This window comes from Melospiza melodia, chromosome 3, assembly GCF_035770615.1.
Source record: "Melospiza melodia melodia isolate bMelMel2 chromosome 3, bMelMel2.pri, whole genome shotgun sequence".
Taxonomy (NCBI): domain Eukaryota; kingdom Metazoa; phylum Chordata; class Aves; order Passeriformes; family Passerellidae; genus Melospiza; species Melospiza melodia.
The window spans coordinates 46,969,606-47,515,756 of NC_086196.1; the positions used below are offsets into that span (position 1 = coordinate 46,969,606).

General features: G+C 42.6%; 9 protein-coding genes, 1 long non-coding RNA gene and 1 other non-coding gene across 20 annotated transcripts; 9 read left to right on the top strand and 2 right to left on the bottom strand.

Annotated features, from left to right (window-relative positions):
* Nucleotides 1-9,089: 9,089 nt before the first annotated feature.
* On the top strand, nucleotides 9,090-86,672 carry LYST (lysosomal trafficking regulator). The gene is made up of 53 exons (XM_063151604.1): nucleotides 9,090-9,190; nucleotides 22,459-22,543; nucleotides 23,751-23,949; nucleotides 24,884-24,974; nucleotides 26,986-29,062; nucleotides 30,664-31,696; nucleotides 32,608-32,769; nucleotides 33,379-33,535; nucleotides 35,884-36,110; nucleotides 36,849-36,915; nucleotides 37,703-37,812; nucleotides 38,852-39,275; nucleotides 40,316-40,460; nucleotides 41,227-41,400; nucleotides 42,840-43,000; nucleotides 44,385-44,575; nucleotides 46,133-46,378; nucleotides 47,960-48,133; nucleotides 48,388-48,537; nucleotides 49,151-49,288; nucleotides 51,002-51,200; nucleotides 52,377-52,508; nucleotides 54,595-55,234; nucleotides 55,677-55,854; nucleotides 56,708-56,877; nucleotides 58,240-58,470; nucleotides 59,368-59,534; nucleotides 60,006-60,158; nucleotides 61,357-61,548; nucleotides 62,044-62,222; nucleotides 63,201-63,407; nucleotides 64,672-64,848; nucleotides 65,314-65,390; nucleotides 66,297-66,485; nucleotides 67,215-67,360; nucleotides 67,449-67,545; nucleotides 68,216-68,277; nucleotides 68,626-68,681; nucleotides 69,638-69,790; nucleotides 70,122-70,366; nucleotides 71,098-71,164; nucleotides 72,036-72,192; nucleotides 72,587-72,727; nucleotides 73,129-73,346; nucleotides 74,699-74,929; nucleotides 75,628-75,817; nucleotides 76,683-76,819; nucleotides 77,553-77,651; nucleotides 81,069-81,208; nucleotides 81,504-81,601; nucleotides 82,630-82,786; nucleotides 82,997-83,068; nucleotides 84,564-86,672. Exons 3-53 carry the CDS (start codon nucleotides 23,758-23,760, stop codon nucleotides 84,700-84,702), a joined length of 11,415 nt encoding a protein of 3,804 aa, XP_063007674.1. The 5' UTR covers nucleotides 9,090-9,190; nucleotides 22,459-22,543; nucleotides 23,751-23,757; the 3' UTR covers nucleotides 84,703-86,672.
* Nucleotides 86,673-90,190: 3,518 nt separating this feature from the next.
* GNG4 (G protein subunit gamma 4) lies at nucleotides 90,191-103,926 on the top strand. 3 transcript variants are annotated; one of them, XM_063151606.1, is made up of 4 exons: nucleotides 90,191-90,412; nucleotides 96,434-96,659; nucleotides 96,803-96,908; nucleotides 103,153-103,926. In XM_063151606.1, exons 3-4 carry the CDS (start codon nucleotides 96,813-96,815, stop codon nucleotides 103,279-103,281), a joined length of 225 nt encoding a protein of 74 aa, XP_063007676.1. In that variant the 5' UTR covers nucleotides 90,191-90,412; nucleotides 96,434-96,659; nucleotides 96,803-96,812; the 3' UTR covers nucleotides 103,282-103,926. The 3 variants fall into 3 exon arrangements, with proteins under 3 accessions (XP_063007676.1, XP_063007675.1, XP_063007677.1); XM_063151605.1 differs by lacking the exon at nucleotides 96,434-96,659 and having other exon boundaries at nucleotides 90,193-90,412; XM_063151607.1 differs by lacking the exons at nucleotides 90,191-90,412; nucleotides 96,434-96,659 and adding an exon at nucleotides 90,496-90,666.
* Nucleotides 103,927-114,645: 10,719 nt separating this feature from the next.
* On the top strand, nucleotides 114,646-142,824 carry B3GALNT2 (beta-1,3-N-acetylgalactosaminyltransferase 2). Its single transcript, XM_063151609.1, has 12 exons — nucleotides 114,646-114,790; nucleotides 126,745-126,892; nucleotides 128,165-128,265; nucleotides 129,347-129,540; nucleotides 130,521-130,616; nucleotides 135,105-135,215; nucleotides 135,993-136,071; nucleotides 137,268-137,451; nucleotides 139,001-139,126; nucleotides 141,161-141,320; nucleotides 141,730-141,786; nucleotides 142,150-142,824. The coding sequence occupies exons 1-12, from the start codon at nucleotides 114,697-114,699 to the stop codon at nucleotides 142,282-142,284; spliced, it is 1,485 nt and encodes a 494-aa protein (XP_063007679.1). The 5' UTR covers nucleotides 114,646-114,696; the 3' UTR covers nucleotides 142,285-142,824.
* A 433-nt stretch (nucleotides 142,825-143,257) lies between these two features.
* On the bottom strand, nucleotides 143,258-167,675 carry TBCE (tubulin folding cofactor E). The gene is made up of 16 exons (XM_063151608.1): nucleotides 167,405-167,675; nucleotides 164,550-164,634; nucleotides 157,508-157,696; nucleotides 156,398-156,486; nucleotides 155,616-155,715; nucleotides 153,753-153,855; nucleotides 149,635-149,711; nucleotides 149,289-149,384; nucleotides 148,605-148,669; nucleotides 148,456-148,520; nucleotides 147,863-148,015; nucleotides 146,965-147,118; nucleotides 146,362-146,430; nucleotides 145,288-145,347; nucleotides 143,860-143,951; nucleotides 143,258-143,613 (listed from the first exon to the last, which is right to left on the bottom strand). The coding sequence occupies exons 1-16, from the start codon at nucleotides 167,502-167,504 to the stop codon at nucleotides 143,521-143,523; spliced, it is 1,590 nt and encodes a 529-aa protein (XP_063007678.1). The 5' UTR covers nucleotides 167,505-167,675; the 3' UTR covers nucleotides 143,258-143,520.
* A 3,143-nt stretch (nucleotides 167,676-170,818) lies between these two features.
* On the bottom strand, nucleotides 170,819-193,014 carry GGPS1 (geranylgeranyl diphosphate synthase 1). 2 transcript variants are annotated; one of them, XM_063151611.1, is made up of 4 exons: nucleotides 192,443-192,657; nucleotides 188,501-188,593; nucleotides 179,622-179,692; nucleotides 170,819-175,975 (listed from the first exon to the last, which is right to left on the bottom strand). In XM_063151611.1, exons 1-4 carry the CDS (start codon nucleotides 192,456-192,458, stop codon nucleotides 175,214-175,216), a joined length of 942 nt encoding a protein of 313 aa, XP_063007681.1. In that variant the 5' UTR covers nucleotides 192,459-192,657; the 3' UTR covers nucleotides 170,819-175,213. The 2 variants fall into 2 exon arrangements, with proteins under 2 accessions (XP_063007681.1, XP_063007682.1); XM_063151612.1 differs by lacking the exons at nucleotides 179,622-179,692; nucleotides 192,443-192,657 and adding an exon at nucleotides 192,998-193,014.
* Nucleotides 193,015-193,616: 602 nt separating this feature from the next.
* Nucleotides 193,617-281,641, top strand: ARID4B (AT-rich interaction domain 4B). Of its 4 annotated transcripts, none has more exons than XM_063151613.1 (24): nucleotides 193,617-193,760; nucleotides 194,894-194,955; nucleotides 223,837-223,947; nucleotides 228,455-228,520; nucleotides 229,118-229,208; nucleotides 233,210-233,289; nucleotides 235,575-235,666; nucleotides 238,111-238,249; nucleotides 241,943-242,022; nucleotides 243,632-243,705; nucleotides 244,531-244,676; nucleotides 249,005-249,077; nucleotides 250,124-250,218; nucleotides 251,323-251,420; nucleotides 251,628-251,895; nucleotides 252,885-253,057; nucleotides 262,789-263,034; nucleotides 269,304-269,388; nucleotides 270,130-270,322; nucleotides 271,704-272,912; nucleotides 274,739-274,849; nucleotides 277,519-277,734; nucleotides 279,136-279,282; nucleotides 279,870-281,641. In XM_063151613.1, exons 2-24 carry the CDS (start codon nucleotides 194,950-194,952, stop codon nucleotides 279,998-280,000), a joined length of 3,930 nt encoding a protein of 1,309 aa, XP_063007683.1. In that variant the 5' UTR covers nucleotides 193,617-193,760; nucleotides 194,894-194,949; the 3' UTR covers nucleotides 280,001-281,641. The 4 variants fall into 4 exon arrangements, with proteins under 4 accessions (XP_063007683.1, XP_063007685.1, XP_063007686.1 ...); XM_063151615.1 differs by having other exon boundaries at nucleotides 238,141-238,249; XM_063151614.1 differs by lacking the exon at nucleotides 193,617-193,760 and adding an exon at nucleotides 194,695-194,747.
* Nucleotides 281,642-283,889: 2,248 nt separating this feature from the next.
* Nucleotides 283,890-290,971, top strand: RBM34 (RNA binding motif protein 34). The gene is made up of 10 exons (XM_063151617.1): nucleotides 283,890-284,066; nucleotides 284,207-284,349; nucleotides 285,438-285,657; nucleotides 286,229-286,288; nucleotides 286,844-286,887; nucleotides 287,453-287,536; nucleotides 287,754-287,817; nucleotides 287,925-287,967; nucleotides 289,167-289,285; nucleotides 290,588-290,971. Exons 1-10 carry the CDS (start codon nucleotides 283,890-283,892, stop codon nucleotides 290,897-290,899), a joined length of 1,266 nt encoding a protein of 421 aa, XP_063007687.1. The 3' UTR covers nucleotides 290,900-290,971.
* An 855-nt stretch (nucleotides 290,972-291,826) lies between these two features.
* TOMM20 (translocase of outer mitochondrial membrane 20) lies at nucleotides 291,827-299,871 on the top strand. Its single transcript, XM_063151618.1, has 5 exons — nucleotides 291,827-291,984; nucleotides 297,091-297,137; nucleotides 297,849-297,930; nucleotides 298,216-298,358; nucleotides 299,463-299,871. The coding sequence occupies exons 1-5, from the start codon at nucleotides 291,861-291,863 to the stop codon at nucleotides 299,505-299,507; spliced, it is 441 nt and encodes a 146-aa protein (XP_063007688.1). The 5' UTR covers nucleotides 291,827-291,860; the 3' UTR covers nucleotides 299,508-299,871.
* On the top strand, nucleotides 292,806-292,940 carry LOC134416903 (small nucleolar RNA SNORA14). Its single transcript, XR_010027453.1, has one exon. It is a non-coding gene; the product is annotated as a small nucleolar RNA SNORA14 (small nucleolar RNA).
* A 27,516-nt stretch (nucleotides 299,872-327,387) lies between the features above and the next one.
* On the top strand, nucleotides 327,388-475,982 carry LOC134416738 (uncharacterized). 4 transcript variants are annotated; one of them, XR_010027355.1, is made up of 5 exons: nucleotides 327,388-327,513; nucleotides 327,614-327,681; nucleotides 329,112-329,232; nucleotides 344,283-344,480; nucleotides 345,399-345,689. It is a non-coding gene; the product is annotated as an uncharacterized LOC134416738 (long non-coding RNA). The 4 variants fall into 4 exon arrangements; XR_010027357.1 differs by lacking the exons at nucleotides 344,283-344,480; nucleotides 345,399-345,689 and adding an exon at nucleotides 474,484-475,982; XR_010027358.1 differs by lacking the exons at nucleotides 344,283-344,480; nucleotides 345,399-345,689 and adding an exon at nucleotides 342,548-342,696.
* Nucleotides 475,983-478,690: 2,708 nt separating this feature from the next.
* IRF2BP2 (interferon regulatory factor 2 binding protein 2) lies at nucleotides 478,691-483,527 on the top strand. The gene is made up of 2 exons (XM_063151619.1): nucleotides 478,691-479,861; nucleotides 480,110-483,527. The coding sequence occupies exons 1-2, from the start codon at nucleotides 478,829-478,831 to the stop codon at nucleotides 480,829-480,831; spliced, it is 1,755 nt and encodes a 584-aa protein (XP_063007689.1). The 5' UTR covers nucleotides 478,691-478,828; the 3' UTR covers nucleotides 480,832-483,527.
* The last annotated feature ends 62,624 nt before the right edge of the window (nucleotides 483,528-546,151 follow it).

Sequence of the window (546,151 nt, forward strand, 5' to 3'; positions counted from 1 at the left end):
TCTTCTTGTCAGATTCCCCCACTGTGCCAGAGCTGAAGCTGCGTCATGGTTTTAAGTCCAGCTGGAGATGAAACACCACACAGCCTCTCTCTTAACACCCAAAGGAATGGGGAGGATGCAAGTAAAACTTTTCTCTTGAGATAGGAACATTTTAATAATTGAAAAGAAATATAATAATGATAATGATAATAATACTACTACTACTACTAATAATAATAATGGAAAAAAACCCAAAGAAATGCACAATGTAATTTCTCACCATCTGCTGACCAATGCCAGACACCCCTTCCCAAACCCAGGTCAGCTGTCCTTCCAGGTAACTCCCCCAGTTTATATACTGCACATGACATTCTATGGTGTGGATCACCTGTCCCAGCTGTGCTCCCTCCCAGTTCCTTTTGCTTGCCTCCTCACTGGCAGAGCAAGACAGAACGGAATAAAAAAGTCCTTGACTCAGGATATACCACTCAGAAAAAACCAAAACATCAGTGTGTTATCAACACCATTCTCATTACAAATCCAAAACACAGCACCGTAATAGAGGCTCAGTGCTTTTCTACTGAGAAGAAATTAACTCTACCTTAACCAAAACCAAGACAGTATTCACCCCTTTTCCCATACCATTATATCATGCAAAGTTTCACACTGCTCAATATCCTATCTCTTTCCCTATTCATCTGTTTTGATAGGTATACACACAAACATCATTCTCTTAGTCTATGAAATGCCTCTGACAAATGTTCATAAAATGTACACACACACACAAAAAAGTTTATGGAATTCTTCTACTCCTTAACTTTGGCCTTCGTCTTTGATAACAGTTCTTCAAGCAGGAAACATGTGTGAGGTGTTGGATTGTTGCATGGTACACATTTGAGTCAGTTCTCATTCCAGCACTGCTGCACTTGCTCTGTTTTATCAAAGTCCATTCTTCATTGGTGTGAACGTGACAATCAGAGGGAAGTCAGGCTCAGATCCCTAGAATGCTTGTGGCTGAGATTGATGCCATGAGATGCTCAGTGAGGTAATGCACACACAGCCACCATATATATAATATTACCATTGGGTAGTTACAACACTGTGTAATTGTTTATTTTCACCCAAAGTCAAATCCATTTGTGGCACACTACACTTCTTCATCCTGCCACATCACCGACCAAGTGCATCCAGGATTTTTGGCAAAAGTGTCCCATGATCCCTTTGCCTGAGGTAGGACTACTCCAGGTTTTTCCCAGCATGTCTTTAACATGTACTACAATAATTTTATCCACTTCTACAGCATGTAAAATGTTTTGATTGGGCAGGGCCATCCCAATTGGCCCTCTGGTGCTGACTAATAAGGTGGCTTTTGCTGAGTGTGTACCCCAAAGTTTGAATGTCCCATTGCTGTCAGTGTAGTCTTTAACAGACCATTACAGATCTTTCCAGAGACTGGTGCATGACAGGGGATGTGATACAACCACTTAATGTCATGTTCTTTGGCCCAAGTGTCTCTAAGGTTGTCTAGGAAATGAGTTCCATTGTCTGATTCAGCCCTCTCTGGAGTACCATGTTGCCATAAGACTTGCTTTCCAAGGCCTAGGATAGCATTCCAGTGGTGGCATGGGACACAGGGTGTGTTTGCAGCTCTGCTGTGGTTGCTGCCACCATCATAAGCACATGGCACTTGCCATCATGGGATTGGGCAAGTGTGATACAGACAATCTGCCAGGCCTCCCCATACTTACATTTCAGCCATCATCCACTACACCTAAGAGACTTTACCCACTTGGGCTGCCTGACTGCAGCACGTTTGACATTCATGGATAATGTGAAGCTGGCATGTGTACCAATAGGGAACCAAACATCTCCAAATACCTGGAGCTGCTGAGCTGGGGGGAACAGTCTGTCCCCCTTAAAGCAGCTCTAGGGAAATGTCCTGTTTGCAGTGCTGACATGAGCACCCACAAACACTGTGACTGCTGGAGAACAGGCACTGAACCAGCCCCTCACCTCCCCTGACACCACACCTGCACCTCCTCCATGGGGAACAGGCAGCCATGAGCCATCCCAGCACCAGAGGAGTACTTGAAAGCACTCTTGTGATTGCTCTGTGTCTGCTTTACCAGCACCCTGAAGGCTGCTTAGCATTCTGTGCATGGAGGTGAGTTATGTCTCCTGAAGATGGAGATACCCGATGCTCAGGAAAAAAGTGTTTGCAAATATTGAACATTTATCTTTGCTGAATTACCTTTTCTTTTCCAACAAAGGAAAGTCGCTAAGAAATTATTTGCTGAACTGGAAACAGAACTATTAGATTGACAATCAGAAATCACAGAGAGAGATGCAGTATCAGCCTTATACAGAAATATTTTAAACAGCTTTCTTTGTTTGTTTTTATGTAGCATTAATACGTCAGTAAGTCAGAGTCAGTTTGCCAAAAAATTGTAATATTTGCCTCATAATTTATTCATAGTCTTGTGATTAATAGGTTTATGTGGTTGACCTGCATTATGTAGTTTTCTTTTAAAAAATCAACAAAAACTAATCAATATAGAGTGACTATTTTTGTGAAAGACAAAGTTGCTGCTGAGTCTTTCTAATGCCACACTGACTACACTGAAACTCATTATATTTAAAGAGGCTAAGCCTTAAAAAAAAGTTGCAGAAATATTTAACAAATTGGTAGAAAAATATTATATATAATGTAATTAGCAGGTATATAAATACAAGTGATATTTTATGAAGAAAAATTGATATAACTTTTATAGGAAAAAAATCTCACAGCTCGATGGAGTTTTTTGGGCAGAGAAAGGAGATGGAAGTCCCCAGTGAAGTCTCAGAAATCTGCCCCTGTAATTGTTTTGTTGATATAGAAGTTATCTGGAAAAAAAAGCATAGTCTGAGGTAAGAGATGGCAAATTCCTCTAGGCAGCAAAAATGAAAGTCAGCCAGGAAAAAAGGGATTTCATGCTATGAGTTATTGGGTTAAAATGGTAGAAAAAAAAAATCAATGTTAAGAAAAGAATCCTAACATTGTGTCTGGAGAGAGAAGTGCTGAAGAGAGAAGTCTGTTGCTCGGGCAGAAGAGATCCCTGAGTTATGACAAACAGTTTTATAAAGGGCAAGAAAGCTGAACAAATGGTAGACAGTGAAAGATTAAATAGCCAGGGACTCTTCAGTGTGGAAAAAAAAGCAGCAGACGAGAGATTTAGGAGTCTCAAAAATATGAGCAACGTAGAGAGAAGAACCACAGAGCCATTATTCCCTCCTTCACAAAGCAGAAGAACTAGACAAAACTAAGAGAAATGGGTGGATAAAAAGTCCCAAACAAATGAAAGAGGTGCTTTTTCACCAGACATGTAATTCAGCTTTAGGATACTGCAGGACTTGGCGGGCGCCAGAGGCTTTTGGGGCGTCACACAGCTACTGGGCAAACCAATGGAACAAAAATGAATCCAGGTCTATAAACCATGAAGACACCCCATCTGTCCCAGGACGCTCTTGAACTGCAGACTGCTGCAGGCTGGAACAGGTACTAAGTGTCACTGCATACATGTCCTGTTCATGCAGCCTTCTGCAGGCAGCTGAACAGGTCTGCTGTGACCCAGACTGGCTCTTTTGAAGGTGAGACTGGAATCCATCAGGAAACTGAAACAGTGAAAAAGACACTGGAGGTATTTGCATTGAAACAAAACCAGAAACTGTCCCCGTGTGTCAAACCAAACAGCAATGAAGAAAGTTTAGCTCCCACTAGAATAGTGAGCAGTATCAGATTGTTCCAACTGTGTCCAGGCAAAATAAATAGGGTTTTCTTTTTGGCAAGTAGGAAAAGGAGAGATACACTGGAAGTGTGAGAAACAGGGTGAAAGAATTCAACGTGAAAGCTTGTCTAAGTTTTATCCAAACAAATGTATACTCCTATCGTCCCTACCATAGAGTTGATGGGGTTTGGAACAGCAGTTCCCAGAACTACCATTCTGATGATTTGCTCCTTTAAAAACCAGATTTTTATCTTAACAAATTCTTGGGGATAACCTCTATTAGGATATGAATGGGTAAGCAAATTATGACAGAAATACACATCTGGAAACAAGATCACCTTCAGGGGCCTCTGCATGCTTTTGTGAATTTCCTATTTTTGTATTGTTTGCTCTTTATAAAATATCTACCCATTCTAAACTCCAAAGTACAATTTTAATTTTTCAAGAAGAGCAGTGCAAAAACTCAGAAATTGTGCATAACAGGTGAAAATTAAAATCTGCTAGAACTTTTCCACTACTAAAAAGAGGTTTTTAAAAAATAATACTACTTTCTATGAATTACACAATTTCATTGATTGGGAAAATATAATGTAAAGCAGGTGTGTTATTGAGAACTGCAGATATGCTTTTTTCAGTGGATTAGGAAGACAGCATCTTCCCATGGGTTGTAGATCCAGCTAAAGACAATGGTAAGCCTAACAAGGACACGTGAAAACTGCAGTCTGACATGTTTTTAATGAGATTTCATCTCAGTTTCACCTCTTGAACTGACTCGCTTCAAGAACACATCCTTTGCCTGACTGTTTACTGCAGAACAGATGTGAGTTTTTAGACACATGACAATGTGTAACTGTAAGAGACTATGATCTGGTGTAATTCATGCATTTACAAGCCATGAGTAGGTGCAAATTGAGACTCAAGGTCCTGTCTATGATTTTAAACCATTTGCATTTCTTATTAGGCTTCTTTCCTTTGTAGTGGGAATTATTCTAGCTTCAATCATTTCTGCATAAATCAAGTTTTCTTACATCATCCAAACTCACTTCACTAAAGGCAATCTAATTCTAGTTCAACATACATTGTAGCCAGTGATTTACCTCAGCTGTTTTTGAGTAAACTTTAAACTGGATTAATTCCTTCTAAATGGAAAAGCCAAGGCTGGTCAAAGTAGACTTACTGATTAAAAACTGATAATGCAAGTAATTTTTAATTCTTTCATCTAGTTTAGATATTGAACAAGCTTAGGGATCATACAATATATTTCCACCAGGCTATCTGGCTACCTCCTGTTCTGTTTAGGAAATAGGCCCTAGAACCATGAGTAAAAACATCCTGGTGTCAGAGTGTGCTGACCAGGAATAACTGCAATAAAAAATCAAATGACTGGAAATCAAGTCCTGCTTGTAGTAGGCAAACCTAAACAAGGATTACAAACAACTAGGGAAGACTTCCCACAACTCCTGTGCTTTAAGCCACTTTTGGAAGCATTTAATTTCACCTTTGCTTTCTACCTACTAGATAATGTTTTTCTTTTGTCTCTGGTCTTTCTATACCACTGTAGCCAAACATGAAGAATGCAAACATGAAGAGTGTTCAGCCTGTATTTCTTTGTCCTTGAATTCATTCAACAGCTTACTCCTCCAACACTGATCTGGAAGTGAGTAGATATTCACAGACTGTTTCTCCCCATGGTATAGATAGACCCACACAAAGACTAGTATGTTTTTTAATGTTTTTTAAAAACCATTTCTTGATTCCCCAAGTGCAAAACTGGTTTTGTACTTTGTTCACTCTTGTGATTTTTTAAAAGTAGTATAGGAATAAAAGAGTAATGTGCTTCCTTGGGAAAACAGACTCTTATTCATTCCCTGCTGCAAGGCTGCTCATCTCAGCTGACAAAAGATGCCCTTTCCACAGAGCACTCCAATGTAAGATCCTGGACTTAACACAGATCACACATTATATTAATTACTCCATAGTTTTAAATATTATTTTTATTATATCATTAAAACACTGGTAAATTTTCCAAGACAGATAAATACTCATTGGAAAGGACAGAAAATGAGACTGTAAAAGTGGCTAACAAAATCTAGACCTTACATTACATTATTTTCGCAAGGCTTTCAGCTTTATGATGAGAGTAGATGGACCTTTATTGAAAAATGTCTAGTGGGTACTTAAGAAATTCCAGGAATGAACAGTGGCTCACTGAACACTAAAATTTTGGAACCATTGACATCAATCCACTCTCTGTGAACATTAGTGCAACACAATGAAGAATTAGAGTAGCAGTGTGATCTGTGCAGGTCTCAATGCTGTGGACTTATTCTACTGCTCAGGAGAACAGTAGGGAAATACCACCTCTGTTCTTGCTCCTTGCTTGTTTTCCATCTTACTATTGTCTCCATTTATGCAGAAGAGAAAGAATTATAGTATAAACCCATGAAGAATGAAGGTGAAGTGCGATTCAGATACTGTTTGTAGGATAGAGAGAGTCATCAGTGAAACCAGTGACTCTAAGAAGAACCAGGCTTGACTTGAAGTTATTCTAGTATGAACTGGTGTCATTCTACTCACTTTCATGGAGGTGCTACAAGTTTATATTGATGTAAATGAATTCAGAATGCTTGGTACTTAACTGAAAAACTCTGATTTGAAATTGAAGAGCAAGCATAGTGTTGTACCTGTGTAGAATCTTTAATTATTGTAATTATAAAAAAATCTGCATGGCTGAAAGGTTGTACTTTGAAGCATTCAAGTGAGAAAAAACATTATCATTCTGATAAAACCTGTAATTGCCCCTACTTACCTTTCTCAACAATATTTTTAGTCCAAACAGTTTATAATCTTTTTTTAACACACATGATAACTGTTCAGTGCAGTTCTGCTCAGGCTATGGCGTACCTCCCTTCTAAAGATTTTAGTACATACCTTGTGAAGATTTACTCAGATGTTTGTATGTGATGGCCAATTCTCTCCTGAAAACTCTTATTTTCAGTAAAATTTATGCTATGTTCATATTCTTTGCACTATAAAATCTAATATTCCAGGGGTGAGTTGATGTGCTGCTGGCCATTGACTTCATTTTCCTTGCTGCTGTGAGAGTTTTGCTGTACAATCACATAAGGCAGGGTACAGCCTGCTTAGCTTCACTGGTCTCCTTGAGAAACTGTAGATAATGTGCAGATATCAAGCACTGCATTTGTCCTGTCCTAGATCTGCTTCTGTGGAAAACTGGGCAGCAGCAGAGGAAACAGCAAAGAGCCTTGGAGGTTCTGGCAGGCAGGAGTTTTGTGGGAGGTCAATAGAAACCTCTGTCTTTAGGATGCTGCCAGCAGCAGAAGGGACACACACATGCATTCATCATCTGGCAACTGTAAGATCTGAGGGAAAGATAAAGCAGTGGTATCTCTACTTGTCAGTAAACAGGAAGTCCTGGTTCTGAGGTAGAAGAGACTTCTCTTTCTTCTCAGCTGCAGGAAGTAGAGAGGATATTTGTGTGAGCATTATTAGGGCAAGGACTTCCTGAGCCTGGGTTTGGGAATCTTGGCTCACTTTCCTCTCCAGTAGCTGCAGTGCCAGATGGGATGGGTTGGATTGAATCCTACTAAATTCTCCAGCAGTTTAAAATAAACTGGCTTAAAAGTAGGATTTAGTCTGCCTGAAATTAGCAACTCCAGGACATCGATTGAACCACTTTTCCTTTAAGTTCTCTGTGGCCACTGAAGAGGCTTGGGTGCCTTTGAAAGCCACTTGTCTCTCTGAGCTTCTCAAGGGTGGGTGAGTACCTAAACAGGGACATGGGGTGTCACTGGGGCTCCCACACCTGCAGCTGTGTCACTCTGCTGTGTAACCTTGCTTAGCAGCAAAGCAGTGCCAGGCTCCTCTCCCTTCCTGCTGTCCTATTGGAATACCAGGGGTGCTTGCCTAGGACTTTTCTTGAGGGATTTAAGCAATTTTTGAGTGCAGAAGTGTTGCCTAGGTGCTTAATTCCCAGAGAAAGGCACAGTTTTGGGGTCTGCACAGCTGGTCCTTGCAGGGAAGTTGCTGTCTTGGCTTGGAATAGAGATCTGTTTAGCCCAGTACCCACCTGACAGAGATTGCTTGCTCCCTGTCAATGAGGTGAGCACAAACATGGACAACAGCCAAAAGCAGGTGCCAAGGGAAAAAAAAGATAAAAGGTGGCCATAAGTAGATGCCATGGGAAAAAGTATGAGAAGCAGGGTGTACAGGCAGATTGAAGTTTATATTTGCAAGACTTAACTGCTGTTTCCTCGTGTGTATCTAAACTTACTTTGGCACGTGGGTCCTGGGATCCTGCTGTTTGAAGCATTCCCAAGATCTGTCTCTGTCCATCCGTGTAATCCTTGCAGGCAGCTTGGCTTAAGTTTTACAAGGCCAATATGACACCAAGGTAGCCAGCAGGCCCTGGGATGATAAGCAAAATGCAATTACACAGTCCTCACCAGAAAAGGCACCAAAGGTCAGGGAGTAGGAGGCCCATGCACCAGGGAGAGGCATAAGGATGGTGAGAAGGACACACTTGCTCACCCTCTATGTACAATTTTTTGTGATTTCAAGAACCAAGATTTCAATTCATGCCTACACAAACTTAGGCATGCATGAATATATGAAGCATATTCTTATTAACATCGCCTGTACCATATTGCTCTCACTTTCATAAAATTACTGAAGTGCCGTGGCCGTGCAAGGTGAATTCCTGAAGCAGGCGAGAATAGTGACATTCAGTCAAGACTCACTATTTATTTATTTGCCTACGCGAACCTGTTCTGTCAGATCGAACAGCATTCAGGACAACCTTTTCTTCTGGGCATTCCAGCCAAGTGCCAAAGCCCAGCTCCGCAGCCGTGAACCGGCTCCAAGGATTTGCTCTGAGCAAACACCGGAGCAGAGCGCAAGCCCTCCGGAGCCCTCGGTGAGCCAGCACAGCGCTGCAGTGACAGCGGCGGGCAGCAGCGCCGGACGCCAGCGGGCGGATGGCCTCGGATACGTGACACGCATGTTAAGGACGATTTTAATGTTGACGTTAAAGCCGGGCAGGGTGGCGGCGGCGGCGGCGGTGGAGTGAACCGGGTTAGGGGGGGACCTCCTGCCCGTTTGGCTCCCCAGCAGGAGCTGCAGGCCGGCCGGCTGCCCGTGTGGCACTGCGGGCGCTGTCACGGCCCGGCCGCAGGAGCAGGCGGAGCCGGCACTGCCGGGCTCGCCGCGGCACTTCCAGGGGCGCCCTTGTCCCGGCGGCCCGGCCGGCCCGGCGGAGGCGGCGGCGGGCGCGGGGCGGGGCGGGCGCTGTGTTGCCGGGGAGACGGGGGCGGGCGGCGCGGCGGGGCCGGGCAGGAACCTCCCGCCATGGGCTGCCGGGACGCTGTCAGCGGGATAAGAGCGGAGCGGGCGGCCGGGCGCGTCGGCTCTGGCGGGGAGAGGAGCGGGTAAGGGCGGGACGGGCACCGCCGCCGCGGGGGGCTCGCCTGGCGGCACGGGGCCGTGGCGGGGCGCTCAGCACAGGCCCTGCCCGCGGGTTTCGGCGGGCCGAGGCCGGCAGCCGCGGCGCCGGGGCGGGCTGTCAGTGGCGCTGCCGCCGCCGTCGCCGGGAGATGCCGCTGGCGGCTCGGGCAGCCCGGCGCGGCGGCAGCAGTAGGCGGAAGGAGCCGCCGGAGGAGGCGCGGGCGGGGCCCGGCCCGCCCCGGGGCTCCCGGGCAGCGGCGGCGGGAGGGGCTCCATGGGCTCGGGGCCCGAGTGCTCCCGGGGCGGGCGGCGGGCGCTCGGCGGCCCTGAGCGGCCCCTGCTGACGTGAGGCCTCGGCCTTTGCCGAAAGGCGACGTTTAGTAGCCCGTGTGCGTGTCCAGACGGGGCGTGCGGGTTCTCCTCCGCCCCCTCCCGGGTTACCGGGATGCTGTGCGGTGACCGGGCACTGGAACAGATTGCCCAGAGAGGTTGTGCACCTCCCTGAAGGTGTTCAAGAACCGTCTGGACTCGGTCCTGTGCCACGTGCTCTAGGATGACCCTGCCCGAGCAGGGAGCTCGGGATGCCCCGCTGCGGTCCCTCCCAGCCCGGCCCGGTCCGTGTGCGCTGCCTGCCGCGGGCAGCGCTGTGCCAGCCGCGGACACAAAGCCTGCGCTGGCAGCGAGGCGTTTGTGGCAGATAAGAATTGAAGAAAAGCAAGTGAGGGCTGTGCACGGAAACGCGATAGCGCTGGCGGACGTGGAACACACGGGAGTCGTAGCGTTTCAGCACCTGAGCTGCCCATTTTCAAAAACATGCATCAAAATGGGTGGACAGAGGCGCGATGCAGACTCTTCTACATGTTATCTGACTGTGGGGAAAATATTCAAAGATGCTTCTCCGAGAGAAAAGCAAAAATCTAAGAATTAGATATTGCTTGATATCCCCAGAGGAACTAAAGAGCTACGTTTTACTGACATCTGCAGTGAAGGGAGGAGGGAAAAGCAAGTGCATCACTGGAAGTGAAAATAAAACTTACTGTATAAGAGAAAGCAGAGCAATTGAAGAAATTCAGACAGAAGATCAGATGACTGAATGTCATGTCCTAGGAATTTGAAAAGCGTCTAATGTGGTTATAAGTGGGACTGGCTAAAGAAGAAAATCTGGATGGCAGACTTTTTTCTTCTTTTTTTTCCCCTTCTTGCTTGTAGTGCCATGTGAATCAGTAAGACTTCATTATAAGAGTCTAACTTGGAGCTAATGACACAAGTTTGTGTACTGTTGCTGATGAGGTGGTGGGATAATTATCTGTTTTAGTCATATGTATCATAATCTTGTGCCCAGTAGCAGAAAAGAGGTGTTTGGAACATTTAACCTATCCTGAAGGAAGGATCAGATTTTGCTTGCTTGGACAAGAGACCATGCCTGCATAGAGCTTTTATCATAATGGAGCTACAGTGTGATAAAGACTTGGGAAAATATTCCTGCGTCTCCTTTTTGCCTGTATTGTAGGCTTCCAGACCAGCAGTGCAAAGGAGAAAGCATCCTCTCAGGTGCTTTAGGAAATTTGTGCTTTACTGGCTCTGAAAGTTTCTGGTGGATGTTTTGAGTAGAGTGAATGAAAAAGAATATTGTTTCATGTATTATCATAGGTAAGGAAAAAAAAACCCCATCTTTTTCCTAGGGGGTTTTAATTTAATTTTTCTTAGTTGTTGTCCTTTGGACAGGGACTCTTGCAAGCTAAAAGCATATAGTTTTCAATGCTTTACTTCTAAAATGAAAGGCAGTTGCCAAAGGAAATCAGTTGTCACTTGATTTATAAGATTGTATACAGATTTCTTAAGAGGAGCTTTTTTGATGTCACTCACTTCCTGCCTTCCCTTTCTCCTTGCCCTGTGAATTTTTTAACCATACTCAAAGACAGCTTTTTGTCAAAAATGTTTGATTGTAAGAAGTTCTTCTGTAAGGTTAATAATCATTTAATTAAGATTCTCCTTTGATGCTTCTTTTGCTTCCTCCTTTCTCATAGTCCCTGCTAGGTTTTTCATGTGTCACCACATCAGTTGTTAATGCAGTTTAAGATAGTAGGGAAAGAGTCTGTGAGTACTTTGAACAATAGTATGGGATGTGTTGGAAAGTTAGACACTGGATATGTAAACACTGGAAAAGTGAAACTCCATTCATAACACTTACTGAAAGTAAGTCGCTGTTTTCATATCATTTTCTTTGCAGTCAAGCTCAAAGAGCATAAGCAAATACTGTGATTCTGTCCACAAGCACCCCAGGAAGCTCAGCTCTGTATTTCTCCTGTCAGTGATGTCTGAAATAGACCATGGTGCTTCCTTAATAGCATGAAATTGTGCACCCTTTCAGCTGGTCATTTAATATGTCCTTCGTATTTGCAGAATTTTGCCATTGCCATCGTGGTCTGTTTTCAAATAAGATAATATTGCCCATGGAGGAAGTCTGAAGCAAAACTATTTTGATACTTGTCTTTTAAGGGCAGAAAAGAGCAGAGGGAATGTAGGGTGAAATTATTATTTTGTAAGAGGATTCTGCTGCACCTAGAAGTGCTGTCCAGAACACACCTGCTTGTGTTCTGTGGGTGAATTTCATTTCTTTTCAGTGTAGCTGTCATTGACAGGACCACACTAATACTTGTTTTATTCCTTTGTGAGGAGTTGTCAGGCTCTGTTGGCCTCCTTAGCTAAGAACTGCAGTAGCTATTGCATGAGATGTCATTACTCCATCTCTTTTGCTATGTTTATTGGAAAATTTGATTATATTTTTAGAAAAGGATTGTAATGTGCAGTGGAGGGAGGCCTTTATGCATATATGCCTGGTTACTTTGGGTTTTGTTTTCTTTTCCAGTTCAGAGAGGGTTGTGAGATTATCAGGTACTTTGCAAATTATTGCTTGCTGAAGGTTCATGGGCCTTTAGATAGTATTAGCTGGTGTCATTGCAGCTGTTGGTTCCTGTGGCAGCTCTGATCTGAGGATGGTACACCTGGGACAAGATCAGGTAGAAGAGACTTGAGGTTCCTTCTGTTGTGTGATTTGGACTGGTTTGTCTGAGCTTGCTAAGCTGATTGAGCAGCTTGTTACTGCTGAAGGAGGCAATCTCCCTCCTGCAGCCTTCCCTTCACTGACAGTGGCAACTGCCTGATCCCTCAGTATGGCAATTCCACAGCCACAAATCCAGCTGCAAAAGCTAGTGTTCTGCAGAGCTGTCGGGGTGGGCCACATCAAGGGGAAACTGGATGAGTGCAGTGCTGGAGATAAAAGGAAGAGAGGAGTTGCTGGGAAGAACACAAGCACCTTTTTGCCAGTCATATGTCATCAGGTGGGCTGAGCTGTCTTGTATAACTCTACCCTAGCTGCATTTTGGGAGATGGGGGCTTTTGCTGAGGTTCAACAGTGTTTTGATTCAGCTGTCATGGTCTGGTGAGAAGAACTAATAAAGCGGCGTGGTATGCCAGATCAGGTTTTCTTTTCCTCTGTTTACATGCAGATCTTGCATTTGATAATTTCTCTCAGGGACTTGGAAACTAGTGCAAGGTGAAGCCTTGCTTCCAGATGGAGCATTCTGTACAGAAGTGATTCTGGAATGTGTGATGGGAAAGGAAAAGGCTATGTGTAGTCTTGAATTTTTCCTTGCTGTAAGCCGTTAGCTCTTTGATGCGTGTTTGTAGCCTGGGGTCTGATTAAAATCTCGTTTTCTAGGAAGTCAGTTTTTTTGTACCAATTATTTAAGTAGAAGTGTGAATCTTCTCAGTGTGGTTTTTTGGTAACTATGTTGTGTGAAGATACAGATTAAATATGATGCTGAGTAAGAGAGCAAGATGGAAAAAATGCTGTGAAATTACTTAGGTTATATATGTTGAAGAAGGGATAGGTGTGTAAACCTGTCATCCATGTGATGGTGAAGTCCTGGAATAGTGCTCTATCTTGGTGCATGTACCTGCTGGAACTTCTATTGTATCTTTCTTTTGGATATTTCTCTAAAGTTCCCCTAGCTTTTTTTTTTTTTTTTTTAGTCACTGCTGCACATTTAATCTTCCTTCATATTCTGTACCTCAAGGATTTTGTGATTTTGGGGTGTTAGAAAGGAGCCAGGGCATCTATTCTTCTGCTTCTCTGTCTTCTTAGTCAACTCCTCACCCATAAATAAGTCCCTACTGCCTGCTCTTGCTGTGGGGTGAGGTTTTGCAGTGACCATGCTGTGAGAAACACTGGAAGGGTTTTCTTCTGCACTTCTCAGCTTGTGTAGCTTCCTGCAGGCACCTGAGGCTTGCCCTGTGACACTTGTGTTTGTATGGGGCTGTTGAGCCATGTGGTGCAGAGGCACTGTGGAAATTACTCTCACTTACATTATGGAAGGGCTTTTCTGCGTTTCCTGGATAATTTAAAAGGTGGGAAGTGGAAGGCAGGTCATGAATAGTGGTTTATGAAAAATGGTGGAAGACTCGTGCCTGTTAGACTGTGTCTGTCAGATGCCTGCTCAACCACTCTGACAATCTCAGCTAATTCTCATGTTTATGAATCCTTTGCTCTCTTTTCCTGCACCTGAAAGTTGAGCTCCTTGGCTTCAGTTAGAAGTTACCACCATGCTCCATGGAGAAGTACAGGAGCATGAAGTACTAACCTCGAGGTGGGAGGAGGGAGTTTCTGATTTTTTCAGCTTTTGACAGTGGAGAAAAACCTTTCTGTTCTCCCAAGAGAAAACTGAGAAAATGAAATACTAGGAGGAATTACTGTCAAGTAGTGCCAAATGCGAGGGTTTGTTGGAAATATTAAAACTGATGTTAACTCTGCAGTTTTATTTCAGCAAACACTTGACATCATCTATTCCTCTGTAGTATTGTGGAAGCATTTACCAAAGATTGATGTTCTTTGGGGGAATAAATGACAAAAAGTATGTAACTAGATGTGTTAACTTCAGTAAGCTACTGATTTGATAGACCTTAGTGTATGAACTGAAAGATGGGGAATGAGTAATGGAAACAGCAATCTGAAGAGATGAATAGCTCTCAATGCCTTAATTCTGGAAAAATGTGAATTAGTAAGGAAAATATTTAAGATTTAGAGCAAGAAATGTTCTGGATAGTTTATAATTCTGCTGCAGCACCTGATAAAAATCCAGCACTATAGTAATTGTTACAAGATTTTGAAAGTTGACCTCTGTCCAGTTTTGATTCACCAGTTTAAACATACTCTGAAATAGTCTTAAAATTAACCAAAGAAGTGCTAGTCTTTCTGTTGGAAGGCAAGAGAGTTTAACAGTCCTAGTTTCCAAGAACTGAGATCAAATGTTCTTATGGTTTGCTGTAGAGAAAACAAAGTGAAATCCCTCCAGTGTAAACTGTGCTACATGATTATTACCACTTTTCTTTGTATTACTTGCATCTCCAATGATACGGCGAGATTTGAGCCATGTGTAGTTTCATTTTTTATTTGCATGTTTCAATTAAAGAAAGATCAAAGGGAAGCAGAAGTTTTCTGAATTCATGTGTCTGAATATCTAGAGGAAATGCTGGGGGGAATGTGTGGGTGTATTTTCCACTCCAGAAGGTACTCCTAATTACTCCAGAACTATTTTTAGAAGCCTAAATTACATCAGTTACAAAGCCAATTTGATTATTGGAGTCCCGCTAAGTCCTTAGCATTTGCAACAAAAATTATCATATGATGTTTGCTTACTGAAAATACTACTTGGCTACATATGCACCTTCATCTGGCATACTTTGTGCATCTCAGTAGTGTAAAATCTTTCTTTGGTGTATTCATGAGTGACACACATTTATAATTGGGGACTTCCTAGTTTGGCACTATTTTTTTCTTTGCATTGTGGATGGATTAAAGGTTTACTCTGGTGATTCAGCATTTTGTTAAATGTTTGCCTATCTAGTAATAGGTATACTGGGAAACATCGTGTTTTCGGTCATTATTATATGTAGTAAAGTATAATTATTAATTATAATTTTTCTGTTAGAGTCTTTACTCCTTGACTAATTTGGAGTACTGTTTAAGCTTCAAAAATCAATTAAAAGTCCTAGTTGTTTCTTATTTGCATTCCATTGGAGAAAAGATATGTAAAGTGAGATGATGTGAGTCATTTTGCCTGTAGTTATATGGAATGTTGACTGCGTCGTCTGAGTCCAGTTCAGTGCAAGAGGGGCAGCTGAAACAAATTCCCCTTTGCTGTAAAGCCTGGAAGAAATACAGGGTCTGCTTCCCTAACATCCCAAAGCTGTTTTCACTTTGTAAAGAAGCTGGCATACTGAGCTTAACAGGAATAGCAGTATGTGTTGCTCTCAGATATTTGGGTAACTTTTTAAATTGCCACTTTTAGAAGCTTTACCTGCTGTTTTGTCTGCATGTGACAGCTAATAGAAAATACCAACTTCACTGCTCAGTTTTAAAGCTTCAGAAGTGGAATTAGTCTTCAGCCCTTTAATGGCTTAAAAAAAACCCCTCTGATAATTGATCTTCCCCTCTTATTTAATTGCTCTTCGTGGGTACTTTAGTCGCAATGTCAAAACTTATCTTAAGCACTTTGTAGTTTTAATCCTCTCACTACTAAGCTTTCATTTAGGATAGGCTTTACTCATTCATATTGCTTCAACAAGAGTGCCTCAAGCACTTAAGAGTGCTCAGATCTTTACTTCTTTTTCTCCATGTATTGGTACAATCAAAGTGTATAAGATTATTAGTTACAAAAAGTTTTGTATGATCTTCGGGATCACAACTTGAGCACACATTTGCTGTTTGAAATGCAGAGTGATCTGTGTGCTTGTAGTGCTGTCCCAGCTACAGTCACAGAGTCCATACTATCTACTGTGGATTAATGTATGAGCATATCACCGAGTTTGCTTGGTCATGCCGGGCTGGTCTTTGTGGGCTCAGCACTGGAGACAGTGGCACTGAGCTGTGACTTACCTGCCATGGTAACGACTGCTGCTTTCCTTTCAATTTGCAGAGTCTATGGAAGTTAGTCTTGATCTTTAGATTTAGTTGTTACTGTGCAGCCATGACTCTTGAGGCTTGCTCGTAGTCCGGTCTGTGATTACAGCACCAAACCTAAAGTATAGAAGAGGGTATTTAGAAGTATTACATGTATATATTTTAATTTAGGGAAAACCTTGTTAGGACTCTGACTAGTGTTCAGAAGAAGGCTCTCTTAGGAGCATTGCCTTGCCACTGACAAATGTTTTACAGATGATCTTCATCCTTCATTTTTCGTTTGTAGGAACGTACTGATCTTTCATAGATTCTACCTTGTGGTGGAATATTTGTCAGTTCCTTCCTTTGGTATCGTACGTTTGCAGAGGTGTTGGCCTCTGACACTTTAGATAAGATCTGAAAGAAATCCTAGTCTTCAACCCTGCAAACATTTTGTGGTATTGGTAAAAGCACTGTATTCTTTAGTGCTTTTTAGCTGATCTCCATGATAGCAGGTGTATTTGTTTTTGACTGAGTCAGTGCTGCAATGATTATCTTTGAAGGCCTCCAGCTTTGCCCATGCCTCTTCTAAGGAATGCTTATTCTCCATGCCTGTATGCAGTGGCCTGAAATATGAAAATTATAAATGAACTGGAATGGATTTAATTTGGCTAACAGCTATGTTGTAGTTAATGACTTTGGATAGTATAAGACCACAATCTTAGCATAAGCTTGAGTATAGCATATGTACAGGGCTAATGTGTAACTTGAGTGTAGGTGGTTGTTTGAGAGCCTGTCTTTCATTAGTGTTGCACTTTTTATCTTGTTAGATGAGTCATTTCTCATTTTTTTGCTTCATTTCAGGCTTGACAAGAATGTATTCACAGGTGTTTCATATTGTTTGATGACTAAATAAAATTCCACATGAAGCTGAGAAACTGTCTCAAAGCACTTGTCTAATAATGCAGCTAGCCTGTGGGATTGTTTGCCATTAGCTCTGTCTCAATGGTATTTCCCCCAGATTCAAAAGGATGAAATTATTGATAATCTGTTAATTTGTAAAGGAATATTGTTCTTCATAACTCAGGGCAGAACATGAGGACCTGCTGAATTTTAGCAATAAAAAATGTCCCAATAAAAATTTCCAAAGTGTCATCCAAAGATGACACTTTGGAAACTGTTGAACACTGAAGGGGGAGGAGGTGTGTGTATGTGCGTATGTTTTCTTGTATGTAAACAAGAATAATGTGTACATGTTAATCTGAGATACCTCTGAGTTATGTTTCTATCATTTAGAGCTGGTTTCACCAATAGTTATGCTAGACAATTGAAACAGTCATGCTGGGGAGAGCAGACATAAACACAAGTCACAATATATCACAGGAAGCTGATTAAATGCTAGCAAATACCTTATAGGTTACATTTTGAAAGAATACATTGACCAAATTTTGGAAGTGTAGTTTGAAACAGTCTTTGTGCCCAAAGACATTACCCATGAGTTTGATTTCAAACTATCAAAAAACCTGAGGCCTGAAAATCAATGGGAAATTAGAACTTGTGAGTAAGCAAGGGTTTGGCTTTTTCTTTCTTATGTCACTGTGTGGTACACCACAGGTCTGGGTCTTGCTCAGAGGGATGACAGCTCTGAAACTGTTTCTGAGGTGACCTGCCTGCACCTGCTGTAAGGCCTCTGTGTATCTCAAAGTGTCTGTACCCTTGGATATGTTTGCTGACTTGATTTTATAAATATATATATATATGTATGTATGTATATGATAGGTATTTTGGAAAGCAGCTGTTTCTTTTATTTGAACAAACCTGGCTTATTATTTGTCTAATCTCATTTGGTTTTGTCCCTTGTCATTCCTATTCTATGGGGAGTGGCTGGTTTAGCCATCGTGTCAGTGTTCCCTAACCACACACAATATAGAAATGCATTATTTTTTTTTTATGGACTATTTTTTCAGTAAGCACAGATAATTCCTTTAAAGCTTTTTTTTTTTTTTTTTTTTTTTTCAGTGTAAGATACAATGCTTGCACATCCACAAGAGGTAGAAATTTCCTAATTCTCAGGTTGTATAAACGCTGAGCTTCATGGATTAAATTTTTAATACCATGGCGGTAGAACACAGGTAAACAACATACTTATAGAAGGCTTATAATACTTGGAGAAGCAGGACTCTCAAGCTTCAGGTATTGCAAGACAAACATCCTTCTCAAATGAGATGGGAATTAGTACATAAAGTGGCAATGTGAAGATTACACAGACATAAACAGACTTGTGTATTCTGAAACATCATTACTCTGATGGTCTCACCATACTTTTGAGGGTTCATTAAAATAATACTTGTTTACTGTCTTGTGTACTTGACATACTTCCCTGGCTTGTAGAAAGGACAGTGCATGTGTTATTTATCCAAACATGCCAAACATTTTTGGTTTTCACCTTTTTCTTTGTTTTTGGGGGAGAGACTCTGAATAACTTGTTCAGAAATAATATTGATCTAGTTAATTGTGCATAAGGCTAAAAGCTAGTTACTGAACTCCTTGATGAAATCAAGAACTTCGTCAGAAATAGCACTGTGCCAAAAAGACTGACAGCTACCTGCAGCCTTATAATAAATTCTGTATGTTAAGAAGTTGTTTTTTCATGTGCAATGTCGTGATTGGAGCAGCACTGCCTTAGTATGTAATAGGTTTTCTGCTTCTGTAACTGCAAATAGTTAATAAATAATAGCAAAGTACAGAGTAGAAAGTGGTTGAAAATATTAAGAGGAGGTCTTCTGTGGAGCTGGAGTGTTGCCTGGTATGTCTGTTTTGAGAATGAATCAAACTTAAAAGATCCTGGCTTTGCTCTTGTTTGCTTATATTTTTGACCGAGTTGTTGGGTGGTTAGCAAACGTTGGCTGTGTTTTGTAAGCTGTTCTTTTGGCTGATTGCCTGCATCAGGAATGCCAAGCATCAAAGTGTCTCAGCCTTTCTGAGGTGCTCTGCTTAAACTGCAGGTTCCTGTTTTCTTTCTCTGTGTTGCTCCTGCTGTGTAACCTATTTTGGCAATATCAGCTGGGTATTTCTTTCCAGCTTGTGTAAAGTTGTGAATCATTCCAAAAGAACAGAAAAGGAAGAATGCTGATTTCGGTGACACATTACTTTGAGCCTTCACTTCATTTTCTCACCATGTACAGATTTCAAGGAAGCACTATACTTCCTATTTCATTCCAGGGCACACTGGATATATATTACTCTGTTGCATGCTCTCATGCACTTTCTTTTCCTCCCCAGTTTGCACAGAGGATTTCATTCTTAGTCTGTTAGTTATTTTCTTTAACCAGATAATCAAAATTGCTGTCTGCTACTAACAAGCTAAACTTATTTTCTGCAATAACCCTGACAATCTTTGCTACAGTAGCAGAAGCCTCTTGTGGAGTGGCTTAGTGTTAATAACATGCTGTTGCTCTTCAATATGTATGTGTCCTCTGCTAACAGAAGCTTGAGCTTAAGTTGAAAGTTTAACTCCAGACTAAATCTTTATTTAATAATGATAGATATATAAATGTTAAAATCCTCGAAAAGGTAACAATTATACTCTCCAGAGCATAAACATTAGGTACAAGCAATGAGGCTGGAATAAGCATTTGCTACTTGAAATGAATACTGTATAAACTAAATGTTGTGTTTCTTGGCCAGAGGTTACTTATATGTGTATGTGTATATGAAATATTAATATGTATATATATGTGTGTGTATATTTATATATGTATGTGTATTTTTATATGTGTGTGTTTATATATATATGTATGTATGTACTTTATTCTAGAGAATGGGTGAAAAGGCTACAAGGTTTGAACAGGAGACCAGAAAAAACTTGATTGCCCAATGTCTGATAGAAACCAAGGGCTTTTTCAAAGCATTGGTTTTAATAGCTGCTGAAAAAGCAACTTCATTGCAGTCTGTACTTAAAAGGACTTGTAGCCGTGCCATGCCCGGTCAATGTTTCTCTGTTACCTGAAACAGAAAACTAGGGAAGGTAAATTAACAACTTCTTGTAGCGGTATGTTATATTGTTCTCTCTCACTTGTGCTGTAGGTGTTGGGCAACAGTTTCTGAAAGTAATAAACTAGCATTATGGGCTTTTGAATTAGTGCTGTATTTTATTATGATGCTGCTGTTTGCTGGATGTTCCAGGCCTTTCTGGGCAATGTATTGTTGAAAACATAACCAAGGAAAAGGCCCAGTTCACTTTAGTATAGAGAGTATTAGTTCTGACTCTGTGCTTTTGTTGCATTTTCTTCTTTCCACAAAATTCTACTGTTGTTAGAGATAACATCTAATAAGTAGCACAATGCAAGTTTAGTATGTTAATGATTCAGTATTCAAGATTGCTAAATTTGTCTTAGAGTTCCATCCTTGTAAGGACAATTTTGATGTTTTCTTTCAAAGTCCACTGAAGTACAAGACAGTCCTACACTTTAAGATGCTCAGTTGATTAGCAACTTCATAGAAATGGAAAGAAGTTTAGAAAAGAAAATTTTCAGGTACAAGAAATTGATTTCTACCACAACAGTAAACAGGTGATTACTCCTTGAGAGGTGGGGCAGAAAGGGGCCAGAAGGCAGACATGATACAAGTTGAATTATGAGCATGATGCAAAAATGGGCATGAAAAGGGCAGGAGAATATAAGATTATTTGCAGTTAAGTGGGTTTTTCCTATTATAAATAAATACTATGTAGTAGACGTGTTTTTTATGAAATATGACAGTCATATTCTTCTAGCAAAAGGAAATGCTCTTTTTTTTTTTTCCTAAGAGCTGGCTATGTGAAGCCCTGACACTGTTACACTGTTAACATCTCACTGGGACTGTGTACAATGTTCTAGTGGATTTCTTCCTGCTCTCATACAGCTTAGTTAGGTTTTATCATTAACTGCTTCCAAAGATATGTTTGTGCTGTCAGTGTGTTTCAAAGCTTCATTGCAGAAAAATAAATAGGTACAACTCAGAACTAGCTAGCACTTGTTGAAACAAATCCTAAAAGAAGTGCCCTATTATCTGGCATGGTATCTCTTTGCAATTTTTTTTCTGCACTGTAGAATCAGAGCATCTTAATTCCTTGCCCATCCTATATTAAATTATTGTGGTAAGAATATATGCCTAATGTCTTTTTGTGTTAATGGCAACAAAATCTTACTTGATCTGGCTACTGATATTGGAAATCCACCCTTTTGATAGAATATGGCAATGTATGTTGAATCCATGTAAGCAAGGAAGCAGTGCAGGAAACCTGGAGACTGAAGCTTCAGCTGGAAGGACACAAAAACATGATGGACAGCTTATCTCTACATTTGTTACTCTGGTGCAACTGCAGAACCACTAGCTGCTTAAACTATTCTATTTCAATAAGTTGTGACAATTAGCTGAATGGGTAAGTTAGTTTTTTGTGAGTCTGTGGGTGAAACGTTTCCTAGTGGTCAAAGAGAGGCCAATTATTAGGTGCTTGCCTGGGTAACCTGTAGTGTTTGTCTCTTTCCTTAAGGAAGTCTGTCATGTAATGTTCATTCTCATCATAACTTTAAGCTGAAGTTTTTATTTACTTGCCACCTGAGAATACTAAACCAATTAATTTAGTGTTTTTCTTCCCTTTTTTTCCTGTCCCCCTCTGTTGTGTTTTGGTTTTTTTCCTCACAATTAGGGTGTAATAAATGTAACTGTGATGTAATAAATGTCTTTTGAGGGCTCACCTAGAGACCTTTAGTAGTTTAATGTTTCTGAGGCTTTTTTTGGTTACTACCCTTTGCATTCCCAGTGATAAATTTCCAACTGATGAGTTTCCCATTGACAAATTTTCAATATTTATTAACTACGTCTTCCCCAGTGCTGAGTGTAATAGAGAATTGGTATTCTGTCAGGACAGACTGGGACAGATTTAAGATGCATTTACATCAGCACCTGACTGCATAATTCAGTTCTCCTTCTGTCCCTCACTTGTACGTGGAGCTGCAAGTTCTTCAGATATTATATATGCAGGTAGTGATCACTAAAACCTCATACTGTTTCTAGAAAGAATTATTTAAACTTGTGTACCTAGCTCATTTACAAACTGATGGATTTTATTATGTTAGCTCATCTCATGTATGCCAATTATTTTCTCTGTGCACAACTGAAATCCTATTATGATCTTAAACTAAAAGTGAAAACCAGGCTTTAAAGCACAAAAGAACCCTCAAGGACTCTTTCTAAATTTCAAATAGCTGTCATAAAAGAACTTTTAAAAAATCATATTAACCATGATATTTTTCTTTTTTTTATAAACAGGTGATCCAAGAGTGATATTTCCAGGATATATTTGCTTGTTCTTCCAGATAGGAGATAAATGTGTTAAGCTGGCAAAGTGATTCTGGTAAGAATTTTTCACTACTTCTACAGTGAACATCCTTATATGTATAAGTGTTTGCACTTTTGCTACTAGAAGGAGCTTTCTGTACCATTAGTGCAAACAAACTTGCTTTTAGTTCCAAGGTCTTATTTTTAACCTAATATTCACATATTAATCCATCTGCTATGTTTAAATGTTATATTGAAAATTATTTGGCGCTTTTTTTTTGGTTGCATGTTCTGTGCTTGGATATGATGAAAGTATTTGATTTTTGAAGCTTTTACTGCAGCTGTTTATACGGAAATAAAAGGAGTTAAATGTACTGTAGCACTCATTAAGTGAGGTTTGTGTGGATTAAATGATCTTGTTTGCATAGCTGCCATCACTGATTATTGTTTTTGTTTTCCTTTCTTCTGTGATCCTCTTGAGAGTTTTCTACAGCTGAGTCTTGCATTTCGTGTCTTGTTTGAGTTAAATGTTTCTCCACGTACTACTGCTGAGCATCCAAAGCAAAATTAATCAGTCTGGGAAGCAGAGCCAATGTTTTTGGTATTTTTTCCAGAACAATGACAGCAGAATTGTCTCTTGAATTAAGCACACACTGGTACTGACTGCTACCTGCTCAGTTGTGCCAGAAGGAATACACTGTCTGGTTTAGTTGTAAATTTAAAGCATTGTACTTTTGCAACTCCCAAAATTATCTGTACTTAGTAGTTTTTTTATTTTCCCCTTGAAACAATCTGTATACTGTTGGAATACATAACATGCTATTGTTCAAATAAACTATTAAAGAATAATATTTCTGTATAATGTTGTGTAAGTGCTATGTGTTTTACCCTTATGCTTCAAGTCAAAGACCTTTTAGTTGCAGACAAACTTTGAAGCTTGCATAGGGATTACAAGGAAAAGCTGTAACAATGTCATTAACTTTCATTTATGCAGTGTGAGGAAATGCTGTGTTGCAGGCTTTTACTTGTTAGATCTATGAAATCAGTGTTTGGGGTGCTGGGCTGTTAGCTAAAGTTTCACTGAAATTCTGTATGTTTGTTCTTTTCTTTTCTTTCTACCCTACATGGGTATATTGATTGCTCAGTTCAGCAGACACTGTCTTTTGGAGGGGGTGAGATACAGGGAAGAATCTTTCCTGTATCTTTCCCTTTTTCCCCCCAGTCTTTTGTCTGTAAGGAATGTATTTTCTGATGGAGTTAATTTCTGTCCTTTCCTCTTACAGCTCAGACATGAGCAGTGCCAGTAACTCACTGGCACGGGAATTCTTGACTGATGTCAACAGACTGTGCAATGCCGTGGTACAAAGAACAGAAGCCAAGGAGGATGAAGAAGAAGAAACTCATATGGCAGCACTGGGACAATACTTAGTTCAAGGCCGTGGGTTTATTTTGCTTACCACTCTGAACTCAATAATTGATCAGGTAGTTGCTTCTCTTAAGTGGTTATAGTTTTTGTATTGAGCTTTGGCTGTGTGGATTTGTCTGTTCTTGGTACTGGTTTTCTTTCCTTTTTGTGGAGAGTGTGTGAGTTAATTGGGAAGAGTAGAAATTCAAAAAGGTATGTTGTAGTTGCATTCTGTCCTTCAGCAGGAGCAGAAAATGGGAAACTAGATAACCATAGACCTGTTTGCCAGTTCATATTTGACTAAGGCATGTGTGAAGCTCAAGTGTAGGTTGAGTGGAAGGAGACTTGAGCTGCATGTCCCAGAATCATGTGAAGTGTCAAAATGCTTGAGTCGGGTTTTTGTGTTTGAAAGTTATTGATCTTTAGGAGTGAAACCATTCTGATAGTGCTGCAAAGCATTCCATAAAACAATTGTGTTTGAATTCTGTGCTTTCTACAGTTCTTCCCTGCTCTGAAGTTCTTGGTATGTAAATGTTAGAAGCCTAGTAGGAGTGGAGGTTTTTTGGTGGTTATTCTGTGGTTTTGATTTTTTTGCTGTTACATTTTTAGAACAAAGTTTCGAACTTGTCTGGGGCTTCCTGTTGACTTTTTTAAATCACTATTTTGTGCTTTTGACTTTTCTGATTTTCTTTTTTGAGTAATTCTTTTTACAAGGGGAATTAGGTGAGCATTTGTATAGAAACAGTTTAGAGGTATAATAAATATCTTGGATCTTTATTATCTATCATTCTATAATTATTACTTATCATTCTTTCTGACTGGCTTTAGTCAATGATATTGTTTTTTCAGTGCTTAAAATAGCAAAAAGACATAGGGAACTGAATGCTGAATGGCTTGGTAAAATAAAGAAGGTTAATCTATGTTTTAAAAGTACAGTTGGTTTGTTGTTTTGGTTTTTGTTTGTTTGTTTGTTTGTTTTTTAATTTTTCTTTTATTTTTTTCCTGATATAGGAGCTGACATGTCGAGAAGAACTTCTGACCCTCCTCCTGTCCCTTCTGCCCTTGGTGTGGAAAATCCCTGTCCAGGAAGAAAAAGCAATAGGTATGTTTTATCGCTTAGAGTATTCAACACTTAAAGGAAGTGATTTGTAGTTTTACTACAGAGCAATGTAGTAAAACTGCTACTCTGAAGTTTTACTACAGAGCTGAGGACCCTGTGCTAAAGAGTAGTTTATTGTAGTACATATCCTCTGACATGAAACAAAGATGAGGAATCTGCAGAGAATTTAAATTTTAAAAATGCCAAGAAATTGTGCAGAGAACGTAAAGACTTTTGGTCAGTGTGAAAGGCAATGCTTTTGTCGCTGTGTAAAAGCTGAACAAGGAAATGGCAGTGATCTGAGTCAGATTTTTTTGTTTTGTTTTGGGCTCTTATATTTGTCAGATGTATTCTTTTCCCTCCCAGAGGGTAAAACAAAGAGAATGAAGTAAATGAAGTTGCCTGACTGTTTGAGAGAGTTTCTAAGGACTCATACCCAAAACTCTTCCCGGGCTTTTTTTTTTTTGCTATTTGCAACTCCTCCAAATTGAAGGCTTTTGTTAATGTTTGTAGACTTGGAGTCTTTAAAGGGTCAGTTTCATAGAGGTTTTATGTAATAAGCTTTCCTGCTTGCTGAGATGCATCGTTCTTTTGAGCTCCTGTAATCGTGATGGAATTAAAGAAATGTTTTGGTTATTCTGTGACAGCTTAGTGGCTTTTCCAGGGTTTGTTTAAAAAGCTGTTGTGTAAATAGGTTTTAAGATGTTGTGGTTTATACACTACATAATGCACAGCTTTTACTTCTACAAATTACCCTCTCTTAGTACTGAAAGAGTAAGCATGATGTATCCAGTTGTGCACTAAGTCAGGGTTTTTCTTCAACTGAAGTAAGTTGCCCTGTATTAGGCAGCTTTTTTCTTTCAGTGCAGGTAATATCCTTTCTTTGATAAAGTACTCCTCATAATTTCCTGCCTTCAAAGCAGATTGTTAGTTTCTTAAATATCACAACAATGACTTTTTGAACAGCATGGCACAGTCGTTCTTGTACATGGAAGCACCTTTTCTTTCAGCTTAAATAAAGTTTATAGTTATTATGTGGGCTTCTGGGGCTTTGTGCTGGTGGGGGCTGTTGTTAACTATGACATTTTTCTAAATAATGAATTTATGGGGCAGAGGATACTTGCAGTTGTTTTATGGTAGGTATTTTACTGCCCAAAGCATCCAGTTGCAGTTCTGTCACTTCTTAAAAATAACAATGGACTTAATCCAAGAACATTCACAGTTGTTTCTCTGCTTGCTTTTTCGAGAGTTTAATTGGAGTTTACTGGTAGAAATGAAGCAGTAGTACTTCTGTTTTATTCTTCAAAATGTGCTTGCCCTTTGACTCAAGTACTGCATACTTAAAAGTTGGCGTTTTTGTTTTGGCTTTTGTACGAATGTTCAGGACCCTAAACATTATTCCTTTCTGTCTCTTTTTGTCCCTGACTATTTTAAAATCCCATACTTTTATTTCTGCTGCTTGTATTTGGAATAATTAATGCTGAAGTAAAAAGACTGAGGTCTGTATACTTGAATATTTGCACTGACAATAAGTAGAAAAATATATTTTTTCTACTATTACTAGTACACTGGTAATGTCACCATGCATGCTAAGAGGGCTGTGAGCTACCACACCCAGCTGAGTTGCAAAAAGTGACAACGGAGCATCAAGTTAAAAAGTCCTTTTCCTCCCTTTAGTTTGCTTACCAGATAGTCCTTTCACCTACTTTGGCGACATGTTTTTTAGAGAATAGTTGTGTCAACAAAAAGATTTAGGAAACTTTTTAACACACTTTTGTTTAACCCTAAATAGAAAATGAAATAATTTTTCTAGGCTTTAAAAATAACCAGCTCTAAACATGAGTTGTTGCTGCCTGTTTTATACTGAAAATGTCTGATACAGGTGCATGCAAAACCATGACCTATTAAGATACAAATTTGCTGTGTATTTTAAATCTGGAAGTATTTAACTACAAAATAAGGGAAAATGCTTTACATATTCTAATGTTCCTTTGTTATCTTTCTGTTTCAATAGATTTTAATATACCTTTTAGAGTAGACGTATGCCTGACCAAAGAGAATAATACAAGTTCTGTGAAATCTACTCAGGAAAAACTAAACTTAGATGGAAGCACTCATTCATCTCTTCAGACCTCCGCAAAACTCAATCTTAGATCTCGTAGAAGCGGCCGTCTCCGCAAAACCACGCACCGCTACTCCGTGCGTGATGCGAGGAGGTCCCAGCTGTCCACCTCGGATTCCGAAGGCAATTCTGATGAAAAGACTGCTGTAATGACAAAACACAGGCGCTCCCAGTTACTGCAGCCCTTTTTAACCTCTTCTGTTAGGGACAGCTACCCTGGGGGTAGAAGTGATTGCCAGCCTCTCAAAGTGGTACCAGGTTCTAATACCGACGCCCCTAATCTAGAAGGTTCCAGCAAAGTTATTCCAGCGCATGAAATTTTGAATGAGCCAACTGCAGGAATGTCTGAGAGCAACATGAATAACTCTCCTTTTGACTTATGCCATGTCTTACTGTCTCTCCTAGAGAAAGTGTGCAAATTTGATATTGCTTTGAATCACAGCTCTGCTCTTTCAGCGAGCGTTGTGCCCACATTGACAGAGTTCTTATCAGGATTTGGGGACTCCTGTAATGTTAGTAGTAACACAGAAAATGAAGTAGTTTCTGCAGGGTGGACGGAAGAACCTGTGGCTCTGATCCAGAGAATGCTCTTTCGAACAGTTCTCCGTCTTATGTCTTTAGACATCAGCAATACAGAAACAATGCCTGACAATTTACGAAGAAATATAACAGACTTACTTAAAGCAGCATTAAAAATCAGAGTTTCCTTGGAAAAGCAACCTGGCCCTTTTGCTTCAGGATACAAGAAAACACTACAGCAGCTGGTTCAGGAGGACTATATATTTTCTAGATATCGTCACAGAGCCTTGCTTTTACCTGAGGCTATAGAAGGGGTCTTGCAGATTTTGATCTGCTGCCTACAAAGTGCAGCCTCCAATGCGTTCTACTTTAGCCAAGCTATAGATCTGGTTCATGAGTTCATACAGCAGCAGGGGTTTAAGCTGTTTGAAGTAACGGTGCTTCAAATGGAATGGCTGTGTATGAAGAATGAGGGAGTACCTGGGGAAGCCTCAGAGCATCTGAAAGCCCTGATCAACAGCATCATGAAAATAATCAGCACTGTCAAAAAAGTGAAATCAGAGCAGCTCCATCAATCAATGTGTACAAGAAAGCGGCACAGACGATGTGAGTATTCTCACTTCATGAATCACCACAGAGATCTCTCTGGACTCTCTGTATCTGCTTTTAAAAACCAAGCTTCCAAAAATCCTTTTGAAACTGCTGATGGAGAAGTTGATTATCCTGAGAGATGCTGTTGCATTGCTGTTTGTGCACACCAGTGTTTGCACTTGTTGCAGAAAGTTTCTTTGAGCAGTACCTGTTCTGAGATTCTCTCAGGTGTACATAATGTAGGAATATGTTGTTGTATGGACCCAAAGTCTGTGATTGTCCCGTTGCTCCATGCTTCCAAGTTGCCAATATTAAAAAATTTTCAACAGCACATACTGAACATCCTTAACAAATTTATATTGGATCAACTGGGTGGAGCAGAAGTCTCTCCAAAAATTATACAGGCATCATGCAATATATGTACTGTTGACTGTGATCAGCTTGCTCAGCTGGAAGATGCCTTGCAGGGCAACTCCAGTGATGCCAGTCCCACATCTAGTTCCTCTTGCAGAGTTCAGGGAATTCTGCCTAGCACTGGATCTGAAGATATGTTGTTGAGATGGCATGCACTGGAGTCTTATCAGGACATCATTTTTGAAGAAGACAAACTACGTGGCGCACAGATTGCAAGCCATATTTGCCACTTAATTCAAAAGGGAAATGTAGTGGTCCAGTGGAAACTGTATAACTGTATCTACAATCCTGTGCTGCAGAGAGGAGTGGAGCTAGCTTGCCATGCTCAGCAGCAGCTTGGACTGAGTACAGCTGATAAACTCATGTGCAGTTACCATAGCCAGGATTTGCCTTCTGAAGTGCTTCAGGTTTATTTGCAGATGCTCCCTCTGTTGCTAAAATCCAGGTTGGTTGATCTTCTGTTTATTATTGGGAAACATGCTAATTAGATACAGAGCTTTGTGTATTTATTACTGATTGGAATGCAAGTTTTGTTTGTACTGTTGGTGGTGTTTGCCTGTTGCAGGTGGCAACGAGACAAATGCTTGAGTAACAGGATACAAGCCTAGATTCATAAACTGTAGGAAGTGAGGGCTCTCTACTCACCAGTTATGGTCTTTACAAGCCAAACTCTGTAGCAGCAAATAAAATCTTTGTCTCCAGTGTGACATGCTCTCTGCCTCCTCATTCTTTGTTCTAAAATTAGTCAGGAATGTTTAACAGATCGATATGTCATTTTTCTGTGGTAATTAGAATACATAGTTTTCTGATCAGTTTCCTTTTTCCTTCTAGAATGGTCACTATAGAAACCACCTTTCAAAACTAAGGCTTGATGTTTACTTTTCCTGTAATAACTGTTTTTTAACTTAGAATATCCTGTTCATTTAAGCACAGTTTAAGAACAGGAACCAAAACAACCCCAAAACACAAAAAAGGCACAAACATTCTCCCAAGGCATAAAATAGATACTTTTTATTTATTGTTAAATTGATTAAATAATTGTTTAATAAATGTATGGAACTTTTTTCAGAATATGAATGTGTGGTTTTGTCCAGGAAAGATTGATTTTATTTCTCTTGGAGTCCTGAAGTCAATGTAGTGGGTTTATCCAAGACAAAAAGTAGACTAGTACTCCAGTTTATGTAAAGGTATTATCTAATACTGTTTTAACTTCTAACCTAACCTGGATCAGAAGCTATTAATTTTTAAAAGTGTACTTAGTGGCAAAGAGGCAAGAGAAATAAAGCTTAGATGAAGTTTAAAATGTCCTTTTTTCACCGGCTTAAAGGTGGGAATAAATAAGTAAATGATCCATTTCATTCTAGAGTAACTTGATCAGAGTAAATCTGGTCCTGTGGGAAGGGGATGGGAGGTAAGTAAGGTGGATGTCTACAAGCAAATATAGCATACTAAAAACCTCACAGTTCCTTCCTAAGTTTTGTATGAACTTAATATAATACTTGGAGAGTAGAAGAAGGAAAAAATAGACTTGGAAGCAAATATATGCAAAGTTTTTTGATATTGGACGTGCTGACATAACAATTGCACAAAAACTTATGCTTGAAAGGTATTCCAGAATTTATTTGAAATTCATCATCCATGCAACTAGTAGACAGCTAGGAATGTGTCATCAAGTTCATTTAAGAAGGAATCACTGCTTTCTGGTGAAATCACCAAACAGAGAAATAGCTTCAATTGCTAATAAAAAATTTGGGCAAGGAAATACCACTAAAGAGTGAATGTCATAAATAGAGTTAATTAACCACCTTTACTGTTTTGAGCATCATATATTTTTGTGGTCTGCATTTTAGAGGGAGATATTTCCTACGTTATATCTCACAAAAAAGTTCAGTTTTCCACTACAAGCTGGACGATGCTGAGTTAGGATCCTAGAGTGCTGCAGACAAGTTCCTTTTCTCTTTAATTTACAGTCATTTATAGCAATTGCTGACTTACATGAGGTTTTGGGTGCTTTGTAAAGTAACTTTCTTATGCTTTCTTTTGCAGAATAATTAGAGACTTGTTTCTGAGTTGTAATGGAGTGAATCAAATGATTGAGTTAAATTACTTAGATACGTTAAGAAGACATTCTTTGAAGGTGTTAGAGACCTTGATACTCTGCCTTGATGATCAGCAGGAAGACCAAGCCACACCAGAACTGGAAGGCCTGAACAGTGAACAAAAGGAATCTATGTCCGACTTGCCCACTTCTCTTGGTAGCCAGCATGCTGTTTCAGAAGTTCCTCAAAGCCTGAGCAAGTTTTATGCTGGCTTGAAGGAGGCTTACCCAAAAAAGAAAAAGTTTGTCAGCCAAGACATTCATGTCAACACAATTAACCTGTTCCTCTGTGTTGCTTTTTTATGTATAAGTAAAGAAGCAGATGGTGATCTGGATTCAGCTAATGAGTGTGAAGATACATCAGGATATGATAGTACAGCCAGTGAGCCATTAGGCCACAAATTACCATATCTGTCCCTGGAAAGCCTTACTTTGCCCTCTCTGGAACATATTCATAGGGCTGCAGATATTTGGTCCATGTGTCGTTGCATCTATCTGTATAGTTCAGTTTTCCAGAGACAGTTCCACAGACTTGGAGGCTTTGAAGCGTGCCAGAGATTACTAATCCTGATAATTCAGAAACTTGCAAAAAATAAGGAAAAAGAGCAAGAAAAGAGGGAGAGAGTATTGAGTGAAAGCAGCAGAAGTTCCCATGGGAGTCCTCGAACTGAGCTCCTCAGCAAGGATGACTCTGTTCAGCTGGCTAAAAGCAGAGAGGTGACACAATTGGAGCTTGATAGTTCTGGCAGTCCTGCTGGTGCTGAGCAGCTGGTGCCTGACTCCGGCTCCTGTGACAGCCCTGGGAGTGCGGAACACGCTTTGGGTACTTCAGTTGCCAATCTTGAAGGGATAAGGACTTCTGCAAGAGAAGAGACTGAGTGGGCACTCCAAGGTATCAGACTTCTAGAAGCTCTGCTGACCATCTGCCTACACAGTGCAAGCACCATGCAGCAGAAGACAGAGGTGGAGATGTTTCACCAGGTACTGTGCAACTTTACCTTCCTTTGCTCCTATTTGTTTCATATTATTGTAACAGTAGTTTAGTGAAAAGTTCTTCTAGGGAGGTAAAAACTTTATGCAGTTTTTATGGTACCATTTTTTGTATAGTACTGAAAGAGTACAGCTAAATAATGAGCTTAGTGGTCTGCTTGAGTAGTACTCTTTTCAGAAAGAGTATTCAATGGAGGATGTGTGTGAAAGGGATGCTGCAGGAAAGCTGTGTAGGCAAGATGGGACCACTGTACCTAGTGATTCATGTTGTTTTTTGAGGATGGCTCTGAGCAGAGCATGGTGCTTGAGAAAAAACTACTGAAGGGCACAGATACTGAAAGGACACCTGAAAAAATTATTTCTTAAGCCTTAGAGGTGGAATAATTCAGTATTCCACAAGAAGTTGTTAATTTACAAAAGACACCTTCACTTTTCTTTAATGTTTAATTACTGTCTTGAATTTTACTTGACAATTTATTGCAAAGCAGGAGGTATTAAGTGCAGGAAAGACCTGGAAACTGGAGTTCTGTCTTGAACATTCACTGTTTTTATGATCTTGGATATGTCACACTCTGTCAACTGTTAGTAATGTGATGTGGTTTGAATGCACAGCATACCTGAAGCTGTTTCAAAAATGTTTATTTTTGAAACAGCACTTTCACCTGCAAATTTTAGATAGCAGCATTTTGCCAGATTTTTTTGGTGTGCAGGTTCCAATTTAATCTGTCATGACATATAGGATGAATCTTTATTTCAAGAGACTGGATGAAATCTGGTGGTTTTAGATGAGAAGTCAGATTAGTGTAGGTCAAAGGAGAAACTCCTGAATGAAAGAGCTAGAGTATTTCTTTTAGCTTGAAATAGTAACACAAATCAAAATGTTTTTCTCCCCCAAAACACAGAATACTTGTGTGGATGATATCTTACTTGAAATAAGAGAGCAGCTTGCTCAGTCAAAAGTGATAGAAACGGACTTGGCAAAGCCTCTCTTTGATTCACTGCTTCGTGTTGCACTGGGCACTTTTTCTGCTGATCTGGATCATTCTGAAGAAAAAATTGAAAAGGTATGAAACACCAGCTAAACAGTCTCATTCTGAATAATACAAGATTTTCTCGGATTTGTTCTCTGGGTCTTTTTAAACCTGATAGGAAATGTTTAGATGTGTTTGATTATTGTGACAGTTGAAGATGAAATCTCTGCTTCTTGTACCAAAGTGGAATGCTTTTTATTGATATGGTCCCCACAATTACTGCTCAGAAATGAGTCATGCTTTTTCATCTCACAATAGTGTGATGAACTCTTAAAGGAAGGGCTTCAAATGGGAATGTTGAGTGACCTTAGTGGCTGTAGACATCTTCACCTCTTCACCTTTGAGTGAATGTCAAGGTGCATGCTGATGGTGATAGTGATTTAGAAACAGTTTTAATTCTGCTTCCTAAAATTTTGATCAGGTAGTTAGTAAGAAAAATCCCTCTTTGCAGATTCAGTTTTTTTACAGGATAATGAAGTATTTTTAACATATCTCAGGTTTCTTGGAAGTGTATGATTAATTTGTTTCTTTCCCCAGTGGGCTTAGAGAAAATAGGCATTTGGACAGTTCTGAATTATTTGCTTTTCTGATCCAAAGATATTTTTTCTGACCAATGACAGTCTGTTTGCCTGTATTGTACAGACCCATTACATTGAGAAGGAGCCTGTGTCACAACCTGGAGAAATTTCTGAAGAAACTGAAGAATCACAATGCTGTAGTCTTAAGCTTTTTGCTGAAGAGGAAGGATATGAAGCAGATAGTGAAAGTAATCCTGATGATAGTGAAACGAAGAATGAAGGTAAATGGGAACTTTCTGAATATACAAAGCTGTCTTTTTGATATAGCAAAGCTTGTTTGTCTTTTGAGATGTACCAAAACAGTGCAAGCACTTTTAATAGATAGAAATAATTAACTTTTTCTTCCAGTAGGATGGAGTTACAAATGGAGAGACAAGTATTCTTACTGAGTGTTACAGAAATTGTTCTGTCTTGGTTGTTTTGGTGTATGTGACTCTTGCTCTAAAGTCATGTTGCTCAAGCGTATTATTGTGATCTAGAAACTCCAGAGATATGCACCAGTAGTTTTTTTGAAAATCAGTGCTCAAATTTTTTTCTTTAGGATTGTAACTGTCTGGTGAAAATTAAATAGTCTAATTGTGTTATAGAATACTAGATTGAAAGGGACCCCAGGGATCATCTGGTCCGGCCTTTTTTCACAAAAGCACAATCTAGACAAGGTAGCCTGGCACCTTGTCCATCTGAATCTAAAGTACCCAATGTGCCACTTTTCTGGGGAGATATTTTCCAATGTCTGATTTGTCATTAGGGAAAACTTTCTCATTGTGTCTATGTGGAATTTCCTCAGAAGTAACATGTACCTGTTACCCTTTGCTTTGTCCACGTGACTTCTTGTAAAAACGGAGTCTACCTTCTTTGTAGACAGCTTTTAAATGGTGATAAGAAATCCTCTAAGCTGCCTTTTCTCGAGGCTGAGCAAGCCCAGTTCTCTCAACCTTCCTTCCTGTCTTTTTTGTGTAGTGGGGACATAACCAAACACAGCAATCCAGATGTGGCCTGACAAGCACTGAATAGAGTAGGATAAAGGTTTTTTATCCCTGTTGATGATGTCCTTGTTGATGCAGCCCAGCATCCCACTGGCATTCCTTGCGCCATGTTCACTCAAGCTGAGCTGGCTGCCCACTGGACCCCAGCTCTCCAGCCAGGCAGATCCCAGTCTGTGCTGCACTCCTGGGTTCTATTTTCCCTTGTGAACATTACATTTGTCCTTGCTGAACTTCATAAAGCTCCTGTTAGCCCACTCTTACAGCCTGTCCAGGCCTTCCTGCAGGATGGCTCTCCCTTCCCAAGTGCCCACTTCCCCACTCAGCTTGGTATCATTGGCAAACTCCATCAGGATGGATTGATCCCATCACCCAGACCACTCATGAAGATATTGAACACCACTGGGCCCAATATCAATCCCTGGGGACCCCACTTGTGACAGTGGGGGTTTAAAAAGGATTTACCACCCCCTCTGGGTGCAGCCAGGCAGTCAGTGCCCACCCACTGCACAGACCCCTGTCTCTGCCCTATTGCATCGGTTTATCTGGGAGGAGCCTGTGGGAAACTTTGGAAAGCCTTGGAGAAATCCAGGTAGACATCCTCTGCTCATTCCATATCAACCCTGCAGGTTTGTGGCTTGTGGAAGGCAATCAGGTTTGTCAAGCACTATTTGGCTTTTCCCAATCACATGCTTCATTTGACTTGATAGCTTCCTTGTTATACAACACATCTCATTATTCCAAACAATTGATGGGCACATATCTTGCTGTATTCTGTTTGTGTTATTAACTTTAAACATGAATTTGCTTTAATTTTTTTTTCCTTTGTGCTGAGCACAGCTGGGTGCTTATGTTCTGGTATGAGATGCAGCATGAGCAGCTACAGCCTTTAATAGAACTGCATCAAACTGCTGCTGTTTACCTGCGTGACTAGGCTTTATCAATAGATTTATAATATTTTAAAAGCATTTCTGAATTAAAAAGTTAATCTGAAAAACTTCCATGATACACTTGATGTAACATGTGTCTGTACCAAATAATTTTAAATAATTTATTTTAAAGTCTCTCCGAAATGTAACGGGGAGGCTTATATGTTTGGGGTTTTTTCTTGATTATCATGCAGCTATTCTGTCATGTGCATTTTCAGAATTAAATAAAAAATTGCTTCATACAGCCTTTTAGTATGAAATTATATAAATTTGTCTCCTTTCTTGGTAAGTTCAAAGTTTGTGTAGAAGCTTGGGGCTCTATTGCAATGATTTTAGTGTTGTGTTTCATTAACTGCATATTTTGCCATTTCTGTATGTGTTCAATTCCCAGGAAATGAAGCCAGATAGTTTAAGACTATGTAATGGGAGAAACTGCATCCTTGCCCTTCTGTGTTGGCAGGAAAATAGAAAAATCTGAAGTGGAATATAAAACTATGCTAATCTCTGAAAATTGCATATAACCTAGTGATTATTTTTGTTTTGTACCTGTGAGAAGGTTGGAGATATGTCCTTGGAAGTTCTGCTTAAGTTCTGCTTAATATGCCAACTGTATTCAGCTGAGTAAGTTTCAGTAAGAGACATGTGGTTTCTTTTTAGGAGCAGACACAAAGGCAGAACCAGGATGTACTGGTGCTTCAGGTTACTTTAATGGCCTGGCTGAAAACATCAATCAAGGAGAATTAATCTATCCTGAAATTTGCATGTTAGAATTAAACTTGCTCTCAGCTGGTAACGCAAGTTTGGATGTTCTTGCTCATGTTTTCCAAAGCTGCCTGAATATCATCAGTCAGAAGGAGAGGAATGCCACTGTCCTTATAGAACAGGTAAAAATGTGATTAACAGAGGTGGCAGTTTAGCGGTTGTGTATTTTTAATTTTATCATACGTAATAGAGTGATCTTGAATATTCTCACTTTTCATGGGATTTTATAAGATGTGAAACAGTGTAAATGACTGATATTGTAAACTGCATTGCATTTAAGTTACCAGGAGCTAAGTAATTTATTAAAAGGTATCTGTCCTACAAAGCTTTGGAGTTTTTCAGGTGTCTTTCTTTTATCAAGACTGTTCAATCCCTACAGATAGATTTTATGATTGTCAGGGCCTTAAGGAAAAAAGGGCAGATATCTGCTTGTATGTATGTATATGTAAGCATTCTCAACTTTTTATTGAATCTGTACTTTTAGAAGCCATGAATCATGCACCTGAAAAATATTCCATGCTTTTTTCCTTCATAACTTTGTATTAGAAGTTAGTTGTGCAAATGGTCATGCCCTCATGATCCTTTGGAGTTTCTTTCAGTTGCCTTTTTTAACAATTAAAATGGGTATCCTTCCTGTAAAAGTTAATGATTTGACATTCAAAGTCTCTCTTCTGCAACTGAACTGTACAGAACACAAAAGTTTGTTCATTGGCAAATATAAACACAGTCCATTATTTCAAATAATCTTAATTATCATTAAAATCAATAGCAGGCAGGAATTGATTACAAGAATTTATTTCTTAGTTCTTTGAGCTGGGGGATATTCTTCAGATATTCATTTTACCTATTTTTTTGTACAGGGAGCTGTTAAACACCTTTTGGGAGGATTTCTGAATATATTGACACAAACAGAATCTAGTTTTCATGGTGAGTTAAAGGTCCAAGTAACTTAAATATTGGTTTTTAAAATCTAATGTATACACAGTCAAACAGTGCAAATGCAAAATTGACAAAGGAAATTCATGGGCGTGTGAATTTATGCAGCTGCTTTTTTAACTTGCAAGAAAGTGTAGTGTAAATATAGGGTTATTTCTGAGTTAGTGGAAATAAAGAAATACTGGCGGATGTGAAAATGACAATTGAAACCATAAACACTAGTGTGACAGTGTTAAACACTGCTGGGAAAAAACAGCAGGTGATGAATTCTCATTCCATCACAATGTAAGCCTGTATTTCCAATTTCTTTGTAACCCAGATCTTGATAATGCCTTGACTTTTATTTCTAACTGGAAAGCTGCTAGCTAATCCAAGAATGTGGAAGCAGATGAAATGTTTGCCCTAAGGTAGATTCATGTATTGAGGGTGCTTCACAACAGGTGATGTAAGCCCATCCCAGAACTTGGATCCATGGTGGCTTTGTGGGCAGAACCTTTGCCTGGCAGACACTTCTCAGACTTTCACTCTGTTTTGCAAACCTGGGACAAAATTTAGCATAGCACTGATTGATTCAATAAAATTCTGAATTATAGTGTCAGGAAGCACTGTTGGACCTCTTTAGAATTCATCTTGTAATTTTTATTGGTTCCTCAATCTGAAATGGTTTTGAAAAACACTTTCAATTGGAAATTAATCTTTCCTCATAATAGTATAGAATATGAGTCTTTAAAACTTAAAAAAATCCATTTCAAGAATATTATTGTCTCATTATTTTTAGCATGTCAGATGGTGCTGGTAGATCTGCTGGTTTCCTTGATGAGTTCACAGACTTGTTCAGAAGAGCTGACTCTTCTCCTGAGGATATTTTTGGAGAAGACACCTTGTACGGTATGTAGGGAGTAACACATAGCAAAATTCAGAGGTCTAATGAGAAAAATGAAGCAAAAAGAAAATCCTTTTTTGCCCAGTAATTTGGGGAAATAAGGAGATGCACAGCAATGTTTGAACTGATTGGAGCCAATAAAATTTGGTTGTAGAAATAGTTCCTCCCCAAAACTGGAAAAGGAAAGAGGAAGTGAGAAGAGAAGGGTTTTGAACGGTGTGGTGGTCCTGGGAACTCTCTTCAGCACAAGAAACCAAGGATCTTCTCAAGGAGACTGACATTGCGGTTATGGATGACAGAACAATAATACTGTAAAATTAGAAGCAATTTATTTAAAGTTATGAGGCATCTCACTATTTGGAGAATGCTTTAGCAGCAGGAATTACTTTCAATTGTGTCCTAAGTTGGTTGGTTTGATGCTGGAATCTACTGCTTGTGTGGGATATACTGCTGAAATAACTCTGTTGGTTTCTGTGAGAGTCTGTAGAAAAATACAAGTGGAAGAAAGGAAAAAAAATTACTGGGCTGTGTAAAATAATACCAAACCAAACAATAGAGTCACAAGTCAAATTTTCAATGGTAGCCTGTAATTATCAGCCAAATAACAAGAGAAACTTTTTGGCTTAAAGGCTTAGCTAGTTTTGTTACTGGTTATGCAGTAGCAAAGTCATGGCCTGTGTGTGCTTTCTTAACCAGCCTTAAAACACAGGGTAAAAGGTGATATCTTTTTATGCACATAACAGGAGTGATATAAGATTGTGCAATGACCACCTGCTGTATTTTAGCTGACTCCTAAGCAGGGTAACTTGAAGTCTGATCTGCCCAGACTAAATCCCCAAGGCTTTGTTGGCCCACAGTCTGTTGAAGTTGCTACCTGATGCTTTGCCAATGTGTTTAGGTTTGGATGTACAAACTCACTTCTCTTGGTAAAACATGAGTCCAAGTTTAAATGAGGAGTAGGCTTCTATTTACTTACATGGTACTTGACTACATGATGTAAACAGTTTATTTTTTCTTCTCATTTATTTGTTTTATTTCTTTTAGGAGGTACTACTCAAGGGTGTATTGAAGATTGTAGACACTAATATTTATATGAATCCATTACAATACCTTGCCTTTCCTTTGCTGAATGGCACAAATTTGAGCAGCAATTCCTCACAAAAATGCACTGGCACTTCCAACAATAAAAGTGCTGGACTACTGAAAAGATCAAAATTGTCACAGAGTAAAAAAGAGGCAGATGGTGAAAACTTGAGTCACCAGCTACTTTCTTCTTGGCATGTAGCCCCAATTCACTTGCCTTTAGTTGGGCAAAATTGTTGGCCACACATGTCTGATGGCTTCAGTGTCTCCCTGTGGTTTCGTCTGGAGTATGCTCATGAAGCAGAAAATACAACAGAAAAGGGGAGAAAAGTCAAGAGGAGAAGCAGACTCATAGCTGTTAGAGAGAACAGTTTTGACAGCACAGGTGAGGATATAGTATTTTGTTTTTATTTAGGTAGCACTGAAGGATTCTAGTTACAAGTATTCCAATCTATGTACTGCACACAAAAGTTTGAAATTTTATGATTGCTATTGAACAGCAGTGGTAGTATTTCTGATTTTTTTTATTACTACTGTACCATATACTTAGAGATGCAACATTTCCACCCCTAGTTCTTGGATTAGATTAATGCCTGCTTCCTTAGAAATGTATTATTCTCATTGAATTTGTAACTTCAGTAACATTTATGCTACTTCATGTTATGATGAAAATAATAAATGCTGCAACTGTAGTTATAGAAAACAGCTGCTCGAGTTTATTTGATTTCATGTATTGATGATCAAGCCTCAGGCTGACTCAGTATAACTCCTCTTAACTTTCCTTGTGTGCACCATGTAAATACCAACAGTATTTTCTGTTTGTGCTTTTGTAGGGACTCAACTGCTCTCAAACTGTTCTAAGCAGAATCTTTTGGATTATAATTTGTAAAGGGAAAATTCCTTATTTAAAATGCGTTCCATTCACAACACTTGGAATAATTTACTCTTTTTTCCTTCTTTTTTGTATTTAAATAGAATGAGGGAAAACCCAACCCTGTAACCTTGAAAATCACTAGGGTTGCTTTTGTTAGGTCTGTGCTTGTGCTTGATAAAGTAAGAATACTGATCATGCTTGAAGGGTAGGATGATTTGTGAAGAAAAATCTGAAGATTTCTTGGTGCACACTGATAGTTCAACATAGGAATGTAATCTGATATGTCAAAAGCATCATTGTTAGAGTGTATTCAGCTCAGTGGATTTATATGTTACAAACAGAAACATATAAAGTGCTGAGTTAGTGTTAAGTTCCTCTATTTTTGTTTGAGACCTAGGTGTCTAAAGAGAATCAAGCTTATTAGTCAACCCACTTGAGAAAACCAAACCACCTCAACCAAACAAAAGCCAGTTTCTTTTCACACGTGATACATGCTGTGAAAGGCATTGTTGTTGTATTATGTTGTAATTGCAACATGTTTATTTTTCTAGAAGAAACAAAGTCTGTAGGAATGGAATATGTAACCCTGGGAGACAAACTTGTTGAAGATGGCTGTATTCACATCATTTCACTGGGTTCCAAAGCTCTGATGATACAAGTTTGGGCAGACTTGAACACTGGAGCATTCATTTTTCGGTATGGTGTATTAGTCCAGAAGCAATCCTGTGGACATATTGTGTTGTAACCTGTAGTAGCAACTTACAGAGAGTACTGATGGAGAGTAGAGAACTTATTTCTATAGTAGAGACATCTTGCACACATCAAGTAGGTGTGTTGGATACAGATCTATAGGTTTATCAACTTCAACTGTTAAGCTCTGGTCTTGCATGTTTCATGTAGTCATTTATAATTAACTGCCCACAAAGTAGCAATTCGAGTTCTAGTGAAATAACACAATAAATGTGAGATGATGGAAAAGATTTTTGCGGCTGTAGGTTTTCACACCTCAGCTGTGAAAATTGCTGCTGTGTAATACTTACTTGGGACAGTCTTTGTTTTAATCTTCTGAGCACATTTCAGCACTAATTTAGTTCTCGTAAATAATCCTTAAGTATCCTTGAAATGTGTCTAAAACTGCAATTTTAGAACACTTTATTTCCATGTTCAAAGCACCTGCATTTTTTCAGTAAATTGAATTCAACTTTTCTCTAAAATAAAGATTTTTTATCTTAAATGTAAGCAGATTTATGCAGACAAGTTAAATAATAAAAGTGAAAGAGTTGTGATGATTTCTCTACCTTATGTTGAGTACTCTAAAAATAGAACTGTGATCAAAAAAATTACCTGTCAAAGTTAAGGAACACAGTCTCAAATTAACGGATGTCAAAATGTGCAGATTTGGGCTTAAAATGAAAATATGAAAACACACACCTTCATTTTTTCTTTTTTGTTGTTTACATAGTATGTGCATGGATCCAAATGACGAGATGAAAGCTGGTCTGCTGGCACAGGCTGAATCTCCAGGGAATGTTTTCCTTGTGGGCAGGTGGCAGCATTTGGCATTAAAATACCTGCAGAAGCCAGAAGGCAAGAAAAATTTCCATGGAAAGCTGTTGCTCTGGGTTTCTGGTCAGAGGTAAAGAACACATTAGTTGTACCTAGATATTTATCTTCTTTTAAAGACATTTTCTGTTAAGAAAACATTGCAATATTTTGGTGCAAGCTGCAGTTAAGGTCGAGTGTTCTTCTAGGAGGACAGGAGAGGGAGTATGTTACATTGTTAGGAGTCTTTTGGAATATTTGAGATATCCAGAATATTAATGGATTACTTTGAGAATTCTCAGTTTATACCATGGACCAGTTCAGACATCAGTGTTTTTCTTCATCACAAATAAGTGAAAGAGGCAAGTACTACAAGATTGTGAGTAAGATCCAAAATAAGCTGTGGCATGAAGTTAGCAGTAGGCATAATGTTTCTGGTTGAATCCAAATTAAGGTGGTGTAAGTCAGGTAATACTGTTGGAAGTAGGAATTAAGAGGAGTAGGAGAAACGGCAGTCACTTTTTTTCCACTGAGAAAAATGAATAGGGAACAAGATAAAAAAATATTTCAGACAAGAACTGATGGTGAGAAGCACTACTTCCACTGCCAAGTTGAGGTCCATGCTCCTAAATTAGGTACCTGATACTAGTGTGAGTGAGTACCTGATACTACTTGAGTGAGCCTGTGCCTGCATGAATTATTCACTGGTTAGAGAAATTGGAATTTATTAAATATCATGGTCTTTAGCCTTTCTTCTTAAAGTCCAATTTGTGAAGGCTATGTTAAGTCTGTGCATGCTGGTATTCAATCAAGTCCAAATATGGAGATATAGGGGAAAGCTAAAAATACTGCAGTGTTCTCCCCATGTGTAGCTGTTGAGGCCTCTCTATATACAGATTTAGTTGCTAGTTTGCTAGTAGTTAGGCTCTTTCAGGAAGCTTTGAATGACCTTTACAGTCCAATCAGTCTAAGTAAAGGCACTTAAAGTTAATTGGATGCTTTCTGAAAGCATCAGGCTTATTGCCTGTGGCTGTGCAGCTCACCAGTTCTGTCAATGTTTCTTGGTCCAAGCAAATCCTCAACTTGGTGTTTTCCAGCCTTTGGGTACCACAGTTTTTATGATGTGCATTAGCCTGCTCAAAGGACTTTGAGTTGTTAGGAATAGTAGAAATGATTGAAAAGTTGTGGTATTTTAGAAGTGTGTAGAGTGTTACATACCATTTCCTCTTTGAGGTCAGAGGAAAGAAGGAAGGTATTTCAGAGCTAGGAAAACTTGATTTCATGGCAGCCTTAGCTGGGACTCTATTCATCTGTTCTCTGCAATATTGGAATGCATATATCTTATGTTACTGAGTTTTAAGGTGCTTGGAAGTTGAAGAGGACTTCGGTAATTTATTGTTGATGACAGCATGGCTTCTCACCTACTGAATTCAGCTGAATTTTAAATGAATTTTAAACCTCAGCTGAATATCTTAGATAGCAATTTTGATCAGTTCTTAATATTTCAACTTGTTTGTTTTTATGTATTTTTAGGCAATGTGAGATTAATTTAGATTTTGCACTGCCAAGGAAAACAAGCTTATCATCTGACAGCAACAAAACATTTTGCATGATTGGCCATTGCACATCATCCCAAGAGGATCTGCTCCGATTGTCGGGTAGATGGGATCTTGGAAATCTGCTTCTATTTAATGGTACTTTTGTATGCTTTTTCCTTGAATAAGTGTTCATTTCCTCTTTCCCCTCCAAAACCAATTGCTTACTTTAATGTCTTTTTTAACATGCCAACTTTTTACAGTAAAAACAACAATACGCCCTTTGGCAGCATAATATATCAGGGAGAATGTAGGCAAATGTTCAGTATTGGAGACACCCTAATGTGTCCTTCTGCCATATTCTCTTGCTTTCTGTTTAGTGGCATAATTGGCAAATTTCTTATAATTTTTTAAAATAATACCTTGGGGTAGGGGATAGAAAGATAGTGATATTTGCTGTATTTTTTTTTTCTTCAAGCACTCAGTCTCTTACCTGGAAAATGGATTTCACTTACCTCCTGCTAACTTGCTAGCTTAAAATTGCATTAAGCATATTAAAAAGCTAACAAAATCTGAACCACTGAATGCTCTGAGTTAAGCAAGCTTATTTCTGGAATTTGTAGTGATACTTTAGGGATTTCTTAGATGTATAATTCTCCTCCGTCCTTGGGAGGTCTTATCTAGTACTTCTGGATGTTTGCTTAATGCTGAAGGCTGGAACCCTGCTGCTTTGTCACTTGGCATTTCAGATGATGTGGCCCAGTCAGGACTGCTCCACAAGTGAGATCAGTTTGCCCAGCATGTGTGATGCATGCAGGTCCTGTGTGTGCAGATGTGCATTTGTGGGCCATAGGTGAGAAACTTGTCATAAATGTAACCTGTAGAATCTACATGGTCTGGTTCCCACCTGCCTGCCACCTGTGTAACTGCTGTATCCAGAGAGCCCTGGATTTGCTGCTGTACAGTTATCATGCACCCACACATCAGACCTGAGTCCTTCCGGATGCTTCTTTGGAGTTTGTGTTCTCAGGTCACAGATGACCCAATATATGCTGCCCAGAAAGGGGAGGAAGGTTTATTTGGTCTCCTACTTCATATGGGTTTTTTTCCCCTTCTGTCAGTTGTAGTGAGCTGCTGTTGCATCCTGCTCAGTCACTGCCCAAGTCTCCAAGACAATGCAGCATTTTGTTGCTATCTGTAAACTTGCTATGCTTTGAAAGCTTTGAGGAGGCTTGGATAGATGACTTTTTAATTCTAAAAAGTGAAATTATTCAGAGATGTTGATCTTCAGTTCATGCATGTAGTTTTCCTGACTTGGTTTCAGTTGCCTTTGCCACTGAATTAATCTGGCCTGTGATATGTCAGAAATCACTGATCTACTGTAGCTAATAGCAGTCATTAAGCTGCACTAATTGTTTCATCATCAGAACCTAAAAAATCCAGTTGGTGACGTTCCTTGTAAAGTCTCTAATCCTATTAGCCAATGTATGAATTTTGCTTTATTGTATAGTAAAGAATTAACTGAGTATTTTCTGGATTTTAGGTGCAAATATTGGACCAGAGGAAGCATTTTACTTATACATGTGTGGCCCAGACTTCACATCTGTAATGCCTTGTAAATATGGCAAAACATTAACTGACTGCTCAAAGTACATAAGTAAAGAGATTCTACAATGTGAACAAATTAAGGAGCTCTTCATGACAAAAAAGGAAGTGGATGTTGGGCCTCTAATTGTAAGTTTCTACTTAAAAATGCTCCTTAATCTTTTAGAACTGGTTAAGAAAGTGAGAATGTTTTTCCTACTGTTTCCCAAAGTGCTTAATTTGATCAAAACAGAGATGATCAAATCCTCTTCTCATTAAGATCATTGTGGGGCTCTTCCTACTTATTTTAATGGGAGCTGACCTCCACACAGGTGACCATTTCATCTTGCTTTAGGTTGGGTTCTGCAAATTTCTAGATGTTCCAGCATCTATAAATAATTTAAATCACACCCATTAAATCATGAATTCATGTACATTAAATCATAGTGGATAAACAGGTACCTCCAAAAGCTTTACGATGGATACATAGCTCTTCCCTCCATTAGTGTAAAAATAGCCAAGGAATGCTAAATTAACCTTTTAAGATTAAAACTGAGAGGAGAAATGAAGATTTATCTGGCTTTAAGGAAGCAAAAGAATTAATCCAAATTCCTTGAAGGTTTTGGAGGAATTAAGTTTGCATCACGTTTGGCTGAAAAGTCATTTTCCAGCTGAGAGATACTGCTTTTCTCATCTTTCCTGCCTGAAACAGCCCTGCCAGATGCAGGTGTAAATATACTTATTGCTGGCAGAACAATAAAATAAAACTTGCTTATCAGTGAAGCCTGCTATATTCTGGGAATTCATACCCTAGTAATTCTTGCTGTATGAATTGTTCCCACTAGAGGGATTTTTCTGATTTCATTTTGTAGCTGTAGGCAAAGGCTCATTCTGCCTGGATGTGATCCCTGTAGACAATGGTACTAAACTTTGAGTAGGTTAAGAAGAAATGAATTGGATAAGAGCTTAAAAAATCAGTCATGCAACTTATAAGCTTATTTTGCCTTAAGGAGATAGGCAGAGGGAAGAACCATGTGCTCAAGTGATAAATGGATCTTGGCACTTTTGCATAGAGTGCAAGCTCCTTAAATGAAATTATTTCTCTATTTTAAATAACCTTCCAAAAAGATCATTTTACATTTCTGTGAAAAAAAGTTAGCTACTTTCCGTAGGAGCTTTGGGTTTGGTTTAGGTCTCTTCATTAATGAAACTTGTGTTGAGTTTCTCTTATGACAAAACTGATTAAAGAATAGAATTAAAACAAAAAGCTGGAAAATATTTTAAAAAACACCAATATTATTTTGAACTTGCCATTTTAGAAAAGGAAAGTCTCTACTCTATATACCTCTATATGCTCATTTTATTTTAAATTTGTGAGTAACTTTGGTTTTTATGCAAAACAGTTATGTAATTCTTAAGGTGATGAGAGGGGGATCCTTGGTGAAATTTCTTAGTGTTTTCTTCATTTTCTGTGCTTTAGCTATTGCATGAGTTTGCTAAAATTTGGGAATCCTGCTGCTTTTTAGTGTACATGCATCCACATGCAACTTCAGTGCATGTTAATGGTAAAGTAGAAATGAACAGCCAAAGTTGTTACTACTTGCTGCTAAGTGACTTTTGTGTTTGGCTTTTTGTGTCCTTGGTGGTGGGTGAGGGGGAGATTTGTGTTAAATTTCTAGAAAAAAAATTAAATTCCTTTCTTTTCAGGAGAGTCTTGCTGTTGTTTATACCACGAGCTGCCCTGGTCAGTACACCATATATGAGCCTGTCATTAGACTGAAAGGTCAAGTGAAAACTGTACCTTCTCAGAGACCTTTCAGTCTGAAAGAAGTTCAGAGCAATGCATTGGACTCTCATCACCTAAAAGCACTTCAGCCAGTTGAATATAAAACTCTTCAGAGCATACTACATGAAATTGGAGGCACTGGTGCATTTGTTTTCCTCTTTGCTAGGGTAAGGGGACTGGAGGAGTAGGGTGTTGTGTATGTGTTCTCCCATATAAAATTTTCCTTGTATCTTGAGTAGAAAATCACATTATTCTAGCTGCCTTGCTCTATTCTGCATGTGATGCTTTTCTGTTGAAGAAAAATTGTGGAAAATACCTGCAGCATAAGACTGCATCATGCAGGTTGTCTTAAACTGGAAATATAATTATAACTCTGTTGTATTATGGCTTTTATAATATTGCCAGTATGTAAGATGGAGTTACATTCTGATTTTGAAATGGCCTTTTAAATATCAAAAGAGATTATCTTTAGGAATGCTTTAGAACTGATTATATTTTTTTCTCTCATTTTGAGAAATTTATTGCATATCTCTAACCACAGGATATTCACAATGCAAGCATGAATAAATATGAAACTACATGGTGTGCAGAGCTTTATTTTTTTTTTTTAGTGAATAGTGAGAGCTTTTTGGGGATAACTGTTCACCTGTCTTCAAAGGCTTATCCTAAGAAAAATGGCTATTTGAAAAATAGTAAGGCCTTAACTTAGTTACTGCTCAACTGTGACCTGTACATGGAGAGGGCAATATTTGTGCTAGCAGTCTCTGAAGTACTGCAGTTAATTGAAAATACTACTGTAGGGCTAAGACTTGGCTAATTTATATACCTCTCGTATTGCTCTGAGAGATATGGTGAGAGTAGTAACAAATGCACATTAGATAATGGTTATAAGGACACTGGCTGTTGTAATTTCAGCACTGATAGTGAGCTCTGAGGTGAAAATCCTAATGCATGTTATTTGATTGTGTAAATTTATGCTGAGTATCTGCTATAGATCCTGCTGGAGACTGTTTGCATCAGTAAGGGAAGCAAACAATAGATCAGCTGTGAGACAATACAGGTCCTATAATCCAGGTGTATAAATGTCTAAGTGCAGCAGAATTAACAGGTACATGTCAAGAGAACCTACAGGACCTGAAATCCCATTAATGTGAGATTTCATTCTTGTATTTTTTTTTGGTAAAAATACTAGTTGCTCTTGGACCTCAAGAATTGTAGAAAGCAAAGAGGGGGAAAGGATTCATGGTATTCATCTATAAATTTGCTGGTCTCTTTATGGATAAAATAAAACTTCAATGTTAGACATTTACAGCTAGACTTAGTACAGAACTTCAGGAACCTTTTTTCATAGCTTAAACACTTAAAAAAAACCCCATTTTTTCAGGGCAAACAGTTGATTATTATTAGTGGCTCATGTATTTCACAACCTTGTTACTTTGTAGTATGGCAAGTACCTTCTACTTAAAATTTATTTAGAACAGATTTTTTTCTTTGAAAGGGATTCTTGTAATGGGACTTGTATTTACTTGGCAGATCATAATTTAGCACAGTAGAAATTATCACTTCAAGTACAATATCTCAATGTACACACAGAAAAAATGAAGGTTATGTACATAATCTCAAATGCTTCAGAAGAGAGTTAATCCCTAAGTAGTTGCTTATGGATTAAGTTACTTAGGAGTGCAACAAAGCTTTTTTTATAGATGTTTCCGACTTAAACTGTCTTATTAAATTTGCCTTTTCCTCAGGTAGTAGAGATTAGCAGCTGTGAAGACACTCAAGCTTTAGCACTACAACTTATACTGTCTTTAACAAAATACAATCAACAGAGAATACAGGAGATGGACAACTGTAATGGTTATTCTATGATTCGTCGGGTGTTGATCAAACCAAAATGCATAGTTGGATTTTGCATGCTGAAGGTAAAGTCTTCTTCTAAACCTGATATTTTGTTCAATATTAGGACAAATCTAGAAACCTCTGAGGTTTTAATTATACATTTGATGCTGCTTTTACAAAGGCAGAACTATGATTTGAAGCAAGATTAGTGTTGACCAGGTAGATGTTTTCCCTATCAAGAGTATGCTGTCACTTTAAATATTTTAATTTTTATAAATGGGATTGAACAATTGTAATGCTTTGTTTTGATACTCAAAAAAATTCCCCCCTCTTTAAGACTCTCCTTGAAGGATGCTGCAGTGATGAGATTCTCTATGTAAATGAAAATGGGCAATTCCAGCTTGACTCAGATTCTACTGCAGTTATTCAAGATGTCCAGTTGCTAGAAAAGCTGCTGCTTGACTGGAAGATATGGTCTAAAGCAAAGGTAAGTACTTTAATTTTGGAAATACTTCAGATTTAAAAGTCAGTATTTTAAAAAGAATAAAGTATTGTCATGTCTGAAATTAATCTCTCCAGTTACATGTTAGTAAATGAAGAGTAGTTGTAGTTAGTTAATTACTATGATTTTCTAAAATTAATGTTCCTTGTTTTCTTTGAATAGCTGTTAGTAATATCAGTCTCCTATGATTATTGATGGAGGTAGCCTTAGTGTGTTAAATTCTGTGAATGTGCTGTATGCATATGATTTATTTGAATTGATAAATTTTTTGTGGAAAAACTAAGGAGGACCTGTTTTCTCTTGGAGTTAAACTGTTGGAAATAACTGTTTTGGGTTAATATAGCTAAGAAAGTACAAAACTAATTTTAGACAAATAATTTTTTTGTAGCTTCATCATTAAAACATGCTGAATTTTGTACAAGCATGACTTTACTGATTAGTTTCGAACTTGTTCTGACCTGACCATTTGCACTCATTTAGTCATCATCTTAGGTGTAAGACTAACTTGACTTTGTGTTTGTTTTTGGTTTTTTTCTCCCTCAGTATATAGACTCACAAATATATTTTTGAAGCTGTGTTCCTGTTTTTTGTTTTTCAGCAAGGTGTTTGGGAAACCCTATTAGCAGCTCTAGAAATCCTTATCAGAGCTAACCATCACCAGCAGATGTTTAACATTAAACAGCTATTGAAAGCTCAAGTGGTCCATCACTTCCTGTTAACTTGTCAGGTCCTGCAGGTACTTCCACTCTGAAATCTTACTTTGTGCTTGGCAAATAGTCATTTTTATTTGGGGAGGGTGGGGTAGAGGGATTAAATTCTGTAGCAAAAGTTGAGTAGACTGTCCTCTGTGCTTCCAGACTACTTCCATCTTGTACACGTATTGTTGCTGTAAACTGGTTCAGTTCCCCACTGGGTGCTCCATTTGCTGCTGGGCAGGAGGAACAAGAGCTTGAACCATGTGGTGTGATTTGGGTATCTAGACTCTAGGTTGCTTGCACAGGCATACACCAGGAGCTGAAATGAACTGTCCCTTTTATACAGAAGTACCTGAGATGTCTCTTGCTGGTTCTTGTCTATGTTACTGAAAGCCAGATACTGTGCAGGTAGTGAAGCTGTCTGTGCTGTATCTCAGCACACCTAATGGGGCAGCCTGACTGCTGTGCTCAGTCTGAGCACTCATCTCAAAATTTTGGTACAGTAGTAGCTTCCTCCCTGGCATGGAAATAGCTATGCCAGAAAGGACTTTAGAGAAATGCTTCAGTCCTTTGATAGACACTTGTTAAGAACGTGACTTTGAAATGGTTTCCTGCTTATAGTACATGTATCCGTTTGTGAAAATAAGTATTGTAATCACCTTTTCCTGTACTCTTATTTTCTACCTTACATTCTTTTTTACTCTGAGTTTCTCACTTCAGCACATAACATTTTTTATTGGGTTTTTTCTTCTTTTAATGATTTTTTTACAGAAATATTTTCTTCATTTTAGTATCTGTAAATTTTTAGTTTCTTCATTTTTATGTGGTGTTCCCTACTTTTGGAACTTGCTAGTTAACTTCTCAAATTGTATATTAGTGCAAATGCCTAGATACAGAATGTTTAGTAATATTTCTCCTGTAATTTTGCATATTAGGGAAAAAGTTTTTTCTTGATTAAAAAACCACTCACATTGGTCAATGATTTGGCAATTTTGTGGGGACTGATGGAATGAAGGTGAAACTATATAAGCCATTTTCTTTGGAAAAACTTACTTAAATTAGCTTCATTTAATCTTTTCTCATAGCAGTCTCAGTTAAGGTGCTTGTGTATCAAAAAAGGAGGTAAATTTAGTGAAGTTGGAAAGAAAGAAGATAATCACCATGCTCACCTTTTGGCAGAGTTTCCCACAAGTTTCTTGAAGTTTTGTTCTAAAATCCATGTTCTTTTAATAATTTTTTTCAGGTAGCTGTTGTTGAACTATATAAAATGCTTGATTAAGCTGAAATTATAAATATAATAATAAATTAATCTCAAATGTGTATGTTCATAAAAATGGCTACTGAAGTGGAAATACAGATGACTCAGTGTGGTCCTGCTCAGAAATGTATTAATAAATTTGAATTACTGCTATTGGCAACTATTAATTTCTCTGCAAATATGTAATCCAATGAGAATAAACAATACTTTCAATGGTGATTCATGTTCTAAAGTTCCAGCATTTCATGGCAGGGCAGTATAGTATGCTCATTTTCCTAAAAATCAACTTGCATAACATATGTAATATTTGGTTCATGATGCACTGAGATAACATCCAGGATGTACAGTAGCTTCTCTCATAATTAAAAAATACAACTTTATTAGCTGAGCTTCTTTTCTTGTCTGTTCTAATACAGCATGACAATTTAAAAAAAAAAGACAGTTTGTCAAATTAAAATTGCAAGTAGCTTACAGTTGTACTACTCTTTCTTTCTAGGAGCATAAAGAGGGACACCTTGCATCCCTGCCTCGAGAGGTTTGCAGGTCATTTGTGAAAATAATTGAAGAAGTACTTGGTTCTCCCCCAGACCTGGAATTGCTGACACTGGTCTTCAATTTCCTCTTAGCAGTTCACCCTCCCACTAATACATATGTTTGTCACAATCCTACCAACTTCTACTTTTCCCTGCACATAGGTAAATATGCTACAGTTAGATAAACAATAAGATAAAAATCTGGGAATAAACTAATATTTTAAAAAAACTTCCCTGTATTTTAATGACTATGTATTAAAAATTATTGAACTGTTGGAACTTAATACTGTAACTACTTTTACTTTTCTGAAACAGGTTACAGTTAGACTTTACTTGGAGAGCTTTCTTCTGTCTGTAGCCATAGATAATTTCTCTGGTGGTTATGCCTTAACTTTCATAAAGTTTGATGCTGCTAAATGATATGCTTAAGTTTAGCTGCCTGTGTGGACATTTGTCTGGGGGCAAATTTAGAAAAAAACATCCAGCTTACTTGTAAATGGAACTTCTTCCAAAATCTGTGTTTGTCCTTTCTCCACTTGTACTTTCTTGCTTCCTGTAACTACATTCCAAGAAAAATAAAGGACACATGGAGCATTTTTTGCAGCTGATGATTTGCGCTGCAAGGCATCATTGCCAAGCCCCATCAGTTCATTGCAGACAAACTCCTGTCAGTGCCTGTGGGGCTTGAGGGGAGCGGACCTGGAACAACAGCTGCTCTAATATATCTATACTGGATGGTCATGTTGGCCAAATGATGGATGTGAGCTTTAAAAAATATTTCTTTGTCTTCTTAAAAATGTGAAACAATGTATAGTTCGTGCTTTAATATTAGCATTGTACAACCTAAGCTATAACTTAGGTAAACATGGAAAGCATCATCCAAGTCTGAAATATTTTCTCCTTTTGCAAATACCTGTGTACCTCAAGGTTTAGTGATCAGTTTCAAAGGCAGCACACTTGTATCTGTCCTCTAATACTAACTATTGTAAAATTCTGAGTAAGGGGAGAATGCCTGTTTTGATACCTGAAGTCTTTTTAGGCTGTTTGAGAACAGCCACCTGTTTTTGACATGACAAAAAGTCAGTTGTCATTACTTGTATAACTGTCTTTAAATGTAGTTGTTATAGTATATTGTAGTATTTTTATTGTTCTAAAGTAAATTTTGAAGTAATACCACTAAACAAAAAGGGTTTTTCCTCAGTTTTTTAGACTTGAGAACTTCTCATTAGCCTCCAGTGATCAGCTCCAAATGTAACCACCACTCACTGCTGTGAGTGTAATTTATCAGCAATGCAAACATTAAAAGCTTTTATGTAACTTTTCCCCTTTTCTTTCTAGATGGCAAAATTTTCCAGGAGAAAGTTGAATCACTTAGGTACCTGAGAAATTCCAGCAGTGGTGGGAAGTCGGTAGACAATTCTGCATTTGTGATTACATCTCCAACTGGATTTACAGCTTTACCACTGGAAGGTAAAACAGTTCTGGAAAAACAAGAATGTTAAGACACAATCCTTTGGTAAATGACTAGAGTGCCCAAAAGTGTTACTTTCCCACAGATATTTCTTAAAAAGCTCCTCCTGTCCCTTGGAGCTTGATGCCTGAACAGCAGAGTAAGAAGGATGGAACAGAACATGCTACCTAAATTGCTCTTCATTCTTAAGTTGAAACAAATTGCCAGGCTGATGGCTCAGGCAGTGAAATGCATCAGATAAGCAGAAGCATTTCACTTGTTAAACAGACCTAGAGATGTATGAGAGTGCCCTGACCAGGCAACAGCTGAAGTAGTCAGCCTTAAGCAGCTATCTTATCTGGGCAGAGAGCACTAAGCTAATACTTTTTTTTCTTTGTGCATAATCCCTAACATCCACCCATATATTTCAGATCATGTGTGACTGGCTGTATTCTGGGTATCACAATGTAATACCTTTTACAATTGATATCTTTTTGCTGTTTTGTGTAGGAAAAGGAAATTGAGTCTTTAAGCACTAGTTCAGTTGAAACAACTTTATTCAAATTTTTTAGCTTTTCGGTAAAGTGGTATGAAGAACATATCACAGCACTAAACTGTGTATGGAATCAGTCCTTTTCCCCATGTGGAAAACATATGAAAACCCATTCTTCTAAATAAGTACTTTTAGTATTTTTTTTATGTCAGTATTACCAAATTATTGGTTTTGAACAGAGACTGTTCATGTGTACCAGAGAAATACTCAACATAATTTTTTGTGAAAATGTTTGCGTGATTGTGATTCTTAATTTGAATTTCCAAATTTATATAAATAAATGTTTAATTTATATACTCTTATATTTAATCAGGGGTTATAATAGTGATAGGACAAGGAGTAATGGGTACAAATTAAGAGGAGAAGTTTAGGTTAGGTGGTAGGAAGAAATTTTTCACTGTGAAGGTGGCAAGACACTGGAACAAGTTGCCTGGGGAGACTGTGGATGCCCCAACCTTGGCAGTGCTCAAGGCCAGGTTGGATGAAGCTCTGAGCAACCTGGTCTAGTCGCAGGAGGTGCTGGGACTAGAAGATTTTAAAAATGCATTCCAACACCTTAACACTGTATGATTCTATAAAATAGCAGAATTGTATGTGTGTTAGGTAACTGCTACCTGCATGTGGATTTGCAGTTTTTTGTTGTACTACCCGCTGATGTGTGTGAAAGCTTGACTGTAAGATTGCTACAGTTGTGTAGATCTCCCTTGTTGCTGAAGACCAGCTTGGTCTGGCTCTGTGGGTACATGTATGTGTGTATGTATATTCATGTATTTCTTTCATATATTTCATAGATTTATCATAAAAAATACATTCCTAATGCATTGTGATTGCCTTAATAGTAACTGATGCAGTTTTCAAAATATTTGTGAATGAAAAAATCTCATTTTCCTAGTCTAACAGGTAACTGCTTTTACCAGTCTTGTATACAGACATCTTTCTCTCTCAAAACTATATTTTGTTAAAGACTTGTAATATGCTCTGAAAGTTTGACTGTTTTATGTCAAAATGTGCAGTTAAAAGCAAGCACTGTTAATTAAAACATGTAGTTATTTGTTCTAAATTTGAAGTATGTGTAAAACCTTGGTGCAAAAGAGTTGCTGAGTAGAAATATGATGTCCACTGAAACACTGCAGATTTGACCTCTTACACAAAGCTCCAGATAGAACAAGCTGCTTTATTTGACCATTCTTTGAGCAAGAATTCTGGTGTAGACATCTCCAGATGTGCCCTCCACCCTCTGTGATTCTGTAATAGTTCCTGCTGAGGGTTAGGTGAAAGGATTGTAACTTAAATCTAAAACCTCCTGTATATTGGCAAAAATTACTTTGCATTTTATTTCTTTCACATTTGTGACTTGCTAAATATATGGCTGCATAATAGTTTAATATCTCTACTTTGATTACCCAAATCTGAGTTATGTTAGGCATTGAATCAGTTTTGCACATAAAATTAACTTGGGTCACAACAATTTTAAATAGGTGAAGAGTGTATCATTATTAGAAAAGCTGGGTTTTAGTGTGAAAGGAATGCTTAAGATGTCCTTATTTCTCTAGGGAGCACTTCCAAGGCTAGTGTACAGCAGAAGATAAGCTCTCAGGCACCTAGAAGGCTTTCTAAAAGCTTACCAGCATCACCTACTTCCTCACCCCAAGTTCATCGAAAAAGACTGAAGGAAAGAATGGGAGGCAGTGTTGATGACCTGCAGATCCTTGGTGAGCGTGACTACGTTGATCTTCAGGGTAGAATTGGTTTTGTAGAAAGTTCTGAAACCATGAAGAGAGTACAGGAAGAACTCTTCCTTAGCAGCTGTGAGTCTGCAAAAACAGTTTGTGACTCAGAGCTAACATCTGCCGAAACATTTGAAGATATTGCAAAAGAAGCCGAGTTATCTGAAAGTGCATTGGAGAGTAAAGAAGCTGATACAGACCTGAAATGTAGTGAAGCTGCTGCTGGTGGTGCAGCTGAGGCATCACTGCGGCGTCCAGACCATCTGAAAGGCCTGCCTTCATTTCAGAAGGGACAGGCTCACTTTGCAGGGCTGGGGTTGGCATTCTCTGTTCTTGGAGCCTCATCAGCCATTGCTCGCTGGCCAAGCTTTGCTGACAAGAGTGTTGTTCCTGAAGACTGGGACAGTCTCGCTTTTTCTTCACCTAATGAGAATACCCCAAAGCCATCTGAAAGCCCTGATGACAGGTAAGCACAGAAAATAATAAGTTAACATGAGCTTTAATTTCACAGTTCTTGCTCGATTAGTATTCCATAAAAATTCAAAGTCTGAAAACTAATGGAATGTTTTCAGTGACTGTCATACACAAATTTATTAAGCTTTTAGTGTATAGAATGTTCTGTTGTTTCAGTTTTTTTTGTATTTACATAACAAATTTTTAAAATCAGGATTTTTGCTATGTACAGTAAAAGTGGGAACTGCTCACAAAAGAAAGTAGTTCTGGTCAGATTATCCTTTTTACTATCTGCCATCTAAAAATAAGTGTTAATGAAGATTGGTGGCTAGGAGTATTGGAGAAATGATGTCTTCCAAATTTCTAATCTGAACCCTCTTTCTGTCCCTCAAGAATTTTAATTTTGCATTTTTTAACCTTTCCTGCTGTGGTGAAACATATTCCTCTGTTTTCAGCTGTGCAGAAGACTATCTTGTGCTTATCTGTTGTGGGTTATACGATCTCTTGCGTGGAGTTCTCCTAATCCTACCTGATATCATGCTAGAAGATGTGATGGACAAACTTATCCAACCTGATTATCTTATAGTTCTGGTGAACCACCCATCTCCTCTCATACAACAAGGAGTCATTAAAGTAAGCCTATATCAAATGTTTTCTCCTAAAAAGATGTCAACCAGTATGGTTAACATGTTGGAAATGTGGTGGGTTTTTAATATTTTTGTTGACCTTTCTTCAGTTTTCTACTTTTGAGTTTTAAGATAAGTTTTCACCCTACGGATTAAAAAAAAATAAAAACAAAACCAAGCAAATTACAAAGCAACAAAAACACAGACTCTTTGAATAGATAAATATAGTCCCTAATGTAAGCCAAAGGCCTTAAGAGCTTATTGATAGCATTACCATTGTAAATGGAAGCAACAATGCAGAAAGTCAGTGACACAAAACATGATGCAATGTGTAAAAGTGCTTGCACCTTGGTTTGACTTGTACAAGAGTTGACTTTGAGTTATTCTGAGGAGTCATCCACACATTTGTGGACTGAAGAGGGACTTGAGGCTTCAAAATGTTTTCACAGATTTTTGTAGTATTAAGGACAGTGTTTCTGTATGATTATATTATGTAGATAAAAAACTTTGAGTAGATTTCTATTTTAATTTGAGAAAGAAAAAGACAGTATGGCTTTATTGAGAATGAATGTCATGCATGCATTTGCACGCACACTGAACTGTAAGATTGAACAAATATAAAAAGTTTGAGTATTTATGTATGCATTTGCTAACTGTTGTTTGATTTCATCTGCCCCAAACTTAATGAAAAATGTGAGTGTGTTCAGATTAAAAATATATCATCAAATATATAATTGATGGTATAATTGATGTTTGCAATCTTGAATTTAAAAAATTTAAATGACAGACAATAATTTCACTTTCAGGGCAGTTATATTAAATGTTTCATTCTTACACTATAATTATGCATTTATTTTTAGTTGTTGGATGCATATTTCAACAGAGCAAGGAGGGAGCAGAAGGAAAAGTTCTTAAAGAACCGTGGCTTTTCTTTGCTAGCCAACCAGCTGTATCTTCATCAGGGGACTCAGGAAGTTGTAGAGTGCTTTTTGGAAATGCTTTTTGGCCGCTCTGTTGGCTTGGATGAAGAGTAAGTAATGCTGTGCTTTTAAGTGCTGTAACAATATGTGAGTTCCAAACAGTGCACTTTGCTGGTCAGCAACCATAAAAAAAACTATTCAAGACTATTTTGGTAGGTTTTGCTTGTTTAACATTGAAATGTATTAAAATCCTTAGGGCTATTGTGTGGCCCTTAAGCTGTTTGTAAGCAACTTCATCTGAGGGAGGCTCTCAGCAGGGATCTTGTAAACACTCAGACTCTCTGAGTGCCTCAGAGACCTTGAACTCAAATGTTGTGTAATCAGTTTAACTCTCTCTGTCACTAGACTTCTCTTGGATTTTGGTAGGTAATTCAGGAAAAATCTTGATGCCACAGCTACTTCCTTATCTTGGCTCCAAATTTAAATGACTGTCTCTTTTAGGGAAAAATCCCAAAGATATACCATTTTCATGAACTGAACAGCCATCTTATATTGATAGAAAAGGAGATTACCTTTAAGCAGACAGCTAAGTAAATTATATTTTTTAGAATTAACCTGACTACTTAATGCTTGTACAGAAATCACCTGAGTAAATATATTCATTGGAAAAATCTTGCAAAAAGTTCCTTATGAATTACTGCCTCTGCAGGATTTGTAGCCAAATTACTTTTGCCTCTTGACCTGATCTTCACCACTCAAAAGCTATTTTTGTTTAACTGCAATATCTAGTCATGGCTGCGTAATTTGTCCCAAGGCAGAGAACTGTTACTTCTTCAGGATTTATTATGGGGCTGGAAAGATAATTCCAATGTCTAATGTCTCAGGTTTTTAGGATTGTATATAATAGTCATATTATAGGGCTGATAACCTCATGAGAGTAATGTAGTTTCTTAGTGCATAAATAAAAGAAGGTCTGAAGCACTGCTTTGAATTCTGCAATCACTATAAGCCAGGTGCCAAACTTAATTAAACCAATGGATAATGGGATATCAAACCTGCTGCCAGTCAATTTGTTATTGTTACAGTGATGACAAGCTGTGTCTGTTCTCTTCATAGTGTCTGCAGTAGTTATAATAGCGACATTGGAAGGGTCATGCACCATTTTTCTACACTGATTAAAAACTCCTCCATTTTCATGAAGTCTGTATTGTAGGCAGTTGGTAGTTAGCTAAGACATCAGATTTACTTTTTAGGCACGTCATTTCTTTGTGGCTGAAATGAAAAGTTTATTTTTCTCTTATTGGATTTTTTAGTAGATAGCTATTGTTGCTACAATGAAACATAGGAAATTACCATGGACATCTTTGCCAAAATACAAGCATGTGATACATAAATGGTATTCCAGTTGTCTGTACTGTTTTTGTTATCAGAGTGTTCTTTAGGATGCCATTTACTCATATTTCTGCTAACAGATTTGATCTGGAAGATGTCAAGAACGTTGGACTCTTTCGAAAATGGTGTGTCATTCCTGTTCTGGGTCTAATAGAGAATTCCCTCTATGATAACGTTCTGCTGCATAACTGCTTCTGTCTCCTCCTGCAAATCATAAATTCCTGCTCAAAAGTTGCAGACCTGCTCCTTGATAATGGTTTGCTTTATGTGTTGTGTAATACACTGGCTGCTCTCAACGGACTGGAAACAAAGTGAGTATTGTGTCTGTTGCTATCAAATGTTCTAGGCACAGCCTTAAGGCTAGCAAGAAATTACTGTATTCATTTTTTCTACTTTTTGAAATTGTTAGAGAGCATGTACAAAATACTGGGTTTGAGGTTTTCAACTTTATACCTGTAAGTTAATGTTTAGTCAGTTCAAATAGTGGAATATAAAATGTTCTTTCCATACCTTAAACATTTTAAAATGACATTTTAAAATGTGAGATTGTCACACTGTCTGCACTTTCAATGCTTTTCTTAATAAACCTGAATAGTAAGATAAAGGCCCAGGAAATGGTACATTCTACTGTCTCTATGGCCAATATCAAAACTGAAGAAAAGTCTCTCCTGTACTGCCTATGATTTAATATTTGAGATTTTTCAATGACTTTATTAGAGATAAAGATTATGTACTTTAAAAAATATTATACAGGGAACAAAGGAGAAGACAGGGTTTTGTTATTTTATTTCATTAGTTGGTATCCTGAAGAAATGGAAAGGTTTCCTTTTTACCTCAATATAGTTTTTGTTCAGCATGATTACAAAATGAGATTGTCCTGATACTTTTTTGAGAAATATAGGCTTTCAGACTTGTTCTTTAACTTAAAAATCTGATAGTAATACATCATTGCTTTTCCAATAATACTGTGCTGCACTCAGCATTAGAATGTCTCAAAAATTTGCAGGCATCCAATCTGCCAAAGTGAACACTAAAGAAATGTCTTGAGTTATAGTGTTCTAGTCTTCAACGGTGACACTTTTATATGAAGTACAACAAAATATTAAGTACAGTTGGCAGAAGTAGCAAGGGGAATAATAATGGGTCTTGTTAAGAGTTACAATCTACTAGAATTGTCATGTTTCTGGTAACTACAACTTTGTTTGCAGCATTCCCTTGAATGACTACAAGTTACTTGCATGCGATATACAACAGCTGCTGGTAGCAGTTGCAATTCATGCCTGCAGCTCCTCAGGTTCTCAATATTTTCGTGTTATTGAAGACCTCATTGTGCTGCTGGGTCATCTCCAAAATAGTAAAAATGCAAGGATGCAAAGTAAGTTGTCTGCTAATTTTTGGGGTCATGGGACTGGAAAAGTAAATCCCTTCCCCAGTTTTCTGTTTAATATTCCTGCTGAGGGAGAAGGGGGAGTTTTCTGGTGATGAATCTTTCTCTTCTAAGTGGTTCTCAAATTAGTTGTTTCCCTTAGGAGCCTGCCTTGTGGTCAAGAATTGTGTACTGCTAATCTGAAAAAATAGTGACTGCAAAAGTTCCTTAGGATATTTAAATGAAAACATGCTGTACAGTTTCATTTAGCTTGTTTTAGAGTGATCAAATTCAATGGCTTTTCTATGACAACTAATTTCAGTAGTGTCTGTATCTGTGGCATAGCAAAGTGACTTTGTGTGACTCCTGTGGAATCTAGAGTTTTGTAGCTCTTGACACATGTTGTGGTTTGACTTATTACAAATATCTGGTAAAAATTCCTGAAGATGTCATGTACACTTTGTATGCCTCTCTCTCTAGATATGGCAGTTGTTCTGCAGCTAAGAGTTCTTCAAGCAGCCATTGAGTTGATAAGGACCACAGCAAGCCAGGATGCTCAGGAGCAGGCCAGTTCAGCGCCGGCGCCCTCGGCACCACATCGCACAATGTTTCAAAAGCGCAAAGGCATCGCGGGTGAGTAGCGAGGTGTGGCATTCTTGTGCTTGCTCCTTCCTGTATGTATTGCTTGGTGATTCCATGGTATTACCACCTTTGGGGATTCTCTTAAATTCACAAGTTGCTTAGTAAAGATGTTTTTAAAGTAATTTGTAATGCTTGTAATAGCCAACCTTGCAGTAAGTTAATGCCAAAATCAAGGCAGTGCTTGTAACTAACACAGCCATAATGTGGAGGTTGCTTTGTTGCACAACTTTTCATTAGAGACCATCCTGAAATAAATACATGCCACTCCAAATGTATACTTAGAAGTGCCGCTGTGGTGGTGTTTTTAAAACCTGTGTTGAGTTCTAGCTTTAGCAGTAGTACTTTCCCTGTATTTGATAGCTAGTCAGTCCTTCTGTAAAGGTTTTGGAGTTGGATGTAAGTTGATTTTGTATGTCTCTTACAAATAAAGCTGCATTAAAGACTTCACAAAAGATACAGTTTAATAATCTGGGAAACACATACTATTTCCTGTTTACTATGGGAATGTTTCTCTTCATGGTCAGCTTTTGATGCCCTCTCTCCATCAACCTAATGAAACATTTTATATATATTTTCATTACAGTGAAAATGTTTTTATAATAGTGAACTTGGTAAAGCACTAAAGGTAAATAAAAATAGTTGTTTCCAAAAGAAGGAAGTAAGGTCAAGGCCTCCCAGTTCATTTCAAGAAAATTCTGAAGAATATTCTTGTGAGTTAGATACCGTGTTTCTATTAGTGCCCATAGGTATGGTACAAAATGTGTTTGCTGATATGTCTGGCTCGTCATTTCTGCTGATGAACCCACTCTGCAATATGCAAGATTTTGTTCTATCACTAATTTTTAATCCTTTATTCTATTTATACAATAAAAACAGGAATAAAAGTAGTGGGTTTGAATGTTTAGTTCCATGTTTAAAAGTATGGAAGTCATACAATAAATCTGATCCTGAAATTAACTCATTTCATGGTATTACTTATTATTTGAAATTTATATATTTATTCTAAAAAAGCCTTAACAATTAAAAATAAGAGACAAACACCCAATGAGACTTATGTTCCCTTTGATACTGATACATTTCAAATGTTTGTTTCATTAAATTATGTGAAATCTTTTGATTAAAGTAGTGACTGAGTGATGGACTTTTCATGCATTTTAGTAGAATTCTATTCATGCTTCTCTCATTAAAGGTTCCAGGAAGTTTTCACTTGCTCAGTCTGATGCTCTGCTGGTGAAAATGCGCTCGCTAGCAAGTGAGGAATTCAACATGATGATGCAGCGGAGAATGAGCCAAGAAAATCCTGTCCAAGCCACTGAGTCTGAGTTTGCACAAAGGTTACAGAGGCTGACTGTTTTGGCTGTTAACAGGCTCATTTATTTAGGTAGGATTTCTTTTTGTCTGTTTCTGTTTTGATGAAAAATTATTCTTGCTTTTGGAATGCTGAAGGGTTAGAGAGGAAAGTTGTTCTATTGACAGGAATTTAGTGGATTTATCCATAAAGCATTGTTCTCTGATTTGTCTCTCAGTATTATGTAACTGGCAATCTGGATAATGTTTTTATCTGAATGAACTGAACAAGCTGTTTTATTTCTACATTAGTCCATTCATGTGTTAGCTGCCTGAATTATTACATGAAGATTTAACTGCCAAAGGGAGCATCTGCTCTCTTAAAATGCAATTTTTCCATGAAATGGTTACATTGGTTAGCAAGACTTGATGACTTTGAGAGCTAGTGCAAATTCTGCAAAAGCAAGAGAGAGTGAAAGTATGGTAAATATATCAGTAAAGGCAGTATTTGATATAATGCCAACTAAAGGCTTGTAGGATTGTCTTGCTTGAGATGGTCCTGATCAATATGTACCTCTTGAATTTTAAGCCTCTACCGAAGAGTGCCTTGATGTACTGGGTATAACAGAAAATACAAGTCAAAGCAGAGCTTCGGCATCCCAGCTGGAAGTTCCCGAAGAGGAAAGCCAGCAAGAGCTAACTAGCAGAATAAATCCTTTTCTTAAAGAAATGGTCAAAATGTTGGTGGAAGGAATCAAAGTATCCATTGTAAGTAATTAGATGCTGTCCACGTTAAGCATATTTTATTCATAATGTTCCTTTATTAGGAACTTTCGTTCATAGTGTATTCTGTTCATAAATGCTTTTCTTACTGCCTTTGTCCATCCAGCTGTGGCATTAAATACTGTGACTTCCCATTTACTTGCAGTTATAAAATAAAAAATGGATCTATTGTGATTTTTACCTTTACATTTGGCAAAATTATTCTTGAACAAGAACACAGAACTTAAATAGACTTTCTTGTACTATGAAAATTTGCTTGGTCTCTTAAACTTCAACATTTAGGTTTGCTGAAGCCTATAAAACCAGATCTTCTGTGCATCCACAGGTGGTGGAGATTTTTTTGAGCAATATGTTTATAGTATATTTTAGAATTGGGAAGGAGAGCTTTCTCTTTTTTCAGTTCTTAATAAAGTGGTGAAAATCTTCTAACATACAGGTGTTAGCTTGTCAGCATTTCCAAGGCAATCAGTTTTTGCTTGGGTAATACAAAGTGTGTTATTACTCTTCCTTAGGTCATCTTGGTGAAAGCAGTTCTACCTAATTTTCTTTCTAGCTCAGAAAAATTACATTTGATAGGTGTATTATCTTTCCATTGTGCCATATTTGTTGTTCTTTTCAAAGATGGCAAGCTTTCTCTTGTGAAAACACACCTTCTTCTAATACTTGTTTTCTAATCTTTTGAGGTAATCCATTCAGAAAACTGGTGATTAATGTAAAACGGCTGTTGATTAAAATGAGTAATAAAGAAACCCTCTGGTTTTTAAATTCTCTACATCACAATTTTCACTTTCTGGATTGTTTTACTAGAATGCTTTTTAACCCATAATAATAATCACTATAGTAAACCAAAACACTTCTTTTGGTAGATAAAATTTTGTCTTGCATTTTGATCATAATAATCTGAAAAAATTGGTAGAAGAAAGTCCTAATCCTGTAATATTAAAAAGTTGTCTCCATTATTAGGGCACCAGCAGAATGAGCACTCCAAAACAGCAGTGGAACAGAATCCTCTTGTTATGTAAGGACACATTCCGTACGCAGCTTGGGAGGCTTCTTGTGCATAGCTTGTCTCCTGTGAGTCCTCTGCAGGAGAGGAAGCAGGCTTTGGAGATGGCACACGAAGTAAACCAGCAAGAGATTTTGCGTGACTGTCTCAGCCCAACTTTGCAAGTAAGCTCAAGAGTTTGTGAGAGAAGTTTCTAAAACCTATATTCAATTTTTGTTTAGATTTTATTATTATTTAGAACTGTATGTGGCAAGTTGTTCACTGCTACTTGTGCAATGTTTAGTGACTGGCAATTGTCATACAAAACACCTGGTGCACCTCTGCAATTGCTGTACCATCCTGAGGATAAATAAAATTAAGTCTGGGTTTGTTGGTGCTGTTCTGCATCAAACATATCCCCTGTGCTGTGCAGAGACAAAAGGTGATAGTAGTTTTAACATGAAGGATTTTACTGAGGAAGTTAGGACTTAATGTGCCCTAAAAAAGCAAATTAAGGAAGGAATTATCCTTGCTTTGAAACTCTTAACTGCAGACTTCCTGAAGCTTGTAAGAATTGATTTCAACTAGATTTTAAGAAGCAGTCAATCCTCAACCAAAGCAGTACTCTCTCTTTTCTTACTTGGCCTTTATTAGATCTTCTAGTGGGATTATGTATTCCATGTTCTTAAGTTAAAAAGCTGAATAGGCTCTCCCTGCTTTTCTGAGTTTGTCAGAGGAAAGCTTCTAATGGTGCTATATTAGTGCAAGCTTGAAAGCAGTCATTTATTTGAGTCACAAGGAGAAATCAGGAAGGAATGTTGCAGTTGGAGATCTTCAGGAACTGCAAGAATGAAATAAAAGGCATGCCTCAGTTTGAGTCACTGTATACTAAGGAGGGGAAGTATTTATTGGATTAGTTTATGGCACTCACATATTTCTGATCACGTATACATTATTCAAATGAATAAGTTTTATCAGGTAGAAAAGAGCTGATGCACTAGCAGTGGCTTCTGTGGGGAGCATCATGTTGAGTGCATTTATGACTTATGTCTGCTTAACTTCATTATCTGTCATCTCTAATTTGATTAATCAAATGAGGTGTACTGTTCTTGGCATGCAAAATTAGAAGTCTCTGGCACGTATTTCCTGAAGTATAAGGCTGCAGGAGCTGAGCACTGGGGAAAGAAACAGTTTTCTTGCAAGCCATTTGAAAAGTCACAAGATGCTGGGGCAAATTTTCCCATGTGAGGATAAAATTCAGCATGTTTTTCTAGTTTTATAAAAGTTTAACCATTAAAGTTGTCTTTTTCTTTAAATTTGTGAATAATTAGAAGAAATCTGCACAGTCTGACTAGAAAAGGGAATAAAAGTGGAGGGGAAAATATTGCTCAGTGTTGTGGAAATGAGCATGACAATACAATTTCCTCTTTCCTTCTTTTCATCTTCTAGCATGGGCCTAAATTAGTGCTCTATTTGTATGAATTAATGCACAATCACAGAGATGGAATGACCAAAGAACAACAAAGAGCAGCAGGAGACTTAATGAATACACTGAAAAGTTGTGGCTATAAATGCATTCCCCTGAGCCCACGACCAAAACCAGAGTTAATAAAAGCTTTGAAAGAGGTTTGTGAATAAAAACTTTGCTTTAAAAACTGGGTATATTTGAGATAGTTGTCTTATATAGGATCAGAGTTTAACTGCAGATTGTGGTGTTCTGTGGTGGATGGCTTATGCTTTTGGAATTCTATTTGGGTTCTCAATATTTCTGTCACATACTCTCAACTCTTCACAGCAAGCTCACAAGCTTCTTGGTTAAACATATTTAATCCAGAGGAAAATTATAATAAGCTACTAGTATCTCTTATTTTCAAGAAAATAATTTTTGATTTCTTGTGAAGAGAAGAGTTATATATAAATATAATAAAATGGCAGTAACTGAAATGAAGCCTTGCTGGCTTTAAATGCTGTGAAGGTATCAGTTGAACAGTTTTGTCACTCTTCCTTTTTAAAACTGGCATACCCTTTAGCCTCCCTTTCCTTATTTTGTCCATCTGAGAAAAGAAAATAATGTGTTAAACTTCCATTCAGGATCAGAAGAAATATGAGATGGAAGAAGGTGTAAACAAAGCTGCTTGGGAGAAAACCATGGCTAATAATCGGCAGAAGTGAGTACCTTAGAGGGGCTGCAAGAACTTTAAGAAATGTTCCCTGTTCAGCACTTCCCATTGCAAAGTTGCCTGTGTGATTATAGATGAGGTTTATTTCAAATTGACAGCATCATTAGCTTTCAGGCTTTTAAGTATGCTATTATATTAAAGGCATATGCATTTTGGTAGGTTGTATAATAAATGGCATTGTGTGAACCTCAATACTGATTTAGTTTTTTGCACATTTGCCATTTCACCCTTAATTTTATGACTATTGCATCTGTCCAATCAGCTTTCCTGTTGCTATGGTCTGTGCAATTAAATGTCTCTGCGACTAACCATGATTTCCACAAATTAAATACTGTATTCAGTATACAATTTGAATATTTTTGTGAGCTATGTAGACTACTGCTCCTTGACATAATTGTAAGTTTTAGTACATGGTGTTAAATTGAGTTTTCCATTTATTTAAATTTCAGGCTATGCCATGAAATCAGATTTGAGACATACACACAATGTGCTTGAAAGTAGGCAAGTGCAGTAGCTGTAAAGGTCAGCTTAGTCAAGTTCATGCAGACAAGTATTAAGACTTTGTTATGTTGAATGATTTAGGAGATTTAATCAGTGGTAAACTAATGTCCTTACCCCAGGTTTTTATTGTAATGACTATACATTAATTAGTCAAGCATGTTAACACATAGCCATTGACCTTCTGACTGGCTTGTCTTTGGCCAAAAGATTTTTTGATGGCTAAGAAGCAGAAGGTATTCATGAATCTCATTATGTAGGCTAAGTTATTCTGCATCTGCTGTAACAAGAACTCTACATATCTACTGCCAAACTGATTGTATTTTATGAGGGATTTTGGTCTTTCCCTTTTCAGTGTGTTTATTTCGCGTTTTAAAACACAACTCTTCTCCTCAGTCTCTTTCAGCGTCTAGATACAAAGTCTAAAGACATTTCTAAAATAGCTGGAGACATCACACAAGCTGTGTCACTGTCACAAGGAATGGAAAGGAAGAAAGTAATCCAGCACATCAGGGGGATGTATAAGGCAGAGCTGAGTGCCAGCAGACATTGGCAGGAACTTGTTCAGCAGCTTACGCATGATCGGTGAGTTTTCTCATCTTGGGGAAAAAGTGAGAGAGACTTGATGCCTGACATGTGCTTCTCATTCTAACCAGAGGCATATGAAATGGAGATTATACTAAAATTAGAATTACTTTTGCTAACCATCTGATAGTTAGACTTGTGAAAGATTTGACTATTTTTTTATCCTATCTTTTAGGGTCAGTAGCCAAGTAGTATTTCTATCCCATTTAGACAGTTTTTTTCAGTATATATATTTTGCTGTGCCTAATACAATGAAGTGTGTCCTAAAATTTTCATATCTTGCACAACATAGATGGAGTAAAACCACATTTTTGGTGTAATGTTACTCACATTAGCATCTAGATACTGTTTACTAAATAGTGTAGAACAAAGGATGTTAGTGTTGATAAGAAACCAAACTAGGGTATCTTCACCACTGCAGAACTAGTATTATCTCATGTTTGCAGCAGCAGAGTTTTCAAATTAGTATTGGATGCATTGTATTGCTGTTTTTGTTAGAGAGAGTAATTTCAAGAACAGTCTTACAGTAGCAGCTTGTGAAAAGTCATTCAGTGAAATAGCTCATGATAATAAACTAGAGAATTCAGTCTTTTAATACTTTTTCAGAAATAATCCCCTAGTGTACTTCTCTGCAATTTCTGTCTTCCTACTTGTTAAAGAGCAGAATTTACAAGCACATATACTGCCTCTGCTGCCAAACTCCTAATTTTTTTTTTTTTTTTTGGTCAGAGCACTCTGGTATGACCCAGTCTATTACCCAACTTCTTGGCAACTGGATCCAACAGAGGGCCCCAACAGAGAGAGGCGCCGCTTGCAGAGGTGCTACCTAACTATTCCAAACAAATACCTTCTCCCAGACAGGCAAAAACAGGAAGGTAATTAAAAAATTGTCAGTGTTTAATGTAGCCTAATGTCTGATTTGTAATGACTTTTACTGCCCTATTATTTGTGATTTCTTTATAGGTGTGATAAAAACTCCATTGTCTTACTTATTTGAAGACAAAACACATTCTTCTCACTCCTCTACTGTAAAGGACAAAGCTGCAAGTGAACATATAAGGTTTGTTTTGGATAACACATGCTTCTCTTTCCTGTCTTTTCCCAGTCAAATGAAACAGCTATCTAAAAAACATTTTTTTGTCTTAAAAACGTTTTTTATAAAAATCAAGTGGGAAATGAGACCAGTGTCAAAAATACTAGGCATTTTGCTTTACTCAAAAGCAAAAGACTACAGCTATCAAATACCATCTGGTGTGCTGTGGATAGGACCTGTGGGATAACCTGATGAGATCTCTTATTTTTGCTTAGTAGCACTGTCTGTCCTAGATATCTAAGATCTGGTAGGTCTTTCCATCAGAGTTCAAAAGCAAATTGTCTTTCCATCCTCTCTGCTATTATCACTGCATTACTCAGCTCTGCAGTTATATCAATTTGCCACCTGTTACAGGCACTAATACCGCATAAAATAACTGCAGAGAACATGCAAAGAAATAAGTAGAAATACACTCATAAGCAAGTCTAGAAAGTTGAGGTTCTATTTCTTTCCCTCTTTGGGATATGAACCATTAGTCATGTTCTTGGACAGGTTTTCTTCAGCTACAGCTTGGAGAAACCTTGAACCTTGGAGGCTGTTTAGTTTATGTTGGTTTTAGGTCTGCTAAAAGGTACATAAATCCATAAGGATAGGCATTTCCATAATCCATAAGCATTTCCACTTGGAAATATTTCAGAGTTAATCGAAGATGTGTAAGTGTAGCACCTTCTAGAGAGACTGCTGGTGAACTGTTGCTAGGTAAGTAGACTTTTCATTTTTATAAATACATTTTTGGTGTATTTACTGTATAAATGCAGTAAAGAGTCTGCTGTATATATAAACCTAGCTAATTTTAATAAGTAATTGATATGTTTCCAGACTTTGTAGATTACATACTTTATAGTTCAATTTTGCTTTCTCTGATGTTTTCATGAGTGCTTTTGGAACTGCAAATAAGTTTTAAGATCTGCAGACCACTTGCTGAAAGATGTGGAATCATAAATTGTATTTCTGTCAAGTACTATCTTGCCCCAGGTGCTATTCTTAGCAATCTTAACTCATTACTACTGTCATCATTTACCTTTTCATAACTATTTCTTGCTGCAGGAAAATGTGGCATGTATTTTGTTGAAGACAATGCTTCAGACACAATTGAAAATTCGGTAAGTGTTAGAATACATTGTCCAGCTTTAATTTTTCCAAATTATGGCCATGAGTAGCTTTCTTTTTCAGCAATTTCAGTGGCAGTAGTACTAGAGTTAGAGATCTCTGGACAAAGCTAGCCAAACTGATTAGTTTGGTTTGTGTTGCTTCTGTTGACCCTGGCTATGGAAGTGGTGGTGATAGAAGAAAACAGGAAAGATGTGGGCCTGAGGCTGGGAGGGAATGAGGAACAGGTGATGTGAGAGACTTCTGCACCTTGCAGTGCATTGCTTTGATCTTTGTTCATCAGCAAAGTGTACAGAGTTTGCTTTGATCTGTGCCTGAGGACTTGCCTTAGTGGAATCTGGAACACTGAAGTGCAGAAAGTCGCAGGTCTATGAATTGTGCTGTGCTCCACAGCATCTCATTCTTGAATTTTACATTATATATGATGTTCTAGCTCCTCCCTTTTCCTATACAAGAGGATTGTTTCATGAAGAAGTGGGAACTGAGCTAATCCTTCTGATACACGAAGACTAATGTGTAAATTGTTTATATACCCAACAAACATGTAAAAGTAATTAAGATATGACTAAAGCTTTAAACTGCTTTTATGGAGCTCTTCCTTGCATCTACTGAACAGACTGTTCCTGTGGTTTAGGATGCTACCAGCTGCTTTGTCCTTGCTTGCTCTGATTGGCTTTCCAATATCATTGAAAATGCAGCAGTGCTTGCTAGTTCTGGGTAGGGAACTGGAGCAGCTCAGGAGCATGTGTTCTGTTCTGCCTACTTTGTTGAGGAGAGTAGATGATGGGGAAAGCAGCTAAAGAAAATCACAACAACTTATTAAAGCATTGCACTAAAATTAAAGTTTGCCTTATGATATGCTGTATTGTTATAAGCTGGCTGCATTGAAGGGTTTCTTGTTTGGAAAATCCACTATTTAAAATTAACTTCTAAATTGCAAATTCTGCAGAGTTTTCATGGAGAAACTGAACCCGCATCATTTTCTTGGACCTATGAGGAAATCAAGGAAGTTCATAAGCGCTGGTGGCAGTTAAGAGACAATGCTGTGGAAATCTTTTTAACAAATGGCAGAACTTTACTCCTGGCTTTCGATAATACAAAGGTACTGTGGCACTAATGCGGAGTAATACACCAAAGCATTTTACTGTGTCTTTATAACATTTGTATTCATGCATTAGGTTTTTAAGGAGACCTGTTGCATGGACTAATTAAATTCTGCTTAATACCTTTGAAAGAACTTGGCTTAGCTAGGCTTCTGGATAGGCATGTTGTAAGACACATCTCTGATATATTAAGACATTAAAGAATCTTGGTGATACTAGGCATTATTTGATTACAGCAGATATCTGAAAATATACAAAATGAGAGAAACTTATTCTTGGTAGTTTTAAACTTCTAAATTGTATGATTAAATCTATGGTGTTTTCTTCTAGGTCCGTGATGATGTGTACCACAACATCTTGACTAACAATTTGCCTAACCTTTTGGAATATGGAAACATTACTGCTTTGACCCACCTGTGGTGCACAGGACAGATTACTAACTTTGAATATCTGACTCATTTAAACAAACATGCAGGTCGTTCCTTCAATGATCTCATGCAATATCCAGTATTTCCTTTTATACTTTCTGACTACACCAATGAAACGCTGGACCTAAATGATCCCTCGGTATATAGGTAATATGAAATGCTTGGAACTCTTCTTTTCAAATACTTGAACTGATGATCCTTATATAGCTTTTTTTAACTTCATTGTATTAAACTGCACACACACCCACAAATGGAACTGTTTAGGGACAAGCCTCATTTCTAATAACTTGGGTTTTTACAGTAAGTGGCTGGTTTGCCTGGGACATTTAAATAAAACAGGTGTGTAGATTCAAATGCAGTGTATTGGACTTACACTGTCTTAATAGGCTATGTATAATTCACAGAATTAAGTGAATTATACAGAAGCTGTCTGTTTAAATTCCTATGATGAGAGACTTCCAGACCAATTAGCAAAAATTAAATAGAAAAGGAAATAATATTCTAAATTACTTGGCCAGTCACAAAATCACAATCGTCATTTGAATGGACTTGAGTGAATTGTCCCACCCTAATAAATTTCTGTTATGCTAATTTAACATTTGTGTGCACTAAGTCTTTGCCTTTATAGGATGCCTCTGATTTGACTGATGTGCTTGGCATTTTCTTGCCTGTTACTGTGCTGTGGATCTGAATCTGCCTTTAGCACTAACCAAAAGTTGTTTTTTTATTTTCTGAACTTTCTTGAAAAGTGTTATGTTTTTCTTGGCCTTTTCATTATATTAAAGGTGTTATTCTTAATGAAGTGAATCAATATTGTAATATTGTATTGTAATATATTGTAATAAAGTTACAACATATCACTACTGCTTTTGTTGCAGGAACCTGGTCAAACCAATAGCTGTGCAGTCTAAAGAAAAAGAGGATCGTTATGTGGATACTTATAAGGTAATTTAGATAACTTTCTCTTCTTGCCTTTTTCCCATGTATAAATGACAACATGGCTTTAGTTTTTATAACATATATCTGTTGGGGAAGAAGAAACCACAAATACAGTATTTCATGGCCACAGAGCTCTTACTTCCAGTGTATTTTCCAGGAAACATCTCCTAGGAATTGTTTTATGACATGCTTGAAACTTGTGTTTTTTCCTGAAGCATGAAATCCATTTAGCCCATCCATGTGATACTGCTGAGGAGTTTAAATGGATACCACCTTATGTGGGAACTTGTATACATTTAAAGATCCCTAAAGATCAGGAAGATAATTTACTGCTGTTTAGTTGACATTACTGTGCTGGAATTTGTAGCTGTTTGTTCTGTTTGATAACAGAAGGGCTATTTTCACTCAAGCACTTTATTTTAACATGCTCTTCTATGAAAATAGTAGGTGTTTTTAATTTTTTTTCTCCTTAAAATGTTTTAAAGGCTGTAGGAAATAGCAACATACTGGGGAATTAAAGCATCTGCATCTGGACTTTCAAACTTGTCTGTGTCACCATGGTCTACTATATTATTTGCAAATACTGTGTTAGAAAACAAGACAGGGGAGTGGGGAAAAGGAAAAGTAATAAATAATGGCAAGTAGGTAATTTAAATTGGCTGAAGACTTCAATACCTAACTGGATTGTAAAAGTGATTGTGTGTCTTAGGACTCTTAAGTGTGTTTGATTCCAGATCGCTTTTGAATGTATGTTTCTGAAAAGTTGGAGTGTTTATTCCTAAACAATTTAGGCAAGCATTTATTTTTGTTGTTGGAATGCATCTAAGGAGAAGGTTTGTGATTTTTTTTTTTTTTTAATTCTCTCCTGTGTTTCTAGTATTTAGAAGAAGAGTACCGTAAAGGAGCACGAGAGGATGATCCAATGCCCCCTGTACAACCATATCACTATGGATCTCATTATTCTAACAGTGGAACTGTACTTCATTTCCTGGTTAGGCTGCCACCTTTCACTAAAATGTTTTTGGCTTATCAAGGTAAGGTTGCATTTGCTTTTACTTGCCTTTTACATCTGGGCCTTGTTCCAATAACTTGGGAATGCTATATGTTACCCTATTTAGCATAGGTTTTCCAATTCCAGATAGCTCAGCCTGGTAAAATTTAATGTGGTATGCTTTAACAGTAGATCTATTATTGAAATTATCAAGCTACACCATAAATCTGGTCATCTGATGTTTATTCCTTAGTTTCTGTAGCATAAAAAGCTGACCTCTATTTGACTTGCAGTCGATGTGTAACACATAGCAATTGAGATCAGAGAATTCTAAATGTTCTCAGCTGACTAGAGAGCAGTTAACAACATGAAGTTGCAGATGTGCAACTGTTGGTGTCCATCATCAATGTAACAATTGAGTTTGGATTTCGTTACAGATCAAAGTTTTGACATCCCAGACAGAACTTTTCACTCTACCAATACAACCTGGCGCCTCTCTTCGTATGAATCAATGACTGACGTAAAGGAGCTTATACCAGAGTTTTTCTACCTTCCCGACTTTCTAGTTAACAGAGAAGGTATACTAAAAGGACAACAGAACTATACCCAAAAGAGTTGTATGATTGAGCTAATGGGTTGAAACTGAGAACATTTATATGCCTTGCCTGAATATGCTAAGTAGTAGATGTACGGGAGAAACCTGGCACAAATTTGTGGGGTATGCTAAAAAAGCTGTTATGTAGGAGTTAAGCTGAGTTTTTCCCTAATTTTGTCAGCAGGGCAAATGAGTTTGCTGTTTTCTCATTTTTCCATTCAAATGCATATTTACAGCTGAATATGTTTTGGAGAGACTTGTTAATGATGCTGCTTTGTTGATTGTTAATCGCCATGCTTAATCATTGAGGTCTGTAGAACCCTACAGACCTTTTTGAAGTTACTGTGAACTAAAATGTTGGAATATTCACTCCCCTGTTTCTAGGCTTTGATTTTGGAGTGCGTCAAAATGGTGACAGAGTTAACCATGTCAATCTTCCACCCTGGGCCCGGAACGATCCTCGTCTGTTCATCTTGATTCATCGTCAGGCCTTGGAGTCTGATCATGTGTCCCAGACAATCTGTCACTGGATTGACTTGGTGTTTGGTTATAAGCAAAAAGGCAAGGCCTCTGTTCAGGCTATTAATGTCTTTCATCCTGCAGTAAGTATTTGTTAAGCAGCATGTTTGTTCATTGTCCTTAGTAACTTAATGGGGCAAAGTTTGGTTTGACTTGCTTGGACAACATCAAGCATGAAACAAGATCCCTTGCTCATGGGATGTTGAAGAATAAGAAAAGGCTTTAACAATTTCATTGTTGAACTGTAAGATCCCAGTGGGTGTTGTGATACTTAGTGAATTTTTGTTCCTCTTTCTTGCCTTGAGCTAGGTGTGGGGCATGATCAGATCTGGGGCTTAGACCTTGTGGATAGTTGTGTGCAGTGGCTTGCAGTACTGATTGTTATAACTGTATGTATCTTCTTCTGCCTAATTCAAAAGCTTTTAATTTAGGCAGGTGCTGCTGCAGCTTTTGATAGGATTGAAATAGTTGTGTGTGTCCTGAGCTCATGGTGTTTGCCTTCATACATGTCCTGTGTTCTGTCCCTCTAATGAGCACTTTTCTCTATAGTAAATTTAATTTCAAATAAGTCTTCATTTAATGTTAGGACTTGCAGAGTTTTACTGCATAATTGCAACGTGGATATCTTGAATTGCATTCTTTAGCTTCAATCCTTACTCTATCACAAGGTTTGCTCAGCAGGTAGTTCTGGTTGTAAATGCATTCAAATGTTTCCTGGTTTTAGTGTTTGTTCTGTGACTGGAAAAGCTAATAAAATGGTAGTGTGTGGCAATGATGGCTTTGTCAAGTAGCCATCCAAATACTTCCCTTTCTTTTACTCTTTTTGAGCTTCAGTATTGACTTAGTACCATGAGCTTGAAATATTAAGTTTGTACATTCATTATTTTTAAAGTGAAAAGTCAAGGCCTTTGGTGTGGTTGAGAAAAAGTGTGTGATCCACAGTTGGAGAGGCTGGAAAAAGACAAACAGAAGAAAATAATTTGCACTCTCTTGAAGTATGAGGTTTCTTTCTCCTTCTCTACCCCAAAAGAGAGCTTTAATATGCTCATTAAAAAATGGTAAAGAAAATAAACTTCTCCAGCTCTTTCTAATTCTTTTGTTTATCATCAGCAACCCTTCCAGTTTTGCACAGATTGGTAAAGGTCTCAAAAAAAAACCTTCAACAGAAATTAGTCGTGGGACATATGTAGGAGCAGCTCACATGAGTATCCTTTAAGTGGTAGTTTATTCCAATAAAGAGGAGGTGACAAGGTTATGCTCTCAGTGGCTCTTAAGTCGGCACAGTCATTGTGAGATCTCTTCTCATCCACACCTTAAGCAAACAGCTGAAGAGTCTGCCTCTGAATTTGTGTGAATGTGTTGAAAAATCTTTCCCAAAGACAAACCCAATGAGCTTATTCTTGCTCCTCTCCTTTTTTTTTTTTTTTGCCTATAGACCTATTTTGGGATGGATGTTTCTGCTGTTGAAGATCCTGTTCAGAGAAGAGCCCTTGAAACAATGATAAAAACATATGGACAAACGCCCCGCCAGCTGTTTCACACAGCACATGTTAGTAGACCTGGATCCAGGCTTATCATGGAAGGAGAACTTCCTGCTGCCATGGGATTGCTAGTGCAGTTTGCTTTCAGAGAAACCAGAGAACACACTAAAGAAATCATTTACCCAGTATGTAATTTTCAATTGCAAGATGGTTTAATTAATATCCATGTGCTGTAATTGTTGTAGCCTGTACCCTTGGTTTAGAATTTTCTTCCTAAAAGTGCTACTTTTTACATTATACTGTAAAGAAAATACATAAAAATTAGGAAGTGATAGTGAAAATTACTTTCATGCTTTGGTGATATTTTGTGTAAACTGAGATCTGAGTTTGTCTTGGTTTTGGGAAATAGGTGTAGGAAAGCATTTCAGTTAACCAGTTTTATAGTTTCCATGATGAATTGTGGAATCTGTGTATAGATCTATAGCAGCAAACACATACTGTGCTTTCTTCCATTCCATCCTCAGCTTTTTTACTGCCTGTAGGACAATTAAACTTTCTTCACTTCAAGCACCCTTTTTTCCCTGAAGTCCAGTCATAAACTGCATCCTTGGATTTAGAGATCTGTATTTTTCACTAAACTACCTGAACTAGAAGCTTGCAGCCTATGCCTTTAAAGAAGCAGTAGAACTACCTTAAAGTCAACAGTTTAACTGATGGTACTAAAGTGCTTTGAACTTGTCTCTCTAGTGGTTTTGGAGTAAAGACTTCAGCTGTCCTGACCATGTGATTGCTTACAGGAAACTGACATGAATCATTCTACATTACTAATGAAATTGTTTTTCAGAAAGTTCTGTAATTTGAACCTTGTCTGTGCTTGTTTTAGAGTCCATTACCATGGATAAAGGGCTTGAAATGGGGAGAATATGTTGGTTCCCCAAGTGCTCCAGACCCTGTTGTCTGCTTTAGCCAACCACATGGAGAAAGGTTTGGCTCTCTTCAAGCTTTACCAACTAAGGCTATCTGTGGCTTGTCCAGTAAATTCTGCCTTTTGATGATATATAGCAAGGAGCAAGGTATGAATTTGCGCTTTATTCTCTATATGCACAATATATGTGAAATGAATTTTAAAAAAATTAAATCTAATCCTACTATTGTTCTCTAGCAAATTTCCCAAGTTCAGTTGCTTTTGCCAAAGATTAATTTATAATTCCATTAACAGCTTCCACATGTGTGGTATCTTTACTGGAGGGTGGATTTTCCTTATAATTTTCAAAACTAAAATAGAGTCATTGTGTAATTCCTATTTTTCATTGAAGTGGCTGAAGCATGGGAATTTAACTTTAGAACTTGCCAACAGATTGGGTCCAAGAACTGAAAAAGAGATGAAAAAATGCATGTGGCAACAGAAACGAAAACTTAAGAAATGGATTTTAGAGGCAGACAGTGAGAAAAGTTAACAGTAAAAAAGCAGAGGTGAAGAATCTTCTGCTTTCAGTTAAACTTCTTGGAGGGATTCTTATTGAGAATGTACAAACAAGTTCTCACAATCTTTTGTTTTCTTGGTGGCCTATACGTGCAGGCTTTATAAAAATAAATCACATTTAGTCAACAAAAATAAGTAATATTCTCCTTGAAGTAACAAGCACTTGTTTCTCTAGGTGGTATTATCTGCCCTTTTTCTCTGTTCTCAAAAGATGCATCTCTTCTTCAAAAAAGTTTTGTCCAGATTGCAAATTGTCTTTGGAGAAGATGGAATGTTCATTTGGTCTCTGAAAACTGTTTGTTTATAATATGTTGCAGACAATACCTTCTTTTGAAACTTTGGGGAGGTTATATTTTAATTTGTGATAAAACGTGAACCTGAGCCTTTTGTTGTTGACTGTGTAAGTGGTTGAGTCTTGCTGTGCACATGACACAATGCTGTGTGCCTTCCCTCAGGCGTGAGGAGCATGCACAGCACTGACATTCAGTGGTCAGCCATCCTGAGCTGGGGCTATGCCGATAACATCTTACGGCTGAAGAGCAAGCAAAGTGAGCCTCCAGTCAATTTTATACAGAGCTCTCAGCTCCATCAGGTAAAACAAAATCAGTCTCTTCCTCCTCAATTTAATATTGGTAGTGTAAGTGGTGGCTTGACTTGGCAGTGGAGTACTCTTGCTTTAGCCTTTTTTGGAGATGAGCATCCAGTCACAACTCCTTTTAATCTTTTTTACTTGCTTTGGAATGTGTTCCATTGTTTTATCTTGTTCCTTGTTGTTTTCCTGTAGTAGCTAAAGATTCCTTTTGAATCAATTTGATTTTTGTATCTTTTCCTTCTTATAGAATATTGCTGTGAATGTAATCAAGTTTTAAGTTTTGTCCCAAGAAAAATCAATACAGAAAAAAAGTATAGGTGCTTCATGTTGGAAGAACAACTCCACTCTAGTTTAGGATCCATTTGAAAAAGAATGTCTAAAATATTTTTAGGGAAAGCTACATAATTTCTGTCACAATCCAGTGACTGGTAAGATCTTGCAAAAAGATTTTGGTGGATGATCTTGAAGTGTGCACTAGTCTGCACTGCTCTTTAGCTATGAATTCCTGGCTACATAAAACTTCCTCTTACTCTGTTTCTGACATAGTAACAAATACAACCTAGAATAGCTATATTTTAGCTCTTGGATTTCTTTAGCTTAGGTGTTTTACATGTCTTTTCATAGGATAACTAATAAAGAATTGGTTTGACCAAATGCTGTGGCCTAATGAGAACAGCAGTTAGAATAGTTGTTCTGTTCTAATTTTTTCCTGGTGTTGTTTTGTCTTTTCAAGGTAACAAGTTGTGCTTGGGTGCCAGACAGTTGTCAGCTGTTCACAGGTAGTAAGTCTGGTGTCATCACAGCATATATGAACAGATTCACCAGCAATACAGTAAGTTACAATGGAAATAATTCATAAATAAAGGATTTCGTATACTCAGTATTACAGTCTTTTTTTTTAACAGGAAAAATGAGAAAAAGCTGTATTCTGGATAATGACTAAAAAATTACATGCATTTTTAGTATTTATTTTGAAGGCTCCTCTGACATCTCAGCATGTTTGTTTGCCTGTTTTTCTTAAGCTGCTGTTTACATACAGATAGGCTTTAGTCAGTCCTCACCACCTGAGTGCATAACATGTACAGCTCTGACTGTGTTCAGGACAGGGCTGGAACTGAAGCTCTCTGGCACAGTGAAGCTGCCTGCATTAAGGAGTAACTTCTGTGTGGGAGACAGAGCCCTTCAGTGCTTTAACTGAACCTGTGGAATGCAATTCCCCAAAGTAAACAATAATTCAAGTGCAGAAGGCACTTAAACTACAGAGTTTAAGTGATGAATTCTCAGACAGTGTATATATATTAACCATCAAGCCTCTTTACTTTGTCATATTCTCCAAGGGGCAAAGTTGTGAGTAGGGAAGGCAGAAAGTAGCTTGCATTACTTAATCTATTAGTGGAAAATACTGAGAGTAGTAGAAAGTCCCTTGATACTGTTTGCTGATAAAAATAGTATAAATCAAACTCAAAATTAAGAATCTAATTCTGACTGAGTTTTCAAGCTTCCATCTGAATCTTCCATTCTTTCTTTAGCAGTAACTTCTGTTCTCCATAGTTTTAACAAAGAGTAGACAATTTTCCTAACAGCTCATTTTAGGTGTGTCTACAGTATTACCCATAGCAACAACTGAACTGAAGTGATTTCCTAGTTGTAGCTTGACACAGGTATTGGCAAACATATTTGGTGTTGTACTCCTTGATGCTCTTGAATCCCTACATTAGCATGAGCTGGAGAGAACCTTGGTATGGTCTGCTATGCCTACCCAGTTTTCTGTTTTCAGTAGTGGCAAATAGCAGATGCTTAGACTAGGAAGAACATAAACAGAGTGATTTTTAGCATTTTATTCCCTTTGGCTTTCTTCCAGTTTCTGGTGGTCTGCCACTCATACATCCTAAGCTCAGCAGCACTTTGAGTTCAGGAAATGAAGCAGAGCTTCAAGCCTGCAAGCTTTACTTAGTTGGATCATAAGTCAGGCACCTTTACTGCTTCCCAGAATAGTGAACTTGTAAATAACCTGCACTGAGACTTGGATTCCAGTTATTTTTTAACTAGAAATTGAATATACTTGCCTTCTGCAAAGCTGAAAAGAAACTTTAGTTAGTGGGGTTATGGTTCTTGAGTTCCTTCCGTTTCCTAGAAAAAAGTGATTTTTGTTCATCTGCACAGATGATGTTCTTTGAGACCATCTTTGCTGAATTTCTCAGCACTGACAGTTTTACATGCCCCAGGCAGAGGGACATTGTGTCAATTTTGTAGCTCCTGTCGTTGAGCCAGTTACCCAAGTCAGGGCTGCAGGGAATGCAAATGTGCTTCCTGACATCTGCTCTGCATCCATCTTGTAAGCTGATCAGCAATAAAGTGAACTGTTTGTTATAATGCAGTACTTGAAATGTGAATATTTTGCCCTGTTTCACATTTGTATGAATGCAATGCATGGGCATGAAGTACATAGTGTTGTTAATTGTCAAAGGCATGCTGTCAGAATTCAAAAATGGCTCCATGTTGTGCTCCAGGTGCTCTGTTTTTCCTTGCCTTACAATGGTGAAAACCCCATGAAGTACTGCTTTGACTCTGATCTGTGCTGACAATCAGTCACACCTGCATGAGCCTGAGCCACAGGTGTCTGGTTGTACACATTATTTCAGCCTTCACTTGCTGATTGTTAGAGGTGTCTTGCAAACAGAGAGTGCACTTGGAGGACCTGTTTGGGTAAAAGTGGGAAGAATTTCAATTCCCCTCTCAAGTCCTGTAGGCAGAAGAGCTGCTGTTTAAAGACAGATATGTAAATGCATGTTTTCCCATATCTAGATACCATTTTAAGGCTTGTCACCTAAAAGCGGGGGGAAAGTAAGAAGGGGAAAACATTTCAAATGTGAGAAGTACCTATTTCATGACTTATTAGAACTTAATATAGCTTAATACATTTGGTTTGAGAATTCCAGTTTGTCTTGTTGCAGTATTATTACTATAAAAATCAATTTTTTTCATTGCTATTAGTGTGGTAGGGAGAAGCTGCAAAAGGTGGGTGCTGCTTTTGGTTCAAGTGTTGAAATGCAGATTAAGAGGAAACACTTTAAAAGAAGTGGGAGAACCACAGTAAAAAGGTTATCAAAATCAGTTCTTCATAAAAACACAAGTCTTGTTTGTTGCTGTCATAGAAAATTTTGGTATAATTTTCTTTTCTCTTAACTGAGAAAGGATTAAAGAAGGATTTTTATGTGTGAGGTGACACTGAGAATGATACCTGGGTACTTTCATAAATATCTTTTATATGGATAAGATGCTCAGTAGCAAGAGCAAACTAGCAGGTCCTTCTGCTGTCAGACTGTGCATTGCCTTTTGCAGTACTACATAGATTAAATTGTCTCTTTTAGTGAAAAATGTACATTTTCTACAACCTATGACTTAAGCATGTGTGTACTAGTCTGTTTGAACTTTCAAGGGTTTTTTTTGTAGACTTGCTATAGGTAGGCATCCTGTACCCTCATACAAAAATGCAGGTGATATGCTCTGGCATGGGTGAGGAAACCAGCAGAAAATTGTTCTCTTCCTTCACCAAGATTATTCTAATCCCTGTACAGCAAGTTGTCTTAAATAAAGCATTAGCATTCTGATTAAGATCCTTCAACTTTGCCAGTTTTCAGGAAGTCTGAGTCATTTCAAATTATATAACTTGAATAAAAATTGTTGTTTGGTGTTAAATTTTGCTGCTTTAATTTTTACCTAGCCATTTCTGTATTTAAACTTGACTTCCTGCATGTTTTTCCAACTTTATCATTGAAGAACTTGGCACCAACTTGAGAAATTCCTAGTAACTTGCTGTATGGAGAGTGACAACTTCCAAGCTGGGCTTTCCTTTTATGTTTCCAAGTGTCTTCACTAGATGCTAAAACATTGAGAACTGTCATTTCAGTGTTGTATGGAAAGAGCAGTCTTGCAGAAAACAAATCAGCTGACTTCAAGGTGTGTAATTGAGACAGAGCTACAGTAGTTTTTCATTCTGGTTCATGGGATCACATCAATATATTTGCTGAAGCTAAAGCACTGGAAGCAAAAACTTGAACATCAATGATAGCTATGTTTTATCACATTATAAAGTGTTAAACATAATAAAGCATGAACATAGATGCTAAAATTAAAAGCAATGGGAACTGTTCTTTGAAATCTAAGACTTTAACTAGGCTTATCTTTTTTAGAAAAAGAGATAGCAATTTTCTTTTTCCTGAGAGTTTCTTATCTTGCTGTTTTTCAGCCTTCAGAGATAGAAATGGAATCACAAGTCCATCTGTATGGACACACAGCAGAAATAACAAGCTTATTTGTGTGCAAACCATACAGTATAATGATCAGTGTCAGCAAAGATGGAACCTGCATTATATGGGATTTGAACAGGTATAAGTATATATATAACTTTTTCCCATAGCTTTCTTATAAATACAGGTTTTCCCACTCTTGGGTAGCTTTGCCCCTTTGAAGTTAGTTGAATTTGTTCTGTGACTTATTGGGAAGTCAAACCCTTACAGTTTTTTCTCTTAAAAGGTGCTAAAATTTTATTGTGAATATGAAAAATACCATAATTGAGCAAAATCTTGATTGAAATTAATGTAACTAGTTTTAAGATTTTCCTCGAATAACCTTTTTTGCATTTGAGTCTGAAATTTAGGCTTCTTCCCTTTGTTTTCTTCAGGCTGTGCTATGTCCAGAGTCTGGCTGGACACAAGAGTCCTGTGACTGCAGTTTCAGCAAGTGAAACCACTGGTGACATTGCAACAGTTTGTGATTCAGGTATGTTTGTCAGTCAAGAAAGCTGTTTTGACTTGCAGATGAAATAAATCATGAGAGTTGTAATTGAATTAGTTACTGAGTGTGTATTAATCATCTGAGGATGCATTCAGTCATACAGGAGCAACATTTTGCCTTTTTTTACATGGTAACATACAAATTTCTCCAGGAGTGATTAGGCAGGTGCTTGAATGTAGAGGTATGAAGGCCAACAGCTTGGTCTCTTTATAAAAAGATGTGAAATTGCAAAGGTGCCTGGGAGAGTCCTATTTTGTGATGTTGGCTGCTTTCATTTTGAGAGAGATTTTTTTTGTCAAAAGTACTATTCTTTGGGGAAGTACCATGTACTACAGAGTACAGGCAAGGGGTATTAAAGGACAAGGGGATGTTATTGTGGCAGTTTCAATAAACTAATATTTAGATTTTTTTACTTACTTGGAGACTTTCAAGTCCATTTCTATAGCTCACAAAACCTTTTTTTATGCAAATCATTTTATTTGTTAATTAGTATAAGGGACATAATATTTCCTTTTAAGACAATTCCTTTCAAGACAAAAACAGTAATTGGGTTGTTAGTTTGTTGATATAATCAAATAATGCCAGATAACCAGGTAAGAGAACTGTGCTTGCTATTTAAGTATTTTGCTTAAAATGCAAGTTAAGGTATGAGAATTAACTGCTTAGACAGCTAGTATGAATTCCATCTTAGTGCCTTCCCTGTTAGTGGTCATTAAAAGTAAATTCACGTAGTGCTTTGTAAGTAAAATATTCTATAAATAGGATGTGATGGCTTCTAAATCACTGCAGTTCCATAAATAGGATGTGATGGCTTCTAAATCACTGCAGTGGCTTGGTGGTTTGTGTGCTTCCTGTCTCAGAGAGAGAGAAGTAATTGCAGACGTTACTCAGTCATTTAAAACTTATGACCTCTCAAGAAGTTGAATTCTTTACCATGGAATATTTAAATATTATCGACTTAACTGTGATCTAGATTTATTTTCTTAATACTCCCATGCTATGTTCTGTTACAGTTGGAGGAGGCAGTGATTTGAGACTCTGGACAGTTAATGGTGATCTTGTTGGACACGTGCACTGCAGGGAAAGTATTTGCTCTGTTGCTTTCTCTAACCAGCCTGAAGGTGTGTCTGTCAATGTGATTGCAGGGGGCCTTGAAAATGGAGTTGTAAGGTAAGCATTTGAAATGTTTATTTATTAAAATGCTCTATCACTTAGGCTTACAGTTTGAGAGCATGTAGCCAAACATCATGCTGGTATTTGGCTTTAAAAAAGGTGGACAAGCTGTTACTCAGCTCCCAGTCTTAGTAGTTGCTAAATAGATTGTTTATCACTGAAGTATTTGTAAAAGCAAGTGTGAAGAAAAATGGCTCTTTCTTTCAGACTGTGGAGTACGTGGGATTTGAAGCCGGTACGCGAAATAACATTTTCGAAGTCAGCCAAACCTATTGTAAGGTAAAAGGATCCTAAGTGTACAATGAATGCATTTTTATCTTTTGGAAAAAAACCCCTAAACCAAGAAACAAAGCCACAACAAAATAGTCTTGAGTACTGAACATGAAAATAGGAGGCAAATGCCTGTGCCTAAAAAGAGCGATGCAAACCTACTAATTATTCATGAAAGCAAAGTGAGCACAAGTGTGCTGTATTGGTAATGACAGTAATAACTACATTCTGCTGCTGGCAGATGGGAATTAGCAGGATTCCCTTGAAAACTGAACAATAACTCCTCCTCTTATTTTAAAATTCAATATTTTTCCTCAGAATCTGAGTTAAAACGAGATAATCTTAACTATGCCAGATTTAAATATACAGTGTTTCTTCCTCAAAATTAAATGAAAATACTGCCTTTTCCATTTTTTCTGATGGTGGAGGGAAATGTTGGAGAAAGAGGCAAACTCAGAGTAGCCTGCAAGCTGCCATTTTGCAGTGCTTGTGTAGTTAGTTTTCTCAGAGTCCCCTTGATTTAGATGAGCAGAGTTCTCGTGCCAAAGTGTTTTCAGAAGGTGGTCAAAGGATTGACTCTTTGATATCCCCAGTGGTACAGTAGTCTGCAAAAGGTCTTAGAGTTATGCCAAAATTTTATCTTAATGTTAGCATAGTAACAAATGACTCTGAAAAATTGTGTTTTGACTCTTGTTAAAATATCCTTTAAAATCCAAACTACCATTTTTTTTTAGAAATTAAGATGATTGTCTGGTAGCAGTTATTGTCTTTGTTACCTCCTTTAAGCAGCATATTTCACAAAGCTTGTAGATAACGATTTAGTAGCTATTGAATAATTTAAAGTTTTCCTGCTTAAATGTGGCAGTAAATGGATGCTGACCTTCATGCTCTCTAACATTACTCATGGCATGACTGAAAGTCTTTACTAGCCCTGTTACTGCTCAAAAAATGCCCATCTGAACAAAAGTCCTGTTCTGTGCCATGAAATCTGATGGATTTAGTTTCTGCTTTTGTCAGCAGTGCAAGTTCAGAGGGCACTGAGCTCTGTTGCAGGGAAGGGAAGGGAAAGGAAAGGAAAGGAAAGGAAAGGAAAGGAAAGGAAAGGAAAGGAAAGGAAAGGAAAGGAAAGGAAAGGAAAGGAAAGGAAAGGAAAGGAAAGGAAAGGAAAGGAAAGGAAAGGAAAGGAAAGGAAAACCTTTCCTTTCAGAAAGAGAAGGGAAGAGGGTAGGATTTTGCTACTAGTCCTGCCCTTTGCTGTGACACTGCAAAGAAATGAGTATTAAACTGCAGGGGATGTTGAAATGCTGGCCAAAGCTGCAGTTCAGCCCGTTTGGGTACAGGTGGACAAGCAGATATATGCAAACATATGGCTGTGTTAGCGTAGGCACTGGGCCTCCCCTGACAGCTCATCTCTGTTGGCTGAACTCTCGTGGGCTTTTAATGCCTTCCAGCATTATAAATAGCCCCATTTGGTATAAAGATAGGCTCTCTCCTTGTTTTGCAGCCTTACGTTTTCCTGCGACGGCCATCACTTGTTCACGGCTAACAGCGATGGGAGCGTCATCGCCTGGTGCCGCAAGGACCAGCAGCGCCTGAAGCTGCCCATGTTCTACTCCTTCCTCAGCAGCTACGCGGCGGGGTGACGGCAGGGCCTGCTGCTGGCTCGTGTCTCTGATGCACTTTAACCAAATAGGCTACAGGAGCTCTTCTTTAACTGGGACTTTGAAGTACTTTGAATGTCTCTAGAATGACTGAATAGGTGGGGTTTTTAAAAAGAGCAGCCTAAGGTGGTTGTAAGGTTGCATATGTGCATGCACAAACTTGAAGCATATCCAGGTCAGCGGGAAGCTCTGGTCATATTATCCAATGCCAGCAAAGTGACTAAGAAATGCTCAATGCTGCAATATAAAACACCAATGGTATTTTTTTAAATCACTTCTTGGACAGAAGTATTTAAAAAAATTAATGATGCTTATTCCCCCTCTTAGTATGTAAAATATCAGCAGCATCAAGTTCTGTAAATATCTGTTCAAATGTCAGCATATGTATATCTGATTAGTTGAGTGTAATATGGTTAGCTCTGGGATAAGCAGTCCGAAACTTAAAAATCAACGACCACTTAAAATTGCTTTTTTTGAGAAGCAAAGAACTTAGTAGGTGCTTTTTGCACCACCTTATGGTATTGTAATGCTAAAAATAGAATTTCTGCTATCTTTATATTTGTAATTTTTGCCATCTTCTCTGTTACTGTAATAGTCTTTGCAACAGACAACAATAAAATATTTGTCTTAGTGATGGGTAGATACCTCATGGCATCATGAAACAGTGGTTAGATCACAATGCAGTGTGAACTCCCTAACTTTGTGCTAGTTGGCTATCGCAGTTCTGTGGCAGAACATCTATCATGTACACACACAGCTTATCTTCCAGAGCTCTAAAAAGGGGTGTTAAAGAAGGAACAGATGTGCTCCTGTTCCGGAGTCATTGAGGTTCAATACGCTGTAAAATGTTTGAATCTAACTGCTTGAATAATCAATGTTCATAAGCATCAGATTATTTGGAAAGGTTCACACAGACACACTGTGCAAATTTGTTGTGTATTCCTGGGTGCTATTTTATGAGGGGGAAAAATAAGCCTCTGTTGTGAACGGCTTAAAAAATTTGAAATCTTAGGCCACATGACAAATTAGTATTTCAGTTGATGGATTTGAAGACCTCTAAACTTGGCATCATGACTGAGTGCCTACTAGTTATGCGAATGGTAAAGCAAAAATGCTACGCAAGTCTGATGTAGTTACATTTTCCTTTTAAATTGCTTTGCTTTTTTATCACTGACATGTTCTGCTATTGCCATTCAAACGGCTGTGTCTTCTCATGTTAAAGGCCCATCTGCTTTCAGAACACTTCACATGGAGTTGTCAGGTCGTGACAAAGGTGACACACACACACACACACACACACAATCTTTACATTTCTTTTGAAAATTCCAAATAGTCTTCAGAAACTCTTGAGACTTCCCAGTTTAAGAACTTTTCAAACTAGAAAAACTTAAGAAAAAATGTTCTCATAGTTCATGACACAATTGGTTCAATTAAGCAAGTGGCTGCATATTGTATGGATTGAGTTTTAAAATGCATATTATTGTAGCAGCATTGTACGGGATGGCTTTAGTCCTATTTTTCTCTGTCTAAATGTTAATGTAAGGTCCAAGTACTGACTGAAAAGCTTCCTGGCTCATGTTGATGTGATGTGCTTTGTTTAAGAGAAAAAAGACAAACATTGTGGTTTTGGGGTGCTTTTGTGCTCCCTGTTTTGGGGTGTTGCTCACAAAGGCTTATTTTTTTATAAAGTAGAATTCCACTTGTTACAAACCAATATGCAAAACTGCTGGCCTTGTAAAGAGTGCAATATTATATATTTTTATGTAAAAGTAAAAATGATTTTTGAAGCAAGGAATATTTATTCAGCTTAATATTCTGGAACTATTAAAATAACATTGCAATAGTGTCTGTGCATGATGTACTTAAATTTCCTGTAAATGTCACATTCCACACTGTATTTGTATATACACTGTCACATTGTTGGGTAATAAACAGATCTTTGTATCAAACCATTTTGAGATAATTAGAAACATGTTTTTGGCTTAGTTGCAACTTTCTTCTTTTAGGGAATCTTTCATGCCTTGCTCCAGATCAGTTTCTGCTGATTCCCTTGTCTTTCATATTTTAAAAATCATCAAGTGGGAAAGTTCCATTTATGGACTACATCCTGTGTCTGTCAAACTGAAGGTGGTGAGTGTAAGATGGGAAGTGGGAAACTCTATCTATATCACTTTGCACATGTGTGTATGTGTCCTTCCTTCCCATAGGATGCATGACTAGAATTTGGATGAAATGATGGCTCTCAAAGCAGAGACATTCCCCTTCCTTCCATCTGTCTTCTCACTGAAAACCTGTCTGAGCAGCAAAGGCAGAAAAGCAAATTCTCTCTGGATTCTCAGGAAGATGGGTGGAAATTGGAAGACTGGGATCTTGGGGAGGCATCTGAAAGGATGTGAGGCTCTTTCTGCTGCCAGCCAGAGCTGGGGAGATGTTCATGGGGCAAGGCCTATCTACCTGATTGCGGGATTCTGTGGTAAATCCCAACCTTTCTGCTCTGGTAGTGGAGAGACATGGTGAGAAAGGGAAGGGAAGGCAATAGCTGGATGTTCACTTGGGGTGGGAGAGGGAGTCTCCAACCCATTACTGAAAGGGAACTCTGATCTTGCTTAGACAAACCCATAGCACTGAACAGAAGGAAAAAAATAACAGTCTCCATCAGTTTCTGGAACTCTAGTTATGGGAAGCCTGTGAACTTACCTAATTATATTTAGTGATGTTTACCTTCTTCCTGTTGCATCTCCTTCTGCCAAGCAACATTATTGACTCCATCTCAGAGGAGGCTGCCCTTGCTCCAAAGCACATTTAGAAATAGGACTCTTCCTTGTTCTCTTCCATATAGAACTGAATTAAGCAAAAATATAATAGTAAAAAATAACAATGGAGTGGTGGGGAAAATATCATCTGGCTTGCTACTAATAAATTTTTAGTTTACCTTTTAATTTCTTCATGCCTCCTTTTACTTAAAGTTGTATTGGGTTTTTTCCTTGCATATGAAAATGGAAGTCACACTTCTGTATGCTGCTACTCTTATCAAAAAACAACCAAACAATTACTATTTAAAAGCTCTGCTTGGCTTGAAAAATATCCACTGGAATATTTAAACCTCTGTACATTAAGACACTTTTTTTTATTTTGCTGCTGTATTAAGTTACAAACTACTGACTGCTGTTTGGAGATTTGTTTGCCATTACTGCTCTGGAATGGGGTCAGAAAGGCACTGATTTTCTATTGGAGTTTCTGTAATAGGCTCTGTTTTGTTTCATAATTTTGAAAAAAGATTAAAAATGAAAGGTGGCTGCTCTGATTAGGCCCCTAAACTGTTCTGGACTACACAACAGAATGTAATTGAGTAAAACAGGAGCTTGCTTATTGTTTCCAGCTTTAACCTAGCATTGCCAGGGGAAAAAAAGATTAAAATCCTTATTCTCTAATGGAATTGACTGAAGCCCATGTAAGACTCATTAGGGCCAAGTTCATGTAAATTTAAGGAATAGAAATTTGTGTTGGCTGTATGGGTATTGTTTTCAGAACCTGTAGGAGAGACTCCTGATTGTGGTGGAAGGTTAAGAGTTTGCAGATTTAAAAGAAGGCAATTTAAAAAAATATCTGTGTAATATATTATGAAAATATGTTTTTAAAACAGCCATTTCCCACCTTTATATTTTAGCTTAAGTCATAAAATTGTTAGAATCCAGTGGTAAAAATATTCTGATGACAATGGCCTCATGATTAGAGCTATCTAATGTGCTCTTTGTCTAACAGCATGAGCATGTAAATCCTTTGTGTGTGGAACGGGGCCTTTTGTAGATTCATGATGTGGTTGAACATGAATGAAAGAGCAGCAGCACAGGCCAATGAAATCTCCATCAGTTTCTGGAACTCTGCTTATGGGAAGCTTGTGAACTTACTAATTATATTTAGTGATGTTTACCTTCTTCCTGTTGCATCTCCTTCTGCCAAGTGCCATTATTGACTCCATCTCAGAGGAGGCTGCCCTTGCTCCAAAGCACATTTAGAAATAGGTCTCTTCCATACAGAAAACAAATGTTACTTGGGAGTTCTGCTCCATTATGATGGAATGAGAAAATGTGCTGAGGACAGGTAGGAGAAAACATACACCCCTCAAGAGGGAACAGCTGTTTTACTGGGGAAAAAGTTGATGAGACTGGTGATCCTACCAACGGGTTATCACACCGGACAAAATTTTCAGTTAAAGATGTTAACTGGCACTTTTAAATGCTGCTGAACCATACAGCCTTTATAGGGAGATGCATATAAAAATTGATCTATGAAGCTGAATTGTGTGGTTCTGACATACTAGCCCTAACAAAGTGTAAGCAGCCCCTTTCCCACAGCAGTTCCATTCCTCATGGCCGGCTCTTACATCATCCTTCTGGTTTTTGGTGTGGGGGCAGGACAGGCACTGTGGGCTCTCACCCCAAACCCCAGTGCTGTTTGGGCTTTGCTGTTTGAGGTACTGGGCTACAGGCTGCGAAGAGAGTGGCTGGGAAGTGGCCCACTGGAAAAGGATGTGGAGGTGCTGGTCAGCACCCAGCTGAACATGAGCCAGCTGTAGAAGGCCGATGGCATCCTGGCCTGGATCAGCAACAGTGGGGCCAGCGGGACCCGGGCAGTGACTGTGCTGTGCACGGCACTGGTGAGGCTGCACCCTGAGTATTCTGCGCTCAGTTTTGGGCCCCTCCGTTCAGGAAGGATGCTGAGCTGCTGGAGCATGTCCAGAGAAGGGAAATTAACGTGGTGAAAGGAACTCCGGTCCTGTGAAGAGTGGCTGCAGGGGCTGGGGATGTTCAGCCCGGAGAACAGGAAACTCGGGAGACCTTAGTGTTCGGTACACCGGGAAGGAGGCCTTAGCCAGGCGGGGGCCGGTCTCTTCTTCCAGGTCACTACTCACAGGGTGAGAGGGAATGGCCTCAAGCCGTACCAGGGGAGGTTCAGTCTCGACATTAGGAGGAATTTCTTCACATAAATGGTGATTAAACTTTGGAATGGACTGCTCAGGGATGTGCTGGAGTCACTGTTCCTGGATGTGTTTAAGGGAAGACTGGATATGGCACTGAGAGTGGTGTTCGATCAAAGGTTGGACTCGATGATTTCAGAGGTCTTTTCCAACCTAACTGATTTCGTTTCTGTGGTCCGTGATTCCGTTTGAGAATACCTGGATGACCGCTCGATCCCTATCGCCGGCAGGGGCCGGGCCCGGAGGCGGCTGCAGCGGGAACCGGGAGGGGGCGAGGCAGGCGGAGCGTGAGGGCGGCGGCACCGGGGCCGCGGCCGCCCCGCCCCGCTCCGCTCCGCCATGTGCCCGGCCGGGCTGCCCGCGGCCTCCGCGCCCTCACGGCGAGGGAGGGAGGGAGGGAGGGAGGGAGGGACGGCGGGAGGGAAGGAAGGAGGGAGTGCCCGGGGGCCCGGGCGGGAGAAGGTGCCGGGAGGGGCGGCCAGCGCGGGGCGGGCCGGGCTTTCCGCGCGGGGCTTCCTAGTCGGCGCTGGTGTCCTGGGAATCCCTCGGCCGCTCCGCCCGGCATCCCGGTGCTCCCGTGGGCTGCTGCGGGTAGGCAAGGACCGGCGGCGAGCCGGAGTTTCCCGGTTATCCGCAGGAGTCGGCGCCGGGCTTTGGGCTCCGTTGTCGGCGGCACCGGCGGGAGCATCCTCGGGAGAGCCCGCCCCGAGCCAGGTATCCCGCGGGAAGGGAGGGAATCCCTGCCGGCTGCTCCTTCCTCCTCCTCTCTGCCTGGGCGAAGGCTGAAGGAAGCGGCCGCTTTCCCTGCTGGCTGGCTGCCCTGCCGAGGAACAGCTCCCGCTGCCCGGCTGCTGCTGGCGGTGAGCACTGATGTGCGCTGCTGTGGCTGCTGCACAGCAGAGCCATTAGGGCAGTGCAGCCAGACAGAAAACTCGGAATCACAACTTAAAAACGCTTCTGCCCTGCAGGTAACGCAGTGCCGAGCCTCCCCGAGAAGCTCTCCCTGCGCATTGTAGGATATGATTCTTATCAAATGCCTTTTAAGCGGGGTTTAAAAGGAATAATCAAAATTTCCTGTGTATTTCTTTGAAAGCTCACAGCTGTCTTTCAAAATTAGCTGAAGAGGTAAAACAGTAGCCAGGAAAAATCTTTCTGCCTCAGACTTACGAAATTTCTGATGGTTTGCTGGGCTATATGTTCACATAACCTGTATGCTGATGATAAATAATATTGCACAAAAAGATTGTCCTTTGGAAATATCACATTAATTCAGCCATTGTTTCCTTTGATTTTTTTTTTTAATGTTGAGAAGCAAGATTATAATTTTGAGTAAAAATTTGGGTATGATGGCAAGAATTTTTGTAACTTGACAATTGGACTGATACAGTACTGGATATGTTAGACAAGAACTAAGCTGCTGGAGTTTTGCTGATTTGCAGTTACAGGAGGAAAAGTTATTTTCAAAGTCAGCACGTTTATGGTATGAAAATTGCATTCTTTCCTTATTGTGAACAATAGTTCTTGCTTTTAATCTAATAATTTCTGCTTGTCCTACTAAGCTTCTCCTTAGGAGATGGAGTGAAAAGCTGCAGTAATTTTCTTGTATTTCTTTGTGCAGCCATGAGATAGAAAAGGAAAAGGATTCCTTACCCTGCCTCTCTTTACAGAGCTACATCAGTTGCTGTAAATCTTAGAGAAAGAACTGAGGTAGCAGGGGAAGTTTCTTTCCATTTCTTTTTCTTTTTTTTTTTTCTTTTAATTTCTTTAGTATACCAGTTTGGCATCGAACAGCTGTGAGGCTGTAAATGTTGCTGTTTATGTTCCTGCAAGTGGATAATTAAATGTGGCGATCTTTCCCCAATTTAGGATATGATTTGCAGGTCGTTACCCAGAGATAATTTCCGCTAATGTCACTGGGACTTAGTTGAATGATTGATTAGGTTAACTTTCCTATTGGGCTGTGTGGTCCACAAAGTGCAGCGCTTGTGTGGGAGGTGTTCTTCGGAGTTGTCAACCCCATGTTTTCTAATCTAGCAATTTCAGGTCCATGAGTTTAGGTTAAGGCAGCAATTTGGTTTAGGACTTTTCAGATTGAGTTCCAGAGGTCACTTTTATGGTATGGCATTGTAAGATTGTACTTGGAGCTAGAGGAGGGGGAAATGCAGCTTTTCATCCCTGTTTCTTGTAGAAATCCATCCTTGAGCTTGAAAAGTCAATTTTGCTCCTATGTTACTCAAGTTTTTAGACTTTTTCTGCATTTTACTAAGTATTTGTAATGTTTAGTAAGCAAAGGTTGCACTCCTTACCCCAATGCAGCATCAAGCTATACCTGCAAATCTTTATGCAGCTTTGTGCATTATAATAAGATAAATTTGCCTTTGAAGTGCTGTTAGGTACAATCATTCATTGTAAAACAAAAAAGGAAAAGCTGCTCTTCACAAGCATTTTTAGGAGCCTGGGAAATGAGGAACTTGGGCACACATGAGTTACGTGCACCCAGAAAAGGATGAGGTAAGGTAAACAAAACGAAACAAAACGCCAGAAAATGCAGCTGGCTGGGAGGCTGTCGCTGTGCAGCTCTCAGGAGTGATGCTTTAGGAAGGGGCCGTCTGCTGTGGGGTGCAGTCAGCAGGAACTGTTTGGCCAAAAAAGGCTGTGTGGCTGCTGTCACTGCTCTCTGTTAGCCCGGCCAGTGTTCCCCTAAAAGAAAGGAATCAGTAGAGAGCAGGTCAATGAACTCGTGTGCTGCACAAAAACACTCTGGCTAAATGAGCTCCTGCACAATCCAGGCACGCTGGCTGCAGCAGTGACATGCAGGCTGCACGGAGGCTGCTCCTCAGCACAGTTACTGTAACTACAGTGACTATCGGGGCCTGTGTGTGTGCCTGCATTGATCCAACCTAAAAACAGCCAGGAATGAGCAGCAGCAAACCCAGCGCAGAATTTCTGGTTCCAGGGGTTTTAGGTGATTCAAATGATGGGGAGAAGCTGCTCCTTTTAAACATCAAAAGCAGTGTGGTCAGCAGGTGAAGGGAGGTGATTCTGCCCCTCTGCTCACACCGCACCCAGCTCTGGGGTCCCCAGCACGGCAGGGACATTGACCTGCTGGAGCCAGTCCAGGAGAGGGACACCATGATATCTGGGGCTGGAGCACCTCTCATATGAGGAATATCTGAAAGAGTTGGAATTGTTCATCCTAGGGAAGCAAAGGCTCCGGGGAAACCTTACTGCAGCCTTTCAGTAATAAAAAGAGGCTTAAAAGAAAAACTGGGACAGAATTTTTAGCAGGGCCAGTTGTGGAAGGACAACGGGTAATGGTTTTAAGCTAAAGAGGGCTAATTAAGACCAGATGGAAGGGAAAAAACTTTACTGTGAGTGTGGTGAAACACTGTGACAGCTTACCCAGAGAAGTGGTGGATGGCCCATCCCTGGAAACTCCAGGTCAGCTTGGATAGGGCCCTGAGCAACTTGTTACAGTAGAAAATGCTCATTGCAGGATCATAGCATTGCTTTGAACCAGGTGATGTTTAAAGGTGCCTTCCAACATAAGCCATTCCCTGATCCTGTAGACTGCTCACCCAGGTACAGTATAAAGATAAATGTTCCTTCCTGTGGGACTGAAGGCCTAGAGAATGCTTGGACAGTTTAAGAGGAGTCATCTGAAGAGAGAGGATCAGATCCATTTGTCAGGCTGCAGCCTCAGATGAAACACATCCTGCGAGAGGGTGTTTGAAGGAGAAGCTTCCTCATTCCAGGACATGGGTGTGTAGCAGATTCTCTTGTAATTAAAATTTCTGTTCTCTCCAGAGCTGTATTTCTAAGTAACAATTTTATTTCATTGAAGTCTATTAAGCTTAAGGTTATTATCATAGGTCCTAAGGAGAACAGAATCAAGTGTCATACAAAGTTTTGTCTGCAACAAGGATCATTATCACAGCCTGGTTTGAAAGTGGGCACAATTCTCATTGCATCACACCATATGAAATAGAGCCTTAAATGATGCACAGATATGTACAGTGTTTGCAGAGAGTAAGAGAAATTAGAGGTATATGTAGCTTGGTATGTGAGGAGAAGTCAGTCTCACAACATTATGGAACCATATCTGTCTGTAGAAAATTAAATACTTAAATGGATGCTAAACACTTCCAGAAATATAGTAGTTAAATATTTAAATGCATGTAAAGGCCAAGGTTGGAACAGGATTTGGAACAGAACAAATGTTTGTGCTTCAGAGTATAAACAAACCTCTTGCTGGGGATAAGTGGAAATTTTCTCCCGTGTCTGAAATGCCTAGTGCCAGACTTTTCTCTTTGGTTTTAAAGTTTTGTTTTGTTTTTTGTTTTGTTTTGTTTTGTTTTGTTTTTTTGGGGTTTTTTTTTTTTGTTTTTTTTTGTTTTTTTTTTTTTTTTTACGAAGTCTCATATTCTAGTTGTTTTTTGATACTGTGAAATGCTTTACTAGACAAGATATATGTTTTCTTTTTTTAAATTTTCCTATTTGGTGTTCCAGAATATAGGTAAGGATATATTATCTTTGTGGCATTGCTTTAGAAACATGGTTTGAATTTTTAGAAGCATTTTTATGCCTAATAGCCTTTTCACAATTCTACTATGGACTTAATCCTTATTCTGTAAATGCTTAAACACTGGCTGGAAGTACTATGAACACTGTTCTTGCCAACATTTTTGTAGCTAGTGACAATTCAAATTGTCTTACTCTAATGTTTTTTAGAGTAGCTTTTACAGTATGAGTGAGTGAATTGCCAGAAAAGTGTGGGAGATCTGGAATTCTCTGGACTGTTCAGAGAGTTGCAGTTGCTTAATTCAGTTTAATTTAAATGTTTGTGGCAAATGTAGAAAGGCCTCTGACTTGATTTAGCTTTGACATTTTGACTTTGGGACCACTAGTAAGGTAGATGTGGAGATGATAGAATTTAAATTATTCACTCTTGTGGGGGTATAATTTTGTAAACAAAGCTAAATGTGTTTATTCTAATTTTTATGGAGAGCTTGATACTTAAAAGTGAGGGGCTTGAGTCAATCAAAAAGTCCAGAGATGAGCTGTAATTCAGAGCCTTCTCCTTTTGTGAATGTCTTGTACCCTTTCTGCTGTTTGACTTTCCACTGCAAGTCAAAACACATCTCAGAATGGATTGGAGGCTGTGGCTTGGTTGTGGATTTTCATACAGTACATGGCATTTTATGCAAAGCCAGTTCCTCCACATGTATTCAGTCCTGTGCCTTGTAAGGAGTATGAGTTTAAAAATTGTAAACAAAGATGAAGACAAAGAACCTGCTGTGTTCTGACATGATTTTATTTCATCAGAGCACACAAGGGGGAAACTTGTTCCATTGAAATGGCACATGCATATGCAGAAAACCTGTTCTTTGCCTTGGTATATGCTAAAGCTCTTGTTTATTTTGTTTTGTTTTGATATATTTTGAAGTAGCATTTCCCTGCCTTGACTTATACTAGACCTGAAAGAAAAAGATTCTATTGTTTCTTCAAATTAGTGTTGAGCATGGCTCACCATGGCATTTGTATTACACCATCTATTTTACAGCACGGGTTACTGATTTTTAGAAACAATTTGTTTCATACCAGGCTGTGAGAAGAAACAGCTGTCTTTGCCTTGTCTCTGAGCATTTGTGTTGTGTAAAATCAAAGCAGTTAAGAAATTATTCCTCCATTCTTTCTGTACTATGGGTTGTGTACTTCCCTTGACTCTAACAGGGGCATTGACTGTACATACAGATTTTTTTGTAAGAGCATTTCCAGTGCCCTACTTTATTTCCTGTTTGTATCTCACACCCCAGTGGCTGGATCAGGTAAGCTATCAAGGTTCAAGAAGGGAAGTTTGTTTGGTTCTAGGTATCCAGAAATAGGCTGGAAGTATTCATTTTGAAGGGCCTGAGCCTAAAAGTGCTTTGGCAGCAGTGCAAAATGCCTCCTTGTGTGTGTGTGTTTCTCCTGTGTCCCATCTGCCTCTCACACTCTGTGTCCTTTGCATTTTGCTGAACTTGGTGTTGGTTGCTGAGGCTTGGTGCCAGACTAATGTGGCTGCAGGTAGCCCTTGTGCTAAGGACTACAGGGGAGTGTTGCCTGATGGAAACCTCAGCATCCATCTTACTAGCTAGTACAGCTAGTCTGGGACCTGTCTAGGTCACCTGTATCCCAGCATCTTTCCATGAGGCCTTAGTCCAGCCTCCAGTGACTTCAAACAGTGACTGTTCCGTGTGCTGGGCCAGCACTGCAAAGAGCTGTCAGCACAAGGGGGTCTGACCTGCAGACACCTCTGGCACAGATATTGTAAGTCAGGGTCTGAATGTGGATGTCTTGACTCATTTGGTAACAGTGCTGAGGACTGCTGGATATTGAGCTGATTTAATCCCTCAGGAAGGAGCAATGCCACAGAACCAAAGGCTGCCATACCTTACCTGGATGTCCCCTCCCAAGAGCTGCAGATCTCTTAAAAAGTAAAGCATCCTGTACTGTACAGCATACTGTACTGGGTGTAGTCATCTTTAGACTTTGCTGGGGTGTCTAAGCAAAAGATAATGCAGATACCTCTGCATTATTTCTTCTTAATCTGTTCCTTCGTTTCTAAACTTCTTTTATCGATAGTCAGAATTCTGACTGATTCTCTATCTTAGAATTTCTCTCTGATGCTTGGTGAGAGTGGTGTGGCATTAATTTCCACTGCACACATTTCTGAGCTTGTTTTGATGTTCCTAGGTGTAACCGGGGCGTGGAGCCAAACTGTGCAATGCCTGCAAAGTCTGTTTGTGAACAGCTGTTCTGCGTTGGCAACGTGAACCAGGGCAACCATTTTCACGCTGAAGTCATGGTCGTGTGCTCTGCATTTGTGTGTCATTTGCAGGATACAGGCAGAGTGCTGATGATCAAGGATGCAAATATGTAATGCAATAAAGTGCCATGGAGCAAGAGAAGAGAAATAAAGGTGTCTGCTTTGTATTTGTGACCAACAGCCTGGCAGTGTTGATGTGGTGGGCAAGGGCTGGTTAGAGTTCAGACAACTGCCCTCTCTGTGGTTGCTGCATTTGCTACCTGTTCTTTAAATGGTCTCAACTTCATCTCTTCCAGGAAAAACAAAATGAAGGAACTAGTGTCAAACAGTACAACCAGTATTTCTCAAGCCAGGAAAGCTGTGGAGCAACTAAAAATGGAAGCATACATGGATAGAATAAAGGTAAACTTAGACTTATTGTTGATGTTTTGAATTAATTGACTGGTCTGTGCTACAGCATGCCCTTAATAATGCAGAAATCAAGAATCTGTGTTGAATATTCAGTACTGCAAGTGAGTTACATACCAACTCTAGTGGGTTCTGGTGTAGAGATTTCCAAAGCCTGGCTTCATGTCTGCTTCTGTGTGTCTGTCATGTTTGTCAAAAGTGGTATTTTGTGAAATAATTAAAATAGCTGGTGGGTGCACAGGTGCTCTTCTTTGTCACCTGTAGTCGAATTAAAGTGCAGCTCTGGTTTCTTGGTTTTTCTCCTTTAAGATTTGGAGTAAGTCTTTAAGATACTGCAAAATTTTTGGATAATGATGAGACAAGCTGAATTGCTTTGCTTTGTTTTGTTTTAGTGCAGATGCCATTGCACAAAAAAGTGTATGATTGCAGCGTGCAGTTATGATTCTTCACACTTGATAACATGTTGTATGTGAAGATTTGGTTCCATCATGCCTCTTGTGAATTAAATATTATCATTAAAGGCACTATTAAACAGAGGTTTTCAGTTTTTTAACCAAAAAATCCCATGGATTATTCGTGCATGTCATTCTGCTTTCCACTAGGCTAAAATTTTGTGAAATATCAAGCACCTAGAAGCTAAAAATGCCATAGAAGTTTTTAAGAAAGCAATGCTCATTTGTTTTGCTCTCTTCCTCTGAAAATAGGGAATAATTATTTTGATAAAAAATCCAGTCTCTACAAGGAAGATTTTAGTCTTTCCATCTTTAAAAAGTAATGCATTTAAATTACCCAGTTCTCTACAAACAACTGTAACTTGAGTTGTTACAAACTGTAACTGACATTATTAAGTCAGTAGGACAATTTAAAAATGTTGTACATTGAAATTTTCATGTAGTCTTAACTCAGGCTGTTTGTCCATCCATCCTGTGTGCTGTGGGGACAGTAGTATATAGTTATGATTTTTAAAATAGTCTCAGATCACAGACTCACCAGCTGAAGTAATATTTATAATTCAGAAATGAGTGGTCAATCTTGCTCATATGATAAAAGACATTTCAGTCACTGTGTTTTGTGGCAGTTTTTAATGATGTCTTGGAAGACCACTGAATTTGCAAAAGTAGTTTCTCTATTTCATAGAGTGTCACAAATTCATCACAAAACCTGTTCACAGGGGCAGGTGTTTGCTTCCTGCAGTAAAAGAAGGTTTGCCTTGGTTAGTCCCAGCTCAGGTCATGTTGTAGCTGCAGGAACAGAACTGACAAGGGTGGGTGTGGGTGGCAAAGGAAAGGGTTGGAAAGATCAAAATCAAAGTTGTTTGGCATTTGAAATTGTCCCAGTTTACTGGCATTTGAAATTGCTGATTCTTAGTAGATTGCCTTAAATTTGCTTCTATATATGCAGTGGTAACTGTCACGTCCCACATCATTAGGTCAGCTTTGCAAATAGCTCCATTAGTTAGGTGTATAACATTCTTAATTACATGTGCAAGAAAGACATAGCTGCAAGAAAGACACAGGTTATTTTTACAGTCAGTTTAATTAAAGTGAACACAGTTATTACAAATGTGGCAGACCTAAAAAACAGGTAGCTTAAAAGTGCAATTATTTCACTTTTTGAAACAGCCTGGGACCAAAAACACACCAAAGAAAATTTGGCATGTTTCAGAATTATGAGGGCTCCTACACTAACATAAAACAAATATAACTTTTCAAATTGCCCTAACTTCTAGAATTTCTCTGAACAAGCATGTGAGGGATTTTGAGAAGCTGTTGATGGGCTTTTTATTCCTTCAAAATCTGCTTGGCTTTTTAATCTTCAATCAGTTAAGTGTGTGTTTCAGCACAGTCAAATTTTATCAAGGGACTTTCCAGTGGTTTCAACAGGAGATTTTAAGTTCTCAGATCATTACTGTAAAGGTAGATAAATGAACTTACTTCCTTTTTTCTTAGTGTTTTGCATCTGATTAAACTAGTTAGACATTTAACAAAATACCAGGGCTTTCCAAATAATTTAATTAAACCCGTTTTTGCAAACTGCCATGGCCAAGTTGTTATTGCCACAATAGGCAAGACCACATTGCTAACATGGAAGAGGTGTCTGTGTTACTGACTGGGAAAATCAGAAGCTCCAGTTTATTTTTCTACTAGAGAGGCACTTTGTTTCCAATGCACAGTAGCTGCTGTAACCAGCAAGAGTTGGGTCTACACAATTGAAATGCTGTAGTTAAAAGTATGTTGATAGATGCTGACTCCCCACTGTGTTCTGGATTTTTCAACTAATTTAAGAAGTCCTATTAAGTCCTCTAGCCCGTCAGAGCAGCAAAGAAGGGCTGTGTTCTGAGGTTCCTTCCACAAAGACAACTCGCTGCTGAGGTGTGAAAGAAGCAGGACACTCGAAAGAGGAGGATGGAGTTATTGATGTACTGGTCAGTAGCTGGAAGGAGGATTACTGTTGGGTTTTTTGTGAACCACAGGAATGCCAGAAGGATCATAACTGAACCTGTCTTACCTGGCAAAGGAACAGCTAGAGTTATAAAGGAGAAGCAGGAAGCTGGAAACGCAGATTCCAAGCTAGGAAACACCAAAGTAAATCAGGTGAACAGTGGCCCCGTGTCTAATAGAATAATGTGTCTTCTAACGATGCTAGCAGTAAAATTGAGAAAGCAAAGTTACTATTGGTGCTTATCAGAGTTGTCCTCAGAGTAAAGCACTACTTAATCTTCTCCTTGCAAGCAGAAAAGCAAGAGTGCTCTGACATTTAGGACCCTTGGCATATCAGTCATCATTCCATTTTCTTTTTCCTAAGGAAGATAGGAAGTATTCCTAACTGGTCCTGAATAGTGTTGGGAGATGAACAGTGAGAATGCCAATAAATGTGTGTGAGTGTCTTTGTTTTAGATGTAAAGGATAAGCAAAGTGGGTGTTGTAGCAAGGATGGTAATTAGTCACAATCCATGACAAGGCAGAAGACGTTGTAATTGCAGCATTTTGCCCTGTCACTGAAGCTTATAATTATTAGTGCAGCCAACAGGATGTACTAACTCTGGCAGTTTTTATCACCTCTGCTATTCTGAAATATAATGGTAAAATTTCACAGTCCTCCTGAGACTTAATTCTTTAAAGCATCAGGGTTGAGTGATTTGTTGGATTTTTTTTCCCTATTGTTAATTTGAAAACCAGATGTGGTTTTTTGTGAGAGTAAAAGTAATTCTACAAAATGTGAGATCGGTGTGATACATATATATTCAATCTTTTAATCCATACACCTTAAAGCATTTTTTAAAATGAGATGTTAACTTTCTGATAGAATTCATCAATCAAACTGGAGTCTGATTTTTTCTCTTTAGCCACTTCTGCAATATGTATAAATTACTCTGAATTTGCAGACCAAGCCGTATTGCGTAGGAAAGCTGACATGATAAATGTGTTCGCTTCATTTGAATATTCAAATCCCATGCATTTATTTTAATTCTTAGGAAAAGCTATTTTGAAGCTGTCCAGCAACATTGAGCTACAAATAACCCCGAAGGCGAGTAACAGCTAGGATAGATTGGGCTGCATTTCCATCCTTCCGTGGCACAGTGGGACGATCACACATCAGCGTGCGCAGCACAGCCCCGGCTGTGGGGCACCTCTGGGCCAAAGCACCATCCCTGCTGGAGCCTTGTGCCATGCTCAGGGCACAGGCCTTCCTGCTCTTCCCAACAATGACTCTGAGAAGGAAACTTGCTGGAGGCAATATTGTATTTTGCTCTTTTTTGGGCCACAGGTCTGGCTCTGCCAACGCCGCTCACAGCCGCAGGAACTCCTGTTCTCATTGCTCCTGGACTGTGATCAGCTCATTTAACTCCCTGTTGTGAATGGTCATTATTCCACCGTGCAGGCCTAAGTTACTTTGCTTTTAGTGAAGAAATGGCTATAATTTACTTTTTTTTATGGCTGCTGTAATCCCAGTGGGAGGATTTTTCCTCTCAAAACCTTTTATTTGTTTAAACGATGAAAATATATGGTCTAGTGCAGGTTTAGTTTGTGACAAAGATCATGTTCCTCAGTTTCAGGTTAGTTTTTAAATAAAATTTACTATGGTTTGCTTAAAAGCAAACTAAAATGTGACTTAAACAGTATGACATTGAAGGAAGGGTTTCTCTTCACAGAAAGGGGTGATGGGGCATTGGAGTGGGGTGCCCAGGGAGGTGGTGGAGTTGCTGTCCCTGGAGTTAAAAAGAGACTGGATATGACACCAAGTGCCATGGTCTAGTTGACAAGGTGGCCTTAGGTCAAAGGCTGGACTTGATAATTTCAAAGGTATTTTCCAACCCAGATGATTCTGTGAATGTGTTACTCTGCATCACAACATTCTTACCAGCATTACAGGACAAGTTAGATACATAAATGTATGCTGAGCTTTTACTAGTGAAACATCCTTTTTTTTGGTTATATCATATCAAAGCACAGTAATATGTACAGAAACAGGAAATTATATAATTGGGTTTCTCCCTCCCAAGAATGTGGTCTGAAATTGTACTTCTCTTCCACTGAATGAAAAGCAATATACTTGGGCTGATGTTGCTTATCCATGCATGAAACTAACAAGATCATTACAGGAAAATCATTGCAATCCTTTGTACTTTGAGGTCTGTAACTTTCAACATATTGAAACATTTTTGTTTTACCTGCTTATTTCATGAGAAGCAGTGCTCCTTGTGAATCTCTCTCTGATTTTTTCATTTTTCTGTTTCACCTGTGCCCAGCAGCCTTCTGTTCATATGTAGTGTCTCTGCCACCCTTTTGTCTTACAGGCCAATTCAAAGACAAACTAATTTTAAATAACATTCTTACTTCCTCCATCAGGGGAATAGTCTATACTGGGGTGCCAACCACAGGTTCTCCATAGGTTTAAGCATCCTACAAAGACATACAGAAATTAAAGAAATAAAGTCTGTAACCATCTTCAGAAGTTCATTCAAATTTCATGCAAATTCTGATTCAATACCCATTGACTTCATAGATCTAATCTGAAGCCTACAATAGCTGGGTTCATGTCAAAGCAAGCAGGGCGTGGGGAAGCTTAAAGCAAACACTGGGGACACGCCTGCTAGAAAAATACCAGAAATGGGATTTGTTTCTTCACTTCAGTGTAGTTGTGCAAACATGCTGACCCTGGTGTTTGATGGGGGACAAGCTGTCACGGTGCTCAGAGAAAAGACTTCTTTGTAAAGACTCCAGAATTCATTTTCTCAACTATCAGAATATTGAAAACCCAATAATTCACCAAAGCAAAGAGATAAAGATAGCTGAGAATATCTTACTGACTGATCAGAACAAAAAAAATTGTATATACCTTCTAAATTCTTGAAAAAATAAATGAGTCGCCTACTGCCACCAATATTCTTATGGCACAAAGCTGCAAAAATTACAAGGTTTAATATTTCATTTTTCATTTACTGCAAAATAGCTTGCATTGCAAATATTTAACACGCTGCTACATTTTTGTATGTGTTTGTATTTTTATAGACTTTTCAGTAAGTATAAACCCATGTTCTGAATTTGGAGACTTGAGAATTATTTATTTTAGAAGTATAAAAATATTAAGTTAAAAAATATTAATATACTGCTAAAATTTAAATGAATGCTGTGAATAAAGGACTACTTACAGTAATTTACTAAGCAGAAGACATTAGTCTTGCTTCATTGAAAAGAGCAGTATTTAACTTAAATGAGAGCTATGACACATGATGTTCAAGTTTTGTTCCTGATTTATTATTTCTTTTTAATCCCATGGTCATGTGCTTAAAGAACTTTTTATTTTGCAACCAGAGGAGCAGAGGGTAGAGTGTGTGTGGAAAACCTTTAAACCAATGCATGAGAGTAAAAGCTGAAGCAGGTTTCTCTACAGAAACAGACATTTCAAGGAGAATCCTTATTGCTTATGGGGGGTTATCATATAAATGTTTTAATGACTGTGTGCTCCTGACCTCCTCCTGATGCAGAGGGGCAGCTCGACATGGATGATATCAATCAATACCACCTATGTCACTATGTCAGATATAAAATGTGTGTAAGGATTACTAGGCCTGGGAAGAGCAAATTGAGAGATGTGTCTAATATTTAAAGGATAAAGCAATCTACTCCCTGTTTTATGATAGCTTCCATTATCATTTGTTCTATGAAAAATATTTCTGCAATTCAGATTGGTTCAGAATTAAGTGTTACAGTAGTTCTCTCTTCTCTTCTATTAGGTATCCAAGGCTGCAGCAGATTTATTGGCATATTGTGATGCACACATTGGAGAAGATCCCCTTATTATTCCTGTACCTGCATCTGAAAATCCCTTTAGGGAGAAGAAACTCTTTTGTACTATCCTTTGAGTCAGTTTTCAATTAAAAATGTCATCTGCTAAAACTTGGTATCAGTGTTGCATGCTTTTAGCATTTTTTTCCTCAGATGTCAACACTTACCCCATAACTACAATATTTTTGGAAGATAGTGCAATTTTGGCTAAAAACCCTCCTAAAATTAAAAAAAAAATTAAAAAAGAAAAATTCAAGGTAATGCTTATCTTTCAGAGCAATGTACAAGTTTAATTTCAGTACTTCATAAATATTCTTTTGGTCTTAGTGAAAATACCAAGTACAGTATCAAATTGTAGATATCTTTGCCAGTAATAGATTTTTCTGGGATCTAAGTGAGTCATATCAATTCTTGAAGCTATTTTTAACATTGTTATTTTCTTTGGAAGGTGAATTCAATTCAATTGCCTTTACAAATTTCTATCTAAAGAGTGTAGTGTGACCTTTTCCTCAAGTAGCACTATTTAGGAAAAGTCCCAGTGATTTACAATGTTTACAGTGATTGGTCTTATACAGTAAGTGGTGTCTATAAATATGTTTTCTGAAGACTGTTTATTCTTGACTACAAAAACAATCCTGATAAAGTGCCATTGTAGCTACGAGCAGAATGAAGATGTATAGTTACGCATCAGGATTGCATCAATAAAAATGTAGAAAAATGTGGTTGCTTGTATCTTATTTTGAATGGTAATGATTTAAATTATTTACAAAGTAAACTGAATTGTGAAGTAAGTGTTCCTGAGAGTTTTAGTGGGATGTGTAAAACTGCCCTGAACAGCACAGGGAGAGGGAATTACATTTTCTGGGCAGCCCTCTGCATGCTTTTGCCTGTGAGAGTAGGACTTTATGGGGATGTAGAGTAATGGTAAATAAATGTTTTTCTAGGATATGCAGTGAGACCACTGTGCTGTTGACAGCCACTATGTTTGTACATTTTGTGGCCACAGATTAGTTAAGTTGTCAGCAAGTAATTTGTGGAGGTTCTGAGATTTTTTTTTCAATTTTAAAGTGCAGTGAGAGGAAAAGAATGAGATGTGAAATAAGACTGCCTTCTTCATGAAGTAAAATTAGGCTCCTACAAGGCACCTGATGGAAGCAACTGTTACTTTAGAGACTTTTTTTTTTGTTCTTCTTCTCCTTATTAAAAAATGAAAGCTCTTTTTCAATCTGATGCGTTAGGACAGTTGTCTCAGTGCAGTACCTGATATGTTCAGGGTGTCAGCCAGCCCCATAAGGCAGGAGACAATTTTGCTGGAGAACTGCGCCAGTCTGAGCTGAGACTCTGAACAGACACCCATAAAAGATCAAGCTTCCTCCCTTCCTCTGCACAAACTTGTATTCCATCAACATCTTAAATGCCTGCAAGGCAACAAACTAGCTGAGGAATTGAGGGCCTTGGGGTATTCTTAAATGCTGAATTTAGATGCTGAAAAGGGCTGCTTGGTGAACAAAGCCACATGCATTTCCCCCAAAGTGCATGTACCTTCTCCAGCTTATTTTTAGCAATTTCCATCAATGTCTGTTGCACTGTTTTGTGCAGTGGAAATACAAGATGCCTGTATTTTACAGGTTTTGTTTTCTTTGCTGTTTGGCTTGGATAATGGGCCTCACCCAGCTGTGTTCACTGCTAGTCTGGGCACACAGGACAGGGGACTTTGGATGGTGCTTCTGCTGCTCATGTCTCACATGCAATGTTGTAAAAAACCCTACATACCCATATTCCTTTTAACCAGTAGGCTTTTGGGATGTCTTTCATTCAAATATTTGGTTTTTGAACTAGGCAGCTGGAGACATCAGTATCTTAGCAGCCTTGACGTCCCTATGCTGCAAATCATTCAAGTATCTTGAACAGGTCTTATTTTTGATAGGCTTATCCTTGGTTCCTATTTCAAAGTTTTCAGCTTAAGAATCCCATTCCTAATTTTTAACGAAACTATTTCTTAATGTATAGTGTGTTTTTATTTTGAGGGTAGAGAAATAGGGTTTAGCTAACTGAGTAGCTATTTCATTGACAGCAAAATTAAACAAAAGGCTTTCTGAAAATACTTATTTTAAAAGAGCAACAAAATGCTTAATAAGGTTCTTTAGGGAATCCTTCCTACAGCGCACATGATTTGGTAACTGCTCTGATCACCATGGCAACATTTTCATTTGTCCTTCCGCATGTATGGTTTTAACTGGAGCAGCATGGGAGGAGAATATAGGGCATCCAGCTTTATTCTCAAAGGCTTTGTAACAACTTGCATTTGTGGCTCATCATTAACATTCCCATCTAAAATAACAAAATTGCTACGGCTTATTACAGTGTTGCAAACAGCTTGCTTTCTGTTTCCAATTAGGGTTAGTGTCTGATATCCTGAAACTGAAACTTTTCAGTGCTTTTGAGGGTCTCTGGTTCTAAGAGATTCCTTTACAAAACTCCAGAATTATTATTCACAAAGGGAGAATGGAATTCTTTTGATCTTCGGGTTTTTTCTCCAAAATCTTTCTTCAAGGAGTTGTGAATGTGTTGGAGTTATGTTTTAAATAGATAGTTCCCATGTTTGTGGTTTCTTTCATCAATTCATAAATTTCATTATGTTAAAAAAAATAAAATGCATCTACTCAGGTGATTTCATACTTCTAATTTATAAAAAAAGAAGTACATGGAATACCATAAAGTGCATATTTACATTAGCAGATGTCTATAGTGTGTTTGAAGAGGTTAAACTGTAGAAGCATTATTCCTTACTGGAACACAGAACATCTTTCTCTGATATCTTTGGGCCTTATTTACCAGTTCTTCAAATGAAGATATACTATTGGCAAATTAGTAATTTGAAGGGGAAGAGGGTGAGGTGAACTTGGAAGATCAGCACTTCAAATAAAATTGTAACACCTTTGGATTGCATACAAATATATTACTTTCCTTAAGAACACCATCAAAAAATTGACTGTCTGGAAGAGAATGGCATCGTCTGGTTCTTTTTTTTTTATGCCAGCTTGATCCACAAATCAACATTTAAAGAATATATTTTCCTCCAAACCCAGGAAACCATAAGACGTCTTTGTCATTGTTATATTTTGTGCTGCTTTGACCTTTGAGGTGGTTTGGATAACCTGCTATTGATACTTGAGTTTCATGCTTAAACATCTTGCCTCAGCTCTACACAAAAATATCCAAATGATTTTGTACATTTTTCTAAATAATGAATACATATTATATCACGAACTATAGAATGATAGAAAAAAAAACTATTCAAAACACGGATTTAGCTAATAGAATGGTTTCTTGTAGGCTGAAGCAATGAGTTTATATTTTCATCAAATGGTCTGATTTGATTGCTACCAGTTTTAATGAAAACAAAACCAGACCTGCTGCCATCCTAATGCTGTACTGCTCTCTCTGTGTTTCATCTCATATGCCATTAGGCTTGTATATTTGTAGTTCAGGCCCAGAAAGTAATGGGTGCTCTCTCTTAACTGTGTGAGCTGGGGCTGTCATCTCACAGAGTGAGAACTCCAGAACAGAACTGGATTCAAGGGGGTTTTTGACATGTTATAAGTAATCATATCTCAACTCTTGCTGCTCTGATGAAATGAGAGTTCCCAATGGATTGGTGGTAAATTGTAATGTCTCAGTAGCATGTGTGGGGCTGGCTGTTTTGCCTCCATGAGATTAGCCTCCTTGGCTTACTTTGAATTTAAGATGCCACCATTTCAACCTTAAAAACTATTTTCCTCCTCTCTATTATATACTAAATTCCCCTTCTTTGCTTCCCATATCATGTATTAAATTAGTAGCAGGGTGCTTGGCTGGTGCTGATAGGCAAATTTTTTAAGCTAACCCCTATGAAATTATGGCCAAAGGAGGAGAAATATATGGAGGGAAGTTTAAACTAAGCTATTCTACATCACACCAAAGGTTAAAATAAATACAACTTTTGCTATCAGTGGCACTTAGGTAAACAATTATTCATAAGGATGTTGTAATCAGGCATTTTTGCAGTGACTTACAGCAGGATCAGCTCCAACAGAAGGAAAGAACACTTTGGGAACAACAGTCTGTAAAGCTGCATATCAAAGCCTAAATTTCAATAAGGCAGTCATTTACCCAGCTGGATTTCTGATATCAAAGGAGTAATGAAGTATGTGCTTTGAGAGGACCTGATTATACAGTTTTTCCTATCTCTTCATTATATAGGGATAAAAATCTGTATACATAATTTTCCTAGAAAATGCCATAATTATGGCTATCCTTTGGGTCTGCACCAGAATATGGATTTGTTTCTTCAAGGAGACTAAAGAAAACTTGGGGGAGGAGTGGTTCCTAGGAAATGCAGGCTTCTTTTACTGAAAACTAATACTTAAAGTCATTAGACTGACTTAAATAGTAATGTGTGAAAAATAGTGGGCAAATTTACCAGAATAAGTGTTACATAAAATTTTACAGGCACCTGCACACTTAATCTCTAGGTAAAAAGGTACATTTGCATCTAATTGAATCCATCTTTATAGCAGTATTAAATTCAGTACAGCCATAAATACCAGAACTGGTATGGGAACAAATTTTCTGTCTGTTAGAGGAAGATGTGCATCTGAGTTTGTCAAGTACATTTACACCACTCACGCTTGTGAACAAACAAATGAGCAGCTCTACCCTAAAATTGGGTCTTTTCTTTCCCAAATCCCTTTTACAAGTAGGAACTGCACAGGCTTGTCTATTACTGCCACCTACTGATAGTGATAAGCAGCCGACTGAGATGAAAAAGTTCCAATACCAACTAGTAATGGCCAAAAGGAGGATTCTGAATTAATACACAAACTGTCTGAAACAGAGAGCCAGCACTCCTGGTTTTGTGGGCTGCATTGTGTAAGGTTTCACCTGGCACTGGGGCAGTGCTGCACTGCTGGGGTGCAGTTAGACCTCATGCTTCAGTTCCAGACTGCTCAGTTTAGGAAGACAAAAGACAAATACATTATTTGGCTAAACAGGTCAGGTGTCTGGCCTTCAAAAGCTGGGGAAGTCGTTGTGTGTATCAGCTGGAGCTCATTTTCCAGATTAACTCAGATGCCTGTTCCTCAGTGCTGCTGAGACACCATTGTGCTCTTGGCTCCCTGGAGCAGGTGAGGAGCTGCTAACAGCAGAAAGGCTCAGCTCTAGGCCAGAGTGAGTCCTCAGCCCAGAGAGCACCCAACAGCTCCCTCTGACTGCTGCTCTGTTCCTTCACACCCAAACTTCACTCCTGCCTGCTGGGCTTTTTATTTTGGGGGTGGGGGCTGTTCTCTAATTACTGGAGTCTAGGCCAAATACTTCCTCATATGCCACAGCATAATAACACAGCCAGAACAGAGCTTAGGCCACTGCTTATGCTAAGAATGGCATTTTAGGGAGAATACACTAGGCATGGCATAAGGATGTGTTTCAAAAAATAACCCATGCCACAAAATATATTTGTTGTGTAGCTTCTCTGCACCGTACGCTCCTGTGTCCTTGAGCTTTAGGTGGCATCCTTGAGCCCTTCACTCTCTTCATGGCATACTCTAAAGATATGCACAGATTTTCAGCAAAAGGATGGAATAAGCCATACTTTATAGAAAAGAATCATTGTGACTTTTAAAAAAGCTTTTACTTCAAATAGCAGTAACTTTAAAGATATTGACTGTGTAACAATCTGTCTCTGGCAAGTGTGGCTCACAAGATTTTTTATCCATAACTTTCTTGGATAAAGCTGTTCACTATGGTGGATTCTTGTCTGAGAGGTTCCTCCCTGGAGAGCATAGCACCTTTTATCCTACTCATCAGAACAGAATACACATAAATAGATTTCCACTATATATACCTGCAGTGCTGATATGAACATGTCAGTCATACCCTTAAAAGATCAAGTGACAAAACTTCAGGTGCTAAGATTCTGGAGAAAAAATTCCTTGACAGAAACTTTGAGAACATAAAGAATGTTATAGATAGCAGCCTTTCTGATGTGTTCTTTCTCACCCCTCAGATGCTCTTTTAGTACTGAGAGTTTGCTCTACACTCTGGAAAATTACTTCAAAAAGCAACTATGAAATACAAATTAGAGTGCCATAAAAGTGATTACATTTGTTTATAGTTCTGTCCATACCAGCTAAGCAAATACTTGTAACAGGGGTGTGAATATATAAACAGAATCTGGATAAACGAAAAAAAAGTACATTAAAAGATCATTAAGGAGGCCAAGTTAAGCACTTGTTTATGCATTTTCCATTTGCTTCTCTCATTTGTATGTACTACTATCCCAGCTGCCACTGCAGGAATTCCCACAAGGCACAATATAGGCAGTGCTCAGTTAATGAGCAGTTAGTCAGTACTATTTTGGTGTTGTTATTCATTGTGTAGCCCCAGGCCTGATTTACTCACAAATTCTGCTTTCCATATAGAGCTGTTCCCCGATGAGCTCCTCTGTGGTGCTCATCACAGGTTGCTTCACAAAGTATCTCCACAGCATCCTGGAGGAATATGAGGGTGGAACTATTTGCATCTTACAGTGGGAAGCTGAGGCAGAGCCTGGGCAGATTGTGAGTACCTGCTGCTCCAGAGTTAGCTCTTTCAGCATCTCACTCAGCCATCAGCTCTGAGTCCTCAGCTCTACAAACCGCAATGCCTTTTGCACATCAAACACAAAGAAAATTAACATGAAAGATTTAGCTTTGTGATTTTCCTGGTCTTGTCAGTTCTCCCAGGCAGCAATGACCTTTAGCCTTGTAACCCCTATTTTGTGCTCCCACCTCACTGACCTTGCACTTGCTGCAACAAATGAAGCAGCCACCTGGTGCTTTCTCCAGCAGAGCTCATCCATCCTAGGGTAAGGTAAGCACCATGATGGGAAAATAGCAAGAGATCATGTAAATGATTTTAAATTAAATACAGCCTGAATATTATCTATCCAGTGATAGATAATGAAATGGTAAAAAATATTGTGGCAAATGTGCTTTGCAATCCCCCAACATCTTATCTCTTTACCAGGCCTGTGATTAAAAAGTGTATTTGCCATTGTCGGTATCTGTAGGACTTTCTGCAAACCTTATTCTCTTCTGTACATGCATCCTGAAGTCTTTGTGCCACTTGTTAAAAATAAGTGTATTCTAGCTGCATGTGAAGAAGCTAACCCCACCAGCTGGCTGCTGCCTGATTATTGGATATTTGATGTTCCACATGTCTGTGAGACATTCCTGTTTGCTCTCTGAGATGTGCTTGTCAAGATTTAGCTGCTGCCATATGGGTTGTTTTTGAGTCCATTTCTACTTCTGATTGTCATGAAGATGTCAAGGAGTCAACTTAGATTGTAAAATTTATTATTGCCATATTGGTAAGTTTGGATAAATGTTACCTAATTCAGCACAACTTAAAGCTGCTCCTCCAAACAAACAAGAAGATGCAAAAACTTAATTAAAATAATAAAGGGCTTAGCAAAATATTAGACAAATAATTTTAAACAAAACTTCCTTAACTGGAAGTTAATTCATAACATGTTAAGTGGAAAAATGAAGAAGATTATACTGTGTACTACTGAAAAGCATTTAAAGAATAATGCAGTCATCAGACACAGTCAATATGGGTTCTCAGAAGGCAAGTTCTGTTTAAGTAATTTGATCTGCTTCTGTGGTAAGGTCACTGCCTGCTGGATGAAGGGAAGGAGGTGGATGTAGTTTTTCTGGATTTTAGTGAGGCTTTTGATGCTGTCTCTCACAGCACCCTTCTGGACAAGTTGTCTGACAGTGGGATGAGCAGGTTCATCATGTATTGGGTGAAGGACTGGCTGAAGGGCAGGCAGAGCTCAAAGGGTTGCAGTGAAAGGGGCAACATCTGCCTGGTGAGCAGGGAAGTTTCTCAGGGCTCAAATCTAGAGCCAATTCTGTTCATGATGTTTATCAATAACCTGGATGCAGGAGCTGTGCACACCATTAACACATCTGCTGGTGACACCAGACTGGGAGGTGCTGTTGACTCTGTAGGAGGCTTTACAGAAGAATCTAGATAGACTGGAAGTGATTAATGGGACAAAATTTAACAAGTGAAATGTCAGATCCTGCTCCTGGGATGGAGCAACACTAGGTACTCCCAAAGGAATCTGGGAACTCCTCTGCATCTGCACTTCATTGCATCAGAAAGCTGAAAAGGGAAGCAATAAGACATTTCTTCTGTTTGGGAAGATAAGAAAAATCTATTCCTTGTAAAGACCCTAAGCACGGTAAGGCAAGGATTGATAAATCCTCAATATGGACAGTGAATCTGTTTAGATTATGAACACTGGAAAAAGAATAAAACACATTATTGGGATGCAAATTTATAACCCTTTAAACTAATAAAGCCCTTCACGTCCTGATCTGTAATCTCTTTTAGTATTTTTTCTTTAAAAAACTAAAGGCATAAAGATTTTGTGAAAAGTAATATATCAGTGTTACTGCTACCTGGGGAGAAAGTTAAGCCCCAAAGCCCTAAAAGGGAGTCTCTCACAAGACCTTCCTCTGCATTCAGACAGAGAGGGCAGAGATCAATAAAACACAACTCCCTGGGGAGGAACTCTGCTAAAATGTACACAGCTCCACACTGATTCTTGTTCTTCTGTTCTGCTGCTGCTGTCCTAAAAATATCCCAGCTGCCCACTCAGGGCAACAATTAGGCAAACAAACATTAAAATAACCCTGGAATGCTCTGGACTGGACTGGCAGGCTTTGGTACATGGGTGCAGCTCTGGTACCCATCATGTCCTCTCTGTGTCAGACACAAGATGCTTATCCAGAGGGACTCTGAAATTTGACAGAAGCCTCTTAAGTTTGCAAGCAGCCTGGGGAATAAAATTTTCGTCTCTTCTGTCTCCAGCTCTTGTGCCAACATGTTGTGCCTGTACTACAGTTTGTGTGCCAGAGGTACCCTTGAGCCTGTACTGACAGAAGAGGAAATCTGCTCAGAAATAGCATAATGAAAATGGTGTATTTTTATAGAGTTCTTATAACCCAAATCAAAACATAACCAAACTCAAATTTTTCAGGTTTTTTCAGAAAAGTAATTTAATACTATCTAGAAGTTATATTCCAGATCAATTTTTCTTTTCATAGTATACATATTCATGATTCTTAAATCTTGGAAAAAAAATCTGATTTTTTAAAATTCTTTAAAAGCATGCTTAAAACTCAGTGGCCTTGAAGCCATGTTTAGATACTCCAATATCAGCTTGCTTTGCCAAAATGCTAGTCCTCATAAAAGCCCTCAAGAATGCAAATTGAAACTTCTTTACTTATGGGAACTTCTGGAAATTGGGTTAATGGCTGGGTCTGGTCACCTCATGATTAACATCCAGGTGCACACAGTATCATACAGATTGTGATGAAATTGGAAGGCTTAGGTAAAATCTTTGGCTTTCAAAATCTTGTAGAGATGCAACAGAAAAACGGAATAAGACAGGCCAATCCCCTACAACTAAACTGTGTTAGTAACCATTTCCTACCTGACTTACAAAAATGCACATGTATCATCCTTTTGACCTGGATATCCTGTTTGTATAATACAGAGAAACAGGTTTCTCCTGGTTTGTATGTAATACAGTTACTTATCCTTGAAGGTGGTAGGTAATGCCAAGGGAAAATAAGATATTAAAGGATGGGGTGCTCTGTTTTGCCTGCAAAGAAATAATCACTCGCAGGTATAAGATCAATTCCCATCAGATCACCTGGCATGGGGGGAGAGCCTAACATATTGGGTACAAGGAATGTAGCCAAATCTAAGTAAATATTAATAGATGGACCTGTTTTTATTTCTGCAGCTGAACATGCTGAAAGACAAGTAAAATGTAAATAGTGATTAATCATAGCATTTTTGTGTAAATTCTTCCCCTAGTACTACTATTTGCTGACAAGTACTCAGTTGTATATTAAATATGTTTTAAGTATGCTGCAAACTAAAACGGATGTATTTCCAAGACATTTTAGTTCTGCTTGTAAACCTAATATATAAAGGTTAAAATCATTGGTTTGCCTTCTAGTATCTCACTCCACTTGACAAAAAATTAATCTTAACTAAGCAGTTTGAAAGGACTGTAGGCATTTTCCAACCACTTCTCATGGCTTGGGTATTAAAAAAATATAGTCTTCTTTTTGTAAAAAAAAATCATTTATTTCCATTCTACTTCATACAGATCAGTTTCTGTTACTAATTAAATGTGCTTCTAATAGACTAGCACCAGCAGTCATTCATTTGGGCCTTACAGCTATTATACATAATCTTCTACTTTGTATATTAAGAAGAGGCAAAAAGCAGAAAATTATGTACAAAAAGTTTCACCTGAACTTGAGGAAGAAATTATTCACTGTGCTCGTGATTGCATACTGGAACAGATTTTCTGGAGAGGTCGTGGAGTCTCCCTGTCTGGAGATGTTCAAGAACCATCTGGACACAATCCTGCGCCATGCACTCTAGGATGGCCCTGCCTGAGCAGGGAGGTTTGGCCCAGATGATCCCCTGTGGTCCCAACCTGACCTGTTCCGTGACTCTCATTCTGAGAAACCTTTGCTTATTTATCCATATCACTTGTCCAGGTAGATTTGTCCTGGGCAGTCTGAGGAAACAAACTTCTCCATGTCACCTGTGTGCAGGAGACCAGAGACAAGTAAATTCTCAAGGTGCTGATAATACTGTGTGTGCTCTCCTTCATTTGATCGTATTTAAACCCTGCTAAGTCAGGACAGAGCTCTGCAGTCAGTCCTTAGGCACCCCATTTCACAGCGGTGGCTGAAGGTAACAGGTGAAGCCGAGCTCGGATTATTGACATTTCATAACGAATTTAAGGATTCTTGGCCGTGATCCAGCCGCAGTTAAGGACACTTTGATTGTCTAAATACCCCCCCTTCCGGAATTTCAACCCAAGAACATGTTACTTGCTGGAATAAAACACTCCACAAACAGTTGGCGAGCGCCGCAGTAGGTCTTTGCCAAGGCGAAGCGCTCTCTCCTTTTTATTGAATAAGTAAAGGATTGTTCTGGAAAGCTATTTTGTTCCTAACGCAGCGACTTTTGAGAAGGGGCATTCAGCGGATTATCGAACAGCGATTTCCCGGGGAGGGTTTTCCCCCGCGGCCGAGGGCAGCCGGGCGCTCTCGGAGAGCCGCACTCCGTGAGGGGGACGCGCCGCCACCGCCGGCCCCTCTCCCGCGCCCCCGCCATGTGAGACGCGCGGAGCCGCCGCGCTCCCTCGGCGCCCCGCGGCATTGTGGGGGCTGTAGGCGGCCGCCGCCGCCGCCCGCGCCGCCGCCGCCCGCCCGGGCCGGGGCGGGACTGCAGCTCCCGGCGGCCGCGGGGCAGCCGAGCCCGGCCCGGCCGAGCGGGGAGGAGCCGCGGGCGGCCGAGCCGGGCCGTCGCGCCGGCGCCGCTGGGAGAGGCCGGCGCGAAGGAGAAGGGGCCGGCGGCTGCGGCGGCCAATGCGAAACTGGCTGGTGCTGCTGTGCCCCTGTGTGGTCGGGGTCGCGCTGCACCTCTGGCTGCTGCTGAGCTGCCCCGGGACCCACCCGGCAGGTAGGAGAGGGGCGGGCGGCGGCCGATGCCTGGGGCAGCGAGGCGGGCTGGGCTCCTCCACCCTCTCTCCCCAGGCGCGGAGAGGTCGGGGCTGGCGGGGCAGGTAACGGGGCTGAGGCGAGGGGAGAGCCGGGGGGATGCTGTGCCCGCGGGGTTCGTCGGGCGGGAGGGAGCGTCTCGTACCGTGGAGCGGCGGAGGGCAGCGCAGGCTCCGCCGCCCGACGCGGGGGCACCGGGCGCGGTGGCGGTGCGGGGCTGCCGCGGGAGCGGGGCTGCAGCTCCCGCCTCAGAGCGCCGCCGGTGCCCTCCCGCTCCCACCGAGGCACGTGGGGAAGAAATTCCCACCGATCCCGCTCGTGTCGCGTCATTCCCGGTCCTAGGAATAGCTCTTCGCACTGCGCCGTGTTTGCCTCAGCGGGATTTAAAACCCCTGTGCTGCAGAAAGCTATTCATAGGAGCGGGTATCATCCAACACAAGTGAAATCCGACCCTTGAGGGCTTACCTTGTGCTCCTTATAAAATGAGGTGTAGTTTTCAGGCCACAGATCCTCATGCCTGAGGAAGCGGACATCTGTTGGAACAGAAACTTTTGTCAGCTGCCCACAGGTGCTGTTTGACGATATTAGAAAATACTGTACATGAACACGTAATGGTGTTTTTTTTACTTGGAGTGTGCTTAGAAGTGCTTAGTGACCCAGTAGCCTGTTCACTAATGGACCCACACTCTGAACTGGTGCCTGTTTCCATGCAGGGTGTGCACAGCTGCGAGGAAACGAGAGTCTGCTGATTGCCAGTGGCAATTAATAGTGCAAATAGGCAAGAAGCAATTGCACTGTTGCATAGTCTGAAGCTGCAGGGTTGTATAGGTGTCTGTCTGTATTCTGGCTTTTGCATATCACATCAGCATCTGTCACACTTGAATTATAAAAGAAAGGGAAGGAAACAATTTCCTTTTATAAAAAAAAGGAGAAAATTGTTGAACTTCTAGCCTGATGCACGTTTGAATTGCCTAGTTGGTTTTCTTGATCTGTGACTGCTATTTCAGAGCTTCAGAGCATTAATTTGGAGTTAGAAGTAGCAGTGTGGAATCTCATGATGGCCTTTCCCATGTAAATGTATTTTCCACTAGTAAGCATTTCTAAAGAAAATCCAGAAGTTTCTCAGTTGGTGTGGGTGTGAATAAGTGGTTTAGGTCACTTAAATAATCACTGTTAAAGGTATTAGCAAAAGTAGGAGTAACACAAATTTGTAAAAGAGCAGCTTAAGAAACTTGTGTATCGAGGTTCTCTCTGTTGCTTACTGCATGGATGAAGTGTCCCAAGGAAGCTCCAGCTAGAATTAATTTAGAATGATTTACACAGAGACCAAAGACTCAAAAGGATAAGGGTTGACTCTGGTTGAGTCGCAACATTCAGGGTGGATCCCCTTGCTTTTCAAACTCCTGATGGAGCTTAGTGCAGCTAAGTCCAATCTTGGTCTCCAGCTTCAGCAGAGGTTTGCATCTAAATGAATTAGCAGCACTTAATCAATGACTAATTTACAAAGTGATTTTCCTTTCCTAAAAGTGAGTACAGAGGGTGAGAAATGATAGGAAATCTAGGTGTATGTTTCCTCCAGTACCTCAAAGTATCCATTAATTGTTGTTATTATTATTATTTTTTTTTTTTTTTTTTTTTTTTTTTTTTTTTGTAGTCTTTGGACTGGGAGTGCAGGGACTGCATGAAGTACTTGCATTGTACCCCCTGGTTTCTGTCAGGTTTAGGGGCAGGATTTCAGGATTTGAACCAAAGGACCACACACAGCCGACTGCTGGGCACCAAGCTTGGATATTCAAAATACCAAAAGACCAAAAGCCAAAGTAGTTCCATTGTGATCTTCCACTGCAAAGCAAGTAGGCAACATTTGCTTCTCGCCCAGAGCCATAAATTAACTTTTTTAACTTAATAAATTATTACTCACCAAACTCTTGGTTTGGTGAATAACACTTGCTCCATTCACTGCAGTGGTTTTAACTCTGTGCCGTCCAAGCTGTACACCCAGCTTCTCAGCATCCTGTTGCATTAATATTGAAATTTGTGCTCCTGTATCTGTGTGGAATTTTGTCAGTTGTTGAGGGCCATCAGGATTTGCTTTAGTGATGGGTCTGAGCTCATGTTTGTAGGAATCTGAGGGAAGCAAAGAATCAGCTTTCCTCAGTTTGCTGCCATCAGGGTCATCCCATATGTTCCCATTCCATTCCTCAGGGGGTACAATTAATTTCTTAACCTATACAATGTCAGGAGGATGGAAAGCCCACATAAACATAAATCTGATGTTTTCCTCCAACTTTTTTTTTTTCTAATTTTCTTCCTTTAACTGATTTTGCAGGTGCTCCATTTTCAAAGGCAGTATTAATTCAGTTGCCTTTAGGAGTTTTATTTCTTCCTTTAGGTATAGTACCCTTCTATTGTTATTCTTGCTATCTTGATAAGCAGCTTCTAACCAGGTTGCCAGCATTTTGTAAATAATTCCTTTTCCATCCTTTATCTGACAGCCACCTTCAGCTGTCATTTCACAGCTGTACAATCATGCCAGTTAACACAACCCTGTTCTTCTGAGAATTTGAAACTTGGACTTATTCTGTGCTTTCCTAAGTAATCTGTGCTTCTGTTTGACATCCAGTCAAATATGCCAATTTGTCACAAATGAGTGGTTTAGGTTGCTTAAAGAATCACCATCAAAGGTAGTAGCAAACCCAGGTATCCTCTGAATTTAACCTGAGCTCACAACTAAGCACCTTGCAGCCAACTCACTTATTTCCTGCTGCTCCCCAGCCCTGCAGTGGGACGGGGAGGAGGATCCGGGGGAGGAAAAAAAAAAAAAAAGAAAAAATAGCCTCATGGATTGAGAAAGGAAGGAAGAATCAAGTTAGAATTCATTTAGAATGATTTGCACAGAGGCTGAAGATGTTTTAAAAGGGTAAGGGAGACCCTCCTGTTGAGTCATGAGATTCAGAGTGGACCCCCTTACTTTCTAAACTCCTTATGGAGCTGAGGTGCAGCTAGGTCCAGTCTTAGTCTCAGACTTAGTCAATGATCTAAAGGATTTAGCAGCACTTAATAATTCACTAATTTAACATTTACAAAGTGATTTGATTTACTGTAATTGCTACAGTGACTTGGTTATACATCCCAGACAACAACATTCATGCTACACTGGCAGAAGAGTATCTAAGTCAGCCCACACATGCATGCACACTGACAGAAAGAGATATATTTATATACAGGGATTTATGGGTATCAATGTATAGAAGTATACCTGTTAAAAATTCCCCTGGAGTTCAGTGAAACACTCACTTCAAATATCTTGGCATTTCTCAGTGGGAAAGAGTTGAGCCTCAAGGAATGTAAGGTTACTGCCCAGGCCCTCTCATCAATTTTGGATGCTGATCCTCAGAACTTTGCAAACTAGAGCATCTGTGAGCTCCGAGAGACATCCTGCTCAGGGAGTCACTGACATCCTGCATAGCCTGCTGTGGTACAGGAGAGCCAAAGGCTTCACTCAGGACCAGTTCTTAGGGTTCTTCAGATGTTTGGCTTTAGTCATCCATAAATTTCAACCCTGAGCCTTGGTTGGTAACTGCTGGAGTTTTCAAAAATCCAGTGACTATGGAGTGTGTTCCACTCAGGGTACAGTTCAGGTAAGGAATGTTCCAGGCCTGTCCGGGGGTGGCTGATTACTGCTGCTGTCATTCCCTCCTTGGTCAGGCAGCAGGAGTTCCTCCCCATGGGCAGTGTCACCCTCGCCTTACCCGTGGTGGGGCTGGTGCCTGCTCCAGTCAGGGGACACTTCACTGCCCAGCTCATTCCAGAGAGGCTGATGGGAATTCCTGAGGTAGAGCAGCCCTGAGGAGGGGGAGGAACTGGGAAGTTGGGAAACGAGAGAAGCAGCTTTGCTCTTCAGAGTTCCCCTGTTTCAGACAGTTGTTATTGGAGTTGATGTTCATTGCTGTAAAACCATGCTGCATTGGATAGTGTTAGGAGACCTAGGATTTTTAGGAAGTGGGGTTTTTAACACTGAAAGAGCAAGTGTATGGTTTCTGTGCAGGGTTTATTTAGTTGTAAATAAATGCTATTGTAAAGTTACTACTGAGTAATGTGCTCATGCTGAGGGGAGGAATAACGATGCCTCCTCTAAAATAAGAACATATGTCATCTGTAGGAAAACGCTCAGTACTGTACATGTGTTGTCTTTTTGTAGGCCCAATCCTTGCATGGTATTTAAGGAAGAATCTGTCTCTTAGCCTTCAAAGTACCACAAAATGTACAAGGTGTAGGTATGGCTGCCTTGGCAGAAGAAAGGATGAGCCAAGGGACCTCAGATGTCTTCTGTGTTGTATTTTTTTATTATTCAGAGAGTTTTAGGAACATTAGTGACTTCGTATACAAAAGAAAGAAATGTTTTAAAATTTATTAAATTTCTTAAAAGGCTTCTTGAATCTGAAGCTACTTAAGAGGATCTGGTAGTGCCTGATAAGGCCAGTCTTGTTTCTCTTGAGTAATTTTTTTCCTTGTTTACTACTCCAGCTGCTCTTTACTACCTATCACCTGGAATCCCTGGTGTGAATAAAAAGTAAATCTTATCTTGGGGCAGTGTTTTGCAATAGCTGTGACATAAAAATGCGTAATTTCTATATTCTCTGGCATTTCTGTGTAGTTGTGTACAATAGTTGAGTGCTATCTCAACAGCTGCAGAATTAGCTACCAGTAGAGGTCAAAGACAGAGTGAAGAGCAATTCTGTATTTGAGGAGTTTAATTACCCTCCCAAATAATCATCACCACACATTCAAATGGAAATCTGTCAAAAAGTTGATAACCTGTTTTAGTGATTATTTACCTTGGCTTCATTGACTCACTCACACAAGATTGGAATAGACATTCCCAGCCATCAATTGTGCTTACTATTTCTATTAAGCAGCTCTTGGTTTCTGTCATAAAATGGCAGGTGGGCAGCCTACATTTATTTAGTGAGTGCTCAGGGTGGCTTTTTGTCTGTTCACTTGGATTTCTGGCAGTCATAGGAAGAGGCTGTTCCAGAGGCTTGTTGTCCTGATTAAAATTACGTTCTCATTTCTAGCCTGACCTTACTACTTGCACCTGGTTTATGCCCTTTAATTCTTAAGCCTTTCAGTCAAAAGGGTCTTTGTCCTCCTTCAAGTATGTCTTCAGCATGTAACCATAGGGGTCAAAGGTGTCTGTTTTAAACCTTTGCTTTCTTAACTTGAGCACTTCAGGTACTTCTAACCTGTAGTGGAAAATAGAAAACAGTTCCAGAAATAGAAAATATTTCTAGAAAACAGTTTGGTTTTTTATCTTTAGGTCAGATGGCTTTAAATGTAAACAGTGTTCCAGTCTTCACTCAATCCATTTTCTTCCTCTCTAGGAAGTACCTTCTGTAATAAAGTCTTCCTTTTAACCACCCCTTGTGAAAGGCCTGTAGTTTGCCTGCATTCTTGGCCCTGAGTTGTGTCTCTCCCTGTGCAGTGTTCAGACTTTCCCTGTGCTCATGATCGCATTTACCTTGGTGTCACAGAAGATTGAGTACACTTCTTGTAGGAGCTACTTAGTAATTTGAAAAAAAATAAATAGGATCAATCCTGAGACCAAAGGCCTTTGTTTTAGTGTCCTGTTTTCAGTGGCTTCCTGCTTTTTTTTTTTTGTTCATCAGTTAATGAGACTGTAATTCACACTTCTGAACAAGATTTGTGCAGGAACATGCTTTTAGGTTTAATTGAAATCCTTGTCTAACTGGTTACAAACAAGTGCTATCCAAAGAAAGTTCATGAGTAGGAAGCTTAGTTAATTTTTTGTAAAAGTCTTAGATAAATGCTAATTATAAAATGACCTCAGAAACTTGAGAAGGAACAGACAGACCTGCTTTTAGCACTCCAGGTGGATTCATTGCTAATTGTGTGTTTTAATTGATGGCACAAATCTTATTGAGTAGGAAGTTACTCAGTGTCGGGCTTCAGCTACAGGGACTAATCAGAAAGCCCCACACATTCTGGGGAATCTGCTGCTGCTTTGCTGATGCTGCTGCCCTTTAAGTTGTTATTCCTGTTACGTTTCTGGGGGGGGGGTGGCAGCTAAAAATTGGCCCACTTGGATTTGTGAGAGTCAGTCTTCTACTAGTGAACAATTATGCAACAGATTAAAGCCCAGCATTTTCTAGAGTCTGCTTGTATGCCATCTGTTGTCCTGTGGCACAGCATGTACTTCTTCAGGCACTGGCCTAATGGAACCAAAATGTGGGAACAAGCTACAAGGTGAAGTTTTGCTAAAATATGGGAATTTCTTAAGAAAGAATGTTGTCTGAAATCTGGTAGCCCTGTCTGTCAGGGAGTAGCCTGCTTGGTCACAAAGTTATTTCATCTTTTGTAGGCATGTAAAGACTTACAGACTGGGGGCCTTGGCAACTGAAACTCAGCAGGTCAGGTTTGGCATTGGCAGGAGATGTGCAGTCCTGCCTCAAATGCCAGTGGAGCCCCACCCTTCATCTGTAAGATCTTTGTATGACATGGCTATTCATGGATAGGCCACCCCCAACATAAAACAATCCCCTAACTTTTGATGGGCACAAAATAAGCTGATGTTATTTTCCAAATTAATTGAGGGTTTTTTTAGGGTTTTCAGTTATTCTGTAGACAGATGTCTGAGACATTGCGAACTGCTGATGAGTGGCATGGCATTGTATTTTTGTATTTTGGCACTGGAACAGGGGGCAAAGAGGCCAATTCTGCCAGAGTTGGCTGAATTAAGGTTTTCAGCAGTTATCCTGTAAATTGCCCAGAGTAGAACAGCCAGAAGAGAGCAAGTAGCCTTCCCTGGGAGCAGACTTTTGCTCCATGGCAGCAGGGATTGGTGGCTGATTTTCATCAGGTAAAGGTGCTATACTCTGCTTCCCCTGCCCTGCCACAACCCCAACCCTTCCCTCCACAAAATAAAAAAAGAAAAGGAGGCATCAGTTTGTGCTGAAAAAAATTTCACTTTGTTTCTTTTGACTTTTCTACTGATATTTTAGCCATTGTTCCCAGTTTTGTCTAGAAATGTGCAAGTATTATATAATTAAGGTGTTTTAGGGTATCATCACTCCACCACTGTTACTACTGCCACTTGGCAATTCAGAAGGACCCTGCTGTCCTATTTCTTCTAAGGAATGCTGTTGATGTAAAACAAGCAGAAACCTCTGCCGGCAGAGGTTTTGTTCTTTGAATCTGTAAATCTTGTCTAAAAGCTTGCCTGCCTCACAGAGCGCTGCAGAGACCAGGGGTGCACATCTTGGCACTTTGTAGCTCTGGGGTGAAGTCGGCACTGCAGGGAGGTCAGGTAGCTCTGCTTGCAGCAGAACATGTAATGCAGATGAGCTGTAGCAGATTACTTTAAGTGAAGTAGATTAAAAGGGGGAGAGAGCTGCTTTTGCTCTTCGGTTTGTTCTTTTTCTCTGTGTGTGTCAGCATTCTGTGAATACAAATCTTTATATTGAGTTAATTCCTTCCGTCGTGTTTGTTTGGATCTTTAGCAAAGCAGCAGAGAAGAAAAAAGTATTAAACCTCAGGAATATGGCTGCAAAATCACAGGAATAGGCAGAGATAAAAATGTGTGGGGTTTTTTATTTTGGAGGACTGTTGCTTATCTTATGAAGTGGATTAGTTGAGAATATTCTGAATAACTTCTGCTTGGCCTACTTAGTTCCATTCATTGATTTATTCAGGAAGAAAAAAAAAGAAAAAAGCTGCATTGGTAGCAGAAGACACAAAGCCCAGCTTTCTGTGGAGCTTACTTATTTTAGCTGTGTCCAGTGGAGGTGCTCTGGTGCCTGATATTGCAAGTAAGCCTACGCTGCTGTGTTTCTCAGTGCAGCACTGATGAGTCTTTTCTCTGTCCACTCCAGTTGCTTGAAATGTGGAGACTCAGTCACTTTATGGACTACATATTATGTCAAATTTCACTGAAAATAACTGGCAAATTTAGTAGTTGATTGGGGACTCATCAATAGAAATATGTTTAGCTAGACTGTGTTTGTTGACAAAATCAAGCTAAATGATCTCTCACTCTTTTCATCTCCTTATAATGAAGCAAATATAATTAACAGCCTAATTTGACATTTTATTGAGAATCAGTCTCATGGGAAGAAGAGGTGCATGTTCATCTTTGTAGTTTGGGGTTTTGAAAACCTTCAAGAGCTGTTGGCTGCTGCTGAGGTGGCTAAAATCTGAGCAGGGTCAGCAGACTGCCTGTCAGTGGTGACCTCTTTCCATGGCCAGCTCAACAGGACACACACCTCTGCATCTTTAGTTGTGTCTTCTAATGGCACAGCTTTGTACTCTGCATATGCACCTGTTGATTTTGGTCTGTTGCTGGTTCTCAGTCAAGCCTCACCAGCACTTTCACCCATTTCATGAAAATTGGTGCCTGAGAATCCTGTGAAAGCCTCCTGAAGCTGATACTGAGGTGAAAATCTTTACCAATAAAAGTACAAGTGTGGTCACATGTCAGAGAATTGTGTGGAAGCCAGTCCTTACAAATAGCAGAGCCCAAGAAAGCTTCAGTAGGAGCTTACCATGAACAATGTGACACAAGGTAGTGACAGACTGGACTTGGTAGCTTAGAGCTGACACAAGTACTGCTGGCAGCTGCTTGCTTTCATGTGTTTGTAGGTTTTGCTGTGGATTAACAAGTAGGCTTTGTGTATTTATCTCAGGTTCTACTGAGAAGTCCTGGTGTAAGTAATGCAACCAAGGTGCAACTTGGAATAAGTAAGGGTTCAAAAGCAAGGTAGACAGTGACCTCTGGGTTGGAAAGCTTCCTCTCCTTTTTCATACCTTTGGTCTGCAACACTTTTAGGGTTTATAATGGAATTTAATGTGTAGCTTTTTTCTTTTCCTTTTTTTCACCCCCTTCACAAACTACAGAATTTAGTTTTTTTTCTTGTCTTTGAAATCAGAAAATATAGAGGTGTAATTGACTTGCACAAGCAGTTCCAGGTGAGAGCAATGTATATGATATGATACAGTCCAACATTGAAAATTTTGGTCTAAAACTGCACAGAAATAGAATGGAAGATAAATAGCTTTGGTCCTCAGTGGCAAGTATTGATTGCTTGTCTAAATTGTCACTGTTGACTTTGAGGTCAGCAATGTTTTCTCTTAAATTAGGCTGCATCAGAAAATATTTATGCTCATATTGGAATTATTCTTATAAATTAATAATAGCTCTAGTTTTTTTTCTCACTTTATCTACCTTTTTTAAAATAGTGCAAGTTCAAAGAAACACATATGAATCTATTTTCCTGAAATCTTAGCATTATTCCTATTTTTCTATAGGAAGTAGAAATCTTTACTAACAAGCAAAAAAATGTTTTGTCTATTCTGTCAAAGTAAGCTTGCTTTTTTTTTTTCTCATTTTCAGTGGTTTTAAAAGTAAAATTACATAACTCTTGGGACAGAGAAGACAGACAATCTTCTGCATATAGACCACTGCAATGCTGTTCAGAAAGTAATAGGATATTAATTCTGAAGCATCTGTTACATTAACATTGTTCCCATGTGGATGGTTCATAAGGAAAAGCTTCACTCATTTTAAAACAGAAACTAATTAAAAGTATATTTGATTTGAGTAGCTTATTTTTAGTTTGTCTTTTTTTTTAATTCATTCAAGCTAGCTTATGCTATTCTGAGTCAAGTCACTTGTGCCCTTAGTTTTATTTTTCTTTAATTTTGATTTAGTGGGATGGTTCTGCTTCTTGTTAAAAGTGATGTCTTAAAAAAGAAATCTGTGCAAACAGTACCTCATCTGCAGTCCACAAGTCTAGTAGTCATATTAGACCTATGAACTTTATACTGCAAGGCTTGGAATTAAGGCTGAAGAATAATCAAAGGATTGATGAAGAACAAGGGAAAAAAAGGGATGTGTAAGCAGGGATTTGCTATAGTGTTGTACTTTATAAACATATGTCTGTCTCATGTAGCTCTGCTGTCTTGGAGAGTTGGTAATTCTTGGCTATGTAATGACCTGGCTATGTATGAGGACATGCAGAGCCTCTGGATAAATTATATTTACTTGTATAGAGGAAAACTAAATTGGTATTTTGATTGAACAGTGTGTTTGACTTAAAAGTTTCTTCAGGTATTATATAGGGCACTAGATTTGCTGCTCTGTAGCAAACAAATCTTATTCCTAAACCTCACCATCAACTCAGTTATGGTTGTTGTTGTAAGAGGTGCAACAGTAACTTCAGTGAAAAAATGAAGACTGTAACTAATGGCTCATTGCTTGGGATTTTAAGTTGTTCTGAGCCTAAATTGATGGAAGCTTCTCTTAATAGGTTAATGTTCAGCTTAAGTAGTTGATAATCTTGTAGCTGCTTTCATTTAAATAATGGTGGAACTTAACCTTCTTAGAGAAAATCAGTGTTTGCATAATTAGAACTAAAATATTTAGTGGGAAATAGAATGGGAAAGGTTACCTGTGGAAACATCACTGTAGTTTTTCTGCTTTTGCATTGTTCTGAGAATCAATTCCAGAGCAGTTTTATTTGGCTTTTGGAAATAGTCCTAAAGAACATCAACAAAAAAATCTTGAAATCTTGATATTGATTCAGCATGGAACAGAGCAAGACCATGGCCTCTCCATTGCCTGCTGAACACTGACAGTGGGATGTAAGGCTAGATGGATGTCTGCTGGGATTTGGCACAGCAGTTTTTGTGGCACATGCTGTGAGGTCCTGGGTTTGTGAGCAATGTAAAAGAACCCATCTATTCAACTTCAAAGTGGAGAAAGGGAGTGCTGGTACAGAAGGTGGAGTCTGGATAATAAATCAACTCTTTCTAGTGGGAGTTCACAATACAGACTTGGCAGTGTTTTTAGTCTCTTAATTAGATTCTAAAAAATCTTGTCTGTGCTATACGCAGTTGTTTAAAGTGCACTCACCACTTACATTTGTTTTCTTTATCTGCAGCCCAGTGAAAAACATAGTGAGATGAGAGGGAAGTAATCCTTTGCTAAAGTTAAATACAAATCTGTCTTAACTCTAGGATGTCGGATAGATTAAACGAAGCAAATTCACTTTAGCTACTTGCCTGACTGTTTACAGGCTCTAAATCAGAGCTTCTCAGGTCTCTATCTGGTCATAATCCTGCTTGAAATCAAGTTCAGGTTTCATGATCTCTAAATTAAAACAGCACAAGCTAAATCCTGGATTACAAGTATTGGCAGTGGCATCCAGCTTTGAATAAAGCCAGAGCATTCCTGTGTAGGGATGTAACACCCTGTGTGAAGGCAGAGTGGTATTCCACTTCAAAAGGTTAGAAGTAATGGTCCTTGAGATCCCACACTGAAACTGTGAGGCAGAAAGGTGGTCCCAGCAACTTTAGGAAGCACAGGGAAAATGGGCATGTGAGTGAGGGTTTTGATGTATTGAAAATGTTTCTCTGATTCTGAACCAAGAATACAAAAGTAATACTGCTGCTTGTTTTTAGTGTTTCAGTTCTCTTGCTTTTGAGATGTCCTTTAATCACAGAATTTCAGAATGGTTTGGGTTGAAGGGACCTTAAAGATCATCTAATTTCAACTCCCCTGCCGTGGGCAGGGATGACTCCCACCAGACCTGGTTGCTCAAAGCCCCATCCTACCTGACCTTGAACAATTCCCAGGACTGAGTTAGCCACAACTTTTCTGAGCAACCTTTTCCAGTGTTTTACCACCATCTGAATAAAGAATTTCCTCCCAACATCTAATCTCAGTCTCCCCTGCTTTAGTTTAAAACCCTTTCCCTTGTCCTGTCACTGTCTGCATTGCTCACCCTCCTTTTTGTAAGCCCCCTTTAAGTTCTGGAAGGCTGGAATTAATTATTGCTTGCAACTCAGGCTTGTAGTAATAGGTGCATAAAGTAAATACTTGTCACTTTCTCCTTGTAGGTCCGCTGTCCCTCTTTCCTCAATGGAAGCTGAAGCACTATGATGTTGTTGTGGGGGTTTTGTCAGCTCGGCACAATCACGAGCTCCGCAGGGTTATAAGGAGCACTTGGTTCAAGCACCTGAAAGAACATCCTGCCCTGAGCCAACGGTAACCTTCCCTGTTCTGTGGGTTGGCCAGGGGGGCAGGGCTCTCATGCTGAAATATCTTGTTTTAATAATTTTTGTTTTAAAGTGTTTCCTAGTTTATTCGTTTGTTTGTTTTTTAGCATCTTGTATTCTGATAGATTTTTTTAAAAGTTTGCTTAATAGTATATAAGAATACTTCTTGCCTGGGGGCTGTAACTACTTTTTATACACTGCTGTTTGCTTTTGCAATTACTTGCCACTGTTTATTAGTGATGTATAAGCCTTTCTGTTTTTTGTGTTGTAATGTATGGTGTGCAGCTTGAATCCTTGGTAATCTAGGATTTTTGAAAGCAGGCAGGATTGCATTTGGTGAGAGAACCACAAAAGCTCTTGCAAACAGCCTCAGCTGTAAAGTTCAGGTTTATTTCCTACTGAACCAGGTGCACCAAACTGCTGCAGTGTGAGTGGCACTTCCTGATTCCTTGCATAGACCTGATATGTACAGACAGGTCTGTTTTTGCTGAGAAACTCTGCAGCAGTTTGTCCCCAGAAATGCTGCTGCCATCCTCACACCTTGGTACCTGCCTTGCACTGAGAGCATTTTGCTGTTCCCAGATTTGTGTCAGCATGCAGCCTGGAGTGCAGCACAGCCACCTCCGTCATCTAAAAAGTGACCTTTCATAGCTTATATGGAGTTCTGGGAGGACATTTAGCTGCTAGGTGAAAAGATAGGCAAAGGTGGATCCTTGCTCATTGTGCTTACTTGATGTCTTCCTACTAAGGAATAACCATGATTGGAGCTGGAGAGGAACCTCTTGTTTTGCTACAGCCCAAAGCTGAAATATTTCATTGTAACAGACAGTCTGGAATCCTTGTTCCTCCTTTGATGCTTATGTGTCTTTTTTCTTACTATTTTTTTCATTGACGTTTGAATGCGTAGTATTTAAACAATCTTGAATTAACTAACAAACCTGAGCTAGCAGGGGCAGGTCTCTGGGATCCTTCGGTGTTGCCTTAGGTCTTTTTTCTGTTTAGTGTGCTAGCTGTCTTGTATCTCATTTCTAGCTGCCAATCTTCTTGTGACCTCATAATGTAAAATGTTACTGTGGATTTGGAATTGAGCTCCTATGAGGGGATTTGTGTGGTTGCTCTGCATACCAACTGTCATTGCTGATTTTTAAGAGGTTCAAAATCTTAACCCTGTGAAAGGCAGGTCATGGTGATAAAATTAAGTTTATTGAAGATGGAGGGAGGAGGGAAGAGAACTGGTGTTAATAAAAGCAAATTATTTTAGTGTCCTTGTGAAGTTTATAATAGGTGCGCATGGTTGTGCTGTGCCAGTGAAGGACAGAGAAGACCCCTACTCCTGCAAACTTCTGAACATCAGCAACCCAGGTATAGAAGTTGACTTTTAAAAATTCTGTGGTCTGAACTAGAGCTAGTCATCTCTCCTGAGAGTGGTTTGAGGAGTTTCATTGAGACAGCTAGTCTTGAAAACAAATACCTCCTAGAACTTGTTGCATAACCTTCCTGTAGGTACTATGTGCAGGCCAGAAAGGGAGAGATTTCTGGGCATGTGAAGGGCTGTCCATTGACTTCTAATGGATTTGCATTTTTCTTGTGTCACCAGACAGTCTCTCCCATGTACAATACATTTTTACCTGAAGTATGTGTTAAATGAAGTTGGAGAGACAAAATGACCTGGCATAGTGTCAAATGTGAATAAAATAGCAGGGTGACAGTCTTGAGTGTCAGATGGACTTCTCTGGTGACAAAGTGAATTCTCTAAGCAGGTCTGGCTGATTGGTTTTTGATTCTGCTTTAGAGAGAAAACAATTAAGAAGTGTAAAATGGAGGAAAAATTTAAATACCATACAAAAATTCCTAACTAAAATTGTATATTTCTCCTGTCTCCTTTTGGATTTTATTTCATTCTTGCTCTTTAATACAAGTTAACTGAGGACTGCTAGGTACCTGAGCCATGATTGAACACAAAATGTAATTTCTGTTACTTTCTCTTTGAATGACAACATCCTCTGTTTCTGAGTATAAACGGTACCTCAGGGCTTAGGTAGGCGATAATGCCGAAAAGCAGACAGCTGAATTAAGTGGAGGTGTGTGCCATTTTGATACATGAATAATTATTTTATTATGCTAATATACATGTATTCATGCAGTCAAATAGCATTTTTGTCTTCCTGCTGTGGATTTATTGTGTTTCTAATCTTTGCCCAGTGGATATGTAGGCATTGAGCTGCAATTGCTATTAGCCTGCAGATTGCTGTATCACTGAAATTTTTCTTGCTGCAATGTGCAGCCCATTGTATTTTCTTTCACTCCAGTGTTTGATTATCCTTGTGCACTTGCTAGCCATGCTAATTAACCAGAATGCTTTGCATGCGGGCAGTGTGCTTTGTGTGTGTCCAGGAACTATGAACTTTTCTCCCCTTACCTCTGGCCTTTCCTTTTCATTCAGTTTTGAATCAGGAAATTGAAGCATTCAGTCTCCCTGAGGACATCCCTTCTGTGCTGTCTGAAGACAGAATTGTCAGTGTGAACTTCCGTGTGCTTTACCCCATTGTCATCACCAGCCTTGGGGTGTTTTATGAGGCTGATGGGGTGGGATTCCAGAGGAACATCACTGTAAAGCTCTACCAGGCAGAACATGAGGTAGAGTGCTGTAGTTATTTTTTGAAAGCATGATATCTCTTTTCTGTGCATTAAGTTCTTAAAGAAAGTGACATGCTGTGTTGGTGAGTTAGAAGAGAAATACTTAACTGACAAGTTTATGAATTATATTTTTCTTCTGTTGCATTTTAAATTCTCATATACATATACAAGGCACATCCTGGATGAAAAAAGGATGAAATTCCCCAAGTGCTATGTGTCAATCTAGATGCTGTTATGAAAGAGCACTTACATTTAATTCCAATGCATAATTTTTTGTTTGTATTTGGTGTTCTAAATATTGATAGTTATTAAGGAATAAAAATTAAGCTATCTAATATATTTAAAATGCTTGCAGAAACATGTATTTAGTGTCTTCAAGCAGAGATGCAGGACAGCTGTAATTTTTTCTTGTCTGTCTTCTGGCAAGACATTTTAAGATTTCTAGAAACTGTTACAATTTACTTATAATAATCAAACTTCATTGATAATTTCCCTCAGTCCCAAGCTGTTATGGGCTTGATAGAATAGCTTTGTGATTTGGAGGGAAAAAAATTTTGAGCAATATTGTTGTATTTGATAGATTCCATTTATCTCAATTTGATAGGCCAATTTCAAAACTTCTGCCTGTGCTACAGTAAACTATGACTTCCATGATGAACTTCCAACGAGTTTGGTTTATAATAGCCGTAATAAAAATAAAGTTATACTGTAATCAAGTTCATGTTTCCTAAATTGTAGAGTTCCTAAATGTTCAGTCTGATAATTTTATTTGCATTAGATTTTTACTTCCAGTAAGGGAGAAAAGTTGGTATCATAAGAGAGCTTGGAAACTGTTTTCCGAAGATTGGAATTTGGCAATACAGAATCTTTTTGTAATTTGTTATTATGGAAGAGCCATTTTATGGCCTGTATAATGCAGTAGCACTTTTAATGTGTGTTGTGGTTTTTTTTTAATCTTGTTTTTTTCCCGTTGTTCACAGGAAGCCATCTTCAGTGCTCGCTTTAGTCCGCCGAGCTGTGGAGTGCAGGTGAACAGATTGTGGTACAAGCCAGTAGAGCAGTTCATTTTGCCAGAGGTATGTGCAGTGCCAGAACTGCCAGCAGTTCTTTTAAGTCATCTGGGCAGACTGACTGATAAAAGTGGCCTTGGCTTGAGGCAGAAAAGGGCGAGTGAAAACCTCTAGAATGTTAGTTCACAGAATCCCAGAATGGGTAAGTAGTTGCAGGGATATGCTGAAATCCAATATTTGTTTTACAGCATCCTATTATCACAGCTAGTTATAAAACATAAGCCTGGAAAATATAAATTGATAAAAAATTACTTTGTCAAATAGTAGCAACTTCAGAAAACTTATCTATTTCTGGTTGCAAACTGTACCTGCTTTGATTCTGTGGGAGAGTTTACCAGAACATGTGGTGCTTCTTTTCCCCTTCTGCTTTATCAGACATTAGCACACAAGATAGGAAGGGGAGGATGGCTCAGGTTTCTAGGGAACAGCTGGAAAAGAGGTTTCTGCATCTGATGTCTTGGACATAACATCAAGATATTGTGTGTTATGTTTGCAGTGACAGAGTTGTTTGTTTTTGGTATAGGGATATGGAACATACTTGTGGCTGCATAGGAAGGAAGAGGATTTAACACAAAAGAAGAATATTGTAGGAAAATACCGTGATGATTTTGCAAAAAGGAACAGAATACCCATAGGAAAATACCGTGATGATTTTACAGTGAAGGTTTAATGAATAAAGGTTGGTGAAGGAGAATTCTAGTTAGCAGACCCTGTCAGGTACAAGGAATTGGTCTCAGTGGACTAGTGATCTCTCACTAGGTATCTCAGCTACCATTTTAGACAGATTCCCTTAATTTAAATATTTTCCTGGACTCTTGCTGCTGTTTCTGTAAGTTGTCTTCAAGTCTAGGTTGTTTTATTACTAAAGAAATTGTGTTATGAAAGAATGAAGAAAGAAAAGACTGAAGAGGGAAGAGAGGACAGTTTGGGCCAGTTTATTCCCTGATTTATTTCCCTGGCTCTATACTAATGAGTGCATTTGGAAATCTATTAATTTTAAGGGGAATCTGCAGCTGACTGATTGATTTTTCATCTTAGACAGTGTTTACTGAATACTCTGCAGGTTGTTATGCTGGCAGGAGACCTTTCAGGTGAGCAGACCACTTGCAGTATTTTGTGCATATGGTTTGGCAATCTAATTTCATACTAAAATGATTAAGGGTTTATTTTACGTTTTTAAAAGGAATATTGATTACCCAGTAATTTGGTAGTCTATCAGGTGAGCCTTTCCCCTGTAAGACTTTGTTTTGAGATGCTAAAATTCCAGGCAGTTGTAATTTTGCTATAAATGGTTGCAGTTTTCCTGAGAGGCAGATGGGAAATGCTTCCTTGAGAGAAAGAATATTAGTATTCATATATTTCTTTGTGTGGGCTCCCTTAATCTGATGTGTGTCATGCACTGAATGCTTACAGGGTAACACCATGTTTCTAACGTAGATTAATAGGGCTTAGGCACAGCATGCAGTCTCCTGTGATGCTCAGGATGCTGAAGCACACACAGTGATTCAGAAGAGGTGGCAATGCCCACGTGTTCCTGTCTGCTTGTTTGAGAGCACTAAATTTAGTGAACTGTTTAATTGTCACAGGATGCTGTCTGAGACAGTGTCTATTCTCCGTCTTTCCACCTTGAAGAAGCAATGGATTGTACAGACTGCTGAAGAGCTTCATTCATGTTGCAGCTGAAGTGCTGCTCTTTCTGCTTGTCTTGGGGAAAGGAAAGGAAATGCAGCATTAGAATAAGCATCTGGCAGGCCAGATTGTGAGAGACAGAATCGATTATTCAGCTTTGGAACCACTGAAAGCACAGAACAGCAGAAGCACCAGCAGATAACTAAAACAAACAGGACTCTTACAGACAGGTCTTAGCAGTGCACTTATTTTGTCAAAAAGCCTTGGGCCATTTGCATGAAGATGGGACTCTACTGCACATATTCTGTATTACTGATGGGGAGTAGTAGGAGGAACAAAAGGCACAGCAGTGTTTAACATTAGGAAAGGAGTTTGGCAGGGCTGCATTATGTCAGTTCACTTGTTCGGTATTCACTGTAAATGCCACTGCGCTCTGGCAGCAACAAGGCTGGAATTTCAATGGGGAAAAACAGATGATGTAGTCTCAGGTGTGCCACTAATGTTTTTGCTTGAAGCATTTTCAGGCCTCAGCTTTCATTAACTGGCTTAGAGTAAGGATAGCTGAGGGCTAAAGCCATTAAAAAATTTGCTTACGAGTCTCTCAACCTAGAAAATAATGATAGCTTGCAGCCTTAGGACACCTTACACTGAGGTTCACTGGTAGTAACTGATTAAGACTCCTGGTACATTTAAAGTCAGTATCACTAATAGTCAGTGGTGAAAACTGTAATGTTTCTGCTTGCTGAGGCATGAAAGGACTCTTGCTCCTAAAGCACTCTCCTGTTCACTAAACAACTTTCCAGAGGTTGTGTCTATAAAGAGGACACTGAAGTGTGATTAGAGCCCAATCCCTACAGCAAAAAACATTGGAATGGGAGATGACAGTCACTGCAAAAAGAGAAATTGAGCCACTAGGAAAAGTCTTAATATTGGTTCATTTATTTTGATAAGTGAGAAATAATTAAGCAAACAGCAGAAAGCTGAGTATGAGTCAGCAGTGCCCTGGCAGCCATGAGGCCCAGCCACGTCCTGATGCTGCATTCAGGCACAGCATCCTCAGCCAGGCATGAGAGGGATTGTCCTGCTCTGCTCTGCACTGGGGCACCCTCACCTCGAGTGCTGGGGGCAGCTTCAATGTAAGAAAGAAACTGAACTGTTAGGGAGTGCCCAAAGGAGGGCAATGAAGATGGTGAAGGGCCTTGAGGGGAAGGCATTTGAGGGGCAGCTGAGGTCACTTGGTCTGTTCAGCCTGGAGAAGACTGAAGGGAGACCTCACTGCAGTTACAACTTTCTCATGAGAGGAAGAGGAGGGGCAGGTATTGATCTCTTCTCTGTGGTGAACAGGGACAGGAAATGGCCTGAAGCTGCATTAGGGAAGTTTTAGGCTGGATATTAGAAAAAGATTCTTCACCCAGAGGGTAGTTGGGCACTGGAATAGGCTCCCCGGGGAAGTGGTCACAGCATCAAGCCAAGAGTTCGAGAAGAGCTTTGTCAATGCTTGCAGGCAGAGGGTGTGATTTGGGAATGATCCTGCAGGGTCAGGAGTTGGATAGGATGATCCTTATGGGTCCCTTCCAATTCAGCTTATTCTGTGATTCTGTGAAACAAGGGGAAGGTATTGAGCATGGAAGTCAGGCTTGAATAAACACTGGCTAGCTCCATTATTAGCTTATAAACCTGGCATTTTAAATAATAGATGAGAGACTTCTGAAGTACACACACAGCTGTCATTAAACACTGAGGCTGCTGCAGATCCTAAGACCTACTTCCAGAAGAAAGCAATAAAGTAAGCTGAACTATAATCTAGACTTAAAGGTGTTTCAGTAGCTGAAGGATTTTTAGAGAAGGTTTCTAGTGTACAAGGAAGATAAAATGGGGAAGAGATTAGAGGTTGGTATAAGTAAACAGACTTCCTACAGCAACAGAGATGCATGTACAAACAAGTTGTTTTTCTGTTGCAACACCCACACTAACAACCAGTGTGTTTCCTATAAAAGTGGGAGAGACAAAATGGAATGTGTTCATCTGGGAGTCAGGAGTATAACAACCCTACCTTCCATAAGGGAGAAATTGCTTTAAAATTTTTTAAAAATAAGATTCTACCAATACTCTTACTTGTACCACTTACCGTCTGTTCCTTTGCATGTTCTCAAGGGTTGTCATTTTAAAGTTGAGATTAAGTCCTTTCAAATGCAAGAATTTACACACACACACATATATATATTTTATATTTATATACATATGTAAAACATGGAGTGGCATAGCCTAATTTGACTGTTAGAACCAGAAAATTTTGAAGTTATTCACTTGTCTTTTTCTTCCTTACTAGCCAAGATGTGAGGTAAGACTTCTGTGAGTCCTACAGTAGCTTATGATGCCTTTGCTGCCATAAAGGTGGCCGTATTTTTCTTTGAGTTTTGCTGGTGTCAGGATCCAGTCTCTGATTTCTGTTTGGCAGATAACGATAAAAGCTGAGCTTGTTTCCAAATCTGTTTTAATGTATTCCCTTTGTAACGCAGATTTTACATTTGATTTTTAAAAACTCACTTTGGGTCACCTTTAAATGCTGTTTTGATGATTTTAGAAAGCCAAAGTCTTTTATGCTATGCTCCTGTTAAAAGTTAATATAGTCTTAATGATTAGTCTTAGAAGAATGATTACATGTTACTGAGTTTCACAGATCTGTTTCATTTATGTGTAATTTATTTTTATTGAGGTGTAAGTAAAACATTTATGTTATGCGCTCAAGCTAAATCTTGTGTGAAGTTGACTATTGTAAAATAATTTTAATGAGCCCAATCTGTTTGACTTCCATTTTTTAAAGTCTTTGTATACCTGCATAACTGTATTTTGCTCTCTTACCAGAGTTTTGAAGGTACCATTGTGTGGGAGAGCCAGGATCTTCAGGGCTTGGTTTCAAGAAACCTTCATAAAGTGATGGTGAATGATGGAGGAGGTGTTTTCAGAGTCATTACAGTGAGTCCCCTCACCTTCCTTTCCACCATGTTTCTATTTTTCCTATAACTGTTGAGAATTTAGCATTTTATTTTCCTGTGTTTCTCTGTGTAAATCATTAATTTAGTTGGGCTTCTCCTTTTGTCTCAGAAAAGAAGTTTTGCTTTGCCTTCTTGCAAAAAAATTACACTTGTAAGTGGCATTTTATTTTGAGAGGAGTAAAGCTGTCATTGTTTTTGTGAGAATGTGAAGCAGTATCAGTATATCAGAGATGGCAAAATGTCATCACAGGGTCAAAAATCCTGTGCTAAAATCCCAACTGATGGGATAAAGTCTGGGTATTTGCTTTTTGGCAGTGTCTCTTTTCATGTCACATTGTTGCTTGCCTAAACATCCTGTGTCATTGTAATTTAGCCAGAATAATTTTGCATTTTGCTGTCAACTTTGAAACTAGTTTCCTGAAAGTTTCAGTGGTACTGCTAGTTCTGGATGAAACTTAAAAAAATGCCACAAAACTTTAGTTAAAAATCTTAGTCTTAGTGTTTCATGGCACATGGTGTGATTCTTGGGGTGATCCTGTGCAGGACCAGGAGTTGGACGTCAGTAATTGTTGTGGGTCCCTTCCAACTCAGGATGTTCTGTGGTTCTGTGATTATGCCAGTGCCTGAACCAGCAGAGCTTTGAATTAATTTCATTCTTAGTTGCCAGAAAACTTCACACCTTGAAATCAGAGGGGAAGACACATCAATAATGAGAGACAAATTAATCTGTTAATTTCAATTAATCTGTTCCTAACAGGCAGGGGAAGGGTCACTGCCACATGAACTCACAGAAGGAGTGGAGGGAATAGCAGGTGGTTTTATCTACACTATTCAAGGTAAGGCCACAAAACGTAGCATGACATTTGATGTGATGGTAAAACAGGTAATTTAAATTACACTGCTGAGTATAATTTCTGCTGCCTTCATGAACTTAGTCACTCTAGGTTTTCTTTTAGCAGAAACATTCTCTTCCTGGCTCTTTTATGCTTTTTTATGGTCTTTTATGCATCAATATTCTGATGTGATTCCTTTGCTTGCCTTTTGTCAGCCACTCCAGTTGACTTGCATTCCTTTGTCTTTTTATCTAGACTCTCCTTCTTGTGTTTTGTTACCCAAAATTGAGTTAAAAAATGTCACGTACTGAAATCTTTCCCTGATATTTTTCACACTTTTTTTCCAGTTCTGTTGCAGTTAGAGGTACTGTATCACAATGTTTAACAATTTGGACAAACAGTTCCCATCCCTGTTGTTGTCCTTTTGCACCTATTTCAGCAGAATGTTGAGATTTTAGAGGAGGTCTTTCCAATTTCTAAGATTTTGACCACATAGTACTGGAACCAATGTGTTCTTATTGGTCCAACATAAGCCTTGAGTGTTATTGCTGTGTTTTTGTAGCTAGGCCTATACCTAGGCAGATACAATTGGGCAGTCCTGTTGTCTTGTCTGCTGTGTAGGAGCCTGAATTGAGGTGTGTGCTGAAGCCCTTCCATTTTGTTTGACAAACTTTTCTTCAGTACCACAAACTACCTCCTTATCTGCAATATATTTTTAGCTTTTACCTGCAGTTATGTGGTGTGGTTCAGCAGGGATCATTGGTGCTACATCAAAGCAATGCCTATTTGATTATATTTAGCATAGCATTGTTTATTTTTTATGCTAAATACATATACTTAGGAGGAACTGACAGTGGCCTTTTTACTCTACAGTAAGAGAAATAGTGAAGTCCCAGACTGATCTTTATATTAAGGAACCTTAGAAAGTTGAATTCTTTTATTACTGAAGAGGAAGAGAATACTTTTTTACTTTAAAGTTTTAGTGTCAGGCCTTATACAAAAAAATATTTGTTGTTCTGCAACTTAAACTATTTTATAGAAATTTTAAAATTAATTGTAGGATTTTCATAACCCCATTAATTTGAATGCTTCTTCAGATTCATTTTGTCAATGAATGTCATGTGTGCCCTGTATGATCCAAGAGAAATGTGAAATAATATGCATCTTTGTTTAATAATGGTTCTTTCTGTTTCTTTCAGAAGGTGATGCTCTTTTAAAAAGCCTCCATACTCGCCCAGAAAGGTTTGCAAGTCACCTTAAAAACCTTGAGAAGGAAGATGCTTTATTGAAGGAAGAAAGCAGCATGTATGATGACATTGTTTTTGTAGATGTGATTGACACTTACAGAAACGTTCCCTCCAAACTGCTGAACTTCTACCGATGGTAAGTAGAAAAGAAAGTTTTTTCTTATTTTCTCTTAGGAATGGTGCTGTTTGTAGTGCAAGATGATCTAGCAGATCATGTTACTTGATAGGTTCCATGAAATACATGCCTTATGTGTTTTACTTCATTAAGTTGTATTTCTGTCTCAGCACTTTGAATGCATGTAGTGAGTAAAATGGCAGTGCCTGTTGTTTTTTTAATGCTGACCCTTGGTGCTTCAAATCTGCACAAGCTGGCAAGACAGGCTTCTGCTCTAAGAGTCCAGGTGTAAAAATTTTCATTTCTCCCTGTAATTTCTTTTCATTTGTATCTAACTGAAAACTAGCAGTTGTAGTATTTTAAAGGATGGCTTTTGGCCAGTTTGTGTACTTGCTCAGTGTTTCAGTTTGTGGCTGTTGCTCCAGTCCCATAATCATCTTGATGGGCCTTTGCTGGACTCTCCGCCCAGTATGGCCATGTCCCTCTTGTACTGAGGAGTCTAAGACTGCACATGTTGTCCAGATGTGGCCACACCGGTGCTGAGTGGAGGGGAAGGGTTGGGAGCATGTGTACAGCAGGGACAGAAGGCTGATAGGAAGAGTTTTCATAGTGAAATGCATTGTCTGTGTTAATCCAGTAAGTTTCCACCTCTAAATTTGCAGTGATTTCATTATTCTGAGATAACGGTTTCAGTTAATTGATGCTGCTGTGGAGTAAGAAATACAGTTGACAGTTGTGCTTTATCCAAAATTCAGTTTAATTGCTTGCAAGATTATGCACTTATGTCACAAATTCCATGGCTATGAATGTAACTGAAAAACTGAACATGCTTTTAGTTCTAAAAGGAGGTTTGCATGTCAACACTTAGATCTTTGTGATAATTTCTTACAGATTTGCAATTTTTCAAGATTTAGTAATAAAAGGCTTTTAAAAATACCCTTCTTGTTGTAAGAAGTTATCCTTACAAATGTTTGTAACCAACCCAGCCATGATCCCTAGAATCTTAAGCTGTTTTGGTTATTTTATGTGTGTCATGTTCAAGCATTTCAGACAGGTAAAGATAACATTTTTCATGTTTGAAGGGTGCATTTACAGAGAAAGAGTACGGACAGAGTTGTTTCCACAGATGTTTTTTACCACCTACAACCTTCTCATTGCCCTTGAACTGACTGTCTTATCCTGAAAGTAAGCTACTGGTATGTAGCCAATGGCTTTTAACAGCTGTGCTGCCATCAGCATCAGGGATTCATATCCTTCTGAGGTCAATACTGCTTAAGATGCTTTCATTAGTAAATCCACCATCTGTCCTGGAGAAAAAAACTTCAAATTTGTTTTCTTCTGCTCATACACAAGTCCATGTTGTAAGATCATCATAGGACACAGCTGCATCTCCTTTGAAGGACAAGCAGTCAGCCTTGGTCGATAGAGAAAACTTTTAAAAGTCAAGGGTAGCAAAGGTGTTCCTTCCCTCTTGCTCCCCCCCCACATCCCAAAAACCCCTTGCAGAGCATGCTGTCTGTAGTTTGTGGTGTGCAGCTCAGCATCTCATCACTTTCCTTTTTGGCTACAGGACAGTGGAATCAACGAGTTTTGACTTGTTGCTGAAGACGGATGATGACTGTTACATTGATTTGGAAGGTGTTTTTAACAGGATAATGCAGAAAAAATTGGACAGGCCAAACATTTGGTGGGGAAAGTAAGTTGTTTTTAAAAATTACCTTTAAGAGATCGTTACCATTTCTTTATGAATGGTTTAGTGATTTAAGTCTGTTTTAATGTGGGTTCCCCTCCTATGCCTAAGGAAGCCAGCCTGTAAAAAGCAGGACTTCTGTATGTGTTAAACTTTGAATCTCAGAATCAGAAATCAGTCCTTTACAATAACTTTCCAGAGTATGCCTTTACAGCGATTTAAACTTGCTGAATATCTTGCCTGGTTTTAAAATGTGTTGTAGACATCTTTGTCATGGTACTTAAGTAAATAAGAATTTTCCAGCAATATAGCGAAGTTAAAAGTACGTAGTACAGAACTATAAATACTACTTTTTGTAATGTCACTATGAGTTTTCTTGTGGGCTTGAGGAAGTGGGGTAAATGAGAGAAACAAAGTTTCTGTTATGGTCTGTACTTTATTGTAACAGCTGTGGAATTCAGGCATTGCTACCCACTTCTGCTGTATGAAATAGCAGATCCGAGTAATAAATTTTTGACTGAACTCGTGAACAACCAGGAGGATCAAAATAGCCCATATCTTCCCTTCCATCCATGGAATGCATGGCAGCTCTGGTATGAAATCCAATATAGCAGGAACTCTGTGCTACTACAGCATTCAATATAGCATAATGGTACAATGTGCCTTCCAGTTGCCTTCTGCTCATTGAAGAAAAACAGGCCTTTGCTGCTTTGCTCCACAAATCTGATCCCGCCTGTTGCTTATAAAGCAATTTGACAAGGTGTGTGGTCAAGTGTGTGAAATAGTTGGTTATCTTGTGATTATCTCAAAGATCTTAGGAGTGACATCTTTTGGTGTAAATTCTTTAATAGTCACAGTCTTCAGGTCAGGCAAGTGTGATATGTAGGGAGCAACACTGAAATAACTATAGCAGTATAAAATGATTATCAAAGCAGATGCTTCTCAGTCTGGAGGGGCTTGAACTCTTTGTGCTGTGATTCAGTGGAGTGGAAGGTACTGTGCCTAAAGTGAATTCAGGTGTCAGATGAGACTTTCATTTACTTTGTGCTTTAATATGTCAGTTTCAGTTGAGAATGGGCAGAATCTGATGACATACCTGCCACTCAGCTGTGATCGATTCCTCCCTTTCGGGGCTGTTGTCTGAGGTGACAGTTCTTAGTAGCTCACTGAAGCTTTCAGCTGCTTGTGCTCATGACTGGAAATCAGCAATGCTGAACCTCTTTGTGCAACAGGGGCAGACCCTGCTGCATTGACACAGTTATGTCTCCTAGCTGTGGCTGCATGAAGTGTTAGTGAGGCCAGAGGAGTGCAATAGCAGCTGGTTCCCAAACAGGGAAGCAGGATGCTTTTCACGTGGCAGTTTGGCAGGGTCCCTAGCGCTGCACAGCGCCGCAGCGAGCTCTGCCACGCTGGGAGCGTCTGGGGAGACTCTGCAGCCACAGACTGCTTCCTGCAGGCCTCTGGAGGGAATAAAGCCTTCCTTAGAGAACACCACTGCCAGGAAGAGTTCTTTTGTAATTCAGTGATGGCAGCCTTTGAACATCTCCTTTGTTGAGCTTCATTTGGAAAACAGCTTAGAGAAGGTAGTACTGCATCCTGATTTTTTAAGCAGCCACTAGCTTTAACAGGAAAATGGGTTGCATAACATCACTGTCTGCATGCCTGCTGGAGGCATTGCCCTTGTGTCATGTTGATTAACCAAAGGGGTTAATTAGCAGGAGACAGATGTGCCCATTACAAAATAGGTAAGGATGTGTGTGCTTACCTAGTTCAAAACCCAACAGCAAGGCATAGATGCTGAGGACCTGACTGTCAGTGTTGCTTTGGTTTCTGTTTTGAAAACTTTCTCTTATTATCCAAGATTGAGACCAAACAACAGTTACAATTTCAGCTTTGTGCCCTAGAGAAATAAGACTGGGAGCTATAATTAGGATCACCTACTTCTTTCTCTCAATTGTTTATCAGTATTACTTCAGTTATCAATGTTCATAGGTTCCACAGAGGCCTCTCTATAAACTCTCATGTCTAACATGTCTTCAGTTTCAGGCTAAATTGGGCAGTTGATCGAACTGGGAAATGGCAAGAACTGGAGTATCCAAGTCCTGCATATCCAGCCTTTGCTTGTGGGTCTGGCTATGTCATCTCCAAAGACATTGTGCAGTGGCTGGCAAGCAACTCTGAAAGATTAAAAACGTACCAGGTAATAAAGATTAGTTCAGTTTTTCTGTGTTGAAGTGGTCTGGGGAACCACATGTACTGGATGAGTCAGAAAGAATATTGCTCAAGTGTTAGTGTTGGGTTCTCCTGGCTCATGGGGGCTTTTGCCGTGTTTTTGGTTGCTAGGTTTAGTGCCTGTTCTAATTCAAAGCACAGATGTTTGGGACTGAAAACCTCTGGAGGTGTAATCTTGTTTTTTGTACTCTGTTTCTGTAAGAATAGTGTATTGTTATGGGAGAGGTGGAAGGATTATTTTAGCACCTCTGCAGTAGCCTGGCGTAGGTTTTTGTAGTTACCATTCTTTACTGCTTGTAGATGATGCAACTCATTCCAGGTCACAGTCATGCTTTATGCTTTCTTGGTGCTCATATCTGTATTTTTTTTCATCTCAGGGTGAAGATGTGAGCATGGGCATCTGGATGGCAGCTGTAGGACCCAAGCGGTATCAAGTAAGTCTGAAGGAATCGTCTGACCTTACAGAAAGAGGAGATGGCTGCTGTTCCAAGTAGCATAAAACAGGAGAAATGGTGGTTTTTTTTGGAATTGGAATAACCATTGAATTAAAATCCAGAGGGAAAAAAAGTCTTTTAAAGATGTATTTAAAAGAAAAACCACAAAACTGCCACAAACCACCTGCAGACTCCATCCCTACCCCCAAGTTCTCTGAATAGGTCTAGAAGATCAGTTTGGGATCTTTGTGTGCAATGTTTGTTGCTGGAAACAATAAACACCTGATTCTTGGAAGTGAAGATTGTTGGAGACTACATACTTTCTAAGAAAAACTATTGAAATATTTCTCTCTCTCTTGACAGGATGGTCTCTGGTTGTGTGAGAAGACGTGTGAGAGTGGCATGCTGTCTTCCCCCCAGTACTCGCCCCAGGAGCTGGGAGAGCTCTGGAGATTAAAGGAACTGTGTGGAGATCCATGTAGATGTGAGGAAAGATGATGGACTTGCCTTGGAAAACAGGGTAGTGTATAATGATCATGGAAAAGTGTACATTTGGATTCATTCCTGGAACAATAAGAAATACTAAGGTACCTTTTAATGCTGGGTTTCAACTAAAGTATAACAATATTTGCACATCCCTTTTGATAATTACAAGTGGACTGATACTATTCATTTTCTATAGTATAGATGTTGATCAGACAAAAACCAAAATGTTCAAGATTAAAAAAAAAATCCTTTTTATATAAAGTCAAAGACCTACTTGTAATTAATAAATGCACATAAGAATGCCAACTAGCCTGTCTTTTGTAAATTGAAGCACTACTGATTTGATTCAGTATAGGGCTGTTCCAGGCTCCTGTGAGAGTTGTGCTCAGCAGCTGGTAAGTCTTGCTGCAGCACATTCTGTGCTGTCTGAGGGGCTGCCCTCATCTGTGCAGGGTCAGGGACAGCAATGGGGGCTAGGATTTGTGATTAGTTTGTTTATATCAATCATTGTCATTTTAGATAAAAATAAAATCAAGGTTTGCTTATACCAAATCTTCAAGTACTGCAAACTTGGCCTGATTTAGGAGGGATTTCTGAGAGCTCATTCTGACTAGATATGAATCTGAGGGTACACAAGTGAAAGTAAAATAAGCTTGAGGAACAGCACGCTAAAGATTGTAAAATAAATAGCAATGCCTTGCAGTGTGCTGCGAACTTATTTATAATGTGGTATGTTAACACTGTAGGGTAGAAGAAAGGTCTGGCAGATTTTGACCTTAATCATCTAAGGTAGAAACTGCTAAAATTACTGCTGGGTTTTGTTCACTATAAGGTCGTTGGATGTAGGTGAAAACAAAGAGGAAGTGGCCTCTCAGTGCAGGACTGATCTTGTCTTGATAGCAAAGAGATCACAACTCAACCCTGTACTCGGTTCAGTAAAGCAAATTCTCACTGCTGCTGGGGGAAGGCAGTATAAAATCTTGGCAAAAGGGTGACCTTGAGTTTTATTTAATGGAAGCATTTAAGCAGTTTGGTAGCTCTCCAGTAGGACAAATGAGCAGATGTTTTCAGGGAGGATGATGATCAAGTTGAGGAGTTGAAAGTACAGTTGTACAGCCCTTTGGTGCCACGTGTGTGAAACTCATATTCACCTGTATGTCTGTTCAGGCACAAGCTGTCCGTGTGTCTGTCTCTCTTCTGCAGTTCTTGTGTCAGCTTTTCCTTCAGTCCAGAAAGAGCGTCCCTTCTTTACCACCGTACTAACACACAGTCTCCACTTTCTATTGAGTAAAACTGCAAAGGCTTTAAGTCATTATCTAGTTCAACTTCTTTTCCTTCCAGCTAGAATGAGAAAGCAAAAAAAAAACCTAATCAGACTTACACTGAAATCCCTTCATAAACCAAATAGCAGGCAGTTGCAGTCAGGGAGAATCTGTCATATTACAGAAATGAAATTAGGTCCTAAATGACAGCATGAAGACAGCTCTCCTCAAGTGAAATGAATTTCTTTATATAGTATTTTAGAACATGCTATGGACCTTTAGCAGCATGAAATATTTTGTTTTTCAGTATCTGTTTTTAACTCACTTTAGAACTTTTGTAGGACAGTTTCAGGTCTGAACCAGGAATTTTAAACAGGCGATACAGCAGTCCTTTGACCTTCTGAATAGTCATAGACTCTGTTGAGGGGAGAGAAAGAAAAGTTATTAGAAAAATGCTGCTGCCACTGAGCTGTAGCAAAGTACCAGTGTTTCACTTTACTTGCTTATAGCAACAGTGAAAGGCTGTATTGCTGCTTCAGTTCTAACACTGCAATAATGTCTGAGGTACCTGAGACCATATCTGCTACTGTCAAGTGGAAAATGGTTTCACCTGTGGTGGACAGGGCAGGATGTGCTGCTACAGAGTAAGCGCTTTGATCCCAAATTAAATGTTACGGCTTCATAATTTACCATTTCTGAGTCTGTATTTCTACATGCTAAACTAAGTGACCTTTGGGACACACACCAGCCAGGTTCTGACTACTTGCATCTGGCAACTGTTCCTTGCAGTTTTGCATTACTAGGAATTGGCTTTCCCAGCACAAGTAAGGAAATAGCAGGGTGGAACTAGTGACATTCTTAGGAATGGTATTGAGTTATTAGTCCCAAACACAGTGTCAGCAGAGTTGTTTATATTATGAAGTCAGTTATAGGAAGGGGTATTTTTTTGTAATGGATCTTGAGTGAATAGATGTAGTTTGTTCCAGAGGTGATACCTGTGTTTGCAATAGATAAACTCAGTATTTTGGTTGAACTTTCACTTCTTTTGAAGCTTTATCTAAAGGCACAGCAATAGCGAGTTACTCCTGTAATACCACACATTGTACTTAGACAAATATTTTTCTATCAAACATTTTTGTAAAAGCTGTATCTATCTGATTTTATGCAAGTTGTGATAATAAATGTGATTTTTATTTTAGAATAAAGCTTGAATTCTTCTTTTCTCTCAGACTTCATTCTGACACATCTTTCCAAAACATCAGCTTAATTTAGAATGGTCTTATTCATTCTGGTGTCACCACAGACACTAAAACTTCAAAGGATGAATTTGATGGAGGTCAGAACTGGACTTCTAACTGCATGGATTAGATACTAGACCTCAATATCTAGATTGACACACTGTGTGGTTGCCTCTTAAGACTTCATGTTCTGGTTACTTGGTTAACACATCCACCAGATATCATCCCTGTTAATAGGCCTTTAATTGCCTCAGAATATTAAAAATGAAACCAGCAGCAGAGCATCAACTTCCCAACAAAGCATCAACTTTTCATCTTTGAACTGGACTGAAAGTAAGTATGAAGGCCAGAAGAATTATGACTTCTCAAATAATTTCTGTCTTTGTCATTTCTTTATATGACAGAGGAAAAGCTTTCAGGAGCTGACAAAGCCAGAGGCAGCTGCCATTCTTTAATACAGTTGTTTGAAAAGGAGCAATGAAACAACTACTTGAATATAAGCCAAGAGTTCTTACCTGGCAGTTTTTTCTCCACTGGCTTCTGTTCAGGTTTCTCAGGACACTTAATTGTCAAAGCTTAAAGAAGAAGGGTGAGGCATTAGTGAAAGAACAATAAGCTCTGTTCTGGCAGAAGCACAGTCTTTCTAGTCTCTTTTTATTACAAATTATTTCCCTTAGCTCAGCCTGATCTCTCAAAAATTAGGAGGTAGCCTGCATCTCAGCTGTTAAGATAACATTTAGTCATTATCTGAAAAATTAATTAATTAAAATAACCAAGTTTTTATTCATCTTCGGTAAATTATTGTAGAGGTGACTCCCTAAATGCTTAAAGATATTTTGGTCAAAATGAGTATTTACTTAAAAATGCCTAATTTCTATTTCATTTTTTTAAAATAACCTGCAGTAGAATGGAAATTGCTTATTCAGTTTAAAACAGGATTTTGGTCCTCTCAAAAGCATCATACAAAGACTTTCACAGGATATAATTAGCCTAATTATTTTACAGAGATTAAGAGACTTAAATAAAGGTTTATTTTATGTCTAGCCAATAAGATTCCTTATTCTATTTATTCTTCCACTTAAATGCATTAGAATGTAATGCCTTAAAATACTATTTTGCCCATGAAGTAAAAATTTTCAGTTCTTCTGTCAGCTGGGAAACACAGCTACATGAATTTGCAAGTCGAGGATGTAACCTAGATTAAATATGTAGACAGCTCCAAATACCAAAGCTACCCATGTTTTTCTTGTCTGTCCTAAAGAAGTTATAAAAAAGGTAAAATAGAAAACAGAGCAGCTGAGATTAAAGCCTGAGATGTCTTTTGTAAAGAAGCCATTCACACTGTCAGAATGGAGTATCAATAACCTTTGTTCTCCATTAAATCTCAGTTGAGAAAGTAATTTGGCTTGGGTTGAGGGGGAAAATGAGAGTACACAGAATCAGCTTTTCAGTCAAACTCACTGAGACAGTTCAGAAAATCAAAATTACAAGCTGGAACTTTTTGTTCTTCATCTACACCTAGGAGACACTAAGCTCATGAAATAGTCTAAATGCAGAAGGAACAATTTTGACCATTTCTGGCCTCTTACTCAGGAGCTGATTTTTCAGAGTCAAAGGCTGTTGTCCCTTCAGTTCTCCTTCTTCAGGTGCTCCATATTCTGTTGGAAGAAAAACAGAAGAAGTAAGAAAAATAGAAAAGTAGTAGAACCCTTTAAAGACTAAAACTGAAGACCTAGGACCACTGTGGTGCAGGATCAGGCAGGAGTTCCCTCGGCACAGCCATGGTGGCTCCTGCACCACACAGTGCTGCAGACACGAGCATCGGGCAGCTGCAGGACAGGGGTGTCTGCTTAACATTCCCACCTATGGGAGAGTGGATGGATGGATGGATGGATGGATGGATGGATGGATGGATGGATGGATGGATGGATGGATGGATGGATGGATGGACGCACGCAGGTGCTGGGATCTCTGAGGCCAGGAGCCAGAGTTCCTGAGGCAGCAATGCCCCAAAGGATGCAGTTCTGTGCAAAGCCCACTGGCACACAGGCTTGCCAATGCATGGGCTGTCCTAAGGCTGTAGCGGCACATGGGAAAAACACCCAAGGGGAAGAGAAATTGAAAACAGACCAAACCAGTGCTGCCACAATGCCAGAGGTGAGGAAATGCTATTGTGCTCTGCTTGTACTTACTAAGACAAAGTGCTGGGTATCTAGGATGGGCAGCAAGGAATTCTTCACTTGGCTTGTTTTTCTCTGGGTTCCAATGCCCGCCAGCTTCTAGCCAGTCCTTTCCAAATATTTTGCGATAATCAAGCTCTGCTCCTCTTCTTTCAGCAGGAAGGATCTGTACTGACACAGGAATGGCACATAATATGATTATAACTTATAATATGATTATATGACTTTTCAGAGAACAAAATCTAATCAGTGCCACAGACTCCTTGGTCTTATTTGATGTTCAGTATGTTTCAATGCTCCCAAGAATCTTACAAACCATGTCTCCAAATACTGAGTGATCCATATATTCAGTATATTTTAGAGCCATTAAGCCTCTCTGTGTACTCACTGAACCATAAATTAATACCTAAGCAAAGATTTTGCTGTGTATGGTGATGCAAGGATGTTTTGTGTAGCAATGGATCAGATGCTGCTTCTGCTCTCCTTTATGATAAACATTTGCTGAAATTTTGATTTGGTGTGGATTATGATATTTTTCTATTGCAGAAGGCAAATGTTGATATTGCTGTCACTGAAAAGATCAGACTATGCTGCTTTTTCTATTTTTTCTTTCTTTTAAGAGTATGTTTTTTGTTAACAGTCCTGCAACTTCAACACTATTCAGGCATTGAAAAAAAACCACCATTGACCCATCTTGTCCAAGTCCCCACTGAGTTAGCAATACTCACAAATAGGGCTCAGTCTTGCACTGAGCTTGTGACTGCCCCACTAACAAGGGGATGGATTAGTTGGCACTTTACTTTTCCTGCACCCAAACAATCAATAATCCTAAAAGAAACTGAAAACAATTCCTCAGGCAGTGATTTAAAGTTTTTGCCAGACTCATGCAATTTGTTGAAGTATCACCCACCTCACAGTTGTTCAAAACCTCCAACTGGCTTATCTTGGCAATAATGAGCTGTTTCAGGGTCTCTGGGTTCTTCTCTGTGTCCACGAAGGGGTTATTGTTACACTGCAGTGCCCGCAAACTTGGCAGTTTGTCAAGCTCATTGATAGATGACCACTGAAATGGAAGGGGAGAGTCTTTTGAGGAAATATGTAGCTTCATTTCAGAACAATACCTGGTAACACTGATTTCTCCTGAACAACAAACATGACTGGAAAAATTCTTTTGATCATCTGAACCAAGTACTTGGATCCTGTTCATGTAGCTAAGGAAAGAACTGCACTCCATTTATTTAAAAAACAAACCAAAACAAGAAATTCGAACTTTAGATAATTAGAATTCTGTGAGGGAAATTATAAGGTAGCTGCCATAACATAAACGTGTTTTTTAACATTAATAAATATTTTTACATTTTAAAACTATGCCTCTGTATTGACCAAATTGTTCAACAGTTACCTCAGAATCTTACACATAAAATGAAATTTTAAAAAGCTAACTTACTCTTAAACAAAGATGCATTTATTTACAAAATGTGAAACCATCACTATCTAACCTACCTGTGATATTTTATTGTCATTTATTGCAAGGCGTTTTAGCGAAGGAAACATTTTAGTTTTGCATCCTAGGAAAAGAGTAACAGGAAAACAGTGAAAACTTTAAATTAACAGAATTTTAAAACTATAAATAAATTACTTCTTTTACATACCAAATCCAGCATCAGGAAAGTGTACAGAAGATATACCAGTGTTTCTAAGTATTAGCTGTTCTAATCTGAAATTTAATAGACACAATGATCACTGTATGTGGCGCAGGAAATTATTTGCAAAGAGATACAAACTGATTTTTTTTTTCTTTTCTTAATAAAGACCTGCAGCTTTTGATGTGGTGCAGCATCCCTGACAAATGAAAAGCAGCCTCACAGGCAGTACCCAGACTTCAGCCATGTTCAGGGAATAATATTTTCAGTGAGTAAGTGCAACAATTTCAAACTTTCAGAATGGGTCCTGGATTTAAAATGTGTGATTTTCTAAATGATTTTTTTAAAATAGCTTGTGGCTATTGAAAATCATGGCTGCTGTTTTGGTGTACAGGGAAAGATGGTAATTCTGCAAATTAGCAAAGTGTGGTAAATCACTTTCATTTCATAAGTGTATAATGAAAACCTAATAACACACAGCTGAAGAATGTCTTATTATACAACAAAAGCAAGATTATATTAAAATAGCTCAACTAAATAATGCAGTTACTCTCCTCAAGAGGGCAAAATGCCTCTATTTCAAGATCTCATGAATCTTTCATGCAACATCAATACTATCACATTTCAGCCAACAAGGACTACGGAGATTAATATCTAGGACAAAGAATTTCCAGCTAATTTGTTTACAGCTACCTGGGGAGCTGTGCTATGAGATGCAGCTGATTTCCATCCAGTAGCTGGTTGTCTGAAAGGTCTAACAACTTCAGGGTCTGCAGGACATTATCAGGCCTGATATATTGGAAAAAACAAACACAAAACCAGAACATTTAAACTTAATGGCCAATGAAAACACTATTTTCATAAGTATATAATTGCATGCACACAATTGTGCACGTTTATAAATGTTCTGAAATACATCATGTGAAATTTGCATCAATTATTGTTTTGGTGATGTAATAGCTACAGGAATGTAACTTTATGTGCTGTGTAACTTTGTGGTACACCAGTGGCTAACAACTGACTGACTCATGTTACTCACCTTTCCAAAACTGTAATATTATTAGAAGAAAGGTACAACTCTTCAAGTACTGGCCATCCTTGAGCACAAAGAAGAACCTAAGAGCAAAACTTTATTTAATATTACAAAAGATGGGAATATTTCAGAAATTATACTTCATGCAAATTTGCTCTGAATGTGTTCAGAACAAGCTATGGCTCTCCAAACCAGAGGAACAATTATTAAAGACTTCCTAGTCTTCCCTTTCTTCCAGATGGCTCCCCTGTGCCTGCATCTGCCAGCACAGATGACATCAGAGGGGTTCTGCAGTCACAGGACTGTAAGTCCCAGGCTTGTGGCCACCCTCACAGTTGAGACTGGAAACTGAGTGACCTGGAAACTGAAGAATTTATTCAGTTGAGTTGGAGTGACCAGGTATTCCCTACGATGAGGTGAGGAACTGGCTGTACAAACTCTGTATATGTGCAGAAGTTCCAGAACCTATGTAGAGCTAATACACATAATACATCTGATAGAATATTTTTAATATGTTAATTTTTCAGAGCTTGAAGCCTTTTCTGTCTTGGGACTGTGCCAGCCTATAACCCACTAAAAGCCAAGAATTGCATGAATTCAACACACCCTGAAATTTTCAAGTACTCTAAAGAAAATAGATCAATTCAAAAAGGGCTACAAAATTAACAAAGATACTTTTGTATTAGATCTTATGCCTTGAAATTGTATAAAAAGTATTATTTTACTTTACACAGCTTTATTTAACTTTACACAGCATGAATCCATCCAGCTGCAGGTCTACACAACTGACTCATAAGAGACACCATGCCAAGGGTAAACACTGAGAGCTCCTCCAGCGGCAGCCTATGACTTGGAACTCAACTGTTTCACCCCCAAAAATATGAAAAATCATATCTGCTGGCATATCTGTAACACACAAATACAAACTCAGATATAACAACTTTTCCTGTTCCAAAGCAAGAGCAGGGAACAGATATTTCATCTCTTTAATCTGATAGTGTTCCCCCATGTCAACAAGACAGACCAAAATAGGTATCGACTGGTGATGAAGAAGCATGACAAGAAACCTGCAGAGTCAAGAGAAATGAGGTGCACGTTCAGTAACAGAGATTGCTCCACCACAGCCCAGCATTGGGATGGTTGGATGGAATTAAAAAAAAAAAAAAAAACTGCACAAACCTGAAATATCTGAAGATTTTTCAATATGACTAGAAAATTGCTAAATGGTAGGTCACAGCACAATTCCAAAAAACTCAAATTGCCAAATTTCCAGCTACTGCTTAAAATAGCTTCCTCAGAAACAAAAGTTCAGAGATCTGACATGGAATTAACCCCCAGGAAAGACTAGGGCCTCATTGTGGATAGCTGATGGGGAGGTAACAAATACCCAGAAGAGAGTCACTATGCTCAAAACCAGAAGAATGGAAATGCAACAGCCATTGCAAAAGAAATAAAGATGAGAACAAGAAACAATTGTCATCATGTAAGTTCATGATGTTCCTGTACCTTTAGTTTGTTTATCCCAGGAAGCAAATAATATAATTGGGATAGGCACAAAGAAGCTAAACAGGAATTAAAACCATGAAATGGAGAATAGCTGTTCTCAGTTACTTTCATATAAACCATTTGGACTTACTAAATGAAATTACCAGGCAGCAATATCAGAACCCAAAAAAGGTTGAATTTATGTTAAATGATATGCACAGCAAAATTTTCAAATAGGTTCTTAATACAGTCAGATAAATCATGAAACAAAAATATCCACAAATATTAATTAGAGGTATATAGTCTTGAGCTCACAGAGCCACACAATTCCAGATTACTTTCTAAGAAGCTCTTACCATGTGCTTACCCTTTGCCTAGAATTTTTCCCAACTACCTGCTGCTACTCGCTAGTGCCAGAAGCATGATCCTGCACTTCTGTTCTAACCCAGATTTTTCTTTTACCCTGTATAATAGTAGATTATATTATAAATACAAAATCTTAGTTTGAAAACAGAATCACAAATATAACATTATGATTTAAATGCTGAATAAGAAAGAAAGGGTTTGGAGCCATAAATACAAATTCATTACACTCAGATGCATAAATTCAATTTCTAAGTCAATGGCTGCTAACTTTAAGTCATTTTACAGGACATTTTTCCCCCCTTGAAAGTTATATGTTATGTTTTGAACAATCAATCAACAATTCTACAGTAATAAGCTTTTTTACTTAGTATATCTTTATTATATACTTTATTAATATATCTGATATACTAATAATCTGAGAAGTATTTAGATATATGCAAATCATATACTAATGAAAGAATTCTTTCTGAAAACTGATGTTCAAGGCATGTGAATGTGGAGCTCTGTATTACTGCATAACAGTTAAGCGTGTCCTTCTCCTGTGAAAAATACTTCAAAACAGAGGAACAAACTAAAAAAATCCAACTATAACTATCTCAATGCCATATATTCTTACATATAACAACAAGTAATTTTGAAATGCTGTTTACCATAAATTGTTTTCATTAAAATTAAAACACTCCTAAGACTTTTGCTTATATTGCCATCCACAATTTAAATGTATTTCTCATTTGCTTGGATTATATTCATGACTATTTTCTATTTCAAAGTTGAATTTTCAAGTAACTCCCCTCAGAGCCTAAGCAGTGACATTTTCAAGTAGTTTGTTCACAGGGTACTGATGTCAGGCACATGCCTTTATTTTTCCCCTTTTGTTTGACTGCCCTGGAACACCACTTTGAAGCACAGGCTTATGTCTCCTAACTTACAGGGAGTGAACTGGAACAAATTTATAAAACAGATTTTGGAACCAAAGATGTCTTTATGGCCTATGACGAATCATCAGCTAAAGCAGAGTTTCAAAAAAAAGAAAAAACCCAAAAGCTGCATCATTTTAAATTGCTCTGGCTAAGCTGGGGCTTTCTCACTGCCATTGAGTTAGCCCTGGAGAACTCATCTGCAGCCATGGCTCCAAGCAGCCTTTCAGTCACCCCATGGAGGGATGAAGGACAGCTGCTGGCAGGTACCAACATTTTAAACACCACAATGCACAGATTTACTCTGAGGAGCACTAGGTGACAGTTAAAGTGTTTGTAGCCACTTAATTCTTCCATTTGCTTCACCATTCACGTTGCTGCTACTGTGGAAGGATTATTGACTGTCCTGCCATAAATCCCACAGGCAGTTTTAAGAGCACAGTGAATGGACACTAAACAAAAACACAGCAGTGACCTTCCTCTAGTCCTGCTGCAAGACAAGAGAATGCAGAAGCTTCTTTCTACTCAAGCTCCAGTTTTGTTAAATGCTCTTTTATTGGTCAGCAGCTAGCAGCTGAAATCTGAAAAGTCATGTAACTTTACAATGCAGTACTATAAAATCTGACCCCGAGAAATCCAAATAACAATTTGGAATTTAGAAGCTGTTCTAAGTACCAGGACACTGAGATGCACATCCTAAGCCCCATCTCTGAAAAAAGGCCCACTGCTAACTACAGTTGACAACAGGACTTCATTCCTAATAAGACACCATACCAGGAGAGAGTCATTTAAGTGTGCACATGTTTCAGTGCCTGAAACAAGGCAGAGCTTTGTTTTTCCTCAGCTCTCTGCTGCCAATAACCAGGCATCATGTGGTTCAAGAACCATCAGTATGGGCAAGGTACCAATCAGTCTCCTGCTGATGCTAAGTGAGGCCAAACCAATGTTTTTCTCATCATAAGGAAATATTTTCTTTCTCTTTGCATTTGTTCTATTGCATGCAGACAAGGACATGTAAATCTTCAACAGCTACCACAAACCAAAAGGTTTTCACTTAAAAAAACTTTGGGACATGAAGCTATATTGTACTCCAACTGCTTTCTTTTGATTTGGCAATTTACAGATGTAGATGAAGTAAAATGTTTCTTATTAGACTCCTATGCCAATATCACTTCCTTCATTATGTAGGAAGTACATTAGTCAATATGTAACTAACACAGTTACCCAACAGCACCTTTTCTAAGGATGATTTGATTTCAGTAGAACAATACAAAGCACAAATATTTATTGTGCTTCTCCTGCCTCATTAGAAACCTAATGATATTAAATTTTAAAAAGATCAGGAAAGGCTATTACCTCTGTCCATGTTATTTCAGTTTGATTAAGGGCCAGAATCTTCAAGTTTGAAAATGCACTGGATGTAAAAGTTGATGTAGATGGAAATTTCATTTTGTTTTCACTGCATTAAAAAAAATTGCATAATGAATAATCACATTTATTTAAGTCATTAGTTTGGAGCTACACATTAAAGAAATTTATACCCTCCAAAAATTAAAATCACTGCCAAGATGTCACATATTTTAAAATATAATAAAATATATTTCTAGTTATGTTCAAACATACTCTTTCCTAATATATTTTCCTGCTTCCAGAATGCATATTTATTCAAGAATGCATATTTATTCCTCTGTGGCCTCTTTCACTAAGTTTTCAACATGAAAAGAATGATTTTCATTAATATTAAATGAAACAAAGCCAGAGCTTGGGCTTAAGCTCCTTAGTGTTGACTGAAAATGAGGAGCCTACATGACTATCCAGACCCCAGAAAAACAAAAGTATGTAAAATCCCCTCTCAATAAGCAAGTATCACTACAAAGAAGAAAAGATAAAGATCCTCAAATCTGCAGTCTTCAAATCAGTTTTCATTATTCACCCTGAAAGAGAAGTTTTTATTTCTTTCCTAAGGCATAATCTACCTGCATATTCTCATAAAAATCTCTCAATGTAGTTTATAGTTACACACTTAGGGGTAAAATTTCCACATAAAAGCTGGTGGATGGTTTATCACTTCTATTCTTCCAATATTCCATGCACAAAATAATCAGTAACAGATTTACCTTCTTTCTTTTTTAAAGCAAACAGAAGGTCAAAGCAATACAAAACTGATTCAGACTGTATCAGTTTGTAGTTGTAAGCATCAGATTCCAGCATCAATCTCATTTTGTCTTCCATTTTTTTACAAAAAACTTCTGAAGACCCTTCAGTCTAGAGTAAGCTTCTCAACAATGAAAAACTGAAAAAATTATTCCGGGTGAATTAAAATAAATTTCTCTGTATTCTCATGCACGCTGATAACAATAAATCATTATATGCTCCAAGCAAAGATAGATTTATAAATAGCACCCAGATTGCAAACAGCTGTTCATTGCTAAATATTGAAGAAACTAGAAGACCTATAACTACTTTAAAAATACATTTTTGTCACAATAACGATAAGAATAAATAAAAAAACCTGGTGATTTAGGCTGCTACTTAATCCATTGTGTTACTTCACACCAGAAAATTATTGTGGCATGTGCCAATTACTGTGTATAGGTATGTACTAGAAATGTTCTTTATTTTGGAATTATTTTATGAACTTTCTTGTTCCAATAGAATTGGAGCTTTATTTAATAACATCTTCCTTCCTTTTCCAATGTCATCATTGTACAGGAAATTTTCCCCTACATCTGTCACCATGGTCTCAACAATTTCTTATCAGCATCATTTTAGGACAGAAACAGACAAAGATTTGGGATAATTAAGGTTTAGTCAAAGCATTATGGACAATTAAGTTTAGTGTCAAGACACAGTTGGCTAAACAAAAGTGAGTTCTTAAATGCAGACCTGCCTGAGCACCCAGAATGTATCAAGAATAAAAAAACCCCAAAGATCAAATCTTAAAACTTTGAAGAAAATGTTCTCCAGAACTTAGTTTTACACAGAAGCTGAACTCCTAGGGTTCTTCTTGAATACAGATGTCAGAAAAATATAGCCCACACTACAGCCCACAACTTCAGCAGTTGCTTAAAAACAAGATTTAAAAAAACCAAAAAAAACCTTAGCTCCCATTAGAATGAGTCTTGTTGTATCCAGTTACATTTAGAAAGCTGAATCCTGAGACTCTTGGTTTTTGCTCCCACCCCAAAGGAAGAGAAACCCAAATATGAATATTTATACCTGACATTAAGTGTTTCCAGATTTTGAACTTGAGAAGCAATAGCTACTACTGTCTCCCAAGATGATATCAGATTTTTTGATAAGTTTATATGCCTCATGTCTGAAATTTCTTGTTAAGAAAAATAAACTTATCTCAAAACTGAACTTCCTTTTTTCAGAATTAGAATTAGGGTTTCGTTTTGAATCAAAGAGAAGAAGATTACACTAAGGGATGGTACTGCTCAGTTACAGCAAATTTTATTTTGATTTCTGATATGGAAATGGCTTATAGTTTTACAGAAGAGCTTAACCACACAAATCCTCAAATGGATTCATTTCTATACTGACAGGAACTCTTATAAGTCCTTAAAAATTAACAAATAAAAACTGCTTTGTAGTTTTGTAACACTGCCACCGCATGCAGTGTACTAAACACATTATTTGTTATATATTGGAAACCTCTGGTGTCTACAGAACATATCAGTTCTACTTCTATATGGTTATCTATTCTAGGGAATTTTTAAAAAAACCATTGCTGGAGCCTTCTGAAACTGCAGTCACAATAACAACCTATGACTACACTTCTATTTTAATGCATAATTTGCATTTCCTCTCAAAAATTGTAGGTACCTGGCTGTTGAACTTTTTAACATTACATTAAACTTTTAAATATAAACTTCAGGTTTAATTTTTTGGTTTTTTTAAATAAAAGGATACAAGTATCATTCAGTGATGTGAACACTTGGAATGCTAAATTATGTACTTTATTTGTGGCATCATGCAATACAGCAAGAAAAGGATACTGGCACATGTTCTGCTGATTTCCTCCTCCTGACCAGCATGGCTCACTGCACACTCACGCACCGAGATATCCACCAGTTTGTTCAGTTGTCTACGTGAGAAAGAACATTCTGTTAGGTAATCTTCAAACAGAAATAGGTGTGTTACATAAATGCCTGGTTTTTACAACTCCATAACACCCTTTTCATGTGTATCTCCTTTAGAATTAGCAATGTGCAGATTACCACACTGCAGTGTCATTCGCACTCAAAAAGAGATACATCTCTATTTTTTGCCTTTACATCACTACTACAACATAAGTCTGCTTGAACCATAGTTCCAGCTGAAATAAAGAGTTGGTAAAACAGATTAAATATAGCTGTGCAAGCTGGAATTTAATTAGAGATTCCGAGTTAAAAAGGTTTCTTGCAACATGTTTTTCAAGAGGTTCGGAGTTATTTGGGCAGTCTTTGTATCACTTATTAGAAGTATTTTTGACTGCTTAGTATGCTCTGGGAGAAAAGGAGAATAGTTGTGGAATATCAGCTCAGAAGGAGACTGCCACCTACTGAACTAATACATCTTTTCTGCTGGGGGCCATTAGAACTGCAATTTATGACACATCATGAAGTTACTGCTTTTCTTATCCTTCTAGGTACATAAACATGACATCAACTGATTGAAAAACTTCTTCACTAGCAGTACAGTAACTTTCTGTCTTCCCTCTCTTGGTTAGAAATGAATTTGTGATATGAGTAAACAAAGACTACAAAACACGGTACAATATTAAGAAAACATTAAAACACATCTATTTTAAAAAGACCATGCATGTGTATGATGACTGCCAACGTGATGATAATTTATCGCTCATTTCTCACCAGATATCATCATCTGCTTCTTTATGAAACCTGAATGAGGACTGTTAGCATTTAAACATGACATAATCCCAGTTTGTATTTGTAAAACCTGTAAATTAGGAAGGCAATTGGAGGATTTCTTGTCTCCACCACAGTGCAGTCTGGCTTGCTTTTAGACACAACAATTTAATGTGCATTGCAGTCCTTACAGCTGAAATACTACTTGATTGATCAATCACTAATAATGTATCTCAGATTTTCATATATGACACTTGCCTTTGCTGTTCTGCAACAGAATCCATGCCAATAAATTCCACAGTCTTCGTTCCAATTACTACTGTATTCCCTGTGCCACACTGAACATCCTGCTTATCATTCAATCCGTACCGATCCTTTACTGCAGTAAGAAAATCTACTCCAAAATTTGCCTTGTTTGGCCGGATGAACGATCCTCCTTTAGGATGCCTAGAATAGAGCAGTCAGGAGAAGCTGAAATATAAACTGTTATCTTAACATTCACTGACTAATTAATTACTGCTTTAAACAGAAGTACTGAGAGCCAAAGCAGTCAAAAGGCAATTCTACAGACTAATTGTAAACATCACTGTTCCCAGTGAGCCAGGTAAGACTCTCAGAGTATCTGACAGTACTTGATGGAAGTAGTGAGATACCATGAGGACTGGAGCACTAGCTCCCTAAAATCAAAATTACACATCAAAATTACAGTGTCAGTACCATTATTAAATATTGTGGTGGTGTTTGCAGGGGCCCCAGGACAAAGGAAGAGATGAGAATCTTGACTCCATGTTTCAGAAGGCTGAATTATTATTTTATGATATATATTATATTAAAAGAAAATTATATATTAAAACTATATTAAAAGAATAGAAGAAAAGGATTTCACCAGAAGGCTAGCAAAGGAATGTAATGAATAATAAAATTGCTGCTTACAGCCTCGACACAGGTGGCTGTCATTGGTCATCAAGTAAAAACAATTTCACATGCTGGGTAAACAGTTCTCCAAATCACATTCCAAAGTAGCAAAACATGGAGAAGCTGAAGCTTCCCAGCTTCTCAGGAGAAAAGATCCCAGCAAAAGGATTTTTCATAAAATATGTCTGTGACAAAAAATAACCGCTCTGTTATTTCCAAACTCATTATGAAGTCAGGTTCTCCAAAAAAAGAAGTTTCTACCTAAGGATAGACACAAAGCTACCTAAATCATACAATAAATGCACCCGGAGTTTTACCAAAGCCTGAGGAATACTCAGACTAGTGATTGCCACATTGTATTTGACTTGCATAATTCACTAGTAATGCTCACAAATGACACAACATGCAAATTGTAGCACTCAGAACTCTTCTACAAACTCAAACTTTGAAAAATCCTGATACCAACTTGGTAACAATTTTGAATATTCAACAGAAATATCCAACCAATAATGCATATTTAAGTCAGTCCAGTGGAGTTTCTTGGCTTTTTTAGAGCGCTGAAAAAACTTTGTTGCATTCCCGTGTCTCACCAGGCAATTGCTTTGACATTTTCTAGCAAAGTTAGTGAGGAAACACAGTATCAGGGAAGAACTAGGAGAGACAAGTTACGGGAATGGTGAGGATCTGATAGGAGCATCGGCCAGAAAACATCAGGAAGAAAACTGGTAGCTATGAATATCTGCCTGCCATCAAGCTGAGAAGACAACAGGCTTTGGTAGCAAAGTACCAGGAGGAAGACATCACTCATGGAAATAAAACTTCTCAAAACAGCATGCGAGCATCAAGTGTCTAATTAGCAAATCATAATATAAACCACCAGTGCTACAAAGTTCAAAATTCTCATAGAAAAAACAGTAACTAAAGGCCCCAAATCTTATGAACCTATTACAAGTAGAATAGTTTGGGCACCATGTATTCATATTTTTGTTAAAAAATCAGTGCTGGAAGTTTCCTGTGCCAGTTTCATTCATTAGCCTTTCTTCTCTCATATCCTTAAGAAGGACCTCGGTAGAAACTCAATAATATTTACTTTCAAAATATTTTCAGTCTAGTTTTGTAATGACTATGCTTAGAGTGCAATGATTACAAAAGAAGAAGAAAGGCAAATTACTAAAGAATATAAATCTGGTATGAACTTTTCATGTTTGATAAGCATTTTCAATACCTTTTTAATTCAGTAACCTTCTCTTAAGTAATTTCTTCCATTCCTTTGAAATTCTTCATAGCTTGCAAACACTTGACTGATTTAAATATTGAACTTTCTCTAGTGTAAAAATGATGTGATTCTTTCTTAATACCTCTTCTTAAAACAGTAAATTGCCTTTTTACGACCTGAGCTAGAACATCTCTTGCCTCCAAATATATCACTTCTGCATTTAATTAAGTCAAACAGCTTCAAAGATGGTAGATAGTACAGGATTCTGCTTGTGGCTCTGGAAAAAATCCCTGTACTCCTGTCTATCTGTAATTCACACTAGGTCCTGCTGTAAATTTATTCTGACAACGACTATCCAATTTCCTATCACCATGATTTTGTCATTACCATCCCTCTACACTCAACAGTTCTGCTCTCCTCAACCCTCTCACCAGAGCTACTTCTGCATTCATCCTGTCATGCCATTTATCCCTGTCATAGCCAAGACCTTTGGGTTTCTCCATCACCATATCCATTCCTAAGCCCATTTCTGTCCTGTCTGGTCACCACTTCTATTGGCATCTCCTTCTTCATTTTCTGTGCAAGAACTAGTTTATCCTAAGGAGAAAAAAAAAAAAAAAAAAAAAAAAAAAAAGCAGAGGAACCTAGCTAGCTACCCTGTGCCCTGTCATATAAAGCCATAGGAAAACTGAAAATTTTAGTGTATTTATCTCTCAAGACACTTCTCTTTTTGTCCTGATCAAAAGGTCATAGGTCTTCTCTCTCCTGTTGCTATCACTTCCCGTTACTCTGCATGCTATTATAAGTTACCTAATGTATATTTAAATCCATTCCAAAGCCTAAGCTTCTTTCTCAGTTCCAGTCTATTTATTTGATCTACTTTTTTAGGAGCTGTCACAAAAGACAGGAAAGGAAACTGCAATAGGAACCTATTTTCAGGGAAAATTATTGTGCATTCAAGGAGAGAGGTCACTGTAACTCATTTTCCCTAAAACACACTGTGTTTTAGGGAAATGAGTTACAGTGGGGACATATGAACTGTACAACCTGCATGTACATATCAAACAAATAATGTACAACACATGGACTAATGCATACACACACCTATTAGCCATCAATCTCCATAACTGGGAATTAAAGAGATAAATCCTAATCCAAAGAGTCATCCAGCATGCATATTATGAGATGGAAGAACCTATGGATTACTGATCAACCTGACTTAAGATGAACACTCAGAAGTCTGAGAACAGAGATTCTGTTCTCATGTATGCAAATTGTTTTGCAGCCAGAACAAAAGACTGTGAGGAAATAGAGTGGTAGAAGATATGGCCCAATTTCCTTAAGCAGAAAATGTGGAATATGCACAAGTGGGGCTCTGGCAAGCGCTGGCTCTAGTTAATACTGACACTTCCTACTGACTTTTAAAATAGGAAGGTTGACCCCAATCTCAGAAGTCATCTTCTAGGACACTTCCTATTCATGATTCAGTAGCCTGAAGCATACAGCCCATCTGCTGGCATACCCAGGGTGCTTCAAGGATATTCATTAAAATTTAGATTAGCTGTCAGCTTCCACTGAATAAGGAGGAAATCTGGCATCATTCTTTGCTAATGTAAAACAAAGTGATGGCACTGCTCATCATTACAGGTACATGATGGCTCTTCATATGCTAGGGAAATATCACACACACACTTCTCAGCACTGAAGAAAAATGCAGGAGTACACAAATCATAACAGCTACACACTTGAGCTGTCTGACTGCAGAAGCTCTGAGCCACAGAGAGAGATGTCAGCTTTATCAGCCTAGGCAGTAAACATGGATCAAAGGGCTTCTGTGCCCAGTACAGTCTGTTTGCAATGATCAACTCCAGGCAATTACCACCATGACTGCAGCAAATGCACTACAAGGCTCATAAGATGTCATCAAGTGGAGCTGTTTGAATCCATGAATGTCTTTTCTACACAGATCTGAACAGATCTCTTCCCTCTAGGGGAAGGTGTTCAACAGACAAAACTTCTATTAGAAGAATCTACACACAGCAGTAAAGAAAATCCTTCAAGTTTTAGAAAGAGGCTGTGGCACCAAACAATGCTTATAAATGACATCTAACACTAACCTGCCATAGTGTATCAAATTCCTGACTGAACAGAAGAAGCCTTGCAAGCATGAGCAAGTACTTCAAGTTCTTGAAAGTTTACCTTAGTTAAACAGACATGAAACTTGACTCTGGGCTTTCAAAAAACAAGGAACGACAGACAGACATCTGCAGCTTTAGATGCCATCTCGGGGTTCTGCTGGTGCACAGTACATGTTTGAGCAGCAGTTAGGGACAGCCTTTTGTTTCAACACAATTCTACTGGCAGCAAAGAGCACGAGTTTCTGATGAACAAAACTTCTTAAGTGAAACCTTCTCAGGAATCTTAGGAATGCTTTCTGCCTTTGCAAAATGGAAATATTTTTTTTTTCGTGGACACTAAAATGATATTCTTTCCTGTATGTGAAGAGTTTGTTTGTTCTCTAGGTAGATATTCCTGGAGGTGAATGTGTCATCCTTGAAGAAAAAATAGCCTAATTTAATATAAACAGATCTTTCATGGAGCAGATAATCTTGAATCATCATGAAGCAGATCATCATGCAACAAGAACAGGACAACCAGGGGAGGAAGGTGTGCTTGTAACCCACATTTCCCAGGGGAACACATGCATGCAAATGTGTCAGTGAGTCTGTGGGACCAGAACACGTTGGAAAGCACACTCATGTTTCAAAAGCTGCATACAAATTTTAACACAGTTTTAAGGCTTGATTACTCATTTCTCTTGAAGGACTGCACAACATAATTACATTATACACTACTGCAACTGACAGCTAAAATAGTAGCTTCCTCAGTTATTAAGAAACAAGATCCTATTATCAGGGAAAAACTGAACACAAAACCACCACTAGATTGTGCATTGCCATTTCTAGCTGATACTGGGCTGATGAACATGCTCATGATGTCAGCATAATTTGAAGCATGGCTGTTTTGTTCCTTGGTACTCATATTCATAAGAAGTTAAATTATCACCACATAATGACCCAGATAAATGTACTGCCTTTTATGAAATATAAAAGTTGAGGTCATATTTTGAAAAAACCTACTATAGAGATCACATAGAGCTGTAAACAGACCTACTGTTTCAAGGAAGGACTTGAAAAGAAAGAAGATTCTCTGGTAATGAGAATCTCAAAATCAGTTTTATTTTCCTCTTATGGTCTTATTTTCAAATGTCACTCTGAAAGATGTATTTTTTAAAGCAGTTATTTTCAAAATTGCCTTAATTTCAAAATGTCCTTTCACTGCATTTGTTTACAGCACAAGCTACTTGATCAGCTGCTTCTGCTTATCAGAATTCAAGGAGTGAGCAAAGTAGGCTTGTAGGCAAAGGATACTTATGATAAGGGGAAAAATACAGCATTTTTTTCAGATGTGTATATTCATCTACAAAGAAACATTATTCCCTCCTAATCAATAGTAGTAAAGAGGTGATGTTTTCAGTTGTGGGAGTTTAGGTGATGTTTTCAGTTTTGTTTTTCAGCCCCCTTTTGCTAAAATAAGGTAACTATTTCTTACTTAAGTTTGCCTACATTTTCCCAATAGTCAACAGAAGAACTACAAATGTGTCTGCACACAGGAAGTTATGTCTGTGTGTCTTGGTGGACTGCTGGAACTATGTATTCTCTTAGAATCCAGCAGGACCTCTTCTGATTGGAAACTAGCACAGCACAAAGAACAGGTACTGAAAGAACAACATGTTTGAAGACCACAATATTTACATTTGTTATGGGTATTGAGCTTCACTCAAAACATTGATTCTTACATCAAGAATCAAGGGTTCTGAGATCTCATCTCCTGGAAGCACACTAGTGGCTACTAAAAACCCAAGAGTCTATACACATATATATAAATGTCATACACACACAAATGTAAAGCAATCGAGTTTCTGAATAAAGATGCATGAAATGTTCAATTGCTTTTTCTGTCCAGAGAGATTTGGAATGGTCAGCCAATTATTTCTAATTTTTTTTCTCCTGCAGCAGAACATAGCTAGCTTCAACTTGGAAACTGTTCCAAGTAAATTCAAAACATTTAGGAAGCAACTTCCACTAATATATTAATTTAAGACTTGGTTGTGCTGAAACCATCATTTCCAATTCCTTAGCTGAAACAAAAAAATCCAGCAATGTTGATTTTTTTTCTTGTATTAAGTGTGTTTAGCCTCCTCAAGCCTTGTTTTATTATTATTTAAATACTAGGGATACAGGGAAAAATATCCAGTCCTCACAGGTGGTGTTTTCTTCTTATTTTTCTGCAGAATAGATTTTGTTCTCTCATCCTTCACCACTTCTATGCTCAGGAACTTACTGAGCTAGCAGTCTCTAGTATTTAAGAGTTATTGATGACTTTATTCTATGAACTCATCCAGTTACTATTTAACTTATAAACTTTTAGCTGTTGCATGTGTCCTGACATAGAAATCAATGACTTGCTGCAGTTAATATCCATCTTAGAGTCCTGTATTCCACAATTTCAAACATGTTAAGTGCTCAAACCCTTTCACTTAAAAGTAATGCCTGCATATATTTAAAAACCCCACACAGCTGCACTATGTTTTGCATACACTAAATCCAATTAATATATTTACAATTCCTTAGTGATACAAATATAACCCAAATCATTAACAGGAACTTGGCATTTTCCCTTAACAAGATATATGCCAGTCAGCTTAAATTCAAATATAAACTGTATTTGAAACACTTAATATGTACCAATATTTCAGTTCAGAATTACTTCATGAAAGTCACCAGGAAATACTGATTTCCTAACTAAAGTAAAAGATCTAAAACCTACTAAGAATAATAATAACATCCAAAAGTCTCATTTTTATAACATACCTCTGAAAACATGACTTGTATTTTCTAAGTATTTACTATACCCTAATACCTGCAACTGGATAAATATCAGTGCTGGAGCCTCTATGGGTTAGCTAGTCAGAGCACTCAGAATTATGATCTTTTTAATACTGGCCAACTGATAACAGAAAGGTTTGCCCTAAAAACTGCCAAAGGGCCTTTTCCCATGAGCATCTTGTCACCACACATGGCATGCCAATGCTGTGAACCAACTCACCTGCATGTAAAATACTGTGTTCCTTCATAGCTGCCATTATGCTTTCCCCTCTCCGGATCATCCCATTCCACGCCCAGCCAAATTCCTGAAAAAAATGGTTGATACTTTTTCAAATTTACAGCACCATATCCATAGATATCACAGCTGGAAAGAACCTCTGCAGCTCACTCAGCCTAACCTTCTCTCTCAAAGCAGGAGATTATCACCAGCACCAAAAAAAGTCAGTCAGGTAATTTGTTACCTAGCCAGACCCCGAAAATTTCTGAGGAGAGAAAGATTGCAACCCATCTGGTGAGCATATTCCAGTGCTGCATTGTAGTGTAGCAAGGTAATGGGAAAGGTTTTCCTGCTGTAGCCATTACCCTTTACTGTATAATCTAGCACTTGTAAGAAGAGTTTGGCTCTGCCCCCTTTGTAACCAGCTGTCAAACAGCTGCAGGAAGCTATTGGATGGCGCTTTTTCTTCTCTTCACCACATTAACCAAGCCCAGATCCCACAACCTCTGCACAACACATGTGTATGGTCAGTGCCCTTCACCACCCTGGTAGCCTTCCAAGACTCCTCAAGAGAGAAGACCTTTGAGATCCTCTCAGGTTTGTCTGCATCCCTCTCGAACTGGAACAGCTCCACAGCAGATCCATTATTCCAAGGGTAACCTTGTCAAGAACCCCATTCCCAGAGAGGGACAACAGCTTCCTTTAACTAGCAGGCCAAGCTCATCACTTCCCTCTAAGGCAGCCCAGAACAACATGTATCTCTGTTTGTTACAGGGGTCACTGCTGGCTCATATTCATAACAGTATCCAACCTAACTCCCAAGCCCTTTGCAACAGACTCTCTGAGTCACTAATACTCCCTCATCCATACTAGGTGTAGAAATTTAACCTCCTTGAATCTCTTGGGTTCAAACCTCAAGTTCATAAACCTTGACCTGGATTGCAATTCTACCTCACATCACAGCAGCCATTTGAGGGTGAACACTGTTCATCACCCAAATCACTGAGGAATACATGAAACAATACACACCCCAGCATTTACTTTGGTAGTACTCACTCATTACAGATATCAAGTCTTTAATTACTTTTTCATTTGACAGCTTTCAAATAATTTAACAGTCCATTAACCTTGTATTTCTTCAGCTTCCAAATAAAATTCATTACAAAGACATTATTCAAAGACTTACTGAAGTCAAGGAATATTGACTCGTTCTCCCTTCATCCACATTCACAGTCATATCATTGTAGAAAGTAATTACATTTACCAAGCACAACTTCTTCTTATTTACAAGTACCAAATACTCCCAACTACCATCTTGTCCTTCACAGGCTTGGAAATGGATTCCAAGGAAACATGCTATGTCAGCTTTCCCAAAATTGAAGTGAGGCCAATGAGTCTACATTTCCTGGTCATCCTCCTTGCCTCTTCTAGAACAGTATGCAAGGCTGGTCTTCTTCCAAGCATCAGGAATCTTCCCATAAATTTGAACATCTATAGTGGGTTGGCCCAGGCTAGATACCAGGTGCCCACCCAAAGCCACTCTGTCACTCCCCTCCTCAGCTGAGCAGGGGAGAAAAAATACAACAAAAGGCTCATGAGCTGAGATTAGGACAGGGAGAGATCACCCACTGTTTACTGTCATGGGCAAAACATGACTTGGGGAAAGCAATTGAATTTATTATCAAGCAGAATCAGAGTAGCCTAATGAGAAGTAAAACAAATCTTAAAAATAACCCCACCTCGGCTCTCCCTCTTTCCTGCACTCTACCTCCTCCCCTGAGAGGTACAGAGAGCTGGAGAATGGGGGTTACAGTCAGTTCATCACACCTTATTTCTGCTGCTTCCTCCTCAAAGAGGGTGGTCCTTCCCCTGCTCCAGGGCAGGTGCCTCCCATAGAAGACAGTCCTCCATGGAGTGGTCCAACATAACTCCTCCCTACAGGCTACAGCATGCTTCCTTTGGAACTGCTCCAGTTTGGAACTCTTAGTCCTTCAGGAAAAGGCTACTCCAGGACACAAGACCTACCAGGAAACCTGCTCCAGCAGGGCTTATCTCTCAGGTCTACCAGGAGCCTGCGCTGGTGTGGTAACCACTTCCTTTCAGGCATCCACCTGTGTGTGCCTCCTCCACGGGCAGCAGGTGGATCTCTGAATCCCTGCTGACCCCCTGGGCTGCCAGGCAACAGCGTGTGTCTCAGCAGATCTGCAGGGGAATCTCCTCTCCAGAGTGCGGAGTACATCTTTCCCCTCCTTCTTCACGGACCCTTGTGTCTGCAGGGCTGTTGCTCACACATTTTCTCACTCAGCTCTTCTCTGGCCACAGCTACCTTCGTGCAAAGAGTCTCTTTTCCTTCCCTTTCTTAAAGAAAGTTTCAGCGAGGTGCAACTACTATTACTGACGGGCTCAGCCTTGGCCAGTGGCAGGCCCACCCTGGAGCCGGCTGGCAGCGGCTCTGTAGGACATGGAGAAAGCTTCTGGCAGCTTCTCTGGTGGCAGATGCCACCCCTGTAGCCCCTGCCACTCTCAGAGCCTTGACACACAAACCCAACACAATATGTTATCACCTGGTCTGGAAATCTACCTCTCACCTTCCCTGACTGTCTGCACAGAGATCAGGGAAAAGACTGTGAAGTTCTTCTTACACTCCTTTTGACAACTCTGACTTCTTTAAAGAAAAAAACCTAAAAACCTCACACAGATTAGAAGTCACCACATTTACACAAGAACAATGAGGAAAATCAAATTGTAAATTGCCTCGTTTTACTCGACGCTGTTGGGTTTTTTTAATGAAAAAGAACATGAGTAGAACCATGAGAACAGCCATAAAACGTGAAGATTATTACTTGTGTGGCGCTTACCTGCAGTAGGAGACACGCTGCCCACATAGCGCACAGTCCCGTAGTCGGTGCCACAGGCGACCCGCCGACCCAGCGCATCGGGCGGCAGCCCGGCAGCCATTCCGGGGCCGCGGGAACCGGGCTGCTCCCGGACCTGCAGGCACAGGAGGAACGCCCTTAACACACGCGCAAGCCGCTGCTCTCACAATGCCCGTACATTGAGCTGTTCTTTTGCCGCCCGGCGCCACCCGTGCCGCTCCCCGCTCCCGGAGCCGAGCCGGCTCCTGTGGGCCGCCCTCAGCCCCCGCCCCACACGCGCGGGGCCGCAGCCGCCGCTCACGCACCGCCGGGACTGCTCCGCTGCCGCACTTCCGCCCCGCGCCGCCCGCCGCCCCGCCCCTGCCGGCTCTCGGAGCGCTCCAATTGGCCGCGACCCCCGGCGCAGCCCTGCCCTGGTCCGCTATTGGCCCGCCCCGCCTTCTACTCTGCTCGAGACACCGCCTTCAGGGGCAAAACGGCCCGGGGCGTCGCCGCCGTGGAGCTTTCTGGGTAATGGGGTTCACCAGCGTGGCCCCGCCGCGCGGCCTGTCAGCCCCGGACTACAGCTCCCAGCATGCCGCGGAGCGAGAGGCGGGTGCTCTGATTGGGCGAGCGGGGCCCGCGGGGCGGTGCCGGGTGTCCCGCCCGTCCCCGGGAATGGCGCCTCCCGGGGAGTGGCCGCAGAGTTTGCGGCGGGCGGTGAGGAGAGAGGAAGGGCGCCTGGGGGAAGTGCTGTCGTGCTGTGAAGCAGCACGGCGTGGGCAAAGCCCTGCGGCATCGGTGAACTGACACTGAGTAAGAGATGGTTCCAGTCCGTAGCTCAAGGCTCTCACGGAGCGGCAGCTGAGGAGAACGCGGGCGGCTCGCCGAGCAGCAGAGCTCCCCCGCAGCACCCCCGCGCCAGGCGGACTCCCACACGCTTGTATTCCTCTGTACGCTGCTACATTTGCTGCTGCATTTACTTCAACATTCAGTATTTGGGGGAAATATCCCGGGGGTGTTCCAGGAAAATCGAAATGTCCACTGTGCGTAAGATTAACAGCAAAAAATGAAAGACCTGAGTCTGTCCTAGTACCAGTCGGTGAGGAACAGAAATTGAGTAAGAGCTCTTCAATTTGACAGAGATAGGTATGGCAAGATCTAAGAGCTGTGTTTATAAAAATCAAAGTATCCTAATTGATGTTTTTTACCTTTTTAAATCTCTTGTGTTTCATAGTTCAGTGTCTCATAACAGCTGAATACAAACAATATCATTTGAATGTTGGCACCACCAAGACTGGAGCAGTAATGACAGTAAATAATCAACATCAGCTCTTTCAGTCCTACAGCTCCATTACATGAAATCTGTCTGTCCATTTGGCAGGCAGCGTATTAGTACTCTTTACTCTGAGGCTGTGATACTGACTACAGAAATGAGATATGGCTATTTGGTAACACTAGTACATTCCAATCAAAACAATCTGGATAATGTGTATATTCTTTAGCATGCTGATAGCTTGCATCTTCAATTAACAGGCTTTGAGGGTGCACTTTACTCTCTTGCACAAAGGGGACAGCCCAGCAAAGAACTCTGTGCTTTTATTTCATAGTCCTCCCTTGCCATAGGTAGTGTGTTATTTCAGGCCAACTAACAGAATTGGGGGAAAAAATAGATACCCCAGTCCTTCTTCCCCATTTTGGTGGGGCTGCTGTCTCATCTGGGTTCCTAAGCCCATTCATCTCCCACAGAGGGCACTCTTGGAACGATCTATTCCAGTTTCAAGCCATGTAACTGAAGGTATGTGGAAGTGGTACAAGTGAGAGCAGTGAGGCCTCTTGCTCTTCTTTTGACTCCCCCACTGTTCCCAAGGTCAAAGCTGAGAGCATCCTCCACTTTGTGTAATGCCTGACAGGAAAGGCACTGAAAACAAGAAAATACTTCTTTTGCTCCTTCTGACCCCAGCTGCCCTTTTTTTATCCCTAGTTCGACAGCCATTCTCACAATCTACATGCATGTTTATTTCTAAGATGATAATGAGAATAGCAAAACTTACTGCTTGTTCTTTCTGTTTCTTTGTACTTCTTGTTTTGGTGTTGTAATCAACAAACAGCCATAGCTCATGATCTGCTTGACAAGGAACAGGACAGTCCCAATGCCAAAGAAACTAGACCAATTTAACATTTTCACATCATTACCTCAAGTTACAACTTCGGCATTTTATAAATGCTTAAGCAAAAATGGATTTAGCTTCTGAATTTATTGAACATTCAGGCTGGTTGGTGTAAAAGGTAAGAGATTAGGTTTATAGTACAGTTTTTACACTTCTGTGAGTAGCAATGACAATTCCTCTGCATGGCTTTTACTTTGACCTGTATATTCCATCCCACCCCAAAAGAAAGCAGTTAGCTATAGGTTCTTCAGTCAAAACCACAGAAAAACTGTTTGAGTTAGTTCCATGCTTCATATAGTAACTCTGCAATTATAGGAAATTCTACTTCTAAAGAACTCTGGGTTTTTTTTTCCTTGCAAACCTTTTTTCCCCTCCAACTGTTCACACAGGCTTGGTGTCAGCCTGGTTTTAGTAACTCCAGTCAGTGAAAGGTTATGCCTCCCTCAGCCAACAGAAGTTCGCTGTAGAGTAACAGAGATCACAAGAGAATAAAAGAGTTTCTATGTATTTCAAAATACATTAAAAAAATGTATGCATTTGCCATTCTAGAGACTTCAGTAATTACTGAGTGATTAAGTAGCTTACACTCTGTGCTCTAGAAATAGCAACTGCAGCATTATGAATAGAGTGAAAATGACCTACTGTGTGCAAGAGATGATGCAGCTGCTTAACTGTCAGCATGTAATCCATACAGCAATGAGTAGAGCATTTTCCAGGAGCTCAAAAGCAGATAATTATCTGTGATTTCCCTTCACCTCAGAGTTAGTGTTCTACACAAATTCATGTCAGGCTGTGCAGTGCTTTCCCTGCAAGTGTCACGTTAGGCCTTCTTGGTGTATCTGCCATGGTTCTCTATGCTGTACTAAACAGATAATCAGTAAATACCTTTTCAGTAGGTTAACTGAGAATGTACTTGTTCCATAGGGTACACAGGTGAGGAACACTACCAGGGTTAATGTGGTTTAACCTGCATCTTTATTAGAAGTTTTGCAGATTATATGCTTGAAGTGACTTAATGAATCATACATTATTCCTAGCCACACCTCAACAAGGTGCCTCTAAAGTAATTTTAAAATAAGTGCTGCAAAAAAGGTTGAATGCTGATGCTCAGCTGTGATTAAACTTTTTTCAGGAAAGGTGTTAGTGTGAGGTAGCAATCAACTCAAACAGGCACATGGCAGATTATGTTTCCCTGATTTCAAGAACAGAAAAATTGTCAAGAGAAGGAAAAATAAAACAGAGTACATTGTTTCATTACTTTATCTGTACCTTTAATAAAATCTTTAGATGATATATGCAAGTTACATAAATAATTGTCAGAATAAATAATTTTTAACTTAAGTATCTCTCACAGTCTATTTGGGATGCTCAGGGAAACTAACCACACACTTTAGCTTTTCATAACTAAGCCAAATAAATTCTGTAAAGAAGATAAAATTACATGAGGCAGCCTTAGGAGGCCAAAATGAGTTTTCTTATTCTGAAATCCTTTCCTTGGCCTTTGTCCACCAGCCAGCTTTGGCATTCATCAGGCTCTTGCTGAGTGGGACAATTCATTAACCTGGACAAAAATTAACTTCCCTCTCTCAGGGCTAGTGAGTTAAGTTCATTCATAAAAAGACCTAACAGGCATTACCACCAAAGCAAAATGGACCTTGAAAGCAAACAGGTAGGGCAAGGAAAGTAGCTCAACCTACATGAGACAAAAATAATCTATGGTCATATAAGATGTTACAGGCTCCAGCTTCCTGGAAAAAAAGTTTCAGGCATTCCAAGGTTGCAGAAAATCTTGGATCAATCTTGGATTACTTTTGCGAAGACAAATTATGAGCCAAGAGTCAACATTTCAAAAGTAGACCCAGACTAGTATGTTTGTCCAGGATCAAAACCGAGTTTGATGGTATTACGTGTGCTTGGTATTAACAGCAGAATAGAAATATAGCTGAAAGAAGAATTACAGTGGAAGTGCTAAGCAAATAATACAAAGAGCACAGTAAATACCAAATCTGAAATGTAAAATGATGAAGATGAGACAAAGAAGAGCAACAGATGCCCACATGGCTCTTGCACATGAATAAAAGCCTGGTGCAATTCAGTGGTAAAGGCATATTAAAGTTCAAACCAATTTTTACATTAGAAATGCAAACCATCTCACAAACCCCACGTTTTAATACCTTACTAGCATTTTAACAATAATTGAGAAAAACAGCCATTAATATAGGAAATTTCCATAGCACATGCAGCCAGATTAGCAAAATTAACAAAAAAGCAGAAACAAGGAACAGCCAACAGTTTTTTTCCCATTAACATTTCTATGTTGTTTATATCAAGAACTGGCTGATACATACAAAGTTGCTCTGAGTGGGTACCTGAACAGCCTGAGTTCAAAAGGAGAGGAGACAGCTATCTTCTCAGGAAGGTCTTGAAATCATGTAATTTTCATCATAGTTGATGGGGTGTATGTACAAACATAAGCCTATGAAAAAGCAAAGACCAATGTCCCATCCAATGGCTGGCTACTCTAAGACAGATGACAGTACTCATTTACATCCAAGCAAACACAAAATCAGAAAACAGACTGAGGTAGTGGGGAATGCTCCAGACTGATGAGTATTTGCATTTCTCTTAATATGAACTGCAAGAACTAAATCCCCAGGAAATGCACTGATAACCTGATCAAAGTGCAGCTTGCTGGCAATGGTAGGAACATAAGGGGAGTGATTCTGGCTCAAAGGGACTGACAGTGAAACCAGCATCCCCCTTGTTTCCCCGTGGGCATCTCCACTTGCAACTTGGACTGCCATTCTACAACAGTGCATATTTTATGAAGATCAGGAAAAATCCCTACTCCCTGTGTTGTGAGAGGCATAGCAACAGAGGGGCACTCACACAACTAATTGTGCAGTCACAAGAACTCCCATGCTGCTTTAACGAAGGGTTTTTCTTAACACTGCTTAACCTCAGGAGCATCACTTAATAGTGAAAACATTGTTAAGTTAACACTAAACCAGTGATAACCTTGGAGGATATCGATGAAAATGCACAGACTGATCTTATGGCACCAAAAATAAAATCTACCTTGACTAAGGGACATCATTACTACTGGCATTTAGTACTTAGAGATGCTCTACCAGCTTAGCAGATGAAGGGGAAATATCCCAGCCTCTTCCGACTCCCAAATACATCAAGAACAGCTCTCACAATCCTGTTTATCCTAAGTGAAGAGCAACAATGTGGGCCTTTCCAGATATGCCTTCAGCACATGCTTTAAATGCTGCCATCAAACACCTTGAAGGCAGAAGAGGGAGCTGCATGGCCTCTTGTAACCTGGGAAAAGAAAGCTGGACCAATGTTCCCTTCTTACCCATTTGTGGTTTAAATGGTCTGCAACTGGAAAACATCCATGTACCTACTCCTAATGATGGCACATGCCACAAGATATAGAATTAGAATAAATACTGGGGTGAATTGCCAGAATGAAAAAAAGGAGCAATGACATAGCAGAAATCTCAGATGGTAGAAAAACTTTATACAAACAGTAAGAAAAGCTACTTCATTATGGAAGTCTGATTGTACAGAACTGTTTACATCCAGCAAGAGAACAGAAATGAAATGGCACTAAGTGCACTTTGCATTGTGTTGCAGTTACAATATCCTAACAGGCACAAGGATACATTTCACAGTAAGACTAGGAGATTCTCCTGACAACAATAATCTTTTCAATGCTTTCCCCTATTCAACATTAACTGCAACAGTGCTTAGAAACTTCCAAGGCATGGCACAAAATAAATGTAATTTGCTGCAGATATTATTTTCACATAACACATTAAAAACTTACAGGCCTACTAAGCACTGCAAGTAATGAAAAAGGAATAACAATTCTCTTTGATTAACATTAAAGACACCTTTCACCAACTTTAAGCTATTCAGTTCTCACAACCAATTCCATTCAGTGAAAAGCCTATTATTCAGTGTCTAATCAAAGATTTCTCCTCAGCATGCAGATAAAAGGGACAGGCTATCATCCATAACTACATAATATTTCAGCCTGAAAGTAGTCATCCCCAATTTTGCCATGTTTGATCACTTTCAGAAAGATATTAAGGCTGCCCAGGGAAGACATTACAGCAACCTTCTTCAGTTAGTTTTCTCAGTGAGCCAAGATCATAGCTCTCCCTGTTTTCCAGGTGCAGTAAATGAACACCTGCATAAAACTATCCTTTAGCCATCAGAAGCCAAGCACCTCTGTCCATTTCAGAGTATGCTTGAGCTAACACCACAGCTTATAGCACCAGTCCTACCTTTGATCCAAACCATTACCTTGCTACCCCAAGGCAAAGCTTAATATACCTGTGAATACTAAGGGAACTGAACCTGATTAAAGCCAGCCCAGGGAAGAAAAAAACCAAACATCTCTGCTTACATTTCATTAACATTTATATATATATATTTATACTTTATATATATATATCTGAGCAGAGAACTTTGTTACTTATCAGCCCTACCCCTAAATCTTGCTCTCAGTCCCAGTTCTATTTTGGTATGTCTATAATTTTAAAGCTCTATTTAAGCAATTAACAAAACTGAAGTGGCATTGTAGCTTGTAAAACAAGATACTGTACTTTGTTTTAAGAAAAAAATTACAGCTCTTGTCTCTTTGGAGAGATACAGAACATGCCTCCAAACAGCAATTCAGGATAGGAATGAAATATGAATTATGAATAAAGTCTTGGAGAAGCCCCAATCTCAATTATAAGCAGAGATTAAAGAGACCAGCATCAATTATGGTGTCCTAAAGTTACCTGGTATGAATCCCTTTCCATTTCTAATAGCAGCTCATTATGTTGCTATTTGCAGTTACATATATGAGCTCTAATGCATAGATTTAAGTTTCTAGCTACAGAATGTTTGACAATTTCAAAATCTAAAACCAGGTGAGCAAAATTACTCACTACAGAGCTGGAATCAGCAGCAAATTTACACTTCATTGATGTGATGAAATCTTTTCTCTAAGGTACTGCAAAGTCTTTATCAAGTCACAATTTCAGACTGAGCATGTCTTATTTGCATATGAAATAGTATCTTTCATAATTCACATTCCCCTGAAAATATCCACAGAAGCTGGATAGGATATTCACTCTAGGACATAGTAAACTGCTCCCCCTGATCTTCACAAGTCAAACTTAGAAATATCACACAATTTTATGTGAATTGTGGTTGAAGTACCATCTTTTTTTAACACAAATTTTGGTTTACAAGAGCATTGTTTAAAATGCATAATATACACATGTCAACCTGATTTAATTTAACACAGAATTTCAACCAAAATCCTTTCATAGCCTGGTTAGGGGCATGAGAATTTTAGGTATGAAAAAATGCCTGTGATTCTGTCAAGACTATTACCTTTAGGTTCAAAACATGTTTTAGTTCTAGTACATCTGCTTTAACAAAGTCAACTGTAAGCAGTTACAGTTAAGACTTTAGAGATAATAAGGTATATATTTCAAAACTCAATGACTAGTTATTTTTAACAGTAATTTTTGTAACATGGCTACAAGAGGAAGTTTTACATAAGACTGATTATCACAATTCTCCATCTGGTTATTCTCCTATTTTCAAAAGACACACAGAAGTCAATTTCTTAATTTTCAGCTTCTTTGAACATTTTGCTCAGCTGTTGAACTAGTGCTACAAGCTCAGGGTTTCCCCCAAGTGATTCAATTTGCTTATAGGCTTCAGATTCAAGCTGTTTCAATGTATTCCGAGTGTACTCAAAGGAACCAACATTTTCAAGGTAATGTACACAGTATTTTTTTATATCTATGTTCTCTGTCCTTTGACGTAAAATGTTTTGCACCTGAGTACTTTCAGGTCTCGACCAAATTGCATGAATGGTTGGGAAAGAGAACTTGCCCTCAGTTAAGTCTTCACAAAAACTCTTGTTCTCGCTATATTCTTTGGAGTGCAAGTTGGCATAGTCATCTCTTATTTGGAAGAAGAGACCAAGTGTGTTAAGGAGCGGCTTTAGGTCCTTTTTATAATTTGAGAAGAGCTGCATGAGACCTACAGCTAATCCGAAGAGCCCGCCTGTCTTTTGCAGTACCATGGCTTTATACTCAGCCTCTGTAGGACAGGTGTACGTGTCCCTCCAGTAAATATCCAAGCCTTGACCTTTATGGAGTTCCAGAAGTTGACGAGTAAAAACTTTAACAGCATCTGGATGATCAAGGGTTAAAACCTTCTCTAAGCCAAGAAAATAAACATAATTAGCACAGTTGATTACAGATGGAATTCCATAGATACTGTGTGCCACTGGAAAGCCCCGTCGTAACTTTGAGTTATCTTCAATATCATCCACAAGGAGACTTGCATTGTGCAACATCTCTGTCACTTCAATGATAACCTATGACAAGAAGAGACAAGTGTTAAGTCTGTCACTGTAATTTAACCATGACTTTTGCGAGACTATACTTAAAATGGATAATGTTTAAAATAACTACATTCTCTATCACTGAGGTTCCTCTTCAGGCAACTTGCCTTTACTGTTAGCACAGATTTATGCTTCTCTTCACCATCCAGTTTGCTCTAAGCCCTGGATCACATAGTCTTATGTGTAATGTTTTCAGATTCAAAGTTACTCCCTGAAGTGCTTCCACTTGCATGATCTTCTTCACTGTTGCTACAGTTCTAAAAGAAGCTATTGGCTAGGAGTCATGGAATAGCTGTTATTAGAAACATGACTAGGGGAAAATAAAATAAACAGTGTTTTTAAATGTTTAGATTTACAAACCTGAAATCTCCCAAAGTCAGTTCTTGAGAGTGGCAGTATCATCCATTATCACATTTCTCTTGTGAACCATGTTTTGATAAGTGGAGAGTTCATGTTTCTTTTCCCACACTTTGTGTGGTTATATTCAGTACTGAGCTCTTAAAGGACAGACTATTCCCTCTGAAACATCATTTGGAAAATTCTTGGCAGAAAGACAACAACCACAATTTCTTTTGAGAAGCTTCCTACACTCTGCTTGTTACTAGGTAGACCAGTATCACACAGCACCTGAGGTGTGCAATAAACTGTTCACAACATTAGGCTTGTAGCTGACTACATTTAAGTAGAACAGAACTTTAACAACTCATCAAAAAATGAAGAGCTTTAACACTATATGCTGCTTCTATTCCACAGCTGCCATGCAAGCAACAGGTATATTCAGGACCTGCTTAAATGGAAATAAATTTAAGCACATAAAACTGCACACTGTATAAACTCATTGCAAAACACATCTGATTAAGATATGATTTTAGAGCTAATGAACCAATTATACTCCTTAGCTACAAACATTGCATTCAGTCAAAATTCATCAAAACAACTGTTAAAAAACACTAAGACAACCATAAAATGGCAGCAAATATCCAGTATGGTCCTATTTGGTGAGTGCTGTAGGACAAAATAAAGACTTTGCTGTAAGCATTTTCTTGAGCACCAAGCCACCTGGTGTTCAGTGAACATTATCCCAAAGATTAAAACTCAAACCCCAGGAATTTAATCCCTTTCCCAAGACACAATTGCAAGAACAGCCTATTTAAACACTCATGAAATCAAAGGATAGAGTACTTACTGAAGGCAACTTTACACATCTATTTGTTTGAATATACTTTTGGTCCATTATCTCATTGTCAGTACTATCAGGAACATTTCCCTGTGTTCTGTGAGTTCACTGGATATGCCTACTCTAGGATTTCTCTTGCTGACCTATTTCATATCACGACCTCTTGCAGCTTCCATAGGTAAGGTTTAAAGGAAACAGTGTTTCCTGACTCTGTTTCTATCAAATTACCTTGTGAGCTTAAGATAGTGTCAAAAGGGCTTCCAAGGTGAAGGAAAGGTGTGAAACACTTCAGATATCAGAAAAAGATTATTTTAGAAGACATCAGGAAGTAGCCTGAGGAAATGAAAAGACTGATCTCCATAATGAAAGCTGAAGACCCAGTAGAGAGTGCTATGTTTTCTTACAACCTACACCTATATAATCAGTATCTGCTGCACTATCAGTCCAACACACAGGTTTCTTCCATCTTATTTGCAACAACTTTAGAACTTGCTTGACTCTTGCTAGGCCATTTCAGTGCCTTTTCAGGGAGAAGTTCACCTGACAAACCCAGTGTTCTCTAATTCGAGAAGTTGAAGTGTTTCAGTGCAGCACCAAAAGGAATTCACTTGGGAGAAAAGATCACTTGGTTGGAGCAAAAAGTGAAACAGTGGCAGTTAACAGTAAAATAAACTACCAAGGAACCTCAATTGTAGTAGCCTCAATGGTATAATCTAAATAAACTACACAAAGACAAATAATCTAAGGTAAGAAAAAAGCCCCAGAAAGAATTCCAGAATTCAAATTTTTAATAAAGGAAATACAAATAGCTGGAAATTAATCAGGCTGTTAGACACAAGGGACATCTTATAGAGATCATGAGAGAGGTCAAAAAGATGACCAGAGGTGGTCCTCCAGACTTCAACCATCCTTCGTTAAAATGCACAGAAGCTGCAATAATTGCATCATGATGAAGACTAAAAGATGACAGGATCTTGTTTTTTCCTGCCACTTAACCAACTTCAGTAGTAAAGGAGACATTAAAGCATTGGTTTTCTTCATAAAGACAATCAAAACAAGTGGTCCAAGTTTTCAATAGCAGTTACATGATCATCAGTTTGAAGTGACAGAACTGGTAACTTCTGTTCACGCAGAGGCACCGCAGCTTCAGTTTATTATTAGCACTAAAAAATGGACCACAATGTCATGGGTGCCCAGCAAAAGAGCAGGAAGTAACAGTCAGATTGAGACACAAAAACCTGCTAGTTGAATAGAATGGAAGGTTTTGTTATAATGAGAGGGGGTCAGCACGAGAAGACAGGCCTTGGGAAGCTGCAGAAACACCATCACCAGATTTTCAAAACTCAACTGGGCTCCCACAAGCCATAAGCAGCTACAGAGCAAGCTCCGCTTTAAGTACAGGGTTGTCCTAGATAACTTCCAGAGGCTTATTCCAATCTCAATTCTGATCTGTGATTTTAGATTAAACCCATACATGCAATACACAGGTTGCTATATTATTTGTTTTCTTTGGATGTTTGTCTGAGCACAAGGGTAAGATGTGTCTAGCTGAAAGAATAAATTTTGCTAGACAGTTACACAAATAGGCTGAAAAATGGAAGAGTTCCTAGATTATGAAATGCAGCCTCTTAAACCATTCAAATCACTTTGCTGCTTGAAATCTATGAAGTGTCACTTTTAAGCCACCCTAAAAATGACTCCTTCACAAATGCTAAAGAATACTTCTGCCTACAATTAATGAAATTAACGAAAGACCAGCTAGGTGTCAAAAACCACAACCAATTATATCAATTCCTGATATTGCTTTGGACAGAAAATATTTTGCACACTCTGTAGCAGTTTAACAAAACTGCAGTCTAACCTAAAAAGGCAGGTAACATTTCATTTGAAAATGCACAGTTTTTAAATACACAGCCATGCATCTTGCACACTTTGTCCAAGAGAAAAGACAATGAGAATTCCTAGACAATCCTTCCCATTAGAAAGTAAGGACTGCAGACTAAATGATACATCCCTCTCAGTTTTAGGTTTTTAAAGTTGATTTAATTGCTGCCTTTGATATTCTCGTATCAAAATCTCAATATTTTATTTTCAAACACTATATTTGTGAAGTCTACCAGGTAGTTGTCTAGCTTGTTTTGTAAGTTATTAAAAACTCAGTGTTAAAAACTGAGTTAAGTGGGTAACAATGATAGCTACTTATCTACAACTTCAAAGGTTGAACACTTGGAAGGAAGTAACTATTCCAGTAAGACACAGAAATAATTTCTTTAGTGTTGCATCACAGTAAAAGCTTTGCATTGAAGTTGTTTTCCTGAAAGTTCACTTCATATTCAGAAATTTGTGCATTTAAGATTTCTGATAATTTATGCTATGCAAGAGAATAATCTGTTACCAACGGTCTTGGAAGGAAAAAAAAATTTAAAAATAATTAGGCAGTACCTGTATTTTATCTTCCGGAACATTCAGCCAGTGATTAAAGGCCTGTGACAGTTTGGTTCTCACTTGCTTACCTACAATAAAAATATTATAGGCATTTATAAAAATAATAGAGTTCATAATTAGGCACAACAGTTTGTCTTAGCAACTAGAGCTGATTCGAGACCTGATTAAAAATCTCATCAGTGTGACGACACAAAAGTGGAAAATACATCAGCGCATGGCTTGTTTCCTCATTCAATAAACACCAAGTAGCAGCAGTTTCAGTTTTAAACACTTCTCAGGAATATTTAAAGCACCTATTTACAGGTTACTATATTTAGTTTTCACAATTTAATTAGTAAGGGATCCCGACCATGTTGGTAGCCTGTACAGATCAGCTAGTTTGCAGGGCATGTTAATTTTAAGATTAAAAAGTTTCAATTATGATTCATTCTTAGTTGAAAGTATGGGTATTTGTTGAATAGCTATTTCTGTCAATTTTTAGGTCTTTCTCCTGTAGTATTATTCTTTACTTGTTACTGTAAATTTGTAAAACAGGAAAGTGACATTTCATATACTTACTAAATGACACTAAAAAATCTGAACAGAACATTCTGAACAGAATAGAACTTTCCAAGAATTCAGATATTTATCTTATACCTGGGAAATCTACCTACAAATAGGATTTGGTCTGCTTTGGTAAAATCTACTTTGTTGGAGCCAGGCAGTCATCCTGTTTCATAGCAATTAAAGACAACATCAAATGACCAAGTTTAGTATTAAATCATGTTGTTTTGTTCAATCCAGATACTTTCTACACGACAGAGTGAATTTCAATAGAAGTTAACCGTATGCCTATGCATTACTGATGTCTATTTTTTTAGTAATTTGCTGGTTTTCATGTACAAATATCTATTCAGCATCTAGTCATGTTCAATATGAAATAAAGTTATCCCCTATCCACACTGAAACAATTCTGCTCTGAACTTTGAGAAGCTCAGCTATGTATAATATCTTGGAATAACTGCAAGACAGGTTTACAAAAACAGCTTTGTATATTTGTATATATAGCTCACATAAACAAGCATTTGGAAAAAGCTTTAAATAAACTTCAAAGCAAGTGCAACATAGACACCTATGGAACCCATATTACTTGACTCAAGATGTACTGAGACATAACTGAGATATTCTGCAATACTAGTCCTCATGTTGATAATTCCATCTAGCCCATAGCACCAAAGAAAAGTCAACATTTGAATCTCTCCCTAAGGCTTCTCTGTGACTGTGTAGCCAGAGTATACAGAACAGAATAATAAGTATGGGTGAATTCACTTGCAGTGATAGACCCTGGAGAAACTGGACTGAAAATTTTTCCCCTCCTAATTAAGCCCCCACCAGGTAAGCAATTGCTTTGTGGGTTGGGCTGTGTAGCAATGGTGATAACCTTCCTCCCTGGATCATAAGTCTGCACTTTTTGTCTCAGTTCTCAATGATTTCCACAGCTTCCTGTCACCACCATCTTCTGGTTCTCACTAGACAAGATTAACAAAATGGTCCTTTTTCCCCCCAGGAGCTCTGTCCTCTGTTTCTGCCACATGTGAACAGGCATTCTTACCTGGACATACACTGCCATTGGCTTGTTTTCTCCATTTTTGTTGTCTGTGCTTGGTTTTAAACACTAACAGTTTTCTGCAGAACGGAAGGATTGTTTTGTCTCCCCTTGAGAATAACTGTTATAAATATTTGCCAAACTGTATGGCTTACCAGTTAAGGATTAACAAGTATTTCACCACATTCATAACGAAAATCAGTCAGAGAATATTACATTAAGGAACTGTACTTAATCTATACCTTATCTATAGCTGCTTATTCTCTTCTAAATTACTTGGATACAGACAACACCTGCTTTTTCTTTTTATACTAGGCAGCTAATCCTGTTTTTCTGAATGTGTTTCCTAGAAAATACACTTAAAGAATGCTGGATGTTCAGCAACAAGCATTATTTCATCATGAGGAACTTGACTACTAGCACACACTCTGAATGGATTATAACATGCACAAAGGATTAAGTCACTTTAGTTCCTTGGTACAGGCAGCATTTGAATTGTTAGACTTGTCTACCCTGAGTAGAAAGGTTTCCTAGACACCGACTACTCAAGGAAAAAACACTACCTGTATAGTGAGACACCTATTTTTCCTTTTATAGATGCAGATTTGCTTGTCTTCTAAAAGAACATTATGGCTACATAAATGCTATTTTATCTGATTCTGAAGTCACTCTTACCCAGTCTATGCAATAGTACAGCAATTTTCTGTACACAATTTATGCCTGCAGCAAGATTGTGGTGGCAAAAGACCAAACCCCTCCAATACCTGTCTCTAAAGCCTGGATGCAGAATATTCCATTCCTTGCCACATCCCTCCTCTCCCTGAACTAGACAAGACAACAATACAGGGACACTAGGACATTACAAGGAGCACTGCCAGAATTATCCAGTTTCTTCACTGTCACATTCCACTGCTCTGTAATTATTCTAAGCAGGCTATTGTAAAATGGAAGAATAGAGGTCTAACACCCCAAATTAGAAGCTCTACCAACTGTATAGAGCTATAATAATAGACATTACTGCACCAAGCCTTTATCAAAGCTCTGCTGAATGCATTTGGTTTAATCTGCCTAAGATCCCAAATTAATACCCAAATCAAATAGCAACTATGGAAAGCTTTTCTCCTTAGTAATGCTGGGTGGAAAAGGTGAGAAAAACACTGAGAAATTCCTTCTACAGCTAAGAATGTTAAAGCTTTATCCTCCAAACAAATATCAAGTTAGATTAAAGATATTGTATTGAGGACATTCCCTCCTCCTCTTCAGATGAGATGCTTCTCATCTAAAGGAAAAAATGGAAAAAAATCAGCCAACTTACTCTTTATATACACACTTGTCCTTATGATAGGGCACAGACCCAAAAACTACAGACCTCCATTCTGGACAGGCTCCTGGTTAGGGCTTCTTCACTTCTGCTGTATTCAAGTAAGCACAAATTTTGCCCTTAAGGCAGCACCCCACTTACAAAGAAGGCTCATGAAAGGGCTAGAACAGCATGGGAAAGAGCAGAGGGACTATTAACCTAGCCCCCATTACAGCTAATTCAACTCATTAGCCCAGCAGAGAACACAGCTTTTTGCTAAGTTAGCTTTCTGCCAGCTTTATGTACTGAGTCAGCTCCTGCAGTGGATCTGCCACAATCAGTACAAGGTGAGCAGGAGATGCTGAGGGTCAGGGGAAGGGGCACTGCCCTTCTGGAGGAAGAAAGCTCTTGTATTACCTGAGCTGTACTGTACACTTGCACGTTTAGCTGCATCCTCTGATAGATTAAAACTAAATGGATAAATTCTCCAGGCAGACCTCTCCCAGCAGCTACAAGAACACTACAAACAGCATAAGTGAACTGCATGAAGAGAAGCAGAGAGCAATCACATACACTTTTAACCTGTGCAGCTACTTGTGATTGACGTCATTGACAGAATTCTCTAGCATAACTCCTCTGCTCAAAACAGGATTAAGTAGCCCAGCATTGTGATCCTGATTTGTGCCTTGCTCCTTCTCATAATACTGAATGTCACCATCCCACAGTCACTGCAACTGAGGCTGCCTCCAGCCTGTCCTAACCACTTCTCCCTTCTTTTTAAGTGGAAGCCAAGCATAACGACTTCCTACACCAGCACCATGGTCACCTGTGTTAGCAAGAGGTCATAAATTCATTCCAGAGACCTCCTGGACTGCCTGTGTCCTGCTGTGATGTTTCTTCTACCACACTGTGAGGTAACTGAAGTCTCTCATAAGAATCAGCACCTGTAAATATGAAGCATTTTGCAGTTGTCTGAAGGTCTCGTCTGCTTCCTCTCTCTTAGGGGGTCTGTAGCAAACTCCCACTATAATGTCACTCCTATTGATCTGCACTCAAAATTCAACCCATAAGCTCTCAACAGGCTCGTCTGACTGAAGGTAAAACTCCATGCAATTCAACTGTTCTTTCACATAAAATGTAACTCCCATTCCTTGCTACCTCAGATTGTCTTCCTAGGCCATCCACATGCATCCATTGCAGCCCTCTAGCTGTGTATTTATACCACAATAAAATTGTTGCCCTACAGCTGCATCCAAACTCTACCTTCTCCCTTTTACTCCCAATAATGTATGCAACTGTATAAATGCATATTCAGAGAAGCATCCAGTCCTGCAGATGCCCAGAAAAAGCAAGAGCTTACCCTATCAAGTTCTGTTTGTACTTCCTTTTTGGAGTGCTGGGATGATTTACCTTCAGATCTTATCTGTAGATTACTAAGTGTCTTGTTCAAATCAGCCTATACACTTTGTTTGCAAGTTCACAAATTCCTTACTTGACTGTGTGCAGTCATTTTCTTTTACTGTAATCTCTACTTTTGCCCTGATTTGGACGGGTGGATGCTATCTCCTCCAGGTAGTCCTTGCTCTGCAAAAGAGGTCTCAAGCTGTAAGAGCCAAAGCTCGGCTATCAGCATGAGCTGTGAAATTACCTAGCTGTAGACAGGCAGTATCTGTTTATCCCCCGATGGTGAGAAGGGGGTGAGGATCACAGAGAAGACCCACTTGGCTTCCTGTGGCCTTGGTCCTCATTCCGAAGGCCACGTAGTCTTGCTTGATAAGCTTCAGGCACCCCTGTGCTATACCCATTAGCGTTCAAATAGAAGAGCTATAAGGTTAAGTATTTTAAGCTGTAAGGTTAAGTATTTAAAGGTGAAACACACCTTGGCAGTCCTCCCTCACATCCCTATCAGGAGTATCTAGAAGCAGCAAACCTCCCTAAAACAAAACCACAAGGCTCTATTCCCTACAGGAGTCAATCTCTCCACTATCTGCTCAGTCTCACCACTTGCTGCTGCCCTAGGTGCTGTTGTATAAAACCATAGAATCATTCAGGTTATAAAAGGCCCATAAAGAGCTTCCAGCCATGTGTCTTCTTCCAGTGCACTGAACCTATTTGGCAATTGCACATCTGTTCAAGGAACAGGAATCTCTCTCCTGGTGTCAGAGGCCAACAGCCTTCAGCATTGCGGGAGCATCCATCTCCCAACTGGATAAGCAGAGACTATTTCTGCCCCCCTGTCGATATACCTGGAGGTTTCAGACTCTTGAATCTGTAGAGTCTTGTAATTTTTGTTATTTATGATGCTGGGCAAGCCTGCTGATCCCCTTCCACCATTCCTTTGCTTGGTGACATAGGTTTTCCACAACTACACAGCCTTAGGAGCAGGGACATCACTCGATTCCAGCTAGTGGGTGCCCTCAGGCATCCCTGCAGCTCACAGTACAGAGAGGTGCAGCCTCCCTCAGGAACTTGGCCCAAGGAGAGGCCCCTGATCTGCCAAGGGTAGTTGTGCCAGTGGTAGGGATCATGGCCTGTGGTACTTAACTCCTTCACCAGGCTGATCAAGTTCAACAACCCAGCAGAAAAAGCTGAACAACAAAGCCAGTCTTGACTGTTTAGCTTGCTTAACAAGAGCAGGAAAGACTGCAGCCAAGACCAGCAGGACAAGAATGGGAAGATGCACAGTCATGAACGGGATCAGGATCTGCCCCTTTCAACAGCAAGCTATTAACCATATCAGTTTTATGACAACTGAAATTCTATATACTCCTTTGTGCTGCAATATCAGCTACTGCTGTTAACTCAGACTCTTAAAAATAAAAGATTCGCCATGTGTGTGAATTAAGACATTTTTGGAACAAACCTCAACAGAATCTTTGAAAGTCAGTCCTGCACTTTATGATACTAAGTGACAAAATTCTAGATTAAGCAGAACATTGCTAAAAACTAGTATGGCAATGTTCCACTGCAATGAAATTTTACAAGAAAAGTTACTGTTTCAGAATCTATGTTTTTCTCCCAAGCAATAATTTCTGCTCAAGAAGGAATAAACATTAATTACCACACTAAACATTAATTACCATACTAGTAGTTAAAATAGCACCATACTAAAAATCCCTTAAGCCTAGTAGCTTCCCTATCCTGTTCGAAGTCAAAGAAATATACAAGGTTACTTTAAGTATCACCCCGAGAGTGTTGCCACCAAAAGTCTTATTTCAGCAACGGGAAACAGAGTAATCAATTTCCTCTACTAAGTGGTTAATACTTCGCAGTTAAAAAATTGTGTTCTTACACTATTGACAACATTAGCAGGCTTTTCCCCTTCCCTGCTACCAACCTGAATACAGTTATACAATCCCTTTTTATGCAAACAAACTTTGATATGTATCTACATTCATTCAACCATAGGTTACTAAACTGCTTGGAGAGTGTAACTAGTGTTTCAAGATAAGGAACTGGACTACTGTAGAGCAATAGTGTACATATTTGACACTCAGCCAAGCTTTCTGCAAAGCCCCTCCGAGCTCAAACTGATCCAACACAGAAACAGCTTCTTGTTCCTGTCTCCCTGCCTGCTCACTAACAAGACAAGAGATTAACCAGGCAAGTTTTTAACAGGTTAGGTGATTGATACTACCTAACAATTTGATTAGCAGGCTCAGAACTGGCACAAGTTAAGCAGCAGGAGAACACTGCCAGAGGCTAAGAGAATAGAATGAAACTGCCTCTTTCAACAAGAGCCTCTTGTATTAGCTCAGGCATCTCATTTGAGCTCCACTCTAGGCAGAAACAGCATCTGTAAGCCCAATTTTTCCACCCTTACTGAGCACTGGTGCTCACACTGACTCCAAGATTCACACATGTAACTGGCTCCCACTGATCTGTACTTGGCATAGCTGACCTTAGGCAAAGCCAGTGCTTCAAACACAGTAAACACAGTTTGTTTATGACTGGGACCCCTCACTGCTTCACCTGTTCCTCAGTACACGCTTCCCACAGGTACACCACTTTCACTTGCCTAGTTTAATGGAAGTTTTCTCTTCTGAATCACACCACCACTACTGCACAGAGAGCAGTGTACCTTATCTCTTGCCTTCCCCAAAATATACACTAAATTAACAAAAAGTGGACATGGTAAAGTGGACTATCAGATTTATGATTCTTTAGCAGGACAGGATATAACACACCTGTACTGTCAGCGAGTGTAGTGTTACATAAGCCACCAGTAGAGAGTTATTACAGTTGAACTCACAAAGCGAAGGAATTTAGCCACAGGAATCAAGGTGGGAAGGGTAAACATACTGCAGATGCATCATTTAAAGTGAAAGGTAACTGAAGAGCTTTTAGTCAAGCACTTTTGCCTATAGAAGATTTTCTGGGCACTTATTGGGTGTTGTATATTTCCTACTAAGAAGCTGAGTTTTTCTTCCTGGTGTCTACAATAGCTTTAAAAATAATTAGCAACTAAAGATGCAGAGGTGTTGCAACATTCCTTGGTTAATGAGATAATCTAATAATATAAAAAGTAGACTTAAAGATTATGTTTGAGGAAAGCAAATTTTTTCAGGACTAGGGCTTAGAAAGCTCTCTGTAGTACCACAGACTCACTCTCAAGGTAGTTCTCTAGAAAGACCACCACCCAGTTCAACATAGCCAGAAGGAGTACACATGAGGAAATGGGAAACAAGCCTCCTGGCATTAAAAAGGCATGCAACTGCCAAATTCTTTCCTTTTCTTAGTTTTCAGCTTGGTGCTAACTGCCAAGTCAAATGAAATCACTAATGTTGGCAAGAAAATCATGGATATTTGTAGAGGTTAATAATGAAATTCATTATACTCAGGTATAATGAATTAGGACTCTGAGGACCCACCCTACTGATATACAGCTCTTGCTAGAGATGTGCAAAAGCCACTTAGTACTCTGCCTGTCTAGGCAGAAGGTCTTCTACCCTGGTCAGATATAATTTTGATCAGAAATATTTCCTTAATATTTACCCAAATTTTCTATCTTCCTTAACTCCTTCAGCAGGCAATATAAACTGGACAGAGGGCAACCAGGCATTTATGCAGTAGTTCCAATGCCAAAGTTGTTCTGCCACTATTTTTACAAAATTAGTCACTTTGATAGCCTGAATGGTCTTTCTTACACTTTAGGTGTACAAATAAAAGTCAAAGCAATGTGATTGTTTAGTCAAAGAGGCTTCCAAGGGGCATATCCATACAGCAGCTTGCTTTCAAACTGCCTCCTGAATTCTGCTACATTGTGCAAGACTGAAAACTTCGTGTGAATGTACTGCTGGTGACCTGATAGTACCCAAGGACTGGCTGAACCTCTGACAGGTGAAACAAGCCATGATAGGGACAGCTGAAACTGGCCATAAGAACACCTGTCTCTACAGGCACCGAGGAGAATAAATTACACGAGAGGAACAGGTTAATGAAAACCCCCAAAAAACAACCCAGAACAAAACCAAACAAAAAACAAAACAACCCAAAAAATCTCCCAAAGAACCCTAACCAAACAAAAACCCTTCAAATACCACCCCTCCCCCTCAACCAAAAGAAAACCCACAACCCACTGAATTCAGTACAACAAGAAGCTGAGCTTTAGAAGCAACTAAAGAACAAAATATCGTCAGCCCTGAGTTTAAAACCAGGATCAAGTCTTCAGTACCTGCCTTTATCCATTTTTAAAAGCATAAAGTCAGCTACTCTGGAGAACAGAGTAACTGCAATGTTACTTACTACAACTGCAATATTAATGTGGCAATATTACTACAGACACAAGAGTATTGTAATCTCACAAAAAAAGGTGGTTTTAAAGAGGAAGAAAAGAACAAGTAAAATAGAAACACTGAAAAGTATTACTTTTTATTATCCTTAAATCCACAAATCAAGAATAGAAAAACTTCTTGGCTTGCGCTTCCCAAGACAAAAGTTGCAATAAAAACAATTTTGATACTTAAAACAACACAGTACAAAGAAACTTGCCTGGTAGTTGAAGCAAATATTGGTATGGCTCTAGGATTCTTTTAGATGTTTCATCCATCCCATCCATTTCTTTCTTTCCTAAGACGTAGCTCACTGTTAAAGAGAGTGTTATTAACACTAATTAGATTTAAAAATGTGTAAGTAAGCAGTAGATGCATACAACTAAAATGTCAGCTGACTTACAGGTTAGATGCAAATATTCCAATTTTGTGCATGACACCTTCAGTATACAAAAGGTTTCCCTATGTCATTTACCAAGGAAACACATATAATACATGCTAAATACAGTTTAATTAATCATGAAGCTAAAGCCAACTCCTAGACTTTGTTTACTTTTTTGTATGTAGTAGATTGCTTAGGCAATGAAGTATTTAAAACTTTACCATTCAAAGCTCCACTGCAAATCTTTAAAGACACTCATACAAAGCCTCACACAATTTATCTGCTAAATGCTTTCTCCATACATCAGACATTTCAAAAGTGGAAATGTCTAAGAGCACAAAATATACCTCAGACCAAGGCAACCTAAAGAAGAAGAATACTAGCTTCAGTCTTTTGATATAATTCCTCAATCTTTTGTTATAAGTCAAAATAGAAATACACAATTTTTCTACCACTGTTCAAACATACTGACAGCTCTACACACTTTCCCACACACCATAAAATGTAATAGACTCTTATGAACAATCTTTTAGGATCCAGGGCCTGCAGAGCTCAACAATTTTCCATTGATTAGCTTCAAGTCACATACTTCAGGTCACCTCCATCTGCATTTTTTTTCAAACTGTTTTCTGTGATAGATTTATTATCCTTTCACCTCTACCCTTCCTTACTGCACTGCAGATGTAGCAACCCAAAACAATTCTTCCCAGGTAGTTTTAAGACAGGAACTGCAGCAGTAGCATTAAGTCTCATGCCACTTCAGCATCACTTTTCAGATACTTTGCTAGTATCCTGCAAAGGATTTATTTCTTTCCTGCTGGAGGAAGTGAATAGTTATGTAAATTAATGTCCCAATTTTGGCTAGACTAGAGCTAATTTTCCTCCTAGTACCTGCTGCAGTGCTGTGCTTTGGGCTCTGTGTGAGAATACTGTTGATAACACACTGATGTTTCAGCTGTTGCTAAATAATGCTCACTGTAAGTGAAGCAGTTTTCAGTTTCCCAAGCTCTGCCATGGAGCAGGTGCACAGGAAGCTGGGAGAGTATAGCTCAGTCAGTCCTGTCTATTCCCATTCCCACCTTCCACACCCAGAAGCATTTGTACCAGTCTGTACTTGGGGAACTGATTTTCCAAGTTTAGGTATAGATCAACTCCTTTATTTGCTTCACTCTATGTGTTCATCAAATGTATTGGCACTTCAGGAGCAAGAAAGGCTAGGTAACCAAATATAGTTGTCAACAAAACACTCATAAGGATGCACCTTTTAACAAAGCTTTGCATATTTTCTTGGCAGTGATGCTGTGATAAGAAGTACAGCCTCTCCATCCTATCCATGTGCCAGCACAACAAGAGGCCAGGCCACACACTAATCAAAATCAGATTTGACACCCTCGACTCCTTATTTTTTGTCAGTTTGTTGCTGTAACTGAGGTGCTTTCAACCAGCACTGCCACTGAGAGGCAGCTGTCAAACTGTACCCTTATATATAAAGAGTAAGTCTCAAAGGACTTCAGTGAGGAGGTAAAATCAAAGACTTTCAGAGTCTACCCCAGATGTTTTAAGCAGAAAGAATCTGGTGGAGATAGATATAAGGATATACTATCAACCTAACAACTCCCCTGTGACTATTACTTGTCAAAAAGCCACACAGACGGTGACAGAATTGAAAGTGCACAGCTGCCCAGCTAGGCTGAGGAGAGATGTTAGCATTGCAAGTGCTCTCCTAGAAAAGCTCTTGCTTACAAGTAAATGTTAAAGCTCCTCCTCTTCCCTCAGGGACTTAGGTCTCTTGCTCATCTACAAGGGAGCAAGCCAACATTCAGAATCCCCAACTAACTTGAAATTCATTAGTATTGTACAGCATCAACCTAAATATTTGCATCTTTCTGCACAAAACTAATAGGAGTTCACCTGAAATACTAAATATCAACAGAAAATTAGTCAGGTACTTCTGCCACAAGTACAGAGATTCTTACTTTCTTTTTTCTTTTAATAAAAGGCAAAAAAAGATCTAATGAACAAAAGTAACAAATCTCAAATCAATATAATTAAAATTTTCTATACTACTATTTTACCATTAAATGAAATTCTAGGTAAATCCCCACCAGGGATTTACCAAGGGAAAAAAAAAAGTCTGATTATTCATCAGACAGCTACACATTTAACACACCCACTGGCACACAAACAGTGAACAGAACCTACCCCAAACTTACACATAGAAGGGGACCCTTGATAAAGGAACATGTAAATGAAATTCATTACAAAAGCCTCTAAGCAAAAATACCATGATACCACATGTGTAATATTATTGCTCTTTGCACAACATTATCACATACAGCACACTTGGGAAATGTCTGATATTAAGGGTTTCCTGCTGAGGTGACTGACCGATTTGTTATGGAAGTTACCCTTCTCAGTCATTTACACACAAGACCTCAAGTCACCACACCCCACTAAAAAGTAAAAGCCAGCAGTTAAACAATAAATGAAAGGCTACCAAAAGCCTTTTGTTAGTGAAAGTGTAAGAATTGATTACATCTATGTTTATTCAGAGGATTAAAGCAGTTAAGGCGATTTTACCTTATAAACCAGCACACAAACTTGCTGCATTTCAATTCATATGCATGACAAAGTTAGTTTTCCAGTTATTTCTTATATCTTCACATAGGCAAGAAGAACAGCCACACACAACAGAGAGCCCAAACAGCTGCCTTTTGGACTGCATCAGAGCTTATCTCTGATGACCTTTTTGAAAACACACATGACACGAAGATAAGATGGTGACGTGGGCCTCCATAATGTGGAACTACTCTAAAGGTATTCTTGAAGCTGTGATCTGTGTCTAGAACCTTTCTAGAGAGGATGAAAGTTGATGATTAATGATGATTAATTCCAGGCCAAATGTCAAGAAAAAGTTTCCCTTTGGAATTTTGCAAAACAGCTTCTCATGCTACTCTGTTCCATTCCACTCCGCAGACCTTTCTTCCCCTCCTCCCAAATAGGGAGAATAGTCTGAAATAGTCCAGGTTAAATATACAGATGGTATTTTAAAAAGTATCATCATCTCAGGGGCTGCAGTCATAGTGTAATTACAGCGAAAATAAGAGACAACTACCAAAAAAGCAAAGAGCTCCAGTATAAAATGAGCCATTCAGAAGGTTCTCAAATCAGCTCCATCACAGAATTTAGTGCACTGAGACACTAGCTTCGTTGCAACCAGCGGGGGAGAAGAAGTCCCAGACAGGGGAAGCAAGTAGGAGTGAAAAGCAAAGTTTCAAAAAGAATACACAGAAAACATAGTGAATTAATATCTACTGCTTCAAACAGAGACTACCAGAAGTCTTAATCCAAATGCCACGGGGCCACCAGTCCACATTCCCACTCTAATTAGCAGAGTCCTGTTTATAACCCCTCCCAGGCTGACACCTAACAACACCTCGCATTCAAGCTGTGGGCGGGCACGCTTCCCGCAGGTGGAAGGGCAGTGGCAGACCACACATTCTCCCCGCAGATGCAGCTGAGTAAATAATAGCTTTCCATAGTGCCCCTCCAACACTAACGTCAGAACGACACGAGCACCCCTGTGATCGTGGTTCCGTTTAAATGGGGATTTCCAAGAAAAATTGAGCAGGAATGCTGCAGAAGCCCGAGAACAATACCTTGGCCGCCGAAGTCGCGGCCCGCAGACAGGGAGGGTCTCTGAGCAGCGGCCTGACCCGCACACAGAACATGAGTCGGCAAAACCCGCGGCCGCAGCTGGAGCGCTGCGTTCAAACTCACATTTCACAGAGAACATGAAGCTGCTGCCGCCAAACTCCCTCCACAGCCGGACCGACGGAAATAACGCTCATTTTTTTCGGAGTTCAACGCGACAGACGCAGCCTCCTCAGCTGCCTCCAGAACCCCAGGACGAGCGGGCCCAGCTCTTCAGCGCCATTTTAGGAGATCGAGAGCCGAGGACGCATCGCTCCCCCCGCCCGCCGTCCACCCCCATTTTCTGATCGGCGCTGTCGGGCTCAGCCGCCAGGGAGGGCCGGGAAGCGCCGCCCGCCGCCAGCCCAGCGCAGCCCCGGCCCCGGAGCGCTCTGTCAGTCACTCCGCCCGCCACGGCGACCGCCGGCACCGCCCAGCACTACCGGCGGCCCCCTTTCCCCCGGCCCCTTCCCGGGCAGCCTACAAGCCCCTCCTGGGCGGGGCGGGGCGGCCGCAGAACCCGCACCCCCGCAGCCGGGCTCGGACTGGCCCCTCCGAGAGGGGCACCCCCCTCTCTCTCCGCCGCCCGGATCCCAGTGTTCCCCCCAACCCACAGCCAGCTAACAGGGCAGCCGACCTCACCTCGCCTCGCTGCCGCCGCCGTCGTCTCCTCCTCCGCCGCCGCCGGCGGCAGCCGAAACCCCGCCCCTGAGCAGCCGCCGCTCCGGGAGTGGCGGTGCTGGCGACGGCAGAGCCCAGAGCGGAGCGCCGCCCCCCTCCTTCCTTCCGCCCCGCCGGGCGCCACCTTCCCCTCCTGGGGGGAAAATGCGCCACCGAGCGCCCCCCGCGCACGCGCAAGCTCCGCCCCCTCGGCTCGTTAGCCTTCTCCGGTGTGCCCCGCCCACCGTGCGCGGTGCGCTCTGGGAGTTGTTGTCCACTGAGCCTAGCAGCGCTGCCTGCCAAAAACGCTGCTAACCGCGAGCAGGAACTGCGTTCCCCATGAGCACCCTCGGCGCCGAGTCTCAGTTTCCATAGAAGTGGAGAAGAATGATGTCAGTATTTCCGACACGAAGGCCAATGGGGCCGCGGGGTAGGCGGGCCCTGCGGGACGCGGCCCAATGGGGGAGGTGGAGAAGGGGGCGTGGCCGTTCCCGTTCGCCCGTCAGTCAGTCATCGGTGCGGGAGGGGGAGGGGGACCGAGCCGTGCAGTCACCGCCGCCGGGGCCGCGCAGGACGGATCGGCCCCTCCGCGCGCCGTGCGGGGCCGCCGCCAGCGGAGCCGCTGCAGCAGCGTTGAGCGGGGCCGGGGGTGTCCGAAGCTGAGAGGAACCTTCGCCCAGTTCCCTTCCGTGCCCCCCGCCTTGGGCCGGGGGAGTAGCGGGCGGGCGGTCGCAGCGGAACAAAGGTGAGGGCGCCGAGCCGAAGAAGGAGCCCCCGTGCCCCGCCGGCGGCTGGCAGGGAGGCGGCGGGGGGCCCCGTGGGGGCGAGGGGCCGGGCATGCGGTGGCGAGGGAGGGAGGGGGGCGCTTGTTTTTCTCCTGGTAGCGAGACTGCGGCGGGACTCGCCGATGCTTCGTCTTCCCCCCCCACCCCAAACACCCAGTGGCGGGCCGGGGGGAGGGACCGGCGGCTTCTCCTCGGGCCCCTCTGCCGGGAGGGACGGAGCCCCCTCCTCCACACTCGTACAGACACACGCTCCGTGTCCCCGCCGAGCAGGTCGGGCCCCTTTCTCCCCGCCCCCCTCCATTCCTCCCTCCCCGTCCCCGCTCCCTTCTTTTCTTCTTCTTCTTCCTTTTCTTCCCCTCCTCCGCCACCTCCTGCCTGCTCTCCCTCCCTCCCTCCCCCCGCCCGGACCCGCTGCGCCGAGCCGGGGAGTTGCGGCTGTTGCTGCTGAAACTCCTGCGGCGGAGTCAGCGCTTTCCTTTATTTAGGGGGGGAGACGGAGGGAGGAGGAGCCGCCGCGATCCGGAGCCGCAGCCCCTACAAAAGCGTGTGTGTGTGTATCTGTCGGGGTGGGGGGACTGCTCCCGACACCCCGCTCCACGGCCGTGCACACGGGCACTCTTCCTCGTACAATGGAGGAAGAGCCTCCCTCCCTCTCGCCCTCCTTCTCTCCGCTCTCTCTCCCCCCGCGGTAAAGCGAGCAGGGGGGGGTTCTCTGCGCCGGGACCCCCGCGGGTGCCCTCCCGCCGCCCGGTGCCCGGGGAGGGGGCGCAGCGCCCCGGGGAGGCGGCCGGGGCGCCTCCCCCTCCCGCGGCAGCCGGGGGTGGGTTGTTGTTGTGGCAAGTTTCTCCTCCTCTGACAGAAATGGCGTCAGTGGCAGCGAGTGTAGGGGAAGCCGCGGCGTGTGGGAGCCGCGGGGGGAAACGGCGGCCGAGGAAAGAGGGAAGGGGGTGAGCAGCGGGAGAAGGGGGGATCCGGGGAAGGAAAGGGGCAGTATCGGGAGGAGCCCAGCGCCCCCGCCCGATATTTGGCTCCCCTCCCCCCGCCCGGTGCGAGTGGCTGGTGCGGTGCCTTAGCGCTTTGTTTTAAATTCCAGGTCCAGCCTCGGCCGCTCAGCCACGATCGAGGCTTTTACCGCAGCCTGAGCTCATCATGAAGGTAAAACACTCGCTTGTGTGCCTGGGAGGGGAAAGGAGGGAGGGTTGCATGCAAAAATGCTGTCCTATCTGTCAGTCCATCTGTCCCGACCCCGGTGCGAGGCTCGGTGCTGGTGCAGATCCAGACTGCGGGCAGCTTCGCCCCCACTGCCGTGTTTCGGTGCCTTGGCTCGTTCGCTGATCGTGGGGCGGGCTTTGCTCCGCCGCGTTATGCTGGGGGAAGCCGCGAGTTCCCCGAGCAGGGGCTGTTCTCCTTCACAAACATTGTTTGTAGGAGAATAAGGACATGGCTGCCTGGGCTGAGCGCGCTTCATGGAGGAGCAGGGCACAGTCACCCTGCTCGAGAAAGTAACGTTGTGGGGGAAATGCTGGCTCTACAACATTGTTTACTTGAATAGAGGGTAGATTTACTTACTTTCTATTCGTCAATAGGAGTTTTGTTGAATGAGTAATCTTGATGAGAGCGGGGAGGGTGCAAGTGAGCGATTCTCCGCAGTGAAATGATTGCTGTAAGGTGCGGAAAGATTTTCAAAGAGGTTCTAATTTCCTCTCGGTGCTGTGTAGTATTCATGTACCTCACTGTCATGCATTTTTCTTCTCTTCGACCTTTCTAGACAGTTGATGTTTGGTATATTATGCAAGCTAAATAGCAAAAAAGATCGTTTTGGTGGAATAGAATGATTTCTTCTGTGTATGGGCAAGAACTGTGTGCCTAAAAGTAGTTTTTAACAACTGTGTTTGTTAGGGCTTTTTTTACCATTTTGCTGATATGTCTTGCTCAAGCTGCCATTCATGTTACTGTCACCCCTGTGTAATTCAGCTCCCGGTCCTGCTGGGCAGCAGTAAATCTCATTTCAAAATAATATAAATCTTTAAAAAAAAACAATTGTTCCAAACCTGTGATGCATCAATTCCTTGGTATTTGTTAATAAAAAAGAGTAGTCTGTATGTGGGTTCTTCTACTATCAAGAGTTTTTGCCTACTGTCTGTGAATAAGTATTATGTAAAGTGTGCACCCAGTACTATATTCACTGCTAGAAATGATAAATGAAATAAACTCTGTTAATTTCTAGATTGATCTGACTTGCTGAGCAGTGAAGTCTTTCTGTATAGCTGTTAAAGGTTTAGTATGTTTTTTTTACTTCGGTGACTTTATGGCAGTGTTTTAAAAAATCACGTTTTAATTGCCCTATGATTTTTCTTTAGCAAGTGCTAAGATATAAAATACTGCACACGTCTGTCTTATTGAAAGTAAACTATTTATGAATTTACAACAACAGGCTGTTGAAGTTGTATGATGGGAGGTTTCCAAATGTGGCTCATTGCCTGGTGGGGATACTGGAGATGGAAGCAAGATAAATAGGAGGCAGTATAGGGAGCTTTTTTCCCCAGAAGGAAAAAACTTATTTAAATGACTGTTAAATTTACATACGTTTCTAATATTCTTTTTCAATGTAAACAAATCTTACAGTTACCATAGAGATTAGGTTCAGATACTGAGTTTTTAGAGCCATATTAATATGTAGATAGACAGCTGGGAGCATGAGGAGGTCAGATCACAAGTAGAACGCAAAGTGTTCTGTGAAACAGTGATACAGATCCACTTCAGGCTGAATTGAATGTATAACAGATGATTAAACTTAGAGTAACAAATACAAAAACCTGTTAATAGACCTGTATTTTTTTTAAAACCCTCAGAGCTTACTTAGTCTTCAGTAAAGTTTGTGCTACTCTTGCATGTTTATTTTTAAAGTTAGGATAAATTCTGTCAGAGTGTTCAGGTGTTAAGTTTAAGTCTGTAGCTTTGCAATTTGTGTGTGTCTAGTGTTAAACTTATATATACTTGAGATAACTCCAGTACTTTATTTACTGTGCCCTGTAGTGTTAAGGGAGGTTAATCTCTAAGTCATTACTTTGAAGCTTTAGTCATTGCAGGGAAACTTTTAACAGTATTGTGGTTCCAAAGAAATTTCTAAGATTCAACAACTTAACCAAGATTATAGGAGTTATCCAGTGGATCAGTCCTTCTGGCTGGCTTAAATTTGTAATTTATTAGTTAAGCTTACAAGGATACAAGCCAGTCCAATAAGAAGCAGTAAGGGAGAATGCTTAAGAGAATTATTAGCTTTCTGTTTGTATCGCTTCAAGGTAACATTGACTAGATTAGATCAAGATACTGTTTAAATATGACTGTATATTTCTGTGCATTTATTTTTTAAGTTATCCAAAGAACATGCTCTTTGGATACTCAAGGACACTTCAGTATGCAGAGGATTTAATGCTTTAAGGCCTAGTTTTGCTTAGGGTCTGCTGCTGCAGACTTGCTTCTGACTGCATGATAGAGGCCTCTGTTTTGATTTATGCCTTGGTCATTCCTTCAAGTGCAGAGCGTTGTAGATTCTGGTGCACAGAGCCTTAGAACTGGATTCCTTGTCGGTACCTTGTCTCTTTATGTGAAGCTGAACAATTCAATTAGCTTTACTGGCTCCTTTCCCCCACCTGTGTGGTATGGATGAAATGTTGATCTTTCTTTGTAAAGCACAGTGAGGTATATTTAGGAACAGCACCAACAATTGTATTGACACAAAACCGTAAGTCACTTGTGTTCTTGCATTTCGCAACGCTTTGACACAAGAGAGGTATGCTGCCTGCTAAGAGCTTACCAGAGCTGTTGGTATCATTGCTCTCCTTGTAATAACCCAAATTAATCCAAGGAAATAAAGCCCCTCGTATAACCCAGTAACTTTAGCCTATCAAGTAGTCTTCCCATGGACTGCTAAGACCACTTAAAATACTTTTGAAATATGTCTCACAAGAAGTGTTCAAGTCTTAATAGAATTATGCTTGTTGTTGTGATGTTCTACTAAATCAGGCTTTTTCCTGTGTTGATTGATCTCTGATAGTGCAGTTGTGTAGATAATGGCTGGGATTGCTTGCATGTTGTGAAGTTTTTGTTGATTTAGCACCTTTTGTATAAGGCCTTTTTGCATTAAGTATGTCAGAAGAATGTAGAATCTGTTTGATGATTTAAAAAGTAATTGCATTCCATCAAATGGCTACATACTAAGTAGGTAGCAATATATGTAAAAGCATTCTTATAGAGTGCTTTTTTTTTAAGCTCCAGAATCAGGAAATAAACTCCCTGAAAGCAAAGCGTCTGCTTTTAAAGAGAGAAATAAACAAAAGCTTGGTTTCACCAATGATTTGTACTAGGAACTGCTGCAAATGCTCATGAGATTTTTAATATGTATCATGGCATTTGTTTGATATATAAATATGTGAATGAAGTTAATATACCCGCTGTAGTTAAAAAGTTCACTGCTGAGTTGGGATCAAAAGAGTAGATGTCCCAGAAGCTAGAGCAATGTTCTATGAATTAAGAGATCTGAAATGATTGTTTAAATGTTTTGATACTGTTTGCATGTTAATGTTTTTCATTCTGTAAAGTACAAACTATTTAATGGTTGTTGATACTTGTCTTTGGTAATCCTAGATGTTCCTGGATGCTTGCTCAAAGTTACCACACTAATGAATTAAGAAAGCCATGCCTATGGTTTATGGTAGATTTTTTGTTTTGGTTGGGTTTTAATTCTTCCTGAATTTATATTTTTGTTTCAGTAGTCTGGCCCAGTGACCTCTCCAGCTACCCAGGGAGATCACTTGTGCACACTGATGCCGTAGCTGCTTTCCCTTAATGTGTGCCAGACCATTGCTCATATTCTCTGCCAGTATGGCTGAAGACAAAAATGAAACATCTAGTAAACTTTTCAGCCACTAATTTCCAACTTTGAGCACAAGTCAGTTGAAAATCCCATTGGTCTTATGCAGGCTGGAAACCAGTCGTGGAATGTAGTGACCTTTCACTTTCTGGTTAACTATTTGAATTGCAGCAGAAATGGAGATTGCTAAGGGAAGAGTACTGTTAGAATAGATTTTGTGATGGAGGCAGGAGAGCAGGTAAGTCTTAAGAGGTGGTTTTACTCTATAACTTGTTTTTACATTGTGAAAACTTATTTTTTTAAATTCTTTCCTGATGTTCCAGTTTGAACAAGTGATCAGAGGCAGTTATTGACTTCCTCGTGCTTGCATAATTATGTAGAAAGGAAAGCAAACACCAGTTGCACCAAGCAATTACAAGTCACGTTGGAATAATCTATGTTATTTTGAAATTGTTTATTTGCACTTTTTACATGCTAGTCTTTGTATATTTTACAGTGGCTAAACAGCATGGAAGTCTTGAACTCAAATCTGCATGGGTAGTATGTGGCTGTTGAATGGTTGTATTGGTTTATAAGGGCTTGAAGTTAATTAGACCACATAGTGGAAGAAAGGCTGTCTTACACTGAGAAGACTGAAGTTGTAATAAACTATGAGCGTTACTACAGTTAAGTTGCCTGTATTATTATCTTCAAAGTTGGTGAAGGATTTTTGGATCAATGCTCTCACGGTAGCATGACTATTGTATGAGCATACTGTCCAGGGAAAATGTTAGCAGGCAGAATAATGAATGTGCATATCTTCACTGGAACACTTTGGGATGGTTATTCAGTTCACTTTGTAATCCAAAACAAGTATTGTATACAAGCAGAACTGAAGCATGCTGTGATACACATTGCATGTCTGTTTTCAAAGAAATTCTGCATTGTAGTTGAAAAGCCCTTTGAAACACAATGCAAAGGTTTTGATATATTAAGCTTTACTGTCAGTATAAAATAATCTGAATGCTTTGCTGATTGAGTAAATTGAAAAAATAATGCTAACTTTGAGAAGGTGGAAATGATACTGTTGTCACAAATTGGTTTCAGATATTTTGTTTAAATCGTATGGATACACACATTTTCCTTAGAAATATATACTTTTATAATAGGCTAAAGAATAAAAGGGAATTTGAGGTGACCTCATTGAAAAAGGGAACAAATTTTACAGAAAAACCTAGGCTTAACTTTATCTGGCACCTTAACCTTATACACAGCCATCCAAATGCTTGATTATTTATCAGTTCATACTTACTTGAAAGTAGTTAACCCACTTTCTGTTTATTACCTGTTGTGAAATGCAACAGTTGGATTCTCTGCATTTCTACTGAATAGGCCCTTTAGCTGTTTTTACTGAATGTACAAAGCTGAAAACCATGGATCTCAGACTGTCTGCCTTAAGTGTGATTCAGGTCACAGTTGAGAAATGTTGAGAAGTCAGGTATTGTGGCTGTTTGCTTTTTAATTGATATGCTTTGGTAAAAAATACTACTTTTTGCCTTTTCCACTTAGCACTTAATGTTGTCCAGTTACTGTGCTTGCTGTCTTGCTTGGATATGTGCATGCAATGGATTTTTAAAGACTTCTACAAGACTTCAAAAGGCCTCCAGGGAACTGAGAAAAATTGTTTAGCCCTATGCATAAACTAAATGTTAGTGATTTAATATGTGTTACCATAATTATTCTAAAAGGTTTTGATGGAAAGTCATAAATCTGGGTAGTTGGGTTTTTTGTTCTTTTTTTCTGTTAACATGGGGTGACCAGATGAGGGGATATTTCAGGGAATTCAAGTAAGGAAAAGACAGCAAGCCACTTTGATATTCAATACTAGACAAGACATCTATTTTCCTTCTGAAGATTAGTTTGAACCAGGGGAGAAATTCAATAAAGAGAGCACTATTGTTGTTTTTTTTTTGTTGTTGTTTTTTGGGGTTTTTTTTTTGCTTGGCAGACTATAAAGCAGTCATGACCTGTTTAGCAAGAAGTGTTTGTAAGTGAGCTCTGAAAGCCAGTTGTGAGAATGTCAGAGCAGGGTGGTGGAGGGTGTTGCTGAGTTACCTGTAGAAAATTAGGACTGAGATGAGCCAGCAGCTTTATGTGTGACCACTTGTGTGACAGTGACTTCCTGAGTATCTATTAATTAATTGAACATGGAGTACTATTTTGGGGAGACCTGAACCTGTCTTCACTATGAAGAAAATTGTGCTTAACTATGAAAAGACATTTTTCTTACTGTGAGTGAAAGCAGTGGGAAAAGGCATCATTCCAGTTAATAGGGAGTTACTTGCTCCCTTTGCTGTTGTCTGTGAGCCTGTATTTGCTCTAGAGTGGAGATGGTGGTCAGTACACCAAAGAAAAGAGTTTTTAGCATCCCGAACTCCCAGTTTAAGTAGTCTTTGATTGTGACTTACACAGATCTCCTTAAGGAGTAGCTAGAGACAGCATTCATCAGTTGTCATTTAAGCTAAGTGTGAATGCAGACATCTACAGAGCTTTGTTGCAGAGCAGATCATGCAGGTTGGGCTAATGTGAATAACAGTGTTCTTGGGCAGAGGAGTTTGCTGTCCTTACTGTTTAATCTGTTGGTTTGTCCCCCAACAACTTGAAGCAAAGGATTTTGTTTCTTAAGTAGTTTGTCAAATTAAGATATTTTATGGTCATGGAAGAATGCAGTCTTGTCTCCTTCTTCCACTCTTGGCTGTTTATTCTCAATGTCTTCTGTGCTAGCAGTAAATTTGTGTGGTGCCAGAGTACACGGAACTAAGCTGAAATTAGAATCAATCAGATACATGTACTCTTCACTTGCAGACTGTTCCTGCCCTGGATGATGCCTGGCAGAGGAAGAAAGAGCACAAAAGCAGAACTGCACCAAGACTGATTAGGATTGGTTTAAACTGCATGTGAACACACATCCTTCCCTATCCCTCTGACAAATTAGCAGTTTACAGTCATTAGGCTAAACATTTTGTAAACTCTCTACTTTTGAGAGAGTTTTGAAATTGCCACAGAAAGTTTTTTGTGCTTTTTTGAGACCTAGAACACCAGACTTCTTTACAGGTTTGAAGTCCATATTTTCTAGAAAATATTGAGTGAAAAGATTTAATTGAATTGATGCTGTGTCTTGAAGGGAATGAAGAAGAATATGCAATTTTCAATATGATAAGCATTGATTAAAAAAAAATGGAGAGTCTTAAAGAAAATATGATATCAGATGAAAAACCTCATTTTTTGAGGCCACTATAAGCTTTGCTTTCCCTCCTCCTTCAATTTCTTCTTCAGCATTTGGAAAGAATACCATTAATAGCAGTTATGTTTCTTTCTACTTAAATTAGAGAAACAGTTGGTATTATAATTTTCTGTAGAAAGATTTTATAAATATTAGATTTCTATCCTATAAAGGTGACAATCTCTATATGCCTATAAGACATTTTGACAATAGGTACTTTTACCAATGGATGGAAGACGTAAGCAATTGTGCTACCCTTATCCCAAACTAAAACAGTAGGGAATGATAATTTGGGGAGAAACTACATCATTCTGATAAGGAAGTTGAAGGGAATCGAAGTAAAACTTTCAATTTTTTTTTTTGTATGTGTTAAGAAGGCCTGTATATTTATGGGTAGACAAGTGGAGACTTGGTGACAGTTGGGTGTTAATGCCGGTTGGAGATGGTAGAGTGAGGTGTGTGACATTTTCTGCTTATTACCACAAACTTGATGCAGATATTTGGATGATATGTTATCTTCCTTTCTAAGAACTGGTGTTCTAGCTGAGCTTCTATCTGTGATCCTTTCCCTTTTCTCTCTTATGTGTCCTTCTAACTTAGTATTCCTCATCATTTAAGACAATCCTTCTAAATGGGATTTGGGAAATGGGATTTGACTTCAGCAAAATTCAGATCCAAGTGTATCTGATGCAAGGTTTCAGCTGTAATAAATAATGTAGTAGAGAGTAATTTATTTTTTCATGTTCTCTTTGGATTTGAAAAAAAATGTTTCAATTTGTGGCAGGGCAACCTGATTCACTGTGATAATTTTTTTCCTTCCTATTTTCAGCTATCCTCTTAACAGCAGATTGCAAGCACCAAATCTCATTTGTACATTTAAAGTACTCCACTCCATGTTTTCTTTAAAATAAATGTGGAATACATTCTTCTAAGATTTCAAAGAATACGTTAATTTAAAATGGTGGAAGAGACTTTCCAATATCCTTTATCAGCATTTAAGTGAAAAAGTGTTAAGTTAATCTTCCTGTTAATGCTGTGACACTTACGTTGGCATAACTTCTTTTCCTGGGAGAAATAATAAGGGATTGAGACATTTTTCAAAATGAGTACATGTTATACTAGCATTTCAGAATTCAGGAATTTAAAAAGTGAAAACATATTTTCCATTACAAACTTATTTCATTGCTCTGCTTATTGAAAGATAGATGTTGCTGCAGTATTAAATGAATGTAACTTCAAATTATATCACTAAACTTAAAAATAAAATAGATATCCTTTTTAATCTTTGTACTTCGATAAATATAAATGCATTTTTGAAAACATAGCAATAATTTTATAAATTTCCACTTCAGTTTCTTTTGAAGGTTGCCCTGCTAGATGGGCATCAAGGGAGATAGTGAAATACTTAAACATAAGTAAGACTGCAGTAGTGTTTGAAAATGAGAGTTTGATATGTACCAATACCTTGCTGCCTGGAACAGGGACAAAAATGGAGACAATAATTCAACTTTGAGTAATTTCCATTTTCTAAATGCAGATTCATCCTGAGGTGCTCTTCCAGAACTTTACAATGACAATCCAACACACCTTTACATATAGGACATGATTTAGGTAACTCTGTGGTGTGTCTGTCTTCTTTGCAGAATTTCCTGCCTATTTTCCTGCAAAGTTGGACAATTTAAAAGATATTTAATCTTGGATTCTTCCCTTTACTCACAGATTACTAGTGCAGTATTTACATTCCTAAAATTTGAGTAGTACAAAAGATTGTGTCACTTGGTGACTTAGTGTATTGGATACATGGGTTGGAACCTGCAAAGTCACTCTTCAAATATATTCTGATATTCTTGGTCCGTTTTGGAATTGGACTTCCAAGGCTCCTGCCAAGTGTGTTCCCTGGAATAATTTACCATGAAGTTCCAGAAAGTATTAGTATGTATATTAGATGCCTGTCTACACTAATTCAGTTTTTCTTTGCTAGTAGCTCTTTGGCTGTTGAGCTAATATTCTGATTTCATTTTACTTTGCCTGATACAAGCCAAAATGTTGGATTTATAAGGTTAACATATTTCATTTATAAACATTTCAGAAACATTTTATTTAAAAAAAATCTTCTATTTCATACATTGTACATTTAAAAAGTACGTATATATATGTACACTTGCCAGTGCATGGTGATTTAGGTTTTTAGATGCAAGTAAAGTGAATGAACTGCTTTTATTACATTCTGTATTGTAAGACAAATACTCATTTGGTGACAGGATAGTAATAATAATATATATGAGAGAGATAGGTGTATGTCCTGCTATGGCAGACTTTTTTACTGGTGTTGGATGTGGCATTGGTAGCATCTAGAGAGCAACTCAACTGGTAGTAGGTCAACTTTAAATTAGTGAAATGTTTTTATTTGTGGCTCAAGCAACACTGATTTCAGTTCAGTAAAATTTTATGTACTCTTTTTTACGCTAAAATAGAGAACAATCTTCCTTTTTGTCATGGGAGTAATTTCCTTTGCAACTGCACTTATTTGAACATTTGAAATGGTGTAATCCTAATTTGGTGCAATCCTAAAATGGTGAAATCCTAATTATGGTCTGACGATAAATATTAAACATAGCATTCATTATGTGGAATAGAAATGATCCATGATACTTAAGCTGGTCTCATCAAGTTTCTCAGTTATGTGTATTGTATTTACTTAGTTGGAGTTTTGAGGAAACAAATCAGCTTTTAAGATCTTTGTATAAATATACATATATATTAAAACAAACAAGCAAAAACTCAAAAGGAAATGGTACATTTCCACCCCAGGTACTTGATTCCAGACAAATCCAGATACAGTTTGAGAACTTTGCTATCTTACTGCTGTAGCTGGATATCTTTACTATGTTCGCTCAGGATTGAACTTGGGGAAAAAACCCCAAACCACTTCAATACTTGAATGTGATGTGCAGATGGAACTTGTATTTACAAAAAAACTCCTTAGTCTTAAAGGAACTGCACCATCTTTCCCCTTTTTTCTGGCAATTTCTCTTCAAACAGTTTGTGTGTCCACTGAAACAACATTGCAGCCAAGTAGTACATGGGCACATCAGTTGCTTAGTGAGGCCGGTGGATATTCCTCTTCTAGCTTTAACTGGATGCTTTAACTGGATATTCCTCTTCTAGCAGGGTGATGCACAGTATTTCTGTGAAAATAAATATTGCATTGGGCTGATTTGTCATATGGTAGTACTGGAAGATTAGATTTGTCCTTTAGCCAAGTATTTCAGAATTTCTCTTCAATTATCTCCTAAGACTTAGGGAAAAAACAGTGATCACAAACACATAATTAGAATTTCACTGGCATATGAAGTTGATAGTGTAACCTGGTGATTTGATGGAGACACTGATATTTTATTGAGAGGCATTGAGATTCCTGCATTGTGTCTTGGAACTGAAGACCCCTTTGAGGTGCCTCTTGTTCAGCTTTAGAGACTGGAACAAGGTTTCATGTGGAAAGTAACATTAGAATTGTTGACATACAAAAGACTCTCAAGTAAAACTTAAGATAGACTTTTTCTCTTTCACTTGAGTAATCCTAAATGTTACTTTTTGAAAAGAGGCTAAAAAAATGAAGGTTTTAGTATAAGAGGCTTAAAGACTTCCAAGAAAAAAACTGGGCTTTACATAATAGCTTCAGCACACTTGAAAGCAGTGAACAGACTCTTACACTACCTATGCAACTTCAAAAATTTATTCTCTGTTCTTTAATATGTTGAAGAGTTTTGTGGAATCTGAGCAAGTATCTTTCTTTAAATAGTCACTCCCTGGAAAAGGCTGCCATTAGTCACAGGCTAAGCCAGCTGAAGATGTTTTGGAAACAGGTGCAGCAATGAGTAGCCAAAGAAACAGAAGTATTCTGGGTGGATAAATTGGATAAAAGGTATGAAACAAGTAGTTCAGATTCTTTAATTCCTTGAAGTCTGAAAGGTAGCCTAGCTAAATACTAACTGCATTTATATTGGTCTTTCTCCCTGTATTTCTACAGTGGCACTTGCGCTTTCTGTGTAGCATGCATCTAAAATATGTCTTCATAATTATGCAGCACTTGACAAATCTTTTCCAAACTTGTCTTCAGCTGGGTATTTCTGTTTTCTTAATATCTGTTTTATTTTTAATGTTTGCAGGCTTGGTTGGCTGTGGGTATTTTCTGATGGAAAAGTTTGCATCACTGTCCTGAATAGTTGCCACATTGACTTCATTTTGCATTTTCCCCCCAAACCTCCTTTCACAAACTTAAATACTGAACTCTTAGTCTGCAAGATGAATGCTGTTGGGGAGAGGAATGAGGAAGAGAAATTATTAATTTTTAATATGCTTGCTACTGACTGTGCAAGACTATTTGGCCAGTAGTATTCTCCAAAAATAAAGCGAGATAGGAGAGAAGTTTGCATGTGTGCTTATGTTTGTTAAATTTATGTAAGTTAGGAATTGTATTCCTACAAGTTAGGATACTTGTAAAACTAGCTCCCAGAAAAATATATTATTAAAGAAACACTATCGTGTTTATGATGAAAAAAGATAAATAAAACCTGTGGACTTGAAACTTTAGTCCTCACTTTTTTTTAACCCATATGTTATTGTACTGAGTTACATATGCCTTAATCCAGAAGAGGCATTTATTTCTATTAATCTGGGGAAAGGGGGATATACAAATAAGTTGTTGGTTTTTTCAACATGGAGTGTGAGGGAAGGATTTACAATTTACTTAATAGTTTGAGGAACTGTCCATTTGAAAGACAAGTATATTGTGGAAAATAATGTTTACTTTTTTTTTTTTTTGGAAGAGGACTACCTAAGTGAAAATCAAGTTTATTCAATAGTAGAAGTAGTCTGCTTGTGAGCATTATAATAATTTTGTGCAGTTTTCCTTGGTAAATTACTTGTGGTTCTAATTTCTTTGCTGCCCCAGCTAACCAGTGTCCTGCTTAGTTAAGACATCTGTGTTCTGCAAGAATGTCTATATTTCACCTGACAGCAGTGGCCCAATAGATGCTGGTAAGAAACGTGAAATTTAACAGAAAATAAAGTGGGGCTTTTTTCTCTTTCAGACCCAGATAATTGGTTATGTGATTATAACTGGTTATATAGCTAAAATCTTAACCAATCTGCTCTTCTTGACTGGAAGCTATCTGTACTCTTAACCAACTATTTTACTGTAGTGGCAGACCAAACCTAATTTTAATTGTTTTTTGTGCTGCTTGGCTGCTCCTAAATAGTGCAAGTGTGCATGTAGTAATGCTAGTACTTCACTTCTCTTTAACCCTGTTTGTGTCTTGACTCTCATTGTCTTTAATGTAGTGCCGTGGGTTCTGTTGCCTGTTTCTAAGGAGATTTGATGATAGAGTTAAGAAATCTTGTTGTTAATAGTCCTGTTCATTATTCAGGGACCTATAGATTCACTAGAATATTAGGGGGAAATCAGAACATTTACAAACTTTGGCTCATGCAACTCTTATTATGTAATCTTATTTATCTGTGTATATATAGTCACCTTTTTCTTTGCACATACAATAGTTGTGGTTGCTTTAAATTTTTACCAGAGGTTTTTTTCAGCTTTTCCTTTTTTTTACTGGAAGAGGAAGCTGAAGAATTGTTTTTACTCTTTTGAAAGGTGTAATACCTTTATAGAAAGATAGAGCTCTGTATTCCCATAAAAGAAAGATAGTATGGAGATAGATATTTGTATTGCAGTATAATTTACTGTCAATTCAAAGATTGTAAGACTGTACTTCAGTTGTTAGAAAATACAGCCTCTGCATGGACTAAGGTGGAAGCACTCTTGATACTTTGCATGCATGTAGTTATTGTATACTATTTGTATCTTAGGTTATGTAATGTAAAATATTTTTTTATTAGAAAGTAGAACCTTATTCACAGGAAGTTTGGAGAGAAAAATAAGTATTTGTTAAATGCAAAGGGGAGAAAAAAAAAACCACAAAGGAAATGATTATCATCAGGACACCCAAAAAATACATCTAGACTGTATCATCAAAGTGACCAGGACAGAAATACCTGTAAATGGTAATACTTGTAATTTTTACTTCTAAAAATTTATGCGGTCAAGTTTACACTTAATTTTAGAGAAACATGAACATATATGTATCTATTTTAATATCTAGAATTTACCTGCAGTTCTTTAGAAGTTTCAGTTTGTTGGCTGGCTTGCCTTTGAATATCATTACAATTCTATTCTATTAGATGTTTCAAAAGTGTAATTGTGGCATCAGGAATTTGAGGAAAGCCAAATATAAGGGCTTACTGTTTTAAAGCCAAAAATATTGCACTCTTGGTGTATTAGTTATTCTATCCAATTGAGATGTGTTTTGTTAGCTCTTGTGTAATGTTTCCCTTGGAGACTCAAGAATAACATAGCAGGTTACTGATGAGGAATAAATGGCTAGTTTAGACCAGGAGTGAAGATCTGTCAAAATGTTCCAAAGAAGGATTCCCTTAACGCTGAAAACTAAGGAGAAGTGTAGGGATTAGTGTGTATCTAGTTGAAGTCAAACATTGTCAAAACCCAAAACGTATTTTTAGTGAAAAGTATTTTTAGTTTGGCTAGTTTACAAAATGAGAATCTTAAAAGTTATTGCTGGCACTGACCTAGAAAGGAAGACAAGATTGTTGGTCTGTGCATCCTAAATCTCCTGAAGCCAGTCGAGAAACTGAGGATATTTTTTCAGAGCAAGTCATTGGAAAGCAGAGGATAACCTCCTTTGCCGGTTCTAAAGTGCATCTTCAGGTTCTGTTGCTTGTATTTAATATCTTAGTGAATCTGAGCCATGCATTCATATTTTGTCTGAGATGAAAACAACCTGTTTGGAGAAACCAGGAGAAAAGCAAAAGGCAAGTTGGTAGAGAGAACTGGAGTTTTTTGTGTAGGTCAGGTATCTTTGTGCTACATGCTATTAATTGAATGTAGTCTGAAATGGAGACTTAGATGCCTCTATCTCCACCAAGTCTGAATTTATCAGAATAAACTAGATGTCTGAGGTGTAATTGAAAGAAAATATCTTTGCAGTGATATTGACTCTTCCTTCAGTTGATATTTTTAATGGCAATGTCAGGCTCTGTGAAGGGGGAGAAAGTCTCCATATTCATATTCCTGTCACTGCTGTGCTTCCAGGTGCATGTGCTGTGTCAAACAGTGCTAAAGGGATCCTTGCATTATATCCATGCAAGACCATGAGAGGATTGAAAGAATGTTTTCTCATATTTTGTATGGCGTAAGCTGAAACAGTTTTTCTGATTAAAGTGTGCCTTAGTTAGTGTCTGTTATTGCTGTTGGACCTAATGGGGCTGCCCTGTGCAAGGCAGTGACTTGGGAGAAATCTCGCTTGTCCAGCTGTACAGCTCTGGTTAATTTTCTTGTTCTACTGTACATCTCTGCTCCTTGAAGGACTTTCAAAGACTGCCTCAGCACTGGGTCATCATCTTGATACAAGTTATCTGTAGTCCAGTCACCTTAAATATCATGTTTTCTAGGAAAGTCAAACCAAGCTGTGATTTTTGACAGGACTGATCCCATTTATAAATTGAATTAAGTGCCTCTTTTGAGGTAAATTCTGAAATTTCTGAAATTAATCTTGAAATTAGTTCTCAGTTTATAACTGGACTTCTTATTTTACAAACACAGATTAATTAAAAATTGTTTTCTTCTGTGATCTAATGGTAATGGTATTTTATAAGTTCTCTATAAAAATCAAAAGTTAGAGCATTCCTAGCAAATGCTCAGTTAATCTGCTTTGTTTGCAAATAATGTGTGCTGGATAGAAAACTTAACATTAACTGTTTTTTTTGAGTGCTATCCAAGTAGATTAGACTTTGAATACAAACTTGTGTTTGACCTTGCATATACTCCAGTGCTGAAGTGCTTTCAGCCAGTTTAAAGCCACTTCAGGGTTTTATTGGAGATGTTTGACCGAAAGCTGTTTGTTTGACACTCAGATCATTTGAAGATGAGACAGCTCGTCTATCTAGACATTAAAGAAAAAACGTTAGGATGGTAAATGTTATCTTTCCCATCCAGCTAAGGGCCTCATACATTCAATGTTTGCAATTTGGAAAAAGAAGAAATTTAAGTGCTAGTGTGTGCAATGAAAAGGTAAATATAGAAAATGCTATCCAACATCCACAGGAAAAGAAGAGGATTATTTTCTAAGTTTTGAAATTTCTGTGGTTTTTTTGCAAGAATCTTACGAGTTCTAAATTATTGTGGAATACTGCTTCATCTTATTGTGTGGGGCAAGCTGCCAATTTGCCCATTGAGTTATCTGCTCCTACTTTGTTAATGCTGCTGTGTGATCTTGCAGTGAAATGATACAATGTACTAAAGTAAAAGAATAGCAATTTAGCAAAAGTAACAGAAACAAGTAAATTTATGAGTTGAAGCGCTTTAGTCCCTAATCAAATGTGTATCAGAACAGATGCAAAAGGAAGGATGCATAGAGAGAGGCATCTTCATTCATTGGATTGGAGTTTGTAGGGCCCAGGTTTTCCCCTTTTACACTTTGAGTTGTTAATGTAACTCACAAAAGAAGTATGAAAGAACACACCATCTGTTTTAACTGCTGGTGGGGAGCATCTAGCAGTACACATTCCCCCCCCCCACCTTTCCTAGCTTCAGAAATGAAGAACTACTGTTAGCAGTAGGTAGTGTGTATCACCAACTTTGATTATTTAAACTAATTTTATTCGATTTATTTTTGGTCACTACTTTTTCTTGTTTGTTTGTTTTTCTGCAGGTAGACAGAGATTTTAGAATATTTATCTTAGCATTCCTGGCTTTCTCAGAGGAGTGAATAGGTTCAAGGCTTTTTACTAAACTGATTTTCTTACTTTGCATAATGATCAAAACTCCATCTTGATGATTATTCAGAGGAACCAGGAAAAAACAAATAAATGAGTGTGACTTGCATTTAGAACAGTTCTGTTTGATTAGATTTCTACCATAAGAAGCTACATACTTTTGCACCAGTTAGGTTTTAAAGCACTTACATTTTTAGAAGTTTCCTGTCAGTTGTGTAGCAATCAGGCTGTTTTGCTTCTTGCCACTTGTCAGCTCATAATTGTACACAAACCATTCATATTTTGATTCTTATACAGGTAGTTGTGTATTTTGGTTGCAAATACAGCAGAAACTCTGTTAGTAATTTCTCACTTAAAATAAGATTTTTTTTTTTCTTTTAGTAGTCCCCATTTTTCTTCCTCCCCTCCTGAATTTAACTAAAGGGCCTATTCCACCTGTTCCTTTGCAGAGATAAAACATTATGACAACTGCCTTTTCAGAAATCTAGTAAGAAACTGCATTAAATACAAACTATGTTACCAGGTTTTTGTAAGCACTAAGAAAAATGCATTATGAAATTCTAAGCCATTATAATGGGATGTCTTTGAGGCTAAAAACCACACAGCTATAAAAGCCACAAGATTGCAGGATTTCAGAGCAATGAATATAAGTACAAGGCAAGGCAGCCAGCTTTGGCCTACATAATTAGTTGAGAGGAAGTGGGGACTGACTGCAACAGTTGAGCTTTTAAAACTAAAGAAGTGAACAGATTGTTGCTGAGTGGAGTTGTGTACAGAGTATTTTTAAAATTAGTATTGTGGTAAGTTGAGCTCCAAGCAGAGATGAAACCATGCGCATACTTCCTGTCTGTCTGAGACATCGCACAAGTGCCTGGGGGTGGAAAAATGAGTTTTGACATACATCAGCACAAATCAGAAGTGCTAAAGCTGGTATTTCTTTGACTGAGTGATTTTTCTGATTACTTTGATAGGCTGTTTTGTGTATGGGGCAATTCACAGAATCTTGAAAAGCACAGGTAATGGTTTAGAAGACTTCATGTTCTGTAGCTGCCTTTTTATGAAAATAGTTTGTTTTAGCCGTGGGAGTTCCTTGTTGATTCAGAATTTAAGTGTGAATATCTATAGCCATATTAGGCTTAGTTTGAACTTCTACCTCAAAAGCTGCTTGATCATCCTTTTAGTGTGTATTTAGTAAGACTCTTGATTTAAAGGTTCGAAGTGACGGAGTATTTTAATTGATCTTATTGATCTCTTCAAGCAACTAGTTACACAGCATATTAACATCCTTTTTTTAACCTATAACCTGTTCATCCTGAAACTATGGGATGTTTAATGCCCTAGACTATAAGAGTAAAGGTCCCTGCAATATTGTTTGTTTTTTTCCTTTGCAATGGAAGAGACTTGAGTCTGACACTAGGCCAAATCCAGTGAAGGACTAGCTAACCTGTGAGTGTTTGTGATACTTCTCAGTGCAAGTGATGGAACTGTGAAAGTCTCCTTTGTATTATAAACGTGGGCATGTGGCACTGGCTGCTCTGTCCCCTAGGCAGAAAGAATTTGGTAATAGTGCTTTGTAAAATAGGGTGGATTCTGTTGGCTGGTTGGCTCAGAACCTATCTGCAAGCACTCCTGACTCGTTCAGGCATCTCATTTCCTCTAACGTGCTTCATGTCATGAATTTGCAGTAGCTCAGATCCTCTGGAGGAGTGAGGCTGGTGCTTTATTCAGTAAGTCAAGGCTCCCAGCACATGGAATGGAGAACTCTGCTGCCTTCTCATGTAAGGTTTTAGTGTCTGGGGCTGAAGGCAGCCAGCAGGCTGGGCTGGGGAGCCATCAGCACTTGCCAGTTTCATGGTGTGGTACGTGCCGCATTTGTAGTTCACTGCATTTGAAAATGGAACCTGCTGCGTGCTGTCCCCGCCTCCTGAGGGGGCAGTCCTCAGAAAAATAGCCAAAAAATAAATGGAACATGAGGCAATGTCATACTTCTGCCAAAAAGGCAAATGCCGTACTGGAATGTTAAAGTATTACTTGAAAATTGTGTGAAATTGTATTTGCCTCTCTTGCAGTTAACTAGGCCATACCTGTGTCCAATTTTATGCGCCAGCTAGGAGAAATATGTGAGGTAATTACATCAAACTCCAGAGGGACAGTTCCAAATACAGGGCCTATAGGTAAATATAAATGCTTTTTTTTTTTTACATAAAATTTACACCATAAGTTTTTCCCTTTAGAAATAGAATTACTCTAAGAAGTTGCATCTCTTGAAAGTTACTAAGCAGAAGTACACTTGTCTCCATTTGTTAAGACAAGAAATAACAGTAGCGAGGAGTGTTTAGATGAGAAAAGCCTGTAAGCACTGCAGAGTGCAGGATATTCATTCCTAAATGTAAGAATGGGAGTTACAGACACCTGTTATGAATAATACAGCTGAAATGATCCTGCTGAGAGGAACGACCTTGGTAACCCTTTATGTGTAATTAGGTTTTTGTTTGTTTTTCCCAACAATCTCATCCACTGAAACTTAACATTTAATAAAGTGGTTAGATAAAGTTATTTCAGTCTCTTTGTAGATATTTCCTAAACTAATTTTCATGGTTCTTTTCTAAGTGTCTTGTCCCTGAGGAGCAGTTTTACACTGAATTACTACGCAGTGTTGGAGGGAGCATGGCAGATGTAAAATCCACTCTCTTGTCTAAAATTTCTTATGTTGCTGTGACATTAGACATTTTATACTACCCTACTTTAGGTACACTCTTGTGTACAGTCGGCTCCCTGCTGTAAATTCACTTTGTCTCCAGAAGCACAGTGCACAAGTTCTTAGTTCCTGAATGCCTGGATTTGTGCATAGGCTTCATGTGCACATTGGTTGGGCTTAACTTACTAAAAAATGTGTCTTGAGGAAGAATTGATTCTCAGTAAGAAAAGTTCTCTTTTTTCACTTTGTTTTGTACTTATGTTTTTTGTTTTGTATTGTCTGACAGTTGTGTGTAGGTTTGGCATTATTTTTGTGTACTCCTCCATCATTCTCCTAGCTAGCAACAATGGCGAAAACCAAATCCAGAGGCTACACGTTAATTTTTTACCAGACTAATGTTGTGATTTAATGTGTTACTCTGTTAAAGTTTTAACATGCTATTCTAAAAAGTACTTTATATTAAATTACAAATCAGCTGCAATCACGATTTCATACAAATATACAAAATAACATCTTAAGTGCTAAGAATTTTGGAATATAACTTTATCAGTACATATTTAAACATTGTCAGACAAATAAAATCATAGCTGTGTTTAGTGAATTGACTTGGGTCAATGTTTCAGAAATCTCATTCTGCTCTGGGATTTTGAATTGTGTATCACTCCTTCAGCTTTCCCTTTCTGTTCTGACTTAGGAACAAAAATAACTCCTCCCCCTTTTTCCTTCCTTATAGCCAGTTTAGAAAGTGTTGTACAAACAATGGAAATAAACCAAGGCAAGAAGTTTTATTTATGTCTGCAGAAAAAGGAGTTTATGGTTGGGGTTTTTTGGGTATTGGTTTTGAGTTTTGGTGGTGTTTTTTTTAAGGTTCAGTTTTTCAATTTAACAATAATTTGTTTCTAAAGTTTTACACAACAGAAAATAGTTTTTAAAACCTATGATAATAAACAATCTTAAAATGCCACAATTTCAGTGAAAAAACCCCTGGCATTCTTAGGTAATTATCTGATTTTATATCTGTTCACTGATCTTGCTCTTGCTAGTTTTACTATCCAAAAATATTTCTGTCAACTAAAATGCCAACATTATCAGTTACCTAGAATACAGACAAGTCATTTCACATACACAGAGTTTCCTGTTCTGTATATGGTTATACTGAATTTACTGTGCAACTAACTTTTTAAAAAGAAAACAGTAATTAAATTGTCCATGACTGGAAATAGAAATAATGCCCAAGAATTATTAAATTGCTTTAAAAATAGGTTTATTTGGTTTTTTTTTTCTCTTGAGATTTCATTGACTGTTGTTTTTTTCAGACTTTACATAGTCACTTGATCATTTTGCTCAGGAACAGTCTGGACTGGTCTGTTTGATTAAACTATCAAGTGAATTAAACTATCAAGTGATCTTTGTTCCAATCCATTTGGAATGCAAGCATATCATTAGTATATCATTCTTTTCAGTGCTTTGAAACATCCAAAGTTTTTCATAGCAACAACTCTAGAGAGAACTGTGGCACATTTAAAAAAAAAAGAGGCAAATTTTCCAGACCTAATAATTTAAATAATGCTTCTACGCAACATCTGAAGTTTTTAGTTGGCAAAAGGGTGCTTATCAATGTAAAAATTGAATTTAACTTAGTTCAAGTGTTAAACAGGCATTGAGAACATATTTTTGCTGAATTATTTTGCCCTCTAACAACAAACACTTTACTGATTGCTTCCTTTTTTTGACATACAGTTCTCCATGCTAGAATGAATTTTGGTTCTTGAACAAAACACAGGAAATGTGAAAGAAGTCTTTAAAATATTTGTGATTCAAAGTCGTCATTGAGAAGCTCCTTATTTCAAATTAATTGTTACTTTTTTTATCTGTATGTATGTAGAAACTGTTCAAGCTTGAAATGTACAAAATAGTCTGGCCAAAATTAATGAAGTTGTATCGTTTTACACTACTAAGCTATAATGTTAAATAATTTAATATTTAGCTAAACCTTACAGAAAAAAAATTGCAATCTGGTAGCTATGGCAATAATTGACTTCAAGAAAGATTTTATATTTAGGGGGATAAACAGCAGGAGTAGGCATTTAAAATATATAGTCTTTCAGCAATACAGAACAAGAGACCTACTGTAAAGAATTGGCATTATTTTTAGAGCTTGATCAGCAGTTCTGGAGTGTTTTTATTAAATAAAACATTTTATAAAGTGATATGCTATACTGATAGAAAGAATACAGATTTCCATTCTTAGGTCTGAAAGTACTTTAGAGAAACATCAAATACTTACTTGCCTTTGAGTAAGGTGTGCATTACCCCCATTCTGCAGACTTGAAAGTTGGTACAAGCCTGCTGGGCCACATCATGGTGCAGCAAGTCTGTGACCAAATCAGGAACAGAATCAGAATTCACTGGGTTTTGTTCAGTTATGGTAGGGGGAAAAAACCCCAAATGCTGTCATTTTTTTAAGCATAGTCATCTTTCTGGATTTGCCATGCCATTTTGAATAGGAAATGAGGTAATTACAGTTTAGATGTTTGGAAATTACACTACTCAGTAAATTTCTGGATGGAGAATTGAGCTGCTCTTTGGCAATGATTAGGATAGACTAACTTTTAAAATCTTTAAATAGTTACTTCTCATTTTCGTAGTAGAGTTAAAATATTTTTACAATTTTATTCATCAACTTATAGTTCAAAAAAAAAAAGGAATTAGTTCCATAAACATTCAACTTTACATGGGTAAGTAAAAATAAGGTAAATCCATTCTGCATTTAATACAGATATAATAAACCAAAGAATTGAATTTCTTGCTTTGGGTCTCTTGGTCCTTCATGATATTAGAACCTGTAAATCCTTTCCACAGCTCACTTTTATTTGGGGAGGAAAATCAGCTTTTGAACCCATTCAAGTCTTTAAGAACTTTAAATAAGCTTGGCCCTGGGCTGATCAAACTGAATAATTTGAAATAGAAGAAAATACCTGCTTTGCACCTGTAAGGAAGGCTGAAGCTGTCAGAAGTTGGCTTAATGCTTCCAGACATGAGTGCACTAAGCTCTGGTAATTTCCAGCTTGGTTGAGGGGGTAGACAGCAATGATATTTTGCCACAGTTACGTGCTGTATAATGTTTGCTTACAAGATTGGTGAGGTGTTACTTGAAACTTCCTGTAGATTTTAAATTGAAACTGGCAATAGGTTTCATTACAAGAACTCCCCTCCCTCCTCCTTTAACTTGTAAATGTCTGGTTTGGTCAGGATGTCTCCTACCATCATTTTGATTTGTGGGCAAATATTGATAAAATTGAACCATTTTCCTTCATAAATTTATGTATATGTACATTAATAGTTCTGCCTTTCTATGACATGTACAACAGTAACAAAACCAAAAAGTAGGTAAAAATCTGATTTTTCAGCCAGAAGAAAATATGCTCAAAGCATACTCTTGCTCTTGGGCTTTCATGTAGTAGCCTTTTCATGTGGAAAACATCACTGCCTTTTATTCTATTTTGTAGTTTGCAAGTTTCTGAAAAATTCCTCCTGCTTCCTGTTGTTGTGTTCTCATTTCAGGAAGGTGGATGATGGGCCAATTGATTTCCTTTTTTTAAAGGAATTTTTTATTTTCTGGGCTTCAGTCTTTGTTTTGAATACTTCATTTGCCTTTGAGGAATTGTGTGCCTTGGTGATACGGTTTGTAGGAAGGTTTTAGAAGTTTCTTAGCTTTGCTGCTCTGAAAATACAAGAGAAATGTATTTGAAATCAACTATAAAGATATTATCTGCAAATTTGAGTATATTAGAAGTGTTATAATAATAGTTTTTCCTGAAGATGTCTGCTATGTCTTACTATAAAGTCGAACATCGTCTGAACTACAGCAGATTGAACTGTAAGCAAAATCTTGCACTCCTAATTACACTGTGATTTTGCTTATTAAAGGATTGATTCTGCAGTGTGTAGGTGGATCTCTGCTGTTGGCTGGAACTTACTGCAGTTTGAAAGTCTGTAAGGTAATAATCTATAAGTTAAATGCATTAGTATTGGGGGAGGACATTTCTTATATGTTTGTGTTTTATTCACCTGTGTTCATGAAAATGTTTTTTTCAGAACTTGTCCAGGAGATGTTGAATTTACTCTTGTTAAAAAAAAAAAAAAAGTTTTTTAAAACTGAGTTTTTTCATACCTTTATTGCCCCAGAAGCTTCTGAAAGCCTGTTGAATGACTTTGAGGTAGCTACTAATTCTGCAGGATGGAAAGGGAATTTAAGGTTCCAGCTATGTGAAATATTTGCTCTTCATTAGAAGACTTTAAGATTTGGCTTGGTTTTGGATTGAAGTAGTGGGGCATTATTGGTGGGTTTTCCTACTAAATTATGGGACTGGCATGGCTGTAGATGGAATACCCAAGTATGTGTGTAACAATTCTGCTTGCAAACTGTGTTTCCATCTTAAATTATGGATTACAGACAAACATCGAGAAAATACTTGCCTTGGAAAAATAACTTCAAAATACCATAAGCAGTAGAAAAAAGTTTTGCCACTGCTCCTCATGCTTACTGTGGGTGAGCAAAGAAATAAGACTTTGAGCCTTGTGATGTTTCTTTTTGAAAGTCAGTAATAATTTGGATGCCGGGCAGGGTCAGGAGGAGAGGGTCTTGAGTCTTTAACAAGCTTTCCCTGAACCTTGGTTAGTGAAATTAAACCAATCTTAAATTTTGAAAACCAGCCCTTTCTTTTCATTCGTTGTGGGATAGTTGGCATGGGTTTTGCTTGTTAAAAATATAGTTTCTTGACTCAAGCCTTGTAGAGTAGATAAATGCTGAATTTTGAATGTTTAATGCAAACTAAAATCTTGGCTCTTCAGACTTCACATACATGAAAGACTGAGGGAAGGTTTTTCTCTTTGTATATTACTCCAAAAGCAGTCCTGCAGGCTTTCCTAGTAACCACGTCTGCTACATTTCTAGATTGAATACTTAATCTTGTTTTCATGTGGTTTACTTGGAACATCCTGTGCACAGTGCAGAAGAATACAGATGAGGAGATAGAAATAATACATTCACACATACACCGTAGTAGATGTGCTTATGGGCAAAGCACAATGTAAAGCAATTTTATCAGCTGCTGGATGGCATGACAGACTCTACAAAGCAATTTGAATATAGTAATGCAGCACAGTTGAAAGGAGAGATGTGAGGATGATTTCATCCCACGTAGATGGAAAAATATATGTGTGTAAGAAAAATGCTGGAAAACCAACTTCTTTACAGCTTTAAAATGTATGTTAAAGCATGATGCTACCATTTTAGACTGCAGTGCTAAAATGGGTATTTCACATGGGTATTTCTAGGAGAGGTCTCTGTGTGTTTTCTCCCTCATATATGGAAGACCAGAACTATTTATACCCATGTAAATATCCAAATTCAGAAGATGTGCAGGATGTTTTATGATGTGGGCATCTAGCCATTTATCAATCCTTCCAGGTATAATCAGCTCGAAGGCTGGAGCAGAACCCTTCCAGCAGCCTGCTTTTCCTGCCAAAGAAAATTCCGCCACTGAATTGGTGGAAATTGCTGACTGGTCACCTAGAGACTGCTTCTTATTTAAGTGGTAAACCAGCTTTTCAGCTGCGGCAGCCCGTGCTGCAACTCCTCTGCGCGCCCAGCAGTTGTGAATTGAGATAGCAGAGAAACTATTCATCCTACTCCCATTAATAAAACAAAATTAAGCGCTAGTAGTAGCGTGGCGGTTGTCTATTAGTTTGGATTTCCTGATGGAAAGTGCAAAACTGCAGGAAATGCTTTTCTTTTTATCCCTTCTTGCTCACCCAGGACAGCGCCGGAACTTTTTTTATAGCGATTTGGCCGCTGATTTAGGCTGCTCAAGGCCAGGCGCATTCCAGCGGCGCTCCCTCCGGAGGAGCTGCACTGCAGGGCCGCGGGCAGCGCTCGCACGTTTTCCCGGCTGGATCCCGGGAGCCGGCGCTGCTGGTGCTCCGTGCCCGGCTGCAGCGGCGCCAGGCTCCCGGGAAGCCCTGCGTGCAGATTTACCCGGCAATCGCCTTAAGGGGACAAATTTAGTTTACGGCAATCCGCGCTTAATCTGCCGAAGCCGTGGGCGCCTTCGGGGAGAGGGCGAGGGCGGGCGGCTGCGCTCGGCGCTGGCTCGGGCAGCCAGAAACTTCTGGCAGCTTCCCGGCCCCGGCCCCTCCCCTTAAAGCGGCAGCGCCCCGGAGAATCGCTGCTGCCCGCTTGGCCCCCGCAATGGGCCGAGCAGCTCACCCGGGAGCGCCTTCTTCCGGCGGCCTTGCCGAAGCTGGAGCACCGGCCCGGCTGTCCCCAGCTCCTCGGGGCGCTGCTCGAACCGCCCTGCAGCGCTCAGCAGCCCTGCAGCGGGTGCTGGTGAAGGGCTCATCGCGATCTCTTGCCACGCAGCCTCTCCGTGGCCCCCGCCTGGCTGCGGCCGCGGCGTGCAGCGCTCCCCTGGTGCCCGTGGGCGCCCGGCTCCCGCTGTCACCCCTTGGGTAACCTGGCCTCCGCCATTCATGCAGAATACTGATTCCTCTGGGAATCCTCTGCTGGCGGTCTCCGTGAAGACCTTCAATGCCAGTCTTCTGGCGGTAGTTAAACAAGGAAACGAACAAACCGAGATACTGCCATCAGCTTCACTTGGCTCCTTCCAGTGTCAACTCTGAGGTTTTCCAACGAGTACATTTAGAGACATAGAAACACTGACAGGATATCCTGGGGTGTCATTGAAGCTGCTCGGAATGAAAGAAGTTCATGATCTCATTATACATGAATGATGGCGTGTGCTGGGCATAGTTTCAGTTTTGCTGTTGACAGAAGTTTACTGATTGTAAACTGATTGTAAGAAGTTTACTGATTGTTGACAGAAGTTTACTGATATGCTCCTGAAATGATGATTCTTATCTTCAGATTATAAACTGTAGGTTATTATGTTCACATACAAGATGTAAATGCCAATTCACATTATATTTTAAAGTAAAATAAAGGCTGAGAAACAGCAACAAATTAAACTAGTACAGTTTTATTTTAAGAGACCTTCAAGAATTTTAGGAAGCTCAGAACTTTTTGTATTACTGGATAGACCCCCCTCCCCCCCCATCTCCATTTAAATATCACTGCAATTATTCTTGTTAAAATATTTTCAGTATGCTTGCAATACCTTTTCCTGGATTAGTGAACTGTCAAATTCTAGCTGTATTTTGGCATACTGGTTGTTTTTTTATTTTCTGGAAACCTGCTCTGAAAAGCCTAAAAAAGGAATAAAAACAAATCTTGATAAAACACGTCAAAATTAAATGGGCAAAGATGCATTCAGTCTGAGCTAAGGGCATCTAATAAATGACGTAAGCACAAAGCAGGGAAGGGATAACAGAAAGGTGAAAATAGCTGTATACTAATTTTCAATCTCTTTGATGTTGGTGGAGTTGAATAAAACCTACTTGAGAACAGGTGACTCAGAGTTAGTGAGTATGACAAAGTCAATTATCTTAAATTGATGCCAGACTCTGATAATTACTTTTATTTTTTAGTTTGCATTCATTATGATGCATCACATTTTGCTAATTTAACTTGCTACTTTCAGTTGTTACTCTGTCACAATGAGAGAAGTATGTTGGAAATTTCAGTGAAGTGATTTGGGTGGGGAGAAGGCCCATGTGATTCGTCTTTCAATGGAATAATGAAATTGCAGGAAAAAATCCAGTATGTATCCATTGAAGATTTCAGATACTGCTTTAGAATATATAATGATTTATAGTGGTAGTTAAAGAAATTAATTTCATAATTTTTCTCTCAAAACCCACTCTAATTCTGTATGTCTAGTAAACATACCTACATTGGTAAACAAATAGTCCATATGTTGCTATTCTTTAGTTCTCTAGACTAGTAAATATTAACTGATTTCAGTGAAAGGAATAAGTGTAATTTCAAAGGATTTAGGCTAGTGATTGAAATTAACTTGTGTGTTAGTAAGAGAAGTTCTTACAGATATTGGTTTCTTTTAATGAATATTCTTTCTGGAAGAAGTTGTTAAATTAGAGTAGTGATAAAGTAGTCACAATACTGATAATTACAATCTTTATGAGAATTTAAAGTCCTGCCTGAAGTTTGGTTGTTGACTTGCCTGTTCCTCTGCCATAAATTTTCAAACAAAGACCAGAGCTTCAGATTATCTTGGTGCTCAAAATTAATTTTTTTGTTTTAGTTAGTGTCAATAGCAGTGAAGAAAAAGTATTCTATGTATTTCTGTAAGTTCATCTTGACATTGTGGATTGGTGTTTCTGATAATTCTTTTGTCTGTATAGGGAAGTATAGACCTACACTGACAAACCAGCTCTTTAAGTTTTGTTTATAGTAGTGTGTGCATCTGTGTGGACCCATCTGGGGTCTGTCGCTCTTGTTAAAATAATCTCAGTACTTTACAATTCCTTTTAACTTTGGAAGATGAACTGGCATGAAATGCCATCACCCCTGTAGTGGTGAATGAGTTTCTTCACTATACAGAGTGCAGTGGAGTAGGAGGGATGCTCCCCTTTCAGAGCTTTACTGTCTTTGCAGGAGAATACATTGCTGCTTTCCTCTGCTCAGATTCATATTGTGGGAAACAGCCACTTCTTCGTTCACTTCAGTGCAAGTGCTGACCAAAATCAAATTTATCACCACCTGAGACCCTCTTTCAGCGCCCATCCAAGTGCAGCAAGAGGAAAGCATGGCAGCTTGCCTCAAAGGCACCTAATGTTGGGCAAGCAAGGGGGAAATGAATTTCAGAATCCCAACATGCTTAACAGATTCCTTGTTAATCTCAGCAGAGTTTTATTGGTATTAAGCCTGGATTAGGAGAGGATAGGTGTTCATGGATATACTGCCACAGTGTAATATATCCTACTACTCTGCATGCAGTCACGTACCACACACACAGGGAGAGAGAGAGGAGGGTTCATTAGTGCATTCACGCTTCTGGTGATCTTAGAAAGTGCAGATTGATAACAATTTTATACTACTCAGAAATATATTCTATTGCCTGCCAGTGAGAGAGAGAGAGAGAGGCTAGAACAGTCACTGGAAAAAGCATCATTAGTAAGGAGTTAACCCTGTAGCATCTAATGTTTCTCAATTTAAAGTTTTGTGGAGCTTAAATGTCTGAAAAATGGTGCATTGAAGCATTCAAGTACACATTTCCATGCCTTCTGATGTATTGGAACTGGGAGCAGCTAGTAGGAATTATCTGATGCTGAGTGCAAGCACCTCAGTCTCAAATAGTCTCTGATGCCTGTGAAGATTTATCTCTATATTTTCCCTACAGAGAATCTGTATGTGCCAGAGATGCCCCTTGTAAGCTGTGTTTGAATCTGTAGGGGCACAGAAACACAATTTGGCTTCGATAAGGGCTTAAATCTCTTTGCTTTGCTCTTGTCTGGGTCTCTATGGAGGCTTGCAGCTCTTGAAAACAAACCTCACTCCTCTTGTGTGTCACCCTCTGCCTTCCTTCTTCTGACCCAGAGTCTATGAAGTGATGCTTCATAAGTGGTTCAGTTATCTGGAATCTCCTCACCCAGATTATGTTATGAGAAGTTGTGTGAGAGAAGATGACTTCCTTTGAAGGAACTGTACCCTCATGATCTCACTCAGTATACTGATTTGACCTATGTTCCCTTATTTCCCACCTCTTCTGTTTCTTATTTCCCTGTTTGGGTGTCACCTGTTCTGTGTTTCATGCCACAAAACCATGTCTTTTGTCTGGACCCTTAACTTTCATTTTGTGTTTAGTCTCTGTCAGTCTCCTTCCTTACCTTGCCCATGGGCTACTCTCCTGTTGAGCATCACCTTTATCATTTACTTTATTAAAAAAAAAAAAAAAGTCAAAACCTCCTCAGAGTTGTTCTATTTACTAATGAAAAATGAACCTTAATTATGTGAGGGAAATGAACATCAGTGTCTTCATGCGACTTTATCAGGTCTTGAGGCAATTGACGAGACAGTAGAACACTTGCTTGGTCTTCACCATTGCAGTAGAATTTATCTCCTGCTAAGTCTTCAGATGGTGCAGAAGCTGGAAGCCTATGTGGTGCTTGTTGTAGATAACTGTGGTATCAGTTTATTGTGTTTATGACCTTATATCAGGAGATTATATTTGTATATTATAAGATTGTAATGATTTACATTGTATTAGCTTAGTGTTGTTAAGCTAACAAACCTTCTTTATTTCTACTGCTATCAATTTAAGTTTCATTGGGCTGTTTGGAAATTCTTTGTCCACAGAAATTGGTGAGACTATGGTGGCTGTATTGCCAGTGGTCAGTATTAAATAACTGTTGTTTTCCTTTCTGTTCCAGGCAATTGATGAGCCTCCCTATCTCACAGTGGGCACTGATGTGAGTGCAAAGTATAGAGGAGCCTTCTGTGAAGCCAAGATCAAGACAGCAAAAAGGCTTGTCAAAGTCAAGGTAAGTGGTTTTCCTGCAAGCACTTTTTTGAGGAGGGGCAAAACTGATTAATGTTCATAATGGTGCGATGTGAAACTTCTTTTTAGTCTCAGGACAGCTAAGAGGCTATCCTGTCCTTGGAAGCTGGTATTATAGTCTTGGAAATAACAGTAAGCTTATTATTATTGGGATGGGAGGGATTCCCCCACTCCCACACAAATAAATATGTTCTGTTTCTGTCACTACTTTATCACCTACATGTTTTTGACCTTCAATGCCATAGGCTGACTTTAAAGTATTGATTAAAATGTGACAAATGTAGGCTTATATATGGTATATGGGACAATATTGCCAGAAAATAGCTAAGACTACTCAAAGTAGGCTTTAATAGGGTATGTTTTACTTGGGGAGTACAGGCCACTGCCATTTAGCCTTGGCAGCAAGATTTATGATAACTAGTTAATGACTGAATCAATATAAGCCACATGTAGGACAACTAAAAATTCTGCAAAGAGATTGCAAGATACACATTTTAACATTCCTTGAAAATTTAAAGTATCATTTCTAGAAATAAAGAGAGCAATACCCTGCAAAATGGCTGTATATTTCTGTTGGGATAATGTTGCCCTAAAAACTGATCTGGGAGGAGGTACTATTTTTCTGCTTTGCCTCTTAACCTCATATGGAAACATTGCAGAACAAGGATCAAAACCACCTAGAAAATACCAGTTAGATTGTTGCTCTGCAAGAGTTATAGTGGCAGAATGTTTTTCTTATATCTACTGTAAATTTAAGTGAAAAATATGTGAAATGTGAGTGGCAATAACCTGTTATTAAAGGCTATTGCACACTGTAAATTAGTGTGCATTATTTGACTCTGCCCTCATGCTGTGGCTGATTTTTGCCTATAGTGTGTCTGAGGGAGTGTGCAGGCACTTTCCATAAAACCTAGTGGGAAGGTCTATTGTCACTTATTTGATAATAATGTTAAATACAACAAGAAGATTTTAGTCTTAAGTCTGCCAGAAGAGCAAATCAGTGGTCTTTTCATTTCATTATTCAAAACTCTTAATAGCATCAGCTGGTCTATGCTTTACAGTACCATTGGGTTTAAGTGATTAAGTATTGCTATTTGAGCTGTTAAGCATCAGTATTTAAGTACAGGAATTTTGTTGTGCCTGGATCAGTGAAATCTTGACTCATTTCAGTTCTTTGGGGGACTTTCAGTCCACCTCCGTAGATGGCCACTTGCTATTTATTATTCAGTGCTAAGTATTTTCTTATGGGTTTATCGCTTGAAGTTTGGTCACTGCAAGATTTTCAGCAACATTATTTCATGTCAAGATATTTCTGTATAAATTATACAGAAATATCTTGACATGAAATTGAATTTTTCTGTGAATTGTTTGTGGAGATTTTGTACAAAACCCTCTGGATTCAGTTTTGTGTGTGTGTGCTCACTGTTACTGTATTGCTTAGAGCAGTTTGGCCCCAGTACTGTTGTTGCTTTCTAGAGTAATGTGGTTGAGATTTTTGTGTGTAGGTGCTGTAACAATATCTGTTTACATTCTTGGTTTTTTCTCCACCAACAATGTGTATTTCTTAAACTTAGCAGTGGCCCTCTGATTTTCTCTGAAAATCTGTTTAGCTCTTCCTGGCACATGCATACTTTCCCCAATATTAGCTCTAACAAATATTCTCATTAGCAGGTGTGCTTTGTCTGAAATTTTGGTAGTTTATCTGCTGCATTATTTTTACTTGCTGAATGGGTTTCTTTTGGCCCCAGTTAATATTTTATGCCTTAGTCTTCTAGAACTACTAGAGCAGAAGGAAAGTCAATTTTAGTGTAAAGCAGTAATTTAAGTTTATAACTAGATGTTCTGCTGAGAAAGTAGAATTGCAACAAATTTCTTTCGATATGGAGTATTGTAATCTTCAGACAAGTAAAATATGTTTAATTATATCTCCTTTTATGTGCCTTCTTCTGTTGAATTCTGCTTCCTAGAATATTTTGAGGAGATACCTTCATGCCAACTTTCCCTTACAGCATAATTTAAAAACTTCATTCAATTTAATGCATGTGCTATGTGCTTATAATGTCAGTGTCAATAGGGACTGCATTTGGCAGTTTAGTAGTCTTTGGCAAATTCTGTGCACAGTACAGAGTTCTGCAGTAACATATAACAGCATTGCAAACTTGCTCATGGAAAGCAGAACTTCAGAGTTGCCTGCACTTTTCAAAAGTGTTGAAGGCAGTACAAATTTGACTCAAGGGCACAACTCTGGGTGTTACAGGAGTGTCCACTTTATCAGATTTATTATAGGTTTATTTAGAGAATTATTTAAGCCAGGTTATTTTGGCAGCATCTCCTAAAACAATTACCAAAATCATCCACCACCACTTGCATTTGGGCACCCCGCACAGAAGTTTCAGAAGAAACTGTTTTCTGTGTAGGTCTTTATTAAACAGAAATAAGTAAAGCTTCTGCTGTAATAGGACTTACTAGGGATAGTGCAGAAAAAAGAAATTCTAGCTGAGTCTAACCAAGTTGATGATGTGCTGAATGCCTTAATCTTTTGCCTGAGACAGGAAGTTTCCATATTGCTAACTATTGTGAGAATTAAAACCCACAATTAGTACCTACTGACATTGCTTTTCTTCAAGAAAGGCCAACAGTGTCACGGTCTGATTTTGGAGTTTGAATATTTATGTTAATAACCAGTATTTTTTGAGCACATATGAATATCTGAAGAAGCAAAAACTGTTGGTATCAAAACTCTCCCCCCAAAGAGTCAAAGCCCCAAGACATCTTTAAAAAGACAAACCATTCTGGAATACACAATAGCAGTTTGCTTTGTTTACCTTTCATAGAGTACATTGTGGCTGACTCCTGTTGTGGATAGAGTTCCTTTTTGCTGCAAAATACATTTAAGATAATTACAGAAAGTAAATAAAACCAGATGTCTCTTAATCAGAACTGGTTTACTGGGTATTTTGCACAAGCCACTAGTGATCCTTGGTTTCAGATTATTTTGCATCTTAACTGAGTTTTAGCTTTCTAGATGAATTCCTGCAAAGAGAGAATTAAATACCTGTATCTGTCAAGATGAAGTTCAGAAGAGTAGTCTTTGCTCAGTTAATTCCTAGCCTGAATCCTTTGTCTGCCTTTTGGTTACAAGATACGATTTTTCTGGGTGATGGACAAAATATTTGCCATGAGCAAGTGAGATGTGCAGGTCTAAAAGGAACACACTCTCACAACTGTATGTGTTGCTGTAGTTCTGACTACAAGAAGGATTGATGACTATTTCATTGAAGTAACACCTGGAAGGGGCAGTGTAGCATTTTAGTGCATTTGTTTTCCAATTGGTCAAGATAGATGGTCCTTAGTCCTGGTTGTAGGTGCTGTTCTTGGCAAAACTCCTTAAAATCTCCTCTCTGAGTAGGCTGTGAAGGAGAGTTGATGTTAGAGAACAATGTGGTTCTGAAGGAAATTTTGCTGTTCTTGTGTGCTGCAGTGAAACCCTCAACAGCAGTGTGAACGTGCTCCTGGGTACACTTGTGAAACAAGTCCAGACTTTTGATATAGGATTGCTGTAGTTGAGAGCTAGTGTTACACAGCTGGAGCTCATGTAATTCTAGAATTTTCTCAGTTTCCTGCAATTTTAAAACCGGAGTGGAAATAAAACTTCAGATGTAATTAATCCTATGACGTTCAGTGTAACCAAGTTAATTGTGAATGAAACAAAAGGTGAATGTCTGTAGCACAAGGTACAGACAACTTAATCATACATTGAACTTCCAGACCTTTTTTTTTTTTTTTTCCTGAGGGCACAGTGTGTAGGATTAAAGACAACAGCCTTCGTATCTTTATGGGAATGTCAGGGGAAAATAATTTAATATCTTTACAGGGTTTACTAACTCCAGTTTTGAAGGACGGAAAAGTTAGCTGGTTTTATATTTTCTTCCAATTAACTCTGTGTGTAGGCTAGACTGACATTAACTGAAATCCTGTTTGAGTTGTTCATTTTGTTTAGTCGACAGCAGTGTCCTGTACTTTGGTGAGTCTTTTCAACCATGAGATGGAAAATGTACTTTTATCAGCAAAAGATAAAGGTGCTAAAATTGTTTGATTTCAAAACATTGAAATATAAGTGTTTCTTTAAAGTTGTACTCAGAAGTCTTGAAACTTTCTCCTTTCTTGCTGTGGTACTAGAGGCATTCAAATAACTTAAGAGAACTCCAGAGATAATTTTGACCATTAGACAATTTTGTTATACTCTTGACTGTTATTTCCTTTAGAGATAATGATTCTCTTGTGAACGAGAAAAATATTTTAGGAGATCTGATAACTAAGGAATTAGCCCCTCATATTTCTATAAGATATGAATTAGACAGCTTTCAGCAAGTGGGATGATTATGGTGATTAACTGTAAAATGAGAGTAAGAGAAGGGCTATTGACGTTTGCATGTGCTTATGCTGCTCAGTTATATCAAGTGATTGTCAGTTGAATTATATTTTTTTAGGTAACCTTTAGGCATGATTCTTCAACAGTGGAAGTGCAAGATGACCACATTAAGGGTCCCTTAAAGGTAATAAATTTGGTTTATATCTTGCTAATGCTTTGAAAAACATTTTCCTTTTCAGTATTTGACATAAATGTGCGTATATGGTATGGGGTGAGAGAAGAAGGTTCAACTTATTACACAGGCTAGATAGGATCACAAAGCATAAAAGGTGATGCTACAAAGTTAGAGGTAGTATACTCTTTATGTTAGATTTTTTTCTTTGTAGTTAAAGGGGATGCAGCACAGGCTGGTAAAAGCCTCTTTGTTCTTTTTGCCTTAAAGCTATGAAGTATGGCTGGCACTGATTTTTAGTCACCATTCCTTTGGAGAACTCGGCAGGAGGATTTGATGGGAAAGCTCTTATACAAGAGAATGACATCACTCAAATTGGTTCTTGTTCCCCACCTGCTGGCAGGAAATAATCAGCTCAGTTAGTTGGCTTATTTTAAAGGAATGAAAAAAGAAGTTTGAGGGATACAAGTATATTCAAGTGAAACTGGAAAAACATTTTATATTTGACATGGAATAGGCTAGAAATTATCTCTGTTTGCTGACACAAAAGTGTTGATTTCATTGCCTGTGTTAAAAAGTCTCCAGTGCTAAGTGAATTCTCTATTTTAGGTAGGAACTGTTGTGGAAGTGAAGAATCCAGATGGAACATACCAGGAAGCAGTTATCAACAAATTAACAGATGCAAGTTGGTATACTGTAGGTAAGAGAAAGATTTATGTATTTGACTAAAACTTCTGACTTAAAAATAAGCCTGTGACCTGGACATGTCCTAAGCATGGTGAGAGAGATTTTTTTGGAGATACTTAGGTATTCAGAGTTTCTATGAAAAACTTTTAAAGATAAACTTCTTATTTTGGGGTTTTATAAGAAACTGTGCCCTTTATGATCTGAAACTGGGACACCAAATAAAGATGTAGTGAATTGCTCTATAATTGGTGACTGCTTCTTAGATGTTTAATACTCTTGTTAAATATTCTCAAGTAAAGTATGCTGTCACAGGTCCTTAAAAAAGGGAGAAGTGCTTTTAAAACACAAGCTGCAACACCTAATTTTCCCCACTCCCAGACTTAGCCCTTACAACAGCTGCTGTTAAAATACACATGGCTTATTATAATGTGATATTTCAGATGTTTGGTAATATACCACATACTCTATAGCCAGTAGAGGGTGGAGGTTTTTTCTAATTTACATACAGGAAGTGTATTGATTTTTGAAAAACTACATAGCCCTCTCCTGGGTAGATATGGGAAGTTGAAGACTAAAACTTGAAAGGACTTTAGTGAGACTTATTTCCTTTGAGGTATGGGTTATTGTTAATGAAGTGATGCTGAGGAACTAGAGACATTATTTTCCCTAGTCCTTTCAGAAGGGAATAGAGCTCTAAATTTAGGTAAGGCCTTACAGATAAGTGTTGAAGAAAATATGTCTGTTTTTCTGTTGGAGAAGTAGAATCTATTAGTATAGGTGAGACTGGGTTAGGATGGGGTGAAACATAATGTACAAAGACAAGAATTAACATTATAGATAGCGTTTTGGTAATTAATACAGAAGTGGATCAGATATGAGAGCTTTTAAGAAGCAAATGGTATAGATGGTGTTAGAGCTGTGTTCTATGTATCTGTTTATGTTTCTGAGAAAGTGTGAGGTTAGCAGTTGAGCAAGAAGAATAAGATAGGAAGCTGTGCATATTAAATTTTGAAGGTAGATGTCACAGAGTTGCAGTCAAAGGAAATGTCTGTCAAAAATCCTGAATTTGGGAAATAGGAAGAAATATGGGTTTCAGTCTCAACTCTTGTGTTTTATAGATAAAAGCAAACAAAAGCACGTTGACCTTGCAGAATTGGTAAAATTCACACTGCTGGCAGTGTAATGCACTTTGATGGAGAATTGACTCTAGCTGTGGATGATTAGAATAATCTTTGTCAGGAGGGTGACTGGAATGAGACGAGAATTGCCTTTACTGACAGTGATGACTTTGCAGATCTGAGTGAAAGTCCTGCTGTAGGATATAGTTGCCATTTACCAGGTTCCAGAATTGCACTCATCTTAACTAGCAGTTACCTAATGTTGTCCTAGCACTTGCTGAGAAGCATCTAATTATTTGCACTGTTAATGGTTTTGTGAATAAAATTCCTATGATTTGGTGAAAAACTTTGTGAAGGCATAGATCCATCTGGAGTAGTACCTTTCCAAAAGTGACATAAGACCAGATATGCCATTGCAGCAGTATCTGGAGAGGAATAACGCTTTGAGGGATGCTTGAGACCTCTTTTAACACTGAAGAATGGGCAAAGTTGCTTTGAATGTCCCTGTGTGTCTTGTATTAAGGTGTTGTCTGAATAGAAATTGTACATCAGTTTGCTTACATGGTTTTTTTTGTGCTACTGCTTTCCTACGAAAGAACAGCAAAATTTAAATCTAAATTTTTATAAAAATCCAACTAGTATAGTCTTTTAAAATAAGTATAGCACTGTGTGGGTGTGTATATATATGTATGTATATATATGCATAAAACTTGTAAATTTAATAGGCATATATATATGTAAATGCACAAACAAACATACATGCATAAGTGTCCTTAGTTTTGTCTGCCCTTTGAAAAATCTTCAAAGAACTCAAGGTGTTAAAGTCCTGGTAACTAGATACTGTTTTGTCATTCATATAAATGTCTCTTAAAGTCTGTGTTTACTATGAGGGGGGAAAGAAAATGGCAGGATTATTTGCTTTACTAAAAATGCAGAACTATGCATGTTCAAAATTAGTCTTACCCCTTTCTGCATTTTTTTGTCATTACAATTTGAAGTGATTTTGGTTGCGTTAAGTTGTATCTTTTCTCCCCCAGCTTTTCTTGTGCAGTTTCAGAATATGTTATTTTAAATACATTACACTCCTGATGCCTGCTCAGTAGATTGTTTTCAGGATGTTCCAATAGATCAGAATGTCACAGTCATTAAGCCATATGTGTCATGCTGGCCACATAAGTCTTTCAGGGAGGTCAAGCTTTTCCTCTGAAAGTATTCATGTTATGGAACAAGACTAGGATTCCCTCTGGCAGGGAAGAGGCCACAAGCAGATTACCACATAGGACACGTTATGTGGCTACCTGCCTGGCTCAGAATAGGTTTACCTCTGCTGTAGTCAGCTTATCTCCTGAAGTGGATAGATTTTTTTTTTTAATCTCTCATTATGTAAGGAGACTGTTTTGTTAATTAACACAAAGTGGATTAGGAACCTGCTGACTTCTACTTCACTTAACCAAAGGGGGGCTTAATTATGTGCTGACCATTTGAGATGCAGTTCCGAATCTAAGTGGTTTGTGTGCAGTTCTTGCCATTGATACTTTTCAACAAATGTTGAAGTGAGGGATGTGCATCTCTAACTGATACTGTGTCACAACTGAACTGCGTTCAACAATTACTGTAGTCCAAGCTGGGGAATTGTAGTTACAAGGGAAAGTTTCTTCATCAAAAGTACTCAATTCTATACAGGGATGAAAAATTCACAGAATTAAATAAAAGGTTCTTTAATATCAAGTAAATATTAGTCAAGAATTTTGATGTACCTTGTTGCTTTTTGTATATTTTCCTTTGAATTAGTAAACGTTGAAGAACAGAGCCCCCTCCATTGGAAAGCAAGAAATTAAATTAATCTCTTTAATCTTGCTGGTCAACAGCCATTGTGCTGTAACTTTGATCTGTTGATGGGGAGAAGAGGATGTTTAAATGAATTAATGAAATGAAAAAGACTTGTTAAGAAGTTGCTGAAACTGTTTTTTTTTAAATGAAATATTTTAATGTTATTTTGGAGTTGTTTCTGTGCCCACAAATGTCTTTGAGTTCACTGCTGTGTAGGGCAAGAGTGTAATTATTATCATTGCTCAAGAGGGGAGAAGAGATAAAGTCTTGTCTCACTGAACAGTGCAAGCAAAACCTGAGAGTTAAATCTGTCATCAGGTTTCCATCTTCTAAGTACCTGCAGAAGACTTGACAAAAGCTTACTTTTTATATGACCAGTTCATCAGGTTCTGAAGACCCCACCTTAAATGTGTGCAGTGCATTTCAGGATTTTAAAGGATGTAGCTGAATGAACTGTATTACGAGCTTGTTTCCAGTTGACCTAGTGATAGCAGAGATAGCAAAAAGTCTAGAAACTGGGAGCTGCACAGTTCTGTCAGTAGAGCTGGGTTTGATGATTGTCAGCACTTTGACTGTTGTCATCTTCTTAGGGTGGTATTGCTGCTGTTCTGTAGCTTAGTTGCATGAAGTCAGTACAGAAAGGCATTGAACTTCCATACAATGTTAAATTGCAGCTTTTTCTATAAATATCCAATTATGTTTCTCCATGGTAAGCAGAGCTTCCACTTGAATATCACAGGAGTTGTGTAATTAAATTCTTTAAAAATAGTTAATGTTAGAAAGGTTTTGAATTCTGGTGTGTTGAATTTCATTTCATGACACCATGAATTGTCTGCTCAACTACTGATTACTCAAGGTATGCAAGTGTAAAGTAGCTATGGTGAGAGAGAAGCTTATGTATTTGGTCAGTCTGTGAAATGCTTTATTGGGCCTGCAGCATTATCTGGACATAGGTTTGTTCCAAGGGTTGACTACAGGAATATATTCTGACATGTAAATGCATTGCTTATTACTGTCATGAGTTTAAAAGAAATGTTTTCTTTCCTCATTTCTTGTCTGATGGCAGTATTTGATGATGGTGATGAGAAGACCCTGAGACGCTCTTCCCTGTGTTTAAAAGGAGAAAGACATTTTGCTGAGAGTGAGGTAACTGAAGAGTTTTTATATTGCAGCTTTTTATATAGAAAATTTTAAAAGTGATACTTTTATTACCTCAGTTTTTAGTATGTTGTGTATCCATGCTACTAAAAGTGGGGATTATGCAAAGTGTGGTCCACTGGGGTCTGACTTACTCTTTTTTAAAAAGAAGAAATACAGTTAGATTCCACCAAACTATGTAAGTTAAGAAACAAAATCAGCATTTTGTCTTTTTCATTTTTATATTATTGATAATTTGTAGATTGTAGATCACACAAACACCATGCAACTACTTTGCATTGTATAAAAAATTACCTGTATTAGTGATGAAAAAAATCACAGTATACTTATGCCATGAAAAGTAATATAATTTATAACACAAAAAACTAATGTAGATGTTTCTGCATAGTAAAGTTCTGCTGCATTTTTGATGGTCAAACCCAATTTGTAACACTTAATGAAACATAAAAGCTTTTCTTTCAAATGGCCAATAATAATAAGTTGCTGTTACTTGTTTATTTGACAGCAGCTACCAGAATTTTGAAGCTGGCTGATGTCTTAGAGGTGATTTACACATTAAAGTATGCAAACATTTGTAGTACATTCCAAATAATTGGAATTTCAGAGTGAGAGTTCTTCCTTCATATTATGTAAGACAATCTGGACGCATGGGCAGATTTATGTAAACGTGTTTGTTTACTGGACAGCTGCTGAAGATGTTTTTTTTTGTTCTACATAAGTGTGCTGTTACTGCAGTCAGCTGAGTTTGTTGTTTGCATACTGCATTCTTGTGAAGATTCAGGTATCTCCTAGAATCCTAAATCAGGATTAAACATATGTTAAAAGGTGGGAGCCTAATTAGATGCCTAAATCTAGATTCCTATGGAAATACTATAGTTTAAAGATTGTGATATTCCTTCAACTAATTCTTTGTTATTAATGATCAGCACAATTGAAGATAAGATTTCTTCTGTTCCGTAAATAATATTTTAGTATGGTTTCAGGAGTATTACCTTAGAGTGCATGGGTTGAAAATTTTGTGACCTGTTTGGCTGAATGAGAGTAGTTCAGATTGTTTTGTCACATTCAAAGTAACCTTACATTCAGATGACTGGTACTTCTTATTTTTATCATCTTTTTTTTCATCTAAGCTTTTGATGTTTTGCCAGAAGTCACTGATTTGCAATTCACTGTCACCAGCTCTGAATGAAACATGTTGTACATTTCTAATAATTATCTTGTGATTGCACAGCTACACAGCAGGGAAAATTACATCTCAAACTTCTTTTGTAATTAGGCCAGTGCCCCACAGTTGTCTTGTTCTGATACTGCTTCCCAAGTGTGTGGTGTAGAATCTTTTAGGATGTCCACCACACTCAGAAGTAGTCATGCATTTATTTTTAGATTCTAAAAAGCCAGTTTTATTGTCCCTCAGTCAATTCTGTTTGAGACAGAATACTTCCAAGGTGCTTGTTGGTGTTACACATTGTAAAACTCATACATGACAAAGAAGTTGAAGTCAGAGGACTAAATTTAATTTGGAAGGCTTTCTGCCTTCTTTCAAAGAACAATAATAAGTGGCTGTACAAAAAATTATTGTGTACCAGCTGCCTTCAAATCAGGAAGGGTTATCATTTAAACAGGTAACAGCAGGCTTAAGGAGAGAAGATACTGCATGTCCATGAATTCCATTTGTTGAAGGATTCTTCCTGAAGAGGGAAAGTTCTTTCTTTCCCTCTCTTTTTGAGGCTGATAAAGCATCAGTAAGCACCCTCCCAATTATCAATATAACAGCCTCTTTAAAATTGTTTTGGAATCTCTCTTACATATCAAAGTATGAATTACTAACAAAAAATTAAAGTAAGTTGTCATGTTTGCTGCTTTGAGCAGCAGCAAGCATTTTTTAGTAAATGATTCAGTATTTAGTCTAATTATAGGATAGGCAGAAAATTAATCTGGTAGAGATGGAAAATGCCAGGTGAGCAGAATACCTGATACTTATTTCTCTGTGTTTTGATCATCCAAAGGCAGGAATTCTGGGAAGAATTGTTTGTGTGTGTTTGACAAAAGTTAATTATTCAAAGGTGCAGAGAAAGTGTTGAAAAAAACCTGCAAAACAAAACATATTCCTTTTAGAAAATCTAAATGTGACATATACGATGTACTTCTGTATTTCTTTCGTAATGAGAAAGTCTCTGTTGACAAAAATTGCTTCAGTGAAGCAGGTGGTTTGGAGAATAACTTATGCCAGCTTTTTCTTATATATATGCATATGTGTTTTTTCATTCTGACAGACATTAGATCAGCTTCCACTCACCAATCCTGAACACTTTGGGACTCCTGTTATAGGAAAGAAAACAAACAGGGGAAGGAGATCCAATCATATGTAAGTTAAATATTTTGATATCTGTGCTGTGTGTAATCAATTCTGAAGCTTTCAGTATGTGTCGAGTTTTATTATTTGTATGTTCAGGCTTCTTTTATATAAAAGCAGGAGGCTGGATGAAAAATGTTGTTTAGCACTCAGTTTGAAACTCAGGTTCTTGTCTGTTGTTGCATACAAGCATTCCAAGTCTTCATGTAATCAGTATTTTAAGTAGCACCAGGTATAGGCAACAGCTTTTTCTTGTTAAAAAAAAGAAAAAAAAGGTGGCATCCCAAATGGAAATGTGACAGTGAATTGTATTGACAAACATCTCTGTAGTATTGTAAATATGTTGGACTCAAGCAAAATATTTACAATGCAGTCCTTGTCCAGCTGATAGGAAGTCTTTGTGGAAGGTCCCAGAATTCTCCTGTAGACCTTTGGTTTCTCAGTCTCTGAAGGGCTTTTAGAAATAGATGAACAGTATTACTGAATGGGTCAGGTTGGAAGGGACCACAGTGGGGCATCTGGTCCAACCTCCCTACTCAGGCAGGGCCATCCTAGAGCACCTGGCACAGGATTGAGTCCAGATGGTTCTTGAGCATCTCCAGTGAAGGAGATTCCACAACCTCTCAGGACAATCTGTTCCAGTGTGTAGTCACCTGCACAATCAAGAAGTTCTTCCTCATATCCAGGTGGAACTTCCTGTGCATCAGTTTTTTTCTCACTGCTTCTAGTATAGTTTGCAACAAAGCTTACTGATTAAAAAACAAAGTTCAAGAATTTTTAGGTGCCGAAATTCTTGGTAGCTGTGGTCTTGATAAAGCAGTTTTACATAGTCCAGTGCTTATTCTTTATTGTTTGTGAGTGGGTTGTGAGGTTTTTGTGTGTGTGTGGGTTTATGTGGGTTTTTTTTTGCTTTTTTGCTTAAAGCTTTTAGGTGTAGTGGCTTTCATGCTTGGGTTTTTGCACTTTCTAGTAGCTTGAAATAAATGTTGCCCTGTAAATGTAGAGGAGCTATATGTTTACTCAGAAAATTGTTGAGTTATTAATTTGTGAGGTAGTGAAGGAAAAAGCTGAAAAAGCTGGTATTACCCAGAGAATGTCATTGTAGCATCCTTGATGTCTCTGACCGTACAGGATATTGTACAGGATATTGTACAGGATATTATTATGTCAGAAGCATCACACTTATCTTTATCTTGTTGTTAAAACTGAGTTAACTGAGTTTAAAGACACTTATACCAGTATCTGTGCAATTTGAGTTAGGAAAAAGTCTCTCCAAAATAGTTCTGGCTTTCTCTTTTAGTCTTTGAGGTTTTTTTCTTCCTACAAGAGATTCTTGAGCCCCAGAAAGCAGCCTGAAAGGATTTAATACATTTTAAAAGAAGCCATTACTTTAAAAAAAAGACATTTTGAGGGAAAAAATAAAACAATGCTAAACCAAAACAATTATCATAACTGGAAATAACATAAATTCAAGATGGGGAAAAAGAAATTCTCCTTAAACTGTACATCTGTTACCTTCTGTTACACCAATGGTAACTGAGTTTTTTGTTAGTACTGAATTTTGTACTCAAAAGCAGTTATGTGACAAATGCAAGATAGCTTTTGAAGTGATGGTGGTGGTGCTCATTGAAGATGCTGTATATTTTCTGAGGATTAACCTTTGAAGTGACTATTAAAAAAGGATATATAGAGAGTATAGAGAGCATCAAGAGAGAGTTTTCTATTTTTTTTTTTTTTGGTTGCAAGTAATTTTAGTTGGACTAGTTTATGTATTTAGACTTCTCATATGGTTAAAACCAGGTGCAACTTTGTACTTGAACAGTCAAAACAATGAGCCAGAACCCTTTTAAATGGAAATGCATTTGCATCTTGGCCCATCTACTTACATTCCAACACTTCATTCAATGTGAAGTTGAAAGTCATAGAAATGGTTCACTGCACATCTTTAAAGAACTGTTTAAGGATAAACAGACTTTCACTTTGCTGTTTATCTTTGTATCTGATGTTTCTTCTTCAGAGATTTGTCCTCTCCCAAAATAGCTTTCCATTCTGTGTGGTTGTTAAAGTAAAAGCATAGAGAGATTAAGAGGGAAAACCAAAACAGTTTAGCTTAACATTGGTCCAAAACTACAACAGTATTTTTGGACAGTGTTTTTGTAGGGTAGAATGGTTTCACTTTGAATACCCTGACAGTGCATTTGTCTTCCTCCTTGTGGGTGCATGGTGGTGTTTTGTTTGGGTTTTACATGTATGACTAGTAAATGTGCATTTCTGAGTTTGTAATGTTTGAATTGTTACTATACTATATTATAAATATTCATTTTTGTGCCAAAACACCTAACAGACAATTCAAGTCGCTGTTATTTGTGTCTCTTTGATAATATGCTTTGGATCTCCTGTAATTACAATAAGCAAGTCTTGAATAGTTGAGTTTTAAGTCTCTTTCTGTTGTTTAGTCCTGAAGAAGAATCTTCATCCTCTTCCAGCGATGAAGATGAAGATGATAGGAAACAAAGTGATGAGTTACTAGGAAAAGTTGTGTGTGTGGACTGCTTCAGTGTGGACAAAAAGAAAGCTCTGTGGTTTCCAGCTTTGGTAAGAGTTTCATCTTTATTATAATTTTGTACAGCTTCTATCTTTTTCTAGGCACTGAGAGAGGTGTGTGGGGTTTCTTCATTTTGGTGGGTTTTGTTCGAATTTTAGAATGTATTTTTTCATGTTGGACTGTACAATAACAGTCAAAGGAAATATATCTAGATATGTTTGTTTAAAAAAAGGGATTGCTAACATGGCCTTAGTTTTTCCAAACCGCCAGAGCTTGTTGACCTAATTCTAGCTCGGCAGTGTGTTCAGTGATCACTATTGGACTAGAATTTCAGGGCTTTTTTCCTAGGCTATTGTATATCAATTTTCCAAATAACTGAGTTTTATCAAGGAAGGAAATATAAAGTACAGAGAGAGGGGAAGTTTAGTGATTACATAGACATGATTTTTCAACATTCAGTAAAACACGCTGGATAATAAAATCAAATGTGTTTTTCTTGGTCATTAGAGTAGGTAGTGAAATATTGACGATAAATTTACTTTAAAATTACATTGTAGTACCAGTATTTTTCTCTTTCTTTATTCTGGCTTAAAGACACTTTTTAACAAATCAACTTCTAAAAAAATACCACAGCTAGTCTAGTGATTGCATGTAGGCTCACTGATTGATTTGAAAATGAATATATTTCTATATGTGGCACCTTCTAGAACCATGCTTTTAAATTTTTATTTTATTTTTAATATTTGAATAATTCCTCCCTGGCAATGAAAGCTTAACATTTATCTAATTTCAGGGAGACTTGTGCTCTGCTTTTGAAACCATGCTGCACAGTAGCATTTAACTCCTCTTAGTATGTGCAGTAGCTCTCAATTGCAGCTTTCTGCTTGTCACCTGCTGTGTCTTGTAATGCAGTCCAGCAGCTTTCCAGTAGGAATTCTTTTGGTGAAGTTTGTGGAAGAGAAAGAGGCACTGAAGTATTTTTTGCAAGGGAGAGGGCAGAATGTACAGCAAGGATGTACCATGTTTGCAGGAGATAGGTTTAAGAGAAGTTTTTGGTGATAAACAAGAAAAATTGAGATATTTCTTTGCTGAAAGCTGTCATCAGGAGGATGCAGTATTACCTGCCTCACGGTTCACTCAGAGAAGTGTGCAGTGAAAGTGGCTTGAGCAGTTTTATGTCACACTGCTGGGTTTGCCTTTCTGCCGTGCCAGGTACCGGTTTCCATGGCCTGCGCTCTGGGAGGGGTTGGGCTTGCCTGTGGCTCCTGTGGTGCTGCTCATGGCAGCTGTGGGTCAGACACTAAAGAGGAGCTGAATTGTTGCTTCTGCTCCAAAGATATACTAAAGATACACCATTGTTTCTTTGTATTTCTTTTGAAGATTGGAATAGCTGCTTCTTCATGGAAAGCTTCCTGCAACAAATGAAAAGTAGTAGGGGGATAAAGTTTGAGGGTGAAGCTTGTTAACTCTGAAATAGCTTATCCTAGATTAACTCTTACTTTTGTAATCAGGTTTATAGCTCTGCAAACAAACATCATAGTGCATTTAACCAGAAAAGCTGTGCCAAAGGGTAGATTTATACCTCAAATAGCTGCCTTTTTTCATTTGGCTTGGTTTTTTGTGTTATAATACCCTTTCCAATAGCTATGCCTCTTGATTTTTTTACCTTGTAAGCAGGTTACCTCTACTGTATCAACAAAGTAATCTTATCTTATTACTGATAAATTTTGCATTAACTTTGTATTACGGTAATTTCATGAATAATGTAATGAAAATTCAGGTTTAATGTGCGGAAGAATGTGTATCTCAGCATTATTTCTTATTAATGATATGATGTACAGATACTTTGTGTATAAGCACAGAAGACATTGTGCAAGTTTATTAGGTGAAAACAAGTTCAGGGATTAATCTAAACCTTTACAGCAGGTAACAATTAAGATTAGCAGTGGAAACCAAGTACTTTGCAGATCACTCCTATAACCAAATAGATTATCACTTACAAATTTAGAAGTGTAGAAATCTGAATTTGGTTAAAATTACTCTAAGGACTCAATGATTGACTGCATTGTTTTAATTCTGCATACATGTCTGGGTTGGTGGGGTTTTTGTTCACTTGTTTTTGTAAGTTCTGTGGGGAAGGGGGGAGTACAGTGACTAACTAGAATTGTAAAAGGGTCTGACAGTTGCTCCTTATGTCAAAGAGTGTGATTCAGTCTTATTCAAAGCCTCATAGCATTGTTTAGTTTTAATGTGTACTTAAAGGCTTTTGAAAGGTGCAGTGAGGAAATCTGCCTGCAGCATTTTCAGAAAATTGAGTTTACACAGGATCATCTCTTTCATCCTCTGACTCCAGTGGAGTTTGTTTTGCAAGGAAATTGAGAACTTGATTCAGGCAAAATTGTGGTGATGTGGCTTGATGTAAAGGCACTAGATGGGGTTATGGTGTAAGGTGTTTTCCAACCTCTGAATGGATTGCTGATGACTAAAATCTTGATGCTTCTAGAAAAGCAGTTGCTAAAGCCTGAAGAGCCTTTCTCCATCTTTAAGGAGCTAGGAGTTTGCACTTGTCAGTTTTAAGTAGAGGATGATAATCATTGTCTTTTACCCTGATATTGCAAGCTGTATCTCAAGCATAATTTCAGTTAGAAAGTTGTCATTTCCTAAAGTATTTTTTTTGTAGAATGCATTGAATTTTGGAACTTGGTCTGTTGAATTTTATTTGTCTTGAGGACCATATTTAGCCTGTGCTTTGTGATATGTAAGTCTATTTCCAAGTCACTTGGAACTTTTGACTTTAGCTCCTAAAATGCTGTGTAGGTGGTGACCTATGTAAGGTGGGGGGAAAAACTCAACTTTTGCCATTTAGTATCTTTGTATTTGGTGGAAAATTAGGACTGAAAGGCAAAAGTTGGGATAAGAGAGAAGAGGTATTTACCTGGGATAGCTTAGGGCTACAGTCATTTGCTGCTGCTTGAGATTTTGTAGCAGCCAGAATTTTCCTGACTTTCAGGGAGCAATGCTCATGATGAGATATCAAATGAGTGATGGAGAGGGGTTGCTTTTGTGTGTCACTTTCTGGCAATTGAATATATACGTTTATTTATATAATTTTTTATTAAATTCTTGATGCTTTTTTATTAGTGACTTGTATCCTGATTTAGCAAAACTGAAATAGCTTTTAAAATTGCAACAAATAATATGTTGTCTCAATGCTAGACTTGATTAGTCTACTTCTTGAGTTAAAGAACCTATCATAATACTTGCACTTGAGGTGCTCTTCTCTCCCATGCAGATTACTTGTAAGTCTTCTCTTATAAAATTGCATTTCATAAATCCTGTTAGCTTTTGGTTTTGACACTGTGTGTGATCACCTCTTTGCCATTTCCAGAAGTTTTCAGAAGAAGTCTCTAAGTCAGGTGGCAGCACTTGGAGAAATTTCTGTCCTTTTAGGATGAGGAGGAGAATAAGCTGTAGAGGCATGACAGATTGACATTTTGTCAGAATGCTGTTCTTATGTTTCTGGCAGCAGCCATCAGTTTCCCTCTAGGAGCCAGCATGACCTCATGCATTCAGTAATTCCAGGAGGTCATTGCTCCTGTGTTTTGGGGGATCTCACTTGCTCTCATCTCAGGGTTACCAATGAGAAATGAGCACAAAAGCTTTTAGAGAAGCACTGCTATTTACTGTTACTCTCTTGTTTTAGCTTTTCCTCTCTAAACTTTGCAATTGTAATATCTTTGCAGGTGGTTTGTCCAGATTGTAGTGATGATATTGCAGTGAAAAAAGACAATATTCTTGTTCGCTCATTCAAGGATGGCAAATTGTGAGTAGGAATGTTGAGTTTGATAATTGAGCAAAATTTGTACCTCAAGTGAAATGTAATATGAGATGTGTTGGTTAAAGTATTAATAACATCAGTAAGCTCAGTGAGTTCCTGCCAAGATTTTTCTAATGTTTAAAAAACTGTTAACAGCCTACATGGTGATGAAATTAGTCTTGAACTTTGTCATTATTACTAATGGGATACATAAATCTATCTGTCTTAGTTTTACTTCCATTGTTAAAATTGTGGGAAACCCAGCAGTATTACATGACTTCAAGAATGGCCTGAAACTCTTTCCTGCTGAGGTTGGAGTAGAGCAGAGCTTTTCAGGGATGTGGCTGTAAGCTTATCCAGCTCCAGGAGGGTCAGTGGGGATGTGTGCATGCCTGCACGTACACCACGTGCACACACAGAAATCCTCTTTCCTGTTGGAAGGTACTAAGGCATATGTTTATCTCAGTCTAGGCTACAATTGCATCTTATCATGCTCCTTGCAAAGAGCTCTAATGCTACTCAAAGTAGGAAAAAGGATAGAGAAACATAGGAAACCAGACTGGTATTTGCAACAAAATAAAGTTCTTTGTGTTCTTAAACTCACAACAGTAGAATTCTTTTTCTAGGTTTTAGTTTTTATTTCAAAAATTGCAGCTATTTATTGTGCTTGGTTCAGTTCAACACAATGTTTTGCAAGAAGGATATTTAAATATTTTAACAGTTTTGTTGTGGTTTAATTACTTACTAAGTCTAGGGTATTGCTTTACCATTTGATAGTTTTTCAGGCGTCAGTGCACATCACCCAAGGAACACACACAAGTGTCACCCTGGTTTTTTAAGATTTTCTAAGCCTTCTGATCTTGACATTTTTGTAGTGAACTTTCTCACACACTTTCTGTAAATAACTCATTGTTTTGCATTCCTTTATGGAGGAGGAGAGAGTTGATGGACTGTTGGTTTGACCAGTGTCATTGGAGAGGTGTCACTGTCACCTTCCAATCCACTGTCACTTTTGTAAAACTATAAATATTGGAGTCAGAGAATAAAACTTCCCTTTTTTCTTTTACCTTGAGAACGGTGGTGTGCTTGTGTTCTCTCGTGTCCTATAGCGACACACAAGATGTGTGCACACAAGCACTTACCCATCCCCCTGTCCTCCAGAGCTGCAATTCAGATTTGCTTCCCTGGTTGTAGACAAAGTAGAAATCAGAAAGTGCTTTGTTCTTTCAATTTGAAAGTCTTTAATTTTATATTGACAATTTACACTAATACTCGTTTAAGCAAGATAGGATTCTAAATTAATGTTAAATTAATGTGAGGGTTTAAAGTATTACATATATGGGAGATTCCAGAAACTACCTGTTTGTGGAAGTAGTATATTTTCTTTAACACGCAATGAATGCATATAGTTTAATCAATTTAATTAAAAGTTTTGGGTTTAATCCAGTCACTAACACTGTACCAGAGTAACACTACAGAATTGTCAAGATATACTTTGTATGCTTCTTATGTGTGTTTAGTAAGTGTATTATTATGTTAATGGGAGCTTTGTATTGTATAGTTAGTTTACCTTTAAAATATATTAAATGTTTTTAACACTTTCTAAATTCTCCAGTGTTTCTGTGCCAAGAAAAGATGTCCGGGAAATCAGTGAAACTTCACCAAAGCCTGACGCTTTGTTAAAGCAAGGTAAAAATAACTTCCTGTGAGAAACACTTGTGTGTATTTGCTTAGTTACGTGAATTGCTCTAAATCTATGGCAGATTGATTCATGTCTTAAAGATCCCTAAATACAGGATCTTTTGTTATAGAATAATGTATTGAAGGAGAATGTTTATGGAAAGTTAGAGGAACTTTTTTCAAACAAATAAAACCTTACTAAATAAAACCCCCTGAAACAACACCCCGCTTGCTCTGCACTGGCTTTAAGTGTAGACATGCCAAACATGCACACATTGGCTCTATACAGTGTATTTTTCCTTTTGCTTTAGAACTTCATAGAATTATTCTCACAGTAGTGCCCCTAATAGTTGTAAGTTGCTTTTATGAGCTTTGAAAATCTGGCATTGTGGGTGCATTTGAAAGTTTAAGCTTGTGTGATGAAACTCTTAGAGTTAGCTTGTGATTATTTCTTCCTTCTTACCCTCCTTTTTTGATACATATAGACTGCAGTGTAAACCTCTTGAATAGGGGTTTCCTCAGTTAAATTTTCATATATGCCCTGTGCAGAAGGTCCTTGTTTGTGTCTGTAGACACTAACAAGGTAAAAATACTGGTAATATCTCTGAGTGCCTTGATGTACAGAGAACACTAGGCCAGTTTGACTGGATAAGACAAATAAGGATGGACAACATGGAGTGGTTGTTGAGGATCTTTGAATGTGGAGAGGAATTGTTAGTTAGCAGTCTTTCCTTCTCCTCTTGCCTGTCACCCCTCATTACTGTTTTTTTAATTGAAATATTTGTGCAAACTTGATACTTCCTGCAGTGCTAACAAAGGCTGGTTCTTTTACAGCTTTTGACCAAGCACTTGAATTCCGTAAAACCAGAACTGTTCCTAGTAACTGGAAAACAGAATTGAAAGAAGACAGCTCCAGCAGTGAAGCTGAAGAAGAGGAAGAAGATGAAAAAGAAAAAGAGGATAACAGCAGTGAGGAAGAGGCAAGTGAAGTTAGCAAAGGGCATAGTTACACAGCTGATAAAAATTAGCAGGGACATACATATTTAAGCAGGCCTTTTTAACATTAGGGGACATAGAACATGTTAACATAGGCAGCACTGTTAACATAGGCATTATTGAGTAACTGGCTCTTTTCCTGATCTGCTGAGGAACTGCTCCACTCCATGCTATCTCTCTGGCTACCCTGTGTAATGAAGCAGAACTTTCAATCAAGGCATTAGCCCCCATGCACTCCACTTCCACCTTTCTTCTCTTTTTTTTCCTGCAATATGGAGTCACCACCTCATGCTTGGTTTTCTGTTCATCTGTTCTTTAACCCCAGCCTTCTGTCCAGAAAAAAAAAAATCAAGACCAGGAAAGAATTTCATTTCACAGCTGGCTGAGAGGCTGAAAGAGAGGCTTTTGAACCTTTTACTTCTCTGTACCTTCCTGTGGTACTCTAAATCTGTATCTGCCATAATCACTTTTTTCTCTCACTAGGGTTTGAGAGCTGTTCTCTTAATTTTCAAGCAAGTACCAGTAGTGCAGCAGACTTAATTTCCTATTAGTAGGGGAATTGTGAAGAAGAAACTGAACTGGTTTGGGTCTTAAATGGTTGTTAGGGTCCTTCCCTCAGTCCATCCTCTGTGGATACTGTGGCTCTGGCATACCAGAAAATAGTATATCATCTTCTAGTCATTCATTTCTTTAAAATATGTTGGGAGACTGCAAAAGTGTGAAGTTATGACTTTGCCACCTCTCCATGCTTATAATTTCTTTTTGCCTCCTCTTTAAGCACTCAGAAGATTATCCAGCTCTGATCAAAAGTTTACAAGGGGCAGTCAGTGCTCTGCTTAGTATTTTGAGAAGCAAGGAATAGTTCCTTGGGCTCAATACAATTTCTGAACTTTGTCAGCATGTCCAGCTATGAACATGATGCATGTAGATAGGTTTGTATCTATGCAGAATAACACATCATCTTTATGTAGTGATCATTCCTGCACTACTTTTAGGTGAAAAATACAGAGCCTTTAGCTACAGCATTTGTAAACACTTGACCTTCTACTCTTTCAACACCTTCTCCTGAGCTCCTCTTAGTTGCATGTTTGTTTGTTTGAGCTAATCTTTCCATGTGCTAGACATATAGCTTTCATCTCAGACAAATATTTTAGAATCTACTGTATCACTCACCTCTTGTGATAATATCTTTTCCAGTAAACAGTGATTTCAGCCATTTGTTGAACTAGGAAGTTTCTAAAACAGGCAAATTATTTGTTTTGTTTTTTTTTTTTTACTTCTCTTTTTTCTTCTTAGCTCTCCTTGGTGGTCAGTGGCATGTGTGTCTCCTCTCCACCCATATTTGAGCAGTTTCTGCAACTTCTTCTCTTGTTTTTGTTATTTTGTGCCTGTATCCTCCTGGTTGTCAAGCAGCATCTCTTCCCAAACAGGACCTGTGGGCCTGCTCTTGGGACTTTACCACCTGCAGGTTGTTTTACTGCTTCCCAGGACATGATGGCTTCCCCCAGGCCATCCTTGTGGTCCTACTACCTGTAAACCAGAACAAAACAGAAAACCCAAGCTCTTAAGGATGTCACCACGGACTTCAAAAATAGATATGTCTGTGCCATATACATGTTCACTCCATTCTGTATATACATACATAGATGCTCTTCTATATCTCATATCTATCTATATAGATGCTTCCATCCTATATAGATAGGAGTTGACATGCAAATCCTCTGTACTTATCTTCTGAGAAAAGTAGTTGCCTTGTTGGGTTTTTTCCCCCCTAATGGAAGAGACTGGAAGATGGCCTTCCTTTGCTTTCCAAAATCTGACGGTAGGTAAAAGAGATGTCAAAGACCTCTCTCCCAGTGCTGTACTACAGTACTGTGTGTGTTGCAAAAAACTTGTTGTTTTCCTGGATTTTATTATCCTGTGTAGAAGCCACTTTGTTTTGACTTGTAGCATAGACAGATACATTAGGGACTGCAGAGTGACCAGCTAGCACTCTGGTTGTGTAACTTGAAAATAAGCAAATAGGACAGTGTGATATGCCTGCTTCAGAGCATTATCTAGGAAACCTTTTTGTCTGAGTGGATTGAGAGATTATTAACAGATACTATTTGTAAAGTATAATGCATACTGACTCTGTAGAGATTCTGAGAAAGTGTAAATGCTTTTCAGAGGCATGCAGGGTCCTAGGCTTTCCATGTTAGCACACTTCTGTAGAAAGTTACTTTGTTCTCTACTGGAAAAATAATTAAGGAGTGTTCCTTGACTTGCCATTCTGGCACCTCTGTGAATTATGACATTAGAGATGTAGGATAGAGAAGGATACCTTCAGGCATTGGATTGTATAGTAGGAAAGGAGTGTTTTATTCAGCCTCTTCATCGCCTTTACCTTATTTCCCCGTATTTAAATAGAAAACATTCCTTTCTCAAAATATTGTTGGGTTTCCTGAAGGTTTTGTTCAGTGACGCCTGTCACCCCTCCCCTAAATGTTCTGTGAGACTAATGTGTTATGGCAAGTTTTTTCTTACTGATGAGGAACATGAGAAACCCAAGTAGCTGCTCATGATCTGTTTTCCATGATCCAGCAAATGCTTGTAAAAGTCTGTTCCAAGTACCTGCTGTGGGAGTTGGAAAAAAAAAAAAAAATAATTAAAAGAATTACGCAGTTTTGGAGTTTTATTCCACAAGTAATTTGTTTTCCATGGCCTGTGGAATATGAATGTTCTTAACTAGGCTTTTATCTGAACTACATGCAGAGCTGCAGCACCACCTTGTACCTGTCAGAGAAGAATTGGGCTAGATGTGCCAAACTGTAGTGCCCCTGCCCTGTGAAAAGGCTCTCTAGTATATTGGTTGCAGTTCTCTACCCAGCCCATCAAAGCTGCCTGCTCTGAGCTCTGCTGGTACAGTGGATGTCAAATGCCCGTCATGTAACGCCCCTTGCAGAGACTTTCCTCTTGCATTGCCTTTGCAAGATTGGAGTGTTTTCATTGCATTTCTGTTGGTAATTATACCTGAAGGGTAGCTGTTGCAGCATATTGTGAATGCTGGTTCTTAATTTTTTGCCTGTTTGCTCTGATGTCATCCACGTGCGTTTAATGGGTAAGATGAAGTGCAGAATAAGAAAAAACCCTACTCCTTGATAACAGTTACAGCCTTTCCTGACCTTATTTTCAGCTGTACATCTCTATATTAAATAGATTCAGTAGATGTTGGAGGGCTTGAGGTTTGTTTTTTTTTGTGTGTGTTTGTTTTTCCCAGTTCTGTTTAGTAATGATACTCTGTTGCAGTTGTTTTTTTCAACTGTCTTAGTGTGACCTTAAAGACAGTATGTTTTTTCCCCTTGCTTCAGGGTAGGTGAAGCTTTAATATTTAGCGCAAGGGAGACTGTTGAAGAATGGAAATTCTAAACGTGGAATGCAAATACACCAAAGAAAAATAATTTGCTTTAGATTACTGAATAACTAGTTATTTTTGGAAACTTCACGGGTAGTATTAAACATTAATCAACTCATATTTGGTGTATTGTTTTACAGTAGCTCAGTCATCAGAATTTGAAATATTAATATCTTATTGCTACTAGTTGTGACAAGCCCCATTTCCAAAGAAATTATGAGGTGTTAGAAAGTAAGCCATAGTGCTTTTTTATGAAACTGCACTGTTTATTAATCTAAGTAAATCTAATACAAAGGTTTATTAGTGCAATGAACTGAACTTCCAAAATATCCATTGTTATTTCAGTTCTGGGATTGATCCTGCTCAGCACGCGCCCAGCTGGTGCCCCATGGCAGTTCGCATGCAGTGCCATTGGCTGCGGTTTGCCAGTGCAGTGGATTAGAACTCCTAAGAAAGTGCAAGCACCATTTGCTCTTTGACTTCACCTCTGAAAGTGACGTAGTCTGTCCAGGAACCAAGGAGTCACTTAACTGCAGTAGAAATAGAGCTGACATTTCTGATAGAATCTCTTGATCATTACTAGCGCTGTCTCCCAGACTTTCTGCATAAATGGACGAAATTGAGAACACCTCTTGATCTATGGTGTCACTTACGATACTTCAGTGATCAGTCAGAAATCCAGTCTCGATGTATGTTTACAATCAATGTTTTATGTATTTTGAAACACTGTAGTTTATAAAACTTGGTTTCATGTGGCATAGCGCTGAGAGCATGTATCTCTCTGTGCCATATCCTGTTGCTGACTACAGTAAAACAAACTTAAACATTTAAACCTAAGTTATCACTGCCTTATGTTTCTTAATGAAGGAGTGTAACTCAGAATGGTGACAGTTTTCTTTCATGCATTGCTTTAAACAGGAGGAAATAGAGCCGTTTCCTGAAGAACGCGAGAACTTTCTTCAGCAATTGTACAAGTTCATGGAAGACAGAGGTAGGCATTTTAACGAGCAGTACTTTAAAAAATCGAGCCTGTAAACTAGTAGTGCTTTGCAGTACAGTTTTGGAAACAGGGAAACTGTACTTATGCCTTCTGTCTTCCCTTCTATTTGGAAGATGAGTCTGTCACTTGACTCATCTCCTAAAATGCAGTCCCAGATTTCTACTTTCAGAAATAAATGGATATATATAAATATCTATCCTATTATGTTTTGCATATATTGTACTGTGTTTGCTATAGTGTACTTATAGTGTGTATAATCAAACATTCAATACTTTCAATCATAATAATTTATATTCTCAGTTTAATAAATTTAAAATACTGACACATACATCTTTTAGGTCATGGAAAAATACATTTCCTTTGTGCTAATTTTCTTTTGTGAATCCTGCTAACTTGAGTGCATGAACATTATCCATAGACTGAGATGTTTTTGAAAGCCAGTATCAGTCATTATGTTAAATCTTTACCAGGTTTTTATATATTGCAAGAAAAGGCAGGAGTGAGGGTATCTGTATTTAAATTACTATTATAACTGGTTAAATTAGCATCTTCTTACTGCCATATGAGTTAAACTGTTCACAAGAGATGACAATGTGGTAGCTACTACTAGTACAGTAGCATAGGGAGTTTCAGCTCTTGAAGCATTATGGGTTTGCTCCTGTTGAGAGTTGGTTTGGGTTTTTTTAAATCAGTGAAAGGACTATTGCAGTTTCAAATGTAATTGTTTCAGTGGATGAAATAAAAATATGTACAATATAGTTACCAAGAAAGTTTGCATAATTTCTGCATGTTCAGTAATGTATGGAAGAATGTATATATATGCATTAAATAACATTATATATATGCATTAAATAACAGAACCCATTTTCCCTCTAGTTCAGTAAGACTGTAGAGTTTAAGTTTAATGAAAAGAAAGTGCCAGATGCAGGAGATGGAGTTTAAAATATTGTATTTAATAATAGTGCATAGGATGTGAATTTCATGTTATTCTGAAAAAAATATTTCAAAACACCCTAACAACTGTTTTTGTTACCCAGGGACTCCCATTAACAAACGACCTGTATTAGGATATAGAAATTTGAATCTCTTCAAATTATTCAGACTTGTACACAAGCTTGGAGGATTTGATAACGTGAGTATTAGTATGATGAGTACTCCACAGCCATAAAACCTGAGGATGCTGTTTATTATTGTGAAATAAATTATTACTCTGTGAAGTACTGATAAATAGCACAGGACCATTAGATGTATAAGTTTTCTACTATGACTGCATAAGACACCTTGTAGCTCTAAAAGCCATGTTTTAACATGAACCAGAACTAGTTAGAAGCTAAACAAATTACACATCTACTCAACATGTTTAATTATTGCTGCAAAAAAAATCAGCCAGCACATGTGTTTTTGTAATACTTCAAGAAACATTTGTCTGATAAAGTTGTTACCTCCATGTGAAAGGAGTCACTGCTCAGTAAAATCTCAAAGACAACCAATTTAGTGGCCTGATGTGAGGCCCTTCATTTTTATTTATTTTGGGCAGTGTAAAGAAGAATTTGAGACTGGTCTTGGGAGGAGTAATTGAAATACATTGATTTCATGGCCAAGCAGATTCTGTTTGTGCTTTGTACTGCTTCCCATGAATGTAGCCTGCCAGCTGAGGAGGTCTGTTTGTGCAGTGATGCCTTTCTGACAGGCAGGACAGGATGTGGTACTGGGTGTTGCAGTACATCTGCTTTACCTTCACAGATGGTTAGAAATGGGCACGTCACGGGTCTTTGTCACCAAAGGGCATGCTAAGGACATAATGACAGACTGGTTGGCACTGTGGCTGGTGCAGTACTACCAGGGCTGAGTACTGCTAATGCTTTGACTTCTTTTTTTCTTTCAAATTTAATTAAAATTCTAGCTCTGATGCTTAAGAATTACTTTAAATATTAAATAAAAAGAAAAGATGATGTACTGATTTTTCTGATAGCTATATTTTCTTTCCTCTGTTTTATTGCCACCTGGAGAGGAAAACTTGCTGTGGCTTGTTGCATTGCAGAAATGCTAAATTGCTTAAAGTGATTACATTAGACAGAAGTTTGCATTACAGTGAAATACTGTCTGTGTGATAAATAGTAATTTTATAGATCAGAGTAAATTACTTACATTTATTTTCTGAAGCTGTAAACTTTATCAATTTAGTTTTTTTGTCAGTGAATTAATTCAAAAACAATGACTTCATTGTCTTTAACAGATTGAAAGTGGAGCAGTGTGGAAGCAAGTTTATCAAGATCTTGGAATCCCTGTATTAAATTCAGCTGCAGGATATAATGTTAAATGTGCATACAGAAAGTAAGTGATAAAGCCATGTAGTTTATGCTAAAACTACAGTGAACTGAAGTGATGCTGTGTTAGGGGTAATATACATAAAATCCATAACTCTTTGTTTATAATGCAGTTTTAAGGCTTTAAACCTCCTGCCCATGTTTAGCTTCTCTAGGTTGGATTTTCCTTCTTTCGTCAAACTTGCTTATCACAAACAATTTTTTCTTTTTTTAGATATCTTTATGGTTTTGAAGAATATTGTACATCAGCTAACATTGAATTTCAAATGGCATTGCCAGAAAAAGTGACAAACAAGCCTTGTAAAGACTGTGAAAAAGAAAAAGAATTGAAGCTGCGTGAAGATCCAGAGCAGGATGCAAAAGAGATAAAAGTGGACAAGGACGAGCGCAAGCAGGAAGAAGTAGCAGTAGTACAACCAGAAGAAAAAAAGTCAGCTGAGAATGATAATGAAAGTAAAGAAAATGATAAGCCCTCTGTTCTGGTAATATATTTTAAAGTTCATCTTGTATCTTGTTTATAAAGTGTTGATGTGTTAATAACCATGAATTAATATAAAGATGGAAGTTTCTATGATGGATTTAAAATAAGACAAAAGCTCACTGTAAACCTAATTCAGAACAAGACCTTTGAGCTGTATTTACCCTAGGTGCCTGTTTTTGGGGGTCATGATGTCAAAATGTCCGACTTGTTAGAAAACAGGTCCAACATTTCATTTATTTGAAGGCTTCCTGGGTGAAATGGAGACTAATTAGTATCCAGCTTTATCTTTATCTGGGTAATGCATGCTCACAGCTAACTATATTGCTGGTATTTTCATCATCCATTTAACTATGTAAATACTCATAATAATACTCATAAATACTGCTGTTACTTTGGTGTTCCAATGAAACCAGTGAAGCTCTACAAAGACCTGGGCCATATTATGTACACATGGTCTAATATAGTTTAGTGGTTCAGAGAACCAAATGTTTATAGCTTTTCACAATCCGCTGTTGACTCAGTGGCTTTAGCAGAGGAAGTTCAGGGCCATAAACTGATGTGCTGCACTGTACAGGCCTTGGAGTTTGCTGTGGAAGCAGTGTGGCTCCTCAAGTCAGTGTGCAACACAGCTGTAATGTGGGCTGGTATTCTCTGGGAGGAATCTCACACAGACCAGTACTAGTATTTCTGCATCCCAAATGGAAACATGCTTTGTGAAGTGTTTGTCTTTGGGATTGCTTTGCAGTCCAGGTCTAAGAGCTGCATGCCAATATCATTGTGATAAAACAAGCTAGGACCCTGGCTGCAGCTTTAAACTGTTAGGATTAGCTTAAGACTTTCAAAAGGAAAAGCAGCAGAGATGCTGTAATTTTAGGACAAGCCCCACACCGTAGCATTGTCTTGCTCTTATGACTTCGGTGTGTTTTGTCTGCCTTTTCTTAAATCCTTTGTTTTCACCTTGTGAGTTGACTAAAGGTTTTGTTGTCCTAGGGAAACAAAAAAAATTTGCCAGATTCTGTGTTTACTCAGCCTGATCAAGAGAAGGACTTAAATGTAATCAAAACTGAAGATGAAATCAAATTGGAGGATAAAGAAGAGGAGAAGATCAAAGAAATGGAAAATTCTACAGTAAATGCAGATGCTGAAGAAAAAGAAAAATCAGGGTAAGTTACGCTGTTTCTAATCAAATGAGACATAGGCATTTTTTTAATTTTAGTCTTGTAATTTGAACTTCAAATCAGACATGCCTTTGTTAATTAGACTTGTATCTTCCAGAGACCAATGTGTTCATAACTTTGTTGTGGTTAGGCCATTGAAGTTCATTGATCTGTTTTTAAAGGAAAAGGCACCCTAAGCTTTATAGGTTCCAGGCCTAAATGTAAGCTGAGTGAGAGCAGAATATACAAAGCATAGGTCACTATCTGATTTAATACAAAAATATTGCAGTCATTGTCAGGAGTATTTTCATACTTGATTTTGGTACAAGTATAAGGCAAACTTGTGGTTTGCCACAAGCTTTTGCTTTTGGACAGGGGTGTGTAATGTGGGAAAAGATGGAAGTACCTTGCATTGCTCAGTTAACAGCCTTGCTGTTGAATAGGCCTGGTACTGGCAGGAGTCTCTTGTGCAGACCTTCAGACAGGTGTTTTGAAAGTAGGAGATGGAAAAAATAGGGATGCTCAGGGCCATCTAATCAGTGAGTCTGTGTGAATCATTTATCATTTGGTTCATGGAATGGGCAGGTTTTCCTGTTTCAGTGCAGGAAAATCTCACAAGTGTTTTTCAGCAGCCACACAAAAAAATTACAACCAGAACATAGTCCTCATTAATCCCCAGTGTGTTAACAATTCGTATTCTTACAATTAAAACTCTCATACAGTATGATTTCTGGTATTAAGAACACAACAATTCCCCTTAGAGGTCACATAGATCGTTTTTAATACAGTATTTGTCTTCAGTAAAACCCAGTAATAGATGCTTAAGGGAGAAGCTGTTACAAGAGGGAAAGCAGATAATGAAACTTCCTTATACTTTCACAGCAATCTGTTTATCAGGGATGTGTTGGGTTTTGTTGGGTTTTTTGTAGTTAATACCATCTGTTGCCTGACCAGTAATTCCTTTGTTCTTTCCAGCAATTTTGTTGATTAGTAGATCAGCTGTCTTGTCTTGATCTTCTGTGTAAATATTATTAGCTCTTAATGCTTCTTCTGGCCCATTAAAAATTGTGGCCAGAATGTCATGGTTTAGTATATTTATTTCTGATTTATTGGTAGTAGTTATTTTATTTTAGATTTTGACTTTTTTAGTGGATTCTGGAATGATCCTTTTGTAAAAGCTTTTTATCCTCCTGAATATTTTCAGTGAGATTTCATTGACAATTTCTGTAACTCAGAAATGCAGAATACAGAAAAACCAAGTTTACCTGAATTCAGTTGAAGAGCCTTTTCTTTATGTATGTGATTTTGTTTGTGTCCTATGTAAGCTTTTCTTTTTTAAAATACTAATTGCTGGACTTTGTTGCATTTGCTATTTTTAATGTGAACTAGATGAGTTGTACTTTAACAGGTTTGCAAGATTTTCAGAATTATTAAAGACTGATTTTGCAATGCTGCTTTCAAAATATGGAGCTAAATAGATGGAAAACTTTGCAATGCTCAGAGAATAGCAGTTTTTAAAGTTCTCTAAATTCTGTATTTGTATGTGTGTATGTTTGTGATGTTACTTTATGTTTATTTATATACCTGAAAAGTATGGTGGTTTCATGCTTACCATGCTGCAGCAGTAAATGGTACATGAAAAGTTAAAAGCTGCATATGCTTTTCAGTAATCCTTTATTTTAATTTTTTTAAGTTGGGGTGTTTTTAACCCCAGTTCATGTCAATTTGCATAATTTATTGCATAAAAAATGTTATTAGTCTTCCTGGTTTTTTATTTATGAAAACAACAAAAATCTGTAGAGAATTTCCTTTCAAGTTTTCCCAATTCACCTGATAGCAATTGGGGGAATTCTTTTCCCTCTGCTCCTCCTTACTCATCAGAGTGGAAAAGTCTTCCAACTAGTATTTTTGCTATTATGACTCATGGAAGATTGTAATGAGTTGCTTAGAATGGAAAGAATAACTCTAAAAAGAGGTGTAGGTGGTGATGTGGTCATTGCTGGGAGGTATGCTGTGTTTGAAGGGATAATTTAAATTACAATAGTTGAACACTTATAGCAGGTAATTGTAAGTATTTATAAGCAGTGTTACTGTAGTAGCACTGTTAGCATGATTACTTTTCCCTTCTACCCTCTCAGATAGATAGGGAGTACAAAATGCACTTGTATCAGCTTTAAAGAGTTTTTAAAAATGTCACTGTCATCCTAAGTGCTAATATAAAGGCTTAAAGGAAATTTATGGGGCATCGTATTAAATGTTGTACTTCCCTATACCCAACTTCATGGATTAGACGTGGAAGAACTTATACAAAGTGGAAATACTGTGGTTGGAGTTCTTTGTTGAACTGAAATGCAAAATGAAAGCAGGCATTTTTAGGTAGAAAACTAATCACACACACCAATACCTGAAATGTAATCAAAATAGATCAGTGTGAAATTCAGACTGAACTTTTGTTATTTGGTGTATTTAAAATGCCTTCCTATAATTTTTTTTTTAAGTTATGGACCATTTGTCCTTCACAGTCCTAACAAAATAGCTAAACAAATTAAATCTAATGTTATATTAGGCAAACTTTTAGAGTTTTCTCTTTGTGTTTATATCTGTAGGACTTTGGACATGTTCATGTAGCTTGTCTATAGACACAAGGAACCATGAGGATAGAAAAACTTCTGGGTTTCTTCTTGCTGACTTTCTTATGGGAGGACTGGATGTAATTCCCAGCTTCCAAATCAGGAAATACTGCTGGAAGCCAGGCTTGTTTATTTTCTCCAAGTTTTGTTTCTCAGTGCAATCCCATGCATCTCAAACTTGAGATTGCTACCACTTGAATTGTATGATTCCACCTACACAGACTTTAACAATATGATGAAGAGGAAGAAAGGCTGAACTTTCTCTTCCTGTCTTCCCCAGAGTGCCAGTTTCTTGCCTGCTTGTGTATCTGTGAGCACTGAGAGTAGAGATTCAAAGGGCACTTTGCCCTTTATTCTGTACACGCTTCTCTTGTTCGCTTTTTTTCTATGTTTTCTTTTTTCCTGTGACTAGTGGAAGGTACCTGTGCTCAATATAGGTTGTACAACTTGTGATCATTAAAACAAGTTTTAAAAAAAGCCAGTAATGTGTCTGTCCCAGAGGGTCCTTTACAAAACTGATTTTGTAAATCATCCTTTCCCATAACATGCAAAAAATAGTTATACTTGACCAATGAATAAAGAAGAAATTTCAAAATCCTTCTTCTTCAGAAGTTCCTACAAACTTGATGTTGTGGAAATTAAATGTAGCATTGCATGGTTGGTGTGCTGTTTCCTTTGTAGCATCCAATAATATCAACTGTTTTAACTTGTTGAACACTTGAGTCAAAGTCAGCAAATGGGGAACAGAACTGTTTTTCTACACAATGAACAGTGTAAACAATTGAATATGTTCCAAGGAGATGGAGGTCAGGAACCTAGTGGAGATTTTAGAAGGTATGGGTTTTTTAGTACAGGCTAATAAAATGACAGGTAAATCTTTAAAAATTTCATAGTAGGTGCAGTTTGGAAATGAAAGTGTAGGTTAATTGCTATACAACCAATATTAGTAAGATTTTTTTTTCCCCAGATAGTTAATTCTATGTTGGTTTTGGAGTTTTTATTGAGAATTTTTTTTTGTTGGTTTTGTGTTTTATTTTGGTTTTAACACTTTGCTCTGAGGCACCTGGCACAGACCACTGTCAAGAACTTAATACTGAAATGAAAGTTTAAATGCTGAGAATCTCGGTAATTTTTGCTTCTCAACAAAAATTGGCAGCAGACTTATATATGAGTAATCTTCGGATTTTTGAGGTGCCTGGGCAAAATTCTTTTAGGAATCCCAATTCCAGTACATAGACATAGCAAGAGCTTTTGTTCTTGTATTTTTCTTGTGGCTGAGGTTCTGCCTTAACACCAGGAAGGGCTGCCATCTCTGGATCTTGCCTTGTTCTTGCTCATCAGACTCATTTTCACAAGCCCTTCTTTGGCCTTAGAAGCTTCTTGAATTTATTTGTTTCTTGCTTTTGAAAATGGTTTAATTTTTTTTAGTTTCTCCAAGGAATGCACGAACAAATGTCCTTAAGGAATTTAAGAAACCTAAACACTTCTGGTTATCTGATACTGATGGTTTAGGACTTTATGGTGTGGTTTTCTGGTAGCTGGTACCATCATGTTTTCACAATATCATAAGGTGAAAATGCTAAACATTTAGTCTTTGGTTTAATTCTGTTTAAGACTATCAGCCATTCATTCATGTGCAAGGGGAAAATCTTAATCTTAAAGCTGTTAACATGCATCTTTCATGCAGTAGTAACATTTTCCCTCCTGTAAGCCGTAGGAGGGGACTAGGAATAAAAAAACAGTAGTTGGAAACTAAGTCAAGATGGGCATGGTTTCATGTGAAGGATTTTACTGAGGGGTATTGCCCCTGTAGAGTAAGAGATCTACTTGCTGTGCCTGTGCTGCTACTGAAACTTTCTGTACAAGAGTTAAATTTTCTGATAACACCAGTTAGGGATTTTCTGAAAGCAGTTTACAGTGGGCTTATATAATCGTCAGAAGCTTCATTTCATGTATGGGAGAAAGACATTGTTAGAGACGATGTTTTTTTCAGGTCCTTATCTCTTGAAATGACACATCATTGTGGTAGTGGATCTGAAATGGTAGCAAGAAGGTTAGAATCTTTTGGAGTGTAGAATATTTGATATAAAAGGCATATCTCTTAGCTTCTGAAGAGTTGAGAACTATATATTGAGATAGCTTTCTCCAGTTTAATTCGAATTTATGTGGAATTGATTAGCTTGGGAGAATGGAGAACAATGTGCCATGTTCGGTGCTTGTGTAGTGTAAACGTATGCTCAGAATTTTAAACTGTTGGTGTGTATGCTAAAGGAAAATGCCTGTAAGAACCATACTTAGTAGTTTTATTTATAGGAATATATTTCAGTGCTCTTATTTGTGATGTGTGTTCTTTTATGTGTTTCAACTGGCTTTGTATGAGGAAAGAAGTTCATTGCATAGTCATGTTTTCAGAAACAGTCTAATTGATTGTTTTTTCTTAATATAGAATCCAGACTGATACATATATACATGTAATGACTGCTTTTGATAAAGCAATAAGCTGCAGATGACACAATATTGAAGTGTAGAGTGGCAGTGTAAGTGTACTAGCTGTTTGTATTGAATGGAAGGGAGACATCTGATTTGGGAAAAGTGGTTCTGCCATCATATTTTACACAGCAAATGGTCACTGTGTAGGTTAATAACCATGGTGGCTGTCACCAAGGCTTACATGTGTGGGAGAGTCTTTAAACACTCATCAGATACTGGATGCTTCCAAGGCGAATGTGAACCAGTGCTGTAAAACCAGGAGGGGCTGTACTCTTCAGTCAGACTTTGGAACCACTTTTTATCCTTTTGAGGAATGTTTCAGCACGTGGCTGAGTGATGAGAAGTGATCACGTGAGGTCCTGTCACCTGTCTGGCAGCAGAGGAGCACACTGATCACAGCCAACGTGCTGCATGATTGAAGTGGACTGTACTACACTCAGGTGTGACTCAGATCAAGGCAGTGCCTTCCCCTTGCCTTGGGACAAGGGACCCCAACTGCATTTATTCCAGCTTTCTGTGTGCAGACAGAAGTCCCTGGGACTTTTATTTTCAGATTTTCTTTGTTACTTCAGGGGTGCTGTGGTTCAAACCAACTGGCAGTCATGTAGCGTGCAACCACTGACTCTGTCCTCCCACCCTGGTGTATCCAAAACAGAGCACTGTGCTACCAAGGAGAGAAAATCTCTATCCCAGCCAAAACCAGACCGAGAGGGTAGACAAATACTGGTAATTTTTGGAGATGTGTTATTTTGTGGAATTAAAGATGCGATTCCATTATCATGGCATGAGTGAAGGTCTCAGTGACCTCTCTGCCTTAAAACTTAAGGTCACTTGGTGACCTGAAGTCACCATCACATCTGTGACTGGCAATTTGAAAAGAGACTGAACATCTTTCAGCTCTGTAGTATGAAAAGTAGAGGTTAAATTATGCTCTAGGAGGAGAAAAGGGAAAAAATAAGCAGGAAACAAAAATAGAAGCTAATTCCTAATCTTGAAGTATCAATTATACTAGAGTTTATTTCTGCTGGTGATTCAATTAACTGTAATGACTTAATTAGGCCAATAATTGAAATAATCTTGCTTCCTCAAATTTTAGAATAACCCCTGAAAAAATAATCTTGCATGTGCCACCTCACCTGCTGTGTGTACCAGTTTGGTGCATGAGGGGAAGTGTACTGGAGTAGGGTTAGGTTTGCTGCAAAACAGGAATTCTAGGAGGCAGATGTAATGTTCCAAATCACACTGTTTCATAGGTTTCACCTGGGCTTTGTAACAGCTCATGTTTAGTGCCAGAGAGTGTGGGCTGAAGGAGATTTGCATGATGCTGCATTTTCTTGAGTGGTGTGAGAGCAGCAGTGTTTCATTTGTTAACCACGTCCGGTTGTTAATGCACTTAATCATGGGCTTGTTGGTGTTAAATCTTTATATTGACTGAGAGTGACCTACTGTGTGTGGTTTTAGCCTTTTGAGGATGTTGCCTTGTCCTTTGAAACTAATGATAAGCAATATTTGTATGTTCTAAATATTTTAATGGTTTTACTTTATTAACAAATAGTTTTGCATTTTAATTCATTCATTTCTTGCTTCTGAATGTTTATGTTCCCAGTCCTTGTGAGATGGGGTGAGGGTATTCTTTTTAGTCTGTGGTTGTAATTTGTAGTGCCTTTGAGTCCTGATAAGCTTTCTGGTAATACTTTGGATTCAGGAACAGAGTTACACTTGTATTGCTGTGTCTCCTGTACATCTGCTGCTGCCTTGTTTCATCAGCTGCTGCTGGGGTTGTTCAAATTGTTGCAGCTTTGTGGTAGATATTGCTTGGTACTCGTTTTAAGTTGACAATTACTGTCTGCTGCCAAGAGGTTTGTTTCTTTTTTCTTTTCTCTTTTTTTGCCCTTCCCCCAAATGGGATTTTGACTAAACAGCATTGAAGAAAATCCAATGATCTCACGCATACATACATGGACTAATGAAGTTATGACTGTGCATACTGGATGCCTACAATCACAATTTCCTCTTAGAAACCTCACTTTTGTGGCAGTCACAGCTTCTCCTTTGTCTGCACTGCCAGATTTGAACTATTTATGGCATTATAAGACAATATCTTCCATGCAACTGTTGGTATGTGTTCTTGGGTTTTGTGTTGGGGTTTTTTTGTTGCTTTTTTGTTCCAGGAGCTCTATGAGTGTGTTGGATTTTTCTGCTCCAAAATGATGAACGTTCTTTGCTTCTGTTTGGTTTCCAAAAACCTCAAGCTTATGATTGCTAACCAAGTCACTCCTTAGAACACTTTTTAATTGCAGCCATCTCTGCTGCCATTTTGCTTTTGCTTCCTGACATGCCCTCCACCTGTGTTCAGCCTGCTGTTCCCATCTCCTTGACCATCCAAGTTACTCACTATGATGGTTTCACACATCTCTTCCAGAAGGAACCAATTTCTGGTATTTTCATGGAATCTTTGTAGGATGTGTTGGGACACCAAGATGGGAGAGGCTCCAAATTTGTTCAGCTTTCGAAAAGCCACTGGCACCATAATTACCAGTGTCTGGAAAACCCTGAATCACCAGCATAGGCATACTTTACTTTGCAGACAGCATTTAAGGATTGTGCCCCTAGACCTTGGAGAGAAAAAAGTAGAAAGGCAGAATTCAGTTCACTGCAGTTTTGGAGTGTACTTAGTAATGGAAAATCAAAAGCTCTTCTTGTTCTTGGAGCGGTGGTGGCTCTGCTTCTGATCCCATTTTTTAAAATTTTGTATTATAATACTTGTTGTACTGAAATTGGCTAGTGGTTTTTGTTTAGTGCAGCAGAGAGTATAACTTAATTTAAATTATTAGTTGGTGCTTTTTGTTGTTAGCTGTGGAGTTCTATTCAGGGATTTTTCATCTGAATCTTTGGGCACCTTTTTTCCAGATTTCCTTGGGGAGTAAATTTTGCCATAAGTGAGCTTTCAAAGCTTGTTTGTTCATGTTGCATTCTTAACCCTGATGGTTTTAACTTCACTAGCAAAGTGGTTCACTGAAAGTATATAGTTCTATATCTGTCTGTCTGTCTATATATCTCCTGGAAGGCTGAGACTTTGTGTGTGTGTATATTTATACATATACATACATATATACATAAAAAATAAAATTAAAATATTGTCCTTCTAGAATTATACTGTACAGTTCATGCCATATATACCTGAATAGATATGTCTTCTGGGACTTGGTGTACTAGACAAATATGGATTTTTTTAGCCTTTGTCTCAGTGTGTATGCACATGTGTGTATATACATATATGTATTTGTATATTTAGTGTGTCTCTGCATATATATATATATATATGTGACAACATTCATTTCTGAAGTAATTTTATTAAATCAGTGTGGTTGTACTACAGTTGAATTTAGCATATTGTCCTGAATTACTTTTTGCCAGCTCATTCGGTAGTAATACTGCAGTTTTACTTCTGCAAAGGAGCATCCTTTTGCAGAGAGAAGGTAGCTTGGCTTATCTGAGTATTTTCTACTGAAAATGTTATGGAAAGGTTTAGATTATTAATACAGACTTCTCTGTTTGTAAGCTTAACTAAAATACTGGTGTGAATCAGACTTGGAGCTTATGTTCTCTCTTATCCAGATATCCAAACATACCTCTTCCATCTTTCAGGTTTCTTAATTATTGGCAGTCTGCAGTTGTTGTGAATTTAGTTAGCAACTAAGTCTGTTCTGTGTTGCACAGTGTGTGATTAGAATGGTACAAGGGCCAATAATGCTGCTTTATAAGTCTAATTAAGATTAGAAGGTTTTTCCCCCATTAACTTCTTTAATCTAGTCTGCCTCTTTAAGCTGATTGCAGATAATTTTCAGATAACCGAGCAGCCTGTAGCTACCATTGACTGAAACTAGGAAGATTTGTAGGTTCTTACTGCTTCTGAAAATTGGTCCAAAATATCTAAAAATGTGTTCAAAATAAGCTTACTTCTGAAAGCAGTGAACACCTGCCTGTGTATTTATATAGCAATTAAATGCAAGTTTGACATATTTAGAATACTTTTGGTGTAATTGGCAAGGAGTGACAAGGTCATAAATTAGCACAGGTTGTTTAATTTGCTAATACAGTCACATAAGGTGCTGGGGTTTTTTTTTGTCCAAAATCTGGTTATGGACACAATAATTTCAAGCTGTTCAGATAGGGTTCATGTATTGTAATAAAAGAAGGGTTTTTTTGAGAAGCAAGTTTCAAGAAGCATTTGTAAAACTTGTAGGTTAAAAAAGATAATTTAGGAAATTTTCTCTATATTGAAAAGAATTAATTTTTAAGTGAGAAAATTATATTTAAACAAAGAGACTGCATGCAAGAATCATATAAAGATGAGTGAACAACTTCTACTCATAAAGATTTTGATGATTTTTTTTTCTTTTAGTCACTTTTGCACCTTACAGTCACTGGATTTTGTGTGTGTTGCTATATCCTATTTTGCTGATATTACTCAGCTGTAGTACAGTTTCTCATATTTGGAGCCTCCTGTTTCCCACTCTCTAATGCATCCACAATATTTATCAATATATGTGGTTTGGAACTGAAAAGCTTATGAAGTATCTCATATTAACTCTACAATTTTTTAAACCTTTCAAGAGATGACACGAATAAGGAAGAAGATGAAGATGAAGAAGAAGCAGAGGAGGACGAAGAGGAGGAGGAGGAAGAAGACAACAATAACAATGAGGAAGAAGAGTTTGAATGCTATCCACCAGGCATGAAAGTCCAAGTGCGGTATGGAAGAGGGAAAAATCAAAAAATGTATGAAGCTAGTATTAAAGATTCTGACATCGAAGGTGGAGAAGTCCTTTACTTGGTGCACTACTGTGGATGGAACGTGAGGTAACTTGAGTTTTAGTTAGTGATTACTTCTTGAATTACTTCTCAAATACACTTATGAATTTTAAAAACTAAATTAATAGACATCTGGAGTCCTAAACTTTCAGTATTGGTGTTCTGTGAAGGTCGTTGTACTGTATGAAACTTAGATTTTTAACACTATGTAAATGCAGGGCTTTAGTTACTTTGAAAATCATCTTAAAATCACTTGTTCAAAGAAGGCTTCATTTGGTCCCCATCTTACTTTTAGATCTTCCCATGCAAGTGATACATCTCTCTTTTCAGGTTCCTCCTCTGGCTCTCTTAAGCCGATTTTCTCTGATTCAGTGTTTGAGTAGTGCATTTAGCTGAGGGAGCTCACTCTTGTCAGGGAAGCACAGCAACAGCACCCTGTTGCTGGTGTACAGGATATTTAACTGGAAAACAACAAGATTCTTAGTGGCAAATAAGTGCACAGCAAGTAACTGCATTTCATCTGATCTTATATCTATCCTCCCTACCCCACCTCCTCCCCAGCCAGACTCTTCTTAGCCTAGTGGCTTCTTATGCTTTCTTTAATACAAGTGGGAGCATATGGGGTGTTTGTCTTCAGTCTAGCATTAATAGAAATAAGTTGAAGTATTTCTGTTGCTATTTCGGACATTGTTTTTGCTATTTAAAACTTGAAGCAACTTTGAAAACAATGGAGAAAACTAAAATTTTTTAGCGGCTTATAAACATATCTGCTCCTTTCCTCAGTTTCCATGTAATTGCTCATTGTCCTTAAATATTACCTTTTAAACTTTATTACTGTCTGTAAAAAAACACCCGACAAGTCTGAGACAAGTCTGAGGTGCTTTTTTCTTATTTTTCCTTTTCTGGGAAAGCTGAGGTTCTCATAACCTTCATCTGTCATCCTGCCTCTGGCCAAGAGGGCAGGACAAATGCCATTTATTCAGTTCTCGCAAGATCTGCTAGCAGAGGTAACAGAGAAGTGCAGTGCTTCTGCTGCTGCCTTGAATTCACCTCCTTGCATCAAGGCCTGGTGATTTCCAGGTGCTGCTGCCGAGGAGGAATCTTGCTCTTGCCAGTTTTGGTACCGATCTTCTGTAGAATTTTGATCTACATTGATCTACAGGAATAGGATCTGACATAAACTGTCCTCAGGCAACATCTGTGAGCATAGTGGGCTGTGAAGTCACGAGATGAGGGGAGATGCAGCCTGCTCAAGGTGGGAGCTGGGGTGTGACTTGCGTTCTGGTCCAGTTCTTATTGAGGAGGACTCCCTTGGAGTGCAGTTTGCCGAAATTTTCATCCTACTCACTGAAGACTACTGTGTGTACCATTCCAAGAGGTTTCTTGCTTTTAAACTCTTGTTTTGGAATTCACGTGTAAGCATAGAAGTTATTTTTCTTTGGAGCAAACATCATGCCGTTATCCGTGCTGTGAGGTGAGATGATGAGAATTTTACTTGAGCAGTTCTGCTTCAAATCTGAAGAAATGAGAAGTCAGAAATGAGTCTTCTTCACCTTGGAGATTCCAGCACCCCAGTTCTTAAAGGAGAAAACAAGATTCTAAATTTTTAACGCTGCATTTTAAGCAAATCTGCAGATTGATGTCAGAGGCATTATTTCTGTGACTAGGATATGTTTGGCAATAAAAGCACTTTCAGTTAACTTGAACTCATTTGAGAAGTAAGGAGTGTTGATTGTTTGGTCTTTCTGGCAGCAGGACTTGAGTTTATATTTTTACCTGGTTTTCAAAAGAGCCCTTTGAAAAGGTCTGGGGGGGAGTTGGATTCTTCACTGAAAAATACATGAGTGATTGAGGTTTAGCTATGGGACTGTGCATGAACTCTGCTAAATGTGGTCAATTTTTTTTTCATACATGTAAAATTACTTAAATTTATGGATTTGACAGTGTGTGTAAGCTTTAGCCAGCATCTAAACACTTTGACAGTTTAGTATTGTGAGGATTAGTCTTGTAGGCTGTAACAGCTTGATTTGGCTTTCAGTAAGTGACAACCTGGAAAAGCAACTGCCTTAGCTGGGTAGGAAGCAATTCCCTCCTCTCCTTATTCATTGTAGATTACTTAGCAGGGACAAATACTCTGTGTACAGTAAGGGGATGTACTGAACTAGGATTTGCTCATCATCCAGAGTTTTTTTAATTCTGTCATTCTTCTGCTCCTTAAAGCTGAATTTCCCCTTTTGGTCAGGTATGCCATTTAATGGCCTGTTCTTTTAACTCATAAGTTGGAGCAGAAATCCTAAATAGCTACTAATGTTTCTTATCACAAGGTAATTTCAGTATCAGTCTGGAATTCAGAATAACTGTTTGTGTGGGCATGCTCACATTCCTTAGGGTACTTGGAATGATGGTGGGTAAACTTGATACTCATCCTCATTAGTTGGGTTTTTTTTTAAAATGCTCTGGAACAGTGACATTAAGAACTGTGTAACTTTTTTTTTTTTAAGAGTAAATAGAAAGTGGAGAAGCTGTACAGTATTATGCTAAAGGATCTTGTTGTTACCTTCTGAGATTCAGGTGATGTGTGTGCCTGATAAAGGTCTCTGAATGGTAGTGTTCAGTGGACTTGTAGTCAAAGGGAATGGTAGAAATCTCTACCCTCTTAGAGGGACCTGTTTATGTTACCACATATTACCAGAAAAACCAGAGAAATACAGAGAAACTTCTGACAGAACAGTGATGTTCTGAATTACGTGTAATACGTATTTGCTTTATATGTAACTTAAACTTTTTTGGGGCTTAAGGTGCCAGTTCCTTCTGTTGTAATTTTAATCTTCAGCTCCCAGTGCAAAGAACAGTTCATTGTGTGTTTGAGGTGACTTTCTTCTGCAGTGTATTCCCAGTAATTAGAGGGTGCATATTTAAAAAGCATTTAGATTGATGAAACTGTGTGTCATTATGGTACAATATCACAAGACATGTTATTCTTGAATGTTTCAAATGTTTAAAGCTAAGACTTATTATTTTCAACACTTCTTTCCTTCAGAAATCTGCATGTGAAAATACTGATTTCTGTCTAAGTTTGTTGAAAGATTATTTCATATACAAATTTTCTACTTTGCTGTCAACCACTGAAATTAAATGTGCAGCAAAATTTCTGGTCTTGGAGAGTAATGAGGGGCAAGGAAGGGATTATTAAAAAAAATAACGAAAAAGAAATTAGGCAAGCTAGAATCACCATCTAATATCTCAGTATTTGAGTATCAGACTAGTTTTTCTCCTTTCTTTGATCACAAAAAAAAAATAGTTCTCCCCTTTTAGCAGCTACAGATAGTATGCCGGACATTTTCAGTGAATTTGCCAAGACTTGCTGTCTTGTTGAGGTCACTTGTCCTTCTGAGAAAAGGGCTACCTTTGCTACTATAATTCTAGTCTGGACACGTGTGCTTTCTTCCTTGTTTCTCCTCTAGTACTGGTGTGGAAGATCAACTGTGCAGCCTCTGAGTGTGTGTTGTGGTGCATTTTATCTTGCAAGTAGTGCCTGTGAATGTAACATATCAGTACATACTCTGATGCAAGGTGCTCTTCCTTGTCTTCATTTTGGTAAGGCAAGGGGATTTTCTTTATGAAAGCATTCCAGGATTTCATATGAAGCCTGGTTTAAAAAAATAAGTAAACAATAATTCCTTAATAAATCCCCCGTCTTGATTTTCAAAGACATCTGTGTCACCTCTTTTAGGAGCAGCTCCCCATATTTTCTCCTTCCTCCCCACTCTCATCTGCTCACTTCAGGGTGGTGAGGCAAGTACATGTGAAAGACAGCACTGCAGTAAAACAACCCAGGTTCTCTGAAAGTACATGCTTCTTGTAATGAGAGCTGAAGAACTTCTTTGCTAATATTTTTGGGTTAATTTTGTTTTGTGAACAGACTGTCCAAAGTAAGATTAGTGATGAAGTAAGTGTTCATATGTTAGCAGGTGCAGTTCTGAAAAGAGGCTCAAGTCTGAGTCACACACCCCATTTTAGATGCAGCTTTCAGGGTGCTTCTCCTCCTTGCAGGGGAGGAGAATGTAATTTAGGGTCAGGTTGTCAGCTGTGGCTTGGAATGTATCTTTTTTGCAGGATCTCTTTGAGCCTGGGGTCCAGTTTAGGTTTAGACAAACCATATGTATCTGATATGTGAGTAGTGAAAGGAGCTGTGTGATGCAAAAGTGTGAAGTGTGGGGCAGCTGAGTCCCTGGAGAAGATGGAAGATTTCTGTGGCCTCCTTGCAGGGTCTGCCTGCTGGTTTGGGTGCAGTCAGGAGTAAAGCAGGATGGGCTCTGGCCAGCAACTGTGACTGTCACACATTGGTGTTTCAATTTGTGCTGCTTGAGATGAGGGCTTGCATGACCACTGTTTCTAGTCCGTGATGTTTAGGACTCTGTGGCATGCAGAGGTGTTCTCTTCAGATGCTGCACTTCTCTCCTTTGGTTCAGTGTGCCCCCATGTCTGTCAGCTCTTGCCCCAGCAGGCACTGCAGTTGCTGTGAATCTCAGACAGTGTGGGCTGTGCACAGACTTTGCATAGGAGGAAGATTAATTTCTTATTGGAGATGCATAAGAATGAGTGAATACCAATTTGGTATTCTAGCAATGTGGCTGAGGCAGAAAGGACACTGTCAGAATCCTCACTTTTCACCATGTGTTTGTCAGGTCCTAGTGCTGTTTTCCTGCATGTATTTAGATCTAATAAAATACTCCTGCATTTCTCTGGGTCACAAAGTCCATTTGGCAGGCACTTCATGGTATTCCTTGGGCAAAACATGTCTTTGTCTTGAAGAAAGATTGCTTCAAATAAGATTTCCCAGTCTCACAGAACATGGGATTTTCCATATGAGCAAGTACTCTGCAGAATTGTATTTCAGTTTTGAACCTGTTTACTGACATTTCACCTGCTAATGACAGTGTAACAGTACAATGGCAGTGGTGTCTGCAGCAGTGTAGACAGTCGTGGTGTATCACAGTCTGCATGGTCTGCTGTGAGATTTTGTGGTTTTTATTGTCACCTGGAGCTGAAAAAGCAGAAAAAATTTGTTTTGAAAGCTGTGTTTCAGACTGCTGCTATTTCATTTTTCACCCATTATTATGTCACATTTAAGTTAGTAGAATACAGTATTTAGCTTCTGAAATCTCTTGTATAGATCATAACTTATAATATGTAGGAAAGCATGTTGGAAACTTGCATGTTTCTCCCTAAATATCTTTAATTTATGTCAATACTGTGAATATAATTGACAAGAATTGTTGCAAAGAAGCTGAATTAGGACTGTGTCAGTAGTCATATATCAAAATTATGATCAAGTAAGCCCAGCTGGAAAGCCAGCATGGTGATTGTGCTCAACTCCATCTTGTACGAGTTTTTGGGTTTTTAAAGTTGATTTTTTCCCCTCTATTTTTACGTTTACCTAGGAGGATCAAAATTTGTTTATATGTACATTCAGGTCAAAGTTAATACCAACTAATTTTTAATTGAACTGTTTGTTATGCATATGGTTCTTGATTTTACAGTTTAAGTAGTAAAGCAGCTTACTGTTATCAGGGGGAAAAAACTATTTAAATGACTCCTGACTTTTTCAGAAATACACAATCTGGCAAGCCCAGTACCATAGTTACAGTCTATTCTTACTAAGAATGTACTTCTTTGGTCTTGGATTTGTACTTAACAGTCTTGAATAACAAGATGCCTGTTGTTAATATATTGATGCTATTTAGTATATTTTTGTCTTGCATCACTCTGATGCTAAGTGGAAACCTTTAACAGAAAGGGAACTGAAAAATGTCCCTGTGAAGTCAGTGACTCAAAGCTGGTGACTCCAAAGTATTACTCACTCCAGATAACTTTTTGCAGTCACTCAGGATCGAAAGAGTTTATTTTTATTAACTGGTCACATTTTATGTAGTTGAAAGGATTAATTTTGTTATTTTATTTTATTGTTGTTTATTTCATTGTTAAGGTTTTACAGTGTGTAAATAGGAATATACCTTTTAGAGGTCAGTACAGATTTCTCATTCATCTAGTTTTTTTACCTGCATACATGGATTTCTGCTGTTCTGTGCAGACTGGAAAATAGGTTTTGCATTTACCCCTCAGTGTAAAAAGACATTAATGCTCTGAACCTTAGCTGAAACTTCACAGACTTGAGAATGCCACAAATAACTTGATTCAAATTCCAATTCTGTTTTTATATAGCTGCTAATTCTGTTTTTCCTCAGTTAAATTTCTACTGTGATGTGATTATCTGCTTAAAATGATAAATGTGTATGATCTCTTTTTCTCTTTAGGTATGATGAGTGGATAAAGGCAGACAAGATAGTGAGACCAGCTGACAAAAATGTACCAAAAATTAAGCATCGAAAGAAAATAAAGGTAGTTTTTCTCCCTTTTCTCTCTTGTTGCTCCCTGTGTTAGTTTGATACATAGTTAAGTAATCCTTGCCTCCCTTCCTGACCTTTTGATTGGCCTACAAATGCTTATCAGGCAAAGCAACTTGATAGCCTTTTAAACATGGATGTCCTTTCATCATGAATTTGGCTTTTCTCCTTGAGGTGAGGAGGGGAAGCTTCCTTTCCTTCTTTCCTGAATTTTTAATTAAATGTACAGAAATCAAATGAGGAGGATACAGATTATCGTCAGTGTTGGGAGCCAGTTTGAGGGGGGTGAAATTTGAGATCTCTCTGATTCTGCAGTGCCAATCTATGGACTAGTCCATGTGCATGGGACTCTATAATTTTATTGCCAAGATTTTTTTCAAAATTAATTCTTCCACAACTGATAGTTAAGCTTAGATGATGACATATTTCTTGGACAGTGGGCTGCAAGGAAGCTTTTCCTTCTGCCACTGCTGAGCCTGGCATGCTGCAGTGCCACTTCTCCTCAAGCACTAGTTGTGTTTGTTTTCCCATTTGTTTTATTGTTGACAAAGTCCCTGTCTTCAGTAGAAAGGTCTTGGCATGAAGTGTAGGAAGGTGTTTGTAGTCCTTGAAACAAAGAGGAGAGCTTTCCTCTACAGATTGAATGTTTAAGATAACTGTAAGCATGCTTTAATTGTAATCCATTATAAGATGTGTGCTCCAATCAGAAGAGTTTTTATATCTTTTTTTCACCTAGAATAAAACTGACAGAGAGAAGGAAGAGAAGTATTCTCCTAAACCTTGCAAATTGCGACGTTTGTCAAAACCCCCCTTTCATACCAGCGCATCACCAGAGACTGGGTCCAAACTTGACAGCACTGAAGCCAAAAATACTGAACAAGCTCCAGTTAAATCAATAGAAATTACTTCTATCATTAATGGGCTACAAGGTACTGTACTTTAAAGCTTTTTCTAATTCTGCAAATGGCCTTTAAACAGGAGTAAATGACAACATAGAATAACTGATGCAACTAAATGCTTGAGTCTGTGTGGCTAATTATACCATCATCTTCAGAAATAACCTGTGGACAAAAGCAGTGTTGGAAGTTTCTGTGAATTCAGTGTGTTAATGGTCATTACATTTTGTGTTGCCATCCTTTTTTTTGTTTGTTTGATATAGAGCTTTTTGCTTCCTATCTAACTTTTAAATGTTTAATTTTGATTTACCTAAGCTATAGTACCCATTATTCATATCTGCGTGTCTGTTGCTAGCACTGTGTTCCCCTGCCCACTCATTTACAGCAGCATTTTAATACCTACTTGCATCTCTTCATTCTTAGTTTAGAGCATGCTTCCAGAGAAGGAAATCATGTATGGTATAGGTAGTTTGAGTAACCACAAACTTTTGTGGAAGCTGTGTGTATGTAATTATCATTCCAACTTATTTGAACTTGGCTGACACTGGCCACTGAGTTCCAAAACTGTTGGTAGAATAACAATCAACATAATCTATAATGCTTCTTTTCCTTAGGAAATGAGAAACAAAAACCAATTAGTGATGATACTATTAGTGTGATTATTAATCTGTAATTAACTTTACAAATCAAGGAGTTATATATATATATATTTGAGCCAATTCCTGAGTTTCTCCTTGAATCTGTATCTTTTTGCGCTGGATGAGATTGCTGTTGATACCTTTGGGATTATATATCTTTGTTCTTCTCTCAGTTTCTTTGTTGCTGACCCTGAATTTTCTTGCAGTTGTCCTACATTCTTCTTGTCTGTTTGTTTCCCTAAGTGCCTTTCTTTATTGCTTTCATTTCCATTTTTCCAGGCTGATGATCAGATTGTTTGGTTGGTTTGTTAGACAGTATCCAGTGTGTGTGGTGTTGTTCTGTCCTTTAGACTCTGGGTTTTCCAGGGAAAATGATGTCTGTGTTGTGAGCTTTGGAAAAAAGGCAGATAAAGGTAGTATTTGTCACCCATAAGAAATATGTAAGGGCATCTTCAGTTACTGGTTTGGGTGCAGAAGTTCATATTTTATGGATTAATGCACTCTATACTTTCTCTACCTGTTCAGAAATTCTTGGAGATGTATAACAGAGAATCTTCCTAGTTTCTAATCTAGCCATTATACCATGAGTTTTTGAACTCTTCAGGAAGTACCATTTAAGAGAGAGACTGCTAGATCTCTGTAGCATGTCTTCATATCTGTACAGTTTTCTTTAGTTGTTTTTTTTCTTTTGTGTTTCTCAGTAATTCTTTGTAATCAGAATCAAGACAAACTTTTCTTGTTTTGTTTTTGTTTTGTTTGGATTTATTTTTAATTAGCTTCTGAAAGTTCTGATGACAGTGAGCAAGAAGATGACCAAAGTGCCCCGAATGTTCATGCCGATGGCAAGGAGGACTCTCAGCCCGAGGCCGTGAGCCAAGATAAAAATGAACTCCGTCTGAAAGAACAGAGCGGTTCATCCCTCCCAGAGGAAACTAAAGCTCTTACAGATGCAGTGCTGCCCAAGTCTGTGTCCAAGTCTCCTGAAAGATTGCGGAAAGAGATGGAAGAGTTATCTGAAGTTAGTGACTCCGATGGAGAAGATGAAGCCACAAAGAAGAGAAAGGATGGAAAGAAGGAGATGGTGGATAAAACAGCAAAACCACAAGTGAAGCGTGGTAAGCGAAGACACTGTGTTGCAGAGGAATCCTTAAAGACCGTGTCACCTAACAGAAAGGATGAGAAGTCCAAAAACAAAGACTCCCTTAGTTTAGAAAACAGCAGTAACAGCTCCTCAGACGAAGATGAGGAAGACAAATCTAAACTGAAAATCACTCCAACGAAAAAGTACAATGGACTAGAGGAGAAAAGGAAATCGTTACGGACAAGTACTTTCTACTCCGGATTTTCTGAAGTGGGAGAGAAAAGAATAAAGCTTCTAAACAACTCTGATGAAAGACTTCAGAACACCAGAGCAAAGGATCGAAAAGATGTGTGGTCAAGTATCCAAGGGCAGTGGCCAAAGAAGACGCTGAAGGAGCTGTTCTCAGACTCTGACACTGAGGCTGCCGCTTCTCCTCCACACGCTGCTCCCGAGGATGCTGTGAGAGAGGAGCAGCTTCAGACTCTTGCAGAAGAAGGCATTTCTTTGCCTAACTGTGAACTTGAAAAGTCTTTGCCAGCAAGTGTGGATGTTAAACCTGTTGAGGAAAAACCGACTGAAGTGGGTGAGAAGAAGGTTGAATTTCCAAGCAGCGGCAGCAATTCCGTGCTAAATACGCCTCCTACAACTCCTGAGTCACCTTCCTCTGTAACTGTGACAGAGTCCAGTAGACATCAGTCCAGTGTCACTGTCTCTGAGACGCTGCCACCGAATCAAGAAGAGATACGAAGCATCAAAAGTGAAACAGATAGCACAATAGAGGTGGACAGTGTGGCAGGGGAGCTGCAAGACCTCCAGTCTGAGGGAAATATTTCTCCAACAGGTTTTGATGCCAGCGTCAGCTCCAGTAGTAGTAATCAACCAGAGCCAGAGCATGCTGAAAAAGGTAAAGGAAAGGGCAAACAGAGCTGTCTCCAACCTAACCAGCTCTTATTTCTAACATTGCTGATGTGTTTTCATTCAGTTTTGATTATGGTGCAGGGAAGTTAGTTGTTGCAGGAAGTAGTAGCCTGCTGTCCATTTCAGATGTGTGGAAATGGCATAATCATCTCGTGAGTAAAATGTAATCTGCCAGCAAGTTTATTGGCTTTTTGTTTGAAATTGTGATGGTTTCACCAAGGGGCAAAGGATAAAAGAATGAAGTTTATACTGGATGTGGCAAAAAAGCCCAAAGCAAACTGTAATACTTTGTGTAAGGAACACTTACTGTAGCAAGATGGAAGCAGTTTCAGCACTGTCCTTAGAAGCATGAGATGCTTTTCTTGCATAAGATTTGATTCTCTGTAAGTTGTTTGTTTTGGGGGAGAAAGCCCTCTTGCTGCTAGGGTGCTTAGGCAGTCATTTCTAATTTGTATTTTTCTAGAACATTAACTTCATAAGATTCAAGTCAAGCTGGTAAAAGCATTGACCTTTTCAGCTATATTTCACTTTCATCTGTGATTTTTTGGATTGAAGTTCCTTTCCTGAAACCACTAGAGAGTGGAGGATAATAAAAACTTGTGCACATGATGTCGCTGTACTGCTGCCTGCTTTTTAACTGCTGGCAAGGCAAGATCCAAAAGCTTTTTTCTGAAAGTGACTGGCTGTTTTGCAGTTCATCAAAAGTGCAGCTACTTTCACTGTGTCACAGTGGCTAAAAATTATGAACACAGGAAGAAAATACATTTTGTGTACAAACCTGAGACAGAAGTGGGTTTTTTTAGCTCAGTGGATTTTGGCTAGCAATTAGCTATTTTTTTTCCAAATGCCCTTAAATTTGTGTTACCTTCAGTGTTCTGTTGGAAATGATCTTCTGAAAGTATACAACAAAATGTGTTTCCTTAAAGGGGAGAGTTTGGAAGAGGTCAGTGTGTACCTCGATAAATAAACCTGCGTTGCTTTGCTAATTAAAGCTGTGTAGGTTTAGAACTGAAGTTGCTTGGGGTTTTTTATATTGCCACTTGAAAGAAGTTTACAAGATTGTAAAAGAGTATTTTTAAATGCATTCGACCTAACGTTCCTCTCTGATTTTGTCAGCATGTTGCCTGTTTCAGAAAATTAGGTTCCTTAATTTAAATTGTTTTATTCAAGGGGTCATTTTTAATCTGTAAGTCACATGGTTGTGAAACAATGTTTGAAGAAGTTCTAAAACACTCTCTTTTACTAGACGTACTATAATCCTTCCATGTTCCTTTTTAACTTTTTCCTGTTGTAGTCCCAAATACCAGTAGAATTTTTCCCTTGTTTGCCTTTCTTTTCTTGTTGGTTTTTTTTTTTTTTTAACATGATCTAAGATCTTATTTAACACCTTCAGTCAGTGTAATTACTGATCACAGATTATGGCTTTGGTTTTTTTTCTCACATCTTTGAAGTACAGCAAACTTTTAAAAACATTTTTTTGCCCCAGTAGGTCTTGATAACTTTTTTAATAAATGTATTCTTATTTAATTTACAGTATTAAAAATTAGTAAACCCATTTGGTTCAAAAGAAATTCTGGTGATGCATAGGGGAAAGTAATTTGGAATCATCATACATGTGCACTCTCTGCAAAGAAACTTCGTCTGCCTTCCATTGTCTTTCACCTCCTCTTGTCAGTATAAGACTGAGCTGCATTAAGCATAGGCAGGAACAGTTGCATTGTTGTCTACAAACTTAAGCTTTGAAGTGTTCTGTGGGAGGAGTGCAAGCATTTATTTAATTATGTTTCTTTTTTTTTCTTTTCCCAATTATAGTCTGTACAGGCCAAAAAAGACTTAAAGATGCTCAGGGAGGAGGCAGCTCCTCAAAAAAGCAGAAAAGAAGCCACAAAACACCTGTGAGCAGCAAAAAGAAGAGTAAAACTAGTAAGTACAGCTTAGTGTGAAATAAAAGGTGTTAAAGTAGCGTGTCATTTGTTCAGCTGATTGTAGGAGATGAAGTCAGTTAATAAAGAATGCATTAGGACAAAATGTTCTCATTAGGGAATTCTTAACACTGTTTAAATGAAGAAACTGCTCTACCTAAACACCAGAGTGGTTTTAAATGACTTGTATTATTTCTGGGCTATTTCTAAGAGCTCCTTAATATTTTATAATTCAGGAAAAAAAAGAAGAGTGAGTATTTTACACATGGTAGAATTGGGACAGGTATCTCTGTATCATGACAGCTGCCTGCTTTAGAGGGGAGACTGGGACCTGAAGGAAATTATACTCTGTATTTCCTGCAAGATGAGATTTTGGAGGTTAATTTCTCTACCCTGTAGCAAATGAGAGAATAATTCCAGAAGAATAGAGATTATTGTTTTCTTCCTGTGCTGTCTGTTACATCTACAGTAAAAAATGCAGCTTTTGCAGTTTTTTGTTGTTGTAGAAGCTAATTGGAATAGAAACTACAGTACTGGGTAAGGGCAGCTTAATAAAAGCAGAGGTGTATTAGGGGTTGTATGCACAGGTGTTTGGGAGACAACAAGATCAATTACTGCTTCATTTCACTGTTAATAAAAAAATACCAGGAAACAGCTAGAGATTGAAGCCTGGAAGGATAACTGTAAAAAATTGAGTTAAAGAAAGGATAAAAAGCATATGCCATGCCTTTTTGTCCTCTCTCTCCCCCAGTTTCCCTTCCCTCTTTCCATTAACAGCTTTTGCTAAAAGTCTTGCTAGTCTGGTATTTGCTTCCACCCTACCTGTCTTTCATGTTCATTGATCTCCTCTTCATATTTTCTCATCCTTTTTAATTCCATTTTACTGGTCTCCTCCTTTCATAATCCTTATTCCTACCCTCACCCCGGAAATTAAAGTAACCAAACAAACTGAATTTGCAGAACCAATACACCATTTTAAGCCTTGCCTTTATTCCCTTGGATTTGGTGAATTTTCCCCTTTTTCTCAACCTCTGTCTTCATCAGTATGTGATACTTCAAAGCTACTACCATGTAGTCATTAGTGTGTGCTCTTTTTGTTAAGACTTCAGGCACTACTGGATGTAATAAGGAAAATGAATAGACAAAATGTGATTCAGCTGAAGGAAAAAAAAAGCTTTTGGCAAAATTCCAGAGCATCTGTTAACCTGCTTGTGTGGCAGCTTCAGCTTTTGCCTTTGCATTTAACTATTGAATTCAGGGTGCCCTCGATGCAGGGAGTGATTGGCATCTGACTCCACTGATTCAGAAAGCTGAACAACTGCTTTATTAAAACTATATTATATTACATTAATACTATACTATATTAAAGAGATACTGTACTACAAAGAATACTAAAGAAAACTCGTGACTGTCTCGAGACAGGCAGGACACAGCTTTGAGTGATTGGCCAAGGAAACAAAGCAATCCTCAGCAGAGTCCAATTGACAAATCACTTCAGGTAAACAATCTCCCTAACACATTCCACATGTGCAAAACAACAGGAGCAGTAGTAGAGATAAGAATTGTTTTCTCCTCTCTGTGCTTCTCTAGGAAAAAACCTGAGAGAATTATCTCTCTGTTCAGAGAATGTAAATGCCACATTAAACCAACACCAACAAGCAGCTGGCCAAGCTCTTTCACACTACATGTCTTGGGTATTCAGCTGCTCCTGTGTATATCACCAGATCATAAAGGCCAAAAGGTTCAGGGCTTATTTTGTCGTCAGCTGGGGCAGGTACAACTGAGGCATACATTTTTCTTAATAAATATAAATTCAATGTGTTTTTATAAACAACTCTTAACAATGGAGGTTCTGCAGCTTTCCTAGGCATTTTATTCCACTGCTTTGCTAGACTTGTGTTAAATTACAGTTGCTTGTGCCTGCTTTCACCTTAGTTTTATTTTAGTAATGCAAAAAAACTTCAGCCTTTCAATCATTACTCATAAACCTTGTCTTTTAGATAGATTATTTTGTTACTCCCCTTTGAGTGATTTGATTAAAAACCCGTGTTCAGTTTGGCCTGTTGCTTTAAAGTTTTTTCAGCATGAGGTAAAGTTCTTCTATTTTGGGTCAGCAAAAGATATTTTTTCAAAATGAAAAAATTGTATCATCATGTCTGAGAAATTTGTAGAGTACATCACAGATGTTCATATTATTGATAGTGATTTTAGTAGAGGAAAATGAACATAAAGGTTACATAAGGCTAAGAAAAAGCTGTGTTTGCTCTGATTTCTGCTATATGTGTCCTAAAAATACAGTCAAATTCTGTTTGTAACTGTTAGCTCTAAAATGGGATAGAAGTTTATATACTGAATACTGCATTAGAAGTTGATGTCAGAAAGAGGTAAACAGGAGATGGGCCATAAAAATCAGTCTTGTGAACTCCTAGAAAATGTACAGCCCCATGAGCAGGCAGATGTGGTTCATTTTGTCCCCATTATATACCTGGTTGTGCTTCAGTGATGCAAAGAGCATCAAGCCAAGCTGCCACACCAGGATGGATTCTGTTGTTTTAAAGTAAAGGATTTGGGTCAAATAAATTCCCATTGTATGAAAATCAGCACAGAGATTGCTTCTGGCAAGCTTTAGTTTGGGCTTTGTTTTGTAACAGTATCTTTTTGTTTCTTCAGCAAACAGCAGCGACAGTGATGAATTATCTGCTGGTGAAAGTGTGTCCAAGTCCCAGTCAGCAAAATCAGTTTCTACTGGTATGAAATCTCACCAAACCAAATCACTCACAAGAACACAGTCTCCAGGAAAATGTGGTAAAAATGGAGAGAAGGAGTCTGATCTCAAAGAACAGAATAATCGTTTGCCCAAAGTTTACAAGTGGAGCTTTCAGATGTGTAAGTATTTTCTTGAAAACATACCTAGTTCTAGTTCAGACACTTGGGTGATTAATTAGTAATTTTTCCCCATCCATTTTGCATTATTGAACCAGCACATGTTTGCTATTTCCAGGATTAAGAACTTCCACTCTGTTTCAGTCAAGCTACTGGTCCAGCTAGGGGTGAGCAGTGTGGAAGGGATCCTGCATAATCCTATATGACCCTATCTATCTGCCTGTCTGAAAAACAGATCAGTGGCTTATCAATTCCCTTATATTAGTGCAGCTTACCAATTGAATCTGACTTTGCTGTTTTGGGGTTTTTTTTTAAATTTCCTTGTCGGCCCTGAATGTCAGCATTAGTCTCCTTCTAAACGTATTTTTCCCAATTTGTTCTTCACAATCAAGTTGCATTCTAGTGCTCTTCATGAGTATGTAATGTAAAAGGTCTTTGTTGTCACTTACTGCCCTGTTGAGATTCATTGAGCACTTTCCTGGTGCAGCACATCTGAGGGGCTTTTGCTCCTTCCTTTCTTTTTTCCTTGGCTACACTCCACATGCTGAAGTTGCTTGGCAGAAGTTGGTCTATGGAGTGCTCTTTGACACATTTCCTGCTGTAGCTGAATCAGACACTTGAGCTTTCCTCATTTTCCCACAGTCTAACATAGTTGTGACTTTGGGTCCTTTAGTGCTGCCTTCATTACAGATTGATGTGTAGTGCATTTTGCACCTCACAGTAGTTCAAATGATTCTTAAAAGCTTTTGAATGGAGTGTGTCCTGTGTGGCTTCCCTGGACTGAGCCAGGGGTTTCTCCTGCCTTTGCTACCCAGTGCTGTGTGCCATGCTGTGGAAATATCCCATCTGGAGACAGCCAGAGGGGCAGCTCCTGTGCTGGCCATGTCCAGCATGGTTGTCCTGTATGGTTTTTCCTTATGGCATGTATGCCAGGGGCTCCACCAGAACCGCCCCACAGCTGTGCACGTTGCTGTTGTAACCTGCTTGTTTTGTACCAAGACAAGTCAGGCCAGGCTGACCTTCCCAGTGTTTCAGGCCAAACTGAGCCTCCAGCAAGGACTGAAAGCAGCATGCTCAAAGCTAGTTTTTGGCCCTGATGTTTTCATCCCTTGTCTTATTTTTTTTTATCCTTTTCCTTCTGATGGAGAAGGGAATGCATCTTTTTCCTCTCCCAGTTCCTTAAAAAGTCCCCAAAAAGCATATGGTGGTATCTTGCAAAGAATAATAAAAAGTGAACAAATTTGGGGTGATAAAGAGCAGCTGCTGCTGCTGTTGTTTCTTAGTTTTGCTGTCTGCTAGCCCAAAGCACATCACTGTGATTGGAGTATCTTCCACTTCACTGACATCCAGAAGTGTTAGGAAATGCTTCAATACAATAATTAACAGAGGTTGTTCCACTTGCAGCTGACTTGGAAAATCTGACTAGTGCTGAGCGCATAACAGTTCTCCAAGAAAAATTGCAAGAAATCAGGAAACATTACCTGTCCTTGAAATCTGAGGTGGCTTCCATTGACCGAAGAAGAAAGCGCTTAAAGAAAAAAGAGCGGGAAAGTGAGTGCTGGAAACTAAATTCTGCTTTTAGAGGGCTTAATTGCATGTTATGTTAAGGTACTGGGTAGTTTGCTGGGAGATGTGTGTCCTCAGGAGTGTGGTTTTGTTTGGGTTTTGGGAGATGCTGTGTGCAGGTATTTTATGGCCATTAGGAGGATCGGATACCCAGTGACTGTGGAGAGGGAAGAGTGTTACCAAGGTGTGCAATCTGTTGAATGTTCTTGAGGAAGAACCACTTCATACAGGAAAAAATGTACAGAAAATAAACTTTTCTGAGCAGTGAGTAGAGGGTATTAATAACTTCTAATTTTTCCTCAAGTTACAGATAAATTTACTGTAGTGTTGCTTGTGGGCCTAGTTAGTGCTTTCCCCTTGGGATAAGGGATTTATTCCATGACTTTAGGGGATAGCAGATAAATTGAGTGCTTGATACACAAACCAGGCAGTGGAAAAGAAACCAGTCTCTTCCATTGCAAGGCATTGTTTGCTGGAGTCAGTATGTACCAGTGCTTGCTGCTGAGCAGGAAAACATGTTTATTGCTTGATTTATGAATCTCTATAACCTGTGTTTTCCTTTTCCTGCACAGGTGCTGCTACTACATCATCTTCCTCCTCATCACCTTCCTCTAGTTCCATTACGGCTGCAGTTATGTTAACGTTAGCAGAACCATCTATGTCAAGTTCATCACAGAATGGAATGTCAGTTGAGTGCAGGTGACAGCAGGACTTGCCAAAGCACTTTGCACTTAATGGCTGCTGAGGGCCACTCTTTTTTTTTTTCCTTTTTTTTTTTTTATACTGCACAGTGGCACAAAATTCAGACAAGCACTATTTTGTATTTAAAGTTGTTTCTTGACAAGCTAACTTTGCACTTAAGTGCACTTTTATGAAGAAAAAGTACAACAAACTGCTTTTCCTCAAGCAATAATTGTTTCCAACTTGTCTGGGAATTGTAAGTCCAGTGACTCGAAGGCCTTCCACTGTGGCAAATGGAGGCTGTTCACTGCCTGTAGAGACAGGACAATAAGTATATAGTTGTTGGGGTGATCTAAATCAATGTGGTAAGGCTTACTATATTCCCTGGTATTTTGTTAAAGCTGGAACATTTGATATTTTTCCATTTATTTATGACAAATATTGAAAATATTTTCATTTGTACAAGCTAATTGTTTTTTAACTGCTAAGTCACCTTATAGTGGCTTTAATTGTATACGTCAAGCACATCTATTCAAAACCTGCAGTTAGTAGGATGTCTGACATCAGTCCTGATAACCAAATATGAGGATTCCTTTTAAAAGACAAAAAAAAAGACTGACTAATGTTTACAGGTTTGAATTAGGCTTAAGTAGGTTACTCTGGGTTTTAAGAACCCGTTAATTGGAATGAAACTACTGTACTTTGCCATTTTTCTATAAAACAGTATTTTTTTTTAATTTTGATAAAATACATTATGAAAAAGAAAGAAAATGGCTAACAAACTGTATTAAATCTTAATGTATAAAGATTGTATTCAGCCAGTTTAAAGTGTATATTTATTCATAATGGATTATAACAGGTATATTTTTGTGTTTTCTTGTAAATGTTTCTTTTCCCCTTAAAGCAACAAATATTTCATTTGTAATGCTTATTTTATTACGAGCTTCTAGGAGAGGACTTCAAGAGGGAGCAAGGTGTGAGGTTATAATTTGTGGTTGCTGATACCAACACTGCCACAAAAGGGTAGTTGTTTTTAAAATGACTAGCTAGCCGAGTGGTAGATGTTTAATTTTTTAAATGCCTTGTACAAATTCCAAAACCAACTTCAAAATATTTTCACTTGTATTGATTTTATGTTGAATGGATCCCAAGCTCTCTCCTGTCAATTCTATACCTTTGTAAGACATTTGTATATTGCGGAAGTGTTCATTCGAGCTATTTAATACCTGGCACTGTTAATACACAGTACTTTATTGTACAGATTGTTTTACTGTTTTAATTGTAGTTCTGTGTACTTCTTTTGCCTGGGGAAATAGGGGCTGGCATGTTTTTCTTTGTTTTCTGGCAATACAACATGTAAGAATTTGAAGCATTTTGTTTGTAGATGCTAGAGTGTCAGAATCCTTTTCATTTGACTTTTCTAAGAAAAGCATTTTCAGTCTTCGTAGTGTGCGCTTAAGGTTATAACTGATTTTATTGAAAATGGTTTCAAAGTATTCAGAATTGTACAGGACTGTAAAAATTTGTTGACAGACATTGAAGGAAAAGCTTATAGAAAAAAGCTATAAAATATATATTAGGTTCTGCAGAAAATGGAGAGTTATGTAATATATTGTACAAATGTAAGCAAAGGCCTCTGAAATAAAATGCCATAGTTTGTGAATCCCTGATTTTGTTTCTAACAGTTAATTTAAGCAACTGTAGCGTGTTCATGAAAGTTACATCAAGCTGCAGAATCAGTTCAGCAAATGATCTTTGGTACGCTGTAATGGACATAGAAAGGTAAGATAGAGCACCTGCATTTGCCTTATTGTCTTCCTAGTGATTAATTCAAATCCATCCTCTTTTTCAGCAGAAGGCGAAAGCATGGCCCATCATTAAGGCAGAGCCAGCTGAAACAAACTACTGGCTGTAGTTCAGGGGACTAAAATACACCTGCAAAGTGACAGATTACTGATGAGACTGACAGTAACAACCCATGATAAATAAGCTTTGGAAACATTAACTGTGTTAAAAATTATGATGATCCAAGACTACAGGGGTAATTTTAATATTTTCAGTGAAGCTACTAAGAGGATATTTTCATCTGTTTAGTGGAATCAGAGTCATGGTAGTTCAGTTCTGCTTTTCAGTTTTAGTAGACGTAAGGGGAATGGATGTAACTGGGAACTACATCTGGGCAAGCAAGATTTAAATATAGCTTTTCACTCACTACTAGTTCTTGATCAGCTCTCAGTTTTAGTGCCAGCATATTTGCTTTGATGTGACAGTTACTGACTTGATGATCTGGTGGGGGGATTCGTTTACCATTTTAAAACAGGGATCATTAGTCAGCTCCCTGCTCCCAAGTCAAGTTTTTGCATAAATAGGATTTTTGATTTTCTGTGATACAAAGATTATTTAATTTTCATAATATTTCTGATGCAGTTTAGTGGCTACTCAAAACATTTGTCTGAATGTGTTACATTGCACCTCTCCTGTGAAGTTTGTCTGTAAATGATGCTCTCCAGATTCATGGAACCACTTGTATCCCCGTAAGTAGCAAAGGAAGATACCTTTGGCAGACTGTTAGCCAGGCAGTTTTATCCCATGTTCCAGTGGGTCAAATCTGAGTTGATTTTCAGGGCACGCAGCTTTACACGTGGGTGCATTCCCTGCCTGGCACGGGCACTCCGCTTGCAGCTGAGGCAGTTTGCCACCAGCACTGCCTGCTGGGCTGTGCCCGTACTCCTGAGCACCTGCTTGGAGCATGATCCCAAAGGCAAAGCAAGGCAGACACCCCCTGCTGTGTTCTCCACACCTTGCTGAGGGACAGATGCAGGTTGGTGTGTCCCACAATTGTGTTGGGGATAGCTGAGATGGACATGTGCTGAAGGAAAACACGCTTTATTTGAAGTCTCTGCAGTGCTCCCACCGCCCCTTATTGGCAGTCTGCACTGGTACCCATCCATACGTATGACTGGGTAGTTCCCATCACACTGTGGAGTTTTCCTGTTGGCACAGGGATTGAACTTTCTCTCAGGCAGAGTTCCTGGAGGCTGTATGCCTCCTGTATGTCTCTTGCCAAGTTTCAGTGGTCACGAGTCTCTGAAATGTACTGGATGATGGTTGAGCCTGTTCTGCCCCTCCTGTGTCACTACAGTGCTGCTCTTCTGTGTGAAAGCAGATTGGAAAAGCCACCTGCCCCTTTTCAAGGATTTGTGTATTCTCTTGGGCTGAGCCTATCCATGAGGGTCACTACCTTTTCTGGCATCCAGCAGGCAAGGCAGGGATGATGGTGCATGTGTCGACCCCAAGACTTCTCTCCTTTTCAACAGCTGGGATGCTTGTTTAGCCTTCGGATGGATGATGATTCCAACAGAGCTGCTTACAGTGGCAGCTCAAAAAGTGCATCAAACGTGTAATGAGACAGCCAAAGTGCTGTCAGGTTTGCTTCAGCTCCCCTTGGAACTGAGGGTGGTGGGAAATCAGTGAGACAGCCTCTCCTGACTGAATCATTTAGCTTGGAAGAGACCTCTGAGATCAAGTCCAATCTAAAACCAAACACCTCCACGTCAACCAGACATGGTACTAAGGACCACGTTCCAGTCTTTCCTTAAACCCAGGCATGGTGACTCCACCACCTCCCTGGCAATCCATTCCGATATCTAATCATCCTTTCTGTGAAGAAATTCCTCCTCATGTTCAACCTCAGCCTCCCCTGGGCCAGCCTCAGACCGTGTCCATCTGCTCCCGATGCCGGATGTTCCCGGGTGCCCCTGTGCCCACGCGCGGCCCGGTCCCGGCTGCAGGGGGCGGGCAGGCGGGAGCGGGGGCGCTCCGGGAGCCCCTCCCGGCCCCGCGCATCGGAAGTGACGCGGCCCAGCCCGGCCCCGCTCCCGCTCCCGTTCCCGCCGCGCTCGGTGCCCGCCATGCGGGCCCGCCGGGGCGGCGCTGCGCCGCGGCAGCGAGCGGCGGCCGAGGGGCGGGAGGAGCCGTACGTGGTGGGGCAGGTGTCGGGCAGCCTCGGCGCGGCCGCCGCCCCCGCCGCGCCCCTCGCTCGCCTCTTCAGCTCCGCCGCGCCGCCGGTGCTGGTGGCTGTGCCGGCGGTGAGTGCCGGGGCTGCGTGAGCCCAGCTGCGGGGGCTTCGGGCAGCGGCGCTCCGAATAAGTTGTAGTGTGCGAAGTAACTTCAGGGCGTTCTTGGAATTTTGTCCTTCAAGTCTGTTTCTCTTACCTTTTCTTTAAAGGGAAAGAAGAAAAGGAAGCGTGCAGAAGAAGGGGAGGAAGTGTCAGAAGACCAGAGCTTATCCAACATAGAAGAACCTCCGGTAAAAGCAAAGAAAGCCAGAAAAAAGGAACGTTCAGAGGCAGAGAAAAAACTGTCACAGAGGTGAGTGACACCATTTTATAGTAAAATTAAAGCATCTACATTAATTTTAATAGGAGTTCGATGAAACAACGAAGTTCTCGTCTACTACTCATCTTCAGCTTGGTGTTGTGCATATTTTCTGTAGTTTTCCCCTGAAGGAGGAAGGTAGTGCAGCTTCTCGTCTACTACTCAACTTCAGCTTGGTGTTTAAGACTATTTTTAAGATTGTGCGGGTTTTCTTTGGTTTTCCCCTGAAGGAAGAAGGTAGTGCAGCTTCTTGAAACGCTAAGTGTGTGAAGTGCAGATGCCCTGCTAGAGAGCCATCAGGTCCAGTGGCTGGAGGTGGAGACACATGGATCTAGTTCTCTCTGGCTCGGGGAGATGCTCTCTGGCTGTCCTTGGCTTTATCCAGCAGAGGTGGCTCCAGCAGGAGCGAGGTGCCAGACACAGAGCTGTCCGTGTCCTCTGGGCCTTTGCAGTGACACAGAACCTCTCTGTCACTCTGTTCTCTTAGAAACCTGAGGCGAGGTGCTTCAGAGCAGGCTGGAAGCTGCTCACTCTACGATGCACTTTGGATAATGAAGGGAACTTGACTGTAGCACAAGGCTCACCCCTCATCCTGTCCCTGGGCCCATGGAACCTGTTTGCTGTGTTTGTGTCTGCAGCCTTCCAGAGGCTCCTTCAGATCTGCCCCTTGTTCCTGCTCTCTGGCAGGTTTGGATAGAGCGAGACTTGTTAGTGCATGGCAGTATTCCAGAGGTTTGTTCTGAGTCTCCTGCATAATGAAAATGACTAAATCTCTTCTAAGTTCCAACATAATGCAAAGATTATTTTTTCCCTTCAATTTTAAAGGCTGTCAAATTGTTTAATTGTGAAGTACTGGTAAATAGTGAATGCAGTCTCCTGAGGCCAGCAAATAGTTTTTCATGTTACTGAATAGTCAGATACATTTTTTTAATGCAGAATAAACAAAGTAATGTTTGAAATTTTAGAGTTGAACATAATGCTCTCAAATGTAATTTAAAGTATCTTGGAGGCTTCCGTTCTTTCACCCCAAATCCCCTGTTTTTTTCCCATCAGTTGTAACCTGCCTGTTCATTTCTGGTCAGGGAGAATGCTTTGAAGCAGGCAGATGAAGAGGAGGATCAAAAATTGTTTCAGAGCAAAGTGAAGCAAAAGAAAAAGGCTTCTCAAGCCGTCACCAAAAGTGTTGTTAATTCAGCCACGGATGCTACTGCAAAACAGCAAAAGAGAAAACAGGTGGCTGATAAAACAGCAGAGAGAAGAACGGTGTTTGTTGGAAACTTGCCTGTCAGCTGCACTGTTCAGGTACGTGGGTGGGTTCTGTCTGCTAAAGGAATGAAAGGAGTTGCAGCAGTCCTTAGTTTGAGGGGATGTTTCCACCTGGAAGTCACACACACTTGTGATTGGAACTGCTTTTGGAAACGTAGGAAATGGTGCTTGTTCTTAGAACCCATTAGAGACAATCTCTGGTTTCCTGGAGTTCCTGCAGCAGTGGATACAGCAACTCTTTCCTGAGTAGAATTGGTCAGTTCCTTGTCAATGAAAAAATGACTGAATAAATGAGAACTGCATTTACAAAGTTACTCTGGTTCTAATTTTATCTGCAAACAGTGCTTCAGATTGTTACATAAAGCATGCTAAATTTATACTTCCATAGTAAAAGGCACGACTTCCATTTTGGCAATCTGTAGAAGAAGGTGCCACAAAACCCACAGAAACAGTTACAAATTACTTGCATTTTGTTAGTAGCCCGTTAAGGGACCTCCTATAAGTAAAAGGAAAACAGTGTAAGAACAGTATTACCTATAAGTACTAAAAAATAATTCTCATTACCAGGTTGAAAAGTGTACTGAGTGTTTGCAATACATCTGTTTAGGTACTGACATCTCTCTTTAAGAAGTATGGACCAATCCAATCTGTTCGCTTCCGGTCCCTGGTATGTTTCTCTCTTTAATGTTATATAACAAAATTATTTGTTGATGTTGAAAGGCTGTAGTATTTGTAAGGCTTGTACCCTCATTAATTCAGAAGTGGTTTGGGGCATGTGGGTTTTGCTATTAAAAGAAGCCTTGGAGATGTTACCCCAGGGGCACCACAGATGCACTTTTCCTGTAGCAGCAGCTGATCCAGGATCAGATCTTTGTTCTCTGAAGGTGCAATGCCTTTGTTATTGCTGGTTTGGCTGAGGCATTGCTCGCCTGTTTTTAAATAATACAGCAAAGACACATTACTGTAAATCAGGGTACTCACTAAAATAGTTGACAATAACCCTCTTGGAACTCAAGAAACATGTCAGACAAAGTCAAGGCAAGCTCTTTACCTCTGTGGGCTTTTTAGACCATCTCTAGATCCAGCCACTTCTGTCATTTGCTCACTGTACTGGCTGTGTTGCTTTGGGTGGCCCCTGCTTGAATTCATCTTTGTCTTAGGGAAAACTCTTTGTGATAGGTTAACACTAGGCCCACCTAACTCAAGTCTTTTTATCTTTAAGATTCCTGCAGAAGATACTGTATCCAAAAAGGTAGCAGCAATCAAGTAGGTTCCCTTGGTGACTGTTGTGTATTTTTCAAGGCCTAAACAATGTTTAAGTGTTGGTAGTTAAAAGTTTGTCTGTATTAGGTCTTTTTTATGTATTTTGTGTTCCTTTGTCTTTTGTCATTACCTTTGTGTGTATTAAATTTTCTCAACGAGTTATAAAGAATTGTATGCCATGTATACTTGTAATTTGTTACCTGAGGTTGCATTTCTTATATTTTAGGAAGGAGGAAGATGCTAAAAGTCTTTAATTTCTTTGGATGTGTTTATGGGCTGAGGAACCTTGCTCAGGGTGCATATAAGAGCTAAACAAGATGTGGGGTGCATATAAGAGCTGAACAAGATGTGGGGTGCATATAAGAGCTGAACAAGATGTGGGGTGCATATAAGAGCTAAACAACAGTGGGACTCCCTTGCCTGTACAGGGGTAGCTTGACCTGCAAGGGAAATGAAGTTGTTAGTGTGCCAGAACAAGCAGAGGCATGAATGTGTTCAGCAAGAAGTGCCTATGCACTGCACAGCATCAGCAGGATTTCAGCAGTAACGGGTCCTTTTCCTGTTCCAGGCATAAGGTGCACCCCAATGCAAAGTCTGTCAATGCTTACGTGGTCTTTAAGGAAGAATGTGATGCCCAGGAGGCTCTGAAGGAGTAAGTCTCAGTTTTGTTCCTCATACCCTGTTAAAGATGTTAGTTCACATAGATTTACAGGTAAATTTAAACAACCTCCCCTCTTTTGCTTGAATCAAAATAAAATGTTGTTCAAACTTAAAAGTAACTTTGCATTTGGAATACTGCTATGCAGTGACATTGTCAATTAAGTAATATTTATTTCATTTTTAAAACCTTTTGTTTTTGACCACAAAAGGAATGGAACAGAAATTGCTAGTGGATTTCACATCAGAGTTGACACTGCATCTAAGACCAGTTCAGTAAGTAACGTGTTTGGCTAGAAATTCCCTTTTCTGGTTTGGTTGTGGGGCTTTCATTGTTTTCTGTAACAAATAACTTACTGTCCTCTCTCTCTTGTTTCCTTCAGCACGACAGTAAACGATCTGTATTCTTGGGAAATCTTTCATATGGTAAGCCTGAAACGGACTGCTATGCATCGTTAATTTGCATTTATGGAATGGTTGACATTAGGCTTTTTATTTCTTGGTATTAGGTGGATAAATACCTTTTGCTGGAGGTAATTTTTATTTGTTAATTGGAACACCTGAAGAGGTTGTAAGTTTCTGTCCAGTTCTGCACCTTGTTTCCTTTATTGTAGGCAGCACTGCAAGTGCTTTTAGTTCTTGTTGTTGCTTCATGTTTTTTAAATAAATATGACTAAGTTGCATAGGCCATGGCTCTCTAAACTGTTCAAGGGTTACCAATATCTGTTGGTGAACCAATTCCAAGTGATGGACAGTGATGGCTTCTCCTTTTGGTGCTTTCTGTGAACTGCAGGCTGAGTGATTCTGTCCAGGCAGGGCTAAAAGTGAGACTTGATGATCCTTGTGGGGCAGTTTCAGCTGAGAATATATTCTGTGATTTGCTATGCTCTGAAATTACTTCAGCAGTTTGGACCTTTCTCAGCATGTCAAGATTCCCATTGCTGTAGTTAAACCTGTACAGTTGAGTTCAGGTTCAATCTCAGCAGAGAGATGTTTATGTCTACGTCAGGGGATTCCATGAAGCATACCCATACAAAAAAAGAAAATAACCTGTATTTTTGTGATGGCACATACATTTGTCTGCTTAGGCGTGAGATGGAAAAAGGCTCATACACCCAGCCATTATCAGAATAATTGCATAGCAGCTGTGGTTGGAAACTCCAAATCCCTTCTTCCCCATTCAGCTCAAATTCATGGCTCAGTCAATGAAGAGTTGAAGAACTGCCAGCTCAAGCTCATTATCATCAGCATTAATTCTTAGAAAGAAATTCTGGCATAAGGAGGAGCTACAAAAATGTATAGCAGAATTCTTAATTTCTGCTGTGTTCCAAGCATAAATGAACTAATTTGAAAAATCTATTTCAGTGTTTGCCTTAGTTGTTTGTGATTTACATTGTACTCTTCAGAGCTGGAGAAGCAGTAACTGTCAGAGCAAATAGCCCTTCATAAAGTCTGCATTGTCGGCTTGCTGGGGTTTTTCTGAACCACTGATATTTGTGTACCTCTCCTTATTCCGTATTGTTTGTCTCCCTGAGTGGGTAAATGTGAAATACCTGGGTGTGGGCCAGGCTTCCAAGGCTGTGTGTCTCCCTGAAGAGGCCTCTGTTCCGTTGTGTTGCCCGCAGACATCCGCGATGACGCCGTGCGGGAGCACTTCCAGGACTGCGGAGACGTCGTGGGAGTGCGAGTGGTGAGGGACAGGACAACGGGCCTGGGGAAAGGCTTCGGCTACGTCCTCTTTGAGGTACGTGTGTGGGAGCCTTTGGGGTGCCTGTCTGTGAGCCCCTGGGGGTACGTGTGTGAGCCTTTGGGTTACATGTGTGAGCCTTTGAGGTGTGTGTGGGAGCCTTTGGGGTGCCTGTCTGTTAGCCCCTGGGAGTACGTGTGTGAGCCCCTGGGGCACGTGTGTGTGAGCCTTTGGGTTACGTGTGTGAGCCTTTGAGGTGTGTATGTGAGCCTTTGGGGTGCCTGTCTGTGAGCCCCTGGGGGCGCGTGTGTGAGCCTTTGGGGTGCGTGTGTGTGAGCCCCTGGGGCACGTGCGTGTGAGCTTTTGGGGGTGCATGTGAGCTTTTGGGTTACGTGTGAGCCTTTGGGGCACGTGTGAGCCTTTGGGGTGTGTGTGTGAGCCTTTGGGGCACGTGTGTGAGCCTTTGGGGCACGTGTGTGAGCCTTTGGGGCACGTGTGTGTGAGCCTTTAGGAGCACGTGTGTGTGAGCCCCTGGGGCATGTGTGTGTGAGCCTTAGGGGCACGTGTGAGCCCCTGGGTTACCTGTGTGAGCCCCTGGGGTGCGTGTGTGTGACCCCTGGGTTACGTGTGTGAGCCCCTGGGGTTCATGTGGGCCTTTGAGGTACATGCTCCAGGGCACAGGGAGCTCTTCAAAACCTGCATTGGGGTCTGCCCTTGGAGCGTTTTTATTTTCATTTCAGCAGTTCTTTGAGGTCTGTGTGTGTGTAGGTAGGAAGTGAAATGGTAGCGTTGTTGTGTAAGGTGGAAGCAGCTTGGAAGACCAGTTCTGTGGAAGCAGATACAAAACACAATATTTAAGGTGTTGTACGCACTGGATAAAGACTGAACAGAGGGACAGATGAGTTAGTTTGGTATAACTTCAATGTTCTCCCATTTCTTGTGTGTCAAAATGTGAGTGGACTTCTTTCCTGCAGCTGGTTTGCATACCAGCTCTCCACTTTTCATTCAATCTGACTTCCTTCCTCATGCCAGTCTCCCAGCCTCATTTTCCCTTAGATAATTTCCTGCAGTCCAATGCCTTTTTTCCCTATTTTTCCCTGTCTCTCTCTGCCTCAGACGTTGGTGTCTCATTGTAGGCAGTTTCACAGCCTGTTTTCCAGTGTCTGTGCCTCAGTGTGGGGGCTGTGTGGGGGTGCTGGTGTTCCCGAGTGGAGATGTCGTGTAATTCCCTAAATAGAGTGGTGGGAGTGCTCTGTGCTGTAAAATCCTGCTTACCAGTTTTAAAGACAGGTAACTCTTTGTTGGAAAGCACTCAGCTGGAAGTAAAGCTGCTTTTAAAGGGGTTGTCTGCTTTTGTAGAACACAGATGCTGTACATCTTGCTCTGAAACTCAACAACTCTGTTCTGATGGGAAGAAAGATACGAGTGCAGCGTGTGACGGACAAGAAGAAAGAACAGAAAGGTCCAGACCAGTCTCGTGCTCCCAAGGACAGAGCTGATAAGAAGAGGAAAAAAGAAAAGAGCTTCTCTAACGATTCTTTTGTTGGTGAAAAAGCAAACCCGTTAAAGAAGAGCACAAAACCAAAAAGACTAAAAACTACTCCTAGGAGTAAAGCTGGGAAAAACAAACCGTCCTTTGAGAAAAAAAAATCCAGAAAAAATGCTGACTAGTGTTATGAAGATGGATGTATATGAGAGTGTTTTTTATATGTGAGAGTGTCATAAATTTTGTTTGCTAATACAGCTGTTGTCCTTTGTGGTGTTTGCTCTGGGGCATTTGGCTTCTCCTAGAAGGCAGCAGGAGGTGCTGCATGATTTTATCCTTGTTCCAGGAATCTGTCTCCCGCTGAGGTCTTGCTGCAGAGGCTAACTGTGAATTCTTTTTTTTGAAGTTGTGTAGGATTACCCACAATGGCTGTAGAAAAACCTGACTCACATTCAGACCGGGTCTGTGATGAAATAGAAATCGTTGCCTTGATTTGGGCGGCAGAGGAGGGCAGTGGAGCTGGTGTAGGGTCTGGGAGCACAAGTGCTGTGAGGAGCAGCTGGGGGAGCTGGGGACTTTAGCCTGGAGCGAAGGAAGCTCAGGGATGGCCTTATCACTGCAGCCACCTGCAAGGAGGCTGTAGCCAGGTGGGGGCCGGTCTCTTCTCCCGTGCAGCAAGGGACGGGATGAGAGGACGTAGCCTCGAGCTGTTCCAGGGGAGGTTTAGCAGGGGAAATTTCTTCACAGAAAGGGCGATGAGACAGCGGGATGGGCTGGCCAGGGCATGGCGGGGATGGAGTCACCATCCCTGGAGGTGTCCAAGGGAAGCCTGGCCGTGGCACTGAGTGCCATGGTCTAGCTGACCGGGTGGTGTTGGGTTAGGGGCCGGACGCGATGATCCCAGGGCTCTCTCCCGGGATCCCGTTTCCCGCCCCCGGCCCCTCACGGCGCTCGGCCACGCCCTCCTCCCGCGCACGCGCCCCGGCCTCGGCGCAGGCACTGCGGGAGGCGCCCTGGGCCGCCGCGGGCTGATGACGTGAGCGGAAGCGAGGAGGGGTCCTTTGGCCGTGCCCGCTCGCCCCAAGGTGCCTGCGGAGCTCGGCGCGGGCCGCGCGGCGGGAGCGGCGCGGGGGCGGCGGCAGCGCCATGATGGTGGGCAGGACCAGCGCCATCGCCGCGGGGCTCTGCGGGGCGCTCTTCATCGGATACTGCATCTACTTCGACCGCAAGAGGCGGAGCGACCCCAATTTCAAGAACCGGCTGCGGGAGCGTGAGTGTCCCGGGGCGCCCCCTCCCCTTTGCTCCCGTGCCGTCCGTTCCCGCCGCCGCGCGCTCCCCCCCGCGCTCCTCCGGCTCTGCGCTCGCTCTCCCGCCCGGCCGGGCCGCGGGAACGCCGCACGTGCTGCGGCCGCAGCGCCGCCCCCGGGCCCGGCCGGACCCCCGCCCCCCCCGCCCAGGCCCCGCGGCCTCTCGCGTCCCGAACCGGCACCGGGACACGGGCTCACAGCACCGCCTGCGCTGGCGGAGATGCCTTCCAGTCCCCACCGGCCATCCGGCCAGCACTGCACTGCAGCACCGCCCGGCCCCACACACACACACACACGGCCCGTCCCTCTGGAGCAGCCGCGGGGATCGGGGCTCCAGCACCTCCCGGCGCAGCCATGCCCGCCCACCCGCACGGTGCCAGAGATTATTTCTATTGTCTCATCTCAGTCCCCATGTCTCAGCTTTAGGGCGTTTGCTCTGCTCCTCTCACTGCAGGCATGGCAGCAGAGACTGACCCCAGCTCACTGCAGCCTCCTTTCGCTCAGGAGGTCCTAGGCAGGGTCATCCCTTCGGAGAGCGTTTGCTGTGGGTGTTGGGGAGCCTCTGGATTCCATCCATGCTTGGTTCCAATTCACCTCCCCCCGCCTTTTTTCTTGTCCAATCTTGCTCTCCTACAGGCCCAGCAGTGCTATTGTAGGCACCACATTTACCACTTTTTAAAATCTTTTTTGTGTGTGGAACACGAGCAGGTAAGAGTGTGATCTCTTACAGTGAAGTTGCCCTGGTGAGGAGGGGGTCGGTGGCAGCTCTCAGGTATTTCATCAGCTGCATTCTAAACCCTCCTGGCAGCCCTGCCATTGGCTTCCAGGATAAGAATGAATGCCAGAGAAAACTGTTGATTAATCCAAGATGTAGAGCTCTTCTCCCATGGCTCTTCATTATTTCACATCTTCAACATTTATTTAAACCTTCTAATAATCAGTGAGGGTTTTAAATGCAGTTGTAGGCATGAGTACTGAAGGAACACAAATGAATCATGAGCAGTAAGGTGATGCTTTTTGTACTGAGTTATTTCTGTCAGGGTAATACGTATATTATTCCTTTGGTAACTAATCTGAAGATAAGAAGTTATCATTAAGGTAAATTTTCCTGGCAAGTAAACACGATGTGATCAGCAGTTTCATGGATGGAAAAGTCAATAACCAGACTGGTTAAAAATGAGTATTTACCTGATGGCATTAAGATGTAGTTTATCAGCTTTGGTTCTGCCTTCATGGATTGGATTTGCCTGGCCACTGTTGTCACTTAGTGGTGCATTAATTCTGCTTTCCAAGGCTTCCTCCACAGCACATTATGTCTGTCAAACATTTCAGCTTCACGCCCTTGCTCCTGTGTGTAGGATTTTGGGCACATACCTCTTGTGTGTGTGTGTGTGTTCCAAGTCCTTTTTTCCCTGCAGTGCAAGTCATTAATTGGGAAATTGGAGTGCAGTTAACTGGTATGTGCTTGGTTTGCACAAGCAAACTCGATTTCCAGCAACATCATCAGCCGTGGGGTTTTTTATGATGCCAGATGTGCAGCAGGAGAAACACTGAATTATGTAAGGTTATTGCAGAGGCACCAAAAAGTGTTTTTGGATTCCAGGTTTCCATAATCTGAGCCTCTCTCCAGTCATGTTCTGAATAAACCTTAGAACTGCTCTGATTAAGAATTGACATTAACTTTGAAGTGGAAAACAAATGCATTTTGGTTTGGTAGGAGGTCACAGTTGTCATTTGGGGGACTTCATTGCAGGAGTTACAGTCCTTGCATGTGATGCACTGGTCTGCATGTAGTTGTAAGGCTTTAGTTAATTTGTTTTGGTTGTTTTTGGTAGTGTAACAGATAATTTAGTATGGATGCTTCAGCAGTGGTGCCAGGGATCAGGGTATTACAGCATTTTACTGTTGGGGAGCCAGCAAGGCTTGGGCTGTGGAGTACTTGGCCAGGACAGGTTCAGTGCACAGCCAGCTGCAGTTCTTCATGTAAAGATGCTCCATGTGCTGTGCAATACTGGGGGTGTGGGATGGAAAGATGGAGAAACCACCTTTGCAGCACATCCTTTCCAGTAACCTCCTTAGGGTAAGATCCTTTTCCAGCCTCTGTGATGCAGAGTCACCAGAATTTGGGAAGGACAAGAGACCCCACGTGTCAGTGGATTGCCTGTTGTGTTTTGTCAAGCATGTGCTGACAAACAAAGAACCGGTTGGGTTTTTTGCCATCTCTGGGTGCTGGGTTTGGGCCAAAGTTTGCACTGCAAAGGCCTGTCATAAAAATGAGGAGGCCAGATTTAGGTTTCTGGGAAAAGATTTCTTGGAAATTTCTGGAAAGTGTATAGAACTACTGGTCTTTGATTTTTCACATGTTTTAATCTTACCTAGCAGGTTTTGTGTGTGGACTTTTTTCTTGGGTGGCTTTTTAGGTCTTGTTGTTGCTAGTTTGGGGGGCATGTACCTATTTAGTCTTGGGACCAAAAGATAGCAATGCTATAAACATCTGTAGCTGCTGAGCTTCCCAGGCTGTATTTTATTAATAAAATAGTTCAGGTATGTTTACTGTTTGTTTTCTTGAATGAATAATACAGCAGTGCTCTGCTTTAAAATACAGACACACATGTTTTTGTTTAGAGACAGCCAGAATTTCTGCCTGGGCAGCAGGGTGAGAGGAGAGGGCAGTAGGTAGATGGGAGCTGAAAATGCAGATGGCTTTTTGGGTTTTCTGCTCCTTTGTGGCACTGGTTGGGAAGCTGCTGGGGCTGCTCAGGGGCCTTTGCATCCCGTGCCAGCAGGACAGGTCATCCACTGGTTCTCTTGTGGAACTTGTACCCTGAACAAGAGCTGTGCCTGCACTGTGACAGCTGCACTTCAGCTTTGTGCTTTGGATGCATGCACTGCATTTCTGTGGTAATAAAGATTCGCTGACTCCAAAAGATTGCCTTTCCCTTTCCAAAATGTGATTATCTCCTTAGAATAGAAGGAAGTGTTTCATTTTCATGAAGCTCCCTGAGAAAAAACAAACTTGGGAGGGTTGGTTAGTTTGTTTGCTTTTTGAGGTTTTTTACCTCTCAAAGCCATTGCTTTTTTGCTTGTCATACTATAAATGTAACTTTTGGTTGTTATTTCAAAGATACTTTGAAACTAGTAATTCTTCTCAACCACTATGGGAAGAATTCAGAAATATCCTTTAGAGTTACTTGGGTTTTTTAATTGTTTTAGCTAGTGAACTTTTTAAGAGCCTGTAAAAAAAGTATTAAGAAGAGGAAAACAAAGTTCCATAGTAGTCAGGCTTGAAGGGTTTGGTAGATCATTTTTCAGTTTTAAAATCTTGGTGATTCTTTATATTCCTTCACTATTTTCAGGTTGAAGTATATGATTTCAAATCTGTGTGATCAGTGGTCAAAAGCTTTCATTAGTTCCAGTGACCAGCATGTCTTTTGTTTTGTTCTTTATTTCAGAACGCTTAACCTGGTGAATTTTTGTCACATTTTAAGAAGAAGGTATCATAGTCATGCCAAGAAAACACAATTTTCTCCTCAAAATGATGTACACATGTTAAGCTGTTACTCTCTGTATTTCTTTTTGGTGTTTTTGCTGAATGCAGTACAGCTGCAATGTGGCTTGTTTGGATAGTAAATAATATCAAATATTATTTTTTAAAAAAATTTAATCTTTACAATTTTATCTATGATCAAAACTTGTTTGCCTGGTAGTGCAAGCTAAAGTTTTCTGCAAATTAATGCTTCTGAAAAGTTGGAGTGAGCTAATTGAAGCACTAACTTTCAGGAGCAATTCTTTACTATTGAAACCCTCCAAAATTATAAAATTGTAGTAGACTACAGTTCTGTCCAACACGTTTTTCCATCTATAGTATAAATTAACATACACAGGTCAGTTAGTTGTAGAAATCTAGGTGCTAAGTGTTATTAAGATGGTGTATTAAGGTAAAAGGGTGTTCCATCTAGTTAGAATGTGAACTCCCTTTCTGCAAAGAACACAGCTTGTCAGTAAATGCCACATGGTAGGTTATCACTGTACCAGGGAATAGTATTCCTGACTGTCTTCACCATGTGGACAAGGGAAAATTTTTAATTACCATGTAAAACTGCTGATCATATTTGGAAGTATTTCCAGCTTGTAAAATTGTATCAAAAGAAAAATCAGGGCTGTGTGACAGTTGTTCTTCCTAAGTGTAGGAGTTTTCGGAGCACACGCTGAGGACAAAGAGTGGAAGGACAGCTTAACCACAGGCTGTATTCAGAGGTTTTAGTGGTGTAACTATTTCAGTTGATGAACTGAAGATTTACATAAATGATTATTCCAAGGAAATTGGCAGTATAATTAGTGTAATTATTCTTTCTTGTATGGAGAATTGCTACTATAAAGATATCTTTTTATACCTGTCTAGCTGCTTTAAAAGCAACTTTAATTTTAGTTACATTAATTTTGCTGAAGTGGTACAACTTCGTGTAGCAGACCAACTTTTTGCCTTTATGTAGGCAGTTAAATCTGTAAATGTTTCTTCCATCTGTAAATGTTTGCTTTCCTCAGGTTTCAGAAGTGCATGCTGTAGTATTGCTCTTGCTGAGGGATGGTGAGATGCTGCCACTTATTAACTAGTTCCCAAGTCTTTGCTATAAAGTAGCTGAGGAGGTGCCCTGTGTGTATCTGCTGAAGTTCCCCTTCCTTGGCGGTGCAGTTCAAAGGTAGATAGCGTGACTTCCCGACAGTTCTTGTGTGGCTCATTGTTAAAGCCATGTGGATAATTGCTCTGTTACTCTGATTCTCTTTGCTTCTGTGTGCCTGCAGTTCAGGAGGTGTGCTTGCTGTTTGCTGTAGCCCTCAGGAGAAGAGCTGCCATTTTGGGCTGCTGCTGCTGCCAGCCCTCGTTAGACCTCTGAATGATGCTGTGTTGTACTGAGTGGGCTGCAGTCTTCTGCTCAGTCTTCAATATTTGGAATCCATTAACAGTTTCTTCTTTGGAATGGGACTTTGATTTGTTCGTGGTTTCAGACTGTAAGCTGAAGGGCTTTTTAATTGCAAATTGAAAATAAAAGATGTTTTTATTCTTATAGGAAGGAAGAAACAGAAGCTTGCCAAAGAGAGAGCAGGACTTTCCAAGGTAATGCTGTGTTCAATAATGCAGGGCTGTTTTGAAAGGTGTTTCACTTGTATTATTTGTAAGATTTACTTAAGGATTTCTTTTACAAACAAATTTGCAGGATTACAAAGTCCTACAAATATGCAGTCTTTAGGTTTTTTTAATATTCAGAAATAATTGTTGTTGTTTCTTTTTTGTGTCAGATAGAGGAGTTCTATAACAAAGTACAACATATACTGTGTGATTTGATGGTGTTTTCTCTCTTTGTAATATGAACAAGGACTTTTCAGACTTAAAATTACTGATGGGATACACTTATAACTGAACTTGATAGGTTGTTTTGCAATGAGTATTTTATTTCCTTTTCATTATTACTAATGGATCCAGAAAGAAAATAGAAGATTTCTCTTAAACAATTGCATGAAATATGATTGTTATAAACATAATACACCTCAGAATTTATATTTGCTCCTAAATGATGTACTTAATAAACTGAGAAGAGATATTTCAGGCTGTCTGTCTACAGATTTGTGATGTAGTGTTATAAGACCTGAGTCTGATTTTCAAAACCATTCTGAGTATATTTAACTTAGTGGTGACACTTGTTTTTTTTGCCAGTGTCAGTGTAACAATAGGGTTGTGTACATGTTTAATTTCAGTTGAGAATATTTTCTGCTAAGTTTTTATTAGCTGGTGTTTAAGGGCTGATTTAATTTTATTGTGTGTTTATAGTTGCCTGATCTGAAAGATGCTGAAGCAGTTCAGAAGTTTTTCCTTGAGGAGATTCAGCTTGGAGAGGAATTACTAGCTCAAGGTAATAATATTTTTTTTTCCAAAGGGTAAGTTGTAAAATAATTTTTCTCTACCTTTGTTAGAAGATGATTTTTATACACCAAGAAATTCTGGGGAGTCAAATTCATCTAAGAAAATCTGCGTATTTGTTTCTAACCTTATGTGTTCAGAAAGTCCGTCAGGGAAGGAGAAGAGCTTCATGTGGGTTGATTCACCGTAATTTAATCCACTCTTAGTGGATGTTTTGTGTAAATGTGTTACAGTGTGGAAGATGGGTGATTTCAAAACATTGCAATTTGTCATACAGGTGAATATGAAAAGGGTGTTGATCACTTGACCAATGCCATTGCTGTGTGTGGGCAGCCGCAGCAGCTACTACAAGTTCTACAGCAGACTCTTCCACCACCAGTGTTTCAAATGCTTCTAACTAAGCTCCCTACAATAAGCCAGGTATGTGAAGCATTCCCTGTTAGTCTGGTTTGGAAAAAAATTTAAATACTTACTTTATCCACTGTATTAGTTTTGAGTATCAGGTTTTGTAATCTGTTGGTTTTTTAATATGTTCAGTTAGATTAAAAGAAGCTTTTTTTTTTTCACCTTAGATGTTAAAAAGTGAATATGAAAATCATCATGTAGCATTAGTAGCAACCAGGATAAAATAGAAATACAATAGAAATACCCTTGTGTATAGGGTATGTTAAGCTCAGAGGCATCTGACCAGAGCTCTGGTACTATAAGTGGACCCAGTGTTTCCCAAATACAAGTTGGCAGGATTGGAAAAACAGTAACTTTATTGCACTGGGTCTTGAGAGGGTTTTTTTTTAAATTTACATTTCTACAAGTGTTGTAAATGCTATGGAAGTTCATAAAAATGAATCTGTTGCTCCTGGGGACAGCTTTAGACACAAGATATTAACTAGCACCAGAACCCATGACAATTCTGGAGGCTTGGGTGTTTCCCTGATGATAAAAGCATTAGTAGCTCTGTGTATAAAATACCCTCCTGTTTCAGTCTGAGTACAGAGTGGGTGATGTTGTTAATGTGCTTGCAGGTGAGTCAGTTGTGAAATAAATGGTATGTTTTATGTTCCTGGAAGTACAAGGGGACTCCCTAACAGTGTTACCTGACATAAAGCAGAGACTCAGTGCTGGGTATCTCTTGGCTCTTCTTACAGCTCAGGCATGGTTACATTTCAGGTAAAGGTCCATATACCCAGTGGTAACACTGGAAAGTGTCAGGTATGCAAGATGTTAGAGTTGGGAAAATGATTGAACAAAAATGTTTCCTAAGGGAACAGTGCCAGAAACCACACAGAGGTCATCACTTGAGGTTGACAGAATATTGTTTATCTGACTTTGTTAGGTATTGCACTGTTTGTAATTTCTGTGGAACTGACTTCAAAACTTTATTCAAATAGATTGCCATTTTTAACTTTAATCAGTTTGTTCAGTAATTACACTGCTTAATGTTCAGTGTAAAATTACATTGCTTGATAATCAGTTGCCTACTGTCAATTTTATGTAATTGTGAATGAGTTTTTCTCCTTCTTACAGAGAATTGTAAATGCACAGTGCTTGGCTGAAGATGATGTTGAATGAGGTCACACCACAACGGGGGGAAAAAGGTTTTCTTACCCCAGAAGATGAGCATCAGTAGGGGGATAAAGGGGCAAACATAGTAGTTAATGGACTGTGTACCACATCGGGTTCTACCAGAGTTAAAATTAACTTTGTGTAGGTGGGTTTCGCAGGATTTTATTTATTATCCCAGTGAAAAGTGTATTTTGATAAGAATTCATTTTATAAATACACTGTGTTGAGTTATCAAAGTATCACTAACTTCATTATTATTAAAAGATGCAGTTGTAATGTTGTACATATACAGACATAAAACTACGACCTATAAAAAACCCAATGCTCATTTTTGAAAAAACAAAGTTATGGCAATAAAGATTTATCTGCACTTGTGTGTCCCTATAGTACTACTTTAAAATTCAGAATATTTGGGTGTCAGAGCAAATGATCTAAAAATGACAACATTAAAATTTATTTTTAATGTTATGGCTGGTCTTCCAATACTTTAATTAAGTTTAAAACTTTGTGCAATTTCCTGAGAAAATAAATATATGATCATTTAAACAGTAACAGATCACCTTAGAAGGACATGCAGATCACAATGGTAAGAGATGACTGGCTGCACAAAGAATGACAAATCCGTTTCTGTCAGGACCAAAAACATGTAAAGTGGTCAGTTCAAAATCACTGGCAAACTTGAAAGTGCTATTAGTACAGGTGTCTGAAACAAAGCTGTTTGGAATAGAACCTGGGCACATTTTAAGAGCACTAAAGTTGGGGTTTTTTGGAAAGCTTGAAATGTTGCAAGATAGACAGTTGACTATTTCAGTCTGTAGTCTTTAAGACCACAGCAAATGGTTGTTAACAGTCTTCTAAAGGCATTTGCCTTAAGAATAAAATTACACTGATAAGGTAAGACAATTATATCCCACTGGTAAATAGCAAAAGCTAATGGAATTAGATGTACAATTTCAATATGATGTGGTGAATTTTCCTTTGCCAATGAAAAGAAGACAAATACTATACAGCAGGCTCAAGTGAGTAGGAGAAGCGTACTTCTGAAAGCAAGTTTTTAATGGGTAGGATCTTCTAAATGTCAAAACAGACTGGCTTCTGCTATGCTCTGAGTTTGTGCTATCAGCACTCAGGTGGCAGAAGAAACAATTAAAAACATAGCTTTATCTTTTTGGCACAGTGACTCATTTTTAACTTGAGGAGAATGCTTTGAGGTGTCTTTCAGACCAGCTGACAGTATTGATGGTACTGCTAGAGTAAGGTATTAGGTGGCATAGTCTTGTAGAAGTGAGATACACTGAGAGCACTCTAGCCAACTCTGTCTCATTTCAGCCTGGTACAAGTTTCTTCAAAGGCAGATTCTCCTCAGTGGTTCAGAAATTGCCTCACACAGGATTTTTGAGAGGTTAAGTGTATGGTTGATAGTGACCTAGCAGTCAGTTCCTGGGTTTGGGAATAGAAATGGCTCTTACTGAGTCATTCTGCTGAGATGGTTTGCTAGGGAATTTTCCCCTTAAGCCCTTGAAAATATTATTTCCAAAGATTTGAGGTGCCATTGAAATTTTCTGTAATGTGATAAATAGTGAAGTTAGTGGCTGGTATCAACAAACATGTCTTAAACCACTGGATGTAGTTTAATCTTTGTGCTTGAATTGCTCAGGTAGCATAAGGTAAAAGTAAAGCATAGCAGCCATATTCTTCAGGGGACAGTGGCCAGCGTGCTCTTTTCCTTTTAATTTATTTTACAGGGATAGAGTTATTTTGCACTTAATAAAAATACTGTGAAATTACAGAAGTTTCTGTTTTTCATGAGGCTTTTTCAAGGAGTGTTTCTTTTCCCTTCTAACCCTTAAGAGTAAAAAGTAGGAATTTGTTGGTTATGCTGACAGAACTGTTACATATTTACCTTCTGTTTTGCTGGTAACTTCAGCCTATCTTTTTAGTGCACCTTTTAACATTGTTTTAAGGTGAATAAATCTTCCATCCTGCCTTGAAAAACAAACCCAAACAGCACAAGACAGAAGTAGCACCCTTCTGTCAAACCTGAGCATTTTTCTACGCTCTCTGGTATAATGATGACAATTTGAATTCACATTTTAGCTTATAGCAAAGCTCTCCTGAACTGTGTTTCAGCAAACCTGTGTGTCAATTCTGATTTTAATAGACGGTTTAGTGACAGTCTGATTATGTCTGTAAATGGTATTTGCTGTAATAAGCATCATAGACACACATATTGCTCTAACTTTTTTCATTTTCTTGAGCCTGCAAAGTTAGATGCGAACAAAATTTAAGACAGCGTAGGTTTAAATGTAGCCTTAAATGCAAATTTATTCTTATATCTGATAACCCAGAAGTACCTAGTTAGTAAGAGCTCGAGCAAGCTCTGATACCTATTTTTGAGTGCCTTGGACTAATAGAGCTGAATCCTTTTAACGAGATTGAATTTTTTTCTTCTCCCCAAGTGTCCCAGTGAAGGTAACACTACAATTGTGAAGAGTTGGAAGCTATTGTCTAGAATGCAGATTTGCTGTTGCTCCAAGAGCAGCAGGCTGACAGAGGTGTAGCTAAGCATGCACAGTCCACAGATGTTTCAGACTCAAGCAAAGACACTGCTTTGACACAGCAAAGTGCAGGTCATCAGAAATATGGTGGTAATGATGGATTTCTGCATCAGCAGTAGTAATGCCATTGCATTGGCTGTGCAATATATTTCTGTGCTGTATATTTCTTCTCACTTGTGCAAATAAAAAACGTGTGGCAGTAATTGCTGCTATGGAGCTCACAGCTGCTGGAGAATGAATTGGTAATCTTACTTTACTGCAGTCAAACTACTAGTCTCTTTCCCAGAAAGAACCATCTTCCCTTCTGTGCTTCTCCAAGAAAAAGGCACTTGTTTTCAGCACGAAAAGGATTTCTTATAAAGAAACTGAGAGGTCTGTTAGTTATATGTTGGTAAGTCTTCTGTCCTCAAAGTTACACATTTCTTAGGCAGCTTTTATAGAAAAAAAAGCCACCCAGCTAGTTTCATTATCATGTAGGACTACCTTTGATGTCTCACATTTAAGTTTTCTAGATAATGGAATCAAATCCAAAACCAGAGTGGTCAGGCACACACTGAATCATCTGGCACTAATTTCCTTTCCCTGGGGGCTGACACAATATTATTGTTGCCCTTAACATGAAAAATGGAGAAGTCCCAGCCCTGCTGTGTAGGAGGCCAGCCAGCCATCATCAAAGTAAAGCTCCAGCTATTTATGCACTCAGAAGAATCTTTCTAAAGTTTCATTTGTACATCTGTTGATGGTGTGTTTAAAGTCCCTTAGGCTGAACAGTGGCCCTACATGACTGTTGTGTTACAGTTAACATGAGTTAAACATCAAGGGAATCTTTGAAGTGGTCACTAAGTGCTTTTAGTGATTGTTTCAAAGGCATGTTGTGCTGCACACCCATGCTTCTGTGTTCTTAAGTGTATGGACATAAAAAGGGCTGATGTGAAAAGAACAAAAAGATCTTCAAGGTTTCTGTTGTACCCAAGTTTTGGTTTGGTTTTTAGTGTGTTTACACTGACCAGCATAGCTTACAGCATTCTCTGTGCACTGACCAAAGCCTGTTGCAAAGAGCTGAAATTTGTGCTTAATTCATGAGGACTGGGCCAGCTTTCATCAGAGGCTCTCCAGAAACTGAACTAGTCTGGGTAACAGTACTTGTTTTCTGCATTTGTACCAAACTCAAACTTCCCAAAGAAAATGTGGATGTCTAATGCTGTTCTCACAGAGCAGAGTTTGCTACATCTGGTGTATGAATGTGTGGGTGAAGCTGTAGAAAACAGCTGGCCCTTCTGTGTTATTTTTTGTACCAAATTGTCCAACATGCTGGCACTAGATAATGGGCAGCTTTTTCAAAGTACAATGGTTTCCATGTGTTCTTGAAAATCTAGCTTCTCTTCTTTCCCTACAGGAGGGGCTAGTTTTAAAGAATATTTACTGGACATCTTTTGATGAGCTCACTACCCTGCTTTCCAATCATTCCAGTAACTTAATGTCCTTAACTCTTAAAGGCCTCTGAGCTATAAGCTTTTGACCCCAGCCATACAGTTCCTGTCCTGCTTCAAAAAGGTCAGGTCTGTCTTTAGCAGGTTGACAGATGTCCTGCAGAGCTCTCACAATTTCATCATTTCCCTTGCACCTTGAGATGTTCTTGACTCGTCTTTGGGATGAGAGGGTGTCTGGTGGTGCTCACCCATGGTGGGAAAGTTGCCTAACAGAGTGAGTGTTGCAGGTGGCACAGTGTTGCTGCAGCCTACGGATCTCTTGGGATGGTCCATGCTGCAAGGCAGTTGTGAGTGGCTTTTGTGTATGAAATTTCTAGTGTGCATGGAGGCAGAAAACAGATGAAGTCAGATGGTTCTGCCTCTTTGCATGTTGGACCCTTACAGCTAAAAACTGATTTGGTCACACAATCATTTACTTGAGCAGGTCTCAATCTAAACAGCAGAGGGCAGTTTTGCACACACATTTTGTGCAAGCTCACCCTGCAAAATCCTAATTTTTAGAATCTTCCTGTCTGGTGAGGTGATGCAATGCAGCATTTTGTCCAGACAGATTTGGTACGGTGTAGAAGACAGGCTCAGTGGAGCAGCAGTGGAATGTGTTTCAACTGATAATACCTAATTTTGTCTTTTTAAAAACCTGTGTGTTTAACTTGTTGTGATGTCATGATTAGGAGGATTTCCCTCTTTATCTCCATCTTTCAATATAAACCAGCTAAATAGATAAGCCAGCTGCATTGTACAATTTAAACTCTGCAACAAAATGCAACTGGATCTGATTGCCAGGCATGCAAGAAAAGTTGTCCCCTGCCCAGCCGTGATTATTCTGGGTGAGCTTTGCTAGCTGGAGTGAAAGGAATGCACTTTTCACAGTTAGCTGCAGGAGGGGTGGAGGTGAAATATGCATCTTGAGATTTTACCTGGAGTTGGACTCTGCCTGTCATGGGCCATGGGAAGACAGCCAACCAAAAAAATAAAGAAGCAAGATATTATAGGTTGGTGACAGGATGCATTTTCAATGCTGGTTGAATTTCAGCTGATGCTGACAAAATCTACTCACCCCGTTGTGATCCTGCAGCTGCCATGAAGTGAGCTGATCTCATACTTTGTCTCTCTCACGCCTTGGAGGCAGCTGTTTGCATTGTAGTGGCACCCTGGCTCCAAACTGAATCTTTACTCCTACATCTCACAAAGGTTTTTTCTCTGCTCCCTGGTCTTTGCTTGTGGGGGGGTAAAATGTATGTATGCTATACAAGTAAATGGAAATTTTCCACCCTTGTAGCCATCAATCAGCATTTTTCCAAACATTGAACTTTTTAGCAAGAAATTCTTCAGTCTGCTCAACACATGACAACATCTAGAGAAAGCTGTTTAATAAAAGATACTGTGTGAAAACCATGCTGCTTCTCTTTCCTTAGGTCACTCTGGCCATGTTACACCTGTAATATAGCCTGGAAGATACACAAATTTGCTGTAAAAAACAGTATTTGCCTGTTTTGGCATGTATGTAAAAGAGCATTTCCCTGGAGCTCTGAAATATTAGCTGGTTAGCATCTCTTGTTGTATTTAATATATTTAATGAGAAAGAATGTACATTCAGCTTTGATGATTAAAATGACAATGATTATTGCATGAATTTTTGAATTATAATGCAATGACTAATTAAATGGAGAAATGAAGAAAAGGGATTCTTGAGCAAGCATGTTCTTTGAGAAACTCTCCCTTGTTGTTTCTAATTGATAGTACACACCTAATCAATTCATAGCAGTATTTCATTACTGCTGGGAACAGTCTGGTTGTGATGAAGATTTACTTTCACCACACATTGACCTGGTATAATACAGCCTGGTCCTGTAAGTTACCGTGAGGAAGACTACCAGCTCCTAGCGATGAGGAGGTGGAAGTTTTTGTCTATGCAAAGAAAGGAAGCCCCATCTGACCCCAGGTTACAGCCTCCAGATTAACTGAGTTCTAGTCAGTCTGCTATAATGACATCTGAATTTGCATAACCATGAGGGGTTGCTATTTGGTTTATGTTTCATTTATCTCTCCATTTAAAGGTTTGAGCTTTAACATCAGGTTCCTTGGCTTGTTGGAAGTCATCTGACACAACTAAGGGCCCTTTTTTACCTCTTTGTAGGGACGTTATTTACTGGCCATTGGCACTGGCAGAATTCTTAGCATGAAATTATTATTACTTCTGTATCAGCAGAGATGTGTGTGGCACTCTGAGGAATCTGTCAAGATGAAGTCTCTGCTTCTGCAAACTCACAGCCTGGACTCCTGATCCCATAATTTACTCTGCATGGTCCTTTCCTCATGGAAACCCAAGCAGTCAAGAGCAGGACATTGGGACAGTGACACAGGAAGGGAAAAGGTAAGGTTTAGGATAGTGTGATTGTTTTGGTAGGAACTGGGTGGGTGTTTCATCTGAATTTTGTTTGAAGCTCTGAAGCTTGCTTCTTTTCTACATCACATTAATTTTAGACTAGTTGGCTAAGCAGTGCTAGTTACTAGTGTAATCAGGAAAAATCAGACTTCAATCAACCATAGATCTGCCTATAAATAATTAAACCTACCAAAAGAAGGAAGTATTACAGGCTTAATAACTGAATAGATTTGAGGCACAACTTCCCCCCCAACTGAAAGCAATAACATGAGCTGTCAAGCACTGGGTTAACTGCTCTGCTGGCAGTCCTGCAGTTTGTAAATGCCTTCTGCATTGAAAATGTAAAAAGCGATCTTTCAGAAATCTAGACTGCTGTTGGATAGCAACTTTAAAAGGAACTCTGTCCTGTCAAAACTTTGTAATCAGCCCACACTGTAGTGCCTGAAATTCAGTGATACCATGATGCAAGCAGGAAAGCTGGGTCATAGGTATTAAAGCAGGCATAAATAAGGGAAACAGCCTAGAAGGCAATGCAGTGAGTCAGTGTCCATCTTAAATGTTGGATTGCAAACTGTGAATGCTTGACAACCTGATAAAACAGTTGCAGATTGCAGAAGTACTTTACAGAGAGAAAGTTGTAGCCCAGTTTTGGGCAGCTGCCCCATCCTTAAAAACAATGCAGCCTTCTAAAGCATGCTTTTGACCCTCCAAGTCTTGGTGGTTAGAGCAGTTCTGTTGGCTCTATCCTCCTTTTTCTATTTTGGAGCTGGTTTCCAGAAAGCAGAGGAGGACATGCCTGGCAGGTTATGTGGTAACCATATGTTCAGGAAGTCAGATGATGAGACTGGTGTGCCCTGCCACGCTCAAGAACCAATGGATTGTCTGGTACTTAGTGGGAGCTTGAGCACTAAGCTTGAGCACAACTTGGGCACCTTGGCTTCTCTGGGCAACTATGAAAGTGAGTGCTCATAAATTATGTTGGTTTATTAAAGGGAACACATCCCCTGAGATGGAATGATTGATACTGGGGCAGTGCTCTCCCCATGCTTTTGGTCATAAAATGTGAAGCAAGGAAAAAAGAATTACTCCTATGTAGAATCCCTGTCTTATTTTCGTTGTTTCCAGAATGGTGTTAGGACCTTGTCAGCTGGGAGCAGTGTTTTCTCTGCTGCATTGCCCTTGAAGATCTTCAGCAGGCCTGACAATATTTGTCATTAGACTTTAGATCTTTTTAAAGATAGGTATCTCCTACCTTGGGCAGCACATTTTCAAGAAAAACAGTGATCTCACCCTGATTTTAAAGAAAAAAAGAAACAGACTGCAGTCTGACAGAACCAGCAGTGGCTCAGACTCAGGAATCTTCATGGCCTTCCCTTTTTCAAAATCTGAGTGTTCAAATTCTGCCTGCCCAGCTTCTGATAATGTTGCAGGGGATGTGGGTCTCAGGGGGTGACACTGCAAACTCTGTTATTAATTGATGCAGGCGTGGTGTTGTAAATTCTAAGTATTTGTAGGTCCTCATAGTATATGTAGTCACCAAAGAATTTGTAGAGACTATCACTGGGATTTTGAAGACATGCTGCTGAAAGAGTAGTTCTCTGCAGCAACACTGATTATCTTCATTTGGGGGAACTTCGGCGCATTTTCCTTTTTTCTTGGAAGACCACATTATTTTTTGTTAATATCAAAGAATATCACCCTTTGTGACATGCCTGCAGATGCAGTGTAGCTGTGCTCTTGTGAGGCTTCAACAGAATAAGGGGCCAGAGACACAGAGTTAATGATTATCTAGACACATCATCCTTTGCCCCAGAGCCAATACAGTCTGCTGCTAATCACCTTTCAATGCCTTTAAGGTGTGAGACTGCTCATTTATTTCAGTGGGAAGGGCATGTGCCATGAAGCAGAGCTTTGTGGGCAGTCTTGGATGCCTGATGCAAGGCTTCTTTCATTGCTTCCCAAAATGAGGGTGTCTTCTGACAGGGTTTAGGCACTGGAAATGTTTTTGTTTTCTGGGTAAATATAAGTCTGCTGTAGCCAATATCTTTCAATTTAACAGCTTTCAGTGAGTGTCAGTATTCTCATACACCAAAGCTCTTTTTACATTTTAACTTGCTGTGTGAAGATCATACAAAAGAATTTATACGCTGCCCTTTGCTGGGCATCTTCTGAAGTCCGAGTGCCTTTTGCTGTCTAAAGGGCTTAGCACTTGGGCTTTTCTTTTTTAAAGTGTTGAAAGGTTACCATTTGTATTCTTTTCAGAATACAAATGCAGAGGTACATTGCAGATGTACACAGGGGAGTCAAATTTTCAGGGTTGGCACTGCAGATAGCATCAGGGCACACAGCTGTTTGGTCCAACATGACTGGGGACAGGGCATCAGGTCTAGATTCAGACCTGTCTCCATGGGACCAGGTAGTGCTCACTGTTTCTGCCAGCCCATCATTTTGCCACAGACATCTGTGTGATAAGTGCAGAAGATGATGAAGCTGTGGTAGCTTTGTGTGCAGCAGCAGTAGCAGCAGCAATGGAAGCTGAAAATCTGTCTGGGCCTCAGTGTAAAACCCAGCTTTTCCTAACAAAGCCAAGTTCATCTTAAACTTCTTTATGGAGGAATTTTTCCCTTTTCCCCTTGCCTTCCTTCACCCGTCTTTAATAGAGCAAGCAGTTTTGCAGTTTTCAAGCTTGGCTGTAAATCACGAGAAGGAAAGGGGCTCCCATGTCCAGGTGTGCTGGCCAGCGGTGGCACCGGTGCAGGAGCCCCGCTGCTGCGGCTTGCAGAGCCCGTGTCGCTAGATGGCAATGTGGCACTCCTGCAGCCGCGGCTCCTGAAAAAGGGCTCTTTTCCTCTATTTATCTCTGCCAAACTGATGATTGCACCCACCACCTCGGCAAGAGAACAGAACAAAATCATTTCATAGAACATTACAGCTGTTGTGCCTTTTTCTTTTCTTTCTTTTTTCCCTTCTTTCCCCCACAGTTCTTTGTCCCACAGCAGGGTGCAGAGGTTTGAAAACCTTCCTTCTTAATCACTCTCCTTCTAAAAACAGAGAAAACACAGCCTCTTGGGAGAAATTAGCTGTGAGAAAAGCATTTCTCAAACAATTGCCAGGAAATATTGTCTTGACCGATATTCCTGATGTAACACTGTCGTTCTCAGTACTGTTATTCCAACATAGTTGACTGAAAAAACAGCAGGATACAGATCTGTAATGCATGATCTGCAGCTTACCACCTATCTTACCTTTTTATATACATTTGCTTTCAGTTTGTATCCTCCCCCCACCCCCTGGAGCTATTCGGTTTTGGAGAGTGAAGAATTATTTGTGACTCTCCTCTTGTGACTAGTGTATCAGGCCAAGACTGTGATGAGGCATGGCTGAAAATTAAGGTTATGCCTCTGATGCCTGGGTTCCTGATTGAAATTCAGTGTTGTGTGCTGCAGAGAGGATCAGGCTGCACGCTTCCAGCAATCCCTCCTAGCCTTAAAGGCTGGCAGCCTGAAAATACGTGAGGTTGGTGAAGCCTGAATTTCAGTGGGAGCATCTGGAGAGCAGGTATGCATGAAGAAGGGAGCAGAAATACACTGAGACCAGGGTCTCGACCCTGAAAGCCCTCTCCCCATTTTTGTATTCATGGAAGATGGACCAAGCTGTAGGGTGGGGAGAGGCTGGAGGAATGGTGGTAAACTTTGAATGCTAAAAGCCAGCGTTAGCAGTGGCTAGGAACTGCTAGTAGCTATCCAGAGAGCTGTGTGTACACACATGCGTGCCCACTGGCATGCACAGCCATAGCTGTTTGTATTGTGTGGTTCAAATTTTGTCCTTCCTTACATAAATTCATGGAGATTTGAGAAGCGAGCCTTGCTCTATGGGACAGGGTGTGAACTGAAGCACCTTCTGGAAGACAGACAGCAGTGTAATCCTTTCATTCAACCATGTCTGCAGCTGCTTTTTATAAACTTGGCATAAATACATACTCAGTGAAGCCAGGCCTGTGTAGCTGGAAAATATTTTCCACCATCCAAAAAAACCAGAAGATTGGAAAAAGAGCCCAGAAATTGTGCATAACATGGAATGGCCTCGCTTGTGGTTTTTTTCCATGACTTCCTCAGCTCATTTTTCTGCTGCCAATTTTAGAAGCCCATAAGTCATACTTGTTAAACTTTCTCAGTTAAAATGTAACTCTAAGAACAAAGTCATATGATATGTTGCAGCCAAATAATCCTTCCAGAGCCTCTGACTGAGAACAGCTACCCCGATGCGGCCAGCTCGCAGACCCGCGCGGGCTCCTGTCCCGGGAGAGGCAGGGCTGAGGGGCAGGTTCACAGCCCGGGGCTCAGCTCTGCTCCCCGCATGGGTGATGGCTTCCCAGTGCACTTCAGCAATGTCTCCCTGCTTTTGCCGAGGCAGGCAGGCAAAAATTTCAGCTCTTCCTCTCTGAGCACTTCAGGCAAGAGGCTGAGCAGAGGAGGCAGCGAGGGGAGGCAGCGCAGAGGGTTTGGCGGTGGAGGAAGGTGCTGCTGCGGTCAGGGTGAGGGAGCTGAGGGGTGAGAAAACAGCAGGTTGCCAAAAGCGAAAGTGAATTTGCTGGAGGGTTTGAAGAAAGGACATCCTCATTCTCATTCACTGCCTTTTCAAGTGTTGAATCAATATGGAAGTACATTCATGCCAGGAGCAATAAGTTTGCCAGTTTTGCTCTATTTTATAGGGTGATTTTGCTTACACCACACCCCAGATGACTGTTCTAAAGTGCCATCCTTTGTCCAGGGTCTGCTCTGAGGCCTTGCAAAGATTCCCAGTCACTGCTGGGAGGATCATTCTAAATTTACCCTTGGCAGTAGCCAAGAGTGGGAGCTGGGGATGTGGCCGATGGCCGTGCCGGCAGCGGTGCTCCAGCCCGCCGGCGCTGGCAGTCCCAGCCCGGGCCCCTGTGACCTGCTGCCGGCTTGGGAAGGCAGGGAGGCCCGGGACCCCGAGGGCTGCCTCGGGCACCCTCTGTGCCCACAGCCTGCATGGCCGGCAGGGTGCGAGGGACTGCAGCAGGCAGAGGAGAGGCAGGTGAGAGGAGCGAGTGGAACCGTGAAGGGCTTCAAATGCTCCGAGTTCCAGCCCTGCCCCCCTCCCCTTCTGCTGGCGGCGGAGCAGCATGAAAAGTCTCCCTCTGGAGGGAAATAAAAAAAAAAAGAAAAGAAAAAAGAAAGAAAACGCTTATGTTTTCCTCTCTAAATATCAGCTTTTGAGTTTGGTTGCGGCCCTCGATGGAAAGTGGGAGAGCGTCTGGAGGAAGTGGGGGGAATCACGATGCTGCGCAGCGGCTGCCGGGAGCGGTGGGCCCCAGAGACCGCCTTTCTGCGGCAGGGCGGAACGCCCTCGCGAAGCCTGTGTGGTCTTCACGGGAAGGGAGGAACTGAGCAAACCCACTGGAAACCGGCAAGGGTGTTGTAATGTTTTTTGGACAGCCTGTTTCAAAAAAACAGCGACTGCCTCTCTCTCTCTCTCTCACTCTCCCTCTCTCCACCGCCCCCCTCCCCCCTCCCTGGCAGCCTCTTCCCGTGCCATGACATTGAGGGAGGGAGGTGGTGGTGACTGATGTAACCGCGGCCAGGGAGAGTCTCTTGCCCCATGTGCAGAGGCTGGACGATGGCCAGAGAAATTTGCTAAGGCTGGGTTTTCTCACAACGGGCTCCCTGTGTCTGTGCACATACCTGTAACTGGGCCAGGTGCTTGGCACGGCTGCCTCCCCTGCCAAGTACACGAGGTGGCAGAGCTACTCAAGCCAGGAGGAGGAGAAGAAGGAGAAAAGGAAGAAAATGTTGTTCTTTTCCCACATGAATGCAGACCCAATAACATACCTAGGCAGTCATTGTTTGTGTCACCATGTTGTAATTAATAACACTGTCTGTTCGCTGAGGCCAGCTGTTCTTTGTGCTCTTGGCTGGAGCGTGGGGGAGATCGTGAGGAGAAGCCTAGCAGTTTTTCTGCTGGATCACCACCTTTAAGTTATTGTGACAGACCTTTAAAAGGATGTCTTTGTATGAACTGGAATATAATGCTCAGCTGGGCTCTTAAATTCTGGCTCTGTTGAGAAAAGAGATCCGTTCATATCGATTGTCATTTTGTATGCAGTTCAGGCACCGACTTGTAGAAAATCTGGGCCAAGAGAGATATCATTAGGTATTTATGGGGGTTTGGTTGGCTCAGCAGTCAGTTTTTCCATTGTCATGCCGTGACAGTAGTGCATTACATACACCCTCAGGAGACATCCTTCTGCTACCACAACATAAAGGACTTTTTTTTCTTTTTCTGACTCATCTTCAGCTTGAAAAAAAATGCCAACCACCACCAGTAAATATAATTAGCAACATGCAGATACACTTTGGGTAGCTTTCAGAGCCCATTGGGATAGTTCCTGTTAAAATAGTCTCATCGTTTCTTACCCATGCTTGGACCTCCATCTGCATTCCTGATTATACTTAGATGTTTTAACATAGCCGGTGATGTTGTAGGCTGAGGAGCCATTTCTAGTTTGGACAAAGAGGAGGAATATATTTAACACTGGGATCATCTTTCATGCACAGGCAGGAGCTTTGGCCAGGCTCACAAGGCAGGGGAGTACAAATGGCGGTGCTGTGCCGGATGCAAGGTCTGCTTAGCTCTTTATCCTGCCTCTGACAGGGGCCAGCAGCAGATGCTGCGGGAAGGAGGACAAGAAGCAGAGCAAGTCTAGACTGATTCTGCCCCAGTGTGCCCTCTTGGCTCCCTGCATAACAATTCCCATTCACCAAAGCACAGGGAAAGAGGAAACTGCTTCCTTAGGCCTGTTCACCAGCCACTTCAGGTCCCTGCTGTGCAGTGGCCCTTGTTTGTTTTGCCTCCCAGATGTGGTTTAGGGTGGGATAGATTCACTTTGGATCCACTTGGTCACGTGGGGATTTCTGGGTTACATATGTCCTCGCCCCCTCAGTATTTCCCTTATGTAAGCATGCTGGAGCTGGGAGCAGGTGGCACACAGCTGGGCTCTGCTGTCTGCCAGGTGGGTGAAGTCTGTGCCTGCCCAGTTAGGGGCTGCTGCCTGTCCCCTTTGTGCCATTGGAGCACCACAAAACCAGGGCCCAGTCTTTGGATCCATGTTTCACCTTGGGGTGAGGGCTGGCACCAGTCACATGACTCTGAGCATGCCAACTGGGAGATTATATGGCTTTGATTATTTATTTATTTATTTCAGCCTGTGACTAAGATGGGGGAGTATTTGTATGGAGCCACTCCTCCCAGAAATTGCTGTTTATATTTCAGTCTCCGGAGCAGAGTCATATCTGAAGTGCTCATGGCCCAGCAGTGGTATGTGAGCCCTGCTGGCATGTCCTCACATAACCTGGCATTCACGCTGCTGGACAGAGTGTGGGCTGCTGTTTGCTCATCCCAAGTGCAAATGAGCAGAAGTTTTCCTCTGTATTCCTGATTGCTGAGCTCAGAGGGGTGGAGGAGAGGAAGAGCAAGCTTCCCTCTGAAAAGTGGCCAAGGCTTGAGTAGGGCCAAACCTGGGGTTACACTGAGAAAAGTGAGACAGTGTGGGAGGGGTGGTGGCCCTACAGCCACAGATAATACTGCAGAGCTCACCAGTGCAGCACGTGTTCAGCACAGTCACTTGTAGCACTGCTGTGTGTGTAAGCAAGTGAGTACCTGCTGCCATGTGATCAAAAGGAGAGATGCTTTTAGAAGCAGGCGAGGGTGGTGTGAAAAAACGAGTCAGCTGAAGCATCCTTGGCTTGTAGGACACCTGTAGGCTAGTAGGCACAAATGAAACTGTCCACAGAAACTCCTCAAATATCAAGCTGGTGTTTACTTCCATTATCTCTACCGAATTCCACCTGTGTAAGCCACTTATTCCTTTGGGATCTCATCAATTCAAGATGCTGGTTGTAGACACAATTAACCTCTGGGGGAAGGGCAGAGCCAGCTCAGATAACTTTGTGGGAAAATGGTTTCCCAAAGCAAGGGTCTTTGCCCCTCTGGCAGGGCAGAGGTCAATACAATGAATTAACCAGGAAGAATTTAAAGCCTAGAGCTTTAAAACAGCACTTGACTAGGTGGCTAGCAAATGGCATATGGGGAAATAGGATTTTGTATTCTTGAGCCAAGGGAGGCTTGGTGAATCCTGTCCCCATATGTCATCAGTTGCTAAAACAAGTCTTCTGGAAATGTTAAAGTCTGTCTCTCTCTCCACCTTGCCCAACAGCAGTGCAAGTAGCACAACTTCATCTGAGTTTTGTGATGCATGAGTAATCCTGCCTCCAAGGCTGTCTGGGACTTGTGCACCACATCCTTGCTCCAGCTAGTAACGCAGTACAGTATTTTACAATGTCTGGGATAGAGATCATTTCTCCTGTGTAGTGTGCTGTGGGATGTTCATTGAGCAGAGTGCTGTCTATGAGGTAAGAAAAGCAGCAAGACTCCTCTTGGGCCATCAGTGTTGGGCATTTTCTGGTTTAGCACTTCCTATTTCTTCAGTAAGTCCCCTGATGAGCGAATGACTGAGGTCAGGCCTGTTAGCCTTTGGTCAGCAAACTAAAACCTGGAGTTTTTGTCCTGAGCCGAGTTTGTAAACAAGGCATAGACCCAAACCTTTAAACTGTCATGGCAAAGGCTAGAAAATGGGAAGAAACCAATGCCAGCTCAAGTGAGGTGTATGCTGTGAGTGGTGCTCTCATTTCCAGCAGGGAGGACTTTGACATTCTAAAGCAGCAGCTCAGCCATGCCAGTGCAGCAGAAACTCCCCAGAGAAAGATTACTGTGGAGATTTGCCTTGTGTTGGTGGTGCCTCCTGGCCAGGGCCCAGCAGCTGTGGCACTTCAGGGGAGCTTTGTGTGGTGCTTGCTCATGTATTCAGTGAAGGATCTGCAGGCTCCAAGCTGCCCTCCTGTCTGTGAGCTCCTTAATCTGTCTTCATTGGTAACTGGGGGAGATTAAAAGCAGCTTTCCAGCCATGTCAAGCTTTTGTTTGTTTTTCTTTTCCTTCAGTGAAGAAAGACCTAGTGGTTCTCAGAGATGCTGAGTGAGACAGGTTTGGTCTTGGGAACACTTGTGCAAAGATGGGGTATTCCCAAGGACATAACTGTGTGAAACTGGTGTAAATGAGGCCAGGATCATGGGGTTCTGTTCTCCAAATATGAATTTTATATTGAGGTCAGTGGGAGGCAAAGGTGTGTCAGTCTTTGTGTGGATGGGGACTTTTGCCACTGCTTGAGCACAATGGAGAATCAGTTGACTGCCTGCACCTTGCGTGATTTATGTCCCTCTGGCTTGTGCTGACGCACAGCCGGACATTGTCAGCTTTCTTGGCATCTACATCACTGCTGCCATGTGGTTAAAATGTGCAGAGTGTCTTTCAGAGAGAAGGAATAGGAAGAGGAAGCTGCTGTGTGAGACTTAGTTTGCTTTACTGCATCGTGCTGGGCTTGTTTTGGTAATTCCCACTCTCTAGGCCTGGAGTTTCAGTGGTTTCATATTTCAGCCCAGCACAGCATCAGTAAGTCCATTCTTCCAGGAAGGTCAGACTTACTTTCAATCCATCCCTCCCCTTCTCCCTGGGAGACTAAGGTTGTCTAACAGCAACAGGGGTTCAGGGTGCAGTCTGAGTAGTAGGAAGCACTTTTGCTTCCTGTCAGTTTCTTGTCCTTCTGCAAGCAGGCAGGGACATCTGTCTGCTTTCCCCATGTAACCACTGAAGTGTCCAGCTGCCCCCATGAGGGCTCAGCTGCATGTATCTCAAATGGAAGCCAAGGCCAGTTGGGAGTGCTTGCAGTCTCTGGCCCTTGGCATAGTTTTCTCTCTGGCCTCACCAGCTCAGGAGGAGTCCCATCAAGTCACGATAAATTTGAAGGATGTGCTTTTACTGACAGTGCCTAAGGAAAAATTGTTTTGGCAGATGACAGTGCATTTGTGCCTTAAAGATGTGGTACTGAAGGGCAATTATTGAAATGAATAAATAAATATAGTAAAATAAAATTCAGGAAAGAAAACAGCTCAAGAGGAAAGTTACAGACTTAGCCATAAGCCTGGTTTCATTCATTTTGGGCTGGGTGATAGTCACAAGTTTAGAATTCAGTGACATTCAAACCTGTCTCTACAGGTGAAGAGACACAAAATGGGATCTAATTTGTTCTTCATGGGACATCACTTTCTGGTGTTCTTTTTTATGATTTTTATTTGGCAAGCAAGTACAGGTAATTTATGTCAATGTCATCAAAGAGACATTCTTGTTACTCACAACTGTGACCTTGTATCCAGCTAAAAGAGTTATAGCGGGTACCCAGTGAAATGCTCAGCTTACACGCACAGGGCAGGTTTTCCAAGCAGCAGCTATGCTGGCAGGGCTACCTGCCATGCTGTCCAGCCACACTGGTGCCAAGTGATTCTGGGAAAATGTGGGCACTGACGCCATAGAGCAGGAACGATGGAGGTGGATTCCTGGAAGAAGCCTTCCGAGAGCAGCAGCCCCTGGTGCAGCGTCCTGTGGGATGCACTACTTCAGGGACAGCTGGAATGTGGGAGAAGGGGTCAGGCAGTCCCGCTGGCACGCTGCAGTGCCCTGTCCGCACGGCAGGCAGTGACCTTACTGAACCGGTCACGGAACATGGGCTGCTTGGCCAGGAGGAAACTGCTTAGACATCACAGCTTCCATTCAGGATTAGCTGTGAGCTGGCCAGGAGCTGGCCAGGCATAAATTGTGTTTGGGGTTTGTTCTGCCAGCTGTGTTACCAACAAGGCAAAAACTGTCTGAGGAACAAGGCTCAGGTTCACACCCATAAACCATACCTGTCATAAGGTTGCTAAACTTTTCCCTAGGGCTGCTACTACGCTATTTACTGTATTGGCAAGCTGTCTTTTCTGTTCAACTGCTGCATGATTGTGCTATAGCACGTGCTGTTGACAAGGACTAAAGCTCAGATCAAGCTGTGTAAAGAGGTAACTGTGGCCTTGATCTCTCCATGATGAAACCAAAGTAAATTACTGGATGCTGAATGAGTTATTCCCTGTTTATTTCAGTTTAAGCAAGCTTAGAATCTGATCTTCAGATCATGTTATTTCTCTAATTCAACTGGTCATATTTATAAATTCATGTAATGGTCAAAATGATCCAATAAATGCCAGTACACAATCCTAGCACTTGCAAAACATTGAATGTCTATATTGGCACTTTTCTTGTTTGCTGACTCCAGGACAAATAGGTTTCATATTGGGACATCCAAGTTTGTTTCAGCAGCTGGATGCATGACAAAGCCATGTTATAATCTGGGTACTGATTATGGCTTTGCAACGTGTTGGCTCAGCATGTGGTGAATTTGGATGCGTAGATAGATCAACTTTTTAGTGACCTATGGCTTGATTTCAGCATGGAGAGGGTTGTCAGCATATTTGTGCTAATTAAGGAAATGGCATGGGAAACTCCTTTCCACTGCAGATACAGCCAGAGCTCAGGAAATGTCATTGCTCCTCAATATTTTTTGTAACAGCCAGTTTGTCTTGAAGTAGAGAAACAGCTTTGTGTCTTAATTGTATTTCTAAGCTGCACTGAAGCTTGTTTGGTTCTTGCCCAAGTTTTCTGTTTTAACCTGCTTCTGGAGGATGGATTGAATGGTTAGGTCACAAGCACTTTGGGAGAGTGTTTCAGCTGTATTTGGGGCCAGCAGTGCAGGCTTAGATTCTCTGCCTTGATTGGGTTTATTTGTAATGTTGGCAGTAACTGAGCCCCAAGAAATAAACACAAGTTTGTGCTCACGCTTTGCCGGCATAACTTTCTTGCTGCTGAAAATAATACTTTTGCCCAACACTAACTCTTTTCTTTCATTCAGACACTGTTCTGGATACGTAATGCTACTCTTAACACATTCCCATGTTCGTGTTCCTGAGAAGGCAGGCTGAAACGTTGCCAACTCTATTAAGTTCTTTATGTTACACTGAGTCAGCTGCTGTGATTTTACCTTTGCTCTTGGTCAAAGTATACACTCTATTACCTTTTTGTTCTTTTTTTTAAACATAAGAAATAGCATTACAAGGGTTTGTTCCGTGTGCCTACATTTCCTCCTACTTCAGTAACAAAAGCAGCACATTACTTTTGTTGTTAATAAGACAGGTACACCTAGAAGGCCTTGATATGTGGGCTGTGGATTCCCAAGGGATTCACAGCTCAAACACAAAGGGCGAACAAAAATGGGAGAAATAAGTGCCTTTATTTGCATTTATGAATAGGGAACTGAAGTAACCACAATTAAAGGGGCACTTAATTCCTTCTTAGTGAAAGGCCAAAGGAGGAAATCTGCAGTGAGACTGTAAGTAGACCCAGGATCAGCAGATCCCTGTTCTGCAGATGGCTCTGGACTCAGTTCTGCTCACAGGCCCCAGCAATGCTCAGCCAAGCAACAGCCATGTGTCCACGTGCCCGCCCGAGCTCTGGCCAGCAGCCCAGCCCTTCACTAGGTCAGCACGGTGCTCCTGTTCCCAGTGCAAGGTGCTCCCAGGGCTTCTGGCCTTCTGCCCTCTCTGCTTTAGTAACAATTCTTGCTGAATTGACCCCTGCAGTGACAGGTTGTGGTGGCTGCTTGTATTGAGCATTGAAGGCCTCTAGAAAGGCAGCTTCCATAACTGGGGGTCATGGCAGACCTTCCCCACGTGCCGGTCCATGGGAGAGTTTCGCAGCTCTTACAAATTGAAGGTGGAGTCAGCTGTAGGCTGACTTACCTTCCTTGGCATTTTGAAGTCTGGTGAAACATGATGCATAATGACACTTATTCTGCCTTTGCAAGTAGGAGACTGCCTTTAAGCCAAAGTGTCTCATTGGCAAACCTCACCTCAATGCAGAGTGCTTATTCAGATGTAACCACGAAAATGAGGGCCAGCTAAATAATGCCTCTGACTGAAAGGATCCACTGAAGCTCATTATGATGATCTTAATGACTTCCAATTCAGCTGTGTCTGTGATATGAGAGTGCAAAGGTAATTATGGAAGTGCTAAATACTATTATTATTTGATATTAGTGACAGGGTGGAGGTGAGACCTGGTGAACCCTGCTCCCATCTGGCCTAGAGAGGAATGAGGGTTGCCCCTTCCCTCCACCCCTCTCAAGGCCTGCAAAGGAAGAACTGTGCAGGCAGGGTGGAGCCCGGACTCTGCTCCCTCTTCCAGCTGCAACAACCTTGACTCTTACTTTGCCTTCATGGTGTCAGGAGGTGGCTTCTTTCCATGTGCAGCAAACTGAGAGAAAGGAGATTTGTCTCCATACCACCCTTCTTGCCTCCATCTTGTCAGCAAAGGAAGCAAACATGCCTTCTCTCTCTCCTATACTAGTTTTGCTAGTCTTTCCCTCAGTTTACTCTGTCTTTCCAGTGGCCTTCTGCTACTACCTGATGTTGCTGGATTTTCCCATCATTTTTATTTCTTACCTGTGGTCTGGGTGGGACTTCAGCAGCACAAGTGCTCCTTGGCTTATGTGGGATTTCTCCTTTTTCTATGTTGGCAGCTCAGACTCTGAGGACTAGGAGGGGGGTGTTCAAGCCTGGCTTTGTAGGGATGTCAGACCAGATGACCTTCTGAGGTCCCTGTCAGCTTCAATTATTCTGTGTTTTGGAGGACTTGTCTTGCTACTGACACAGCTCTAGCCCGTGAAAGTGCTAACCCTTTGACCCATGAGGAGTTTTTAAGGAAACAGCGATAACTTACATGGTTAACAATTAGCTACCTGACTTTTGTGCCCAACAGACTACGTGATCTGTGGGAACCCTCTGTGCTAGCAGGGTCTGCATGGAAAGCTGCACCCAGCCTGGCCAGCCCTCCCGGGCCACGGGTGGAACAGTGAGAGCACATTCAATCAGCTCTGCTCACTGACCACGCCGGCCTGCGCCAGGAGAAACCTGTGCGGTGGCGGTGAGTCAGACCCAGATGGTTACTTGACCCAAAGGAAGGCTTGATGATACACTGAGCCTGGGACACACCAGCAGTGATTATATGATGATTCACTGCCTGTGCTCTGCCATTCAAAACATCCTCTGTGTTGCACAGGCAGGGCCATTCACAGAGGCTGCAATGAGGAAGTGATGTTTGCACCTTTAGCTGCCGCCTTCCCACTGAACCTTTCAGCAGCTGCCTGCGGTGTGGCGCTGGTCTCCCTCTGGGCAGGCTGGCACTGGGAAGGTGCTGGCAGGGGCAGCTCCCTGATGTGCCAGGTGACTGCAGCTGGGCACCTCCTGCCAGCAATGCCCAACCTCACCCTTAGAAAGTCTGGCCAAAGTGTAGTGCACCCCCCAACACCATCTTCTGGAGTATGAAAGCACGTCACTGGACTTTAATGCTAAACTGAGGGGCAGGTGGGAACTCAAAGCCCTTTAATACTCTGCATTCCAGCCCATAATTTGCATATCATTATTCAAAACTCTTGTAAATTCTTTGCAGAGCTGTTCCCATTTCCATTTTCCCTGCTGTCAGAAATGGGCACCTCACACAGCCCAGACTGCTTCTGTGTTTCTTTTATAGAGGGGCACATAGTCTGCTGTCTACACTTCCCTTCTTCCTGTTCCACCCACCTTTTTGTCTTTCACTCTTCCTCTCCTCTCCTCCAGATCCTCTCCTGGCAGATGCATGCACTCATATGCTTTTACAAAAATGGTCTGAGTGTACTGACTACGTCTATCTCGTTCTGCTAAATGCTTCCAAAAGTGCTGATACTACTGCATGTGCAGCAGGGAAGTCCTCAGAGCCTGGGAAGCACCATTTTTTCCTGACCCAGGAACTGATACTGCTTGTGACAGTTTGTTGGCCACTGGTAAGATCTGAGGCACAGAAAGTTTGCTCATGTTGGCTGAGACTCACAAACGTGTTTGGGCTAATAACGTGCATGGTTTGTATTGTGCTTTCCCTGAAGCTAAGTTAAGCAGCATGTGAGGCATTACTCAGAGCTGCTGAGCCTCGTGTTTTGCCAGTGACAAAGTTGCAAACAGTACCACAACCCTGATGTTTTCTCTGTAGTGTAAAGGCCAAGGTCCAGCAGAGTAGTGATCCACCCTCTTAGTCTTACAGTTAGTTCTGCCTGGACTTTTGTCAAATTGAAGTCTTCAGGTGTCATGTCTCCTATATGTCTAAATAACTAGGTGAACTCTCTCTGGAAAAGAAGCTATGTGATTAATTTAGTCCTTCCTTCCTGTGAATGAACTGTCTTCAAGTTTTTTTCAAATGTATTTTACATGCAGTAGTATTTTTTGTGTCCCATCTGAGTGTTAGCTGGCCAGGGCTTCTCTGTGTGCTTTTGGATGTAACTGTGGTTTTAAGTACCCTCCTCTGGTTATTCATAGCACGCATTTAGTCATTTAACAAACATGGTATTAGTTCTGCTCTCCAAGTGGATGACTAATACTCTTATAAATAGGAGGAATGTGATCTGAAAGGTCACGTGAACGTTCCCAGTGTGAACATATCCCCAAACTATGAGACTTCTCATTCCAGGATCATGCTTGCAAAAAAGGAAAACACTTGTTATTAGGAAGGAGGAAAAGGGTTCAAAACCCAATCAAGCAATTTCTCTGCTTTAACTCAAACAATTTGCAATTGTTTATAGAGTTTTGCATTGCAAAAGGTTTTTGCAATGTTTGCTTTTCTCTGCAATCTCTCCCGACCTGCCTGGGAACATACAAATTAGGCCAGTCCTGATCTCTGCCCTATGCCAGTGCCCTCCCTTGGAACACAACCAGACCTGAATGTTTCTTAAGAAAATATAAAAACCATATTTTTACTTTTTTTCTAATCTCTTTCACATCTCTTTGGAAAGCAAGACAGCGCCTAATGCTGGATTCCAAAGGAGATGAGAGTGCACAGTACAGGTTTCTGCTCTGCCTGTAAACTGTCAGCTTTCCTCAGCTCAGTTCTGTGAAGAGATATTGTGCCACCCAGGCAGGGGTGGAGGAATGAGAGGTGCTTGCTAATGCAACCTCCCAAGAGGTCAGTTTCTCTGATGGAAAATGCAGGAGAGAAAATTCAGGAGATTGGCTATGCAGGCACCTTCATATTTTCATTTTTATCAAACAAAAACTGATCAAAATCACTGACTGCTGCTGCTCTCCTGCCCCTGAAAGGTTTGATTTCTATTCCCAGGAATACAGTGCTAAGGAAGGGCGGACTGGTGGCCTCAGGACATCCAGCTTCATTTCATGGTTGTGCCAGACGTGCTGAGGGTATGTCTGTAGCAAATGCTTAGCCCAGGTTTGAGCCTACTCTATGTTCATTCACTGCCTGTTTAGGCAATTAAAGTCCTTGGCTGGTGGCACCCCCTTGGTTAAATCCAAGGCCCTCCTTGGCTGGAGCAGTGAGGGAAGACACATCAGGCTGGGGCTGGGGCAGGAGTGCCTTGCAGAGGCCACATGCCAGGGGTTGGGCTGCTGCTGCTGCTGCCATTATGATGCCAGCCAGTGAGGAACCTTTTCTGCTTGCCTGTGGTATGAAGTCAAAATGAAGCCCTTCCAGTGGAGAAACAAGCAACCATGGCATCATCTTTCCCCCTGACTACAAGTCGGGCATGCCCAGGTGCTCACCTGGTGGGATTTGGTAGGGTGGAACGTAGCAGAGTGAGATGCTCCTGGGGATAGGCTCAGCTCCCAGCTGGGACATGGCACTGGCTGCATCAACTCTGCTCTGCTCAGCCTCTTCAGTGTCAGATGTGATGGTTTGAAGCAGCTCTAGCCAAAGTTAGTTTGACACTGCACTGGAAAAAAGTGGGGGAGAGGACCAGCACAGCTGGCTCAGAGGTGTGTCCTGATCAGCCAAGGCAGGGACACTGTATCTGGCAAAGCCTGAGGCACAGGCTGGTGTGGCATGTCTGTGCTAATAAACCAGGCAGCAGCTGTGCTCTGCTCTGTGGCTGGGTAACAGTCTGGCCCTGCTGTGACAGATGTTTAAACCCTCTAGCCCTCCAAAACCAAGTGGTCACATACAGACTACCTGTTGGGAACAATCCTACCTGTTGGGAACAATCCTACCTGTTGGGAACAATCCTGGGCCATGCTAACTCCTGGACTATGCTTGGGAACAGTTTGGTCCTGGGCCAAAACTGTACCCAGGACCACACCAAGAGCTTGGAGGTGGATGGTTGAGCTCCCCTACTCGTGCCCTGATTCACTGGCTTGATTTTCTGCTCTAGATGCTGCCAGTCTGGCTGGTGTCAGGCACATTAGCTAATGCATGGCATAAGAAGGAAAAGACTTCCAGTTTAATTTCTGGCCTTTGTCACTCCATGCCCCCTCTCACATGGGGGTGAGAGTGCTTCCTTGCCTACAGGCCAAGGGAGACTGACACATTAGGATACATTGGGAAAGGGAGCTGTGGTGACAGTCTAAATTCAGGACAGTGCTTTACAGAAATTTGATTCACCAAAGAGTTGGGTGTGAGGTAGGCATGCCATGAAGATGGAATTCCCCATTCACAGATGTGTTGTAATTTTGTCCATGATTATTATACAGTTACAGAAATGCATTAGCATTAAAGTATCTGGCCTAAAAGCAGTCAGCTGTGTCCCATATTCTCCTCTTGCCAGCCTTTGTCTTGACTTTAGGTTGCAGATTAGAAAGGACAGCTGAGGATCTGGGTCCTCCCAAGCATGCTATACATAGTCAAGGAGTCCTAGAGATTTGATAGACTGTACATGATGTTTCTTTCTGAACGCACAATGTTTCCTGACTTCAGCAGTCTCAGAATCTTGATTTCAGTGGAAGATAGTTTGCATAAATGATGCTTGCTGGAAAGTACATATGCAGTTCTTATAAAGCAGCGTGCATGTCTGCATGTGCCTGTACTAAAATAACAGGGCAAAGGTGACTGCTGTATATTATTTACCTGCTGGCTGAGATATATCCACCTGCCTTAGGGACTCCTGACCCTTGTGTCTCAGATTTTGTTCCTAGGAAACAGTTCCGTTTGAAGAACTGTGTTTGAGGGTGCTCTACTCTGGCTAGGAGGGCTGAGTTTAAACTGAAACCACTTAAACTGAAATCAGATGTTCCACACAGGTTACTTTAGGTGTGCCAATATTTGTTTGCTCGTGGGTGCATCTGAATTTCTCTTCTCCCTTGGTCAGCAGCAGAAACATTTTCTTATTGATGTCAAGTAGGAGGTAGTGGTGAGGGCAGGCCTTGTTTGTGGCTAGTGGCCACCTAACAATGACAAAAACACAGAAGAAGATGGGAAGAAAGCAATGGATAGTGTAATTACACCTGATAAGGATCAGCATGACACTACATGTGATATATACACATTAAAAACCTACACACATAAACACATAAAACATTCAAGACATGGAATCAGGTTCTTCCACACAGCAGCTATAATTACATAAAGAAACTAAAAAGGATTTTTTTAATGCTGTGGTGCTGGCAGTCAGAGCCTCCCCTCTGACTGTCTGGGAGCAGACTGTGTTAAGTGTGAGCAGAATAAATGGTGCTTTTGTAGGCAGCATGGCAGACACCTGTGCAGCCCCTCACTGCTGCCCGGGTGCCAGGCATCATGACTAGACAAAAGGCAAACCTAATTACAGCAGACCTTGAGCAAGATCCTCAGAGGTGGCTGTTGGAAAAATGCACCTATGTGCTCCAGGTAGATCTTTTTTCACTGCTTTCAAATCTTGTTCTCTGTACTTGGACGAAGGCAGACTGGTTTTGCACATTTCAGGGCAGCTGCACTTCAAAAGAACAGCCATTTTACAAAGGAGAAAGGAGAAGCACCTGCCCTGTTCCTGAGCTGCTGCCTCTCTCCTGGGGTCCAAGAAAACCAGAAAGCAAGCCCCCAAAGCTTTCTCCTTTTCCACTGAGACACAACAGAACAAAACAGAATTTTAGAGTTGGCAGTGCCCCACAGGAATCATTGAATTTGACTCCCAAGTGAATGGCCCATATAGAGGATTAAACCCACAACCTTGGCATTATTAGCACCGTGTTATAACCAGGTCTCAGGATTTCCTGTGCAGGAGTAACAGCACAGGCTTTCAGGATTCTTACAAGAGTGAATTCAGATGGCAGAGAGTGGAATTTCTAAATGCATTTCTCTTCCTACACCATTTCTTTTTCATCTCCATAAATCTGTGTCAGTTTTTAAAGAACCTATTTTGGTGGGAGGAAAAGGGGACAGAACAAGTGATGAGCTATTCAGAGCTAAAAGAAGAGATTCATGCTGCCAGAGGTAATACTGTAGAAAAATGTGTCAGTGTAGCAGATGATAGTTCTCCTCTCCTAATGCCTCTCCCGAAGCATCAAGGTGTGTGTGTTTCAGAGGCAGTCTATGAACTGCATGTTGAAATGGTTGCCATGGCAGTGACTAAGTATAAGTTAGAGAGCATGATTAGCCAGAGTTGGCCTAAATAGCTAAAGGGAAGGGAAAAAGAAATAAAGGGGGAAAAAAAGGCCAAGGACTTTCTGTTATTTCCAGTGCAGATCCATCAGCATTAGACTCTGCCAGGACGAGAAAGGAGGGCTGCTGGAAAGGACCTTGCAGGAGCACACTCCACACCCCAGCCCCAGCAGCACAAGCTGCCAGGGGACCTTCTTCCCCTTACAGTGTGCCAGTGCTGCAGCTGCAGTGCCAGGCAGCCCTGTCAGTGTCCATTCAATGAAATTAATCCAGAGTCTGAGGTGAGGCCAGGGCTCTGCTCAGCCTTCAGAGACCCATAGAGCACAATCATACTGCTCTCCTGGCTGGTGTGGAGCACATTTGAAATGTGGGAGACTGGCCTGCAGAGAGGTTGCAAGGCTTGCTCTGAGAGACACAGAGGGCTGCTAACCTGGTGGGGTGTTCATTAGCAAAATCCTTGTCCCTAGAGCCACTCCAATTCTTCTAGCCCACTAACCCACATCTGCTTGATGCACGCCTGTGAAAGGTATCCTGTCTTCATTTGGAACCTGTGAATTGGAGTGCACAGGCTTTTTTGTTAATTCATTGCAGTAGCTCATTAAAAAAATAATAACCTTATATCTAATTTAAATGTGTATGATATTAGCATTCAGCCTGTGCTACATGCTGTGTTATTCTCTGCTATATTAAAAAAAAATCACTTCCTGAGATCCTGTGGGTTTTTATAGGGAAGATTTCTTATGCACTAGAGTTACTTTCAAGCTTGTTTTTGAAGAAGTCAAGATTCATAATTCTTTCTCTCAAAGGATTTTCTTTTAGCTCCTCTCAGGGAGAAGCGGAAGAGCAAAAGACCAACATAAAGATGTCTCAATAGCAGGTCTGGATAGAGAAACATCTTCTCTAGGAGCTGTGGAGTGCCACATTAGGGGGCCAGATGCCCAGTGTAAAATCAATAGCAGGCATTTTACAGGCTGAAAGTATGCAGGTAGATGTTTGCAGGAGCAGAGCCTGTCAGCCTGATTCTCTTCTCTCACAGCTTTCTAAAATAGAGAAGTTTAATTTGCATTAGCCTCAAGTACATCTGCTCTTAGTCCTTTGAGTGAGATAAGATATGAATCTACTTAGGCCACTCCATAACATATGATCACTTACCAAGGATTTTTTCCCCTGATGTCCAAAGGGATCTGTAGGTTCCTCTGTTGCGTACAAAGCAGCAGTACTTATTGTGGTTAACAAGCATCTGTTTTGGCTGGCAGAGAGAGATCAGATCATATGGCCTGCAATTTAGGAGGAAGAAAAGAAAAACCCACAAGACACCTATTTGCCCTGCAATCAGGTTGGCTTTTGCTGTTATTTGCAGGGGTCTCTTCCACCTTTTGCATCTCTTAAATCCTTGTCATCCAGGTTTGAGAGCTAGGACTATCTTCTTTGGCACCAAGTCAATGATATGTTTTTTAGCACCAGCAGCCATTCATATTTTACATTACTGTTCCTCTCTGTTCCTTTCAAGCAATAATCGTAAATATCAGCTTTCATTCCTAGAGCGCCTTTCATCCCAGGGGCTCCCAAAGTACTTTCCAAGCTTAACAAGCTTATTGTAGAGTACTCCTTTAGAAAGGTTGAAACTTGCTTCCCATTAAAGCCTGATTTTGGGAAGGAAAACACTGAATCATAATGACTTCAGTACATGAGGGAGCCTTTGCAGCTGTTATTTACTACACATGTTCTCTTACCAAAAAAGATTGCTTCTTGCTCCTCCATCCCCCTGTCTCCCCAGCTTAATCCAGGAGTGCTCAGTTACATGGGAGAGCAGAGTGCAAGTAGGAGAAATGGTCATCCCCTGTGATCTGAGGAAGTGCTTTTTTTCTGGAATCTATAGCTGCCCTCAACAGTTTCTGACAACTCCATTTCCATCCAGTCTGTTTTCTCTTTACTGGGGCAAATGTCCTAGGGCAGAATTGAATGCCCTGTGGCTTTGGCCAGAGAGGTCACCATCCACCGTTGGGCTATGCTACAGATCATGTGAGAAACTGTAGTCCTCCTCAGGACAAAGTCAGCTGGCCTAATTTAAGTCACATTCCCCTGCAATCAAAGCAAAGCCAGTGTCTTTGCACTGAAATTAATCACAACCTTTGAAATGGTCCTTTATTTCACTCATCTGTGTGAGCAATAATCCCAGAAGAAAAAATTGTTACTGGTAATTTCTGAACTGAAGAATTTGCTTCCTAATGAATCATATGATTAATTTTAGAGCAGCCTGAATCTGACCAGTGTCAATTTGTTTTCTCTTCTTTTAGGAGGACTCAGTACGGTGGGACCTGTCCATCTCGTGATGCACAGAACTTTTTTCCATGCTGCTGTGTGGGTAAGTGGTCCCTCCTCTGCTTGGCTGAGAGAGGCTGGGGTCAGGCACACAAACTCTCTTTGCTTTTCCAAGGACACACCAAGAACTTGTGGTAGAAGTGGGAACAAAGTCCTATCTGATTCAGTGCTTCCCCCGCACAAACATAGTTTATCAATACAGATAGCCTTAGATGAAAGATACATCAAAGCATATTTTTGGCTGCTGCTTTTAGAAGTAGTACTAAATCTCCTGGGGAAATGCAAGCAGTGAGATATGATCCAAGTATCAAAATCCCCATCTTCTTACTCTCTCTCCTCCTCTCTCACACTGGTGGGGTTCGCAGGAAAGCCCTTCCTTGAGGTTATGTCATCTATTCCCATCAGTAGATTTTGGTTACTAAATACATTTTTGCTGTTTTCCAATACTAAACAGTACCTGTTTCAACACTAACCCTGAAGATTTGTAAATTGGCAAAGGATACAAAAAGAATAATGAACCAGCAGTTACTGTTTACATTGGCCGCCATGTATAAATGCTGATATTAGCATTTCTGAAAGGATTCATTCATCACTGAAAAAAAAGGTTTGTACCTGTGAATAAGAGCTTGCCTGGGAGGGCCTGTGCACTTCCTCTCCTCTATCAACAAACCCTACAAAAATGAAGAGAATTTTGCAATGGATATTAATGCATACCTATTATTTCAAGATGACAATAAGCCATTGAATATATTCCATGCAGCAGTAAATGAATGAAAGCAACAGTAAATGTAAAGAAAAATAGTATTTATTTCCATGTGTCAGGTTTTATTTATTTGTTTAGTGACCTGAATATTTATATTTAAAGTCTCTCTCTTGGGTTTTTTGAACTCAAATTCTGTGGTACAGCCTCAAGCCCGGTGGTTAGGTCTTGTGTCGTAGAAAATCAGATAGACCTGCACTAGAAAGAACAATGACTGCTGCAAACATTCTGCCAGTTCCAGACTATGATGTCTTCTGGGGCTGTCAGTGAAATAAACACTTTCAGAAGTACCCTTAAGCCTTCCTTACCTCCTGCTGTTCGTCACACTTGCTGCAATTTGCCTTAAATTAGTTGATTTCACACCAAGGTTCATGGTGCTGCTTTGTTTATAAAAGAGGTTGGTACATTCTGCACTGGCCCTGCCGACATGCCATGAGACACAGCTCAGAGATGGAACAGGGCCCCTGCACAGCCAGCAGCCAGCATTTGTTCCATCCTCACACTGCAGGTCAGGGATTTTTCAGCAATGGTGGACACGTAACAGCGTTTCTGTGGCAGGGAAAAGGGTCCAGACTCTGTGGGATGGTTACATTTTCACTAGTTTTCCTTGGGATTCTGTAGGATGAAGATCAAACTTCTTTTCAGGTATATTATTATGTTAAAACCTCTGGTATGACATTTTTCTTTTAACCTTTAGACTGCTTCACTTTTAGGCTGGAAGCAGCTGAGGGCTAGGATGCTCCCTGTGCACTCACACAGCTCCTGGCACGGCACAGCTTCAGTGCTGGCAGCAGACTGGCCATTGCTACATTCTAAATGCCTTTTAAAAAAAAGGTAAGCCTGGAAGGTAACCTGCTTGCCTATGCTCTTTTCATGACAAAGGTGATGCTTTGTGAGCACAGAGTTTGTAAAGCAGAGAAAGAAACCAAGTGTAAATGGAATGAGAGAACAAGGACCAGCCTGCTGCTGTCTTTGGGAGGTTCTATGCGAGGGGCACTAGTCTCTGAAACTCCTCTAGTGGAGTTTCTACTCCACCCTTCAAATTGTGGGCAGGGGAAGCTGGGCCAATGACTGATGAGGAACCATGAGGGTCATTCCCCCACGGGGCTGTGGTTTCAGCATGCAGCTCTGTTGCACACAGGGAGCAGAAATAATGCTAGGAATCTCTAACGGCAAGTGGTACGTAACAGGCCAGTGATGCACAACAGTGATTTCATCCCAAGAGGTTGGAAAAGGGGTGCCTGCTCTGCACCAGGCAAACATTTCTCTGCACAGAACCAGAAAAATTTCCTTTCAATCTGGGGCAGATTGCCAGCAGTCTCAAATGTAATCCTCATGGTATTACTTCCAAAGATGAAACAAAGGTATTATGGACACTGCCACTGAGGCAGGTAGTCTTTAAATATAGCTGCAAATTGCCGGGTTTAATGCTAGCAAACCCTAATGCTGAGGAAGACATGACAGGTCACAGCACTGATACAGCATAATATAATGTGATGGCTGATATAAATGTGAGTCATTCTAGCCAGAGGCTTTAGTATAGGAAGTCGGATAAAAGATATAAAAACAATTCTGATTTTTTTTTCCTTCCTGGTGAAGGTCACTGCCAGGAATAGCATGGGAAATAATTAATGGGGGAAGAAATGTTCCCCTTCAACTGAGAAGTATTGTCTTTACAGTTTTGTTCTCCTCTTTGGGCTCCCATAACAAACACGGGCAAACCCACAGGGCCTTTCTCCATGAAGCCACTGGCAGATGTCGCAGCCGGCAGGCAGGGACTGTCTGTGCCCCGCTCACCGAGCCTGTCCACGGGTGTCCCCTCATGGGTGTCCCCTCGCTGGCAGCCCAGCCCAGCACTGCCTCAACGGGCCTGTGAGGCTGAATGGGGCTCTGCGTAATGGCAGCCCATTTTCCTGGTCGGCAGGGAGGCGCAGTGCCAAGGCTGTGTGTGAGAGCCTGCTGCTGGGAGCGTTTCACCTCTTTGCCTCTGCTCCTGAGCCCTGGGAAGGTGGGTTATCTTTCCTATCTTATCCTGCACCCTCAGTCCCTGTGCTTAGTGGGGGAGGACATGGATGACTCAGTGACCTTTGCACTTGCAGTGGCACGGGCTGTTCTCTGCTCATCCCGCAGCCTCTGGGCTGCTCGTTTGCTCCCAGCACTGCACTTACAAATGTGCAAGGGCACGGGGAAGCCATGCAGCTGTGCCTGTGGGTGCAGTGTACACACAACACTCCTGAGGCAGGAGTGATCCACAGTGCAGCCCATCTGCTGTGCAGGAATGCTGTACTGCAGTATAATTCCCTTTCATCAATGTACTCTTTGAGTGGGGACAGGTGAGGAGAGGAGTGAGTGTCTCTGCTTCATGTCACCACCCTGCAGGATGGAAACTGGGCAGCTCCAGGGGCCGAGGGGCTGCTGCACCCCAGGGGACTGCTTTGTTTTCTTCCAGGTGGTCGTAGCAGGGAGAAGTGCTGGTTGGAATCTCTGAGCTTCTAATGCTGACAAAATGCAATGCTGACTAAAATCTCCTGCGTGTGAGTCTTATCCCTTCCACCACAAAGGACTGGTCACGTTTTCCATTCTTGGCTCCATGTGGCTGCTCTGAACATCCCAGGTTATCTCTGCACCCACCAGCTGCCTTTCCTAGTGCTTGGCTCTCCAGGCCTTCATCTCTGCTCAGTGCCTGTGCCAGGGTCACTAAGGCAGTTAGCTGAGTTTTAAGATACCTCTATTTTCGGAGGACTTTTTATTTGGGAGCCCAGGAAGTAAGAGTTCAGCTCTCTCTCCCTCAGCCATGACTCTGGGGTAGGATTTTCAGGGGTAGGAGCACTGCAGAAGTCTTGAGTAGCCTGGAACTCCCGGATAGCACAGGAAAAACCTATTATAGGAAAGCTGCTAATAGCAGAAGTAAGCTCTTAGCCACATTTTCCACTGGTGTTACAGACTCTGGAGAACAACTTGTTTCGGCCAGGTTTCCAAACTGCTTTTTGGTGTTTATCCAAAGACTTGGGGCCACACATTCTCTTATGGGGGCTTTTCACAGCTGCCTCTCCTTGGAATGATTGCAAGGGGTGCTGAGTTGGGTAGTTGGGTGGGATGACCTGTTGCTCTCATGTTTATTTCTTTGGAGTCTCTCTGTCAAGAAAGACTGTAAGACATAATAATTAAAATACTTTTAGATCACCATAATCTTGTCAAACTTCTTATTGTGATCCCTGTGAATGTGACATTTGTGAGCTCATTTACCACAGCTTTTGTTCACTTTTTTTTATTCACTGAAAAAAGAAGTTATGTAATTCAAGTTTTTCCTTTTCCCTTCTCCTTTTGCACTTAAATTTGCCGTATTTGCAGATAGACTGTGCCAATGGTTAGCAGCTGGTGTGGTGCCTCAGAAAGCAGATTCACAGAGGTGGCTGTTTGGTGCTGAACACTTGCTGTGTCAGGGGATTTACATCAGACTGCCTCAGCTCTGGTTCCCAGGGACTGGATGCTCATTAGAGGTTGGAGTGCAGGAGCTGTGCTCCTGGAGTCCATCTCCTCATTTCCTTTCACTCAAAGGGAATCCAGATAAAAAAATGTTCCCTGACATAAATCAAAGCAGCAAGTGGGAGAAACATGCTATTTGCCTCATAAACTCACTCATGACGTGAACAAAATCCAGGACATAGAAAGATTTGTCAAGAGCCCAAAGTCAAGAGACCAAGGCCAAGACTCATGACTTTACCTTGAGGTCCCACATGGTTCAAATGCGTGGCAAACGGGTTGGTTCTTTGGCTAGTGATACAACTGTTTATCTTGGCTGAGCAGCTCTCTTATTCTTTCTTGGATATATCTGCTAATCTATTCTTCTCTCTTTGTACACTTCCCCAACCCTCCCTTTTGCCAAGCCCTCACTAAACATATACATATATATCTGTGTGTGCGTAGGCAGTCGTGTCTGCCGCCGGGATTTCCTCCCAAACAATACCTGTTGTGCTGGCCACAGCATTTCTCTTGGTTCCCATGCTCAGAGCAGTTTGAGTTTCCTGCTGGCTCAGCAGCAAGACTTTCAGGGCTTTTTATACTTATTCTTCTTCGGGAGCCAAGCGGAGGAGCGCAGTTTGCCTGTGAATAGTGAGCTGGCTGGGCAGGCAGCAGGAAGCTTGCATACTAAGCCGTGTGAACTCTGAGGAGGGGAAGAAGGGGGCTGGGGGCTGCTGGCTGGGCTTCACACGGCATTTGTTGCAGCCCTCTGCCTTATAAACTCCTCATCTCAGCACAGGGATGCTCTTTGCCAAAGGAGCAATATCTGTAAAACAGGGGTACAAAGAAGTGAGAGAGATGAACATGGAATTATAGCGAAAGCAGGAGGAGGGATTGGAATGTGGAGAAGAGTGAGGAGGCTTGGGTTTTCATTATTCACATGGAAACTTGTGCATGGGTTTCCCTTTACGGAGCGTTACCACTACACCTCACGCAGCACTGCAGGGCTCACGGGCCCTCTTGTCCACGCCCTTGCTGCCCCAGCAGTGGCCACACCATTGGTGTAAGGGCAGCTCTTCTATACTGCCCAGACTAAATCAAAAGCACAATAATGAAAACACACTTCTCTCTTGCCTCCTGTCCCCCACCTCCACTCCTTTCTGGTTCTGTCAGCAAAGATTAATAAATAAGCAGGTTCCCAGCTGCAAGGATGAGGAGTCGTGGTTTGGCTATGAAGGAGGGACTTGAAGAGCAGCACTGTGAAACAGCAGCACCAGCTTGTTGGTCACAGGTGAAACCATCCCTGAAACAGGGGGAGAGATGTTTCAGCAAGTGCTGTGGCACCACTGCAGGTGCAAGCATGCAGTGGGCATTCTTGTGAAATGGTGGGAGGCAAGAGGAAGGAAGGAAGGACAGGTTGAGCCCATCTGTCTGCAGACCTGCTACCTACTTCCTACTCATGTCTGCATAAATAAATGGGGAATAGGCTTTGCCTGTGCTTTGAAAATGAGGTGACAGAGGATTGCCCATTCTGTACACATGCTTCATGAGCAAGAGCAGCCTGATTTAGGGTAGGGTGCCATAATGGGCATTGATGGGATGGCCCTGTGCAGGAAGAGTGTGTACATGTGTGTGTGTGTGATGTAGAAATGGAAATGCTCAGCAGTGACAGACTGGGAGATGGGCCGAGGCTTTTGTTAGTTCATGACATAACATGATTGCAAAATGATGCCACCTTCCTGGCCTGATCCAAAATAACAACCCACAGCTTTCCCTCTGTTTGGCAGCATCCTTCACTGAGGGTGCCCATTACTCCAGGGTCTAAATAATCCACACTTTCACAGTCAATCAAAAAATCCCAGGTCCTTCCTCCCCTGGCCAGCTCAGCAGCTCTCTGTGTCTAGCTCCCAATCAAGCACTGAGCAATGCAACACATGTGCTTGGCACCTGCTTCCTCATGGTGCCCCCTCCAGAATGAGCAGCCTGCCCTGGAGGTCTGAGAGTGCTGGCAAAGTGGGAAGATACAGCTCCAGGTTCCAGAGTGGGCTCCTGGAGAGCCAGTGGAGGTCCTGGGGAGAATCACTCATCAAGATAATTTAGATCCCAGACAGTCTCTGCTTAGGCAGCTTGTGGCAGAACATAGGCACTTCTGAAGGAAACAAGTCTCCTCACCATGGTCCTCTTAGAAACTACAAAAGCAGTTACAAATCTGGGGAATTTACCATAAAATTCATTCATTTTCTGTTCATCTTTACTCCTGACTCAGCAAAAGCTCAGTTAAAATTACATGTACTTGATGACTTTGATGTGGGCTGTGTTTGTTTTTAAGACTGTCTAATGTTTATTATAAGACAAAGTTTTCAGTTGCTTGTAAAACCCCGAAAACTTTATCTATCTACCACTTAGCTGTTCTGGGTATCTGTCTCAGGCTGAATGCATCTGGGAAGCTTCAGCAAAAAATGTTTTTGTTTGCTTACAAGAAAGAGATGAGAGAAACAATATTTTTTCCTTCATATTCAGACATGTTCTTAAAGTGATCTGTTGATGAACTCTAGCAATTTTTACCTCTACAGGAGAGGCTTGAAATTTGGCAAATATCAGGAATGCACCTTTGGTTGTTTTTCATGCGGGAAAAAGGAAATAAGTTGAACTAAGAAACCATAGGAAAAAGAGGGCTTGAGATCTCAGCCACTCAACAGAAACTTCTTAAGAGTTAGAATCTGAATTCTCTGAAGACACTTGCTCAGTGGATGCTTGTTCAAGTCTGGCAGCTAAATCAGATGATGAAATGGCAGCCTCCAGCTGCAAGTGCAGCAGCTCTTGGACATTGTTTTTCTGTGCTGACAGGGTCACTGCAGTGCTGTGCACCAGAGCCTGGAGGTGCTCCCAGCTGTGCTCCTTTGCTGATACTGAGGTAAACATGAAGGAAGGGCTAGGTGATGCTGACTAGGGCTAGGACCTGGCTGGGGGAGGGAGGGAAGGAGGGAGGGATCCCTACTGCAGTGCAAAGGCTGAGGGCCCCCTGCCCAGAGAGGGGAACTGATGTCACATGTGGAGGTGGATATGGGAGCAGGACCAAGGCACAAAACAGGCTAGAAGCACCAGGAGGAGCAGAAGAAGTCAGATTTGGGAGTATCCTCACCAGATCATACCTCCTGCAGAACCTGGGGTACAGCAAACCCAGGGATTTCTGCTGTGCAGTAACTGTTGTCATCAAATACCTGGGGAATTGGTTGGCACAGGCTGAGTCATTTCTGCCTGCTCCCTCAGCAGAGGTTGTTGGGCTATCAGTATTCCCAGTTATTCTGCTTTTCAAGCATGATGGAATTAACATCTGAGAACAGAGCCAGCCCTGCCAGTGAGTCATGCAACAGCCAGTGTGATGTCACATGATGGGATTCCTGCATCTTTGTTTCAGTTCGCCATGTAAGTCAAGGAAATGACACAAACCCAACACAGATTGCAAGTATGGGAAGCTTGTAGGGTCAAGCACTCAGCAGTTAGAAATGATTGATGTAGCACTTGCTGACTGAGTCCCATCTGCACAGGAGCCATGATAATGTTGCTTTTATCTACAGGATTAAAATCCATATGTAAATACTTTTTTTTCCCCCAACAACAATTCTATATCTTTTGATGCCCAAGGCAGACAGTTCCCAGGGGAAGGGTCCTTGTCCTGCTTAATTGCAGCTGTGCAGGATGAGAGGATCCCTGTTTCACCTTCAAGGCCACAGCTGATGGCAGCCCTGAGCATTGGTGATGGTAGGCAGCACCTGTGTCCCTAGCCTGCAGCAAGACCAAAACAGATGGGGGCCTCAGATAAATTATCTACCAAACTCAAACAAGCCCCCATGAGCCACATGCAGAGTGAGGCTTTGTATAACTTGTAACCTGACCACATGTGGGGGTACTTAGAGCCCCTGCAAAGGCACTTCCCCCTTCCCTGGCTGAGTATCAGTACCAGCCTCTGAAGCCAGACACGCTTGATCTCTTGATTTGAACAGAGCAAGCTAACATATATCTTTCTAATCTCATTCTAGGAGACAGTTGAATTATTTTAGCTAAAAATTACCAGGAGAGTCTGCCTGAGGCAGACATCCAGCATGGTGTGTTTGAGCTCGAGCAAGGCATCACTAATGGGAAAAGTTAAGCAACTTTAACTCCAGACAGAGCTCACAGGGGGAAATTAGAAACTGGCTCTGTGGATGGCCCCACCAGAAAACAGGGGTGTGTGTGAAATCCTGCTGCCACGCATCCGGTTATCCAATTGCTACAGGCAAGTACTGACCTGTGCTTGTAATGTGGCATTTGCAGGCTCCAGAGGTGGACTTGCTGTTTTGCAGACCTACTAGGTGCTTTGTGCTTTGCTGTTAAATCAAATGTTGGGGAGAAATGGCATTTTAGTGATGGGAAAATGCCTTTGGAAACTTTGGCTTTCTTTTTCCATGTGGCAGGTGCAGGCATGGGGGGACAGGAGCCTGGTGGTGTGTAGCACACATGGTGTGTTGTGGCAGGTTGCTTTGCAGAAGGGTGTTGCCATCGTGGCTGTGAGTGGCCCAGGGAACTCACTCAGCCACCTCTGCACCAACTGAGGTTTTGGCAGGGTGTTGAGAGGGCTGTGAAGGTCACCAGCAGGGGGTTGGCAGCTCAAACCTCCAGTCTGCATTTTCCCTTTCTGCAGGAAGAGGTATCTTCCTTTCTTGTTACACCTCATCTGGAGCTCTGTAAACAGTGCTCGCTCCTTGATGTTGTTGGTATCTTCAAATGATTTTATCTTCCTCTTAGGGATTTACTTATGCAAACTGTAATATTTAGTTATTTAATCTTCTCTTTAGTTATTTTATTGTTGTTCATTGTTGAATTCTTTCCAATATGCCAACACCTCTTTGACACACAAGTGCCTACAGTTGATTTATCTGTTTTGAGGATGGCTCAGACCCAACAGCACACTGCAGAGAAAAGCCACCTCTCTTCTGCTCAGTGACACAATGTTCTTCACCTCTCTTCAGGTCTAAATGAGGCCCTCTTATTTTATAAACCAGCATTTAGTTTGATATTTCTTCTTTTCCATTTGTTAAGCCCTTTTCAGCAACTGCTATGGATTATTTTTCCAAATGTTTCCTTGCGTTGCCCATGTCCCAGCAGGTGCTGTTAGATGCTGTTTTCCTTCCCATTCCCCCATTTCAGAAGCAATTTTTTTGTGAGATCATAACAAGAAACCAAACCTGTCATGCTCATCCTCATGCTCCTCCTCCTACATCCAAAACAATCCTTTAACAGAAAGAGAAAGAAATGCTTTACAGGTTCTTAAGTCTCCAGCTTGGGAAATGATTCATCTCCATTGATAGTCACACTGGGCACTCCATGGGGTCTGGGCAGGCTGACAGCTTGGGTATATGGAAAGGGAAGGGCATTAAAGTGGTGAGCAAGGCCCTTCTGGAGAAATCCAGCCCTTGGTTATTCTCAGCACTAACACATTCTGCTGAAACTCAGGCAAAGGTTTTAACAGACAGACTGTTTTGACACGTAAAAGCTTTGGAATGGTGTATGCACTTTGTATGTGCAGGAGACAATTCATTTTTATATTCAATGTGGATTAGAATATGAAAAAACTAAATTTCAATATAATTTGTAAATGACACCTAAGCCCAACCTGTGAAACGTGCACTACCTGAAGAGCATTTACTAGGATGTCTATGCAGTTTTCATCTTTCTTAAGAAGCTTTTTGGACTATTTCTTCCCTGTAGGCATTAGAGGTGGAAATAGGAAGGGGTTTGTACCTAACCTCAAAATTAAGGAGAGGAGAGAGGCAAAGAGCTTTGTCTGTGTGGCTACTCAGTATCATTGCATCAAGCTGGCAGTGAACTGGAATCTTCTCCAAAGCCGTGGGAGCCAAATGTCCCACCCTGTCTGCCTGTGGCTCATGAGTTAGTTGATTTCTGCTCTTGTGGTCTGAACCCTTCAAAGCTTTGTCTATGTGGATAAACAAAAACTTGCTACAGCCTATGGACAGACCTGGAAACTATTAGGTGCAGAAATATCACAGGACTTCAAGAATGAATGCAGACTTCTTTTCAACTGAAAATAATATATACTTTAAAAGAATAGAACATGGAAATACAATTGTAATGGTCACTATCAAGAGCTGCTGGCAGTTTCTCTGAACAGAAAAGTCATTTTTCTGGAGATTTCTGGTACCCCTCAGGCTTCTGTCCATTTCTATGTTCTTACTTGCAGTGTTTAAGCATCATCAAGTTTAAATGCATAAATTTTCTTTGGCTATTCAACTCCAGCCACTTTTGGGAAGGAATTGGTCAGAATCCCTGAACCTAAAATAATCAAATGTCTGTCTTTCCAGTAAAAAGGCTGCCATTTATAGGCAAGTAGTGCAAAACAGAATAGGTAGCTCAGTTCAAGCATCATCTGAGAAACCTGTTGTTGCAAAACCAGGCAAGTGGCTTGCACATAAGCAGATGATACCTTTGCCAATACCCAGTTGTTGCATGGAATGTAAGTATATTTGGGTCCTTAACATGTGTTACTTTTATTATCAGTCTCTTGGTTTCTACCACTCTTTATAAATACTTCAGCCACAACTTGCAGCCTTTACAGGCTCATCCAAGGAGCATGGCCTTTCAGGCACTCCTTTTGAGAGTATTTATTGTGCTCCAGGAGAGGATGTCTTTGTTTCAGGATTGTTCTGGGCATGAGAAATAAAAACCAAAATGGAGATGGTGGCCAGCACAAAGAACCAACCAAAGTAATTTTAATGAATTTCTTTTCATACCTGCCAATCCACCCTGCCCTGCAGGAAAAAACAACTCTCAGATGAATAAAGCATATGGCACAGAAGATGAAGTACCAATGCCAAGTTTGTCTTTGCCTTAGCATAACTCACTGCAAAATGCTGAACCTGCAGATCTTCCAAACAAGCTTGTTCCCACTTCACTGCCTTCTTAGCTGGAATTGTGCAGTCTCACTGTTTAAATCCTCAGTTGGCAGGACATTATTGTGGATGCAGAGCTGGGCAGACACACAGTGCTACATTCAAACTGCCTGCTGTGGAGAGCAGTGCATGTTGCAGCAGCAAAGAAAACCCGTCAGTGAGGTGGGCTAAATAGTTGAGAAGGATCTGAAGCCCACACTAACCTGCCTTCTGCATGCACGTGGGCTACCCATTTGTGACAGGCATGCCTGCTGCTGTGTGGTTAGATACCCTGTTCCTGGCCATGGTTTGTTGTATTTGAGCTGTGCAGGAGTGAGGCATTCAGTGTAAGTCCTAGCATCAGGACTTGCTCTACAGTGAGCAGATAGACAGCAAACCCCACATGTTATTTATCCTAAAAAAGGTGTGGAGTGTTGTGAGAGGGTGCTTCTCTCTCTGCATAAGCAGAGAAAACCCTCAATACCAGCTCAGCCTGTGTCCAGCTATTACAGGGCTGTCTGCTCCCAGCTCAGCCCCATCAAGTGAGGCTCTGGGAACACATGGGGCAGGTGGGTCATGGTGTGGCACAGGTAAATGGGATGTCACCACCAACCTCTCTTCTGAAATATGTAGGATGCTGGCTGAATGTCCAGTTCCTCTCAGCACTACACCGCTCCTCAGATGGGTGACACTGAAGACAAGTGTCTAAATTAAGAAGTCAGACATAAAAGGCCTTCATAGTACCCATGTCTGTGGGGTCTGGAGCTGAGCAGACTTATATACAAGGAAAAAATGCCCTGCTCAGTTACTTTAATCTTGCAGACAGCTGTGGACATGTGTGTGTTGTGTACTCTTATGGACACGTTTCTTTATGGGTGCTCTTGGACCCAGGCCATCATTTTTCCTGGACAAGTGCCATGGGTCTACACCATGGCTTGGATGAGGGGTGCTGCTCTCCCAGGACCTCTGGCAGCACTTTGGCTTGGAGATGTTTCTTAAGGTGGGGATGAATTCCCCACCTCTGGACCCATATGTTTTCTACCACTGTGGGTAAACAATGCCTCTCTTTCCAGAAAGTAGGAGATACCTGACATGGTTATGAAATTAATGGAGCAGGGAACTCCTTTGTTTAAATGAATGCTAGGAGGAGCAGTGCTAGGCTTGATTTTTTACATGGTTAATGTTCCAAATCCTCTTTTCAGTCCTCTCATGGCAACTGTGTACTTTGCAGCTCAAAGTCACATGAATCTCTGCTCAGCAGAAATGTAAATGTTTTGATAAAACTGTTCTTAACAAGTTTAATTCATTTAATCAGCTTGATTAACTGTGGAGCTTTATGGTCTTTAATTGGGAAGGATTTGCCATAAATTAACATTTTCTGTAATTTTATGAAGAATGTGGCTGTGTGCAGGATCTTGCTGCCTTGGCAGTGGCATGGGAGGTGCCTGTCTCTGGCACACAGCCATTCCCCTGCAGCTCTTCTCTTGCAGAGCCCTGGAGAACTTTGGGTGCTGAGCCTGCCTTCAAGACCAGGACAAGGGGCATGATGTATCTGGAAGTGTCTCTACAGACTCTATTTCTTTTCTCTTGTGTTTGCATTTCCTAGATGATTAATCTGCCCTTCCAGTAAAAATGCAGCCTGTCTCTTTTTCTGACAAGTCCCACAAGAAAGCAAGCACAGATATCCACAGTAACCCTCTCCTTGTTTTTGTTCATAACCAGCCCCAGCCTGCACCTAGTTTTCAAAGTCTCCGGGTATATGAGCAGAAAGAGGGAAAAAAGAGGAATGATCAGAAGATTTCAGTTTGGGTGCACGTCCCAACTGGTCTTTCTTCCATTTAATGTGGCAGACTGTCAGGCTATAAAATATGTCCAGCTGGAGAGAACATAATTTTGTCTTGCTCTGTCCAGCCTCATTTTTCAGAGCTGAATGTCCAGTTGTGTACCTGTATGAATCCTCCCAGACCCTGGAGGCTTAATGCAGCAATATTAATTCTTTTAAATAGGGAGTTTATTGTCCACATGACATTTTTCTGTGCCTTTTGGTCGATATCCCAGACCAGAGACACCAAGGAGAGGCTGAAAACAAATGAGCTATTCCCTTAGAGTGTGCCCAAAGCAAGGGAGCGAGCAGAGCATCAGCAGAGTGGGTGGGTTTGCTCTTTGCTGGGCGAGCACTGTTCTCCCTGGCACTGCAGAGCCACAGGGGCTGTGACATCCAAATGCACGGGCAGAACAACATGGGTTTGCAGCTCTTCTCACACAGCTTTGCACATTTGCTCCTGTCTGACTCTGAATTGGAATGGTCTCTGGGAAAACAGTGTATTTCACAAGAAAGGGAGGTTTTTCATCCTTTCCTAGAACTTCCATGGTGCTTCTGCACGGATGGGTCTCACAGGCCAATGTGATGCAAGTGGCGACATTTCTAACAGCAAACAACCCCAGTTCCTCTTTCACCCTTGACATTTCTACATTTCTACATTTGATACTTTTTTTTTGCCTTTTTCTTTTTTTTTTTTTTTTCCACAGACTAAACATTCACATGTCATATCCTGTTCAAATAGTTGTTTTAATGGATGTGCTGCCAACAAAGACACTTGGGTTTAGGTGGCTGATCCTTTGTGATTGTAATGGCCTTAATGAAAGGTTTTGTCTTCATAAGGACAAAATGTTCTTCATCCAGCTTCAACTTTTGAAAGAAACACCACAAATGTTTTTGGATTGAATGTGAAATGTTGTGTAAATTCTGTAATACCAAGGTGGAAAATCTGTCATTTTCTTATTAACAAATGGGATATCAAAACAGGGAGGCTTAATGTGTATACACAATTAATTAATCAGAGTTTTAGATCCTCAGCAAGGGGAGTACTTAAAAGCAGAAGAAATGTGTGAAAACAATTTAGATATGAAACTAAAGAAATGCTTGTCTGTGTTTGGTTGTTGGTTTTGTGGTTTGTTTTTTTTTTTTTAATTAGATTTAGCTTTTCTTTTCAATTCCTCTTCTCAGAAATTGCTTGCACTTTGAGACTGTGCATCCTGAGCCCTGGAGGGCTCTGACAGGAACAAGCAGGGACACAGGAGCCCTGAATGACTTTTCATAAAGGCAGAGATTCAGAGCTGTCCTTCAAAATTATTTCTGTTCATGGTGTGGCTGCTGCAGCCCATGTTTGAGGCTGAGGAGGCCACAGTTTACTGGGGCAGTCAGGGGAAGTGGCAAAAACCTCCATCAGTGCTCAGGATGCTGCATGGTTTGGGTGGCTTGGAAAACGGAGGTCTTGTTGCTGGTTACTGGATTCAAGGAGAAAGCAGCTATGTGTTGCTGACTGCCTCCTGGGACAAGGACCAGGTGACTGACAGCTTTTAAGATGCTCTTTCATCCTGCTTGGGGGCTGCACTACACATATCTGTAGTGCATTACAGATCATGATTTCAGCAAAGCTTTTCAGAAAAAAAAAATGAAAGTAAATGGTGTTATTTTCAGCCTGAACAGCAAGCAAGTTCTCAGTATCTAAATGAGAGCCCTTGAAGTAAGCGCCAGGTGCTGCAGGAAGTGGTGGAGGTGACTCAGTAAATGTCACACTTCCCTCCAAGTCAGTTCTGAAGTGGTGCCCAGAAATAACATTTCATGGGCATCTGGCTGTTTGAGATGGCCCTGCCTTGCCATGGAACTCCAAACTACCTGGCACCTTTGTGATTTTACACCTCTTTTTGTGTCACAAATGTTTGCCTTTATCTTCCTGTCTTTGTTCTTCCCTAAAAAGACATAGGTATGCCAAGTCCTGTGGGTATCTCAAAGCAGAAGGGTTGTCCTTGGCCACGCTGTGAGCTGCCCTGGCCGGTGGATGAGGGACAATGCTCCTGGAGGCTCGCTGAGGCCGCTGTGCTGGAGGGGAGCTCTGAGGAGCTGCAGAGTGGTGGCACACAGCGAGCTGTACCTCATGCTGGCAGTGAAGTCACCCTGGAGCCCCTTGCCTTAGCATGAACTGTCACCTCCTGCTTTCACAATGATGAAGTTTCGTATCCTTTGTGAATGCCTGGGCTGCAGGCCAGCCTGCCCAACTGCCTTTTCCCGGAGGAGGCTGGGCTGAGCTGCATGCCCCTGCCCCACTGCCTCCACCCCCATGTCCAGGCCTTCACTCAGATGTGCATTGAGGAGCACCTTCCTCTCTCACCACAGCCTGCAGGAGCACAGTGTGGGCTGAGGATGGAAATGCAGATGAGATGGGATGGCCCAAAAAACCCTGTCCCGTCCCACTGGATCCCAGTGTACACAGGCAGGGGCTGTAACTGCATCCATCCTCCTCTGCAGTACTGTTTTCCTAAACATATCTCCTCTCCTTCGCCTTCTCAGCCAGCATCCTTTGTGCTTGTGCCTTGTGTCAGGTTGCCTGGGTCTACCTAGGTTGCTCATACAAATCACTCAGCATCTGGTGGGCAGTGGCACCGGGGCTCTCCCATTCCTGCACCCAGGGCAGGCAGATGAGCTGGAAGTGCCTGCATTACTGGCTCAGCTCAGGCTGGGGATGACTTTTGGACAAACACCTTTGTTACTCCCACACAACCTTCCACCTTGCAATACATAGGCTGGGTTTCTGGTGGAAGAAACTAAACTGGAAAGTGCTCTCTGGGAGCTCCCTGTCTGCTTCCTAGCTGAGTTCATAGAGCCAGACTGCAGCTGTCTGATGTCTGATGCAACCCTTCTAAAATGGGCACTACATGGATGTAAAATCCTTAATCCCCAGTGCTTTGCCCTACAGATATGCTATGCTCCTATTGGATTGATTGCATGACCTGGTCTCACAGCCACAGCAAGGGAGCAAACCTGAGCTATTTTGGTAGTGGCCACAGCCCATCCTTCTGGGATGTTATGCTACCCTGAAATTGGTACCAAGAAACTTTGACACAGCAACGTGGTGAATCATAGCTGTTCAACAGTGTTGGCAGAAACCCAGGAGTGCTACAGTGAGGGCTCTACAGAAGTCTGTGGGTGGCAGCACCCCTCAGCCACGTCCCCATGCCCTACCTGTGCTCCCTACCTGTGCTACCCCTCACAGGTCGTGGGGTATTTGTCTGGAGGTCATTTTAGTCCCATAAGTACAGAAAATAGGTCCTGTTTGCTGCTCACTTGTACTGATGGGACTGTGTGTGTCCCCATTATGCATCATGTTTCCTGGCACAGAAAGCAAGTTTTCAGAGCTTCTGTTGTTCTGCTTCAAAAATTCCTTTTTTTTCTTACTTAGATGAAGGAACCCTTTGGAGAATGATGTCACCTGTACCTCAAATACTCAGAAGTTTTTGATCATGAGTTTTGGATGGCTTCAGGGTCAGGCTTGCTGATTTACAAAGCACATCACACACACTCTTCAAAACTTGTAAAATATGGAAGCGATTTGTGTATGGTTAGAAGAGGTACTTGCAGGCTTGAAGCTTTGGGGTTTTTTGCTGTGTCTAAAATTTCTCAGCCTCAGGGGCTTTTTACGTTTTTTTTTCAAGCAGACACAAATGCCTTATGTGAAGCACAAGGCTTGGCCCTTTGAGTGCACAGCTAAGTAGCTCTGAGAACTGATCAACCCTAAAAGCAGCTTCTTGTGAAGAGCCTTCTCAGTTTTCCCTGACGAGGAGCCAGCTCAGAGCACCCTGCCTCTCCTGTTTCTGAGAGCCCATCTGAGACCACGGCCTTGCGATTTCCAGACTGTAAGAACAGGATCGCGCTCATGCCTTTTCCAAGCAGCGATAGCAGCCGTGGTCATGGGAAGACAACAGCTGAGTTGGCAGGCCCAGCACCCCCGTGAGGGGCAGGCTGTGCCTCTCTGACCTTTACAGTGGGCTCAGCTCCCCCTCTGATGCAGCTGCCAGGGGTCAGAGCCAAAACATCCAGGCAGATTTCCCTGAAAAGGTCAAAGCAGTGCAGCTCAGTGGTGCTGGCAGGGGAATGGAGGAAGGGGATGTCCTTTGTGGACAACAGCTGTGGGCTGGGAGCTCACCCTGAATGCTGGTGATGGCTATGGGGGGACCCCAGCTGCCACCTACCCTAATGTGGGCATTTTTGGGTCTGGAGGGGTGCCCCAGCATTCCCACAGGTTGCTGGGGGCCTGGCAGCTGCAGTTTCCTGCCAGGGCAGGCGGTGGCACAGGGCATGACCCAGGGCCACTCAGCGGGCAGCATTTTTTCATGGAGGAGCACAAACAGCACCTCAGAAGGCAGGCATGGACTGGGAACAGGGCAGGGGATGCACTGGGGCCCAGGCTGGCATGATAGCAAGAGCCAATTGTGGTGGTGCTCAGCAGGACACCCGGGACATGCTGGGGAGTCCTGTGGGGCCACTTGTCCTTGTGCTGGCTCGGGGTTGGCACTGATCCTCCCCAAACCCCAGGGAATACGTGCCTGTGCCGGCCCCCACTGGGTGGCTGTGAACTACCCCCAAACATTTTTGCTGGACATGAACAAAGCTGGTGGGCAATATGGCTGGGCCTGCTGCCCTCCTTACAAGTACGGTGCTACCTAGGGGGACTTTGCATAGTTTCTTGAAGAGAAAGATTTGGCAAGACAGAAATGGGGAAATGCAAATTTTTTCCTTTAGTTATGTTTTTTATTTATTTTTTTTTTTCCTAGGGAAGCCACAGCCTTACGAAGTCACCATTCATTTTAGCAGCCAACGCAGCTGCACGCAGCAGATTTGGTGACCGGACGCTGCGGTCTGGTTGTGTGTGTAGTTGATGCAAAGCTTGGAAAATAATAAACACAAGCTTCCCCGAGTGGGGCACGTCCGTTATTGCGTGCTCGCTGTAATTCAGGAACTAGCAGATGTCTGAGCTTCATGCCCAGCCTGACAGAAACACAAGAAGGGAACTGGTTCAGGGTCTGTGCACAGCTGCCCTGGTCAGATGACTCTGTCAGCTGAACCTGCCTCCGAATCAGGCCTGATTTATCATAGCAGGGACTCTGACCTTTGTCTGGTCACAAAAATACCATCTCGGAAAGATTTCTGAAGGCTTTGTAAAGGAGAGTGGTGGTAATAATAATTCATGGGTGTCCCTGTAAAGGACTCTTTGCCTGCCAGCTGAGATGTGCAGCCTTCTTTGTATGCTTTTCACCAGGACCAGTGAGAAGCAACCACATAAGATATTTTCCAGGGGCCTATCTCATGGGATGGTTAATATTTTTGCTTACATTTGTTTAGGGGTGATGGGGCATTGTTTTGTGTGGTGGTCTTGTTTCCACCTTCAGGCAAGTGCACCTTCAGGTCCACCTTCAGCCTTGCCTGCAGCATGAGTGGCTCAGATCCATGACCAGCCCACGGTTGTTTGGTGGCCAGGGTGACACAGCTGCCATCGATCCTCTGCTACAAAACCAGTGTACATTGACAGCCTCAGTCCAAGCTGAGCAATCTGGGCTATGTTTCTCACCATCAGGCCCACCATGCTTGGAACTTAAAACCCGGGCTCAAGCTCTGCTCTCACATGGCAGGGTGGCCAAAGGTTGTCTGAAGATAGCTGTGAGATCAGTGTTGCCTGGACTCAACTACATCTCCAAAAATAGCTGAAAAAGAGAACTGGAGAAGCCTGTGGATTTCCTTTCAACCTCACCTGCCATGGCCAGGCACACTGGGCTGCAGGCTGTTGTGGCCACAGCTGAGCTATTGAAATGCTCAGTCAGAGAGCCTGAAGCTGTGTAGGTAGGGCTCTGGGGTGCCGTTCCTACTCTTTGGTGAGACCTTGGAAGAAAGCAGGCTACCACCTGGGCTGCACCTGTTGGGTGTGAAAATGGAAGAGTGTTTTCTTTTAAATGAAAAGTGTTGCTTAGCCGAGTAATGTATTCATCAAAGTTCCTTTTCTTTCAAAGTCCAGAGGGTAATTGTCTTTGCCTACTGTGTAAAGCAATAGGGACTTTCCATTTGCAGGAAGAAGGGAGCAGAGGTTGGTGGCTAAAACTCAGGAGTGGCAGCTTGGAGATATGAGCCCCATTAACCCACAGGCATTGCCATGCTGAGTTGTAATTACGGAGAGCTATTAATTCCTTCTTTGTTTTTTCTCCAAAATGCCCTAATGAAAGTTGCAAATAAATCCTGAAAGACACTGTTGTCAAAGGGACCTCAGTAGGCAACTTGCAGAAAAGGCAAACAGGTGATACTTCCTTGTAAAAATCTCTGACTTGTTCTCAAAGACAGGCACACAGAGATGTGGGGTGTTTGCAGCAAAGCCCAGTCTACAGCTGTGGCCCTGAGGGAATTGTAGCTTACTCTTGCCAAAAATGACTTGGTTCAAGACCTTTTCCTCAACCTTCACAGCATGTAAAGTTTCATACCTTAATAACAAGCAGCAAAAATGCTCTTCAGGACAGCAGGCAGGATGCCATCAATTTGCATGGGTGACCATCATAAAAGGCAGGAGATCACGATACAGAAGGACAAGAAGAATGTGCTAGTTGGTGATCACATAATTTGTTTGCAGTGATTCATGGTCTTCCACTTTCACACATCCCCTTCAGCCTCCTGCACAAGGATGCCCTGTCTGTGTCTGCAGTGTTCTGTGGAATGACCGTGTCTTTTGGCTTTCATGGACAGTACTCTTCTCCTGCTCTCGCTCTGGTGATCCTGCAACTTGGCAATGCCTGCAGTATAATTTCATTAATACATTGGATTTTTAATGCTTCAGTGATATTTACTTAAGTCCCGTGGCTACACTTAGGAAAAAATTGCTCCTTTCACCAAGAGGAGCCGAATGGAACGGGTGTTTAATGAAAGGAACAAAAGTTTGGGAACAGGGGAAAAGTCAAATGAGTGCAAACACTGATCAAAGCTGTTCTCTTGCCCAAAAAGAGTACTAAGAAAACTTGCTCAGTGGGTTATGATTAGCTCATTCAGTCCACTCAATTACTGGAAAAATCTTCCACTTTGAGCAGTATGCATGTGTCTGTGTTGAGTCAGAACCTGGCACAGCAGCTTCAGTACACATTTTTGTTATAAAAAGTCCCCTTTGTCTCTTGCAACCCTAAAAAGTCCTGGCCTGGATACTTTCTGTGTTTCACATTTTTGACACAGTAAATGTGGGCACTGTAGTGTTATGTTTCACCTGGAAGGTGATGCTTACAAGCCTAGGGTCCGTTTTTCCTACCTGCAGCATCTCAGTGTTGTACATCTTTTTATTTGCTGTCCAACCATCTTTTATTCCATATGCAAGTAGCAGCTCATGAAAAGGCTGCAAGTGCATGATGGTGCACAGAAACCACGTTTCCTGAAAGCACAGTGAAATTTTTCTGCTGAACTTATTGGCATATTTTCAATGCAAAGCTGGCAGCTCTTTTATAATGCCTCCAGCCTACAGTACAGGGGCCTCCGAGAAAATGATGTGTTCAGTCAGACTGAGAAAACACAGTTGCAAACACCACAGAGCTCAGCTGGGATGGGCACAGCAGTTGTGGGGAGGGGTCACGGTCAAATGTGCTATTTCAAGTAAAATCTGAGATGAGGATGTGTTCTTAGCCACAGGAAGAGCGTTGTCTTAGTCAGAACAGTTAATCATGCAACGCAAAGAGAAAGACATACTGCAAGTCCTCATGATTTCTGTTTCCAACAGCTTTTTTCCTCCTCTGAAATGACTTGCATATATTTTGGTGCTGCTCATTTGCAACAGAGTAGCATCTGTGCTCTGCCTTTGTTGATGGAAGGCTGGAGGTTCTCCGGGTATGCGAGCCATGCTTCTGTCACAGCGTTAGCCTCCATGTGTCTCTTTTCAGGAGGAAGGCAGACAGAGGGAAAAAGAAAGGAAAAAAATGCCCTGCTGACGTCAGTGAAGACCACACTGGGCTGGATAATATTACTGTGTACCTCAACCGCCCACTCCCTTTAATTTACTAGAAACTAAGCAAGCTGTTTTGAAACCCATCCCTTCCAGCGTTTTTGCACTGCTCTCCCTCGACCAAAGGCTATTAATTGTCAGGAGGTTGAAAGCTACCTGATTCCTTGTTCAAAGCACTGAGGCAGAGGGGATTTCCATGAGTAATAACTTCAGTCTGTGCCTGTGCAGTGCGCCGTAGGCTAGAGTAAATTGATCCAGCTGCTTGCAAGACTAGATGGAAAAGTGCCCGGGGGGGCTGGGAGCACATCACCAGATGGAGCTGGATGCTGTTGTCATCACATGGGTCTCCCCAGCTGCTGGGCATGCTCGGGCTTGACTTCCATCCACCATGAGCAGGGAGGCTCAGCCTTCCTGTCTGCGCTGACTTGCAGCGTGAGGCAAATTCGCCAGCACATGTTGCAACGTCTTCTCTTGTAATAAAAAGGATAATTTTAGATTAGCCAGAACTGCCTTCCCCCCCTCCCCCCTTTCCCTCCCTGCTCAATGTCCTTACCACACTGACCCCGGTATTTTGTGTATTTTACTCAGCAGCAATCTTCTCTGTGACAGAGACCATAAAAGCTTCCAAGAGGCCAACTAGTTCTACAAATAATAAAAACTGGCAGGATTAACCTGTAACCTGAGGCAACAAAAATACAGATTCCACTAGCCAGATGGCAGAGTTCAAAGATCCACTCACTTCCTGGCGGAGGTTGCACAAGTTATTTTTTATCCTTGTTATAAAGAAATAAAAAGTGAAAACATAGCAATAAAATGTGTGCTGCTAGCTCCTCTGGTTTTAATCACATTTGTTTTATACCTTTATGTTTTGTTATTAGATATGTTAGGAAATACATTCTTGCTCCCTTCTGGAGCTGTTTAAATCCTGCTTGGGGTTTGGATTTTTTTTGTTATTTTCCGGGGTGTTTGTATGCTCAATTCAATTTAGTCTATTGGAAGAAGAAAACTACATAGGAGGAACTAATTAACTTAGCAGGAATGCAATTCACTTACTTTTTAAAATGAGCAATTTAATTAGAGTGGCAGGGAAAGGAGAAGATGGCACCCTGGATTTGATGGCCGCATCCTTGCTGGAAAGCCCAGGGCGGGGATTGTGACAGCGGCTGCCCAGTGCAATCTGGGCAAGAGCCGAGTGTGCTCAGGGGGCCTGGGAGCTGCCTGAGCCTGAGCACTCTGGTGAGTACACAGATGGAGAGACCTCTCTTGCAAAGCAGAGGTGCAAAGCCATTAACAACATTGTCAGAGGCAGGGCTGCACCCCTGTGGTGGGACAGGAGCTCCGGGGAAAGGCATTCCCCAAGTGCATGCTGAGGGTAGGAAGTGGGGAGCAGGGGCTTTCCCTCCCTGGTGCAGAGCAGCTTGCTTGGCAGGAGAAAGTCATTTTACAGAAGGGGACATGGGAGCAGTAAAGTGGGGTGTGGTTTATTCAGGGAGCCCGTGCAGTGATGTCCCACCCACACCCCATGCCCATGCTGGCCAGCCAGCACTTCTCACAGACAAGAAGCCCACTGTGTCTGTGTCTGCGTTCCCGTGAGTCCCTGCTGACAAAACCAACATGCAGACAGTGTTGCAGCAAGGGAACCTTACCGCACCCCTGCCAAATTTGTGTTAGAGAATTTACTGGAGAGAGGATCAGGACTGGTTAATCTGAGAGCAGCTCTTGCTTCTTCTTTCTCCTAAGACAGGTTGTACAGCTTTCTTCACCAGCCAAGTGTTAGCTGTGAGAAGAAAGGATGTGAAGTGTGAGGTCAAGATAAGCGCCTTTGTGCCCGGCTGTGGTGTGGCTGTCATGAAGTGTACACAGAGATAAATGGCTCAGCCGGCAGATTGCAGAAGTGGGAGTGGAAGAATAAAGTTCATGGATTGTTTTTGTGATGGTTTGTCCTCCCTCGCTGGCTGCGCCATTAATGAACACAGGGTTTGAGGTACTGTCAGGGTTTTGGAGCAGACTGCAGGTACCCTTCAGGAGAGCAGCACTGGGAGTTCCAGGCAGGGAGTTTATGATTAATTTTGCAGGCATTCATTGTGCAATGGGAGATGGCCACCAGCCAGCCCAGAAGTTAAGCCAAAAGATGACTGTCAAATGAAACTGTTACGTTTGGCAGATCTTTCCAAAGCTGCTGTGCAAAACAGGCACAGTGAAGCTGATTTCTGGATTTTCCAGACCCTCTGGATGGCATATTCTTTCATGGCAGTCCTCTTCATTTTCCCAGTTTTGACAGAAGAATTGAATTTGACTCGCGGGCTGTGTGGATTTTAGATCAGGATTTGTTGTACAGGCTGCCCTCTCCATGCCTTAAGGTTTACCTGCAAACGTCTCCTTCTGGTAATTCCTCCTTTAATGAACTTACAAGGAACCAGCTCTACTTGGCTTTCTGAAAACAAAACCATGTTTTCTTTGAAAAGCCTTTTCAGCCCAGATGAAGGGGGGGAGGAGATGAAAAAGCTGGTGGTGCGAAACGAGCTCTGCCCGTGCAGGCAGATTGCGATAGAAATTTCCCCCTTGTGTGGCTTACCCTGAGCTAAGGTCAGTCAGTTAACTCTGTTTGGACACCGTCTGGCATGAATACTTCAACGATAAAGCTTAATGTGTAACCCAGGGCTTTTTTTTCTTCTGTGTCAGCAGTTGGCAGGAAGATACTGTAAATAAGGCTCCCTATGAGTAAATAGATATGTGTGGAGAGGGGAGGGGAGCACCGCAGTAAGCAGTTTTGAAATTCATGCCAGCGTTGCTCCCAGTGATAAGGTTATTTGAGTAACCTGCAAACCATACGGATGCACAGGTTTCAAAAACAGGAAAGCGTCTTGTTTAAAAAACTTCTGAGGCAACCCGAAGGCTCAGAGAAGAAACTGGCTCTGTGGTTAAGTGCCTTGTTGGTACTTCCTTGTTGGTATGGGGATTGAGGTGCTGCGAGGCCTCCTGGGGGCAGCTGCAGCAGCCATGCTCACCAAGGGGCTTTTTGGAGGGATGAGAAATCTCAAAGTTTCCCTATTCATTTCCTCTTCAGGCAAGTTGGGAGGGTTTTTTTCTCACTCTCCTTTTCAGTAATGTAATAAGAAATAAGTAAATAATTCAAGAGAGCTGACATCCTCAGAGGATACACTGTGTCTGAGTTCACCGTGTCCCCTCTCCCGGTGGAGGACATGGCCCTGCTGTGGGATGTGCCAGGCTGGCTGGTGCTGTGCCAGACTCCTGGCTCTGACACCGCCAGCACAGCATCTGAACAGGGGGGCCTTTGGAAGGGCAGGGCACAGCACCTTTCTGAGGGGTTTAAACATGGATGTGCAAAATTTGCTGATGCTTTTGGAAAGTCTGATGGCTAAGGTTCTCCATAAATAAACCAAAGCCACGTACTTTCTGTTCGACCTTTGCTTTTGGATTAAGAAAATCAGCCCACAAGATGTGAAGTTTAGTTTCTGCAGGAGAGAGAAATGCATTTGCTTGGGCACACGTGGCTGCGGGTGCGCACGTGCCTCGCTGAGCACTGTGTGACCCTTGCTTGCCCTGGCACCCTGCTCCTCGGGGGTTTACAGAGCTGGTACCTAGAAAACACCAGCCTTCCTCACCTGGAATGACATGGCTGACACAGTTCCAGCATACTCTGTTATTAATTATTGAACAGGACTCAAAGCACAAAGTTAGGACACAGGCTTTTTCTTTTCCAGCATGTGTAGTTTCCAGTGGAGGTCATACTCCTTTCTGTTGGATTTGGGTACATCCATTCTTCGAGCCTTCAGGGTCAGACAGGGACCTGGCTGGGTCTCTTCCCAAAGGGATGACTCTTCTGCTGGAAGCAAAGGGGATATTCCAGTCCCAACCCAGCTTCTCCTCCCTACCTGCCTTATCTTCCAAGATGCCCACCTCAGCTGTTTCCCTCAGTGCTGGCAGCTGCAGTGCCAGCCACAGCAGTTACAGCAGGGATGGCTTTGGCCCTTCAGGTCCTATATTTTGATTGCTCCTCGACTGAAATGTCAATGGCTTCTCAGTCACTTAGAGCAAAGAAAATGTTTGAAAAACTCAAGGAAATTAATTTAACTAGACTTGGAGAAAACATCTTTGGCTAGAAATTCAGGCTCCAGCCAACACAGCGAACTTCTGCCAATTCAACTTTTGCCTTAGTCCTAGAAGCAAGCAATGAAAAGGCAGGGGAAAAAAAAAGAAAAAAATCCCCTTCATTGCCCCTTAGATTTAATTGTGTTTTTTTGTAAGCCTCATAAATCCTGCCCAAATCACGTCATCAAGCCACAGGGAAACTGAAACCTTGCCCAAGGCAGGAGCCAGCAGGGCTGTTCAAGCCAGAAGGGTTACATTCAGGGACAAGTTCAATGCACTGCAGTCTTGTTTTGAATGGGAATGTGCTTGTCTGTGTGTGTATGAGAAAAGCACCTGGGTACAGGAGATGGTCCTGCCTTTTTCCTCTTTGGATGTTAGAAAAAATGCAAAAGGAAGAGTGGCATGAGTGGAGGCAAAGCAGACATCCTTGAGGCCACCCTCTAGCCTTTCAAGTGTTTTTCCTCTTGTGCTGCAGTGAGGGGGAGCAGGAAGGGAGGGACAGGGACTCACACCAAACTGGCCCATCCAAGCACTTTATTTTTTCCTTTGGGCATCAGACAGGCAGAGGGAGGAGGACTAAAAACCTCAGATGTCTAAGCTGAACTACTGAGCGTTTTGTTACCCTTCTCTCTTGTGGCCCTCTCATACATTTTGCATGTAACTCCCATCCAGGAAGAGAAAAGCAAGTTTGGAAACTGAACCTCTATGGTGTCTTTGATGCCTTCCCTCAGTCCCGTGTGTGATGGGTGATGCCCAGCTGAGAAATCAGCAGCACCTCCCCAGGGAAAAAGCAGGACCTCCCCACGAGGCCAGCCAAAGCATCACTGTTGGTGTTTCATGTTGGAGGATGTGCACAATAGGTCCTGCAAGGTTTCAGCAAGTGCATTGGTTGGATTTTCACTGGAGCAGTGGTTAGCACTGCACAGGGTCACAGTTGCTTGCCTTTGGCACAGAGGTGCCACGTTGTGCCCCACTGTGCACCTCCTTTGCCTCAATGGCAGGCAGACTCCATCTCTCTGGAAGGGATACAGCCTGCAGCAGCAGGCTCTGGTGGGGGCTGAGCTATTGCCAGCAGTGTTTAGTCACCCCTTTACAGAACTGCAGCAGAAACTGAAAATGTTTGCTTATTTTTATTTGGCTTTTCCCCCCCATCTCCTGCAGGAAAATGCATTTAAAAGCACAAGAACACAAGGCTCCCTCCTGCCAAGCACTGAGCCGAGCCCCCTCCGCTCCACAAAGTCCCATCAACCTGACCTTTGCCTTTGGTCGGGCTTTTTTCAGACTCATCATTATTTTGGCTGCATTTGTGCTGTGGAGGAATGCAGGTGTTTCCTCTGTTCCCACCAGCATGCCCATGCTCTGGTTTCTGAAGGACTGGGGAGGTTGCTCGTGCGTGTCCTGTCACGTTCCAGAAGGCACTTGAGGAAAATGTGGATGCAGTTCAGGCATATGACCAGGGAAACAACACATTTGCATGCACTTGCATGTAAGTGTAATTTAGGCAGGCAACGTGCCGAGCTTGCTTGAAAAACTGGCCCATGTTTTTCCATTTGTGGGTTTGTTTTTTTTTTTATGGTAAGGAAAGGCAAACAACTTGTTCCTCCATTTGATCTGTAATAACCCAAGCTGGTTCCCTTGGAAAGCTTATTTATTCCCCTTGGCCGCTGAAGTGGATGCCGAATTCTGAGCATCCTGAGCAGAGATGGTGTGCTTATGGGGCTCTTTGTTGCTGAAGCTTTTGTTGGACGATGATGAGACTCATTTATATAGCTGTTTATGTATTAAAATTGTTGGGTTGCCTGGAGCTACGGATAAGCGCTCCTTGTTTGACATATCTCTAAATAAATATAGAGGCACATTATTAATGGATACAGCTTTAAAAGCAAACACCCAGAAATGCACTTACAATAAAGGGAGGAAAAACCAAGGTTACATCATGTTGCTAGAAGCCAATTGCTTTGTTTTCTAAAATGTTTCTCTGTAGGACACAGATGATTTTTTGACTCATTCAGTGTTTGAGCATCCAAAAAGTCTCACAGTTGTTCCAAAATTCTTTCAGCAGCATCCCACATGGCATTGACAGACCGTTACAGTGTTTTACTCTCCAGTATATCCTTTTTCCCCAGTGGACTCATGCTTTTGTATTTCTGAAGAACTGTGTCCCTGCTGAGGGAGGAATCAGCATTTTAGGGCTTTTCAAACTACATAATTTTGCAGTCTGAAGAAGAGCAGATGGCCTGGGGCTTTTATATGTGGGTGAGTGCAAGTGTACTGATGAGTGAACACCCTGGGTCACCAGGAGAAAGTGGCAGCCTACTGCTCCTGCTGTCATGCTGGTGATCCTGTAGGTGCTGAGCTATAGCTGGTACAACAAAACATCTCCTGAGTGCAGAGGTGGGTCCCTGACAGGCAGTTATGAACTCACTTGTGCAGTCTCTGCCACCCCTGCTGCCCCCCTTCTCTGGAGAGCAATGTTCCCATCACTGTGTTGCTTTCTCCTCCTCCTCCCCAGCTCTCTCAGGCTTAGAGACAGAAGCTCCCACCTGGCTCTTGCTGATGGCCCTGCTGTTTGCTCCTCATCCCTACCAGGAACTCAGAGTTGTTTGTTTTGGATCTGAAGAGCGTGGATTCGAGCAGGGCTGTGACTGAGGACAGGTTGTCCTGCCTCTGAACAGGGAGCTGAACCCGTGGTTCAGAACTGCAGGTCAGGTTTGGAGCTGGCATCCCTCTGCTCTCGCTGCAGAAGGATCAATGCTTTTGCTGCCATTTGTGCCCTGGGCCAGCCACCTGCAGTTTTGGATAGAGGATTCATCACCAGCCTCCTGTTCCAGGGGCCAGCCATCTCTCTGCTCAGACCTCCGTGCTCAGCAAAACCCATGTGATGACATTTGGGACATGGGACTGAGAAATGCCTGCTGATCCTCCTTGGGGAGCTGCACTGCTCTCAGGGCTGCAGGTGTCTCCTGCTTTGGCACACTGCATGGCTGTATCCCTGCACGCTCCTCAGTGGTGCTGTTCTGCCCGCAACAGCCTGCAGCACAAGCCTGACTGGAGGCTGCACTTTCCGTGGGCACAGGCCAGATTTCCATGACATGCCTGCTGTGCCCTGGGGGCAGGCTGGGACCCTGAACCCTCCCATGGAAAATGGAGCCCGAGCACAGCTGGGTGCAGCAGTGCTAATGCTGACCCAAGGGGGCCATATAACTTGATGAGACCCTTCCTGCTCTTCACTAGCTTTGGGGTCAGTTGTTTCTGCTCACCCAATTAAAAAGTAAATACACTGTGTTTGGAAAACCACTGAAGGAGCAGTTTGGCCGAGTGAAGCAGCAGGACTCCTGTGTGTGGACATGCTGGAGGCATGCTAGCTATTTAAGCCCTCAGAGGGAATGATGAGGCTCCTGGCAGCTACTCTGGCTCCTTCCTGGGGCACACAGCACAGTTCCCCAGGCTGAGGGCTGGTGGCTCTCTGGAGGCTGAAAGCAGGGCAGGCTGTTATTGTCTACCTAACTGGCCCCTTCAAGTGGCTCACCTCTTTCCTATGTGGTTGTTTGTGCTGCAGTCTCATCTGTGGGTGGGTGAATTGTTCTCTTCCTCACCTGGCAGTACTCCTGTGGGCTAGGAGGGAGTTGGCTGGTGTAATTCTGTTTGTTTGCTCTAGGGAAGCAGTGTGCATTCACCTTCCATGGGAGGGTGCAGGCTCAGCTGCCAGTGTGCCTCTTTTGGAGCCGGGTGTTTGCAAAGGCTCCTCAGACTGCTGCTGGCTTCTGGAAGCGTGTCCCTTGGCATCGCTGCCACAAGCAGGGGTGGTGTCCCAGCCCGAGCCTTTGCTCCATGAATAGCTTCCCTGAGAGGCTCAGCCTTGGGGCTGGGTGGCTGCAGGAGAGCCACAGACCCCGCCAGGCACAAGCACCCCTCTGCAGGCAGCCCTGGCTGTGCTGTCTCTGCTGTGCTGCATCACAGTCCCTGCTCCCACCACCCTCGAAGCACTGATGTGGTGTCCAAGCAGTGGCTTCTCCCTGTGGGACCAAGGGTCCCATGGGCTGGGGACCATGCACATGGAATGCAGGACTCAGCAGAAGGGAAAGTAAGGAGGAATGAAAGAACTCAGAAGGTTTGTCAAAAAGTGCAATCCAGTTACAGTGCCACCCTTGTCTCAAACTTTGACCCCCTTGCACTTGCCTGTGTTGTTGGACTACGGCAAGATGGCAAAAGGGGCTGGTCTGGGAACTCATGGGCTGGATGGGAGATGTTTGTGTACACAGCTGCTCAGCTGCTGCTCAGATTCCGAGAAGCTGTGAGTCTGTCAGGAGGGCATGACACCTCTGGCAGCTCTCTTCTGTCAGAACAAGAGCACCCATGGCACTTCTAACCTCTAACCCGTGTCCTGGATGGGCTCCAAGGACTTTTGCAATCCCCCACCTCTCCCACCAGCTAGAATTTGGTTCTCCTTAATTACTCCTGCCCTCTTGTGTGAACAGCCCTCTGTGAAGCCGTGGGACAGCTCTCCTGAGGAATGTGAACAGAGCTGGCTTTCATACGTGTGCAGTTAAACATTAGCTGTGTCCCTCTCGGCAGGCAGCCACTTTCCACCTTCTGTGCTGTGCTCTTTGCCACGCATGCCGGCGTTCCTGCGGTGCGAGGCACTCGCTCCTCATCTTCCTCAAATGGGCAAGCAGAATTGCATGAGATTGAGGTGGATGTATTGAACTTCTGGTCAACTTACAGGATTTCACTGCACAGCAGAGCTTTGGGATGTGATGAAGGAGGCAGAAGTGTTGAAAAATATGGAGAGAGAATAAAAGGGCAGGTGGGGGTGATCAAATTCCAGCCAAAAAAATCTCCAAAGCAGCAAACCAGAGATGGATAAAGAATTGCCAGTGAGTCAGGGGGAAGGAATGGCAGCATTGTCTCATGTTCAAGCAGAGAATCTGTAATGGAAGAAGATGAAGTGCCAGGGAACTAATATCCCTCTGCAGCAATTGTTTGATCCCTCCCTTCCCCTCCAAAAAAGCAAGTTGCTGCTGGCTAGCTAACAAGTAAAAAAGTCCAGTCCAAAAGCTAATCTAGTCTCTTGTGCCAATAAGCGCATCTGTCAGTGTGTCAGTGTTGATCCTCCTTCAGTACATGCCACATGCTCGTGTCTTTACACAGGATGGGCTGGAAGGACCATTAACTAGATTAGAAATTCTAAGGCACAATTAAAAACCATGCTGCTTCTTTGCTTTAATCTTCTCTCCTGTAGCTTCCAGGCTTGTTTTTTTCCCTGGGCTGACACAGTCCTAAGCTGTTTGGTGGTGGTAGGGTAGCATTACACAACCGGAGCTGGTTTCTAAAGCGTGTAACATTGTGCATTACCTTGGCAGCAACACGAGTGAAAAAAAGAGTAACTCGACCAACTGGCAAAACAATAGCTGCATTTACTGCCTGAGGAGGGGAAGATTTGGGCATTGAAGCTGTGCAACCAAGGACCAAAATGTACAGCTTGCTCTCCGGAGTTGCCCAAGAAAATACTGTACAAGGAAAGGAAACGTATTTGTTCAAAATGCAGCTGTACATCTGCAGACTTGTGGCAGCTGGAGGTGCATGGGAAGGAGGGAGGCTGGAAGGTTGCTGGCTCTCAGAGGTGCTCAGTGAGGCAGGACTCGTGGCACTGAAGCCTAGAAAAGGGGCCCTGTGCCAGCTGCATGTCCCCCATTCCCACACAGACCATTTCTCCAGGGAAAGCTATCATGCTGCAGATAATGCCATGGTTACACTCCTGCAAGACAGGTCCTGTTTTTATTCCTCCTGCTTTCCCTGCGCAGCCTGGCAGAGACATGGACTTTCCTTATCCTTCCTGGAGCAAGGGATGCTCGGGCAGTCCCTGCCCCGTGGCTCCCGACGCCCGGCTGGTGCCTGTGCCCCAAGGGCAAGGGGAGCCCGGGAGAAGCAGCGCCATTTGGAGCATTCCTGACCTCCTAGGCAACATCTGATAACACAGGGTGGATTGCAGCCTCTTTTCTGAGATAGGGAATTGCTCCTTTATTGCTACTGCATTGTTCAAATGCAGTGGGAATTTTACAGAGTACATAACATATTCTAAAATGATGGGGTTTTTTATTCCTTGGCTGTTTTCCTCACGCAGAGCCACATTTATTACTATTATTAATAGCCTCATTGGTCCTCGTTCTGGTTCTGAGTCTTATAGTTACTGTCATTATACAATTGTTAAGGTGGAGATTGAATCCTGGCCTACCTGCATTAAAAATGGTAGAGTTCAGAAATTCGATTTTTCACAGGTTTGGTCATCTGGATATTTTTGCATTCTGTCCTGTGCTTATTGTGATGAAAATCTCTCATCACCATTGCCTGCAAAATATATCAGGAATATACTTCCTCTCCACAGAAAATTAGAGACATTATAATTGTCCCACTAGGATTTTAGAAATGAATGCTATAGTGTCCTAGTATTTCTATAGGACCCTACTTGCTTATCCTTTTTAAATACTGCAAGATTTTTCCATATGGTAATGTTTAGGATGCATTATGAAGGCCTTTCATCTTCTTCTGAAGCACAGGATGAAATGTGGGTCACGGCTAGAACGAAGCAGTAAGGCTTTGTGATCTGGTAGTCTGCTGCATCTGATACGGCAAACCCCGTGCTGCCAGGAAAGCCATCGTCCTTTTGGGAACTTCATGGCTTGGCAGGATTGCTTTAAAATTGCAGCTACACCTATTTGATACTTTTTTGGATGAAATAACAAGATCTTTCACTCTCCTAACTGCGGAGTGCCAGCCAGGTTTAAAATTAATATCAACCAATGTTGAAGAAGGAAGGAAATGAAAGAAGCATTTCTTCCCCAGAAACAGCCCTGCTTTCCTGCCTTTTCCATACGTGCACAGACGTCTGTCAGTCTTGGCACCAGAAAACATTAAAAATAAGAAGTTTTTTAAATACTGGGAATTCTTTTGAGTCTTTAAGTGTCGCCCAACAGGAATGCAGAGGCTGTAAAATGGACAAAAGAGAATTGACTCAGTCAATGTTTCTGCAGAGAGCTTATTCCTGCCTAACAAAACATTTGAAATATCCCGTGTGTTTTTGGAAAAGGCTAGAACAAGGTGAAAGGCTCTGCCTCTTGTGCCCTGGAGCATGGAAATTGAGAAGAAGCCCAGAGCTAAGGAACAGAGGTTGAGTTTCCTGCTGTCCCAAATTCACTCCAGCTCTGTAGCAGATTTCAGGAGTCTGGGATAGCTGATGCGAGATGCCTGTGGTCTTTTTTGCTAGAAATACTGAGTACCTATCCTGGACACTGATTTGGAGCACAGTAAACTGTGGTAAATCACGCCCTTGGCACTCAGAATACAGATGTTTGAAATGAACAGAGGCTCTCTCAAGAGATATTTTTCTCGGCCATAAAAAGGGGGAATAGCTACATTGCAAGAAAGGAGGTTAATCATGGAGTTTTTTGTAAACTGCTGTGAAGCTTTGGAGAGGAAGCCATTATAGCAGTACAAATTGCTCTTTATTTTTTATTTTATCTATTGCCTCATTCCCAAATAATGAAATTCTGAACGTACCTCTTTGCTAGCTGCTGAAAAATAAGAGAATGTGGGAGGATTCTTAATGACACTAATAAACCCAGCTGAACACTTCGCCAGCAATTTTTTTTTTATTGCAAAAATACCATTTTATTAATACAAATGGTCTTTGTAGGATTGCATTTGTTGTGATACAGTTTTGTTTAGAAAAATATATGGGCCAAATTATTTTGTTCAAAACGTTCCTTTTTTCTCTGGTTAGAATGGAGCACTTAATTTCAGAATTTCATTTTATAATGGATTTTCTTTCTTTCCTTTTTTTTTTTTTTTTTTTTTTTTTGTTGTTGTTGTTGTTGTTGTTGTTTGGACAGTGTAACTTATATGCCACAATAAAAATATAAAGAACTGAAGTGACGTGATTTTAATGAAAGTGCAATGTATTAGCACCGGATAGTTTTATGCGAGTGGAAACTTCAATTAGTGGGAAAAAAAAATGTCGATATACTGGTGGTCCACTCTGCAGCCTTTCTGCCCTGCTGTGCTTATGGGAGAGATGGAAATCTTACTGGAGTGTCCAGAACACTCAATTTTTGCTTCTTCCATTCAATCCTTCTTGTTATTAGCACCTTCCTTAGCTCAGGGTAGCATGATTTCATCTGCAGAGTATTTTCTGGCTGCAGCACATAGATTTTTCCCTTCTCTTGCTTGTGTGGAGATCATGGCCATGTGTGACAGGGGATCATTCAGCCAGCAGCAAACAGGGGTGTGGAAATCCATCCCTTTCACTGCTCCCAGCCACTGGGCTGCCATGCTGAGCTCTGAGCTGCTCTGTATTTCTATCTCCACATGCTGTTGGTTTGGTGGGTGCTGTGAGAGCCCACAGATCATTTTCTTCCTACCATCCCCATTGGCAGTGTGGTGCTGGTGAGATAAATGAATTGCTGCACTTCTTAGGGGGTTTTGCCTGCTGGTATGATGGTGCCAGTTAGGATGGCTGCCCCATTGACTAAAGATGATAAATTGTGATGTACACTAAGTCCCATGAAGGACAAGGAACAATTTTGCCTTATTTTGGGGAAGAGAGATGTGGAAATATCTGCCCTTGGAAGACACCAAGAATGGAGTAGGAAAAGGAATGAGCAAAGTGGGACCTAAAATCTGCTAATGGGCGCGCGTTGGGGGCGGTGTGGTGCTCGAAGTGGTCAGAGCCCAGGCAGAGCTGAAACCACTGCTGCTCTGTGCTTTTCCAGGAAAAAGGAATTCATGAGGCTCTGCAATATGTGCACTCTGTCAGGAATTGTCTGGAGTGGCTTTTCAGGGAGCAAGGGATCTCTCTGTGTGTTAGCTGGAGCACCCCCTCCACTGAATGTACGCTCTGCTTCCTTGCTTCTCTGAACCACTCCCTCCCGTCTGGCTCTTAGCGCTTCCAGCCTTCAAAATGTTCAAATAACTCAGTTTATCCTCACAAGACCTCTGTGGGATGGATGGGTAAATCCTTGGTTTGCAATTGGGAAACTGAAAAATAATCCCTCATCCCTAATTTGCAGTGAGGGTTCAGTGTGCCAGGCAGTGCTCAGACCATGCTACAAGCATATGCCTGCTCACACAGGAGCAAATGGACACTTTTGGCTGTCTCTGTACTGACACAGCTGCCTTTTTATGGCTTGGTCAAGCTGTGTGGGCACTGCAGGTTCAAACATAACTCGCTTTTGATTTCCCTCACACAACACACACCTGGTATGAGAGATTCTGGTTCCTGCTGCTTGTAAGAGATGCGTTTCCCTCCTGGCCTTGGTCAGTGAGGAGGAGAAGGAATGAACCTGGTGCGGTGACATCCATGGCAGTGTGTACTTGGGCACAGCAAAGTGTAACCCACCAGTGGGGCTGGCCAGAGGTGCAGACACAAGCAGGGACCACTGTCAGATACCGCAGGGTGTGAGGATCCATTGGCACAGCTGCCTTGGGCCCAGCTGCTGCATCTGGGGGGCTGGTTTGCTCTTCCTGGAATCAAGATAGAACCCCCAAAGGGTCCTGCATGAAATTTGCAAACCAAAGTCGAGCCTCTTTGTCTTGTGATGCTTGCTTTAATTTTACTGTGGGCTGTCAGGAGAATAATTTCTGATTAAAACTGAAAGCTGCCTTGGAACAGCTGCCAGGCTCAGAGATGTCGGTGGGGCTCCGAAGGGTTTAGTAAACTCCAGATCTTTGGTGCATTGTTTCCCCACACTTAGATCCATGTGCAGGATCTATTCCCAGATCTAATCAGGATTTGGAATTGCAAAGGGGTGAATGCTAGAGCTGTGATCAGAGTCTGGGAGGACAAGGCAGCCCTTTGTGATTTACCTTTATGCTGCTGTGAGCTGCTTGAAACCCTTTATAAGAAAGGGGTGAGTCTGATTTAACGAATTTACCAAAGCTCACAGGTTTGTGGTGAAAAGTCAGTACAACAGGTCTTTGTGAGCCTCAGATTTATGACATGTAAATAAGTTGGTGCGCTAATTGTGGCTGGTGTTACAGGTAGCAGGCATTTTAAAAAAGTCTCGCAGGGTGATTTATGTGGGTTATTTCACACACACTTGTGTGAAATACGTTTATAGATCCTCTGCCTCCCCTCCCTGCGGCTGCAAGGGTAGGAGCAAGGAGCAGCATTCAGTGTAGGCTGGCCCACACTTCCTCCCTGGGGTGCTGAGTTCCAGCAACCAGGAATTATTAAAACAGAGGAGAAAAAAATGGCTTTTTGGCCGAGGCTGAGCCCTCCCATCAATGTTGCCCTGCAATCTCTGTACTGAATGGAAATGGTTTCCTCTCTCCCAGCCCTAAGCTTACAGACTGGGTTTCCTGCTTTCCTGTTAGTGCCTCCACCTACCCAGACAGCTCTGACACTTCAGACTTACTGATCAGCTATTTTCTGCCACAGCTCTTTTAGCAAAGGTTTTATGCGGCGGTGTAACAGCTGACTAAGCAGTGAGCCTGTGAGCGAGAGAAATGAATGTAGGGCTTTTTTTATCCAGTAACCTGACAAGGCTCCATCGCAGACTGGAAGGCATTTCTCCATGCAAGCAGCCGGTTTAGTTGGGTGGGCTCATGTTCAGTTATGCTCTTGGAGCTGGGAGCAAGCCCTGACAGGGCCCCCCATGAGGTAAAAAGGCAGGGGGATGCATCAAATAGAGTACCTAGAAGAGAGGAGCATAGACACTTTGCATAGTGAAACCACAATGTGAAGATATGCTGAGTGTGTGACTCGGCTTTGAAAACAGTTACCATATGCAAAAGCCGTTAATACATAGGAGAATTCTAGAGGGAGACTCTGGACCAGAAATATGAAAGTTCAAAGTGATTTTCATAACAGACAGCCTGTCATTTCAGAAGGCTGCAGAATGGGGTATTTTGGGGCACCACAGCTGAGCTGGAACCAGCCAGCCAGCTCCACACTGAATTTTACGTGTGTGTGTGTATATATACACACATAATATATATATTCCCTCATCTGTGCTGAATTCCTTCCACAGTCAGTGTAGTCTAACCATTCAGAGCACATTTCCATGGTGCTTTCAGTTTTCATGCTTGCTTTTGCAAATTACTTCAAATATATCTCAAGAAACGAACTAACTCTGTCTTCAGTTATTGATGGATGTGCCTTAAAACATTCAAGCACTCAAGAAGTTCTAATATCTTTGGTTGATCCTTAGCCAAACTATAGCCTTGTTGGAGTCTCTGTTTTATTCAGACACCATTGGCAAAAACATCTGTAGACTTCCATTTGAACACTGTTGATCTACTGTCATCTGTCATAAGTGGGTCTTTAATTTTGCTACACTGAGCAGCTAATGAAAAAAAAAAACACCCAAAACTGGAGCATAATCCTTTGCAAATTTTTGGAATTGAGAAAATTTATGTTACTGTTATGGCATCTGGTTTCCACTGTGAGGTGGTCTTATAAAGTGCTGCGTTGCCCAGTGGGTGGTGTTTGAGGGCACAGGGGTAAGGACACCAGCAGGACATTAACACTTGGCCACTGATGAGAGACTCCTGGACAGTGCTGCTAATTCTGGGAAGGCATGTTCTCTCCTTCTGCCTGGAAAAAAGTGAGAGAGAACAGAGAAGTTGACAATTATTAACAGGGCAAACCAGCAAAAGTGCTAAATGAGTTCATAAGGAGTTGAGAAGGGAAATAGAGAGCACAGATGCTCAGGGAAGTATTGGTAATGAGAGAAGATGATGTGGATGGACTTTGTGGAGGGATAAAATCTGGTTCAGTGGCAAAATGGAGCAAGATTAGAAAGGAAGTTCAGGCCTGACCTGTGTGCCTGAAGATGACACAACCTGGAGGGAAAGATGACTTCATCTGAAGATGCTTTCCCCTTGTGCTTTGTCTTTTAAGAATAGCAGTGGCACATTTCTTCTATTTGTACCTGCTCCTGTCTCCATGCTGACCAGTATCTCCTTGAACACTGACTTGCACAGCAGAAAGGATTAAATATCCATTGATATTGGAAAGACATGTCATTCCTCTCATACAGAAGGAATATCAGGAGTGCCTGTGAAAAGTGTTGGGAAGGCAACTCTGCAAAATTGAAACTTTTATTCTTTCTACTCAGTATGACACACATGGTTGGAGGAAGGTTTGCCCTCAGACCATGGGGAACAGAGAAGGATGCTCAGCACTGGAGTTTCTGCTGAATGGGTCAATAAGCCCACTGATGTGCTGGTGCCTTTCATGGCATGCTGGAAGCTGCTGCTGAATGCAATGCAGCACTGACACCTCAGTGAATCGATTTCTCTGAATGCCATGCCAAGCAGATGAGAAGCCTTTGTCAGCCACTTTGGGTCAAGTCCATCATCCGATCCCTGACCTATAGCTTGTGGGAGTGGAGTACAAAGGATGAAGTCATCAGAAAAGTGCAAAGGTCTTGTGCCCTTGGAGGGGGGAGTTAGATGTGCAAGAGGAACAACATATTCAAAATAAATCAATAAATCAAAGATGCCAGCCCTAGGCAGATGGGTTTCTGTGCTCATTCTGGTGCCCATGAAGAAGCACAGCAAAGCAGGAGTTGCCTTGGTGTCTGAGAGGGGCTTTCACCCCATAGGTTTGAAATGTACTGTCACCACTGGAGCCTCAGGAGATGCTTAACATGCAGTGCTGTGTGCCTTTGCTCCCCTGACCACAGGACTAAAGCCTGCAGCAGAAGGATTTTTCAAAGTGGTGTGGCAAGCTAGCAGAAAAAAAAAAAGGATGTCTGGTGCTACAGCTATTCCTTGTATGTAAATGTCTCTTTTTTACTCTGTTCAGATTCCATTTTCCCCAGGCTTTCCTCTGATTTTTTTATCTCAGCAGAAGTGGGTCAAACTCATTTGTATGTTCAAGAGGGAGGTCTCAACTGCATCTAGATAAAATACTTTCAGTCAAATGTCACAGCCTCCCCACTCCAGTAAGGGGCATGACTGCTTCTACAAGCATGAGAAAGTCCCAGATCATAATGCTGGCATCACTGGGCAGCTTGGTGGCTTTTCAGCTTTTCCCTCTCTGTATGTCCACGTCGATCCCAGGATTTGTGAGATGCTGGAGAGGCTGGATGTTCCTGTCTCTGTGGTTTGGGCAAGAGAATGAATAGGACTTGCCTGGCTCCAAAACTCGGGATATTAGTTACATGTTGGCAGGCTCTCCAGCAGGGCATGCTGACCACTGCATGTACCAAAACAACCTGGCTTGCTTTTTCTGGCATGACATTTCAGCTCCATGCCTTAACATGTTTGCATGGAAAGTGAGACAGGGGCAGCATTTTCAAAGGTGAGGATGCAGAGGTATTCAGGGACTGTTAGTGGAAGGGTTCGCTTGAAGAGCTGGAAAATTAAATAAGGAAAGTCTAAGAAGGGTGATTTAGGAGTGCAGGGGCAGCAAGATGCCAAAGCTATGGACAGATAAATGGAGTATCAATTTAGAGTAAATTGCAGTGTAACAGCTCTGTGCACACAAGTATTATGGGATTTTAGAAGCCAGGCAAGTTTAACTGTTTTATCCCAGGCCTGGATATGTCACTGCTGTGGCTGGACTGGCTAGTTCTCACAGATTGCAGGGTACTTCGGGCTTTTTAAAGATGGGACAGTTTTAGATCTTGCCACAGCTTGATCCATTTATGGCTCCTGGATCCTTGTGTGGGAACAGAAGAAATAAAGTGAGAACTTGAGAAGAGTCTGGAGAATGAAAGCCCAGAGAAGTGAGAGGGAGCAGGAGGTGGGACGCATCTGTGGGCCGCTATGGTGGTGGTGCAGAGCAGTTCAGGGAAGCCAAAAGGCTGGGGTGAGATGACATTGTCAAACTGATGAGACCACCTCCAGGCCAGGAGGAGAAAATCCATGGGTGAGCCCAGCACCCACCCCAGCCCAGTTCCTGCCCAGGTTGCTTTCTGGCCATGTCACACCAGCAGAGCTGTGGTGGGGTGTGCCTGGCTGACCAGCCCTCCCACTCAGCTTATAGGAGTTTGTTTGGCCTCTGCCAACTCTCCTTGGGTCACTCTCCTTGTGCGTTGGGGCCACAGCCTGCTCTGCCCATGGGGATGCTTGCCAGATTTCAGAGAACCATGGAATAGTTTGGGTTGGAAAGCACATTCAAAAGTCATCTAGTTCAACCCTCTGCAGTAAGCAGGGGTATCTTCAATTAGATCAGGTTGTCCAGAGTCCTGTCCAACCTGACCTTGTATGTCTCCAGGGATGGGGCATCCACAACTTTTCTGGGCAACACATTGCACTGTTTCACCACCCTCATTGTAAAAAAAATAATGCTGGCACTAACTCCTCCATGGACTCCAGCAGCCTGGAGGTTCACTACCTCTGCACTCAAGCCCTGTGGCCCCACTTTCCTCTGGGGAAGATTGCTGGAGGCATTGGCTGGAGGGGCAACTTCTCAATTTAATTTGAAGTTTCAGTTGTTATCCCTGCAGGAGCAGGGAGTTGTAGTGGAGAGAGCTGCTGCCATTTCGTGCTGCTAATACCAGTGACATTGTAATTTTCATGGCTGTAAAGATGCCTGGAGAAGAGGGTGGGCCCACTTGAAGTTAGCAGCAATAGGGTTTTTTTTCATACTCAAGAGAATAAATGATCTTTCAAGCAAGCAACCTTCACTTCTGTTGCCGTGATCTGCCCTCCTCCCAAGAAAGTACTCACTTCAGAAAGTGTGAAGGGCTACCCATAAAATAGACACACATACACACACACGCAAACAAAAAAACCCCAACAAAGGAAAACACCACAAACAACCAACAATAACAAAAAACCACCCACACCCCCCTCTCTGAAATAAAAAGCAGCTGCTGGAAGTGAGAGCTAGACTAATGTGGGGATGAAAGCATTTATGCAGAGCAGAGGTGGGGAATATTGGCTCAGTGGAGTGGGTGGAAGTGTCCTCATGAATGAGGAGCACGAAGCAGGGCTGCCTCAAATAACAAAGAGGAAAGGAGGGCGTTAGGATTTGATAGTACAGACTTCGGAAAAAATGAGAAGTTGAGGAGAGAAGGAAATCATGGCTAATTTAAAACTGCCTTGGAGAAGCAGGTGGGAGGAAGACCTTGAACATTTATTACACTGGGACTTGAAAGTAAGGAAATGGTAAAACAAGGGTTGGAAGGCAGAGCAAGGGAGGGCTCGTCTCCTGATTGCTCTTTAAAATTAACAATGCTGACTCTCAAAGAGAACATTGGGGAGTTTCTGAGAAAATGCAGAAGTCCTGGAGTAAACTGTCCTAAGGGAAGGGCTGGGGAAAGAGAATGAAGCCAGTGGCTTCCAGAAAAATGATGATGATATGATGAGTCAGACACACTTTCTGTTGCACTGAAATATTTACTCTTTGTCTGCCTGTATCCACATCAAGAAATGAGGGCAACCCTTCTTTGACAGGTTAGAGTTATGCTATCAGGAGGTGTGCTAAGGGGATAAATAACAGCACCCAGAGGAGCTTTATCAGCTCTTCCTGTTGTTACTTGCTTTGGACCAAATTCCTGTTGACTCAGTTGGGTGCGTACTGGGGTGACCAGGAGCACAGACTGGCCACCTCTTCCCAGCGTGCCTGCGTTTCCCTTTTTTGCATGCTTATCTTGACAGAGGTGACAACTCCTTTAAACAAGGCACACATGACAGTGGCAGTGTGCCTTCTTGAAAAGTTGCCTGGATCTGCATCCCACATTTTATACAAAGAGAGTGAGGACCATCCAGAAAAAATAGGCTCAAGCAGCCAATACAATCAGTTTCAATGTATTCTCCTTTTTTTCAAAAAAAGAGGCTGAACAACTCTCCAAAATAATCAGACCTGTTAAATAACACTTATTCTGTGTGGAGGAAGTACAGTGCTATGGGACTACTGGCCCATGCCAAGGAAAACACTTGGACTTGCTGTAACAATGGCCCAAACTGAAGGAAATGGGAGGCTGGGGTGCCTGTGGGCTGTTCTGGAGGGAGCTGGGGGCAGTGGGACCTGGTGGCAGAGCTGGGGCAGGAGAGGCACGTGGTGGTCGTGCTGTGCCATGGAGCTGTAGCACTCGTTGGCTCACTCTCCCCCAGACAGCATCTCCCAGCAGCCAAGCCCAAATCAGGTCATGAAAACAGAGCACTGCAACCATGCAGCAGTTTTGTGGTGATCAATCAAATCACAGTGATTTCACTGAGGGAAAAACTTAGGCTTTATTTGAGAGAGTAAATATGTATATATTTTTTTCCTTTCCCCTCTGCTGTACTAAATATTACATGCTCATATGCAACAAATAGTGAATATCTCTGAAACACTGTTCAGGATCCCAGCACCAGCATTGGATAAGGATGTAGCAATATGTATGCAAAAGTTTTAAAGCTTAGAGTTCAAGGATAAACTGAAGAAATCCTTTAAGAGCTGTATCTGATCAATCTGATATTCTGCCTCCACCTTCCCCATGCAATATTAATAACCTTGTTTCAAGCCAGACTGTCTCTGTCCCACTCAGCCACATGCCATTCTCACAGGCATGTAGATTTTCAGTGCTCTGTGCTCAGGTGTCTGCTCCATAGCAGCGGTATTGAGCAGCCAGACCAGCTGCTGACGTGGCCCAGGGTGGGGAGGCAGGGAGACAAGCTCACCACAGGCTGCTGGATGGAGAGTGCTGTTTGTGTACAGCCAGGTTCTATTTGCTGCTGCAGCAGCCCAGCACTGTGGCACTGATGCAGAGACCCATCACGGGCACGTCACGCTTCATGCAGAGAGCTATCACGTGACAAACGCGCCCCTTGCGTGCATGGGCGTCAGATTAAAAACTGTTTGGCCTGAGCAATTACATCCTAGCTGTTCTTGCCTGGTGATGGGAGGGAAGGGCTTCAGCTGTGTCAGAGATTTTGTATGTGAAAAGAGATTTAATGAAGCTCTCTAAGCTCACAGTCATTTTCTTGTGCTTTTCATGGAGCAGGAGGTGAAAATGTAAATTTGATTAGTATTGCTGGATCTGTTCTAATAAAAGACATCCTTACTTTGTCTTCCCATCTTCACACAAGGAGACATATTAGCTCCTCTGTTTCTTTTTTCTGCCTCTGCACACAAACCATGTCTCTCCCTCCTATAGATCTCCCTGTAAAGGTATTTATTCTTGATCTGCAGTTGCCCTTAGTCATCCCCAGACTCCAGCACTGTTAGACAGCTGTTCCTCTCCATGGCTGTGCATGGAGAAGCCCTTCTCCCCCACAGCCAGCCCCATGTGCAGCTGCAGCAGGGCTCCCTTCTGGCCTCCAGCATCCCAGCAGCTGCTCTCCTGAGCTGCATGAGATCCCCACATGATGGGCTTCATGCAAGCAGGACATGTCATGGTGCACAGCTGGAAAGGGGAATGCTCACAGAAACTGATATAGGGATGAGTTGGTGCCCCCCTGCCTTCAGGGAGCAGTGGGGGGATGTGGTACTGGGAGGACCAGCATCATGCCAGGGCAGGGCTTCTCCTGACCCAGACCTGCTGCACAGGGCAAATCCCTCATGCCCTGGAGGCAGGAACAGGAAGGGAGGAATGGTTGAAACAGGAATTGCTGACAGCCTTATTTTGGTCAATATCCCACTGAAGTCAATGGGATGTTGCTCCAGGAAAAACTGGATAAGGATCTGGGGTTTGGCAGTGACAGAGGTTCTGTCTTCTCACTGTTTATTCTCTGAGTGGAGCCCTAACCCTCTGTTTGTGACTTCATGATCATTTCCAGAGCTGTGCTAATGATGTCATACCCGGGGGATTCTGGCTTCAGGTGGAAAATTAACAGCAGGAGCAGATGAACTCTTTAATAAACAAAGTTCCTGTTTTCATGCAAATGTCTTCAGAAATAAGGAATGAGGGGAGTGAGAAATATAGAAATTTATGGTATAGAAGCGACACTGTTTGGAAACAGACTTTTTATGAGTTTTCCAAGAGGCGCCAGCTGCTCTTTAATGTTTTCATTTAAGAGTTTTATGTATGAAAGCTCTAGCTTGTGTAAACAGCAAGGCTGAGAAAGTTGCAGGGATTATTGTTAATGGTGAACCTAACAGGCTGGGGATTTGGCTTGGAAAAGACTGTCAGTGTTGACTTTTTTTGGAGCGGAGGTTTTTAACGCGGCTGGATGATGCCTCTGATGTCGCTGTTGTTCCCTGGGCTCTCCTGCCCATGCCTCTCACTCTTGTGGCCACCCCCAATGTCCCTCCTTTCCTCCAAGACCTGAGAGAAGGTGGCACCAGTGCATGGGAAGCCCTTCAGGCAGGGCAGCCCCTTCTCTGTTGTGCCACAGCCTGTCATCCTCCAGGAGCAAGCCCCGGCTCAGGAGGTGGCCAGGTTTCTGCACTGCCCCTTGCCGAGCTCTCGAGGCAGGGCTGGCCAGGGTGCTGCTGTGGCAGCGTGGCAGAAACACAGCCAGCCACCCATGTCCTCCTTGTCCTGTGCCCTGCCCTCACCAACAGCCACTGCTGATCTGCACCAATCCATCTGCTGTTTTGGTGAGTGCCTGCTGTGCACTCCAGTTAATAGAATCGCTTTATGTTGCTGGAGAGAGCGCTGGAGCCCATGCCACAAACAGCTCTCCACAAACAGCTCTGTGAGTGTCTTTCTGGTGAGTTCCCTTTGTTTGGCATTTAACCCTCCATGTGTGGCACCAGACTGAAAAAAAATAAATGAAGTCCCTTCTTCAAGGGCAGTGGACACCCAGCACTTCCCAAGGAGGCCCTGGGAGAGGATCCGTGGTGCTTGCTGCTCTCCATCTTGCTCTCAGTGTTTTTCTGCAGCAGTTTTCTGTTTGCTCATCTACAGGAATACTCTGCATCTCGCCTGCCTGTTTTTGAAAAGGTGACTGCTGATGACAGCTAAGATAACAAGAGAGTGGGTTTGGGGTTTTTTTTGCCTTCATGAGAACACCTCCAGTTCTATTAATAAAATCCTGAATCTGACTTGTCCTTCTGAGAACTCCCAGCCTCTCTTCACCCATTCAAATCTGTATTTTTAAGCTGCTGTAGGTGGATTGTCGACAATGGTTGTTATGCAAACTCCAAGTGCTGGCTTCAGGAGCTTCTTAGAAACATGCAATGAGTAATCTTTATGTTTCTGACAGGTCTACGAGGAGGGAGGGTGTGCAGTTTTGCTGAAGATAGGTTGACAAAATAAGTGTCAATTCATGACAAACTGACTGCCAAAAATACTCACATCAAACACTGAAAACAATTAGTGAACAGTATGACAGAACATCTCTGAGGCTTGGGAGTGCACTGAGGACAGAACCCCTCACTAGTAAATGGATATTTTAATGTTTTTTTTAAATTTGGGTCAGGAGAAATTATCAGGTCCTTTGTTCTCCAGCATTACTTGTAGGTTTGTGCCAGTTTTCAGTTATGGAGTGTTTTTGGGAACTCATAGGCAGTGGCTATATTTGAAAGATAAGATAGGTATATTTATTTTTTGAGCTTGTTTTGTGAAGTGAATGCTGATCACATGAGACCTGGCTAATACAGTGGGATCACAGAGGTGTGAGATGCACATGAAAATCTGAGGAACTGTGTCAGTAGCAACCTGGACTGCCTGGACTGTAGAGGCTTCTGAACTTGAAGCAGAAGCAGCATCCTGTGCTCCAGCAGGCTGATTAATTTCATACTTTGGAAAAAATTTATCTGAAGAGAGATTTCCCTGAATAGAGAACGGGCTGTTGATAGCTCCTTTTGTACTTGGTCCGCATCAGCAGTATAATATGAAAGCCTTCAGATGCCAAACTGAGCAAAACAGGGTCAAGAAAGAATTCTCAGGGCAGGGGACTGGCAGTAAGATGAGGTCCCTCCCAGATAGCTGTGCACTTGGGAGAGCTGCCACGTGGTGCAGTTTGCCATTTGACCCCAAGCCATCACATCCTGCTCTGGCTGGAGTTAGGAAGTTTGGCTTTGCAGTAGCTGTTTCCTGCCTGCAGTGAGTGGCTCTGCGACCTGCAGAGCGTGCCAGCAGCACATGGGGAAGAGGAGCCAGCAGAGCCCCGTGATGGCCCTTGGCCTTGGGGCTGCTACTGCCTCTGACACACAGGGTAGGCCCCCTAGGAGTCAGTAACAGCATCAACCAGTGATCCTGGCTCATCTCAGTTGGTTTTCCAAGGTTCTAAGCCTCTCTCCGTGATAGCTCACGACGCTATCACCCTCCCAGCCCTCCCCAAAAAGGACTTGCCTTTGGCAGAGGTTTTGAAGTGTCTGTCTGCAGCATAGCTGCACAGAGGTGACCCTGGGGTCAGGAGATTCTGAAGGGCACAGTGCCAGGTGCCCTGGATGACCTCATATTACTGTTCATGCAAAGCATCCTGTGCTGCTGTCTGTGGGCACCCAAGAACCCATGGACACCCACATCTTTGCATCATGCTGGTAGGCACAAGGAGGCAAAACCCAGGACTCCACCAGCTGGAAAGCCCCTTCTCTAGGATTGCCTTTTACTACACCATAGCTCACAGATCTTCAGAAGTCAACCAGCTCTGTGAATCCATATTTTCTAATGCTGCGAGGCCCAGTGCTTCTGCCAGACTGTTAGTTCCATCACTCCTCTCACAAGTGAGTCAACAGCCATCTGTGCATGCTAGAAATCAAATAACTTTTGCTTTAAGAGCCTTTTTTGTCATTTATAATGAATCCCTCTGCATCGCCCTGTGTGGGACCTAGTGATGTCCAAGATGCAATCAGGAGGAAAGAGTATAATCTGAAGCCACCCACACCAGCCTGGTATCACCTTTCCATCTCAGCTGCACTTCAGCAAGCCAGCTGAAACGAGGCGGTTTTCTCTGTGCTTAGTGCCAAACACTATTCTCGCTGAACCAGAGGGAAGTTTTGTTTTTCCCTAAATAGGAATGATTTGGCCTTTGGTGGTGCTCAACTGGAAAGAATCCAGCAGTTTTCTGATCTTGTCAGAGTGGCTGAGATGGTCATAAATCAGAAGGGCTGCTCCAGAAATATTTTTCCTGGGTTTGATTCTCAATCCCACCATGCTGGTATAATAAAAAGAAAAATTGGGCCCACCACTGGTTTAATTTTACAGATAACCGCTCTCTTTCCAGGCAATCTTTGTGATTAATTTTTCTCACAGTCTGTCTGGAGTTTTTTTGGGTTTGTTTCATAGGGCTGTTGAGTTTTTTTTACCCTCCTCTCCCCTTCCATATGGGGAAGAATAAAGTGAAGAAAAAACATTTTCAGAGAAGAAAGACTTGGAAAGAGTTGCTGTTTTCTGGGAGTCTGCTACAGCTGTTAATTTGTGGAAAACCTCAGTGGAAAGTAAGCAATATGGCAGCATCACTTTACACGAGAATTCAGCAATGGCCTCGTTCCAAACCATGGCTGATTTAGGTTCTTGGCTTGCAAAGCCAAAGCTTCATGTAGTGTCATGCTTTTTTTAATAGATAATGTTGATGCAGCTGTGGAAAGCTCTGATGTTCTTTTTTATTTTAACGTGGAATTGTCGTCATTCAATCAAGCTTAAGCATTGTGAAGCTGTGATGTTGTTTGTCTTTGCTTGTTAGATGTTGGTGTGTGAGCCTGAGACAGGCTGAGATGTTGTTTGGGAACAAAGAAAAGGCTCCCTCCCTTCCTCCTTGTCTCCTTCACAGAAATGCACACAGACACAAACTCCCATCCAAAAAGGCAGAAACGCTGAGAAAATTTGGAACTGGGCTTAAATACTGTGGGCTGGGACCCTTCTGCCTCTCCAGAGCATGCACACTCTTTTCCTCCTGTAGGCTTTGCTCCTCTCCAGCATTTGTCATGCATAGTTGGTGGCATATCAAGATTCTGAGTACTGTACTGAGTGCAGTAACCTCTTTTTCTTGGATGGACATTTTGTTTGTGGAGAATACAGCATGGTGCTCAGTTGTCTGGGCAGAAATGAACACTGAGGAAAATCTCAGCTATGTGCTGTCTATTAGATCAGAGATTAATTTTCCAGTAGAAATGTCCAATTATTCAAACCTCTCCAGCAGACGAAAGAGCTTTTGACAATCTGTTTTTCTGAAAAACCCTGCAATTCAGTTGGCATGGATTAGATGACCTATTAGAGATTAGAAAAGGGGAAAAATGTTTCTAATTAATGTCAGCCCAGCTGTTAACTTGCAGAATACCAGTGAGTGGTAGCACAAGACGGCTCCTACAGATATTTCTGTGGTCACAGTTCATGTGTATATTGCTACCTGGACCTTCTTCACTCAGCATTGCCTGAGCTCCCCCTTTCCCAGTAAGGTGATAGTGTGCACTGGACCAGTTGCTGCTCCTTGGCTCTGCCTCCTTTCCAAGGCAGGCTTTTATGAATAGGTAAGTCCCATTTTTTTTCCTCAGTGCTACCATGTCACACAGTGACTGATTGACTCACCTCCTTATCTCTGGGCCATACCACTTGCTTTGATTGCATCTTCCTCACCAGCTTGGCTATGTATCTTGTTTCTTTCCCCCAGGGGGAATTAGGGCAGAGTCCTGCAATCCTTAGAGTTTCCCCACAGCATCTGGAAAGAAGAGGAAAACCAGAGATGAGCCAGAAAGAGTCATGCAGACAAAGATGTAGGAATTTGGAGGCGGGAACTATACACTCTTGGAATGAAGCTTCCTCCTGGCTGGCCTAAGGCAGAGCAATTTACACTTTTCTGCAAAATACACAATGGCCTAGGCTGTGCTCTTAGAAGTAAACATTTCAAGGGTGCCTGAGGGGGCCCCTATTTGTATTTTTATAAAGTATTTGGTCTCCTTTGAGCTTCAATCTATATCCCCATTGTCAATATTGGAGCTAACTTGAAGTGGGGTAGTGCCTTGTGGAGATAGTTGAGCTAGGTTGAAGAAGTTTAGCTGTTGGAAGTAGTTTACCCACAGCAGTGTATTTGTCAGACCGTTTTACCTGCCTGCTGTGATCCCTTATCCTGTGCCAAGCCCTGTTTTAAGCTGTCTCTAGCCCAGGCTCGGGACTGTCCGTGCAGCAAAGCTGCAATCCTGATTTCTCTGCAGCCACCCGCTGATGCTCCAGGACCTAAATGCCACAGGCACGGCGAAGTGTGGGGTTTCGGAGCTGGAGTCCTGCCAGTGCTTTTGTGAAGGTTTTGCAGGGCTGAACCCACATTCACTATGAGCACTGTGAAATGCTTTCTTGTTTTCCTCTGTCCACTTGAACTCTCGCTGCAGCCCTAACCGACGATCGCATTTTTTTTTTAATGATAGAGCAAAAGTGCCAAAATATTTCAGTAGCTCCCCTAGGAACATCTGCAACTTCTTTAGCTAGTATTTTTACAGCTGGCCATAACTTTATTTTATTTTTGAATGCTAATAGTTGTCAATCTGGGACCCTGAAGGAAAACAATTGCTGATTTCCCTTGCATCAGGATTTAAAACTTATAAAAAGCTACTCTTGCACCTTTGAAGAAATCACCAGGAATGGAGCTAAGGGAAACTTTGCCATTTGACAGACCAACTTTCTGAGCTCCAGACAAAGCTTAGACCAGCCTTCAGGGTTAGGATAAAGTCTGTGTTTGGAGCCACCAGGATCAAAACCTACAGACCTCTTAAGTGACAGAGCTGCTGCTGCTGCTATTGAGGTTCATGCTGCCATGTGGCAGGAGAGCCATCTGATCACTGCCTCCAGTGCAGCTCCTGTCATCTGTGATGAAAAAGGGAAGAATAAAATGTCACACTGCTAAAATGATACCAAAGTCTAAAACAGGAATTAGGTTTGGGAATTTGAACTTCCATCTAGTAAAAATGCTGCAGAACTTTAATTGCAGCTCGGATTTATTATGTGCTAGCTATGCTTAGTTGGTCTAACAATGAAAATAAGCCAAAGATGTTTAGTCATTGTATCAACCTGTCACTCATAATCTTTGTGTGGCACCTCTCTCTCCCTCTACTGAGCTAGAAAAGCATGAAGGGGAAAAAAAAGCATGCTGCAGAGCTACCAATTTTGTTTAACTACCAACAAAGAAATTTTAGACTGAGTTTTAGACTGGCATCTTCTTTGACTCCTGCTGCGGTGGACACTGTACCTGACCTCACATTCAGATACACTTCTGAGTGTGGCCCTCACCCCCTGTGAGAGCTGCACCCTGCTTCTTGAGGGCAAAATGCTGGGGCAGGCAGGTCTGCAGCCACAATTTGAACAAATGTACCAGTGGCACTCGCAGGCTGGTGACACAGGCAGGCTGCAGATCAGCACTGGTTGTATCTGCTCTTGGAGAAGTCCTTGGTGGTCTGCCTTTCTGGGGGGAGCCAGAGCTGCCAGATGAAGGATGCCAGCTGTGGAAGATGGTGTGAAGTGTCACTTTCTGAAAGCAACATTGCTTCCCAATGTAGGTGGACCCATGCCAGCATGCTCAAGCACAGATTAGATCTGACTGTGAGATATCCCACAGCTCAGGGGCATTGCTGACTGGAGTAGGATTTCGGGTTCCTGTTGGGGCTCATTCCCATCGTGGACAGGTAACTCTGATGGGCTGTTATGGTGCTCCCGTGGGGACAGAAAAGACAATACCCCTCTCACTTGCACTGGGACCACAAGCTTGTAATTTCCTCAGATCCTGCAGCATTTCTTTTGATGTGCTTCTAAGTGGGAGGGAAGTAGGCTAGGAAATAAGACTTGATGCTTTTTTCACATTTCCGTGGACCTGCCCCAACAAACTCAGTGGCAGCTTTGCTGTTAATTGCAACTCAAGCAGACACAATGTTGAATGTGATAAAATCCAACAGAAATCTTTAAAACCCCCCAGATTACCTCCAGTGCTGCAGTTAATTTTTTGTCCGTGACTTCTCTAGGAAACCAGATACATCTCATGCAATTCAAGAAGGCTTAGTGCCTTGACCTAAGTGCTAAGGTATTGCATGATCTGCCTGCCAGATACCACAGCCCCACTGCTACAGACAGGTAATTGTGTCACCACTTGTGAACTTTTGACACACACAGACTTAGGGCCTGATAGCACGGATGCCCTCAAGCAAGTAAAGGCAATTCACCTATCACCATGAATCTAAGGAGCACTGAACTCCAGTCATTGAGAATAAGGTGGCTCCAATCCTCTCCATTTCAATCCCACCTGAAGGCACAGAACTTGTCTGTGTGGATGTGTTCCAGGAGATGCCCAAAGGAGCTGGAGGAAGTGCTGTGCTGGTGCAGGACCATGCAGGGACGCTCTCTGGGTGCTCTGCAGCCATGTGTGCAGTGCCCACCTTGGGATCCTCCACAGGGGCTAATGGTGTCCTTTAGTGCTTTAACACCTCGGCAGGAGGTGTATGTGTGTATGCCTGTGCCACAGCAAGGCCATGGGAACAATGCTGGACTCTAACAGAGGAGCATGGCTAAGAAGTGGGCCTGGCACTGCTGCTCTTTCAGGCGTGTGTGAGACAGGAGATGTCCTAAAAATGCCTCCGCTCATCTTTCATAAATGGAAAATGCAGGGTTTGGTCAGCTCGCCTCCCTCTGTCCCTGCTGTATTTGTGTATTCTGCATATTTTTTCCTCATAATACATCTCAAGACACTTTCCCATCAGCTCATGCTGTTATGTCACTCTCCAGTGGGTGAGCTCAGTATGACTAGGAAACACTGAAGGAAAATGAGATGCAGATGTGGTAACTGCATTAATATTCCCCTTCAATGCCGTTGCTGTTGGGGAGCTCAGGCTGTTAATTTGACTTTGCTCCTGCACAGAGCATGCATACATCAAAGTGCCAATCTTATCTGCCTTTTGTTTCAGCCCACCTGCCCCCACAGAACAGCTTGTCCAATGTACTGGCATCGTCCCTGGTCACTCTCCATGGGTGCAGCACATCTGGCAGGGACCACGGGGGACACTGGAACCTGAGAGGGGCTTGGATCTGTGCTTCAGTTATGTCATGTCTGAGTGGTGCTTGTTTGTGTATTTTCAGAAAACCCAGAGTAAAAAAGGTTTTCCCCCATAAATTAATAGTGACCTCAAAGCTCCCATGGTGGAAAAACTGCTATGTGACGCAATGCCAGTAAAATAAGAGCAACTGCAACTTCATAGAAAAAGCAGTGATATTCTGATTAATTGCTCTGTTTTCTGGGGTTTCAGTAAAAATGTCTGCTGATTATTTCTGAAACTTATGATGACTGTCTAAGTGCATAACCCCTTCTTAACATCAATTTGGCAAACAGAAAAGGAAATATATCATACAATATTCCGCTTGTAGGGCCAAGTTCTGTCATTTATCTGCTTGAAAAGCCTCTGTTGACTGCCTTGGGATTTCTCCCTGCAGAATGATGGCAGGACATGATCCAGACCCAATATAAATGTAACGTATGAACCAGTATATCTTCAGATGGAGAAAACGTGTGTGGAATTTCCCTGCGCTATCATGTGCATATTTTATAGGCAACTGCATGCAGTTATTGAAAAGAAGCACAGACGTCTGTGGTTAGACATCAATGACTATTGTGGGAGGGAAAAGAGGGAAACTGGAAGGCTTAGAATTTGTGCTTTATTGGTTTACTGAGAAATACAAGGTGAGATAAATGAAAGCAGTTTAGGATAGAACTGTAAGGAGGGAAATTGGCATTGCTGGCAACACTGATGAAATATAATGTCCTTGCCAGAAGAGTATAAATAATGAGTTTCCTGATAAAAAATGTTGATGAGGCCAGTAGGGGGGAGAGTATGAGGAAAATGTATGCATGTGGAAACTGAGTTTTATTTTGGCAGTGACTGAAAATAACCATGAAGCCTGGCGCTTGTAAACCCGGGATTCCTGACATTAATAATTTTCAGAGTTAACTGTTGGAGAGTGACAGCCCCATGAGGACCATTTTCTTTTCAGGTCTTGCATATTCTTGCCTGTTTTAAGTCCCCAGACTCACTGCTGGCCACATGACAGCTTGTGAACCAGTAGTTAGCTGTGATAGCTGCCTGCATTTCAACAGCAGCCACGGAGGCTGCAGAAAGTGCTGAGGGCAGTGGGCTGTCTGGTAAGGGCTCTGCTTTGGGCAGGTTTCACATTGCACACATCTCTGCAGGAGCTGATTGATGCCTTCCTTAGGTGTGTTGTATACCACCAGTATCTGTCCTGTGCTGTTCCAGGCCTCTCTCCATGGGGAGGAGGCTGTACCATATGGTGCTCTGCTTCCTTAGAGCTTCTTGCTTAAGCCTGCACTGTGGAATACCTGGAAGCTCTGGAGGTCTCTTGTCCAAACTCCTGCTCAGAGCTTCTCAGGGAGATCAGGTTTTGCAGGGCCTTGCTCAGGCACATTCTGCATGTCTCCAAGGATGGAGATTTCACAATTTCCTTGGGCTGTAGGCCTGCTTCATCAAGTAGGATGATCCTTCTTTATGACTTTAAGTGATTGGTGCTGATCCAGGTTTTAGGCTTTACAACAGAGGATGCTGCTATTCACTGCCTTTGGGGCAGGCTTGGGCTGCTTGAGTAGAAGCAGATGAAGGAAGATTTTCTTGGCTTGACAGCAAACCTCAGTATCAGCCCCAAGAAACTGGATCTAAAGAGGTTTCCACAAAGGCAAGCCTCAGGCTACATGGCAGAGAGAAAGAGGATCCTTCAGGGAATAGTTCAGAGCACCTCTGTGAAGCTCCTCTTTTGAAATGCCCTCAAGAAGTGCTGGCCTGTCTTCACTGATAAGGGCAGGCATGTAGGAAGATTAGTTTCCCCCTTGCTTCCCATGTGCATCCGCTGTGCACCAGCCTTTCTACCATCAAGCCTGGAGTTTGCACCCTTCCTCCTTCATCTGGATGGAAAACTGAGGAGATCAGAAAAGGCTAAATGGAGAGAGGTGCTGCTGAAGGGCACTGATTCAACAGATTGGTTAAAACTTGGTATACAAGTAATGATAATGCTGATGATTCATCTGCCCTTCAGCTCCTTATCACTGTCCTTCAAATGACTTGGGAATTTGTTGAGATAGAGCAGCATTTGAGATCAGCCACTGTTTTTCATCACCTGGGAGCTGGAAAGTCCGGGTCTTATAAAGGATCTCATGGTCGAAATCCCAAACCAAATCTACTATCTTTAAACCTGGTAGCTTTCCTCTACAAATTCAAATGTATTTATGGTTAGGATCTCAAAACAGCCCATCAAATACATCCACACATTTAGGGAAAAGCAGACTGGTGATCAGTTAAAAGACTGGCTACTCTGTGCCCCCAGTCCCCATACAGTCAGACCCTGGCAGGTAGCAGAGGAAAAGCATTCTCAGTGGGTGGGCTCCCAAACTGTCTTCCTCAGTGCCAGGAGCTGTGGTCTGAACAGCCAAGCAACATTTACACTAGATAGGGAAAACCAAAAACATTACAATTGTGTAGAACAAGCACAACTCCATCAATTCTATATCATGGCTTGAAAAAAAAAGCCAGAATCTTTCTCAGAATTTTGCTTCCATATGCAGGCATGATGCTCTGCTTGAGGATTGTCACTGACCGAGGAGCTGTGTGGTGCAGTGATCTGATGGTGTGCTGCCCAGCTGTGGTTCAGACCCCTCCATCCTGGGCAAGCTCCTGGCTGGGAGGATGTTGCAGAGGTGTTTGCTACATCCTCTTTAAACTTCATCTGTGCTTAGTTTTCCTGGCAGATAGGGCTGAACCTCCTAACTATTCATTTTGGAGGAAAAACATAAATAGTGTGCAGGATGTTTCATTTTGTGTGCAACTCTTTGTGTGCAACTCTGTCCTTTGCTCCATGTTGGGATTTGAAATGAAAAACCAAAATGTGCTGCCACTTTGTTGGAAAACAATGCAGGTCACTCAAAGCTAATGGGGTACAGGTTACTCCTAAAATTCCATAAATGAATACAGGTTGCTGGGTGGCTGGTGAACCTCTCTCAGACTGCCAGTGTGATCACATTCCCCTTGGAATAGTGCTTCCCTTCTGCTGCAGTTGCAGCCTGGCTTCTCAAAAGAGCAATGCTCACGGGGTCTTGCTTCACATATGTGTGAAAGAAAGTCCCTGACAACATCTTTCAACATTTGGCAGTTTTCAATCAAATTCATCAGGAGGGTGGAGATCTCAGCAACTTTATGCTCTCTTAACAAGTTTTGTGGAAATAAACAGCCAGGTAAAGAGGAGACAAGTCCTCATTGATATTCCTATTGTGGGAAAGGCTAAAGTATGAGCTTGTATCTCCTTACAGCATCTGGATGGGAGACACAAAGCTCCAGGGTTTTCCCTTGTTATGGAGCTATTTTTTCATTTCCCCACACAAGTCCAGGCGAAGAACTGCACAGCGAGAGGCGGAGCTGGGGCTGGTTTCCTGTCTGCAGTAAAGATGGAAATGCTGGAACCTCTGCACTTCAGTGGGAGACAGCCAGTCAACAGACAGCAAATGATCCTGGGCCCCTTTGGATCACTGTCCACTGTGGCAAAGGCCGGTGTGTGAAATGTGTGCACGTCTCCTTCTGGCTGCTGGACTTTTTTTTACAATGGAGCACAAATGCTTACCCAGAGTCAACTGCCTCTGGCCTCCTGTCTGCAGAATCTCTTTTATGAAGTAAATGTTTATGCTTTCTGACTCCTTTTAGGCCTGTATACTCATTCAGCACATGGCTGCAGGATAAATCTGTTCTTGCAGTTAGCAAAGGAGTAAATGCATTCTCCAAAATCCTCAGTGAAGCCATGAGAATTGGAGGGACACCAAACCCAAACATTCTTCTCATTTACGCTGTTAGAGCTGCTGGGAAACTGGATATTTTGCAAAGGAACTGGCTTTCCCCCTCCCTTCACTGCTCTTTTTTTTCCTTGAAGTCTGCAGCAATGGAATGAGTGAATTATTTCCTGGGGCAGCTGCTGTGTAACATCCAATACTTTATTCTTTGAGCTCATAAAAATAAGTGCATCAAGAAGAAAAAGTGGCAAGTTGCTCAGTGTTCCAGAGGATCGGGCGGCTCCAGAGATTTCATGTTTGTTTTCTTGGCATGTGCTAGATATGTCCATCTTTTCTCTTTCAGCTTCTGCAGGCACCACCTGCCCCTTGTTCTTCTTCAAAAATAGATGAAATAAATCTGAGACACAGGGCCTCGCGGGAGTGCCTAGGGAAGGAGTGGAATAGAAAACAGTAGGAAGAGAGAGGCTTGTGTCTCTCTTCAAGGGATGGAGATGATAGATTTAAAAAAGCCTTAAATGTCTGAACAGTTGGTGAAAACTGTCAGCCATCACGCCTTACTTGCATACTTACATACCTCTACAGACAAATTTCCATCCACAAATTAAAGGAACAGACATTATATAAACATATGGCCTTGGCCCCTCTTATGGCCCCATTCCTCTCCAAGCCATGCAAGATGTCGTGGTCCCACAGCAATGGCCCAAGCTTAGGGCAAACAACTGGCTGGTTTTGATTGCTCTGCTCATCTTACAGGATCCCTAATGGGGAAAATGCCACTTCTTTGCCCTGGAAACAAAGGTTAGGTAGGGAGTAGCCCAGGTCTTTGCTGTGGGATCTGAAATATCCAGGCTCATTGGGAATGAGAAATCTCTCCCTGGCTTCTGCCTACAAGGCAGGCTGGAGGGGAGGGGAAGGTCTAACCAGACAGCTGGAGGGACCAGTTAAAATGCACAGAAAAGGAAACCAGGGGCTGAGAAAAGAAAACCAAGGGCTGTGTGGACCGTGCACATCAAAGTTAGCAAGGCATAAGCTCACGAGCTTCCTTTCATCCGAGGCACGCTTCTCAACAGGCCTCCCATCATAAACCTTACTGCAGCGTGCCCATCCAAACAAATAGCAGAGCAAAGAGCAAAGCAGCACTTGGGCTTGAGGGTCACTTTTAAGGAGCTTGCACCCAGAAGACACCCAGCACCACTGGGGTCCCACCCTTGGTGTTGTTACAAAGCACTGTGGACAGGGGACCCACATGCAGCATCTGCCCAGGGCAGCATCCTTCACCTCCTCCCCTCCCTCTCTGCAAGCAGCCACAGCATCAGCTGAGGCAAAGCTTGTGCAAGTCCAGCTGCTCTGCTGCTCTGCTCTGCTGATTCACACTCTCCAAGGATGTGGCCTGTCCCCACTGCCTTGCTAGCTGGTCTCCAGGTCAATATTATCCTAGGGATTCTGGACAGTTGTGCACAGGAAGTGGCTACATGCTGCAGCTGAATGCACTGCAGAGGAACCCTCACAGGCCATATTTCTCTGCTCCTTGAAATATTGGAGTGGTCTTCACTATTTCATACCTTTTAATGCAAAAAATCATTCCCTCTTGCTTCATCTTGGATGTAGGAGAGGCAGAAAACACTCTTGGAACACTCCTTAGGCAGTTGAAGAGGAAACAAAATATACATGGATCTCTTTCATCCATCCTGTGCTGGTTTTCAGGCCTTGGTACACCCTGATATCACTGGGACCTTCTTGGGCATGGAGAAGGGTGAGTGTGAGACCCCATGAATGTGTTGAGCAGCAGCAGCAGCAGCAGGGTGTGCCACCCTGCAGGTCTCAGTATGATTTGGGCTCTCCCCTACCCACAGTGTCTCTGCTCATCATCTTCCCATCTGTGAAATGAGGCATCTCTTGGCCTTTGGAGAAGGCTCTGGGATACTTGGGGGAGTTTTTCATTGCTCTGTGTTTCTGTTTATGGGGTCTTTAGAGTTTAGTGGTGTCAAATGGTATTTAGTGTTGTTCTAGCTATCTGTGGAGGTTGGGAAGATTGAGAAGGACATTATTTGAGCTGAAAGAATGCCTGTCTGTGACCTTCTAAGGCCGTAGCTCAGAGAACATTAAGAAAATGTACAGACAGAAACTTTCTGCCCAATGTATTTTCTTCCTTATAACAATATATCTGAAGTGTTTTGAAGAAGGAAAAATACAGACATGACAAAAGTGACGAAATCAATAAATTAGTATCGTATTAACAAAAAACCACTTCATCCACAGAATGAAGGTTTAAACAAACATTAAATAGGAAAGAAAGTTGCCTGGGAGGAAACCAGTGCTGGAATTAACTGTAACCAGATGCAAGTAACCATTATCTTTCTGAACAATGTGAATTTATCTCCAGCAATGGTCCAAAGCGCTGCCACTTACTGTAATGCTAGGACAATTGTTGGGGAGTCTGCTTTGGCAAGCTGTAGGCTTTTTTTTTCATAAAAGGAAAAATTCTTACATTATGGGAGGAATAGGCAATGAGACATACATATTTTTTAGATTATTCAAGTCCTTTCTTCTCTTCATGTGGAATTAACTTAAAAAAAAAGAAAACCAAGGAAACTTTTCCTCTACGCAAAGTCCTGATGAGCCATATGGAAGAATCCAGAATGTCCCAGTGCCCCACCACAGGTCTGCCACTGCTTTACTGCACCACCTTGAACAAGTCACTTACCAACACATGTCCTTTTATCCTCTCTGCAGAAGGGATAAAGTATCCTGAAGCACATGTTAGATGGTATGTTAATACCCAGATCCAGAATTGGCTACAACAAGTAAAATACCCTGTTATTACAAGAGAGTGACCTCCTCCAGGACAGAAGCATTACAGTGATGGTTTGTGTAATAAAAAGGAGGTGAAATAATAAAAAGACAGAGACCAAAGCTTTACCAAGGACACTGTCTGTGAATTTGCCTGGGCAACTGTCAACTGAGACTGGTTTGAAGATAAAGTCCACTGGTTCAGCATTCTGATAGGCTTCCTAATCCCAGTTTGAGCCTCCCTGTGCTATTGAATTGTCCTCCACAAGAAGTCCCATGGACACTGCTACTGCCCCTGGAGCACAGCACCACTCCAGAGGTACTGGGTGGTAAGAATCTCCTCCTAAATCAATTTTCAAAACAGGAATAATATGCCAGAGACCTTTAGTGTATTCACTAAAAGTAATACTTTTCAAATGCTTCCATAAAGTGGCACAGCTGGAGTTTGAGAAGGCTTTTTATGGCTTTGTGCTTTGCTTTATAAGTAAAGAGCAGGAAGGAATACACGCTATGTATGGCTGTGTTTATAAGAGTGAAGAGATCTGGGTGTGTAGATTGAAATCCTGTGTGGAAGTGTGTGAAGCAAACCAAGTATATCCTTGGGAATTAAAATAAAAATAACCCGTGACCTTTCCCTAATGAGCTGTGTGAAAGGTTGGTAGTGATGGCCAATAGACTGCACTTGTCATAACAGCATCTCATATGCTACTTCACAGTGGGAGTCACAGCAAGAGCTCACTAGTCCTGATTTCTCCATCCATTTCCAGCATGGCATCCACCCTGTGCCGAGTCCTTTAACTGCACTCATTCTTGCAGCTGCAAATTGCTTTACGTGATATACAAGTGCTCACAGTATACTCAGATCCATTTCCTTTCAGTGTGTAGTTTTTCCCATATGGTTTCCTTTCCCTATCCTGCATTTTTACATGGAGGTGTGTGTGCCATCATGAACCTGCTATTCATGGAGCAGTTAATTCTGTGCTGCCAGAGGGGCTGGAGTTTTAGGAAATATCGTGTGGTTGCCCACTAGCTCTCAGTTCCCAGTGAGGGAACACTGTAAGGTCTGTCCTTGTGTATCTAATTTAGATTAGAGATGAGTCTTTGACCCACTTTTAGATGTCAAGCAAATCACCTCCAGTGTTTCAAACCAGTGTTAAGTGAAGGAAATCCATGCAGTCCTTATGAAGGTAATATACTGGCACAACATCATTTATAACAGACTTTTTCCTAAACTGTCAATGTGTACTTGATTTTCATTCTTGAGGGTAATTTTTTCTCTCTCCTCTCCAATGTGGAAGTATTTCATAACTGTGAGAGCAGAAATAACTGTGGGCCCTTCTGGCTTTAAAGTAAATGCTTTCCTCAGTGGGAAAATGCCCTCTGGTTCCACAAAGAGCATGCATACCACACTGAAAACCAAAACAAACACTCGTCAGATCTTCCTGCAGAAATTTGGGAACTTGGGTTCTCATATTTGTGGGTGTGTGTCTCTTTTTGAAGTCTGAGGAGGTTTAGCAGAGAGGAAAATGGCCAGTGTGAGGGATTTTTGCTGTTTGCTCAGGGTGCCTGCAGGAGGGTGTGAGAAGAGGAAGGGAGAGTCTCCAGGCCCGAGCACCAAGCCTGACCTCACCCCATGCCATCTGGGGTGCTTGGGCTGGGAACAGAGCAGGGTGGCCGTGCCAGCACCTCCAGTGACAGCAGCAGGCTTGCTGGCAGCAGCGGCAAGCCAAAGTGGCTTTAAGCAAACTCAGCAAAAAGTTTGTTGGAGCAAATGCAGCTCTTTTGCTATGTAAGGGACTGTGGTCCATCCTTGTGCCTCTTTGTTTTTCTTCTGAGTGCTTATTAAGTGTATTTGCACTGGTGGCACCTGAATATGTCCAATTCAGAATGAAGGCAGTGTCATCTCTTGTCAGATGAGCCAGAAGGATTGTGCTGCTTCATGCAAGCTCTACATGCACCCTTGGACTCTGGCACTTCCCTAGCTCCCTCTGATGCCCAGATCCAGTGTGCTGTGCTCCTCCTTAGCTCCTGGGGCTGGTGAGAAAGGGGCCTGTGCTCAGAGAGCCTGGTTTTGGAGCTGCCTGCCTCTGCTGGTTGGGACCATAGTATGCTGTGGCAAACACAATAATCTATCTGATAAAGCAGAGTTTATTGGAGAATCAGTATGGATCCATACAGCAAATGTAGCTTTCCTTAAGCTGGCTGGATCCCAGCCTTTGATGTGAAAGTCTCCTTGGTCCCCTCAGAAAAGTTTCAGGACTTGGTTTCAGGACTTCTCAGCCTGGTGTCCACAGTATGGACCCTGGTGCCACCAAGACCCATCTCCTCTGTGGATGTGCTTTTGGAGTTCCCTGCATGAAGCAGCTGTGTTTGACCAATATGGCCCATTTGTTCCTACTCATCCAAATCATAGGATTTCAGTGTTCCAGCAGTGGCTGTGTCTAGACAGTCAATTACTCTCTGCTCTCACCTCTCTTAAGAAACTTCAGTGTGAATGTCTTCTTTGACCTTGCATGTATAATTATTTGTCTTGCCTATAAATAATGGATTTCTTTGTTGCTGGTTGGTGCCAATTCATTAATATTTTGTTACCTTATTTAGTTTCAAACATGCTTAGCGTCTTTCCAATCTACTCTTGCACCAAAGCCTGGTCCTTTGCATTGTTCCTAGCCCTTCTCTCAGAAGCTGCTTCCAAGTTTTCCATAATCCCGTTCACTTTAACTGCAGGTCCTCCACTGATGTGGGCTGTGACATCATCCTATTTTATCTTTTGTACTTTTGCTTGTGAAGAATGGGATGACTGTTTCCCTCTGCTCATGTGTTCAGACTCAGAGAGTCTCCTCTTTGTTTTCATCATCTCCATATAAAACCCAGGAATCTCAGTTTTGCCCATTGAGGGAGAAGGAAAGATATGGGGCAAAGTGGGACCAAACGTGGGGGAGTGCACTTCACATAATACAGAGTAATTCCCAAGGCATTTAGTAGCAAAACCCCATGCAGGGCAAACCCAAAATGAACCTGATGGGCATGTAAAGTAAATTCCTAGAAGAGTTGCAATGACACTGGCTCTGCTTCCCAGGTGATAGCTGATGGTCACTGTTCTTCAGTTTTGCCTTTTGAAAGCCAAACCAGGTCAGGTTAGCACTGCGTGTCTCGGGTTACCCCTCGCAGCACAGGTGTGCTTCTGGGGGCAGGAACAGCCCCGCAAGAAACTTGGCACGGCAGAGCTCCAGCTTTGGTTAAGGCCCCCTCGGGCACTCCTCTAATTGAGATGCTTAGTATGGGTAATTACTAAGGGTGCTAATTGTCCGTTTTTAAGATCTCATCTTTCTCACAATGCAAATTGGCTGGTAGAGAGGAGGAAAGGCACAGGAACTGTCAATACCTCTCTGCAGACAGCTCGCTGCACTTAAGGAAATAGTCTTTGAGAAGTGCAGTGAGTTTACTACAATCTGCCCAAAGGCTCTGTTGTTAAGTCAGCACCTTGTGAAAATGATAGCAAACCACCCCTTTTTCAGGCGGGATAGGAATTCAGTGTGCTTGTCGAGAGGAGCTGCAACCCTGACAAGGCTTATAGCTCTCGGATAGGATCAAAAGGGCAACTGGAGCCATGCACTCTCAGGTCTCTTGGAAAGATGTCTTAGAAAGAGCACGGAGACTGTACTGTTATGATGCAACTCACTCGTGCAGAGCGAGACGTCCTAGCCCCACATCTGCTTTAAGTGCACGGTTCCCCCCCCTCTCCCTGCATTTGGAAGAGCTGGGTGACCTCTTAGTAAGTGGCAATAAAGGCAGGCGAATGCTCAGGTTGCCTTTCCAGGATGAGTGACCCAGGTGAGGTGTCTGCCGACAGCCAGTCTGTGTTCCCAGCTGACAACATTCCGGATGGCCCTGGCTCCCCATCCTCTCTGTCCCGGGTGCCTCGCCCTTGGCGATGAGCATCCCTGCCTGCCCGGGGGCACGGGGGCAGCACCGCAGCAGCGGGCAGAAGAGGCAGAGTTGGGCTGAAGCCTTTGAGGCAGGATGTCACTGGTTCTGCACGCTGGCAGCGGTTTACCACAGCCAGGGTGATGCACCCAGTGCCTGCAGTGGTTCAGTCCCGCTCCCACCCTCCTCGCACTGCAGAGACCAGGAAACTGGCTCCTTGTGGCTGCTGGTGGGGGTGTTGGAGCGTTCCTCCCACTGATGGAGTATTGCAAACCACACAGCTCTCCACTGCTTCCCTGGGAGTTAAAAGAAGCTGAACTTTCTCTCGGTTTTACTGAGATCAGTGGGAGACCGACACACGGAGCATCAGCGATGCCTATCCTGCGGTGCCAACGAGTTCAGCAGCGAGGAGAGCTGCGTCAGAGGCAACTGCTAATCGTGTGTACCCCCATCAAGATATGGGATTTCCTCCCACCTGCATCTTGCTGCTTACTTGGGCTCTCCAAAGCTGTTGCTGTTTCCCGCGGTGTGCGTGCAGCCCCAGTCTTGTAAACTGCCCAACTTGCAAATGCCAACACTAACAACCGTGGGAGCAGAGAATACTCAGTTCTGAACACTGCTCACTGGGTCCATGTCCCTGCTCAGGCTGCTGGACCAGCTGGTGGCTGGTTCCCATCTTCTCCACGGATGGTGGTAATAAATAATTTATTCCTGTTTCTCCTTATGCTGAGGTATTGGTAGGTTGATGTGGGGTGAACAGTGCAACACTCTCTGCTTCACATGAGCTGTGTGAGAGTGTAGCCCACTGCCAGACAAATAGTCTTCATTTGGCTCCTGCAGCTGGCTGGCTGGTCTGAAATGCTGATGTTTGCATTGTTTACAGGAGGCCCCAGCTGCAGACTACAATTTCCCAAGATTCAGGGTATTTTAGATCTGTGGGTTTGGTTTGGACTCATGTTGAGAGGCAGTGACCAGTTGTTTTAAGTGGAGAGCTGACTTTACATGATAAATCTGGTTCCTGCAGTTTTGGGCAGTAGCTGGATTCATCCAGTGAATTTATGTATAAGCTACCTAGATTTCAGAAGTCCTTTGTTCCATGAGCTATGGAATCTAAAACCCCTTTTTTATTATATGTTTGTGTCCTTGGTGTTCTGCACCCCCACTGAAATATATTTGCTCTACCATATCCCCCATAGCTTTCTCCACCATTTAGTACTGTCAGCTCCTTCCCATGTCTCTGTATCCCTCTAACTTTTGGTTGTCTTCTACCTTATAAATGCTGTCGCTCAGCTCTTTTCCATGCTCCCATGTCCCTGTTCCCAACATCCCCATGCACCTATCCTTGACCTATTCCCCTGAGAAACTTATCTGAAAAGCAGATCAAGGCTAAGCACTTTAACTGGATCAAAATTGTATTTTTACATTTTCTGCAATGGTGGCAGTGTGGATTTTACTGGAAACTAAGCACACTTTATAAGTCTGCAAGGCCATGCACCACCCAGGTCTGGAGCTGCACCACTGCAGCAGGGCATCCTTTGCCATGTACAGACCTCAGGCTGCAGTGCTGGGCTGCCATTGGGCTCACTTAAAACCACACTGCCATCACCAGAGGATCTTTCTGCCTTTTCCCTGGTTCATGTGCCACAGAGTGTGATGTGAGCACTGCAGCCACACTGTGTGCAGGAACAGTTTGTTGTGTGTGACTTAGTGGGGCAGTGCTCAGTCTCCACAGGGTGGATGAGCAGAGGCAATTCACCCCACAGCTTCAGGAGCCCTTGGTCTGACACAGGCAGGTGGCAGAAAGGCAGGAGCAGGGGTGAGAGGCAGGATAAGATTTAAGCTTGCAGCAGTGATACTGTATTAGGTCTGTGTTGGGTTGCCAACACTCCCTTCATTCTGGGAAATGTGGGGATGACAAGGGCTGGGTGCACTAGGCTAACATGAGCTTCATGCTTGCTGGGAGGAGGAGGAAGAGGATGGGAGGTCCCACCCATTTTGGGGCCAGTTCAGGCAGCATAAACTCCTTCCTCAGAGCAGGGGGAGCCACCACACTGTAAATAAGCTACTGCATCCTTTTAGACCCATGCAGTGCCAGGAGACATCAGCCCTTCACTGTTAATACTCTCTTTGTTCCAGAGCAGATTTCATCAGTGCCACTGGATGCCTCTTTTCTCTTTCAACAGAAAACACCCAAGTGAACCCAAATCCCCAGAACTTCCATTGAGCAATGGTATCATATTAAAAGAAAACAAACTAGGGTGAAGAAAAGCCCATTTATGTCAGTTTGCATCAAGATATGAAGACAGATTTCCAGAAGGTTGTGTGCACAGGGATTGCAGAGTGATTTGGTGAGCGAGCCAGTGCTGTCAAAATGGGAGGCAATGGTGTCAAAACTATTGATGACAGGAGCTGTGCTCACACAAGGGAGCAAATCCTTCCTAGTGCAAATCCAGGTGCCTCAGAAATGTTCTCAGCCTATACCTCTTTTCCTCCACCTTGGACCAACTTGTTTTTCCCTTTCTGCTTCTATAAACCGCAGCAAGCTCATCCAAAAAGCTGTCATCCTTTTTAACAAAAGGGTGAAATAAACATCCCAGCATCATCCTCGGCAACATGCCACAGAGAAACTGCTGCAAGATATGACAAGATGAATGCTGCCTTTAAATGTGGTAGGGAGAGGAAACAAACGACACCCACTTGGAAGGAGCAGCACTGAGGCCCCCCAGAGCTGATCCAATGATGGCAGTGTGGACTGCCAGGGTCTCCTCCCTGGCACAGCACATGGTCCTTGTGAAACAAAGGGTTCACTGGTCACACCTAGGCCCTGTCTCAGCCATCAAACCAGGATGGATTTCTGTAAGCCTGGGCAGATAGCACTGGCAGAGCTCTCCCAGATGGTGTGCAGACAACATCAGCTGCACCTGGTTTTGTTAAGCTGGCTGTAAAAAAGGCAATACCCAAGGCAAGCTAATTTTTTGTTTTTTTAAGAAAAAGGTAATACTAGTGGATCTAGACCGAGGCAAGAGGAAAAGGCTAACTTTAAGCTGGCTAAAGAAAACTCCTAGAAGAAAGGGAGCCACTAGGGAAATAAATGCAGTAGCAGGGAATGAGAAGAAAACATTGTGTGCAGGGCTGTCAGTCTAATGGCCTTTGAGCCTCCCAAGGGCTGTGCAGGTGCTCTGTGTCCAGCCCCTTGGCCTGCAGGAATTTGGTGCAGAGCTGTACCCACACATCAGCAGCAGGGCACACTTGCTTCCAGAGATGGGTTTGGGGGTGATCTGACTGCTGAGCTCTCCCTGCCTTACTCTGCTTGTGTCTGTTCTGTGCCGTGCAGCTCCTTCTAAGGCAAGAGCACAGCAAGTGCAAGGCACTGAAATGTTGCCATTTAAAGGTGATCTATGGCTTGTCCTTCTAGTTCTTTGCTTTTAAAGCTTCTTGCTGCCAGAGACCCACCATAAAACACAAAAATGTAGCATGCTCTTCATGGAGAGACTTGAGTTATTTCGACTCAGTGTCTCCAATCTCAAAAGCACATCAGAGAAATGTATAAAGGATGTAGTCTTTGCCCCAGAGATATGATCTAAACATAGATAAAGCATAAGCAAAAAGATGACATAACAGGAGACTAGAGGGAAAGGCACTGAGATGTTATATCTGGGGTATTGCAGCCTTTGCTAAGTTTATGGAGAACAGTGATGCAATTCTGTGTGTGTGTGCATGTATACACACCTGTGCACATGTGTATTTGTAACCATTACTTTAGCTCTAGTTGCTAAAAATTTGGCCTATAAAGGATTTGAAGTACAAAAGGCCTTAGTGATACGTAGTGATCAAAGGGGACGAAGATGAGAAGAGGATAGAAGTGTAAGAGTTTTCCATGACTGCCTTGTTTCCCCTCTGAACCTTCCAAATGCTGCTGAGCTCTGTGTATTAAAATTGCAACTTACATCTCTTCCAGGAGCTCAAGTCTCTGTCTCTACCAGTTTGTTAGAGGGCATTAGTTGTAGTGATGGTAAAAATTCTGCCTGGGACATGTAGATCTTTGGCTTTCCCAATGTCGGTGCTTTGGTTCACTAGCTCAGAGCAAACCTTGGGTAACTCTTGTAACCATGGCTCGTTACAAAAGTATTCTTGCTGTCTGGAGAATGGGGATAATGCTTGCCTATATTTCTGTCAGGAGTTCTGATAATTAATTATTTAATCTTTCAGGAGCACTTAGATATTTGGATACCTCTTGACAGAATCACATATTCCCTTAGCTGTCAAACCACAATAGCACCTTTTCAGCCCTGCTGGTGATGCAGCTAGAGATAGTAAAACATCCCCAGTGCCTGAACACACTGAGTGACTGGCTCTACCTTTATCAAAGTAAACCACAACAGGTTTCACTACTTGAATGAAATAAAGCCTGAAAAGAGATATGAGAAAGAGACAATGAAGTGTAATGCAAGTATTGATGGAAGACTTCCTGGCTGGCTGCTGTTGCCCAGAAAGTCCCTTAGAGAATAGAATTAGTGGGTTTCATGCACACATTAGTAACATTTCTTCATCCAATGCCATCCAGGCTCTCTGTGCTCACTTCCTCTTGTGGTTGTCCATGCTTGATGTTCACAGTTTTGTAGCCTGGGCCACCCTTTCTTTTGTGTCTGTGCTGATGGGCTCGTCTGCAGTGTACTCCAAAGGTAGCAAGGTGGGGGAAGCGGACAATACCAGATGTCACTGCTGTCTGGATGGGTGTTTGGCTGCTGGAAGGCTCATGTTGGAAGGCTCATAGCCTGCACAGGAATCTGCAGCACTCAGAAATCTGGTTCAGTGGCACCGAGGGACATCCCGCGGGCGCTGCTGCCACGTGTGCCCAGGCAGCAGGTCCAGGCACAGGTCAGGCTGCCTGGGGAAGCAGCCAGCCTGGGTCACTTGCTCAATAATTTCAGCAAATGGTGATGGTGCAGCATTCCTCCTGGCCCCAAGCCATGGCAGCGCAGTGCCACCACAGGTGACCTCCACCTTGTGCTGCCGTGCAGCACTTGGAGCAAGGTAGGCTGTTTGTTCTCTTAGAACAGGCACAGCTCAGAACTTTGAAGCAACACTGGATTTCAGTGCAAGCCAGACTGTGTGAACTTCAGCAGATCTGAGTTTGATTTAGTATCTCAAATTCAGGCATGGATCAGTTCTGGACCTTAGAATGGTTTCTGTTCCTTATTTACTCTTTGGATGGGTAAGATAAACTGAGATCATTGTGATTTTACCACTATAAAGAGTCACAAAATCTAAGATTTTCATCCAGACCATGCAGAACAGACTGATGACTTCATATATGTTGAACCCCAGCTTTAATCTGTTTATGGTTTTTCAGAATCATAATACACATTAACTGATCTTGCATAAACTCAGTACACAAACTCTGCACCTCATCTTGGTTTCTATTACCTATCTTAAAAGTGGGATTTTTTAAAAAGTCGCATTGAAGAAGAGCTTCAATTACATCCTGTTGATAACTAATAATTTAATTGCTACTTAGTGCAAGATCTCACCCCACCAAGGACTGGCATTTAAAGGATTATGCCTGCAGGGATGAGGACAGTTTGGTTTCAGAGTTCTATCTCCTTGGTGTGACTGATCCTGATGGATCGTGAACAAAATTGTATTGTGAAATACATGTCCTTATTGGAATTGCTGTTAACTTCATAATTGCTCTGTAATTACTAAAGAGAGAGTATCTTACACTTCTGACAGCCAGGTGTATGTATTGCTTAATCTGTCTCCATTATTGACTTGGCTCAGTTCCTGGGGGTGCTTTCCTGTTCTCTTTCAGTTGTGCAATACCAAAACTGACTAAATGGTGCGTCTGCTGTTTTGTTCCTGCTTTGGAGCTGACAACAGGAGCAAGCAGAGGTGAACTTTGAAGAAGCTGAAGCGTCTGGCCGGCCCCGAGCTGCCACTGCTGCAGTGAGCTCCTTTCCCGGCTGGAGGCTGCGCTGCCGGCCCGCAGGAGGCTCCACATGGGCCGGTGGGAACAGAGCCTGGCTCTGCCCCATCGCCCCTCCTGCCCTGTGAGCAAGGAGCAGCACTGCAGCCTCTGACAGGCAGCTTTGCCAGCAGCTGAGAAGGCTACCAGGAGGCAGGTCAAGGGTCTTTCTTCTGGAGATCTTCAAGCTGGAATCTGGGTTAGAAAAAGTTTCATCTCAAGCAGTGATTAAGAATGGGACTGAAATGAGATAAACAGCGAGTTGTCAGCAGCTTCAGAAGCGATTCCTGCCCTAGGGGAAGTGCCATTCGTCTGTTTTGCTGTGTACTGGGTCAGAGCTTATGCTAAAATATTGCAGATTGTCAGCTTTGTCTGTGGCTTTGGGAATATTTCAGTGGCCCTTGCTGCATGCACTGGCATTCTAATGGAGCTTTATGAAAGGGCTTTTTTGGTGTAATCCATCAACAGATAAGCCCAGGGAGAAAGAGCAGGAGAATTCAGCTCCTCTCCCAAGAGAGGCAGCGATGAAGATGCATGCATTAGGCATCTCCTCTCCCTTTGGTACACCCTGCATAGCAGGGCCTCCAAGGATCTCGTCAAGCACAGTGCTAGCTGAGTGGGTGTCCTGCCTGACAAAAGCTTTTCTTAATAGCCTTTTTCACTTACATGTAGAGAATAAAGTTCTTGACTTTATCCTTCTTCTTCCAGGGAAATAAACGTTTCAGATATACGTGACCAAAAAACAAAAACCCCATGGGGTATTGTCAATTTTTATTGACTTTTCAGCAGAGCAGAAATTGATGGAACAGGTTACCACAGATACAACTTGCTGGTTAGGCATGTGACAGCCATGCAAAACTCTGACCTGGCAATAATTTCTCCCAACATCGATGCTATACCTCCAAGACCACCAGCAGTGTTCAGTTCCTAGGCAGCAGGAGCCCATGGCAGGCTGCAGAACAGCCCAGCCCACCCTCAGCTCTCTGCTCTCTCCCCTAAGGGGCCCATGAGCCTGCAGGGCTCAGATGCTTTTGTTGGCATCCAGCTCCAAGCAGGTGTCCCTCAGGGCACTGCTTATGCCCAGCACCTTTGCTGCCCACAGCCCAGGCTGCCTGTGGCCTGTTTCCTGGGCTCATTACTGGTAACTTTTTGCACCTCAGGCTGACAAACTGGCTTTGTGCTCTCCTCTGCCAGGAAGATGGAGCTCCCCTTGAGCTATGGAGACAAAAATTTCCTCTTTTTGAAGATGTTATAAGTGTCGTATTTCTCTTCAGTCACTGTTTCAAGCTCAGATGATGCTGGCATTGCTTTCTTACCCTCAGTGGACTGAAAGCATACAAAGCATCTGATTTCCCCTGCCCTTTTTTCTGTCTGTTTATCCACATAGAGTAGAAGTTGTTTTTCCAAGAGCCAAGAGTGCACTTTGCGTTATAATAGATGAACTTTTCAGCTGCCACAGCTCCCTTTTTCCCATTTCCTCTGTTGTTAGTGTCCCTTTTCTGCTGAGAAACTTTTTAGATGCGAGACACCCAGCAAAATACTGACATTTCAAGAGGTGTTGCAAAAGACCAGAACAGGGAATTTTTAATTTCAGTAAACAATTTTGTCTTCAAGGCCTCACAGTCGGCGCAGTTCTAGGAAAGACTTTGAACTAGAGAAGGATATGAGATTTTTTTGCAGTGACTCATACTTTTTATAGATTACCAGTTTCACAGCCTTGGAGGCTGATAAGTCTGTCCCCAGAGCAGGTGCAGCAAGCGCCCTGTGGAGGCCTGACTGGGTGCAGGGGAGTTGTGTCAGTGTTGCTGCAGGGAGACAGGGCTGTGTGCATGCCCTTGACTCCTCAGCCCCGCTGTTGTGCTTGCTGTGGGGGCTCCCAGGGCTTCAGGATGCACTGAAGCCCATCTATGTGGGCACAGCAGGAGAGTGGAGAGGATAGATGCATGACTCATGATGCAAAGTTGCACTCTTAGAAGGTGCAGGGAAGAGAAAGTCAATGTGGGGAGTCTTGAGGAGAGACTTGCACAGAGGCAGCTGCTTCCCATGGTGTGGCAAAATGAATTCCAAATGCCCACAGGTATGATGGCAGTGACTAGAGTGTGTCTGAGTAGGCACTCAGCTGTGCCCCTCAGCATCCCTGGGTCTGAAGGACTTCACAGACAGTCCATCTTGTTCACAGTGTGTTGTTATTGCTGCTGTACCTTCCTTTCCAAAAAATGTACAGCTCCTTGTGAGACTTTTGACAGCAAATGGAGGTTGAGGAGAGACCTAAATGAGGCATGGCTGTGCTTTGTTCATACAGTTACTAAATAGTTGCTGGTCCAGCTTGGGGCTAAGGCCTGAATCTAAGTGTGTGACTTTGCAGAAATTTGCAACAGACTAGCTTTGGGAGCTGCAACACTTTGTTGTCTTTTCCTCTGGCTGTGGCATGTTCCTAAATATCCTCCCTCCAAATACCACATCCAGGTGCTTTCTACACATATGCAGAGCAAATGCAATGTTTGTTTTTTCTCCAGGAACACAACTTGGACCTTTGGTTCTGTCATCAGTCAGATGAGAGTCAGCTGCTCTAGGGCTGCTCCTATTCCCAGTCTGCTCTGGAATGTATATTCTCCCAGATGTTTGGTTCTCACTGGAAACAAATTTCACATAGGAGCATTTTGTAAAAAGGCCCTGCCAAAATTTGGTCCCACAGTTGGGCTGAGTGCTAGCACAAGGTCTCCTTCTCCCTGGGCACAGTGTCCTGTGCCGTGTGGCTCCACGGGGCGTTGTTGGCTCAGCGTTACCCAGCCGTGATGCAACTCCTGCTATCATGGTGCACCTTGGCCCCAGCAAACATAAAAGGCCTCATCCTGCTTGCCTCAGGAGGAGTTCCCAGCAGGTAACTCTGTCTTTATAACTTTCTGTATAATGTTTGGAGCCAGAGGCTTGTGTGGCACACATTTGTCACTGCCTCTTGATTACCTTGAGGCAGGTTAGCCAGGTTGTAGATTAACTGTGCACAAAAGCCCGGCAATTACAGAGCCATTATAGATATGCCATTATGTATATCCTTATGTTTATGACTTCATTCTTTCTTAACCCTATTTCTCAAAGGCAAATACACTGAATGTGTGGAGTTTTCTCAGCCTGGGCTCACGCAGCCTTTGTGTGACCTGCCTTACTTCCAAATGAGATGTGCCCTCCTGCCCACCCTGCCTGTCTGCTGATCCATCCTGGGTCTCAGCAGGATGACTGGGACTGAGACACCTCAAGGAAATGCCCATCAGAGCTGCTGGCCATGTGCTATGGAAGGAGAGGGCCTTATTTGTGCTGCCTGCAAGCACCACACACTTCTGTGCTCCCTGCGAGCTCAGCTGAGAGCTGCCTGCCCTGCTGTGGTCACAGGGGCTCAGCTCCACTGGGGCTTGTTGAAACCAAAACACAGCTTGGTGTCAGGAAGGAAGGCACAAGAACAGACACTGTCTTGAAACTGCTGAGCACTGACTATGGAGAAAGAAGGAGTAAACAACCCCTGGGCAGAGGAAGAGCAGGGTAAAGCCTGGATCCCTGCTCTCCCCATGGAGGGCCCTGCACAAAAGGCAGGCAGAGTGTGGTGTGGGGATCTGTGGGCACACCATGGAGGTATTTAGATTCCCCTTCATCTGTGGTCTGGCAGGCTGTGTGCATACTGTGCATCTTGGCTTGACAAGGGGAATAGCCAGCTCTCCTCCCTGCTCTCTGGCTGCCAGGCCTGCTCTTGAGAGGCCTGGCTTGCTGCAGGCAGTCGGGAGCAGGGGTAAATTCTGCCCCCACAAGGGGGCCAGGGGTGTGCTGGTGTGTGGGGTCATTCCTCTTGGCTCTCAGGAAAACCAGTGCACTTCAGCCTGTAGAGCTGCTTCCAGTGCCTTCCCATGAGCTGGCTGATTTCCCTCTTAATGTACACATTATACTGGCATGGCTGTTGAATGAATGCAGAAAGTGCTGGGAAATGCATGTTGACTTACAGACAGCTGGAGATACAGTGTGGTTCACAGAAACACCCATGGCTGAGAAAATACTCATAAAAGCAACCAGCCACTCACTCTAGCTTAACACTTCCACTTCTGGCTGGGACAAGGAAGTGCCAGCTCCTCAGGAAAGCAAATGGGCAGGCTCACTCAGGTGTGTCTGAACTGTGGGAGGAATTTGCCTTGAAAACATTTCTGATTCAACCTCCTAAACACAGTCCCTCAGCCCTCATGCTGGCCCAGGTCAAACCCACCGATGACATCAGGCCAGGGACTTTTGGCACACTTGGGAGAGTAGTAAGAACAAAAGGGGAAAGACAAATGCAGACCCAGATTTTGCAACACTTTTGAGAAACCCCACCAAACCCCGGAGCCAAGCATGGCTAAGCTGGGGAATACCATGAGCACAGACTGCCTCTTGGGCCTGTCTCCCACGCTGCTCTTTCTCTCCAAAGGGTTGCCACTGAGCTTGCAAACAGAAAATAAACTCAATGTCATTGGCTTTAGCAAGTCTCTGTGCATATGGCAGTGGTCCCATGAATATTCACAGGAGTGCAGTGCCCAGGAAAAGTGGTTCTGGGATAGGCTGAGGCTGGGAGGCACTAGTGAGCCCTGGGCAGGGTAACTCCTGTCTGTCTTTAGTGCCAAGCTCAACCCGTGGCTGCCCACTAGAGTGGCAGACAGGGTGGAGCAAGGGGGGCTTCAGAAAGAAATTGCTTTCAGGGAAATAATCTGTCCTTCTCCCTGGTGTTGTCTGCTGCAGTGGGAGCAGGCTAGCAGATGCTGTATTTACAATAGCCTTTGCACAGTTTCAAATTGCCGAGTTCTGCCCCTCTTTCTCCCTTCTCTCCTTCAAAACTAAAGAAAAGAAAAGATCCATGTACTTCCTAAAGCTTAGAGTTTTCTGGGAGGCTCAGAGTTAACAAAGTGGAAGTTGAAATAAAATGGATTCTGAGCTTGAAAAAAAGCAGAAAACACAGGACTGATCACTGAGTGTAATCTTTCTGTTGCACATCCTCACCTGCATCGAGGCACCCTGCTGTTAGAAGGAAATACTCCTGCGCAAAGCGTACACTGACACCCTCTCCCTTTGCAAGCAGAATTAATCATGCTTATGTGCCATATTCCATTTTAATTTTTATTGCACAGTCCAAGATTAAAGGTTAATGTAGTACATCTCCCCATCTCCACTCCCATTACAATGGAGTGCTTTGAATAACTATTAACTCCTCGGTTAACCGAAAGAAAATTGTTAATCATCTACAAGCTTATGTTGCATAAAAATCGTTCTCTAACTTTCTCCTGACTGTGGGAGAGCCCTTTCCTCAACTCTGACCTTCAACGACACCTGGTACCTGCAGCCTGCAAAGCACAGAAAATCATACTACATGGCCTTATCTGCCAGCCAAGGTCATAAACTGCGTGAATCAGCGGAGTGCAACTTATGTTTCTTGGTGTTGATGTTGATCCAACATCCAGCTCTTCTGCCAGCAAAGATACAGTGCTCCTGGTTTTCAGAAAGCACCTAAAGAGTTGCTTTGTTTTGTTTGTAATTCAGCAAATTAAGGCTAATCTGTGGCGTGCTGGGTGTTGCCTGGACTCACAGGGTGACGGTACAGCCTGTCCCTCCCGTGTGCGCTCTGCGGGGCAGCGGCAGGGCTGGGGCTGCCCGCCCCAGGGAGCAGCTCTCCACCGGGAATCTCACCCTGGGGCAGGGGGAAAGGCCCTGCAGGCTTTGGCATCCCCCTGCCAGAGGAGCCCGCTGGCACCTCAGCTGGGTTGGTGGTGGCTTCTGCACCTTTCTGCCTCCTTGTGCAGCTGCTGCAAGTGGCCAAGTTTGGCTGCAGAGGTGCGGCCTCCGTGTTGAGTGATTGCATGGGGGAGGCTTGAGTCCAGCCATTTGGGAAATAAATCACCCGCTGTTTGTGAAGTAGGAGGGAAGCACTTGGGACGGTGAAAGATTAGACTGTAAGCCTCACAAAAATCCCCTTCTGGCTGTAAAGATGGGCTTTGGATGTTGTGTTTTTTAGCTCTTTAAATGATTATTTCTGTGCCAGACTTATTAGGCAAGATATTGTTGGGATCTTGGCAAAGAGATAAATAGGGCTGCAGGCTCCGCAGTCGCTCCTCTCCACATCTGGTCACTGTCAGGCCTTCAGCTAATAGGCTGAGGTCTGTGTGCTACAGTAAACAGCCTCTGCAGCTGCTAGGGGCTAAATGTAACTATATATTGCTCCAAACACAAACATTTCCACATTAGGCATTGCATGTCCTCCCCCGGCACAGAGCTGTAGCCACTGACCTCGGGAGCCTGCACTGCATCAGCTTGCCCTGGCTTCTCCTGGGCCAGCAAATTCCGTCTCTTTTTATGGCTGTGGCTCTTGAAAGCGAGAGCAACAGCCCCTGCTCGGGTCAGGCTGCATTGGCCAAGAATTGTGCAACCTCCTGCCGATGGGCTCAGTGCTGAACAGCCAGGAGAGACTTGCTGGGGACAGAGGGCAAGGTGGGGAGAAATGGGTGGTGCCAGCATCGGGGAGCTCTCAAGGGGAGGGTTTTGGAGGAAGGCACAGATCTCCTGTGACTTTCCAGATATCTCTGGCTGGGTGTCAGCGTCCCCCCACAAGCCCTGCAGAGACCTGGGAGCTGCCCTTGGCTAGACTTCAGACAAGCTGCCGTGCATGCAAACATGAGGTTTTCTGTGTACAATGCTCAGCTCCCCCAGCAGTGTCCTTCCTCCCCCCTTCCTCCTCCTCTGTACTTTTCTCTGCTGTTCAAGGCCGGGAGCAATTGGGTCAAGACTGCTTTCAGCAAGGTGTTTGCTACAATTGTCTCATGAGAAAGACAAACATGTCTCATCAGCTGGAGCCTTTGTTCCCCCATGTGATAAAAATAAAATCCACTTCCATCCAGTATCTGCAGGAGAGCTCATTCGCACGTGAGGGAATCTGTGAGTGGAGGGGGTTTGGTGTAGCTGTTTTCAGGTCTGGCCTGTTCCCAAGTTGCTGCAGAGTTTTGTCCTTCAGTGCCTGCTCCAGTGAACTGGATAGATGACAGGGCTCAGGCTTTGCCCCTGTGCAGCAGTTGGGTGTCTAAAGAAATCTTTCCAGAGAAGGCTTTTCCAAGACCTGGCATCCAACACAGCAGGTGCATCCCAGGCTCTAGCCCCCAGTCTGGAAATTCAGCATGCTGTGCTGACCAGGCCCTGCCTAAATACCTTCTGATTTATAAAGTGTTAGCCTATTTACATCAGCCCTCCAGCCCGCTTGTTCACTGCCCAGCACCTCTTGGTGCTGCAGGGAAGAAAGACGCCTCTCGCTGTTTGGTTGACTCCAGGCTGGATCAGCTGGCCAGGTGCACAGCCAATTTCCATTGCTGCTTTGAAGCTGAGGAGTATTTTGAATAGAATAGAGCCTTTAGCCTTGTAAGTAAAAGCCATTTATCTAAGGGTGAAAAAGTGCTGGCATGGAAAAATTCCAATGCTATGAAAGTCTCTTTTCCTGAATGTCTTGGATACTTGCTGGATTAGGTTCATTGGTAAGGAGCTCAGAGTTATGAATGTGTCTTTTACAGAAATGAGCTGCAGAAGGAAAAGGCAAGCACTGGCATGCTTGTAAGTGGGACAGAACGAGGTTCCCTGTGGACCAGACATTTGTGAGATTGCTTTTAGAGGTACGGTCAGTATTGCTGCAGTGCGCTGAGGTGGTACTGAATCCCCTGTTGTAACCCTATGGTTACAGCTGTTACTATTTCCCAGGGGTATAGTATCAGCAGAATACCTTACATAAACAAAAGCTAAGCACTGTTGGCTTTGCTCCACGGGGCTGTTTAATAACGCTTTGAGCTGCACACGGACAGTGTCAGAGTGTTTTATAGACGCTAATGAAATTAGCCTCATGATGCTCTGCCGAGGTGGGCATGTGTTATTAGCCCTTTCCTGGGCTCAGTGTGTGTGTGGTGCAGGATTCCCATTTACACCAGCAGCGTGGGGTGCTCATGCCTGCACTTTCCAGCAGTAAACACCCATCGTTGGGATGGGACCTTCTGCAGCCCTTGGTCGGCTCCACCACTCCCTCTCCAGACAGTTTCTGACTCTTGGTCCAGTGGTGGCAAGTATGCTGCCATGTCACCCCCCTGCTAGGCACAGACTTTCCCCTGGGTCAGAGCAATCTTCCACCACTCAACGTCTGTTGGCAGGGACAGAAAATTCAGATCCTTCTCTCAAATCACTAAGCATGTCTGCTACATTTCAGGACCTTATGTCAGCTTGCAGTGGCTGAGGTCCAGGACTTTTCCTACATGGCCAGTGTGGGATAGTGGAGATGCTGGAGAGGAGCTCTCTTGCTTGCATTGTGCATGGCTCTGACCTCCTTGGGTGGAAGATGGGGTCTGCAACAGCTTTGCAATGATCCAGCCCTGCTCATGTGCAGCAGCCCCGGTTTTGTCACAAACACCAGTGCTGGCCCCAGGGTTGTGTTGAAGCTACCACTGATGCCTCGCTTTAAATAGATCCTAAGCAAACCTCTCTGTTTGTTTTTCTTGACATGGTACTGACTGGTGCTTTCCAAGAAACAAGGAAAAAAAAGCTGGATTCACAGTGGTGACTTTGACTCCATCTGGCAAAAGCTAACTAATCTCCTAAAAGAGAAAGGCACGGCCATGAATAGAAAAAGTAAACAGGTCACTGTGAGAAGCAGCCTGTTCCTTTCGACCTTGTGGCTGCCAGGGACAAAATCACACTGGAACTTGGTTAGAAGATCCCTCTACTTTTGGATTTTCTCTGCCATGACATTAGATGAGATCTGCATATGGAGTATAGTATTGGATTTCATAAGGTTTGCTGCACTTTACCCTGCTCTGCTAGGTAAATATTTTGCTTCCAAATCATCATTTGCCTTTCTGGGTCCTGTGGCCTGTGAGGCTGGACCAGACTGGGGAACCATCACTCATTCTGCATGAAATAAATTTCTCTGAAGCCCTCAGAACCTTACTAAGACACTCCTCTGCTACGTTACTGCCTTCTAGCTGAATGTTTAGCCTGCAGGAGCTGAGAAACCACCCTGCCTGTGCAGCAGTAACACACAGGCCATTGAAAGTGGTCTCTGTGACTCAGAGTGGTGGGAAAATGCCATGCTCAGGCTGTGAAAACACTGTGCTAGAGGCAAGTATTTTCATAATGGGCAGAGCCAAACCCCATATTGCAACACAGGCTTAAATATGGATGTGCTTAAAGACTTTGTCAGGTCTTGAAGACTTTGACAGGTCTGGATCTAAATTTTGTGACTGGTTCTGTATTAGTGGCTGGCTGGGCCATGTGCTCCTGAAATCCAAATTGTCCACCTTGTAAAGCTCCACCTCTGAAGAGAAATTGCCAACAGCATTGCCTATGCACAGCACATTGGGTGGGCTCCTCGTTGAGGGGATGGTGGCGAAAAATGCACTTCAGTTTTATTTTATGGCTATGTTCACACATCTTATTAGGCATACGAGCACTGACAGGGAGAGCTTGGGGCAGGTTTTTTTCTTTCATGCCAGCTGGTGAGCCTTTGGGACAGCGTGAGCACCCCAGAAAGGCTCTGCCTTACTGGCTCTCCCCTTCCCTGCCTGTTGCTAATTAGAGCTCAGCTTAAGCCATGAAGCTGAAGGGCCACTTCTACAAACTCTCTTATCATGGCATGTAACACTGACACCAGTAGGCAGTCTTGGTGTGGATGTAGAAATTCCATCCTCGTCCAAGCTGACTGCTGGCCTTTTGCAACTCTGCTTGAAATTTGGGCTCTTTATAATGTGAATGATAAATCTCAGGTGCTTCCCACTTGGGTTTTTTTCTGCTGCCTGTAGTGCCCGGAATATATGTTAGCAGTCTATTGATGGAAATGATAATTAGGGGATTTGTCATGAGAAATGTGCATGAACTTTTCAAGCTGTCATTCAAAAAAAGATTTTTTACAGTCAACTCTCGATTATCTGTGGGTGCGTTCTCTGAGCTGCAGATTAGATGTGCCATGTTTAAAAAATGCAGAAGTCTTTCAGAGCCATTATAAAGTATAATGTACAATGTTTTTTTCTCTTTATTTATAACCTCATGCTGCATCTTAAACTTTTTTTTTCAAAGGTAAAGTATTAAAGTATTACATTCCCGGGGCCTTATTTACATATATTTTGTGTTATCAGTTTTGCTTTTCTTTCTTTGCCCTCATTACCCCGGATACTGAGAGCTGAACATACCAGCTTATAGCATCTGTGGAGGAGGGCATGTGACATGGTAACCTTTCCCCAGCTGTTTTCTTTTCTTCTGGTGCTAAATAAGAGTTTCTGCAGTGTGATGCTGCACAGCCAGATGGGCTGGAGAGGAAGAGGAAGTGCTCTGCTGTGAAAGGGAAAAAAAAAGGTCTGTACCTGAAGAAACATGGGTGAATGACAAACAGCTGAAAGAGAAGGGATGTCTTAGAAACCATTTGTCAGGCTGAAGAAGCGTCAGCTTGTTAAAAACAGTTAAAAGGATGAATTGACAGACGAAGGCTCAGTGCAAATTCAGCTGCCATCACTTCAAAAGCCCTCACAGCTGAATCAGCACATTTCTGTTTCCATACATAATGGATGCAGCCAACATGCCATTATGATGCCCACAAGAAGACTTGTGTTAAGCTCTTTAAATTAGCTGTTTATGATACTAACACTCTATAGCTGTAATTTATTTTTTCCTGGGCCTCCTTCTCATCTCATCCCATCTCATGCCTTTTGTTTATCCAGCCCTGGGAACAGCTGCCTGAGCAAGGATTTTGGGAAGGGAGTGGTACTGACTCAGTGCTACCATGCAGAGATTTTCAGCCATGCCCTCCATGCTCTGGCTGGCCAGTGTGTTGCCTGAGTGTGCCCCTGGCTCGTGCTGGTGCTGTGGTCGCACCATGGGCCAGGAGCCGGGGTCTGACCCGCAGGGAGCCAGCCCTGGGCACACCTGTACCCCCTCCTTCCTTGGCATCCCCTCCCTGCCTCTGCTGCCACAAACACCTTCCTTCTTCCACCTCAAGGGTCCCTGTGTCACACAGCCTGGAACTGCTGCCTGCCCCCTCCTGCTGGGCTGTGCTTTGGGGGTCCCCTCCTGCCTGGCTGAGTCCTGTCCCTGTCAGCGTTGGGTACAGCTAGTGCTAGAGAAAAACCCAAATTTACCTCCCCCAGGCTTTGGCAAACTTTGGGTCCAGATCCCAGGTTTGATTATAGAATTCACTAAGAATTGAGACCTGTCTTTTTTCAGTGTTGCTTGAAGAGTTTGAAAGCAGCTCAGGACCTTTACAAAAAATCCTGCTGAGTAAAGTATTGTTGAATGATTGTCAACATCATTCCAAAACCTACTGCTCAATGATAGATTTAATCTCCTATTTTTGTGGGGGTTTTTTGAGCTGAAGGAATGACAAAGAATAAGAAAGAGTAAAAAAACCCAAACACTTTTTCTGTGAAAACAAAAAGAAAAATGGATAAAGTTAGCGCCTTTTTACTCGAATCAGAAGATCTTCTGAAAGCAACTTTTGGCTGAATTGTTTTTTAAACCGTTTGCTGAGAAATGTCAACCAGCTCTTGCATCTTATGAAAGATGTTGCACTTAATAAAACTGCAGGCAGGGAGGCAGAAATAATACACCCATTCATCTCCCTTAGCCCCTCGCTCCGTTCCCCTGCTGCTCCAGTCGCTCCCGAGGGTGTGAGCCCTGTCAGGTGATGTGAGCCCTTCCAGTGGCTTCAGTGTGATTTCCAGGCTCAGCAGACGTTTTGTAGCCACAGCTGCAGGGCAGCAGCCCGCAGGAGGTGAAAGAAGCACACATCCCTGCCCAGGGAGGGGGGATGCACGGCATCTCTGCCGTGGGCAGCGGGAGCTGTGACACCTCTGGTGGATTTGCTGTGTGGAGGGCACCAAAGCACAGTGGAGCAAGCAGCAGTGCTGGCTAATCCCCATTTCCTCACACAGGCTTTTTGCTTCCCTCTCTTGACCCTGAGGAAGTGTGAAAGCTGCGTCGCTGGTGGAGGAAGGATGCAGCAGCGGGAGCTCCCTTCAGCACCCTTCCAGGGCAAAGCTGCCTCCGGGGACTTCTCCTTGCTGTCCCTCTCCAGAGGTGGGACCAGTGGGGACAGCAGGCTGCTTATGGACCCCGGAGGCATAGGCAATGTTTCTGTTTGCTGTGCTATTTCGGGAGGTTTTCATAAGGTAAACAAGGCCTCCTCTTGATTCATTGAGGTCATTAGCGAGCCGTAGGATGGTATTTACATAGCTAAGGCATTCGCACGGGCTCTCTCCCAGACGGCAAGTTCACCGGGGAGGAGGGAGGTGACCTTCAGCGTTTCTTGTTTTGCTCTGTATCTGGCACGCAGGGGGCCTGCCTGTTCCACTGGAGTGCCTGGGTATTGTAACCAAAATAAATCATCCTTATCGTGGCTCGTGGCGATACTGCAATGGAAACAGAAACAGGCACACTGTGAGAATGGCATCACTGCGAGGAGTGGGATGGGAGGCTGGAGGATGAGCTCCAGGCAGCTGCAGCCACCACCAGTCCTGAGCAGGGGTCTCCCTTCTGGGGCCAGCCAGGCATGGATGAAACACTGTGCACAACAGGGGAACTGATCTGCTGGCCAAACTAAAGCAAATAACTGCTGGGGAGTATTCCTAATGAGAGAAAAGGAGAGAGTGGGATGATGTTCTGGTTCAGTCGGTCACAAATTGACAAGGGAATCCCCCCAACCCTCTGTCTCTCCCCTCCCTGTGCAAATCACAATACACAACTTTTCATTTTGGCTTCCTAGTCTATTTCAATGAGAAGCAGAACCATTTAAAACTATTGGGTTTTTTCCTGTGGATTTATATGGCTCTCACAGTGCTAAGGGCTGACTGACTGAACTGTCATAGTATTGAAGAAAATGAGCACCTGGAGAATCTACTCAGACCAGCAGTGCTATGAATACCATAATCATAGGAAAAAACTTTATAGTTTGCATTGCATAGAGTTGCATTCAAACCCAGCCGCTCTATATAAGAGCAGGCCATGAGCTAAAGACTGAATTCTCTGATGCTCAGTAATGTGTAATAATTCTTTCCCTTTGAAAGAGGATTTGTAGAGACCCTGTCCATCTGCACATTTTCATGAAGCTTGTAGCAGCAACTTCCTATCTCAGAGGCCAAAATGTTTCAAAGAGGATTTTCTGGCTGATGTCAAGGAAAACAGATGTGGGAAAGGTGGGGAGATGTGCAGGGAAGAAAGGGCTTGTACTTGAAGCAAAGCCAGGTGAAGGAGGTCCTCTCTCCTACCATGAGCAAGGCACACATGCTGCTTGTAACTCCAGGGCCTGGCCACAGGCAGGATGAGCATGAGGGATGTGGGCATTCAGGCTGTGGGCTGCTTTGGTCTCGGTGGGTATGAGACATCACTGCCTCCTTCCTTCAAACCCCACGCAAAAAAGCACTGGCTCCACCACCTAGGAGAGGGAAGTCATGGGCATCCCAGCAGCAGGGTCAGCCAGGGAGAGTTCCTGCCTTGAGCTATCCCACGTGATATCCCTGGTGATGCTCTGCACCCTGGCAGAACCAGGCAAAGGGCTTTCAGATGAATTGCTTTAATGCTTCCACATTCCTCCTTCTCTCCCTGCCTCAAAGAGACAAACCTTAGCTTTGAAGCCTTTGAAATTACATCAAAGGATGAGATTTCCAGAAGAGCTTAAGGGAGTTGGGTGCGTTTGTCCCATTGATGGTCAAGAGGAGATGGGGAGATGGGTGCTTAATCCCTGGAGGTGCTTTGAAAATTTTGTCTTATGTGTACATCCTTGCTGGGGAGGAATGAGAAGCAGCTGGCAGCTCCTTGACTTTGTAAAAGGCAGATCTTGCCTTTTTTTTTCTGAAGATAAAACATGATGGATTTGAAAATTATGTCCAAAACTCGAGTTTGCCATGAAAATTTCCAACTGTTTTTTAAAGACGAAGGGTATAAAACCAGCCTGTGACTTTGCCTGATACAAAAGATGGTATCTGTTGATAACTGAGGTGCTGCTACTTTCTTCGCATCACTGTGGGCGTTGTGTAACCTTGCTGGAATCCTCTCACCATGGAGGCTGTTACCTGTGCAGGTAGTGCCACTTCTCTGCCTCTCTTGGTGTCACCTTTCAGCAGTACTTTAGCACCATGTTACTTTTTGACAAAGGGTATTGCCACTCGTTTGCTTTTGCTGCTGAATATTAAACCCCTGTGGTTTAACTCATGACACCCTGGAGGGGGAAATGGCAGCGTGCACTCTTGGGATCTTCTCACTGCTGCCAGTGTTGATGCCAATTTGCTGCTACCAGGCTGTCTTGGGAGCCTGAGCTGCAGACAGGACTTGCTGGGAGCTCTAAGTGCTGTTTTGGCCAAGCCTGCTCAGAGTGAGGAGCCACCAGGCCATCATGGGAGGTGTGGGGCTACTGCTGGTGCCCGTCCTTGGGGCTGCTGGTGACCAAGAGGAGGGGCAATGGGAGGAGGTCGTGGCTGGGAGCAGTGGCCAAGGGCTGGTGTTGATGGGCTCTTGCAGAAAGGCAAAGGAAACTGGGCTGCAGCCTTGCTGTTGTGCTATTTTTGTTCAAGGTAATAACAGGAACTCCGCCGTAAATAAAAATAGACAAGTGAAGAATTTCCCGAGCCTGTCTCTACTCATTTCTTTCCTGATGAGGAATTATCCCACTCCAGAAGAGTAAATTCTTTCTGGCTGCTCCTTGGAAACTGGAACAATAACACTGGAAGCGAAAGAAGAGATTATGGAGTTGTCACGAGGGCAACAGCAACATATTGTACACCGGGTGCCAAAAATGCCTCCTTTAAAGCAAATGAAAGCCGTACTCTGCGGGGCTCACCCTGCCAGCGTGAGGGCAGGCACAGGCAGCCTCTGCTGCTCTGGTGCCAGCTGGGGCTGGGCTGGGTGCTGCCCTGACTCCCGGCTGCCCCGAGGGGCTCCTGGCTCGGCTCCACCGCATCCCTCCCCTCCTGCCTGTCACCCACACTTGGCGGCACCTCACCTTTGGAAGCACACAGCATTCCTGCATCAGCTGATAATCAAGGAAGGTGTGGGGGGTGTGACCTTCTTTCCCTGATGTTATCAAGTGCCTTTTTCACAAAAGACAACATTCTGCTGTGAAGTCTGAATTTCTGGGGGCATTTTTTTCTTACCATATGGTCCAGGGCTCTGAAAGTCTCCCACCCTTAGCCACAGAATGTGTCTTTTGCTTAATAGCTGCTGTTTCATCATGAAAGTGCATTAACTGCACTGTTCCCACAGAGCCAGGGGACTCTGACAAGAATTGGACCAACTGACCTTTACCTCAGCCTTCCTGCCCCTCCAACGGTGCTACATGGCGCTCGCTTGCTCCTTCTCAAGCATCCTTCTCGTTTGAGGAAGCCCCAAGCTAGCAGGAAATGCAAAGGCATTTCAGCAGGAGTTCCAGCAGATGCTTTGGGGAGCCTGCAGATGTGCTGCAGACCGAAGGTGGGATGTGGCAGAGTCAGAGGCAGCGTCACACAACCCCAGGTGAAAGCTCAACCCTGCCAGAGGGTTTGCTGTGTGCAAAATGCATGCTCACGCTTCCCGTCCCAGACAGGGTTTGTAGGGAGAGCTAGTGACTCACTAGGGGTGGGAGTCTTGTTAAAGCTCTCATATGGAGGGAGCGTCAGAAGCTCACCCAGTTTCAGATGTTGATTTTTCCATTCTCAGCTATTCATGGCTACAGTAACGAGATGGATAAGCACACTGTTATTGTCTGTACAGAAAATGAAGGACAAGTGGCATCTACTTTCAGAAGCAAATGCTGAAATGTTGTTGGATTTTTCTCACCAGATTGTAAGCAGTAGGATAGTGTTTTCAAACCTCTTATTTTTGAGAAGTTTGATTATGCTTTAACTAAAACCAAAATGTCAAAACATAGAAGGTGCTATATCTTCTCTGAAAGTGTGTTACCCTTTTTTATAAAAACCAGTCACTGATATTGATGGATAGATGCTTTGAAGAAAGAGGGGAGGTTCTTGTTTCTGCCCCCAAATCCCAGCCACCCTATGATCAAACTTGTGATCAAAGTTTACAAAGTTTGAAACTGCAGAGTAAAGAGAAATGCAAAACAGCTTGTGAATGGAGAGGTGTGAAACCGAGGGTGTGAAACAGCAGATCTGATCTGCCAGGTTAGCTTTCTCTCTCTACTGAGCTGTAACCCACAAAAGATCAGGCAACTCTTCCATACAAGATTTGAGCTTGAGAAGATTTTTAAAAGGCCTGTATGAGATGGATACCCAGAGAAAGAGGGATTTGTGTGCATGTGAAACCCTGCTAGCAGAGATAACTACTTCTGGGAGCCTGAATACAGCCTGACAAGCCCAAGTTTTGTCCTTACTCAGCTTTTGCGGACGGCTGTAGATGTTTGAAGGATGAAGCTCTTGGATGGTCTCACCCCCTCCTCACCTCACCTCCTGCTGTCTGTGTGACTGACAGAGTGGATCTGGTGCTAAAGTTTTTAAGCAAACATGAAGCTCCTCCATGCCTCTTACCCAGGTTGCCTGACTGAGGAGCAGAAGATGATTGAGACTGACAGTAAACGCTGCAGGAGAAAAAGTGGGTGGTGTTTCTAATTTAGGGATGCTCTCTAATTTTACCCTTGCTCTCTAATTTTACCTCTTTTCTCTCTAATTTAGGAATTCAGCGCACATTGTTTGGCTAAAGCTCAGTGGAGACTATGCAGAAAACTGCTGTATTCATCCACTACCTTGCTGAAGTCTGGATTTTCACAGCAGCCTGCTACTAGCATTGCTGAGGAGCAGGATACTTACTCAGAATATTACTTTTGTGCTTGTCAAGCATTTCCAGAAATAATTATTTGTATTTTAAGATTTTTTCCCTGGAGTTTATGAAAAAAATATTTTCAGTTCAAAGCTTAGCCCTCTTGATGTTTTTTCATCTTGGCATTAGTCTAGCCGAGCACTTACATCCATGCTTAAGTGTAAATGCATGCCTAATAGAGTTAAAAGGAGCTTCAAGAGTGTCCCTTGCTGCCCTACTGAACAGGCACGGGCAATGTGTAAATGTAGGTGTCTTGCTGAATCAGAGCTAAGTGATAATATCCTCTCACTAGCTGAGACAGAGCAGTGAACTGCATGTGTTAACAAGGTGAGATTTCAGAGTGGAAGTGACATTAGAGGACAGGGAAACCAGTTTTTAATAGCATCCGCTGCACCTTGACATTGCCGCCAGACAGGAGCCTGAGCTGAAACAGCAGGACTCTGAGACTCAACCTGGAAGTGCTCTGGAGGCTTTACATCTCTGTTGGCTTTCTGTGTGGGCATACAGAGGGGAGGACTTCTTCTGTTCTCATGTGTGGACTCACACACCTTACTTTCTCATGGTAGGACAAATAGGCCACCAAGAAAGTAGGACACTTGGCCTCTCTCCTCTATGGGAGGTGCAGTGCAGATTGGCTTCTGAGAACTAGGACAGTGCCTCCAAAAGTGGAACAGCTGGTCACCCTTTTCGTGTGTTTGTTGACTTACAAATGTATCCTTTAAAGCTCAGGATTTAAGAGACATTTTTGGCCTACTTAGGGAAATGTTTTCTGAAAAGAAGGACAGATACACTGGAACAGACTCAAACCTCTGCTTTTCTTCTGGAGCACTGAGCACAGCTAGCAACTGGAGGATCCACATGCTGGGCAAATAAACCCAACAGGTGCTCTGTGTCACTGCTTGCATATTGAGTGATACCATAGTCACACATCCTCTGTCTTGTCTGGGAGGTGTTCCTTTTCAGCAGCAGAACATGGGCAGAAAGACTTGCACTGCAGTGTGAGATGATGCTTCACTTCAGGAAAACTGTTACCAAATCAAACTTGCGTGCGTACATTTGTACGCTTGCTCTATCTATCTATCTATCTATCTATCTATCTATCTATCTATCTATCTATCTATCTATCTGTCTATCTATCTATCTATCTATTCCATCAGAAACTGATTTCCATTCGACAAAAAGCATCCACAGAGGGTTTTGTTCTCCTGCATTAAGGTCTTTCTCTAAGTTCAATTAGGTCCATAATGTCTACAATCCCACTTGAGTTCTAGCAATGCCAGTGGGATGCTAGTGTGTTGTCCTGGTCAGTAGAACCTGCCTGGGGACCATCCAGCAGCCTGTGTGGGTAAACAGAAGCCAAGAGTACAAAGCAGCTGACATGGTTCTTGGAAAGAAGCTGCTGTCCTCACTGGCTGAGAAAAACCCCTCCATGCCTCCCATAATGATGGCCATTTAATATTTCCACCTGGCTGCGACTTGGACTAATCCCACAGGAGCTTCTCACCTTGAGCCAGAGGTTACTCAAAGTCATTGTGCTGCTCTGAAGTCTGGGTTCACTCTCTGGGGACTCATCATTAGCCAAGTCAGGTATGAGGCTGAATCTTAATAGTTAGAGAGGAAGGCTAATAGAAAGGGAAGCCTTCCAATTTTTTTTATCCAGTAAGTGTGCTATGGTAATGAATTTGGAGCCTAGTGGCTCCAGTTGGAGTGAGAAGCTTGCTGCATTGTGAGCAGGTCTTTAATCCACATAAAGAGGTGTTTCATAAGCCATATGTGATGCCCTGCTTTGAATATTAATACCTAGAGTTCTTATTCAGCTCACAGCCATTTCATGGAAATGCCATGCCTCTATGAGGCCAGACAGAGCCCTTGGGTGCTCCAGTTTTGGCTTTTTTTGCAAAGACAGTTTCAGGTTGTTCTGTACTCTTAATTCAAAATTCTCATTCAGCTTAGAGTCTCTGAAACCACTGCATTTATATTACATAATATTAACTGATTTTAGATTTAATGAAAATGTGAAGGAGACTATAGGACAGCAGGCTTGGTCTATTTAGCCAAGTGACCTGTTAGTTATAAACTTCATGAAGTTACTTAATCTTCTACAGGGCAAGCTCTTCTAAAATGAAATAACACAGGAGGCAGGGACTGTTCTGGCAAACACTGTTTTAAAAAGCCTTCTGCAAAAGCTGGGAAATGAATATTCAGTGTGAACCGAGATGCATTCTAGCTGTGTGAGCTGTGCAGCTTTTGTTTTTTTACATTTATACCTGTGGGCAGAGCTGGGGAAATTACAGCTACAGAGCCCCTGGTGTAGTACTTGCTCCCACCAAGTGCCATTCATCCAGAGCTGGGGGCAGGCTCAAAGTGAAGTGGGGCTCTTAAAAATGGACGTGGACAACCTGATTGTTTTGAATATTAGCATATGCCCGGGATAATGCCTGGGGAAGATGGCTCAGGCAGCTATGCTGGGCCTTGCTCATGCTCCAGCAATCCAGAGTGGAGCCAAGCCAGCTGCCTTGTGGGGGATCCTTCCCACAAAGCCAGCCTCAGTGAGCAGTGAGTGGGTTGTCACTTCTGCGTGACGATTGTTACAACTGTTTTTCTCTCCCAGTGCTGGAAAGGGAGGATGTAGCACGTATTGCTTTTCTCTGCGGGTGGTTGCTGCATTTAAATGTGCTCCCTATTAAAAAGTATCATTGTTATTTGCTAGTTGTGGCTGCAAAGCACTCTTGTTCTCTGGTGACCAGCAGGACACAGCACATACTTGCAGTGCAAGAATCCTGCTCTGAGGCAGGGCACAAACTAATCCTAGTCTTGACACTGATTAGGAAAATAAGTAAGAAATAGTTATGGAAGGGAACATTTGTGTGCAAATCTCAAGGACATGGACCTTGCAAACTGTGCTCATCAGCAAACCATCTCATGCTCTGCTACATTTATTCATGCATGAGGCGAAAGGGTCACTTAATGCTTTGGCCCAAATCCTTCTGGATTTCAGTTGTGTAGCCCATGGTAGAGGCGGTGTACGTAGGGTCACGCAGATCAGGTACCTCCCAGTGACTCCTCCAGGTGACTGGGGAAGGCACAGCCACACCACTGGCACCAAAGACTTCAGCCTGGGTGGGGAAGTGCTTGCAGAGAGGGCCTGGAGCTCCTCTGTGAGCAACCATGGCATTACTCTGCTGAGCCTGATAAGAATTCCTACCTGGGCCAAGGACAGCAACATAATATGATAAGGGAGACAAGAGTATCCTCCAAGGGCTTCTAGGCACACAGCAGGGTGTGGAGTTGTCCTGGGCATCTTCATTTCCTAAGCAAGATGATGGTGTAACTTGCAAAGTACTCTGTGGGGTGAGAAAGCAGAAAATTAAGAATGAAAATGTCTACCCAAACCATAACTGTCCACTGATGAATTCAAGGAGCATCAAGCGCCATCCTGAATTTTTAAAGCATGTCACATAACGCAGCTCGAATTTCAACAGGAGGGTAAATCACTCACAGCAGAGAGGGATGAAAACCTCAGGTGTGCTGCAGGCAGAGGGAGTTTCAATGCCCCTACACCTCAGGGAGGAGGTGGGAAGGTGAAATGGGTGCTGGGTGCCATAATCTTTGTAAAATCCCTCTCACCTACCTGCCCCTACCTTGGATATGGTCCTCTGCCTCAGCAAGTCCCTTCTGCTCACCTGGTGGGTGTATTTCATTTCTTGAGCTTGTCTGGGAGATGGCCCAGTGGTGCTCTCAGGAGGCAAGGAAGCTGTGCAGAGACGAAAAGGAGGCAACAGGGCTTTGAGGAAGAGGCAACAGTGGTCAGAGACAGCTGAAAGTCTGCTCTCCTCCTGAGAGGGAGGGTCTGACCTCCTGGGGCTGAGAACTGCTGGAAGCTGAACAGCTGTGTTCTTTCTCCCTGCTTGTGTGCTATCAGCTTGAGAAAATAGCCAGAATTGTTTGTCTTATGACTGTCCCTCATCTGGACATGCAGGGAAAGCTGTATCAGGTGGAACAGAGATGCTGTCCCCAGATAACTCCCCCTGCCTGCAGTGGGGCCAGTGCCCTTGTGGCTTTGCAGCACCACGTGGCATCCAGAAGCTGAGCCTGGGTGGCTGCAGCATGAGCAGAGTGGCCTCTCTTCTCCGTTATACCCAGCTGCACAATCTGTTCCTCCTTCCCTGTCTGGGGTTTGAGCATTTTCTGGGTTTCAGGGGTTTGCTCAGCTCTGACCACAAAGGTGCTAAAAAGAGATGGCTGAAAAGGCTGCTCCTGAGAGGGAAAGAGTAAGGAGCTGGAGGAACTGATGAGCAAGGAGATTGAACTGGGTGTAACAAACAGGTCTGGGATGGTGAAAGGATCACCTCTTCAGTTAAAGAGAATTTGAGGTCTGGGAACTTATTTAGAGGGTGTGGGACAGGATGGCAGTAAGCCCAGCCTTTAGACTGGAAAGCATTTAGGTCTTTCTCCCTTTACTGCCCCAGGGGTGTGTGCCATGCACAGGGTGGGACCAGCAGTGGGAGCACTGGGCAGGGAGGAGAGAGCATGGCTTTCTAGCAACTCTGCCTTTGTGAAGACAACCATGGAGCTTCCAGGAAAGCACAGGCTGTGCTCACGGTGCCTGGGTGGTGAACCAGGAAGTGCCAGAAACTCATGACAAACAACAAATCTAAGGAGAAGGATTCGTTTTTCAAGACTGAAGTAGGCACAGAAAGTGGCACGAGGGTGATTTATGTACTTAAGCAAGGCTTTGGCATTTGTGCCCAGCTTTGTGGTTCGTTTCCTCATTCACTCAAATGCATAAAGACTGAACAAATGTTTGGTAAACAGGAACCCAAGGTTTCAGCAATGAAAAGCTTTAACTCTCACCCACAGAGCTGCTTGCAGCATTGGCTTGGAAATGTTTTTGAGAAGACGATGGTTTCCTCCTCCCTGGTCTCATGACTGGGGTAGCTGCAGCTGTGACCCCCACACTGCCTCATGGCTGCACCCCAGCGAGCTGCCAAGGGCTGGAAAGAGAGAGGAAAGTGTGTGGTGAGGTGGGGCCCTTTGGGCCAGCCTCCATCGGTGCTGGCAGGGCCAGCTCGGAAACTTGCACAGCTGCTGCCCGGGCTCAGTTTGGGCTGTGAATAACTGGAGAGCTTTCCATCACCAGGGCTGTCAGTTCAGGTATTTGCAAGCACTTTCTTTGGTGGTTTCTTTTTAGTGTGGTTGCTGGACAGGGAGGACAGGATAGAGAGAGGAACCTTTCATGCTTCAGCTTCTGCAGCATCCGGCGTTTTCATGAAACCACAAAGGATGTTAAAGAAAAAAGAACAAGAGCTCTGTTTATAGGGATTTAGACTGTCAAAACAAAGAGGGGGCTGTGTTGTTCAGTGATCACTCAGTCAAGGAGCCAGAAGACATAGGTTCACAGGAGATGGGCTTCCAGGCTGAAGCCCACCCTCCCCTGGCCACCGTTTGCTGCCTCTTGCTTGTGCCGCTACAAGGGTTGGCAGAGTTGGCTGGCACTTCCAATCCACTGTGCTGCCCAGCATTGCTGTGCATATTAAAAAGTCTCAGGATGATGACTCTCAATTTCTGCAGCTGCCTGGGAATTTGTCTTGTGCAGGACTTTTCCACTCAGAGCCCCTTGCAGGACATGTTGGACGCAAAGGAGAAGCGTGCAGCACGAGGAATGCATGGGAAAAGGAGTCGGGGAATATGTAGTCCACACACTGACATCTGCTGCTGCACTGGCTGAGAGCAAATGTGTCTTTCCACCTGTGTTCAGTGCAAATTTTTGTGCAAGCACAATAGTAGGAGGTAGCACAGAAACAGGTCTGAAGGCAGTGGCAGAGAGCCTTCTGCTTCCAAAGGTAGTCTGGATGCTTTTTGTAGGAGCATTGCACAAGGACAGTGGCAGTGGGAGGAGAAGGGTGATGACAGCCTGTGATTCTTAATCTCTTGTTCATCTCCCCTCAGTGTCCAAGCTGACTGAAATACAAAATGAAAGCAACTGTGCATCATAAATCAGATGCTGGAAGTCCTTTGCATGATCTACACCCAGTGTCAGCACCACAGCTCCTGGGCTCTGTGCTGAGGTGGCCAACAGGGTGTGAAGCTGTCCCAACCCACCACTCACCCACCACTTCAGACCTTGGAGGAACAATTGGAAACCAAGAAATGGCCTGCAAACATCCCGAGCCACCCAGTGCTGTTTTGTAGGCATTTGTGGAGAAAGGCATTTTGGAGGGATGCAATGTGCATGGCTGCAGTGTCATTGCAGACTGAAAGTCTGTGCAGTCAGTCCTGGTGGCAGCCTGCCTGCTCCCACACCCCAGTGGCAGGCATGATTCCCAGAAAAGCAGTGGCAACACAAGGGTTGAGCGTGAGAGAGGCACAGCTCTGCACAGCCCTGGGTGCCCTGCACCGAGGAGCAGCCACACCCTGCCTCCAGCTTGGTGCATCAAAACTTCCATCTGAATTAAAGTTGCTCTGTTTTCCTAGATAAAGAGACCCTTGCCCACTGCCAAAATTTCTGGTTTCTCCTCGCTGCTGGAGTGTGGTAACTCTTAGGAAAAAGAGCTGCAGGAGGAGGAATAAATAAATAACTTCTCACTCATATTATTTAGTCACCCAGTGGCCATTGGATACCTCATTTAAGTATATTATTAGCAACCCAGGCATTTCCAACATAAACAGCAAGCAAGATGAGGTGTGTGTGTGTGTGTCTGTGTGTGTGTCTGTGTGTCTGTGTGTCTGTGTGTCTGTGTGTGTGCTGTCTCCAGACACTGCTGACATGAGTCTGATGTGTGGGCTCTGTGCATCCCAAAAGTGTCTCCCAAGGCAGCAGGAAGGGACAGCCACAAGGGTGCCAGGCAAGAGCCCTCCTTTGCTTTGCAGGGGGGTGAGCACCCACTTCTGGCCTTCCTGAGTGCTCAGCCCCCTTCCAGGGCTCAGACTGCCTCCACTCAAAGGGTTGGCCACGTCTGGGGCTCTGTTTCACCCAACCATGTCCAAATCAAGAATATTTTAGAAGCTTTTGGAAGGGCGAGGGCTGAATCAAATGCTACCGTTTTATTATCCAATTTTCTTTTAACAAGCTGCCTCTTCAAGGAGTGCCAGTGAAATTTGGATGTCCTATTTTGGGTGTGGAAGAGACTTCACAATTTCTAGTACTTATGGAACCTGTGAAAGTTATTTTCTTTTTGGGTTTATGTAAAAACATTCCCAGAGTCAAGCATGTGGGGATTTTCTGAGGAAAAGGTGTGGAGATACAGTCTAAGTAGTCTCCATGGTATTCATCATCTTGGTAGAGAAAAAAAATCACATGTTTTACAAGGGTATTTTTTCCAAAAGTGGCTTGATTAGGAGTCTCCACATTGCATAAGTGACTTAAAGCTGAAGATTCAAGCTGACTAAACACATTTTCAGTGTCCCATGCTGTCTGTACAGATACCAATTAATCTAGCCTATGACTTTTTGGCCCCTTTGTAGTCAGGTATTCTTGCCAGATGATTTTAGCCAATCAGACATGAATTCTTTACAGCACTGATTTTGTGAAAGTTTGAATTTTCTCCTAGAGGTTTCTGTTGACTCTTATGGACAGTCATGGTGGTCTGCAGTACTTCTGCAGAGCTCTCAGAGTGAATGTGCTAGTGAGTCTTGGATGTGTGTCCCACACAATTGCGTCACCTATGTGCATGACTTGGAAAAAACACATAAAGGCAGAATCTTTACCTGAGGTTCCCTTGCAGTTAAATTTCTTCATTAAATAGTAGATATTCATGTCCACCAATAGAATATACCAAATGATCAGCTAAAAGGCTATGGGACTGACCAGGAGGTAGCCAGAAGGTCAGTGAGATCTCTCAGGTTAAGAGCAGCATGGGAGGGTAACTCCAAATTCAGCAGCATCATCCCATCTTGCATGCTAGTGAATCGCACCAAGCTAGCCAATATTCCAATAGATTAGTTTTCCAGACCTTCCCATCAACATTTTTCATAGCTAAATTTCTGTGGGTCACTTCTTTACTGTTATCTTGAAATATATTTTGGTGTCCTTTAAATGTGTTATCACTAAGAGACAACACAAAGTGCCTTCAGACACCAGGCAGAGAGCCAAAACCTGTCCTTGGATGAATGTTTGCAATTCTTCTTGACTCCATGTTATCTGAAGGTCAAGTTGGACCTAGACTGAAACGTTAAGTCAATGCCAAAGAAGTTTTAGGAGGACACAAATAGTTATTGGTAGGTTCCACTTCCTTTTTTCTGGTGGTGGGGAGGTAAAATGTGAGTAAGAGGAGGCAAAGGGAACATCCCAAATGCATGTTACAGGATTCTATGATCCCTTGGCTTCTAGCTGTTAAAGTGCAAGGTATTTTGCTCTTACCTTATAATTTGTGCTCAGCTCTTCCTTTTTTGCAAATATTGAGCCCAGCCAACTGTGTCTTTGACTGAGTGCATAGGTTTTGGTTTTGCTACTGACTTTTTCTGTTGGGTCCATCTTGCTGGGTGACACTCCTGTGCCAGGACAGGGGCGCTTGCAAGAGGCATTCAGCTGGGTGCACCTCCTCCCTCCCAGTTTTGGGAAGGCATATCCAAATGTAATCCTGCTGCAAACACCGGTGAGTCAGCGCTACTAAATGCTCTCTGCTAAACACCCGTGCTGTGTGTGGCCAGCAGCTTCTGGGGCTCAATGCTCTCCATGGAGATTGCAAACTAGAGAGCTGGGGCTGCCCATCTTCCCCTTGGTGCAAGCCCTGGCCATGTGCCTCTGCCTGGGGCTGTCACAGGGAGAATCCCCTGCTTCTGTCCCCATTCATGGCTGGGCTGGCTCCCACACCCCACTGCCATGCCAGCCAGGGAGGGTTCTGTCACAGGAAAACACCTCCCTGCCACTTGCTGGCCTGGGGCCAACAGCAAGCTCCTCACTGGTCTCCAAGTCATCTCCAAATGGCAATGGCTCCTCTGAAGCCCACTAAATGAATGTGCTCTTTACAGATAACTGGTTTGCATTGGGACCTAGAATATTGCCTTGTGGTTGCTAATAACCTGGGTCAGAACTGAGCTGGTGATTTATTCAGGAAAGGCTTTATATCTGCCTCCTTAAGTGCCTGCCTTGCTGCTTTTCCTCTCTCCCTGATCTCTCTTCTGATCCCCTTACTCTCACATTCTAGGTATTTCCAGCTACCTCTGAATGAGGCATTAATGCAGATAAATATTACTGCAAAGAAGTAATGGCCAAATACTCTCTGCATCATCTATATGCATTGGTTGGGGAGTGATTTTTCATTTCATACATCATTTGCTATTTCAGCATGTGGCAATTCTGCAAAATAAGGTGGAGAATTAAAGAGCTGAAGAGCCCACCCTTTGTTCTTGCTGTTCCCAGCACTTGCAAGCACAGGCACAGGGTGTTTGTTGTACATTTTCTGGCCTGAGAAGCCTGGCCTGGCCTGAGATGCATTTGGATGAGCTCATGTGAAACTTGCCTGGACCCTGTATTAAGACACACTACACAACTTTATCTTTGTTTTCTTCCTGTCTTTCTGCCTCTCTCTCTTCTTTTCTGGGCTTTAACACAGCCATGTAGTTTTAATCTCTTCTCATTCCCCAAACCTCCCCTTTGCTGTATTCTGCATTTTTTAGTGTAATTGGTCCCAGCATATAACACACAACTATAAGCTCTTTCCCCTAACTCCAATAAGAGCTCATACCCAAGTGAAGTAATCTTTCTCACCTGGGCTGCTCCAGTGGTTTCATATCACTTAATTCTCCGTCATGAGTTGAGGACAAGTTCAAGGTAACATCTGCTCAGCTTTATGTTGCTTGTGTTTGTACTGGGGGTCCCTTGGTTCCCATTGTCAAGCAAGTGAAAGGAATGGCTTTGCCAGAGTTCCACATTTTCTGGGAGCATTTCCTGGAAGATAACCAACTCTGCTGGGCTCACCCTGCTATTAGAAGCCCCATTAAAATCAAGGATGTATGTTCAGTGAATTTATTCTTCTGGACCGCTAAGCTTGTTCCACCTTCCTATTTTCCCCTTGAGTTTCTTTGTGAATTCATTTCCCACCTGCTCTGTCCATGTTGCTGGTGGCACTGGGCTGTGAGACAGGAGCTGAGCTGCCTGCCCTTGGCAAGCTGCAGCCTTTGGTGGCCCTGCACCTCGCTGTGGTCCCCCAGCTGGCAGTGCTGGCCTGTCAGTCACGCTGCTGAGTCTTGTTTGAAGTCCTCTGCTGGAAAGAGCTACCAGATCTGCTTTGTGGGGCCTGCTCCTCAAAGGCAAAGTACGCCCTCACACAATGCTCTGCTGGCAATGCCCACCGTCCCTGCAAAAGCTGTGGGCAGCAAGGCTCTCCTGCAAAGCATTTGAGGGGCCTGTTGATCCTGGGGATATATCTGAAGGTCATCTCCTCTGCCATATTGCAAGTGTGGTGGGAACTGAGGGGTGTCTTTCTGAAGATTTCTCCTCCTCATGGACTCACATGCCATGCAGAGCTCATTCATCTCTGCAGTGTGCTACTGAATGCCTTGAAGTGAGCCATCATTTTATTTTCGGTGACTTCCTAATGTGTTTGCTCCTTTTTTTCTCCAAGCAACAGCAGAGGCATTGCTGTATTTGGCAAAAGAACAAAGCCTTATTGTTCAAAGCCTGTGCGCTCCAGTATCAGCTGGGACAAACACACCATTGCACTCTCAGACCTCCGTCTCAAAAGCCAGCTGGACAAAGAGTGAAAAGGCTCAAAATCACAAGTTAGAAAAGCATTTGCCTTTATCTTCTCTCTAAAGGACTCTGCCGAGTACAGTTTTATATCTGTGCTTTCTTTCTGTTAGTAACACTCTCCACTCTAGAAACCTGGAAATAGCATCTCTTTCTTTACTGATTTGTCCCCCTGAGCAGCACAGATTTCTCCCTCTCCAATGACACTGCCCATCATGTTGATTTGCTTATGCAACGCTGTTATCAGTGAATGTCAGTGTGGCTCTGGTCACACAAAGTGGGTGTGTTATCCTTTGCTTTGCCATTCCCTGGCAGCAACAGCCCTTCCAAGGAGCCTCCTCCCCAGGCAGGTGCTGGGGTGATGCCTCAGCTCTTGCACAGCTCTGTGCTAGCCTGGACCCTGGCAGCCAGCAGTGGACGAGCCCAGGAGACTCCTGTATCACTGAAACTGCTCTGTGGCCAACCAGAAACATGCAATGCTAATGTGACATGTCTCATATCGATACAAAGCCCAATTTTCCTGTCATAATTGTGCCTGGTAAAAAGGGCACCTTTCCTGACATACTTATCTACACCTTAGAAACGTGAGCCCAGTGTTGCTTTGCCACAGGATACCTATGTCATTCTCTCTCCATAAGCCAATGTTCTCAGCTTTCAATTAATTTTTTGCTGGTTTTCCCAGCTCCTCCTGCAGCCTGGCAGCCACGCTGGTCAGGAGGCACCCAGAAAGAAAGCTTGCACAACACTGATCAGACAGTTGCTTATCTCTCTGCCCTGGTGTATGTCATGCAGCCCAAAGCCACACTGAGACTTTTTCTGTTGACGTGACAAATTGTAAACTCCTGTTCAATTTCCTGTATGCTAACCCTGCAAAGTGTTTCCTTGCATTTGGGTCTCTTTCTCCCATAGAGGGTCTTAATTTTGGACTACATCTTTCCTAGATGTATTATTCTGTGTGTCCTTTGAGCTAGGTCATTTTCTCTCCACGCCACATATCTTTTTTTTGTCCTTTTGTGTTATTTTCCACTCCTGGCCGGCGATTGCATCTCCTCCCCACTGTAGTATCAGTTGCAGTTTTAATAAACGCACTGTCTAATGCTTTTTCTAGATCATTAATGAAGATGGTAAATAAAAGTGGAGTTAACACCAGTTCCTAGTAATAACCCTACTGGATGCCTCCCCACAAGCTGACAGCTTTGTCGCTGATCACTATTCATCACCAAGCCTGAACGTCAGTGTCCCCGTGTGAGGTAATTTATATTCATTTAACACCATTCATCACTAAATTGGAGAAAAACATGGCTAGAAAGGACCTCAAGAGGCTGATTTCAGAAATATTCCAGAAGCTTCCAGCCTGCTTTTAAACAGGCAAGGATACAGGTTTTATATCCTTGCTGGGCAGGTGGGTTTAGTGTTGGTTAGCCTTCCCATTTACCAAGCATCTAACTTTAACCTCTCTCACAGCAATCCAGGCATTTTGTTTCTAATCACACTCCCAACCGATATAGAGAACTGTCAGGAGGATGTTTATTCCCTCCTTCTCTAGAAATAGTATTGTCTCTCCCCTGGTTTCCTTCTTTCTGGAGGAAACAATCCCTATGAGTAAGTGTTTCTTTCCAATTCCTTTTTTCTAGACCTCTCATCCTACTTCCTTCCAGACTTTCTTGAACTGAACAAGTGCTGTAGCAGCACTGGGGCACAGCTGTGTATTTTACAGGCAGAGCTTTTGTCTGAGTGCACTGATATGGTGAGTGTCTTGTGTATGACAAATGGCACTTTTTATTCATTTCAGGTTCCTGCATTGCTGCACTGCTCCACACCTGCCTAATCATCTGTCTCTCATTTTGTCCCTGTGCAGCTGACTATACCTACCTCTGTGCCCAACTTTGCTTCTCTCCTTTTTTTTTCAGACCTTTTCTCTAACATGCCAGGATGATTTTTGCTTCTAGTCCTCTTTCAGGCCTTTGCAGATCCTCTCAGCTTGGTGTAATCTACATATCTGATAAGGATGCCCACTGTTTTATAATCCAGTGGCTGGACCTCTGTCGAACCCTACTCAACCCTTTCTTGTATTTTTACAAAGACACTTTATTTCTGAGCACATTTTTTCCAACCTGTTTTGCACTCCTTACTTAAGGTAATTTCTCAAGTGCATGTTTCTTTAAATTTACCTCTCTTAACACAAAATGAGATGGTACCAGAGATGTACCAAAATCAAGATACAAGAAGTATCCTGCTTCATCTCTATCCACAAGACCTGTTGCAGGATTAAATTAGGCTGATTTGACATGATTTGTGCCTGGCAAATCAGCACTGGCTGTTCCTCTTCTCCTGGTTGTTTCCTAGGTGCTGATGATTAATTTGTTTAATTATTTGTTCTAGTGCATTTCCAGGAACCGAAATAGAGCTGACTGGCCGTGGCTGCCTCGCTCCTCGTTTCCCCTTTCTGCAGCCAGGCAGGCAGGCAGGGTGCTGCTCTGCAGGGAGCCCCACTGCCCCAGGCTGCTGCTGAGGGTTCATGGAGGGTCCCAGCCTGGGCTGACCCCTGTGTGGGTACTGCTACAAAGCCATCAGGCCAGTGCTTTCCTCTGACCACCCGTCTATGGCCAGAATGGCTCCCTGCCTCCCTGACCTGTGCTAGTTACGTTTCCTTTACGTCTTTCTTGATCTTATCCACCACAGTACATGCTGACCTGTGATGTCAGCTCTGAGCTGACAGCATGTATCTCAGTTTTTCTGTTTGCTTCCTCCTTCCCTGTGGGACCCCTGAAAACTGACTGACACTTGATCTTTCTCTGTATTTCTTAACTTTCAATTTTGCCTCAGCATGACTTAGGTTTGGGCCATTGCAATTTGCTCCTGTAGACAATTCTGACATTCCCAAAATCTTGGTCCTTATTTCCTTGAGTGGTTGCTTACCAGTGTGCTGTGTTGCCTGAATATCTGTGGTGCTCAGCACAGCCTCTCAGTGGGAAAATGCAGAAACTCAGACTTTCAATGAAATTATGAGCTTCACCCACTTTCAACTGGACTTTCCCAAACTGCACAAGACTTCTTGTTTTTGGTAACCTCCTTATCTTTTAGCAAAAGTAAGCACAGTGAGCCAAATTCTGACCTCATTTACACCAGTAAAATCTGGACCTGTGCCAGCAAACTGCTGAAGTTGTTTTGGGCTTACAGTGATGAGAATGAAAGCAGCATCTGCCTCATTAATTCCCCCAATCCACAGAAAGTAAATGATTCCAAGAGGAAATAGCTCCACAGAAGGGAGCCCTGGAAAGAATTAAAGACTGACTTAATGGGATTAGGGGGGAAAAATGCTTAAACAAATTAAAATTGATCCTCTCTTCAAAACATTCAAGGTGCCAAAATAAATACAAACACTGTTTTGGGAAGGAAAAGGTTAAAAAGCTATAAAAACAAAATATCTCAGCCTCTTCTAATGATGTCCTGTAGCAGAGTGAGCATAACCCAGAAATGGTTGCTGAATCAGCAATACCTACCTGCTGCTTGCTGTTTATCCATGGAACTCTAAGGATGGAGGTTCATTTCCCACTATATCCATGGGGCTCATTCTGCATTTTCAGGTTTGATAAAATACCCCTGGAAACCAGATGGCATCACAAGTAAGGTTGGGTGAACAGGCCTGGCAAATGGAAACCCTTCTCAGATGCCTCATCCAGATCCTAGAGCCATGCTCCAGTTGTTTCTTTGGCTTTCTGTTCTGCAGTTAATTACCATCTTTGCACATTCCTTCACCCATTCCACACTGTGCATGGCACTAGGATCAGTGGGCCAAAAATAAATATGCACAAAGAGCCTGCTCCTGATGTGTTGTTAGATATCCTAGAAGCTGCACACATTTGGCCTGCTTTTGTACAGTGATGTGGAAGGGGAAATATCTTGAGCAACTGGCAAAAGCCAGTGTGATTCAGGCAGGCAGGTGGCCCCTCATGCTGGCTGGGAGAAGGGCAGGAAGGAGTGCAAGGCTCACAGTGCCTATTAGTGATAGCTGGAGGCAAGCAGGAGCTGTGACCCACACATGCAAACTGGCTTCTTCACCTGCTTCCAGCAAGCTGCTGTCCCCATTCACCCAGGCACCCTCATCCTCCTGCCAGAAGAGCTGGGGGAAAATAATTAGAGAGTGGTCAAAACTTCTGAGTGACATGGACATCTCCTTTTAGAGATGAGAGAACACTGCTGCCAGGGGCAGCCAAGTACACAGGACATGGACTGTCTACTCTGGTGACTTTTGTGGGGGAACAGGGCTTTGTGCAGAGCCCTTGCCCTGCAAGGTGAGCTTGGCTAAATGACAGCACATGGAGGGAATATGTGAGAATGTACAAGGGCCACAAAGCACTCCCTGTGATGGGAGACTACAGAGTGATCTACTTCACATAACTTAGAAATTATAAGGTAACTTGGTAACAGTGCTGGAGTCCTTCCATTTAGGAAAAATGTAGAACCTGCAAAAAGCAGAGGCAAAACAGATGCAGGGGAGAAAACGACTGTCTAAATGTTATATGAGGGTAACAAACAAACCCCCCACTCCCAAAAAAATAAAACCCAAAAAAACCCCAAAACCAAACCAAAACAAAAAACCAAAACCAAAACAAAACAAAACAAAAAAAATCAGTCAAAAAAAGGGCTTTTATAACATCCTAGTATCCTAGTTAACTCTCCAGACCTTTCAGACTGGGTTACATTCTAACAGACGCATCTGCAAATCTGAAAGAAGTTGCAGGCCAGCCTCAGAAATGACTGGGGTGGTACCATGGATCTCTTATGCAATAGGTTACACTTGATGATCATAATGGTCTCTCCTGACCTTAAGCAATGAATCCCTGACATTCAGCTGTGCTCAAGTGTGCCACTTTATTGTGCAGCAGTTTGGGATCAGAAATAGCTATTATCAGTGAAGTAAACAGAAAAATTAACAGTGTTGTTGCTCCAGCACCCCTCGCGCTCCTTAATCTGTTGTTTCTTTATTTTACGCTGTCCTTAAATTTTTAGTGTGCTGCAGATCTATGTATTGGATATGCAGAAGCACATTACAGGGGTAATTATAAGGCAGCTGGAGGGTTTTGGCAGCTGGGAAGGGGATAACAAGCACTCTTGGCTCTTTGAGAGGCAGTGTGGGTTTGTGCGAGAGGGATTTTAGCTGAATGATAAGATTGTCAGCAGGGAAAGTCAAAGGGGCTGACAATAGTATTTGCATCGTTTTTGAGTTTACCACTTCCAGAAAAGAACATCAGTTTGCAGCAAAATAGAATCCATTGTTTGCCCTGCAGACTGGTAATCTCTTGAATCTTGCAGGAAAGGGCTTTTTTCAATGCAGCTTTAAACCCAAAGTATAGGGCATTTACAGAGGTTTAAGGCCAAATGCTTCTGGAAAGCCACTGTCACAACACAGGGCTCTCTGTGTGTGCTGTGGGAGTCTGCCCTGGTGCAGAAGCAGGGCCCACATCCACAGCAGTGCACAGCTGAGGGAGACCTTGCTTCCCTTGCTTCACTTTGCCCCAATGAGTCTAGCTTGGGGTGTTGGCTCCTCTCAAAGCACAGACACCACTACTCTGCTCCCTTGTTGCCTGTGAAGACTTTGGCCCTGCAGCTTGGGAAGGGTGGCCCACACTGGAACCTGGGTTTAGTGAGAGTACAACCAAAGCTGGAGCCAGGGAGGCAGGACCAGGGCACATGAGGTGTCTCTCACTAGCATTTCAGTTTGGATGAAAGAAACATCTCCTGGCCAGGCCACACAACTGGTTTGATGATTCATACCAGGAAAGAGGATTGCAGCATGCAAGCTGGGCTCCTCTTGGATGACACTGTGCTGGGAGAGGAGATGCAGGTGTGCACCTGAGGTGCTCCAACCTGTGGCTGCTCAGTCACAGGTAAAAGGGACTGACAGCACACCAGCACTGCTCTTGAGCTGCTTTACTTGCTAAGACTGATGGAGTCCTTACCTTCTGTGACTGTGTCAATCAAAATACCTGAATGTCTCTTGTTTCCCAAGATCAAAAGTGGTTAAGTTAATTTATACTTCAGAAGGACCCATCAAAGGAACTATCTTGGTTATGGTGTGATCATCAGGAAGGCCAGAGTGTCTAGCCTCTCTTCTGTGACTGACTGAGGATGTGAGGCTGGCTTTCTACTGAGAACCAACTTGTGCCTATCTCTCATATTTTTCTGCTTAATATCCCTGCCCTGAACCAAGGCTGTGCTAATTTTTCACTAATGTCTGAGTAACAATGTATGGGAAATATATGAGAAAAGTCCTAGTCTTGGTTGTCAGCAGCCAGAATAACCTTTCACTGTCCCTGGTCAACATTGCCACAGAGGTGATTTTCTAGGTGAACCTTAACTTTCACATTAGTAGGACCAATAGCTCCATTTATTTTAGCAAAATTCTCTCTAAGATGATCATTCCTTTTGCTTTGCCAAACTTAAAATTCCTCTTTGGTTTTATGAGTATAAACTGTTGTTTGAGTTGCTGAATGTTTTTGAAGACTGACCCTCCCAATCCACGGCAGTGATGAGCAAATTGAATCCTAACGTGTATGTCGTTTCTCCATCAGAGAACAAAGTGCTTTGGCAGTCTGGATCAAAGGCACAATGTAAATTCAGGATTACTGTTGTTATAGAGAAATGAGCTCCTGGAAAAATCATGTTGACTTCTCTTTTGAGATTGCTTGCAATGTGCAGCCTTTGATGTCTAATGGCCTGGTGCTGTATCTCTTGTAGGTATAGCCTATAAACAGAAATTTATAATGAATAAGTAAATTATTTTTATTTTCAGGACCTAGGAACACACATTTATACACAAGACACAATGTACATACAGGTCCCAAAGGTGTTAGAAAGAGACTAATAGGTGAGGTGTTCTGTTTAATCCAGCATGGACATCTTTTATCCACTCTCTATCCCATTACAGATGGATGTTCAGTCATCCAGATGTGGTGTTAGTTTGGATGGTACATCTTCAAATTTTGTATTGTTGTCAAATTGATGTGAACAAAAATTATATTCTGTATGAACTCCACAAAAGGGCTAGGAATGATGGTTGAGGAAGAGTCAGGACTCCATGAAGGCTCTAGGGGAAACTTCCACACTTCCAGTACCTGAAGGGAGGCCACAAGAGAGCTGGAGAGGAACTTTTTACAAGAGCATGTGGTGATAGGACATGGGTAATTACTTAATACTGAAAGAGGGCAGGGTTATATTGGATATTAGGAAAGAATTCTTTACTGTGAGGGTGATGAGGCACTGGAACAAGCTGCACAGAGGAGCTGTGGATGCCTCATCCCTGGAAATTTTCATGAGGTTGGATGGGGCTTTGAGCAACGTGGTCTAATTGAAGGTGTCCCTGCCCCATGCAGGAGGTTTGGAAGTAAAAGATCTTTAAGTTCCCTTCCAACCCAATCCATTCTGCAATTCTGTGAAATTCAGTTAGCACTTTATTCTTCTATGCCAGAGGAAATCTCGTGCGCTGGGAAATGCCCTAACTTATATTCCCGATTCATCCTACATCTGTAAAAGACTTGAGGGAAAAAAACATTTTAAAAGGGGTTGTTGTTTGCAGTCACTCTTCTGTGCAAGGTCCCAGAAATGGTTCTTGTGCCCCTGCAGCAGCTGAGCAGCCCCTGGTTCATGGTAACCTGCCACCAAAAGCCATGCTGGGGCTGGCTGGCTGGGGCTCCCACAGGAACAGGGCCAAAAGAAACCTGCTTCACCTTCTTGCATAGTCAGGCTCCCCACCCTGTGACTGTCACACTGTGCTGTGCCCTCACGTTTCTCCCTGTCGTTTTCTGAACCTCTGTGCTCCCCAAACGACTCCAACAGGGATGAGCATATTGCCATGGCAACCAAAATACAGGAGCTGGGCAAGGTTTGTTCTCCTGACCATCCCCAGTCTGTGTCTGTGGGAGCATCTCTGGTACAGGGAGTGGCCCTGGAGGGGAGAAGTGTGGGGCTGAGTTTCCCAGCAGGAAGCAGAACGTGCACCTCTCATTAGCTCCCCAGAATGTAAAACAGACCAGAGGATGGAGGGAAGGTTTCTTTCTCTTTTCCCATGCGTGGGCCAGCGTGGCACAGGTGCTGCATGTAGGACACAAAGGCTGAGGCCAGCCTTGTGCCTGCCACCAGTACTGCAGCACTGGTGGGAACACAGCTCAGAGGAGAGAGCCTGCACCAGCACAGGGCTCCAGGAGAGAAGCACAGGTTCCTGCAGGGCAACTTTCTTAGCCCAGGCTGATGGGGTGGGTTGGGTCTCTCATCTCGTTTGATTGTTTGCAACATCAGAGGCAGTGAAAGGGGCATCCTCCAGCACCTTTGGAGGCCTCTGCAGACCCTTCATCAGCAAGGCTTTGCCAGGAAGTCAAAGTGCCTTTTAGTGCCCTCAAAGGACTAAAATCCAGGCTTGGGATATGGCTGGAGCAGCCCTACCCTCCCCCTGCAGGACCAGCTGCCACTGCATGTATGCACATCAGGAGAGAGGAAGTTAGTGGGGAAACATCTAGAAACTTCTGAAGGTGCTAATTAAACAACTTTAAGTTATAAACATTTTTAATTGGACTCATTTTTGGTGTCACATACTATCTCTTGATGAGACAAGAGCTAAAGCTAAAATTAAAGCTGTTTTAATCTCTTTCTCTGCTCCTCCTCTCTACCCTGGTTGTCTTTCTGGTTGCAAAGTAGAAAGAAATCACTGAGGCTTCTGGGCTTTGCTGAAGAATGCTATTTTTAAGGTGTTATATTTGATTTACTTTAAATCTGACCAAAAATTCCACCTTGGGACTAGACCTCCTTTATCAGTGTTATAGCTAACTTTCTGCTTTTGCATGTAAATTTTTAAGGAGGAAAAAAAAATTGGGCTTGTAAGAGATGCTAGCTCACCACCTTAATGATGACAGCACCATCCTTTGCTCAGGGATACTGCAGCATATCACTGTCTCCTTGTGATAAATGATACGTCATCATCTCTTTTTCTTTCTTTTTTCTTTTTTTTTTTTTTTTACTATTATAAAGTGTTTCTTAAATTACAGAAGTGGGTTTGTATTGAATTACAAGATCCAAACACCATCAGGTTTTCCTGTGTGCTCCTTTGTCACTGTCATGGGCTAACCAAAACTCTTCAGGCTCTAAGACAGTGGGGACTGTGGTCCAGGCTGTGCAGGTCATAGCCTGTTTTGCCCTGGGAATAGCTAAAGACATCCCATTTCAGCCTGTCTCTAGTGAGCCCATTGCTGCTTCACATGTGAACTCTACTGTGCAAGACCAATTTTAAACTCAAGGTCTTGAAATTATTGACTCTCTGTGAGAGCCTTTCTCCAGGGGCTCTGGAGGACAGAGATGGACGGGGCTGAAGGTTTCACTATCAGTCTCACTTTTTCTCTCCTTGCCCTGCAAGTGCTCCTGAACGTGGCACTCTGCTGACAGCAGCGATATTTTGGTGAATGTGCCTGTCCAGAGATGTCTGCTCATCTGCTGAGCAGCCACCAGCCAGGGATTCACAGCTCAAAGAGGATCCACACTGGAAGGGTGCCTGAGCAGCTGTAGCAGGTCAGAGGCTGTGCTCTCCATAGGGCAGCTCCTGTGTTTTGGGAGAAGTGGGAGGAGCAGGCAGAGCTGTGCTCAGGCTTCAGCAGCTGAGGTTTGCTGCTTTTACCTCCCCACTGATGGGGTCTGCACACTGAACTTCAGGGGATTTGTAACCTGCCCTGCCAAGAGGAGACAGATATTTCTGGAAGCAGCAAGACGTGGTCCTGGCAGCTTCCTCAATTCAGCACTGAGCCTGGGTCTTTCATAGCTTGCAAAACCCCAATTTGCTGTGGGATTTTTGCTGAGGTGGTATGGTGCCAAGGGCTGCACTCTAAAGGATTTATTTCACTTCCAGGAGGCTGTCTGCCATTTCTGTATTATCTCACACGGTATGGAGCACTGCAGGTAATAGAAACCTTCAGTTTCCATTGATTATTCACAGCACAGTTTGCTTTGCTAGGCATCCTCATAGGCCACAGAGCCTGCAGCCTCCCAGCATGGGTGAGGGCACACATTTCCTTGCCGCACACAAGTTGGCTTGAACATTTCCTTGAAGCGTTCCAGCTCTGCAGATAATGAACACTTGGGTAACTTTCACTTGGGTTCACTCCTTACCAACTGCTCCTGCCAGCTCTGGGCCTCCTGGACTCCTCTGGCCCAGCTGCTGCCCCTGAGAAGGTCTGGTAGCCTGTTTATGCCAGGACCTTGCCTCCCTACATCCAGCCATTAACTCCATTTGCTAATCCTGATCTCTGCCCTGCAGGGAACTGATCTGGGTCCCTGACAGTCTGAGCTGGGACCTAGCAAGGCCAGCAAGGAAATATCGAAACTCAGATATCTCCATTTCACTTTAAATTTTGGGGGGAAATCCTGAAAACTTCTTTATGGAGATGGTATTTTTGCAGCAGCCTGTTTCCTCTTTCCCTCTCCTTCTTTGCTTTCCCCACCTCTTTGTCTGCTAAATAAAACAACCTACATTTTTGACCTGAATTACTTTATGTGTCCCTGAAGGCATATGCAGCTCCTTGGACTGCAGGAGGGTTTTCTTCTACAGTGCAGTCAGATACCATCATTAGAGATGACAGTCAAGCTGGATCCCCCCTCCCAGTCTGAACACTGTATTTTTATTTTGCAATACAAACAATAACTCCCTGGATTTCTGTAGCACTGGCTGTTAGGGAGAAGATTGGGCTGCTACAAACAGGTAGGCATTAATCCTATGGGCAAAATATCTCCCTGTTTCTGCAGGTGAGAACTGGAAAAGTAAAAAAATTGTCAGCATCACTTAGCAAGGGCCTGAATCTGCCTGCACCTGGATTCAGGTAAATCAGGAGTACTCCAGTGCAGTTAGCAGACAAACCAGCAGCACACCAAAATCAGTTTGAAGATGGCTCCTCCACCCCCTGCAGCATCTTCCCCTCTGCCCTGCTGGTGCCTCTCTCTGGCAACCAAATTTCCCCAGGCTCCCCCGAGGGCATCCAAGGACCAGGAAGCTCAGAGCAGCAGCAGGACCATGGGGTGGGGTGTCCTTCCTTTTCCCTCATCTCCCTGCTGCTGGAGCTGAGGGAGCAGCTAAACCCCTGCAGGGAGCCTGTGGATCAGGCCTCAGCAAAGCCCCACACAAAGCACACATTCTGAGTGGTGAGTTTTTTGAAAGGACAATGAAATTTCTCATTCTAGCTCATTTTAACACTCTGCCTCTAACATGCATGGCAGACTTGCTGAATTAAACCAGCCATGCTAATTTCTCTTGTTGCAGCAGCCCTGTGTAACACAAAAAATGCTCTGCTTTAGAGGATGATATTATAAAGAAGGACACTGTAATTTAGTGGCTCATTTAATGTGAACCAGGAGAAATATGAGGCATGCCAATGCCGCACTGGGGCTCTATTTATATCCTTTTTGGTGTGCACTATGATTTATAATAAAGGATCATTTTTATATAGTATTAGCATGGTAATGGAGCCTACTGGGTTACCATGTCTGAAGTTAGAAAATATTGTATTAGAAGAAGCTCTGCAAACGCCGTGTAAGAATAGCCCTTTCTACAATATTAAATCACAATTCCAGGCTTTTTAAAATAAATATTAATGCACTCTATTTACCTAAGAATCCAGGCTTTTATCAGTGCAGCAGGAGGATCTACCTCTCTGAGCTCAAAAGATTTGATCAGCCTCACAAGGTTCATTTTGTGGCTCCCAGCCCCACTGCCCAGCACCCTGTGGCACCCTCTGGCACTGGGAGCATCCTCCTCTGCCAGGAGCCCAGGAGGGGAGCAAAAGGCAGGGAAAGCAGAAAAGCCATGTTCTTCTGGGGAGCTGGTATCACAGCTTATGACAAGTATTTCCTTCCTCTGCTCCCCTGTGCATGAAGCCCTGTGGCCCCCCACAAGTGTCCCCCCTGCCTTGGGGATGTTGGTGGGGAGGAGGAAAGACCAGGATTTTCCCCCTTAGAGGTTTTTTGGAGGCCACACAGTAAGTAAGTAGTGGAGCCAGGATGAGAGCAGAGCCACTCCTGGCACCTCGCCCTCTGCATGATTCAGAGCTCGTTTCAGAAGCAAGTGGACTGCGTAAAATTTCATTTGTCCATCTAGAAAGCAACGTGTTCTGCTTCCCATTCAAAGCTTGGGAACCCCTTGATGATTCAGAGCACATACAGGAATGCACCTCTACACTGATTTTTAGTGCCAGGTACCACAGTGTGTGCCAGTGATTAGTTCTGCCAGGCAGGTGGGCAAAGGAACAAAATTTAAGGGGGCAACTAATCAGCTGGGGGATGTCAGAGAGAAGGAAAGCTCACACAGGCAGAGCACTGCCTTTGCAAACATCACTTCCAGTGGAGCTGAAGTGCAAGGTGGGGAGATGTGAAAGGTTTTCTTTAAAGCATGGAGGCTGCTGGTGCTGCTCAACCCTTGAGGAAAGATGCTCAGCCCTTCCTCTCATCCCTGCTGGGCAGGGAGGAGCTGCAGGAGGCTGCAGTGCCCCTGCTGCCCAGCCCCAGTGCCAGAGTGCCTCTGACCACCTGCACAGCTGAGGCTTGCCTTTTGGGGTGGCAGTATGATTCTGTCAAATGCTGGTGGGGCTGATGGCTGCACTGGCCATCCTGGACCAACCTGCAGGAAGGGCAGCCATGAGGAAAGCACCTTTGGTGCCATTCATAGCACTGCATGCAGCTGGCAGGCTGTGCAGGCACGTGCTCCCAGCCCATGCTCCTTCCAGGTTCAGGACATGATGGATGTCACCCTGCAGCCCCCAGGACACGATGTCCTGCTGGAGGGAAGTCCCCCTGCTCCCCATTCTCCCAGCCCTGTGGGGACACAGCCACTGTTGCCAGCCAGGAAGGTGACACGCAGGAGCAGACAAAGCCAGAGCTGACTCTGCTTCCTGCTGAGCCAACCTCAGGGAAATTACCCAGCCACTTTGAATAAAAGTGAATTAAGCAGCCTGGCAGTAACTCAGGCCATATTTTATTAACTTGGCCAGAACCAAGTAACATTAATCCACCACCCTGAAATTTCTTTTTTTACAGCCATGCTCTAATATATGAAAATGTGCTGGCACAATTTTCTGTAGGTTACAACCCTCCAATTAGCAACACTCACACAGTGGGAGGGTTATCCCTTAGATGGGGGCTGAGATGCAGTGTGGAGCCCCACACAGCCCACCCTAGCACCAAGGAAACAAGTGATGGTTTCCCCTGGTGCTTGCTCTGCCACCTTGGGGAAAGCCCTAGTGGCTCATCATGTTTTAAGCGAGGGATGCAGGTGCCTGAGGAGCTTTGGTGGTCACTGGGAAACAGTAGGCACTGGCTTTAGCCCACAGTACTGAACTGCTCTGCAGAGGAGACTCCCTCCCTCTTCTCCCTTGCCTGTGTAGGAAAACAGTTTTTCTTGGCTCAGCAATTGCTATGGCTCAGTTCTGCAAAACTGGGGGTGCATTTGCTCAGACTGCTGGGTATGATGCCTCAATGCCCACCCTTTCTTTAGATAAGATGCATCCCAGGAAAAACATCAGGCATCTAAAGAGAGGCAGAAATCACCTCCTGCCCAGGTTTCCCCCTCTGGGCCACCCACAATATTTGGTGGAGTTCAGGCCAGGGCTGCAGAGCAGGCCTGCACTTGCCGGTGGCCAAGAGCTCCTGCCACTGTCCCCACAGGAGCTGCCAGGGGGTCAGCACTCCTGGGGAGGTCTTCAGTGGGCTGGAAACCCACCAGGATCCCAGGGAGTTTATCTCTGTGTTTTACAGATGCTGCCTTTAAGCTTAGCACTGGCAAGGGGGTCACCTTTGGTACAAATTAACATCTCCCCCAGTTTCTGCATTCTTGTGCCCTGTGTAAGTCTATCAAGAAATAAAATTGCCCTGCCTTCCTTATTTATTAGCAATAACAATCCTAATAATACTTCACACATCAGTAGGAGCTTCCATCTGAGGAAATGAATGCACTTTACAGACATTAATGATTCAAGATGCTCAGCCCATCTCTGAGATAGGGAGGAAAACCATCCTTTCTTTTTACAAATGGGAAGCTGAAGCAAGCTGTAGCTAACTGACTTATTGCCATGCAGGAAGGCAGCAGTGAGGCAGGGTGAGAGTCCAGTCTCCTTCATTACTGCCTGTGACTGTGCCTGGCTGCCTTTTTCTGCATTTCAGCCAACCTCTTCCCCATGTCCACAATGCTGCAGTAGAATGGCTGCAGGCTCTTGGGGGCCAGACCCAACCTGCTCACAGTTCTGTTTTGGGGGCTGTTTGCCTTCCCAGTGCTTGCTTGCTCAAGGTGGGCTGGTCCTTGAGTGGCTGCAGCTGCCCAGGACTGCTCGGACCAGGTTTGCTCAGCAGTTCCTACATTTTGGGGATGCTCTTTTAGTGCAGCGATGTCCTACACTCTGTGGATGTCCTCAGGGCAGGTGGGTAGCCTGTCCAGGGGTTTGCAGAGGATGGCCCACTGGGAATGGGCTGGGCATTGCATCCCACCTGGGCAGTGTTATCTGGCCTTTCCCTGCAGACACACTGCGACCACACCGGCGGCTGGGCTGGCTGCAAACACGGCCACCATTGCCCAGCGACTGCCCCAGTGCCTGAAGGGTGGGCGTGGGGAGAAGAGATGATTATAAATAGTGGATGAACTCCAGCTCACTGGGCAGTGAACTTTTTTGTATATAGCCTCTTTGTAAAATGAAACTAGCCCATGCCTCTCAGGGTGGAAAAAGAAAGCGAGTGGGGACCACACCTCTTCTATTATGTGCGTGGATCTGCCCATCAGGGTCTGGCAGCCCTTGCATATTATATGAAATGCTTGCTATAAACGTTGGACTGCTGGGTGGCTGGTTGTTAACTGTTTAGAGCACAACTTGAAATAACAGCATTTGGCCTGAACCAGAGGCTGAAACGGGATTTTCCGCCTTAAGATGCCACCACATCTGGGTTGTCTGCTTCCCTCTGCTATGCAGAGCTTATAAATAACCCCCTTCTCATCCTCAGAACAGCTTCTTCTTTTTTTTTTTTTTTTTTTTTTTTTTTTTTAACACATGAGAAGGAGAAAAAAAAAAAAAAAGGCAGGCAATAGTGAAAGTGCCACCATGTTGTTCTATTTTAAACCCTGTTTGCCTGCAGTTTCGGATGCAGCAGGGGAGGAGACCACTGGGTCAGCCCACCGCCGGCCGCTGCGGTGTGCGTGTGCCTGTGTGAACTTATTGTTTTATCCTCACGTCACCTTGCAGCCCGTGCGCCCTCCCTCCGTCCCCGAAATCCTTGGTTAATAAGTTTGCTTGCTTTTTATACCCACACATGTGGCGCATCTGGAGCAAGGCGTGCCTCCTCTTTCTTGCTGGCTTTTTTATCTCCCTCTCTATCTATACGTGCGCGATATTTCTTTTTTTTTTTTTTTTTTTTTTCCCCTACTTTACTTGCGACTGCCATGGCAACTGTTACATGTTTGGCAAAAAGCTTACGGAGAAGAAAAGGGGCTCAGCGCTCAGCTGGCAGATGTCCAGTGTAATCATGCTGCAGCGCCGAAAAGAGGCCTTTGGCCGGCTGCCGAGCTGGGGAGAACAAAGATGTCAGTTCCCCGTGTTGGCGGCGGCGCTTGTTTGGCACCCTTATATGGTTTCCCAGAACTCCTCGCCTTGGCGGCTTTCCATTCCCTTTAGGGCAGCAAACAGGATTAGCACACACAGACTTGTTTTTCTCTTTTCTCCTCCAACTGTTCCAATGACATCATCCCTGCTGCATTCAGCTGCCAGCAGGGTGACTTTGGGGGTGGATTTTTTTTTTTTCCCCTGTTAAAAAAAACACCACCGCGCACACACCAGCAAGCACGATGATTTAGGTAATGCCTGCACACCTTTCTTGTTAAATTAAAGCCCCCAATGTGCAGAAATCTCAGGCTAACCAAGCCAGATGCACTGCATTTTTTTCCTCTTTTTTCTTTTTTTTTTTTTTCTGGTCTCATAATTGAATTCCTGCAAGATAAAAATCTCCTTTTCCTCAGTAGGCTGTAATCAGTGCTCGAAGAGCTGTGGTTTCCAACTGCCCTCGTCATGTGCTTCCTTATGAAATTCCACAGAGAAAGCTTCTTGGCTTGGGCGCCGATTTAAAGGGCCCTGGAGTGGGATGCAGTCCCTGCTGGTCCCCCAAAATCACAGGGCTGCGACCACCCAGCCTGGGTTGCAGGGGTGCAAGGGGGCCCATGGGGCTGCTGTGGGGTAGCACAGGAGGTAAGCCCTGCCTGCAAAGGAAGGACTTTGCTCGGGAGGGTTTTTAGTTGCTGCCAGCCATGGGGAGTGGGGACAGAGGTGTACAGGCGAAACCATTTGGTTTTCTGCCTTCTGGACATCTTCTGTCCTGGGCATTTTCTTCTTTCCCCCTGGTCTCTTTGCCAGTCATACAACAGTCATGTCCCATTCCCAAGGGAGCCCCAAGGGATGTGCCAGCATCTCCCCCCAGCAGGCAGTGGGCAGCAGCCTTGGCGGGGAGGCCGAGGCCAGCTGGGGCAGCAGGGCTGCCTCCCCACTCCCACACCTCCTTCCCTCCCGGCAGCGCTCCTGTTTTCCTTGGCGCAGGCCACAGGATGTGATGCTTGTTTCCTCCTGTTGATGCAGACGCAGGGAAGGGGCCCAAAGGGGATGGTGGGCTTTGCATGAAGTGTTGCTCAGTGATGGAAAAGCTCCCCAGCTCAAGGCTTGCCGCAGACCACTGGATGTTAGTCAGCATGGGATGAGCTGGTCGGTCCAGTTCCTCATTGGGTCGTTCAGTTTTTCCACTGCAGAGGTGGACAGACAGACAGATGGACAGACAAATGTAGACAGCAGAGCGGGGTTGCTAGGAAAGCTTTATGTAAGCAGCTCTCGGCCGGCAGCTGACAGTGCAGCAAGTGTTCAGCTCCCAGAGCTCCACATCAAACCTGGCAGCACATCAAAACCTCTGTTTCATAACCCACTAGAAATAGGATTTTCTAGCAGCGCCAAGAGGACTCGCCTTGTTGTGCAGGGACCTGGGATTTTACCAGTTGTTAATGGTTAACTAGTCAATGGCCTCAAAAATTCTGTAGTGCCCTTTTCCATGGTGAAGTACGTGATCTTACCAGGCACTGCTGCCATGCCACCCCGGTCCACCTGTTAATAACATAGCTCTGGAATTAATTAGCAATTAGCAGCACCCAAATAATTACAGAATCAGCTGGCAGGAGAGAGGCCATGATGCCGTGAGTGACTTTCCCAGGATGGGCACTGCCCTCCACTGGGTGCGTAAGCCTGGCTGTGGAGGGACCAAGGCTGGAGGGGGGGCTTCCCCAGGGAAGAACAGATTTCCCGAGGCAGAGATTTCATGGGAAGCAGAATGCACCAAGAAACAAAACTGATGTACCTCAATCCTGGTACCTTAACCCCGGTGCAGTGGTGACCCTCACCTACCCACTCCAGATGAAGAGGCTGGGCTGTATCTGGTGGGCTCCTCTGGCTCCCTTCTCTGAGGGAGCAAGGCAAGAGCCAGCCATGTGCAGGACAAAGCTCCTGGAGTGCTTTGCAGAGCAGGGCTGGGGCTTTGGCTGTGGGGAAGGGGCTTGCTGCAATGCTGGAGGGCAGAGAAACCAGAGCGCTGCTCAGATTCCCTGCCTGCTTGCAAAAAACCCCAAGAGCTGCTCGCCTCCTCTGCTCCTAGGCACTAAAGAAGATGGCTGTGTGCTCCCACCCAGGCCTCTCCCCATCCTGGCTCCATTCTGAGATGTGCTGATGGCACAGGAAAGGCACTTACATTTTTTTCAGACATTGAAAAAGCCCTGAGTGCATTAGATACATAGATTCATGGAGATGGAAAACACTCAAGTATTCATCTTATTCACTACTCTCTTCTTGCTGATGAAGAGTTATCCCCTCTTGGACATGATCCAGTATTTTGTCCAGCCTTATTTCCAGTGATTCAAGTGATGGGGCTTCCTTTGGGAAACTTCGTCACTGCCTAATGCACTTTGCTGTTAGGAAGTGCATCTTGCCCTGCATTTGGCTTCAGCAGCTTGTCTCTAGGCTCTAGGCTTGCTTCCCAATGTGCCAGCTGCTTGTGGGCTCCTGATTCCTCTAGGCAAACTAGATGTCTTGGATTCACTTCTCTATCTCTGTAGGTCAGTCTTAATCCTTTAATAATTTACTGCTTTCCTCTTCTTGCTGCCATCTGCCCCACACTGGCCTGGTTCTACCATACATGGGCAAAGTGTCTCTGGGTGGAGAAAGCCTCCCTGGTGCTGGGCTGAGGCTCCGTGGGCTGCAATGGCAGTGGCTGCCTGACAGCTATGTGCTTCTCCAGCCCTGGGCCAGGGAGGGTGAGCTCAGTGGCTGGCACAGGAAAACACAGCTGCAGGGATGCTCTACTTAACACCAACTACTAATGGCCTGAAGGGGTTGTTCTGGCCAAGTAGGACTGCTGAGGCATAGAAACACCCTGGCTACAGGGAGCCTTTCCCCTGGCCATGCTCCCTGCATAGGAGGAGGAGAGAGGTTTGGGTGAAGGAACTTCTCAGTGCAACTCCCAAAGGGCAAGCAACAGGTCAGTTTGAGCAGGGCGTTCTCGATCCTGACCCCCAAGGAGCATCACCAGCACACAGGATGCCTTATACCCAGCTGAGTGCCTGAGCTGGGTGGAGCAAAAACTTCCTTTGTAGTCAAAATAGCTGGATTGGCCCAAGTTATATCCCTGAGGATACCTCATGTAAAGCAGTCTCTTTTCCTCCAGCACATTCACAGAACTGGTGTGAGCACCCCTTGTCTTTCATGGAAGTTATGCTCTGCAGCTGATTCTCTGATTGTCCTCCTCTGTTTGACGGTGCAGGGGTGTCCCTGTTCCTCACCCACCACCTTGAACTGACCCCAGAGAAATACATTTTTGTGGTCATATTCCAGTCCCTTTTTGTCCTCTCACCCCATTTCCCTTCTTTTGTGTCCCTGTACTTGCAGCTCCTTGGTAGGGAGCCAAAGGGGCCATGAGCGCCTCCGCCCTGTGCTCCCAACCCAGCAGGAGCGAGTCCCGGTCCTGGCTCCCCACCGGCTCCTTGGTCCCCTCGCACACTGCACCCCCCGTGCCGCAGGCATTCACTGTCACAGTGCTCAGCACAGCTTGGCCTGGGTCAGATGCCTGCATTCCTCCTCGCCCTGGGACTCAGCGCTCTTCCTCTCTTTTTGTTTCCTTTTGTTTATGGTACTCAATCCAGCTCTCAGGCCATGCGCAAATGCTCTGCTCTTGGCCAAGTTGAATTCCTTTCAAGGAAGATTGCACAAGAGTTCAGGGCTGGTGCTCGGAGCCAGGCCTGCTGGGCTGGATGTTTTGTTCTCTCGGCCCCGGTCCTGCTGGAGGACCTGCTGGCATGAACTCCCGCCAAAGCGGAGTCAGCAGGATGCTTCACGGGCTGCCTGCCTGGGAGGAGCCAGAGCAGCAGTCCTGTGAGGTCAGGGACAGGCTTTGCAAATTCAATTTAAAAAAATAAAATGAAATAAAAGAGAGCAAGTTTGTTAGGGACACTTTGCTCTTTGTTAAAACCGTGTGGATTGATGGTAAACCCAGCTTCCTTCAGGTATAGAAATTCATGTTGCAGTGTCACACGGGGGCTGGGCAGTAAAAGCTGTGCTGGCTGTGGTAGAGGAGCCCGACTCTGAGTGGTGAGGAAGGGCTTGACAAGCTGAAATAGCTCCCTCCAAGCCAAAGGGGGTGGGGTGGCAGGGGGTGAGATGGTGACAGCTGTGGTTGTGTCCAGGATCCTGAACCTCCTGCCCTTGGCTCAGGGCTGGAGTTCACAGTCTGGCTGGCCTTTGGTGAGGGAAGGCACTTCCTACCCCTTGACTCTCAAGCTTGTGATGTGAAATCCTTGCTCCAAAGGTTTAAAAAAGCTGCAGGCGAGTAGTGAAAAAGAACACCTTTTTTTTTAATTGTTCCTAACTTTTTTTGAAGCTGGGTTTGTTATGTTTGGTTGTATGGTCTGTCTTTGTTGACCTTGTCAACAAAGATATCAGCAAAGAGATGATATGGGAATACTTGGGAAAATCAAACCTATCTGCACGAGCAGGCTGCAGTAGGGTGGACCCTGTGAGAGTTAGCTGACCTGCTGAGCCTCTGTCAATTATTTTTGAAAAATCACGGGGAACGTGAAGCTTGACGGCACAGGAGGTTCCTCAGCAGCTTGTGCTGAGATGTTGAAGTGCCTCGGGACACCCATTGCCATCACAAGTAAGAAATTTTGTTTACTTTCCTGACACAGGACCTCCCCGCTTTGAAGGAATTTGGAGTGACTTAAAATCCCTTGGCAAATCTCTGTCTTTCTCAGAGGTGGGATTCATCTCAGCTGACTGTAGAAGTGTGAAAGTCACACAATGATCCAAGCTAATCATCCTTTCTCTTCTCTCACAGCATAAGGAGCACCAGGCATCTCACACACATACATATATGTATATGTATGTTCAGTGGGGCAAATCTCTTGCTGGAAGTGCCCACCTCCTTTGTGGAGCATAATGGGGGCCTGGGAGTTTTGGTTATCCATAGCTGTCCACTTTAGAGAAGAGAAGCACTAAATGGTATGTCCTGCCCTGGACAACAGGCTGATTTTTGGTCCTTTGGAGCTGCAGAGGAGGTGCTCGGTGACTTGGGTGGCGATGCAATGACACAATTCTTTCTCTGGCTCCTAGCTTCTAGCACAGCTTCTTGGCTGCTGGCAATCTCATCAAAAACCCTGATGAATGCAAAGATACAGCTCCTGAATAATTCTCACTTCCATCAGTTTCATTTGAGAACATGGCAATATTCTTCCCATACTTTACAGTTTAACGTAATGCTGATGAATGATACGATAAATTTTCATTTTATTTAAAGCTGTTTATCATCCATATCTGTTATGGAAAGTCATCAATTATGCAAAAAGCATGAATGTTTAAAAAGCCCCTAAAGTGTCTCTATTTATGGATTGTATGTTGTGTATTCTTTACTCCTTGCTTCTGCACACACTGGAGAGGCTCCTCCATTAAGTATCACTTTTGCACAAAGAGCCTGAAAAATGGAACTTGACAGGGGAATCTTAGACAAGCTGGAGGCCTGTAGCAAAATGTGACAGAGCCATAAAAATTCCACATTCTTGGGAAAATCCCTCAGTGCTTGAAGCTGGGTCTGAATCAGAGGAGCAGTGAACTAGATGGATGCAGTGTATCCGGGGTCAAAAAGCCGTGCTCCGTGGCTTGCCTGGAGTCACCTTCCATAGCTTTGCCAGGGTCTCTCAGCGAAGGGGAAATAAATAGGTCCTTCATAAGCTCTCATTAGCAGAGAGAGAGAAAAATCACAGCCCAGTGATTTTTCCAGTTTGTGGTCCTTCCTAAAAGCCGCAGGAACTGAATCCCAACAACTGGCATGTGTGTGGACCTTGCTGCAGAGACTTGTGGCTTGCAAAGGTGTGCTCCTGCTCTGGAGTGAGGGAGCAAGATGGATGAAATGGCTGAGATGTCATAAGTCAGGCAATACTGCTCATCTCTGAGTTTGCACAGCAACCTTTTTGCCATGGAGGGCCAGATTCTGCTGGCAGGCCGTGGCTTTGGAGCCACTTGCATTAAGACCAGTGTGACTGGCAGCTTGTTTTGGCATGTGCATTAAATCATGGGAATGGGGAGCTTTTACAGCAAGAAACACAGGTCAGGGAGCGAATATCAAACAGAGACACTGTAAAGGAGTTGAAGATGTTGGCATCTTGAATCTCTTCTTTCTTTCCTTTCAAGATGCTGGCGGGACAAAAAGAGTTAAAGTAAGGAAATTAGATCACAAAACCAAATTAACTGAACAGCACTGCCCTGGCCCGATGCTGATCTCGCACATGGTGTGCCAGCAAAGCCCGAGAAGCTCAGCACACATCTGGGTGTTTCTGGGGCAGCTCTGTCCATTCAGGCCTGCCAGGGTGTTGGAGGGGGCCTGCAGCTGCCAGAGCACTCAGCAGCGTGCGACAGGAAAGGGAGAGCTTTCTCACACGTCCCACACAAGAGCCTGATTGTGGGGATTGCTGCCGGGTGACCTCCCTGTGCCACCGGTGCTGGGCTGCTGGTTCCTCTGGCACAGGCACCCACCAGGAGACTTTCTGCTCTTGCATTACAATGCCTGCAGCGTTGTAAGTGTCCTGTATCTGCTGAAGACTCGGGTACTTAAACATCTCCCTGAAGTAATTAGTTGTGTTTTTGAATTACTTACAACCTATGTAGTGCTGTAGGGGATGTATCAAAGGAGGGAGCATAAAGCCTGCGGAGTGGGAAGTACGGTGGCATCTGCTATTTTTAAACATGCCACACAAGGTCACCTCCACAGTATGCCCACATCCAGCACCAGTGTCTGCCACCTGCCTGCCCTTCATGGCACTTGGTGGTCTTTGCCATGAAATCTTTCATTTTCTTTCTTTCTTCCTTCCCCCTTGTTGCCATCAAGAGATACCCTTTACCCTGCCGTGCACCCTTAAGCCAAGTAAGCAATAACACAAGAGAGGACTTGCAGCCATTGTGCCTTTTAGCAGTGCATGAAAGGCCTGGGATCAAAGGCTGGCTACATCCAGCACTAGAAGGGTTGCAGTGACACATTAGTAGGACTTTTTTTTTTCCTTCCAGTTCAAACAGCCACACAAATTTTCCATTTTCAGCTTCTATTTTTTCCCTAGGTTCATGGGATGAAGATGAATGCCCTCTGAATCCTGGCTTCTTCTCTGGCAGACAGTGCCTCTCACTGCTTTTGTCCTGATCCAACCTGGCTGTCACAAAGCTCACTGTGGCTCTTCTACCCAGTGATCTGATTGTTGGGCTGGTCCAGAATTGCTCTGCCAGAGAGGGACGTTTTGCTTCACAGTCATGAGCAAATCAGTTTCTCTTGTGCCATACAGAGAAATGTTATTGTGGTTTTGTAGCTTTCTCCTGTACATGGGGATGAAGGGAGGGAGGTTCCCTTGGGCGACTCCCTATGGCATTCAGCATCTCAGTATCTATCTGTGCATGTCAGCATCTCTGTCTTCCACCTCCTCTGCTGAACACACTCTCCAGCACATCCTGGGATCATCATTGTCTTTCCATAACTGCATCCTATTGGTGCCCAAAATAATTAACTACCAGCATGTCCTTTTCCCCTTCAGCCAGTTCCAGATGAGCTCCCAGTTCACAGAGTCAGTTCTCGCTGTTAATCCATGAACTATAACCTTTACATTGGGTACTGTTCATCGTAATTAGATTGCTATTACAAGATGTTATTTCCTGCAGTTAAACAAGACTTGCCTTACTTAAGCAGCCAGCCCCAGGTGATGTTTAGCTGTAACCTTAGCGTTAAAGCTCTGTGCTTGCACGCCGTTCTCTCAGAGCCTCCAGTCCACCACACCACAGCCCGTACTTATCTTGACACGACACGTTAGCAATCATCCGTAGCTTGCTGGCAGTGAGACCCAGACTTGTCCTGCAGGATGTCAGCCCTCTTCCAAGGACCCACTCTTTTCATGAAGAGAAGAATAAAACCAGGATGGCTCCAAGTCAGGTCACCCTGATGGCAGTGTTAAGCACACTACCTGCTCTGGTGCAAGCTGGGGTGGAAAACAAAGGCACAATAGAGCAAAGAAGGTCATTAACAACAATTTGATCCGATTACACATCTGAGCCCAGGACTCTTTGTTTGATGATTTTTCTTTTGTGCTGAGAAGGAAAACGACCTTACACATAATAGAGTAGTGCTGGGTTCTGAAAGGTGTCGCCTCTCCCATAATGCTTCCTAAATCCACCTGTATCTTGGTTGAGTGTTCATTTGCCCTTGCTGTCGCCACTGCCATTCCCTGTGCTTAAAAAATGTTGGTATGCAGGAAAAGTTTCCTCTGACAGTGAGAAGTCTGCGCCACCACCCTGCCTGAGCCCAGTGGCTGCTTTGATGCCATAAGAGCATGACAGTAAGAGAAATGCCTGGGGAAGTGAATCAATAGCGGCAGGCTGGCCAGCTGCAGGGTGAGGATGGGGTAAATTGCTGGAAGAAACTTTCCCAGCCACCGGAGGAGTTGGGAGAACAATGCGGAGAAGAGGATGTGAGGCACTTCCCGCCTCTGGCCAGCCCTGTGCCAAGGAGTGCCGCAGCCTCCAGTGCTATCTTTGTCCCCCTGTCATCCTCTGGAGGCGGCTGCTGCTGCTGGCTGTGGGTTTCTACACTCGTTGTTTCTTTCAGCTCTCCCTCAGAGATCTAACTGTCACTGCAAAACAAGGGGACTGTTTTTCGCAACCTTTCTGGCTGACATCCACTCACCCTGCCCAAAGCAGCTCGCTAGGCCAGACTGGGAGTGTGCTGGGTCCTCTCTAAGACCTGGCTGGTAGAGCAGTGCCAATTCTTTTTTCTTTTTCCCACCTTTTTTTCCATCCTCCTATTCCTGAGAGATGGAGATCGTGGATTTCTTGTTCTGCTTTTGCATCACATTTGTCTATTACCAACCACTTGACTCTCCCTGTCTATTTCCTGCAGAGCTGCTTCTCTCCACAATATTCAAGTGCCTTTTGCAAGTGAAAAAAAAAACCAAACCAAAACCAAAAAACAACCAAATAACCCAGCCCTGTGATTTTCCTCCCTGCTACCAGGAAACAGGTTTGTTTGTTTTTTAATGAATGCAAAAGAATGCAGATAGCGGTGAGGAAAAGCTTGGGCAAGGAGTTCAGCACTTCTTTATTTAGGCTCCCCCATGTATATCAGCTGAGCCCAGCAGGAGACAAAGCCAGAGCTGGATGTTATTTCAGGAGAAGCCAGGTCTTTCATGCTTGAGACAGAGTACTGTCCCTGGAGGGAAATGCTGGGCTCCTGTTGTGCCTGGGTGTTTTGAGCAGAAAAAGGTCAAGGAATTTCAGCAATGCTGCTTTTCTTCTCTGTCTTCCTGGCTCATTGTAGCAGGTATCCCCAGGGCTGCCCACTGCCACTGTGACAAGTTTGAGGGGCTTCACATCTGCAGCTCTGCCTGGCCTGGTATTTCTCAGTGCTCTGGTGCCAGACATTTTTGGCTGCACATGACTGGAGAGAGAACAGGCAGATCCGTGGCACGATGTGAGGGATGGATGGTGCACGGAGGTTCTGGGGACCCTGCCACTTGTGCCACGTGGGCAAGGCAGCCAGCCTGGGTGGCACAGGCTGAGCGAGCACTAATAACAGGTTCATTCCAGCTGAGTGCTTGCTGGAAACAATGGACTGGAATCCAGCCACACTGATGTCCACAACAAAAAGGAAAAAATCCCAAAGTCATATGGCAGATAAAGCACATAATTTCTCTTGACTTACTGCTTGCCACTCCATGCTATTTAGTTTTAGGTGTTTCTACCTTAATACAAGTCAGATTTCAGTCTTGAATCATCACTTTAGCGTGAAAAGTAGAAATGCAGTACTTAGAGCAAGATGCTTAGAATTCTAATTTAATTCAAATAGCATATATACTGCATATTTACAGCATATATATAGCAGATTTTGGCCATGGCTCTTTGCTAAATTCAGCACAGATTCAGCCTTGGTCAGACTGAAATCACATTTTTCAGTGCATAAAATATTAATTGCACTTTCTTTACCTGGCTCTACTCATGATATAGTGTGAATCACATCTTCAGGATACCTCAGTAGTTAAAGGCACATTTGTTCTTTGGTACCAAGCAGCTCTAAGACAGGTCATGTCTAGTTCCAATCCTGATATTCCTTTTCCTGTGAAGAGCATATTTCTTCCTTAGTCATACAGGATTTTTGCCTCTTTCAAAGTATGTCTTTTGTAGCAGATTTTTATGCAGATTTTTATGCAAGAACGTATTGCTAGGTTGTTTTCTATTGATGCAGAGAAATCTTTCATGCAATTTGCATCCCATTAACAGCTTCATAAGAGACGATCCTGATCCTAATGGCTCTGCACAATAAGCCAATAAAGCCAAATACGGAAGGGATTATGGAGTGTATTGCTGTTATACCCACAGAATGGTTCATATGTTCCAGAGAGGCATCCACTCATCTGACACCTAAGGTTAGTCCTAGGAGTTACTACAAGTGATACTTTTCAGCAGTCCTTTGTCTGTGTTTTATCTCCTGTTGGTTTCCATCTCAATTTTTTTGTGCTGGTAGCAGAAGCAGAAGAGGAACCCCAGCCTGCAACCTTGCATGTGAGCATCCAATGCAGCCTGATGGGTGGGTGCTGCTGGATTCCAAAAAAGTACTGCTGTTACATAATTCCCCTAGTGCTGGAATAACAGCAGAGGCTGCCTTGGGGCACACATGGGTGCTAGCCAGTGTCCCTGCCACTGACACCTTCCTGGAGGCATATTTACCGCCTGTGCTTTTCCTGGAGAAAAGGCCAGGTGTCTGTGCTGAGCCTTTCAGACCTGCTGGCACGATGCAGGTCAGTGGGCACACTTACCAGCTGTGGAGGATGAATAACTCTCCCCCCCAGTGTCAAAGTTTCAGTCCTTAGCCTTGAGGGGTGTTACTGAGTTTTGTAAACAGGGTGCTGGAAGTGAAGAGCAAAGGTGAGAAGCTGGCCTCATGCTGCCTGAGACCCTACAGCTCTGCAGAGGGATGCAAGGGGGTACCTGCATGGGGAAACAGCCCTGAGCTGTGGAGTGGTTTCTGCTCCCATCTCTCAGACACAATATTTGTACATTGTTTTTTAGAAAAGGAATGTCTGTGAGGGGTGAGGTGGCGGAGGAACAAAACTGGTGGGAAGCAAGCTTGGAAGAGACAGATAACGTGGTGTGAGAGGGAAAAATGACAACCTTAAAAGCTCCTGCAGCACCAGGCCAGCATCCATAGATTTTGCCTTAATCAACGCAAGTCTGTGAGGATTGCCCTTGGTAAAGAATACTTCAGCAAAATTATTATTTTAATGACAAGTTTTCATTATTTTAATTTCAAGTTTTTGAAACCTGAAACTCAGGACTGTTTTGGATTATGGTTCAGGCCACAACACTTACAAGTCAAATGCTGTGCTCCTCAGTATAGCTTCCTTTCGCTACACTTTTATTTCTTTGGGACCTTCTGTTAATTCTCTCTAATGTTTTCCAGCATGGCACTGGCACTGAAGGCTTTTATATTCACTGGATGCAATTAGGATCAACATGCACAAGCAGACAGGGTCAGAGCTTCTGGGCTGGCTTTTTGGGGGGATTTCAGACAGGTGATGCAGGTTTCATTTAGGACACTGGCTGTGTGCAGATGCCTTCAGGCTGTGGGGAGCAGAGAGCTTCAGGGCTGCTTTTGGTTAAAAGAAAAACTGATGTGCCCAAGGCTGAGGCCTTGACCAGTTACAAAGAATCATAGAATCATAGCTTTGGGCTGGAAGTGATCTTTAAGATCATCCAGTTCCAGCCCCCTCTGCCAGGAGCAGGAGCACCTTCCCCACCTTTGAGAGCAGGTTGCTCAAACACGTCTGTTTGCAGTGTCACTTCCTATCACGCCTGCAACGGAGGTAAATGTTTGCACTGTCATAACATTTCTGCTGCCAGAGCTTCCTGGCTGGGGATGCTGCAGCATTTTCTGCAGGGCACACTGCCTTGTGTGGGGGCGTGCGAGATCTCATCCAACAAAAGTGCAGCCAGGCAATGGTTTATATATCTGACATATATGACAGTGCATACTGCGGCGAGGAGCTCGGTGTCAAATCAGTACACACTTAACAAGAACCCAGCAAATGGTAAAACAAGGGAACATACCCAAGTCAGACTGTTCTACACAGTGCACCATCACATCCAAGGCGTAAGTTCAAGGGATCCAGCCTGCAGCATTTATTTAAAAATGTGGTGTGTGGTTTTTACCTGTGCCACAACCCCCCTGCTTAGATTATCTTTGGGTGTTTAAGGTCAGGAGGCACCTTTCTAGCCACGTATTCTGCTATTCTAGCCACCTATTCTGGTACATTCTGCTGTACCAGTAGGAGACTGGGTCATGAAAAGACAGAAATTAATTAATCTGGTGAAGGAAGAAAGGAATGCCAAAGGTTCAAATGGGACTGCTGAGCACTACCAGAGCTGCTGCTTTGCATTTTACTTGAGCTGAGAGGTAGTTTTCTTTTCCTGTGTGGAGTGCTCAGCTTTGTGGGCAGCCAGGCAAATGTACAACTGATTTTGGGTGATGAAGTGTGGAAGTCTAGGGTGGCAAATTGAGAGTCCTGGGAAGAGACCAAGGCCAGAGGGGAAGACATTAGTAAGCAGAGAGGGCTACGAAATCACATGATATAAAACCCTGGGAAGGGCTTTAAGGAGAGGGCTTGGATTGGAGGACAGCAGGGCTGCATTTCTAGACATCTAAGGGAGGGCAGGGAACTGTAGGGACTGAGGGTATTACAGCCAAAGAGGCCTTTGAGGCAAGGATTTCTTCTAAGAGCAAGAAGCAGGAAGCACTTGCAACACCAGGACAGTCCCTAAAAGACACCAGAGAGGAGGATACTGTCAAGGTAACAGAGGACAGTGAGTGTGAGTATTCAGAGCCATGGTGTCACTCAGTAAGCTGCAAGAGGAAATCTGTAGCAGTAGATTCCCAAAAGCTTGCAACAAAAATATGACTTTTGTCCATGGCACAACACCAGGTAGGCTGCAAGCAAATTCTGATATTACCCCATTGTATTATACTGGCTCAATTGACCCTGAATTTATGCCTTCCTGCTGCCCTCCTTCTTCTGACCAAAACTATTTCATTAAAGATACAATTACTCTGATTGGTTCAGTTGTCTCCACTGAAAAATGGCCTTAAGTATTGGAGATGTTCAGATGCAAGCAGTGAGTTGAATCCCAAAGACTATCCACTCCTGGAAATTTTTAGAATTGGGGCTGGCAGAATCACTGGCTGGCCTGACTGCTCCTCCCCAAGCCCCATGTGGAATTTTGCATTAGTCCTCAAAACCTTCTAACACTGGGTATTCTTCAGCTCTGGGCAGCCTACTCTGGTGCTCTGATTTAAGACTCTAGTAGCCCAGATGGACTTAAAAATGAGATTATTCCCTTCCTGGTTTATATACTAGATAATCACTATCATGTCTTCCTAGCCCCTGCACTGTGGTACAGACTAACAGGCTTTTTTGGGTTTAGACTATTCAGCCTTTTCCACTCAGCACCATTTCTGGACCATTGCCATTGCTCTCCTTTGCACTTTCTGCTATCAGCTCAATCTCCCTGAACTACAGTGGCCAAAACTGCAGAGCTTACTTCAAACGAAGCCTTGACAACACAGACACCAGGGAGAGAATGGTTTCCTGTTTGTCACAAGCTGCACTTCTGTTTGTTCACCTCATTAGAGCACTTTCATTTTTTACTGCAGCATGACCACGCTCATTCATGTTGAGCTGACATTCCTACATCTTCTTCTTCTCAGAACTGCTGCTGTGCTGGTTGTTCTCCAGCTGGTCTTGTAGTCCATGATGACGCCTACAAAAACCCAGAGCTCCATTTGTCCATCTGAATGGTGCTTAGCTTCGCATCCCTCTACCTCAATTGTCAGGATTGTTTTGCATTCTCCTCCTGTTCTCCAAAGTGCTTGTTCTTCATAGTGTCCTGAGCTAATTTAATAAGTGTTCTCTGCTAGTTTCTTTTTTTTTTTTTTTTAAGATATTAATGAAAATACTGTGTGCTGCCAGACACAAAACAGATGGCTTCAGACTTCATTTGATATGTACTGCCTGTTTGACAGAGAAACATTTATAACTGCTCTTAGTCTGGTTTTCCAACCAGCTGTACACTCTTCTAATAGCAGGTTCTTCAAAGCTGTGCTTCTTTGCTTGGTTTATGAAAGTGTCAGGTGAGACAAAGTCAAAAGCTGCACTAAAATCAAGATCTAAGACCTACTGTAGAAGGAAATTAGATTGATTTGATGTGATTTGTTCTTGTCAAATCAGTACTCACTGTTCTTCATCTGCTTGTTGTCTTCTGGGTGCTGGAAAACAGTTTATCCAATAACCACTTCCAGTAATTTTCCAGGAATTGAAATTAATCTGTCTGGTCTCTGATTCCTGGTTCCTCCTGTCTGTCCTTCTCTTTCTGTGGTGGGTGCTAGATTTGCCTTTCCCAGAGTGCAGAAACAGCCCCATCCCTGACTTCTGTGCTGATGATGCTGAGTGGGCTTCAGCTGCTTTACCTGACATGGCAGAAGACTTTTAGGGCTTGCCAGCTGGAATATGTCTGATTTGTTTAGACACTGTCTGACTTCTTTGCTCTTTCTTGAAGCCAGTATTCTTACCCTTGGACTGCTTATGCTGGTTGTCTTAAATGAGGCACCTTTGAGCAAAAACTGAAGGAAAAAATATCAAACACTTTTGATATTTGACATCATCAGCTGAGTGTCTGCTTCTCTCTGTGAAACCCAGCTCTTTCTTTGGCTCTCCTGCTGCTATTAGTGCATACACTTCACACCCACTGTTTGTTGCATCACTTGCATCTTCATGTTGTTCCTTCAGGCTTATGCTGCTCTTTCATACTCACTAATGTGACATAGTTCCACTTTCTGTGTGCTTCCTCTGCACTTTTGAAACTAATGAAGCACTCATGACTTAGCCAGTTGATACCTTACTATCTTCCCTCTGCACTTCTGCTAAGTTGCCCCAGTAGAGAGGCTCACAGTAGTTATGTGCCTTTCATATGACTTCCTTAGGGCACTGTCAACTTCCCAAATGTTCTTTCTGCCTTGGATTTTTTCCTCTGGGCTTGTGTGTACTAACACTGTGAGTTAGCTAAAGTCTGTCTCAAAGTTCACTGTTTTGTCTTTGGGGGTTTTGTTTTCTGCCTCCTTTTCTTGAAATCATGACTTCTAATACTTCAAGATAACTCTCACACCACTTGCTTGTCACCATCACCTGCAAAATCAGTTCCCCTGTTTTAATTAGAGTAAAAACTTTCAGAGAAGATGGCCAGGAAGAAGCTAGACAGATGGCAGCTGCAGTCAGTTCAGGGAAGGGCATAGACAGAGTACCAGAATAGAGCCAGACAGAGAGGACCCTGCATATTTAGCACTTAAAATTACTTGCCTATGAACTTGTTTCCAGGAGATGTGGCTAATAGTGGTGGAAGTATTTGTGTTATTTGTGTAAAACACGACCAGTAAAAGTGTGTTATTAAAATACTTTCTCAGTTCTGTTTGTCTGTGTTAGGATGGTTTTATGGTCTTTGCACAGTAAGAAGGCTTAGGCCTTACTAGCATACAGTTAATCTTCTTTATTCAGTTATGCATTGACAATAAAATGTGGTTTTAAACACAGAGATTCAGGCCAAGCAGAGCTGTTTTGTCTTCATTGCATCCATCAATGAGCCAGACCCTCCAGCATCTCAATGGGCAACCAAGACACATCTGGCCTTCAAGACCAGATTAATCTTTCCCAGACAGCTTTTTCCAGTGCACAGTGTGCACTGCTCCTGGTAATGTCTCACTCTAGCTGCACTAGTGCTAGAAAAGCTTTCTTACGCAAAACTCCAAGCCAAAACCTACCTTTTTGGAGCTGCTTATCCTCTCTTCTCTGCTGCCGTCCACCCAAGCTGACCCTCATCCATCCTGGGACTGTCCCTGTGCCTGCCTCTGTGCTGTTCTGGAAAAGCCTCCCTGAGTGGGGTGAAGACAAGTTGGCTTTTGGCTGTTGTCTGTGGCCCTGGCATGTTCCTGCTGACATCCCTTCAGGTGTGAGAGATTGGGTGTCTGGTAACTGCTGCAAGTTATTTCAATAACATTATTGATTTCATTCCTGCACTGTAGTTTTGCTTCACTACATCAAGTCATGGTACTAGGGGTGAAGTAGCAGCTAGTTAATGCAGTATAAATGATGTTTCTTTCTGGGGCATCCTGAACTAAGGAGAGCTCCCAAAGCTCCCATGGATATCTGCCCAGAAGCTGGGATGGTTGCTAAAGGACCTGTTGACTTTATTGCTCCAAACAACCACGTGAGCCCAACTTTGTAACTGATTCCTCTTGATATAATTATATAAAAAGAAAACAACTCTTCCACTATTGTAGAAGAGCTGTGATGATACAAACACAGCTGGTATCCTTGCAAGCAGTCTGATTTCTGTTCTTTGTCTAGCAGTTGTTGATGTGACATGTCCTCCAATGGCTGCTCTTTGAGTCATAGGAAGCTCCTTGGGAAAGTGCAGAGGCCTTCAGACCTCAGGGAGAATAAACTGATCCCAAGTGTTTGACTGGGTGAACCCACGGTGCCAATGCTGCAATTCTCCTACCCGGATGGGTCTCAAAAACCAGTTTCTCATGAAAAAGGAAAAAAGCCCAAATTTACAAAATGCTGTCACAGTGCATGCTTCTTTTATTATTAACTCAGAATCAATTCTCATCAGTCAGAGAACACTCCTGGTCACGCTCTTGGTCTTTGGATCAGACTGTACAGTGCTTAAAAACACTGAAAAAAAGGTGGAAAGATTTGAAAGACTTCCCTGTAAAGACATGGATGGGTAATGTATTTATTTTCTAAATACATACCTAGAGGCTTAGACAACTGGTGTATTTGCATCAGCCTACTCTTATTAAAAGAAATCACACTACTGGAAGCAGAGAACCCCCCTGAACCTATAGCTCATCTTCCCTGAAGTAAAATCAAAAGTAGCACTGCCAGCTCATCGTTTCCTGAAACAAAGCATCTATTAAAAGTAACTCACCTGAGGGAAAAGCATGTGGTAACAGATAGTCTTTCCACTGCTGCTCTGAGAACAGCCAGTGGCCCAAACCCCTGCACCTACCCCCCACTCAGATCAGAGCTCCTGCATTGCCAGGAGAGGACTGAAAGCCACAGGTCAGTCCCAGGACTCATCCTGCTATTAACATGTTTGCAGAAGTAGCTGGAGGGACAATTTACCCCACCTCGTCCCTACTGTTTGGTTTGTTCCAATAATTCAGTTCATGTCCATCCTGAAGAATTAGTTCACTAAAGAGCTCACCTTGTAGGAAACTGAAGAATGCTAGAGAGTAAATAAGTCCTAGTTAACAAATATAAAAACAAACAGCTCAGTAATGTGCAGTACGAGTTCCAAATTTACATTTAGAACCTTTCAAACTAAACCATGAAGGTAAGGCCTAACTTGGGTAACACTGATTAGAGTGAAAAGCCAGCACAGAAAAAACCTAACTGAAATTGCATTTGAAAATGCTTTCATAAAAATAAGAATTATAAGAAGTGAGCTGGAATATAAACCAAATTTTGCAATAGTACTTTACAAATTGTCTGGATTTTGAAAGGATGCAGAGTGCATGCTCAGATCAGCTGCCTGCCCAGATGAGTTTATAATAAATGGCATTACGTTTTTCATCCCCAGCACAATCTCCAGCCATACAGTACTTTTATTTATTACGTGAGTGTTCAGCTGCAATGACATCTGAAGTGAGGAAGGAAATGGCTTCAAGAACATGGGAAGAATCCCATAAGGTTAAAGGAGTGAAATGGGGAAAGGCACTTTAAAGTACAGGTGGTGATGTAAATTATTGAACATTTGAAATGTTTACCCTTGGTAATTTTAATCACATTGTGAAAGCAGTCACTCATGCTTTTGTGAGCCACTTGATTTACTGGAAGCTTTCTGCCATCAATTGCAGCTCAGGAGCCAGCCCTGCACTCAGGGGGCAGCAGCGCACTGAGCTGGCTCAGAACCACCACTGCCAGACACCCACCACCACAAAAATAGCAGCAATCATCCAAACTGGGGCACTGATGCCCAGAAGCATTGAAGTTGACCCATGAATTCTATGTGGACCCCAGAGAGCATCCTGAAAGCCATCCCTGCCTCCAAGGAGATGTGCTCCCACAGAGCTGTGCTGGGCTGAAGACTTGGGGCTGGTGTTTGGGTGGTCTTTGCTTTGTGCAGGGAATGAGCTGAGCATGTCTCAGTGTGCAGCATCTCTGACTCTTTCCAGAGATGCCTGCTGGGGTCTGGCCACCTCCTGGGTGTGCTGCTCCAGGGCCAGGGCCGTGGATGTTCTCCCTCAGCCTCCAAGGCCATGTGGACTGTGGCGAGATGGCCTGGGAATGAAGCTGGTTTTGACATGTCCCATGGAAATTGTGCCTACAGAGAGCTGGAAGGGCACCTCAGGGTGCTCTATGCAAGATAGGTATTGTCAGACACAGAGCTGCTTTACAGATTTGACAACATTTCCATCCACACTGATTCCACCTCTTGCTGTTCTTCAAGCACTGACTTATCTTGCCACTGTATTTGGAGATTTGCCTTTTCTTTGTTATCTAAAAATAACTAAATTATTTTCCTTGATGCTATTTCTCACCAAGAAAAGGGTTGTTGACTCAACTCATATTGTTAGCAAATCTATCAAAAGTCATCCATAGAATATCGTAATGAACACAGAGGTGATCTAGGCAAAAAAGGGTTGGGATAATCAGGTGATATTTCAGTGGATTAAATCATGAACAGATCCAATACCTGTCAAATGACTGGATCTCATTTATGACAGGCAAGATTTGGGTGCCCTGCCAGAGCCAATGATAAAATTTTCCTTACCCATTTCTTTTCTTTTTTTTCTTCTTTTTCCCCTTAATTTCTCCTTAATTCCCCTTAGTTTGATTTCCTGCAACTAAGTGCTGGATCTTTTGCTGGGAGTTTTATCTTTGTCATTATTGAGGTACTGATCTTAAATGTTCAGTATTTGAACCACTCACTCTGCCTGAATCCAATATTAACAGAGGTATGTAGTGGCATAAATGCAGGACACTTGTTGGGGCAGCTTTTTGCCTTTTTTGTGAAACAGATTTAGCAGATCCATAGGCTGAAGGATTTCCTCTTTACTCTGTCATCAGAGTACTCTACAAGGAAATCCTTCCCTTCCATTGGACTTCCCAGTGAGGTCCATGTTCCCATTTCTGTTCCCTGAGGGGTGACCATAAGGTGATGAAAAAGGTGGCATGACTGGGCACCACTCTCTCTCAACCCACACACCAAATTCCCCTTGTTGTCAGTCAGTGTAATTACCATGACATAATCATTGTCCTGAACGCTATTAAAAATGCAAATAATGTCTGTCCAGCTTTAAGGAATGGTGAATAAGCAGTTCCTTTGCAGCCCACTTCCTCCTGGCCCCAGCATGTGTTGTGCAGATGATGCTCTGCTGTGACACGTTTGTGAGCTCTCAAAGTTGCATCTATTTTTCTTAATATAAGCTAATGAAGCTGCAGACTTAGAACATAACAGCCATTTAGAAACTCTATGACTTTCCCTAACTGTCTGTAACAGTTTCAAGATAAGTCATTCAAAAAAGAATTACTTTAAACTGAGACTGCTTTAAACCAGACCTTTGTACTCCTTGTTTTTGCTTTTATCTTGGCACAGATGCTTACCCTCTCTCCAGCTTCTTTGTAGAGTTCATTATGCAAAGGCAAAGAAGCTACACTAACATTGTAATTTTGTTTGGCAAGGTGAGCCACAAAACATATGCTGTGTCATGCCTTTTTATTACTGTGCAAGAATTGCCAAAGCAGCCTAAAGGAGGAATCAAGGACACAGTCGTTGTGAGGAAAAGAGGAAACGGTCCAGTTTTACAACACTCAGGCTTGTAACCACTTGTGGTAGAGAGTTTCAGAACTGGTTTAATTTTAAATTATTTTCTTACCAACTGACAACAGCTTTGAAGTGACTGGTGTTTAACACCACCACTGAGTCTGATCCACATTGAGTCACTTTTCAGGGCCTGGAGATCCAAGCCCTACCTGTGCAGGCTGGGACTGCCCCATCCTCGCCCTGCACCAGGAGATGGCAGATCTAGAGCCAGCCCAAGCCAAAGAAGAAAGAAAGCCTCCTTGGCAGGCACTGACATCCCTTTTCCACCACAGGGAGGATGGCATGTCTCACCTTATTCTGATCATGCTCCAAGAGCAAAACCTGCACTTCCCAGTCTAGACAACCTGTAATCAGGCAAGGGAAGAGCAGGCAAAGGGAACAATTAATGGGTGTGATCTCAGCCTCTTGCAGCCTGCCTTTAAAACCTCCAAGGACTGGTTTTATGAGTGGGCATCTGTGGGAGCATACTCACCTCTCCTCTGGGGCCACCCATGCCATGAGTGCCCCACTCCTGCTCCCTTCCCATGCAGTGCTTTCACTTGAAGGGGATCAAGGAAATTATGTGGCTGGAAAATAACCCAAAATGTAAATTATTTTTAACTTGGTCCCAGATGTGAGCCTCCATGCCACCCCTGAACAGGGCTGGGCATAAGCAAGAAGTTTGAGAGGGGAAGAAGGAAGGCAGTTTTCACTATAACAAAATGTCCCCTTGCAATATCTCCCAAGTACTTTGGTTGCAATTCCTCCAAGCCCATCTGAAACTTCAGAAGCAGTTTGAAAGAAGCAGCTGTGTGGAAGGAGGCCTGGTGTCCCCAGTGGGAGCAAACCCCAGGCACAAGCCCTGGCTGCCTACCCACCCCCCAGCTGCTGCCTGTACTCCACCAAGGGTAGGTAGGGGCGGCAGGAAAGGACAGGGCGGCAGCAGCAAAGGGCACAACTCCCTTCACTGCTTGTTCCCAGATTTGGTGAACCTTTGGAGGGCAGAGGGAGGAGAAGAGGAAGGGATATTCATATTACAGCATACAAAAGAGGTAATGAAAGTGTGGCAATGCCAGTCACTCGCCGCATGCCACGGAATCACAGGGCAGCCTCACCCTTTTTGTTGGGGCCAGGGTGTTCGTTGTGTTGAGGGAAGCAGGAACCAGCCAGATCCCCCTGCAGGGAAGCAGGGAAGCAGGAACCACCCCAAGCAGACCCCCCCTGCCTCCAGCCACTGCAGGCTGGCACAGGACAGGGGCATTGGTGGAGGGAGAGGTGATGGGGGACGTCTCTGCGGGTCGTTGCTGATCTGTCGCCATAGGCTGAGTCAGGCTCAACGAGATACTTCTATGAGCTGGGAGAACATCCAAAAAGGAGAAGTGGTGATGTTTGCCTCCCCAGTCAGTTTGCTCACCATTAGTGTTTTCCTACTTCCCTGTTCTAATTAAACACACTTACTGTATGTCAGTCTTCAAAGAAGTGATAACCAGCTTGGGGCAAATGCCTATGGGAAAGGGACAAGGCAAGAGTGCCTTGAGAAATGTCCCAGCACCAGGCTTCCTGCCACCCTGCTGATGGCCAGCCCTCCCTGGTTAAAAGCAATGCTGCCTGTGAAGTGCAGATATGCAGGAGCCATGGACAGGTTTGCAAGTCAGAGCTCAGAGAAGGAGAGCAGTGTGCTGGGAATAAAAGACAGGTTTCCTCAGAGACGCAAACGAAACCTCGCTGTCCCACTTAGAGCTGCTCTCAACACCACATATGGCAGGTGTCTGAAGCAAGGCAGTGACACTAAAGATGTCCCTTCAAAGGACAAAACACAGAAGAATCTTTCCAGCTATCAGCTTTTCGTAACTCAGACTAAATGCCAGAGAGGCTTCTTTTGATTGGCCTGCCCTTCTCCTCCCAGGGGAGGACAGGGAAGGGACACGGGCCCCTGGGACAGGAGCTGTGCTACATGCAGCACCCGTTCTCAGCACATTTCTCTGACAGCCACCCTGCTCTCTGTGGATTTTGGAAAAAAAGTGACCACTGTGGAAATCTGTCACTAAAATTTAATATCCTGTTGTCTATGAAGATGCAGTCCTTTTGGGAAATTCAGTCCTGGCTGAATTTAAAAATAAAGCAGCCGTGTGGAAAAAGTGAGACAAACAGCTCTGCCCTGTGCACCCAAGCCAGCATGCCTGGAGTCCTCAAAGTCCAGTTGTACTCAGCCCAGATCAAGTCCATTCCCCACAGGAGAGCTGTTCTGGAAGCTACTTGGAAATGCATCCCAGCAGAGCAGCATCACCCACAGCATTTACCTGCAGTTGATGGGGAGTTACAGTGACATGAGACTTCCCTATGGCTGCACCAGGCTATTTTAAATTCGAGGCAGGCATAAGGCATGTGACAGTACATGTTGTTCATGTGGGGAAACTCTTTCATCAATATTCATGCCTTGGGACTGGCCTAGGGTAGACAGTTTTTTTGAGCATGCAACACATTTAAAATGCAGGGTTGCCTTTAATGCCTGGAACATTGATGCAGCTGAAATCATTGGTTCACCTAAAATCAGACCTTCACAGAAACCCCACTTCCTCTGAGTACCAACAGACTTATTTGTACGGGTAGAAATATTCTTGATCTTCAGTCACCAAAGGCTAATCTCTCTCAGAGTGAAAGAAAAAGTAAAACCTCAAGAAGCTGCAGGATGTGTGGGAGTTAATTTTTATATCAAAACAGTTATTTGAACCAACACAGCGGTATAAAAACACATCTCCACCCTCCTTTTGCTCTGGAAATGCAGTTCAGAGGATTTAGAGGACACGTGGGTCTCCAGGCCACACTGTCAGTAATTTATACAGGGGTGGCCTCAGAAGTGACGGCCTGCACTGCTGCTGTACCCTGGCTGTGGTGCCCAGAGTGCAGCAGCTGGCTCCTGCAGCAGCACAGCTGCCTGGGCAGGGCAGGGCAGGGCAGGGTGCTGCGGGGCGGGCGGGCGTGTGCAGCCCCAGTGCAGGCACTGCAGGCAGCACTCAGGGCAGGAGCTGCGAGCCCCTCATGCCAAGTTGTCTCTGCCTGTGAGTCACAGCCCTGACTCATGAGCTGCTGTGGATTAAGCTGTAATTTGAAGATGTTGCCGCCTACATCTGTCTGCACTGCTCCTCTCCCCGGAGGTGGCAGAAACAAACATTCATACAGTCATCCCAAAAATTCGGCCAGACATGCTAGTTCAAACCCCAGGTGAGGGCAGGTTAGGGTAGTGAGCAGGTGAGCACACACCTTGCAGCAATAAACCCGGGGAAGGAGGTTTCCACCCCACTCAGGGGCTGGAAGATGCCTGCTGCTCCTGCCTGCCAGCTCCCTGCCATGGCTCTCTCATCCACCCTGCCCAAACCCCTTGCCTGGCCCCAGCACCTCATGGAAAGGTCTCTCTGCTCACCCCACACACCACAGCAGTCCTCTAACACCTAAAACAGGGGCAGGTGTTTGTCAAATGTATGTGTTAATGCTCTAAGAATCATGAGCACCAGTTCTCTTGCCATTTGCATTGCCTTGGAAAATTCATTATATTGGGACCCAAGAGCTAGAAACATTTGTACTGGCATATATTTAACTGAAATAGCCAATTAAACTAAAATTGCTTTGATCTAAGTGAAAATTCAGACAAGTGGTAGTACCTAGAATAAGATTGATCAGGATTATTTGTGAACTCCCAGGCACATTTCTGCTGGAAGAGCCAAATTTCTGTACCATGTGCTTTTTCTGGCTCTCATTTTTTTTTTTTTCCTGGCATTAAACCACCTGTTGGAAGACAAACTGTGCCTCATCCAGCATAAAGGCAGCCAGCACACTTGTCAACAATTTCTGAACAAATGGAAGCATGCATTTGTACAGGATCAGCACTTTGCACCAGGAAGCCACCGTGTTTGTGATATTGGAAGCCATAAAGCCAGACTTTTTTTCTTCTATCAGCAGCTCACGTGTGCAATGCTTTCACTAACATGGTTTAACTTCGGCCCTTTGATTAGAGCAGCACAACCCCTTCCCACAGGCCAGTCCTCGGCTCTGGGTTAGTCATTGCTTTTGGTTTACACACAGGAATTGTGTTTGATGCAGGAGCAGATAAGCAATGCATCTGCTCAGTCATATTTCCCCAGCGTCTCTCCCTTTGTTCTCTTGCCTTTTATCTGCCGAGTTCTCTCTGCAGAGATCCCTGCCCTTGCCCTGCTGCTTTTCCCTTCTTTTCTAAGCTTGCCCCTGCCCACCCCTGCTTCTGCAGGAAAACAACCAGCCACTCGCATTCAGCAATGCCCTCGCTATTTACTGATGTCAGTTCCCCCACTCAGAATTCATTTCCCTTTTGTTTGCCTTAGCTAGGGAGGTCCGTGAAATTCGCAACAGTTTCTCCCTAAATGAGAGCAGGGAAGAGAGAAGCCCTGCATCCCGCACGTGGCAGCGCGGGTCATCCATCCATCCATCCATCCATCCATCCATCCATCCATCCATCCATCCATCCATCCATCCATCCATCCATGGCCCGGCGTGCCCGCAGCGCTCCCTCGGCTGGAGGCGGGATGTGCTCCGGGCTGTGTACGCTGAGTCACCGCCCGGGCTCGGTGCACCGGCCCCAGCGCAGCACGGCCCCAGCAGCGCAGCACAAGCGATGCTGACAGCTCCCGTGCGCAGCCAGCCTGATTCAAGGCCAGCCTGTGGTGTCTCCGGGGCAGCAGGAGGGCGAGAAGGGGCTGGGGACCGGGGCAGCCCCAGCGCTCCTCAGGCTGACTCAGCCAGAACTGCCCCCGCACGGGAGGGCCCCAGCCCTGCTGTGGGTACACGGAGCTGCCTTGGCACATATGCCAGTCCTACGGCGTGTAGGTGCCTTCCTTGGCACATATGCCGGTCCTGCAGCGTGTAGGTCTGGTGCCTTCAGGAGCAGCCCCGGGATGGGCCGGAGCAGGACAAGATGAGGCAGGCAGGGAAAGAGATGCTCCTGCCCGTGCTGTGCACAGCAGGTATCCCAGCTGGGACACATTTGCTTGCTGGAGTAGTCTGCAAAAGAAATTGCTATAGGCATGAATATTTAAATTTCCTTCCAATGGGTATCGAGCCAAATTCCACATCTCAGTTCCAGGGCGAATCGGGATGATCAGACACGCTGCTTCACAGAGCAGAAACACAGAGGTAAGACCAAATCCCAGTGCCTTCCTCCAGAGGGGACGGAGTGCCCGGCTAATTAATTCAGCAGAAAGGGAGGGAGGAATCGTAGCCCTGCAGGCTATTGGGTTTTTTTCATCTTTGCTTGGAGGGCTTACCTGGCAAGGCTGTTCCCTGAGGTCAGCAAGTTAAAGAACAGTGTCTGTTGAACAGACAACCTGTGACTCTTTTGCAAAGCTCCTCTGCTGGGTGAACATGACTTGTCTCTGTCAAATACTGCTATTCCTCTGGGAATATGAGCTCTGAGCATGGGGCAGGAAAGAAAGAGTCAGATACACCTTCCCATCTTCTGGGATCTGCTTAAAAAAGGACAGGGAAGTGTGTTTAAATTCCCTTTTATTTATCTCTGAGTCAGCTAGACTCATCCTGGATGACCCCAACCAGATTGTATGCCTGGATAGTGCATCCTGGGATAATGGGCACTGTACCCCAGTGTGGTCCTCCAGCATTGCCCAGCACCTCCATCCCACTTGGCAGGACTGCACTGCTGCAGCTGGCCTGTTCAGGCGCATTAGCAGCAGGGCAGGCTTTCCAGAGCAGCCTTCCCCATGCCACGGTTTGCTTTGGTTGTGCCCCAGCTGGGCAGCCCTGCCGCAGGCAGCAGAAGTGTGATGTGCAGACAGGCTGCAGCAAGCCCCCCCTGATGCTAGATCCAATGCCTGGAGAAAAGTGTCTAATCCTGCCAGGTTTGCTCCTTACTGGCATCCACATGAGCTAATCCTTCCCAGTGTGTACCCAACCCTCCCATTTCCTTCCCTGGGAAAGCTGTTGGCCTTCCCACCTGGCAGCACGGCACTGGGCACTGAGCTGCCACGCATGGGGCGAGCAGGAGCCACCCCTGCCGTGACCGGGGCTCTCAGGCTGCAGGGACAGCCCAGCTCCGGGGGCTGCCCTGGCTCACAGCTCAGCAGCTTCCTCTGCAAACCTAACAGATGCTCCCAGCAAAGAAACAGAAACCAAAGCAGAAAAATGAGGCGTCTGCAGAAATGCTTTGTTGGTGGACTGCTGCTGGGCATTGCTGGCTCTGCAGGGGCTCCCGTTCCTGTCGGGATCTGCCTTTGCTGCTGTCTGCAGCCTCCTGGAGCTGCCTCTCCAGCAAGAAGCACACAGTGATCACTGGCAGTGGTCCCTGGGGATATTACTGCACGATGGGAAAAGCAGCTACAGCAGCGGCTGGGCGTGATGCTGAAGAAGTCATCTTCCTACTGTGTCCTTAATACAAATACTTTATGGAAAATGAATCAGCCCTCTTTGGGCTTTTTTCCAGAGGCCCCTCTGACTAATTTTGTCCAAAACAGCCGGGCTGACCCTGCGCAGCAGTATGACGGTGGCAGACAGGACCTGCTCACGTTTGGGTGGAGGCAGGGAAAAACTGTTTTGCAGGCCTGCCCAAAAAAATCCTCAGGCTGACTCTGCCAAAAACCACACCAAACATATGGTAAATGAAATCGCTGGCAGGGAGCTGGCTTGGACGGCAGGAGTGTTTCAGCACTGTGGACTGCTTGTTAGCTGGCCTGAATTGTATTTATGCTGCTTTAAGCAGCTCCATATTTAAGGAAAAGAAGGCAAAGGAGAGGGCAATGCCAATTTTTTGGGTGTGCTTTTGATGCCTCCCCATGCACATTATTTTCCTGACGATGTTAGAATGGTCACAGTGCTTGTCCCATCCTGTGGTTAAGAGCACAACAGCACCACAGAAGGTTTCACCTCCTCATATGGCAACAGTCTCCTGTGGAAAAGCAGACAGAAGGGCTTTTCTCTCTTGGAACAGGGATACTGCCTATTTCACCATATGAATGTCGAGTACATTTCATGGAGCTGATGAAATCATGTACAGATGGGATCCATCCTAACAAAGGCTCTTATTCACAGGGCAGGTTTCTCTGTGGCGTATCTTGGGCCGTATCCCAGCCTGCATAGCCATATCAACCAAATGCATCCACAGAGCCAGGCAAATTTCTGAGAGGATACCAGACACAGAGATACTGTGCCCCTGCTGCTGTGAACAGCTTGACTGACTTTGCAGCAGTTTGGCCCCTCTGGGAATCTGAGCCTTGGAGTCATGGCAATAAACACGCCTTTCCTCACATGACAGCCTTTAAAAGCATTCCGGTACCAGATACCATTTCCAGGATGCTGCCAGGTGCTGTGGAGAAAGCATGGCAGAGCAGCAAGATCATTAGAAAGAGATGCCTGATGTCTTCAGAAATTTGGTAGGCTGCCATAAGAATAGCTGTGGTATCTACAGCTACTGAAGGAGGATGAAAATAGAGCAGACAAAGAGCAGTTCCTTTTCTTGAGTCTGGGGTATCATTTTTCCTCCTGGAGCTAGAGTGGTGGAGTGCCAGGGGCAGAGCTCACCTCCACATTCAAGGGCAGCTTTCCATCACCCTTTGTATGCTGCAGCTTGGAGCTCAGACGTTTCCCAGCCTTACCCCATCTCTTAGTTTCCCCCATCTCTCTGCAGGCTGACTATTGCACTGGCAAGGGGCTTTTTCAAGAGAAGGCAGGGGGATAGATATCTCAGAGCTGCTGTCCTGCTCCTGACTCCAAGGGCACACCTTTCTGGGGCTGAGTGATTATCTAAGTCAATGGGATGACCAAATCCCACAGAATCTGTTTGTTCAACAAGCTGATCTGGTTAAGGAAAATCAAAGTTTCAAAGCAAACTTTTGGGCACAATCCAGCCCAAACATGGATTAATAAACCTTTTCCCCTGCTTTAAACTTTCTTAAAGCGCATTCAGCACTCAGCAGTAGTACCTTAGAAACTCTCACTATGTGCCTATGCTCAAAAGGACAAACAACAACAAAAGGAAATATACAGAGGGATGACTTAAGAGAGTTTGGAAATCGCTTCCCATATGAAACACTCCTTTAGTCACAGGCACAAAAAAGCATCAAAATTCCCTGCCTCTGATGTAAACAACAGAAAGAAAAAGTCATCTGGAAGGACAGGATGATTCATACTGAGGACCTGACTCGTAATATTCATCAGTGTTGAAATTGCCTCTGCAAGATGACTGCATGTGAAAACGGCATCAGCGAAATTCCAGCTTCTGCCACCAGAAGTATCATTAGCAGCAAAGTGCTGTGGTGAGACTCCAGTGGCACAACCCTTGCCCCAATGAGGGTGACTAATCGTAAGTCATCCGACCTGTCCCAGCTAAAACAGCACTGTCATTCAGGTAAAACTGCTTTACATAAGGGCAGCTGCAGCACACTGGAGCATGCTCAGCCTTTGCAGCCATCTTTAACAGCAAAATAGAAGGATTTTCTCTTGGCCCTGAAAAAATTCCTGCTGAGGGCTTCCTTATAAAGGAAGAAAGAGCTGCTCAATTTGGATGCTTGAAGAAGACTGGAAAATTGGCCAGTCTTTTCCCTTATGTTAACTGCCCTGAGCCAAGTGGCAAAAGGGCAAAAAAGGCCATGCTGACTTTATGCATTGTTAGGAGATACTTTCCCCTGCACATTTGAATCTGTTTACTTAATCTTCCAGGCCTTTACCCATGAATATTAAATTCCTTGATCACTATGCATTAGGAGTCATCTTCACACCATCTGTTTGTATTTGTCATCTAACCCTTGTAAATAATAAAATGTACTTTGTTCTCAAGTTCATGGATCCTAGCAGGAGAGCAATTGCTGTTGAGGGAAAGTACTGTGTGAAACTATTGGCAGTGACAGGACTCTTCTTTAGCCTCCCATCTTGCCACTACACAAATTAAATGAGTCAAATGAAAGCCAGGATCCAGCCCAAAGAGCGATGCACGGTTTCTTTGAAAGGCCAGAAGAGATGATGGAGGGCTCTGCACCTCTGAATGTGATGCAGGCGCTCTTGCCCATGCTTCTAAAGGAAGGCAATGACAGAAGAGAAGGCTGCACTTCAGGGGAGCAGCCTTACTGAGAGTCAGGCATGCCAACAGCTGCTCTGCTCAAGCAAAAATACAGTCTGGATTGGCAGGAATGGCTGTGGCTGCTTAACACGGTGGCCTGGGCAGCTGGCCTGGGCAAACTTCCTAAGAAGTTCTGGCACAAAAGAAACATCTGAGGAAGAAATAGGTTAATGAGCAGATAGACAATGTTTCTCTCACACCTGGAAGTGCCATTAAAGAAGTGAAATTGTCACCCATCAGCTGAGAGGTAAAGTTCAGAGAAGGCTAGGCAAATATCAAGGGAAACAGTGACGAAGTGCAGTTGTTACAATATGAAATTAATCCTTAGATGGAGCTCTGCCTAAAAATTTTATTAGATCATGCAATGAGAACAGCCTTGACACATATTACAAAGGTTCAATTTCAATTTTATCACTGCAGATAAATGTGTGAATCCCTAGGACAATGGACCCATGAGAAAGGAAAAACATGTGCCATGGTGGAAGACCTCTGTGGACAACAAAAGCTGGCTGGCCAGCACACCTCATGGGCACAGTGCCTTGGGGAGCCAGTCAGAGACATACTTTGCAGGAGAATCACTGTGATTTACATTCCCTAAGGATCTGTCTCTGTGCTCCTATAAATTATCTTATATGCCAGGCAACTATCAATAAGTACTCAAATTGTTGCCATCTAGCTAAAACCTAATGTAGTCGGTTGAAGAAGGGATCATTTAGGAGATTAAATAGAATCATATTGTTTTTATCTGACACGTTGGTAGCAACAAATTTAGGCAAGAGAATGGTTGTCAAATATTTGTTTAACTGGAAGAGTTATCTGGTCTTGGACAAGATACCACTTGCCAGTCTGCTCAGCCTTGCAAACATCCCACACCAGGAGGTTACCTATTAAGTGATAGACAATATAACTTGTTAATTGTTAGAGCATTATGACCTTAGACTTTGCCCAGGTAATTAATAATACCATCTGCTCTCTAGGTCTGCAATACTATTATTTTTACATGAGGATTACTCATCTTTCTCCACAAGAAAGTTTGCAAAAAACTGCTAAAGGAGAGTAGGGCAGCATGGTACTTAAACCTGACTGCCCAAGCAAAATGTACAAGAGGCACAGTTCACCCAAAATATCGCAGATGTATTGTCTTGACTCTGTAAATATTGATGTGCTGAAGGCTGAGGGCCTGTGATCCAGCCTTGTCTTGCCTGAGAACAAGCTGGGAGTGAAATGCACTCTGGTGCAGGCTGCCACTCACCTTGCTTTTTCTGGCACCACTGCAGTTTCCTTCACCAAAACAACAGCAACAGTTCAAAGGCCACCATTCAGGATCACTGTGCCTTCAGATCTTTTTCTCTTTGATAGCATGCTTTTAAGGCATGGGCATTTCACACCAAGCAATCACATTTATCAGGTTTTCCAATCCTCTTCTTGCTGACAGTGGTGCGATTTTTGGCTTTGGCTTCTTAGGGAATTTAGGGAAGGGAAGAAAACAGTGTATTTCTCTCAGCGGGTGTCTCCTGGTCAGTGTTTCCATGGGGTTTCATGTAAAGCCATTCCCAGTGCACTGGAAACCTGAACCTACTGGATTCAGTGACAGAAGTCCTACCAACTGAGATGAGCCACTTTCTCACTCTGGAATGTTGCAATTTTTGTGCAAATAGTCTTTTCCTCCAAATAAAGAGAAGCTGAAACCTGATAGCTGGTGAGCTGCCAGATGAAGGAGGAAGCATTAGAGGTGTGAACACCAAAGTGATCCAAAATACAAAGCCAAGAGAAAGAACCCAGAGTGTATTTTAAATTTAAAAGTGCACATTTGTAGTGAGTTTTCAAAAAATGTTTTTATTTAGTTTACTGCTTACTGGTGTATGTTTGAGGAACAAAACAATCATGAACCCTCCACATCCCCAGCTTAATTCCTATACGAGACCTAGGAGGTGGAGTGCTTTACTTGGCACTCTTTTGCAAGAGAGAGGTCAAATATGAAACTGAACATATGAATGCAATTAGGAGGGTATGTAAAATATGGGGGCTGGACGTCTTAACAGTGTCCAAAGCAGGCATGTCTTGACATGCCATTGGTTGAAAATGATTTTAAGTATTCCAGTCTGTCGGACAGTGTATCTGATTACATCTGAAAAGAGTTTCTTAGTCTTTTGCTCATATGATTTTTCTCATATTTCAAGTGTAGGAGTTTGACTCTGAAAGCCTAGCATGCAGAAACATTCACATCTTTTTGAAGTCTATGAAACAATATCTTTTTATTACCAATGCTGGTTCTGGAAGAAGATGTGAGAAAGTCCAGATTCTTCCCACTTGTCCTATATTCATTTTGAGACAAAGAAAGTTCTAAGGACATTTATGCATGTTACCTGTAGGTGTGTGTAGCAGGTTGTGATGTGATATTTTTTCCATTTGTAAACAGAGAAACTGGTATTTTCTTACCATATACAGCTGAGTAAGTTTTCTTACTGTTGTTTCATAAATGACAAAGGAATGGCTTAAATCTGTGCCAAAAGTATGCACAAAAATCTATCTCTACTCTGTGCCTATGATTTGCATTTTCTTTTAAACCTTTCCAAGTGAAGCAGTAGGCAAAACCCCCGGCAACTAGAAGCATGTGCAAGGATGCAGAAAGCTTTAGAATATGTTTCCACACCCTGCTGACCTATTCATCAAAAAGTCTGCCAAAACACGTAACTCTTGGTCTAAAGCAAAATTCACAAGAAAGGGCCTCGCTTGCATTAACCTACTTCTTTCCAGGTTGCGCGCCACTGCGGGATCTCCCAGAGGAAGAGGAGCTGAGCCCATTTTGTGACTTTGCTGTCCTCCCTAGGAATTTTCCCAGCTCCTTGGCAGAGGGGGACGCTGGCAGGAGCAGCCCTGCTTCAGCTGTGCGGGTGGGCCAGGCTGGGAGGCTGAGTTAAGCCCAGCAGATGCAGTGGTGCTGTGGATGAGGCAGCAGTGAGCTGTCAGCTGCAGGGCTGCCTGACCTCGCATGAAGCGGTGCAGTGCATCATCACCCCAGGCCAAATGCTGCTCTGGTGAGAATGCAGTGACTTAGCAGAGCCGCCCCCAGCGGGAACTCTGATTCCCCTGTGATCACTGGCTTACTGAGGCTGGCAGTGCTGAGTGAATCTAGGTTTAGATGTGCCTGTCTTCTTCTTTTCCCAGCTCTCTCTCCATTTGAATCACCATCCTGGTTCATGAGCACGGTGCAGTCCCAGGGTAAGGTTCTCACAATCCCAGAGAGCATTTGTGGAGCCATAAACTTGACAGCAATGGCTTCAAATGGAAAGTAGGCTCCATACTGAAGTAGACATGGGAGTATCTTCCTCACCTCATGCCTGCATTGCATGTATCTTTTTTTGAGATTGTAATACAAACTCCCATTTCATTTACATACACACACATGCAGGTATGTGTTTTATTCCAGTTTTGTACCCGTTAGACAGAGGCCCGATAAGAACAACAAAGAAAAAACCATGCTGGTAGTTTTTTTAGTGCTACTGAGTGATACGGACATCCCTCTACAGTGAAGAAGTCCTGTGCAGTGGTTTCTCCACATTATCATTATTGGTGATGGAGGCAGGGCTGTCATCTTGCTCTGCAGGATATGGAGCCCAGCCTTTAAACTCCTCGGGTCCTGGCAGGAAATCAGACCCATCTCCAGCATGGCCCTGTGCCCCTGGGAAGCCCAGTTGGTCCATGTGTCCCTCCCTCCTCTTCACTGTGTACTCTGGCAGCCTGGGGAGGGTTGTCACAGCTGTTGGTGGGTGGTGGGAGGACGCCTGTGGGTGCAGCATGAGAGGTTTCTGCCACAGCTCCAAACTGATGCTGCTACTGAGGTCCCTTCCCAGTCACCCATCCTGCCCTGCTTCCTTCTCTGCAGAAGCACCCCTGGTGCAGCAGGATGATGGCACTGGGGCAGGTTTAGTTGCACTGCAGCTGTTGGTGCTGCCAGGTTTCCTCCAGCAGCCACAAAAGCAAAGTGCCGAGGGCAGCGGCGGCAGAACCGAGAGCAGGGGTGGGGAAGAATGGGACCACTTCTGCTGACAGCACCAGGTGATGGTGCCCTCCCAAGCAGAGCTGCAGGTGTGCTGCGTGCTCTCCTCTGGTAGCTCACCCAGCTCACGCCCAAGGCCATCTGGATCAAAGACAGGATGAGGCACTGCTCCGGAAAGCAGGGCCAAGCTCCTCTCTTCAGCATGGCGCTCTGGGGTGGTGATTTGGTCTGCTATTATGTAAGATTCAACAAAAGCTGTATAACAAAACTATTTTAAGTAAGAATGTTAATTGAAGGCTGAGTCAGGCTGCAGCTAAAGCAGAGATGTTTTTGAGAGGCTTGTTCTCTTTTTCATTTGGTCTGTATTTTTTTCACTTAATTACAATGTGTGTGGAACAGCAGTTAGCAATAATAGTAACTGGCAGAGGGAAAATGGATGAACAAGATGATCGTCCTCTTGCCTCTGGATCAGCCACTGAAACCCATCCCAGATCTGCACTTTTCAAAAGTCATTCACCTCTGAGCCTGCACGAGGCATATGGGAAGTGAAAGCAGAGCAAAGAGGCAGCTCCTTGATGCTCCTTATTGTGAGGGACTGTGGGTGGAAACTGGTGAGATGTGTTAGGGGGAGGCTCACTGAAGGATGCCCGTGTGACAGCTTGCAAGAGCACACGCAAGACCCCTGAATCAGCAGCAAGTGGCAGCTGTGCAAGCAGCCTCTACAGCTGCCCCAGCAAGATCACTGGCATGGCCATTCCTCAAGGAAGACACGAGCTCCTTCACAGGACCCATTATTGAAGATGACTGGTCCTCATCCAGTCCTGTTTGGGAGAGTAAGCGATACGCTAACCCCTGCCTTTGGCAAGCTCCTTTAACGACTGGAATTTGCAGGAGGAGACCGAGTTTAATTGCCAGTTCCAGCACAGGTCTACCAGTTATTAATGCTGCTGGTGTTCTTTTAATCGAATATGAACTCAACTGTACTTCCCAGCAGGCACCTCCTTCTGGAGCTCAGCATGAGCAGAAGGGATGTGGGTGCCTGGAAAAGGGATGTGTGTGATTTTCTTTGCCCAAAAGTACACATGGACAGAATGAAGTAATCCAATACAACTCTGCTGTTTAAGTTTACAAATACATCATTAATGTCTAAACTTGTAAGTATTGCTCCTCAGCATTGCTACACATACACACACTACTCATATGACAGAATGTACACGATAAAAATATCCTTTTTGACTGGTTTTTACTTAGCATATTAGACTGCAGTCAGCAAAAAGACAAGGCTATGGGCTGAAGCACAGAGAGGAGCATTTCCTCCCTGCTCTGCCTGCCCAGAATGCTCCCTAAGGGGTTCTCTGCAGAGGAGGGGCACTGCATCAGGCACTGCCTGAGCATCCGGAAAAGAGAAAGGGAGAGAATGAGAGGAAGTGCTGGGAGGCCAAAATGAAATTTTGTTTCCATTCTGTGCTTTCTCAGATTTGGGCACCCTTCTGTTAACTCTTGTCTTGTTGCAAAATTGAAATGGTATAGCTGCAATGACTAGCAGAAACATGGGCACCCCAACAATATCTCAATGTGCCTGGGACAAACCAAGGCTGCAGCCTAATGAACCATTTTGCAGCTTTTGCACGCCAATATCAAAATTCCTCCTGAAGGAAAACTGGTCTGTTCAAGGGACTCTGCTGTAGCAGCTGCCCACCACTCCCTGTATTATGGTCCTTTCCCTAAAGAGCGACCCCTCTGAAGAGGGGGGATAGGGGAGCACACCAACAGAGTACATCGTGCTACCCAGTGTTTGGTAGCTACACAATCCTGGCAATTGGTAGGGAATCAGAGAGGGAATCCATCTCCCCTTTTCTCTCCCCTGAGTCTTTTTGAACTAGCTGATCTGTGTGGAGGCCAAACCCATGGACACCTGCCCCCCCCCGGAGGCCCCAGCCCCTCCAGGTGTCCGTGCCCTGCAGGAAGGACAGACAACTGCTGCTGCGAGAGGAGAAAAATGGGATTGCGAAATGGCCGGCGCTGCCAGGAAGCCTGGATATCAGCAGCAGCACAGCTCCCTTCAGCTGGGCTGCCTGCCCCTCTGGTGGTGGTCCTGTCCTGCCCCAAGCTGTGGGGCCACCAGCCATCGAGGCGGGGAGGCTTTTTGGGACGGCGAGTTCTTCTGGCAGGCCCGGGAGGTGATTTGCCAGCTGGAGCTGTCAGCAAGCGCCAGTTTGCTGCTGCAGGGGGATGTTTGGGTAATGCAGGAACTCCCATGTTGGAAACAGCATTAATACCCTTGGCCCACACTTTGAGAAGGTCTGGTCCTCGGTTTTGACTTTTATTTTGTGTGAGGACCCTACTGCCAGCTCCCACAAACAGGGAAAAAGCATTTCCCAGCCTGAAACTCCCCAGCCCATGAGAAAGCCTTTGGCAGAGCCTCCTCCTTGGGGCTCCTCTTTGTGCTTTGCTCACGCACACCAGCACTTCCACACATGCAGAGGGGGAAGCTCTGCCCCTCTGCAGCTCCTCGGGGCTCCGCAAGCTGCATCGACATGGGCTAGGGGAATGAAGCACAGACAAGGAACACAGCTATCCAGAAGCCTAAAAAGAAGGAACTTTAAAGCCCTATGTAATTTTTTTCAACAGACGATCTGTTTCTGCTCTTATTTTGTAACGTTTCCTGTGGAGTCCTCGCCCCTGTCCAATTTTCTGAGGGTATTTGGAAGCCTGTCGGCTCCCGCACAGAAGGCAGGGAGCAGAGCCAGCGCGGTGTCACGGAGGGGTCACTGCTTCCTGGGCTTCCTGTTTATTTTGGGAAGGGGTCACCCGGCCAGCCGGCCGCTCTGCCTGCGCCCCGGGAAGCCCCCGGCCACCACATTCCTGCCCCCCTCGCCCGGGGCTGCAGACAATTGCTGACTGTGGCTCGAAATGCAGAGCACCAAGGCGGGGTGTAAATGGGATAACCCGACATGCCTATTTACTCAGCCTGGGGATAAGGGGGGAAGCTTTTCCACATCAATTGCCCTTTCTTCTGGTATCTGGAAGTGTCTCTCTGAAGTTTTTCGTTCTCTTCGGAGGGTAGTAACCTCTGAATTTCTCAAGTGTTTCCATGATCTTTTCCTCGCTGCTTTTTTTTCTACTTCTACTTGAAAAAAGGGCATAAAGTCAACTGCGCTGTTAAAAACAGAATTGTCTCCCTTTTTAAAGAAAGCATGCAAATTTTTCTCCAAACTGCCTAGAGCAGAGCCCACCAATGGAGCAGAAGCTGTAGCACACAGGCTCTTGCTCACAGTGCGAGTCCCTGGTAACTCGCCCTGACCAGGCTGTCTAGAGCAAAGCGTTGGAGCAGAATAGCAGCATCTCCATATTTTGGGACATATCCATGAATGAATGGTAAACAATTGTCCTATTGCTGTTTCCTCTTCTAGGCAGATTCTGCTTAGGTGCCTCGCAGCTCTTCAGAAGTTAACACCAAGGAGCAGCATTCAGTGCAGCTGTCTTCAAGGAGTTAATAAAAGGCCCCATGTATGGGAAACAGCAGACACTGAGTAGCTGCTCGAGTCCCTCTCGATCCTCTGGCACGTCCTGCCTCACACTGAGCGAGTGCACTGACCTCTCTCCGGCCTCGGTGGAGTATTTTTGTGCCAGTGGCTCTGTCAGCTCCTGCCATCAGCAGTCGGCTCCAGGCTGCAGGGCAGCCGTCAGCATGCCGCTGACAAGCAGCTCTTGGGGAAGCATGCTCTCATCCTGCAAGCCCAGAAGTGCACACAGCTTTACATTTGTAGTGATGCTCCTGTGGATAAAGTTGTAACTGGTTGTAAACATGTGCAGGATCAGTGGCTTACCATGAGCCTGTCCAAACCCTATACATGTCAACACTCTGTGCCTGATGACACCCTCATTTGCACCAGTATCTTTTTTCCCCCCTATAGCACTAGATTAAACATTGTTGGCCCAGAGTCACCTGCATCTGACTAAATCCAAAACTTCAAGGACTATTCCCAGACTCTCCTCTCTCAGTTCTGAGAGAGCAACCTCCATAATTCATTATGAATCAATGAAGGAGAGCTGGTAGCATCCTTCAGCATAATTGCCCTTCCTGTCTTGGCTCTGGCCATTTTGATGTTACCCTGCAGGACTTCTGCCACAACAGGAGGATGCAAATAAGAGCCATGGAGGAAGCAGTATCTGCTGGAGAAGGATGTGAGACAGCCTCAGTCAGAAGGGAAAGAAGAATGCCAAGGGCAGAGGTGATCAAGTGAGAAGCACTGGTTTGGACACAGAGGAAGGGCAGGCCCCATGGGGGATAGGTACGTGGGTGAAGTGCAGGCTGGGGGCACAGTTCTGGGACAAGGGTCTGCACACAATCACTGCTGCCAGTGCAGAGGATAAGAGGGATAAAACCCTGCAGGGAGGAAGAGAAACACAGCAAGATCTCGGTGTGGTTCATTGACAAAAGCAAAAAAACACATTGTAAGAAGGGGGATGGCATTGATGTGGAGGTGGCAAACAGAGTTCATCTCAAAGAGCTGCCCCATTACAACCTTTCCTCTCCCCTCCTTCCCTCACCCATGACACTGGGCACACCGGAACAAGACAAAAGCCTTCCACACTGTGCTGGACCCTCATCCATGCCATCATGGTGCTCCTTGCTCACGGACTGCCCCAGACCTTCCCAGCCCTGCACCCCACAAGACATTGTCCAGCACTCGCTGCTCCTATCTATAGCCTTGGTGTGTTGCAGCAAGGGGCGTTTCGCAGAGATCCGGCACAAAGGGATGGCTTCTGTTTCAAAAAAGAGAAAAAAAAACAAGAGACAAATGCATTATTTGTTCGATTCCTGTGCAGTTACTGTTGTAACAGTCAGCAGCTTTGAGGTATTTTTTTTTGTGATTTGATACATAAACCACATTTCCTATGTAGCACTGCCACTATTTTTTTATCAGGTTTTTGACATTGAGCTTGGCAACATGATTTTTTTTTTCCTTTTCCACCAGAATGAATTCAAAGGCAGCAAACGCGGCAAAACCAGAATACTGCTCATCTTGACTTTTCCACGCAGCTAGTTTTCATTAAAAATAAAGGAAAATAAATACAGGTCACATTTTCTGTCCTGCAGTTAAAAGCCTGCCACAGCTCAAAGCTTTGCTTTCTTCTTACCCTGCAGCCTGGCTCAGCTAGCACTCCAGCTCTGCTCATGATCTGAAATGCGCAAACACACTGTTTCTTGGCTTTCCACCAGTATATATAAATATATGTAATTTTTTCCTTCGGAGAACCTGGAGGCAAAAGCAAGAGGGCAAAGGAGTACGTGACTAAAACATCCAAACTTCCTCTTTCATAAGCCATCACATGATGAAGTGCAATTACAATTCCTGCCTTGTCCCTGCCAATTGCAGGCGCATTGCCTCACCCGAGAAACCCGGCTTCTTCCCCCGCCCCGTGTGTGTGTGTGTGTGTGTGTGTGGAGGCAGCGATCGCTGCAGCCGGCTTGGCGAGGCTCCAGCTTCGGGCTGGAGAAAGAGGGCAGTGGGTGGAAGACGAAAACAAAGATCTGTTTACTTAGCTTGCATGGATAAATCGTCTTTCCAGCCGGGGAGGGGAGGAGGGAAGAGAAACAGCTTTAAAGGACTTTGATGCAATGTGAAAGGAGGGCTGCTCGGGAAAAGCGAGCCGATGTTAACCCTTGGCTCTCCGGCAGCCACGGCAGGGCTGCCCCTTCTCCTTGCTCCGACCCTCCGGCCCCGGCCGGCCGCCGCAGGGCCGCCAGGAGCTGTGAAGGCTCCGGGGGTGGCTCCCGGGGTAGCAGCCCCTGCCGCCGCAACGACGGACTGGGGCCGGGGCTGACTTTTATTTCGCCTATGTACAACCCGGCGCCTCCAGGGCGCCCGGCCGGCCGTGCATTGCAGAGTCACCCAACCTGGCACGGGGGCCGGCGCTGCAGCCAGCGCCAGGACGAGCAGGAGCCGAGGCAGGGGGAGGCGAGGGCTCCCCACAGCCCCGGGGCGCACGGGCGGCCGCCACACGCAGCCCCCGGGCCCGGCGGGCGGCGCGGGGCGAGAGGGAGCAGCTCTGCCCCGGTGTCCGCCCGACGGGGACATTCTGCCCCCGGTGTCTGCCCGACGCCCCTCGGCAGCCCGGCCGGGCAGGGGCAGCGGAGCGGCGGCGCTGGTGGCGGCCCAGCCCCGCAGCGCCGTCGGGCGGCCCCCAGCCGCGGGGAGGCACCTCCCGGCGGCCGCCACGGACGTCAGAGCTTCCCCAGCCCCGGCCGGCTCCCGCCTCCCGCCCTCTTTCCCTCCCTCCTCTGTAACCTACATAACGCCGTGGGAAGGGCGGCTGGAGCGCGGCTGTCGGGGGGAGCAGCCTCCGCCGTGTTCACCCTGTACGGGCAAAGGCGTGCAGCCGACCGTACGTGCAGGGATGGGCCCGGTGAGGGGCTGCTTCGCCTCCCGTGGCACACGAGGAGAGCGAACACCCTCTCTTGCTCCCTCCCTTGCCCCCACCCTGTGTTTCAGTGAGGGTGCAGGTGGCGAATAAGCGATTCACAGCGTGGAAGGGGGTCGGGGTAACAGGTTTTTCTTTTTTGGGAACGAGACGGCGTGTGCTTAGTCTGTGTGAATTTCGCTAATCTGCATTAGAGAACTGCTGGTTTGTGGTTTAAAATGACAGGAAATCTAGAACGTCCTATTTCCTGTGCACAAATGACAACAGTTAAGAGAAAAAAAAAAAAAAAAAAAAAAAAAAAAAAAAAAAAAAGCTGGGTAATCGTTACATTTATTTCTGATGGTGCCTCCTGCTCCGGCGGGGAGAACAAAGCCGAGCACCGCTCGGCGGGGCGCCGGCCCCTGCCCGGAGGTGGCGATGACCGGCCCGGCGGGGGGAACCTCGGAACTGCGGGGCGCGCCCGGGGCGCCGCGTCCAAGGTCACGGGGGAGGGGGTGCACTGAGTCCCGCACTGCGGGAGGGGCCCCGCGCACCGCTGCGCCCACGGTTGGGAGGTTTCGGCAAAGCCCCTCGGCGGTGAGGGAAATAGTAATACACCCAACAATAATAAAATTAAAATCAGAAGAGAAGGAGGGAGCTGCAGGGCACCCCCGCCCCTCGCCTTGTCCCTCTCCGCTCCCACAGCCCTCCCCGGGGGCGATGCGGGGCGGGGGCGCGGCGGCCCCCCGGAGGCAGGAGGAACCCCCGGTGGCGGGGGCGCGGGCAGGGGCCGGGGCTGGGATCGCGGTGGCGGCGGCGGGGCGGGGGCGCCCATCGCGCAGGCGCGGCCGGCACTGTCGAAGAATCGTAGCGGCGGCGCGCAGAGGCGGCGGTGGCGGCTGAAGCCCGGCACGGCACGGCGCCGCCGCCAGCCCCGGCCCCGGCCCCCGTGGCAGTCCCCGCCCCGCCCGCCCCGCCGCGCCGCGCCGGCCCCCGCCGCCCCGCGCCGCCCCGTAGTAGCCAGAGAGCGGGGGAGCCGTGCGGGCGGCAGCGGCCGCAGCCCTGCGCCAGCCGCGCGGCGGAGATGCGCGTCCCCGCCGCCCTGTGAGCGCCGCCGGCGGAGACGGCGACGGGAGCGGCGTTCCCCGCAGCGGCTCTGCCTGCCGGGGCGCTCGCCGCGCCCCGCTCCAGCGCACGGAAGAGGAAGGCGAGGGGGAGGGGGCCCGGCGGACGGTCCCGCTGCGGCCGCGGCTCCCGAGCCTGCCCGTCGGGACTCCGGTGACGAGGGGCGGAGGAGGCAGCGGCCGAAGCCGGAGCGGGGGGCGCTCGCCGCTGCCCCGGGGCCGGGACATGTCGTCGGCGGCGGTGGCGGCTGCTTCCCGCAGGCAGTCGTGCTACCTGTGCGATCTACCCCGCATGCCCTGGGCCATGATCTGGGACTTCACCGAGCCCGTCTGCCGGGGCTGCGTCAACTACGAGGGCGCCGACCGCGTGGAGTTCGTCATCGACACGGCGCGGCAGCTGAAGCGGGCGCACGGCTGCTTCCCCGAGGGCCGGGCCCCGCCACCGCCCCACGCCAAGCAGCCTCCGCTCTCCGCCAAGGAGCTCCTGGCGCAGCAGCAGCAGCTCGGCCACCCCTCGGCGGCGGAGGCGGCGGCGCGGCCCCCGCCGCAGCCCCTGGAGCGCTACTCGCTGGCGTCCGAGCGGCCGCCGCCCCGCCTGGGCGCCGAGTACGGCGGCGGCCGGCAGGTCAACGGGATCCTGGTGCCCAACGGCTTCCCCAAGCCCGAGGAGCCGCCCGAGCTCAATCGGCAGAGCCCGAACCCGCGGCGGACGCACGCCGTGCCGCCCACCCTGGTGCCGCTGGTGAACGGCGCCGGGCTCCCCGCCGCCATCGGCGGTCTGGGCAGCCGCGCCGCCGCCGCGGCCGCCGCCTCGCTGGCCGCCATCTCCGCCGCGCCCGCCCCCATGGCTGTGCCCGTGCCCCAGCAGCCGGCGGCGGCGGCGCAGGCGGCGGCGCAGGCGGCCGGGCAGCCCGGCGAGCTGGGGCACAAGCGCCCCGGCTCCGTCTCCTCCTCCTCCTCCTCGGGTGGCGGCGGCGGCGCGGCGGGGGAGCACGACAGCGGCGCCAAGGAGAAGCGCGGCTCCGCCGAGAGCCTGCCGGCGGCGGCGGCGGCGGAGCTGGCCGCGGAGGGCAAGGGTCGGCCGGGCTCCGAGCAGGAGTGGCTGGCCAAGCCCAAGACAGTGCGGGACACGCTGCTGGCCCTGCACCAGCACGGGAGCCACACCGTGGCCCCCTTCGACAGCAAATTCAAGAAGGAGCCGGGCATGGCGGGCGGCAGGCTGCTGGGCTACGAGACCAACGGCTCCGTGGCCAAGCCAGGTGAGGAGTCGGGACCGGGGGGCGGCGGGGAGGCCAAGGGACGGCGAGGCGGGAGGGGTGGCTCTCCAGGGATATGCGGGGCGGGGGATGCCGGGCGGGTTTGGGCGTGCGGGGCGGCGGCCCGGCCGCTTGGGTGGCCGTGTGCCCGGGGGGTGGCCGGGGCCAGCCGTTTCCGCGGTTGCTCGGCGATGCGTTGTGACTGCGCTGCCTTCTCACCCTCCTCCTTCCCCCCTCCTCTGCCTCTGCAGGGGCCCGGGCCGCCCGGAAGAGGAAGCCTTCCCCCGAGCCCGAGGGCGAGGCTGGACCCCCGAAGATCAACGGGGAGGTGCAGCCCTGGCTGCCCGCCCCGTCGGAAGGGATGAAGCTGCCGCTGACGGGCACCCCCTTCATGTCGCCCCCGCCGCCCACCGCCTCGCCCCACTCCAACCGGACCACGCCGCCCGAGGCGGCACAGAACGGCCAGTCCCCCATGGCCGCCCTCATTCTGGTGGCGGACAATGCCGGGGGCAACCACGCCTCCAAAGACGCCAACCAGGTCCACTCCACCACGCGGAGGAACAGCAGCAGCCCCCCCTCGCCCTCCGCCATGAACCAAAGAAGGCTGGGCTCCGGCAGGGAGGTGCCGGGCCAGGGGGCCAACGCGGCGGCGGCGGGCGGCCTGGAGCCCGTGCACCCCGCCAGCCTGCCGGACTCGTCCCTCGCCGCCAGCGTCCCGTTGTGTTGTACCCTGTGCCACGAGCGCCTGGAAGACACCCACTTCGTGCAGTGCCCCTCCGTCCCCTCGCACAAGTTCTGCTTCCCCTGCTCCCGGCAGAGCATCAAGCAGCAGGGAGCCAGCGGGGAGGTGTATTGCCCCAGCGGGGAGAAGTGTCCCCTGGTCGGCTCCAACGTCCCCTGGGCCTTCATGCAAGGGGAGATCGCCACCATCCTCGCCGGAGATGTGAAAGTGAAAAAGGAGAGGGACTCGTGACTCGCCTGCTCTCGCTGCCCGACATCACCTTGAACTCGAACTGCTCGAATTCTGTATATATCTATAAATATATATATATAAATATATATATATATCTCCAAGACAAGGGAAATGTAGACTTCATAAACATGGCTGTATAATTTTGATTTTTTTGAATACATTGTGTTTCTATATTTTTTGAAGACAAAAGGTATGTACTTATTATAAAGGCATTTCTTCTAATTCTTCTCTTTTTTTTTTCTGTTTCGTTTTTTCTTTTTTTCCCTTTTGTTATAGCAACTATTTGTTGTGCTTCCCTGGTGACAGTTACTGTTCAATGTAGGCTGTGACTTGCGCTGCTTTTTTTAGAGAGCACTTGGCAAACCAGAAATGCTTCTAGCTGTATTTGTATGCACTTGTTTCTTCTGTTTTTTCTTTTCTTTTCTTTTTTTTTTTTTAAATGCCAAATACACTTTCTGACATTGTAAAGATTGCCTTACTGTCTGTGATTCCTTATTCCTGGCCCCTGTCCTGTAGAGCTGGTCGCATGCAGGCTTGGTCTGAGGCAGCTGGGGACAAGAGTGGCTGGCCAAGGCAGGCGTGCCCTTTGCATCCCTCCGGCCGGGCGAGCTTAGGGAGCAGGAGAGCTTTCTCCCAGGAGCGTGTGGCTCGGGTTGCGATGGAAGATCCTCCAGATCCAGTCCCGAATTGCTCACTGTTTCTCGAGGGAAGTTGCCACCAGAGTAGGATGTGTAGAGGTGTCCAAGAGGCGCTGTTGAGTTAGGGATTTCTGGGTTTGTTTGGTTTTGGTTTGGTGTTTTGTTTTGTTTTTTTTTTTTTTTTTAAGGCAAAGTTGACCGCAGTTCTCGTGATCGGTTCTAAGATTACAAAACTGCATTTATTCACCAGTTGCATACCATAATATGGAATTTTGATAACGAACTTAGTTACACGATTGGCAAAGGTGCCAATGTAGCACTGCCATTTCTGAAGGTCTTCAGTGTCACTTGCGGGGCTTTTGTGTCTTTGGACAAAGCTGGGGATGTGGGGAAGAGACTTTATTTTATTTTACTTTAATTTTCAGATAGTGCATATGGATTTTGATTTTGCTTACCAGTCACCTCTGGTGCTGTTGCTATTGTTACTATCGCTGACCCGGTATTTCCAAGTAGTGGCAGGTACGGTGTGGTACAGTGACAGCAGTGACTGAGGCTCTGCCAAATTGCCCGCGGGCATATCAGTGACAGCCCAAATGTGGGTGGAGGAAACCTGTAATTTCCTTATTACGTATGCTTGAAACAAACCTACTGCTATTCTTTGAAAATGAAAATATAAACTGGTTGAAATGAAAGCAATTAGGGCTGCACATAATGGCCCTGGCCCTGCCTTTTAAGCTACTTTGGAGAACTCTTTTGTAAAGCCACTTCTTTTGATCACGCTTCTGCATCACCAAGCAGACTTCTAAAATCAATAAATCATTGGTTACTAGAAATAGTTCAAGTCTAATAGTGATGTTTTTGTGCTGTTTATAGTTCATTGGCAACGCTGCAGCTGTACGAGCCCTTCTGTCGAGGTGTTTATAACTCGGTTATGTGCGGTTGTTTCTGAGCTAAAGGGTGGCGAGGACGTCCCTTCCCAGGGACCAGCTAATAAACACTTCCAGTGTCAGAAGAGAAGGAGGAAAAATCTGTTCAGCCAACTATAAAATTGAAGATTTTTGGGTGCTTTTTACTCAACTGTTCTTATTGTGATAATGTTCAAACTGCAATTTAATGCAGAGAATTTTTTTTTTTGGGGAAGACTACTTTTTTTTAAAAAGAAAAGAAATGGTCATTATTAGTATTTGAAGATCAGAACTGCACATGCACAGTAATTTTCTATGAAGTGTTTAATGAGCACACCCACTACATTGTGTTCCATATTACAGGTCAATGTAATATTAGATAAGACTTGCATGATAAACAAATTCATTGAGTCAATATTACGCTTTAAAACTTATAGTCAAGATTGGTGTCTTATGTAAACACATTTAGCCAATTTGAAGAAAACGCACATTATATATATATATACCTATATATATACCTATATATAAAAAAAATGCCAACTGTAAAGGATTCTTTGGAACCACTATGATCTGTGTAAATGTGTATTTAGGCACTTTATTAAAAAAATGAAATTTGAGCTGATAGATGGTAACAAGTTCTTCAAAGTTGCTTGGCATAATACCTTACATGGGATGAAGTTCATGTTTTTGATTAAGGCGGTTTCCCTACACTTAAACAGGAAGCCAAACTGAATTCCAAAGCCTGCCTAAAAGAGCCCCCCCTTTTGTGTCATCAGGTGTCCCAGCTGTGAGCGTGCCGAGGGTGAGACCTGCTCCTGACAAAGTACACCCTTGTTTTGGGGCCGAGGGACACTGGTGTGAGAGGCCTGTAGGGAAGCACACCTTCCTCCTCCTCCTCCTCCTCCTCCTCCTCCTCCTCCTCCTGCCAGCCGCCCTCTCCTGCATCTCTGGGACTCCTGGAGAGGATGGAAACTCCCCAGCCAGTGATGCCAGGCAGTGGCCCAGAAACAACATAGATGGAAAGGAAATGGCACACGGTGGCTATGCTCACTCAGCTGACTTTGAGCCCCCAGCCAAGTCTGATCTCCACCATAAAACTTTAGAACTGCTAAAGAAAAACAAACAAAATGAAACAAACAAAAAAAAAAACAACCCCCAAACAAACAAAAAAAACCCCCAAAAGAATTAAAAAAAAAATTTGAGGGTGTTCATACATAGCTCATTTTTCTCACATTGAATGTTGCTTTTTCCTTTTGGTTGCTTTGCTCAATTACAATAATACTCCAGTGGATTCTTCCTTTGTTACTACTTCCTGGGCTACAAGCTTTTTTCTTTTTTTTTTTTTTTCCTATTATTTTGAAGTTCTTTAGCTGCAACAGTGCTACTGTTAATATTCCTTTTTAAACTTTTTAAAAGGTGATACTGTAACTTGTGTAGTATTAAAAGTGTTTTAATGAAGAATGTGTGATTACTATTTTTTTCCAACACACTTCCATTACTTTTTTTTTCGAAGATACTTTTTCCTGGCAGATTTTTTTCAACTGCACAGTGCTTTTGTTGATAGCTGCTGAAAACTAACCTGCTGCCAGTTTGGCATTTTATGGGTTCTCTTTTTTTTTTTTTTTTTTTTTTTTCTGACACTAAGCGTAAGGAAACTAGGAACTTTAAATACTTACTGCATTTTTTGTATATATAAAAAAAGGAAGAAAGAAAACTTGAAAAAGCTATAGTTGTACAATATTATTTTAATTTTTTTTAGAGTACTGTCCTGACGTTTATTTGTAAACAGACAGCAGTATGGGAGAAGAAGGGATGCATGGAGCTGGTGGCTGCTGCCCTGTGCCTGGGTCCCAGGGGTGGGAAAGGTGCCACACAAGGGAGGCTTTGACCGCCTTTGCAGTGGCCTCAGGAAACCTGGTATGTTTGGGAGCTCTCTTTTTAGACGTGCTGTAAACCAGGCCATGGCAACCGCGTGTTTTTATGAACTAGCACTTAGGCAAAGGGTATAAATACATTTGAGAGTGCTCTCTAGTGGCTTGTTATGTCAACAGAGCCCCTGGATCCTTTCCTTCTGCACCCGGGCCAAGCCCTGCTTGCCTGTCTGTCCAGCTGGCAGGGTGGTGGCTCTCGGTGGCACAGGATGGGACACTGCTCTGGGACACCCAGCCACCCGCCCACCTGCAGTGGGACACCTGCCCTGCTGGCTGCCCCCACCCCATGTGTCCAGCTGCCCCCAAAGCAGTGTGGGACACCCCATGTGCAGCTGCAGCACCCACACCAACACAGCATCTCCTCAGGAGGGAGGAGAAATCACTGGATCATGTGGAAATGAATGGCACCAGGGGTGGCTGAGCTGCTTGGAGCCCTGACTCCCCTGCTTCACTTCAACAGAGCTATGTCCAGTCATTAGGCTTGAAAAGGCTCAGCCCTCAGCATTTCATGCTTCTCCTCCTTGAGCATTTGCATTTAGGTAGCTGCAGCTGCATCTTTTGAAAAATTGAAAAAAAATCACCCAAACTCAACCACCACCTTTCCTCAAGTGGGCTCTTGTCTCTATAGACACCATAGGTCCAGCCCAGTATGAACTGCCTCCAGTGTATGCTCCCATAGGAAAGGAAAGGAAAGGAAAGGAAAGGAAAGGAAAGGAAAGGAAAGGAAAGGAAAGGAAAGGAAAGGAAAGGAAAGGAAAGGAAAGGAAAGGAAAAAAGAAAAGAGAAAGAAAGGAAAGAGGAAAGAGAAAGAAAGGAAAGGAAAGGAAAAAAAGAAAGGAGGAAAGAAAGAAAAAAGAAAAGAAAAAAGAAAAGAAAAAGAAAGAAAGAAAGAAATAGAAAGAAAAGAAAGAAAAAAAGAGAAAGAAAGAAAGAAAGAAAGAAAGAAAGAAAGAAAGAAAGAAAGAAAGAAAGAAAGAAAGAAAGAAAGAAAGAAAGAAAGAAAGAAAGAAAGAAAGAAAGAAAGAAAGAAAGAAAAGAAAGAAAGAAAGAAAGAAAGATTGTTTCCCTGTTAAAAGAGAAGATGTGCTTGGGCAGTGCATGGCTGCCCCTCCTGCAGTCGGTGCACTGCAGCCAGTGACCTTTGCCATTTGCCAGGCATGGCCATGGAACAGCCCAGCTGCCCTGCCCTGATCCCATGCAGGCCAGCAGTATTCCTGAGCCGTCCTCCTTCCCCTGCCCTGTTCCCAGGAGCAGATGCCTTTCCTCTGCCAGGGCCAAGGTCAGGCAGTGCTAGAAGCAGATGAATGAAGTGTCTGCTTATCCACTTCATCACCCAGAGCTGCAGCTGTGCTCCAGAGGTAACTCTTTCAGTGCCTCCAGACAGCCTCTGCAGCATGCCACGGGTTTGAGCACTAACTGTGGGGTTCAGCTTCTATGGAATGGTTCCAGATTCTCATGGAATTCCCTGAGAGGCTGAACTCTCCCTCCTGGGAAAGCAGGCACACTGACATCTCCCACAGAAAGCTCCCAAGTGCATGTTAGTGCCCATATGGCTGTTTTGCTGGCTGGCACAGGTACACTGAAGATGGGGTGACAGCTCTGCAGGTATTTTTAGACATCACCTTTGCTTTTCTTTCTGCCACTCCAGAGCAGGTTTTGTAGAGACTGGAATAGAAGAGTGCAGGCTAAGCCCCAAAATGTTGCATCAAGTTGAAAACCCCTATAAAACAAACTTACAGAGAAACCAGAAGTGCTCATAGAAGCTTCTCATAGGTGTTTCTTCATCTCATCACCTCTGACTCAGCAGACACCACAAGAAACACCCTTGCCCATTAGCTCCCATCTGCAGCAGCACTGGGCCAAGTGTGAGAACCTGCCCTGCCTGGCACAGCACCCAGCCATTCCCCTCTTGGGGTCCTCCTGGCTGCCCCCCAACCTGCTGCCTCCTGCCCTGGTGGTCCCTCATTCCTCCTGGGGTGCTGTGTCCAGGGCTGGGGATGTCCTTCTGGATGGGGGCCTGTGGCTTCCCTGAGAAATAAATCCTGGGGAGCCTCCAGTGTGGAGGCACCTTGGAGGTGTTCAAGGCCAGGTTAGATGGGGCTTGAGCAACCAGACCTAGTGGACAGTGTCCCTGCCCATGGCAGGGAGTTGAAATGAGATGGTCTTCAATGTCCTCTTTCAACCCAAACTGTTCTCTGAGTCTATGATTTTCAGCTGCTGCCTCTGGAAAGGAGGACATTCACTCTTCACTGCCAAAATGCCAAGTCTGCATTGTCTTTTGCCCTCTTTCACTATAAAACACTTATTTCCCCCACCCACTGCCAGCCCAGAGAAGCCTCATGCTGTTCCCTTCTTTTTTTTTTTAGCAACCCTTTAAAACAACCAGGAGATAAGCGCCCAGAGATTGAAAGGGCTGTTGGTTCACCAGGTTGCTTCCTTGCAGGGACAGCAATTGCAGCAGTTCCCACATGGCTGGGTGGGAATGGGGCTGCTGGGGGAAGTGTGCAGGTGAGGGGCTTTGGGGAGCCCCAGCTGCAATGGGGGCCTCACCTGCCACCCCCTCAGCCAGGGGCACGAGAGAGCAATTGGGCCTTCCCCTTCTTCCTCACATGGTTTTGGGGTTTTTTTCCTTCTTTTCGCTTCTTGGTGAGCTGAAGGAGGTCTGATTTATTTTTTTGAGGGGGAGAGAGCAGTTTGAGTAGACATCCTTAATTAATATTTTTTTCAATAATTGTTTTCTCCAATAATTTTCTAATCCTTTTTTATAGGTGTGTCATATTCTCCAACTGTATGTAGAAAGGGGCTTACAGATATTAGACAAAAACTGCATAACACAATGAGGCATTTAATTTTGTTTGTCTGGACTACTTATAAGTTTTGGGTTTTTTCTGTCTGCCTTGTTCAGGTGCTGCTAAGCAGTAAGAGCAATTAATTTTCTCTTTTTAAATGTCTCAACCCTCAGATGATGGTTAGAAAAATCTAAAATCAGGGTACTGATGAAAGACTTCAATGTAAGCAGAGGAAGGTGATGCTGAACATTATGTTTCTTTCACTTCACAAAAATTGGGAAATAAATCAGCTTCTGCACACTGACTCATGCCTTTGTAGATCCTACTTCAGAAATTGCAGTGAAGACAAACCAGCATAAGGACGACTTTTCCCAACACACTTTCATAACTATTCATACTGTAATAATTTAAAAAATCCAAATACTGAGTTCCCAGTGATTTTTGTGGTGGTGATTAAATAGGATTCTATCCATCTTCCCCAGGAGAATACAATTAGGGCAACCTACCCTACAGAAATTACAGAGGGAAGGTGTTATTTTCCTTGCAGAAAGTACCATGCTGTCTTTATTAACTCTGGGCAACACAACATGTCATGCAGTAATGGCTCTGGGTATGGGCTTCCCTGTACCTGGAAAGAAGGGGGCTGGATTGGCCCAGCTGGGGCTTTAACTTGCCCTAATTCATTCAAAAATTCTGCTTAGACATCCATTCTGCTTTTCTTGGAAGATTCAAGCCATGATAAACATGTTTAGATGTGCTTTATAATTAGTATTTTGATGTTTACTTTCATACTGAGAGCTCTTCCATTTGTGTAAGCCCTCTGCTTTGCTTTGGAGAGACAACCTGTGCCCTTAACTGAACCAGCTCCTTATGCTCTCAATTAATATTTTTATAATCCAAATGGTTATTTTATCTTACCAGCTCTGCTTCTTTGGGTTACTGTGGCCCTTTGTCCAGACTTCTTTGTCTGACCATGACTTGTGAAGGTGAATGACTGATTTCAGCTCCTTTCCTGCACAACTGGGGTATTTCCTGAAGTCTGCTTATTAATGGGGAGGCTCTCCAGCTATTAAGGCTTTCTGGGAATGGTGGAGCACTCTGGGTGGTTAGTCATCTGGCCTCTGGCCACCCTCTGGGAGGGCTCACAGCAAGGGCTCTGGGGGTTTGGTGTGCTCCTGGCTCTGGTGGAAGGTGTGAACCAGCCATGCTGCTTCCCGGTTGCCTTCCAAGCAGGAACATTTTGAATTGCAGCAGCAGTGTGTGTTTCTTTACCCTGTGTCACAAAAGTTTCCTGACATTTAGTGTTTTGGGGTGGATCCCTTCCTTTTCTGTGAAGGGTGCCAATTTCAGTGGTGCTTTTGATGGATAACAGTCCATGAAGAGCTGGAACAACACCAATAAATGTGGTTTGTGTAGGAAAGTTTCCGGGTTCCCTTTTTAGCTGCTCCTTGGCTGCAGAGGGACAGGACAGGAGCCCCAGCCCTGCCAGCCTGCCCTTCTCCCTTCCCCTGCTGCCAGGGGCACCTTCCTGCTGGGAGAGCCTTGGGAGGTGCCTGTCTGAGAGGGCTGGGTCTCCCCTGCATTGACCCTGCTCACTGTGTGCAGCCTCAGGGCTTGTTTGAGCTCTCTCCAAGGAGCTCTAAAGACACACTGTGCCCATTTCTTCTGACTGTGATGGTGCATTCACCCCATTCCTCTGGAGCACTTTGTGATCTAAGGGATCCCTATCAGGCCTTGGGCTCCGTATAAAGAAGCATCCCTAAATTGTACCAGGAACTCTTGCATGGCCAGGGGGGTGAAAAGAGCAGGAATAATCAGCCATTCCCTGACAGCCTTGGAACTTTCCTTACCTGAATTGTAGCCAGTGTGGAATGCTATCATTATTACTGGACTTCAGAAAATTGTAGCAATTACTGACCCAGATTGTGTCCAGGATGGAAATTTGTTGATTACTGAAGCCAGTCATCTCACAGCCCTATGGACAGCGGTCCAGTGTAAGGCCCTTGGGGCTCATCTGGACTCCAGCAGGCTGCCACCAGTATCTCACTGAGTGGGACACCTTTTGGAGCTCACAGACCCTCAAGTCTGCAAAGTTCTGAGGACCATCAAGGAAAGCTGACAACAGGCCTGGACTGAAACCCTGCACTCCTTGAGGCTCAACCCTTGCCTGCTGAGAGATGCCAAGATACTTGGAGTGAGCGTTTTGCTGAAAATAGAAAGGGTGGTTCCTTACTGTCACCTTCTTGAAAAGGGACAAAATGGACTAAGAACATCTTGTAATCCTCAAGTTCACTGAAATACTCACCAGGGAGAGGGTGGTGAAGGCAGCCTGAATTTGGTCCCTCTTGTTTAGCTGATATATGGCATGATCCTCCAGGTGCCCTTCCTCCCATCACTGCTCAGTAACCAAGTTTTGGGCTTTGCCATGGTACCCACAAGTGTATCAGTCAGGGTCCAAATTGTTGTTGGGCAAGAGTGGTTTAAGGAAATGGTGAGCATAACTTGTGAGACAGTGTCATCTGGGCTTCATTTGCTTTTAAGATGGGGTTGAGAAAGGTAAATTAAGGGTGAATTTCCTCACCAAGGAAAAAGTAAGGTTCATCTCTTAGGGATGGAATTGCTGACCCTTAGTTTAAAAACCAAAACAGAAAAAGCAAAGTTTTTCTTTTGGAATCTTTTCTTCTAATTCTAAACTGGATTCCATCCTGCCAACAGCTCTGTCATTGACTTCATCAGCTCCATGGGAGCATTCCAATGATTAAAGTTTCACCAGAAGTGCGAGAAGAATCAGGACTTAAATGTAAATTATGAGTTACGACACAGACAGTTCTGCTTTAATTATTTATAAGAAATCATTTTGTTATAAATAGGTTTTTCAGTTAAATGTATTGCTAGCATTACCTTGTTACTTATCCATAATTAATTAAATCATTGCAGATTTCTATGTTATTTTAATTTCCATAAACTATAAATAATTCAGAAGAAATGTTGGTTCTTTCAGGGTACTTTGTATGTTCAGATAAGGCAGAAGAGCAATCTGGACCTGAGCAAAGCACAATTTCTCCATCCTCAACTTTTTCACAACCATGTCTTCAGAAAAACTGTGAAGGAAATGGGCAGGGGTTGGCTAATGATTGGCCAAATAAAATGCTGGGTCCTGTCCCCAGCATTGCAGGGCTTTGTCTCCATGCTGGGCAAATCTTGGCTACTTTTCAGAATAATCAGAAGGAAGTGCAGAACTGAAGGAGTGAAGGACTTGATCCACTTTGTTTGGCTTTGCTCCACAGCATTTGTTTCCCTTCAAGCAAAAGCAAAAGTGGTTTTGTTGTCACTGCAAGTTTAATTTGCCTTTTGAAAAACAAGCAGGAAATGTTGTTGAAAAATTCACACTTAAACTAACTTTAGAAATGTTTTTCAAGTTCATTTACCTGGGAAATACCATCCTTGCTCATGAATAACAAGAGAAAAACATCATGTTTCCAAGCAGAATCTCACAAGTATTTTAAGACTTTGCTCATTGGTGCTGGCATCTCACTGCTTTATGATAAATAAAGCTGGGAGAATTTCTTGAAGCCATTTATTACTGCTGCTGTCTCCTCAGCAGTGTCTTATTGGAATTTTTGCGAGTTCTTGGATGCAAACAATGTCAGGATCAGGGATGGGGGCAGCTGGACTCCTCTGTTATCCTCAAGCCCACTGGAGAGCTGGTGAAGGCAGGAGCTGGGGCAAGCATAGCTGGGTCAGGCACATGGAAGTTACGATAGACTCAGGAATTGCTTCAAAGTTAAGGAAAAGAATAAGCTGGAGAACTGAGCCAGAGTAGAGAGCTTCATTTGAATCACTGGATATGCTCTCCAAGAGGTTTTCTGTCTGCTGGCATGTCTGTGCTGAATGTGTGCACTGGCATCTGAGGAAACCATGGGGAATAGGCTGACCTTGTTATAGCTGTGCAGCATGAAGGAGTCCTGTGGCTGGTCTCAATATCATGTTCCTGCTGGGGGGAGGTAGGGAAGCACCAAAGGGCTGTGCAGGGCCAAGGCAGCGCATTTTGGCATGCACTGGGCAGGGGAGGATTGCAAGGGGGTAGCACCACCTCCATCAGGAGGCACCACGAGGTGCCTGCCATGGAAAAGGCCTTTTCAGAGAGAGGAGGGCTGAGAAATGTCCTGCATGCAGAGAGGTGAGTGGCACTCCTGCACCCCAGACAGCACAGGCTCCTGCCAGTTCTTCCTTCCTCCCTCACTCAAAGTTAATGGAGGAGAAGATGGAGCTGAGAGGAAAGAGCACATGGATTGGAGCCTGTCGTGCAACCTGTGTTGTAGGAGGTGGTTATGGTGTCCCTGCATTGGCTTGGCCACACGATACGTGCAGCTCTGTGCCACATGCTTGCCATGCAGCTCTCTGACTTTCCTTTGGCTGCAGTCACCTAGGGCACCCCAGCATGCAGGTTTCTTGTTCTTCTTTCATGTTTAATGGAGCTACCCTTGGTTATTGCCAGGAGAGGGAGGTTTGTTGGATGTGACCCTCTGCAGGAGGCAGTTGGATGCTGGTGACATCTCCTCTTCTCTCCCCTTGCTGGTGCTCAGCCAGATCTGGGCTCCCTCTCCATGCCCAGAGCTATTAAACACAGCCACCCCATGGATATCACCTGTGGGATAAGCAGCAGCTCAGCAGGCCCCACACTGGCCTCCTTTCCCCCAAGCTGAAGTGGCTGTGCACGTACAGCAGCACAGCAGAGATGGGGACCTTGGAGAGTCAGAACAGCTCTGTTCAGTGGTGCAGGAGGAGGCAGGGGCCTCCTGACAAAAGAGCATGGTTCGGTTTCTCCGTCTGGCAGACGGCAACAAAACGATGTTGTTCTTGTTCTGGAGAGTTCCCCAACCATGTAGAGAGTGGCACAGGGGATGGAGCTGCAATATGATGCCTCTCCAACTGAGTGCAGCCTGGAGAGTGAAGCTTATAGCAGCAGCTGGGGCCATTAACTCTCTAATCTCCTCCTTTTCATTACAGTGGAGTCTCTGAGCTTTGTGTTACACCATTTGCCTGTGGCAGTATCCTGAAGAGACGAGACTCCACTGAGATTAATAAAAAGGAAATGATTTGTTGGAAAATGAGTGGCTCAGACATATGGAGTTTTGTGCAGAGGCACATCACTGCCCACTGCAACGGGCACAGGAGACCTGCTGTGAAACCCAGTGCTCCTATGGACACAGCACGCTGTGGCTGCCTGCCTCCTCCCTGCTCCAGCTTCCCTGGGGAAGGCAAACTCTGCCTGACTTTCTGCTATGGCCATGACCTGTCCTGTATCAGGCTTTTTTGGCTGCTGGGTGCTATCAAATTTTCCAGATAGCTGCTTGCTGTGAGGGGGCTACCTTTTAGTGGGGCAGGGACTGCAGGCCCAGGGACAAGGGCTCCCCCTGCTGCAGTGCCCCAGTTTTAGGGGCACCTGGTGGGTGGCCAGAAATGCAGTCAGCTCTGGTCCTTCACTCTGTTTTCTTTTCTACAAAAAGGATGCTCTTCATCTACCAGGGAAGGTGCCTGAAAGTGTGGGGCCCCATTTCCCACATACCCCTTTTTCAGCTCAAAAGGGCTGCTGCCTTGTGATGTGCCAGCCTTACCAGAGCCCCAGTCATGGCCCATGAGCCAGCCACAATTGTCCCAGGCTGAGCAAACCTCCAAAGGTGGCACTTGCCCACCGTCCTCATTGTGCTTACACTACTGCTGGTGCAGTGGAGACCTGTGTGTGTGCATGAGCAGTGGCACAAGAGAAGTGTGTGTGTGCATGAGCAGTGGCACAAGAGAAGTGTGTGTGTGCATGAGCAGTGGCACAGAGAAATAAGTGGTGCCAAAGCGATGCCAGGCAGGGAGACACTGCTGTCTAAGCAGCAGTGCGAGGTAGGGCTGGTTTCAGAGCCTGCAAAACCTCCCTGTGTTTCTTCTTCCATCACCAGCCCACCATCACAGAGGATCTGTTGTAGAGGTGTGGACTCAGCATGTCCCTTGCCTGCTGGAGTTCAGAGGGGATCCCCAGCAGAGCCAGCTTGCTTTCCCTTCATCCTCCTTTTGTGTGCTCTTCCATTCCATTTTTTTTTTCCCCTTTAAAGCAGATGGGAAAAACTGGGTTTAGAGGTCAATAACCCTGCTATGTCTGTACAGAGGCTGGTCAGCAAGAGGGGGTGGAAACAGTCTCCCCCCAGCCCCAGGGAGCCCTGGTTCCCCTCCAGGAATGGCATTGCAGGCAGGAGCAAGCGAACGAGAAGAAATTGCCCTGACTTAGCAAGAGGTCATGCAGAAAGATCCATGCTGGCAGACGAGACAGTGTGCTAAAGATAACTGTTTGACAAACTATATTTACTCTCCCTTTCTGGGAGGACTTACAGGGGATTTGGAGCATTGTGCTAATATAAGCCATCCAGCGCCTGCGGTGGAGGAAGCGCCTACTCCGGGCTTCTTTGCGCTTGTGTCTTTACAAGCCTTGAGAGGGGACGCTGCTGAAAATAGCCTTGTCTCCTAATTGTATTCTTGGGAATGCTAATCAGCAGGCTTGTTCTTCCCACCAGCAGCAACTGGGCAGCAATACTGTGTGATCAAATGCAGCTGCTTCCCTCCCCACCACCACCATTTCCCTTGCCAGCAGCACAAGTTGTGCCTGCCCATGTTCCTTGCTACCGGCACGGAAGGTGACCCACTTTGGAGGCTCTCAGAGCCAGGGAAAAGCCCATTGTCCAGGTTTTCTGGATGTTCTGGGAAAGCTCCGGGCTGCAGCTGGCTCTCTGCCTTCCAGAACACCCACCTAAACAAAGGCAATGGGGGGCAGTGCCGGACAAAGGGACAAAAGACAGAATCCTTCTAAACAGTCATGACTTTTCAGCTGATACTCAGTAGGCTTTCCATCACACAGGAAAAGAGGCACTTGAGATTTTGAGTATGCAGTAACCATGACAAATACAGAAGTACAAAAACAGCTCTAGGCAGCTAGAAAGAACAATAGTGAACAAACAAATTAGCCATCTGCACCATCTCTAGCTCCTGAAAGTAAACATAAACACAGACCCACACTGAAAAAGGACTGTACTAATAGTAAATTAATTAGCTCCACCAGCCCTTGGAGGCATCAGGGGGTGAGGGGCAGGGCCCAGAGGAGCAGGTTTCTCCCTGCCTCCCTTCAGGTTGGGTCTCTGGGCACAAGAAAAACTCTCCTGAGGCTTGGGGAGTAAGGATCAGATCACCAGGGTGCTCCCACTGTGAGTGACAGCAGGAGTGACACTGTGGAAAATCTTCACCCTGGGGGGAGGGGAAGAGAATGTCCAGCATTCATATTTCAGAGACTTCCTTTCCCAAGCCCCAGCCAGAGAGGGTCTTGTGATCCTTCCTCTCTCCTCTTCTTCAGGCACAGCAGGGTGTTGGGAAGTTTATAAATACAAGCAACTGTTTGCTCTAATCCAGCTTTGACCATAGGGATAAGTAGTTCACCAGGCTCCTCTTTCCTTACTCCCAATTTATCCCTGATTGACTTGCCCATCCTGTGGCTACCATTCATAATACTCAGCTTTCTTCGTTTCTTACTGATGGCTCCTTATATGCCAAACACCCACAGAAAGCTGCCTTAAAAAAATCATCTTGAGAGGCAGAGGCACCAGAGTGGTGTGGGGCAGCTGGGAGAATCAGTGCAGCCCTTTTGGGAACTTTATGCCTCTCCGTTCTGCATGATGGGTGTGTTACTCCAGGGAAGAGTGAGGAGGAATGGGATTTGGTAATAAACTACCTCTTTATTGTGAGAGCCTGAACTCCTCTGCAGTGTGAAGACCAAGCCCTGCAAAGGATATCTGTTATGTTCTTAAGAAAGGGAGCCAGATCCTAAGTGCTGCAAACCAAAGGTGTGCTCCTCACACAGAGGTCAGTGTGCAGTGCTGCATCCCACCAGCTGGGAAAGGCAGTGATAGGACATGTCTCCATGGACACTTTGCTGACTGGCTTCCACTTCTGAGTCCCCTAGGCTGTCCCCAGCTCCTGTGACTGGTGCAAGGGCTGTGTGTGACCTGCATTGCTCACCTCAGGGGATATGAAGACGAGAAGCTATGCAAGGCATGCTTGCAAAGTCACATTGCCTTCTCGCTGCTGGTGAACTCTGCAGGCACAGAGGAATTTGCTGTTACTGTAAAGTTCTGCACTAGCTGTGCTTAATCACATCCCTTTGGGGAGGGCACAAGTGAGTGAAACTTGAGTTGGGGGCACAGATTAGGAGAGCAATGCAGAGTGGAGGAGAAAACAAACACACCCATGAAAGGTTGGCCTAAAATCTGTCACTGTCAGAGAAAGAGCAACAGCCGCATCTGTCTAAGAGCACATACCATTGGGGTAGGAACTCTTTACTGGTGCATGACCTTCAAGTCATTGCCAGGAATAGATTTTGGCTCAGATTTCAACCCTAAGTAAAGCATCATCTCCTGTCATGATTTGGAAGCTGAGGCATTTCAGTTTCCAGAAACAAACAAAGCTCCCAGGAGGCAGCCCAAAGGCCCCGGCTGCTGCAGAGCCCAGCATGGCAGCACCTCCGGAAACAGCCAGGCCCTGAGCTTTGGGAATGATGCAGGGCAAAGGGACTCAGTGGGCTTCATTCCCCCTGCTCTTGTCTGTGCACCTTGTGCCTGTGTCTAGCCCTCACTGAAGCTGATATGCAGCTGCATCTTTGCTCCTAGTGTGTTAGAAAAAATGTTTTCCGTTCATTCAAAGCACTGAGTATTTTTAACAGTGTAGTTTGTGTTGTCCCAGGCTCTTTCTGATGGCTCTCATGCCAGAGCTGTGTTTCTTTCCAAAGATTCCAAAACCCAACAGCTGAAGGGAAGCACAGTTTTTGAAGGGAGGAAGGCTTCCCTTCAATTTAGCAGAGACGCACAATGGGACGGACCAGATGCACAATGGGACAGGCGCCAAAGGGCCTTCTATTTTCCGTGGCAGCTGTTACCTACAAACCAAATTAATCAAGTCTCCCACTTTGACACTCTCTAACAAATTTTATGATGGTGCCTGAGAAACATGGAGTGCTTTGCACTAAATGGAAACAGTAGCCCAGTGAGTGGAGAGCAGTGTTGGGGGTGAGGGGACACAAACCTCCTTCCAGGTGCCCTGCCAGCCAGGCTGCAGCCACCAGCCCCACCCTGGGTACTGCTGGGCACTGCTTCCTTCCTTCTTTCTGAGATGGCACTTTTGGAAGAAAACAAAGCACATCCTGTTCTGGCAGTAAGAGAAGGTCCCTGCTCCCAGCAGGGGTTTCAGCAGCACTTAGAAATGGGGTCCTGACTCCCGTACCTCAGGTCTGAATTCACTTCCTCAGACCTAGCAGCCCACAGTGAGATGAAATGACAAGGACATGGCCACACACACTTGTGTTCCTCCAGTGATATTCACATGTGGAGGCAGAGAGCATGGGTGTGTGGCTGAGAGAGGGAAGGGGTGGAAACAGCGCATGAAGGCCTCTGCATATTCTTCCTCTCACAGCCCAAAGCTTCCCATACCAGACTCAGGAAGAAAATGTTTTGCTAAACATCACCTGAAATGAGAGGTTTCAGTTTGGTGAAAAGCCATGCCTGATACACACCCAGAAGCTGGGGAACTAAAATGAGAACCAGGATGAGCTCTGGAGAGCACGTGCTGGTGGTGCAGGAGGAGACTACTGCTTTTACCTCTGGTACTGAAACCACTATACCTTTGGGAGCATTTTCTGTGCTTGTTTGAAATGTCACTTCAGCAGCCTCTGAGAATTCACACCTTTTGTTGGTAGCTGTGTCTGCTCACTCTGCCTAGCAAATTCCAAATGGCAGGGGGCACTACCCACCACAGAGGTAGGATGGCTGTCTGGCAGCCTTTCAGAAACAAAGCAGCAGAGAATATTTAGAGGGACTGTTTAACTTTCTAAAGCCTGGCACCATCAGTTGGTTTCACCCAGGTGAGGCACACTGCTGCTGTATAGACCCACCATTGCAGCAAGTTCACAGAATCACAGAATTGTTTGGGTTGGAAGGGATCTCTGGTCCATCATCTAGTCCAACTCTCCTGTCACAGCAGCGTCACCTTGAGCAGGTCACACAGGAATGCACCCAGGTGGGTTTTGAATGTCTCCAGACAAGGATACTCCACGATCTCCCTGGGCAGCCTGTTCCAGTGCTCTGCCACCCTCTACATAAAGAAGTTCTCCTGCATGTTGAGGTGGAACTTCTTGTGTTTCAGTTTATGGCCTTTGCTCCTTGCCCTGTCACTGGGCATCACTGAAAAGAGTTTGGCACCTTCCTTTTGATACCCACCTGTGAGATATTTATATACATTAGTGAGGTCCCCTCTCAGCCTTCTCTTCTCCAGACCAAACAGGTCCAGCTCCTGCAGTCTCACCTCAAAAGAGTGATGCTCCAGACCCCTCATTATCTTTGGTCCTCTGCTGGATCTTCTCCAGGTCCTCCTTATCTTTCTTGTACTTGCCTTGGCCAGTCAGGTGTAGCAAGGAAATGCATATAGGAAGCAATCAGGACAGGCAGGAGGGGTTTTGCATTCACTGTGCACCGCTATAAATGAACACGAGGTGTGCGGCAGAAGTCCACCACACCTCATAAAAGCCCAGTGCAGCTGGATGTAAGCATGCTTCTTCCAAGTTGCTAAGAGAAAGCTGGGCAAGGGAAGCCTTGTTGTGCCTGGTCATCCTGTCATTTTCCAGGATGTGGAAGTGGTGGTGGTCATGGATGCTGTTATCTGCAGCTCTCTTTCCTGATGGCATTAGGATGCTTAGCAATCCTGGGATCTAATTTTCTTCCAGCAGGTAACAGATGACCATGTAGGTGAAATCCAGCTTAAATGGAGCTGGGAAGATGCTCTGTAGGAGGAGCCTGTGGTTCGCAGGAGATAACAGTGACACTTTAACTCCCTAGGGTATTGTCAAAGCTGACAGAGCACCAACCTGGTGTAGCTAAAGGAAAGCAAGGCTTCTTAGGTTTAGGTCTAACATCCTACACAGGCACATTAACGACTGTGATGCTTTTAATCCTTCTGAAAAAAGCTGATGCACTTGAAATTCCCTGAGCTACTGGAGTAGAAAACCTAATGCTGCTCCTGGTGCTGCAGGGGAGCCTGCTCCTGGGCATTTTTGGAGACTGAAATCCACAGCAGCCATGCGCTTTAAGCAGCCTGAAGGAGCTTTCTTGTGTGCTCGGTAACTGCCAAACAGAGAGGTTCAGTTCATTGCCGCATCCTACAGGTGTGACAGGTGCCCTGCAAACCCAGGAGATAACTCCTGATGGCCAATGCTCTCCCCCAGTTCCTGCCCAGCCATAGTCCATATCTGTGCATTTGGATGAAGAGGAGCTGTGTACTTCAGGATGTTCAAACCTTGTATCTCCTGCATTCATGCTTTTTAAGAAATCCTCTCTTACAGCCATACATATAAATAGAGTAGATTTGTGCCTTCCTCGGTCTGCCTTCTTCAGGATAAAAGAGGTGCAATCAGGAGAACTGAGAGGGTTTCTGTGGCAAGGCAAGGAAAATTCTTCAGCTTACGGTTCATTACAAAGCTCCTGAAAATTAAACTATTTTTCATATGTAATGAACTGTGCATGTCCTGCACAGCAATAAAAATATCAAAAGTAGTACTAAGAGCTAATGTGGGCCATAAATACCAACTTGTATTTGTAATATTTTCATAGGGCCATTATAACTGAAATATAAATGGAGTTTTTATTTTAAACATTTAATATTAATCAAATGGTTATGAAAGTATATAACAAACATCTGTGACATACTCACGGCCTAAATAATAAAAATTAAATGGGTGATGAATTCTTGTGAAAATTTAATTTGCAAAAGAAAGAACATTGCATTAATAAGACATAATTATATCATCAAATATTTACCATTATTTGCTGGAATCCATTTTATTTTTATTTTACACAATAAAACAATGGCTACATAAAGCAGTAGGCTGGGACCCATCCAAACACTCTTTTCCCCCCCCCATGTTGAACAGGAAATATGCTTTTAACTCAGGTTTTGCTGCTTTGTTACACTGCTTTCCTATAAAAAATGCTGCATTTAGAATCCTGGCATCTCTTTTTTGTTACACCAGTAAATTATTTCACCCCACATCTCTAAAGAGAATAAGTAAAGTGGTTCCAAATTCCTTTGCAGACGTGGGTGAACAACATTGGCTGTCTGCTGGGTGCTGTCACACAGCAACTACCTTCACTTCTTCAAGGAACAGTGGCGTTTCATTCCACAGAAGCAGTGAGAAGAGACAAAATCAAGCTGAGACTGTCAAGCTGATGTCCCCTTCCACCCAACAGCACAACTGATGCTGCTGTCAGGGGTGCATTTACCAGAGGGTGACACCAACTGATGGCCATACCCTTGCACTCTGTGTTTATTCCTAGTCATGTGCTACGGTGTGTTTCCTGCCTACAGGGCTGCTGGCTGAAAGGATTAGGACCTTTCCTAAGATGCTCCTGCAGAGGTGTAGGATCCTGATGGGATTTCCATGCAAACACAGCATGCCCTGAGCATCTGGGCAGGGTCAGTGATGAAATGACAGCCCAGGTTGGAGCATCATCCTTTTGAACCAAAGCTCTAGGTTCCAGGATGGTTGTTTTTCTATCAGGTTTTGCAAGGCACAGTCACTGCTACCCAGTTTTGTGTTGCACTTATTTTAGACAGCCCTTGCTCAGCTCAGCCAGTGCTGAGACTCAGAGGGTTCTTTGGGGTTTTTTAGGTTAATTTGGAAACTTCACTGATTATACACCTGCCAGCATAATTTACACCTCTGAGGATTGGGTTGATTAGAGAATCAGTGTGAATGATTTATTTTATTCATTGAAGGCAGGGCTGTGAGTGTGCTGCAACCTGCGAATGCACTGATATTTCCTTTAATTGTTCAGCTGGGTCCCTGGTGAGCATGAGCTGAAGCTGCACAAACTGGCTCAGCAAACATTTCTGGTAGTCTGACCTTCAGCAGCCCTGCTGAGCCAAACCAATCCCCTCTTGTCTTCTAGCTGCAAGCTTGTGGTTCAGCACTCCCATGAGTGCACTCTGCACATGGGAGCAGCTTTTTGGCTGAGGATGGAGGCAAGAGGCCCTCATGCCTGCTACTGGTAGCAACAAGAGGCTGAGCATGGGACAGTGTGCATTACCCCCTGTTTTCAGGGCACTGCTGTTACCCAGGTGCCACTCAGGTGGCAAGCCCATGTCTTTTCTGTCTCTTGGGCAAGAGTGCTCACTGCCCTGGTACCTAGAGAGGCTGAAGGGAAGGGGGAGCAGCAAGCAAGCAGACAGTGCTGCTATTATTTATATTGATATTGAGGAGCGTAATGGAAGAGAAAGTACATTGTAAAATCTGTGAGTTCCTCCAGGTGGGGAAGAACAATTTGCAAGCACTTTGTAGGGCTGGAAGTCAAAGTGGTCTTGGCAAATGGGAGAAACTGTCTGAGATCAATAAAGTGAAATTCAATACAGGGGAGTGCTCAGCACACACTTAGAAGAAGGACTCAAACACAGAATGATGCTGTGGAAAAGTGCCAGGCTGGCAGCAGCAGAGCAGGGTGAGTCTGGGCGAGGGGCAAGGCAGATACACAGAAGACAGAGGCATGGAATGGAGAAGGGGCCAAGTGGGAGGTGCCAGAGGTCATGCCAGATGTGGGTTTGGGGAAATCACCATTTTTCCCTCATCAAGACAGAGCTGGGCAGAGAACGGTGCTGGTGAACGTGGAACAGAGAGAGGCACGGTGGTAGTCTGGAAGACCTGGCTAACAAGGAGACATTGAAAGAATTGGTTTATTCAGGATGGACAACTGGAGGATGAGGGCAGATGTGGCAGCATGTCAAATATCTAAGGACTGCCATTAGACCAACTAGTTTTCAGGTAGGCAGAGAAGTTGAGTCTCTCTCAATCAGAGTGAGCTGGGTTACAGCTAGGGAAAAACGTGCTGTGACCAGCAAGTGAGGTGAGCCCTGGCTGAGGGCTGTTCCTGTCACCAAAGACATTCTCAAAAGGTTAAACACATATCAGTCGGGAATATCAGCTAGAAAGAGAGGGAAGGGGAGGGAAATAGGAGCTGGATGGTCTCTTGAGCCATACATGTCCAGGACTGCTGTGATTCAGGTTGGGACAGTGCCCAAAATGTGTCTGGTGAATTCCACACGTGCCCAGAGTGACTCCTAATGTTGTCCTAAAATGGTTCTTGATTTTAGTGGAGAGGTCATACCTCCTATAAAATGTGATATTTAGGGTATCAACAGCATTTGTATCCCCAAAAGCACAGGTCAGATTTTTCATATTTGAAATTATTTTCTACAACTCTACATCAAGCCTGGCTGAGTTTTACACTCAGATGAAAGTTTCTCTACTGACATGACTACAATGCTGGCAATGCCAAAGCTAACATATAAGACAAATTGTATGATAAGTCACATGAAATATTGTTTCATCTATATCCAGCACTAATATTGTAAGATATAGAACAGTAACCTCCTTCCTCAAAAATAAAATGAGAAATGCCAAAAAAGAGGTGCCAGGAAGAAAGCAGAAGCACTTCAGCATTGTGCTGGGCATTAGCTTAACTTGGAAATGGGGGTGAGGTTAAGCAGAGTGAAGCTGATGTTCAGAATAGTTCAAGTTAGCCAGTGATATAGTAAAGAAAGGCTGCTCTTTCAGGCATGGTCTGGTTAATCATCATGAGGATTAGGTACAATAGACTCAGGGATGTTGGAGCAAGAAGAATGCGTTTAAACTAGGGAAAAAAAAATGTTTTCAGGTGTTGTAATTTCAGGTTCAGCTAAATTCACTCACCTTTTCTACCTTTCTTTGTAGATGTACCCTATGGGACCTTCGGCAGCCTGAGCTGTGCTGTGTTGGATAACCTTTGTCTTTTCCCCCTAAAGATGGGTCAGAAGTAGCATTCATATGTTCTGTACATTTCGCTATTTATTATATATTTAAAGAGTCAGATCTTCCGGTAGGAAAGATAGCTCAAACAGAGAGAAGAGTGCACATTGTGATTGCATGGTGAAAAAAAACATAACCAAAAAGAAAATCAGGTTTTGCTACCAGTTGTCCCTGCTTGTAAGCTGCCTGTGCCTGCCGCTAGGTGGTAACTCCCTGGCTTGCTCGTGTTTCCTGTCACCCACCATGGTCCCTGTGCTATTTCTTGCTCTGTTTCCCCAGCTGGCTGGGTTGTGCACCAGTGCCTTTTATGGCAGGGCAGGCGAGGCCAGGCCTTCAGCTGTCCCCCGAGCCTCTCGTGCTCCCGGGCCAGGCTGTGGGGCACAGGGAGGGTATATTTAGCTCGCCAAGGAGGAGGGCTCCAGCATGACATCAGCCTGCCTGGCTCCTTGCAGCCAGGCCACGCTCCACCGCCTGCCCTACACCCTTGGCACCGGTGCCTGGTGCCGCCCCGGTCACCCGCTCCCGCTCCGGCCTGCTGACGCAGGATCCGGCCAAACTGCGAAAACAAATGGCTGCGTGCCCACGTGCTGTGCTGAGCACAGGGCAAGAGCCAGGGCAAACCTGTCACTCACCCACTGCTGTTTGGCAGCACCGGTGGGTATCAGCACGGGCTGGGAATTTCAGTCCCTGCCTATCTCCAGTGACAGGCCCCAGTGCCCCCGACACGCTCTGGCTGAGCGCGGTGTTTATCGCTAGTTATTCCAGGGCTGGGAGCTCTGGGGCTCACAGTTCTGCAGTCACAAGGAACACACATTCCTCTGGGTTTATCCTTCCCACTTCACTGTGAGCAGCGTGACAGGAATGGTGATTCCAGCCTCTCTGGTGTGGTGAGCTGCGGGCACAAGGCAGATGAGCCCCAGATTGTTCCAGCTCCCCAGGCTGGAGGTTTTCCCCTCTGTTTGGCAGCCGGGAGCCATGTCTGACAGCCAGAATTTTCTCCCTCCCTGGAATCAGGGCTTCAGCAGATGTTATGGGTATCTACTGGTCCTTAACTGCAAAAGGGGTCTGGCCCTTCCAAAGGAGCTGAACACAGGCAGTGAAACGTACACTTTGTGTTTTTGAGATTAATGAGGCTTCGTTCACATGTGACACAGATGGCTGGATTTTTGGCAGTGCTCAGCACCTATGACTACTACCACATTCACTCAGAGCATGCTGGCACGCAGAGCTCTGGAAAATTAGGCCATGTTTCTCCAGTGTAAAAGGCTTGTTGGTGTGTGGGATATCAAATGTGTAAAATTATTTTCACTCTGCTTCTTAATAACAATAAAAGGATGAGTCATAATTACTTTCTGAGAATATTAAAATTCTAGACATGATGCATCTTACACAGTACAGTGAATCTCTACAGCACAATGTATTAAATGCTCTCCTTTATTACAGAATAGTGATGTCTAATAACTCCCAAGCTCAAGTTTCACTGCAGTATTTATAATGCACATCCATAATAACATTTTCCCATTTAGCAGTCTGGGGCAGGTGCCACAATGTGTTACAATGTTGTACAGCACGGGTGCAAATAATGAGATAGGGTGATGTCATTGTATAGCATTCCTCCTCAGGGAGCTAAAAATACTCTCTCCCTCTTTCTCACCTTTCATCATCGCCTGCTTCTTCCCGCCTGATGCTTTTGCACCTGTTTCCATGGTAACAGCTTCTATTGTAGCCCAGACCCTCATGCAGATGTTGTCATTGATCCAACACCTTGCGGCAGCTTTGATGGTGCATTGTCTTCTGGTTTCCCTCTCTCCTGTCTCTGTTCTCCCCCAGAAAGGATGGGTTGGGGATGCTTCCTCCTGCTCAGGGCCTTTGATCTGAAGGAGGAGAAGGGAGAAAGTCATCGATTCAGCTTTATTACCAATTGTAATCCTTCCTGGAGGGCTTTCTGAGAGCTAAAATAATATGCCATGGAACCAGTTACAGGTTTGCTTGTGTGGTTGTTAAAATGGGTGCCTTGAAAAAAAACCCAACCAATAGAGGAGTCAAGAATGATTAGCATTGGAAGACCATAATTAAAATCTCTCTCTGACAGAGCATGGAAAACTGCTTTGCTGGGGGATGCTGCTGCTTTACTGCTTGCACAGTCTGATCAGAGGCTTTCTTTTTTTTTTTTTTTTGGCCATTTTCTTTCTTCTGCTTTTTTTCCCTTGCTAAGTGCCTGGGGAAGTTTCCACATTTTGGCTGTGTTCATTGTTCAGGCTCTCCCCACCCAGGCTTGTCACTCCCGCTTGGCTTGAAGGGAAAGGGAGGGAGGCAGCAGAGCTGTGCTAGAAAAGCTGCACCATGGATTACTGCTGAAATGAAATGTAGCTGTAAGGGAAAAAAAAGCAGAGAACAAGGAAATTCTGCTTAATCACCTATTGTCTGCAGTTGTTTTGCATTCTTCACCTGTCACTCCTTGCTGGAGTCGGACGTTTTTCTCCTGATGATGTGAACCTGAGAGACGGATGGTAATGAATGTGTAACTGAAAACCTGGGCTTTTGCATCTGCATTATTTATTCACCTAAAGCAAGAACTGCTCTATATTTAGTGTATGATGTCAGGCGCCTTGTTTGCATCCTTAGAAATTGGCAGGGAGCCACATCTCACATGACATATGAAATCACTGATAAATGCTTCTTTTCACTGAAAGAAAAACAGCTTAATAAATGCAGCTCTTTTCTGCTTTCATCTCTTCCCTCCCCAGCACGCTCCCTTCCCCTTCTGGGATTTGTCTCTCCGTGGCAGAGCTCAGCAGCATCTGTGAAGTGGAAATGAGCAGGCAGTGCAGCAGATCAAAATGAGGCCGTGGGTAAGCTCGGGAAGTTGCTGCCCTCCCAAGCCCCCCTCTCCTCCCTCCTCCCAAGTCCTGGGGCTCTGCCAAAGAACTAGCCAAGCTGGGCGGAAAGGAAAGCAGGGAGAGAGGGGGAGCCTCCTCCTCCACCCAGCACAGGCTTTGTGGGGATGCTGGTATTCCTGGTATGTAATGAGTTTCAGTCGGTTTTAGCAGGCAGGGAGCAGGGGACAGGCCAGGTCCCACGTGCATTGGTGGGTGCAGAAATGGCCCTGTGACCAATAAATACCAGCAGTTTTCTGCCTTGAACACGTCTTCAGCGCAAGTGTCCAGCAACAACCTTACATTTGTGCTTTCACAGGGGGAAATGCAGCCAGGGCATTTTCCTGGCATTGCTGCAAAGCTAAGGACTGGGGGAAAATAGCAAGTTTTATGTATAAAAATATAGGTTTGAGTGCCAGAACTTCATCTGCCATTACCTGGCAGGGCTCCACTGAATTTCCATGCACCAGTTCAGGCCATTTCAGAGTCTGATTCTTAATTCAAACATGGCCGAAGTCAGGAGGGTAACGAAGAGCAGTACAGCTCCTAGCTCACAGAATCCTGCTCATCCCAACACCTTAGGGCTAGTTTTCCTAAGCTGGCAGGTGCTATGGTTCCACAGCCTATTTTGGCTTTCCATAGTAGCAGTGATAGACCTGTAGGGAGCTGCAAATGCAGCATCAACGGATCCCAAGGTTACAATCTGGGGCCTGAGTGGGAGGCTGCCTCAAATAAAGAGCACAGCTTGCCATGGGGCCTCAGCAGTACTAAGTCATACATGAGAAATAAATTTAAAATAGCTGGCTGACACATGAAACAATCAGTCTGTTTACTTCAGAAAGGATTTCTTGCAGTGAACAAAAGCAGTTAGTATGAAGTCAAAGATCTCTCCCCAGTGTTTCCCTACCAGGGTTCAGCATCACTGCTGCTGATGCCGACCCAGAGAGAAGCAGAAGAGGGAAGACAGCCTTGCTGCAGAGCTGCTGTGCTGCAGATGAATGACTTTTCCTATTAAAAGAGCCCATTCAAGCTTCCGCTCCACAGCCATTTACTTGATGGGCTTGAACAATAATGAATCAGGATTAAAAAAACCTGCCCCTGAGAAATTCAGGCTGCCTCAGCAAATGGGATCAAATAAAGTTGGTAGTATCATGTGGCCTGCTAATATTCAGAAATGACATCAGTGTATCCTGAGCTTATTCAAACCAGCATTTTGCTTTGGTTTGTTGAATAGGGCGACCTAGAGGTTAAGCATCAGAGAGATATTTGAGAGGAATTTAACAGAGAAAGGTGGGGGCAGAGCACAAAAGGAAATTCTTTCAAGAACTTTAGCATAAAATGTCCTCCATAAAGGAATATGTGAGACAAGGTTTTAGATGAGACAGTTGTCCTCCCAGGAAAAACATAATGAAGTTGTTACACAGAAACTCATAAAAAATAAAAATAAAAATTAAAAAAAAAGTCATCCAATGCCACAAGATGATATCTCAATAGTCCCAGATGTTCTGTGTTCTGGGAAAAAGGAGGAAAGATTACTCTCAGAAATTCACCCTGTGTTGGCACGATACTCAAGGAAACTTGGAGTGAGTTTGTAAAATATAGAAAGATGCTGCTCCTTGGAGTAATGTAGGCAGCATCTATAAATAGCTAGCTGTCATTTCCAAAGGCTGAATGAAGCCTGATGGCCCATACTGGGCAGGAAACAGTACAATGGCTGCCACGGGTCTGGGAATTAGAAAATGTGCATTTATTCTTGATCATGTAATGCCTTTTTTGTATGATATCAGGAGATCCCAACAGCTGTCTGCCTCCATTCCTCTCAGTAATACCGGAAAATCACCTCCTCCTTCCCCCCAAGGTCATGATCCTCACATGTTAAAAAGCTGAGGGCTTGGGTGGTCCCTTGCTGTACCTCCAGCAGCTTGTTAGGTGTCAGATACTTAGCTCCCTGTTTGGGCTTCAGCCATAGCCATGTGGCTAGCTGAGAGCAGCTGCCCATACCTGCACCAAGCCTTCTAGAATTGCCACTCACCGTTAATGCGCTGGAAAGCTGCAAGGAGCTCACCTCATGGTGCCTGGACAAAATTTTTTGTAGCAGTGTTGTAGCTGAGAGACCATGGTGGAAATATGGGGAAGGGAAGAGGAGCCCCACTGATGAGAGGAAGCTGCTGAGCCTCCCAAAAAGATGCTGAAGGGACATGAGTAGCTGGGGACTTGTGTCTGCTGCCACTCTGGCACTGGCAGCCATCTCCCAGGGAGTCACAGTCAGTGCAGTCCTGCAGGTAAGGCAGGTGGCAAGGGGAAGCCCTAGATGAAAATGGTGAAGCAGCTTTTTTAACACATTACCCCCAAAATGCCCACTGTGATCAGACCTCACTTCCTTTGAGTGCAGAGTGGCAAGTGTGGCTGAGACAGAGAGCTGGGGGACAAGAGCAATGGCTGTGGCATCTCCCTGCTTGTTCCTGATCATCTTAAAAGTCACATGTGCAAGGGGAAAGACAAGAACTGCCTGGGATGCAGCAGGGATGAAGAGCTTTAACCTGCACCTGGAGGTATGGGAGGGGTCTTGCCAGGGTCTGGAGCTGATCTAGTGTAGCTTGCACTGTCAAGTTTCCTACCACTGGCTGTAGGCCAACATCACAGTTATGTGACATGCAGACACAGCTCTCAAACACCTAAGCCAGTTTTACATCACACCTTTCATTATTTTGGTAGGTGTTTCCATAGAAGTTCTCATTTCAGTGTATTAGTCCCCTGTTTCACTGCAACTCATGTTCTGAGTGTGACTTCAGCATCATTTAGCAGCCAAGAAAATGAGGTGAGAGAAGGCTGAACTGACAGCAGGCTGGGGTAGCAGGGACACTGTCACGTGGCCCTGTGCAGATGAACGTCCACTGGGGGTGGGGGGAACTAAATCAAGAAAGCTGTGATTAGTTTTTTCCCCTCTGGTGAAAGCTGGGAGATAACTTGCAAAGCTTTGCTCATGAGGTGACAGAGAGGTGTCCAGCAGATACAGCCTTTGTATCTTTTCAGCAGCTCCCTGGAGCATGAAACTGCTCTTTCCAGGCTGAAGCCGTCAGGAAGGGCATCTTATGCTTGCCATTTTTGATGAGAGGATTTAAGGGCCATCCAGCAGAGGACCCAGCTCTAAACCCACAAGCAATCAATTCGTTTTGATGCTCTGAAATTGCTGTGCTAAACCAAGAAAGATGGATCAAACGATAGGACATGAGCAGCAGAGTTGGGTGGTTAAGGCAGATACGGTGAGTCTCTCTCTGTGACATAAGCTCTCTGGTACATACCTTTCTCTTTGGCCCACAGCAGTTGCATTTCAAGGCCTGCTAATGTGGATCAGTGATAGAGCAATTCTCTTACAGAGGGTCAAAAGCACTTCTCACTCATTTTCATACATTTTTTTTAACATAGCAAGAAGCTGTGTTTTTACTTCTCAAGCAAAAGGCAAGTTGCTTTGGTTATTTATCTTCATCTAGTCTTTTGCTTCACGTGAAGTTGCAAATGAGAAAAGTATCTGCATATCCTTTAAGTTCCTAAACCCAAAGCATTTAATAAGAAATAAGCCATTAGTGACCTGCCATTCCTTTGCATCCAGAACCATTTCCAGCTGAAACCCTGACAACAATGGAATGATTCAAAGAGGTTTAATGAAGATTTTCTCAGAATATCTAGTCAGATGGATTTCACAAGTGCACTCTGTTTGCCATCAGACAAATATGATATATATTAGATTCACCTTTACCCATAAACCAATCGAATGAGGCTTCGTCAAAGAAAGTATCCTTCTCATCATGCTTTTTACTGGCAATAGAGCTGTGCCCAGAAGCACTCTGCAGTAAGTCTTTTTCTTGTAAATACCCACAGGCTTATTGTTCACCCCCCCTCATTCAGAACCTGGTGGGCACGTAGGAAGGGGAACAGCAGTTCCACACAGTTGTTGGTTCTGGTAGCTGGGGAGTCTTCCTTACACTGAACTAGGGAAGAGAAACAGCTTACTTCCCCCACAATTTTGGAGCTCAGCCTTAATTGCAAATGTGATGTCCTTCAATGTAATCAGTTATTTCCTTGTTCTGAGCTCCCCTAAGTGCCTGATTGACCTTCACTGTCCCTCCAGTTCTTTGTCCCTCCTGGCAACAGATAAGATAAAACCTGTCAATGTGTTGGAGAGCCCTAACAGATCTTTCCTGTGTGCATTACGCTGTAGTTGCTCCCTGACATTGTGTTGCCCACTTGTCCAAATTTGTCTGTGATTGATGGGAGCTAGGAGAGGTTGTTTTAACAGACATGGCAGCCCTGTGACATGGGAAAAGACAGGGTCAGCTTAGGCTTACCAGTGTAAGAAATGAAGGGTGAAGCAGTCACCCTCTGCACCTTTACTGCATGTGGTGTTTCATGTCCCTTTCCCTTTATCTTACCTGCTGGTGAGCAGAGAAGGTGAAATAGGACTTGCCAGAGTTTCCTTCCCTTTCTCTTTTGCCTACTTCTCAGTTTCATTTCATCTGCCTTCTCTGCTCTTTCCTGCTCTTGTCCTTCTCATACCTCTTCATTAGCTCTTTCCTAGTTGAGACTGTAAACCCCATCTCTTCACACTGATCATGCCACTACTGTGATATTTACAAATCCTTTTTTTGTCCCTTCTGCTTCCTTGTTCCTTTTATTGTCTTTATGGTCTCTCTTAAGATAGATTTTCAGGTCAAGGACTGCCCCACAGTTCAGACCTGTGCAATGCCTTGCCAAGTGTTACTCCAGTTCTGCTTGGCTGCAGCAGACAATGGAAACCTCACATGCATCCCAATGCTACCAAGCTCCTGAGCTCCCCTTTGCAGACTGAATCTGCTACTGGACTTTGTCACCTGGCAGGGCAGTGAAGTGAGCTGTTTGTGCCTTGTGACTCTTGGCAGGAGCCTTTCCTTCCTGCTGCCAGATAGGAATAGGGTTAGGTGCTCATTTCCAGGATCGTCTGATGGGCACCCCTTCACAATCCAACAACCAAACAAAATTCCAAAGAGCAGGGCAGTTGCTGAACTCCTGGAAGCAGCTGTAGGAGAACATGTTGTGGCTTTGTCCCCAAACTGGAGCGGCCTTTGCAGTGCAGTGAGGAAGGGGACAGACCTGGTGGGGTGTGTGGGGGTGCCTGAACCCTCGCAGTCAAGGAGCCTTGCCCGACTATTCCCTCAGCATCCTGGGGGGAGGCAAAGAGGGGAGCAGCAAGCTGAAGGCATCTGGCAGGGTGGGCAAGGGCTGGGAGACCTCGACAGCAGCGAGGGAAGGTGGGAGTGGCTTTATGCAGCTGATTATCTGTTCCTCTCTGCTGTTTCCCGACTTTAAAAGATCCTTAAACCTTCAAGTGGAAACAGTGATACAGGATTGGATAGCAGCTATCTAATTTTCCCCTGGCTCTCTTGCGCACCACCCACAGCTGGTGGGGTGAGGCTTCCCTGAACCGGCAGCTGCACTGATACAGTCTTTGAGTGGGCAGGCTGAGGGAGTGAGCTGGTGGCTACATAACTTCTGTCCAAGGTTTTTAGTTTGGGAAATCTGGTCACTCGGCCTGCACCTGTGGGTGAAGGAGGCCTCTTGTTCCTGTTCTGGCTGCCGAGTAACAGACTGCTCCCCCAATGCGCCAGAAGCACCCAAGACATTATGGTGACAAAGACAGAAAAGGTGCCAGAGACAAGATTGGAATAGTGCAGGGTGTTTTGGGGCTGCTCAGTAGCATGGGTGAAACCATGTCTTTCCACCTGGAGGTTGAGCAGCCAGGACCACTCTGGCCATGGGACAAGGGGAAGGGTGGGGCTGGAAGAGGGAGATGTGTGGCAGGACCCAAGTGTCCTGGAGTTTCACCCCCTCAGCAGGCTAACCACATCCTCCTCAGCCTGACCTCTGAGTGGTGGCAGCAGCAAGCCCCGGACCCAGGACTGTGGAGCAGACATAATAGCTGGTGGGGACATGGCTGTTTTGGTGCCCGAGTCATCTGCTGCCCTGAGCCTCAGGCTAAGGGCCAGCCAAGCAATACCTATATCTGGCAAAAGCCTGGCCTGAGCATGACCAGCTGCTCCATCAGCACCACTGTGCAGCTGGCTCCTGTGCTGGGAAGCAGGGCTGTGCCATCTGTGTGGCCCAGGGGCAGCACAGGCAGCACTGACACTCGCTGTCACTCTGCACAGCCTTTGGGAGCAGCGCTGCTGGGCTCCCGAGGACACGCACGTCCATTGCACAGGGGTGCAATGAATGGGGCCCAGCAGGGACAGCACAAGCAGTGGGTTTGCAGCAGCTTTTCTCTCCTTGTATCCAGGCTTTGGAAAACACTGGGGTTCAGTCACACTGGGAGCCATGTGAGCACTGGGCTGTGGCTGCCCTCCTGCTCCTGGTCTGTGGCAGGCTGATACCTACTGTGACCTCCTCACCTCGTGCACTTGGCACAGCTCCTGGCATCAGATATCCCAGGTTTGCATGGTTGCAACTCCTACTGACTTGGGTCAGAGTTTACCTGGAGGGCCTAGAGCAGTGGCACTGCTCAGGGCTGTTGTGTGATGAGAGTGACTCACTGCTCCACCTCCCTGCCTTCCCCTTCACGTACAAAACAAGCAAGGCCTGGACTTGTCCCCGTTCCCATCTCCTTATCTTGCTTTCCACACAGCCTGTGGAGCAAGCAGACCTGTGAAGGGTGGCCTTGCAAGGACCTGGTCTGCATGCATTGCCAGGCTTCTCTTCCATTTAGTGGACACTGAAATAAAGAAAAGAGCTCTTTTTCTAGTTATTTAAATCCATTCTCCCCTGTCAGTTGCAGAGACAGCTGTGAGAGAAGCAAGACCCATGTCTCATTTTGGGGAGGGCGTGCCTTTCTCACACCTGGGTGACTCCCTGCTCTCTGTATCTCCACTGCCCACGGCACACGGGGCTCCACATACCACAGTGCATCTGTCTCCCTCCTCTGAATAGCCTGCCACAGCAGAATTCACTCGCCATTGCTGAGATTTAGCTATTTCCCTCAGGGGTCTGCTCAGCATCAGACATGCACATGTGCAACATCCATTTAAATCCATAATAAATGTGCACACACATTTTGTGTGGTGACTGGCCCCCTGACTCACACAAAAATGTATTTTAAATGGGCTTGGAGGATTTGGGCCGTCATTAAATTTCAAGGAACAAGGTCCACTGCTGTATTGCTGTGCACCAGGGACCAGGGGATGTACGTATCGTGAAAGACCAAACTCATGCCACCCTTGCTGCATCCCCCCTTCCCAGCCACCTCCCCGGAATGAAGAAACATGAGACTCCAGCACTTTCTTGGTGGCGTAGACTTCCTGTTGCAATCCTCCTCTCCCTCGCCAGCGCAGCGAAATCTGCTTAGCCTTTACTTTCTCACACATGTTTCAGATGTGCAGGGGTGTGATTGTAAACAATGTCATCGGCCGTGCCAGAGCTGTCTGCTCCTGCCGTGCTCCCTTCCCAGCACCCCAGGGGTTCCCGTAACAGGGCGTAAAGCAAACAAAGCAAAACAGTAATCTGCTGTTCCAATGGCATTTTTTTTGTTTTTAGAAAATGTTAATGATAGGTTATGTGATTACCCTAGGTTTGGCTCCACTTACTCTTTATTAAGCACATCTGGTATTTAGTAACAGTGTAAGTAGCAGGAGTTTTTCTGGCCCGCAAATGAGATTATCCAATGTTGCCATGCAGTATGGAAACTCCTCAGGGAAGCCAGTGAACTGCACGGAGATACAAGACTTTCTTTTCGGCTGGGCATGCAGCCAGAATAGCTAAAAAATGTGGATTGGCACAGAGCTCTTGCCACGCAAACACTTCTGGAAATTTCTCTGTTCAGGCCTGCCAAATACTTCCTATGTAACATGAGTTTCTGTCTTCCTCAGCAGCCCGTCTGAAGCCTGAGCTCTCCTGTACATTTAAAAAGGAAAAATGAAAAAAAAGCTCCAAGGCAACCTTTCAGTCCTGTTTCCAGCATGCCACTGCCAAGCTAACAATTTCACTGAATTAGGGGGAATTTCCTAAAACATTTCTTTGAGCTACATTGAGTGCAACATGTGGGAGACAACTGTGTTTCCTGGAAAAGAAAGGAGAGCTGTCTCACTCGTGGAGACTGCCTAATGTCTAGCAGGAGAAAAACAACCAGCCATGACAAGAAAATATTTTTTAAAACTTGGCGCAAGAAGCGGTTTTTATTTATTTTGAATGCCTTTTCCAGTCTGGTCAATGTAGTGTATGAAGAGAGGGTTGGTGGAGGGAAGCTGGTGTTTTTGTTAGGGCCCAGGGCTTGGAGTCAGGAGGTCTGGGCTCTATTTCTGGCTCCGCTGTAGCCTTCCTGTGGGACTTGGGTGAAGCTCTTGGAGGTGAGTCGTTCCAGTCTCTGAGCTTCTCGATGTGTTTAATGGGGGTATTGTTTGCCGGTTTCAAATGTGTTTGTGTGAACTCAGGCTCTGCGGCCAAAATTATTAATCCTCTGCATTTCTTAAGGAAAGAACTGGGAAGGATGTGAAGCAGAAAAGCAAATGTTCGTTTGTTGCTTGACTGCACTTGGCTGCTGCTGTTGCAAGACACTGGCCTTTGGATCTTTAAACTTGGTTGCTTTGTGTCTAGGGATCTTTGTGGGTGTTCCTGACATACCCCTGTCAGTTTTGCCTCTCCCACCCCTAACAATGGGACACATGCATTTATACTGCAACTTTGTTGACTTAGTGATGGTACCCTTGGGAAGGAGTTAGTCCGGGTAGTTTCTAGGCTTTTTCACAGTGAAGAGAGAATTTAGTGTGAAGGCTGGCCATGAGCAGAGGGGATTCATCACAGCAACTTACAAGCACATTGTGCACTATTTCTACATGGCCAGTGACCAGCTCTAGCACCCAAGTCGCTCATGGCTGTCCTTCCTGGAGATCAGCTGGCAGTGCAGCAGGGAAGTACCTGGGTAAAGCTCAGAAAGGGAGTGCAAAAGCAGCCTAACAGGCACTGCTGGCTGCTGTCCGGTGGCTCAGCTGTCCTCTGCGATGAACTTCTGATGCAATTTCCAGCCACAGAAAGAACATCTCATCCAAAGAGCTGACTCGCCTCCAAGCTGCATACCAACATAAGTGGAAGAGGGGATCTGGCTCTGCTGCTGCATGCTTTTGGCTACAGTAACCCTCCCCACTTCCAAGAGGGACAAGGGAAGGGGCAACCAGCAGCCCTTGATCCTTGCAGCACCCACAATATTCTTTGGGAAAGTGGGGAAGGATTAGTAACAACGACAAAACAGGCATAGCTATGCAAAGGACAAACAGATAAGCTTGGGATTTTCCTGTCTGCTGACCCACCCTCTGATAAGCCAAACTAATAACTCTCCATGGGTTAGCTTGAGCACAAGCAGAGCTTCTTTTCAGCCCAGTCTTGCTTCTGCAAACATCACTCCCTTGGCTGTGGCTCCTGTGGCTGTAGTGACATCCATAGCTTGTCAATGACGTTTTCCCAAGTAGCTAATGGGTAAAGATACAGCAAGTTTGCAGGGCAGTGGGGTGTGAGGTAATAAGAGTAACACACAGTGTAAAAAAGGGAAGGACTGCAAGAGTGGGGAATAAGAATATGTAAGATTCAAAGTGAAAGAACTTAATTTCCTCAGGGATATGACTATGAAAGAAGAGAAAACATCAGACAGGGAGAAGTGAAGAGAAGAGCAGTGGTGACCTAAAAAGCCAGACCAAGGAAACTGAGGCTGAAAATGGCTAGGAATAAATGGGAATGATCAGAGGAAAAATTAGAGATGTAGGTAAAACCGTAGTGCAAAGAAAAGGCGTGACATAATGAACAAGAGAAGAAAATTGTTTTTGGAAGAGGGAATGCAAACCAAGACAGGAGAGAATTATGTGGAGAAAACAGAAGAAGTCAGAGGTGGAAGGAGGAATAATAAGACAGAGATGCAGGAAAAAGCAGGTGAAACAAAGACCCTCACACTGTTCTTAGGTTAATGAAGTTTCTTTTCACTAGTTCAGCATTGTGTTGCAGTGTCCCAAGAGGCATTTTGTTTCTGTGGCTCTTTTGACCATTTATGCTAATTATTCTGGGTTCCATGACTAAGTAATTAGAAGAAAAGGAAAAGAGCCTAAAAGTCACCCGGATGTGTCATGAGGCTTTGTCTGAAGGACTGCTCCCTTCAGAGGGAATTGTTTCTAGAAAATAACTGGGGCACTGACATCCCCAGCATACATGTGGCTGGCCTCTGTGTCGCCTGGGTAAGCTGTAGGGGCTCAAAGATTTCTGAGCCCTCCCCACCCACTTTGCTGCAAATTACTCTGTTCTGCTTGGGAGGGATGATGAGGAAGGGAGGATCCTAGCAGAATCCTTTTGCCAGCATGTCTCAAAGCTGGCTCTGATCCTGCAGGATTTGACCAATATTTGTTGAAAGTGGAGCAACTCAGAGCGCTGGGTGGTTGGTCCTAGTCCCCAGTCAATGGGAAGTGAGAAAAGCAGAAACAGATTGTAGATTTCTCTTCTGATCTAATACTCCTTTTCTTTAAATGCTTTGCTCACGATAACTTGGTGACTTTCATTTACTTATTGAAGAGACACATAAGTGTTTTACATTCAGGAGGCACCCAACAAGGAACCTGAAGCCTGCAAGTGAACATCAAAGAAGAGCTTTTTCTCTGGAACTATATAATCTCTGTTATGATAATATGGTAACTAAACAACACCTTACAGTAAAGGGGCAGAACATCTTAGCTAATATAAGCAAGGCATGTAACTGCACTTTATGTCTTAAATCATAGTTTCATCTAAAAAAAAAAAATAAATCTGGCCTAAAAAGCATTCTGTGCTGGACCAGGACATCATAGCCATGTGCAGCCAAGCACCGGACAAGCACAACTTACTGTGCTGGTTCAGATATGTTTGACACACTCTGGTAGACACTGAACTGAACCAGGTAATGTCCATCCTCCAGTCAGCATAAAACTGGCACAAACACCACATCATGTGCTCTGACTAATTCAACAGAAACATACTGGTGTGCTTATGCCAGATACAGATCCAGTACACACAGGAGGTGCTCCTGCAGTGCCAAAATCTCATATTAATGAAGCTGGAAGCAGAGCCATGTGCATTAGCTGCATGTTTTGAATTCTTAGGAGTGGCAGCCATTCATGGCAGGGGGCTTTTTCAGAACAATCATAAAAGAACTTTTTTTTTCCTGGGGTGACAAAATTGTTTCCTTTGTTTCCAATAATCTCAGCATTTGAAAATACTGAATTGGTCCTTTTGTTTGCTGTGTCCATTTATTGCAGATTGTAGTTTCAGCACAGCTCATGTTAGGATGACCAGCCCCCCCGCCTTCCATCACACAATTATGCCAGTCTGTTTAAAGATGCTGACAAAGCATTATATTGACTGTCTTGCCATGAAAGCAGTTTGCCATACCAGAAGTGTTGCTTAAAATCAAACATTTAAATAATTGGAGACTGAAGGAAATAATTTGGTGAACTGAAACACTCTCCTCAGTTTTTCTTGATGTACATATCCCAGTGATGTGCCAGAATGCCTCTCAGTATTTTCTTGTTAAAGTTTCATGAACAAATTGGGGAAAAGCTTAGAATAATTTCTTTACCTCTGAGGAAAATCACAGACTATTAACATTGTGCTTCACCATCCCTGCTAGAGATGATTTATTCTTGGGGCTCATAAAACATTCTTGAAAGAGTAAAATTTTTGCTGTGTGACTGCAGCATATTGCACCAAGTGTTGGACACTTTCAAAACAATTTCCTGAGAGGATGTGAAAGGTAGATTGGGATCCAAAGGGACACATTTTTCTCCTTTCCTTTCATATTCCCAGTGTGCCTTCCCACTTCTATAGGAAATGCAGTGCAGAACACTCATCTTGGTCAACTAAAAGGAACACTTTTTCTCATTTCAAAGAGGAAAGCAAGACTGAAAAAATTGAAGCTAAACCTGGTAACTGTAATAATGCTTGGCACTTACATGCAGGTTTTCATCTTCTAGCCGCTTTACATTAAGTAATGAATCCTCAGGACTTCCCTGTGGAGTAGGTAGCTGAGTATTATTAGGCCCCTTCTGCAAATGGGAAAACCGAGGTGGAGATGTTAAGTACCTTGCCTAAAGCCAGCAAGGGATTCTGTTGCAGAGTTGGGATCAGAGGTTAGGAGTTCTTGTGCTTTCAATTCCCGTACCTATTGTGTCACTTAAGTACAGAGCCATAATTGAATATTGTAATGACCTGGGGGTGAAGCGATTCCAGCTACTCAGATCCGAGCACGGCTCCTCTGATGGTCACAGACTCAGTGGTGCGGCTGCACGCAGCTGGACAGGGCACGAGTGCCTAACGGGCAGGACAAAGAAGTGTCATTCTCTTTGGCCTCCTCAAACTTACCACTGGGCAATGTTCACCAGGCCAGGTCTCAGCTCAGCTCTTCAGCCAGCTGCGCCTTCACTTTAAGGCAGGAGGCCAAATGTTCACCTTTGATGGGTGTCTTGCCACTAAGAAATGCATCTACAAAGGCCGATGCTGCTGTTAAGACTACTTTTCGTCTACTTTTGTGTGACACTTGTTACAACAGAACAGGCAAATCCCTCTCTTGCTAATTCATGCTTGTGCAGGAGTGTGAGAAGAAACCCAGGCCCCTGTGCTCTGGGCTAAAGCAGATTCTCCTTTACCTTTAAGAATAGAATTTTTGTGTTCTGTGGTCCTCATGGGAGCACAGGCCCAGCTTTTCGCAGGGCTGCTAGGAGGGTTCCCAGATCTCAGCCTTGCCCCTGAACAGTGTGTGCCTTAGACAGGGAACAACATATCAAAAAAGAGAGTATAACATGAAAACCATGAGGAAAATTACCATCAATTGCCACACAGTTGCTAACATGAATAACAGAAATGTGTTCCCATTAATTCAGGAAAGAATGCTCCAATACAGTGTTTCTCAGGCTAAGAAATGTTTGCTTTTTCTTTCCTAAACACCAACTTCCATTAGCAGCATTTCCTGCATGTCGTTCAACCATGTTTTCATCCCATCAAGATGCCATCGGGCATTAAAGCCTAAGAACTGGCTTGTGTCTCTCACTTGCTGCCAACGTACATTGACGTGGTGCAGGATGATGCATCATGCAGGGAAGCTGTGTAAAATGCATTGTTCATTAAGATATTCCTTCTGACCATGCCATTAATATGGGATGGACACAAATCCATCCACGAACACACTGACTCCAGCCCTGCACACAGGGGTGTGTGTATTATTCCAGCTGGGAACTGGAGTCAGTTTTGCACCTGACCCTTCGTTTTGGCATGGAATCAGAGGTATTTGGAACTTGAGACTGATCCACACCCCAAGTTTATTTTGTTTATATATAGGAAAAATGTGGAAATCCCCAGATGCTGCTGTCCTGGATAAGAATGATTCCTGCACTGAAAACATAGAACCATATTTGCTCTGCCTATGTAAAGATGACATTTTCTTGTTCCTGTGAATTTTTATCTCATACTTTTGCTCTGAAAACCACCTAGTTTTAAATGATTGGTCATTAGAGATTATAAATATCAGCCTTGCACTGACATTTTAAAACAAAATACCAGAATGATCTTTTTGGAGCTCTCTGACTATTTCTAGGAGTACTGCTATGAAGTAGGGTGTTTAGAGTCAGAAAGATTGTATGATAATGCCTGAGTCACATCAATTGGATTGTCAGGACTGTTGGACCCCTCCATAAGTGAGAGAGATGCTGGGAAGGCAATGAACCTTGCAAGGCACTGGTGCTAACTGATATATCTTGGATTTTAAAATGCAATATTTCAAACTCCACCTAGACCAGACTATTAGCTTGTCTGGAGTTTTCTCACTCGGGTTTGTGTCCTCCAGAGAGGCGAGTGCTCCACTGGAGCAGTGCTGGACCCTGAGGAGCCCTGCTGAGCTGCATGGAGATACAGAGTAGGTCCTTCATGCATGATCTGGAGATCACCTCCCATGGTCAGCACACAGATAGTTTGCTACAAAGGAGGTTCTCCACATTGCATTTGCTGGCACTGGGATTTTTGCTAAACATCAATGTTTCCAACTGTGAAAACTATTTATAAAGCACACAACATGACTGTCAGAACAGAGTATGCTTTTATTATAATATAGCATGAGCATGTGGAAAAAATAATGGAGACTGTTCTTCACTCAGAACTCAAGCATGACCAACTGTATTTACATCAAAATTTTTAGAATATGTTTTTCTTAACAATTTCATTAAATATTAAGGAAATATAAACACATATGTTAAAAAATTGTGCCAATGTCCTACAGATTGCATAGGAAGGACTTGGAGTTTCCTTTTACATTGGTATTGCATCATAATTCCATGAGGTGATCTTTGCTTTGTCTGCAAGGAGGACTGGGCTTATAGTTCCCTCCCTGTTACGTGTGTGTGCGCTGCAAAGGGAGGGCAAGTCTGGACCACTCACATGTATAAAGTGTGTTGAAATGTATCTTTGTGTGAGCTATTTGCCTCTTCCTTGCTCTTTTTTTTTTGAAAGGGAAATAAGCTTTCTCCTCCCGTAATGACATGTGAGCAACCTCAGCTAAATCCTTTGCAGGAGAACAGAGCTCTTTGGTGCTCAAATATTTTACCTCTTCACAAATCAGAGAGAGGGCAACATGATTATATTAATGCTCTCAACTAGTCTGTTTTATGAGGCTGTTCTAACGAGACTGTCTATTTGCTTAGGGTGTATTTTGGGAACTAAAGGCAGAGGAGCCAATGTTGGGCCAGGAAGCACTGAGCAGCATGGGTGGATGGAAGAGGGCCATGGCTTCTGGTGACCAAAGATGTAGAAATGAAGGAAGAAGTTATGAAGCCAAATGCTGTCCTCTTCTTGCTTTTGTTTTGCCACACCTGCCCTGCTTTTTTTGGTAGGTCTTGCCTCATTCTTTTTCCCTGTTTTGCTCCTTTCTTTTTGCCTACTGGAGGGATCCAGAAAACCCTTTTGCAGACCACCATCTCCACATCACTGCCACAGTCAGCCCTTCCTGAAGCTACTGCTGCTGTGTGAGAAGTTTATTCCCACACCCCTCTGCTGGTGGGGAATAAAGGGCAGAGGAGGGAGGGATGGAAGCAGCACTGTGCCCTGGCAGCTCCTGGCAAAAGGGAGGCAGAAACACAAGGGAATGCCTGACAGATATGCAAGGCTCAGCTGGGTGCTGGTGAGCATCTCAGGGGAGCTTTATGCCATGTGCTGCTTGAGTAGGTATGACCTAACATGTATGGGCATGGATTTCCTTCATTTTTGCTGCAGTGAAAGGAAGGGTCAGTTACTCAGTCCAGCCAACACCAGCTGCTGTAGAAAGATTGCCTTGAGCATGGCCTGGGGAAAGATGTGGTAGAGAGCCTTTTTAATCTCCATAGGCCATGTAACTGGATTTTCCCAAAATACCAACCCAGCTCTTGGGCTGCTCTGTGAAGCTGACCCTCTTTGGAAATCCTGAATGGTGTGGTTAATATTCTTCTCACATCTGCCAGGAGTTAACCCAAGGACCAATAATATTACTGGAATAACAGCTTCTACTTTTAAGTAGCATTTTTCTAAATTTTCCCTTAAATATTACCTGATAAAGGGGGCATAGAAGGAAACAGTGTATTGTCCTTCATAATTCCTCATCACACTAGTTAAGCATGGGATAAGGCTGGAATTCATCTGCTTTGTTACACATGGATTTTATCTTAAAATTTTATCGGGGACAAGAACACCCTTAGGTACTTTCCCAGCTATGACACCAGTATCCTGTGAAATAAACTGACAGGGGTTTATCCCTTACAGGAAATGGTGTGCTGAAGCAGGAAGCTGCACTATCATCTCTCAGCACACCAGCGCTCTTGAGTGGTTTAGGTGCAGTCAAGCAGTGGAAAGGTTTTGCATGGTAGATGGTATAGAGCCAGGACTATATTAACTGGAAATTACTCAGTATTTCAACATTCTTCTTTTATGAGGAAGCCAGATTGCTCCTCAGATAATTTCATGGTAATTCAGGATTTCTGGACTCCTTTCCTGCTCATTTCTCATCTTAAGGTGCTGGTGTTGGTGGCACTATGAAGGAATTTACACACTGACTGAAGGGCTGGTGGGTTTTGACAGCTACTGACCCACTGTGCATCCTTCACTCTGACTCAGTGCTGCCTTTCCTGCAGAGGTGTGCTCTAAGGCTTCCTTAATCCCCACAGAGCCCTCTGGTACTCACAGAACTGCAAAATGTTGCCATTAAAGCAGAAACATCCATTTCATTCCATGCTATGACTGATAATCCATTTTATTTTCCTGTCCCATTTTGCTTGCTTTCCTCTGCCAATACCTCCCTTAGTAAAGGAATTGGAAGGCTCTTCTTGTACGTGATGAACAGCCAGCCCTTTCTCAATGTGTGGCCCTCGCCTGGACTTGCCATTATTTGAGGTGTAGATGGGTTTGTGTACAAGCCTGTGCACACACGTGCGCGCTTGCAAAAGCGCATGCTGGGTGAGCTCCAGGCTAGCCATTAAATTTCCCCTGCTATTACTCTACTGTACATATTCCTAGTAGATTAGAGCAGAATTTTTTTTGTACGCTCTTCTATAAAAAGTGTGCTATATTGATTGCAGCTCAGTGAGCTGCTGTGGTTGATATCCGAGCACTAACCCAGATAGGGATTAGCATTACATCAGCCATCAGGCGAGGGAACCTGGCGAGCTGCCAGCCTGTAAAAATGGAAGACATTTGCGTCACTGTTCCCTTGGTAATGCTTCTTGGAGCCGTGTCAGCTGTCCCCCGAGGTTGTTTCCTTAATATGTCAACAGACATTCCTGAATCTTTAATGCTGAATAGCTCTTTTTGCTCTTCCAGAAACACTTAGGTGACAGTGTAGCTAGTGTCTCCTGCTGCCCTATGTATTAAAAAATTATATACCTATGGAGATGAGGCTTAATACCTTTTGGGGGAGGGTCACAGCAGTTACAGTCAGATCTGGGTGAAGCACAAAGCCCATCTGCAGCGGGGTTGCCGTTTGCATGCACAGAGGAAGCGGCAGCCCTGTTCAAAACCACTCCTTCTCTGCCTCCGGAGCATCCCACTGGAGGGAGTGAAAGCATCTGTGTTAGATCAGTTGCTGGAATTTCCTAACATTTGGGATAAACTATCTGACCTTGCTGTAGGAATTCCAGTTCCACACAATAACTTCGGGTTAATGCCCGAAAGCTGTGGGACTGTGTGAGCAGTGACCTCTAGCTTCCGGAAGACATTTGTAGGTGCCAATTTTGAGAAAAAGTCCCAGGTTTTATCCAATGACATTTTCACCTTTCTGCTTCTCCGTGCAGCCAAATGATATTTTCATCTTGAAGAATTAAAATGCAAGTAAGATACACTGCACAAAATTTGAGCATTTGCCCTTTGAGCTGAAAGTAAACATCCGCTATCAAAAAGACCTTTTGTTCTTAGGTGACAGCTTAAAGTTTGCTGGAGTAATTAATCACAGACTTGTAATTTAATAGTTCGGGAAGAGAGAGCAAAGAAGTAATTCTAAGAAATCACTTCGTGAGGAGCTTAGGTTTGGTCAAGGAGCAGTACAAAGTGCTCATGATAATTTATCACTGTTGTATGCATTTCACGCAACCCACTGATCGAGCAGAAAAACACTCTGCTGGCTGAAACTCAGTTCTGCCAAGGGGACAGAGAGCAGTCTTTAGCTAGTACTGAAGGACTTCCAGATTCCTTGCTGGAGGAATTTGACCCTAGCGCAGGAATTCGTCTCCTGCGTAGCCCCCCACGGCGAGCAGCTTCCTTCGGCAGCCGCGGGCAGGCGGGGCGGGGAGGGAGGCGCTCGCTGAGGTTAGAGGCAGGCCGGGCAGGAGGGGCACTCCCGAGCACCCCGATCTGACAGCCTGTGTCAGCAGCGAGGAAGGGCCTGAGCCCTTCAGGGAGGGTTAGAGACACATTCCCGGGCATCCCGGGCCGACAGCCTGTGTCAGCAGCGAGGCCTATGTTAACGCCTGAGCCCTTCAGCTGAGGCGTTTGCACAGGCCCGTGCAGAGACACTTGTGAGGGAACTGATGCTCCTGCCTGAGCCCTGTGCGATTTGTCCTTACACTTTGGTCTCCAATTCTCGTGGCCAGCTTTACCCTTGACAGGCAGGTGACTCATTTCAGTGGGAGAACACGGAGTGCCCACTACAGCGGCATCCCTCAGGAGGAGCGGCCATGCTGTCCCAGAGTGCCGGCAGAACTGGCTTTCCCCTTAACCCCAGGACTCCTGAATCCCACACAGAGATAACCAAGCTCAGCTGCTTGGTCTGCACCCCAGCATCCCTCACGGAGCCTGGTGCTCATTGGGTTGGAGCAGATAATGATGGGTTCTACTCTTGGCCCCACGCTGCCGCTCCACTGGGAGAGCTGGAAGAGGGAGGTAGGAAAAATGTGACTCACGAGGGTGATCCAAAACTGGGACAGGGTCATGTGCTGGAGGCAGGTGGAGAGTGCTGATGTTCAAACCCGGGGGTGTTTGGCTGTAGGCTCCTGGCAAGAGGCAGGAGCAAGGCCCCAGCTGAGCAGCTGGGCTTGAATACAGATGCCAGGAGCAGAACTGATCCCAGCTGTAGCTGCTTTTGCCTCGTGGCTGCTGCAGAGAGGTCTGTGTACAGGTCTGTGGTTGCCTTCTTGAGGGAGGTTGCCTTTGTGCTGCAGGGACAAGAGGCTGAGGTAGAAGAAGCCCCCATAGCAGGATCAGCACTGTGGGGAAGGCAAAGGACAGAGAAAAATTTCCTTCTCTGAGACAGAGCTTGTAATTCACCCCTTCAAGGATTGCCTCCTTGCCTCCATTCTCCTGCTATGGACCCCAGATTTTTTACCAAGAGACATGAGCCCCGGATCTGACTTCAAAGCCCTGACCCTTCCTACTGTCAGCCCTGTGGCTCCTCACTGTCTATTGCTATCACATATTTCTATATATAACCCAAGGCTCCTGTCTGCTGCAAAGGGTGTTTTCTGAGGTAAATACATAGCAAAACTTTTAGAAGCAGAGCCTTGAAAGCACAATTGGTCTATCCTGACTGCTTGTGTCGTTACTCAAAAAAGATTGTTGAATGAAGGTCAGCTCTTCAACAGGTTTGAATTTTTATGTTTCTGTGAATTACCTTTTCCTAGTCCCAGAAAGCTGCAAATTGAGGTCTTTTGCACCACTGACAGCTAGGCTTTGATAATCCCAGGGATATCTGAATCTATAAAACTTCTGTCGCTCAGGAGTACTGCTTACAGTCACCAAGTAACTGCAGCTGAAGGTGATGGGTGCCAGCTTGCCCTTGAGCTCTGCACTTTCTATCAGCTTTCCAATAACATTTCTTTCCTGCTTCTGAGTGCAGTTCAACACTCCCTGCCTATGCACACCAAGAAGGCAGTGGGAGTCTTGCCATTGACCTCATTGAATGTAGAAGTACCCTCACGGCACTGATAATGACCTACAAAGCCCCAAATAAGTTCAACTTTTTATGTCCTCTTCCTATGCATGATCCAGGATGAAAAGCTTCAGAGGCTGTGCTGACCAGCTTTAATATCTGTCTGAAGGAAGTGATCCTCAGAGGCTGGCACAGATTTGACACATCATGTTCTTTTGCCTCATTTAATCATGCCAACTTAATAGGAGTAGTTTTGATCCATGATATTCTGAAAGAGAGCACTGAAACTTGCTGGAGGACTAGGCAGTATCTTGCTTCTGTTTGTGCTGCAGCAATACTCCATTAAATTAGCCTTGGATGCAGTCTGGCAAGCCGATGTACATCCATACCAATTTGCTAGGCTGTCTGCAGGTATTCCCCTGGGGACTGGATTCCATGGTGATTTACAGTTAATCATTGTTTCCCCATGACTTTGTGCTTTTTAAGCCAAATGCTCTGTATTCTGGGCAGGTGTCATATGGTGCAACTTCCTGCTGTGGTAAGCAGAGAAAGTCAGTGGCAGCCTGAGGAAATACTGAGTTAGGAAAGTGTGGCTTTCTGATGGTAAACACAGGTCCTCAGGTTGCAATCTGAAGGACATTGTTGCTTTGGCTTCACTTTTTTTCCTCTGTTATGGAAAGATAACACCCGGCAACAACTAGCGTATCTAAAGACCCAGCACTGAGACTTTTGTTTTCAGAGCAGAGTTTGAAATGAGTCACCTACAGGTGAGTCAACTCAAGCTGCTTGGAGAGGGTGACAGATGCTATGATAGCAGAGGAGGAGCTATGCTGGGCCCATAAAGAAAGGAATCACATGTCCTTTTGTGATGCCAGAGTATTTAGAAACTCAGGCCTGATTTTGGGATGGATACTCAGCCAAATATTCCCATTAAAAAATGGCTTGTCAGCTAACTTGTGTTTGTCCACCCAAAGCAGGTGCTCTGTGTTCAGCTGTTTCTCCCAACACAGGAAAGAAGCCTGGGTCAACTCAGCCAGTCAGCTCTGCTCAGAGTGCAGTGCAAGGGAAATTCCATAAATATCAGGGAGTTTGAGTTAAAACAGTGTGTACAGACACTTATTTGAGATTCCAGATGTTTTGAATTGTCTTTATAAAATAAAAGAATCTTTTAATACTTCATCCATGTTATAAAAATCTGCTCTGTGTTTATCCAAAATTCGTGTTTGTCCTGGACATTTCATAGGTCTGTGCTAATGGATATCAACAGTGCTATGACTCCATATATTAATTACAGAAACCCAGCTTGTCCTCTCATGCCCTGACTTAGGAAATCTCTTGCTGGAGACTTGGGCCAGGACAAATGAATGTTTCCTTGTGTAGCTGCAGAATGTGGGTATAGTGAATGCTTGGGAGACCAAAGGGCAGATAGCCATGCTGAATGGAAACACTGGTTATTTCTGGCTAGTATCTGCCTCATGTGAGAAGTGTATGCTGTATTTTTGGACATCTCTGACAGCCATGAGTGCTCTTGGGGGCATGGATGTGAACAGGACAAGATTTCTGAACCTTGAGGACATCCAGATAGGATATCTATGAACTTGTCCTGGTGGGTCAAGGAAACATTACTGTGGATAATGAGTGTTCTGTCAAGCAAGGCAATGTTTTTAACTGATTTCACTGGAAAACCACAGTGTGCGCCAGGTGTCGTGTTCATGAGATGAGCCAGTTCTCGATGAAATCTTCCAACCAGCTTGCTTGTCTGTTTCTTGGGTTTTGTGAAAAAATCAAAAGCTAGTCAGCTAGTCATAGTTGATAATTTCTCTCTCTCTCTTTTTTTTTTTTTTTTTACATTTGTGATTCCTGCTGTTGCAGTTGCCAATGGAAATGATTATGTTCCCCAGGCCCCACCCTCTACTAAGTGTCTTTAATGGGATCTCATCTCCTATGCCAATAATGGTAATTCCAGGCAGGTTACTCCAGTTCTACCCTTCCATTCTGAGGCTTTCTTCAATACAGTAATACATTTCCCACTTATTTCCCTTATTAATTTCTGTAGCAGACTGATGTTCAGATCCCTGAACTGGCTCTGGATGTGCAGCAGATTTTGGAGAGTGATCTTAAGTGAACTGCTGTCTTGGCTGTAGGCTTTGGCATGGGTGAGTGGCAGACTGAGAGTAATGATTGCCTGTGTGGAGGATGTTACCCCAAGATGTGTCTCAGCAGGTGCAGGGTAAGAGTGATCTGACCAAATGTAGGTGTCTGTACTCTATCTGAGTATTCATCTTGATTCCCTTTATAGTCAATAGAGAAAAATAAGCACTTCTAGAGTGTGATTCATCTTAGTCTAAAGGAGATGCATAAAGTAAATCAGATGATTCACACTCCAGACATGCCTATTTCTCTGCATTGAATATGAAAGGTGACTTGCTCAGATGCAGATATCTAAAGCAGAGTGAGACAAATCCCACTCAAAGCATCATCTTTGAAATGACAGCTCAGGAAAATATGCAGAAGTAATGTCCTCCCAGCTAAGCAGTGTTCGAAGAACTTCATCCACCTTCTCTCCATCTTTTCTCCACACCTGCCATTATAAGAAGTCTGTTTATCATAAAGCATACACCACAAGTTTTTTTATTTATTGACTTCTTCAGCAGGAGCATTGAGGCATTGTTGCAGGTCTGTAGTGTGGAGGGGAGCAGAGAAGGTCTGTGTGTCTGAACCATGCAGAAAATGTGGTGCAAATGTGGAAAGCGTGGTCTGTAGTTCAAGACTCGGTGCTGTGGGAAAGCAGCATGTTGAACCTTCATGTTGCCATGGTGCATGTCTCTTGCATCTCACACCGTGGGCCAGGGAATACTAAACACTAGTCACACTGAAACAGCCTCTAATCTTTGTCTAGGAGAGAAAGGTTGTAAGTGGGAAAAGGAGTTTAAATTGGCTTGCTGCTGTATTGTATTTTGTAGGAGATCTTCCCCCTACAGCCATTTTGAGCTGAACACTGGTGACTCTGTCCTCCATGCTGACTTCTGTCCATCCATCCTCAGGGAATTCTTAAGCTCTGACTGTGCTGAGTCAGTCAGTGCTTGGCTGCCCTGATATATCCTCCTGTTGACAGTGTAAGTAAGCTATTGCAGAGAGCATGACAGGAACAACGAGGCCTGGAGTCAGATTAGCGCAGATGCAGGCTTTAGAGACATCAACAGACTCCTCTTCTTGTTTTTGCCCAGTAATGTCCTATGGGTTCGTGCATTTTAGAGAGTTTTCTCCAAGTGGGAATTTCCATCTGGAAGCAGCATTTTAAAGAGGGCAATCAAGCCAGGACCCTGCTGGCATTGGATAGGGAAACATGATGGCTCATCGGTTTCCTCGGTTGGATCGGTGCCACCATGGCTGCTCACCAGCCGCTGGATGGAGAGCGACATCTGCTCAAGGTGATCCCTAGGCAGGAAAGGGCATGCAGAAAACAGGCACAGCCAGACCAGATGTGCAGTGACACTGTTTGTGATAGAAGTGGGACGGCAATGTTGTAACCACATGAACTTTAAAGGGACCGTGATCTCTCTGACACGGTTGCTCCAGTTCCAAGGGCAGGGGGTGTTTCCTGCAGCTGAGAACACCAAATATTAAAGGAGGAAAAAAGTGGTGCATGGAAGCAAGACACTCTGAGATGGATTTTAATAAGTTTTTGTAATATTGCTCTTCCATAATTGCCAGGCATCAGTGGTGGGTCCTTCATTTGCTTCCAAATATGCTGGCTGTTGGAGTGCAATGCCAGACTCTGTGTTGGCTCAGGCTGGAAAAGATGATTTTGGAGGTCTTATACAACTTAACTCTGCAGTGAGATGACTTAACTATCTGCAGGCCTTTGCCATTGTGTTTTGTTATGCATTATATGAAGCCAGAGGGGTTGTAAGGGGACCTTCATAAACATCTAAAAATGAAACATTTGCATTTCCGTGTGAGGTCTGGTGGTTAACATCCAAGGGCTGTACTGCAGAGCTGCCAGGTGAGAGGTGATGGGGCTCCAGAGTTTAACAGGGTGCCAGGGTCCAAGGCCAGGAGCCTGGTTACACAAAGGATCAGAGCAATGGTTCTTGCCTCAGCATCAGGTCCCCAAGAGGCTGAGAGCTGAAATACTGGAAAAACCGGACAGATCCCTTCTGTTTCCCAATCAATCCTCTGTGGCAATCAAAGTGAAAGAATGTCGTGTGACTCTAAGCTGCTGGCCTAAGCTCCTTGATAAATGTTTTGGGAAGGGGCTTCCAGTGGTCTTGCAAGGCCCATACCTTTTCTTTTCCCCAAAGAGCTGACAACCCCGTTGTTTCTGACGGCCAATGGGACGTGGAAGAAAGACCCAAGGTTTTGGTGCACATCTTCATCTCGTGTGTGCCAGTGGTGGTACACGATTTCATGCTACTCCTGTTCAACAAGAACAATTTTCCAGCAAAACAGCCCCACAACCTTTTAGTGTTTAGATGCTGCAAATTTCCATAAAGGTTTTCTTCTGCTTCCTTGGGCAGGTTCACTTTTGATTTTTTTCACCATCAGTGACGTATGCCAGCCTAGGCTGAGAATAATGTTGCAATGACTTCAATTATGCATCTAGTAAAGTGCATGGGATTGGTGTGATGTGGTATGAGGGAACCCTCAAAGGTTTCCATTAGGATCAGGAGGTTCCTCCTTAGCCTCTCTCTCAGGCCAAAATAAGAAAAAACTCTCACATGCAACCCAAAGAGCAAATGAGGTTTGGAAAACTTAGTTCAATCCTTGAAAAAAAAAAAGCAAATTAAAAAAAGAACAGTAATATTATGGACTCATGCTGATAAGCTTTTTTTTAATACAGTTGTTTTGACTTTCACAAAAAGAACAAAACAAAACAAAAAAAGGAAGAGGGTAGTGCAATTGAGGTAATCTGGAATGTAGATCAATGCCAGAGGATTTCAATACTTTAATCACGAGTTTTTAAACCTTTCCTTCTGTCTCCAAAGTTTTCTTGCGACTGTTTTGTTTCACAGCAGAACCATTGTACTTCTTGCTGCATTCCCTGTGGTATGGGCAGATGGATCTGAAAGTCATCAGTGAGCAGTGAAAGTAATGCAGGTAAATGAAATTGCTCCCAAAGTCTGGGAGGAGCACGTGTGGGGAAGAGTGTTTCATTGCACAAATTCTACACTGGTGGAATGTGGTTTTTTCTCCCTGAAATTATTCCTTCATGCGATCAAGACTTGTGCAAATGGAGGTTGACTATATATTTACTCAAGGTAATGAACACAGATTACATTTTGGAACATCTTTCTAACCCTTGAGTAATGTTGACTTGTTCCCATTCCCTCCCCTTTGACTATTATCTCCTGTTTAGTGTTTCTTGTTTAATCTAATAGGCTAATGGGTCATCTTCTGGTGTTGCCTGACTCAGTAATGTGGTTAAAAGCCTACAGAATATGTCAGTACAAGCAGGACAGAAATGAGTGGCCAACAGGATTGAACAGGATGGACTGGTTACAGAGGCAGTCAGAGGAGAAGTTCATCAGATAGTGAACTGTCCAATTGCCTTCTAGCTCTTCTGTGGGATGGTTGTTTTGGTTTTGGTTTGGGTATTTTTTTAAATTTTGATGAATATTGATTTAATTTTGATTAATGTTGTTTAATATTTAGGCTGTAGCCATAAAATCCCACTGTGTTGGTCAGCAGGAGTTTGGTTAAAACTGTTTCTGGATCAGATACATATTACTCATATGACTTTGGGAGTCATGAGAATGAGTGTTTTCAGAAGTACAGACCCATTTGGAGGCGCCTTAATTTTTGATTTTTGTGCTTCACTCTCTTGGAAGACATTTCAGAAAATTGTCCCCAAACTGGTTCCCATAGGATTCAGTCAGAGGAAGCAGTCACTTCATTCTTTTGTGATTGCATTGTAACCTGGCAAAACTGGGTCCTTAGTCTCACTGTCTTCCTGACTTCTTCACCCTGTAAAGGTATATTTGCCCCTTCTGATGGAACTCAAGAAGGTTTATTCAGTAAACCTGAGTAAATTTCAGTAAATTCAGTAAATTTATTAAGTAATGCTGAGAGTATTAGGGAACTCAGACAAAAAAGTAGCACTAAACTGTAAAGCATTAGCTGTCTTCACATATCACTATTTTTTTTTCTCAGTGAAGAGCTTTAGAAAAGCCTCTCTGATTTTCATCTGAAATTAAAATTCCATATGCAGTATATTAAGTGGCTAATTATGTCATTCATTTTACAGCCTTCCTCTGAATGACTTGATTGAAATGAATGGATTTTAATCTTGGGGGGCGGAGGGAAGGAAGGAATAAATGCTTAGAGGTTTGTTCTGTTTCAGCACTTGCATTTTGAAACCTGAGTTAGATGTTTAAAACAAATATGGAATGTTTTTCCTGGAATTAAAAACTGGACACTTTTGCTGTTTGATAACACCTTTTGGGATGTGGTAATTGTATGTGTGATTGACAGGTAGTTTAAGAGGGCAATTCTTTGGTTCAAGGAAGCAAAGGAAGGCAGCAGAGGAAAGTGTGAAGGAAAGAGTTCTAACTTACTGTTAAAATGTGTTCAGTCATTCATTAAAGCTTATTCATAAAACTCATTATTCATTAGGGCACTTTGGGGAGTGAGGGGGGAAGCACTGAACAGCAGCAGTCATTTATTTACACTAGCAATTTCATCATGGAATTAGATCATGGGGCCAGATTCGCCTCTGCATTTCAGCAGTTCAGTTTCACTGACATCATGGAATAACTACCAATTTAGAGTAATCTGTGCAGAACAGCACCCAGCCCATACTGCCTCTTTAAGAGGATGCCTTGGGCAATTTCTTTGCTGTCTTATTGCTGTCTAGGTCTTGGGAAACTTTAAAAATGGATAAAAAATTAAAGAAGTATGAGAAATTGATCTTCTCACTGAGCAATGTTCAACTGAATCATTCCATTGAGTAGGAGATGGATGTGAAAAGCATTCACATTAATAATTAGTATCTCATTTTAAGGAGTTTTTACCCCTGCTGTTCTGACAATTCTGAAAAAAACAGTTTAGATTTTCAGTCCTCACATAAAAGGTTTGGGGTGACAGCAGAGGACACGAGGGATAACACCAAAGCTCTTATTTTGTTAAGATGATATACAGCATATAAGATCACAGTAGTCAGAAATAGGAAAGAACCTGTAAATTACTGAACTCATGCCTTTGCAAGGAAAGATGTGTTAGGTAATGATCATTCTTCTTCATAGCAGCACTGAGTTCTTCTTCCTAACTGATTTTTAGCTGAATCTAACTGATGGAGCAGCCCATGTGAGGCTGGAGAAGTGACTTAGCACCTCTTAATTGATACATAGAACAGTCTGCAGGCTTTCTACCTGGGGGTGAATGTCATGCTTTGGAAATTCCCGGCAGAATTTTTAAAGCTTGTTTCCACTGGCATTGCTCATCCTGGAAATCTTACATGTTATTTTATGATTTGGGTTCTTACTGTAAAATTGAGATAAAAGATATCCCTTTCTATATTGGTGAACAGCAGATTAAGAGACTACAGTAAAGGAAGCTAACACTTTGAATGCATTCCTTATCTGTACCCTGATGCCACAAGTATTGTATCATAGATGGGATGGGACTGGCAAGAAGCAAAGTCATGGCACAGCTGCCCTGTGGGTCCTTGACCTCCACCATTTATGGTCCTGAGTTGAAGGACTCAGCACTGACATATGGCACCAATCACATGGAACCTGAGGAAGATACTGATCCACAGATCTACTAAACCAGGTGGTGTTATGGAGGCACAGCATGAACTTGAGCTTTTTTTGGGTCTCTTGTTTTGCTTCTTTAAAAATCTTTCTTCACTGTGACCTTGAACTCTTCTTGTTGTTCAGGGTGATGATGTAAGTCCCAAGGAAACAGCCATGTGGAAAATCTGAAGCTCGTGGTCATGGGGCCAGGTTCTCTGATGACAGAAAGTAGAGTAGTTCCCCTGGAGTCAGTGGACTTATTCTAGCTGACAATGTGACCTATTGAATTTCCAGTTCCTTTTGTGGGAACAGCTCAGTGAATGATTTGATCTGAATTTCTGGGGCAGAGCAAGCCAGGAAGATTTCAGGCTTTTAATTGGCAGTATAATGTCTTTAGAAATTCAGTCTTTGTCATTTTATCTTCTGATCATCTTTCAGGCTGCACAGCTGTCTCTTGCTTTGACTCCTGTACAAAATCCACAGTCTCCATTACAGCAGTCCTTCCCTAGTTGACTACTTAAGTCTGTCCTGGCACAACAAAGGAAGACCCAGCAATTTTCTTTTGGGACAGGCTGTGTGAGCTCCAGAAGAGAAAGTAGCTCTGCTGGAAGGCAGGGGAGCTCCTTGCCATCAAAACACTCCCAGAGCAGGAGGTAAAGGGGAGAAGAGCCATTGACCAGCACCGGCTCCCTGGTTCTCCCTCAGGTTCATATTCAGTGCCAGAGTGGACTTTGGATATTGTGGCAAAAGAGATTAGGCAGCCATGTGTCACAGACAGCTGTGAAGACTGGGAAAAAAGAGGCAAGACTACACTTCCCCAAAACTCAGAAGTACAGAGAAGACATCATGGGTTCATAGCGGGGTCTTGCCCCAAAGCTGCAGAAAATAAAAGAGGAAGTATTGGCATTAGCTCTGCTAGCCCTTTCTTAGAGTGACATGGGGTTTGTAACCCGTTGCTGTGGGGCTGGGTAACCAGGAAGCCAAAAGAAGCCCATTCCTGCTCTTAGCTGTACTGGGCTATAACTCCCATGTGTTTCTCTAGTATCTGGATGCATACCAACTGCAGACTGGAAGAACTCCATGCAAAATCCTAGAAATGTCTCAGAAGCATTTCCAGTCCTCAGAAAAATGGCACATAGGGAAGGTATCTTCCCCACAGTTGTGTAATCAAGAAGCTGGAGAAACAATACATTGGTATGCTGCCAAACTGTGCAGAAAATGGCTGACTCATGCGAGTACACAATCTTAAACCTGAAATAATTAGTGTTAGATTCATAAGTGGGAAAAAAGTGCAATGAGACTGCTGAAAGAAAAGCTGTCCTCACTGATAGTATACTATAGCAGTGTTTAAAGCTGCTGCAAAGCACAGTGTAGGTGGGGAAGACATGGATATTTCAGAAGGTAGAACTGAAAAGCATAAAATAATATCAAAAGCAAATGCATGAATATGAAGCAGAAGACATCAGGGAAGACCTTTAGTGCTGTAAGAAAAATGTGCACATGATAGAATGCACAGCAATGACATTAATATGGTGCAAAAGGGCAAAAACAAAACTCTGAGCTATGTGCCAAGAAAGAGCAGCAGCACTTAGTTAGAAAAATGAATGCCACAGAGACAGTGGGACATTACTAAATGTGTTAGGATGCAAGACCTTCCTTGCAGCTATGCCAAGGAGGGAAAGGAATGGTAACCATGCAAAGCTGAATTAAAGCAATGCAATGACCCAATGCCATTAGGCAAAGTAAATTGCAGGTTGAATCAGTGATGCTGGCAACAACAAATCCTCTACTTCTGGCTGCACCCAGTAAATTGTCACCACACAGGGGCTTTAAGTTTGAAGCAAAGAATTCATGCAGGCAATGGAGGCAGACAAATTTAAAAAAATAATTACATGTGCCAAGCTGGCAATATTCACTAGTATCCTTGCAATGAAGCTGTTGGGAGGCAAATCAAGAAGTGTTCGAAGGGGAGGATGTCTTCCAGGCATACAATTGCCTTAATCTATTTCTATCTTTTCAATTTGTGCCTCCAGGAGTGACTACAGAATAAAAAGAGAAAATAATTGGAGCAGTAGGGGGAACAGAAAAGAAAGATATTTTAAAGTAATGGTAAGCAGTAAGTCACACAAGTAGTATGGATGCTGAGACTCCAGACAACGTACCCCTTTCTGAAAGCTGGAGCACCTTCAACAAGCAGGAAAAGTCTATTCAGCTGAATGAGGGCATATCCAGCTTGGTGAGAACAAAGACATTAATGGTACATAGGGTATTGACAAAAACTTTTGAGGAAGGAAGGAAGGAAGGAAGGAAGGAAGGAAGGAAGGAAGGAAGGAAGGAAGGAAGGAAGGAAGGAAGGAAGGAAGGAAGGAAGGAAGGAAGGAAGGAAGGAAGGAAGGAAGGAAGGAAGGAAGGAAGGAAGGAAGGAAGGAAGGAAGGAAGGAAGGAAGGAAGGAAGGAAAGAAAGAAAGAAAGAAAGAAAGAAAGAAAGAAAGAAAGAAAGAAAGAAAGAAAGAAAGAAAGAAAGAAAGAAAGAAAGAAAGAAAGAAAAGAAAGAAAGAAAGAAAGAAAGAAAGAAAGAAAGAAAGAAAGAAAGAAAGAAAGAAAGAAAGAAAGAAAGAAAGAAAGAAAGAAAGAAAGAAAGAAAGAAAGAAAGAAAGAAAGAAAGAAAGAAAGAAAGAAAGAAAGAAAGAAAGAAAGAACCTCTCCACATCCAGAAGAAGAGCATATGCAAATGGTAGTGAGCAGTGCTGGAATCAGATGTGAAGTGGTGGAGTGTCCGTGCTGTCAGCAGGATGCATCCAAAGGACCCTGAGGGATCAGTGCAATGGCTGCTGCGTTCTGGGGATGGACACAGAGATCGTGTGGCAGCAGCTGTGACACACTGTGAGCCCACCTTCTTCTTCAGAGTCAGGGAACAGACCTAGAGCTGAATGAAACCATCCTGGTGTGGGGACTGTTTGCAGGATCCTGTCTGACACATCTGTTGGTCTCCCAAGAGCCGAGACCAGCCTCAGCAATTCAGAGCATACCGAAGCCTCCTGCTCCCAGATGCACACACTCCATCCACAGTCTATTGGGATTTGCAACCTATCTGACTGCTTTTCTCCCACAGCTTTCACATATGTGCAAGTCATTGATACAGTTCCTGAACAGAGATACAATATGGACAACTGGTATCATCAGAGAATACACCAGTTACCCATGTGAAAAAACAGACATCTAATTATCTCACTTTTAATAAAGGAGCACATACATAACATATTGCTAGTGAGCAGTTCTACACCTTAGAAAGGGACATGTTCCTCTCGCTATCCTTCAGTTTAATATTGGTATCTCCAGCAGAGCAGGGAGATAGCTTCAAACAGAAACTTTTTTTTTCCTACTGGAAAGGCCAGAAAGCAGGGGGAAATGACTACATTTTCAGGAGTACTGGATCTCCTAAAACAGATTGAGGGTAATCACAATACCCAGATTGCAGGGAATGGACATTTTCTTTGGGAATTGTCCAGCTCTCCTCTGGAACTGCAGTCTGTGCAGAGGAAGCCAGAAATACACTGTCCTGGCCAAATATGACAGAGGCTAGCCAACATCTGGTGGTCTGTTGTGCCACGTTTAGGGCAACCAGCAATGAAAAGTGGAAGCACTCTGCTCTTTCCACCATCCATAGGGAGAACAGATATTTGCTTCCCAGCCTGAAATGTGGCTCTTTGGGCTGCTACTCAGACATCTAGTCAACTGGGTGAGTTTAAAGCAATGAAGCACTTTAATAGGCAGAATACCCTATGCAGTGGGAACACATCTGTTTCCTTGCAATCCATCCTCAAATGGACTCCCTTCTGTTACCACCACAGCATTGCCACCAAATGGCAAAGTCAAATTAGCACTTAAAATGCCTGAAATTTTATTAATGCCAAGTAACACATAGCATCTCTGTTTTTGAATGGAGAAACAATCTCACAGAAAACCCAGCTCAATCTGCTTCCATCGTCTGGTACTAACAGCCATGAAAGCAGTCACGTACAGAAGAAACATGTGAAAGCCAAAGCCTCCCATGACTGACGAAATAAAGACCTCACAGAGGTACCTGCAGGACAAGGTATTTTTATCAGATTATTTCTGCCGGACATACCAGGTTCTGGGATGCAAATGATTTTATTGAACACATAAGTCTTGTTTCATGTAATATAGCATTTTTAAAAATGCATTTTCCTGAAATGCACAGAAGACACAGAGATAACAGTGAATTATGCACTCTGCAGACCTGACTGAGAGGCACGGATCAAAGCAAAAGAGCAGTGACTGTGGGGACAGACGTGACACCCCAGAAATACATTGCTGAGAGCTCAAGCAGAATGCAGTCATCTGTGCTCACAAGTGAACAATGCACCAACTCCAACATGAAGGCTGCTTCCAGGCGTTTACACAAGGCAGTACAGTACCCTGGCATGAAAGAAAAGCCTCTTCAGACACAGAGGAAAATAGGCTTGCTCCCAAAAGAAGTGAAGAGAAAAAAACCAAACAAAACCCCCCAGCCCAGTATATTAGCTATAAAATGAGGCATATTAAGAATGTACATATAAAGGTTCTCACAGGTTATGCTGTTCATGTTTAATGCTGTGGTCTCAAATGTGACTAAAGCTGCAAAAATGAAGAGCCCATTTGGGACTTGGATATTCCGGCAGAGGATAATGTCACCTTAGCCAGGGGTGAATGAGAAGCACAGGAGGCACAGAGGGAGGGATAAACCTGCAGCATGGAAAGCTGAGCTGCAGGTAGCAGGCAGCTGCAGTGGGTGGGAGGCAGAGGGGAGCAGGGAGCAGCAGAGTCCCTAGGGGAGCACAGCCCTGGGCAGTCGGGCTTCTGTGTCTGCCACAGAGCACAGGAGAAGTGACATTTCTGCTGGCCCTGGCAGTGCGCCTTACAAACACATCATTTTAGGGAACTGTACTGAGGGCAGGAATAAGCAACTGCTCCTCATTCTGAAGATCCTAAAAGACAGTGTGCCTACAGCAACCTTTTCAAGCTTGAGCACTTGAGCACCTAGCCACCAAGTCTGCAAAAGGCATCTGAAAATATAAGCCCACTTAGCATCACTCAGCAAGATATACATGCCCTCTCCCCTGTGCCCCCCCCAAAAACAATAGGATGCCTACTGATCAAAAAAGGGTCTAAACAGTTTTATTTTCTACCTGCTGTAATAAAATAAGCCTGGCTCTTTGAAAAATATTTGGGGAATGTATTTTTATGGGTCTTCTGCTAAGGCCATGAAATGCTTGAGGTGCTTGTGGGATTTAGGTGTCAAAATGATGACTAGGAAAGGTGTGTCATGCTGTTACTGATGACAGAGCTACTGCCTGTCATCCAGTGCTTCTGCACTAGCATTCCTAAAAAGGGGTTCCTTATTGCTAGCATTTCTGTCCTCACATGTCTGAAGCCCATTCTAATTACTGAAAGTGTCACCAAAATTGCAGTAACACTGATGGTTTTTTTAAATATAATAGTTGATCCTTTACAGAGAAAATTCGGAGTGCCTTTGATCTGGATCATCTCTCAGGTGTTTAATGTCTATCTTTATATGACATAAGACAGACATAGAAGTTAGAGAGAGAGAATATTTAACAAATGAACCAGATAAAACAAGATGTCAGCCTCCAGTTGTACATTTCTTAGGATTAGAGCAGACATATTGCTGGATTCCAGGTCTTCACTGGCACTCATGACAGAAAGCTGCTGCAGATAGGGAGCTCTGCAGGGTCTTGTCACTCAGAGTGCAAATATGGTCTGAAAAGCATAATGTCTTTTTCTTCTTGTTATGGCTTTGGGTAATGCAGATACAATCTTCAGCAGCACCTGAATAATAAATCAAAATGCTGACATTTGATAAATCTCAAATATTAAATATTTGATAATATTTAATAAAATTAATACTCCCCCCATATAAATAAAAACTCCCCCATCAAAAAAAAACAAACCAAAAAAACCCAACCAGAAAAAACAACAAACCAACCAACCAACCAAAAAAAAAAACCCAACAAAAACCCACCCCACCAAACAACCAACCAAAAAACCCACCCCAAAATAACCTCATTCATTACCTCTGCAACACAAAATACAGGCAGCCAGCAGCATTTTTATTGGTTAAGTGATTTTTTGCTGTCATTGATATCCACTGGCTTTAAAACAAAGCCTCAGCTCCATAGTGAAAAAGACTATGTTTGCGATGCTGGTCAAAATCACAAGATTTTTGGACATAAAATGCATATCCAAAACAATTATGGTCCTATTTTTGTTTTAAACACTTAGATAGCATTATGAAAAATAAGTCAGTAACTTCCTTTAAGAACTAATGTCTATAACAAGCACAATGCAGAGAGCTTTCCTTTAGCACTGTGGTCTCCTTCCACCATCTGCCGGGCCTCCTTTGCTACTGCAGGAGTTAAAACCTGCTACTGCAGGTTCTTTCCTAAGAACAACATTATTTATTTTAACCTTCCCCCTATCCTTCATCTCTCATGTTTATTTTGTCACTTATGAGGCCCTGAATGAAGCAGTATTGCTAATCCTTACTGAAATGCATCTACCAGATTTATGGCCAGATGAGTTCTTTTTTTTAAGATGAGAGAAAGGTTTCCTCTGATTTAGTAAAGATAAAAAAAAAAAAAAAAAAAAAAAAAAAAAAAAAAAAAAAGCCAAATCCCATTTTGGGTTAATTTTATTTCTAAAGTGAAAGAACATCTTGATGAAAAAAGTAGGTTGTTTCCTGTACCAAACAGACTCTGCTTGAATTCTGTGTTACAGATCTTAACAGGATGAACAGGAATTTGGCTTGGACTTCATACCATAAGCAATGACTAACCAAGTAGCTCCTGCAACAAGTTATTTATTAACAGTGATTCACAAATTAGAATCTACACAAACGTTTCTTTTTTTTTAAGAGTCCAGGATGAATCTGCCTCAGTACCATTTAGGTGGAGAAAGTATTTCTGTAATATAAACTGGGTATATTTACATAGAATTATCAAGAGATGAGAAATGCAGTATTCCCCTTCCACACACAAAGTCAAACAGACACACACCTCCATGTTATTTTTAGACTTGTTTTTCTCGGTTGCAGCACATTTTAGAATGTCTTACAGTCCAGAATATGGAACTAGCCAGCATTTTTACATTTACTGTTAAAAACAATATGCCTTTTTGTGTATGTGAGAGGATCTCATGTGAAGGATAAAGAAGGAATACACATTTTGGCTAAATCTAGAACAGGTATTATGACAGTTTGTCTGAGAACTTCCTTGCAGAGCTAGGCAAAAGCTGGAAGCTTGTGTGAGGAAAAACTTTGCACCATGATCTGAAAACACCATTTTTTGAAAAGCACAGATAGTCAAAGATCCCTAAAATAAGCTTATAAATGTAACTCCAATATCAGCATGTAGTATAAAGCCAGTTTCCCATGAACAAATTTACAGAACCTCCCAAGAAATGGCTTTGCTCAGCACTCATATATATTGAGTCATTGCATTGAAAACTAGAAGAGGGTCTAGGCTAAGGCCAAATGCTTCTGGAAAATGTCTTCTCTTTTTTTTTTTTTTTTTTTTCTGAAGGAAGCAAAGTTTTTACAAGATAGTGTTATGCCTCTGCAGTGGAAAGTTTCAGAATTATGCAACACGATTAAAAAAAAGAACTAATTAGATGCAGTGACAGGAGGCGGAGGTCGAAGAAAACATCTTAATGTTGAGATTCTTGAAGATGGAGAGTTATTTTGGATGCCTTCATATTTGGGCAGCTACTAGAGGAGAACCACACTTTTAGAAAATGTTTCAGCTTCTGAATACTGGGTTCCACTGAAGTATTTCTTTTCGCCAAAAACTTGACAACTAGTTACTGTGGTCCTGGAATTTCGTGATTATTGTGGTAAATTCTCCTGAGAGTAAAAACCTGGTAATAAATACCTCAGCAGTGTGCTTTGAGGCTTCATACATTGTTGTCTATAAAATGCTTCAAATAGACTTTAATGGAAGGCCTCATAAATGTGTAAAAGAGTACTATTATCATTTTTTACAAGATTGAGATTTAAGGGGTGAAGGAAAAAAAACCAGTTGTGGCAATACAACAAGTGCTTATTTTTACTGTTCATGTATGAGCAGCAGGAAAAGAACTCAAAGTAAACCTGCAAGACCCAGGTAAATTAATTAATTAATAATTTAAAAATATTTAAATAACACCCACTGCCTTTATAACGAAATTGTAAAAGTGAGATATTTCTAAAAATTTGCTGATCTGGAAGTTTTTCCTTCAATTCCAGTATCTTTAAAGTACATTACAGAAACAGAAGAGATTGTAGCCTTTTGGCAAACCTTTTACAGTATCAAACAAGAGCCCTCTTCTGACTTTGAAGATATCCTGCAATCAATTAGGAAGGCCCTAAATGAAGTTGGAATGAGTCAGGAGTTTTGCAGAATAACTGGCAGGCTTCCACTTAGAGAGAATCATTTGGAATACGAGAAAACAGGGAGGATTAGCCATCCCCATTAAAGAGAGCAGCATCAGTGCTGTTTTGAAAACACTAGAGCTTCTTCTTGCCTAATGCTTCTAAAACTGCTGTTCTCAGCTAAACTGAACTGATTTGTTCTGTGTCTTTATTTTTAGCATGGGAAACTCAAAATAAACTTGGAAGAAGTTCTTTGAAGTGAGATGCACAAGTCAAAATGTGAAAATTGCATCTTAGCACAACAGATTTGTGCTTTTTTCCTTGTGAGGTTAGTTAAACTAGTGTAATCTAAAGTACTATGGAGGATGAAGGAGAATATTTTAAAGCTGTTTTCCCTTGCTCCCCGTTGATGTGAAAGACTGTGAGAGAAGGAAGGCAGCAGTGGTGTGGGTCTTTCATAATCTGAATTCCCTGTGAGGAAATAATCTTGGTCTCAACCAGTGCCTGATGAATTCCTCCACTGATCTGAAAACCAAAGATAACTTCTTTGTACCTAGCAGGCTATCTCTACACTTCCAGAAGGGACAAATTAACTTTAACTCATCTGTGAAAAGCTAATCAGCTAATCATCAGTGCTCTATTTTCTGAAGCCAAGGAGCTACAAAGCTCTTCATATTGTGCATTCTGAAAGGATACTGACATGCCAACCTTCACATTTGCAAAGAAAAATACATAGGAGTTGGAAATAAAGTGAAAGCTTCCTCCCTGCCTCTGTCCTCTCTTCCTTCCTCCTTTCCTCCCTCCCTCACTGCTAAAAAACAACAATAAAAAAAAGGTGGCATTTTGCTGGTATTTCAAAGGAAATAAGTAAGAACCAGACTGGTCCTTGTGGTGTGCTTTGTTTATGTTTGGGGTTTTTTTAATCCCCCTTCCTGTAGTATTATTCTCACTAATAACACCAGGACTTAAAAAAGACTAAAGGCTCCCGGGGTTGCCACTGGTAAATTTTCATGCAGAAGCTACAGCGTATTTTCCCCACTGTAGTAGATCCTCTTATCTGGTTCATTATCAGCAGAATCCCCTGTACACCAAAATCCAAGGCAGCAAAATACTCAGGCATGTGCTTAGAGATAAGCTCATGCTGACATGGTTTGCTAGATGAAGGCCTATAGACAAAAACTGTTATGGAGAAACTGTGATACCATATGGACATTCTCTCGATGTCACACTGCTTCCACATCTACATATGCTCTTCAGGCTGAAAGCTGGAGAAGAATGTACCACATACATTTCAACAGCCCTTTTGCTTCCCTGCAAAACCAATAGTGAAATCTATTTAGCCTTTAACACCCAGCTCTGAGTCCTAGTGAAGGAGAGAGGTCAAAAATTAATGGTGCAGCTTAAGCTGAAGCCAAAATACTAAGTGTTTGTTGTGTTTTTTTTAAAGGAAAGCAAACAAGGATAATAAGTGGGATGGCTGACTGTTATTGGGAAGCATTTTAATTCCAGTCTGTACAACAAATGCTCTTCAGCTACATGAAGCAGATAAAAAATGTCTGCAGATTTCAGTAGTATCCTGTCAAGTAGGTTTGCAAAATAAAGACAGATGGCAAAGGATTATATTTAATTCTTTTTCCTAATTTATCTTTTCCTGACCATTCCACCGCACTCAGTCTAACTGGAGAGATTTACCAGCTTAACTTTCCCTCTGTAGCTTACAGTGACAAGCCACATAGTAGATTTATAACTTCCAATCATTAGGAATGTTTAATTGGACACTACTGCTTTTCATCAGCTGTCTTTAAATGCTGCTTCTGAACACAGGATGTTTACAGCATTACAACAGTTGAACTCTGGCTTTATTTTTAAAGTAAACATCCTAAAAAGCCCAGGAATATTGTAGTGTTTCTGGTGAATGTAGCTGTCCTGCTCAGTCAAAGAAGAATTTCACGCTGGAATCTCTTACACAGATGTGCACAATCTCACAACACTAACAGCACTGTCCTTAAGACACCTTGCTGTTTCTTTCCTGTGCTGATTTTCCCCATGCAGATAAAGAAGGAAGCCATGGAGCACAGCCCTGATAAGGCTGGAAGCCCATGATTCAGTGTGAGAGGGTCTGTGCTGCACTCACAGCTCCTCCCTGCCTCCCTGATCCTGCTCTTTCTTCTTCTCCACTCCATTACTTAGTGCTACTTTATAAAGTTCCCACTGTTTTTTGATGCGTTGGTTTTCAAACACCAGGCTAGAGACACACTGACCCTGATGATCCCAGGTGCTGACATTCAATAATAGCTCCTTATGGAGTCACTGGGGAACTGCTGGCACTCAGCACCTTCCTAAGATACTGTAGTTTACAGTATCTTCAGAGAAATGAGGAAGAAAGTATCCATTAAATGACTGATCTATGCTGCCCTCTCTGCACCTCCTAATTGCTCTTTTAGATAGTGCTTTTGCTTTTCTGTGCATTTATCATTCTTCTCTTTGAGTTTCTTAATTTCTCCAATGGAAAAAAAAAATCCAAGAAATGCCAGTTACTTTTCTTCCTGTACTTTTCCTTTTAGTTTCTCTCGTTTCCTTTTCTTTGCTATAACTTGCTTTCTTTTCACCAGAAAAAAAAACTGAGAGGCACATGTCAGTGACAACAGCACCATCTTCTGTTCTGCAGGGATCATGAAGGCTTCACTCTTGTGTCTGAGTGCTTCAGACATGAGTCTGATTGGAAAATCTGGAGCTACTGCTGGACCTGAACTAAGTTTTCATGCGTTTCAATATCTGAACAGCTCTGAATGTATGTGGGGCAGTATGTGTGCATGAAAGGCAACAAGGAGTTCTCATAGCACTTCTCTCTGTGAGACACGTTTACATTTGCCTTTTACTCTTCTGCTCACAAAAGTTCAGTTGCAAACATTGGGCTCCTTTTGCCTGCAGTTTGACACATTGATGGTTTCTGGGTTTGTTAATTAATTTATTTATCTCAGTTAGTGTTACTCTTATTCTCTACCAATAGTACTGTACTAATTGTCACCATGGAAAATATGCAGCACCAAGAGATGACAAGATGCACACAGAGAGGGGATCAGCTTATCAGTCCAGAAGGCCATAGATCACAGAAGGTCACAGAACACATGTTGCCTCAAATTTGTGTCACTGTGACAACAAAGGGATGTTTGGGGTATAATAGAGGAAAATGAGGTGGGAGTTAGCACAAGATAAACATGAAGTCTTACTTGAAAGACTAGTGCATAGACAACTCAGACTGGCAGCATGGGTAGGTCAGCGTGAGTCAGTGTCTTGGTATTAGATGAGAGGATGAGGAAGGATAGACTAATGGGTCTGGAAATGGAAAGGGAAAAGAAACAGCATGTGTTTGATGTAGCACAGAAGAGGGAAGTAGCAGAGGGACATAAAGGGAAAGGTGGCAAGGTCAAAATGGCAGGTTAAGAAACAGATCTTCACAACAGCAAGATCTAATTAGGGTAAGATTGCTTTTGTTAAGCCAGGAAAGGGGATGTGGATGTGATACACCAACAGACCAGACAATAACTTTTAAGTATGTGAGTAAATAGGAATGTGCCTGTTTTGGGGAAATTCTGCATACACACTTTGCAATATAAAGGGTTTATTCATCTTTCATGAAGCAGTTTGGGGATAGAAATGTGGAGCTAGTAACTTAACAGGTAGCTTCTGAGCAATCAGAGCTGATATACTGTAATAACAGCAGGCAGGATAGTCAGGTTGGGATATAGGAATCAGACTGGGATGCCACAGAGGACAAACTCCAGGCTCACTGGATGTGGGTAGTAAGTTCAGAAATGAAAAGGAGGAGGGAGAGAAGGTGATGGCTGAAGGGACTAGCTGGAGAGACAAGATGAATCTCATTTTGAAATTATGAAAATCAGTACATGTTTGCATTGTGATGTGGAAGAGTTGGAAGAATCATTTGGCGGCTGGGGAGGCAAATGAAACAAGCACTGGAGGATGAGGAGATAACAGCACAACCACCTTGTGGAAATTGTGATCAGCTTTCCTGCTGCATACCAATGAATTCCTCTTTCAGTTAGAACACTTTTGCCTCTATCTGTCCTAGCAAAAGGGTTCAAGGGAAAACTTCAGGGAAAACTGACAAAAATTGGGCAATTTTCTTCTTTCCCTTTCTCACCTTCTGTAAATTTCTTTTTTCTTTTCCCCTGGCAGGGAGGGGAAGTGCTGTCTCAGCATGAGAGTTGTATAAAAGCTATGTGTGCTGTTTTTTGTACAAAAAAAGCACTGAGGAAATCTAGAAGAAAACATGAATATATGTAACCGTAATAACTGGTAAGGTTCATTGCATGGAGCTCATCTGGGCTTTTAATGTCGTTATTGTGTGGGAGAGATGTGGTGGGAAATTTTCTGCATAACTTTCAGAAATTTCTCATTTCCTTCTGCATGCAGTGGGAGAGGGAAGAAAAGGCTGTGTTATGTACCTGGTCCCTGTAGAGACCTTACACTGTGCAAACACACTCCCACAGACTCCTGTCAGTGAAAAAAAGTCATGGTGCAGGGTTAGCTGAGCCTTCCTCCTAATGCATTGTGCAGAATTACTTGTAAATGTGCAGGTGGTAGTATGGGACTTTCCTGAGAACAAATGGATTTTATGTGATCTAAAATCATCATTGAAACTAAACTTTTTAAAGACAGAGACTTGGTCTGGGTTCTAATAACCTGTGCTGCCTCAGCACCTTAGCAGTGGCTTTATGGCAACAGCATAACACATCCTTCCAAAACTGTAACTGGGGATTTCCAGGACCTGTAATTTTCTGTAGTTTCTACTGTGGTTTTGTCCATAATCCTTTTCTAAGGTAACCAGCCACTAGAGTGATAATCCAGAAATTTTTCCTATACAGAATTTCTTGTTTGTGTGATGACAGGGGTAAGCAAATACATAAGAACAAGCATACATTTGTCCAAAAGAATATGCAGGTAACTAAAGGCACTGATTTTTTAACTATGAGTCTGAGGAAAGAACCTCAGTCCTCTTGTATTGCTAAATTGGTGTAGAATTATGGGCCCTGATGAAAACCAACAAACTACTATTGTAAAGCTTTCAAATTATAAAATCAGCCCAAATTTGGTCAACTTGTTATCATGTGCTGGAAACCCACACCATCAGCAAAGGTACTGTTACAAAGTTCAGATAAAAATCAACAATGATACATTTCTCATCTTTGTCCTGTCTCTCATTGGCTCAGTAATAGTATTAAATGACACAGAGAGACCCTGGCTAAGGAAGCAGAGTGTGAAGTGAGCTCTACATCTGGAGGTAAAAGGAGCTGAGAAGCATTTTGTGGCCTATAGATAGAAGTGGCCCATTAAAGGAATATGTTCAGACTGGCCATTTATTTCAGGGCTGTCTGCAATTGTGGTGGACTGCTTTTGATATTTCAGGCAATTCCTCAGTCTTACATTTTTATGATAGACTAATCTGATTGAGGGAGAATACCCGGCATGACAGAAATAAAGCACATACAAGATGTCCTCTCAAAAAAAAAAATCAAGGTATTTCAGCCTTTGATCAAGGCCATATGCTGAGTTTGGAGGGGACCTGGAGAGGTCAGGGAATACAGGATACCCTATAAATAGGAGAGCAGAGTATATGAGAGATTGGCAGGTGTGGGACATTCTGAGTGCAGCAAACCAAGGCTGAAAAGCTTTGGGACCCTAC

Excerpts from the sequence above, each read along its gene's own strand:
- LYST (XM_063151604.1), top strand. The coding sequence starts at position 23,758 with ATGAGCAGTGCCAGTAACTCACTGGCACGGGAATTCTTGACTGATGTC. Across the intron at positions 72,728-73,128 it reads CTTTCTAGTTAACAGAGAAG|GCTTTGATTTTGGAGTGCGT; the intron begins GTATACTAAAAG and ends CCCTGTTTCTAG. Across the intron at positions 74,930-75,627 it reads CTAAAGAAATCATTTACCCA|AGTCCATTACCATGGATAAA; the intron begins GTATGTAATTTT and ends TGCTTGTTTTAG.
- GNG4 (XM_063151606.1), top strand. The coding sequence starts at position 96,813 with ATGAAGGAACTAGTGTCAAACAGTACAACCAGTATTTCTCAAGCCAGG. Across the intron at positions 96,909-103,152 it reads CATACATGGATAGAATAAAG|GTATCCAAGGCTGCAGCAGA; the intron begins GTAAACTTAGAC and ends CTCTTCTATTAG.
- B3GALNT2 (XM_063151609.1), top strand. The coding sequence starts at position 114,697 with ATGCGAAACTGGCTGGTGCTGCTGTGCCCCTGTGTGGTCGGGGTCGCG. Across the intron at positions 114,791-126,744 it reads CCCCGGGACCCACCCGGCAG|GTCCGCTGTCCCTCTTTCCT; the intron begins GTAGGAGAGGGG and ends TTCTCCTTGTAG. Across the intron at positions 136,072-137,267 it reads TTTTATCTACACTATTCAAG|AAGGTGATGCTCTTTTAAAA; the intron begins GTAAGGCCACAA and ends TGTTTCTTTCAG.
- TBCE (XM_063151608.1), bottom strand. The coding sequence starts at position 167,504 with ATGGCTGCCGGGCTGCCGCCCGATGCGCTGGGTCGGCGGGTCGCCTGT. Across the intron at positions 149,385-149,634 it reads AATATTACAGTTTTGGAAAG|GCCTGATAATGTCCTGCAGA; the intron begins GTGAGTAACATG and ends CCAATATATCAG. Across the intron at positions 148,521-148,604 it reads CTTTCCTGATGCTGGATTTG|GATGCAAAACTAAAATGTTT; the intron begins GTATGTAAAAGA and ends CTCTTTTCCTAG.
- GGPS1 (XM_063151611.1), bottom strand. Across the intron at positions 179,693-188,500 it reads ATATTTGCTTCAACTACCAG|GTAAGCAAGTGAGAACCAAA; the intron begins GCAAGTTTCTTT and ends TTTTTATTGTAG. Across the intron at positions 175,976-179,621 it reads TTCCGGAAGATAAAATACAG|GTTATCATTGAAGTGACAGA; the intron begins GTACTGCCTAAT and ends TTCTTGTCATAG.
- ARID4B (XM_063151613.1), top strand. Across the intron at positions 223,948-228,454 it reads AAAGGCTTGTCAAAGTCAAG|GTAACCTTTAGGCATGATTC; the intron begins GTAAGTGGTTTT and ends ATATTTTTTTAG. Across the intron at positions 243,706-244,530 it reads TGACGCTTTGTTAAAGCAAG|CTTTTGACCAAGCACTTGAA; the intron begins GTAAAAATAACT and ends GTTCTTTTACAG.
- RBM34 (XM_063151617.1), top strand. The coding sequence starts at position 283,890 with ATGCGGGCCCGCCGGGGCGGCGCTGCGCCGCGGCAGCGAGCGGCGGCC. Across the intron at positions 284,350-285,437 it reads GAGAAAAAACTGTCACAGAG|GGAGAATGCTTTGAAGCAGG; the intron begins GTGAGTGACACC and ends ATTTCTGGTCAG. Across the intron at positions 287,968-289,166 it reads CTTGGGAAATCTTTCATATG|ACATCCGCGATGACGCCGTG; the intron begins GTAAGCCTGAAA and ends TGTTGCCCGCAG.
- TOMM20 (XM_063151618.1), top strand. The coding sequence starts at position 291,861 with ATGATGGTGGGCAGGACCAGCGCCATCGCCGCGGGGCTCTGCGGGGCG. Across the intron at positions 297,138-297,848 it reads AGAGAGCAGGACTTTCCAAG|TTGCCTGATCTGAAAGATGC; the intron begins GTAATGCTGTGT and ends GTGTGTTTATAG. Across the intron at positions 298,359-299,462 it reads AGCTCCCTACAATAAGCCAG|AGAATTGTAAATGCACAGTG; the intron begins GTATGTGAAGCA and ends TCCTTCTTACAG.
- IRF2BP2 (XM_063151619.1), top strand. The coding sequence starts at position 478,829 with ATGTCGTCGGCGGCGGTGGCGGCTGCTTCCCGCAGGCAGTCGTGCTAC. Across the intron at positions 479,862-480,109 it reads CGGCTCCGTGGCCAAGCCAG|GGGCCCGGGCCGCCCGGAAG; the intron begins GTGAGGAGTCGG and ends CTGCCTCTGCAG.